The following is a 576716-nucleotide window of genomic DNA, read 5'->3' on the forward strand; positions in this document are numbered from 1 at the left end:
CATCTCTACTAAAAATACAAAAATTAGCCAGGCATGGTGGCATGCACCTGTAATCCCAGCTACTCAGGAGGCCGAGGCACGAGAATCACTTGAACCTGGGAGGCAGAGGTTACAGTGAGCTAAATTCACACCACTGAACTCCAGCCTGGGAGACAGAGTGAGACTCTGTCTCAAAAACAAAACAACAAAACAAAACAGAAAAAGTAATATAGATAAATTGTGTTACATCCACACTATGGAGTACTATACAGCAGTGAACATGGATGACTACTGATGTGCACATCAATATGAATGAATCTCACAAGCATGTTAAGTGAAAGAAACAAGTTAGAGAAGACTCTTCCATTAAAGTATATTTTTTTTATTTCTATGAAGTTCAAAAATGTCAAAACTAACTAGTGGGAGCCTTTGGCAGGTAATTAGGTCCTCAGGAGCCCCCATGAGGGATCAGTTCTCTTATAAGAAGAGGAAGAGAACTAGCTCTCTTTCTGTTATGTAAGGATACAGGGAGAGGTCAGCTCTCTGAAACTGGAAAACTGACCCTCAGCAAGAACCCAACCCTGCTGGCATCCTGATCTGACTTCCAATCTGCAGAACTGTGAGAAAGAAATTGTTGGCCAGGTGCCGTGGCTCACGCCTGTAATCCCAGCACTTTGGGAGGCCAAGGTGGGTGGATTGCTTGAGCCACGGAGTTCAAAACCAGCCTGGGCAACATGGTAAAACTCCATCTCTACAAAAAATACAAAAATCAGTGGGGTGTGGTGATGCCCACCTGTAGTCCCAACTACTCAGGTGGCTGAGGTGGGCGGTTTGCTTGAGCCCAGGAGGTAGAGGCTGCAGTGATCTGTTATGGTATTACTGCACTCCAGCCTGGGTGACAGAGCAAGACCCTGAAAAAAGAAAGACAAAGAAACAAAGAAAAAAAGAGAAAGAGAGAAAGGAGAGAAAAGAGAAAGGAAAAGAAAGGAAGAGCAAGAAAGCAAGAAAAAGAAAGAAAGAAAGAGAAGGAAAGGAAGGAAGTAAAGAAAGGAAAGAAAGAAGGGAGGGAGAGAGGGAGAGAAATTGCTAATCAGGACAGTTCGTGGCATTTTGTTATAGTAGCCCAAGCTGACTAGGACAAGGAATATTCAGATTTTCTAATTTCTTCATGATTGAGTTTTAGTAAGTTGTGTATTTCTAGGAATGTGTCCATTTCATCTAGCTTATCCAATTGGTTGGCATATCCATACACATTTTAAACTCAGGTTGTAAAAAATCCTTTCTCATATTCCCCTTCAAAAAACTACTGCTATTAGTTAAGATTATGATTATTTTATAAATAATATTTTTGTAATATTTTTCTTTAATTCTATGTAGATTGCAATTTTAAAGTTTTTAATTTTCTAACTAATGCTGGCATATAGAAATACAATTGATTTTTATATATTTATTTTGTATCCTGAAATACATCTGGTCTTGTTTCTTTATTCCTAATTATTCCTAATAATGAGGTTGAGCATATCTTCGCTTATTGGCCACTTGAGTTTCCTCTTTTGCAGTGCAGATTCCAGCCTTCTGTCTTTTTTTTTTTTTTCTTTGAGACAGAGTTTTGCTATTGTTGCCCCAGCTGGAGTGCAATGGCATGATCTCAGCTCACTGCACCCTCCACCTCCTGGGTCCAAGTAATTCTCTTGCCTCAGCCTCCCAAGTAACTGGGACTATAGGTGCACGTACAACACTAGGCTAATTTTTGTATTTTTAGTAGAGATGGGGTTTCACCATGTTGGTCAGGCTGGTCTTGAACTCCTGATCTCAGGTGATCCATCTGCCTCAGCCTCCCAAAGTGCTGGGATTACAGGCATGAGCCACCTCGCCTCGCCATTCTGTCCATTTTTATATTGGATTTTTTTTTTCTTTTTTTTTTTGGACAAGGTCTTACTCTGTCACCCATGCTGGAGTGTAGCGGTGTGACCATGACTTACTACAGCCTCCAACTCCTGAGCTCATGCAATCCTCCTGCCTTCGTCTCCTGAGTACCTGGAACCCCAGGCATGTGCCACCACACCTGGCTATTTTTTTTTTTTTTATTTTTGTAGAGAGAAGATCTCACCATATTGCCCAGGCTGGTCTTGAATTCTTGGGTTCAAGTGATCCTCCTGCCTCAGCCTCCCAAAGTGGTGGGATTATAGGTGTGAGCCACCACACCCAGCCCATAATGGCAGGTTATACATGGCATAATGTATAATGGCATATAATGGAATAATGCCATAATGCCATAAAGGCAGGTTATACATTAGCAACATGGACTTCCACTCACCAAGGCCATCCTGGCTATAGCCACTGCTACTGCCCAACCTGCCAGAAGTCAACACTGAACCCCTGATACGGCACTCTTCTCCAAGATGGTCAGCCAGCGACTTGGTGGCAGATTGATTACATTGGACCGCTTCATCATGAAAAGGGGAATGTTTTCTCCTTACTAGGATAGACACTTACTCTGAATATGGATTTGCCTCCCCCACATGCAATGCTCCTGCCAAAACTACCATCTGAGGACTTACAGAATGCCTTATCTTCCATCACGGCATGCCACACAGCATTGCTTCTGACCAAAGAACTCACCAAAGATGTGTGGCAGTGGGCTCATGCTCATTAAATTCACTGGTCTTACCCTATTACCCACTGTCCTGAAGCAGCTGGCTTGACAGAATGGTGAAATATTCTGTGGAAAACTCAGTTACAGGGCCAGCTAGGTGGCAGTACCTTGCAGGCCTGGGGCAAGTTTCTCCAGAAGGCTGTATATGCTCCGAATCAGCATCCAATATACAGTGCTGTTTCTCTGGTGGCTGGGATTACTCCTAGTGATCCACTAGCACAATTTTTGTTTCCTGTTCCTACAACTTTTTCCTCTGCTGGCCCAGAAGCCTTGGTTCCAAAGGGAGTAATGTTTCCACCAGGAGACACAACAATGCTTTCATTGAGCTGGAAGTTAAGACTGCCATCTGGCCACGTTGGACTCCTCATGCCTCTGAGTCAACAGGTCCAGAAAGGAGTTACGGTGCTGGCTGGGGTGATTGATCCAGGGTACAAAGGGGAAATTGGACACTACTCCACCATGGAGGTGGGGAAGAGTATGTCTAGAATACAGGAGATCCATTAGGGCATCTGTTAGTACTACCGTGCTCAGTGATTAAACCAATGGAAAAACAACAGCCCAATCCAGGCATGACTAATGACACGGACCCTTCAGGAATGACCCCCCTGGGGGGTCAGCCCACCTGGTAAAGAACTATGTGCTGGATGGGCGTCATCTGGTCTCTTGAAGGAACAAATAGAAAAAAATAGGCAAACTCTCTCTCTTTTTTTCTCTCACTCTCTCTCTCTGTCTCTGTCTGTCTCTCTTTCTTTTCTCTCTCTTTTTCTCCTTGAGCTGGGACATCCATCTTCTCTCACCCTTGGAGATGGGAGCTCTTGAGTCTTGGGACTTTGGACGCCCCCAGGACATACATCAGCAGCCTCCCTGGTTCTCAGGTCTTGTGTATGGAGTGGGAGTGACACCATTGTCTCCCCTGGTTCTCAGGACTTCAGACTTGGAATAAATGATACCACTGGCTTTCCTGTGTTTCCAGACTGTAGGTGGCATCTTGTGGGACTTTTCAGCCTTCATAATTGCATGAGCCAATTCCCATAATAAACCCCCTTTTTATATAACTATATATTTATATTGTATTGGTTCTGTTTCTCTGGAGAACTGTGACTAATATTGTTGCCATACAAGTATCCATTTCTGTCCCTGTTTTCAGTTCTTCAGGTATACTCCTAGGAGTGTAAATGCTAGATCATATGGTAATTATACTATATTTATCTTTTTGAAGAATCGCAACGGCACCATTTTTTTATTCCCATCAGCAATGTATGAGGGTTCCAATGTCTCCATGCCCTTGCCAATTCAGATGCTCCTCAACTTACAATGAAATTGTTATGCCCCAATAAACCCATCATACACTGAAAATATTGTAAGTTGAAAATGCTTTTTTTTTTTTTTTGAGACCGTGTCTCGCTCTGTTGCCCAGACTGGAGTGCAGTGGCACGATCTTGGCTCACTGCATCCTCAACCTCCCAGGCTCAAGCAATCTTCCCACCTCAGCCTCCCAAGTATCTGGGACTACAGGCACATGCCACCATACCTGGCTAATTTTTTTTTTTTTTTTTTTGTAGAGACAGGGTTTGACCATGTTGCCCAGGCTGGTCTTGAACTTCCGGGCTCAAATGATCTGCCCGCCTTGGCCTCCCAAAGTACTAGGATTACAGGCATGAGCCACCACACCTAGCCAAAAATGCATTTAATACACCTACAACCAGCCCAGAAAAAGATACGGTTTTCTAGTGAATGCATCTTGCTTTTGCACTGTCATAAAGTAAAAAAAAATCCTGTCAAACCATTATAAGTTGGAGATCATTTGTACTTGTTATTTTCTGTAGGTGTTTTGTTTTTTAAATTATAGACATCCTAGTAGATGTGAAGTGGTATTTCTTTGTGGTTTTGATTTACATCTTCCTAATAACTAAGAATGTTGAGCATCTTTTTATGTGTTTATTGGCTATATATTTTCTTTGGAGTAATGTCAGTTCAAATCCTTTGCCCATTTAACAATTGGATTTTCTTTTTGTTTTTGAGTTTTAGGAGCTCTTCAACTATTTGGGATATTAAATCCCTATGAGATATATGATTTACATATGAGAATCATATATGATGTCTCTTATTCTGTAGCTTGGCTTTTTCACTTTTTTGATAATGTCCTTTGCTGCAGAGAAGTTTTGAGTTTTGATGAAGTCCAATTTATTTATTTTTAATTTTGGTGTTGGTGTTTTTGTTGTCACATATAAGAATTTATTGCTGATTCCAAGGCCATTATGATTTACCCCCATATTTTATTCTAAGAATTTTATCATTTTAGCTCTTGTATGTAGGCTGTTGATCATTTTGAGTTAATTTTTACTTACAGTATGAGGTAGGCATCCAACTTCATTCTTTCCCATGTGGAAATCTAGTTTTCCCAGTACTATTTTTTGAAGAGTCTATTCTTCCCCCATCAAAGGGACTTGGTACCATTGTCAAAAATTGGTTATAGGCTGAGCGTGGTGGCTTATGCCTGTAATCCCAGAACTTTGGGAGGCCAAGGCAGGTGGATCACCTGAGGTCAGGAGTTTGAGACCAGCCTGGCCTACATGGCAAAACCCCGTTTCTACTACAAATACAAAAATTTGCCAGGCATGGTGGCAGGCACCTGTAATCTCAGCAGGCACCTTGAACCCAGGAGGCAGAGGTTGCTGTGAGCCGAGATTGCACCACTGCACTCCAGCCTGGGCCACAGAGCAAGACTCTGTCTCAAAAAAAAAAAAAAATTGGTAATAGATGTATGGGTTTATTTCTGGACTCTCAATTCCATTGCATTGGTATATCTATCTTAATGCCAGTACTGCATTGTTTTGATTACAGTAGGTTTGTATTAAGTTTGAAATGAGGAAGTGTGAGTCTTCTGACTTTGTTCTTTTTCAGGATGATTTTTTTTCTGTGCCCCTTGCAATTCCATATGAATATAGGGATCTATTTTCCTTTTTTGCAAAAAAGAAAAAAAGCTGTTGTTATTGTGGTAAGAATTGTGTTTACTTTGTAGATCACCTTGGGTAGTTTTGATGTCTTAGTATTCAGTCTTCCTACCTAAGAATATGGGGTGTTTGTCCATTTATTTAGATCCTTAATTTCTTTCAGCAATATTTGTAGTTTTCAGTGTACAAGTCTTTCTGCTCATTGTTTAAATTTATTTCTATGTATTGTCTTCTTGAAGATACTATTATAATTAATCACTTTCATAATTCCTTTTCTGATTTATTGCCAGTGTTTAGAAATTCAACTGATGTTTGCATGTTTATCTTGTACTCTACAACTCTGCTGAATTCCTTTATTAGGTCTAAGAGCTTTCTTGTGGATTCCTTGGGATTTTCATATATAGGATCATAACTTAGAATCGATGGTTTTGCTTATTCCTTTTTAATTTGAGTGCCTTTTTTTTCTTTTACTTGTCTAATTGCTCTGGCTAGTGCTTCCAGTACCATGTTGAATACCACTTGTGAAGGCAGCATTCTTGTCTTGTTCCTGATCTTAGGGGAAGAATTTCAGTCTTTCATCATTGAATATAATGTTAGCTGTGGGTTTTTCATAAAGGCCCTTTCGTTATGTTGAGAACATTCCCTTCCATGTCTAGTTTTCTGAGTGTTTTTATCATGAAAGAATGTTGGGTTTTGTTAAATTCCTTTACTACATTAAGATGATCATGTGATTTTTTTTTCATTCATTCTATTAATGTGATATATCTGTTGGTTTTTCTTTTCTTTTCTTTGTTTTTTTGAGACAGAGTCTCACTTTGTTGCCTAGGCTGGAGTGCAGTTATGCAATCAAGGCTGACTGTAGCCTCAACCTCTCAGGCTCTAGCAATCTTCCCAGCTCAGCCTCCTGAGTAGCTGGAATTACAGGCATGCACCACCACATCTGGCTAATTTTTGTGTTTTTTGTAGGGACTGGGTCTCACTATATTGCCCAGGCTGGTCTCGAACTCCTGACCTCAAGCAATTCACCCATCTTGTCCTCCCAAAGTACTGTGATTAGTTTTTTAAATTTTAAGACAGGATCTCTCTGTCTCTGTAGCCCAGGCTTGAGTACAGTGGTACAATCATGGCTCACTGCAGCCTCAACCTTCTGGGCTCAAGAAATCCTCCTGCCTCAGCCTCCCAAACAGCTAGGAGCACAGGTGTGCACCACCACACCCAGCTAATTTTTTTTTGTTTTTTTAGAGACAAGGTTGCGCCGTGTTGCCCAGGCTAGTCTTGAACTCCTGGGCTCAAGCAATCCTCTCACCTTGGCTTCCCAAAGTGCTGGGATTACAGGTTTGAGCCACTGCTCCTATTTAACTGAGGAGTTTAATCCATTTACATTTACATTTAAGGTAATTTCTGAGGATTACTTTTGCCATTTTGCTATGTTCTGTAGTCTTATACATTTGTCCCTCATTTCCTCCAATACTTCCTTGTGTTTAGTTGAGTTTTTTTTTTGTTTGTTTGGTTGTTGTTTTTTTTGTTTGTTTTTTGTTTTTTTTTTCATTTGTGGGGAACGATTTTGATTCCCTCCTCATTTATCTATGTAGGTTTTTTTAAAGATATTTTCTTTGTTGTTCACATGAAGTTTGCATTTAACTTTCTAAATATATGACAATATAATTTGAATAGCATTTGAGATAGAAAAAAATGAAGTAGCTTTCCTGCCATCACACACTCATCACAGAATACTTCACTTCTGGTCACCAAAATATGTGGAAGTTTTTCCCCACACACCACGCAATTCTCCAGTAGACACCAACTGGGTGTCCTACAAGTCAATTCAACAGTGACACTATCTACTTGGAGTTAGAGTCAGAGCCCACAGGTTATGGGCTCAATTGCATGGGATAGCCTGCCCTTTCATATGCCAAGTACAAGTAGTAGCTTGTCACCTATTTTTCTGTCCAAGTGGCTATAAATTGGAGTTCCAATGACCACATCCTTAGTTTCAGTTAATTTTCTAAGAAGGCTCACACGACTCAGGAAACTTGTATTTACTGGTTTGTTATAAATATATTACAAAGGATACAGATGAAGAAATACATAGGGCAAGGTATGTGGGAAGAGGCATGGACCTCCCATGCCCTCTCCAGGCACACTACCTTCCAGGCACCTCCAAGTGTTCAGCAATCCAGAAACTCTTTAAACTCTGTCCTTTTCTTTTTTTCTTTCTTTCTTTCTTTTTTTTTTTTTTAATGGAGGCTTCATTAGATAGGCACAACTGATAATATTGGCCACTGGCAATTATCTCAAACTTCAGTTGCTCTGTCTTCCCCAGATGTTGGGAGAGTGGAGTTGAAAATTCCAACCCTCTAAACACAGGATTGGTTCTTTTGGCAATCAGCCCCTATCCTGAGGCTTTCCAGGTGCACCCAGCCACCAGTCATCTCATTAGCATACAAAAAGACATTTATCACTTAAGACATTCCGAGGATTTTAGGAACTGTGTACCAGAAAATGGGGAGGGAGGGAAGACCAACTATGTATTTCTTACTCTAAATCACAGTATCACAGTAGTTACCAACTTAACCTCAATAGTATACAAAAACATTGCTCCTATCAACTTTGCCTCCCCCAACTCTTTTTTTTTATTTTATTTTTTTGAGACAGTCTCGCTCTGTCGCCCAGGCTGGAGTGCAGTGGTGCCATCTCAGCTCACTGAAAACTCCGCCTCCTGGGTTCACGCCATTCTGCCTCAGCCTCCCGAGTAGCTGGGACTACAGGCACCCGCCACCACACCCGGCTAATTTTTTGCATTTTTAGTAGAGACAGGGTTTCACCGTTTTAGCCAGGATGGTCTCGATCTCCTCACCTCGTGATCCACCTGCCTCAGCCTCCCAAAGTGCTGGGATTACAGGTGTGAGCCACCGTGCCTGGCCCTACCTCACCCAACTCTTACATTGTTACACGTTACATCTTCATATATGTATTTCTTACTCTAAATCACAGTATCACAATAGTTACCAACTTAACCTCAATAGTATACAAAAACACTGTTCCTATCAACTTTGCCTCCCCCAACCCTTACATTGTCACATGTTACATCTTCATACATGTGTGCCCAATAACAGAGTTATAATAATAGTTATTATTATTATTATTATTATTATTATTATTTTGAGACAGAGTCTTGCTCTGTTGCCCAGGCTGGAGTGCAGTGGCTCAATCTCAGCTCACTGCAGCCTCCACTTCCTGGGCTCAAACGATTCTCCTGCCTCAGCCTCCCAAGTAGCTGGGATTACAGGCATGCTCCACCATGCCTGGCTAATTTTTGTATTTTTAGTAGAGAGGGGGTTTTGCCATGTTGCCCAGTCTGGTCTCAACTACTGGCCTCAAGTGATCTGCCTCCCCAAGAGCTGAGATAAGAGGCATGAGCCACCATATCCAGCCAATTCATAATTATTTTTCATGCATTTGTACTTAAATCCTGTAGGAAATAAAAATTATAGTTACAAACAAAAAGTAGAACACTGGCTTTCATATTTGTCCATGCATTTACCTCTACTTGAGATCTTTATTTCTTTATATGGTTTTAACTGTCTAGCGTTATTTTATTGCAACCTGAAGGACTCCCTTTATCATTTGTTGTAGAGCAAGATTAGTAGTAAAGAACTCCGTCAGCCTTTGTTTAACTGGAATGTCTTAATTTCTCCCTTTTTTAAAGAAAAGTTTTGCTGTATATATAATTCCTGATTGATTTTTTTTCCTTTTATCACTTTATATATGCCATCTCAACCCATGGCATCAATGGTTTCTGATGAGAAATTCGCTGTCAATTCTATTGAGGATTACTTATATGTAATGAGCCACTTCTCTCTTGTGTCTTTCAAAATTCTTCTCCTTTGTTTTTCAACAGTGTGATTATAATGTGTCATGGTGTGGGTCTGTTAAAGTTTATCCTACTTAGAGTTCATTGAGCATTTTGGATTTGTGGATTCATGTATTTCATCTAATCTGGGAACTTTGGGCCATTATTTCTTAAAATATTCTTCATTGTTTGTGTTTCTATCTGCTCCTCAGATGCAATAATTTCAAGTGTCCTTCATGATCACTGATTTTTTTCATTTTTATGCTTACGACTGCTGTTGTACTCTCTTAGTGAGTTTTTTATTTCAGTTATTATACTTTTTAATCTCAAGAACTTCTCTTTGGTTCCTTTTTACAGTTTATCTTCACTGATATTCTCATTTTGTTCATACATTGTTTTCTGATTTCCTTTAGTTCTTTGTCCATGTTTTCCTTTAACTCTTTGAGCATATTTAAGATAATTGGTTTAAAGTCTTTTTTTTTTTTTGAGACGGAGTCTTGCTCTGTCACCCAGGCTGGAGTGCAGTGGTGAAATCTCTGCTCACTGCAAGCTCTGCCTCCTGGGTTCACGCCATTCTCCTGCCTCAGCCTCCTGAGTAGCTGGGACTACAGGCGCCTGCCACCATGCCTGGCTAATTTTTTTTTTGTATTTTTAGTAGAGACGGGGTTTCACCGGTTAGCCAGGATGGTCTTGATCTCCTGACCTTGTGATCTGCCCGCCTTGGCCTCCCAAAGTGCTGGGATTACAGGCATGAGCCACTGCACCTGGCTAAAGTCTTTGTATAATAAGTCTGATCTGGACTTTCCCAGGGACAGTTTTTGTCCATTTATTATTCCATTAAATGAACGACAGTTTCCTGTTTCTTTGTATGCTTTGTGATTGTTGTTGTTGTTAACTGAACATTTGAATAGTATAATACTACAATGTGACAGCTCTGAGAATCTCCTCCTTAAAGTTTGCTCTGTGTGTGTGTGTGTGTGTGTGTGTGTGTGTGTGTGTGTGTATGTGTATGTGTTAAGGCTGTAGTAGTCTACTCAGTTAGTGATTTCCCAAACTATTTTTGCAAAGACTATTCCTTGTATATGGTCACTGAAGTCTCTTCCTTAACTAGTGTTCAGCTGATGTTTTGACAAGTTTCCTGGAGTACCAGGAACTAAAAAATCAACAGCCCTCTCCCAGTCTTCGCAGGTTGACTCTGTGTTAGGGCCCTCCTTCAACACTTAACTAGGCTTGTCCTAAGCCTAGGGATTAGCCTGAGGTGAAAACTTATGGTCTTCTCAAGTCTTTCCTGAGCATTCATCTTGCCTGGGCAAATATGTGGCTTTTTAAATAGCCATATATATATGTATACATGATACTTTTTTTTTTTTTTGAGACAGGATCTGTCTCTAGCTCCCTGCAGCATTGATCTCCTGGGCTCAAGTGATCCTCCCACCGTAGCTTCCCAGGTACTGGGACTATAGGTGTGCATCACCATGTCTGGCTAAGTTTTAAAAATTTTTGGTACAGATGAGTTCTTGCTACATTGCCCAGGCCAGTCTCAAACTTCTGAACTCAAGCAATCCCCCGGCCTTGGCCTCCCAAAGTATTGGGGTTATAGGCATGAGCCACCAACCCTGGCCTCCATGATACTTTTGAATGATTTTAATTTTCCAAGGAAACTCTCCCCAGCTTTTCCTCCTAGGCCTTAAGCAGTCTATTGTATATTTTTATCATAATCTTTTCCCCAGACATCTATGGGTTATTAATGTAGCTTGTTTTTTCATGTTTCTGAGCAATGCCTGTTACCTTCCCATTCTGAGCTCTGAGTTCCTTTTATATGTTGCTGGATTTATTTTGCTGGGGTTTTTTTTTTTTTTGAAACAGAGTCTCGCTCTGTCGCCCAGGCTGGAGTGCAGTGGCACGATCTGGGCTCACTGCAAGCTCCGCCTCCCAGGTTCATGCCATTCTCCTGCCTCAGCCTCCCGAGTAGTTGGGACTAATTTTTTTGTATTTTTAGTAGAGACGGGGTTTCACCATGTTAGCCAGGATGGTCTCGATCTCCTGACCTTGTGATCTGCCTGCCTTGGCCTTCCAAAGTGCTGGGATTACAGGCCTGAGCCACCGCGCCTGGCCTTGCTGGGATTTTATTGAGGATTTTTGCATCCATATTCATAAGAAATATTGGTCTGTAATTTTCTTGTGATATCTTCATCTGGTTTTGGTTATCAGGGTATTACTGAACTCAAAGAATGAGGTGGAAAGTTTTCCTTTCTATTGTTGGGGAGAGTTTGTGAAGAACTGGTATTAATTCCTCAAATGTTTGGTAGAATTGAGTGGCGAAGCCATTTAGGCCTGGGCTTTTCCTTGCGGGTAGTTTTTTGATTACTGATTCAATCTCTTCACTTGTTATAGATAAATTCAGATTGTCTATTTCTCTTGAGTCGATTCCAGTAGTTTGTCTTTCTAGAAATTTTTCCATTTCATCTATTTTCTAATTTGTTAATATATAATTGTTCATAGTATTCCTTTATAATCCATTTTATTTCTGGAAGGTCAGTAATAATGTTCCCCCTTTCTTTTATGATTTTAGTATATTCTCCATTCTAGTATATTTTCTTCTTTTCCTTAGTCAAACCAGCTAGTGATTTGTCAATGTGATTTATTGCTTCAAAAAACCAACTTTGTGTTATATTGCTTTTTTTCTATTGCAGTTCTGTTCTTGATTTCATTCTATTCATTTCCACTGTAATCTTTATTATTTTCTTCCTCCTGCTTACTTTAGGTTTAGTGTTTTCCTCCTGTCCAGTGTCTTAAGGTGAAATATTAAGTTATTGATTTTAGATCTTTTAGCTTTCTTAATGTAGTCATTTGTAGCTACAAATTTGCCTCTAAGCACTGCTTCAACTGGATCCCATAAGTTTTGGTATATTGTACCTTGACTTTTACTCGTCTCAAAGTACTTTCTGAATTTCTTTTGATTCCTTCTATAGCCCATTGGTTATCTAGGAGTGTATAGTTCAATTTCCACATATTTGTGAGTTTCCCAAATTTTCTCATTACTTTCACATTTTATTGTATTGTAAGCAGAGAACATATTTTGTTTGTATTATTTCCGTCCTTGTAAATGTGTTGAAGTGTTATAGCCTTACATATCCTGAAAAATATTCCATGTGTGTTTAAGAATGTATATTATTGTTGTTAGATGGAGTGTTCTACACATGTCTGTTAAATCTAGTTGGTTTGCAGTGCTGCTTGAGTCTTCTATTATGTTTTCATCTTATGCCTAGTTGTTCTCTTCATTATTGAAAAGGAGGTATTGACATCTCCACCTATTATTGTTGAATTGTCTATTTCTCTCTTCGTTTCTGTCAGTTTTTGCTTTTGTATTTTGATTTTCCATTTTTAGGTGCATATGTTTCTAATTGTTATATCTTCCTGAAGCCAAAAAGTTTCCTCTTTAATAACACTTGTTTTAAAGTCTATTATGTCTCATATTAGCATCTGATTTCCTGTGGTTGCTATTTGCATAATGTATCCTTTTCCATTCTTTTACTCCTAATCTATTTGTGTCTTTGAATTTAAAGTGTCTCTTCTATAGACAACATATACTTGGATTTGTTTTTTAAAAATCAAGCATGACAAACCTCTGCCTTTTGATTGGATTATTTAAACCATTCACATTTAATATTATTGATAAATTGGATATACGTTTGCCATCTTTTTGTTTTCCATCTATCTCATGCTTCTTTTCATCTTCTATTCCTCCTTTACGGCTTTCTTTTTCTTTTTTTTTTTTTTTTTGAGACGGAGTCTCGCTCTGTGGCCCAGGCGGGAGTGCAGTGGCGCAATCTCGGCTCACTGCAAGCTCCGCCTCCCGGGTTCACGCCATTCTCCTGCCTCAGCCTCCCGAGTAGCTAGGACTACAGGCGCCCACCATCACGCCCGGCTAATTTTTTTGTATTTTTAGTAGAGACGGGGTTTCACCGTGTTAGCCAGGATGGTCTCGATCTCCTGACCTCGTGATCTGCCCACCTCGGCCTCCCAAAGTGCTGGGATTACAAGCGTGAGCCACCGCACCCGGCCCTTTACGGCTTTCTTTTGCAGGCATATTAGCCAGCTCAGCTGCCATTACAAAATAGCATAGACTAGGTGGCTTAAACAACAAATTTATTTTCTCACAGTTCTGGAGATAGGAAGTCCGAAATCATGGTGCCAGCATGGTTAGGTTCTGTTGAGGGTTCTCTTTGTGGCTTGAAGATAGGTGCCTTATCACTGTGTCCAAAGAGAGACAGGAAGAGAAATCATTTCTTCTTATAAGGCCATAGTTCTACCAAATTAGGGCCTTGGCATTGTGACTTCATTTAACGTTAATTCCCTCCTAAAGATTCTATCCCCACATACAGTCACACTGGAGGTTAGGGCTTCAACATATAAATGTCTTGGAAGGGAAACACAATTCAGTCCATAGCATGTAGTATATTAATTTTACAACAATCATTTCACTATATTTTTTGTTTTTTTTTTTAATGGCTACCTTTGGGTTTATCATATACATCTTGACTTAGAATCAGCTTCAATTTATACTAGCTGATATGGTTTGTCTCTGTGTTGCCACCCATATCTCATCTTGAATTGTACTCCCATAATTCCCATGTGTTGTGGGAGGGACCTGGTGGGAGATAAGTGAATCATGGGGGTGTTTTCCCCCATACTGTTCTCGTGGTAGTGAATAAGTCTCATGACATCTGATGGTTTTATCAGGGGCTTCTGCTTTTGCTTCTTCCTCATTCTCTCTTTGCCTGCTGCCATCTGTGTAAGACGAGACTTGCTCCTCCTTGCCTTCTGCTATGATTGTGAGGCTTCCCCAGCCACATGGAACTGTAAGTCCAATTAAACCTCTTTCTTTTGTAAATTGCCCAGTCTCGGATATGTCTTTATCAGCAGTGTGAAAACGGACTAATATGGTAAATTGATACTGGAAGTGGGGCATTGCTGAAAAGATACCCGAAGATGTGGAAGTGACTTTGGAACTGGGTTCCAAACAGGCAGAGGTTGGAACAGTTTGGAGGGCTCAGAAGAAGACACAGGAAAATGTGGAAAACTTTGGAACTTCCTAGAAACTTGTTGAATGGCTTTGCCCAAAATGCTGATAGCAGTATGGACAATTAGGTCCAGGCCGAGATGGTCTCAGATGGAGATGAACTTATTGGGAACTGGAGCAAAGATGACTCTTGTTATGTTTTAGCAAAGAGACTGGCAGCATTTTGCCCCTGCCCTAGAGATTTGTGGAATTTTGAACTTGAGAGAGATGATGTAGGGTATCTGGCGGAAGAAATTTCTAAGCAGCAAAGCATTCAAGAGGTGACTTTGATGCTGTTAAAAGCATTCAGTTTTAAAAGGTAAACAGCATAAAAGTTTGAAAAACTTGCAGCCTGACAATGCGATAGAAAAGAAAATTCCATTTTCTGAGGAGAAATTCAAGCTGGCTCTAGAAATTTGCATAAGTAATGAGGATCCCAATGTTAATCTCCAAGACAATGGGGAAAATGTCTCCAGGGCATGTCAGAAGTCTTCATGGCAGCCCATCCCATAACAGGCCCAGAGGCCTAGGAGGAAAAAGTGGTTTCATGGGCCGGGCCAAGGGTCCCCAAGCTGTGTGCAGCCTAGGGACTTGGTGCCCTGTGTCCCAGTCATTCCAGCCATGGCTGAATGGAAACAACATAGAGCTCGGGCTGTGGCTTCAGATGGTACAAGCCCCAAACCTTGGCAGTTTCTACATGGTGTTGCACTTGTGCATGCACAGAAGTCAAGAATGGAGGTTTGGGAACCTCTGCCTAGATTTCAGAAGATGTATGGAAACGCCTGGATACCCAGGCAAAAGTTTGCTGCAGGGGCAGGGCTCTCATGCAGAACCTCTGCTAGGGCAGTGCAGAATGGAAATGTGGGGTTGGAGCCCCTGCAAGAGTCCCTACTGGGGCCCTGCCTAGTGGACCTGTGAGAAGAGGGCTGCCATCCTTCAGACCCCAGAATGGTAGATCCATGCTCCTGGAAAAGCTACAGATAGTCAATGTCAGCCTGTGAAAGCAGCTGGGAGGGAGGCTGTACCCTGCAAAGCCACAAGGGCAGAGCTACCCAAGACCATGGGAACCCACCTTTTGTATCAGTGTGACCTGCATGTGAGACATGGAGTCAAAGCAGATCATTTTGGAGCTTTAAGATTTGACTGCCTTGCTGGATTTCAGACTTGCATGCACCCTATAAGCCCCTACCCCCACCCCCACTTTTTTTTTTTTTTTTGAGATGGAGTCTCACTCTGTTGACCAGGCTGGAGTGCAGTGGCATGATCTTGGCTCACTACAACCTCTGCCTCCTGGGTTCAAGTGATTCTCCTGCCTCAGCCTCCCAAATAGCTGGGACTACAGGTGCACGCCACCATGCCTGGCTAATTTTTGTATTTTTTAGTAGAGACGGGGTTTCACCATATTGGCCAGGCTGGTCTTGAACTCCTGACCTCATGATCTGCCCATCTCGGCCTCCCAAAGTGCTGGGATTACATGCATGAGCCACCATGCCCAGCCAGCCCTTTTGTTTTAGCTTTTTTTTTTCCATTTGGAATGGTTGTATTTACCCAATGTCTGTATCCCCATTGTATTTAGGAAATAACTAGCTTGCTTTTGATTTTACAGGCTCATAGGTGGAAGGGACTTGACTTGTCTCAGATGAGACTTTGGACTGTGGACTTTGAGTTAATGCTTACATGAATTAAGACTTTGGGGGACTGTTGGGAAGGCATAATTGGTTTTGAAATGTGACGACATGAGACTTGGCAGGAGCCAGGGGTGGAATGATATGGTTTGACTTTGTGACCCCACCCATATCTCATCTTGAATTGTACTCCCATAATTCCCACATGTTGTGGGAGGGACCTGGTGGGAGATAATTGAATCATGAGCATAGTTTCCCCCATACTGTTCTCGTGGTAGTGAATAAGTCTCATGAGATCTGATGGTTTTATCAGGGGTTTTCACTCTTGTGTCTTCCTCATTCTCTCTTTGCCTGCTGCCATCGGTGTAAGATGGGACTTTCTCCTCCTTGTCTTCTGCCATGATTGTGAGGCATCCCCAGCCATGTGGAACTGTAAGTCCAATTAAACCTTTCTTCTGTAAATTGCCCAGTCTTGGGTATGTCTTTATCAGCAGTGTGAAAATGGACTACTACACTAGCTTCATTCCAATAATATATAGGAATGTTTCTTTTATATAGCTTTCTTTACTTTTGCCTCTTTTTGTGGTATGTTATATACACACAAATTAATGCTACAAACCCAGCAATACATTTTACTTAACCATGTCTTCATATTCATAGCCTATTATAGCTTTGCTCCCACCCACTTGAGTGATGTTATTGGCAAAAATATTATGCACAGATTACATTTTATATATTATAGGCCCAACAATATACTTTATACATATTATTTTATACAACTGCATTTCAAATCAACTGAGAAAAAAAGGAGAACAAATATGCATTAATAGTGTCAATTACATAACTACCTTTTCTGGTGCCCTTTGTGTGGATTTAAATGACCATTTCAGGTCATTTTGTTCTTTTTTTTTTTTTTTTTCCTGAGACAGAGTCTTGCCCTGTCACCCAGGCTAGAGTGCAATGGTGTGATCTCGGCTCACTGCAACCTCTGCCTCCTGGGTTCAAGCAATTCTCCTGCCTCAGCCTCCCAAGTAGGTGGGATTACAGGTGCCCGCCACCACGCCCAGCTAATTTTTTGTATCTTTAGTACAGACAGAGTTTCACCATGTTGGTCAGGCTGGTCTTGAACTCCTGACCTCGTGATCCACCTGCCTCGACCTCCCAAAGTGCTGGGATTACAGGCGTGAGCCACCGTGCCCAGCCTGGTCATTTCGTTTTCAACCTGAAGAATTTCCTTTAGTGTTTCTTCTGACGTGGGCCTGCTTGCAACTTTGGAGTTGCAATGAATTGTTTATCTTGCAATGAATTGTGTTTATCTAGGAAAGTATTTTTCCTTCATTTCGACAATAGCTTTGCTGGGGATGGAATTATTGATAGTTGTTTTTCCTTAGAGCACTTTGAAATGATAACCCACTGCCATATGGTCTCTATTGTTTTTGCTGAGAAGCTGTTAATCTTATTGGGGCTGTCTTTGCAAGAGATGTGTATTATACTTTTATTCCTGCTGCTTTCAAGATTTTTTCCTTGTCTTTGACTTTCAGAATTTGATGTGTCTATCTGTTGGTCTCTTTGTGGTCATCCTGCTTGAAATTTGTTCAGCTTCCTGGATGTATAGATGATTGTCTTCTAATAGTTTTCAGCCATTATGTATTTGAATATTTTTCCTACCTTCTGTGTCATTAAGTGCACATTGGTGCACTTAATGGTGTTCCACATTTCTCTGAGGCTCTATTTTCTTCATTGCCTTTTCTCTCTGTTTTTACATAATCTCTACAATCTGTCTTCAAATTCACCTATTCTCTCTTCTGCCAGTTCAAACCTACTGTTAAGCCCCCTGGTGAATTTTAAAATTTCAGTTATTGCACTTTCTAACTCCAGAATTGCCACATGGTTCTTTAAACATTTCTCTCTCTCTCTATATATATATCAATTATATATACACACACATATAATTTCAACTTTTAGATATACGGGGTACATGTGTGGGTTTGTTACATGGGTATATTGCACCCAGGTAGCGAGCACAGTACCCAATAGGTAGTTTTTCAACCCACTCCCACCTCCTCACCCCAGCAGTCCACAGTGTCTATTGTTCCCATGTTTATGTCCATGTGTGCTCAATGTTTAACACCCCCTTATAAGTGAGAACATGCGGTATTTGGTTTTCTGTTCCTGTTAGTTTGCTTAGGAGATATTCTTTATTTGATGAGACACTGTCATAATGTTTACTTCTTTAATCTTTTGTTTACTTCTGTGAATATATTTATTTATAATGGGTACTTTAATTTTTGGTTAAATCTGACATCTGATCACTCTCACAGGCAGTTTTTGCTGCCTGCTTTATTTCCAGTGTATGAGTCACACTGTTTCTTTGCATGCCTCATACGTTTTTGTTGGAAACTGGACATTTTAAATAACATACTGTAGTTACTCTACTAGTTCACCTCCCTCTGGTTTGGTTATTATTATTTGCTTAAGCTTAGTGCCTGGATGGATTATTTTAGCGAAGTCTATCCTTCCCTAATCCCAACAGCGTTGTTTCTCAAGTTCTTCCTCAGGGAGGCACAGCTTTCGGTATGCCCCAGAAATTCTAGGTATGCCCCAGAAATCCTGCGTACTCTCGCGCACTTTTTCCTCTTGACCATATACCCTGTTGTTCAACTCCACTAATTGCTGGCTTACTGTTCTATTGTTTACACTAGTGTAGTCTTTGCAGTCTCACCCTTAAACGCAGCCTGCCCTGAATCCTTTCTCTCAGGGTGTACTGTCTATCCTGCACTTAACTTTCAAAATATTCTTTCTCCTTTACAATAAATTACTCTATGTTGCACTTCTTTTGCTGTGTGTCTCGAGCTCTCTAGTTTAAACTTCTCATGCTCTTTTTTAAAAGTCAGTTCCTTTGGAAAGAGATTAGGAGCTACCTGTTTTGTTTTCATCCTACCTCCTTTGCAGGCAAAAATCTCTGAGCCAGGGATCTGGAGCTAGAGGTGGGGACAATGGCAAGCTTGAGTTGGCATTCTAGCTCTAGAAGCTGAGTGCAATGGAAGGGGGGAGTAGCCTGAGATCCTCTTGGCTTGCTTTTCTGGGGGTAGAATCCTACTTCACGAGCCAGAGAGTTATCAAGGCCCCAGCAATCTCAGCACATGTGTTCAAGGTTTTGTGGCCTGGTGGGGAGAAGACGGCTCTCACCTGGCCACACTGACCCAGGACTTAGTGCTAGCAAAAGGCAGTTGAAGGCAGGACAAGAATCACTACAGTCTTGCTCCTTTCGGGAAAAAAATTTCTGGCTGGGAGATGGTGGGATAAGGAACCCAGCGTTTTTGGCTGCATTCATCTGCTTGCTGAGCTTGGAGGTGGAAGTGAGTAGTCAGTCTTGGTTCAAACTACCACAGATTCTCATCTTCCTTACTGAATTTTTGTAAATGTTCTTGAATAGATGTTTCTTCATTGCCATTTGTCCTCAGGACCATTTCCAGAAGTTTTAAATGGTTGCTTTTAATATTTTTCACCAGTTTCACAGTATGAAAATTAAACATTCAATTTTTTTACTAAAATGTATTATTTGAAAATTCTATACTAAAAATACAATGGAATTAACCCCATCAATTTCATAATGACTATAAAGTAATCAAGTCATAGAGCCAAAGTATAGACAGTTTAGAAGACTGAACTTTTCTTAGCACTAATATTTAACAATAGGAGCCAATTTCACTTAAAATAATCTGAATGTTATATATGCAACAAATTTTAGTCTCTATAAAGAATCTTATACCAAAAACTCTATAAAAATGTTAAGTAAATTGAGCCTATTTTTACCATAGGCCTGGCCAAATGTACACATGAAAACTGATGAACGTAATGTGCAAAAAGGCTTGGAGAGAGTTTTATTTCAGTTACTTCAAAATACAAGTAGGCTATTATTTTCCTTTGGAAGAAGAAACCAGAAAAAAAACTTCCTGATTGTAACATTGTGACAAATTTCAGATTATATAACACATAACACAGGATAAATGGCTGTAGCATTAATTTTTTTCTCCAGTTACATTCCTTTATACTAAAAGACTAGTATTAAATCTTAGAAGAAAATTTCAATTGTTCTTATGTGTTACATATTAAACACAAAAGCAATTTATTATTATTTGGTACAACATGAACCTCAGTATTTGCTCAAATGTAGAAAAGGATTCCTTAATATGTTGAGAAATATCCTTAGATAAATCCAACTGTGAAAATATAGAAAAACTCTTTACTGTAATTACTGGGAACCACAAAGTTAATTTTTACAGGGTAGAAAAACTCCACAAAAATGGATATTCATACTTAAAACCTTATTTTACTGATAGAACATTCTTTCCAGTATTATAAAATGAACAAAAATGTACAGATATGGGCTTGGTGCTAGGTAATATCCATAGAATTCGCCATTTTAAGCAATAAAAATTGGCATGTTGGTGCATGCCTGTAATCCCTGCTACTTGGGAGGCCAAGGCAGGAAGACTGCTTGAACCCAGGAGTTCAAGACTAGCCTGGGCAATGTAGTGAGGCCACTGTCGCTCAAGGGAAAAAAAAGACATGTTTTTAAACACACTTCTAATAAAAAGAATTTTTAAAACCAACTTTTTTGCTTCTAGATAGTCTCAATGCCTTGGATTTAAAACATGACTCCTTCTTGATACAATGAATTATAAAAGCAAACTAGTTCCACATATTAATTATACTTTCAAGTCTAGTTCCTAAAAAGTCATTTCTCTTTAACCTTTCTTACCTATCAATCATTTTCATATAATCTAATGTCTGTCTAAGGACTCCAAATATTGGTATGGGGTGAGTATCCCTAATCTAAAAATCAGAAACAAGAAATGTTCCAAAATTCAAAACATTTGAGCGCAGATATGACACATAAAGGAAATGCTCATTGAAGCATTTCCAATTTCTAATGAAAGATTTTTGGATTAGGGATGCTAAATTGGTAAATATAATGCAAATATTCCAAAATAATAATTTAAAAACCCCACAAAAAACCAAAATCCAAAACACTTCAGGTCCCAACCATTTTGAATAAGGGATACTCAACCTGTAGTACTATGGGAGCCAATCTTCCCCACAGCTAATTCTGTAATTACCATTTTGTTTCTTCTGTAACAACAAACAGTTTAAATAATTTCCAATTATAAAGATAGGTTAACATCATCATCGTTTTTTAACAAGATAACTTTTATGAAGCTTCCAATTTTAAAAAAGAAAAACACTTATCTATTCAGTAGGGAAGAAACAATCTTATTTATTAATGGCCTGCATATTTAGAAAGGGTTTAAAAACACATACATTTCCTGGGACACAAACTTACCAAATGTATGTCCTTACAAAATAACTTCACAGATCAATAGTCTTGAACTTACACAAAGACATATATATGACATACATTAGGTTAATATACATTTCAAATGTTTTTGCAGCAACTTTCTACCAGAAAGTACACTAATGTGAGAATGTATGTTCTCTTTAACCCCTTAAAAATAGTAATAAAAAATTACAAAATAATGTAAATGTAAAATTAAGGCTGAGACTACATATTCTAGTATTAATAAAGTCAAACAAACAATAGTTATAAAACTTGGTGCTGCTGAATATTTTATATATATATATTTATTTATATATATATATATATATATATATACACACACACACACACAGGATAAGTCTTTTGAAATTTGAAATGCTACCACTGTCACAAGTTCACTCATCGATTTAATGTTGTTCTGGGTATCTTAACATTTCAATTCCCAAATACCTGTGCTTTTAAAATTTTTATCCTGAATTCTGCATTGAGTTTCCTCACATATTTACAATTAAACATCTAGCCTCTAGAACCTCCCTTACACAAAAGACAAAACATCTTTGTTAAATAAATTCACGCAAAAGTAATAAAAAGGTTTTCAAGAAATAGTTCTGACATGTTCATTATATTTATACTGAAAAATAGTACATGTACTTTTCTTCAGGATTAATAAATGCCATGTGCCAGTTTTACAGTCACTGCCACATTAGCACATTTTCCTCTTACACATTTGCAAGGTAGTGACAACCAAAGGGCATAATGTCTGGAATAATTCCAGTAAATCCATAACGTCCAGTAAGATTCATAAAATTGAATGGTTGTTTCCAGTCCCATCTGAATCGAAATGGAAATTCATGCCCAGGTACTTGTATTGTCCCCAGAAATACTCAGTCTGGTAAGTCACCCTCTTGGTCTTCTGAAACAGAGATGCAGAAAGCAGGGCATTCTTACTGAGACCAATGGCCTCTTCTCTCTGTCACCTCTCATACATCTGTTTTGGTTATAATCCTGGTCAAAGGGGAAAGAAAAAAAAGTTTTATGTACCAAAGGTTTCCTTTCCCTGAATTCCCTCATCACACCTGAATGCTTAAATATCCAATGAAACCATATTCTTTTAAATATAATTCTTGGTATGAACAGATTTAATTAAATCCTTATATACAATCATTTCCTTCACATGTATGCAAAACAAGCCCCCAAATAAAAGTAGTTAATACACACACACAGTATATAACATATATAAGTAATTTGTATCACAGTGCTTTGAAATGGTATTATCTCAGACCTAAATTCTGCAGATTTTTCCTTTCAGCCCCTTTTCCTTAAATGAACTTATTATTTTAAGAACAGGAATTATAATGCTTATTAAAGTAACAAAGACAAGCAAAATAAAACATATTTAATATTCATAATCTCATTCATGTAGAGATGAACACAGTGAGCACCTTGACATATATAGCTACAGATTTTAAAAATTCAGGTGTATGTAAATATTTTCTAATAGTTCCCTGAACTATCTCCAAATAGAAGATACATATTTTTAACAGAACTAATTTTTAATCTTTATAAGTGGAAAATTATTTAGAAAACTGAAGCCTCTATTCAAGAAAACAATGGAATCTACTGCATAGTATCATATATTGCTAAGCATATCTAATGAATTCTAAGATATTTTTTCACACTTAACATCTCTGAAATCCAGATGTACTTTATAAGGTCATGAGTTAATTTGCAATATTTTTCTTTAATGTTTCATAAAATGACATTTTTATAGTTAATGAAATCTTAAAGTTGATGAAACATAGTATGTGATCTATAAGGACTAACAAATATATATTCAGTATACATATGTAAATAAAAACATAAACATAAATATACAGAAACACATATAATGTACCTATTTCCTTTCCTACTATTAAATTTGTTCCTGATTGTATGGATGAAATATACCAATATTCAATACTGTTAAGATTTTTATTTCAAATGCTCTGACCTCTTGAGAGTGTGAGATTTATTAAAGATTTATAGAGAATAGGAAAAGACTGAGGATGAGAAAATCCCTCATAGTGATTTTAACAAATTTCATGAATATAATCAGGATGCAAAGAGGAGAAAGTCGCAGTCCAGAATACACCAAATTTTCAACCTAAACTTCTAATACTGCCATCACAAAGCTAAACAAATGATAGCTTTGTGTGTGTGTGTCTCCCCATGTGCTAAAGGCCGCACTGAAAATACGGTTCTTTGGCTCTCTAAAATCACTGACACTCTTTCTCCCTCTCCTTGATATGATACAGTATTACTATGAAGTATCTTAGTGAGTATTTTGTCAGTCACTGTTGCTGGGCATTCAATGAATTTTATTCATCCCTAGGAAATTCTCTTCCACATGATAGCATTTCCTTCTCCATTTTCTTCTTTCTAGATTCCTAATAGTCTGAATTGGTTCTCTATGTCTTCTATCTCTTTTTGTATTTGGGAAGTTTTCTTTTTGGACTTTAGTCCTCCTATTGAACATTTTTATTTCAGCAACAATATTTGTAATCTGTTTATTCATTCTTGTCCTGGCTCCTTTCTGCTACATAGTAATTATAATTTTATAAAAGAGGTCTAGTCTCTTTACTAAATTGTCCTCCATGTTGATTTTGGAACTTAATCTTGAATTTTGTCTCTCACGTTGCTGGCTACCCTCATATGTGTGATGATTGTTAGTTGTACAATTACATTTAAGAAAGAGGATTACGTTGCTAGCTGGAATTTCTTCTACTATTATAAAAATAGAACTGTTTTACCAACAAGTCTCTTCTCCGAGTGGGACCTGATGGTAACTATAACTGGGATAGGGCAAAGCAACGTCATGGGTCCACAGGTTTTGCTTTAAACATGTGGATGTTGGGCCGAGCATGGTGACTCAGGCCTGTAATCTCAGTACTTTGGGAGGCCGCGGCAGGAGAGTAGCTTAAGCCCAGGAGCTTGAGACCAGCCTGGTCAATACAGCAAGACCCCATCTCTACAAAATAAATAAATAAGTAAAAATTGTTGAATTAAAATCAAAATAGATAAATGTGCAGGTGCAGAGCCAATTATCAGCCTTTTAGTTCCCAGAGGCCAGCATTAGGTCCTAGTGTGCCAGCAACTACCAAAAGCCAATATACCAACATTTAATTCATTTCCATTCTTATCTAACTTTGTAGTGGCATCTTTTCATGCCTGTTGACAAGGAAACAAAGCTTTCAAAGTTTGGGTTGAAAATCTGGTACATTCTAGGCTGTGGCTTCCTTTCCTTTTCCATTCTGTTCCGTCCTTTTTATTTGCCACTCTCCCTGTTTGGGAGACAGGACTCCCAAACAGGGAGAGTTGCTGGACTTCTCACTCTTTTGTTCTAACTGACTCTGAGTCCAAAGTGTTTCTGGGGCTAAATAAGGCAGACTGTCTCCTATTATTTCTAGACTATTTCCCAATCCCTTCACCTCTAGTATATTCTAGCCTTGTTTCTATCCTGTTATCTCCAGAAAACCTCAATCAAACGTGAACGCAAAATGAAGACATTTTTCAGACATGGAAGGGCTCCAAGTTATCTTTCTACACATTTTTTCTAAGGAATTTATAAGAGAGAGAAAGACATGGAATCCAATAAATAATGGATATAATCCAAGAGAGTAACTAAGGAAGACCCAGGATGGCAGATTTACAGGAGGCCTGCACAGTTACTAGTCACTGGTACAGGAGGAAGAAGATGTGATTAAGATACATAGGGAAAGAAAAAAAAAGGTGGCAATTAAAAACTCCAGAAAAATTAACAACAAGAAAGAGTCTTAGTAACAATTGGAATAACACTTCACGTGATTTTAAGAATAACAGAGTAAGGAAGATTTATTTGAGCCTGATGTTTGGAGCACTAACTGGTGGCCTAAGTAAGAGTCATGACATTAGACCCGTATAGAGAAGGAAGTGTAATTCTAGCACACAAGTTTGCGTAGTACAATATTTGCCTGAACAATATTTACATAGTCATAATAATGTAACTTTTAAAAGTGGTGGCAACAATAGAGTAACTAAAAATTGACAGTTAAAACAAAGGTTGCCTCTGAAGGATGGAATAGGGGTAAGGATGCATAGGATACAAGATTTTATGATCATCAGCTCTTTCTATACCTGTGCTGTCCAAAACGGTAGCCACCAGCCATGTGTGTGGCTCCAGAGTACTTGCAATGTAGCTAGTCCTAATTGAGATTTGCTGTCTTCTGAATTGTGAAGACTTTGTATTTTAAAAAAAAGAATGTAAAATAGCTCATTAATCATTTTTAACGTTGTTTACATGTAGAAATATTTTGGATATTGGGTTCAATAATATCTATTATTAAAATTAATCTCACTGTTCCTTTTTTCCTTTTTAATATGGCTTCTAGAGAATTTAAAATTATATATGTGACTCACGTATAGTACAACACTGTAAATCTATACCATTTGATATATATACACATATGACCGATGATCATTATACTACTAACAATATTATAAACTAAAACATAAACTCCCTCTGAATTGCTACAAAATCTTAATTAACAAGTTCCAAATCAATGTCCACAGTAGCGCAGTAGTAACTGGAAGGTCTAGGGCAAATTTAGTGCTGAGACTGTGGCACAAAAACATGTACCTTACATCTTAGCCTAGAACTGCACCTTGAGGAATTTCCTTAGTGGGAAGTGGGTTCTGGTCTCTTAAAAAAATAATCCCACTGTTCATAAAATACTTCTTTAAAAAATTATGGCAAACCTATATAAAAGCAGAGGGAATAATACAGTGAATTTCCTATTTCAAGCTTTAGTAATGAAAACATTTTGCCAAGTCTTATTTTGACATCCTCTGCCACTTTATTTCCTGGAGTATTTTAGAGTATATCCCAGACACCATATTATTTAACCAATATAAGAACTTTCTACAAAGAATAACTTTTACAAAGAAGAACTTTCTGTAACTATTTGGTAACCTGGAAGATAGTTCATACACATGTCTTGTCTTTTCTATATAAATATATAAATTTTCACAGTCACAAGCAGGTGCCCTACCAACCAGCAATGATGACCAATAAGGGATTTTTGCGTCACTGTGAACTCATAATTTCTAAAAGTTACATGTCTAAATCCACTGCAAAGAGTCTTTCTTTCTGATGCTAAACTGCCCCAACACACTTTGAATGATCAGCTTAATAGTCTGTATACACCTCATGCCCATGAACACATCATTCACATGCCTACATGTGTGATACTCAAGAGATATCAATGAACTTAAAATAGATTTTTTTTGCAACATGATGAGGGAGGAGTTTCATAATCTGGCCTCTGCCTCTATGTCCGACAACAGTTTGGCCCTCTCCCTCTTGCATATCATACCATGCCTTAGCCACTAACATCTTTTCAGTTCCTCAAACATGCCACACCTGTTATTTTCTTAGAGCATCATGCCTCCTTCCCAACCTCTGACTGAAACCAACCCCTATATGGCTGGTTCCTTCCCATCCTTCAGTTCTCTGTTTCAATGCATCTCTCCAGACAACTGATATTGTTTCCCTATTATTTTCTATTACTTCATCATTTTTTCATTCCCTATTTTCTTTCTTTTTTTTTGAGACGGAGTTATGCTCTTGTTGCCCGGACTGGAGTGCAATGGTGCGATCTCAGCTCACTGCAACCTCCGCTTCTTGGGTTCAAGCAATTCTCCTGCCTCAGCCTCCCGAGTAGCTGGGATTACAGGCGTGCGCCACCATGACTGGCTTATTTTTAGTAGAGACAGGGTTTTGCCATGTTGGCCAGGCTGGTCTCCAACTCCTGATCTCAGGTGATCCACCTGCCTCGGCCTCCCAAAGTGCTGGGATTATAGGCATAAGCCACTGTAATTCCTTATAAATAGAAAAAAGTTTACTTTTTAAATTGTCCCTCTACTGCATAGAATTACAGAATTCCAACGGAGGCAAGAACCATGTCAGTTTTATTCACCCAGCAACATACAACACAGAGTGAGATTTCAAATCTTTACTGAATAAATGTAGAATACGCAGATGAATATGACAAAGAATACCAATTCCAAACACCATAGTTTCAAGGGAATTCCTCTACGGTTGATATGAGAAAACATATTCAGGTAGAGTCTACAATTAAACCTTTTGAAATAATAAAAGAGAAACACCAGTACCATGATATCCTTCTGTGGGATGACTTTACTAACATTTAATCTAAAAGGGACAGTTTTCTTACTATGAAGTTAGGGTGGAAATAGCTGTGTTGGTTTTTTGGTGATCTAAATGGCCAAAATGGTTTGGTGATCTGATTCTCCAAACCAAAAATTATAAGCAATTTTAAAATAAGTGATTTACAAATGGTTTTGCATATTCTATACTTATTAAGTTACTGATCCTCTGAAAGAGAATGCAATGAACCAAAAAATAGACAAGCAATTTGACTCTTAACAATCACTTTTAACATAAAATATAAACATTTCTAAATAATTAGCACAAGTTATTTAGAAGACTGAGTATCCTAAGAAAATATAATGCTTAAGTTTTATCTTCATTATTACTTTATTTTTTTAATTTAAAATATTAATTCTGGCTCAAAGGAAGAATTAGACATGAACTCATACTGTTTTTAAAGTATGATGACCAAGTCAGATGCAGTGGCTCACGCCTGTAATCCCAGCACTTTGGGAGGCCAAGACAGGCAGACTGCTTGAGGTCAGGAGTTTGAGATTAGCCTGGCCAACACAGTGAAACCCCATCTCTACAAAAAAATACAAAAAATTAGCCGAGCATGGTGGTGCATGCCTGTAATGCCAGCTACTCGGGAGGCTGAGGCACAAGAATCCCTTGGGCCTGGAAGGCAGAGGTTGCACTGAGCCAAGATTGTGCCACTGCACTCTAGCCTGGGCAACAGAGCAAGACTTCATCTCAAAAAAACAAAGCTATCATGAGACCCAAGAACTTTGGTAAACTAACCAAGCATAATTCTCAGGTCAAACAAACTCACCTATTTTGTCTTGTAGCTTCTCGTCTCATTCTTTTAGGAGGAACTGGACAATCTGTCGTCTCAACCTTTGGTGAATGACGCAATGAGTCATTACACTTACGTATGGGAGTCATACCTGTGAAGATGGAAAATGTAGAAAGTTAAATTTACAATAAAAACAATGGAATTATATGAGAGAAATGCAAACATGAATATGTCATAATTTATAGAAAAAGAATTAAGAAAGTATACTGAGAATGCCTATTACCTCTGGTGAAAGAATAGTTTATAACCATTTATCAGATAGGACTTGGAGGTTAAGAGTTTTTGTTAAGTTCTGAATCATTTGCATTCTTTTTTCTTACGGTTGGATTCTCTCTCATCATAAATATTTATCTCCATATAAAGAAAGTAGAAGTTAACAAAAAGCAAAGACTTACCTAGTTTTTCCTCTATTAGTTTGAGATTTTTCTCATGTTCATCAAGTTCTTGCTTTTTCTTCCTCATATCCGGAGTGCGAAGGTACTCTAATTGACTGTTAAGATCCTTATTCACACTGTCTAGTTTGCACACAGCAGAACGATACTGCTGAAGAAGATCTGTAAAGAAACCAAATGCATTTGATTAAATTACTGCTATTAAACCAAACTCACGTTTTAGGGGAAAAAATGAGCAACACTGGAATTTGTGTTATGGTAACATAGGGGATCTACTTTTAAAGCCATAAAACATTCAATATAAACAAATGAAATAAAAAAGCATAGTTAAGATCCCAGCACAAAATTGTTAAATTTAATTTTCTTTGTTTGACTTAAGTTTACTTCTGTGTCAGGGAAGAGTTCTCTATATAAAAGTGCTCTGTTTTTTATTGGATCACTCTCTCAAGCCAATGTTTATATCTTGTCCGATATTCAGTATTCAATATAATTCCATGTGGACAAATTTTGCAGGGAGAAGGCAAATACATTAAATATTGTATTGTTAGAAATCACTATTTCCCAAATGAAAACTGATGAGTAACGGGGTTTCTAATAAAAAGATGTGTAAGTGTAACTGACAGTGAGCATGCTGTGGTTCAAACTTGGCAGCAATGCAACTGATTGATTGTTCTTATTTTTTGTACTGTAAAAAAAGAAAATCATTGCTTCCAAAAAGCATGGCTATTATTTTTAAACACAGAATTTTTAGGCCGGGCATGGCAGTTCACGCCTGTAATCCCAGCACATTGCAAGGCCAAGGCGGGTGGATCACGAGGTCAAGAGATAAAGACCATCCTGGCTAACACGGTGAAACCCCGTCTCTAATAAAAATACAAAAACAAAATTAGCCGGGCATGGTGGTGGGCGCCTGTAGTCCCAGCCACTTGGGAGGCTGAGGCAGGAGAATGGCGTGAACCCGGGAGGCGGAGCTTGCAGTGAGCTGAGATCGCGCCACTGCACTCCAGCTGGGGTGACAGAGCGAGACTCCGTCTCAAAAACAAAAACAAAAACAAAACAAAACGAAAAAAAAAAACCAGAATTTTTTAAAAACACACTCAGAAAAATACTTCACTTTCAAAAAACTTTTCTTAAATTACTTTGTCTAAAAATGTATTACATTATTCAAATTAATGACCTGGGAAAATTTCCACCACAGAATAGTATATAGAAAAGGACCATAAAACAACATTGTTAGAATAATCCAACTTATTTTAAACTATATATACTCCCACATGTATAGACAAAAGGCTGGAAGGTGATACAATAAATTATTAACAATGTTTAATCTGTAGGTTTGGGAATTATGAGTTATTTTAAAAATTCATGATGCTTGCCTGTATATGTTCCAATTTTTTTCCACAATGATCGAGTGTTCTTTTTGCCATAAAAATAAATTTTGAAATTCCAAAAAAGTATTACATTATTCAGGTTTGAGATTATTGCCTGTCTCCATGATTTACTAGACACTAAGTATTAAATAGTAACTATACTCTAGGCTAAGGGTTAGTACACTACCACTCATTGGCCAAGAATGGCTTATTCAGTTTTTTGTTTTTGTTTTTTGAGATACGGTCTCACTCTGTCGCCCAGAATGGAGTGCAGTGACATAATCACTGCTCACTGCAGCCTCAACCTCCTGGGCTCAGGTGATTCTCCCATCTTAGCCTCGTGAATAGCTCGGATTACAGGCAAATTGGCCAGCACACCTATCTAATTTTTTTAGAGACGGGGTTTCACTATGCTGTTCGACCTTTGGGAGGCCAAGGTGAGCGGACTGCTTGAGCCCAGGCTGGTCTTGAACTCCTGGGCTTAAGCGATCTAACCATCTTGGGCTCCCGAAGTGCTGGGATTACAGGAGTGAGCCCACTGGCCTATCCAGTTTAAAATGGTTACATTTTAAATAGTTATATAAATATCTTCATAACATCATCCTTGATTTTGCCACTTGACTTGCAAAACCTAAAACATTTAGCATCTGGATAAGACTCTAGTCACACACCAAGATGATCAATATCCATGGAAATGGACATATAAACATTCAAACACTTAAACATATTTAAGTAGTTTATAAGTAAAACTGTGGAAGAAATTACTTAAGAGTACAGAGTACATTAGGTATAACATAAGATATTCTATACTTTAAGGGTCAAGAGTAGTGTTTTAAAAAGAAATCTACCCAATATTCTAGAAATCTACACCTAGAATGAGTGACCAAATTACACATACACATCTGTGTGTGCTTGTGAATATATTCATATTTAAATACAAATTCTATATGTGAAACTGAGTGACGACAAGACCCTTAAGTTCCTTACACTTTATTGAGAACTTTATTCTGGTCTGATTTCTAATTCCACATTAAAGCAATGTTTTCTTTTCTTTTCTTTTTTTTTTTTGAGACGGAGTCTCGCCCAGGCTGGAGTACAGTGGCGCGATCTTGGCTCACTGCAAGCTCCACCTCCCGGGTTCACACCATTCTCCTGCCTCAGCCTCCCAGGTGGCTGGGACTACAGGCGCCCGCCACCACACCCGGCTGATTTTTTTGTATTTTTAGTAGAGACAGGGTTTCACTGTGTTAGCCAGGATGGTCTTGATCTCCTGACCTCGTGATCCACCCGCCTCAGCCTCCCAAAGTGCTGGGATTACAGGCATGAGCCACTGCACCTGGCCTCAAGCAATGTTTTCTACGTACATAAAATAATACTTATTTTGTATGTAAATGAGTCACAATATTAATATAGGTTATTTCAACATGTCCAGGAAAATGACTCTGTGAAGCTACTAGAAACACCACAAAAGGATTGAAAGTATATCTGAAAGGCTGTTATCAGGTAAGTGTGTAAGGACTTCCCAAACATGAGTTAATAGAAGTCTGAAGCAACTTTCTCACCACTGAAGGATTTATGCAGTTAGATGCACAGGTAGACTTTCCTAAATAATATTTAGTGCTCTTCAAACTTTGTGCTCCACATAATTCCAAGAAACTTATTGGCAAAAAAACTGATAAGCACTTATGACTGGGAAAAACTACAAGAAAAAAATACACCAGAACCTCTGCTTTGACCTGCTTCAAATAACCCACCCAGGAAGAGGAGGAAAGAGGCAAGCTGTGACAGGGTGGGTATAAATGAAACAAGACTGGCTATGTTTTAATAATCAAAGCTAGATGACAGGTCCATGAGAGATCATCACACTGCTGTATTCCCATAACAAAACGAAACACCCTTTCCCTGAAAGCCAGAGTGCTTAACTAATCTTCGTCACTATTCATAAAAATATTAAGAATAGCTTTATTTAAAAAACCATCATAATTGACTGAAATATTGACAGCTTAGTATTATAATAAATCAAGTATGAAAGCAATAAAGTATAAGTAATGTCTAATCTGGTCAGATATATAATATTTTGAAGAATATGAACATAATAAAAATGTTAATACTTTTGATGATGTCATGATTACAAACTATGTATTACAGTAGTCCCTCCTTTTCCTCATGGGACATGTTCCAAGACCCCCAGTGGATGTCTGAAACCCCCAGTGGATACTACTGAACCCTGTGCAGTCATGTGTTGCTTAATGATGGGGATATGCTCTGAGCAATGTTTCATTAGGTTATTTCGTCATTGAGTGAACACAACAGAGTGTACTTACACAAACCTACATGGTATGTAGAGCCTACAATGCTCCTAGGGTATATGGTATAGCCCATTGCTCCAAGACTACAAAACTGTACAGCATGTTGACAGTACTAAATACTGTAGGTAACTGTAACACAATGGTAAGCATTTGTGTATCTAAACATAGAAAAGGTAATCAACTCCATTATAATCTTATGGGACCACTGTCTTACATACAGTCTGTTTTTGACAGCCTTGTGCGGCACATGACAGTACTGCTGTTTTTTTAAAAGCAAATTTTATTTGCAAAGAAATATTTTTAACTCTATGAACTCTTTTTGTACTTTATTGGTAAAGTTTAAAGGAGCAAATAACGGGAAATATTTGGGAATATAGCAGCTTGCAGTTAGTATAGTTTCAGATTTTACAATTCAATAAATATTTTGGAAATGATTTATTATAAAATTAAACTAAGAGTTCTGACTACTGTTTCCTCTTCAGGGTGTTTCTTTCTGGCCTTGGGTGGTCTTCTCACATGCATGCACTAATTAGTACTAAGCTGGATACTGAAGGGAGACCTACTGCATTTCCAGAGCTCGCTCACTCTCTAAGGCAGCTCTTGCCTTCCCAGTAACCTGTCTGTGAACTATAGTTGTCTTGACCTTCCTGGACTCCCAACCTGTTCTTCTCAACTTTGAGACTACTGAGCTTCTCCTGGGTTCCCCTTTTCTGTTTTACGTAGTCTGGAAAATCTCTCTAGGCAGTAAGCTGAAACAACCACAGGGATACTTCGGTTGATTCCTATTTCTCGGGAATCACCATTCTTTACTGCTTGATATCCAAAGTCTTGAAAACTATTCTTTCACATATTTTGCTCAGTGCTTTGTTTTTTTGAGACAGAGCCTCACTCTGCCACCCAGGCTGGAATGCAGTAGCTCAATCACGGCTCACAGCAACCTCAGCCTCCCAAAGAAGTGGGACTAAAGGAGCGAGCCACCAGGCCCAACTAATTATTTTATTTTCTGTAGAGATTAGGTGTCACTGTATTGCCCAGGCTGGTCTCAAGCAATCCGCCCATCTTGGTCTCCCAAAGTGCTGGGATTACAGGCGTGAGCCACTGTGCCTGGCCTCAGTGGTTTTTTTCTTTGGTTTGTTTGATGTAAGTTATTCCATCTTGGTGAGAAGCAGAAGTCTCTGTTCTTAGGTATTCATTCATATTTATTTTTCTTTGTATTTAAGGATCAACATGTTTAGCTGCAGAAACATCTTTTAAAACTTATTCTTGTTGTTCTTGTATATGACTTTTTTCCTCTCCCATTATATCTTCTAACCGCTTACTGTAAGATTATATGAATGCTATTATTTTTGTATGCTAATTTTATAACTTTCTCCCTTAATAAATTCTTTTAATTTTCATCTTTGATTACTTTGGGTTTTATAGGTATACTGTTACACAATCTACAAATAGTTACCATTTTATTTCCTTTCCAATTCTTATGACTTTGTTTTTCATTTTTAAAATTGATATATGACAGATGTACACATTTTCAGGGCACATGTGATATTCTGATACTTAGATAAAGATAATTGGGATATCCCTCATCTTAATATTTTTTCTTTATGCAAGGGACATTTGAATTATTTTCTTCTACCTGTACTGTGGTATTTTGTTTTTTGAGATGGAATCTCGCTCTGTTGCCCAGACAGGAGTGCAGTGGTGCAATCTTGGCTTACTGCAACCTCTGCCTCCTGGGTTCAAGCAATTCTCTTGTCTCAGCCTCCCAAGTAATTGGGATTACAGGTGTGTGCCACTACGCCCAGCTAATTTTTTGTATTTTTAGTAGAGATGGGGTTTCACTATTTTGGCCAGGCTGGTCTTGAATTCCTGACCTCAGGTGATCAACCCACCTTGGCCTCCCAGAGTGCTGGGATTACAGGCCTGAGCCACTGTGTCCGGCCTATACGTGTTTTGTCCTATACATACCAGCCTATGATAAATTTTAATTTATAAGTTAGGCATAGTAGATTAACAACAACAATAAAACAGAATAAAAATATACTGTAATAAAGCTATATGAACGTGGTCTTTCCCTCTCAAAGTATCTTATTGTACTGCACTCACCTATTTTGGACTGTCATTGACTTCGGGTAATTGAATTTGTAGAAAGCAAAACTGCAGGGGAGGGGGGACTTATGCAATTACTTATTGATTATGATAAGATGCTTTTCTTGAGTTATTATTTTATTTATTTATTTTTGAGACAAAGTCTCGCTCTGTTGCCCAGGCTGGAGTGCAGTGGCGCGATGTCGGCTCACTGCAAGCTCCGCCTCCTGGGTTCAAGCAATTCTCTGGCCTCAGCCTCCTGAATAGCTGGGACTACAGGCACGCGCCACCATGCCCAGCTAATTTTTTTTATTTTTAGTAGAGACGGGGTTTCACCACGTTGGCCAGGCTGGTCTCAATCTCCTGACCTCGTGATCCACCCGCCTCGGCCTCCCAAAGTGTTGGGATTACAGGCGTGAGCCACCACGCCCAGCCTGAGTTATTATTAACATCTCTTTTTCTCTTCTGTCTACATTCTGGCTTCTACAGTGTCCTCAGTTATTTCCTTTGCATTTAAAAAGTATTTCTATTCCCAAGATCTCTACAGAACACTTGAAACAATACAGATGCTCCTCAACTTATGATGAAGTTATGTCCCAATAAACCCATCATAACTTGAAAATATTGTAAAAGTTGAGAGTGCGCTTCCAACTTATGATATTCTCAACTTATTAAGAGTTTATCCAGACACAGCCCCATTATAAGTTGAGAAGCATACTGAATGTGTATTGGTTTCACACTATTGTGAAGTTGAAAAATGTAAGTTGAAACATCCTAAGTCTGTATAGGAAACAAGAAATGGTTGGGGGAAAAAAAAAACAGAAGGTCTACTCTCTCACTTTTTTCTTTTCATTCCACAGGTTTAAAGGTTTAATTTTTAACGTGTGATATTTGTATTTTTATTCACCTTCCACTTAGCCTTGACACAGACATTCTCCAGATTACAAATTCAATTAAGGGATTTAACATTTCTATGTTTTACTTGAAAAACAAGGCTGTAGCCAGGCAGAGTGACTTACACCTGCAATCCCTAGCACTCTGAGAGGCCAAGGCAGGCAGATCGCCTGGGCCCAGGAGTTTGAGACCAGCTAAGCAACATGGCAAAACCCCATGTCTACCAAAAAAAAAAAAAAAAAAAAAAAAAAAATACAAAAAAATTAGCCAGTGTGATAGCACAAGCCTGTAGTCCCAGCTATTCGAAAGGCTAAGGTGGGAGGATCACCTGATCCCAGGAAGTTAGAAGGCTATGGTGAGCCATGATTGTGCCACTGCACTCCAGCCTGGGCAACAAAGTGAGACCCTGTCTCAAAAAACAAACAAACAAACAAAAAAAGAAAAACAAAGCTGTGATATTCACTTGAATAAAACAATGCCTTGTCTGTAGTTAGGATTGTTTGCTTAGGCATGTTTCCTAGAAGATCAATTATACATTAAAAGAATATTAATTTGGCCAGGGGAGGTGGCTCACATTGTAATCCTAGCACTTTGGGAGGCTGAAGTGGGCAGATCACTTGAGGGCAGGAGTTCGAGACCAGCCCGGCCAACATGGTGAAACCCCATCTCTACAAAAATATAAAAATTAGCTGGGTATGGAGGCGTGCACCTGTAATCCCAGCTACTTGGGAGGCTGAAGCACAAGAATCACTTGAACCTGGGAGGTGGAGGTTGCAATTAGATCAAGCCACTGCACTCCACCTTGGGCAACAGAGCGAGACTCTGTCTCAAAAAGTAAAATAAAATAAAATAAATGAATATTAAAAACAATAAGTAAATTTTTCTGATTATAAAAGTGATACAATGCTCACTGAGGCAAGTCTGGAAAAATATATAGAAAGGGATAATGGAGAAAATTATCTCAATTATATAACCCAGAATTAAAAGTATATTTCTTTCTTTTTTCAATGTGCTAACGAATACACACACTGTTCTAAACATGAGAAAGCTATCTAACCTTTTTGAACCTCAACTTCTTCATCTATAAAATGAAGATAACAGCAGTAAATACGATCATTCATGTGACAACCTTAACAGGGTGTCTGCAACGTAATATTTTATAATATGTAAATGTCCAGTAATTTTTTTTTCTTATGCTCTGATTTGCTCTTATACTAATCATGCAAGACAACGTATAGGCAAATTATTTAGAAAACAAATACTTTGCTTATAACTGTGCTAGCAGTTGACAATTTTTATGGTGATGGCCTTCCTCAAAATTGCTTTTGCTCTGAGAATGATTCCATAATACCCAGGGGAGGGTCTCCAAAACTGTTTGCTTTATTTGATCCTTACTAAGTCTGGCTGACCTGGAAGGTGGTGGGCATTTCTCTCTCCTAGGACTGGTGGGAGTTAAGTTATATTAAAACTTTAGGGTGAAGGTATATGGAGCCCAAGGCTGCTGACTGTCCCAGAGTTATCTTTGACTTTGTCTTGGCTGTTTCCATCTCCTTTAAATCTGTGATTTCTTCCAGTTTCCTTCCAATAGATTCCTGTTTGGCTTAAAGTAGTCATGCATGGCTGCTATTGCTTACAATCAAAAGTACTTTATATATATTAGTAACCTTAAATGGTCTCCTTTGAGTTCTTATCAATGAATCATTAGTCTGTATGTGGGAGTGTATCTTTGAATATATTTGTCAAGAAAGCTAAGCAACTATTAAATATGACATCTGTGTATTTTTTAAGTTCCACAGGTAATTCTTTCTGGTTTTGGGAACTACTGCCATAAAATGCTTAGGTATAGAGTCTAGGCCTTTTACATTAATTCACTGACCTTGATTAAAATGTTTTCTCTGATTTCTTATCAGTTTCTTTAGATATTCACTCATTGTAGAGACTGTATGTGTCCACTGATGTCATAAACAGAAGTATGACTCCTCTTCCCACCACCTTTCTCAACTACTAATTAAAAAACTTCTGAGGCTGAACTGATAGCCCCAAATGGAAATTACCTGCTATGGTTGGTTTGTCCCCACCAAAGCTCATGTTAAAATTTGATCCCTGGTATGCTGGTGTTGGGAGGTGAGGCCTAATGTTGGGGTCATGAGGGCAGATCCCTCATGAATAGATTAGTGCCATCCCTTGGGAGTGAGTGAATTCTTGCTCTGTTCCTAAAAGCTGGTTGTTTAAAGAGCCTGGCACCTTCCCTCCCCTTCCCTTTTGCTTCCTTTCTTGAGATGTGATCTTTGCACATGCCAGCTCTTCATCTACTGTGATAGGAAGCAGCCTGACGCCCTCACCAGATGCAGATGCCCAATCTTGAACTTTTCAGCCAGAAGAAGTGTATGCCAAATTAAGTATCTTTTTCTTTATAAATCACCCAGCTTCAGGTATTCCTTTATAACAACACAAAACAGACTAAGACACTGCTCAAATTCCTCAACAGTAGAATAAATAAATTGTACATTTCATTCACACAATGAAGTATTATCCTGCAATGAAAATGAACTACATGCATAGTGTTGAACAAAACTAGACATATAAAAAAGTACGCACCGCACAATACCAAGTATATAAAGTACTAAAATGGGCAAAATTAATCTATGCTACTATAAGTCAAGAAAGTTGTTATCCTTTGAGTATGGAGTGGTGGTAGGGAGTGGAGGAGCCAAAAAGAAATCTTCTACAGTACTGGTGTTTCTTTTTCTTTTTTTTATATGAAGTTTTGCTCTTGTCACCCAGACTGGAGTGCAATGGCACAGTCTCGGCTCACTGCAACCTCTGCCTCCCAGGCTCAAGTGACGGTCCTGCCTGAGCTTCGTGAGTAGCTGGGACAACAGGCACCCACCACCACACCCAGCTAATTTTTGTATTTTTAGTAAAGATGGGGTTTTACCATGTTGGCCGGGCTAGTCTTGAACTCCTGATCTCAGGTGATCCACCTGCCTTGGCCTCCCAAAGTGCTGGGATTACAGGTGTGAGCCACCAAGCCCAGCCTAATGTTCTATTTTTTAATACAAGTGCAGTGTTCATGTTGTGAAGATCCATCAAGCTGAATGTTCACGAAATATGCACATTTTTCTATGTGTATTTTACTTTAATAAAAGCAAACAAAGTGGCCAGACACGGTGCCTCATGCCTGTAATTCCAGCACTTTGGGAGGCCAAGGAAGGTGGATCACTTAAGGCCAGGAGTTCAAACCCCATCTCTACTAAAGATACAAAAGTTTGCCAGGTGTGGTGGCGCATGTCTGTAATCCCAGCAACTTGGGTGGCTGAGGCACAAACATTGCTTGATCCCGGGAGGCCGAGGTTGCAGTGAGCTGAGATTGTGCCACTGCACTCCAGCCTAGGTGACAGTGAGACTATCTCAAAAAAATAAAAAATAAAAAATAAGAAAAAGGTAAATAAAAGTAAACAAAGCGTTGCAAATAGATACAGTGAAATATATATTATTCAGCCTTACAAAGGAAGGACATTCTAACACTTATTACAACATGGACAGACCTGAGGACATTAAGCCAAGTGAAATTAGCCAGTCACAAAAGGACAAACTCTGTATGATTCTACTTATATGAAGTATCTAGAAGTCACATTCAGAGAGACAGAAAGAAGTATAATGGTTGTCAGGGAATGGACAATGGAGAGTTTATACAAAGTTTCAACTGTGCATACCGAAAACAGTTCTGGAGATAGAATGAACAACAATGTGAATGCACTTAACACCAATGAACTGTCCTTTTTTTTTTTTTTGAGACAGAGTCTCTGTTGCCCAGGCTGGAGTGCAGTGGTGCAATCTCAGCTCACTGTAACCTCCACCTCCTGGGTTCAAACGATTCTCCTACCTCAGTCTCCCAAGTAGCTGGGACTACAGGTGCGTGCCACCACGCCCAGCTAATTTTTTTTTGTATTTTTAGTAGAGACAGGGTTTCACTGTGTTAGCCAGGATGGGCTCGATCTCCTGACCTCATGATCCGCCTGCCTCGGCCTCCCAAAGTGCTGGGATTACAGGCGTGAGCCATCGAGCCCGGCCAAACTGTACTCTTAAAAATGGTTAAGATGGTAAATTTTATGTTACATGTATTTTTCAATTAAAAGAAAGTTAACAACAAACTGCTCTGTGTTAGGAAAGTAGAGTTGAGTGTATCAGAATTAATTATATAAATTAAGAGCAAATAGGCTCTAAGCTAATGGATGGTAAGGAGACTTCCTGGTAAGTATATGCACTTCAGAGCACAGACGTGCAGAGACAATTATATTGGCTAATTAGATGCAAAGGGACACAGCCTGTGGAAGGGAAAAAGGGGCAGGAGATCACATGTCATACACTTTCTAATAAGCCTTAATTGTTCTAGATAGTTACAAATTTCAAGATAGAAATAAGTATTATGATTATGTAATAAAATACTGACTTATTCAATAATGACAGAAATTTCTTCTTTTTTTTTTTTAAGAGATGGAGTCTTGCTATGTTGCCCAGGCTGACCTCAAACTCCTGGGCTCAAGTGACACTCTTGTCTTAGCCTCCTGAGTAGCTGGGAACACAGGCATGCACTACATATAAGAATGAAAATACAAGGGATAAAGCTACTATTTACAAAACTCTAAACTACCTGATATAAAAAAGCTGAAAGTAGTAGACAAAAACATCTTACTTACATTTGTTACTTACTTACATTTGTTAATTTTTCATGTTAGATTCTCAAAACATAAGCTCTTAGAAAAATAAGAGTAAAATTAAATTAGAAATTGCTATTTAAGTACTTATTCAACTTACCTATTTGTTCCCCTAAGATCAGACACTGTTTTGGAACTGGAGCTCCAAATACCATTCCCCGAAGTTTATCCATTGGAGGAGCTTTATTCTGAAGGCCCCCAAACTTTCCATTACTTCGAATTCGATCTCCGTCTCTGGTCAGCAGTGTAGGACAGTGTGTAATTTTAACAACCTATTGTAAATAAGTGAATAGTAAGTAGTGAGCAACTTATTTCAACTGCTCCAAAAAAGGAGAAATCATTTAAAGTTTCTGAGATTAGAAATGACAGGATCACAGTAGTATTTTCAAAAACTTAGTAACTAGCAATATGTAAGATAAACTGGAGGGAAAAATCCAGAGGCAGAGAGATGAATTAGACAACTTTTCAAATATCAGCCTAAACTAGAACAGTGACAACGCAAGTGAAAAAAGTAAATGATGGATTGATAAGTGGAAGGAAGAGGACAGGCCAGAGAGTTCTGTGCTTTGGAACCCATGGCAGTTAAGTATCAAGGTAGCATCACCAACCCAGTTTCCTCTGTTAGATTTAAGTTTTTTAGATGACCAAAGGATAGCAAAAGGAGAATATTACATTGAAGAAAATACAGACTGGAAAGCACTAGACTGACTCTTCCAAAGATAATACTATGGTTTTAGGTATGGGAAGATAAAGAGGTGATAATTTGAGAGTTAGGGGAACTGAAATAATGTAGAAAAACTGAAGTCATGGATGGGAAAAGATGAAGGGTTAATTAAGAATTAAATTCTTATGTCAGGTGTGGTGGCTCACACCTGTAATCCCAGCACTTTGGGAGGCCGAGGTGGGCAGATCACGAGGTCAGGAGTTTGAGACCAGCCTGACCAACATGTTGAAACCTCATCTCTACTAAAAACACAAAAATTAGCTGGGCATGGTGGCACGTGCCTGTAATCCCAGCTACTCAGGAGGCTGAGGCAGGAGAATCGCTTGAATCCAGGAGGCGGAGGTTGCAGTGAGCTGAGATCACACCACTGCACTCCAGCCTGGGCAACAGGAGACTCTGTCTCAGAAAAAAAAAAAAAAAGAAATTCTTCAGAGAAGTCAGAATAAAGGAAAAATACTGGATTTAGTACGTCATGATCTAGAAGAATGTTCTTGCAAAAAAGGTTCAGAAAATATTAAAAAATAAAAGTTAAACTTCATTGGTAACCAGAGACGTGGAATTCAAATAAGATATTTTTACTACTCAATATGTTAAAATGCACACACACACACACACACACACACACACACACACACACACACAACTTTGGTGGGGGGCTATGGAAAAAGGCCTTCTTGTACTGATATGCCCTGGGACAGCCCTTCTCAAAGGAAATGGGACAAGTGTTTAAAAGTTTAACATTCTGCACGATTCAGCAATTCTAAGAATCTAATCAGGAAAAAATAGTAACAGATGTGAACGATGTATACGGAAACATTGTTTTAATAATGAAAAGTAGTAAACTTACATGTCTCAACAAGTTATACAAGTAAATTACGGCACATCCATACAATGAAATAGTATACATATATTAATGAATGAAGAAGAACACTGTAATTTTTAACAAGTATAAAAACGTAGTCCAATCTAATATTGGGGCTAAATAGTCTCTGAATTATATAAATACAAGATAAAGTAAATGTAATTAAGATGATTATTTGAAGAAATCCTGTGGTGAATTCTTTGGTAAAGCCAGTATTTACAAATTCAAAAATCATTTGTTTTTACAAGAAATAACCACAACTTAATTTCTTAGTTTTGGTTTGGGTTTATATGTTTTCTAGTGGTGAACAACAACAACAAAAATACAAACTGGCTTCATGTGCTATCCACTTATCAAGATTCAGGCAATCAATGTTTCTAAGGATTTAATATCTTTTTTTTTTTTTTTTTTTTGAGTTGTGGTCTCGCTCTGTTGCCCAGGCTGGAGTGCAGTGGCATGACCATGGCTCACTACAGCTTCCAACTTCTGGGCTCAAGCAATTATCCCAACTGAGCCACCTGAATAGCTGGGACTACAGGTGTAGGCCACCATGCCCGGTTACTTTTTTTTTTTTAAACTTTGTAGAGTTGGCGTCTCACTATGTTGCCCAGGCTGGTCTCGAACTCTTGCCTTCAAGTGATATTCCTGCCTTGGCCTCTCAAAGTGCTGAGATTACAGGCATGAGCCATCATGCTCAGCCTAATATGATCTTAAATAAATACACTAAAATGTATAGATTTTCTATTATCTTGTTAAGAAGCAACATGAGGGAAGAGTTATGGTAGAAGGACAGCAGTTTGGCTCTCCTTTTATAATGATTCTGGAAATACTACTTTCACAGACAGTTTCTCAATTCTCCCTCAACCTTGATTCTACCTCACTAAGTACACTATTAGGACAAAAAAAGTTATCATGGTGTTTGCAAATTCTGCAAATTCTGGAATGAACAATATTACAACTCTGAAACCCAACAGTGTTACCAAGGAATGTCATAAGAGCTTTTTCTTAGAAGAGTTTTAAAATAACATTTGATTGGCAAAGTTACATATGACTTCATTTAGAAACTTGGAAGCAAGGAAATCAATATGTGCTATTATCAATTATGAAGAACAAATTCTATTCCTTTTTTGTCACGTATGTGCTATAACATTTTTGCAAAACTAGTATTGGTATCTTTCATCAGTTTTAAGATATTTTCAGCCATCAGTTCTTCAAATATTGCCTATAATCCTTTTATAAACACTCTCCTCTTGATACTCTGATTACATTTTGGTTAGATGCTCTCTCATTCTACCCTCCATGTCTCTTCAACTTCTTTGTCTTACATTCCATTTTCTCTTTCTCTCTGGGTTGCAGTCTGAATATTTTTTTCTGACCCTCTTTTTAATTCACAAATTCTTAAGATGTTAAACCTGTTCAGTTAGTATTTAATTTCTATTGTATCTTTTGATTTTTAGAAGCTCTATTTGATTTTTTCAAGTTGACTTATTCTTTTCTTATTTTCAACACTTTCATTTTTTGAACTATATTAATCAACTATTAATATAGATATTTTTCAATTTAACTTGTTCTTTTCTCATTTTCAACACTTTCATTTTTTGAACTATATTAATCAAATATTAACACTTTAAAAATATTTGCTCTCATTTTCAATGTGGAAATTATTTCCATTCAAAAACAACGGTGAAATTCCTCCAGAAAACATTTGTTTGCTTCAATCAGGTATCTAAGGATACTACTAGTCCAGCACATGAAACCAAATGTTTACCGTGAAGGTTTTCAGAACATCCAAGTAGTATGAATACACATTGCAAACAGATATGAGAGTCAATTGTTATGTTGATGAATTCTCTAGAAAAATGTTTAACTTTTTTACTTTTCCGCTTAGTGCCAAAGTTCAAGAGAGAGACTTTTCTGGTAGTTCCCTGAAGCAGCTGGAGTTGAGATGAAGGTGGCAGGTTTATATGTTTGTTTACCCTTATACTAAGGTTTCCCCCCACAGAGGGGGTGTCCCCAGTTATCAGACTCCCCATGTTGTTTAGAGCGCTGGGTTTTGTCTCCTATCCTAAAGCCCCTCGAGGGAGTGAAAAATCAATGCTTAAGTTCAATTAGTTTGGCAAACGTTCTCACTGCAAAAATCCGGCATTAGTGTTCTGTTTGTCTCTCCAGGTTCCCACTTCCACTTAGAATCCTGACTTTCTTGCCAGTTCATTAAGATACATATCTGAAATAGCATTTTAGCTAATCTCAGCTGGAGTTTCCAAAGGCTATCTGGTTTGTCTAATTCATCATTGTATAACCCTCAGTGCACTGTGCCTAGTGATACGCTGGAACCAGCTTGTACTGGGTCACGAAAGCCAGGTCTCCTGAACACCACATTCATATAGGCATGAAGGACTTCATACAGACTGCTGGAAATCATCCATGATACAAGTACTTACACCATAGAAATTGGCAAAAGCTACAAATCAGGGACTTCCACATGCCTCCTCAGAGAGCTAGTTCAACACATAATAGCACACCACTGTGTCTCATACATAGTAAGTATCCAAATATCTCATTGAACAGGAGTCTTCCAGTTACCATCCTATTAGTTAGTTCAATCCTTACTAGCAAGCTTCTCACCGTCTCCAAACTGATTCCATGTTATCATAACATTTAATGGGTATGTTTCTATTTCATAATTTGGGATATATAAAAATGCTAATCACTACCAGAATATAGTAGCTCTCCCACCCACAGCCAGTTTCTGGTACAGTGTATTATACTTAATATTAGGTTTACAAGGAAACGTTCAAGAAGATGCCAAATACCATTTTCCAATTAGCTATATAATGCTCAAAATCCCAGTAATTTAGTTTTCCTAAACTAAGATGAATTTATTATTGCCTTTTTTTTTTTTTTTTTTTAGATAGAGTCTTGCTCTGTCACCCGGACTGGAGTGCAGTGGCATGATCTCAGCTCACTGCAACCTCCACCTCCCAGGATCAAGTGATTCTCCTGCCTCAGCCTCCTAAGTACCTGGGATTACAGGTGCCTGCCACCACGCCTGGCTAATTTTTGTATTTTTAGTAGAGATGGGATTTCACCATGTTGGCCAGGCTAGTCTCGAACTTCTGACCTCAAATGATCCGCCTACCTTGGCCTCTCAAAATGCTGGGATTACAGGCAGGAACCACTGTACCCGGTGCCCTATTATTGCTTCTTAACAAGGCCCAAAGAAAAATTACTCATACCAGTTTAGTTCTAGCTCTGCCATAAATTAGTAAAGTGTGACTTGGGACAAATCCCCCACCTCTTTAACAATTTTTATTTTTTTAGACAGAATCGCATTATATTGCCTAGGCTGGAGTGCAGTGGCTATTCATAGGCATGATCAGAGCACATGACAGCCTATAGCCTTGAACTCTTGGGTTCAAGCAAACCTCCCTCAGCTTCCCAAGTAGCTGGAACTACAGGCATGCATCACATGTCCAGCTCTCCATTATTTGTTCTCAGCTTAAGGTCTCTCATCTATTCTCACTCGTCCTAGATCATCCTAGATGATCCCTATAGTCCCCATGATTCTAGAATACACTATTTACAGATACTGGCTTAGATCAATCCAGGGTACTGCCTATAACATGTGGCTTTAGGGTTAAAATCAAGTCAAGGATGTTCCTTTGTTAAGACCTCTGAAAGATTTAAACTACTGCCCTCCTGGATCCTCTTAGCTAGACAAAAGGGCTTCTAAAACTCTAAATGGCATTACCCTACTCTATCTCACCCTCATGGGTGAGAACAATAACCCTAGCAGACATCCCCAAAAGAACCCTGGCTAATACCAGCTGATGCCAGATGACAACAGGTACCAGTTGCCAGCTACATAAGGCAGGCATTTTAGAGCTGCCACCACCCCAGTTCAACTAGCCAACATCACTTGGAGAAATCTACAAAGAGGACTAATATGTTGTTGTTTAAACTTACAATTTAGAGTGTTATATATATAGCAGCAGTAAATAACTGAAATATTTATTTTACCAAACTCCCCTGCAAAGGTGCTATGGGCTAAACTGTGCTCCACTATAATCTTTTATTTATTTACTTTTTACAAGACCAGTCAAGTAGACTAGTAAGAAGGGGAGGAAAGAATAAAACAGAGTTAGATCTGTAGCTGATGGTGAACAATCAATTGAGATAACTCATTACCTTTGTTTGGGACCAGCCCCCAACAAATCCATGTTAAAGTCCGTAACCCCCAGTCCCTCAGAATGTGACATTATTTGGAGATAGGGTCTTTACTGAGATAATCAAGTTAATATGAGGTCACTGCGGTGGGCCCTAATCCAATATGACTGGTATCCTTACAACAAGGGGGAAATTTGAACACAGTCACACACAGATGTGAAGAGACAGGGGGAAGAGAGTCCTCATCTACAAGGCAGGGAGAGGCCTGGAAGAGATCCTTCATTCACAGTCTTTAGAGGTAACCAACCCTCCTGAAACTGTGAATTTGGATCTCCAGCTTCCAGAACTGTGATACAATAAATTTCTATTATTTAAGCCACCCAGTCTGTTGTGGGACAGTAATATTTCTATTACTCACATCAGTTAATGGCTGCCCTAGAAAACCAATACAAAGGGCTACAGCAAATTACATTTTACACCAAAATTACCTGACAGTACTTTTTTCCAATCCTAACAGACACTGTTTTCAGTCTTAGACAATTTCGTAGCCCCAAAACACATCTATTTAAATTTGCATCCTGGTCCATTCATTCCTACATTTTGCCTAGTTTTATGTTGCTTATCAATTTGCAGAATTTAAATTGGTTTTGAAAAGGCTAGTCGTTTGTATATGTATCATCAAATGGACATGATACACATTAAAACTGAAGTCTACAAATTTAAAAAGAAATCAAATACATACCTCTTTTCTATAATGATTGGCCGCATCCAGATTATCCAAAATAATGGTGTCTCCTAACAGCATACCAAATACTAAAAAAGTCAATAAATGAATTTTGAAAATTATGATATTTTCATTGGCCATATTAAAATATAATGCACATTGCAAGTCTTTCTTTGAAAGAGTGCTAGTATTCGTTCTAATTTTATTTGTACTCTAAAAAATACTGATAAAACTATGACTGATAAGCAAAATAAGAATATAAATTTTCATTGTCAGTAATTTATAGATTTGTGTCACAAATTTAACATCTGTACAAAAGTAAAGTCACCATAATGTCTTTTACCTGTTTCACAATGTTCTACATTATCTGGAAATGTTAACAAGTCTCGAGCAAAGACTGGATCTCCAATGGGTTTAAAATACAATTTTCCATTTCGGAAATGAGGTAGAGGTCTAAATAAAAAGAAATTTTAAAAAGATATTAAAGCACATGACTTTTTAAATTTAAAAAAAGACAATATGGAAAACATGAATATATTGCACATCATTTTGATCATACAATCAATTCCCAATCCACCACAAGTGATACTTCTAAATGATCAGCTATTATGCCCTTAGAAATGGAAACAATATTGACCATATAAAAAATCTACCTGGTTTTATCTGTACTACTACCCTCTATTAGTTTGTATTAACAATAAATAACAGTTTCATTTGACAAGGAAAGAAAAAAAGTAGCCTCTAAAGCTGGTTCCAAATGATAGTATGAATGACATAACTGTTCATGTGAAGAGTGGTCACAGAATGACTAGGGGAAGGGGCAAGGCCCAAGACTGAGACACATATGAGGAAGGCAGCTCTATGTCCCCTGTCTTCCTGTCCTTCCCACACAATAGGAAGAGCAATTGAAGCCAGTAGATGATAACAATGGAATTTCAGAGATGGTAGTTGATTGGGGTGTCAGAGACTTTCCCTTCAACATAGGTGGAGAGGAGCTCTAGTTAATTCAATCCCAGTAAGAGGGAGAATACCAGAAACAGAGAGGATAACTCGTTTCTAGAACAAACGTTAGCCCTAAATGTCAAATCCATACTTTCCCTAAATCAACGATCCTTAACTTAGTCTCCAGGGATTACAGAGATAAAGAAGCCCTCCTGGAGAAAAAAATTCTTCTCACAAAAAGTATTAGGGTATGGGGGGGGGGGTGCATGCCTCTAGTCCCAGTTACTTGCGAGGTTGAGGGAGGAGGATCACTTGAGCCCACAAGTTTGATGCTACAGTGAGCTATGACTGTGCCTGTGAGTAGCCACTGCACTCCAGCCTGGGCAAGTGAAAACCGTTCTCTTAAGAAAAGAAAAAGTATTACCCTTATCAACATAGTAACTATGACCCGTCAGGATTTCCCATGCTGTTCCTTTGAGTACTGACTAGTTGCAGGGTGGCAGATTTTAGAATCTGATAGATCTGAGTTCAACATACAGCTGTTTCCTCAATCTATTTTTAGATTTATAAGATGAAATAACAAGTTTACTGACATAGTAGACTCCTAATGAGACACCATTCTCCTTCAAGTCCCCATTCCTATGCAATTACAGGCCGTGAAAAGCTTTGTTTAGTAATCTGAGAAAATACTGACTAATCAATACTCTGCTATACATTTTTATTTACTTTTTGTTAGTATTTCCTTCCTGTCTTTAGGTACATTTTAAAAAGTAGGCCTAATCAGGGTACACATAAAATATAAAAAAGGCGCTGGGTGCAGTGACTCATACCTGTAATCCTAGCAGTATGGGAGGCTGAGGTGGGAGGACTGCTTGAGCCCAAAAGTTTGAGACCAGTCTGGGCAATATAGCAATTAAAAAAAAAAAAAATTTAGCTGGGCATGCTGGCATGCACCTGTAGTCCCAGCTACTTGGGAAGCTGAGGTGGGAAGGTAGTTTGAATCCAGGGACGTTGAGGCTGCACTGAGTTGTGATCACGCCTAGTCTGGCTGACAGGGAGAGACTGCATCTCAAAAAATAAAAATTTAAAAATTAAAAAAAAAAAATTTATGTCTTTGTGTGTTTTTATGTCTTTGTGTGTATACGTTACATATACATGTAATGTATGTTTTTGTGTATACATTACATATACAAATAATATTTAATTGGCAAATAAAACATAGCCAGCATATGCAGTGAAAAATGCCCATTTGTGATGAAGACAAAAATAACGTAGATAATTCAAGTCAATTCTCTGTTTTAGGTATCTTTTAGAGAAATCATTTTTAAATTCAAGGCTTTGATAAAAAACAGAAAACATATTTCAGAAAAAAAATTACTTTCACTTTTTTCTAACCTTTTCCAGTCTGGAAGAGTCTTCTTGTAAATAGAATCAAGGGGCAACACCTGCTGACGACCTTGGGTTTCATCATAGATACGACGTGCAGCGTCAGTGGTTAGGGTGACTACACAGTCCATGTCACTTGCCAGATGCCAAGAAATAACCATCGCAGCTCTATCATCTTCAATTTGTGCTAGATGTGCAATCTATAACCCATTTTCATAAAGTAAAAAAATATAAAATCCATATATAAAAATTTGATATTATGTTAAAAGCCCAAGCCTAGGTAACAAAAACTTCTCTGAAACACATGAATTAAAAATAAACTGTCAAGTTGTTAAAAACTTAACTTGAATATATTAAACATTGTATTCTGATATTAAATTAAAATTTCTTTTTCTAAAGATTAAACTCCAGTAAAGTTGCAAATGAGCAAATAAAAATATTAGGATTTTTTCCTTCTTTTCTCAGACCGTTCAGGGATGAAATAATTAGAAATTTTATTAGCTAGTAATATATACTTTTTTCACATTTTAACACTATAAATGGGATCTGTCTTATTGGTAGAATATCATAAAGTACACTTAAATAATATACACATAAAATAATGCAGTTCAATTAAACATAAATACAGTTAATAAGCCCTTCCCTTCTAAGTAAATACTTTACTCCAATATTATAGTATTCCTTTCAGAAAACAAATCTAAACATCACAAATAAGAATTGTTTCTTCTGCTGCTCAGGAGGCTGAGGAAGGAGGATAACTTGAGCCCAGGAGGTAGAGGCTGCAGTGAGCCGAGATTGTGCCACTGCACTACAGTCTGACAGAGCAAGACCCTGTCTCCAAAAAAAAAAAAAAAAAAAAAAATTGTTCCTTTTGCTTCTGTTTCTAGGAACAATGCTTTGGAGCTTAGAATAAATAAATAATTACAAATCCTTGCTTCAGTCACAAGTATTCTTTTTCTTTCCCTCAGGTCAGACAGGTAATGTGCCAACAGTGTAACAAGGTTCAAGGGTGGCATATCTCACGCATGTGCGTGAACACCCAATCATCAACAAGCATTCTTGTTCAAAGTCAAGTCCACCAAGATTGGACTACTGTGGCCAGTATCAAAGCCTAGTTCATTGTGCTAGGATGGTGGTGTCTACCCTTTAATCTTACTTGATCTGGTAGCACAAACCTACTCTAGCAATAAGAACATTGTGTGTCACTTTTAGAAACATCAGGCTGGACATGGTGACCCAAGACTGTATTACTAGCACTTTCGGAGTTCAGGCAGGCAGAGTGCTTGAGCCCAGGAATTTGAGACCAGCTTGGGCAACATCACGAAGCCCCATCTCCACTAAAAATACAAAAAATTAGGGGGCCATGGTGGCACGAAACTGTAGTCCCAGCTACTTGGGTGCTGAGGTGGGAGGATGACCTGAGCTCAGAAAGTCCAGGCTGCACTGAGCCGAGATGCACCACTGCATTCCAGCCTGGGCGACAGGAGTGAGATCCTGTCTCAAAAAAAGCCAAAAAACAAAACACATCCTAACATCTACCCTTATATTCTAATTCTCTAGAAGTTAGTGGAAGAAAGGTAAGAAAATGAACATGCAAAAAAACTAGTACATGTAAACGAAAATGAAAACGATGTTCTAGCCAATGGAGAAAGAATTAGTAGAGGCAAATGAAATGTAAGCAGAAGAAATGGCTTACTTGTGACATTTAGATGTGTTTTGTAAAAGAAATACCATGATACTGTCATAAAACCTATTTAGAAGGGCATGTTAAGTATAACTATAATATGTTTAACTGAAAAAAAAATCTTAAAACTGCTACTACATCTTCCTCATTTAGAGATGGGATTTCAAGATATTTGGAATTGAGGAAGAAATGTGTAAAATATCTAAGTTACTTGAGCTATTCACGATGTTAAAAATAAATACATTTTGAAGTTTGGGGGAAAAAAGTCTCCCCTTCTTCCTACTGTATTTCTACGATTATTTATTCTAGGGTTTTTTTATTTTTTTGAGACAGAGTCTCGCTCTGTCGCTCAGGCTGGAGTGCAGTGGCATGATCTCGGCTCACTGCAACCTCCGCCTCCCAGGTTCAAACAATTCTTCTGCCTCAGCCTCCCGAGTAGCTGTGATTACAGGCACATGCCACCACGTCTGGCTATTTTTTGTATGTTTTATTAGAGACGGGGTTTCACCAGGTTGGCCAGGCTGGTCTCAAACTCCTGACCTCAGGTAATGCGCCCGTCTTGGCCTCCCAAAATGTTGGGATTACAGGTGTGAGCCACCGCGCCCGGACCATTCTAGTTTTATAATAAATGCCAGGAAGAGTATTTTTTAAGGAAGCAAGGGAAAAGACTAAGGATGACATGGAGGGACTGTAAAGTTTTCTCCTACTGGTTAGGGTAGGGTTTGTATTTCTGAGGGGACAAAAGAGAAACTATGTAAAACGAAATTTCAAAGATTTCCCCCAGATTTTCAAGACATGCAATGGGAAATATTTAAAAAGGAGACTTTAAAATACATTTCTCTTGCTAAAATTTATATGTTGGTAAAAATCTCACATATTGTCCAAGAATTTTGTATTGGATGAACTATTAAAATGTGGAAGCCATATATTTATATGCTTAGGATCAAAGAACTGCTTTTTTCTAAAAATTGGAATAATATTTTAAAACATTGTATATTAGCAACTTGTTTCCTAATACATAAATTTATATTTAACTTGAATTAAAATTCAATTTTTCAGTTTGCAGATCTGCGGTTTGGGTAATAACGTAACACGGTTTTGGTCATACATATTGCTACACGTTACCCCCTATTTTCAGTGGACAGTATATTTGTGAAGTTATAGGGCATATAAAAAAACTATCACAGACTTTAGAGTCAGAGAGACCTTGAGTCACATCTAAGCTCTGCCTTTAACTATATTTTAACAAGTTATTTGAGCTCCCTGAATTTCAATTTCTTTATGTATAAATGAGAAATACTACAAATAATAGTTCATATGGTGGTTATAAAAGTAGAATATACATGCAAAGGCAATAACCAAAGACTCCAGAGTCAGACTACTTGGGGTTTCACCCCTGGCTCTGCCACTTGCTATCTGTGCAACTCTGAGCAAGTTACTTGACCTCAGTTTCAGCTGGGCATGGTGGCACATGCCTGTAGTCACAGCTACTTGGGGGGCTGAGGCAGAAGGATCACTTGAGCCCAGCAGGTGGAGGGAGCAGCGAGCCACAGTCTTACCATCGTACTCCAGCCTGGGTGACAGACTGTCTCCCCCTCCAAAAACAGAGCTGCATGACATGAAAGCATCTCTAAGTAAACAACAAGCCTTGAACTAATAGATGTTAACAACTTTTGCCACAGCCCTCAATAGTAACATTACAGATTTCAGTTTTAAACTCTGCCAAATCCCTATTGCAATAATGAGAGCAGGTACTTTACTGGAAAGAAGTAAATTACAAAGAACCTGACACTTTTTTGTCACTTTTAGAAGACCCGTTTTAAACAAACAAGATAATAAAACGTACTGCCTTTCAAAAGGCTTAATAAACACAAACCTTTCCCAAAACATCTCCACTGCCTTTAGTATAGTTTGGAAGAGTACACGATCTTCTAGGTTTTTTCTTCAGTTCTTCTTGTTCTGATAGCTTTCTTTTCAGAAGTGCTTCAATGTGTGGCACCTATAATTTATAAAGAAAAATTAACTACAAGACCAATTACTCTTGAACCAGGCAGCCCATAATGACAGTGGAGAAAAATTAACAATTTAGATAACTAAAGAATATAAAGTTGGTAAGTAGGCATTATTAAAAAAAAAAACTATCAGAAAATACACACACACACAAAGAAAACACAATTTTAAAAACCATGGTTATAGTAATATAAAGTTCCCACTTCACTGAATTTAAAAAAATCTTAGCCAAGAAATACACTACCTATAATAGGACTTCTCTTGAAACTGAGTTACACATATAAAAGAATATAAATTTTAAAAATCTAGATTGCTTTTTATTTTCTCTTATTTTGTTTACCACCACATGTAGTGGTTATGCAGCCTTTTCAATGCAGTACTTGAACTGATGTATTATTAACTGCATTTATTGGTGTCATTACATTAAAAATACAAATTGCAATTTCTTTGAATAGAGCACTCTATCATTTTGTTAGTCATTTTTAATGTCTAGTGACTATAATGCACGTCTTTGTACCCTAAAACAACAAAACTCAGAATTCCTAATAAAAACTGAATAATTGAGAAAATTGTAGAATAGACTTTAATAAAAAATCTTGCACGTATAGTTGGAAGCTGTACCTGTTGTGTTGTAGGAATGTCAATATTATGTATTTTTAGTTCATTTCGCAATTGGGCCTCTTTTAATCTTCCTTCTTCAACTTGACCTAAAATAAAAAACAAAAAATTTGCATCAATTTCTGATAGCCCCCAAATCATAGTTTTTGAAAAATATTTTAAAGTTCCTTTTGTTTTTTCCTTTTAATGTCTGTTGCTAAAATGAAAACTGATAGGTGACCATTTCAGAAATTCAAAATTAAACTATACATCTTAAGGCTCAATTCTGATATACAAAAATGAGAAAACAAAATTAATGCAACTAAAGGGAGATATGATATACTGCAAACTCCTAGTAATCTTGGATAAGTTACTTAATCTTAATCCACGAGTATACATAATTTATACATAATTGCACAAGGCTGTTATCAAAGACTTTATAAAAACAATTTTTAGTGCTACACAAATGACATTATCTCACTACTAGATTTAGCTCCTATTATATTCTAAATATCCTTGATCTTGTGCAGGCATACACAAAAGTGAGTACTTTGAGGCAAGCGGTAAATATTTCTTGGTTAACTTGATCAAAATAACACAAGGCCAAAAACCTTAGCAAAAAAATATGACAAATGAAAAGGGAAGAGATGATAGAGCACAACTCAGAAAATGTCTTGTCTTTCAATTATATGAAACATTATTAAGAATTGCAGCAAATGTAGGCTGGGTGTGGTGGCTAACACCTGTAATCCTAGCACTTTGTGGGGGCCAAGGTGGGCAGATCACTTGAGGTAAGAAGTTTGAGACTAGCCTGGCCAACATGGTGAAACCCCGTCTCTACTAAAAATACAAAAATCAGCCAGGCGTGGTGGCATGTGCCTGTAATCCTAGCTACTTGGGAGGCTGAGGCACGAGAATCACTTGAACTTGGGAGGCAGAGGGTGCAGTGAGTGAGATTGTGCCACTGCACTCCAGCCTGGGTGACAGAGACTGTGTCTCAAAAAAAAACAAAAAACAAAAAACAAAACAAAACTGCAGCAAACTTTCTGTGAATTGACTCAAGAATAATTTACATATTTCAGTATCAGTGTGTGCTGCCCCAGATACCTCCATAGTATGACAAACTGCAGATGTTTGAAGTAAAATACAAACAGCTCATTACCCAAATGAAAAATTACATTACACATCACTCCCTTGGTGATATTATTATCCAGTATCTTTTGCCAGAAGCTAGAGCTAAATATAAACATTATTATTATGTAGAAAGCCTTAAATTTTCCACAGGTCCAGATTCCTAACAGAACGTGTTGATTTCTTTTAAGCAGGATACAAATTTATTTAAAATAAGAAATACTTCATCTTAAGAATTCTCAATGACAGTATCAACCATCATTACCACCTTTCTGAAACATTCTGCATTTTACTTGTAATTTAGGAAAGTGGAAGATTGTTTGTGTATCACGATCTCACCTGCCTCATCATTCCCCAAAGCATAATTTTTGTCTTGAATACAAAATGACTTACATTTCATTTCATTAAGAAGCTGTTGGCTGGCTTCAAATAAACTTTTATACATAACAATAGACTGAGATAATTGGTCCTTTTCTTTTGTAAGTGCTGCCATTTGTTGCTGCTTCTTAACATCTAAGAAAAAAAATTGAGATAATTTAAATAATTTAAAAACTGACTTTTCTAAAATACGTCATAAAGTGGTTAGATAGCTAATAAACACCAAGTTAATGGAAAGCAAAACAAGGTTATCTAAAGTATCACTAACAATGGAGTTTAACCATTTATTTCCTAGAAACTTACCATTGTAAAACATGAACGGTAGGATATATGGTTCTAAGGTTCTTGATAAAAGTGGTAGCCGGGGCTCAAATACAATAAAATATTCAGTACTATCCCTTCCAGGACTACTTTCTGCCAGCACCAGACTCTGTACATATAAACAAACAATAGGGGAAAACAAGATTTAAAAAGAAAATTTACAACATATAAATGTTACATAACTCATTATGCTGTTTTCAAGTAAGTGGTTAATTTTAAAGGCCAAAGGCATAGGCTGATCCTTAAGATTCCATTAAACCATTATCACCACCACCACTACCCAAGACATACAACTTTTTACCTTCTGGTATTGGTTTGAAAGCCAAATGATCGTATCAATAAACAGCTTATGTGAAAATTATGTATGATAAAAAATTTCAAGAAAAAGTTATTTCCTTCACATTAGAAATAGATGGCCACTTAAAATTTTGACCTGTAAAATCTTCTTGATTCTAACCTCTAAATTGAAAGCAGCATGAAAGAGCTGATAGTGTGAAAGTTATAAAAACAATCACAAAGCCCAATGCTGAGTTTAAGTTACAGCTGTTAACATGGAAATAGACCCATCAAAGTCCCAGGTGACAGAACAAGAGATTTTGAAAAGCTCTAAAGATTTTTTAAATTGTGTCTTTCTCATTAATGGATAAAAAACCTTTTGATATACTTTAAGACCATAACATATAACTAGTAAATGACACAAATATATTTTTATCTGAAATGATTTTTTCACAGTTCTAAGGGAAACGATAGTAGCTGTTTTTGTTTAGACTATAACAATACAATTTACAGAAAAGTAGTATTTTTAAAAAATCTAAATCGATATGGCACTGTAGGTCAATCCATGAAATAAAATTATAAATTACAGCTCACAGACTTTTTCCCAAAGAATATAGAATACAAGCCCACCATTAAACCGACTGCCAATCAGTTTCTGAATGTGGTTTTCAACAGACTTACATAAATGCAAACATGTATTTAAAAAATACTGTTTGCATTTTAAAAATAAGTAACATATACTTTAGCAACTTGCTTTCAGCACTCGATTTGATCAATTCATGTGAACGTATAGATGCCAATTTAAAATTTATGCATAGTACACTATACTATACTACTCATTCATTGGGTGGCAAATATTTAGTATGTTTACAATTTTTAAACAATTATCTATAACATAGCAAAAATATATCTCCAAATGTTTCTCTGCAAATGTGTTTTCTGGGATGAATAATGAGAAGTATAAGTTTATTTTAAAAGGTAAGTATCAAATTTCCCTTATAAGAAGCTGTATCAATTTATCCTCTCACCAGCAGTATATGGGAGTGCCCAATTCCCCTTATGCTGGCCAACATTTAATATCAATCATATTTTTTTTCTAAAAAGGGGAATTAAAAAGCAACCAGTCATTATTATTTTAACTAACATCTCCCTGAGTGGTACTGAAATCATGCTCCTTATGTTTACAGGTTATTTATATTTTCTTTTCCATTAATTGCTTGCTCATATTCTTTGCCCATTTATTTTTCTACCAGTTTGTCTTTTTTTAAAAATTGATTTGCAAGTAGTTCCTTAGGAGGTTTTAGAAATCTGTTCAATATATCAGTCCTTTAATTATATGTATCTAACATACAGTCATGCACCACATAACAATTCACTAACAAAGGACCACATGTACAATGGTGGTCCCAAAAGATTATAATACTGTATTTTACTATACCTTTTCTATGTTTAGATACACAAATACTATTATGTTAAAATTACCTACAGTGTTCAGTACAGTCACATACTGTACAGGTTTGTAGCCTAGGAGAAACAGGTTATGCTGCTGGGTGTGGTGGCTCATGCCTACAATCCCAGCACTTTGGGAGGCCGAGGTGGGTGGATCGTCTGAGGTCAGAGTTCGACACAAACCTGGCCAACATGGTGAAACCCTGTCTCTACTGAAAAAACAAAAATCAGCTGGGTGTGGAGGGCACGCGCCTGTAGTCCCAGCTACTCGGGAGGCTGAGGTGGGAGGATTGTTTGAACCCAGGAGGCGGAGGTTGCACTGAGCCAAGAGTGCGCCAAAGCACTCCAGCCTGGGTGACAGAGCAAGATTCTGTCTCAAAAAAAAAAAAAAAAAAAAAAAAAAAAAGGAAATAGGTTGTGACATATAGCCCAGGTGTACAGTAGGCTATATCACCTAGGTTTAAGTATACTCTACGATATTTGCACAACAATGAAATCACCTGATGATGTATTTCTTAGAACATATGCCCGTCATTAAGTGATGACATGACTGCATACAGCAAAATCAATATTTCTCCTTAATTTACTACCTTAAAAACTTTTTTTTTCTACTACAGAATCAGATAATAAACCTGATCATCCAGTGTCAACAATTATCAACACATTGTCACTGTTCTTTTAATTCTGTTTAAGATATGCTTACGTACATAAAGTGTAACCTTTTTTTTTTTTTGAGACAGGGTCTTGCTCTGTCACCCAGGCTGGAATGCAGTGGCATAATCATGGCTCACTGCAGTCTCAACCTCTCAGGCTTAAGCTATCTTCCCACCTCAGCTGCCTGAGTAGCTGGGGCTATAGGTGCGTTGTCACCATGCTTGGCTAATTTTTAAATTTTTTGTAGAGATGGGGTTTTGCCATGTTGCCCAAGCTGGTCTTGAAATCCTGGGCTCCAGCAATCCTACCTTAGCCTCCCAAAGTGTTAAGGTTATAGGCATGAGCTACTGTGCCCCGCAGAAAGTGTAACTTTTAATGTAGTTAAATATAATCTTTTCCTTTTTATCTTGTTTGAAGAGGAATCTCCTATCTCAAAGTTTTATAGTTTTTAATCCCTGATGCATACCTACCAAGAAAAAAGGATAAACAGAATAACAGAAATGAAGAGTCCCAAACTGGATCCAAGTATAAATGGAAATTTGGCATATGAGAAACAAACAAATGCATATCAGAATGAAACTTAGACACTGCCATCAGAAATGTCCAGATCATGTAGGCAAATAATACAGTGAATCTGAATAGCACAGTTAACAAACTTAAGCAACTACAAATTTAGATTGTAACTTTAAACAAAGCAATAATGTGGAACATTTACAAACATTGGTTGTGCTCTAGACCAGTGTTTCCTAAACTTCCCTAATGATAAGAATCACCTGCTTTTTAAAAATCAGATTCTAGAGCCCTGCTCCAGACATACTAAATCAATATGTGAGGCAGGAGCCAAGAAGGACTTGAGTTTTCTATTTATTCAGTGAGATATCAGGGTCCTCTAGTGGTAAGAGTATATTTACATGCATGATGTGAAGAGATTTTTATATACAGCTGCTGGGGAACAGCTAAATCTCGTGTCTGAATCTCAGGAGTATATACAGCAGGTTTAGCAATTTCAAATGACTATAAGGGGGCCAAGAAAACTGGAGACAGGCCGGGTGCGGTGGCTCACGCCTGCAATCCCAGCACTTTGGGAGGCCGAGGCGGGTGGATCACAAGGTCAGGAGATCGAGACCATCCTGGCAAACACGGTGAAACCCCGTCGCTACTAAAAATACAAAAAATTAGCTAGATGTGGTGGTGGGTGCCTGTAGTACCAGCTACTTGGGAGGCTGAGACAGGAGAATGGCGTGAACCCAGGAGGCAGAGCTTGCAGTGAGCAGCAATTGCGCCACTGCACTCCAGCCTGGGTGAGAGAGTGAGACTCTGTCTCCAAAAAAAAAGAAAAAAAAAAAAAAAAAGAAAACTGGACATAGCTAAACAGGAAAACAGGTAAAGTTTTCTTTAGAAAACATTCTTTAGAAAGAAGACTAGATGTCTTCTTCCAATACAAATCCACTCTGCATGTTAAGTATGTCTCCCCACTCCCCTTTGTTTTTCAATGTGGCTTTCATTACCTAATTTTTGTTAGAGCACAAGAAAATTTTACTTTATTCTCCACTATAATAAAAAAGGAAGAACAAGTGTGAATATAAGTGGTAAATACACATGTCCTCAATGCCAATAAATGAAAAGAAGTGGCATGGAAGCGGCTGACTGGAAACCAGACACACTGACAGGAGCAGTCACTGTTCAGGGTGCACATACAGCTGGCTAAGAGAATCCTCACCCAGTGTTGACAGATCTTTAGATTTCACCAAATAAATTAGAAATGCAGATTTTTATGTAAAAATTCCAGAACTTTAAATGTTGGAAACTAATTACAATGAAAATGCTGTATTGGTCAGCCACTGCCAGACCAACTGACAAGTCTTCAGGCCAGGTACAGCTGGCAGGCTCCTACCGTATAAGCCTAATTTTACTGAAACAATGTGATGCTGCAATGAGTTAGACACAGAAATGAACAACAACAAAAATACAAGAAAAGGTAACATTTCATATCTATTAGTACTGTTAGAATTACTGAAAAGATATCAAGAAAATTAATGGATTTGAAAAAGGGTCAATAGAATCCAGATACATCAAAAATTAAAGAAACTAAGGATATCACAGATAGCACTGTGAATATGATCTGCCCCTCCAATATAAACAAGGAAAGTTCTAAAAACAAAAGAACATCTCATGAAAAAGTACTTATATACCAAAGAGCACTAATATTTTTAAGAAAAAAATGAAAATTCTAAAAGAAATGGTCAGTAAACAATCTTAGAAAGATTAAAACCAAAAAATGTTCGACAAAAATAAATTTTTAATCAGATACTTGGTTAGAATTTTTAAAAGTGTTCACACATATAGTGTTGCTAATATGAGTAAGACAGACATATACTTCTGGCAGGAATATAAACTGAAGAGCACTGGCAGTAACTACCAAAAGGCTTAAAATATGCATATCCTATCTCTAACGCATTCTGCTTCTAGTAATTTCTTAAAGAAATAATATATGCAAAAGGATATATAGTCATCCCTTGGTATCTGTGGGGTACTAGTTCCAGGACTCCCACAGATACTCAAATCCATGCATACTCACATCCCTGATATAAAATGGTGTCGTATTTGCATACAGCCTATGCACATACTCCATATACTTTGAATCATCCCTAGATTACTTAGTAATAACTACTAAAATGCTATGAAAATAGTTGTATTGTTTATGGAATACTGACAAGAAAAATGTATGTATTCAGTACAGATGAAATTTTTTTCCTAATTATTTTTGAATCTACAGATGTGAAACCCACGGATATGGGGGGCTGACTATACACAGAAGAAAGCTAATGGAAGCACTGTTGATAAAAACAAACTTTAGAAAAGAACTAAATTTTCACTAAGGATTGATCAAATAAATTGTGGTCATTAATATGATGTAGGCTTACTTTTACTAAGAATATATTAGAGATGTTAAACAAGAAAAGATTTTTATAAAGGCACAGTTCTATTAATGAAATTTTACACCCTCCGAACATGTATATAAATCATATACACACATGGTATGCAGGCAGCATTAGTGTATATGCCGAAACTCTGGAAGGTAATACTAAGTTGCTAAGCATCTATTATCTCTGACAGGTGACAATATCTTGATTATTTATGGAGGTTCTTGCACTGTATATTTTTAAAATACAAATAAAACTATTTTCATTTTAGAAAAAAATGAGTAACAAAGACAAGTTGTTTAATTAAAATTTACCTGGGCTACATTTTTTGTCTCTATCCACATAACGGCAGCTTTTCAATGAAACATAAAACATCACGTACTGTCACTAAAGTTAAAAACAACTAGAATCAGAGAAAGCTGTTATCCCATAGGAAAAACGAGAGTCTTACTTATAAAGATCCTGGGTTCAATTTGTAATAGCAAAATCAGAAAATATTTCAGCTGACTTCCCAATTTAGTGCTATGATTAGAACATCTTCATAGCTATACAAAAGAAAAGGTGTCTTAATATGGTGGTTAAAAGCATTAAATACAGAAATTCTATCTACCAAAAGATATAAAAAATTTACCATGATTTCAGCCGAACCATTCACGAAGGGGAATTCAAGTGTTCTAACTTTCCCAATAAAAAGTGGGGTATCAGTATCTTCCTCATTAGAGCCTTTAATGGTGGCTATTATAGTGCCAACCAAATCAATTCCAGTATGGTTGTCGTACTCATCCTTAAAACAAAAAATGGAAAACAATTAGAGAAACTGATCAGAAGATTAAACCCAGAGAAGAGCATGTACAAATCAGAAATAATACAGAGAGCCCCCAACATTAAATTATCTGGATCTTTCTTAGTCTAAGCACAAAATTCAGTTCTAAGTTTGAGTGTTCCACAGGCAAGAAATAGTTCCAGAAACCATAAAAGAACAAGAGACTTCAATACAACAGTTCCTACCTTACTAAATTACAAGGACTCCCATTTTAAAATATCACCTTTTCATGTACTTTTAGTACCTACAGATGTGAAAAAGTGCTTAATAAGTTATTATAAACTTGTAGTGACTTTAAATATTTTATTAACACCAGCAGCACCTGTATACATTTGAAAACCAATGGGCCTATATGTGTTTCTCACAATGTTCGGTGCTTATATGAGATTCAAAGACCCTTGGAGTAATTCTATGGCACCGTTTACCCCAACAAGATGTTTTGGGAAAAGAAGAGATGTCTAGGGAAGAATAACCAATCATCTAAAACAGGAAAATAAACTGAAAGTAGACAAGCATCCAACCAACCAAATTTTCCATAAAGGTGCAGTCCCACTACTGTGTTTTACATGTTTTTGTTAATATTTTTGACAGCTGTGTTGCTGCTTATGCTTCATGAAATCTGCAGCCTTGGAGGAGCTCTGATTTTCTTTCTTAACTATGAGCAGTCATCAGAACAGATCTCTTTAAAAAAAAAAAAACTTATGTCCTTCAGTCCCCTCAGTGAACCGGACATTGAAGAGTCAATATAGTTCACAGTCATTCGTGATATATACACTAAACAGGTGAGTAAAGGTATGTATTAGAAAAGGTAGCAGCTGGGTGTGGTGGTTCACAGCTGTAATCCCAGCACTTTGGAAGGCTGAGGCAGGAGGATAACGTGAGGTCAGGATTTCAAGACCAGCCTGGGCAACACAGCAAAACACAGCAAAACCCCACAGAAAAAAAATTTAAAACTAGCCAGGTGTGGTGCTGTGCACCTTGTGGTCCCAGCTACTCAGGAGGCTGAGGTGGGAGGACTGCTTGAGGTTGCAGTGAGCTATGATTGTGCCATGCTACTCCAGCCTGGGTGACAGAACAAGACCCTGTCTCAAAAAAAAAAAAAAAGGTAGGCAGATTGAGATTTCTGCATTTTGAGTCAGTTCTGCTTATTATTCTGAATTCATTTTATGTATAATGTTATATATTCTCTATTTGTATTCAAATACAAAGATATTTATAAATATTTAATTCATCTGCAGAAGTTTCCCCTATAACCTTAATCAGAGTAACTGACAGAATCCATACAAATAATTTTGTACCCTAAAATCAAAGATAATTTTTCTTGTTACCCTTCGCAGTTTTGGAAGAAAATAAACATTACCGTGATACTAAGATGTAGATCTCTGACCAAGGTCCTACTGGCAACTGAGCGAACATTTGAAACAGCTGGTGTAGGTGGTTTAATTTTAGGTACTAACTTCACAGGTTGATTAGGCAGGACTTCAACTATAACCTTACAAAACAAAAGAGACATTCTGATTAACAATATATTGATGCTTTAACATTTAAGAGGAAGGGAAGACATAACAATGGCACATACTAAATAAAATTAAATGTTACCTTCTAAAATTTATTTCCATTAATCTTTTAAAAGTAATCAATTTGCTTTTAAAATTCAGCATAAAAAAGTTAGGTCAGGTTAATTTTTGGATGTTTACAGCCATCTAAGAACAAACTTAGAGGTATTAAAAAACATAGGTAATCAAAAAAATTAGTATACCGACAGTTTTTTGTTTTTTTGAGACAGAGTCTCACTGTGACACCCAGGCTGGAGTGCAGAGGGGTGATCTCTGCTCACTGCAACCTCCGTCTCCTGGGTTCAAGCGATTCTCCTGCCTCAGCCTCCTGAATAGCTGGGACTACAGGTGTGCGCCCACCACGCCCAGCTGATTTTTGTATTTTTAGTAGAGGAGGAGTTTCACCATATTGGCCAGGCTGGTCTTGAACTCTTGACCTCAAGTGATCTGCCCACCTCGGCCTCCCAAACTGCTGGGATTACAGGCGTGAGCCACTGCACCCAGCCTATACCAACAGTATTATATGTAGATGTGTATTTAAACTGCCTTGAACATCACTATCCAGAATTCTAATAACTGAAATACTATTTATTTTTAATTTCCAACTTTCATTATTTTAAAAATTATCTTAGATTCAGGGGGTGTATGTGCAAGTGTATTACATGAGTATATTGCAGGATGCTGAGGTTTGGGCTTCTAATGATCCCGTCACCCAAGTAGCAAACACAGTACCTAATAGGTAGTTTTTCAACTCTTGCCCACCTCCCTCTTTCCCCTCTTTTGCAATCCCCAGCGTTTACTGTTCCCATCTTTGTGTCCGTGTGTACCCAATGTTTAGCTCCCACTTGCAAGGGAGAACATGCAGTATTTGGTTTTCAGTTTCTTAATTAATTTACTTAGGATAATGGCCTCTAGCCACATACATGTTGCTGCAAAGGACATAATTTCGTTCTCTTGTTATGGCTGTGTGAAATATTACTAATATTTTTCATGCATGGTTGATATAAGCAACTTTACAACACTACACACTAAAATGCTGAGTCTTTGATATAAAGAGAAATGGAAATGTGACTCCTGTAACAGGTCAAATTATTGAACAAATTTAAACATATTATATACTAATTTTCCTGAAAATTGAATTATTTATATTTCACATCCAATAATTACTTCACTTTTAAACAAAATATTTCATTCATAAACTAAATAAGAAAATGTGAAGCTATTTCATGTAATGCAGAACCAAGGGGGAAAAAAAAAGAAAATGTAAAGCTAACTGTGGTATATAAAAAAAGTAAGCAAACCTGTTCACTGTGGAGAATATTTGTTTTATCCATCATAAAACCAAACTGGATACAATATGTCCCCACTTTATTAGGAATTACTTTATCCCTAAATTTAAAAGAAAGTTAAGATTACTGACAATGTTTGTATAAAGGGGGAAGGAATTCAAAGAGTCAACATTTCTGTTCTTTCCACAAAAATAAATGAGTAGGAAGAATAGAACTACTAATAGTATATTGACCTTCATTCGTTCAACAAATATTTCTTGCATACTCCCAGGTTCCTCTTACCTGTACATTCTTTTACAAAACATCCAGAATAAAAGTGCTGGATATGGTAAAAATTGAAAGAACAGGAATATGAAGTTGAGAAAGCAGTAAATACGTAAAAAATGCTGAATTATATGTCAAGTAAATTTTGCTTCATTTCTACTTTATGAATTTCTAAGCGACAGTTTTGTATTTCAAAATTATAGAACATCCTGCTGATCTTCTATGTAACTTTTTTTCCATTCAAGTACTATTTGAAATATTTAACTACACATACAAGGTATTTACTGTGAATCAATTACCAATAATGAACTCAGTGCCTAAGAAGAGGTACACTTATTAACCTATTTTTGGTCACGCTTTACCACAAAGAAAATATGAATAATATTCTACAATATGTGCGATGTGGCTCATGATCCCTAGGGTAGCTTTTGCATGTCATTCATATTCTCAAAATACCGGCTCAATGCAGTACAAAGCACAGGCTTTGAATACATACTTGAATTCAAATCCCGACACTGTAACATCTATGCAACCTTGAAGAAAATTATTTAACCTTTCTCTATATTGTTTTCTCTGAGATGGTAATTCCTAAGAAAGTTATATTGAGAATTTAAACAAGGCTGGGCGCAGTGGCTCATGCCTGTAATCCCAGAAATTTGGGAGGCTGAGGCAGGCGGATCACTTGAGGTCAGGAGTTCAAGACCAGCCTGGCCAACATGGCGAAACCCCATCTCTACTATTAATATAAAAATGAGCCAGGCATGGTGGTGTGCGCCTGTAGTCCCCGCTATTCAGGAGGCTGAGGCAGGAGAATCGCTTGAACCCGGAAGGCAGAGGTTGCTGTGAGCCAAGATCACTCCACTGCACTCCAGCTTGGGTGAGAGTGAGACTCTATCTCAAAAAAAAAAAAAAAAAAAAAAGAGAGTTAAAATGGACTTCTGCTTCCAAATGGCAGGCCAACCCTTCATGATGAAAACAGCTGTACAAAAAAAAAAAAAAAAAAAATTGCTTGAAAATGTTAGAGTTAACAAGCTAAAGTAAAAAATAACTTAGTAGAATATAAGATAGAAAGGAGGCCCTGGGATATAAATTTCATATTTAAGGATGCTTTAGTCCTGGGAGTAAATTCTAGCAGCACAGGTAAACCTAAAGCAGACCAGCTTGCAAAAGAAATGCAACTTCCTTTGAATCATGTCCATCTCTGAAACTGAAGTGGTAATAGATGGGTAGCAGCCCAGAAAACGGACAGAAGCAAATGTAACACACTCTTATCCTATATATCATATCCAATTATTTCTATAAATATTCATAAATAAAATGTCTAGTACAACAATAATAGAATCACCAGATACATGAAGGACAGAACTAGAATGAAAACCAACAGAAACTAAGAGAAAATCACAACAGACCTAAAGGAACTCTAGGCAGACTTTAATACATTGATTAACTGAAAACGTCAAACAGAAATTGGCAACTGAAGGAGGGACTTAACAGAAAATCAGATGTCACCGAAGAGAGAATTAGTTAACTGAAGATAGTTCAAAGTAATCATCTGGAAGGAAGAGAGGTAAAAGAATGGCAAAATTTTTAAAAACTGAAGACCACGAAATCAAAGCCCGTGAAAACCAAGCAGGATGTAAAAAAGAAATCCACATAGACATATCATAGTAAAACTGCTGGGCAGGGGATGAGGTGGGGGCAGGGGAGGAACCAACCACAAAATAACCAAAGGAGGGAAAATACATTTTTTAAAAAAATAATGAGACTGACAACAGAATGAGATAGTGAAGGATGGTGGTTAAGAAATTGCTGACCTTGAATACCATATGCAGTAAAAATATCCTTCAAGTATGAAGGTGGAATAAAGATATTTTCAGGTAAAAATAAGATAATTCATCACCAGCAGACATATTGAAGGAACTTCCTAAGATGGAAAACAATACCAGATGAAAGCCTTGAGTTAAAGATTAACAGAAAGGATAAATGAGTAAATCCCAATAAACACTGATTGTAAGCAATAAAAATGATGCCTTGATAGGTTTAACATTCACAACAAAAAGGCATGTAATTTGGGAGAAGGAAATGGAAGTAAATGTTCTAAGATCCATGCACTGCTTAAGAAGGTAAAAAAATACAAATTATTACTAGATACTGGCATGTCAAGTATACACGTTACAAATCTCCAAGGAAATCACTTAGAGAACAGTGAAAGATTGTATAACTACCAGAAAATGACTATTAGAAACAATAAATCAAAAAGGAAAACAGGAAAGAGAAGGGAAAAAACAGTTGGATCATACAGAAAACAAAACAGATCCAAAACCAAGTGAATTGGTATATGTAAGACCTAAACTTTCAATGAGAAGACAAAGATTATCAGGAAAAAAAACGATAATGCCATTTACAAAAGATACACTTAAAAGAATATACCTATCTATCTATCTATCTATATATGGAAACACTAATCCTCATGATTCCCAAAGTGGCTTTTGCATGTCATTCATAGGGAAAGTTGGTATACTATTACCAAAGTAAACTTTAAGGCAAAAACATTACTAGAGAAAAAGAATACTTCATAATAATAAAAGGTTTAATTTGCAAGAAAAAATAATAATAATCATCTAAGTCTGCATGTACCTAATAACAAAGCCTCAAAATATGTATTTGTTCTCTTATGTAAACTAAGAGAAAAAATAGACAAATCTTCGTTCATACTTGGAGATTTACTACACTGCTAGGTGAAACAGACAAAAAATATAAAAGATATAGAACACTGTACCTCAAATGCAAAAATCACATTATTATCTAGTATATTTGGAACATATACAAAAATTGACTATATCCCCAGCACAAAAACAAATAACAACTAATTTCAAAGGACTGAAATCATACAGGGTAAACTAAATTTCACAATTCAGTAAACATCTGAATAAGCCATGGTCAAAGGATGAAATCACAATGAAAATTAGAAAATATTTTAATCCAAGGCTGGGCTCAGTGGCTCATGCCTGTAATCAGCACTTTGGGAAGCTGCAGTGAGAGGACTGCTTGAGACCAAGAGTTTGAGACCAATCTGGGCAACACAGTGAGGCCCTGATATCTACCAAATTAAAAAAAAAAAATTAGCTGGGTGTGGTGGCACACATCTGTAGTCCTAGCTACTAAGGAGACTAAGGTGGGAGGATTGCTTGAATCCAGGAGTTCAAGGCTGTAATGAGTTATAATCACACCATGGCCCTCCAGCCAGGATGAAAGAGCGAGACTCTGGTTCAAAAAAAGAAAAAAGAAAAAACAATTTTTGATCCAAATACTAATAAAAATAAAATACATAAAACTTGTGAATGCTACTAAAGTTACGCTTAGAAATGTACAGCTCTACATACATATACACATATACATGTTTTGTGTGTGTGACCAAAATAAATGAGCTAAAAAACCTCCTCAAGCAGTTTTAATAAAAGAACAAATGAAATGCAAAGTAAATGAAATTAAACACATAAAATATATTTTAAAAGCCCAAAGTTTGTTCTTTAAAAGATCTAAAAAATTGAAATCTCTTACTAAGATTAGAGTACAAACTGTCAAGAATGAGAGATCACAGATCTTACAGAAAATAAACAGAACAGTATGAACAACAAATTTGAAAATTTAGATAAAATTGATAGTCTGACAGCCTATTTATTTAGATAAAATTATCTATTTATTTAGATAAAATTATCTATTTATTTAGATAAAATTGATAGTCTGACAGACAGTGGTGGCGCATGCCTATAGTTCCAGCTACTTGGGAGGCTGAGGCAGGAGAATTGCTTGAACAGGGAGGTGGAGGTTGCAGTGAGCTGAGATCATGCCACTGCACTCCAGCCTGGGAAACAGCGCGAGACTCTGTCTCAAAAAAAAAAGATAGTTTGATAATTACAAGATATCAAAACTGAGCAAGAGACAGGAAATACAAATAGTTCTATAACTTCTGAATTTGAACAAACTGAATCCATCACTAAAACCTTCCCCCCACAAAAACACCAGGCTCAGATGGCTTCGTTGATGAATCTATCACCATTTAAGGAAGGAATAACACTCTTAAGATTCTCCTAAGAATAAACCAAGACTGAGGGAAAATTTCTTCCTACTTTTGTGAGGGCTACATGATGTAGACAGCAAACTAAGAATGTGTAAGAAAGAAAATGCAGGTTAATTTCAAAGATCAAGGTAGATGCAAAAATCCTAAGAAAATATTAGCAAAACACCTCCATCGATATATAAAAATAATACAACATGATAAAATTGGGTTTATTCCAGTAATTGCAAGGTTGGCTGACCATTCAGAAAACTAATGTACTATAATTACCACATTAAAAAGTAAAGTAATAATGTCTTAAAGGATTTTAAAAGTAAAGGAAAAATATCACATAGTGCCTCAATAGATGATGAAATCTAAAGTCAATTTATAATTAAGACTTAGAAATGAACAGTTTGATAAAAGACTTATTAAGACTCAGAAACGAACAGTTTGATAAAAGAAAAACTCTAAAGCAAACATCACACTTAGTGGTGGAATGCTGAAATGTTCCCTTTGAGATTCGAAACCAGATTAGGATGATCACTCTCATCATGTCTATTTAACATTTTGCTGTAAATCCAAGATGCTGTGGTATGATAAGAAAAAGAAAATACACGGCCGAGTGCAGTGATTCACACCTGTAATCCCAGCACTTTGGGAGGCCAAGGCGGGTGGATCACAATGTCAGAAGATCGAGATCATCCTGGCTAACACAGTGAAACCCTGTCTCTACTAAAAATACAAAAAATTAGCTGGGCGTGGTGGCAGGTGCCTATAGTCCCAGCTACTCCGGAGGCTGAGGCAGGAGAATGGCATGAACCCGGGAGGCAGAGCTTGCAGTGAGCCAAGATCATGCCACTGCACTCCAGCCTGGGAGACAGAGCAAGACTCCATCTCAAAAAAAGAAAGAAAGAAAGAAAGAAAAAGAAAGAAAGAAAGAAAGAAAGAAAGAAAGAAAGAAAGAAAGAAAGAAAGAAAGAAAGAGAAAATACACAAAAACTGGAAAATAACAAACCTACTATTATAAATCCTAGACATTTTTATTAAATCCCAAAGAATCTACAAATAAAATCAGAGCCAGGAGTGGTGGCTCACATCTGTAATCCCAGCACTTTGGGAGGCTGAGGTGGGAGGATTGCTTGAACTCAGGAGTTCAAGACCTGCAATGAGACCTTGAGTCCACAAAAATTAAAAAATCAATCAAGTGTGGTGGTGTGGGCCCATAGTCCCAGCTAGTTGGTAGGCTAAGGCCCAAGAGTTTAAGACAAGCCCAGACAACATAGTAAGACCCTGTCTCCACAAAAAATAAAATAATAAGTCAGGCGTAGTGCTGTGGGTCTGTAGTCCCAGCTACCTGAGAGGCTGAGGTAGGAAGATTGCTTGAGCCTGGGAGGTCAAGGCTACAGTGAGCCATGATTGCACCACTGCACTACAGCCTGGGTGACATAGTGAGACCCTGTCTCTAAATTAATTAATTAATTATTTAAAATAAGAAATAAAGGAGTTTAACAAAGATAACTGCTACAAGGTCAATATACATAAATCAATTGCATCTCTATAACCAAAAACAACAGAAAATAAAAATGTTTTAGGAGATATCATTTACGATGGACCTCATGTGATCTGCCTGCCTCTACCTCCCAAAGTGCTGGGATTATAGGTGTGAGCCACCGCACCTGGCCTCACACTATACATTAAAAAAAAAAAAAAAATCAATTCCACATATAACTGTATAAAAAGAACACAGCAAACCTAAAGTGCTATCCTTAGAAAGGCCTGCTTGCAAGATGGGCCCTTTGCAGACATCTGTGAGTTTAGATTTCAGGAGGGTTCTCACCTTTAACTGATATGAGTGGCTCACATTGCCTAAACCACTGCACTAATATGGTTGATGCTACACACTTGCTTTTCTTCTGAAAATCTGGTATTTGCTAGGCAGAGGCTGCCTATGTGATCACACCCTAACAAAAACCCTGAATGCTGAGTCCCTAGTGAGCTTCCCTGGTTGACAACATTTTATATGCATTGTCACAATTTATTGTTGGGGAATTAAGCACATACTCTGTGACTTCACCAAGACAGAATCCTTGGAAAGCTTCCTCTGTGTCTGCTTTCCCTTGGACATCACCCCATGAGCTTTTTACCTTGCTCATTTCACTTTGAATCCTTTTGTTTCAATAAAACATAGCTATGAGCCCAGCTATACATTAAGTCCTGTGAGTCCTCCTGGTGAATCATCAAACCTGGCACTGGTCTTGGGAACCCCCAACACAATAATATAGTAAAATGTGTTGATGACCTAAATGTAAGGAAAGACTTAAACAGGACACAAAGAAGATCAACTATAAAAAAGATGATTAACACATTTGCTTATATAAAAATTAACCACTGCTGTTCAAGTATCATAAAGTGAGAAAGCAAGCCACAGGATAGGCAAAGACGTCTAAACAAAAGGCTTGTATCTCTAATATATAAAGAACTCCTACAAATTAATATAAAAAATAGAACAAAAGTTATTAAGATACTCAAAAAAGGCACTTCACAAAAGGTAATCTAAGTGGCCAATAAATATATGATAAACAGGTAAATGCAAATTAAGAGTAAGTGTGATGCCACTCTATTACATGTCTACCAGAAGATTACACCTGAAAAGACCCACAAAACCGTGTTGGGAAGGGCCGGGCACGGTGGCTCATGCTTGTAATCCCACCATTTTGGGAGGCTGAGGCGGGCAGATGGCTTTGAGCTCAGGAGTTCGAGACTAGCCAGAGCAACTTGGTGAAACCCAGTCTCCACACACACACAAAATAAATAAATAAATAAATTTGCTGGGCATGGCAGCACATTCCTGTAGTCCCAGCTACTTGGGAGGCTGAGGCAGGGGGCTCGCTTGAACCAGGGAGGCAGAGGTTGCAGTGAGCCACTGCACTCTAGGCATTGCACTCTAGCAAGGCTATGTATTAAAAAGAAATAAACCCTCAAGCTACTCAAGTTAAACATACACATCTATGTTTAACATCTATATTTAAATATACACATCTATGAACTTATGACCCAGCAATTTTACTTTTATATGAGCACCAGTGTTATAAACATTATTTGTAATAGCCCAAAATTGAAAATGCAAATAGCCATTAACAGAATGGAAAATAGTAGTGTGTTCACACAATGGACTTCTATACAGCAATGGAAATGAATGAATTTATAGCTATATGCCACAGAATCTCATGATGCTGAGTGAAAGAAGTCTTATGCAAAGGAAAATAATTGTATATCAAGTTCAAAAATGGGCACAACTAAATCAGAGACTATAGAGATGTATGCTAAGATAAATGGAACTCTAAATAAGACCAAATCAGGAGAGGGTTTGTGGTGTGTGCATGTGTGTGTCTACATGAGTGTGTGCGTGGCATGCACAACAGGAAGGAAGACGGTAATAACTGGAAGAGGTAAGGGGTGGAGCTTCCATGATTGGTCCTTTACCAGTTAGTCTGAAAAAGCACTGAACAAATATAATGAGCATTTTGACCCTATTGATGATAAAGGATTTTTAAAGAAACTTAAGACATAATCTTTTTAGATTTGAAAATGGAGGTCCAGAATGAAGCAGCAACATGCTCAAAGTCACAGAAATGTTAAAAGCCAGTCTAATCTTTATAGAAACCTCCTATATAATAAGAAGTTATAAAGTGCCCTGACAACATAAAAGAATTCTTCTGATGGCTTCGATAGTTTCAAAAGCAAATACAATTACAATTTACAAAGCTTAAAACCAATTTAATGCTTAAAAATGAAAACACACCTTTTCCCAAAAAACTGGGAAAATTTAGAGACACTAACATTTCTATTTGATCATAAATTACTTTTCCTCAGGTGAGCCCACATATATCTCCAGGGTTGAATTACTTTGTAACAAGATATGTATTCAAAATATGAAATGTTTTGAGAAATACCTGAAATAGAAGCAGCCATCTTCCTTGTCATTATCTTTTATTTTATTACAACTAAATGTTTCTGCCTAGAAAGGGGAGTAGGAGAGAAGGGGAGAGGGGAAAATGACAAAATTTAACATAGTATACTTAGGAGGAAAGCTTATTATATACCTAAACTGAATGCGTATCTGGATTCTATTTATAAACATACAGGTATATATACACACGTTTATATCTTCATAATACATGGAAGGTACAATGTGAGGTTAGTGACAGTGGAAAGACACCCCATTATTAAAAGACACACAGTAGAACTTCATGGTGATATTATTTAAAGATAATACCAACTTGATTGGACTGATGGTCTAAATTAAGCAAGCAAAGATTCAGGATTAATTAAGCAAGATAGTTTCCAAAACCAATGATTAAAATGAACCATAAATGTTGAAGTAGATTATTATATCAGGACACTGATAAACTTTAGTTCCCAATTTTAGATTTATTTCAGATCTGCATTATCCAGTATGGTAGCCAATGGCTATGTGTGACTACTGGGCACTTGAAATGTGGCTGGTCTGAACTGATATACAGTGTAAAATAAACACCAAATTTCATAGACTTGGTAAGATAAAAGAACGTAAAATCCCAGCAATAATTTTTAAACTATTGAATATATGTTGAAATGGTAACTTTTGATATATTAGGTTAAAAACATTAGAATTTTACTTATTTCTTTTTAGCTTTTAAATGTAGCTACTAGAAAGCAGAAACACCAGGTGTGATCTTTCCACTGGACAGCACTGTTCTAGACCCTCTAACTCTCCACTCTCTTTCAAGCAGTCTATCAACCCTATCTCTTTACTATCTCATTTTCTATATTATCCCCTCATATTTAATAGCTTCTGCCTTGTGCTACTGTCCTTCAGATGAAATAATTTTAATGTGTAGGCATCTTAAAATGTTAAGAAACATCACAATGTAGACTACTCTTTTTCAATAGCATCAATCTTTAATTTTGAAACATACATTGATGTAATTTCTTTAACCCCAAGGAATGAAGTAAATTCACTTCCATTTCTCAAATTTATATAACATCATATATTTACATTAAAGGAGACTTAGTTTTAAGTTAAATGTAAGAACTATTTTTAACTTCAAAAAATGCTTCCCATGACTCACATTTGCTGGGGGTCGGTTCCCACTGGTACACAGCTTCCACATTTTCATGGAAATACGTGCTGGATTAATGTTTTTAATGATACTGTCATCTTCAGAAATAACACTAATCATAAAATCTGTCATGGTAAACGTTAAAAAATTATCTCTTTCTAGTTCAATTAATGGATATGGTTAAATAATTGTATGCCTTAAAGCAAACATCTTATTTAAATGTTTAAAGCACACATGTTATTTAAATGTTAATACAATTCTGATGAAGAAATGTATAAATTCTAGCATACAAGACCAAAAAGACTAGAATGTATGTATACTCAGCAACTTAAGAGTTAGGCCAATTGGTCATAGCACTATATGCTTTATGTATTCCAAGAACAGAATATTTACTTTCTTGTATGATTTTCAATAGCATATAATAGCCAAAAGATCAATATATGTAATATTCCCATTATATTTACCACCTGTAACATTCATTTGGCACCTGTTATTAATTTTTTAATCACAGGAAATAGATCTCCCTGAAATAGATTTAAAACTTTATATATGGTATAGTCTACTTTATAGAGTAAAAAAAGCTATGTATACATGTAACTTAATTATTAAAAATTATTGTCAAAAATTTTTAAATCTAAACTTTGAGGTGCTTCATTCACTACTTAAAACTATGTATAGGGATTCATCCTTTTAAGAAAACAGAAGTCTTCCAGAAAATTATTTGTGTAAAACAAAAACTAATTTCCTATTGACTTAACATCTGCAACATGATATTGAAATCATTTGCTTCCCTGTCTCCTACATTAGACTGAGCACACTTAACCTAGGATAAGTAATTTATTCCACTAATGTACAAAGAAAATTATCATTATAGATTTATTTATGTATGTGAAATACTCACCAGTGAAAAGACCCCCTGCTAAGAAGGACGCATCTTTGTCATATTTAACATTGAGACGAACGGGTTTTTCTGGGTCTGGAAGAATCATTAACTTAATTATAGGTCCTTCTATGATACTTTTGTTATAGATGGCTTTAACCTGAAGAGTATGCTCTCCCCTAACAAAACAAAAGAGGAGAGGGGTTCAAATTACATTAGTTAATAACCTAAAAATTCTGAGACAATTTATGCAAAGTTCAACTCTTAGAAAAACCTCTCAACTTCTATTCAGTCCCAACTCTTGCCTAACATTAAACAGAAGGATAGTCATTAGCTGTAACTTCGGCAAGCAGTAAGAAAAACGAATCTCTATAACACCAACAACTATCAAACTTTTGGTTCTTACCTAGGGGCAAAAACACTGAATACTCCCAAATTAGCCCTGCCTTTCTCATCTGTTTTATGCTGTTGGTTTGAAGGCATGAGCTAAAAACAAAACAAAACAAAATGGTTAATTAGAAAATTCTAGAGATCAATCAAGTTCTTTTCTTCCATTACAATGTTCTTTCCCTCTATTCCTATTTTAAAAGCAGTATTTGCATACTTCTAAAATCTAAATTTTAAAAATCTGAACTAGTTGGAATAATGTAGTATGTAATGATATAATCCAAAGTAGAATAACAATCACTCATCTTGATCAATTTCACTAGAATTTAATGTATTTCAGTTACTAAGTTGCAGATTTCTAGTTCACTGTTTCAATATCACTGATAGATCAAATGAAGTTTGTTTACACAAACACAGAAGGTATATTCTAAAGCTGGGGCAGGTATAGGGGACTGCACTGGAGAAATATATACTGTACACACATACTCAAGTCAAAGCATCATAGCACTATCTTCATTCTTCATTTTTCTCTTGAAAGTCTACTCAGATACACTTCTCAAATTTTTGCTGCAATACTACATTCACAGTGATAACCAAGCTTTCACTTTCAAGAGATTAAGAATCAGTGGCCACATTTCCTAATAACTGGTCTAGAAGGGTCTCTCAGCCTTTTACAGATGGTTCTCCAGAAACTAGAATCATATCTTTATTCTGGGGTTGAAAATAATCATTGTCTAACTCTACTGGAAGCAAACATTCAGAATAACAGTGAATTTGTAGACCACAGTAGAAGAAAAATCAGACTTTCTCCCAAATCCTAAAACCCATCTCAACTTAATAGAACCTAAAGAGTAGGTAATAATGGTACATGCAGACAGGAAAAGCAATAGCTGAACAGGAAAAAATGAGAAAGGGTACTTGAAATGATAGGATGAAATCCTATGTTTATACCTGTCCCAATTACCCTCTGGTCCATTGTCTCTCAACCCATCTTTCTCAAAGTATGTCTCCCATCTGGGTATCAAATCCTTACTGCTAAGCCAGAGAAGTAAGTCTTTTCAGGTCTTATAGCGGCAGTATCATAGCCTCATTTAACAGACTCATTTAAAAACTCCAACTGTAATTACTATGAAAACAGGTCCATGTGTAACAAGCCATTCTTGGCACTTTAATCTTCCATACGACTTTTAAGATCACCTTTTCAGGTTCTGGGAAATCCCTATTGGGATTCTGATTGAACTATAAATAATTGCAAGAGAAACATCATCTTTACATGATATCAACTGGTTTCTCCATTACATTTATATTTATTTTTTATATGTGGAGGGATACTCAAGATTGTCTGAATATGACCCCAATTCCCTCTGGCTTGCTTAGCAACAACCTGGCTGGGACCAATGAATTCCCTTCAACCAACAGAAGAGACAGTATAAAAATACAACTTTATGGCCAGGCGCAGTGGCTCACACCTGTAATCCCAGCACTTTGGGAGACCAAGGCGGGTGGATCACCCGCGGTCAAGAGTTTGAGACCAGCCTGGCCAACGTGGTGAAACCCCGTCTGTACTAAAAATACAAAAATTAGCTGGGCATGATGGCACATGCCTGTAATCCCAACTACTCCGGAGGCGGAGGCAGGAGAATTGCTTTGAACCTGGGAGGCGGAGGTTGCAGTGAGCCAAGATCACGCCATTGCACTCCAGCCTAGGCGTTGCAGCGAGACTCTGTCTCAAAAAAAAAAAAAAAAAAAAAAATTTATACACACACACACACACACACACGCACACACAACTTTGCAAAGACTAGCGGCTTTTCCTCTTTCCCCTAGAAGGAGTGCCTCCAACTTTGCACCAGCTTTTCCTCTTTCCCCTAGAAGGAGTGCCTCCAACTTTGCACCAGCCACTAGATCCCATGCAGCTTCTCAATACTCATAGGAATAAATGATACCTAATCTTGAACTTTCTGGTAGTCAAGACTGTTCCCAAACTTTACAAGACCATGTTCATACTTGCCCCATAAAAAGAACAATAAAGGGCAGGAGCCTCACCCTAGAATATATCAGTATGTTCCAGTAGCTCTGCCCAGGATCTGGTAGCTCTCCATAAGATAAGTAGAGGATAGGTACCTGCAAGACTTTTTTTGTTTAGCCTCACCGTGTATGTTTCCCCAATAATGCCTGTTCCTTAATCCATTCTGTAGGTCACTGTGATATCTGTCTTCATTCACTTTGTCAGTGTTAATTATCTATTTATTCATCCTAATCTGAAATGCAAGTCTTACTAGCACTATATAAGAAACACTAAAACAGCCATAACTGTACAATGTTGGCCCCTTGTTGTACTACTGTAAGATATAAACTTTATTTCCTCAAAATAATTTAAAAAATTTTTGAGGTTTATTTACACTAAGCAATAATAAAGATTATGTAAAATATATTTTTTAGAAAAGAAGCAATATGACAGCTAAAGATACTATCATGAAAATGAAATCCAGAATTTTAAATGAAGATGTAAGGAAGTTTAAAACTTACCTTTAAATTGCTAGCTTTTGTAAGACTTATTTTAACGTGTTGTACCGGTGCTGGATTATCCCACTGATCACAAAGTTGAACAATAATAGGGTTCTGTAAATTTCTTCCATTAATCACTGGAATGGACTGAAAAGAATAGAAATATTTTAAGAAACACTAAAATATATGGGCCAAACAATGCAATTACTTGTATATTTGTGTAACGATCACTTAATTTATCTCTGTTCTATTTGCAAATGGCTTCTTTGGTCAATGAAAATGAACTTTTGAAAGCCAACTAAATTGTGTGACCCTCTTATCAAAATGATAAATGATCTGAAAAAAGAAAAAGCAACACCTGACATTACAGTCTTCCCTCAGTATCCACAGGAGATTGGTTCTAGACCCCAGTGGATACCAAAAGCTGCAGGTACTCTTTTATATAAAATTGCATAGTATTTACATATAACCTAAGCATACACTTGAAATCATCTTTAGATTACTTTTAACATCTAATACAATGCAAATGCTATGTAAGCACTAGAATGTGTTCAATAGAAACAGAAACCTATCTTTGGTTCTCAGATTTAGCATTGGCTGTAGTTTAGCTTCTCCCTCAGTCAATGTTCAGCTCTCTGCCATTGTGCATTAAAAGCAGTAACATGGCTTTCTAGCCCTTGGTTAAATAGGACTATTCACTGATGATCTACACTGTTTTGTTGATTTAAAATGCTTCTTGCTGTTTCCCCAGCTAGTATATAAGGCTGTATAAATCTAGAAATCTGCCTACTGACCTATTAATATTGGGCACATCAAAGGAAACACAGTGTTAAACAAGATACCTGACAAAAGCCCAATCCCCTGGGTCAACATTTTAAAAGTTTACAAAAGATGGAAGGGAACTAAAGGACAACTACAAAAAAAAACCTGATTTATCACCTCTCCTCTAACAAGAAAGTTCCTTCTGCTGCTTCTACCCCCTACTCTTAACTGAGGTAGTTGGTTACCAGATTATGGGAAAAGGCTGCTGAAAATGGAAAGAAAAATTAACAGTCTGCTATGAATAAGACATTATGAAAAAAACCAAACACCCTTGAGATTGGTTTAGTTATGTCGCTCTACCATAAAGTTTACACAGCTACAGCCATGTTCCCTCTGCCAAAGTTTATAAAAAGCTTGAATTTTGAAAACTGCTGAGTTTCCAAATGTAAACATACAGTATTTCATTCCTAATCAAATAACTGTTTACCCAAACTACCTTTAAAGGACAGTCTAAGTTTTTAAAGGACTCCTATCTACTTTTAAAGGTTATCTTTAAGTAAATGACTTGTAGTCCAAACTGCTAATGTTTTCTAGAAAATAGTAGAAAAAGCAAATTTCCAAAATCAAATGTCCATAAGCATTTTAATATCACATTTAATGTCACTTTTTAATACTGGCATGTTAATATTTCAGAATTTCAGTTTCCTCATTTACTTGTATTTTATTTTATTTTTTTTACTTTTTTACAGAAACAAATTATCACTATGTTGCCCCACCTGGTCTTGAACTCCTGGGCTCAAGCAATTCTTCCACCTTGGTCTCCCAAAGTGTTGGGATTACAAGGCATGAGCCACTGCACCTGGCCAGTTCCCTCATTTATAAAGAATAATATATGTATTTATTAATACACATCTATTTTTCTATTCATCATGTTTATGTATTATATCAGTTCCTCCTCTCTGCACAGATCCTATCAGGGGGAAGGTGGGTCAGCAATTAAATTAGAAAACTTAGAAAAATTAGATATCAAATAATCATTTTTCTAGCCTCATCTATATATAACCATATCTCAGGAGACTGATATATTAGTTTATGTTTTATTTTAAATTTCTGGATTATTACGGATCTACAAATAACTCTTATAATAAATTTTTGAGCTAACAAGCTGTCACTATTTTTTATATTTGTCCCCCAAAACGATATAAGACAAACATGTCCAGATTTTTTCCACCTCAAAACTGTTCCACACAACTGTTCCAGGTAATAGTCAATCAACAAATACTTCACTGGCATCAGTAGGTATAAAAAGTGGGTTAATTTATGTTTTGTAAGTGCTCCCAGAAAAAAAAAAATGCACTGGCTTTTCAGTAAAACCCTTTAGTCAACACACTATTATTCTAAAAACTGTGTTTTATAAAGCACACTGTCATAACCAGTTTATCTGCTTTTTAAACTCACAAGTGAAAAAGATCAATCTCAAACTAAGGCATGAGCATGTTAACCTTTCTTAGATGACCTGCCCCTTTACTAAGATAAATTCACCTACTACCATGATTGTGTGACTTCATTTTCTTTTACAGAAAACATGGGCTGGGAACGGTGGCTCACACCTGTAATCCCAGAACTTTGCGAGAATGAGGCAGAAGAATTGCTTGGGCCCAGGAGCTCAAGATCAGCTTGGTCAACATGGTGAAACCCAGTCTCTATTAAAAATAAATAAATTTTTTAATTTTTTAAAATAAAACTTGTTTCAAAGTTAGCTATCACATCAACAGTTAAAGTCCTGGCCGGGTGCAGTGGCTCATGCCTGTCATCCCAGCACTTCGGGAGGCCAAGGCGGACATATCGCCTGAGGTCAGGAGTTTGAGACCAACCATAGCCAACAGGTGAAACCCTATCTTTACTTAAAATACAAAATTAGCCGGGAATGGTGGCACATGCCTGTAATCCCAGCTACTTGGGAGGCTGAGGCAGGATAATCGCTTGAACCCAGGAGGTGGAGGTTGCAGTGAGCCAAGATCGTGCCAATGCATTCCACACTCCAGCCTGGGTAACAAGAGTGAAACTCTTTCAAAACAAAAACAAAACAAAACAAAACAAACAAAAAAAAACATTAAAGCCCTGCTATTCCATAAGCAAATGTCAGAATCTGGACATTTTAAAACTAGAATTCCATCAAAGGATACAAAATTTCAGTTAGGAGTATTAAGTTCAAAAGATCTATTGTATGATGATGACTACAGTTAATAGTATATCACTATTCTTCAAAACTGCTTCATCTATTGCATGTCCTTTCCGTGACAAGATGATTCTTCAAAACTGCTAAGAGAATAGATTTCAAATGTTTTCACCACAAAAAAAAGTATGAGAATATGTGCGTTAATTAGCTTGATTTAGCCATTCCACAATGTATACATATTTCAAAATATGTTGTACACAATAAATATGTACAATTTTTGTCTGTCAATCAAATTAGAATTCTGAAACTTCAGTAAAAAAAAAATCAACAGATTTGACAGACATTTACAAAATTAGTATTTAAAATTTAAGTACTTGCATAGGAAGGCATACTGAAGTATTTACGGATATGACTTGGTGTCTGAGATATGCTTTTAAAAACTCCAATAAAAAGTTATTAGATTAGTATAAGAAAACAAAGAACAAAATTGGCAAAAATCAGTAAGTGTAGAAACTAGGTAATTGGCACATGGGAGTTTGCTACACTATTCTTTTTATTTTTATGCATGTTTGAAATCCTCTGTAATGTAGTTTTTAAGATCTGAATTATTACACTCATTATTTTTAACAAATGAGGACACAATGATGAATCAAATAACAAAGTATTAAGACTCACATTACCTTGCTTTTTTGTTATTTTTACTGTTAACAACTGTTAGTTGTTACTTCAGCAACAAAATATATCTATTCTGATTCACTGACAATCTGAAAGTAATAAGCCATATGATATTAAATTCTTTCAGTGAAGACATGAAGTGACTTACCTCCTTTAGTTCTGGCCAGTCTATAAGGAGAAGTTTAGCAGGAGGTCCAGAAATTAGTTGCACTCGAATAAAGTCAGAAAACTCGCGCCAAGTAAAACAAAGATCCTTATTTCCAGGAGGACCTGGAATAAATTTGATGCCTCTTACACTTATACTCTGTGTGTTTTCCTAGTGAGGAAAAGTACATTGAGAAAGACAGGAGGTATCACTTAGTGTTCAGAAAAACAAAATAAAATGTTTTGTCATTAACCCACGGGCGTACAGATGTGTTTCTTGGTAACATGACAAAATAAATAGCACCCATGCAATAATGGCATGCCATACATTTTATTTTCAAGAGAGGAGAAACTGAATTTTTTCTTTCAAGGGGTAGGGGATCTAAAAGGTTCTGGCAATGTCTCTTTATCTTTTCTTAATTTCCCTCTTCTTTATACTTCCTCCTTTCTGCTACCTGAATAGCTTTTATACTTGTTCTTTCCCTCTGTTTGCAACATTATTTACCAGATATACACACTGTTTTTCTTTAGATTTTTGTACATGATACCTTAATAAGAGGCTCTTCCCTGATCACCTTACTTATTGGCATACTATCTATCCCCTTCTTTACTTCATTCTTCTTACCTCTTATTTCTTATCTATTGCATGTTCTCTCCATGACAAGATGATTTCCACAAGGGCAGGAGCTTTGATTTGTCACTACTCAATCTCTATTACTTAAAATAATGCGTAACACATCATATTAATGAGAATCAATGAAACTAGCCTATAATCTTTGCAATATGACTGAATGATTCCACACTGGCGTGAGTGCTGCAGTATTTGTATTTTAATGGTGACCCTTGATGATTTATTCATCTTAAATTTCTGCTAGGTACAAATCTACTTCATCAAAATTTTATTTTTGTTTCTGGGCTGCTGTAACAATATTTCAGCAAAATTTTAAAATCAGGCCAGGCACAGTGGCTCCTGACTATAATCCCAGCACTTTACGAGGCCAAGGTGGAAGGATCCCTTGAGCCCAGGAGTTCACGACCAGCCTGGGCAACACAGTAAGACCCCGTCTCTACAAAAAATTTTAAAATTAGCCAGGTGTAGTGGCATGCGTCTATAGTCCCAGCTAGTTGGGAGGCTCTGGTGGGAGGATCACTTGAGCCCAGGAGGTTGAAGCTACAGTGAGCCATATTCAGAACACTGCACTGCACTCCAGCCTGGGCAAAAGAGTGAGATCCTGTTTCGGAAAATTAAATAAATAAATCAGAGAGAAAACTTCATGTTTTATGTTCTCAAACAATGATCTGTAGAACAGAATATTTTATGTAAAAAGTCACTGTAAAATAATCAAAATTAATCTCTCCGAAAAGCCCAATAAGCACAGAAGAATTTTTCAATATTCAGAAAACTAATTAAATAGATATTCCTTAGTAAAATGTACTGAAGTTCAAAATATGTAAAGTCTATCTTAGGGTTCCAAATTTGATAGCTCTTCTGAACCAAAAGCCCTTCTGAAGGGGTGATTTCTTTTTAAAGTCATGTTGGAAGTTGTTCTGGTTTTATTTCAAATCTTAGAAATGAAATTGCATTTACAAATTGTAGATGGGTACAAACAGAATTAAATACACAATTCTGAAAATGAGCCAAGATAGTAAACGTCAATTACAGAAAGACAGAAGTAGAAAAAAAGTCCACTTGGCTGGAGAGTAAAGAGCTATGGAGAGAGAAAGGGGTGAGATCATGGTAGGGTGGAATACTATAGGTATTACAGGCCATACTAAGGCAATGGATTTCAAATGCAGTAGAATGTAACATGCTGATAGGTCTAATGGGTAGCATGAGAACTGAAAATTGACCCCTGGATTTGGTCAGGTAGAACAGAGCAGAAAAACATGATCAGAGTGGCTTGCTACAGAATGACAGAAAAGGATGTGAAAACATACAACTCTTCCAAGGAGTTTTACTATAAAATGGAGGAGGGCAGTAGATGGACAGGAATACAGGGCCAAAGGAAGCTTTGCTGGCTTTTCTGGAGGGATTTTTCCTTTTGTTTGTTTAAGATGAGAGACATTCCAGCATGTTTACATGCTGGTGGGACTGCTCTAGTGGAAGAGATAACTGAAGATGTAGGAAGACAGGTTATAATTTAGGAGCAATTAGGAGCCTGTGCGCAGAGTGATAGGAAGCAGGGATTGTTTATTCATAACAGGAGCGCATTTATTTTCTGATTTCATCTACGTGTAGGGTGAAGCTAGAAAATGGAAGAAACTAAAAGTCAAAGAGCATATTTTATCATTGTGGAGGGAACAAAATATCATTCAAAGTTCCGCAGCAGTGAAAATGATGCTCGACATTAGAAAATAGCAGAACAGATTACTGGAGACAGAAACTCTAGTTAGAAGGGAAACATGGAAGTTATTTTTGTGACTGCTCTGTTAAGAAAAAGTGTAATAGAGACTCTCAAAGGAGGAAAAGTTTTAAAAAGCATTCAATGATCTAAATGAATTTAACTTCCCTTTGACCTGAGAGATCTTCTCTCTCACCCACTGTGGACTACTACCGGCAGGTTCCTTGAAGACCCAACTCCAGCATGTCCTTTTCCCTAAAGCTGTCTTTACCTCTCTAAGCAGAGTACAGCATGCTTGTTTGTTTTAGACTGAAAGAATTCCACCAGAGTTTTTATTTTTTAAGCTAACATGAATTAAGTGCACAGTTGCAAACCTTTATAATGATTTTTCTCCTCATCATCCTGTTAATACAGGGTTTAAACATCAAGTAATTTTATTTAAACAGCTACTATGAAAAGCTATCAAAAAAATCTATATACCACAATCTTTATGGATAAAATGGTATGATGTCTGGAATTTGCTTCAAAATGATATGGTATGGGAGAATGATGACTGTTGAAGATGATGGGAACACGAGAAATACTCATTCTATGTTTATTTCTGCATATGTTCAAACTTTTTCAAGTTTTTACAATGCCTTTTATGACTTTTCAATTTAAAAACTAAAATCAAACTTTTTTCTTATACTAGTTTTTCCCAAACTTTTTGTTAGACATATAACAATGAATAAATCAAACCAAAATGGTATAGAAAGTAGCCATACCTGAAAGGTTGTTTTCAAATTTGAGCTATCAAGTCCAACCCCAGCAATTGACAAAGAAGATAAAGAACTTGGTGAAAATGCTTGAATCTGATTTCCGTACTGATCCGTAATTATTATAACTAAAAAAGGGGGAAGTTTTATTTTAGTATTATCTTTTAATAGAAGATATAAATATCTACAATACACTATAAAAACATGCTTAGAAACTTACTCTTTGTTCTCTTACTGAGTAATTTTTGGTACAAAAATAATTATACTCATTTTTTAAATTCACGACAAAATAAACATCAAGAATTTACATAAGCATATTTTCAACTACATTTAACACGATGCTAATGTTAATCAGATTTTTTTACCATGAAAATTTGAAGATAATATTTTAATGTAATTTTCTAGATATAAGAAAAAATACATAGGAATCCATTCATACATGTATGTTATACTTTTATGTTTAAAAAAGAATTTTTTAACCCAAATGCCCATCAATGATAGACTAGATAAAGAAAATGTGGCAAATATACACCATGGAATACTATGCAGCCATAAAAAATGATGAGTTCATGTCCTTTGCAGGGACATGGATGAAGCTGGAAACCATCATTCTCAACAAACTAACACAGAAACAGAAAACCAAACACCACATGTTCTCACTCTTAAGTGCGAGTTGAACAATGAGAACACATGGACACAGGGAGGGGAACATTACACACCAGGGCCTGTCGGGGAGTCGGGGCTAGGGGAGGGACAGCATTTAAGAGAAATACCTAATGTAGATGACGGGTTGATGGGTGCAGCAAACCACCATGGCACGTGTATACCTATGTAACAAACCTGCATGTTCTGCACATGTACCCCAGAACTTAAAGTATGATGTAAAAAAAAAAAAAGAATTTTTTTAGGAGTACAGTATCACTATTTTGTCCAGGCTGGCCTCAAACCCCTTGGCTCAGGCAATCCCCTCGCCTCAGCCTCCCGGGTAACTGGGACTACAGGCATGTGTACCATGCCAAGCTTACTTTATACTTTTATTATTAACTTCTAACTAGTAATATTACTTCTAACAAAAGACAAGATTTTTTTTCGACAAAATGTGTTTGTCAAACTGATTTTAAAGCTATGTCAGCCTGGGCAAAGATAATGAAAATACTTCAATCTTATCTGACAATAGATTTTATACCAGTAACATTATATGAACCCAAAAGCTTTCCTTTCAGATTACGTATCTAAAACATCCATGGAAGGAAACATCACAGAAGATTTTTTTGTTGTTTGTTTTTTAAAGCAAGCCATACTAACCTACTTCTCCTTGAAGCTCTTGGCCCATCTGTACTGTTTTTCCTCCTTTCATTTCACATTTTAAATGTTTAGGTTCATCAGGAAGTGGTCTGAAATTGTTTAACAAGTTAGAAGTCTTTAGTGACACCATTAATTGAAGTAGTTCCAACATGCTACAGAATAACACATATATAATGTTCATATCCAATAACTGAAATACGATAACACTCCTTCAAATAACTGTTTAATTTATATAATCTGCTATTAATCCAAAAGAAAATAGGAAAAAGACACTTTGCAAAGATAGTAGAGAATATGGACCAAAAACTTACAGACATGTTAAGTCACAGTATTTACGCTGGATTAAAAGGAAATTATGACAAGAAAACAGATGAGTTAACAACTCATTGAGAGATCTCATTACGGTCAGAATGCAGTACATTTGAAAATTCTATCTCAAAAACAGAACTATCCTAAGTGTTGGGAAAAGTATAGAAATGGGTAGAGGAATTAAAGTGCAAGAGGTTATTGGAAAAGAGGTGGCCAAGAAATAGATAGGCCAGTGTAAAGGTTTTTTTTACACATTCACTTAATTCTGTCCCTTCAATATGAGTTCTACATATTAACTCTGGTTGGACTCCCAGCTTTAAAAATTCTCACTAAGCAATGAAAGGATTTTTCCTTCTGAACAACACTGACTGATCACACTGTATCTTTTGTATTTTTCACGTCTTTGTCATTTTGCAGGTGTTTTCACTGTTACTGGCACTAAACTTTCCTTTAATGAAGGTTCCAGCTACTAGAAGGCCAATTCAGTGCAAGATTACAGTGATAACAAAAATTAATTGCTATCACCAATGACACTTTATTCCAAAGACAATCTATTATATTTCATAGAAACCGTAATATTTTTACATTAAAAACAACTTTCATATATGTGCAATGGAGGACAGTATTTTGTTGCCATAGGCTGCAAAATATAATGAGTCCACAAACCTTACTGTAAACGCACTTTCCAAAGACACATGATCATCTTGGAATGAAACCTGGCAATAGCGCATATCTTTTACAGATGTTGGTACTTGCACATCAGGAAGCAGACCCTGTAGCAAGTGTTCTTTGTTAATCTCAGGAGTCCAATTAACCTAGGAGAAAAAGAGATATTTAACAATAATAAAGCTTCGTCTGTCTAATGTTCTCTTACTGCCACTTATCTTACTCTTAAAACTACATTATAATCCGTCTTCTTCACCCCCAAGAAAAAAGTCTCTTTATGGTCAGAAATGGTGTGGTTCATATACTAATATGATACAAAGGCATCCTCTTTGTCTTTGTTGTTAATATTGCCCTATTTTTTAGTGAGATAAAATAAAAATTTTTAAGTCATTTCTTTAGAGCTCTGCCACAAAAGTATCACTGTGGCCATTATCGTTTAAAAGTAACATATAAATCAGATCATGTGATTAATTCTGAAAAGCAATATTCAATTATTTTTTGAAAAGAATCCTATTTATGGGAAGGCTTTCAATGAGATCTAGGTGGACGTTATTCTTAGCAAGGTGAGAAAAAAGAAGTTTGATCTAACTTTCTGGCCATACTTTGGCCTTAATCTCTTCTTAGGTGTTTTTAGTTCTGTATTAATTTATACCTCTTACATTCCATATTTTGTCACTTAATCCATACTTTTTCAAGTTGTTTGCTCTACTCTGTACTTACTTTTAAACTCCCAATACTTTCTATTTAAGAATTCTGACCTCAACTTTCTCTCTACTTTTATTTAGCCTTCTATAGTTGTGATTTTAAAATCACTCATATTCTATTTTTATTTTTGGTTTTTATAGACAAGGTCTCGCTCTGTAGCCCAGGTTGGAGTGCAATGATCATAGCTCACTGGAGCCTCCAATTCCTGGGCTCAAGCAATGCTCCTGCCCCAGTCTCATGAGTAGCTGAGACTACAGGCATGCACCACCAGGTCTGCCTAATTTTTTGTTGAGATGTGGTCTCACTATGTTGCCCAGGCTGGTCTTAAACTCCTGGCCTCCAGCAATCCTCCCACCTCAGCCTTTCAAAGTGCTGGGATTACATGTGTGAGCCACCACATCTGGCCTTAAAATCACTAATAGTCTTTTTTAAAAAAATTTCTAAATTACACTTTATTTTTCCTCTACTTTTAGGTTCAGTAGGTACATATACAGGTTTGTTACATGGATAAATTGCATGTCACTGAGATTTGGTCTATGAGTTATCTCATCACCCAGGTAATGAGCATAGTACCCAACAGGTAGTTTTTCAACCCCTGCTCCTCTATTACCCTCCCCTTTTTTGGAATCTCCAGTGACTACTTTTCCTATATTTTTATGTCCATGTGTATTTAATGTTTAGCTCCCACTTTTAAGTGAGACCATTCAGTATTTGGGTTCCTGTTCCTGCATTAATTCACTTAGGATAATGGCCTCCAGCTGCATCCATGTTGCTGCAAAGGACATGATTTTGTTCTTTTTTATGGCTGTGTAGTATTCTGTGGTGTATTTTCTTTATCCAATCCACTACCGACAGGCACCTATGTCTTTGCTGTTGTGAATAGTGCTGGGATAAACAGAAAACTGCATGTATATTTGGTGAAATGGTATATTTTCCTTTGGGTATATATACAGTAATGGTATTGCTGGTTCAAACGATAGTTCTATTTAAGGTTGAGAAATCTCCAAACTGCTCTCCACAGTGGCTGAACTAATTTACAGTCCAACCGACAGTGCATAAGTGTTCCCTTTTCTCCAAAACCTTGCCAACATCTGTTATTTTTTGATGTTTTAAATATAGACATTCTAACTGGTGTGAGATGGTATCTCTTTGCTTTTGACTTGCATTTCTCCATGATTATGATTATGATGTTGAACATTTTTTCACATATTTGCTGACCACATGTATGTCTTCTCTTAACAAGTTATCTATTCATATCCTTTGCCCATTTTTTAAATGGGGTTGTTTTTTGCTTGTTAAAGTTCCTTATAGATTCTGGATATTAGACCTTTTTAGAATATATAGCTTGTTAATATTTTTTACCATTCTGTAGGCTGTCTGTTTACACTGTTGGTAGTTTCTTTTGCTGTGCAGCTGTTTAGTTTGATTAGGTCCCACTTGTCAATTTTTGTTTGTGTTGTAACTGCTTTTGGGGACTTGGTCATAAATTCTTTGCCAGGGCCGACATCCAGAATGGCTATTTCCTAGGTTTTCTTCTAGAATTTTTATGGTTTGAAGTTTTACATTTAAGTCTTTAATCCATCCTGAGTTAATTTTTGTATATGGTAAAAGGTAGGGATCCACTTTCATTCTTCTGCATATGGCTAGCCAGTTATCCCGGCACCATTTATTGAATAGGGAGTCCTTTCCCATTGCTTGTTATTGTCGCCTTTGTCAAAGATCAGATAGCTGTATGTGTAGTTTTATTTCTGGGCTCTCTAACCTCCTCCATTGGTCTATGTGTTTGTTTTTGTACCAGTAGCATGCTGTTTTGGTTACTGTAGCTCTGCAGAACAGTTTGAAGATGGGTAGTGTGATGCCTCTCATTTTGTTATTTTTGCTTAGGATTAATCACTTTGGCTATTTGAGCTCTTTTTTAGTTCCATCTGAATTTTAGAATAGCTTTTTTCCAATTCTGTGAAAAATGACAGTAGTTTGATAGGAACAACACTGAATCTGTAGATTGCTTTGGGCAGTACGGTCACTTTAATGATACTAGTTCTTCTGACTCATGAGCATGAAATGTTTTTCCCTTTTTTAGGTATCATCTATGATTTCTTTCAGTAGTGTTTTGCAGTTCTCCTTGCAGAGATCTTTCACTTCCTTGGTTAGATGTATTCCTAGGCATTTTGTGTTTTTTGTGGCTACCGTAAATGGGACTGTGTTACTGATTTGGCTTTCAGCTTAAAACGTAGTACAGAAATGCTACTGGTTTTTGTATACTGATTTTGCATTCTGAAACCCTACTGAAGTCGTTTATCAGCTCCAGGAGGATTCTGCCAGAGTCTTTAGTGTTTTCTAGGTATAGAATCATCTCCACAATGAGGAGACAGTTTGACTTCTTTTCCTATTTGGACACCTTTTATTTTTCTCTTGCCTGATTGCTCTGGGTAGAACTTCCAATAGTTGAATAGAATTGGTGAGAGCAGGAATCCTTGTCTTGTTCCAGTTCTCAAGGAGAATGGTTCCAGTTTTTGCCTGTTCAATATTATGTTGGCTGTGGGTTTGTCATGGATGGTTCTCATTATCTTGAGGTGTGTTCTTCAATGTCCAGTGATGGCTTTTATCACTAAGGGATGTTGGATTTTATCAAAAGCATTTTCTGCGTCTATTGAAACCATATTAAATAATACGGTTTTAATTTTGTTTATGTGGTGAATCACACTTTATTTGCGTATATTCAGGGTTGGTTCAACCCTGAATCTCAAAAATAAAGCCTACTTGTTCGTGGTGAATTAACTTTTTTTTTTGAGATGAGTCTTGCTCTGTCTCCCAGGCTGGAGTGCAGTGGCGCAATCTTGGCTCACTGCAAACTCTGACTCTCGGGTTCAAGCAATTCTCTCTCTCAGCCTCCTGAGTAGCTGGGATTACAGGTGCCCGCCACCATGCCTGGCTAAATTTTTGTATTTTTCTAGTAGAGATGGGGTTTCACCATCTTGGCCAGGCTGGTCTTGAACTCTTGACCTCGTGATCCACCTGCCTCGTCCTCCCAAAGTGCTAGGATTACAGGTGTGAGCCACCACGCCTGGCCCGTGGTGAATTAACTTTTTAATGAAAATCACTAATATTCTGTTTCCTAGTTTATGCTCCTCTAATGTTTTTAGTTACCTTTTTATCTTTTAAAACCATCTTTAGTCTCTGTTCTTTGTTGTATTAAAAAAAAAGGAAAATAAGCAAGCAAGAGTTCCACAAAAAAGATAAAAGGTTTTCCTCACTCACCCTGGCTGCGTACTCCCCTCAATAGATTCCCCAGCTCAGTTCAGGCTGACTTCCTTGTATCTTGGCTTAATTCTCTCAACACTACAAAACCACTGTAAAGGCTGTACATTCAACTTAAGTAAAAAGGAGTACTCACTATCTTTTACTGTCAATGAAGAAGTGCACAGACATACATAATTACAAAATTAGAGGCAAAATGTGTCAAATGCAGGCAACAACCTTAGAGAAGGTATGATAGGGAGAGGCTCTCCAGTCAGTTTTTCTTAAACTTCTTAAGAGAGGAGGAAATGGAAGCATGATTGTGAGAAAGCAAGGAAATAGTTCAGAAGCCACATCCCTGGCACCACTATCAAACCACTACTTACCTTCAAATCTGCTTATAGAGATAAAAATGTCTTACCTCCTTTCCAAGCAGAATCAGAATTATTTCTATCTCAATTCTCTCTTCCCTCATTATGAAGGGGAAAAAAAGCTGGCTAGAACAAGCATTGTTCCAAATAAGATTTTAAAACTCAGGTCAGTTGAACCCGTGGCTAAATAATCCTTTTGAATTACCAGATCTTATGTTTAGAAACACAAGATGGGTATGGTGTATACCGGTATGAAAGAGCAATTCCTACATAGTGCCAAACATGTTAACTCTCCAAAAATTTGGCTAATTGGGACTCCGTACTAAGAGTCTATGAATGTCAGCTCTCCAGACATGGAGGAATGCTTATTTCTAACTACCTCAAAAGCCTGGAATTTTGATAAATTATTTTTCCACACTTGGGAATTTTATCTCCATAGACATCAAGGGAAAAAAGTACAGTAAGTTCTGTTACAATGCTTACTTTGAAAATGTAAATTTGTTCCAGTACAATTACGTTTACTTTGAAAATGCAAATTTGTTCCAATACAATTATCAGTAAACAATTTAAGCATAAGGCAAATTTTACTTTTGCTTAGGTACAATTTCATCTATGAAAAAACTAGGTCAACACAGAAAACTGTACCCAGCTGAACCAAGTGGGAACACAAAAAATGTTGCACCTCAAACACCTATCAGTCACCTCAGTTGACTATGTGTTAATGAGCCACGCTCATCCACAGACTGTTAAAACAACTTTCCCCTCACTTTCAGACAACCTTCCTTCCACCACTTCACAGTAACTCAAAAGCTGCAATCATTGCTTCATCAAGCTAGGTAACCTCCCATATTATTATAGTATTTATGTATTTCTTAACATTTAACATGTATTATCATTATTGTTTTTGCCACTATTTTATTAGGTTCTCTTAACGGGTTACTGAGAAAGTTTGAGTATTGTACCTCTAGTTTCCATTTTCCCTCATAAGCCCTGTGATTTTTTATTGTACAATTTTGCACAGCAGAGTGATTTTGGAGAATGCATGTGTCTCATTATAGAAGAACAAACTGAACTTTGAAAGAAGCAAGCATAGACTGTCCACTATTCTTTCAGTCAACCATCAAAGGAATGCTAAAAAGCTGTCTACTTTATGTAATAAGACTCTTAACATTTTGATTTGGCTCCCTGTTCAGTGAGGTGTTAAGTTTCAACATGCAGATTCAACCCTATCAAGGTACAAATGTCATATTTAGATGACAGCAGGTTGATGAGGACCAACAAAACTCTTTTCTAAGGATCATATTTTTAGAGTGGTATACCAATTTCAATAATTTCCAATGGCCAAATAGAGGCTCTGTAGTTAACAACACTGTTTCACTGCTTGCCTTTAACAGATCTTTTGTTTAGTGCTTTCAGAACTGCTACCAATTTATTGCTAGCTTTATCAAGGTGATGATGTTGATTATGATTGCAGAAAAACAGCTAGTCAGGAAGAGCACAACTAAACAAAATGCCAAAACCTAGATTTTTAAGTGTCAAAATCATTTTTCTAAGTATAATTTTGTCACATATGAATCATTTGCGTTTCAACCTATTCCATGAAAAAAGCTTATTCTGCTTACAATTTGAAATGATAGTATAACTTTTCTGTGACAAGCTTCTTTTTTAGATGCTACCCATAAAACGGCTTGTTCAGTCTTACAAACATAAAATTTAAAAAGTTCTTACAAATAACCAATCTGTTAGAGATACTTACTTTAATTTTTTCTGCTAAAGCTGATGTTATATTGATTTCTCTTTCTCCTTCATCATACATTTGAAAAATAAGATTATGCATAATATCACCCGCTATCCAATTAACCTCATCCTGATGTTTGATCTGAATTGCCTTTTGTCCTTCTACACTGAATATTTGTAGTCTTGCAACATGGCTACTGGGAAGCAACTTAATAGTCTTCTCCACAGGTGCCACATCTTTACAACTCTAGAAAGAGAAGAAAACACAAACACTGAGTGATATCTGTACTGAAATTTTACACTCCTGAAGAATTTACTTTCAATATTATGGAAGACCATCTCATACATTGTTATACTCACAGGTTTTGTCATTAAGATGGCATTATACTATTAATAATTCCGTATTTTATACCATCAGGTTATAAATGGCAGTGGCCACATTCTTAAAATAAAAACAATTGTATGTGGACTAAAAGGATTCCCCTCCTTTTTATTTTTTTTGAGACAGAGTCTCACTTTGCCTCCTAGGCTGGAGGGCAGTGGCATGATCTTGGCTCACTGCAACCTCTGCCTTCTGGGTTCAAACTACTCTCCTGCCTCAGCCTCCAGAGTAGCTGGGATTACAGGCGCCTACCACCATGCATGGATAATTTTTGTATTTTCAGCAGAGATGGGTTTCACCACGTTGGCCAGGCTGGTCTCAAACTCCTGACCTCAGGTGATCCACTGGCCTCGGTCTTCCAAAGTGCTGGGATTACAGGCGTCAGCCACTGCGCCCAGTCCCTTCCTCTTATTTCCAAGTTTCTTTAAAAGTATTGCCATCTTGTGAAATTTTAATTATGTTACATACTCTGTTAGTATTTATGAATAAGAATAAAGATGTAAGAAATTAAGAACTTTCCATAAAATCAGAGACAAACAGCTACCATAAAATACATTATTTAATGGTAACAGATTACATTAAGGCTTTCAGTATTTTTTCAATTCATAACACATTGGGGGTAAGTGATCAAGGTTGTTTATAGCCAGAGAAGGCCTCTAGATGCCCTAAAGACAACTGGTCAACATATTGGCATATTTACAATTTATTATTGGCACACCAGTGTTCTACAGATCAAAGAAAAGACCAAGATTATGCTATATAAATTGATTTTAGGCACATAAAATTAAATATTACATTATTTCATAATCTAGTTATAGTCCATTCAACAGCACACACTAAATTTAAAATAAGTTTAAACATAAAATACCTTTATAATCTTACTTAACTCATGTCTCCTTCCTCATCCAGTTGTAGCCATTTAACTTATGGAAGCCTATCCATGTGAGTGATATTAAAAATTCCTACCTCATGGAATGTCAGGCACATAACCATCTTCTGTTGTATCTTACTTGCCTTACTCCTAAACTCAGTTATTGCCATTGGATAACATTTTGTAACTGCATATTAGAGGATTTACGTTGGCATTTGTTTTAACTGACGTGAATTCTTCGTCTTCTCCTGAGTGGTCTGTAGTATTTACAAAAGTCCTAATGCCTGCTGCTGTTGCCTCCAAGTCCAGATTCCTCCCTAATTCATAGTCATCTTTTGCAAGAAAGTGTGCTCAAAAGTATGTTGCCCATATCATTGCATAAAGAAAATGCATAAAAAATACTTTAAGCTTATCAAATATAACAAGCTTAAAAAGAACTGGAATGAAGAGTCATCTCATTCTAATTTAAAAAGTAAAAGACATCTTGTATCCATTTGAGGTTCAAGCTATGTTAATAACTGATGTATAATTAGTAGGAAAGTATGAGTTAATCAACCAATTAGATTATCTATCACCATATCAATTACTAAGAAATCACATTTAAGTATTTTACTTAAGTATCTGTTATCCTACTCAGCAACCTTTGAAGTTTTACTTAAGTATTTGTTATCCCACTCCGCAACCTTAGATTGTTTACAGCTCTTGCCTCCATGTTGGCTTCGCTATCAGCCACGATGAATCGCCAATAAAAAGCATCCTACTGGCACATGATATAGAAATCCCTTTGTGGGCCAGGCACGGTGGCTCACGCCTGTAATTCCAGCACTTTGGGAGGCCGAGGCGGGTGGATCACGAGCTCAGGAAATCGAGACCATCCTGGCTAACACGGTGAAACCCTGTCTCTACTAAAAATACAAAAAATCAGTCAGGCGTGGTGGCGGGTGCCTGTAGTCCCAGCTACTCGGGAGGCTGAGGCAGGGGAATGGCGTGAACCCAGGAGGCAGAGCTTGCAGTGAGCTGAGATCGTGCCACTGTACTCCAGCCTGGGCAACAGAGCAAGATTCCATCTCAAAAAATACAAATAGAAATAAAAAAAATCCCTTTGTGTAAAAACACAAATAAAAAGCTATGTGTGTATAGGAAATTATATACAAAAATTAAAGGTTTATATGTCCTTCCATGGTGGTTTAAACAGAGATATTTACCAAGCTTTCTAAAACAAATGAGAACGATAAAAAGCAAAATGGCTGGGCACAGTGGTGCACACCTATAACTTCAGCACTTTGGGTGGCCAAGGTGGGAAGACTGATTGTGGACAGGAATTTGAGATCAGACTGGGCAACACAGCAAGACCCTCTTTTTCAAAAAATAAATAATAAATAAATAACCAGGTGCATTGGTCCTTGTCTATAGTCCCAGTTACTTGGGAGGCTGAGGTGAGCACATCACTAGAGCTTAGGAGTTGGAGGCTGCAGCGAGTCATGATTGTGCCACTGCACTCCAGCCTAGACAACAGAGTGAGACCCTATCTCTTTAAAAAAAAAAAAAAAAAAAAAAGCAAAAGAATAAAATTATGTATTTTAATAGAAGAAAAATATTTTAGGGAAATGTAAATCAATAATAGTTATAGACACTATAAAAGACACTGTAAAAATCAAGACAATTACTAATATTTGACACAAAATGTTAAAATAGTCATTACAGCATTTCATATTGTCTTTGCTTTGCTTTGGCTGAAAGAACCACAAATACCTCATTTTCAGAAGTTAACAATTTTGCAAAAAATGTTATTAAGCAGTTGAAGACTATTTGTATGAAGACTTAATATAATATCAATGAGTAACAATAATAACTTACAGGTATTTCAATTCTTGCTTTAAGCGTCTGGTCTTTTTTAATATTCTGAACTTGAATTGCAGATCCTGTTAAAATACTGGTTCCAGAACTACTGCAATCTACAACATAGACTGGAAGGTTTGGAGCACCTGAAAACTATTTGAAAGATGAAAAATAATGTAAGACCCCTATTAAATATATTTGATTCTTCCGTAATTGTTCAAAGTTTCAAATAATTCAGTAGAGCTACTATTTCTGGCAATGAATAAGAAAATTCTAAGTAAAAGTCACTAAAACTCTAGAATACTGAACAAAAACAGTAATTTTCTACTATACTATGTAAAATTTATCTGTTTTGGAAGGAGAACCAACTTCCTCAATTGCAATCCTTTTCTTTTTTACTTAACTGGATTTTCTTTTTCTTTCTGCGGTCTTTTACCTACCTTCATTTAGTCATCATTCCCTCTTTTTTTTTTTTTCCTAAAGTAAAGGAATAAAGAATGGCTACTCCATAGGCAGAGCAGCCCATTCCCAATCCTGAAAGACATTTTTGTCTTTCTATTCATATATATATAATTCATGTGAAATGAGAGGCATGGAGTCAAGAGAGGAGAGGTGAGTAAACTTTTATTCACGAATTTATGAAACTGGGCACAGTTGGCATCTTTATTGGTTTGGGTACGATTAAAAAAAAAAAACTATTGGCAATAAGATCCCACAAATCCTTCCACGGAATAATCATTTCAGACTTAAATCGTATGTAAGACTTACTATTAAGTGGCTAAAATAGTCATTGCCACTTACTACAATGGGACTCAATCTAAATATCTTCCAATAAGCTTACCTTACAATGAACAATCAATTTTGGTTGTGCTGTTATGTTGTCTGATTCATCTAAAACTTCCACCTGAAATGGGAAAGCTGTTCCATTTTCTATAACTAAAATTTCAGAATCAGGTTTCACTTTCAGTCGACGAGGGTGACCTAACAGTAAATTATACAATGAAATACATATTCAGGTTTCAAAGACTAAAGTACTGAAATAGCAAAAGAAATAACTTTAACATTAAAGACTTAATATTTTATAAATATTGCCAAGAAAGAAAAATATAGGCAATGTCCATGCTTAATCAGTTTCATCCCAAAATGCATAGATTCAATACATGACAAGACTTATCTCAATTGTATAAAATGCCTGGTGTCTAGGCTAAGTTTTATTCCACAAGGTACAACACAGTGATAATTCATATTAGAAATCACCTAAAATCTTTAAAAGATACTGGGAAAAAGGTATTCAAAAACAAAAATAACAGCTTATTAAAACTATTTACCAATTTTACATGATGATTTTTCTGGCACAAGTAACTATATGTTTTAGACATTCAAAGAATTAGTTCTTGTAATGACATATCAGGTCATTTACTTGTTAGATTGCCCACTACCTCTAATGTCATAAGCAATTAACATCACAAATTTCCTCTAAGATTAAGAAAAGTAGGCTTATACTTCTACAGTAAGCCAGTCTGATTCGTTCATAAACACTGATATTTTAAAATTCAATTAATGCTACATACTGATAACACAAGTATATGGAGAGAATTACTTAAAATATTTTATTTTGTACTAATATTAGTTATATTCATTTATTTACTATATATGAAGCACTGTGCTAAGTTTTTTTAAGCACTATTCTTACATAAACTTCACAATAATCTTAATGAAGACGTTACTATTATCATCCCCATTTTACAGGTAAGGAAACTGGGATTCAGAGAAATTAAGTATTTTGTCCAGGTCACAAGGCTAGTAAGTAGCAAACATAGGTTTAAATTCTGGTTTGCAATTTGAAACTCCTTCACTTTTATCACTACACCATGATACTTCCTATTTACCCCACAAAAAGAACTATCTAGCTACTAAGAATTGTACTACTCAAATCCATACTTTTAATAATCTAATCTCTCAAATAAATGAATGTTTGTTGATACGTATGATTTTTTTCTTATACTTCCACCAATGGACCTACCTAAATTCTTTCAACAATTCACACTGGAGGGAAATGTCAAACAACTTCAATTTGTGAAAGCAAATAGCTAATATGTTTCTTTTTGCTTAAAACCAGTAAAAAGGTCACATATGCACACAGATATGGTTGTGGTATCTTTCATATGAGAGTTAAAACTTACATGCTAAACACTGCTGTGTTTTACAGGTGCAGGCAGTTCTTACTTGGTACAGTAGGTGTTAATGAAAACTCACGCATATTGGAACTGTGTCCTCCATTGAGTACTACAGAACTGTGCAAGGCAAGGACTACCTGTAGTAACTCATTTAATCCTCCTAACAACCCCAAGGGAGTAGATATTATCTCGTTTTACACATGAAGAAACTGAGGCATAGAACAAGTTTACCTAGATACTAACCCAGAAGGGCTGACTCCAGAATGTACTTAAAATCTCTACCATAGACTGCCTCTCAAATTAGCCAGCATATTCTATCCTACGTAACTTTAATGCAACTTCATTTTCTCAGGTTAAGTCATTATCAAGTTAACTTAATAAAAATAACATTAGAAGTTTTTCTTCTTAAAATATGAAACAGTTTTATCAACAAAATGTAAAGAACAGACCCATCTCTAATAAAGCCTAATAGACATATTCCAAGAAATAGTTCCCCAAACATTTTCAATATCCAAATTTTTCTCCCAAGGTTATATTCAGAATGTCAATAACATCTTCCTAAATGTTTTCCTTTTTAAAAACTGGTCATTTCTGTCAGTGCTATGGTTTGACATTTAAGTGTATTTTCAAGATTTACACCACTACTAAAAGCCCAAAAACCTCTAACTTTATATCATTATACTTTAACATAAGAATATTATTTTAAATAATTATATTTCTTGAAATAATATTACCAGGTAGTAATCTAATTTTCAAAATCTGTGAGTCTTCTTTTAAGCCAGGCAGAGTAACCTTCAGATTATAATTCTGTTGAAAAAAACAGTAAAAATTAAACCCAGTCCTGAATACATACTTAAGTAGTTTATCACATCAATTCTGATTTATATTTTGGTTTTATTTTCATACCATTGTAGAAATTACTTACCAACTTTATACTTACTAAAATTATCATATATGGAGTCAGAAATCTTAGAGGAAAAAAACTGATCAATACTGCTTCCTTATAGACAGTGAAATGAAGAGAATTATGGTAGAATCTACTTTTCCAAAATAGGAATATCATTTTAGGATCAATTTTTCTCTTAAATTTTTATTCTCAAAAGGCATAACCTCTGAATAATTATCATAATCAAGATAGATATTATAAAACATATGAAATAGTAAAGTAGAAAGAAACAAAAACCAGAAAATTTTGAAATGCAATGTGGTACTCCTTATTGGTTCATGGAACAGAAAAATAAATTAACTGGAGACAAGTAAAAAAAAGTCCACAGTTTTGTCAGTAGTATTTTGTCAATGTGTGGATAAATATATAAAGCTCTGTAAGACATTAACAGAGGAACTTTCTACATGTAACCTCTCTATACTATCTTCGAACTCCTTTGTAAGTTATTTCCTCTAAAGTTATTTCAAAATAAAAAGGTTTTTAAAATCTAGAAATTTTTAGTAAGTTTATCTTACTAAAGTCAAATTTTCTGTGAATTTCAAGTTTTTCCAGAAAAATCTGAATTCAGAAAGAATCAAGAACTCAATTTTTGACTTGATTATACAAAGCAGCATATAGTACTTGAAAAAAATACACATGCTCTGTTTTAAACATCACACGGATAGGGAAAATTTTTAAATATTTAAAGTAATGATACACTGAAAAAAAATTTGCTACAGTGTTCCTTTTAGTCAGTTAAGTCTATTAGCTGCTTTATAGACCTAACTGAAAAATTACCTTATTAGAGTTTCTATCTTTAGCTTCCCTGTTTTTTTAGACCAATAAACTATGCGTAGGATTCCTTCCTTAACTGTATCTCTCACCAAACACTTCCTTTTATCTAAATACCAAAGTGATATGTTTAAAGATGTGAGCTGAAATTTCTCATATTTCTAATAGTCATTTTTGTTCTAAGAAAAATATTCAAAAGTGGACAGAAACAGTAGGAGAGAGAAAAAAAAAACAGCATAGTCCTAGATAACTATGTCGAAAAAATGGCTTTGAATGTGAAAAAAACTGAAATATAGATAATGGGGAGAGGTGAAAAATATTTAATTCATGTTTAACCAACAACAGTAGTAAATGTGCCAACTTTTCTTACAGATGTAACTGATAAGTCAGGTGGCATAATGCTGATAAATTCCTAAGAACCCAATTACTGTCATCTGTTTTTTAAAAATAGGTCATTCCACTTTTCATTTACAATTTCATTCTTACCATATGATAAATAAATACTTAACAAGTATCATAGGATCTATACATAATGCTTACCTTGCCTTGACAAGAGTTTACAGGGCCCTTGGCTGTAACACCTCGAATTACACAATTTGGTCCTTTGGTTATTTCTTCATAATGTAAAGATAAACCACTGGGGAAAAAAAATTATTTTTTAACTCCCCTCAATTGCCTACAAGTAAGCTGCAAATGTGTTTTTGCTTTCCTATGTGACATTGGCATGTCTAGTTTTCTAATAAAATATTTTTTAAATATAAAAAACTAAACAGAAAAAAATTCCAATGGATTTCTTTTACAAAGAAAATTGATCCAACAAGTATTAATAAGTGATACCAATGGGTTAAACACTGAAAATGATATAATACATATAATGTAAAATTAAAATAGCACATATTGAATTAGTAAAGATACAATGTAGTACCTAATCTAATGCTAGACCATGTATACAAGCCTAAGGAAAGGAAATAAATACCTAAAGAAGCCAGGTTTAAGGATGTCCTCAGCATTTACCATGAATTCTTTCAAATCTTTCACCAGTGGGATTTTAGAGAATTCTGGGCATCTGTTATTAAACTGAATAGCAATTTAGATAAAGTCCAAATAATAACAGACAGGCTTATGATGACATAAACCGGAGAGATCACCTAATCTACTTCCATGAGTAATATGGTTCCTAAAGCTGATTCCAAAGCTAATTTCATCAGATTTGACCAGATGTAGATCTTTGCAGTGGCAAAATTTTACTCTGTGAAAGGTAAAGAAAGGGAAAAAAAGTAAAAAATATACCATGATGGAGAAAAGCCTAATTTTTCTGAGAATTGGAATTTAAGAGTTTACAGGTATTTTCAGAATAAACTGTAAAGCTCATTTGAAAAAAGATGCAATGTGGCATACAAGATAAAATAAATCCCCTGGGAAAGATGGCACATTAAACATATACACCTACTTTCACTGTCTCTTAAAATCCCACTAATATGACAGTAAAGGGATGTATTTTATTATTAAAGGAAAACATAAAGAAAAAATGGAAAGGAAGCAGAGACAGGGCAACCAAACTTATCTGCTAGAAAACAGGACAGCAAGTGGCAAATGATAGCAGTCTCCAAAAAGCTGAATCGTAAAACAGAAATAGAAAAAGCTAGAAACCAATCTCTACCATCGAGTGCCCAGGTACTGTTCAGAATTGGCAAAAGGAAAAGGTTTAAACAAACAAGCAAAAAGACTGATGAAAAGTTTAGATCTCAGATCTCCAGATCTCTCCTCTCTGCCTCTGGCAGATGAGTGAAAGATGAATCTCTGAAAAGGTTAAAACAGAAGATCTCTGAACCAGGGACAGCAGATAAGCTGAGGATGAGAATGAAATACTTAAAAGAAGAGAAGAGGTTATCTGGAACGAATGCATATGGATACTGAGACCTCTCCTCCCCAATTCCCACCCCAGCCCTGTTCCTTGACTCACTTGGAACCAAACTATTCCCTGCTCTAGGCAAAAGACTGAGGATTCTTCTTTGAGGAAACTGCCCAGCCCAAGACCTAAAAATACCGACAACAGGATTTCCCCAACAATGTACTCCAGACAGATCATCCCACAGTGGAGCTCACAGGCAACAGCCTCTCCACACTCTTTCACCTGCATTCCAGTCTCCTACTCATTTACAAGCAGATGACCAATAACCAGATATCTCTAGAGACCAAGAACAAGCAATTGACTAAGCTGGAGACAACAGAGTATCTGTAGAGGTAAAAGAAAGCTTTTAAAAAAACCCTAACCATTTGCTTTATCAGTGAAAACGGTATTACATTCACAAAACAAGAGGGTCTTTAAAAAATTTCAGAGAACCAGAAAGAACTCACGGCAACTAAAAATATGTTAGCAGAAAGGAAAAATTCAATGGAAAGGTAGTAATCATAAGGTCGAGAAAATTTATCAGAAAGTAAAACAGAAACAAAAAGATTGAGAACATTTTTTTAAAAATTGGGGATTAAGTCCAGAAGGTCCAACATCCAATAACTAAGAACGCTAAAAGAGAAAACGGTGATGACAGAAGACACAGAATGAAGTATTTCAAATAATGAATTGTTAAGAGACATTATATCATACTTGCAAAATAACATAGAGTAAGACATAAACACCTTAACAACTTCAGCAATAAATCCAGTCAAAACATAAACTTTAGTGAAGCAATTTATATATGACACTAGTCACAGAGGATAGCTTGGAGCTAAATTACCCAGATATAATAAAATTCACTAATATTTTAAATAATTAAAGTTGAACACCTTACACACACTAAAAAATGAAGCTGAAAAAAAGAGTAAATGCTTAGCAAATATCAAAGGACAAATACATATTGATCCTTCAAATTACCTTGCTTCAAGAACTGGCTGAATATCAGTTACTAGTTGACTGGTATGACCAAATTCATCCTGAAACTCCAGAGGGATATTAAATGGAACTCCAACACGAAAAGGAAGATCCAGAAGACCAAATGAAAATTTCTCTGGCTTACCCTCTTTAACAAAAACAAAAATGAAATGAAAAGCAAGTACATTGGTCAGAAAAGCCACTGGGGGTCAAAAACAGATCCATTTCTATCTGAGAAATTTTAGAAATCTATTTTAGACTATGCTAAAAATAACATTTTAAAATCAGTGCAAAAATTATATGTTATGCAGACAATCCACTTGGGAAAAACCTCCTGAGTAGCTGGGACTACAGGTGTGTACCACCACACCTGGCTAATTTTTGTATTTTTTGTAGCGGCAGGGTCTCATCATGTTGCCCACACTGGTCTTGAACACCTGAGCTCCAGCTATCTACCTGCCTCCCCAGGCGTGAGCCACCATGCCCAGCCATTATACCTTTTCATAGGAAAGAACTTTAAAGGCAAAACACGATATTCAATAGTTATAAAATGATATATATGATGAAGTTAAATAGAAGCTCCACATGAGAAAATATTTGCAACATGTGTAACAAGGAAAATTCAGACTACATGAAGCCCTCCTATAAATTGGCTGTTCTCAAAGTGTGGTCTCTAGTCCTGAAGTTTTAGCATCCCCTGAGAACTTATTAGAAATGCAAATTCTAGGGCCTATCTCCAACCTGCTGAATCAGAAACTCAGGGTGAAAATTCAGCAAGCTGTGTTTCCTTTCAGGTGATTCTGATACAAACTCAAATTTGAGAACCACAGCTTTAAACTATTAAAATGGGTATAGTAAATGAACAAGCATTGGCATACAATGTCCAATAATGGCTAGAAGAGAGGTACACAATCTAAAAATTAGAGAAGCAGTTTCACCACCAACTATGCTAAATGAATATATAGTTCAGCCAGGAATGAGCATGCAGTCAATTGGAACTCTCATAGTGAGAAGTGAAGGTACCATGGCATAGCCTTTTGGGATGTCCACTTCTTGGTATCACCCTAAAGAGATTCTAACATACGTACAGAAAGCAGCATAATTTTTTTTTCCCCCAAAAAGCACTACGGTTTCTAATAGCCAAAAACTTGGAAAAAATCAACACGATTCATCAACAGGAAACTGCTTAAACTACAGCACGCCCATCTTATGAAAATATGTTCCACAGGTGTTAAAAGAACACAGTAGATTTATGTATAAAAAAGTCTCCTAAAACATTTAAAAAAAAAGAAAACCACACTCCAAGGTGGGCCTTCTTGATATCACAGCTACTTAGATCAGTTCTCTCCAAAAACCCTGTAACAATGACTCTACAAAAGCAGTAAACAAGAAAAAAGATGAGAGTAATAGAATTGGAAAGCCAAAGAGCATACGAGTAAGTGTAACTGACTTAGCAGAAAGACCCAAGAACATCAAATACTCAAACAACAAAGCAAGCAGAGACTGAATCTGATTCACTGTTATCAGACACCCATAAGTCTCAGGAATGGCTGTATAAAGTTGTAGTGAAATCGAAATAAAACAAGAAGGTTGGCTGAAGTCAGTTTGAGAAACAGTTTCACAGATCCCCATCCTTCAATGCATGGGCTAGTCAACGACCCTCCTCATCCCCAGCAAAAGATGGAAGGTTTATTCTTCAGGGAAAGAAGAAAAGGTCTAGAAGTGAGAGACACAGCACTACTAAATGTGTCACTGACCAGGCGTGGTGGCTCAAACCTGTAATCTCAGCACTTTGGGAGGCCAAGAAAGCAGGATAGCTTGAGCCCAGGAGTTCAAGGCCAGCATGGGTAACATAGTGAGACCCTGTCTGTATTTTAAAATCTAATCAATTAAATTTAAAAGTGTCATTGAAAATAGGAAAGTGTTTATTGAAAATAGGAAAATCACGTGGAAAATTATATACTAAATATGAGGACCGCCCCCCCACAAACATAAATGGTCTTTCTCAGCTTGGTTCCCAAAATGCTGGCAGCTAGGTCTTGTACCCTTTTAGCAGGTGACTGAAAGGCTCCACTCTGGGGAATCTGAATAGCTAAAGAGACAAGACCTAAAAATTCTCATATCATAATTACCCCAAGGAAATTTAAGTTTTCAAGTGCCCTATTCTTCAATGTTAGCAAATCACTAATTATGTAACAGAATATCTAATAAAAAAACAACATGGAGGAAGCAAACTATGAATCAGGAAAAATGCTGTAAGAAAAACCCCCACTATTATTAATATCCTCAGAGAATAAAGATACTGAATTCATGAAGTAGGAAGAGAATGCTTAAGGAATTGTTTAACAAGATTATTTTAAAAGAGATTTTAGAAACTAAAAATGGTAGCAAAAAGGAAAAAATAGAAAGCATAGAACATCAAGCTGTTAAGAAAATCTCCAATAAGGTAGTAAAAACAAAACCAAGAGATGGAAAGTAGGAAAAACAAAAATAATATACCAATCCTGAAATCCAACATCCTAACATTAGATATTTTAGAAAGAAAGAACAGGTTGGGCACAGTGGCTCAAGCCTGTAATCCCAGCACTTTGGGAGGCAAAGGCAGGAAGATGGCTTGAGGCCAGGTGTTTGAGGCCGAAATGGGCAACATAACATAGCAAGACCCTGTCTCTACAAAAAAATGTTTTTTAAAAAATTAGACAGGGCCACGTGCGGTGGCTAACATCTGTAATCCCAGCACTTTGGGAGGCCGAGGCTGGCGGATGACCTGAGGTCAGAAGTTCAAGACCAGCCTCACCAACATGAAGAAACCCCATCTCTACTAAAAATACAAAATTAGCCGGGCGTGGTGGCATACGCCTGTAATCCCAGCTACCTGGGAGGCTGAAGCAGAAGAATCGCTTGGAACTGGGAGTCAGAGGTTGCGGTGAGCCGAGATCACACCATTGCACTCCAGCCTGGGCAACAAGAGCAAAACTCCATCTCCAAAAAAAAAAAAAAAAAAATTAGGTGCAGTGAACTGCAGTCACACCACTGCACTCCAGCCTGGGCAACAGAGGAAGACACTATCTCCAAAAAAGAAAAAAGGCCAGGTGCAGTGGCTCACACCTGTAACCCCAAAACTTTGGGAAGCCGAGGAGGGCGGATCATGAGGTCAGAAGTTCGAGACCAGCCTGGCCAACATAGTGAAACACCATCTCTACTAAAAATACAAAAAAATTAGCCAGGTGTGGTGGTGGGCACCTGTAATCTCAGCTACTTGGGAGGCTGAGGCAAGAAGAATCGCTTGAACCTGGGAGGCAGAGGTTGCAGCCAGCCAAGATCATGCCACTGCACTGTATTCCAGCCTGGCCAACAGTGTGAGACTCCATTGAAAAGAAAAGAGGGGAGAGGGGAGAGGGGAGAGAGGAGAGAGGAGAGGAGAGAGGAGAGGAGAGGAAAAGAAAAGAAAAGAAAAGAAAGGAAAGGAACAGAAAAGAAAAGGAGAGAAAAAGAAAATAGAAAATCAAAGTGATTCAAGAAAAATTCCTAGAAAATAAAACAGGGATTTCCAGACTGAAAGGGTATACGAGGTACACGGCTGGATGATACTAGATAAAAACAGGCCTGTGCTAAATCATACAATTGAATATTTCAGAAACTGGGATTCCCCTAAAACTTGAGGACTGGGGAACAGAGAACGTTTTGGGGGAGGAGGGGCCATATGCCCAGGGTCAGGAATCAGGACAGCTTTAGACTTTACCAGCAACAATGAAAAGTAGAAAACGTCTTCAAAATTCAGAAGGAATATGATTATCGAGTAGACTTACAAAGCTATTTGAAAATCAAAATGGGCCGGGCACGGTGGCTCACATCTGTAATCCCAGCACTTTGGGAGGCTGAGGCAGGTAGATCATCAGAAGTTATGAGATCAAGACCAGCCTAGTCAACATGGTGAAACTTTGTCTTTACTAAAAATACAAAAAGCCAGGTGTGGTGGCGGGCGCCTGTAATCCCAGCTACTCGGGAGGCTGAGGCAGGAAAATCACTTGAACCCAGGAAGCGGAGGTTGCAGTGAGCCGAGATTGTGCCACTGCACTCCAGCCTGGGTGACAGAATGAGACCCCATCTCAAAGTAAGTAAGAAAATAAAATAAAATCGAGATGGTTACCCAATTGTTCAAACATCTTTTAATGGCTTATCTCTCTTTTCTCTTTGGATTTAAAATGCCACCTTTAGCATATGTAATTATATATTACAGTTTTGCTTACCTTTAACAGAAAACTTAATTGCTTTAGATGGTAGTGGTCTTCCTGCATAAGTGTCCGCATTACTTTCATTCAACACAACTTGTAATTTCAAGGTATAATTCCCCAACTTCTGAATATTTTCTGGATAAATTAAGAATAAATTAAAAATCAAGTCAACAAAATACCAATGTATTTTTTAACATTCAGAATAAGAACTCACCCATTTTTTTAAACCAGTAAGGCCATTTTCCTCCATGTTGACTAATATGCGAAATAATCTCTTTATTTCCACTTGAAGCTTAATAAAAGAAAAAAGAAACAACAGTGTCTTGAGAAATTCAACGTAAAACATGAAATACGCAATGTCACATTGGCACCAAATACCTATTTGCTGTATTTTAAAACCTGCTTTGAAGCTTCAAAAGATCTAACACTATCCTATGAAAGTGAACAGCAATAATAAAAGTTAACTCTTCAATTCATTAAAATCTCTTTATTTCAAGTCTTATAAATTCTTTCACTTTATTTAAAATTACTATTTAAAGAGAAAGGAAGACAACAGAAGACAAATAACATGACCTCTCCAAAAAATTCCTTATTTATTGCCCACTCGAGAATTATATAATGTAAATATTAAAAAAACCAAAATTTTTAAAAAGGCAATTCATGAACAAATCCGAAATGTTTATCAAGTAGGTAACATGACCACACAGACCAAAAAGAGGGAGAAAGAGAGAGAAAAGCAGTCAACCTTACCCACTTGGAAACAGTACAATAGTGTATTCACACTGTGAACTTCTATCTAAGAAAGAACACAGGAGCTCAACATAAAAGCATAACAGGCCCAGCGTGGTGGCTCATGCCTGTAATCGCAGCACTTTGGAAGGCTGAGGCCAAGAATTTGAGACCAGCCTGGGCCATATAGTGATGGCTTGTCTCTACAAATATTTAAAAATTAGCCAGGCATGGTCCGGCTAAGTAGTCCCAGCTACCTGAGAGGATGAGATGGGAGGACTACTTGAGCCCAGGAGGTCAAGGCCACAGCGAGCTATGAAGGTACCAGTCTGGGCAACAGAGTAAGACCTTGTCTCCAAAAAAAAAAAAAAAAAGCAAAAGAAACTTTGGATACTTTGAACACTACAGTGGGCAACAGCACTGCATGTCCCATGAAAAACTGGGAGTGAATCCTCTGTGTGAGAAGGGAAGAGAGCAACTGAAGCCAGTTGGGAGCTCCTTGGCCCTACCAAGCACTGGATCTGACTTGGAGAGCATTGGGAACAGTGGGAAGTGCTCCACCCATACTCCCAGACCTGGGTGGTACAAATAGAAGGCAGCCATTCCCGATCCTAAGTCACAGCGGGCTGCACAGAAACCTGCCAGCCAGCATAGGTGGCACTCACTGGTATGGAGAGTCTCCAGACTAAGATTTGTGATCTAATATTGAGGAGAGCAGCCTCCACAACCAGAATTGAGAGGCAAGTGTAATATGGGCCCCAGCCATGGGTATGAGAATTGGGTGCCCCTGCTTTGCAGAGCCAGACTGGGAGGGGTATGGCCTGGAGCCTGGTTTTTGTCCCTGGCAGGACGTTTTGCAGCCTGAGACAGATTCACAATCTGAGGACAGACTGCCTATGACTTGGCTGGCTGTTTCAGCTTGCTGCCAGCAGCAGATGGTAGGAGGGAATCCAACCAGGTCAAAACGGTAGAGAACCGGGTCCCACTATCACCTGCCAGGTTGTGGAGCCCTAGCGACCCCACTTTCCCCATGCTGGATCTTTGGCATGGCAGTGGTTGCTCTGCTCCTCCCTGGAGCATTCCTTCGGGGCCTGAGAACTGCCTTGCAACCCCTGCGAGGGCTGGTGCTTGTGCCCACTGTTGGGGTGGCCAGAATGCAGGATTCTCCAGCCCAGCCCTGCCTAGCTTTGCCCTCCCTACCTGCCTCAGGGGCAGAGTACAGGACTGGGACCCCTGGAAGTTACACAGTCCAGCCCATCATCTAGGACATCAGAGTACTTCTGGTTAACAAAGGTAACCCATAAATGCTACCACAACAGCTGCATCCAGCTCTTACCTTCTAGCACCACATACCGGACAGGAGGCCAACCTTCACAGCCCATTAAAACATCTGCTAAAACAATTGTGCAGTGCTCAGGAAGGAGACAAGCTCTGCACCACCTCTACTACCACAATTGTCCATACCACTGCAGCTACACAGGAGGCCCTGAGACTGCTCACCCGCTCGATACATTACTACAACAGCCAGCACTGGAGAAAGCCACCACACTAAGGCTATTTATAAACAAGGAAATCATAGATAATCTATGTCACTGAAAACACCCAAGAAGCCAAGCCACAAGAATCTATTAAACATACATCATAGACACATCATCAAGGAAAAAATAAGTCCTGCCCCAACAAATGTAAATTCAAAAATAAAAATAAGCAACTACTACTACGGATACAAAGGAAATCAGGACAATACAGAAAATATTAAAAAATAAGGTGCTATGACAGTTCCAAAGCAACACGGTAATTCTCTAACGATGGATCCTAACCAAAAAGAAATCTTTGAAATATCAAATAAAAAATTCAAAATACTGATTATTTTATTTTCTTGAGATGTGGTCTTGCTCTGTTGCCCTGGGTGAATTTCAGTGGCACAATCATAGCTCACTGCAGTCTCATGGGCTCAAGTGATCCTCCCACCTCAGCCCCCTAAGTTGCTGGGACTACAGGTGTATATTACCATGCCCACTTGTTAAATTAAAAAAAAATTTTTTTAGAGAGTGTCTCACTGTGTTGTCCAGGATGGTCTTGAACTCCTGGCATCAAGCTATCTTCCCACTTCAGCCTCCCGGGATTATAGGCATCAGCCACCAAGCCTAGCTAAAATATTGACTTTTAAAGAAGCTCTATGAGATACAGGAGATAGCTGAAAACTAATATAAACTAGTGAGAAAATGAAATTCAGGATATGAATGAGAAATTTACCAAAGGCATCGTTTTTTGTTTTTTAAAAAAAGAACTTCTGGAATAAAAAAATTCATGGAAGGAATTACAAGATACGGTTGAAAGCAAACAATGGACTAGACCAAGCAGGAGAATCTCAAAATGTGAAGATAAATCTGTTGAATTAATCAATCAGACAAAATAAAGAAAAAAGAATTGTAAAAAATGATCAAAGCCTTCTCGAAGTATGGGTCAATGTAAAACAGCCAAACCAACAAATCCCAGGTATTCCCAAGGGAAAAGAAAAAGCAAAAACTTTAGAAAACCTATTTGAGGAAATAATTGAGGAAAACTTCCCTTGTCTAGCAAGAGATCTACACATCCAAAGAATAAGAGGCTCAAAGAATGCCAGGCAAAAACACTGCAAGAAAGGCCTCACTACAATATATAGAAATTAGACTGTCTAAAGTCAATGTGAAGGAAAATATCCTAAAATCAGCAAGAGAAAAAGCATCCAGTCACCAGTAAAGGAAAATCCATTAGACTAACAGCAGATTTCACAGCAGGTACCTTATAAGCTAGTAGAGACTGGCATTTTGTTTTTTCTTTTTTTACAGTCCTGCTCCATCTGTAGGATTCTGTTTTCAAAGTGCTGGGGGTAGGGGGCAGGGGGGACTGTCAACCACAAATCTTGTGTCCTGCTAGAACAAGCTTCATAAATGGAGGCAAAATAGTCTTTTCCAGACAAGCAAATCCTGAAGAAATTCACTACCCCTAAACCAGATCTACAAGAAACAGTCAAAGGAGTTCTAAACATGGAAACAAATGGTCAATACTAGCCATCATAAAAACACATGAGAGTATAAAATTCACAGGTCTTATAAAACAATTATACAAGGTAGGAAGAGAAAAAAATCAAATAGCACAACAGAATCCCACCAAACCACAAAGACAGAAAGGAGGGAAAAAAAGAAAGGATCTACAAAGCAACTAGATAACAACATTATGACAAGAGCAAAACTTCACATATAAATACTAACCTTGAATGTAAATCGATTAATGTTCTACCTAAAAGATATAGACTGGCAGTAATGGATTTTTTAAATGAACCAACTAAATGCTACTCACAATAAACTCATATTACTCATAAAGACAATTATAGACTGAAGGTAAAGGTGTGGAAACAGCTATTCCATGCAAACAGAAACCAAAAGTGAACAAGAGTAGCTGATATCAAATAAAATAGACTATAAATCAACAACAGTTAAAAAAATTATATAATGTTAAAGGAATCAATTCAACATGAAGATATAACAATTCTAAATATATATGTACCAAATACCAGTGCCTAGATTCATAAAACAAGTATTACTAGACCTAAGAAGACATAGAAAGCAATACAATAATAACGGATTCAACACCCTACTGATAGCACTAGATGGATCATGGAGATAGAAAACGTTGCAACAAAGGAACATTGGATTTAAACTGGCCTTTAGACCAAATGGACCTAAGCAAACATTTACACAACATTCTACCCAACAATATGCAGAGTATACATTATTCTGTGGAATATACATTCTTCTCATCAGCAAATGGAACATTCTTGAAGAAAGGCCATATATTAGGCCACAAAACAAATCTCAACAAATTTTGAAAAATCAGAATCATATCAAGTAACTTCTCGGACCATAGTGGAATAAAACTAGAAATCAATTCCAAGAGAAACTCTCAAAACTATAAAATACTTGGATCAAACAGCTTACTCTTAAATAATCTTTATGTCAATGACAAAATTGATATGAAAATTTAAAATACATATATATATTTTGAAACGGAGTCTCACTCTGTTGCCAGGCTGGAGTGCAGTGGTGCAATCTCAGCTCATTGCAGCCTCTGCCTCCCAGGTTCAAGTGATTCTCCTGCCTCAGCCTCCCGAGTAGCTGAAATTACAGGCGCACATCACCACACCTGGCTAATTTTTTTACTTCTTAGTAGAGACGGGGTTTCACCATGTTGGCCAGACCAGTTTATGATGTATCTTAAAGAAAGCATGCCTATATTTGCCTTTTACTGCTGGATTTCTCAACTTGTACCAATAGAGAAAGAAACATGTTCTAGAAACATCTTCTCAATATTTGCTTTTAAAAAAGGGTGCAATTATAAATCAGACAGCAAATCACCACGAGAAGTTCTCTAAAAAGACCCAAGCAACTTTCTGATTTTTGATGTATTTATTCAACAAATATTAATTAATTACCTCCTATATACAAAGTACTAGAAAAAGGGTAAAGAAAACATCATTGCTTTCCTGTAGTTTTTAATCTTGTAGAACAAGGGGACTGGCAAACTACTGGACTGCCAATGGCTGCATTCATCTACAAAAACAGACTTACGTAATCCTAAGAAACAGCTTATACAGCTCTCAAAGCCTAAGTATTTACTACCTGACGCTTTCCAAATAGTTTGCCGCCCCTGTCCTAGAGGGGAAAGACACATTTAAGGAACAAAATTTGGTCTAGAGTTGGGAAAACTGGGGATCGATGAGAACCAAAAGAAAACAGTTGTGGTTAGAGGTATGGTAAGTGAGGATGAGATCAAGTTGGAGAGAGAGGAAGGGCCAGATCATGCGTGGAGTATTGCAGAGCTATGACTAGTTTCCTAGGCCACTAAAGATGAAATAATATAAAACAGGTGAGTGATATACACAGTTCTGCAATTCAAAAAAAATCACTTTGGCGTAAAATGAGGAAAATGAGCTGGAGCAGTGCAAGAGTGAAAGAGGACTTTTCATTGAGGCAGCTACTACGTGGTTAGAATGAGAGACCATGATGACTCGGACTTGAATGGGCAGAACGAAGATATACAGTTGTCCCTTGGTTTACGCAGGAGATTGGTTCCAGGATCCCCATGTATACCAAAATCTGCACATACAACTCCTGTGGTTGGCCCTGCAGAACCTGTGTATATGAAAAGTTGGCCTCTGTTTATGTGGGTTTCAAATCCCGCAAAAACGTATTTTCAATCTGCATTTGATTCACAAATGTCCACATATAAGTGGACCTGCACAGTTCAAACCCATGTTTTTCAACGGTCAACTGTACTTTAGTGTGATACTTGGCGATAGATTGGTTACAGAGGATTAAGAAATAAATGGAAACACCAATCCTTTTCAAACTCTTCCAAAAACTTAAAGAGGAGAGAACACTTCCTAACTCATTCATTCTTTGAGGTCAACATTATCTGATACCAAAGTCAGACACAGACATCAAAAAAAAAAAAAAAAAGGAAAAAGAAAACTACAGCCCAAAATCCCTTATGAATATTGATGCAAAAATTCTCAACAATATGCTAGCAAGCCAAATTCAGCACAATTTTAAAAGAACTCACCTTAGTCTATATAGTGTTGTTGTAAAGGAATACCTGAGGCTGAATAATTTATAAGAAAAGGATGTTTATTTGGTTCACAGTTCTGCTGGCTGGAAGACTGGGCATCTGGTGAAAGCCTCAGGCTGCTTCCACTCATGGTGGAAGGTGAAGGGGAGCCAGTGTATGCAGAGATCATATGGCAAAAGAGGGGTGAGGGAGGTGCCAGGTTCTTTTTAACAACCAGCTCTCATGGGAAATAATAGAGCAAGAACTCACACAATAAGCCCTTCATGAGAGATGTGCACCTATGACTCCAAAACCTCCCATTAGGTCCCACCTCCAACACCGGGGATCAAGACAAACATCCAAACTATACATAACAACCAAGTGAGATTTACTCTTGGAATGCAAGGATGGCTCAACAAATAAAAAACAATCAAGGCTACATGCAGTGGCTCATGCCTGTAATCCTAACACTTTGGGAGACTGAGGCAAGAGGTCATTTGAGGCCAGGAGTTTGAGACTAGCCTGGGCAGCATAGGAGACCCTGTCTCCACCACAAAAAAAAAAAAAAAAAAAAAACGGAGCCATGGTGGCTCAGGCCAGTTGTCCTGGTGCATAAGGAGGTGAGGCTACGCGTTCGAGGCCAACCTCGTCAATATTTTTAAAAAACTCTCATCCATTGATAAAAAGAAAAAAAAAATTAGCTGGGTGCAATGAGCATGTCTGTAGTCCTAGCTACTCAGGAGGCTGACGTGGGAGGACCACTTGAGCCCAGGAGTTTGAGGCTGCAGTAAGCCACAATTGTGCCGCATCATTCCAGCCTGGGTGACAGAGTAAGAACCCGTCTCAAAAAAAAAACCCAAAAAACAAAAAACAACCAATCAACGCAATACATCACTTAGAGAGAATAAAGGAAAAAACCTACATAATTATCTGGACTGATGCAGAGAAAACATTTGGGAAAACAATACTCTTTCATGATAAAAACACTACACAAGGAATAGAAAGAAACTTCTTCAACATGATAAAGGCCTTATATAAGACCCACAGTTAACATCACATGTACTCAACTGTTAAAGACTTAAAAGCTTTTCCTCTAACATCAGGAACAGGACAAGGATTCTCATTTTGGTTACTTCTATTCAACATAGTATTTTAAGTCCTAGCCAGACCAATTAGGCAAGAAAAAGAAATAAAAGGCATCCACTTTGGAAAAGAATAAGTTATTTCTGTTCATAAATGACATGTTCATATATGAAAAAACCTAAATAATCCATAAAAAAACCCTGGTATAGCTAATAAACTCAGCGAAGTTGCAGATACAAAATCATGTTCACGGATTGAACGACTTACAATTGCTAAGGTAAAAATAATACTCAAAGTGATCTGCATATTCAGTGTAATCCCTACCAGGATCGCAATGGTGTTTTCTGCAGAAATAGAAAAACGCATCCTACATTCATAGGGAATCTCCATGGACCCAAATAGCCAAAACAATCTTAAAAAACAAGAATAAAGTTGGAGGACTCACACCTCCTCATTTTAAAACTTACAAAGCTACAGTAAACAAAAACAGTGCAGCATGGGCATATGAACAGACATATAGACCTAGGGAACAGGGAGCCCAGAAATAAATTCTCACATATGTGGTCAACTGACTTTCAACAAGTGGGCCAAAACAATTCAATAGAGAAAGTATAGTCTTTGACAAATGGTGCTGGAAAAACTGGATATCTACAGGCAAAAGAAGTTTTCCATATAAAAAGAAGTTAACCATATGCAAAAGTCAAGGTCAGATGGATCGAAGTAATAACAACAGAGCTAAAGCTATAAAATTTTAAGGAAAAAACATTCAGGAAAAGCTTCGTAACACTGAATTTAGCAACAATCTCTTGGATAAGACACCAAAAGCACAGCCAACAAAAGAAAAAAGAAACTAATTGTTTTTCAAAATTAAAAAGTTTTGTGCATCACAGTCACCACTGACAAAGTGAAAAAGCAACCCACAGAGTGGAAGAAAATATCTGTAAATCATTTATCTGATAAGGGATTAATATCCAGGATTATAAAGAACTCTTACAACTCAACAACAACAAAATTTAAAAACGGCCAAAGGACCTGAATAGACCTTTGTCCAAAGAAGATATACAGATGGCAATTAGCCCATAAAAAGATGGCCAAAATCACTGAATATTGGGGAAATGCAAATCAAAACCACAATAATCTTTAGTAGGAAAAAGGGGGGGAAAAAAACACAGTAAGATACCACTTCATATCTGTTAGGATGGCTATTATCCGTCCCCCACAAAAAAACCCACAGGAAATAACAACTGTGGGTGACATGGAGAAACTGGAATGTACAATGAGGCAACCACTGTGGAAAACAGTACGGCAGTTTCTCAATAAATTAAATAATAATATGACCCAGCAAGTCCACTTTTGGGAATGTATCTAAAAGGAACCAAAGCGGAGACTCAAAGAACTATTTGTACACCGATGTTCACAGGAGCATTCTTCACAATAGACAACAGGTGAAAGTAACCTGAGTATCCATCAAACAAATGGATAAACAAAATATGGTGTGTGTGTATATATGTGTGTGTGTGTATATATATATATATACACACACACACACACACACACACACACACACACAAGGGAATATTATTCAACCTTAAGAAGGAATGGGAATTCTGACACACTATGCTAACTGAAACAGGCCAGACACAAAGGACAAATATAATTCCATTTTTATGAGGTACCTAAAATAGTCAAATTCAGAGATAGAAAGTTAAAAAGTAGTTACCAGGGCAGGGAGAAAGGAGTGATGAAGAGTTATTACTATAGAGTTTCAGTTTGAAATGATGAAAAAATGCTTTAGATGGATAGTGGTAATGGTTGCACAACAATATGAATGTACTTAGTGCCACTTCATAAATTTCATGTTAATATGTTTTTTATATATATATATATATATATATATATATATATATATATATATATATATAAAGTTATTGAAAATAGAAGCAGGGACCAGCCTGACCAATATGATGAAACCCCATCAAACCCCATCTCTACTAAAAATACAAAAATTAGCTGGGAGTGGTGGCATGTGCCTGTAATCCCGGCTACTCAGGAGGCTGAGACAGGAGAATTGCTTGAACAGGGGAAGCAGAGGTTGCAGTGAGCCTAAATTGTGCCATTATGTATTCCAGCCTGGGCAACAAGAGCGAAGCTCTGTCTCAAAAAAAAAAAAAGAAGCAGGAAGGTCATGAAAGGTGCTGCACTGCTGGCTTTGAAGATGAAGGAATGAGAGTGGTGCTTCTGTGTGATTTATTTATTTTTTAGAGACAGGGTCTTACTTTACCACCCAGGCTGGAGTGCAGTGGCGTGATCATAGCTCACTGTAGCCTCGAACTCCTGGGCTCAAGTAATTTTCCTGCCTCAGCCTTCCGAGTAGCTGGGACTATATAGGCTCGTGCCACCAAGCCCAGCTGAGAGTAACTTCTAAAAGGCAGAAAAGGCAAGGCTCACCTAGAACCTCCAGGAAAAAATGCAGTCCTGAAGACACTTTAATTTTAGCTCAGTGAAACCTGTTTTGGATGACTAATAATACTGTAATTAATACTGTAATTATTACTGTAATTATTAGAACTGTAATAATACATATATGCTTATAGAAATTCCTACTGCAAATTCTTCTACATATATGTATCATACCTTTACTTTAGCCCACAGTTACCCACATGAAAAAATTCAAGATGAAGTATTTTTTAAAAACCTTAGAAAAATATCCACCAAGAAAATGAGCTATTCATAACATTCCTGAAATTCCTAACTTCAATAAAATTTGCTATGCCTATCAGATTGCTAGGTCATCAATAATTATATGAAGATATTTAATTTGATATATTTTAAAAACAATATTAAAGATCCAAATTAGTTTGTATACTTACAATGTAAAATAACTTTGAGCTCAACCAGGAGTTTCTTTGACCCTCCATGGCTTGTTCCTGGAAGCTTTTGCATTGCTTCCCCTTTTTTATTCAGTATTTCAATTCTTAACGCACCTATGAGTCAAAAATTAAAAGTATCTTAATTACACCCAAAAATTTGCTGAATCTGCCAAATCTTCCCATTGCATTTTAATATCTCATGAGCTTTTACATATTGGAAATGTAAGACAAAAGAAAAGCACACTTTTTGGTATTAGAAAAATAAACAAACATACCAATAGGGGTTCCAGCAGGCCTAATCTCATTAGGCAATAATTCATCTCCTTCAGGCCAAGTTACTGACAATCTATCAGGGAGCCTGTTATGAAACCAGCATATTAATGTTCCACAAACTTTGTTAATTATGATCTTAATTAAAAAGATATGAGTTATTAGAAACTTAAATATTTATTGCTGATATATTTTAAAAGGTTAAATCTGGAATTCTTTACGATTAATCACCTAAAAATTTTTTCCCTCCCTAACCATTCCTGTGGCTACTGAAAAAAAAGAAGAAAAAAAAAACTTTTGGAATTAAAAGCCAGAAACTGTCAAATTTTTGTGATTTTTTTTTTCTACTTGTTTATAGTACAAATTACCTTTAGAAGACAGGATAACCCCTAAGAATCAAAATTCAGTAAGAATCAAAATGATTGCATCATTAGCTATACAAGAAGAAAAGCCACTTTCTACTTCCTTCTTCTTCTTTATAACTCATTGATAAGGTTTGGCTCTGTGTCCCCATCCGAATCTCATCTCGAATTCTAATCCCCAGGTGTCAAGGGAGGGACCTGGTGGGCGGTGATTGGATCACGGGAATGGTTTCCCCCATGCTGTTCTCTTGATAGTGAGTTCTCACGAGAGCTGATGATTTTTAAAGTGTTTGACAGTTCCCCCTTCCCTCTCTCTCTCTTCTGCCGCCCATGTAAGACATGGCTTGCTTCCCCTTCGCCTTATGCCATGATTATAAGTTTCCTGAGGCCTCCCCAGCCATGCACGACTGAGTCAATTAAACCTCCTTGCTTTATAAATTACCCAGTCTCAGGTAGTATCTTTATAGCAGTGTGAAAACGAACTAATACACTCATCTTTACCTCTCAGCAGGTATTGTAATTTCCTAGTTGTAGGCCAAACTGAGTTTTTTTAAAACATGTTAATCATAGTGCCTATAAAAGTGACACTTTAGATATATAAGATTCCCTTCTTTGTCTACAAAACAAATGCAGAATTCTGTTTGTATAACTAGACCTCTTAATTTTTTTCAACAAGAAGTTCATCTCAATAGGTACAATATCTAAGACTACAAATGCCCTAACAGCAGAGTAAATGACATACTCAGAATACTTACAGCACAATTCTTTCCAATTTTTCTATTTTTGTCATGCATCTTGAAGTGTGACTTACCTTGCCATTTCATCTTCTACATATTTTTTAACAGCTTTCTCAGCAACTGTCCTATCCAGCTTTGCAATTGGCACAGTTTTTACTTCATCATATAGTGCCTGAGGTTCCTGAATAAATAAATTTACCAACATTTCAAAGAAAACTATTTAAATCTAGCTGTAATAAAAACAAACACCCATTTGTTTCTTCCAAAGAAATATATTTTATCCTAATTAAGTACATAAATAACAGTAGCTATTCTTATGTTAAACCACAATGTTTGTTTATATTTTTTATATAACCTCTGTAGTCCTAACATATCAAACATTAACAAGAAAGCATGGTATAGGGAAAAAACCCACTCCAGTTTTGTAGTTACTCATTGCTGAGATAGAATTCTGGCTCCAATGTTTACTAGTTAGTGGGCCCTAGAGGAAACATGACTTTATAAAATTAATTTGGTAACTAGTTATAATGTATATATGTTTACAAAAACTGAGCATATGATGTTAAATTGTATAGATTATTAAAAACATCAACTTATGACACATAAAAATCCACACAAAAACTACAACCACTTTATCCAATGGAAAACTAGTCACTAGCGAAATATACTATATCTTAACAATTATGCAAAAGTGTTATCAAGAAACTTTCAGTATGTTTTATCACTTGCTGTCTTACCATTGCAATTTGAACCTCTCCTCCTGTAGCATATACTTCTCCATCATGATCGCCATAAAGAAAAAATCTTACTATGCTTCCATAAAAGAGGGGAAGTGTCTTGATTGTCTTGACCTAATATTTAGTTTAAAAAAAAAAAAAAAAGCTTCAGTATTAAGATTTACGAAGAGAAATAGGCTTAATAATAATTTCACAGAACTTCTTTATTACAAAGAAAAAAACCTTGGTAACTATCATTAGAAAAACTAATGAAAACAGCATTCTAATATTAAAATAAAATTGTATTTTTGAAGTTCTGTACTTAACAAATAGTTGTAAAAATATGGCAGCTTCTTTATACAAATGTGTTAGAATTAAGCATGTGTCTTACAAGTCCAGAATTCCTTCAAATTCAGTTATAATGAATGCCAACATACCTGAAACCTTTTTTCCCCATAAAATTCTGCTCTCAGATGATGAACAGCAATTTATAAACTTTGACAAGTTAATATTATTTTTCAAATACATCAGCTCAAAACTTGCCTATCATATTTCTTCTCCTTACTTGGCTTGAAAAATCTAAGGGAAATTTCCACAACTCCAATTCAGAAATTCCCAACAAGGACTATAAGAGCTTATCCCAACCTACCTTGCCTGCCCCATTTCTAAACTATTTCTCTTCACACATACAATAGGCAGCAGGACAACCCAACTCTTACTACTTGCTGTTTTTCTGCACTTACCTACGCACATCTCTATGCTCAGATTACCTTCTAGAAAGCACTTTACTCCATTACCACTAAGCATTTGACTAAACTGATCACTCCTTTCTTCTTGTAACTCTTCACTTGGCTCTAGGGATGTCACATTCTGCTAGTTTCCTTCTATCTCACCAGCTTATCCCTGTCAGTCTCCTCTGCCAGCATCTCCTTTTCATTCTAACCACTAAATGTTGGGAAAGCTCCAGGCTCAATCCTTTTACCTCTTTAGCTATACTCACCAAGTATAGATGATCTCATCCAATTCTATAGCTTTAAATATATGATGGTATCTCTCATTTATGGAGAGAACAGAGAGCCTTCTACCTTGTAATTATCTGTGTAAACCTGAGCCTCTACCCCTTTCAAGGTCCACACAAATGTTACTTCTTTTCCAAAGTATTTAACGATCTGCTCTGTTCTTCCAGCCCACACGACCAACCAAAGTAACAACAACAAAAAAAATCCTCTCCTCTTCTCTCCTTCTAACCTGCCAAAACACTATTAATCCTTTCTCTCCATTGCATTGATCCACTTCTTACCGATTACTTATGCTTACACTATCCCCATTGCTAGGATATAATATCACCAAGAACAAAGCACATCTCCTATATCTCTGAATTCTCCACCACACAGTCAAAAGGTGCAGTAACTTACTATGTCAGCAGATGCTCAACAAAAAAATACTTAAAAATCATTACTTAACGCATTACATTAAAAACAAACAAACAAACAAAAAACACTGAGATCTCCATGTGAGTAAAGTTTAGTTTAGGAAACCATAAAAACCTTGTTAATTGAGCCTCTGGCAATAGTTTTTTTAATGCTATAATAAATTATGGAATTTAAAATCAGTTTGTCCTTTTCATTCTTACCTAGCTCCTGAGGAGCCAGTATTTGCATTATTTGTTGTTACTGTTGTTAAATTTTAATACATCTAATTTAGTCTCAACTTCTACTAAAAATTGAATCTAAAAATAAGTTAAATTTCCTTAGAGATGATGGAAGACACTGATGTCAAACAGGCCTGTGAAGAGTCTGAATAAATGTTCTTCATGAAATGTGAGAATGGGAAAAAAAGAAAATTTTTAAAATAGCTTATTTTCTATACATGTGATTCTGCATATGTGTTTTAAATTAAATTAAAAATTATAAGAAAAAAGTGACAATAAGTTAAACCTACCAGCTGTCCTGCTTTGTATATCTTTCCATCCCATTCTATTGCTGCATATGTTGCCCAGGGACCTTGCTTTTTAGAAGGAAGATCAGGACGTGTAATTACTCCCTTAAAAAGTGTAAATTTTATTTGTTTATCATACTTTTCATGACAGTCCTTCAGCCACAAAGCAAATTCTCTGTCAATTTTCATTCGCTGTTCCTGTAGAATTTTAAAATGTTTTATGAAATATAGCTACTAGCAAACAAATATAACCATAAACATTTGTCATTCATTTTATTTTTTCCTTTCATATACTCCAATTCAGAAAACCTAATAAAAAATTAAATATTCTGCTGGATCCTTCCTCTGTACACATTTAGGATATTTCAAACAAATGCATTACCAAAGAAGAAAAATTTGATATTATTCTTAGAACCAAGGGTATCCCTGGTCAATATCAACAATAAAACCTTCCTTTCCGCCTTTAATTCCTAGGATACACTAAAAACTGATGAACCCTTACTGCCTGGGAGGAGAACTAGCTAGCTCCACAAAAGGGATGAGTGGAGGCCTTCTAACTGTAAACCACATTCTCAATGGGACGATAAAAATCTCATTGTGTATCAAGTACTTTATAAACGTGAATACAATATACAAACAGACAGATGGTAAATCTGCAGTAGTAAAATTTCACTGGGGAAAACAATTGAGAAAAAGATGCCAAGAAAGACTCCTTATGAGGGTGATAACGAAAAAAGGTTGAGAAACACTGCTATGCAAAATGTACTTTTCTTTTTAATTTTCTCTTTTATATATAGAGCCTATCCAAAAAATAAACTCATAAAACTGAAGTGTTTTCTAATAATACTTAAGAAGATGTGTTTTTGCCAACCATTCTTCACCCTGTTGGGAGAGAATACAGAAATCTGTATTCAAGCATAAGGTGCTATACACTTGTTTGATGCCTGCCTCTAGGGCAATGAGGAGGTAAGACAATCTCCCCATTACATGCTTTTGCAGAGGACAGTCTGTAAAGTTACAGAACTCCATTCCTTCTTACGTACCTTATACCATAATATACCACTTCCAAAGGAAAGTAAGGCAAAATTAAAAATAATTTCAGCCTAAGTTTTTGATGCTTGCTGTCAAGAAGGATACTATCTTAGTTATTAATAAATTTGATTTTTTTAAAGTTATATGAATGAAAAAGGAAATATATATACATGGTAAAGACTCACAGGTCCAATATGGTATATAGTTTCCGGGAAATTGCTGCCACACTTACTCCTATAACTAGGTACCAACTCTTTCCCAAATCAGCAAATCATTGTTGTCAGTTTGCCAGCTGACATGGAGATTAAATTAGTAACTAGGAACCAGAAAGTGTGACAACCAAAACGTTAAACTACCCTTCTAAAACTCTCAGGATGGATTCACTATCAACCAAACAAATTACCAAATGCATTAATTCCAGACACTCAGTAACAGTCAAAGTACAATTCAGAAGGCATGTCAAGGTGACAGGTAGTAATCTAGGGGAAAAGTATGCAGATATTCACTTTATAATATTCTTTCAACTTTTCTGTGTATTTGAACATTTCTTTTCCTTCTTTTTTTTTTTTTTTAAATACAGAGGGTGTCTCACTGTATTGCACACGCTGGTCTTGAACTCCTGGCCTCAAGCCATCCTCCTGCCTCAGCCTCTCAAGTAGCCAGGATTACAGGTGTGAACCATTATGCGCAGCTTGAATGTTTCAAAATTAGAAAATACATATTTTAAAAGTACAGTGTAACAAAGGAATAGAATTAACTATTTCTGGATAGCTTTTGAAAACACCCACTGCTCAATAAATGTTGGATAACTAACACCATATTATAAATGAATTCTAAGTGTATTATAAAGGAGTAGTAACTCATTTTGATAAGGTCTTTCTCAGTGTATAATTCTTAAAAGTATCCTAATCTTCTATGATTCACAAGCTTTATAAGAGCAAAATTAATTTCAACATCTTATAGGACTGACTGACTACAAATACTATGTACTATGCACTGTATTTATTGCCCAAAAATAAATTGATAATAAAATCATCTATTTCTTGGCAATTCAACATTAAACTACTGAAAGAGTAGTATCAAAAGTCTCTGAGGTCTGTGCACAGAATACAAGTACACTAGTATACTAGTTTCACTCAACTTTGTAACAAATTTCAAAGTGAAATCATTCTTGTTGTATTAATCAATACATGTATTTTAATATTGATCAATCTCAAACCACCTTTTAGTTCAAAGTACTTCACAGTTTTACCCCATTTTTACCCTCAAGACTAGATAAAAATTGCACAACTAGGTTATTAATGTACAAATATAGCCCTTAAAGCAAATACAATTGTTCATACATGTTCTCATTAAGATGCTTCTGTGGCTTCTACTATGTCAAGGGCTAGATATTAAGATCTTGGCTGGGTGCGATGGCTCATGCCTGTAATCCCAACATTTTGGGAGACCAAGGCAAGTGGATCACCTGAGGTCAGGAGTTCGAGACCAGCCAGGCCAACATGGTGAAACCCCATCTCTACTAAAAATACAAAAATTAGCCAGGTGTGGTGGCACGCACCTGTAGTCCCAGTTATTTGGGAGGCTGAGGCGGGAGAATAGCTTGAACCTGGGAGGCAGAGGTTGCAGTGAGCTGAGATTGAGCCACTGCAATCCAGCCTGGGAAACAGAGTGAAACTCCTGTCTTAAAAAAAAAACAAAAACAAAAACTAATGAAGATATGTAAATTCTATCCAAACCTAGTCTAATTAGCTTAAAATTTTTTAGTAATGTGAACACTTGACTGCTCATAAAAAAATTTATACATCATAGTCTTTTGATGCAAAATATCAATAAAAACCTACACTGCTAGTGTCTTCTTTTACTTAAAAATAAAACATTTGCAAATATTCACAACTTTATATTTAAAAATCATACCTGTCCATTTAAAATCCTTGTAAAAAGGGTGTTCTTATCTTTCAATTTTAGCTCAAGATCCATAAACGTCAATTTATTTGTGCTGACCTGGAATTTGTCATTAGTGAATAATGCACCAGATATCCTATTGTAGCATTCAATTGGTGCAAGCCCTCTCTTCTTAGGAGGAGTACACCAGTCAAAGCTTGAACAGAACAAAATGTTAGTTAGTAAAAGAATTAAGTTGTAAAAACATAATTTCAGCAAAAATCAAACTTACTCTTCAACTGATGTATATGGTATTAAACGTCCATTCCAGAAACATTCAAAAATAGGCCTTTTCCCTCTAGCTGCTTTCTCAAGTATGAAACAATCATCTTCATCATCTTCATCTTTTAATTCTAGATCAAAAGGGCAAATGGAACAAAATGTTTATTGCTAAAATGTGAGAAATAATGAAACAAACACATAAATGTTTCAAATTGCATTCTATAAAACCTAAAGGTAGTTTTATACTGTTTGCCCACAAAAAGGCAGGTTTACAAAGTGGTTCCACATTAAGAATGGTGTCTGTCATTTAGAAGTCAATAATTACTTATATACGAACCAATGTACTAGCTGCTGGGCCTGTCATCTTTAAAACCTATTCATGAGGCTAAAAGAGTCTTACATCCAAAAAGATTATCCCCTATAACAAAATCCCTCCTTCCTACAAATATAGGAGCTTAAATCGTGTATCTAAAACAGTTTCACAATTTTATCAGAACTAGTATGTTCACATGAAAGTCATCTGAGAAATCTATGACATCTAATAGCAGCGAGTTTACCTAGTTTGAAGAAATTAGTGAATGATGCTAAAATTAAGTTTACTTTTTAGAAATTATTTTCAGATTCAAGTAAGCACGAAAAATGTACACAGAACTGTAAGACATGTTACTATGCATCAAGAGCATTAATTTGCACAATTGTCTATAATCTTATGTTTATTAGCAACACACTCTCATGTATCCAGATAAATTAGGATTAAACAACGTGATCCTGACATATTACCACCTCAGCTACCCTGGCATTAGTTTACCCACCTAAAACAAAACCTTCTCCCTAAAAGCCCTCACAAGAAGTCCCTTATATAAAAGGTGCTTTCAATCAAACAAAATCACTTTGCTCTTAGAGGAGAATCCCTCTGATGGATCACTCAACTTACTTGCTCTTCTTTTTAAGGCAGCATTTGAAAAAAATTATATCTTTTTGTCTATTAGCACACAAAAATTGGAAACAGCAAATTTAAGAGGTCAGAGATGGCCAGGCACAGGGGCTTACGCCTGTAATCCTAGCACTTTGGGAAGCTTATGTGGGAGGATTACCTGAGCTCAGAAGTTTGAGACTACCCTAGGCAACATGACAAAACCTTGTCTCTAATAAAATACAAAAAATTAGCCGGGCATGGTGGTGGGCACTTGTAGTCCCAGTTACTCAGGAGGCTGATCCATGAGAATTGCTTGAACCTGGGAGGCAGAGACTGCAGTGAACCTACATTGTGTCACTGCACTCCAGCCTGTGTGGCAACACAAGACTTTTGCCTCCAAAAAATAAAAAACAAAACCAAAAAGGCCAGTGGAGCCACTGAGTAACAATATGTACTGGGCAGGAGCACTTAATAAACAGTGTTGAGCACTATTCTGAGAAGTTGCCCCAGTTTTTAAATTTGATCTTCACAACACCCCTATGAGGTGTGAACTACCCATTTCCCAGATAAGGAAACTAAGGTAGGGAGTAGTTTGTCCAACAGAAAGTGGCAAAGATGGGATTCGAATCAGGATCTCTGGTTGCAGACCCTAGAAAACCAAGAATGTACTAAGGAAGTATTCTGAATGAAAAAGTTTAATATTGTTAACCTATAAATTCAATGCAATCCCAATAATCTCACTAGAATTACTTTAAGTGAATGTACAAAGCTGATTCCAAAATTATCTAGAAGAGCAAAAGTATTCTCAAAAAGGAACAATAGTGAAAATGTTTTTTCCCAAAGATACCAAATTACAAGATAAAGCTACAAGACAGTATCATTACTCATAAAAAGAAAATAGTACTTTATAGTAAAGAATCTAGACCTATGTACTTATGGGAACTTTATATTATAAAAGTTCTAACTCTTGGGTAAATTATAACATTCAATAACTGGTGCTAAGAAACTGAATATGAATACCACATAGAAAATAATTGTTAAATCCCTATCTCTCTACTGGGGGGGATAAAAAAGGTGGGGGCCAGGTGTGGTGGCTCACACCTGTAATCCTAGTACTTTGGGAGGCCAAGGCAGGAGGATTGTTTCAGGCCAGGATCTTAAGACCAGCCTGGGCAACACGGCAAGACCCCATCACTCAAAAATTTAAATAAATAAAACCCCACCTTGCTCTACATACAAAAAAGAAAAACACAGATGCATTGACCATAAAATGACAACAAAAACAAAAAAGCTACAGATTTATATAATTTTGAGATGTAAAAAGCCTTTCTACAGTAAGACAAAATCAGAAAGCATAAAGAAAAAGTTAATAAATATGACTGCATAAAGTGTAAAACTGCAACGAGGATAAAGAGAAGACAAGGGAACATATAAAGGATTAATACGCATACATATCTAAAAGTTTGGATTCGTAACAGAACTAAAAGAAGAGTTCATTAAAGATTTATTCATCTAGAAATGAATGTACACAAAAATCAGGAATTACAAAAATTACAAATACCTAACAACCTAAGACTTGCATAAGAAAAAATTTTAATATTTATCTAACCTGAGTAGCCCAACCGATAATCATTTAGAAAAACAAATCACTGTCCTAAATCACAACTTCATATTTTATAACTAAGATAACAGATTAACATACTTGATGGAAAGCATGGATCATCAGGGTAAGTTTCTCTATCATATAAGAATGGATGATAACGGATAATCCCTTCCACTACACCATCTCCTTCAACATGAGCTTTGAATTCAAAACTATCAGCTGCTGTGTTTACATACAACGTCTGCATGTCGTCTTGTATTTCCCTTAGGTTGACAATCTTAGGTACCTTCCCTTTTTCAAACATAGAAATCTAAAATAAAAATGAAACAAAAATAATTAAATTCTATGGTAACTTTAATTTTGTTCTCAGCTATGATTCAACAATAGAATAAGTAAAAATTATGTTTATTTGTACAAGTAACAATCTGGCTTAATGAAATACATATATTTACATATGAGTTAAACAGCTTTAAGTAGCATCTCAATAAGGAACATACTACTAGAAAATATAAAGTAAGCAAAGAAACAGCAAATCAGAGCTGAAGGACAGAAAAGTCATGAGTACATTTAATTCGAGGTTTCTTGCTAGAGGTAGGAAGTGGGACAACATTGTATGTGAAATTCTAACGTGTGGGTTAGAGGATTGAGAATCCAATACTCAAATGCTCTGTGCTGCTAAACCTTGTCACCACGATATAACTTCTACAAACAAAAGGAAAGCTACATTATCTCCCTTTTCCTCCATGCTTCAAGAGATGATTGATGTTCAGTAACAATGCATAGCTCCACAGAAGAGAGACAAAAAAAGATAAACTAAGCCTACAGTAAATAAAGGTTTGAGAAAAATACATCCAGGAATAATCTCTTTAGTTGGATATCAAACAATGAAAGTAGTTTGGTAAAAAACAAGGAGAGAGAAGTTGTCTAATTATCGAGTGTTTTTTATTATCCTTAGTCATTTGGAACTGGAACAAATATCTCATAATTTTTATTATTTTAAGATGGATTTTTCTCTTACTTCAATATCAATATTGTTGAAAGGTTCAACTTCTTTTGATGTTCGTATTTCATTTCCTTTTGGGCCATGAATATAGTAGTGATAAATATGCCTAAAATAGAGAAGAATAATTTTATACTTTTAATTCACATAAAATTATAAGTTAATGTAATCTTCTATCAAAATATTTTAACACTATTTACTAGGTATCAAGCACTTTATTAAGCATTTTAAAATACATATTCCATTTAATGGTAAAAACAATTGAGATGCAGGTATTACTGCATCTCATTTTACAGATATAGAACCTGGGGTGCAAGAAGCATATGTAAGTTATCTGACATCACAGAATAGAGTTAGGGAGCCGTGGGCTTCAACCCAGGCCTTTCCAACTTCAAAGACCACATACACCACTTCCAAGAGGAATAATTCATCAAATAAATATAAACTAGACAGCAAGAGTCTATAATTCTACTTACCAGGTACGTTCCAGAAAGGACTCAATTATCAGTGGTAAACTGGATTAGATATCTAATCTCAATAAGAGAATACCATTCTAGAACAGCAGTCCCCAACCTTTTTGGCACCAAAACCAGTTTCACGGAAGACAATTTTTCCAGAGATGGGAGTTGAAGAAGGGTGATTTGGGATGAAAATGTTCCACCTCAGATCAACAGGCACTAGGGTCTCATAAGGAGCACGCAATATCTCACATGCACAGTTCACATGGGGGTTCGTGCTCCTATGAGAAATCTAGTGCTGCCAGTGATCTGACAGGAGGCGGAGCCAGGTGGTAATGCTCACTCGGGCCCACCACTCACTGTGGGGCTGGGTTCCTAAAAGGCCACAGATGGGTACCAGTTCACGACCGGGGCATTGGGGACCCCTGTTCTAGAACATTCATCTCTCCTCTCCTATAGCACTGAGACAATCTTACCCTAAGATTCCAAAAACAAAACTAGTAAGTTTGACACCATCTCACTGAAAACCAACATTTTGGAAATAACACCTCTTTATTTTTTCAGAAAAGGTTAAAAAAGATTATATTTTGGTAACATTGTTCAGGATTATAAACTACCATGTCTTTATTCGTGAAATAGAAATTTGCAATATTTCTTCATAATCCTTCTTTATTAGAGCAAGAGTATATTTAAATTATGTGTTAATGTACACTGAGTTCCTTCAATAAACTATAAAATAGCTAATAAAATATGTACTTGAAGAAAACTGCAAAGTCCTACTTAAATACCTTGGGTAACAGGGATAATAAACAACTATTCAACAAGAAAAAAGGTATTCCTAAAACCAAATTTATCTTCCCATAAAAAATTTTTTAAATTCTCTTAGCGTATAATTACGTATAAAATTGAGACTCTCAAGAACAGTAGCCTTTTGGGTAAATGTAAAAAGATACATTTTTAAAATACGAATTTTGAGCAGATGTACCCATTTTGCAAGTCTCAGTAATTCATACTAATGCAAATTAGGGAAACAATACAGTAAATCGTATGTATCACATAGCTATAAAAAAAAAATTTTAGGCCGGGCGCGATGGCTCACGCCTGTAATCCCAGTACTTTGGGAGGCTGAGGTGGGCGGATCACCTGAGGTCAGGAGTTCAAGACCAGCCTGGCCAACACGGCAAAAACCTGTCTCTACTAAAAATACAAAAATTAGTTAAGTGTGGTGGCACGCGCCTGTAATCCCAGCTACTCGGGAGGCTGAGGCAGGAGAATCACTTGAACCCAGGAGGTGGTGGTTGCAGTGAGCCAAGAGTGCGCCATTGCACTCCAGCCTGGGCAACAAGAGTGAAACTCGGTCTCAAAAAAAAAAAAAAAAATTTTTTTTTAGAGCCATTAAATAACTATTCCTCTGATTTGGTCTAATGGAATATAGAGTCCCTACAAGTGTTACTGGAATAAAAACACAATGATTATTTTCAGTACTAATGTCATATAGGCACATATGTACATATATTTTTTATTTTAATAGGCTTGATGCATTCATTCACTTGATAAACATTTGAGCATCTACCATGTAGCAAGTATTCTTCTAGAAGACATTGGAGATACAGCAGTGAATTTAACAACAACAAAAATAAATATATATGGTATGGAAGATTACGACAGGTCCTATGGAAAAGAAGCACAAAACGGGGTCATGGAAGTGATATAGTGCTCAATTTGACAAATTGTGAAGTTCTTTTTTAATTTTATAATATTGTCAAAATCCTGTGCCTCAAATAATGCTCAGTACACTAGAGGTGATCTATAAATATTTACAGAATAAATGAATAGAGAGCTGTTTTAACACCAATATCAGAGTACTGGATAATACTAAAGGGAAGAAAATGAGACAGGAGCAAAAAGGATACCAAAGAGGCTTCAATATATCTGTAATGTTTTCTGTCTTAAAAAAGTTAAGTAGCAACATTTCCTAAGCCAAATATAATTACTTACGCTAACTGTCGTGTCCAAAGGTGGAAATAATTTTTCAAGTACTGTATGTGTTCTGGTTGTACCCCTGTGATAACCACAGCAGTAAAGCTATCTTTTTCCTTCTCCTCTATGATAAGATGATGTAGAAATCTTTCATCATCATTTGTAATGTGAACAGAATCAGAGGGCTACAAGAGTGAACAGAAATACAACAGATTAAATCATCTAAATTATAATTATACAAATAGCTATTGCATCAAATTTTAATGTGATTTACTTGGAGTTTCACAAATAGGTTTCAGAAAAGCTTTGGAGGAAACTGGCCCAATACAACAAACTGGCTAAGTATGTGACAACACTGTGAAGACAAGGGAACTTTCACACAGACTGCTAAACTAGCATGCATAAAGAGCACCCTATCTTATAATGCTAAACCGATTTTAGAATCATAAACGAAAAGGTAAAGACAAATACTGAGTTTTAAAATGCCTTAAAAAATTGAGGACACTTACCCCTAGGGTAGAATGAACGCTTGCTTGGGAGACCTACCACTTAACTTGGTCAGGACCAATGTCCAGCCCTCCATGTTCAAGAAAACTACAGGGCAGGCTGGACCCAGCTAGCTAAGCCCAAACACATAGTGCTTAAAAGTAAAATCATTCTGGACACCAGTCCACTTTCAGAGAATATCTAAAACTTATGGAAGGGAGTTAGTAGGGGAATTTGAGGATAAAATTACAAACTTCTCCATCTGTAGTATGAATCTATGTTTTAAAAAATTGCAGGCCGGGCGTGGTAGCTCACTCCCGTAATCCCAGCACTTTGGGAGGTCGAGGCGGGCAGATCATCTGAGGTCAGGAGTTTAAGATCAGCCTGGCCAACAAGCCAAAACCCATCTCTACTTAAAATACAAAAGTAGCCAGGCGTGGTGGTACACGCCTATAAACCCAGCTACTAGGGAGGCTGAGGCAGGAGAATCGCTTGAGCCCGGGAGGCTGAGGTTGCAGAGAGCCAAGATCGCGCCACTGCACTCCAGCCTGGGCAACAAGCATGTCTCAAAAAACAAACAAACAAACAAACAAACAAAAAACATGGTATGCGTGCGTGCGCGTGTTTGTGTGCGTATTCATACACAGTCATATGTCACATAACATTTCTGTCAACAATTGACTGCAGTGGTCCCATAAGATAATACAGTATTGTAAAATTAGTGTACCTTTTCTATGTTTAGCTACACAAATATTTACCATTCTGTTACAACTGCCTGGGGTAACAAGCTGTACAAATTTGTAGACTAGGAGCAGTACCCTATACCATATAGCCTAGGTGTGTAGTAGGCTATGCCATCTAAGTTTGTATAAGTACACTCTATGATGTTCACATAGCAACAAAATAACCTAATGACACATTTCTCAGAATGCATCCCTGTCCTTAAGTGATAGGAGACTATATCTACTGTGTATGTTGCTATATACATTATAAAACTGTGGAAATAAAAACAGACTAAACTATTCTATCTAGGAAATCAAGTTGATTTTTAAAAATAAGTATGTATGATTACTTGCTGAATTAAAAAGTGTTACAGCTCTTTCAGAATTTGTCTATCAAATTCTAAAATTTCTGATTAAAAAAACAATAAATCCTTAAGACCATACCCCTTCAAAACCATTATAATGCATCTCTATACACTAAATTGCTAATATCACAGCTACAATATATACAAGTAACATTTCATATACTTTGAGTCAGGAGATTAGTCTGAATTTACTAACGATGCAAATTCATTATCCAAATATTTATCAAGCATCTTCTGTAAGTCCTATGCCTCAACTTGGGCCTGAGAAAGATAGGTTCAAGATAAATAAGACAGTGCCTTTGTGCTCTACAAATTCCATCTGGTAGGAGATGAAAAAACAAATGATTACAAAACAATATGCTATTATGTATGAAGATATGAACCAAGAGCTACAGAGGTAAAACGAGGGTGACGGTCACCCAGCAGATGACTGAATAATAACATTCCAGACAAATGAGAACATGAATTCAAGAGCATAAAGGAAACAAGGTAGTTTTAGGACATATGATAAACATATGATAAAAGATGAAGCGGGATGGCTGAATTAGAGCAGTGGAAAGTGGGTGGAAGAGAGGATAGATGAAAGAAAATAATATAAAAGACAAAATTAAATGTGCTGAATGATTAACAAAAAGGATTACCAACTTTAACTGCATGGCTAGTGGATGCCATTAATTGTAAAGGGTAGTTGAGAGGAAGACAGGAGGAGGAGAGAATAAGAAAGGTTTACGGATAATATTTGATCTCTTTATTTTAAGAGACATGGTCTCTCAATGTTGCCCAGCTGGTCTTGAACTCCTGGGCTCAAGAGATTCTCCCTCCTCAGCCTCCCAAACTGCTAGGATTGCAGGCATGAGCCACTGTGCCCAGCCAATATTTGACTTCAAAGGTACCAAAAGTGAGTTACTCCTCGAATACCTAAGAAAGAACATCTAATTGAACCTGGAAATGAGTGTACTGGATATGATCAGTTGGTATTCATCACCCATTCCTACCACCTTTTACTGTACTCTCTTGGGCTGCAGAGGTTGGAAGGCAAAAAAATACTGTTTGGACTGTGGATGCAAATTAGTTTTCACCAATTAGATGTACTAGCCAAAATGTGGATGCCAAAAATGAAGCAGAGGCTATTTCCTGAAGTTTCTTAAAAGTTTTGTGTTATCACACAAGGCACTGAAAGATCAGTAACCAGGTTTCAGGTTTAAAGTGTCAAAAGGCCACTGCAGCCCTAGTTATGGCCAGAAACTCTGTTTTCCAGTTTTGGAGCAATTGTGGCAGTGAGATCATTCCAACTCGTGGATCACAGATACAGCAGTGAGTTCCTGAATCCCAAACCCAGTGGTGGTCCTCCAACTGAATGATTATAGCAAATGTTGCAGCATCCCTCCAGGATAACTTCAGATTCTTGGCATCATTCTAGAAGGCTTAGCCCATAATTCATTCCTTTGGCCCTTCCAATAATCAGGTAAGCATCTAATTCCCTCTATTAAATATTTTCTGTTTAAAAGGCCCAGGATGGTCTGTTTCCTTTACTGAAGCTAACATGATTCAGTGTCTCAGTATTGAGAAAAGTTTTCACACGAAACACAGATTTGAGAGCTTTTGACATAAGTAGCAAATAACACATCTTTAGAAAAGGTAAGACTGTTGACTATAGAACAAGAACCACCAATTCCACCCACATTCTGAAAACTGCTCACAGGTCAGAGACAGAAGTCCAACAAAAATAGGCTGGAAAAGACTGGTCAGAAAAGGAAACAGACCAGGTACTTGTTGGTACCCAAGAAATGTTTGTTGGGAAGAACTAAGCACAAAACACAGAAAAGGCTGGCAGAAAAATGGTGCTCCAAGAGACACAGTTGTATACAAGCTTTGTAACATGCACACAGTTTTGAAAACCACCTAAATTCTCAATTCCTATTTTTCACCAGTTTTATCATGGCAAGTAATATTTCCACCATTATATTTTATAGGGCTCTGTGGTGGTTAAGACAAGATGGAATACTGTTATGTAAAAATACCAAAATATGCAATTTGTTAAGTAAATGAAACAAAGAAAAGAAAGTTAATGTCCTGCACAAAGGGTATATTAAGTTATCGAGAAAATAAAAGTGGATAATAAAATGGAAAAAAAAAATCCAACCCATCAACTAATGAAAGAAAAGGTTTTTTTTTTTTTCAATTATCAAATGGCCAACATTTTGCTGCCCTCTCCCCTTCTCATTCTTTTGAAAAATAAATGGTCAGAAATGTGCTTCCATACAGTTGTTGGAAGTGTATGTGACTTTGGGTTTAACCTTTCTGACAAGCAGTTTTGAAATACATGCCATGAACATTTAAAAAGTTCAAATTCAGGCTGGGCGTGGTGGCTCACACCTGTAATCCTAGCACTTTGGGAGGCCGAGGTGGGCGGACTGCCTGAGGTCAGGAGTTCGAGACCAGTCTGGCCAACATGGTGAAACTCCGTCTCCACCAAAAAAAAAAAAAAAAAGAAAAAAATTAGCCAGGTGTGGTGGCATGTGCCTGTAATCCCAGCTATTCAGGAGGCTGAAGCAGGGGAATTGCTTCAACCAGGGAGGCAGAGGTTGCAGTGAGCTGAGATCATGCCACTGCACTCCAGCCTGGGCAAGAGAGTGAGACTCTGTCTCAAAAAAAAAGTTCAAATTCATTACCACAGCTATTAAAATTATAACAATCTAACCTAAGAAAAAAATCTGTAATTCAGGTAAGATGTTATGCAAGATACTCATCGCAATGTCTTTACAATTACTGTAAAATCCTTTAAATAAGCCAAATGCTCAACAGAATCATGAAATTATGTCACATTCATTGAAGGAAATGTTATAAAGCTACTAAAAACCATTGTGTATCAAAATATTTTATAATGGGGAAATACTCAACATGTTAATTTTTTAAATGTGGGATCAAAACTATTAAGTATATATTTTAAAAAGCTGAATTAGAAGGAAATTCACCAAAATGTTTCAGTAGGCTTCTCTAGGACTTGGGAGTATTTTTATCTTCCTTAGGCTTTTCTATAAAGTTTCCTACAAGTTGTTTTAGAATCAGAAAGCCAAATTTTTAAAAGTTCAAAATTACCTTTTAAAAATTTTTTTATTGTTTTTGAGACAGTCTTGCTCTATCGCCCAAATTGGAATGTAGTGGCATGATCATAGCTCACTTGCAGCTGGGCTCAAGTGATCCTCCCACCTCAGCCTGCTGAGCTGCTGGGACTACAGGCGCACACCACCACACCCGGCTTTTTTTTTTTTTTTTTTTTTTTTTTTTAGTAGAGACAAGGTCTCCTATGTTACAGAGGCTGGTCTTAAACTCCTGAGTTCAAGCAATTCTCCCACCTCAGCTTCCCAAAGTACTGGTATTACAGGACTGAGCCACCATGCCCAGCCCAAAATCACTTTAAAATAAAGATTTTCCCGTAATCCCAACACTTTGGGAGGCCAAGGTTGGAAGACTGCCTGAGTCCAGGAGTTCAAGGCTGCTGTGAACTGTGATAGCACCACTACACTCTAGTCTAGAGGGACAGAGTGAGACCCCATCTCTTAAAATAGTAAGTAAACTAACTTATATATTAAAGATTTTAGATTAAAAATCGTGTTTCAGGCTGGGCGCGGTGGCTCACGTCTGTAATCCTAGCACTTTGGGAGGTTGAAGCAGGCGGATCACTTGAGGTCAGGAGTTCAAAACCAGCCTGGCCAACATGGTGAAACACTGTCTCTACCAAAACTACAAAAAAAATTAGCAGGGCGTGGTGGCAGGCACCTGTAATCCCAGCTACTCGAGAGGCTGAGGCAGGAGAATATCTTGAACCCGGGAGGTGGAGGTTGCAGCGAGCTGAGGTTGCGCCACTGCACTCCAGCCCAGGAGACAGAGTGAGACTCCATCTCAAAAAAAAAAAAAAAGAAAAAAAATCATGTTTCAAACAAAGAAGAGTTGAAGGAATATACAATAAATATACCATTTACTTGCCACCAAGATTCAAATTTGTTAACATTTTGTCTTATGAACACAAGAATTTCAATGCAAACTTGTAACAGCAATCTCTCATTTATTTCTCTAGAGGTCCAATTTCCTGAAAGTCCATTACCCTGTTACTGTTTCTCTACTCTATAATTTTATTATACAACAAAGATTTTAAAACCCAAATTCAGACCAGGGAAAAAAGCTTACAATCCTACAAGCAATTTACAGAAAGCTTAGTAAGCTTTATGAGACAACTTGTCTGAAGATTTTTGGCTTGAGAAAGCCCATTTTTGTTATTATGACTAAAGGAAAGGGTAACTCATTTTGAAAATTTCATACTTTCAAGTTAAGTTCTGTCCTACCGTCTATCCAAAGGAGTAAATTTACAATTTTGAGTTAAAATGTATTGTACCTTTCTGTTTCTAATATATCCACTATATATTGCCTCTTTATTTTTCTCCTTCTTCTCAAAATCTTCTTTAGAAAGCACAAGCTCGTGAACATCTTGGGAATCTGCAGGTTTGCTTATCATCTGTTAAATATTAAAAAGAGTACTTTTTAAATGCCTAATAAACTGGTTAATGCATTTAGACAGAGTCAACTTCAAAATATTTTGATCAACTTTCATTTATAAGAAATCTTTTTACTTACTCTGGCTGATTGTCCAACAAAGAAGACAGCTTGCTTGCCCCCAACACCAAAATAGGAAATATCACTATTTAAACTGCGTGGCACTGGTACTGGACGAACATACCCTGAATGATCACTAAAATAAAACATTAATGCAGTGATTTTAAACAAGCTAGTTAAGTGTCAAAAGAAACTTTCATTGCACTTGTATTCAGTGTTAATAAAATGATCACCACGCCTGCAAACACCCCTAACTGAAAGGTGAAATAATCAGTGTCAAGACATCTATTCCAGTGCATCTCAAAGTGTAGTCCCCAGGCCAGATGCATCAGCTTTAGCTGAAAACTTTTAAGAAATGCAAACTCTTGGGCTCAATCCTACTAAATCAGAAAATCTCTCAGCAAACAGGACTAAATAAGTATTTTTATTATCCTCATGCCTCTAAAACTTTCCTTCAAAATTGTTTGCCACTTCAAAACTTGCTAAAATATTGTCTGAAGAATAATGGTAATTAGAGCAAAGGAGAGTCTCACTTCCATATATCATGATAAATGAAGAGCTCTGAGGGAACAGTGCACCATAACAACATTCTGAAGAAGAGGCACCACTGGTCTTTCAAAATATAGGCAAAGTCTCCAGGGACATCATCCCCCATTATCAGAAATAAACAGAATGAAGGTGAGGCTGGAACCACTATTAAACTCAATGGAAAGATTAAAGAGCAGGTGTGACATAGCTGGAGAGAATTAGAGAACAGAAAGATGCAAAGAACGTAACCACAGGAAACAAAGAAAGAAAAGAAAACTGAAAATATCAAAGTGGCGTTAAAAGACATAAATGACCAAAGGAAAATATCTGGCACAATATTAAATGTAGCTCTAGAAAGAGAAGGGACAGAGAATGGAAAATAGCTGTAAATATTCTTGAACCAATAAAAGACATGGCTTCACAGATCCAGGAAAACCAAAAGAGCCCAAACAAGATACATAAAAAGAAATCAACATCACTGTAAACACCAAAAACCAAACAGAAGAACTAGAAAATAGACTAAGAGATAAGACAGGACAAAACAGATGAGCAGGCTTTGACAGCGACAGTAAAAGACAGAGAGGAATATTATCTCCATAGTGCCTGAAAAAAATCTGTTAACCTAAAATTGTCAACTAGAGAAAAATAAACAATTTATAGATAAAAGCCAAAGTAATTTACCACCAGAAGACTTCTTCTAAAGAAATGTTCCTACAAGCACAATCTAACATACAAGAGGTCACCGTAACACAATACATACAAAAGTAATTTTTTTAAGTACTACATATGAGACATTTACTGGTGTGGTGAAAAACTGGTGTGTGCATATTGTTGAATTTCTAAAAAGTCACACTTTAAATACCTTCAATAACAAAAGTGTCACTTCAGGAAGGGAGTGACCAAAGCTAATGAAGTCCTTAAGTTGGGGGAAGAAAAATTATTTTAAATCTTGAAATCTAAAGTTAAATATGCATGTTAAAACTTCAAAGAAGATCAGAGAAGATATAAAGTCTAAAATATTAAAAAGAAAAAGGTGGAGCAAGAAAACAAAACAGCAGAAGACAATAAATTTAAGAGAAAACAGAAGAAACAGAAACAGAAAGAATGGGATAAACAAAAACATTTTAATTCGTATAAAAAGTCCTATCTTCATATATAAATAATCAAAATAAAGACAACATTGACCAGGTAGGACACTGTAATACCAGAGATACAAAACAACAAAAGCACCCAAAAAAGTATCCCCTCCTCACAATACCCTCCCAACATCTACAATCACATCCCCACACAACACACACAAACTGTCGACACAAAATAACACACAGAAAATGCCTCCCCACACAAGTTTGCATTTATACAAAACACCTCACACAATACACAAACACACAACTACTTTCAACAGAAACACACACCACAATGCTACAAAGCATACACACTGATGATTTAAAAAAAAAATCTTAAAACAAGTCAGAGAAAAACAGACTGTATGTTTTGAGATACAAAGATAAGACTGACAACAGATTTCTCCTTATAAACGATGCAAGCTGGTAGAAAATTGAGTGACATATTTAACATACAGGTTTGAGTGCCCCTTATCCAAAATGCTTCGGACCAAAAGTATTTCAGATTTCTGATTTCTTTTCCAATTTTGGAATAGATGCATTATACTTACCACCTGAGCATCCCAAGTCTGAAAATGCAACATCTGAAATGTTCCAGTAGCATTTCCTTAAGTGTCACATTGGTGCTCAAAAAATTTTGGATTCTGGAGCATTTCAGATTTTGTATTTTTGAATTTGAGATGCTCAACTTGTACTTAAATGTTTTGAAAGTCAAGCTCAAACAGATGGCTCAGCAAAACTATCTTTGGGGTTTGAGGGGAAGAGAGAGATCCTATCAGACATACAAAATCTGAAAAAAATTCACCAAGAACAGACTCAACTTATAAAAGAATGTTTAGAAAGAGCTTCAGAAAGGAAAACAATACTGGACAGATTTACACAAAGGAATGAATACAAGCTCTAGTAAATATGGTAAATATGTGGGTAAACATAAACTGGTTCAGGGACTCAGATTTTGCATGCAAATGTTCATAGCAGCATTATCAAAAGACAAAAGGTAGAAACAACTTGTGTCCATTAATCTATGAACTGATAGACAAAACGCAGTATGGTTGTACAGTGGAGAATTACTCAACCATAAAAAGGAATTAAATTCTGATACATGCTACAACATGGATGATCCTCGAAAATTATGCTAAGTGAAATAAGTCACACATGACGAATACTGTATAATGACAAATACTGTATAATTCCACTTAAATAAGGTACCTTGATTAGGTAAATTCATCAAAACAGAAAGTACAATAATGGTTACCAGGGGCTAAGAGTGGGAGCAACAGGGAGTTACTGTCTAATGGGTAAAGCTTCAATTTGGGGGTACAGGGTGAAAAAACTTTAGGAATACATAGTAATAATAATTGTAAAAGACTGTGACTGTAATTAATGCCATGGAATTATATACTTTAAAATGGTTATAACTGCAAATTTTATGTTATTTATATCTTACCACAATTTTTTAAAAGAGAACTGCTTTAAAAAGGGACAGAATAGGCCAGGTGCGGTGGCTCACGCCTGTAATCCCAGCACTTTGGGAGGCCGAGGTGGGCGGATCACGAGGTCAGGAGATCAAGACCATCCTGGCTAACACGGAGAAACTCGATCTCTACTAAAAATACAAAAAATTAGCCGGGCGTGGTGGCGGGTGCCTGTAGTCCCAGCTACTCGGGAGGCTGAGGCCGGAGAATGGCGTGAACCCGGGAGGCAGAGTTTGCAGTGAGCCGAGATAGCACCACTGCAGTCCGGCCTGGGCAAAAGAGCGAGACTCGTCTCAAAAAAAAAAAAAAAAAATAAGGGACAGAACAGAACAGTGTGCTGTTGGAAAACAGGGCAGATGTGTATAGTTTAGCAAGAAATGTCAGGAAGTTGAGAAGAAGCCTTTTTACATTAAGGAGAGAGGCAAATGAATATTTAAAGCTAAATAACAATACTGTACTTTGACATTTATGCCAAAGTAAAATGTACAAAAACAAAAGTACAAAGACCAAGATAGCATAAACGGAAGTATACTGTTGTGATGTATTTATATGCGAAGTGGTTTAGTATTACTTAATACAGACTGTGATAAATTAAAGATTTATACTATGAATCCTAGAGTTTCCAGTAAAGTAACAGCTATAGTTAATAAGCCAAAAAGGAAATAAAATGGAAACACACACACACACACACACACACACACACACACAGAATCTGCAATAAGGCAGGAAAAAAAAGAAAATGGGAACAAAAAATAGGCAGGAAAAATAAAAAATTAACAAAGATGGTAAACTTAAATCTAAACATATCAATAATCCAATTAAAAGCAACTGATCTAAACACTCCAATTAAAAGGCAGAGATTGTTAAATATTAAGACACAAATATCTATAGCCTAAAAGAAACCCTCTTTAAATATAAAGAGACAATAGGTTAAGAGGTTGGAAAAACATTTACCATTTTAACACTAATGAAAAGAAAGCTAGAGTGAATATATTAACACCAGAGAAAGTCAATAAAAGATACCAGGAAATGAACAAAGAACAATTAAAACAAATAAATGGGTAAACAGATGATCACTCTTTGTATTATTACATTTAATTACATTATGGATGTAATAATATCCAGTATTATTTTCCTTTCTGGATAACGTAATAATATCCAGTATTGTTTTCCTTTCTGAAGATCTTTCTAAACATTCTTTTATAACTTGAGTCTGTTCTTGGTGAATTTTCTTCAGATTTTGTATGTCTGACAGGATCTCTCTCTTCCCCGCAAACTCCAAAGATAGTCCTGCTGAGCATCTAGTTTGAGCTTGACTTTCAAAAAATTTAAGTACAAGTTGAGCATCTCAAATTCAAAAATACAAAATCTGAAATGCTCATTATACATTTAATTACATTAAATGTAATAATACAAAGACGCTAAATGAAATTGTAAGTGTGGTTATAAAACATGAACCAACTACATGTTGTCTATAAGAAACCCATTTCATATATAATAATAAAGGTACATTAAAAGAAAATGGATGAAAAAAGATATAGCACGAAAACACAAATGAAAAGAAGCTGGGATGGCTACACTAACAGATAAAGTACACTTCAAAGCAAAGAAAATAACCAGTGACAAAGAGCAACACTACATAATGAATAAAAGGGTTGGTCAACCAAGAAGGCACAGAAGGCATAACAATCCTTGGAGACTTCAATACCCCCTAGTTACTACCACACAGAAAATCCAGCAAGGATATAAAGAAATGAATAATATCATCAACCAGTAGAATCTAACTGACATTTTCAGAACACTTCTCCCAACAAGAGCAAAATACACCTTCTTTTCAAAGACACATAGAAAATTCACCTAGATAGATAACATCCTGGATCATAAAACGCAACAAATGTAAAACAGCTAAAATCACTTAAGAGTACATTCTCTAGCTATCACGAAATTACACTTGAAATCAATAGACAATAGGAAAATATGTTGGAACACTTATAAATTCACACACTTTTAAAACAATCCACAGGTTAAATACCAAGTTGCAAAGGAAAAAAGTAGACTGAACTGAATGAAACAGAAAATACAGTGTAACAAAACTTGTGAGATGCTGCAACTTATTTCCTAGAATTATGATTAACCAAAGTCTATGAGCTAATGTTTATTAAGAAAAAAAAAAGTAAATGAGTTCTAAGTATTCAGTTACTATGGCAATACTTCTAGGAAATAAGTTGAAAATACTCTCTGATATTTTCCTTAAAATATTTCTGGGAAAATATACAAAAGTTTAGAGAAAGGAGAAGCTCACTGATAAAACACAACATACATACATCAGGTCATGCAAAACTAAAGAATTCTCTCCACTAGTTAGAAATGCACAAAATCATAAATCCCTTTTTCAACTTAAATGACCCATGCAAACCAAATCTAGGCAACAACTCTATCACAGCAAGTAAGGCTGAGAATATTTATTTCAAGACAGTCTCAGACTTGTGTTAATGAGTCTAGAAAAATTCCTATATCCACTCAAGGACTATATAAATATCCCTTCATGAATATAAATAAAAGTAGAAAACTACAATTTCAAGGAACAGTTTTACACCACAGCAGTCCTCTGGAGAATTAGGAAATTAATCTCCTTCAGGAATAAATTTACATCAAAGTCCAAAAATATTTCAGAAAATATCTTAATTCATAATCTTCATACAATGAAAGGACACTTAATCTTTGGGAAATTTTGATGGAAACAAAACATAAGAGGTGTCTCAAGTAAGAAAAAGTATCAGGGGGCCGGGCGCGGTGGCTCACGCCCATAATCCCAGCACTATGGGAGGCTGAGGTGGGTGTATCACCTGAGGTCAGGAGTTCAAGACTAGCCTGGCCAACATAGTGAAACCTCACCTCTACTAAAAGTACAAAATTTTTCAGGAGTGGTGGTGTGCATCTATAATCCCAGCTACTTGGGTGGCTGAGGCAGGACTGCTTGAACCTGGGAGGCAGGGTTGCAATGAGCTGAAATCACGCCACTGCACTCCAGCCTGGGGCTGACAGGTGGGACTCTGTCTCAAAAAAGAAAAAGGAAAAAAAAAAAAAAAAAAAAGAAGAAAGAAAAGAAAAAGTTATCAGTGAAGAGGATCAAATTAGTAAAAGAAACTATCTAAATGATTGCCAGGAAGCCAGGGTAGAGTAACTACGTATGTATATGTCTCACTATCTTGAATCTAACAAAGGAAGAAAAAAAAACCACCAAAATTAAGAAAGCTCCACCTCTAACAAAACTGGCCACCAATCTCTATCAGAGCCTCTAGAATAAATGTGCCAGACATATGGAAATGACCAAATTAAAGTAGGGTGCTTAAATGTTACAAACGTATTCCCAACATTCAAGTAAACACAAATATTAGAAAACAAAAGCTCATCTTAATTTGCTGAAAACCAACAAAGACAAACCAGCTTTTTCTTTAGGAATATTAGGAAAAATCTTGTTGGGGATCCATTTCTACAGCTTAAAATAAATATGGCATGGGTCATGTAGCATTTTTACTTATTCATATTTCAACAAAATGGCTCTGAGTTGAGAGCCTTTTAATTGATGGGCAAGTTGAAAGTGCAGAAAGAGTAGCGCTGACCCAACACATACCTGAATCCAGCTGACCTAACTAATGTCATACCTCTCCCCTACAAAATAATTATACACATACTATTATAATTATGTTCCAGGTATCCAAGTTAAATTCTAAAGCAATAATTCTTATAGTGCCCAAGTTATGAGAGAATTTTCTAGGTTTATGTAATGTTATATATCCTTTTTTTTTTTTTTTGAGAGATAGGATCTCACTCAGTCGCCCAGGCTGGAGTGCAGTGGCGTGATCATGGATTACTGCAGCCTCGACCTCCTAGTCTCAAGCGATCCTCTCATCTTAGCCTCCTGAGAAGCTGGGGCTAAAGGTGCAAGCCACAACACCTGGCTAATTTTCCTTTTTTTTTTTTTTTGAGATGGGGTCTCATTCTGTCACCCAGGCTGGAGTACAGCGGCGCAATCTCGGCTCATTGCATCCTCCACCTCCGGGGTTCAAGTGACTCTCCTGTTTCAGCCTCCTGAGCAGCTGGGATTACCAGCACACACCACCACACCTGGCTAATTTTTGTATTTTTAGTAGAGACAGGGTTTCGCCATGAAGGCCAGGCTGGTCTTGAACTCCTGACCTCAGGTGATCCGCCCACCTCAGCCTCCCAAAGTGCTGGGATTACACGCGTGAGCCACCGTGCCCGGACTACACCTGGCTAATTTTTTAAAATATTTTTTGTAGAGGTGGGTTCTCATGTTGCATAAGCTGGTCTCAAATTCCTGGGCTCAAGCAATCTTCCTGCCTCAGCCTCCCAAAGTGCTGGCATTACAGGTGTGAGCCACTGAGTCCAGCTTATTGTCCTATATCTTAACAAGGGTTTGAGATACACAAGTGTATATATTTGTCAAAAATCAGTAAACGAGTGAACACTTCCAGAATGGTGGCATAAGGACTTCCAAGAATCCGCTCACTGATGAAAGCAATGAGAATGCCTGAAAAAACTGTCAAAATCAATCAGCAGCAAACGTTTATCATAACAGCTGTCTGAGGCAATGAAAACAGTTGGAGAAAACAAGAATCTGACCAAAAATATACAAGGAAAAGCTGGGAAATGCGAGGTCTGCAGGGTTTTGTAAAAGCTTCAACATATTCACTAGACTCAATAATTAGGTCATTTCCACGTGCAGAACTAAACACATGTTCAAGAAAGAATTGAGAAGGTCCTAATAATGACTCACCTCTAGCTTACCTTGAGGTTCACTACAAGCAAGAAGTGAAAGTAAGGCAGAGTTGTAAACTCTGCAACAGAGCACTAAAAACATACCCCACTATGCACACAGAGCCCCTCAGCAAAAGCTGGGAGACTTAGTGGTTCAAGGCACTTAAGATAATGTTTGATCACTAGCTGACCACAAAGCTAACTAATCAGAAACTTCAAGGGTAACACAAGGATACAGACTTAACAGAATTAGTTCAGGGAAGCCACTACATAAACAAACAACAGATGCAACAACAAGTCTTGGGGAAGGGGGTGGCATCAGATTTCCAGAGTTGCTACATTATATTATTATAATATGACCAGTTCTCAATAAAAAATTACAAGCCATGCAAAAAGATATTAAAGTATGGTTCACACACAGGAAAAAGAACAGTTGGTAGAGACTGTGGCAGAAGAAGCTCAGCTATTTTAAATATATTCAAAGAACAGAAACCATGTCTAATGAACTAAAAGAAAGTATAAGAAATGTATTTCACCAAACAGAGAGTATCAGTTGGGATAGAAATCATAAAAAAGAACTGAATAGAAATTCTGGATTTGGAAAAAACAATAACCAAAATGAAAAAATCACTTAAGAGACTCATGAGCAGATTTGGGTTGGCAGAAGAATCCATAAACTTGAAGGTAGGCTGATTGAAATTATTTAGTTTGAGGAACAAAAAGAAAAATGAAGAAAAAAGAACAGACCTGTACTATAGAACACCATCAAGTATATGGATAAGAGGAGTCATAGAAGCAAAGGAGAGAAAGAATACTTAGAGAAAAAAATGGCCAAAAACTCCCCAAATTTGAAGAAAAACTTTATTCTATATATCCGAGAAGCTCAATGAACTCTAAGTAGGATGAACTCAAATCCACACCTAGACACATCAGCATTAAACTGTCAAAAGCCAGAGACAAAAAGAGAATCTCAAAAGCAGTGAGAGAAGCAATTTGTTACACAGAAGTGATCCTCAAAAAGATTAACAGCTAATTTGTCATCAGAAACTATAAAGCCAGAAGGCAGTGAACTAACATATTCAAAGTGTTGAAAGACAAAAGACTGTCAACCAAGAGTTTCTTTTTTTTTTTTTTTTTTTTTTTTTTTTTTGGAGATGGAGTCTCGCTGTGTCGCCCAGGCTGGATGGAGTGCAGTGGCACCATCTCGGCTCACTGCAAGCTCCGCATCCCGGGTTCACGCCATTCTCCTGCCTCAACCTCCCGAGTAGCTGGGACTACAGGTGCCCGCCACCACGCCCTGCTAATTTTTGTACTTTTAGTAGAGATGGGGTTTCACTGTGTTAGCCAGGATGGTCTTGATCTCCTGATCTTGTGATCTGCCTGCCTCGGCCTCCCAAAGTGCTGGGATTACAGGTGTGAGCCACCGCGCCCAGCCCAACCAAGAGTTCTTTACCCAGCACAAGTAGCCTTCAAAAATAATGGAAAGTGGCTCACACTTGTAATCCCAGCACTTCGGGAGGCCAAGGCAGGCAGATCACGAGGTCAAGAGTTCAAGACCAGCCTGGCCAATATGGTGAAACCTCTACTCTACTAAAAATACAAAAATTAGCCGGGCATTGTGGTGCATGCCTGTAATCCCAGCTACTTGGGAGGCTGAGGCAAAAGAATCGCTTGAACCAGGGAGGCAGAGGTTGCAGCGAGCTGAGATTGCACTACACACTCCAGCCTGGGCTACAGAGCGAGACTCCCACTCAAAAAAAAAAAAAAAAAAAAAACCGAAAGATTAAGACATTCTAGACATTCTCAGATAAAAACTGAGGGAATTTGTTATTGGCAGATCGGCCCTAATGGAGCCACTAGAGAGAGTCCTTTGGGCTAAAATACCAGGATATTAGAAAGTATTATAACTCAAATACACAAGAAGAAATAAACAGAAAATAAGGTAGCGGTAATTACATAATTAGAAAAGACAAGCCAGGCGCGGTGGGGCTCACGCCTGTAATCCCAGTCCTTTGGGAGGCCGAGGTGGGCGGATTACCTAAGGTCAGGAGTTCGAGACCAACCTGGCCAACACGGTGAAACCTCATCTCTACTAAAAATACAAAAATAAGCCGGGAGTAGTGGCATGTGCCTGTAATCCCAGCATGTGCCTGTAAGCCAAGCCCAGGAGGCTGAGGCAGGAGAATCGCTGGAACCCAGGAGGTGGAGGCTGCAGTAAGCCAAGATTGTGCCATTGCACTCCAGCCTGGGCAACAAAGCAAAGACTGTCTCAAAAAAAAAAAAAAAAAAGAAAGAGAGAGAGAGGGAGAGAGAGAGAGAGAAAGAAAGAAAGAAAGAAAGAAAGAAAGAAAGAAAGAAAGAAAGAAAGAAAGAAAAGAAAGAAAGGACAGTATAAATGCATTCTTTGTAAATCTTCTATCTGATTCAAAAGATCAAGGCATAAAATGGTAAATATAAAACTCTAGTAACAGGGCTATAATGTATAACGATCACATTTATACGAAAATAATAGTACACAGAAGTGGGAGGAGAACAAAGCTAAGTAGGAGCGGTTTTTGTATACTACAGAGTATGTCGTTGGCATTAATCCAGACTGGATTGTTATCAATTAAGATGCTGGTTGTAATCCCTAGAAAAACAACTAAAAATGTAGATTAACAACTATTGGCCAGATGCGGTGGCTCACTTCTGTAATCCCAGCACTTTGGGAGGCTGAGGCAGGTGGATCGCTTCAGCTCAGGAGTTGGAGACCAGCCTGGGCAACACAGTGAGACCCCACCTCTATAAAAAATTAGCCAGGTGTGGTGACATGCACCTGTGGTCCCAGCTACTTGGAAGGCTAAAGTGGGAGGATCACTTGAGCCCAAGAGGCAGAGGTTGCAGTGAGCCAAGATAGCGCCACTACACTCCAGCCTGAACGACAGAGCGAGATTTGTCTCAAAAAACAAAACAAAACAAAACTATTAAAAGGATATTAGTGATTGCCAGGAGATAGAAAGTGACTACCACTTAGTACAGTGTTTCTTTTGGAGTTGTAAAAATATTCTGGAATTAGTGGTGATGGTTGCACAATTTTAACTCAAACTACTGAACAGTATGCTTTAATACTGTGAATTTTATGATATGTAAATTTTATCTCCATAAAAGATAAATTCAATGAAGATACATTTAAGACAGATACAAGCAATTAACTGTATAATATGTGAATTTTACCTCAAGATTAAAAATATTGAACCCTAGAAATTAATACGGATACTTTCAAAACTAGGAAAAAGTATACTGATATTTATAACTTGTTTTGAACTGTATTAAAAAACCAGATAAACTAATGGTGGGACAGATATATAAGGAGTAAAGCAACTATCAATGGTAAAACCTAGGTGTGAGTATATGGGTATTCCCTGTAGAATTTCGACTTTTCTGTATGTTTTTAAATGTTCATAATAAAATACTAAAGGAAAAAAAACAATGCTGAGGAAACACTCAGATCCAGGTTGTGGACCATTCTACAAGAAAACTAGCCTAAACACTACAGAAAAATTGAAATATTATGAAAAACACAAAAGCTAGGGAAACTATCATAGAATGAAGGAGATCGGACATGACAACAGGAAAAAAACTTATGAAAATCTTATGTTAAATATTGTTGCATTAATGATAAATTTCTTAGATGTAATAATGATTTTGTAGTTATTTATGAGAATCCGCTTGTCCTCAGAATACACATGCTACAGTATTTGGGAGTGAAATCTCACAAACTGACAGCAGTGTACTTTCAAATGATTCAGAAAAGCAAAGTGTGTGTGTGTAAGTGTGTAGACAGATCATAAATGTGACAAAATGTTAACAACTGATAAATCTAGGTGAAGGATATATGGCTGCTAGTTATTTCATCTTGTCTATTGGCTTGAAACGTTTCAAAATAAAAAGGGTGGGGGGAGGGAGTAGTACCCAGGTAAATGAGAGTTACAAATAATATTTCCAAACTGAAATTCTCACATCTCCCTCTACTCTCCCCTCTATCTACTATGCTACAGTCACAATAGTCTCCTTTCTGTCCTTCAAACAAAATGAGACTGTCACAATTTCAGTCTTTGCTTTGCTGGTGCTTCTTCTACCTGAAACACACTTCTCACAGATCTTTATTTGGCTACTTTCTTCTGATCATTCAAGCCTCAACTCAAATATAATCTCCAAGAGGCCCTCTTCTCCAACCACCTTATCTAGAGGAGATGTGCATCAGCAATATTATTCTACATTTTTTTTCTAGCAATCCATTCCTTCAACATTACTCTTACATTTTATTCATAGTAATAATAATTGAAATGCTTTTACATGTAATTTTTTGTATTTACTTCTGTTTCTCTCTCCAATACAACATAAGCTACAGGTCAAGACTGTTAGTTGTTTAGTACTTTTAGCCTGTTCTTGCCTTTCTTCTACAGCCTGTCTTCTATGACATCCAACCTTGTATCCAGAAAAAAACAAATGGAAGGAGTAAAGCAACTGAGCAGAAGCTAGAGGCTGAAGGGGTGTATCTGATATTGATAGAAATTAGAGTGGGTCAAGGAACTGATAATGGACTTAAAAGACAGTACGAGTACCTAACAGCTATAATAACAACTGATTGTTTACTGACACCAAACCCATAAAGCTAAGACTAAAACCAGCAGCAAAAAGATTTTTGCCAGAAATTATAATTTCCCTAATATTTGGTTAAGTTTAAAAGTTTGTTTTGTTCTAAGAACTAGAGAGAAATCAGAGTCAATGTCCCATGAATTCAGTTAAGATTTTCATTTCTTTCTACTCTTCCAGTTGATATAACTGATGTTTTTCTGACCATTTTGCCTAATCTACCATCTGTTCTACCTTCTCTTCCACCTAATACTTCTGTCATATGCTAAATCCTATCCTCACACTATCAAAGACAGTGGTCTTTGCCTTCTCCCTGGCTTTTTATAAATCCTTTAAATGCCACATATTTATGAAAATGGTGAAATAGAATGGTTGTGGAGAAATCTAGGCCAGGTGCAGTGGCTCACGCCTGTAATCCTAGCACTATGGGAGGCTGAGGAGGGCGGATCACCAGGTCAGGAGTTCGAGACCAGACTGGCCAACATGGTGAAACCTCGTCTCTACTAAACATACAAAAAATAGCCAGGCATGGTGGTGGGTGCCTGTAGTCGCAGCTACTCGGGAGGCTGAGGCAGAAGAATCGTTTGAACCTGGGAGGCAGAGGTTGCAGTGAGCCGAGATTGCACGACTGCACTTCAGCCTGGATGACAGAGCGAGACTCTGTCTCCAAAAAAAAAAGGCTGAGGTCAGGAATGAGAAGTAATAACTAAAATGACAGCTTCTACAGCTTATATTTATTGACTGTTCACCATATGCCAGGCTCTGTCCTAAGGATTTTACATGTACTAACTCACTTAGTTGTCATAAAACCTCATGGGATATTATCCCCATTTTATGGCTATGTAAGCTGAGGCACAGAGAAGTAAAGTAAGTTGACCAATGTCACACGATTAGTAAGTGGCAAGGCTAGAATCCAAACCAGGTTCAAATGATACAAGAGTCTGTGTTTTTCATACTACCTTGTCCCTTAAATGGCACTGTTAAGTCTTTACTAATTTGATTAAAATTCTGAGGGTGCTGAAATTTTAGAAGACCAATGTTTTAGCTATATTAACACACTGAGATTGATCCTTAAACGTGGGTGACTTTTCTTGACAAGGTAAAGAACAAAGCAGGTTATGAACAGACACCAACTATTTAATAAGAATGACAAGAGACTCTTCCCAAGTATGTTGTTAGAAGTAGAGCAACATAGCTTAAAATATCAAAAGACTTGTGGATCAAAGCGCTTCTTACTAGAGTTCCACTAATATCTCAAGAATCTAAATCTTTTTTATGTCTGAGGGCTTTTAGCACATTTTGTTTTCCCTGTGACATCCTCATTCAGGATATTTTCTACAAGCACATTCTGATATATAACTCCACTAGATTCCACTCCTGAATGTTTTGCAAAAAGAGCTCTGAAAGTAGAGCAACAGTGAGCGCCACAGAACCACATGCAATTTTAGACATTTTGCAAATGGTATGAAGCGATTTCTAAAGCCCATTTTAAAACGATTCTACTGCTACAGAGGCTATACAGAGTTAGGAAAGGGGAAAAGCTCTCAGGTACCCAACATATCAACTCCTACATACCTCAGGAAATTCAAAATGAGCTGTTTAATGGAAAGGCACAATATTACATAGTTCTATTTCTGAGTATCAATCATAAAAATTCTATAATATAAAACCTAAATAAATATGTGAATAACAGTAAAACCTCCAATGTATCATATGCATCCAAAGGCATACCAGTTTTTTATCCTTACTAAAATACATAGCTACCCACACACACACAAAAAAGTAAGGTTTTCTAACCTTTCAAAGTCACCTTGCCTTGTGAATTTTGACAACCTATACACGGCCCAGTTGTTAAGCTGTTTAGAGGTCATTCCTCTTCCATTATCTATCACTGCAACAGCAGGTTTTCCTTGTGTTTCATCAAAAAGCTATGAAACAAAATAAGTTCAAAAAGACAGGAAAAGTCAAATTAATATTTAAAACATGAAAAGTTAAACATGAAAAAAATGATTCAACAGGCTCACTTATATATTACTGATGGAAGTGCAAATTAATACAATTTTCTGAAAGGCACTTCAGCAGCAGTATGTATCAAAAGCCTCAGAATTCTTCATGTCCTTTAGCCTAGAAATTCCATTTCTCACAATTCAACTTAAGGAAATATTCAGAGACATGTACCAAGGTGTGCAAGAATGTTCATCATTCCAGCATTCCTTCCAGTGGCAAAAATACAGAAAAAAAATCTAAATGTTCAACAACAGAACACAAACTACACAATTTATATTATAGCCAATAAGTCACTGCAACAACAGATTATACTGCAGAACATTCATGATATGACACATGTTAACAATGTACTGTTAAGGGAAAGTAGAAGATTACAAAAAACCAAAGGTACATATACATGTATACATATATGCATAGGAAAAAAACGTGAAAAAATTTTAACAATGGATGAAGAGATATCTGACAATTATTTCTACTTTTAGTTTTATCTCTATTTTCTCATTTTCTCCAATAAACTTTTATTACTCTTACAAAAGGAAAAGTTAAATTGCTTTACAGTATTATTTCCTTACCAATTTGATCTGTATTCTTCTAACCCCAATGTTACGAGAAGTAGCAGACAATGAATTGTCAATTAATTCCGCAAGAGCAAATGCTGCAAGAGATTAAGAAAACATTGCTTAACTTTTCCCTCCCAAATACTTTGTATAAAAGTTCAAAGAAGAAGAAACTATCAAGTACCTTAAAGCCAAAGAGCTAGAATTAAAGTATTATCCTGATCCTAATGATATAATACATAATAAAGGCATCATCACCAATCACCACCAGCATCAAAAAAGCAGTCATCAATCAGTACTTGTATGGCACTATACAGCATGAGTCAGCCAGCCATGATTCCTGGCTTCAAGGAGTTTATAATCTAAAGACAGACATACAGACATTAAGAGACAAACAGAAGACCATAACCATAAAATCAAATAGTCTGCAGTATGTAATTACATCAAGCACAAGTCCAAAGTAAGCACATTTAGAAATACGAGGGCAAATATGAAGTGATAATAAGTGTCTTTTTTTAAAATTTCCTATACTGCTCATCTGCAAGATAAGTGTCTCTTGAAAGCTAATTTGGATATAGAATTCTTATGACTAACAAATTTTTCAAGTGGCAGAATACATCTGTTCAACTGACACAGAACTGCTATAGATTCACTACCACACCACCAACCTGACATTCAATTTATCACTGGCTCAACATTAACTAATATTCTCCTTTCTTCAAGGTCACTATTCACACTATTTCCTGCTTTTATCCCTTTAGTAAAAAGAAAGGAAACATATCAAATTTACGTATCTTAATTCTGCAGAAGCTTAACCCAACAAAAGCTGTAATTAATCCAAAGTAGCACTTCACGCTGGATGTGGGCTCACGCCTGTAATCCCAACACTTTGGGAGGCCGAGGCAGGCTGATGACATGAGGTCAGGAGTTTGAGACCAGCCTGGCCAACACAGTGAAACCCTATCTCTATTAAAAATACAAAAAAATAGCTGGCCGTGGTAGCTGGTGCCTATAATCCCAGCTACTCGGGAGGCTGAGGCAGGAGAATCGCTTGAACCTGGGAGGCAGAGGTTGCAGTGAGCCAAGATTGCACCACTGCACTCCAGCCTGGGCAACAGAGCGAGACTCTATCTCAAAAACAAAAACAAAAAAACCAAAGTAGCACTCCAGCAAGCACTTCTACTCACCCTAAACACTCCAAGGACAGCTATGTTTATAAACGAATTGCAAAGAAGTTACCACAAATCAGATTATGTACAAGGGTCTGGCTAAGGTAGTAACTCCAGAAAATGAAGAAGGGACACTGTAGGAAATGGCAGGAAAAGAAACTTAAAGAGAAATTTGGAAGGAAGAAATAAGTAGAATTTAGAATCTAATTAGATGAAAAAGAAGAGGGGAAAAAGAAATTTGCTTCATCACACAGGTACAACAGTTAAGGCTTGGATCAGTTTACTGAAAGTATAAAAAGAAAAGATCAAGGCCAGGCGCGGTGGCTCACGCCTGTAATCCCAGCACTTTGGGAGGCCGAGGCAGGCGGATCTTCAGGTCAGAAGATCAAGACCATCCTGGCTAACACAGTGAAACCCCGTCTCTACTAAAAAAATACAAAAAAATTCGCCAGGCGTGCTGGTGGGCGCCTGTAGTCCCAGCTACTCAGGAGACTGAGGCAGGAGAATGGCGTGAACCCGGGAGGCGGAGCTTGCAGTGAGCCGAGATAGTGCCACTGCACTCCAGCCTGGGCGACAGAGCGAGACTCTGTCTCAAAAAAAAAAAGAAAAGAAAAGAAAAGATCAACATAACTTGAAGAAATGTCCACCAGAGTCAAAAAGAACCAGAAGTAGGGAAACAGAAGTAGGGAAAGACCCGGGAATGTACTGTAAAGTCACAGAAATCAAGGCAAGATTTTAAACACTGGGGTTTTCTGCTTATCCATATAATGATGGTATGAATGAAAACTGATACGGTTTTCAACTGATATGGTTTCAACTGATATGGTTTTCATATCATTTCATAATGATGGCATGATGGAAACTGATCAATATGAAACATAAACTACATTAAGAGTTTAAAATACTTCTGTTGACTCTATAATTATACACTTAGCAATTTATCCCCAGGAAAATAATTAAAGATTCATGGGCCAGGTGCAGTGGCTCATGCCTGTAATCCCAGCACTTTGGGAGGTCGAGACGGGCAGATCGCCTGAAGTCAGGGGTTTGAGACCAGCCTGACCAACATGGAGAAACCCCATCTCTACTAAAAATACAAAATTAGCCAGGTGTGGTGGTGCATGCCTGTAATCCCAGCTACTTGGGAGGCTGAGGCAGGGGAACTGCTTGAACCCAGGAGGCGGAGGTTGTGGTAAGCCGAGATCACGCCATTGCACTCCAGCCTGGGCAACAAGCCAAACTCCATCTCAAAAAAAGAAAAAAAAGAATTAAAAGATTCACTCAATTTTCTTTCTTTTTTTTTTAGATGCAGTCTCCCTCTGGTGCCCAGGCTGGAGTGGCAGTGGCATGATCTCAGCTCACTACAAGCTCCGCCTCCCAGGTTCAAGCGATTCTCCTGCCTCAGCCTCTCGAGTAGTTGGAATTACAGGCACCCACCTCCATGCCTGGCCAATTTTTGTACTTTTAGTAGAGACGGGGTTTCATCATGTTGGCCAGGATGGTCTCGAACTCCTGACCTCAAGTAATCTGCCCGCCGCGGCTTCCCAAAGTGCTGGGATTACAGGCGTGAGCCCAGCCAGATTCACTAAATTTTAAAATATTTAAGCACCTATGTGCCAGGCATTGTTCTAGGAACTGAATAAAGCAGATGAAGGTTCTGTTCTCAGGGATTTAACATTCTAATGGAGGAATATGGGAAAGAAAATATAATCATAATAAATAAATTCTATAGCATGTTAGAAGATGGTTTGTGCAATAGAGAAAAAAGAAACAGCAGAGAAATGAAATCAAGTAACAGTAAAGACACAGAAGGAATACAGTTGCAATTAAATAGACTAAGTTTTGTTGAGAACACAACAGATAACCAAGACTTGGAGGAAGTGAAGAAATGAGTGCAGGGCTAACTGGAGGAAAAGCATTCCAAGCAGAGGGCCCTAAGCTGAGAATATGGATGGCAGTGAAGGGGAGTGAAAAAGTAAGAAAGGTAGTAGAAACAAAGTCAGAGAAGTACAAAGCAGAGCTAGTAAGTCCCTGCAGGCAACTGTAACGACTTTGGTGTTTACTCTTAGTGAAATGGGGAGCCATGAGTGTTTTCAGCAGCGAGTGACACAATCTAATTTCTCCAACCTTTTATGGACAGGGATGAAAAGACAGGTACCAGTAACTACCAGTTAGTGTAATCTGGGTGATACAATGGTGCCTCCAGACCAGGTGGTAGCAATAGAAATGGTGAGAAATGGTCATTTTAAGATAAAACATTGAGAATAGGACCCAAAGGATTTTCTGTCAGATTAAGAGGTATGAGAGGTATGAGAAATACAAGTATCAACTTGATTTTTGGCCTGTGCAGCAGGAAGGACACAGTAATAATCAATTCAGATAGGGGGAACTATGTGTGGTATGAAATTCAGTGAGCAGATGAGGGTTCCCATTTTAGACATCCTAGAGGAGATACCACATGGGCAGATGGATGGATAAAACTGGACTTCAAGAGATAAACCCGGCACCATTTTCAATATTTAACTAAAAATGACCATTTCCTACCTCTTCCTTGTGAGAGTCACTTCCGTAATGATGTTATTTAGAACCATGAGATAGGACCTGATCACCAAGTGAGGAAGTAAGATACAACATAAAAGGCAAGAACTAAGCCCTAAGGCACTTCAATATTAATAAGGTGGGGAGAGAAGAAACGGCAGGCAGTGAGGTAAGAAGAAAATCAAGGTGCTTATAATCCCACGGCTTTGAGAGACCAAGGCAGGAGAATAATTTGAGGCCAGCAATTCAAGACCAGCCTGGGCAACATAGTGAGACTCCATCTCTACAAAGAAAATTTTATTTTTATTTTTATTTTTATTTTTTAGAGAGAGAGGCTCACTCTGTTGCCCAGACTGAAGTGCAGGGGTGCAGTCATAGCTCACTATAGCCTCGAATTCCTTGGCTCACTCAAGCAATCCCCCTGCCTCTGCCTCCCAAGTAGCTAAGCAAGGCATGCACCAAAATGTCCAAATAATTCCTGTATTTTTTTGTAAAGATGGGGTCATATTATGTCCCCCAGGCCGGTCCTAAAGTCCTGGTCTCAAGTGATCTTCCTGCCTCAGACTCTCAAAGTGCTGGGATTACAGGTATGAGCTACTGCATCCAGCTACAATTTTTTTTTTTTTTAATTAGCTGGGCATGGTGGTATGCACTTGTAGTCCTAGTCATTCAGGAGACTGAGGCAGGGGGATTGTTTAAGCTTAGGAGTTCGAGGCTACAGTGTGCTATGGTCACGTCACTGCAAAAAGGAAGAAAATCAAGAATATGGACCCTCGAAAGTCAAGTGAAAAAAGTATACCAAAAAGGAAGAAGTGACAAAACAATGCCAAGTAACACGTCAAGAAAAATTAGAACTGAAAATTAAAAATTTATCACTGGATTTAGCTGTTGGTGACCATAAGAGCGTGGGTACAGTAGAGTGGTAGACGAAAACGTCTGGTCAGAGTAAGAAACAATGGGAGGAAGAGAAGGACTGCTAATAGCGAATGCATTCAACTCTCTGGAGGAGTTTTGCTATAAACAGGATCAAAAAATTTTAGGCAGTAGCCAGTGAAGGAAGTAAGACTTTAGTGTTTTTAAGATGGGAGAAGAGCTTTTTTGTACAAAAAGAACAACATGAGAAGTAATAAATATACTAGTTATATATTCAAGCTCTGAAGTCACTCTCCTAAAGTTTAAATGCTGGCTCCACTACTCACTAGTAGTGTGGCAAGTCACCTAAAATCTCTTAGCCCCAGTTAATTCTGCAAATCAGGATCTTTACCTATATTATTTCCTAACATTAGCTACCACACAGGATTAAGGAGTAAATGAGACAATGCTCATAAGTACTTGGTACAATGCCTGGCACTGTAGCCAATAGTAATGACAGTAGTGGTAGTGTTACGTTAAGAAAGCACACACAGATTTAGTCACAAGAACATTCAGAGTCATTTGTAACCATAACACAATTAAAAACAACCTAAATGTCTAATAGAAGAACACTGTTCAGACCGGGCATGGTGGCTTATACCTGTAATCCCAGCAATTTGGGAGGCCGAGGCGGGAGGATCACTTGAGGTCAGGAGTTCAAGACCAGCCTGGTCAACATGGTGAAACTCCGTCTCTACTAAAAATACAAAAATTAGCCAGGCGTGGTGGTGCCTGCCTGTAATCCCAACTACTCGGGAGGCAGAGGCAGGAGAATCACTTGAACTTAGGAGGCAGAGGTTGCAGTGAGCCAAGATCACACCACTGCACTCCAGCCAGGGTGACAGAGAGAGACTCTGTCTCAAAAAACAAAAAAAGAAAAAGAATACTGTTCAAATAAATTATATTACCTAAATATTATCAAAATATACGGAGACATATATATCAAAAGATGTTCACTTTATTTTTAAACAAAATGTAGGTTAAAGAAGTATGCACCATATAAAACCATTAAAAATCAAATAATATGAAAAGGTCTGAAATGATAAACACCAAAGTGTTAGTGGTGGTTATGTCTGGGTAGTAGAGATATTCTTTATGTTCTATTTGCTTATCTATGTTTTCTAATTTCCTGCAAACAATACACATATAATGAGAAAAAAATATTTTTAATACAAAAGTTTACGATGAACATGTAAGTAGTATTAGACACTTTGGCAAGTACTGAAAGAGAGGATTCAGTAAACTAATTGATTTGTAAAGATCACTAGCAAATGGTCCAGAGAAAGGACAGAAACTAGCAAGTAGTAAAGGTAGAAAGAAATGATAAAGACATGGAAATATGAACACAAACTTCTTACTTATGCAACCTAGCTATATGTATTTGCAAAGTAAAACAAGTATTTTCTTAATTGGGAAAGGTCTATGGGAGGCCAGGAAATCAGGAGAAGAGAGTATACAGGCGATGGAAAGCTGTATAGGTCAAGACCCCTTATGAGTTGAAAAGAAAAGTTCTACTAGTAGGTTTGCTTTAAAGGAGAGTTTTTTTTCACTGAAGATGACACAGGTAGAAGACATAATAATACCGTGATGAATTTGAGTAAGAAAGAAAATGAGTGGTCTTCTAATAAAGTGTAATAAGAAGATTTATAAAAAGTGAAGGAATGGGATACGTAATCAGGGGATAAAGGCAGGTAATAGTTTATCAAAATTAGTATGAATGGGATACTTACGCAAAGGATTTTGTCCTTCACTGGCATAATATTCATACATGCCACTTTTAACCAGTGTGTCATAGTGAGGTAAGAAGTCAATTCGTTCTTTCGTAGCTGTCAGTAGCAACTGATTGACCGACTGTAGCAGGTATAAGGTGACTCCATCTTTAACAGTTTCATCTGTAATCAAGAGTGAAAATCATAAGTGCTAGGTCATCATCAGAAACTCAATGAACTTATAATTGTGAATATACAAATTCTATCTATGAAATATCTTTAATGATGGTAAAGAAAAACCCCCAATCATCTACCTGTAAGCAAAGTCATGTTAAGGATATTAATGAAACAAGCACAAATACTTCCTTCCATTCATTTGAAACACTCAATTCTTAATAAGTTAAACTATCACAGGAAATCAGACGAGAATCTAAAATAGCGTAGTGTCAACATGAATGGAGAATGGTTAAATTCACATGGAATCAGGCATGAAAAACCAGCAGGTCTTGGAAAACTAATTAGGTTAAAAAAAGATAATGGAATAATCCGAGTTGGTTAGCAAAATTAGCTTCAGAAGATTTGTGCTAGACAGAATCATCTTCTGTAGCCATAACTGATATCAACTATTTTTCTATAATCAAGCTTGAAAAATATAACCTCTGTGCAAACTATGCACATACAGCCAGTTTCCTCCCTCATCCCAACAAATTAACAAAAATCATCAACAGATTTAGATGCATATCTAATAAAAGTTACTGCTATATCATGTACTAGACCTTATTAAATATAAAAGCATGAACTTAGTAACACTGTTTACCTACCAAAATTATCACAGGTAATTTCTTTCCTACTTGTTGTTGTAATAACAAATTTTTCTTCAGGTGAAATGCCAAGTGTCTATCCAAAATAAGAAATAAAATCACTTATTACACAAAGGAAATAAATGTATTATTCAAATTTATAAAAATATGAAAATATTGATAGTACATTATAATCTGTAATCACTACACTTATCTAGGAAATACAAAACTCAGTATATCTAAATTTTGCCTTTGCATAATTAATAGTGCATAAATCTATATAAATTACTTGCTTAACAAGGTCATTTTTTCTGCTACTATAAGCAACCTAGGAACACTAGTGATTAGGTGGAATGTTTTAAAAGCATTTTAACATCATCAGCAGGACCCACCCAGACAAAAGACATAGTATTTCATACCAACGTACAAGTTATCAACTTATTTGGAACAAAGCTTTAACATAACTCATGTTCATATAGACTAGATATTTAAGTATGCAAAAACAAAATAGAAGAAAACAGAAGTTAGCATTTTATAGCACGGAGGAAAGAACAGCCAGGTCCATTCAAACGAGTAACTTTAAAAATTAAAGCAAATTATAAATTAGAGGGAAACTGGCCAGGCATGGTAGCTCACGCCTGTCATCCCAGCACTTTGGGAGGCTGAGGCCGTCGGATCACAAGGTCAGGAGTTCGAGACCAGCCCGACCAACATGGTGAAACCCTGTCTCTACTAAAAATACAAAAATTAGCCAGGTGTGGTGGCACACACCTGTAATCCCAGCTACTCAGGAGGCCAAGGCAGGAGAATCACTTGAACTGGGGAGGCGGAGGTTGCAGTGAGCCAAGATCACGCCACTGCACTCCAGCCTGAGCAACAGAATGAGACTCCGTCTCAAAGAAAAAAAAAAATTAGAGGGAAATTGCAACAAGAAACAAAAGGTTGACAAGGATCAACAAAGAGAAAAAGTAAAAACACAAAAAAATGAAAAGGATAAAATACAAATGACCAATGAACACATGAACTGTAAAATCACATTAATCAAAAAATGAGAATTAGGAAAGTGGTTAACATTTTCATTTACATTAGAATTAAAACATACATGCTCTGTCTAAAATGAAACAATACAGCAATATATAGTTAAGAGAAAAGACTTCTGTTTCGGGTAGTAATGGACTAGTCTAAAGATTAACACTCTTATTGAAAACATCTAAAAAATCTAGACTAGTGATACTCAAATCTTCAAAAATGATATTAATAAAAACCATTATTGCTCACCACTGGGATGAGCTAGGGCACCAACTTCTTACTCTGAACACTGACAAATTAAAGGGAAAGAACAAATTATTTACACTGCTTTTCTTGTATCAATGGTACTTCAGGATAACCAAAATAGCTCTGGCTGATGAGGCAAAGTTGTTCCTTAAAGAATTCCAGCTAATAAACACAGGAGGAATGGCAAGTCAGATCAAAACTTCCTTATGGAGGAATCCTGCTGAAATCACGTGAATCCCAAGATTTTAATGTTAGCATTGCTATGAGTGGGTGAAACACCCACACATCATGTGCCTCCCAGTGTAATGCCATATGAAGTATCACTACTACCTACAAAGCATTCTTTGCCTCCTGACCCCAAAGAAGTTGGACCTAAATCAAATCAAGCCTTTAAAGCTAACTTTTAGTTTACAGAATACATATGGATACAAAACAAATTAAGTAACACCAAAAAAGAGCACAAACAAATCCATAATGTGGAATATTAAAGACCTAGTTGATTTCTTCAAGAGGTCAACTGCAGGAAAACTAAAGAGACTGGTGGAGGAGGAATTCGCTCAAATGTTTTAAATTGAAAATAATTAGGAAACAAAAAAAAAAACAAGTTTAATGTGAGGACTATGTCAGATCCTGATTTAAACAAACCAACTATAAAAAGATACTTTTAAACATTCAGAGAACTCAATATGGACACGGACATTAGACAATATTAAAAATGCTTTATTTTAATGGTTTGATAATACATATTCAGGCTGAAGTATATGGGGTGAAATGACCTAAGACCTAGAATATGCCTTAAATACATTACAAAAACAAAAATGATCCTAGTGTGGTAAATTCCTATTAACTTGAATCTGGATGAGTACACTGGGGTTCATAACATGATTCTCTCTTTGTATGTGTCTGAAGCTTTTCATAAGAAAATTTCTACTTTAAAATATCCTGGAATAGGCTGGGCGCGGTGGCTCAAGCCTGTAATCCCAGCACTTTGGGAGGCTGAGGAGGGTGGATCAGGGCAGGAGATCGAGACCATCCTGGCTAACACGGTGAAACCCCGTCTCTACTAAAAGTACAAAAAAATTAGCCAGGAGTGGTGGCAGGCGCCTGTAGTCCCAGCTACTCGGGAGGCTGAGGCAGGAGAATGGCGTGAACCCGGGAGGCGGAGCTGGCAGTGAGCTGAGATCATGCCACTGCACTCCAGCCTGGGCAACAGAGCGAGACTCCGTCTTAAAAAAAAAAAAAAAAAAATTCCTGGAATAGACCAGTGGAAGAGAATAGAGGGTCCTTAGACAGGTCCACATATATATGGATGCAGAGCCTAGCAAACAAGAGAGGTGACATTACAAATTGGTGGGGAAAGAATAAACTATCCAATGAATGATATTAAGACAACTAGTTGTCTCAACATGGAAACAGATAAAATCCACACCTTAACTTAGACAAAAATAAATTCCAGGAGAATTAAAGCAGTTGTACATTAGCCCAAAATTGTAAAAGAACACATAGGGAAATAATTTTGAGTGAGCATAAAGGGATTTCTGAAAAGGTACAAACAGTGGGCCAGGCACAGTGGTTCACAGCTGTAATCCCAGCACTCCGGGAGGCCAAGGTGGGAGGATTGCTTGAGCTCAGGAGTTCAAGACCAGCCTGGGCAATGTGGTAAAACCCCATCTCTACAAAAAAATGGAAAAAAAAAAAAAAAAAGCTGGGCATGGTGGTGCACACGTGTAGTCACAACCACTCAAGAGGCTGAGGTTGGAGGATCCCCTGAGCCTGGGAAGCCGAGGCTGCAGTGAGCCGTGATCACACACTACTGCACTCTAGCTTGGGTGACTTTTGAGTGAGACTCTGTCTCAAAAGATGCAAATAGCACAAGTCATAAAGAAAAAGACCAGACAACATAAAAAGATCAGCATCACTAGTTATCAGTGAAATTAATATAACTTATTCTCATCAGGTAGGCAAAAATGTTAAATTCTGAGCCCGTCAAGTGTAGGCCTCTGTACAGAGAAACAGGTACCTTACACACTGCTGATATGACTGAAAAAAAGTCAAACATAAAGAAAGTAATTAATTTGGCATACTTTAGTAAACTTAAAAGATACTCATATTCCATGCAATTCTACCCTAGAGAAATAAAGCCATGAACATAAACTGACTGGGAAGATTCTATTTGTTTAACAGAGACAAAAATGACCTTACAGATTTTTATTAGGTTTCATATAACCATGACAGTCGTGTATTTTTTAATTCATTACTACTTTTTTATTTCTATGATGTCCCAATTTTTTTTTTTTTTTTTGGTTTTTTGTTGTTATTGTTGTTGAGATGGAGTCTTGCTCTGTTGCGCAGGCTGGAGTGCAATGGCGCGATCTCAGCTCACTGCAAGCTCCGCCTCCCGGGTTCACACCATTCTCCCGCCTCTGCCTCCCAAGCAGCTGGGACTACAGGCGTGCGCCACCACACCTGGCTAATTTTTGCATTTTTAGTAGAGACAGAGTTTCACCACGTTGGCCAGCTGGTCTCAAACTCCTGACCTCAGATGATCTCCCTGCCTTGGCCTCCCAAAGTGCTGGGATTAGAGGCGTGAGCCACCAGGCCTGGCCAATGTCCCACTTGTTAAATCATGTAATTATGCATCCTGTAGTTACTGAAAAACTATGTGCAAATGATTTTTTTAAGATCTATGTTCACCTAAACATATCTAATTATTCCATATAATCCCACATAAGTCTATTATTTTTTCTTTATTTTTTACAGATTTTTTGAGTACTCTTCTACGATAATTGCATGTAATAGTTCATTTAGCCTTCACTAACTACATAGAAGACTCCCCCTATTTCCTAGCTGTCAAATTATCTACGGATAGGAATGCTAGCACCTTATTCTCTTCTTCAAACAATGGCAACCGGGTTATCGTTCCTGACCATCTAATTGTATCCAGTATTGCCTGTATTTTCCTGCACTGGAGCAAATAGTTCATTTTCTTTTTATTTTTAACCCATATTAAAAACCCACAGATGTTTAATCCATATTAAAAACCCACAGATGTTTAATCCATATTAAAAACCCACAGATGTTTAATCCATATTAAAAACCCACAGATGTTTAATCCATATTAAAAACCCACAGATGTTTTTTAATCCATATTAAAAACCCACAGATTTCTAATCCATATTAAAAACCCACAGATTTCTAATCCATATTAAAAACCCATAGATTTTTAATCTATAAATCTACTATTATTCAATTAAGACACACAAACTATCTTTTTTTTTTTTTAAGTTCCTGGATACATGTGCAGAACATGCAGGTTTGCTACATAGATATACATGTGCCATGGTGGTTTGCCACACCTACCAACCTGTCATCTAGGATTTAAGCCCCACATGCATTAGGTATTTGTCCTAATTCTCTCCCTCTCCTTGCCTCTTACCCTACAACAGGTCCCTGTGTGTGATGTTCCCCGCCCTATGTTCATGTGTTCTCATTGTTCAACTCCCACTTATGAGTGAGAACATGCAGTGTTTGGTTTTCTGTTCCTGTGTTAGTTTGCTGAGAATGATGGCTTCCAGCTTCATCCACGTCCCTGCAAAGGACATGATCTCATTCTTTTTTATGGCTGCATAGTATTCCATGGTGTATATGCGCCACATTATCTTTATCCAGTTGATCATCAATAGGCATTTGTGTTGGTCCCATGTCTTTACTATTGTAAATAGTGCTGCAATAAACTTTAAAATTAATCCATATTAAAAATCCATGGTTTTTAATCCACATCAAAAATCCATATGAAATATCCATGGATTTTTCATCCATATGAAATATCCATGGATTTTTCAGGGGGCATGGTGGCGCATGCCTGTAATCCCAGCACTTTCGGAGGCCGAGGTGGGTAGATCACCTGAGGTCAGGAGTTCCAGACCACCCTGGCCAACATGGTAAAATCCCATCTCTACTAAAAATACAAAAATTAGCCGGGCATGACGGCTGGTGCCTGTAATCCCAACTATTTGGAAGGCTGAAGCAGGAGAATCGCTTGAACTTGGGAGGCGGAGGTTGCAGTGAGCCAAGATTGCGCCACTGCACTCCAGCCTGGGTGACAAGAGTGAAACTCCCATATCAAAAAAAAAAAAAAAAACAAAAAACATGGATTTTTAATCTATAAATTTATTATTATTTAATTAAGACACATAAACTATCTTTTTGTTTTCCCTGCTTCATCTATAAAAATTATTTCTTGAATTCACAATTTTTCTAAGTATTTTATTTTATTATTGTTTGTTTGTTTTTTGAGACAAGAGCCTCACTCTGCCACCCAGGCTAGAGTGCAGCGGTGCGTTCTCAACTCGCTGCAACTTCCGACTCCTGGGTTCAAGTAATTCTCCCTGCCTCAGCCTCTCGAGTAGCTGGGATTACAGGCAACCGCCACCAGATCCAGCTAATATTTGTATTTTTAGTAGAGATGGGGTTTCACCATGTTGGCCAGGCTGATCTCTAACTCCTGACCTCAGGTGATCCGCCCGCCTTGGCCTCCCAAAGTGTTGGGATTACAGGTGTAAGCCACTATGCCGTCCCCAACTTCTCTTAAATATTTAAGGACTAACTGACTTGCAGTGCATAAAATGATTACCTACCAAAATGATCAGTTAATTTTATTTTTAAAATTATTTTCTTTCACTATCTCTGAACAACAGGTAATTTTCATCCATGGATTAGTCAGAAAGCACACAGCTTAATTAGCACTGCTCTGAAACTCTGCAAACTAGTCAGCTTTTAATGTGGCTCCATTATATTTCGTTACCTTACTATGGCACTTACTAAGCCATAGTTTTCTGCTTTTTTTTTTTTTTCAAAATCTCAAGTTTATTGTAGAAATTGATGAGCACATCTTATATTAAAATACAAAACACCTAGAATAGCCGCACAACAAAAAACATTGGAGCCACACAAAGGAAAATGTAGACAATTTCTTCAAATTGGTGGTGGGGGGATATGCACACATGGGACTTAATATCTGGGCATATTTTAGAACTAACCAAATGAGTCATCTTCTAATTGTTGATTCTGCAAGGCCACAAGGGCTCAGGTGAGTCAACAGCTGCTTATCAGAGGTCTAAGTGCTTCTTGCAGATTTGTCCTTTCCATTTCTTCCCTCTCCTTTTCCATGAGGTGAACTTTATTCAAATAACAATTTAGAGCTGGGCATGGTGGCTCATGCCTGTATTCCCAGCACTTTGGGAGGCCAAGGCAGGTGGACCACCTGAGGTAAGGAGTTCAAGATCTGCCTGGCCAACATGGCAAAACCCCATCTCTACTAAAAGTATAAAAATTAGCCAGGCATGGTGGCAGGCACCTGTAATCCCAGCTACTCAAGAGGCCGAGGCAGGAGAATCACTTGAACCTGGGTGGCAGAGGTTGCAGTAAGCCAAGATGGCACCACTGCACTCCAGCCCGGGCAACAGAGTGAGACTCCGTCTCAAAAAAAATAAATAAATAAGTAACAGTTTAGGATCACCCATAATACTGCCTGACACTACAAACATTTATTGGTTTAATTTACATTTTAACAAAAACTTTAGTATATTATTTTGTCTCTTCCCCTAAGGACAAAAGTGATGGTTCTAATAAATAGTGTGGAGTAGTGTAAAAAATACATATATATGTGTGTGTGTGTATATATGTGTATATATGTATATATGCGTATACATGTATATATGTGTATATATGTGTGTGTATATATGTATATATAACATATATACTTGTATATATATATACATATACATATATACACACACATATATATATGTATATGTATACATAAGCTTTGGAATCAAATTGACCTAAATTCCAATCCCAGTTTCACTGCTTGTTGACCATGTAATCTCAGATTATTAATTCACTGACTTAATTCAGTTCTTCGAGTACGTAATGGAGACAAAGTTATGGGATCTGAGGCATAATCTAATAATGCTTAAAAGAAGTCTAACAACAAAAAAGTTAGCCTTCTCAGCCTTCTTTTTTCTTACTAGTTGGTCCCTCTCATTTCTAACTAAATTTAAAACGTTTTCTAGCAGGATAAAGTGGGAGGAAGTAGGAACAGAATTAGTTAAAAGAAATATTTTCCTTGGTTTTCCAGTTGAAATATTGAAGGAAGGAATAAATACATCTGTTCCCTACAGCAAAGAATGCCATTTGAGTAGTATAACAGAATGAACAGAGGTTCTGGGTTTGAATACTAACTTGAGCTTTACTATCTGAGTAATGAGTCACCATTTCCACGACTGTGTTTATACTTCTGTAATAAAAGGCCAATAATACTTCCTCTATTTATCTAAGAGTTACCGAGACATCTCACGAGAGGGAAATAGTGCATTTCTAGAGGAAGGGTAAAGTAGCAAAACATTTTCAAAAAGCAATTTTAAAATACGAAACAAGAGCTTTAAAGATGTATCTCATCTTTGATCCAGTTCTAAGATTTCAAACTAAGCAAACAATAATAAAGACATAAACGGCTATGTATTCAAAGATGTTTTTCCACCGGGTGCAGTGGTTCACGCCAGTAATCCCAGCACTTTGGGAGGCGGGTGGATCTCTTGAGCCCAGGAGCTCGAGACTAGCCTGGGCAACACAGCCAAACCCCCGTATGTACGAAAAATACGAAAAAAAAAAAACATAGCTGGGCATGGTGGCGCTCACCTGTAGTCCTGGCTACTTGGGAGGCTGAGGTGGGAGGATCACCTGAGCCCGGGAATATTTGGGCCTGGGAAAATGTTTATTACAGCATTACTTAAAATCAAAAAAATTAAAAGTAATGTAAATGTCAACAGAAAGGAGAGATTCGGTTATGTAAATAATGGTAGCAAATGGACCATTTCAAATTTTGATCTGAAGACCTACGTTTAAAGACACTTCTGACATTATTAAGTGAAAAAATTAATAGAATATAAAACACATATTTTAGTAGTTTAAAAAATGGAGTGGGAAGGAGGAGGAAGGCTGAAAAGACATAACCTCAGGTGCTAAGAGTAGTCATATAGTAGTTTTACAGCGAGTAAAAGATTTACTCGTTTCCCCCCTCTGGTTCCATATTTTCTTTAATGTACTGATATTTTTACTATAAACATAATAAACGTAAAAAGTTTCCCTTTTGTAGAATGGTTCTGAATACAAAGCATTCAACAAAAAAGATGAGCATTCATTCACTTTTCAAACACAACGGGAATCTACTACATTCAGGCACAGAATTAACTTGAGGGGATAGGTTTTTGTCTTCATTCATTTATCCATTCTAATCTGGGCATTTACAATGTCGCAGGCACAGTTCTAGACGCTGGGACTACAGCTGTGAACAAAAGAAAGTCCTTACTTCTCAAATCGTTTTCATTCTACGGATCACAATTTCAATTATTTCAGCAACCATACAGTTATATGGTCTAGAACATTTCTAAACCTATCAGCCTCACGACAAAACACGGCTTCAAAGTTCTTTTTTTCCCTTGGAAGCTAAGTGTTCTTAACAGCTTAAAAAGGGACCTCATATGGTTAATTCAGAGCATGACAATATTCCTTCTTCAAAGCTCAGGCAATGCCACCACCTCATATCTATAAAGTACCTCACAGTTTAAAGCAGATTTCCCTACACGTTCATTTTTAAAGCAAACCAATACACGGGGTAGGTACGTTTTCTGGTGTTCCACAGCCACCCATACCAACCTTTGACTTGGTTTAGAAATTCCCAAGGGTTAGGGCTCAGACAATCAGAAGGCCAGCTCTACCTGCAAAGCTGACTTGGACAAGTGTCTCCGTGCGGAAGGATCCCCCCCGCCGCCCCGCCCCAGAAGGACCTGCAACCTTGACAGGGCAACCCGGGGACACCCCGCATCATCTAATGAACTTGGGGGAGATGACTCCAGGAATTTCACAACTTCCCACCGTCGCAACACTCACAACAGAGCCCCTGGGTGTTAACTCCCTTCTCTCGTTTTAAAAAAGTTACAAAGTAAAAACAGACACCACCAACAGCTCTCCCTAGACTGCAGGGCCGCAATCGGGCTAAGCTCGCCCAGGGCCAACAAACGCTGAGGTCTCAACCCGGGGCGGCAAGGCCTCCCGTAAAAGGAGCGGAGGCAGAGGGAGGGCCACGGGGGAGCCGGCTCTGCACTTCGAGGCCCGGGCCAGGGCCCGCCCGAGGCGTCCGGCCACCAGGTCACGGACATGGCGGGCACACGGGAGAGGGAAGCCAAGGCCGCAGGACCAGGACCGGGTGACAGGTTTATTGCCCTCAGTGAGCAAGTTGAGTTTCTCATCACCCTCCCACCCCCAAGTCTACACGCGCATCCCTTCCTCGCCCCTTCGCGTACCTGACACACAGAGGCGCGAAATCCCGCGTAGTCCGAGCGCTCCCCGACCTGCAGAGGCCGGTCCCCGAGCTCGGACTCCTTTTCGCGCCGATCAAACAAGTACACCATCCTGTGGCCGACGCCTCCGCCATCCTCCTTAGTCCCCACAGAGGCCCCACCAGGCCCGCCGCCGTCCGCCGCTGCCATATTGGGGAAAAGGAGAAAAGACAGCGACGCCTGCCGCCGCCGGGCTCAGGGCTGAGGTGCGCGCTCCGCGCGGCGCCTTCAGCTCCAGCTCCAGGGGCGGCTCGAGGCCTCGGCCCGGCGCGCTGCAGCTCCTCCTCAGCGGCGGCGGCCGAGCAGCGGCAGGCGCGAGGATCACCCGGGAACCGATTCAAACGCGCTCCTGCCCGTGCACCACGTCACTTCCGCGGCCCGCCACTCCTGAGGAGAAGGGGACGCACGGCGCGCTCCTCACCGGGCCCGGGCCCAGCGCCTATCGCCGCCCACACAAGCCTCACGGTGCGACCCGCGACCAGCGCCGCCGCCGGGACTGTGGCGCAGGAGGAAGAGCGGTGGCGGGTGGCGGGCGACAGCGAGGGGCGGGGCGAATCCAGCAGGCCGCGCGGGCAGGGGCGGGGCTTCGCCGCGCGCGCGCCCGGGGCCCGCCCCCTCGGCCCTCGCGAAGTTGGAAGGAGGCTGAATCTTTTGCGGGTGCCTGCTCCCTGCGGGTAGTCCTCAGAAGCCGAGGCGGGAGAGCAGGGCTCGGGGGCAGCGGGGGAATCTCCCGAAGAGCTGTGTTCTCTCTGTGGAAAGGGCCCCGCTGCCTTCCCGCCTCTCCATGATCCCGACTGAGCTTGTAGGTGCCGCGCCGGCTGACTGAGCCCTCTCTGGCTGGGTCGCGTGGACGCGGCGGCGGGAAGCTTCAGGCCGGCGGTACTCGCCGGGCGCAGAGTCCACCAAAGCGAGCACGTGGGTCCCTCTGCCGAGAAAATAGGCGCTACGAGAGCCGGCGCCCCTTTTTCCTCCTCATTTCTTAGTAGTACTGGGTGGGCTCCAGCGTGGGCCCCCGAGACAAAGCTGGTCCGTGAGAACGTCAGAAGGGCGCTCTGTGACGTCACAGCGTCCCAGCCCGCACCCTCTGGGGGCCCTAGAGCGCCGACGGCATTCGGGGTACGGGGGTGACTCCAGCGCCCTAGTTTTAACGCTACCTGCGCTTCGCGGTCTCCCACGTGCCTGTAAATTCTGAAAGAACCCACGCCACAGTTACTAGGGTTAAATTAGATGTTCGCAAAATTCTTAAGGCCTAATACGTTTTCAATAAAAGCCTTTAATCGTCATTACCGGGCAACGTTTCATTAACTATCCTCATCGTGGGCAGGTAGTGCCCTAACTCAACAAATAAAATGCCATTGTTAGAGGACTAGGTTTACTCTCCGATTCTTAGAAATCGTGAATATTGTATACTTGAGAGTGGTATGTAAATTCAGAAACCCAAAGGTAGCAGATAGAGGGGTTTTTCAAATCTCAGAATATAAGCCTGGATAATAGTGCGTTTTCTGTTTTACTAGGTTTGCTAAAACCTTATATGGACAGACTTACAAAGTTAGTGTTATGTTAGAAACCTAGATTTGCTTGTGGATGTCAAGACGTTTCAAGATCGTGGGGAATGTGTGTATAAATTGACTACACATATACTAGAGGTAGACACCAACTAGAACGAAATTGTGAAGGCGTGTTTGGGGAACATACATTGTTTGGCTGGAAGTGAGGAGAACTGAGCGGTAGATGGTGGAAGATAAAATTGGAAAGACATAAACTGTGGCCAAATGCCGTTCATGTTCCTTAAGGTGGAGGTGGAGGAGAAGAAAACAAAAAAGTAACCCCCGATTCTAATGGAATTTCTTTGAAGTCTGATGTTTTATTTACCTTTCAAATTCATGCGAATGTCTCATTCTATTCCTTTATATAGTGGTATTTGAGTTAAATGACTCAAAGAAAAACACAAATTGTTTTTCTAATTCTTAGTTAATGGGTAAGATGAATTGCCTCTCTACTTCAGCAAATTGAGATTAGAGCTGGAGATTCGTCATCAGGGCAATTTCTCATTTCTTTGTGATACCAGATTATACAAGCACACCTCTTTCATGTCTTTAGAAGAGATTTCAGGATCATCTCTAAGAGACTTTTTTTTTTAATGGTGCCAGAGAAGTGTACTGCAGTATTATGGGCAGCTCTTGATGGGAACATTGATGTCTTACCTTGTTGAGAGATCGAGTCTGAATCAGTTTCTTAATGGCAGTATGGCATCACTTTTGTTCTCAGAATATCAAACAATTTTTTCATCAAAGAAAGATGACGAGTTTGTTCTTTATTTAATTTTAATCACAAGTAAATAAAAGCGTTTGAAATGACCAACTTCCTTAATGAGTTCTCTTCAATTGACTCTTAGTTTTTGTTAATTAGCTTACTACAGAGTAAAATATTTAAGTGGCCTTGTATCAGTTATTTATTGCTACATAACGAACTTCCCCCAAACTTAGTGGCCCCTGAAGAAGTTCCCCCATTCCCTTCCTCCTTGCATGTAGCTCAAGCTTGAGTCAGGCAGGATTTGAGATGCCACAGACCCAGACCAAGTGCAGCTCAGAGATGGTGAACGAGATGGTGAACAATAGCTCTTCATGTCTGCAATTAAAAATGGCCTCCAGTAAAACTACAGTCGTCCTTTGGTATCCTTGGGAAATTGGTTTCTGGACCGGGACCCCCATGGATAGGAAAATCCAAGGCTGCTCAAGTCCCTCATATAAAAGAGCGAAGTATTTGCATATAACCTACATACATCCTAGATTACTTATAATACCTAATACAATATAAATGCTATGTAAATGGTTGTTATACTGTATTGTTTTTCATTTGTATTTTTTTGTTTTATTGTGATTTTAAAATATGTTCTATCCTCGGTTGATAGAATCCAGGAATGCGGAACCCGAGGATACTGAGGGCCACTGTACATTGCAAAAAAATGGGACAAAAGACTTAGTGGAAAGGGTATAAAAGCTGATGAAGCAGAGCCTGAGGATTTTGTGGTGGAAAAAGTACTACACCAAGGTGTGGTGAATGGGAAGGTGGAATATTCCCTGAAGCGGAAAGGATTTACACTTGCTGACAATAATTGAGAACCTGAAGAAAACTTAGGTTTTCCTGAGTTCATTGAACTATTTCTTAATCCTCAAAAAAACTGGTAAAGGAAAAGATAGTACAAAAAGAAAATCTTTATCCGATAGTGAATCTGATGACAGCAAATGAAAGGGATGCTGCTGAAAAACCAGGAGACTTTGCCAGAACTCTTGATCCTAAGCAAAGAATTGGTGCCACAGACTGCAGTGAATAATTAATGTTTCTAATGGAATGCAAAGACTCAGACGAGGCTGACTTGGTGCTGGCAAAGAGGCAAACGCAAAGGGGCAAACACGAAGTGTCCTCAAATTGCAAATTATTTTTATGAAGAGAGACTAACTTGGCATTCCTGTCCAGAAAATGAAACTCAAAAATTGTTGCACTGCAGTATACTGCCATATAGTGTGTGTGTGTGTAAAACCTAGGTCTTGATTTTCTTATTAGTGTGAAATATTCTATTTTTTAAAAAATAGAGATAGAGTCTCACTATGTTGCCCAGGTTGGTCTCAAACTCTGGGCTCAAGTGATCCTCCTGCCTTGGCTTCCCAAAAGTGCTGGGACTACAGACGTGAGCCACCCTGCCTGGCCAGCTATTTTCTAATGAAATCTATTTTCTACTGCAAAATCTTGTTTTGAAGTAGAATCAAAAGAGTTTTTGGGGTTGGTTTGTTTTGGGTATTTGTTGGGGTTTTTTTCATCAATAGCACTTGTTACTTTTGAACAAGTAGAAAAAGCTTTCTGTAGCTGCTTCATTTACCAGAAAAGAATATTTGGTTCCATGGTATATTATTTCCTCTTTTCTAAATGTTGGGAACATTTTCCATAATCATTACTCAATCATAACTTGTGTTTAACCTATAATGCCTAAGGCTATTCTGAATTTTTGTTTGTTTGTGCATATGTAAATATACATGTACATAGTTGTGGTTTTGTTTTTTATTTTACATGAACTAAGAAATAGCATTTCACAATCATGGGTAAATTCAAGTTTTCTTCTGGAATGCCATCGTTCTAAGCAGCCCAAAGAATAGATCATCTTAAGTTAAAATTTTACCTAAATCCACAGTGTTTCAAATTGAATAATTTGTAATTAGTTGGCCAAGTTAAATACAATGTAAACAATTTAAATTGCACAATTTAAAGAAGCCAAATCAGAGCCGGGCACGGTGGCTCATGCCTGTATTCCCAGCACTTTGGGAGGCCAGGCGGGCGGATCACCTGAGGTTGGGAGTTCAAGACTAGCCTGACCAACATGGAGAAACCCCATCTCCACTAAAAATACAAAATTAGCTGGGCATGGTGGTGCATGCCTGTAATCTTAGCTACTTGGGAGGCTGAGGCAGGAAAATCACTTGAACCAAGGAGGCGGAGGTTGTGGTGAGCTGAGATTGCACCATTGCACTCCAGCCTGGGCAATAAGAGCAAAACTCCGTCTCAAAAAAAAAAGCCAGGTCAGAGTCCATAATGTCTATAGCTATAGTCATATAAAAGCAACAGTTTATTTGCAAAACTTTCTAAAAGGAGAAATTTTATCACCAACAACCTCTGCACTCAGATGAGGAAACCAGACAGATACTGATGTGGCTTTTTTTTTTTTTTTTTGAGACAGGGTCTTGTTATGTTGCCAAGGACGGTGTGCAGTGGTACAATTATAGCTAACTGCAGCCTTGAACTCCTGGGTTCAAGCAATCCTTCCGCCTCAGCCTCCCAAGTAGCTAGGACTACAGACATATGCCACCACACCCAGCTAATTTAAAAATTTCTTTGTAGAGACAGGGTCTTGCTTTCTTTTCCAAGCTGCTCTAACTTTTGGCCTTGAGCGATCCTTCCACCTCAGCCTCCCAAAGTGCTGGGATTGCAGACATAAACCACCACTCTCAGCCCAATACTGGTGTGTTTTAATTAGCCAAGCAAGGCTTAGCTAAGTGGGCATTTAAAGGTTCCTTCTAAAGAGCCATTTCTTTACAAAAAGTTGAAAATCTTATGCTATATTGGCCAAAAGGTCATAATTCATGGAATGTCTTTGCTCATGAAACTAAATAGATGGTGAGAGATGTTGCTGTTTAAGACCTGGTGGCATACATGGGTGAACAATTGCAATGTAAACTCTTGACTTGCATGCTTTTTCTTTACCTCAACCCATTCATTACATGTAGGCTCAATCATTTCACTATTTAGGTTACTGGTTCAGAAGAAGCCAGGAAAAACAATAACACTATAGTAATAAGAATGTTGTTACCTGAGTGTGTATTGCTTACTTTCTTGCAGATACTGCTGAATAGCGATCAATACGTAGCTTTATATTTTTAAAAATAAAAATAACTTAGTGGCTTAAAGAGGAATCATTTATTTGCTTGTGATCGACAATTTGGGCTAAGCTCAGCTGAAGAGATCTTCTGCTGGTCTCACTTGAGATCACTTCAACAGCTGCAATCACCTGGTAGCTTCACCAAGGCTGGATGGCTCACAGTGGCCTCACTCACATGGCTGGCAATTAGCTAAGGCTGTTGGTTGGAGCGCATCAATTTTCCTCTAGTAGGCATCTCTAATAGCATAACTTGGTTTCTTACTTGGTTGTCACAGCGTTCCAAAAGAAAAGGCTCCAGTGTGCAAGTGCTTATGGAAGTTCTGCTTGCATCACATTTTCTTTCTTTTTTTTTTTTTTTTTTTGAGACTGAGCCCCATCCTGTCACCCAGGCTGGAGTGCAGTGCGTGGTCTCAGCTCACTGCAGCCCCTGTCCCCTGAGTTCAAACAATTCTTCCACGTCAGCCTCCGTAGTAGCTGAGAGTATAGGTGCACGCCACCACACCGGGCTAATTTTTCTATTTTTAGTAGAGATGACATTTCACCATGTTGGCCAGGCTGGTCTCCAACTCCTGACCTCAAGTGATCCACCTGCCTCGGCCTCCCAAAATGCTGGGATTACAGGTGTGAGCCACCGCACCTGGCCTGCATCACGTTTTCTAATGTCCCACTGGCCAAAGCTAGTCATGCAGCCAAGCCCCTGTGTGGTCCACTCCCACAATAGAGATAGGCTTACAAAAATCCCGATATGGAGAATAGCACTGTATCTGTACACTGAGATGAGACAAGTTTGAAAAAATGTTGCAGATATACGGTAGCTGGCAAAAAGAAGGAAAAGAAAAAGCAGTCTTGTTAGGATTTGCTGATGAGATTAAATTTCCCCCAAATAAAAATACCTAGAAAATTGTGCTTGCTTTGGCAGCACATATACTAAAATGGGAATGATACAGAGAAGATTAGCATGGCCCCTGCACTAGGAAGACACACAAATTCGGGAAACATTCCACATTATAAAAAAATAAAAATACCTAGAAAATAAAGGGCAAGGGCTGGGCATGGTGGCTCACGCCTGTAATCCCAGCACTTTGGGAGGCTGAGATGGGCAGATCACAAGTTCAAGAGATTGAGAGCATCCTGACCAACGTGGTGAAACCCCGTCTGTACTAAAAATACAAAAATTAGCTGGGTGTGGTGGCGTGCTCCTGTAGTCCCAGTTACTCGGGAGAATCACTTGAACCTGCGAGGCAGAGGTTGCAGTGAGCTGAGATCGTGCCACTGCATTCCAGCCTGATGACAGAGCGAGACTCCGTCTCAAAAAAAAAAAAAAAAAAAAAAAAAGAAGGGCAAGGAAAGTGATTTTGGGGGGTTATTTTTTATTTTGCCCATTTGTGGGGAATTCTACAGGATGAAAGTGATTTTTTTAATACCTCTATCTTCTCAAATTTATTTATTTTTATTATTTCTGGAGAGAGAAAAACAATTGTAGTGACATGAATTCAGGCTTTGCCAGTTAAAATACTTTCTGTAATATAATTTGTGACTTAGAGCCCCAAATCTACCAAACTGGTAGAGAACATTTTGGAGTTCCTTCATTCCCAGTTTTTGTTTGTTTGTTTTTGTTTTTGAGAAAGGGTCTCATTCCGTCTCTCAGGCTGGAGTGCAGTGTCAGGATCTCAGCTCACTGCAGCCTCTACTTTCTGGGCTCAAACCGTCTTCCCACCTCGGCCTCCTGAGTAGCTGGGACCATGGTCGTGCACCACCATGTCCGTCTAATTTTTGTATTTTTTGTAGAGATGGGTTTTCACCATGTTGTCCAGGCTGGTCTTGAACCCCTGAGCCCAAGTGAGCCACCCACCTCAGGCTACCAAAATGCTGGGATTACAGGCATGAGCCGCTGTGCCCAGACTCATTCCCAGTTTTAACAAGTTTGATGCTTCTGGGTGGTAGGGGTAGAGGCTCATCCATGTCTACAAGGCAACCTGTTTAGATCTAGTGGCTTCCTGCTGCTTTTGTGCTGATTAGGACATAAGCGCCATTTGCAAGGGTTATTTTTAATCCCATTTGCCTATATATACATATAGCTATTTTGGGGAGGGGGGAACCAGGCCATTTTACCACCCTACAGGGAATCTCTTTTTTAATCTGGATAAAATCCTTTGCCTTTCTCTTTCTTCAAGGCACTCTATCAATGCCTATAAATCCTTTTCTTGGTCAGGTACAGTGGCTCACGCCTGTAATCCCAGCACTTTGGGAGGCTGAAGCGGGCGGATCACCCGAGGTCAGAAATTTGAGACCAGCCTGGTCAACTTGGCGAACCCCGTCTCTACTAAAAATATAAAAATTAGCTGGTTGTGGTGGCGCACACCTGTAGTCCCAGCTAGTCGAGAGGCTGAGGCAGGAGAATCGCTTGAACTAGGGAGGCAGAGGTTGCGGTGAGCCAAGATCGCGCGCCACTGCACTCCTGCCCGAGCGACAGAGCAAGACTCCATCTCCAAAAAAAAAAAAAAGTTTTTTGTTACCTGTTTGATTACACGTTTATTTTGATTGTAAAGCACTGATTATTTTTCCTTCAAAAATCCATATAGTTAGGCTGAGGCGGGCGGATAACCTGCGGTCAAGGGTTCAAGACCAGTCTGACCAACATGGAGAAACTCTGTCTCTACTAAAAACATAAAATTAGCCGGGCGTGGTGGCACATGCCTGTAATCCCAGCTACTCCGGAGGCTGAGGCAGAAGAATCGCTTGAACCCAGAAGGCGGAGGTTGCAGTGAGCCGAGATTGCACAGTTGCACTCCAGCCTGGGCAGCAGTGCGAGACTCCGTCTCAAAAAAAAAAAAAAAAAATACATGTAGTTGATTTTTTACTTACATATGAAAAACGGTACTTAGAATTTATTGAGTTCTTAAACTGCCAGTACCTCTACAAACACTTTACATTTTCTTGTTCAGTCTGTTTCTACATTTTTATATCATGAAATATTTCATGCATACAAAAGAGTATACATAATCTAAACGTCTGTGAAAAGACAAACACATCTGTCTTAAAACCATTAACTTAAATAAAAGAGCATTATTGATGCTTTTAAAGACCCCAGTAAGCCCCTTCCAAAATGACATCTCTCTACTACTGAAGTATTCTCTATTCTGAAATTTGTAGGTATTTGTTTTCCTTCTGTTTGTAATAAATTATTTAGTTTTTGAGTTTTTGAACTATGTGTACATATATACATTCTTCTGCTCATTTTTTGTTCATCATATTTGTAAGATTCAATAATGTTGATGCAAGTTACTGTAGTTCATTCTTTTTTTATTCTGTTTTACTGTTATATAGTATTTCTTGATACGAGTACACCACTGTCTTTCCATTCTCCTATCAATGAACATTTAAATTATTTCCAGGTCTTTGGTTTCTTTGTTTGCTTTTACTTTTTAGAAATCAAGCTTCTATGAGTATGTGTCTGTTGTATCATGATGTTCTTATGCAATGGATATAATATTGCATAGGTTATATATCAAATGTCATAGAATATGGCTAATTTACACACTTACCTGATAATGCCAAATTATTTTCCAGCAGTATAGAAGACCTGCTGCTCCACTACCTTGTCAAAATGTAGGAGTGTTTTACTTTTGAAAATGTTTGTCAATCTGGTAGATGTGAAATAGTACCTCATTGTGGTTGTAATTTGCACCTACCTCGTTATAAATGAGATTGAGGCTGGGTGTGGTGGATCACACCTGTAATCTCAGCACTTTGTGAGGTCGAGGCAGGCAGATCAACTGAGGCTAGGTGTTCGAGACCAGCCTAGCCAACATGGCAAAACCCCGTCTCTACTAAAAATTCAAAAAATTAGCCAGCGTTCTGGCACCTGCCTGTAATCCCAGCTACTTGAGAGGCTGAGGCACGAAAGTTGCTTTAGTCTGGGAGGCGGAAGTTGCAGTAAGCCGAGATTACACCATTGCACTCCAGCCTGGATGACAGAGCAAGACTCTGTCTCAAAAAAAAAAAAAAAAAAAAAAAAAGATTGAGCACCTTTTCATATGAGTATTTCCTAATTGTGTTTCCTCTTCTATGAAATGCTTATTCATGGCTTGTGCCTTTTGTTGTTGTTGTTGTTGTTTGAGACGGAGTCTGGCTCTGTGCCCAGGCTAGAGTGCAGTGGTGCAATCTTGGCTCACTGCAACTTCCGCCTCCCTGGTGCAAGCGATTCTCCTGCCTCAGCCTCCCGAGGAGCTGGGACTACAGGCACGCGCCACCATGCCCAGCTAATTTTGTATTTTTAGTAGAAAAATACGGGGTTTCACCATTTTGGCCAGGATGGTTTCAATCTCTTGACCTGATGATCCGCCCGCCTCGGCCTCCCAAAGTGTTGGGATTACAGGCGTGAGTGAGCTACCACACCTGGCCTTATTTTTTTTTTACACAGGGTCTTGCTCTGTTGCCTGGGCTGGAGTGCAGTGGCACAATCAGGCTCACTGCAGCCTCAGCCTCCTGGCTCAAGGTATTCTCCCACCTTAGCCTCCCAAGTAGCTGGGGCTACAGGTGCGGGCCACCACACTTGGCTAAATGTGCTGGGTTTTTTATGAAATTACTTGATTTTTTCCTATTGATTTTTTAAAAGTTCTCCACATATTGTGGAACTCAAATTTTGTTGGTTATGTCTATATAACATCTTTTCCCAGTTTGTGATTTGTAATTTCCCTTTCTTTGTGAGACCTTTTAATGAATGGTAGTTCTCGATCTTAGTATGTTTGAACTTATCAAATTCTTTCCATTATGATTTGTACTTTTTGGTCTCTAAGAATTCCTCTAATACAAAGGCATTTTCAAATTTTATTTTATTTTATTTATTTATTTATTTTCAGACGGAGTTTCACTCTCGTAGCCCAGGCTGGAGTGCAGTTTTGCGATCTCAGCTCACTGCAACCTCCACCTCCTGCGTTCAAGCGATTCTCCTGCCTCAGCCTCCCAAGTAGCTGGGATTACAGGCGCCAGCCACCACGCCCAGCTAATTTTTGTATTTTTAATAGAGATGGGGTTTCACCACGTTGGCTCGACTTGTCTGGAACTCCTGACCTCAGGTGATCCACCCACCTCGGCCTCCCAGGGTGCTGGGATTACAGTTATGAGCCAACGTACCTGGCCTCAAATTTTATTTTTGAAGTTTAAAATTTTTCTATTAAAAACACTTAATGGCCAGGCATGGTGGCTCACGCCTGTAATCCCAGCACTTTGGGAGGCCAAGGAGGGCAGATCACCTGAGATCAGGAATTCAACATCAGCCTGGCCAACATGGCGAAACCCCGTCTCCACTAAAAATACACAAATAGCTGGTCGTGGTGGCACACGCCTGTAGTCCCAGCTAGTCAAGAGGCTGAGGCAGGAGAATCACGTGAACCTGGGAGGCAGACGTTGCAGTGAACCGAGATCGTGCCACTGCACTCCAGCCTGGGTGACAGAGACAGGCTCCGTTTAAAAAAAAAAAAACAATTAGTCCTTAAATTGTGCAAAGTTGATTTTTATGTATTATACTAAAAGAGGCTCCAACTCCTTTTTTTTTCAAATTGTCTGATCATCATTTATTGAATAGTCTATCCTTCCCCTGCTGTATTATGTGTGACGTACTGTTACATACCAAGTTTCCATAAATGCATGCCTCTGTTCCTGGATTGTCTAGCCTGTTTGTTGGTCAATTTTTCACCCTCTCTACTAATACTACACTTCCTTAATTACTCTAGCTGTATTATATTTTGATGTCCACTGGGGCAAACCACCTCATCTTATTCCTTTTCCGGAGTGTCATGTAGTTGGTTTTGCTTTGTTTTTTTTTTATGCCATTGCTGCCTTAAAGATATGTGGTTGTTTTTTGGGTATCTCTTGTGATAATTTCCTCCTCTTTTTGCTCAGTGCTTTCTCACACAAGAGACACTTAGAATTATGGTCAACTGTGTTTCCATAATAGTAATACCTGAGGTTCAGTAAAAACCTGAGTACATCATAAGCTTTCTAAATTGACTAGTATTGCTTTGTAAATTGCTTACCAAATGCTTAGTTGTGGTTGGAAAGCTGCTGTTTATGTCCACATCAACCTCATTATCAGATCCCACAACCCTTGATATTTCATACTGTTCATAATTACCCTGTGCATTCTGATTCAATTACAGCGCTAATAGACCAGGTTCCCTAACAACACAGAAAGACCAAGTTTTTAAATCACTCACTGCTTATAGAAAATTTTCTCATTCTTGGCTTTTCATGGGTTTCACCCAACTGAACTGAATAGGAAAACATGATTCTGCTAATTTCACTTGCATGTATACACACATGTGGCAGAAATTTTCAAGACAAATAAAATTGGGAACTTCTCCCCTGGCCCCAGGTTCTATAAGTAAAATTGACTCTCTGGACTAGAATAATGTATGGCTTTATCCTGTGATTTCCTCACCCCCTTGTATCCCAAATTGAGAAGCATGGCTCTTGGCAGTCAGAAGCAATAAAAAATTTTTATAAGTGGGTATGGCATAATAAGATCTATCCTAAAAATAAAACTCTGGCAAGAGTGGAAAGAAGGGACACCATTTTGTGCATACTTTATACCTTAGTTAGATGATAAAGTGACAGTTACAAAAGATCTATCATCATTCATCCATTCAGCAAACACATATTGTGTAGAAATTGAGATAACAAATAAAAGTCTCTATCTTCATGGTGCTTACATTCTATAGGGGGAGACAGAAAAAAATGAACAAATATACAGAATATCAGATGGAGATCAATGTGCTGTGGTGAAAAATTAAGGATGCAGAGTGCTAGGGGCTGGATGGTCACACTTTGATATAAAGTCAGAGAAGATCTCTCTGATAAGGTGACATTGTTAAGTCATCTTTCTTAAGTTGAGCAGAAAGCTAAAGGAAGTAAAGGAGCACGTTGTGTAACGATCTAGGAGACAAGTGTTCCTGGCAGAGGGAAAAACAAGTGCAAAGATCAGAGTTTTGGCAGGATGATGTGATATAGTTACAGAGGGGGCGATCAGAGAGATCAATGGGGAAGAGTGGGAATTATGTGAAGAAAAGATCATGCAGAGCCTCGGAGGCCATTGTGATAACTTTGGCATTCACCTCGAACGACGTGGGATGTGTTGGAAGACTTGGAGTAGAGGTGTGGTATGGTCTGAAATATTTTTACAGAGAACTACTCTGACTGCTCTATTGAAGATACACTGTCAGGGGCCAAATGCAGAGGCCAGCCTACCTGTTAAGAACTGATTCAATAATCCAGGCACAAGATAGCGAGGACATGAGCTGGGCTGGCCGTGGTGGAGCTGAGCAGAAGGGGTCAGATTTTTAAGGCGCAACTGACAGATGCATTAATGGATCAAATGCGGGGTATATGAAAAAGATAGTAGTTAAGCCAGTCTCCAAAATCCGTGGCTCCTGGGGAAGTATTGTGCATACTTGCATATTTTTGGCTGTCCAGCATCTCAGTCCCTTCCGATGTTTGGGGGATTCCCCATCATATAAATCTGAGGGGCAGACAGAGCCCACCTCCCACTGAAGGAGGCCAGATGCTCCTTTTTCCCGTCTCCCCTGCAGTCGAGATGTATGCACATGAATAGGACTCAGTCTGTCAGAGATTGATGGGGCAGCAGCACCAGTATCCAGTTTGTGGAGGCAACAGAGGCACACATACCTTAGGGCGGAATAGTGTTAGCTGTGCAAGGGACAGGTAGCAGTGGTATCCCCATGGAACCAGTTCATGATTTTAGCTATGCTTCTGACTATGTAGCTTTCAAGTCAGATTGGCCAAACTCCCAGCAAAGCCACAAGCTACCCAATTTCCTAGCCACAAATAATATTTCTACTTTTAAAGGAACCAGAGGTGGTTTCTTTTCCTTGTAACTAAAAACCCTGATTTATCCACCAAGGACTGACATTCTACTGTGAATGTTGTCATAATAATAACTGTCATTCATTGAGTGAGCAAGGCACTTATTTCAACGAATTCTGTTAGATGAATATTCCTGTTTGAGAAGTGAGGACACTGAGATGTAAAGGACAAATCATCAGGCCAGGCACAGTGGCTCATGCCTGGAATCCCAGCACTTTCGGAGGCTGAGGTGGGCAGATCACTTAATCTCAGGAGTTCGAGACCAGCCTGGCCAACATGGCGAAACCCCGTCTCTACTAAAAATACAAAAATTAGCTGGGCGTGGTGGCTCATGCCTGTAACCCCATCTACTTTGGGGGCTGAGGCAGGAGCATCACTTGAGCCTGGGAGATGGAGGTTGCAGTGAGCCAAGATTGCGCCACTGCACTCCAGCCTGGCGACAGAGTGAGATTCTGTCTCAAAAAAAAAAAAAGAAAATCTAAGTTTATTTGGCTCCAAAGCTTGGACACTACAAATAACCTCATCCGGGGTTCATAAAATATGAACTCAGCCATTTTTACATTAATTCAGCTTTCTCTATGTCTTATATATGTATTCACAACAAATTCTCAACTTTCCTTGAAATTCTCTGAAACTACGTATAGGACTTAATGCTGAAATATTAAGATATATCATTGTTTTGAAAAAATTATCATAGTCTGATGAGGGCCATAAATCAAGTTCAAAATAAATTCTAATGTTTGTTAGTATTGTTTGAAATTTGGGCAAAATTAGTTAAGTTTTTTCTGAATTTCAGTTTTAATAGACCTTGTTTTGGTCAATTAGAAGATGGAGGCAAAGTGCTTTATCAGTAAATATACTGAGCTCCTTCTCAGATGGTATCTATTACCAGAAACATTAAATACTGTGGTTGATTGAAACACCTATTTTCATGCTATTTTAAATAATTAAACAGCTATAGTTCCCCAAGGATGAGGGATTTCAATATTTGAATCATGCTGCTGGAAAATAACGTGATGTTTGCCAACAAGAGGTGTGACTATGAAGAAATGAAACTGATTATCAGAAAAGAAACTGAAACTGTGGTTTGTGAACCTAGAGAAGCACTCAGAGGAGGGGTGTGTTATAATATTTTTATTTGCAGAGCATTAAAGAGGCAACATGGTGTTAGGGAGAAGCAAATTGATCTGGGAGTGAGGACTTGTGCTCCCAGGTGCCAAACCTAATCCCTTTCTAGCTAGCTATGCAACAAAGGTCAATTCAATGAGCACTGAACACAAGATTAAAAAGACAGATTAAAAATAAAAAAAAAAACAGGCAAAAAAACAGAAATAACTGTGACACTTTATTAGAAGTATTCATTCATTGGCCGGGCACAGTGGCTCACACCTGTAATCCCAGCACTTTGGGAGGCTGAGGTGGGTGGACCACGAGGTCAGGAGTTCAAGACCAGCCTGGCCAACGTGGTGAAACCCCGTCTTTACTAAAAATACGAAAATTAGCCAGGCGTGGTGGCAGGTGCCTGTAATCCCAGCTACTCAGGAGGCTGAGGCAGAGAATTGCTTGAACCCGGGAGACAGAGGTGGCAGTGAGCTGAGATCATGCCACTGCACTCCAGCCTGGGTAACAGAACAAGACTCTGTCTAAAAAAAAAAAAAAAAAAAAAAAAGGTGAGCAGAGGTAGGAATCACAGATGACTCCCAAGTTTAGGGTTTAGGTCACTGGGTAGATGATGACGCTTTCATTGAGCTGGGGGAGAGAAGTGCTATTACTGCAATAGAAGGGATTCCCAAGAGCACAGTACAAAGGCTTGGAAGAGAGTGCCACAGGGATCCTCAGGAGACTTCTGCATTTAGAAGAGGAAAGAGATTCTTATAATGAAAATAATAAGTATATAAGGTAATGCATATGGTAATTAGCTTGATTTACCCACTCCAGTAGGGTATGTATATATATTTTGAAACATCCTGTTGTACACAGTAAATATATACAATTTTTATTTGTCAGTTTAAAAATATGTATTATTTTAAAAAGCCTAATTCTACTCTGAAAATTAAAAACAGAAGAAAAAGAGACAAGGAAAGAGAAACTTTACTTGCTGTCAGTATAAGGGTGTCAGACTTCTTTCTGATGAAGCCAGAAAGAGTGGCTCAGCAAGTTGAAAACACAAGTATTCAAATGGAAAGAAAGACAAAATTATCAGGGCACTAAATTTATATCAGCCTGTTGAAGGTGAGGAAAAAAGCCACTTACTCATACAGGTATCATATATGCAAAAATCATTCATGTTGGCCAGGCATGGTGGCTCACAACTGTAAACCCAGCACTTTGGAAGGCTAAAATGGGTGGATCGCTTGAGCCTAGGAGTTCAAGACCAGCCTGGGCAACATGGCAAAACCCCTTCTCTATAACAAAGTACAAACGTTAGCCAGGTATGGTGGCACACACCTGTAGTCTCAGCTACTGAGATGGCAGGATCGCTTGAGCCCAGGAGGTCGAGGCTGCAGTGAGCCATGATTGTGCCACCACACTCCAGCCTAAGTGATAGAGTGAGACCCTGTCTCCAAAAAATTAAAAAAAAAAAAAGAAAAAGATCATTCATATCAGCATAGCAAAAGTCAGGGACAGCATTATTTAGAGAATCCAGGCTCACTGCAAATTTTTTAGAGTTTATTATTTTGGACACCAGAACCAGTCAGGATGACCCTATTCTTTTAAGTTTTTCTTAAGAATGTGAAGTGGTTTGATTTTGTTCCTATCTATAGTATGTGATGTGCTTAATCATACTGGAAGCAGAACAAAGCATGAGTTTTGCTTCTATAGGAGATTAGCAATGGCATAAGGCATGTGGAGGGAAGGAAAGGAGAGAAGGAAGGAGGGACTGACTATACAGAGACATAGAGTTGGGTGTGCATGGCACGCATGTGTGACAAAGAGCAAGTATAAATTATTATTGGGGCTCCTGTGTGTCTGTGTCATCACTCAGGTGTCCAGGCCTCATTAGGCCACACAGCAGACTGATCAGTAATTTCCAACCTTTCATTTGGGTTCCACATGAAATAATGATGAGGAGTCTTTGTAGAACTTGGAGAAGGTAGAACTGAAACTCAAGGGAGATCCTACTGAAATGGTTACAGGAGGTATTGTCTAGTTCAAAGAAGGTCACTTTCATAAGGATTTAACGGTAGTCCAAGTTGAAAACCTCAGGCTTCATCTGTTGTCAAATAATACATAAGGTATTTCTAGGCTTCTCCAGAGAGAAAGAGTCAAAGTCTGCAGGAAATCGCTAGCTCCTGCAATATCAATCAAATTAAAACTCCACAATTGGCAATAGATGGGGAATTTACACATGGGCTCTGTAGAATAGCTAGACTTTGAAGCCCCGATCTTCCCTTTGGGGTTCCTTTCTATTGCTATCACTGCCAGCTCCTTTTTTGTAAATCCTATTACTTTTTTTTTTGTGGTTGGTAGAGGATCTCACTCTGTCGCCCAGGCTGGAGTACAGTGGTGCAATCACAGCTCACTGCAGCCTCCACCTCCCTGAGCTCAGGAGATTCTCTCACCTCAGCCTCCCTAGTAGCCGGAACTACAGGTGCCCACCACTATGCCTGGCTAATTTTTGTATTTTTGTAGAGACGGGATTTTGCCATGTTGCCCAGGCTAATCTCGAACTCCTGACCTCAGGTCAGGAGGCCGATGCATTCGCCTCGGCCTCCCAAAGTGCTGGCATTACAGGACTGAGCCACCACGCCCGGCCACTATCACCTTTTATGAACATACGTCCCCACCTTAATTCCTGGCAGCATAGTAGAGACTTTGCTGGGTGTTCAGACTATAGCATGTGTAAGAATAACCTGTACTGTGTGTTTAAAATACAAATTCCTAGGTTCCACACCCAGATATTAATATTTTGAATCAGTCAAATATGAGACTGAGAATGTATATTTTTAACAACTTTCATGTGGTTCTGACAGAGATAGTTCAAACACCACATTTTGAGAAACACTGAACCAAATGGGACAAAAAAGGTGATGGATATAGAAAAGAATATATTGAAGCCAATCTGAAAAGGCTACATACTGAATGATGTCAAGTATGTGACATTTCTGGAAAAGGCAAAACTATGGAGACAGGAAAATGATCAGTGGTTGCCCAAGGGCTGCGAAGAGGAGGGATGAGCAGGCAAAACACAGAGGATTTTTAGGGCAGTTAAATTATTCTGTCTGATACCATAGTGGTGAATACATGTCACTTATACGTTTGTCCAAACCCAAAGAATGTGCAACATGAAGAGTGAACCCTTATGTAAACTACGGACATTCCGTGGTTATGATGTATCTGCATAGATTCCCTCATTGTAACACATGCACTGCTCTCTGGTGGGCAATGTTAAAAACCAGGGAGCTGGCATGTGTGGGGGCAGGAGGTACCTTTCTTTCCATTTTGCTGTGAACCTAAAACTGTTCTAAAAACATAGTCTCTCGCTCTCTGTTTTTTTTTTTTTAGACGGAATCTCGCTCTGTCGCCCCAGGCTGGAGTGCAGTGGCCCCATCTCGGCTCACTGCAAGCTTCGCCTCCCGGGTTCACGCCATTCTCCTGCCTCAGCCTCCGGAGTAGCTGGGACTACAGGCGCCCGCCACCACACCTGGCTAATTTTTGTATTTTTAGTAAAGGCAGGGTTTCACCGTGTTAGCCAGGATGGTCTTTATCTCCTGACCTCGTGATCCGCCTGCCTCAGCCTCCCAAAGTGCCAGGATTAGAGACGTGAGCCACCACGCCCAGGCTAAATTTCTGTTTCTTATCTAAGTTTCACTTTCTTTAGAGAGAAATAATCTCTTCTCTAAAACTATATTACTCATCCTCCCCTTACAAGGCAATTGGCCGGTTCTAGAGTTAGAATGCAGCATCCCCACACAAGATACACAGATCATATAGCACACAGGTCATTAGCCATCCATAACCATATCAATTATGAAAAATAAGGACACTTTTTGTCACATTCCTCAAAATGTGTATCTTTCAGTTCTAAATATCCCTATTAATAGTTAATTTAAGTCCGGGCACGATGGCTCACGCCTGTAATCTCAGCACTTTGGGAGGCTGAGGTGGGCAGATCACTTGAGGTCAGGAGTTTGAGACCACTCTGGCCAACATGGCGAAACCCTGTCTCAACTAAAAATACAAAAACTAGCTGGGCGTGGTGGCACGCACCCGTAATGCCAGCTATTCGGGAGGCTGAGGCAGGAGAATCACTTGAACTGGGGAAGTGGAGGTTGCAGTGAGCTGAGATTGTGCCATTGCACTCCAGCCTGGGCGACAGAGCGAGACTCCTGGCAAAAAAAAAAAAAAAAAAAAAGGTTAATTCAAGCTGACATTTGCCAAGCCTGGGTCAGTTCCTCCTCACAGAATGTACTCTGGCTTGACGTGAATCTGACTTCTATAATTGCCCCCTGCTGTCCTGTGGTACATAACTCTTGATACTTCTGAGATGTGATTTAGAAAATGAATACTTCTCCAAAGGAAACAATAAATTTGCAGAGATAAAACTGCCTAAATCATGCTGAATATGCTGCACAAGGAGAACCAAGCCCTCCCCATTCCCAATCATATGTATAGGAAATGTAGACTTTTTCAAGGCAGTCAGCAGGAACAAAATATGCACAAAGACTCTGTTTTCATGTTTTTGTACTTTAGTTTTGTATTAGATATTTCCTGCTTCTACAGCTGTTGGGTGTGTCCCTCCTCCTGTTCCGGTGATGTAAACCTAAAAAAAAAAAAAAAAAACCTTCTCAAAAAAGAATAAAGAAGTAAACACACACACACACACACACACACACACACTGAACATTTTAGATTCCCTGTTATATCAACCCTTTTCATTTTAGAGAATGTTTTTGCCTCACATGTGCAAAACTAAATCTATCCAACCTTGTTGCTTTTTCAGAAGAAAAGGAAGTATACACTTGTGTATTGTCTCCAGTTTTGCTAGCCTAAGAGAAACTAACTGCTTGTAACTCAAAGCCAAATCCTCAAGGTGTTCTAGCTCAAAGCCAACCACAACAGGAAGGGGAAGTACACAATATCTTACACTTTATATAATTTTGCTGTTCTCTCCTCATGTCCCTACGTCTCTCACACATCTCTAAATCTTCTTACAGGGTACAGCATCCTTGGAAATGCAGGAAACAGCTTCTGGATATCTGATGCAGGGCTCCCCTTAGATTTTTCGCAGCGGCCGAGCAGCCTCCTATCTCCATACAAGTCAAAGTCCCCATTTGCCTCTGCTGTGGTTGAAATTTTCACAGAGTGCTCCTCTGGAACTACAGTCCTACTGAGCCTTTTCTATGGCCTTCTACGCAGCCAAGTTACTTTCCCCAAACAGGACCCTTAATTCTAATCAGAGCTTGAGAAACTCTGCCAGCAGATTGTGATAAACAATGTTTTCGACAGGACACAGAAAGGCCAACAGAACAATGTTTCTAACCAAATATAATTAATGCTATACCGTAGTTGGAAAAAAAAAGACTAACCATTCCTTCTTAGAATCACCGAACAAAGGCCAAACCCTATAAAAAGCCCCTCCCTGGCTGGGCGCGGTGGCTCACGCCTGTAATCTCAGCACTTTGGGAGGCCAAGGTGGGCAGACCACTTGAGGTCAGGAGTTTGAGACCAGCCTGACCAACATGGTGAAATCCCGTCACTACGAAAAATACAAAAATTAGCTGGGCATGGTGGCACGCACCTGTAATCCCAGCTACTCAGGAGGCTGAGGCAGGAGAATTGCTTGAACCCGGGAGGCGGAGGTTGCAGTGAACTGAGATCATGCCACTGCACTCCAGACTGGGCAACAGAGGGACTCCGTCTCGGGGAAAAAAAAAAAAAGCCCCTCCTTGCTCCATGTTTCTGAGATATCCCATGACCAGTTCCTCCTCACTACAGCAAGTACAGTCATGCAACTATTTTCTGTAGGTAAGACCTGTGGTCTTTTCTTTGGTTGGTGAGCTTTAACTGGCTTTTATTATCTCTGGGTGGCATTTTCAATTCTCAGAGTGATTGTCCCATAGAACTGAAGTCTCCTAACCCTCCCTTCCCCTAAAAGCCGCATTCTAATCAGGGCTTGAGAAACTCTGCCAGCAGTTAGGCTGTGATAAACAATGTTTTCAACAGGACACAGAAAGGCCAACAGAATAATGTTTCTAACCAAACATAATTAATGCTAAACTATAGTATAGCATCCCCTGCCCCACCCCACCACACCCTTGCTTACTATACCTACTTGATGGAACTCCCCAAGTTCCTTCTCTTTGCCCCAGGATAGAGGTTGCCTTAAGGAAAGACATCAGGGTAATGCTGTTCTTGGCTCCCAGTTACCCAGTTACTCCTTCCTTTCCATGCACAGATTGAGAGCATCCACCGCCGGGCGACTTTTTTGTCTGTCCTGCTCATCACCCTCCATCAGGGGATTTTGGTGGAAGTGCCAGCCTTTCCCAGCCCTTTCCAGGCCTCTACAGCCAGTTCTGTTTCTAGCCTGACTCAATTCTACATCTTTCCTCCCTCTCCTGAAAATGGACAATTTTGAGTAACCAACTGTTTGACTTCTCCATATCCCTCTTCCAGAATGTGAGGCATGAAGATGCGGGTGTGAGAGTAGATCTAAAATTCATTTTCAAGGATCCAAATAACTTGGCCCTTGACCCTCCTGGTGCCTAGAAAACCAACTCTCTCCAATAGACCTACTCTCATCTTCCCTACTCCAAAGCTGTCAGATACCTAGGGAATCCGTTTTACAACCATTTCATTGGTATCCCAGCATTTTGATGGAATTTTGCATTGTTTATCTTTGTGAACAATATACTTCTCTTAAGTGCCTGGGCAACTAACTTAGTCTCTAATTTGTAGAGAGTAGATCCTCTTCCTACTTCTAAGGCTGAAAGATAAAAAGGGAGTAATTTCCCCCACCATTCCATCCCTCTGCTGGGACACTGGTCTAGTTTGTATCCTCTTCGAGTTCCCTAGGGTGGAACCATGTCTTCTAGCAAACAGACTGGCTTCTTCAGCACTGATGTTTTCCTCTTTTCTCAGGAGTAGAAAGAGCTGTCGATGGAGGGCTACCCATTACCCTCCCCTCCTCCACAAAGGAGCTGTCACCTCCCCTTAATAGGCAAACCACTCAGGGGCCATCCCCATTTGTTTCTTAAACCTGCAAGTTTCTGGTGGGTGGAGTCTCCTGCTTCAGAACAAATGATATCTTTCTCCCAAGTCAGAGGTCTCAAGGTATGTAGAGGAGAAATGATTCCACTATCATAACCCTCTTACAGAATGTTGATGGGACTTGTCCCCCGCTCACTCAGTTGCTTGATATGAGGCATTTTACCCTCCCACCTTACCCACATATCTCCTGCCCCACCACACCACACCCTTGCTTACTGTACCAACCCTTGGCAACTTCACTGACCAAAATTCCATGTAGTTTGCAGTTCCTTTTGCTCTAGTCACGTTACCATTTTGCACCATTCCTCAGCTTCTCGGAGAATTGCCTGACTGCATTAGTCTGTTTTCACACTGCTAATAAAGACATACCCGAGACTGGGAAGAAAAAGAGGTTTAGTTAGACTTACAGTTCCACATGGCTGGGGAGGCCTCAGAATCATGGCAGGAGGAGAAAGGCACTTCTTACATGGCAGTGGCAAGAGAAAATGAGGAAGAAGCAAAAGCAGAAACCCCTGATAAACCCACCAGATCTCGTGGGACTTATTAACTATCAGAAGAATAGCATGGGAAAGACCCCCTCCCCACAATTCAATTACCTCCCCCTGGGTCCCACCCACAACACATAGGGATTCTGGGAGATAAAATTCAAGTTGAGATTTGGGTAGGGACACAGACAAACCATATCATTTTGCCCCGGCCCCTCCAAATCTCATGTTCTCCCATTTCAAAACCAATCATGCCTTTCCAACAGTCCCCCAAAGTCTTAACTCATTTCAGCATTAACCCAGAAGTCCACAGTCGAGAGTCTCATCTGAGACAAGGCAAGTCCCTTCTGCCTATGAGCCTGTAAAATGAAAAGCAAGCTAGTTACTTTCTAGATACGATAGGGATACAGGCATTGGGTAAATACAGCCATTCCAAATAGAAGAAATTGGCCAAAACAAAGGGGTTACAGGGCCCATGCAAGTCCAAAATCTAGGAAGCAGTCAAATTTTAAAGCTCCAAAATGATCTCCTTTGACTCCAGGTCTCACATCCAGGTCATACTGATGCAAGAGGTGGGTTCCCATGCTCTTAGGCAGCTCTGCCCCTGTGGCTTTGCAGGGTACAGCCTCCCTCCCACCTGCTTTCATGGGCTAGTGTTGAGTGTCTGCAGCTTTTCCAGGTGCATGGTGCAAGCTGTCGGTGGATCTACCATTCTGGGGTCTGGAGGATGGTGGCCCTCTTCTCACAGCTCCACTAGGCAGTTCCTCAGTAGGGACTCTGTGTGGGGGCTCCGACACCACATTTCCCTTCTGCATTGCCCTAGCAGAGGTTCTCCATGAGGGCCCCACCCCTGTAGCAAACTTCTGCCTTTGCTATGGCTATGCTATGCCTGGGCATCCAGGCGTTTCCATACATCTTCTATAATCTAGGCAGAGATTCCCAAACCTCAATTCCTGACTTCTGTGTACCTGCAGGCTCAACACCACGCAGAAGCTGCCAAGGTGTGGGACTTCCACCCTCTGAAGCCACAGCCCAAGCTGTACGTTGGCCCCTTTCAGCCATGGCTGGAGTGGCTGGGAACAGGGCACCAAGTCCCTAGACTGCACACTGCAGGTGGGCCCTGGGCCCAGCCCACGAAAACACTTTTTCCTCTTGGGCCTCTGGGCCTACGATGGGGGAGGCTGCCGTGAAGTTCTCTGACATGGCCTGGAGACATTTTCCCCATGGTCTTGGGGATTAACATTAGGCTCCTTACTACTTATGCAAATTTCTGCAGCCGGCTTGCATTTTTCCCCAGAAAATGGGTTTTTCTTTTCTCCCAGAAAATGGGTTTTTCTTTTCTATTGCATAGTCAGGCTGCAAATTTTCCAAACTTTTATGCTCTGCTTCCCTTATAAAACTTAATGCCTTTAACAGAACTCAAGTCACCTCTTGAATGCTTTGCTGCTTAGAAATTTCTTCTGCCAGATATCATAAATCATCTTTCTTAAGTTCAAAGTTCCACAAATCTCTAGGGCAGGGGCAAAATGCTGCCAGTCTCTTTGCTAGAACATAACAAGAGTCACCTTTACTCCAGTTCCCAACAAGTTCCTCATCTCCACCTGAGACCACCTCAGCCTGGACCTTATTGTCCATATCGCTGTCAGCATTTTTATCAAAGCTATTCAACAAGTCTCTACGAGGTTCCAAACTTTCCCACATTTTTCTGTCTTCTTCTGAGCCCTCCAAATGGTTCCAACTTCTGTCTGTTACCCAGTTCCAAAGTTGCTTCCACATTTTGGGGTATCTTTTCAGCACTGCCCCACTCTATTGGTACCAATTTACTGTATTAGTCCATTTTCATGCTGCTGATAAAGACATATCCGAGACTGGGAAGAAAAAGAGGTTTAATTGGACTTACATTTCCACATGGCTGGGGAGGCCTCAGGATCATAGTAGGAGGTGAAAGGCACTTCTTACATGGTGGTGGCAAGAGAAAATGAGGAAGAAGCAAAAGCAGAAACCCCTGATAAACCCATCAGATCTTGTGAGACTTATTAACTATCAGGAGAATAGCACGGGAAAGACCTGCCCCCATGATTCAATTAACCTCCCCCTGGGTCCCTTCCACAACACGTGGGAATTCTGGGAGATAAAATTCAAGTTGAGATTTGAGTGCGGACACAGCCAAACCATATCACTGACTTCCTGAGTATCTTGCTAACTCCTATGTCCTCACAATCCTTTTTATTGATTTCAAGTTGTTTCCCTGGGAGATCTGCCTTTCTCCTGAATGGTTTGACCCCAAGTGACAACATATGAAGAAAAATCTAACAAATACCGATGAAAGCCAGCATGGTATAGTAGTTAAGAACTGAAGTCAGATTGCCTGAATTCGGATTTTGCCATTTACTAGAGAAGTTTGCCATTTGCTAGAAGAACTGGGTAGATATATTTAACCTTTCTGTTTCTCAGACTGTCAGTGATCAAGTAGATAAAAAATAAATAAATCACAGAAGAACTTAGTAATTGATAAGATAGATCTGGTTGATAACATGCCAATGTATACATCCTGAAATCTGAATATGCTTTCCTTTCCATTGCCCACGAACACTCACTAAAACTATTAGACCATAAAGAAAAACCTCAGCAAGGTCCAAGCAGAATAGTGAAGACAGCATTCTGTGATTACAATGCAATACAACTAGGAATTCATAAAGTTTGGGGGTTGTGTGGGGTGGGAATTCCTTCTATGTGGAAATTCAAAACTATTTTAAACAGTTCTTACAGCAGAGAGAAACCACTAACTGAAACTGTAGAAAATGAATACACAGCACATAAAAAATGTGATATGCTACTAAAGTAGAAACCAGAGGAAAATTCATAGGTTTAAATACTTTTTTTTTTAAAAGAATTAAGAATGTAATCAAAATTTAGGGGGAAAAACAACAAAATAAATGGAAGCAAAGCAGAAGGAGTGGGTTAGTAAAGAAAAAAGCAAACATTTAGTAAGGTAGAGAACAGAAAGACAGAAGTGTTAAGTTAAAACAATTTTTTTTTTTTTTTTGAGACAGGGTCTCGCTCTGTCACCCAGGCCAGAGTGCAGTGGTGTGATCATGGCTCACTGCAGCCTCAAAGCCTCAATCTCCTGGGCTCGAGCGATCCTCCTACCTCATCCTCTGGAGTAGATGAGACCTCAGGCATGTACTGTCATGCCTGGCTAATTTTTACTTATTTATTTTATTTAAATTAAATTAATTAATTAATTAATTTTGAGACGGAGTCTTGCTCTGTCGCCAGGCTGGAGTGCAGAGGCACGATCTCGGCTCACTGCAACCTCTGCCTCCCGGATTCAAGCGATTCTCCTGCCTCAGCCTCCTGAATAGCTGGGACTACGGGTGCACGTCACCATGCCCAGCTAATTTTTGTAATGTTAGTAGAGATGGGGTTTCACCATGTTGGCCAGGATGGTCTTGATCTCCTGACCTTGTGATCCACCTGCCTTGGCCTCCCAAAGTGCTGGGATTACAGGTGTGATAATTTTTTTTTAAATTTTTTGTAGAGACAGGATATCACTATGTTGCCCAGGTTGGTCTTGAACTCCTGGGCTCAAACGATTCTCCCACCTCGGCCCCCCAAAGTGCTGGGATTACAGGTGTGAGCCACCATGCCTGGCCAATAAAAGGCAATGTTTGGGGATGGGAAGCACAAATTCCCCAGTGGGTCATTCAGAGTGATGCTAATGGAGCCACTTTTGTTCTACTCCTCAATTCCCATTCCCACATATCCTTCCTACTGGGGACACAGCTCCATAAAGAGTCTCTGATTTAATACATGTGTTGCAGCCTATGGAATGATTCCTTCAGAGAGTTTCCTGGAAGATGGCATTTCAGTTGCACCTTTGGATGTCTGTTCCAACATTCTAGAAGGCAAGTACATGATGTGACCAGTGGATCCCATGGTCACAGGTTCACTCCTGTATTTCCTTCACTAATCAAATGCTATGTGTATGGAATTCCATGTCTGTGGACTAGGCATTCCATGAACCCCAGGTAATGGTGAGGGTTGGGGCTCTACAGGCAGAAAAGGCAAACCCTTACTCAGAATAGTAATCCATCCTTGTGAGGATGAAGTGCTGGTCCTTCAAGAGTGGAAGAGGCCTCATGAGTCAACCTGCCACCAAATAGCCAGTTGGTTTCCTCAAAGGACAGTGCTGTATCTCGGGCTCAGTGTTGGTCCCTACTGCTGGGGAATATGGACATTTACAAGTAGCAGTAACTAGATCAGTTTTTGTGCGTGGAAGTTCTTGCTACAGGGCCTACACATGGCTTCCATCTCTGGTAGCATGGCCATTCCACCCACGTGCCTGTCACACCAGTTCTATCCATGTCAACTGCTGAGTGCTTTTGTCAGTGCCTCTTCCATTGTAGATGTTTTCTGGTGGGTGTTAACATGTGATACAAAATTCTTCACACTTTGTGCCCACTCCCATGTGTTCATACACATGGCTCTACCCCAGCCGTGGCATAAGTTTTCTGTCATAAGTTTACTCTAGAACCCTAGAGATCCATCCCTGGAATTCCCTAGCATATCTTTGCCTACCACAGACACTGCCAACATGCTAAGGTCTCCAGCATTTTATGAAACAGGAAGCAGAGCTAATTGCACCATGGCTTGGACCTGCTGCAGGCCATTTTCCTGTTCCTGGCTCCACTCAAGGTGAACAGCCATGGCCTCTTGGCCAGCATATGGGCCAATATATACTCCTGGGTATAGAATATGTTTCTTCAGAAATCAAAGATGCCTACCAGGCATGGTGTTTCCTTTTTATGATAGGGAATGCAAAACATAGCAATTTGTCTTTTACTTTGGAGTGATGCCCTGGTATGCCCCAACCACTGAACCCCTAAAAACAATGAAACAGTAGGTCTCTGAATCTTCCATAGTTTATCTCCAATCCTTTGGAGCATGTGTGTATGACTACCCAGTTCTTGGTTGTCCTGTCAATCAGCATGATCTCATCGACATAATGTATTGGTATATTGTCCAGGTGGTCTAGATATATTTGATATCCAGGTATCTTGATGTATTATGGCAGAAGACTTAACATAGCCTGTGACAAACACTGTAAATGACTATTAATGAATATTGTTGTCTGTCTCACAGTAATGCAGACTGTTCTATCTTTTAAAATCAGCCAGCATGGTAAGGAATATATTCACCAAATCAATGGTTATATACCACATGCTGAAGCCTTATTAATATGCTCTAGTAGGCTGGGCATGATGGCTCACGCTTGTAATCCTAGCAGTTTGGGAGGCCAAAGCAGGCAGATCACTTAAGCCCAGGAGTTTTAGAGCAGCCTGGGCAACATGGTGAAACACCATCTTGACAAAAAATACAAAACATTAGCTGGGTGTGATGGTGCATGCCTGTAGTCCCAGCTACTTGGGTGGCTGAGGTGAGAGGATCACCTGAACCTGGGGAGGCTGAGGCTGAAGTGAGCCATGATCACATCACTGTATTCCAGCCTGGGTGACAGATTGAGACCCTATCTCAAAAAAAATTTTTTTTTGACACCATGTTTGGAGAAAAAAAAAAAGGTGCTCTAGCACTGATAGCACATCTGGTATAGGAACTGGGAATGAGGCTACTACTGGGTTAGTCTGGGGTAGTCTCCATTCCCCAGGGCCCATTCACTTTCTGAAAGAGCCAGATTGGTAAATTAGATGGAGATATGACAGGGCTCATCACCCCTGAATCCTTTAAGTCTTTAATGATGGCACTGATCTCTGCCTTCCTGGTATCTGATGTTATTTTAATTTACTATCTTAGCCTAGCAGGCAGCTTCAGCAGTTTCCATAAGGCGTTCCTCATTATAATAGCTCTTATGCTACAGCCTAATGACCCAATGTGGGTGTACTCCAAATCCCAAGTATACCAATTTTCATTTTTGCAGTTTGGGTCAAGGAACTGGCCTTTGGGTGGGTCTACAGACCCAGTGGGTATACTATGAGCCACGCCTCTTAGCCAAGACTCCTTGAACTACTTAGTTCTCACAAACCCTACTCTAATAGAGGGGTTGTGGGTGGTGCTGTTGGTCAATGACAACTCAGATCCTATGTCAAGTTGTCCTACAACTGTCTGTTAATACCCTTTGCAGTCTACAACCACCCAAGTACAGCCATGAGTCACCTAATGACAGGGATCTGTTCTGAGAAATGTGTCATTAGGTGATTTCATCATAGTGTGAATGTCATAGAGTGCACTTACACAAACCTAGTGGTATCACCTAGCTTTCACCCCTGAATCCTTTAAGTCTTCAATGTAGATATCACCTACACACCTAGGCTACGTGGTATAGCCTGTGGATCCTGGGCTACAAACCTGTACAGCACATGACTGTACTGAGTACTGCAGGCAATTGTAACACAACAGTAAGTATCTGTAGTTAAATCTATCTAAACATAGAGAAGGTACAGTAAAAATATGGCATAAAAGATAAAAAGCATGGTACACCTGTATAGGGCACTTACCATGAATGGAGCTTGCAGGACTGGAAGTTGCTCCGTGTGAGTTAGTGAGTGGTGAGTGAATGGGAAGAGCCAGGATGCTACTGCACACTACTGTAGACTTTATGAACACTGTATACTTAGGCTACACTAGATTTATTAAAAATAATGTTCTTTCTTTGATAATAAATTAATCTTAGCTTGCTGTAACATTTTTACTTCATAAACTCAATTTAAAAAACTTTTTGGCTTTTCTAATAACACAGCTTAAAACACAAGCATTTTACAGCTGTACAAAAGTATTTTCTTTCTTTATATCCTTATTCTCTAAGCTTTTATCTATTTTATTTAAAAAAATTAAGCTTTTTTGTTAAAAACTAAGACAAAAACATGCACATTAGCTTAGGCTAATCATCAATATCACTGTCTTCCACCTCCACATCTTGTCCCACTGGAAGGTCTTCAGGGGCAATAACCTACATGGAGCTGTCATCTCCTAGGATAACAATGCCTTCTTCTGGATACCTCCTAAAGGACCTGCTGAGGCTGCTTTCTTTTCTCGCCTTTTAAAAATTTCAACTTTTATTTTAGATACAGAGGGTACATGTGCAGGTTTGTTACATGGGAATATTGTGTAATGCTGAGGTTTGGGTTATGGAGCCCATCACCCAGGTAATGAGCATAGTACCCAATAGGTATTTGTTCAACCCATGTCCCACTCCTTACCTCCGCTCTCTTGTAGTCCACAGTGTCTGTTGTTCCCGTGTTTATGTCTATGTGTGCTCAATGTTTAGCTCCCCTTATGAGTGAGAACGTGTGGTATTTGGTTCTCTGTTCCTGCCTTAATTTGCCTAGGATTATGACCTCTAACTGCATCCATGTTGCTGCAAAGGACATAATTTCATTCTTTTTTATGGCTGCATAGTATTCCATGGTGTATATGTACCATATTTTCTTTCTTTTTTTTTTTTAGAGATGGAGTCTTGCTCTGTCACCCAGGCTGGAGTGCAGTGATGTGATCTCGGCTCACTGCAACCTCTGCCTCCCGGGTTCAAGTGATTCTCCTGCCTCAGCCTCCTGAGTAGCTGGGACTACAGGCATGTGCCACCACACTTGGCTAATTTTTTTTTGTATTTTAGTAGAGACGGGGTTTCACCATGTTAGCCAGCATGGTCTCAGTCTCCTGACCTTGTGATCTTCCCACCTCGGCCTCCCAAAGTGCTGGGATTATAGGCATGAGCCACCACGCCCGGCCGATTTCATTCTTTTTTATGGCTGCAGAGTATACCATGGTGTATATATACCATATTTTCTTTTTTCTTTTATTTTTGAGATGGAGTCTCACTCTGTCGCCCAGGCTGGAGTGCAGTGGTGCGATCTCAGCTCACTGCCACCTCCGCCTGCCAGGTTCAAGCAATTCTCCTGCATCAGCCTCCTGAGTAGCTGGGACTACAGGTGTGCATCACTATGCCTGGCTAATTTTTTGTATTTTTAGTAGAGACAGGGTTTCACCATGTTGGCCAGGCTGGTCTCGAACTCCTGAACTCAGGCGATCCACCTCAGCCTCCTAAAGTGCCTCCCAAATTAGCCAGGCATGGTGGCGTGCACCTGTAGTCCCAGCTATGCAGGAGGCTAAGGCAAGAGAATTGCTTGAACCCAGGGGGCAGAGGTTGTAGTGAGAAGAGATCACACCACTGCACTACAGCCTGGGTGACAGAGTGAGACTATCTCAAAAAAAAAAAAAAAAAAAAAAAAAAAAAAAAAAAGAACTGGGGGAATTGCCACAGTATATACTTGCCATGGTGTTGTTAGGTTTTTTTTTCCTAGAAAGTCAGCTACATCTTCAGTCAATGACTTTCAGATCTGAAAATGGCTCAGATCTGGGAACTGAGCAAGAGATTGTGATTCTTTTATAGGAGTGACTGCCCTTAGGCCCGTGTTCCACCATTTTTGCTTTTTTCCCACCACTCCAAAAAACACCCTTGTTCAGTATTTCTGTAAACTTAAAACTGCTCTAAAAATAATCTATTGATTTTTTAAAAAGATTTAAAAAACATCCTGCCCTTGTGGGATCAGTGTGATGTCCAGGCATTCTAGGTCTCTGGACTAAATTGTGACAGAGGGCAGGAGAGTTAACACAGCTCTGCCCCAGCTCTGCCCTTCTATTTTGCCCCTATGGGCACTATCCCTATTAACTACCTGCATAATTTCCTTCAGGTCAAGCCTCCCTTGAGAGCTTGTCTGGCCTTGCCCATCACTGTGGGCGGCCTCCCGGCCTTTGCTACTTCGGGGCTCCGTCATGCACGTGGATGTTAATGAGCTGCACTCTGCACCTGCCTCTCCCACCTCCCACAGCCTGCAGAGGAGACACCACTGAACTTCCTGGTGATGCTGCAGCCCCTCTCACCAGGGCTGATGGCCTTGATGGGGTGTCCTCAAGGCCTTCCTGTGGAACATGGTCCTCTGGAGGGTCTTCTGGCTTTACATGATAGAGGCATTCCAGCATGCCCACTTCCCTCAGCCTTTCCATTTCTTCCTCTCCTCTCTGCCAGGGCAACTCAGCCATTTCCACCTCACTGAGAGCCATCATTTTACATGTGCTGTTATGAGTCACCTCAGTAGTGAGTTTGCCCCCATCCCCTGGGGTCCTTGCCATGGTGTTAAATCCTGTGTTCTGAAAAAGTGCCCCCAAGCCAGTGAATTCTTGCTTATCGAGATTTATGCTCTGGTCCTCATGATGAAGCACTCACGTAGTGTTGGATCAAAGCTGGAGATATCCATATGAACTCCTGGTTTTTAATATATTGATACAGATAGAGATATAAATATAGATGTGTGTATGTACCTACATACTTCTATTTTCTCTTCTTTTTTCTTTTTAGACAGAGTCTCGCTCTGTTGGCCAGGCTGGGGTGCAGTGGCTCGATCTCAGCTCATTGCAACCTCTGCCTCCTGGGTGCAAGCAATTCTTCTGCCTCAGCCTCCACAGTAGCTGGGATTACAGGCACCCGCCACCATGCCTGGCTAATTTTTGTATTTTTAGTAGAGACGGGGTTTCACCATGTTGGCCAGGCTGGTCTCAAACTCCTGACCTCAGGTGATCTGCCTGCGTTAGCCTCCCAAAGTGCTGAGATTACAGGGGTGAGCCACTATGCCCAGCCTGCATACTTCTATTTTCTAGCTCTGTCCTTGGAGAGGGCCTGAAAGCAGTGGCGCCTTAGGAACAATGGGCACATATGTGCCCAGATTTTTTATTTTTATTTTTTTTGAGACAAGGTTTCGCTCTGTTGCCCAGGCTAGAGTGCAGTGGCACCATCGTAGCTCACTGAACCTCAATATCCCAGTATCGAGCTATCTTCACACTGCAGCCTCCTGAGTAGCTGAAACTACAGGAGCATGCCACCATCCTGGATAATTTTTTTTTTTTTAAGTGCAGATGAGGTCTATGTTGCCCAGGCTGGTCTCGAACTCCTGGGCTCAGGTAATTCTCCTGCCTCAGCCTCCCAAAATGCTGGGATTACAGGCATCAGCCACTCTGTTTGACCCAGATTTTGGTTTCTAAACATTATTGTCCACTAAAAGGAACCAGGGATTGCTGGAGGATTGGCTGATTCCAGGGGTGGGGCATGGACAATACAGGATGGGACTGGAACATCCTATTGTGTCAGAAATTAAGGAAATGCTCAAAGAATGATGGAGAAATGTCAAAAAAGGACACAGGAGCCAGCCTGATGGGCTCCCGCTGGCCAAATCTGGGACGATTTAAACATAAAAATAAATAGTGATAGTTACAGATTACAACCCATTGATTGAAATAAGAATCCAGGCCGGGCGCAGTGGCTCACGCCTATAATCCCAGCACTTTTGGAGGCCGAGGTGGGCGGATCACCTGAGGTCAGGAGTTCGAGACCAGCCTGACCAATATGGAGAAACCCCATCTCTACTAAAAATACAAAAAAACTTTAGCCAGGCATGGTGGCATATGCCTGTAATCCCAGCTACTCGGGAGGCTGAGGCAGGAGAATTGCTTGAACCTGGGAGGCGGAGGTTGCAGTGAGCCGAGATTGCGCCATTGCACTCCAGCCTGGGCAACAAGAGCAAAACTCCATCTCAAAAATAATAAAATGAAAATGAAATAAGAATCCATGGGTCCATACTGACATAAATGAATAAATGGTGGGGAAGGGAAAGTTCTCCCTTAAGTAGAATGCCAGTTAATAAGAAAGAATTATAGAAAGAATATAGAAATTTAAAAATCATTTTTTGGCATCCAACGTGTAATAATTCATTCAAGAGACACAGATGTTAAGTAAAAGCTTGATGAGAAATATTATATTTACATGGTCTCAAAGTATCCTCCTTGTGAGATACTTATTAATTACAAAGGTGAACATATTAACCTTACAGACACCACCACAATCGGCTGATTAAAGTTAACAACACCATGTACCTTCTGGTAGGATGCACTGAAAAGAATGTAACATCACTTCTGTGGATATCCTATCTAATCATGAGATCCATTAGGCAAAAATTGAGAAATATTCTATAAACGACTCTTCAAAAATACCAAGGTCATAAAAGTCAAAGTCAGAATGAGAAACTCATCCAGTTGTAAAGGAGATTAAATAGATTTGGGCCAGGTGCGGTGGCTCATGACTGTAATCCCAGCACTTTGGGAGGCCGAGGTGGGCAGATCACCTGAGGTCAGGAGTTCGAGACCAGCCTGGCCAACATGGTGAAGCCCCGTCCATACTAAACATACAAAAATCAGCTGGGCGTCATGGCATGTGTCTGTAATACCAGCTACTTGGGAGGCTGAGGCAGGAGAATCACTTGAACCCAGGAGGCGGAGGTTGCAGTGAGCCGAGATTGCGCCATTGCACCCCAGCCTGGGTGAGAGTGAGATCCTGTCTCCAAAAATAAAATAAAATAAAATAAAAAAATATAAAAATAAAGGAAAAGATTTGACAACTAAATGCAATGTGTGTACTGGGTTGGATCCTGCACCAGGAAAAAAAAATCCTAATAAAGAACATTTTGGGGTCAACGGGCAACATATGAGTACTTTCTGTAGATTAGGTAGTAATGTACCAATATTAATCTCCTGATTTTGATAATTGTATTATGATTATATAAGATTGACATTTTTTTAAGGAAATATATACTGAATTATTTGAAGTTAAAAAGGTATCATGTCTGCAACTTACAGGTGAGTCAAGATAAGAGAAAAGGCTATGCACAGTAATGATGCCTTTAATCCTATCTCTTTGAGAGGTCGAGGCTGGAGGATCGCTTGAGTCTAGGATTTTTATTTATTTATTTTTTTTGAGACGGCGTCTCGCTCTGTTACCCAGGCTGGAGTGCAGTGGCGCGATCTCGGCTCACTGCAAGCTCCGCCTCCGGGTTCACGCCATTCTTCTGCCTCAGCCTCCCAAGTAGCTGGGACTACAGTTGCCCGCCACCACACCCTGCTAATTTTTTGTATTTTTAGTAGAGACGGGGTTTCACCGTGTTATCCAGGATGGTCTCGATCTCCTGACCTCGTGATCCGCCCGCCTCGGCCTCCCAAAGTGCTGGGATTACAGGCATGAGCCACCGCGCCCGGCCGAGTCTAGGATTTTGAGACCAGCCCAGGCAACATAGCTAGACTCTGTCTCTGCAAAAAAAAAAATACAAAAATTAGCTGTATGTGGTGGTGCACACCTGTAGTTCGAGCTACCCAAAAGGCTGAGGCAGGAGGATTACATGAACCCAGGAGTTCGAGGCTGCAGTGAACCATGATCACACCATTGCATTCCAGCCAGAGCGATAGAGCAAGACCCTATCTCTAAAACAGATATTAATAAATAAATAGAAAGGAGAGGAGCGAGAATGATAAATAAATGTTTGTAGTGAAATATTAGCAAGAGAATTTGTGTGAGGGGGACAATTTGAATTACTCTTGCAACCTTTTTAAAAAGTCAAATTCTTCCAAAATTTAAAATTAAATAAAATTTTAAAAAACACTTCCATAGAAGAAAGACTTAAATAACAACACTGAAAGTGAGGAAAAATGACAAAGAGATTAAAACAATTGGGAAAAAATTGATTTAATCAAACATAGAATCAAACATAAGATGGATAATAAAAAATAAAGATAATTGATGTTCCTCAATGGAATTAGACTGCGATAACCCAACTACTCAGTGGTAAAAACATGGAACTAGAGGAAGTTACAAAGAGGCAGATTTTGGTCCAGTAGAAGACAGAACTTTATGACAAGCAGCGTGCTCAAACATCAAATGTTTTAAAGTAATGAGCAGTTTGGAAGAAGTCCTATCATAGCAAGCGTCAGGAAGGATTTGGACCAACGGGAACCCTCACTGCAGGTAGGAACATAATATAGTACAACCACTTGGAAAACAAATATTTTGTGAGTTTTCTTTTTCTTTCTTTCTTTCTTTCTTTCTTTTTCTCTTTCTTTCTTTTTCTTTCTCTCCTTCCTTCCTTCCTTCTTTCCACTCATCAAGTGTAGTAGTGAGAAGAGGGAAAGAGTAGAACAAGGAGTTTGATCTGTAACTGAATATGAAAAATCAATTGAGATAACATACTACCTTTGGACAAGCCAGTGAATTTCTTTCTTTTTTTTTTTTTTTTGAGATGGAGTCTCACTCTGCCATCCAGGCTGGAGTGTAATGGTGTGATCTTGGCTCACTGCAACCTCCATCTCCTGGGTTCAAGCGATTCTTCCACCTCAGCCTCCCAAGTGGCTGGGATTACAGGCACCCGCCATCATGCCCGGCTAATTTTTGTATTTCTGTAAAGATGGGGTATCACCATGTTGGACAGGCTGGTCTTGAACTCCTGACCTCAGATGATCTACACGTCTCGGCCTCCCAAAGTGCTGGAATTACAGGCATGAGCCACCGGGCCCAGCCACCAGTGAGTTTCTTAAAAGTTAAATTTGCGTCTATGCTATATGGACTAGCTATTCCACTCCAAGGTTTTTAACTAAGAGTAATGAAAAAGCATGTGTCCATATGAACATTTATACATGAATGTTCATAATGGCTTTTTATTTGTAATAGTCAAAAACTATAAACAACACAATGACCATCAACAGGTGAATGGATGAACAAACTCAGCGTGTTCATATGATGGAATATTATTTGACAATAAAAAGGAATAAACTATTGATACACAGAACATGTGTGAGTCTCAGAAGAATTATTCTGAGTGAAAGAAGCCATGCAGAAGTATACATACTACATTATATATTTATGTAATATTCTAGAAAGTTGTAAATTTCTTTGTTTTCAATTTACTGTTTCTGTTACCAATTTACTAATTGGTCTGTAGTAACAGAAAGGTGATTGATCAGTGCTTTCCTGGAGATTGGTGTGGTGTGGGGGGTGAGAATGGATGGCAAAGGGCTATAAGCAAACTCTTGGTGGTGATGGATATATTCATTAGCTTGATTGTGATGATGGTTTTACAGATATAGATGTCAACACTTATGAAAACTTTAAATATGTAGTTTATGTTAATACACTATAAAAAGTACAGATTCTGATTCAGTAGGTTTGGGGTGGGATCAAGAGTATGCATTTCTGGACCAGGCACAGTAGCTCACACCTGCAATCCTAGAGTTTGGGAGGCCAAGTTGGGAGGATTGCTTGACTCCTGGAGTTTGAGACCAGCCTGGACAACATAGTGAGATCCTGTCTCTAAAAAAAAAAAATTAGGCCAGATGTGGTGGCTCATGCCTGTAATCCCAGCACTTTGGGTGGCTGAGGTGGTCAGATCACTTCAGGTCACGAGTTCGAGACCAACCTGGCCAACATGGTGAAACCCTGTCTCTACTAAAATACACAAATTAGCCAGGCATGGTGGCACGTGCCTGTAATCCCAGCTACTCGGGAGGCTGAGGCATGAGAATTGCTTGAACCTGGAAGGCGGAGGTTGCAGTGAGCCAATTTGGTACCACTGCACTCTAGCCTGGGTGATAAGAGTGAGACTCTGTGTCAAAAAAACCCAAAACCAAACAAACAAAACCAACCAAATTAGACGTGGTGGCATGAGCCTGTGGTCCTAGCTACTTGGGAGGCTGAGGTGGTGGAATTGCTTGAGACCAGGAGTTTGAAACTGCAGTGAGCTATGATCACACCACTGCACTCCAGACTGGGCGACAGAGCGAGACTCTGTCTCTTAAAACAGAGTCTGCATTTCTAACAAGCTCACAGGTGATGGTGATGCTGCTGTTGTTTCTGTACCAGGTTTTGAGTGGCAAAGATCTTGAGTCTTTTTATTTTTTATTTTTTTTAACAATTTTTAGATTCAAGGGTTACTTGTATGTTACACGGGTATATTGCATATTGGTGGGGCTTCTAGGTAAAATAGGTAATTGTTCAACCCTAGGCTCCTTTCCACCCTCCCCCACTTTTGGAGTCCCCAGTGTCTATTATTTCCATCTTTATGTCCCTGTGTACATGTTTAACTCCCAGTTATACATGAGAAAATATGGTATGTGGTTTCTTATTTCTGAGTCAGTTAACTTAGGATAAAGGCCTCCAGCTCTATCGATATTGTTGCGAAGAATATGATTTCATTTATGACTGTGGCAATTTTATTTTTTATTGATACATAATAGATGTGCATATTTCTGGGGTACATGTGATATTTTGATATTAATATATTAATATAATGTATAATAACCAAATCAGGGTAAATGGAACATCCATCACCTTAAACATTTATCTTTTCTTTATGCTGCAAACATTTGAATTATTCTCTACTATTTTGAAATATACAATAGATGTTTTACTAGAGTCACTCTACTGACTTATCGAACACTAGGTCTATTTTTTCTATCTACCTGTATTTTTTGTAGCCATTTATTGACCTCTCTTCATCCCTCCCTCCCTCTACCCATCCCTGCCTCTGATAACCACCATTCTTTATGAGATCCACATTCCTAACTCCTACATCTGAGTGAGAACATGTGATATCTGTGTTTCTGTGCTTGGTTTATTTCACTTAACAGTGACCTTCCGTTCCGTCCATGTTGCTGCAAATGATAGGATTTCATTTTTTTTAATGGTGGAATATTCCATTGTGTATATATATCACATTTTCTTTATCCACTTATCCATTGACGGGCACTTGGGTTGATTCCATATTTTGGCTATTGTAAGTAGTGCTGAAATAAACATGGGAGTGCAGACATCTCTTCAATATATTGATTTCTTTTCTTTTGGATATATACCCAGCAGTGGGATTGCTGGATCATGATAGTTCTATTTTTAATTTTTTCAGGAATCTCCACAGTTTTCCATAGTGGCTGCACTAATTTACATTCCCATCAACAACGGAGGAGGGTTCCCTTTTGTCCACGTCCTTGCCAGGAACCCTATTCCCTTTTTGATAAAAGCCATTTTAACTGGCGTGAGGTATTCATTGTGGTTTTGATTTGCATTTCTCTGCATAGTGATGTTCAGCATTTTTTCACATACCCATTGGCCATTTGTATGTCTGATTTTGAGAAATGTCCATTCAGATCTTTGAGTCTCTTTCTTCATGTGTCACTTGAGTGCACAATAACTACATGTGGCTGGTATCACACTGGATAGTGCAGATAGAACATTTATATCGAAGAAAGTTCTATTAGATGTCAGAAGTCAAGATTTTTCAATACATTGGTAACTACTACGCTTGTCATTATTAGTTATCCCTAAACTGTAACCTCTTTTTCATTCCACTCTAAATGCACTTCTCTTCATAAAGCCTTGCTGTAATTCCATTCCAAGTTTTTATTGTATTTTACTTACATTTCTTTTTATGTTCTTCATTCTGACTCACATTTGAAAGAACAGAAATTTAAACCTCACATTCTAACATCCTGAATATTCATTTGTCATGGCTCCTGTGGCTGTACCCAGGATTGTGCACCAGCTCAGATAAGTTCCACTGTGGCTTGTAGCACTACTAAGAGGTGTAATCTGAGGGAAATCAGAGCTTCTCTAGAAATAAACTCCCATCTCTAAAATGAGGGGGTTGAACTCTTTTATTTCTTCTGTTTCTCACATTCTGTATTCTTCTGTTTCAGAGTAAAGATGGCATGAAGCCAGAAAGAACTTTATCTTCTTGGAAAACCACAGGGCTCTGGATCAGGAGTGGGTTGTACTATATGCCTAGAGTCATTAAAAAGTTTAGTTAGTATCAACCTTTGTATAATTTGTACAAGGGATCAGCGAACTTTCTGTAAAGGGCCAGACAGTAAACATTTCTCAACATTTCTAGCTTTGCAGGCCACATGGTCTCTCTGGAATATACTCAACTCTGCCACTGTAGTAAGAAAGCAGTCATAGACAATATGAAAATAAATGGGTGCGGCTGGATTTGGCTCACATGATGTAGGTTGAGAACATCTCTAATCCAAAAAGCTTCAAAATCTGAAACTTTTCTTTTTTTCTTTTTTGGAGATAGGGTCTTGCTCTGCCACCCAGGCTGGTGTGCAGTGGCGTGATCACAGCTCACTGCAGCCCCAACCTCCTGGACTCAAGGTAGACTCCTACCTCAGTCTCGTGAGTAGCTGGGACTGCAGGTGGGTGCCACCATGCCTGGCTTATTTTTAAACTTTTTGTAGGGTCTCACACCTTGGCCTCCCAAAGTGCTTGGATTACACGCATGAGCCACCACAAACAGCCTAAAATTTGAAACTTTTTGAGCGCTGACATAACACCAACTGGAAAATGCCACATTTGACCTCATGAAGGATTTCAGTCAAAATTGTTTCATGCACAAAATTATTAAAAATATTGCATGAAGTAACCTTCAGCCTATGTGTATAAGGTGTATAAATAAATCTCATGTTTAGACATGAGTCCTGTCCTCAAGATATCACAAGATTTCCAAAATCTGAAAAACAAACAAACAAACAAACACACAAAAAACAAAAAACCCAACCCCCAAAAACCCAATTCCAAAACAATTCTGGTCCCAAGCATTTTGGGTAAGGGATCCTCAACCTGTATTTTGCCGACTTCTGGTTTAAATCATACTACCTTGCCTTCTCACCATTTGAAATTAGTAAGAAATGAGAGAGAAAAATACACTTTACTGAGACAATTTTATTCACTATGGATATATATACATGATCAACATTTTATCTTCATTCTTCAGAAGACTTAATTAGAGTAGCTTTCTTCTCATACTTATCTCTAATCTCTTTAATATTTTCCAAGAGATCTTCTGACATGCATTCTTCATATTCTCTATCAACTTTAGCAATCTGCTCCTCAAGATGTTTCTAGTGAAGAGAATTAACAATTGTTAAAGTAAAAAAAAATTAATTTCTTTTAAAATGTTTAATTGTAAAATTTACAAACAAGAGGATAACATTTTTAAGTTAAGAATAAAAAGGGCCGGGCATGGTGGCTCACTCTTGCAATCCCAGCACTTTATGAGGCTGAGGTGGGTGGATCATTTGAGGTCAGGAGTTTGAGACCAGCCTGACCAACATGGCAAAACCCCCTCTCTACTAAAAATACAAAAATTAGCCAGGTGTGGTGGTGTGTGCCTGTAATTCCAACTATGCAAGAGGCTGAGGCAGGAGATCACCTGAGGCTGGGAAGTGGAGGTTGCAGTGAGCCAAGATTGGACCACTGCACTCCAGCCTGTGTCACAGAGCAAGATGTTATCTCCAAAAAAAAAAAGTAAAAAGAATATATTTGTATTCACCACATAGGCTCTCTTTTTGTGCCCTTTCTGAATTGTATCTTCTTTTTTCTCCCCAAGATATAGCCTCTTGCCTGAATGGTGTTTTGCTTTTCTTTATATTATACCTTTATTACACACACATGTCTAAATATATATTGACTTAATAGTACCTGGTTTTCACCTTCATATTTATCAAATGATATTAAACATAATGTTCTATGACTTTTTCATACAGTATTTTAAAATTCATTCATGTTACTACATATGGCTGCAGTTTATTCAATGTACTGCATAGTATTCTAGAATGAATATATCAACATTTACTTATTTTGCTGGTAATGAAGTTTTGTTTGTTCCCAGGTATAGTAGGCTGAGTAATAGCCTTTCCAAAGATGTCCATGCCCTAATTCCAGAAAGGAACCTGTGACTATTAGCTTACATAGCAAAAGAAACCGTAGATGTGACTAAGTTAAGGATCTTGAGAAAAGGAGATTATCCTGCACTATCCAGGTGGGTCCTTAGAACAGGAAATCACCAGTGTCAGAGTCAGAGAAGGAATTTAAGGACAGCAGCAGAGGGCAGAGAGGAGAGAAGATGCCATGCACTGGCTTTAATGATAAAGGAAGGAGCTACAAGCCAAGGACTGTAGGTGGCCTCTAGAAGCTGGCAAAGGCCCCAGAAAGATTACAGCCCTTTGGACCCATTTTAGACTAACCTTAATAACTCTAAGATGACAAATTTGTGTTGTTTTAAGCCATTAGGTTGGTGGTAATTTGTTACATTAGCAATGGGAAACTAACATGCCACATTATTTTTTCTTGTTGTTTTTGTTGATTTTTTTGCTATTTCAAATACTGATACTGTAACAAATTACCACAAACTAGGTGGCTTAAAACAACAGAAATGTATTCTTTCAGCTCTGGAGGCCAGAAGTTTGAAATCAAGATGTCAGCAGGGCCATGGTCTCTCTGAAGGCTCTAGGGAAGAATCCTTCTTTGTCTCTTCCCAGTTTCTGGTGGCTCCTGGCAGTCCTTGGTGTTCCTTAGCATGTGGCTGCTTCACCCCAATATCTGCCTCTGTCTTCACATGATCTTCATGTAAGGATACCAGTCACTAGATTTAGGGCCTACCCTAATCCAATATGACCTCATCTTAACCAACTGCATTTGCAAAGATCCTACTTCCAAATAAGCTCACCTTCTGTGATTTAGGATAGACATGACTTTTGCGGGGGGCACTATTCAACCTAGTACAGCCCCCTAGCATATAGTGTAAATATTTTTTTTAGGGCAAATATACCTAGAGTGAAAGTTGGTTTTTCGGATTGCCAAATTACTTTCTTTCTTTCTTTCTTTCTTTTTTTTTTTTTGAGACAGCGTCTTGCTCTGTAGCCAGGCTGGAGTGCAGTGGTGCGATCTCGGCTCACTGCAACCTCTGCCTCCTGGGTTCAAGTGATTCTCGTGCCTCAGCCTCCTAAGTAGCTTGGATTACAGGCATGCGCCACCACACCCAGCTAATTTTTGTATTTTTAGTAGAGATGGGGTTTCACCATGTTGGCCAGGATGGTCTCGATCTCCTGACCTTGTGATCCGCCAGCCTTGGCCTCCCAAAGTGCTGGGATTACAAGCGTGACCCACTGTGCCCAGCCACCAAATTATTTTCTAAAATTATTTTATCAATTTACATAGTTGCTAGCAGTAAATTAGAACTCCCATTTCTCCACATCCTTGCTGGCATTTGGTAATGATCAAACTAAATTTTTGCCAATTTCTTAAGTGTGGAATATGACATATACTTTCATATGTTTATTGGCCACCTTGGTTCTTTTGTGAAATTCTCATTCAAGTAAAATAATTATTTTTATTGATACATATCAGATGTACATATTTTCGGGGCCCCTTCAAATCTTTGGTCCATTTATTTATTTTTCAAAGGCCATTGTATATCTGGATGGTAATCTTTTACCAGTTGTGTTTTAAAAAACATCTTCTATCAGTTTGTGGCTTGTCTTTCCACTCTCTTTCCATGTCTTTTGATGTAGAGAAGATCTTAATTTTAAGAAAGGTAAATTTGTAAATAATTTTTTTTGTGGTTTGTGCTTTTTGTGTCTAATTTAAGAATTCATTTACAACCCCTGAAGTATAAAGATAGTTTCTTATAATTCTCGTAAAAGTTAAAAAAGTTAGCCTCACATTAATTTCTGAATCCATCTGGAACTGATTTCTGTGTAGAGTTTAAGGTAGGGATCCAACTTCATTAACTGAACAATTCATTTTATCCAACTATTCTGAAATACGGCCTCTCTCACATATATTTCATGTCTATGCTCATGCATCTATTTCTGCACTCTTAATCACAGAGACTGGTCTTTCTGCATCAATACTACAATGTGCTAGTTATTACAGCTTTATAATAATTCTTGGTATGCCTAAACAGACCAAAAAAGAAAAAAAAGGTGATTTTGTGTCTCACAGGAAAAGCAAAGTTTTTCTGTAAAGAATCAAATAATAACTACTTTAGGCTTGGCAGTCTAGATGGTTTTCTTAACAATTGCTCAATTCTGCCACTGTAGTGCAAAACCAGCCAAAGATATACTAAAACAAATGATGTGGCTGTGTTCCAATAAAACTTTATTTACAAAAGCCGGCTGTAGGCCCAATTGGTCCTGCAGGTTGTAGTTTGCTGACCCCTGGTCTAGAACATCAAGCCACATGTGAGACCTTTATGGGGCTCCAACCAGGAACTGCTCAAATAAACACTTTGTCCCACAAGAAAAATATTCCATCTAAAAGTACCTTTAGATCTAAACTCCCCCCTCTGTTTTCTTTAGTCCAACTTGATTACTCATTGTAAAGTTTCCTCATTTTGCCTGATCCTGTTCAACAAATATTGTTTATTGGAACCACACTAGTTTGACTTTCTATGGTTCTTCCATATTTTATGAAAGCTATTAAGAATTTATACTGATTAATCATAAATTTTGCATAGTGCAAAGTAAGCGCTTAGTGCTTGCTGAATTTGGTCTAATTTTCCTAGTAACACCAAACTATACAGAAACTAAAAAATAATAGTAACTTACCATTAGGTTTTCAAATTTAGCTTTATGTTAACTGATTAAAACATTGATAACTGTGATTACTTCACACAAATCCCTAGTGATAAGTTACTACTGAATTAACAAAGGACAGACAATAGAGCTGCAGATAATAGAAAATCACAGCCAGGCGCAGTGGCTCACGCCTGCAATCCCAGAACTTTGGGAGGCTGAGGTGGGCAGATCACTTGAGGTCAGGAGTTTGAGACCAGCCTGGCCAACATGGTGAAACTCTGTCTCCACTAAAAATACAAATATTAGCCGGGCATGGTGGCACATGCCTGTAATCCCAGCTACTTGGGAGGCTGAGGCAGGAGAATCCCTTGAACCTGGGAGGCGAATTTGCAGTGAGCCGAGATCGCGCCATTGCACTACTGCCTGGGCGACAGAGTGAGGCTGTCTCAAAAAAAAAAAAAAAAAAGAAAGAAAAGAAAGTCAGAGGTGCTAAGGATGTTCACAACTGTTTAGCACAACTGCTTCATTTTTACAGATGAAGAAACTAAGGACCCAAAGATGTAAAATGATACATAAAAACAGGCTCTGTCAACCTAAGCCATCAATTGTATGCTATGAATAAACTTTTCTCTTATGCATCTAGAACAGAATTATTGTATACTATGATTGGGAAAATGAGAATGTATCACTCAGATAATTTTTTGTTCTATGGTTCAGATGAATAACACTGGTTGAAAAGGATCAGGCAAGGTTATAGAACCACTTAGTGCTTGAGTTAGAAAGTGGGTAGAACCCACGTTTTCTGACATAGCATCTAGGATGCTTTTCTTAGTTCTTCATACTAAAAAGTGAAGACCATTGGCACCAAGAAAGCAGCAGTTCAATGTCTTTCAGGGGAGAGGATGGGTAGTAGGGTATCACATGCTCATGTTTTCAATAAATGGAAGTCTATTAATATGATAAAGTGAATTTTTTTCTTAAACCAAACTCAACTGGAAATATATTATCACCTAATAAATTAACCAAGAATTTTATAGTTCAGCAATTTATCTTAGCTTCTGGGGCTCTGTGCAGCAGGTTGGAGGGATAGTTTTATTGGTGAACTTTAGCTGTGTGAAGAGTGGGGATAAGGTAAATAAACCTCATACTTTTGAAATACTTTACTTTGTGCCTATATGAAATCACAGAAAGGAATAACGATCATCATAAGATATGCCCTTTCATGTTAAGCTTAATGAAATCCTAAATGTACGATAAGTTTTCAAATGTACTAATATGTTTTCAGTATGTAGAACATGGCCTGGCATAGCATCATTATACATTGTTGATGTAATACATAACATCATATGTTGTTTATGCAAATACAATAGATTACTTTATAAAATGCACAAGTGGGCTGGGTGTGGTGGCTCATGCCTGTAATCCCAGCACTTTGGGAGGCCGAGGCAGGTGAATCACCTGAGGTCAGGAGTTTGAGACCAGCCTGGCCAACAAGATGAAACCCTGTCTCTACTAAAAATACAAAAATTAGCTGGGCGTGGTGGCAGGCTCCTGTAATCCCAGGTACTTGGGAGGCTGAGACAGGAGAATCACTTGAACCCGGGAGGTGGAGGTTGCAGTGAGTTGAGACCATGCCATTGGACTCCAGCCTGGGTGACGAGAGTGAAACTCCGTCTCAAAAAAAAAAAAAAAAAAAAAAAAATGCACAAGTGTTCCCCTGCATCACGTTGCCACATCACTAGACAAGATTCTTCTGATAAATTTTTGCTAGATCATACTTTAAATAGAAATAAGATTCATCATTTAATTTATATGGAAGAAAGCAGAAATATATCAAAGTTCTAAAAACCTTTCTTAGAACGTAGGAAAGACCATCACATACTTACCTCTACAGACCCAACATGTGTAGCAACCATCTCTAACAGACGTTGCAAGTTATTTCCCACTTTTCGTCTTTCTTCAGTTGTGGTTTGCACAACTAGTTGGTATCTGTAGAACAAAAACTCTTGTTTAAGTTGTCCAGGAAAAAAATTAATACATCCGTTCTAGTTAGCTCACTTCCCATTTCCACATTCAAAAAAACCAAACTGTGATTGATTTATCTGCTGCATACTATATGTATAATTTGTAGAGGTCCCACTATCAATAATTAAAAGAGAAATATAAACATTTTCAAAGATCCTTTGCAAGCAACAAAACAAAAGAGCACCAAAACTTCATGTTTTAACATATAAAGCTTTGGAGCGAAGGGTTGTAACTGAGTCTCCAAAGGGATTGTAAACTCAAATGCTTTCTGGGCAAGACAAAAATTTGCAAATGGGGGAGTAGAAGTCTTACTTACAGGAATTCAAATTCAAATTAAAACCAATAAAATTGCAGGCCAAATAAACCTCAACTGAGTTTTCTCCCCTTGGCCTACAAATAAAGAAGTGAAGAGAAATGACTTTCACAAGGCTTGTACTTGCAATCTCAAAATAGGACATTTTTCAGTTATTTGAGGGCAACTTAAGACTTAAAAAATGTATATTTTACATAAATGTACATGGAGCCTATGGATTAACTGTTCAGTATATTGATTTTATATAAGTTGCTCAAGAGCATTATATACACAGAGACAGAAAATTATTTAAAGAAACGATGCCACTGTTTGTAGTTGTAGTTATTATATAGTGTGGCTAAAATTTTTCCTATGTAAGTTTTAAAAATTGTGAGGGAAACTGAGAAGGATGAGATCCTGACAATGTATAATTTGATTATAAAGTACTTCTAAGAAATACAACAAAATATATAGGCAGTTCTGTTGTGTTTGTTTGGAAATATGAGCGCAATCTGGCAAATTTCATGTTTGCTTATGCCAGTTTCTTTCCTGAGAAATACTTGGTGAATGCAGAAAACCGCACCCAGCTGAATCCAGATGCAAAAGAATACACACATCTAAGCACACACATCAAATGTACAGCAGGTACTCAGTGCACTGCATATGTAATGAGCCACATGCATCCAGTACTGATGGTGCAATTTCCATCCCACTTCAGATAACCCACTTTCTACCTCTTTACAGTAATTCAGTCTGCAGCCTTCTGAATGCCCATTTCTCAAATCAAACTAGAGGTCTTTTTAATATGAAGGGTCCCATATTTATTGTAGCATTATGTATTTCTTAGCCATTAAGTATGTGTATCATTGTGCTAACATTTTTATTTGATTCTTATCTTTTGTTTATATGTGTCACTGATGGAGTTTTTAATTTTTTTAGAGATGGAGTCTTGCTATATTGCCCAGGATGGCCTTGAACTTCTTGAACTTCTCAAGTGATTCTCCTGTCTCGGCCTCATGAGTAGCTGGGACTACAGGTGTGTGCCACTGAGCCTAACTACTGATGAAATGTTAGTGCTGTGCCTCAATATCAGTTTTCCCGTAGGTCCTGTGATTTTTATGGCATGATTTTGCACAGCACGGTAACTATTTGGAAGGCATATGTTGTGTTATAGTAGACTGACTGTAATTTATAGTATAATTACATTTTACTATATAATATACATAATTTCTAGGAAATAAAAACATGAGCTCAGTGGAGTTTATTAAAGCTTAGTGGAATTTTATTAAAATTCACTAACAAATAGCCAAATTTATTTGAATTGATTTAAAACTTTTTATGTTGTTTTCAGGGATTAAAAGCCATGTATTAACTAGATCTAACGATTAATGATTTCTTGGTGGACAGTAACTCTAATACTAACAGAATGTATCTGTTGATAGAGAAAGTTCTCGAGTTATAAGCAGTTGTACTTAAGTTCTATATACCATTCTTTCCATCCTAAATAGCTGTATACTATAAATTAAAGCAAATAAAAATAGATCTAATTTTATGGAACTGTTAAATTAATAATCTGAAAATAAACGTATAAATCTTGGTGAGATAAACTTACTCCCGCTGAACAGCATCTAATTCATTCATAGCTTCACTGAGCCCCTGGTTAACAGTACTTTCTAGCAGGTGCTTGTGTTTCTCCAAGGACTCAAGCTCACTGGCACATTTTTCATCCTCTTCCTCTGCTTCCTATCAGGATAAAGTCATGGTTATGGGTTTCTTGATATTCACATTCTGTATACTCTAGGTGGATTTAAAACAATTATAAAAAGCACTTAAATAAAATCAGGTTGCATCATTTGTATTCTCAAGATGCTTACTGTTTTACATGCAAGAGACTTTAAAGTGCTCCTTTGGGAATTCTGTATTATAAAAACAAATGCGGCTGGGCATGGTGGCTCATGCCCGTCATCCCAGCACTTTGGGAGGTTGAGGTGGGTGGATCACTTGAAGTCAAGGGTTTGAGACCAGCCTGGCCAGCGAGGTGAAACCCCATCTCTACTAAAAATACAAAAATTAGTTGGGCATGGTGGCATGCACCTGTAATCCCAGTTACTCAGGAGGCTGAGACATGAGAATCGCTTGAACCCAGGAGGTGGAGGTTGCAGTGAGCTGAGACTGTGCCATTGCATTCCAGCCTGAGCGACAGAGCGAGACACTGTCTCAAAAAACAAAAAGTGATTTTATTATTTTTTAATTTGAAAATATTTATTAAAATTTAAAATATATATAAGCTTTAAAATATATATAACCTTTAACTCAATGCTTCAGAAATTTATCAAAGGGAAGGAATGGAAAAATACATAAAGATATACAAAGATATTCACAGCAACATTATTTCACAGTTGAAAATTTAGGGAAAAAATTAATAAGGGGCTAGCTAAATAAGTTATATATATATATATATATACTATGTATATATGTAAAATAAAAACACAATAGAAGGATTGCTCTCTCTACATTCGTATGAAAAGATATCCATGATATCTTTTCTTGAGAAAGACAGATTATGAAAAACTATGTATAATTTGGTACCATTAAAAAAATATATGTTTGTATATCTGGAAGACACTCCCTAAACTTTAACCATTGTTTCTAGTGATGGGATTATGGTAGATTATAAGGTACATTTCAGTTCCCATTTTATACATTTCTCTCGAGTCTCTATTGTTTGTAATGAGCATTTATATTATGAACAAAAAATACCTTTTCCTTTAAAAAATTAAAAAGTCACTTTATTCTCAAAGATGCAGAAACTAAATAAAATTGGTTCAGTTTTTAGGGCGCCAAGGTCAACTGGCTAGAATTCAGTAAGTGAAGTTTTTTAGTTTTCTGGTGAGTTGGAAGTATTTACCAAATGTGACGTTTTCAAAAAGCTTGCATAGGATTCATTCAGCAGTATTTTCCAGTCTGAACAACAGGAAATTTTATAATATTTTAATTAAGATTTTTTCCCATGAGCTTCAAGGAAGCCTTATCTAGGTCCTTATTTCACAGATGTATTAACTATGCACAGGCAAAGTAGCCCAAATTAATCATTTCTAAGGTTTGTGAAGATTAAGTATCATAAAACCTTTCATTTAAGTGCGTCAGAGAGTAAACTCAAGCATTGTCATGGAGGATGTGTGAAAAAAGAAAAATGATTACCAATGTCTTATATTTCACATTTAGATCATATTATGTGGTATATTTTCTAAACATTTCACACTGTTTAAGAAAACAAATAGGTCCTAAATATAACACAGGCAAAGAGAAAAGTTTTCAATTCCTAATACTTTGTTGACATAAGTAAAAAATATTGGCATAGTTAAAATTTTCACATGAATTGTGTAAGTGGTAATGAATAGAGTCATCTGAATACTTTAAGTAAAATGCTGGTCAGACAGTAGAATGTTGAAGAATCAGTCTTTTTATTTTACCCACCTTCTAGATTGCACGTAAACAGTCTTTGGAATTTGACCAGGATAGTCAGTTTACAATGACTCTTGGTGGGCAACTACATATTCAAAAGACCTTATTGGGGTTCAGGCTTTAGCATTACATAACACTAAATCTCTACAAAAAGGTAGGAGAGATTCTGTTTAGTTTTGCAAGGATACTGAGTCATATGCAAGTATAAAATACCAGATAAAGGAAAAGTAAATGTTCCTTTTCTATGGTAAAACAGCCCTAATCCAGAAAAATGTCCTTTAAAGAACAAAATAAAATGACTCCTTACGATAAACTTTGGCAGAGAAAACTAACCCAAGATACAAATTATAGGATATATATAGCTTAAAGATTTTGATTTTGATGTCAGAATATGTGACTCATCAAGCAATCATGACATAGCTTTTGATAACCTACGCAAACTGTGGCAAAGTTCTTACCTTAATTTTTTGTTGGTAAAGATCATCCAGCTTTTGAACTTCTTCTTTCAGAGTTCTCACACTTCTCTTGCTTTCTGTTATCATTGCATTCAACTGGGGAAATAGAACTTTGGTTGAGAAATCATAACTATACATCAAAGATATTTTAACAAGTTATAGAGTTTTTATATTATCAATCAACTAACTGAACAATGTTATTTCTTCTAGTCCTTTTGGACTCTCACTTATCATTTGTCCAAAAACTTTATTATTCTCCAAAGAGAAATTAATTTCAAAGAAACCTCAAAGTTAACGATGTTAATATCTGTTTTTCCACTAGTTGTTGTGGGAGTGCTTTTTAAGCTCTCATATATATTATATATTATTAATATTGTTATATCAATTTATTCATATATAAATAATTTTTGCCTCTGGATTTGAAATCTAGCTTTATTTAGACTATATCTACTACAGCTATTTAGCTTTTCATTTGTATGTTCATTTTCTAAAATGTTAAAAAAGAATTGTTTGTATTAATTTTATTGGATGTTTGCTAGTATAGTCATGCATTCCTTCAAAAAGTAATAAGGTAACCACATTTAATCTTGTTAAAGCTTGAACTTTAAGATCAGTTGAAACCAAAACTGAAAGAAAAAAGTGTTTTTCAAGTTCATTTCCTGTTGGCAAGTGCTGATACCAGTTGATGTCAGCAATTAATAGAGAATGTTCTTCAGCTATACCAAGAGGAAACTGTTTCCTGCAGAAACACAAAATAGTAAAATGTATAAACAGCTGACTTTTTTTTAAAGGATAATTCTACACACATATGAAATTAAAAAAAAATTTAGGGGTTCAAATTTAGTGAAGCTATTATTATTTGCTACAAAACACAGGGTAGTGACATATACAACTAGCATACGCCCAGAACTCAAAACCAGATCTAACACCAAGAACTTTTTCTAAAGGTATGTTATATCTGCAGTAACTAACAAGTTAAATGAGTTGTTTTAAATTCACTTGTAATAACAACAACAGATACTCAAGTAACCAGAACTTCCACTGATCCTCATGGTTGGTCAAAAGCATGTTTACTCATCTCTGAGCAGCTTCTACTTTCCATGTCAGCATTACTAAAGCTGCATTAATTACTTAAACATTTTTTTCTGAGTCCCAAAGTACACATTTCCATTGTGTACATATATATATACACACACACACACACACACACATACACACACACACACACACACACACACATATAGCCCGACTCCAATTGCCTACTGGACATTCTCCACTTTGATGCCCCAGAGACCTGAAACTCAGCATATCCCAACCTACAATTCTCTCTTCTATACACTTCTCTTTTATATTCTTTATCAAGCTAAAGAACATCACCACATACCCATCTGCCCAAAGATAAGACACCTGGGCATTCTTGATTTCTTTCTTGACCTTCACATACAAATGGACAACCAAACTGTTGTTTCCATCTTTAAATCTCCTTTCTCCATCTTCACTGTAATAGCCTTGCTTTGGGTCCCTACCATTTACTATTCACTGTATAGGATATTGATAGGTCTCTTAATTGCATGGTCTCGTCTCATGCACCTCTCATCTATTCTTCAAAAGGCCAACAGTGTGAAATTACTAAAATAACAATAATTATTGTTATTTCCTTACTTATAAATCTTCATTGATCTCTACTGCCTAAAGAATACAAAAAAATTCAACCAGTAAGGCAAGCTCCTTCATAATTAGGTTCTTGTCTCTCCAGGCTTCTCCCTTATCTCACTTACACTCATGGTAATTTACTAATATGCTGTGCTCTTTGTTTTTTCTTTTTGGAGAAAGGGTCTCACTTTGTCACCTAGGCTGGAGTGCAGTGGCACAATCTCAGCTCACTGCAGCCTCCACCTCCAGGGCTCAAGCAATCTCCCACCTCAGCCTCCAGAGTAGCTGGGACTACAGGTGCATGCCACTACATCCAGCTAATTTTTATATTTTTGGTAGTGGCTGGGTTTTGCCATGTTGCCCGGCTGGTCCTGAACTCCTGAGCTCAAGCCATCCACCCACCTTGGCCTCCCAAAGTGCTAGGATTACAGGCGTGAGCCACTATGCCCGGTCCATGCTGTACTCCTTGGTCTCTGGTCCTCAAGGTGTATGTGTGTGTGCATGCATGTGGATGAACATGAGCATCCTTCTGTGTATCCATTGGCCAACTCCTACTTGTTATTCACAACTCAGCCCAGCTATCACTTCTCTCAGAAGGAGCCTGTACTTAAGTGTATTATGAGAATCCACAGTGCGCTGTATTCACATTACAAAAAGCTATGATAGAAGAAATTGTTTTCATGCCCATCTTCCCACTTAAAATGAAGTTCACAAAGGCAGATGCTGCACTGTACTAGTATCACCATCTATTACAGTACTAGGCACATAAGCACTCAAAAAATATTTATTTGCTGCATAAATTTCAGTTTCAAATATTTAACTTTAACCTTTATTTACATTCATATTCATAAGTGTGATTAGCTTAATTTCTTCTTTTTGTAATATCTTTGTCATGTTGTGGTATGAGGCCTACATTAGCCTTATAAATGAATTAGGTCTCTTTATGCTCTATGATAATTTACATGTCACAGAAATCATCCAGTCTTCAGTATTTGAAAACAGTGACCTATGAAATTATCCGTTATTGGAGTCTTTTGAAGAGCAAATTCTCTTTTTCACTTTGGTTTCTGGTTACTTACATATTTTGACTTTTTTGGGATTTCTATTGTTCAGGTTACAATCCATTTCATCAAAAAATTTTAAACATAAATTTCTGTTTATACTATATTACTTCATAATTCAAATAAATTTCCACCATCTCTATAAACTATTTCTCATTTTATATTTTCCTGCTTTTTCTTAAATGGTTTTGGCAATTATTTTAAAATACTTTTCAGGTTAAATGTTTTGTTACTCTAATTTATTAATTTCTTTATAAACTTTATTATTTCCAGTTGCATTTTACCCCATCCCATCTTAACTTAAACTACTTGTCCAATAGGAAAAACAATTTTAGTTGTTAGTCTCTGTATGACATTACTGATCTCTCCCTTCTTGAAAAGTTTCCCCTACTTTGGCTTATATATATTACATATATATATATATATATATATATATATATATATATATAAACATATTCTCTTCTGTTGTTCTCCAACTAATTTTGTCCACTTTTTCTAAGAGTTTTTCCCAGAATCTCCTTCCTTCGCCGGTCCCTTAAATGTTGTTACTCTTTAGGATTTAATCCTCTGCCACTTTCCCCTCCACATTCATCCACATATATGGCTTCAATTATTACATATGCTCTAATGACCATCAAATCTGTATTTTCAGCCCTGATCTCCTTCTTACACTCTGAATCTATAGCTTCTGCTTCCTCCTGGATATCCTACAGACAGCAAGTTCAACATCTCACCACACCCTACTTTAAGTTTTCCTCCTTTAGGTTAATAGCACTATGATTCACTCAGTTGCCCACATCAAAAATATGGAAGTCATGTTGATACTTCTTTCTCCTCAGGCTTGCACATTCAGCCATGAAATCCTTGGGTTCTACCTCCTTAACATTTCCTAAACCTGTTTCCTTCCCTCTAGTTCTACTATACATTGGTTTAAGTCTCCTAACATTTTCAGTTGCATCCCCTCTAAGCCATGTTTTCCTGTAGCCCAAAGGGTTTTGTAAACCTAAAAATCTGATGAGCATAACTGTACCTATGTCAGCCTTTTTCTCTATATGGGAGTGCCTGAAGGATGTATTTATCTCTAGGACACTAACATGGGTCCTAGTCTATAGTAGCCATTTTATAACTTTCCCCCATCTATAGCCTTTAAAAAGTTCAAGACAGTCTAAAAGATGTTTTAGATATGAAGTTCCTGTTGTTTGGAATTCATACCTTTTGAGAATCTCCAGGTTTTAGTACCCATTCCAGCAAAAAACAGAAATCAAAATGAAGCAGGCTAAAGGAAGACTTCACTGCAAATAATCATCATTCCCAGGGAGCAGTCCCAGGGAGCAAATTCCTCATCTTTTCTCCATAGATATTTTAGAAACCACGAATTACAGCAATAATAGTATGATGTGATCAAACTCTTCACTTATCTAATGTTACAAATTTTTCTATTTTTCTGAGAATGTAAAAATTCTAATACAAAGTAAGTCTTGATAGAATTTATTAATATTGGAAAAATGTCTTTCTGTGGGTTACTAGCATAATTATTTGTGAAATGCCATAGGTTTTGTTTCCAGATTGAGAAAAAATAAACAAGCTTCTCTTCTGAGAAAACATAAAATTTCATTTTATATCTTGAAATCTATTAGCCAGATCACAGTAGTTCCTGAAGAGCTGAATTAACAAGGGGTTTCCTTTAACTGCTTGGTGTCCTATAAATGAAATCCTTTGTGTGTGCATTAGAGAAGTAGCTTAACTTTTCTTAACTAACAATGTTTACTTTAAAGGTTACTAAATACAATAATAGAATTTTCCTTTTCAGGGATATAGGTGATATTAAGGATCTCAGAAGCAGAGACTACCTGAAATTCACTTTTGGAAATAGACTTCGAAAGGAATTTGAGTTCTCCTGAAATTCCATGATCCAGAATCCAAAAACTTGGTAAAAAGAAACCTCTTAATCTATCACAGCTAATTAGCTTCTAACGCCGTAATTATACTTGCCTACTTTCAAGGTAGCCACTTGAAGCCTCTTTTAGTATAAAAATATTAAATTATCTCAAGTTAGAGGCACTTCTCTATTAAAAAAAGGAAAATTTACTTAGTTTCATCTCGCTTCATCATATGTGATGTGTGAAGGCTAGGATGTTTAAATGTCTTAATAAGTTACTTCAAATATTTCTGTCGAGGGCATACCCAATTCTCATTTTTTCATAGTTTTGTTAAAAAATTAATTCCTTAGCAATCAGAAACCATAAATAACATTTAATTTTAGGTTTTAAAATCTAATTTTCGCTTTTTATGACTTTTTATGTTTTATTACTTACTTGTTCTAAAGTATCCTCCAAACCCATTTTTTTATTTAGGGCTTTATTAATTTCTTCTTCAGTTTCATTCAGGAGTTCCTTAAGAGGTACCTATAAAATACATAGGAATGTGGGTGACATATAACATTTAATTACAAAATATCCCTCCTGAAGCATCTACACACTGTGATAGGAGGAGTCACTTTTGGAGAAAAACTGAAGTTATAACATTTTAAATCTAATATACTGTCAAACAGAAACAAAACTAGTTTTTAATCAAATTTCTGTAAGTGTAGACTATAAACTGCTTTTGGTTTTGAATACTTGCAAAATTCAAGATTTGCTCATCTATCCTGGAAATTCATTGCTATTATTTAAACATTTTACAAGTACACTTAGTTTACTGCAGTATTTTTTTTGAAAACAATTCATATGTAGGTTGTATTTTTATGCTATGTTATCCAGAAGTATCAATTTCTCTTAATCCTTTTCAACTGTTTGGTCTTAGGATTCTCTGCCTGTATTTCTTATGTTTATTCTGTTCTACTGACTTTAACACAGCACTTCATTGCTTGTCATTTTTCTAAATTGAGGTGAAATTCACACTTTAAAATGGTTAAACTGAAATACTTAGGTTAAAATGACGTTAACATAAAATTAAACATACAACATAAAAATCAACATAAAGTTTAACATAAAATTATAGTGTGTAATTCAGTGGCATTTAATACAGTAACCATCACCTCCAGTTCCAAAACATTTCATTATGCTGAAATAAAATCCCATATGCCATTATGTTTTAAGTAGGTCTTTTGAAGTTATTGCTGAGTTTTAATTTTGGCCTGCTCCTTGCAAAAGATGCAATGGCCTCTTCAATCTCTCTCTCTCTCTCTCTGTTTTTTTTTTTTTTTGAGATGGAATCTCACTCTGTTGCCCAGGCTGGAGTGCAGTGGCACGATCCAGGCTCACTGCAACCTCTGCCTCCGGGTTCAAGCGATTCCTCTGCCTCAGCCTCCCGAGTAGCTGGGACTACAGGTGTGCACCACCATGCCCGGCTAGTTTTTGTATTTTTAGTAGAGATGGGGTTTCACCATATTGGCCAGGCTGCTCTCGAACTCCTGACCTCGTGATCTGCCCACTTAGGCCTCCCAAAGTGCTGGGATTACAGGCCTGAGCCACCTTGCCCGGCCTCTCAAATCTCTTAAAGAACTTTTCACCAAGTACTACTTATAACACTTGGCTTTGTACCTTATTGATTCTATTTTATTGTTCTATTATTATGTAAAACTATTTCTAGAGATGAAATCAAAATTTCTCCTTGAGCATATTCATTCTTCTTTTTGCATTGTGTAATCTTTTCTACAAGAATGTGATTCATATAATTATTTTCTTGCACCAGCCATGTCAAACTACTCAAAACAGTGGTGAGCAAACTCTGCCTGCCTATCTATAGATAGATTAGTAATAGACTAAATGTTTACTGGATGTATTTTTTCTATTGAAAATGACTATAGCTTGATTTAATCAATGTCTGTCCACTCACAAACTGTTATCTCTGGTAAAGTAGGGACGTATGTTTCTTGATATTTTATCTCTAACACGTAGCTGGTCTGGAACACACTATGCACTCAATAAATACTTGTTAAATGAATAATTCTCAAGGGAAAAATGTATAGCTTTTGACTTTAATAAACATTCTCCTATTCAAAACTGAAGTATTTTGAAAATTGGCATTTTTAGGGGTAACTCAAATACTAAAATCTATAAATAACTGACAAGTTACAATAGAGCTATTTAAAAATTTTTTTCCCAAAATTACTTCCTTGGCCATATTTTAAAATTAGGCACCAATTTCTCCTTGTTAATTACCAGTGTTCTTAGTACTCTAATACATTTTATGCCTTCATGTGTGCCCTTGTGCCTGGAATTCTTTCTACAGACCCTTCCCATATATGTCTCATCTTTCAAGATTTCATTCCACGGTTACCATCTCCAGAGTCTTTTTTGCTACATGGGAAGAACTGATCTTTTCACTATAACTTGTAAAGACTTCTAATTAAGCACATATATAGCATTTATTTATGTCTTTCTCCTCTGGGGGGATCATTAGCAACTTGACAGTAAGGGTTAGGCCCTCTTTGTCTTTATAGTACTGGCATCTATTTTATATGTAATCAATTTTTTTTACTGGATAGTAGAAGATTTCTACGACCAAGAAGAAAGAAGATACAGTTTCAGCGTTTTATTCCTTTGTTTAGTACTGGGTTATGAACATGCCAAAGTTCAAACTCTTAGAGATACCAATCATAGAATTAAAAAATCTTAAAAGTAGTCATGATTACTTACATAAACTTGAGCCCTGTATTTGACAAGGCAGTTGGCACCAGCCTCGGGATTAAACTTAATTTCAAAGTCATAACCTTTGGAATTCTCAGCACCTTTAGGAATAAGTTTTAATTTTCTAGCCAATTTGTGATACTCTGCTAATTGTGTTTCAATCTGTAACAACAGAACACATAAGAAATGTTAAAGCAGCCCCATTCCATATGTTTTTTTCAATTGACATTTCTGCAATTTTATACAAAACATATCACACCTATTTTTAGTAGTTTACTGATTCAGTAATCTTTAGCAGTAAGAGTAGCAGTTTAAAAATATACAAAGAAGATAAGGTTTTAGTAACACTTAAATTTACAGAATAATTAAGACTATCAGTTGGTGTGTAATGTACTACTATCTTCCATTTATCTGACAGCTTGGAATAAGAGTCCATATTTAGGTATTAACTAAAATTTACTTTTTGAAGTGCCAGATAAAGAAATTATGAAACATGTAAAACAAACCAATCTTAGTTTTGTCAATGTACAAATTAAAACATTTCATGTATCCAAAATAAGTAGAATATAATCATTTGTGTCTGAAAATGTTATTTTAACTATTGATAAAAATATTTTAGTAATATATTTCACATTTCCTGCTCTCCTTCCTTCTTCCTTCAGGGCTCTGTTCAAATAAGGTCATCAGAAAGGCTTTCCCCTAATATAGCCCCCTAATTCTTCTAAATGCTTATTTTGTTTTATTTTTCTTCATAGCCATCATCACTACCTGACATATATTTGTTCATCTCCACTTCCTGAATATAAGTTCCATGAAAACAGCTCTATCCTCAGCACCTAGAACAGTGCTTGGCATACAGTAGATACTTAATATTAGATTGAATAAATGAATTTGCAGAGTCTAGGCAACTTGTTTTTAATCTGCTTCCTCCATTAAACGCATACTTCGTTTCTCATTGTTATTACCCAACCATAAAAATCAATTTGAGTGAAGGAATGCAATGGTAAGAGCACACGTTGGAACTTGCTTAACCAATTTGCAATTTCCAAAAATGCATTAGATCTCAAAAGCAATATCACTTATACATTAAATTTTGGGCTTATTACTTATACATTAAATGTTGGCTAAATTGGTAATGTATTACCCATAACATTGTAATTAAGTTGAATAATTGGCTTCTCTCATGCCGAGGTCCAGACCCATATATATAACAGCCTATTACCTATTTTCACTTGGACGTGGATATAACACATCCATCCCCATTCCTGTCTCACAACTTCTTCCTTCTCTTCTCTCTCTGAGTGAGTGGCACCTGCCCAATTACCCAAGCCAGACAGGGCAACCACTTCTTCCCTCTTTCATCAAGTTTCATTCGCTTTACCTCTAAGTTGTCAGAATCTACCTACTTCTTTGAATCCTTACTGTCTTTAACTTTATTTTTTTTAGACAGAGTTTTGCTATTTTTGCCCAGGCTGGAGTGCAATAGTGCGATCTTGGCTCACTGCAACTTCCGCCTCCGGGTTCAAGCGATTCTCCTGCCTCAGCCTCCCAAGTAGCTGGGATTACAGGCAGGTGCCACCACACCTGGCTTCTTTTTGTATTTTTAGTAAAGACGGGGTTTCACCATGTTGGCCAGGCTGGTCTCGAAGTCATAACTTCTGATGATCCACCTGCCTTGGCCTCCCAAAGTGCTGGGATTACAGGCGTGTGCCACTGCACCCGGACCGAATCCTTACTATCTTTTAGAGAATGATAGTAATTTCTTATTAGATTGCTGCCACAGATTTTCACCTTATCAGAAATAAGATCTTTCTGAGATGTAACCACACCTGTTTAAAAATTTTAGGGCCTTCCTAGGGCTTTCTGGATAAAGTCCAAACTTTTAAACAAGAAAAGAGTCTTCATCCTCTGGTCTATGCTTATCTCTTGAGTCTCATCTCTTGCTCTGTCCCACTTGCTATTTATTTTATTTACTTATTTATTTTTTATTATTATTATACTTTAAGTTTTAGGGTACATGTGCACAATGTGCAGGTTAGTTACATATGCATACATGTGCCATGCTGGTGTGCTGCACCCATTAACTCGTCATTTAGCATTAGGTATATCTCCTAATGCTATCCCTCCCCTCTCCCCCACCCCACAACAGTCCCCAGAGTGTGATGTTCCCCTTCCTGTGTCCATGTGTTCTCATTGTTCAATTCCCACCTATGAGTGAGAATATGTGGTGTTTGGTTTTTTGTCCTTGCAATAGTTTACTGAGAATGATGATTTCCAATTTCATCCATGTCCCTACAAAGGACATGAACTCATCATTTTTTAAGGCTGCATAGTATTCCATGGTGCATATGTGCCACATTTTCTTAATCCAGTCTATCATTGTTGGACATTTGGGTTGGTTCCAAGTCTTTGCTATTGTGAATAGTGCAGCAATAAACATACGTGTGCATGGGTCTTTATAGCAGCATGATTTATAATCCTTTGGGTATATACCCAGTAATGGGATGGCTGGGTCAAATGGTATTTCTAGTTCTAGATCCCTGAGGAATCGCCACACTGACTTCCACAATGGTTGAACTAGTTTACAGTCCCACCAACAGTGTCAAAGTGTTCCTATTTCTCCACATCCTCTCCAGCACCTGTTGTTTCCTGACTTTTTAATGATTGTCATTCTAACTGGTGTGAGATGGTATCTCATTGTGGTTTTGATTTGCATTTCTCTGATGGCCAGTGATGGTGAGCATTTTTTCATGTGTTTTTTGGCTGCATAAATGTCTTCTTTTGAGAAGTGTCTGTTCATGTCCTTCGCCCACTTTTTGATGGGGTTGTTTGTTTTTTTCTTGTAAATTTGTTTGAGTTCATTGTAGATTCTGGATATTAGCCCTTTGTCAGATGAGTAGGTTGCGAAAATTTTCTCCCATTTTGTAGGCTGCCTGTTCACTCTGATGGTAGTTTCTTTTGCTGTGCAGAAGCTCTTTAGTTTAATTAGATCCCATTTGTCAATTTTGTCTTTTGTTGCCATTGCTTTTGGTGTTTTAGACATGAAGTCCTTGCCCATGCCTATGTCCTGAATGGTAATACCTAGGTTTTCTTCTAGGGGTTTTATGGTTTTAGGTCTAATGTTTAAGTCTTTAATCCATCTTGAATTAATTTTTGTATAAGGTGTAAGGAAGGGATCCAGTATCAGCTTTCTACATATGGCTAGCCAGTTTTCCCAGCACCATTTATTAAATAGGGAATCCTTTCCCCATTGCTTGTTTTTCTCAGGTTTGTCAAAGATCAGATAGTTGTAGATATGCGGCGTTATTTCTGAGGGTCCCACTTGCTATTAAGCTATAGCTATATGAAAAACTTACACATCAGACTGTTTTATCTCTGAACTTTCCTATACATAATTCTTTGGCAAATCCCCTACCTGTGCCATGCTAACCCTTCCCTATACTTCCCAATTCAGTTCAGTTGTTCCCTCTTTAAGAAATTCTCTTCTAAAAACCTCTCAGCCATCTCCCCACACCATGTACACTAAATTTGGGCTAGGTATACTATATGTTTCCTCAGTACCCTGTACACCAAACATTTATTAGAGGTCTCATTTCATGGGAGTAAATGCAAACTCAGTTGGAAGTTTTTGAGGGGAAAGCCAATGTTTTATCTTTATTTCCTCTATGCCTAGCATAAGTGACACACAGCAGATGTTCAATCTTAATGTTTAAGTAGTGAATAGGTGAATGAAGGACTCATTTCCTCTTCTACAGAGTAAAAGGAGTGGGACCTATGAACATTATTTTCATAGTTTTAGAGACTTTTTTGTTTACTTTTTCATTGGGTTATGAAATATAACTTATCTTAAATTTGAGAGAAATTGGGATGTTACTGAATTGACATTAAGGGATGAGTGTTTCATTAAAATGTCAATGCTAATGTTTTACCTCTTAAGCCAATTTACTCTACCCACTGACTTCTTCTTAATTGGGACAGACCTTTAGAAAGGTCAGCTATGATGAGTTGCCACTCTGGAAATGGTATGACATACCGCTTCTTTGCCTCTGGCATATTTTAACTCCTCATTCCACAACTTCTGTTGTTCAGCTTCCAGGTCCTTGGTTAATTTATTAATAGTCTGCTGCAATTCATTTCTTTCATGATTTATTCGCTCAATGTCTGCAACTGAGTACTTCTGGTTGTCAATGATATTCTGTAGTCGAGTGTTCTCCTGTTTTATTGTTTCATATTCTAGTTCTGTGTTGGAAAAAAACCAAATTTTTAATGTATCTTCAATTCCTACAAAGAAACAGATGCCATCATGTAATAGAGCTAAGATATCTAAATTTCCAAGTCATATATATGTGTGTATATATATTATATATATTATATATATGTTTTTATAGTTTATATATATAAAAATTTCCAAGTCTCATATATATATATATAAATTTCAAAGTCATATATATACTATATATGTATATTCTCATTTTTTGAGATAATTCTTTTGATCTTACTTTGTTTATAACATTCTGGAAGATAGGACAAATAAGTTTTATGTTAAGAAACTTATTTCCCTATTAGCTTGCAATGGTTTTCAAAAAGTACTACATGAAAAAAAAATGTGGCTTCATAAATAATGACTGCCATTAAGAATCCTGGGTTCATGCATGCATCCACATTTGAATGGCCCTGCATGGGGACAAAGGGACATTCTAGGCTGAGGCTCCATGATACCCCAAGGTGCCAATATTTAAGAGAATATGACATTTGAAACTCACAATGTGAAAAAAATGGAACTTTTGTAATATCGAGGATCACTCCATTGACCTTCCTAGAAAAAGGATCTCTAATTTCACTAATAAAACATGAAGAAGGTTAAGAAGTCTCCAAAACAGTTGGCTGCTTACATAAACAGAACAGTTGGACAAGGTGTGAAAAGCCCAGATTAAACCACATAAGGCAGTCTATTTCAGAAAGTTAATCATCCCTTTCTAAATTCTTGTTACAGAAAAAACAGTTGCCTAGAAGTGGGGATTGTGCCACAGCAAATAAGAAAATGAACTGACTTGTGCAGGCTACCTGCCTGAAAAATTAAGCCATGACAGTTGAGTCACACATATTTGGTTAATTCCAGTGATTCTGGTCCTTCCCAAACAGAAAACCCATCATCACAGTATAGTGGGTTTTTTTCTAAGGTTTCTCAGGATCATGAAACAATGGCCAAAATTTTGTTCAGCAGGAAAACTGTTGATTTTTTTCTGAAAAAGCTCATTGAACGTAGCTTTAACTTTTAAGAGAAGTATAAGTGAACTTGTAGCTTATTTGGTGAGGATAGAAGAGCTTGGAGCTGTGGTAGATTGTCTTCTTGTGGTTACCAACAGTTTACAGAAGAAAGCCAGTACACTTGTTACTTCTAGTAAAGTGACTGCTTTAAAGCAAATTTGAAGAGTATGTAATAGTTGATTAAATTGGCTTCAATGGCCAGGTGCGGTGGCTCACGCCTGTAATCCCAGTGCTTTGGGAAGCCCTGAGGCAGGCGGATCACCTGAGGTCAGGAGTTCGAGACCAGCCTGGCCAACATGGCGAAACCCTGTCTCTACTAAATTAGCTGGGCGTGGTGGCGCATGCCTGTAATCCCAGCTACTCGGGTGGCTGAGGCACGTGAATCACTTGAATCTGGGAGGCGGAGGCTGCTGTGAGCCGAGATCGCACCACTGCACGCCAGCCTGGGAGACAGAGTGAGACTCTGTCTTGGGAAAATAAAATAAAGTAAAATAAAATAAAATAAACTAGCTTCAAGCAGTCATAAAAAGGTGGTGGTCAGAATTATCATCCAAACAGAAATTATAAATGACGGAAATATTCTGTTTTAAAACAAATAAGTGGATTGTAGGAAATCCACAGTAAAATCATCTTACTTTGGTTCCAGGATATACTGGTATATGATGAGATGCCATAAATAAGAATCAGGATACAGATGCTTATTTATTACAGTTGCATTGAGAGATTTCATCTACTAAAGAGCATCTGGTTATTCAAAACATAGTTGGACTATATGATTTACAAAAAAAGTTATTGTCTGAGAACTGTGAATTGTGGAAGAATTGTCAAAACCATTTTTTCTTTAAAAGGACACATAATTAAACCCCTAATGAAATCTTAACAGTCTACTTCACATTGAAGTGAAAAAATATTGTAAAGGAACAGCTTCAACTTCAATGAAGTAAAAGTACACTGTGAAGACTGTCTGCCTTTGGGATATGTGGTTATTTGGTAACATTGTTTAAGAACTACTGGATCTTAACGCAGTCCTGCATAAGAATATAATTTATACTATGTGAAAAAATGAAATAAGACTTATTATGGCCGAGGCCGGTGGATCACCTGAGGTCAGGAGTTCGAGACCAGTCTGGTCAACATGGTGAAACCCTGTCTCTACTAAAAATACAAAATTAGCCAGGCGTGGTGGCACACATCTGTGGTCCCAGCTACTCGGGAGGCTGAGGCAGGAAAATCGCTTGAACCCAGGAGACAGAAGTTGCAGTGAACTGAGATCGTGCCATTGCACTCCAGGCTGGGTGACAGAGTAAGATTCCGACTCAAAAACACACACACACACACACACACACACACACACACACACACCAGAGTTTATTCATATTTTACTGACATTTTCAGTGATAACCATACCAAACTGGTCAGGTTTTTGCTTTCTCTGTTTACCAATAGTGTTTTCCAACCTTCTGTGACTCATGGCCTATATAGAACATGATTAGCATTTTTATAGCAGGCTGGGACGAAAGGATGAGGATGACTAAGGGGTCAAGAGAGTCATCCTAAGGGTGGAGAGGATTGGTATTTTGGTATCTTGGTTTGTTACAACCTATTTGCAACACAGTGAACTTAAAGCAAATTCATGGTTAGATAAAGTAAAACTTTATGCATTTATCACAGGCATCTGCACAAAAAATCCACAACATATAATATCTATAAAATTTATGGCTGGGCGTGGTGGCTCATGCCTGTAACCCCAGCCCTTTGGGAGGCTGAGGCAGGTGGATCACCTGAGGTCAGGAGTTTGAGACCAGCTTGGCCAACATATAGTGAAACCCTGTCTCTACTAAAAAAAAAATGAAAATTAGCTGGGCATGGTGGTGCATGCCTGTAGTCCCAGCTACTTGGGAAACTGAGGGAGGAGACTTGCTTGAACCCAGGAGGCGGGGGTTGCAGTGAGCCAAGATTGAGCCACTCTACCCCAGCCTGGGCAACAGAGTGACACTCTGTCTCTCAAAAAAAAAAAAAAAACAAAATAAAACAAAAACAAAATAAAATTTAAATATGTCTCATCCACTCATGCCATGAATGGCTTTACATAATCAAGAAAGTTCAAACACTCATAGAATAAAAACATCTTAGATTAACAGTTATAAAATTAATGTCTCAAACTAAATCACTCTGGAATGGCAAATGATTAAGTATTTCTCTCTCACCTACTGAGTTTGCAGCTATCAGAAAAAGTTCTCCAAGAACAAGAAGGATGTATGACAATTCTCTTGATCATACGCTGACAAGAAAGATAAAGTATTAGTATTAGAAAGTATTGATTAAAGGCCGGGTGCTGTGGCTCATGCCTGCAATCCCAGCACTTTGGGAGGCCGAGGTAGGTGGATCACGAGGTCAGGAGTTTGAGACCAGCCTGGCCAGCATGGTGAAACCCCATCTCTACTAAAAATACAAAAAAGTAGCCGGGCATGGTGGCGCGCACCTGTAATCCCAGCTACTCAGGAGGCTGAGGCAGAAGAATTATTTGAACCCGGGAGGCGGAGGTTGCAGTGAGCAGAGATGGTGCCACTGCACTCCAGCCTGGGTGACACAGCAAGACTACATCTCAAAAAAAAAAAAAAAAAGTATTGATTAATTGCATTATAAAAATTGTTATAATAATAATTTAGTCCAAGCTTCTTTGTCATCATGGAGAATAAACAAAGGACATTGATTAGGGGCCAAGTGTAAAGTAGTTAATATATTTAAAGAGTTGGTTTAGAGCAAATCCAATATATATATATATATATATATATATATATATATATATATATATATAAAAATCAGAGTTATTTGGAAAAAAAAAAACAGATTCAGCAAATAACCCTGGTAATTACTAGTCTTGAGTTGACAATCAATACTCCATAGACTAAGAGTTAAATCAAATATCCTAAGGGCCATGTATACAACTCCCACGTGGGACAGACACAGCCAGCAAAATCCCAAAAGAAACAAACAGAAGTAGGTAAAGTCCTGGGAAAATAGTATAGTTGTCAATAAATTTATTTTTAAAAGTACAGCCCAGAGGCTCTGTGACTTGTAGATACCTTTCTTTACTCTCCTTCAGGCACTGCAGAAGAATCAAGCAATTGCATGTGCCATAGTGCTTTACAGAATTTTATGATTAAGATTGCTGTGTTTATGAAAGTAAGCTTATAAGACATAAGACATAAAAGAGCTTTCTTTGGTTGCTCTTTTCCCCGAGAACTGTAGTACTTGCAGCTTTAATTTTGATTTTCAATCAGTTTCAGCTGCTGAGCTGCTTAGGCGGTAGTGATGGAGGATAGCCAGTTATAGCCGACTGAGGCAGGCAGAGATCAAGAATCTGGCTTATTAGAGCCAAGCATGGTGGAGCCCACCTATTATAGTCCCAGCTATGTGGGAGGCTGAAGTGGGAGGATTATTTGAACCCAGGAGTTCGAGACTGGCCTGGGCAAAATAGCAAGACTTCATCTCAAAAAAAAAAACAAAAGAATCTGGTTTATCTGGCTTATTAATTACAAAGTGGAATACAGTATATATTTGTATAGAATTTTTATATATTTCTATATTCAGGCAGCATGTTTTCTTAGGTTGGGTCCTTCTTGGCTTCAAAAAGCCAAATGCTTGAAAACATGTAAGGAGTAGTAGGTTGAACAATGGCCACCTAAATATATAAAGTTCTATCTCTGGAAACTGTGAAATTACCTTATTTGGGAAAAGGGTCTTTGCAGATGTGATTAAGTATCTTGAGATGAAGAGATAGCCCTGTATTATTATCCAGGTGGGCCCTAAATCTCATCTCAAATGTCCTTATAAGATAGAGGCAGAGGGAGATATTTCACACAGGTAGTAGAGTACAAACACAGAGGAGAAGGCAATGTGAAGATGGAGGCAGAGATCGGAGTGATGTGAACATAGCCCAGTAATGCTGCCAGCCACTAAAAGCTGCAAGAGGCAAGGAATAGATCCTCCCTGAGTCCTTGGAGGGATGCAGATCTGCTGGAACAGCCTCTAGAACTGTGCGATAATACATTTCTGTTGTTTTAAGCCATCCAAACTTGTGGTCATTTGTGACAGCAGCCTTAGGAAACAAATACGAAACACACTGAAAACTTGGTAGCCTGCTCTAAGCATGTACCACAGAACAACAAAAGATATAGATAACAAAGCTGTTTTTACATGTGACAAATCCCACACAGGTTTGCATCCCAGTCTTTTAGCATTAGCTCTGCTTACCTACTCTAGCAATTTCCTCATTGAGACCATTTAATTTCTGGTCAAGAATGGCTGAATGAGACTCCAAATTGCTCATGTATGCCTGATACTTTTGAACATCTCCTTGTAAGGAAGCCTTCAGTTTTCTCAACGACTCTAGACGATTCTTTAAGAGAAAAGAACATAACTTTAGTTATTCTTAATAACCATTCCATATTTTATTTTAAAGTAAAGCAATATTATTTAAATTTATTTTAGAGAAAGGTAGATTTGAGTTTTCCTTTCATTTTTAGAGGAAGTCAAAAGAACTAAAAGGGGACTACACTGTCAGTTTGAAATAGAAAAAAAAAACCCCACAATTGCTAGGGTTGAAAAAGCACAGATATTTAAAATCTGGTATTTTACAACAACAGTTTGAGTGCTTCACTAATAATGCAGAAAATAAAGTTAGATATCTGGATATTAATATTTACCTTTTAGAAAACTCAGGATACAATATACTATATAAACCCATTTATTAACCATTCCTTTTGCACTACCTCCAAAACTCAAGGCTTCTTGTGACTAATGGTCCCTAGAGGTATACAACACGGGGCCTTTGTTCAAAAGTACTTTTGATCTTCTGTAAGTAGGTAAGAATCTTTCATCATATTCAGAGCACCATTAGTCTAAGACTGATAGACCGCAAGGGAAAACAAGGCTCCACAGATACCAAACATGTTTTCATTGGGAGTTTCTAGGTGAAAATTTAACTTTTAAGAAGCTTAATTTGTTAATCTATTTTTTAAAATTTTGATAAAGACAGCTAATATCCAAGGACACCCAAAAGTCTAAAAGAGCTCTCAAGTAAGTGTGTAAACATGTTTACTAACCGGTTCTTTTTCTCTTTCTTGTTCCAATCTTGCAATCTGTTCATTCAACGCTCTGTTTTTTGCTTCTAATGATTCCAGCTTAAAAGCATCCACATTAAATAAATCCTCTGGAGACAAAATCCAAAAGCTTTTTAAGACCTCAAATCCGCCTAGAACATTCTTTCCCAAGTTTTCACCATTACTCCCTCCCTCACTTCCTTCTGGTCTCTGCCCAAAACACTATTAGTGAAGTACATCCCATCCTTGTAAAACAGCAAACCCTTTCCATTACTCCACCGTACTTCGACTCTCCTTGTCCTGCTTGATTTTTCTCCAAAGCGCTTATCACCATTTGACTTAAAGTTGCTCATTTCATTATTTTCCTCTTTCTGTCTACTAAAATGTAAGCTCATAAAGGCAGAGGTTTTTATCCTATTCATTACTGTATCCTCAGTGCCTAAATGGTGGCTGGCACATAGTAGGTATACAAAAAACATTTATTTGAATAAATGAATGCAGTTTTTATGCTTGGTTAATTATATACAGAAATATCAAATTACTCATTAAATGCTTAGATCACTCTATATTTTCCTCTCTTAAAACAAAGCCATTTATTTTGCTCCCTTTCCCATGTGAACAAGCTGAAATTGTCCTGGTTACTCTTCAGGAAGATACAATCCCAGGGGACTATAAGGGAATGCTTTCAGCTTTTGTGATAATACTGGCAAAGTGATTGATTCCACTGTCTTTGGAGGAATAGCTTCACCTCCATTTATCTATTTTACCTTCCATTTTGGCATTTTATATACAAGACTATTTCAATAGAAAGAATGAAAATGTAAAATAATACCTCTGGAATGTTTTAGAGTTATCTAGTAAATACTGTATGTCACTAGGTTGTAAATGAGTAAAAAAAAAAAAAAAGATTTTCCTTACATATTTGGAAGTATAATGTCTTGTTAACTTTTTGCCACAAATTTTGAAAGAGACCTTAGGTCTTTTGACTAATTGGTGCTTTAATTTCTCAAATAGTAAGCAAGGACAACATAGGGATATTATCCCCCAAGAGGAATAGCATTTGCTAATTATTGTCTATGCTTCTGGTAGCATGTTTGGTATATTATGACTTTATTATACTGTCATCTACTGCTGCTACACTTTGTCAGGAGGTCAAGTATTTTATTAAGGCGCCACAGACAGTAAGAGGTTATACCTCAGGTCTGGCTCCAACACTAGTATTCTTTTTGTTTAACTTCTCTCCACCAAAGAAACCACAAAGATAAAAATCAGTAGGCATCCAGATACATTTAAAGTAAGTAGCTCATATGAACACTGGATATGGTAAATAAATTACCACTCCATGAGCAGAGTGAAATGACCAAAAGCAAGCACCCTAAGAACGAGAACACTTACTCAGTTTTGACTGCAGCTCTGCATTCATCTCATCAAAGCTGTCGGCACCACTCATAAAACTCTCATAGCATTTTATGGTGTAGTCCAAAAACAACTATGGGGTTAAGCAGATTTTAGAAACAAAGTCATGATTCTCTATTTGGTCTGTTTCACTTTTCTAGATGGAAATTTATATTTGAATTTAAAAAATAGTCAGAAATACTAAGTAGTCAGATGAACCTATAAATAAGAGACAAAAACCTAGGCTATATAATTATGCTATATGGACTTATTTAGTCTGCTACTTCTAAATATGAATAATGAGGATAAAATAACACTTAAATTTGGATAAAGGCAATATTTAAAAACAGCCATACCTTCAGAATTTTGAGAAGGTCAAACAAACAGGGAAGCTTATTAATAAATGTAATTCAACATAAAATGCACAAACTTAATCATCTTTAGGAATAAAGCACCTGATGAAAAATTTAAATAAACTGCTGATCATCTAAGTCCAATTGAATTGATAAGGTCTAATTGTAAAAACCCAAATGTAATTAATGAAGGCTACAATTACATTGTAACTTCAGGCTAAAAAATGAATTGCATGATGAGTAGCAATCTAAACAGTACAATACTAGAATTCTTAACATTTATCCAAGAGAAAATAACACTATATTTTGCATTCATGAGATGTTTTGGTCACTGAGAATGTAGACTTTATGAGAAGGCAAGAATGGATGATCAGAATTTTCCATACCTTAGATGAAGTAAATATCCCTCAAGACAAACCAATTCCCTTTGTGCTAATTCATTGCTTATTAAGGTGACCTTGAAGTGAGTACCCTGAACAGGCAGTCTGAGTATTCCTGTAACTGGAAAGGTGTATCACTGATGGTTAATTAATACATTTTCATTCTCCTTCAGATCAGTTGCTGTGAATTTGGTTAAGACTGAATCAGTTTCCTTAAGCTTGGTCAATTTTGATCTTATAGGTTTAAAAATATCGAGTTTGTGGACTCACAAAGCTGAGTATCGGAATCTTGTGGAGCCAGATACTCTGACAACTTTCTTTAATTACAAAGAGTACTTTATAGTTTCCCATGTGCTTCTCTATATATTGTCATTTGAAATAATAGCTATAATAGCTCAGAGAGCAAGAATAATTTTTTAACCTTTAGGATGGATGTCAAGACATTTAACACTTTTTTTTTGAGATAGGGTCTCACTTTGTCACTCAGGCTGCAGTACAGTGACATGATCTTGGCTCACTGTAGCCTTGACCTCCTGGGCTCAAGTGATCCTGCAGCCTCAGCCTCCCAAGTAGCTGGGACCACAGGCACGCACCACCACACCCAGCTAATTTTTGTACTTTTTGCAGAGATGGGGTTTCGCCATGTTGCTTAGGCTGGTCTTGAACTCTGGAGCTCAAGCAATCTGCCCACCTCGGCCTCCCAAAGTGCTAGAATTACAGGTGTGAGCCACTGTGTCTGGCAAGACATTTAATACTTAATAGATGTTGTAATGTACTTGGGTGAAAACTGAGGGGTAATTAGAGGCAGCCCGATATACATATTGCAATGTGGGAGGATAATTTTCTCAAAGGTGGGATCAAAGGTTTTCTAGGAGCCTTTCCAACTGGGATCATTGTTGAAGTAGTAAAGGCGCATGTTTATTTTTTGTTAAAAAGAAAAAGGCAATGATGCCAACACTAGTCAGTTGATGTATCTTTGAACTACATCCCAGGCAGTCATAAAAGATAGGACTGAAATTATTTCCACTTTTCTTTTGTGACAAAAGTTTCAAAGAATGAAGGTTAGAATTAGAACAGAGAATAGTTTTTCTTCTAAGTGGCCCATGTGATGACTAGTTTTTTATGTATGCTAGGAAGTATTAATGTATAATCTTAATGTTTCCTTTATCTCAACCACTTTTGGAAGTGGCGACTCTGAGCTAAGTGGCAATATGTCTAATGAAAAAGGTCAAAACAAAATAAACAACCTATCCACGTGCAATATCTTAAGACTTAACCTATTATGTCTTGTGTTGACAAAGAATTACATTAAAATAATGTTGCCAATACTGATATCTTCATTCCACGACATAAAGGAGGAAAAGAAACATTACGTCTATAACATATAACATGTTATGATTTAATTCCAATCCCCTTCCATTTTTACTTAGTTAAAATTTTCAAATTTTTGTGCCTAGTTATTTTTAAGAAATTATAATGTGATTCAAACAGATCCATTAATATTAAAAAAAACAAATTTAGAATGTTTTCAGGAAGCAAAAAGACAACTCTACAGAAGAAAATACAGACAATCCCTGACTTAACAATGGTTTGACTTCAGATTTTTCAGCTTTCTGATGGTGCAAAAGCAATGGAGTAGAAACCATCCTTCAAGTATCCATACAACCTTTTTGTTTTTCACTGTTAGTATAGTATTCAATAAATTACAAGAGCTATTCAATACTTTATTATAAAATATGCTTTGTGTTAGATTAATTTTGCCCAACTGTAAGCTAGTTTAATTGTTCTGAGAATGTTTAAGGTAGGCTAGGCCAAGCTATGACGTTTGGCAGGTTAAGTGTATTAAATGCATTTTTGACATGATATTTTCACCTTATAGTCGGTTTATTACTCTATCATAAGTCGAGGGGCATCTGTATTAAATCCAATAGTGACACAATAATATCAAGGCAATTCATTATTACAGTTTATGATAATACATGGTACCTTATTATGCATAATTCCATCTTCAGTTTCTTCTCCCCAAGGCTGCCCATCATCAAATAAAGGTGAGCTTTCTTTCATGGCAGTATGTATCTAATTAGTACACAAGCAAGAAAAGCAAGTTGATTTGAAAAACGCAACTTTCATTTTTTGGCAAATTCTGTTTTCAGTGTCAATTTTAGAAGCATTTACATTATTGTGTAACTAAAAGTCTCTTTTGATAGGTTATTATATTGAACATTAACACTTTTGACTTTCTTTCGAATAAAACAATTTGCAGGTATCCTTTCGATAATTTCAAAACCCTTTTGTTTAGTAACTAAACTCTTCAGGATCTAGAAAGGATGGACTCTATATTTACTTCTGTTCTACAGAGAAAAATGTTGACCTTTATGCTGTTATTAACCCAGTGAGCGCAAATATACACATTTTAATGCAACTTTAACTAAGAATCCAAAACAGAATTGCCACATAAAAGGTGAGCCAATAATAATTTTTCTCTTTGAGCTCAATTTTGGTGCTCAAATGTTAATCGAGTAACTCCTTCAGTATGTACAATATGAACTTTAGATGAAATTTTACAATAGAAAATCTTTAGAAATACAATAGTTTAAATTGCAAGTGATAACATAAATTACAGCAAAACATTCAGATGGTTAAAATTGACAAGCCAAAAGGAAAATAGTTAAAGGTTTTTAAGGCATAGAAATTCCATTTTGGAATGCCTGTTTTTACATCTTCTTTTAAAAATATAACATTTAAAACATGAAAAAAATAGAAAATTTAAATGAAGTTGCTATGAATATATAAAAATACAGATATAAACGCAGATATACTAGATATAAATATATCTATTAATATCTATTATCTTGATATATAGATATCTAGATATAAATATGTATTTTTTTTTTTTTTTTGAGACGGAGTCTCACTTTGTCACCCAGGATGGAGTGCAGTGGTGCAATCTCAGCTCACTGCAACCTCTGCCTCCCGGGTTCAGGTGATTCTCCTGTCTCCCCCTCTGGAGTACCTGGGATTACAGGCATGAGCCACCATGCCTGGCTAATTTTTATATTTTCAGTAGAGACGGGGTTTCACCACGTTGGCCAGGCTGGTCTCGAACTCCTGACCTCAGGTGATCCACCCGCCTTGGCCTCCCAAAGTGCAGGGAATAACAGGCATCATGAGCCACTGCACCTGGCCAAGATATCAATAGGTATCTAATAGTATAATGAACACTAAGTATAAGAATACTAACTTCTAAGAAAAGGACTATGCATTAGGAGTACATAAAAGAAGAATGGGGTTTCGCATACAGGATTTCTCAGGGAGACAATGTCCTTAGCCTAGAGTTGTTTGCCCTGCTACCCCTTTCCTATTCTAAAGGCGTTCAGAAGATTCTTTGTTTATCTAAGGCGGATGCAGAAGAGCTCTAACAACTGGGTCTTCTACCTTGTCTTTTTTCGACAAGGCCTCAGGTGGCAGACAGATTTTTTTTTTTTTTTTTTGAGACGGAGTCTCCCTCTGTCGCCCACGCTGGAGTGCAGTGGCTGAGATCTCAGCTCACTGCAACCTCCGCTTCCTGGGTTCAAGCGATTCTCCTGCCTCAGCCTCCTGAGTAGCTGGGATTATAGGTACCTGTCACTATGCCTAATTTTTGCATTTTTAGTAGAGATGGGGTTTCACTATATTGGCCAGGCTGGTCTCGAACTCCTGACCTCAGGTGATCCACCCACCTTGGCCCCCCAAAATGCTGGGATTACAGGTATGAGCTACCACGCCCGGCCAACACACAGATTTAATAAAGTCTGAAAGACATGTAGGGCAGAACCCAAGATAAGGAACAGAATCTTATATCTTGTCATCAGGGTAAAGACAGTTTCTGTCACCTTGCCAAGGGCCTTATGAAAACTCTTGCTACTTTGCAAGATTCAAGGAGAGTCTTACACAGGGACATACAGATCCCCAAGAGCTATAGAAAAGACTACTGAAAGGACTGAAGAATTGTGAACTAGGAAGACTGGTTGAAATAGTTTCAACCTGTAATTATAGATATAAAAAGTATAGATTTGAATCATGTTTTCATCGAAAGGTGGCATTTTCCACTCTAACACCACTTCTTAATACTGTGAAACATCAGAGGAGGAAAAGGACACAGAGGGATCTGGGATAAGTCAGGTCCAAGTCCACTTTGATCACTAACCAAAAGGCTAACAAGACGCTCCTGAAGTGTATGCAACCCTCCTATTTATGGTCCTTAGTAGGGAAGACATAGTAACTTTAGCTAAATTATTATCACTTAGACACTGTAATAAGGACTGATTATGTGCCAAGTTCTATGCAAGGAGGCATAGTGAGATAGGAAATCAAAGTTTATTTACAAAGCATGAACAAACAATTTAGGAGCATAACAAATGAATAATAAACAATGAACAAATAGAGGTCATTAGGAAATCAACATATTAGATCAATAGGTCAAGATAACAAGAATAATCTCAACACATCCTGCAAAAGCATAGGATAACCTTCAAAGATCATTCTTGATAAAAGTGAATAAACTTCAACATGCAAAACATTATCTTCTACTGAATACATCATACTAAACGATACAATGAAAAATATTTAATTTAAAAACAGTGGTTAGTAATAGAAATCAACTGAGAACAGTAGTCGTAATAAAGCAATTCAATAAGGGTAGTAAACACAAAAAACTCTTTTAGTAATAATCACCATGGAAATAGAATTAAAAAAAAGAGAAAATCTGTTCATCATAGTAACAAAACACATGGCATTGATAAAAAATATATTGTTTGATATTAAGAAAACTACATGGCCAGGTATGGTGGCTCACACCTGTAATCCCAGCACTTTGGGAGGCTGAGGCAGGTGGATCACCTTAGGTCAGGAGTTCAAGATCAGCCTGGCCAACATGGTGACATGCTGTCTCTACTGAAAATACAAAAATTAGCTGGGCGTGGTGGTGGGCACCTGTAATCCTAGCTACTTGGGAGGCTGAGGCATGAGAATTGCTTGAACCTGGGAGGTGGAGATTGTAGTGAGCTGAGATCATGCCACTACATTCCAGCCTGGGCAACAGAGCAAGACTCTGTTTCAAAACAAACAAACAAACAAACAAAAAACCACCATAGAATGAAAAAACAAAAACAAAATCTTACTGAAGGAACAAAAAAGATGAACAAATGAGATTTAACACTTTCTCATATGACAAGATTAAATATTGACAGGATGGAAATTTCCCCTTATATATCATGAATTCAATGTTATGTCAATAATAACAAAACCACAAGATTTTGTTAAAATCTGAAAAAATAATTTAGAGAGTGAGGATACGACAATAGCTAACACTGTGAAAAGAAGTAAGAATGTTCATCTTCTAGATAAAATATATTAGAAAGTGACAGGAATTAGTATGGTCATGAAGCAGGGATAGAAAAAAAAGAGCAGAGAAATAGGTTTAATTAAGAACATACTGGTGACAGTTCAAAACTGTGGGGAAAATATTATTTATTTATTTATTTTTGAGATGGAGTTTTGCTCTGTTGCCTAGGCTGCAGTGCAGTGGTGTGATATCGGCTCACTGCAACCTCCACCTCCTGGGTTCAAATGATTCTTGTGCCTCAGCTTCCCAAGTAGCCGGGACTTCAGGCATGCACCATCACACCTGGCTAATATTTTTGTATTTTTAGTAGAGATGGGGTTTTGTCATGTTGGCCAGGCTGGTCTCTAACTTCTGACCTTGGGTGATCTACCTGCCTCAGCCTCCCAAAGTGCTGGGATTACAGGCATGAGCCACAGTGCCCGACCAATATCAGTTTTTCCATAAATGGGACTGTGATACATGAGTGAATTATTTAAAAAAGAAGGCCTTCTCTTTCTTATACTAAAATAAATTGGAGATGAATTAAGATTTAAACACAGCACAAAGAAGCCATACAAATACTAGGAGAAAATTTGTAAAATTGTTTTTTAAAAAACACTGGGGAGGAAAAGAGGCCTTCCTAAATGTGGCTAAATTTCTAGGCTTATGTTAAGTAAGAAAGAAAATTAGAAAAAGAAACCTGCAGTCTCTCATGGATTAATACATCACATCATGCAAAGCAATATAAAAAGGAGGGGATTTCAACTTAAATAATGGGCTTGGAGGGCCGGGCACGGTGGCTCATGCCTGTAATCCCAGCACTTTGGGAGGCTGAGGTGGGCGGATCACGAGGTCAGGAGTTTGAGACCAGCCTGGCCAAGATGGTGAAACCCCATCTCTACTAAAAATACAAAAAATTAGCCGGATGTGATGGCGGGTGCCTATAATCCCAGCTACTCAGGAGGCTGAGGCAGAGAATTGTTTGAACCTGGGAGGTGGAGGTTGCAGTGAGCCGAGATTGTGCCACTGCACTCCAGCCCAGGCGACAGAGTGAGACTCGTCTCAAAAAAAAAAAAAAATCTGATGGTGAGACCAAAAAAGTAGTTATCAAATGTCCATGGGCATCACCGGGGAGAGAAAAATTGAATGCATAAATGTTATATATAAAGTCCAATGAAACTTGGATTTTTATTAATGGGCTATGGCATTGGAATTCTACTCTCTTGACAATGGGTGGTACTGTATGTACCAGCATGGCTCCTGGGTCAAAATCCATATACCCAGTGCCTGCCTTCATTTAGTTAAAGCCTTGCTGATGGCCAAGACAATGTCAGGGGAACAGTATTAGCTTTAGGAATTCTAGCACTAAGTAGGACAGGAAACTCAGAAGCTACAAAAGGAGAGACTGCATTAAATTAGATAAAAACTCACATTTCTGAACAGATAAAACAGCACATGAAATTAAAAAAAAAAAGAGAGAGAAAAAAATTACTTGCACCATATAGAGAGGAACTAATTTCTCTGACTCAACCATTTTTGACTTGCAAAATGGCACCCTTGCAAATCAATACAAAAAAAAAATCAAAAGAGTAGATATTATAATAAATGTAAAAAATTCACCTTTAAAAACAAAAAATGTAAATAAGAAAAAATTAGCTGTCAATTTTTTTTGCTTGTTGTGTTGCCAACTATTAAAACCATCAGTAAGTTTAATATATAAAGATTCAAATTCATGGCAAAAAGCAAAGGTGAAATAAAACTTGCCTAAAAAACCATGTACAAGCAATTTAAAAGAAAAATAACCATATAAAAACATAAATTGTTTAAATATATATACATTCACACATATACACATATACCCACACATTTATATATAAACAAGCTATTTTTCACCTCCTAAATTGATAAAGATTTTAAAACAACAATGCTTACGGTTTGGAAAAATGGGTATGCTCAAACATTGTTGAGCTTTTAATTGGTACAAGTTTTCTAGAGAAAAATTTGTCGGTATGTATCAAAAGTTTAAAAAACATACATATAGTACTTTGCACAGCAACACACACTTTTAAAACTATATCACAAGGGGCTGGTCGTGGTGGCTCAGGCCTGTAATCCCAGCACTTTGGGAGGCTGAGGCGGGCAGATCACCTGAGGTCAGGAGTTTGAGACCAGCCTGGCTAACATGGTGGAACCCCGTCTCTACTAAAAACAGAAAATTAGCCAGGCATGGTGGTGCATGCCTGTAATCCCAGCTACTCAGGAGGCTGAGGCAGGAGAATTTCTTGAACCTGGGAAGCGGAGGTTGAAGTGAGCTGAGATCATGCCACCGCACTCCAGCCTGGGCAACAGAGCGAGACTCCCTCTCAAAAACAAAACAAAACAAAATATCACAAGGAAACATTTTATGTTATTGTCTGAGTTTGGAGATTATGGTTATATCACTGTATTCTCCAAACTTCTTGCAGTGAATATGGATTTTAATTAAAAAGGGTAAAAATGAATTTCATGAGGGAAAATAAAAAATGAATTTCCTATTGACTCATTTTTTTGAGTTGTAAAACCTCATGATAATAAATAATCTCCTTATCAATTGGTACTTTCTTCCTTTTACCTTGTGATAATAGTTTGAAAAACTTAAAATCAAATGTGCTTTGAAAAATGAAAACTCTGAAGCAGACTTTGAGAATACTGTCAAAAGACTGGGAGAGAAAATATTTTTTTGAGGAAAAAAACCCTTTCCCATGTATACATTTCAAAAGAACAAATCAAATACCTTGATGCAGTCTATTAGCCAAACTAAGGCTGCCACAATGTGAGGCCATGTATGAGGAGCCCCCACTGTGTACATGGAGCTTTTGGATAGTGCAAAAGGATACCTATGAGAAATCAGAAAAACATAAGCTAATTTAATGTTATTATAATTTAGTAAAGATAATGGTTAATCAAGAAGTTACATTTAAAAAATTCCACATATACACTCAGTCTGGACTTGGTTAGAGGTAAGGTATGTTCGGATTCTATCCTTAGTCATCTTATCTCTGTGTATTTCTCTGTAGATTACTTTGTACATCTATCCCCCAAGCTGCAGAACTTGACCTATACAACCAATATGCTGGACTACTCTCCCAAAACATCTTTTGTTCCCTCAAATTCAATATACCCCCAATAAATGACATGTATGTACACCTCCAAATCCGTTCTTCCCCCTTTCAATTTCATCACACTCTGTTTTCACCAGGCATGAATCCTGTTTTTTCCTGTTTTTTTTTGTTTTTGGCTTCTGTAAAATCTGTGGTATCCAGTCTGTCTTTTCTATTCTCTGTCACTTCAGCAGTTCAGGGCTTTATATTCTGTCTTCTGTTGCTCTGTAATAATCTAGGAGTAGTTTTTTTTTTTAAACAAAGAAAAGTGGATTTTATCCGTCTGTATCCATCATCAAACTTGATCAGTTACTAACAATTTGTTAATCCTTCCTGCTTCTACCACCAGCAATTTTTATTTGTTTTTTTGTAAGCAGTTGCTTTTTTTCTCTTCAATTTATCCTACATATATTGCCCACAGTGGTCATCTTAAAACATATTATTTCTGTAACTCAAACTTTTTACAAATTGATTTAATTTGTTTCATCTCTGTGTGCCAGTCATGTCTCTAAACTAGTAAGAAATATACATACCCAAGGTCTTTAAAGATTCTTGGAACCTCTTCTTCAAACTTTGTGTCAGGAAGTTCGTATGAGGGGCACAGGAAGCCATAAAGAAATGTGAAGATCTTCAGGAAGTCTTTAACAGAGGGAGCTTGTAGAGATTTCATGGACACATTATGTGCATAACCATTTTCTGTAAGAAACTACAATAATTTTTATGAACCACCAAACGTTTTGTAATGGAAAATTATTGGAAAATACCTATGACAACAATCACAGTTTAGATTAAAATCCTAAAGTACCTCACAGAGTTGTCGAATACACTGCTGAATGAATGCTTTGTCATTAAGTGGTCTCGGGTCCTTGATTTTCTCAGAACTGGAAAATATACCAAGTTGACTATTCCGGGATCCATGTCCACTAGTTCTGGAAATATATTTTTAAACAGCCAGTTAAAACTATTTGCTTCTGTGATCAAGTCTAAATTATTTCAAGGCAGTTTTGCATTTTAACATCAACATCAAACATCACATTCTTATAACTAAACAGAATTCTCTTATTTAAAGCAGAGAAAAGGAGCAAATAACGAAGAGTAAAATATGAGGTTACAGCAGTTAAAGATAAGGATGTAAAACGAGGCAAGAATAAACACACACTTGGCCGGGTACAGTGGCTCATGCCTATAATCCCAGCACTTTGGGAGGCTGAGGCGGTGGATCATGAGGTCAGGAGTTCAAGACCAGCCTGGCCAAGATGGTGAAACCTCGTCTCTACTAAAAGTACAAAAAAATTAGCCAGACGTGTTGGCAGGCACCTGTAATCCCAGCTACTCGGGAGGCTGAGGCAGGAGAATTGCTTGAACTGGCGAGGCAGAGGTTGCAGTGAGCTGAGATCGCGCCACTGCATTCCAGCCTGGGCGACAGAGCGAGACTCCATCTCAAAAAAAACAAAAAAAGTGCAGACAGTATCAGTACCTTCTCACAGGGCAGTTCTGAGGATTGATTGAAAGATTTAATATAGATAAAGCACTTAAAACAATGTCTGGCCTATAGGAATGCTCCACAAATATTAGATTTTGTAATTACTATCATCTCTAAAGTTTAGCTCTGAGATGAATTACATTACAAAAATACCTTAAGATTTTTCATCAACTGAAATAAATACCAAAAATGGAAGTTTAAACCAATGAAACCAAATTGGTTTCATGGCAGAGACTTTTATAAAAGGTGACAAGTACTTCATCTCTAAATATTTTCAAAAGAATGGAAGAAACAGGTTTGTCTTAAAGTTATATTTTGTTTTGGTGAGACAACAACATAATTTATCATCTTAATTTTGGGGTTGAACTTTTTTTAAAGGTATCTATTTTATTGACATAATTTGTTTAGAATAAAATGCACCTGTTTAAAGCATACAGTTTGATGAAGTTTGACAATAAATGCATTTGTGTCACTTATGCCAATCAAAATATGAGCATTTCTATCATTCACCAAAGTCTCCTTATGCCCCTTAACAGTTAATCCTTCTCCAACCTGCAGCCTAGACAACCACTGACCTACTCCAGATAGATGGTTGTTCTCAAAGTGTTGTCTAAGGATCACTGAGCAGTCAAAACTATTTTTATGATAAAACTAAGATGTTATTTGTTCTTTTCATTTTCAATCTCTCATAAGTGTACAGTGGAGTTTTCCAGAGGCTGGTAACATGATGTATGATATTGTAACAGATTAAATGCAGAAGCAAGTATTAGAATCTAGCTGTCTGCTATTAAGCCATAAGAGATTTGCAAAAACGTAAAACAATGTCACTCTTCTTACTGAAATTGTTTTATTTTTGAAAATACGTTTTTTAAAAGTTGAAAACATGTTATTTATGTTACCATGTAATGGGTTGTTATTTTAAATTGAATGCATATTTTAAATTTTTCTCAGTTTTAATTTCTACTATGGTTAATTTTGACAGATATAGCCCATAAAACAAAAGCTCTGTGGAGTTCTCATTAATCTTTTAGACTGTAAAAATGACTAAAATGTTGGACTAGATGATGTTTCCTCATTTTACATTTATTTTTTTGAGACAGGGTGTTTCTCTGTTGCCTAGGCTGGAGTGCAGTGGTGCTAACCTGGCTCACTGGAGCCTCGACCTTCTGGGCTCAAGTAAACCTCCTGCCTAAGCCTCTTGAGTAGCTAGGATTATAGGCATGCACCATGATGCTTGGCTAATTTTTAAATTAAAAAAAGTTTTTTTTTGAGACAGAGTCTCACTGTCACCCAAGGTGGAGTTCAGTGGTGTGATCTCAGCTCACTGCAACCTCCACCTCCTGGGTTCAAGTGATCCTCCTGATTCAGCCTTCCAAGTAGATGGGACTACAGGCATGTGCCACTGCCCCCGGCTAATCATTGTATTTTTTGTAGAGACAGGGTTTCACCATATTGCCCAGCTAGGTCTTGAACTCCTGGACTCAAGTGATCTGCCCGCCTTGGCCTCCCAAAGTGCTGGGATTACAGGTGTGAGCCACCACACCCGGTCTACACGCCTGGCTCATTAAAAAAATTTTTTTTTTGTAGAGACAGGGTCTTGCAATGTTGCCCAGGGTGGTCTCGAACTCTTGGACTCAAGATCATCTCAGCCTCCCAAAGTGCTGGGATTACAGGTGTGAGCCACTGCACCTGGTCTACATGCCTGCCTGGCTAATTAAAAAAATGTGGAGTCAGGGTCTTGTCATGTTGCCCAGGCTGGTCTCGAACTCCTGGACTCAAGCAAAGCCTCCCAAAGTGCTGGGATTACAGGCATGGCCACCATGCCTGGCCACTCCTTATTTTAAAATGCGATGACTCCACCGTGTCTGAAAGCTAGGTATAGAATTTTCAATCAACTATTTACTTGTAACAATGAAATAGTGGTCTGAATGTGTTAGCTACACTGTCTACAGCAGATGGAAACTAAAATTTTAACCATTTAAAATCAGAGGAAAACTAGATTATAACTTTTCTCTCAAAAGGAACCATGTCATCTAATGTATTTGTTCTCTGAGGGCAACAACGTATGGCTATAAGAATCCCTTTATTAGAGCTAATGAAAAATATAATTACCTTTTGCCAAATAGCGAGACTTTTCTTTCAGATGTCGGTTTGTTTATACTCAATTTTCCAAAGGTTGGTTTCTCTTTGCTTTAAGAAAAATAGAAAACAACTCTTTAAAATAAAAATTAAAATTAGCTCAAGAAACTTTTAGAAATATATTAGAACCAACAACTCTTCCCCACTAGCTATAAAAATAATTCAAAAATCATAAAAATGTTTAGCAGTCATGAAAGCTGTTACAAATAGGATGGGCTAAACATGGTACTATAAGTTATAATGCTTGTAATGTTGGGGGACAAGCAGAGGTCCCTCTGGTGTATGTACCCTTTGGTAGATTTAGTCTTCGTTTTAACCTCAGCAGGGTCTGTTTTACTCATCTCATTTTTAATAACTATCTAAACATTTTCTACTCTAAATTTGCATTTCCAAAGGGTAAAAACAAGGTTAAAAAAAAACCCTGAAGGTAAAGTACAAGATAGAAAATTTGTAGCCCAAAGACACAGAACATACTTTCAGGCCTAAATATCATTATTATTATTACTTTCTGATTTTAAATTATTAACAGAAAAAATTAAAAATTGACACATAATTGTACCTACTTATGGGGTACACAGTGATGCTGTGATACATATAATGTACAGTGATCAGATCAGAGTAATTACCATATCCATCATCTCAAACATTTATCATTTCTTTGTTGGGAACAGTCAATATTCTCCTAGCTATTTAAAACTATACAATGTATTATTGTTAACTATAGTCATTATACAGTGCTATGAACACCAGGACTTATTCCTCCCATTTAGCTATAATTTTGTGTCCTTTAACAGATCTCTCCCTATTTCCGTCTTCTCCCTATGCTTCCTAGCCTCTAGCAACCATTTTATTTTTTACTTCTATGAGATAAACTTTTTTAGCTTCCACTTATGAGAACATGTGCTGTTTGTCTGTTCCCTGCTTATTTCACTTATTTACCATGACAAAGAAAAGTGTAGGTAGGAAGTCCAGTTAAGACAAAATGGTCAAAGGTAAGGCTTGTTATGCAGATTTAAGTCTTTTGCTTCTCTGCAGAACAAAAACCCTATCTACATTATGATTTCCATTATCTTAACCACATTTACATTTTTTTTTTTTAGAGCCTACTCTGTATTAGAATGTAGCTGCACTTATTACATTATCTAAACTGCAGGCAAAAAAACATTGACAATGGTGACCTTTTAGCTTCTAATACAATTAAAGGCATAACTTTTTTTGGTATAAGTAATGTATAACAGCACAAACATTTTCTTGGTTTACAGTATTCAAAAGGAAAAATATATAAATATTTCAAATTTCTAAAAGTAACATAGGCTCATACTATGTAAATCCAAGTAATTTAAAAACAGTTAGCAAGTAACTTGTACCTCGGTACTAGAGAAGAATTATACAGCTCTACAATGGCTTACAAATAGCTTTCTCTTATCTGGAAGATAATCACTCATAATGAAAAACTATAGTTTATGATAGCAGGTTCTTTCAGATATTTTTCCAGCAAATCTTGAGGAAAGAGTTCGGAGGAGTGGTGTTTTGTAGGCTGCTACTATATTATACCTTATGAGAGCAAATAATTTTGCTCTGATATGATTGAAGCTTTGCTAATTGGAAATATCTCAGTGAACTCTAAGTTACAGCACAGAGCCTGCTTAAACAAGTAGCTCTAGAATAAAAGAGAAAAATAAGAGAGTACTGAACAAGAATTAACAGTCCTTTTAGGGGGTGCCTGGTAAAGCATTTGGCTTTGGGAATTTATGAAACAAATGACACAAACAACACCTACCAGAGTATCATGCCCACTTTTAGATTTCATTGATCCAAAATTAGGTACCCCTGGGAACAGACAAGATTCACCAAGACATCACTCATATTACATCTTTATATTAACTATTTTTTATGATTTCTTTGCCTAAGATGATAAAGCATGCAAATTAGAACCACAAGGGAAATACTCACGTTTGAGGGGTATAGAGGCCTTGTTTATTTACATCCTGGGATCTTAACTCCTGCATGGAGAGGCGGCCAGCACCACCGCTGGAAACTGAACTGCGCTTCATGCTTATGACCTACATTCACGAATTCAGTATTTAAAAAAAACTTTCCAGACAGAGATGGTACATTAAGCAACTATTTATCCTTAAACAGAAAGACACTCAGGTTTCATTGTTTCTTCAAGATCATCATCTTTCCCCTGGGGTATCTCTTTTTTGTTCATGTACACTGAAGTTCTCATTTGCAAGGAACATCTATTTAATTCCATTTAAAAATATTCAACATAAACATTTATTAACTGCCCACTATATATATAGGGGAGTGTGCTAGGCAATGCAGGAGATGCAAAGATGAGTAAGTTACGGTTTTTGCCTTCACAAGGGTATCCGTGGTAGCTAAAGCCCTGTCTGTTACCCAGACCACATTACTGCTGTTGGCTGTGCCTATTTCAATAGGAAGACAAAAAAATTACCTCAAATTCTCTTATTCACCTCAAAATGTTTCCGTTTCTTTGGTTTCAGAGAATGGAATTATTCTGTTTTCCTAATGTCAATCTCTCCTGCTCTGTCCTTAACCCATTGTTTCCTTAATTACTGCCCTTTTGGCATCAATCTCCCCTTCAACAAGGATAAATCATCCGGTCCATAAAATGGTCTATAGGCTGCCTCCATTTACAAACCACATTAACAGGTCACTCCCTTCACATCTGCTAAAAAGGTTGTCTCCTAGGATACACATGATTGACAAAACTTTTGATCCTGTCTCATCTCTGCACCCAGCCTTCTCAGGTCCTGCCCTGGCTTTCAGGAAGGTGACAATCCTTTTACTTCTCTGGGTACTCCTTAGTCTTTTACACTGATTAGACTCTTCTTGATTTTGGCCGCCTATTTCTTCTTCAATATGCGCTTGTTCATCTATTCAACTTTTCCACTCACACCTGTGTGTCCACGTTTAATCTCCACTTATAATGTAGCTCTCATGATTTAAGATGAAGACGTCTACACGCAGTCCTACACGGCCATAAGAAGCTACACTAGTATTCAGACGCAACCCACCCAACGAGTCCTCTCTTGTCCATCTCTTTCCGCCCCCTTCAATTCTTCCCCGTTTCCTCTCCCGAGCCTCCACTCCTCATCAGTGTCCCCCAGGCCCTCCCCTTTCCTCCTTGGGAAATCGTTGCCACTAGAAATTTAATAGATCCCGTGAAACCAGCGCCTCGCACAGTTTTGGCCTCGAGGCTTCTCCCAACAGCAAACAAACACCAAAACATCGCCTCAGGACCTCTAAATTTAAGTCATTGGCGCCATCACTTTCTTCCTCCAGAACAGCTCTGCAGAAACAAAGTTAATCCAATGTCATTCAGTCACCTTTTTTCCAGTTTCCTGACACGACCCAGGGACCGAATTTCTGTAAACCGTGCAAGTATCTGCTAGACAGGACAGCAGTCATCAAAACACCAGGTCCTTCCTCGGCCCGCCAAGGCCGTTCGAATTTGAAATTCTCCGCCGGCGCTGACGTCATTACGCACGACGCGCGCAGTAACTTCCATGCGACCGCCTCGTCGCTGGAAGTCTGCGTGCTGGTCGCGCCCAGCTGCGTCACCCCAGGAACTGGGGTCTGTGGGCCAGTGTGGCCGTCCCTACGAAGTCTGGCACGACCCCTAAAGTTAGGTCGGAAGACCTGTGGGCAGCTTGAGCGCCGAGGAGTGCCCTGAACGCTCAACTCGCCCTGGAAACGTTTTTCCGTACAGCAACATGGCGGCGCCCATGGACTCTTAGAAAAGGAGAAAGCTTTTTTTCTGTGGACTGAAAGGGGCGTTTTTCATGATCACTATTTAGATGGGTGCTGTTTTCATGAGGAGAGTCTGGGAAGGCGGCGTCCGCTTTTCTGACAAGGGAAGAGGTGAGGTGGGAGAGGGGCTGCGGAGTGGGTGGAATGGGCTCCAAGGATTGCGTTGGTACGGCTGCCGAAATTCGGGCTCAGTATTTGATCACTTGCCGGAGGCTCACGGTCCTCTAGTGGTGGCTGACCTGTGAGAGGCTAGGAAGAATCCAAGTGTTTGGGGGCGGGCGGCGAGGGAGTGGATGTGAAGCAGAGACGCCGGAGAGGGGTGCACTAACAACAGTAACAGTAGATCACTTTGCTAAAATAGGATTTCCTCGCTGCTGTGAGTTTGAATCCAGAAACAGGCACTGCCCGGTACCTGGAGAGTGGTGGTGATGAAAGATCTCACAGCTCCAGGAAGTCTGGATACTTGGGTCTGGTAGCAATTGTGCCATTAACTAGCGTTGTTATTTTTGGGCAGGTTGCCTTTCTGCTCTGAGTTTCAGTTTTCCCGTCTGAATTTCTAGCTCTCACTAGCCATTCCAGGACCCTTTTCACCTCAGCTGTGGCCTATGAAGGGGATGGGGAGGAACCAAGGATTATATTAATATAAAAATTATATTAAAAATAGGCAACCGTCTGATAATAAAAAGTCTCCTTGTGGAATACTGTTAGGTTAAACTTTACCTACAGGTTGTTAAATCCTTAGCACTAATGTTTTCCTCAGAAAAGATTAATGGAAACATCATTTGCTTTTCTGACTAGATAGTTGCTGCTTCCAAAGGTGGTTTTACACAAATACAAAATTAAAAACACCTTTAGTACAGAAATAATTGCTTGTATTTCGGTATACATTCACAGTACAGTTCATCATTTAGCGGTCCTGCTAGCAATTTGCCAGGAAGTCAAGCCTGCCAATTTCCTGATATTCCTGCTGTGCACCCCAACTTCTTAATCCCTGCTGAGGATCTTGAGAAGCAGCAGCACCAAAACCAAAGTAGGCACCAAATTCAAGGTTCTTTTGGTTCCGGTTGTCACATTTCAAGCTAGACTCCAGTAGATGGAAGGATGATCACATGTGAGCCCTGTTTAAAACTTCAATTTTTAAGAGCAAGCACAATTGCAGGAAAAGAAAACAATTCAGAGGGATCATGTGTGCTTACAGTTGCCTTCATGTGGCCTTTTCCCAGGTTTAACCACCAAGGACCCTGACAGTCGGGGTGTCTGAATAACCCTGGTGACTCTTTTCACCATATCAAAACCTGAGTTAAAAGGCTGATGATAACACCAGAAGGTGGCAGGGCTGAGGACCCACTATTAATTTCCTAGGCTGGTGGAGAGTGAATAAATGTTCTTCCAACCTTACCTTATGGCTTCTGGTCAAAGCAAAGAAGTGTCATGGAAAGTGTTGGGTGGTGACAGTGCAAAAAGAGACTTGACGGGGAGGGAGCAGCATCTCTTGATAAAGGTGAGGAAGAGAAGATATGGGGAAAGCCCTGAATTCCTCATGGAAGGCGAATCTCAGAGGGGAGCGGAGCAGAGGGCTTATGATCTGTGCTTTGGCCAAGGGTGGGAGTGGAAGAGGTGGGGACAGGACAGTGGTTTGGAAGGAGCATCACTGAATACTTAAACTGAGTGCCCACACACTCAGCAGTGGTCCCACAGGCTGTGATCTTCACGTCTACTCTAACAAGCCTCCCAGGCTAGAGGGCTGTTGCAGTGGGTGGGGGTGGGAGGAAGGGAGAGCGGTAGGGGGAGAAGGCGGAGACTCCAGGCCATGTAAGGAGAAGCAAGGTGATTGTGTGGTCTTTCCACAGTTGAATTAGATGTGCCCCACCAGTTATGATGGGAATCAATTTAAATATACTTGCTTGATCCTGTCGCTTGACAGGATGATTTGTTATAGCACAACTTACATAATTCAAATGGACAAAAAAGTTAGTATCATTCACAGTATCTTAAGATACATTTCTTTTGAATAGGAGCATCCTTTCTAGTACTGTGAGGTCTACAAGATGTATCTAGAAAATTTACTACTGTTGAAAATGAAGACTGCTTAAATTGAATGGGTGTGGGGAAAAGGGACTATGGTTTTTCTTTTTGATTAATTACTGTAACAGTGTCTTTCAGGCTGCTGAGGGAGTTTCGTGTTTTCTTTAGATGTCATTAGGTGTTCAACCTCTTCCAAGACAACTTTGATGCTATCTGAATTCTCCTATTTAGCTAGCACTGAAATGGCTCTTGAGTCCACCACTCCTTTAGAATAGCATTAATTTTTGTTACACATCTTACAAAGGGGAGTGCTGCTGGGTATTTAGGTCCACATTCTATTTTAAAGCTGTATATTCAGTTTTCGTAAATTGTTCTTGAAGGCCCAATTATCATCCCTGTCCATTTGGTAAGTGTCATGTCTTTATCATCTTCTCGACTCTAGCTATCTGTGCCATCTCATACTCCTTTTTTTTTTTTGAAACATAGTTTCACTCTTGTTGCCCTGGCTGGAGTGCAGTAGTGCAGTCTCGGCTCACTGCAACCTCTCCCTCCTGGGTTCAAGTGATTCTCATGCCTCAGCCTTCTGAGTAACTGGGATTACAGGCGCATGCCACCAAGCCCAGCTAATTTTTGTACTTTTAGTAGAGGCAGCGTTTCACCATGTTGGCCAGGCAGGTCTTGAACTCCCGACCTCAGGGGATCTGCCCGCCTCGGCCTCCCAAAGTGCTGCGATTACAGGCGTGGGCCACCACGCCCAGCCACTCCTTTCTAACCTTCTTCAGGTTCTTCCAACAGTTGGAAATTGAGAGGTACTCCTACTCCTGAGCCTGTGGTGACTGCCATCATGTGTCACTGTCACTCTTAGGCTTGTCCCTTCTTCCCTCTAATTCATTTCTGACACTATTTCTATCTTGAGATAGTGTCACATCTCCCAAATTCATTGTACAGACATGAATGATTACATTATTGGTCACTGGTGATCAACTCAGCCTTCATCCCTGCACTCAGTAAGGCTACAGGGGCTGTGAGCCAGGAACTGTGGATGAAAACCAATGTACATCATAATATCACTCATGGAGTTAGAAATTTGAATCTAAATGCTATGATTATTAATTGTGCCATTAAGCACTCATTTATTTCTTATTCTGTCCCCTCTTAAGTTCTCCACTGCACTGGATTTAGAAAGCAATATCTAGAACTCTAATCCATCTTTTGAAAAAAGGTTAGTTCTGAGAAACCTAGTTATCCAAGGGGTACTGCTCAGAACCAATTACAGATCTAGACTCTTAACCTTGCGGTTTTGCTAGGGTTTAGTGCTTCTGATGTGCTGTTAAAATTGCATTTTCTCTGACTAGAACAATTTTTTTCTTTTTACCTTATTACTCCATTGGTAGTAGTGATTAAGTAGGGCAGATGATACTGGAGAATGGGCTAACTTACTATGACAAGTGTAGTTTGCAAAAACAAGGGATTACCTGCTAACAGCACCTTCTGAAATTCTGTGCCCCTCTCTAGATAGGTTTATCTCATTAAAAAGGGTGAATTCACGTAGCTAATGTAGTGTTCTTTGCTTTTACAGGCTACTTTGTCCTTTTAAGGATTCAATGACTTCCTGACTTGGAGGATGTGGACCTAGTGGCTAGACCCAAGGACCAAAGCAAGAAGTCGTGGGGGGCCCAGGAAGACAGAAGGATCACATTGGGATTCCAGACATAAGATCAGGTTTTAACCCCCTTTGGCCAAATTTTGGCTGAAAATGTTGAATTATCAACTCTGAAATTAAAAAGAAAGTTTATATTAAAACATTGCAATTTTCCTTAGAATTTCTGTATATATTAACATCATGAATGATAAATTCTCTTCAATGTGCATGTCAGGTTTTTGTACTTGTATATCAAATCTATCTGTGTGTATGAAGTGTATGTTTATTGAAATACAAGACATTTAAGAAGCTGATCTGGAAAGTTGGATTTTAATTCTAGTTCCTAATTCCCAGAGGCTTTTTTAAAGGAAGGGAATGTCTGTGGTACACCAGTTGTCAGCTGGGTGGTTACTGGATCATCTTTCTTTTATCAACAAGATAAACTATCAACTTCACCAGCATCATGAACCTTGTTGCCGTAAAAAGGAGTTCACTACTTCTGTTCACTTTGAGTCTCTTCAAATGGATTCTGTGTCCTCCTCTGGAGTCTGCGCTGCATTTATTGCTTCTGACTCTTCCACTAAGCCAGAGAATGATGATGGAGGAAATTATGAAATGTTCACACGAAAATTTGTTTTTCGACCTGAACTGTTTGATGTCACCAAACCTTATATAACTCCAGCTGTTCATAAAGAATGCCAGCAAAGTAATGAAAAGGAAGATCTGATGAATGGTGTTAAAAAAGAAATCTCCATTTCTATTATTGGGAAGGTAGAAAGTTTTAAGAAATACTTATTTTTCTCCAGAAAACATAATTGAGATTTATTATCTAAATGTCTTAAATATCTAGTGATTCGTAAAGTATAAAGAAGAATCAGTAAAACCCAAAAAGGCTTTAGCATATCCGAAATAATTTGTAGCTTTTTTCTAGCTTCAACTATTCTTAGAAGACCAAATTGCATAGTATTTCAAAAATAAGCAAAGTTGGCTGGGAAGTGAATTCTCTGTAAATTAAGCAAAGAAAACAAACCCAGACAGCAAAAAAACAAACAAAAAGCCAAACAAAAAACTCCCAAAAAACCCTTTTCTTGATTAGGCATTTGTATTAATTGAATATGTTTACAACTGTTTTTGCTTTAAAAAAAAAGTTTTTCTACAAAATTTCTAAGCAGTAAGTGGTTTTTCGGAGGTTTTTAGAGAGCTATCCCTTGGAGATATGTAATAAAAGTTTGTAAGAAGGTTGATTGTTTTAAAAGTTTCTAGTGATACAAGTAGAAAGCTCCTGTGGTAAATATACCTGTTTGTAAAGTATATGTATTTGTATATTCACACTGGTGCAATCTTTTAGTAGAGTTTTGGGAATGCCATACAGGATCAAATTAATTATGCTTTAATACTTTTTATCTCTTTCAGGAATTTAGAGGTGATTTTACAAAGTCCATTTTAGATATCTGATATCAGCATTGTCTTTTTTACTTATTTTTATTTATTTGTTTATTTTATTTATTTATTTATTTATTTATTTATTTATTTTTTTGAGACAGAGTCTTGCTCTGTCACCCAGGCTGGAGTGCAGTGGTGCTATCTCAGCTCACTGCAAGCTCCGCCTCCCGGGTTCACGCCATTCTCCTGCCTCAGCCTCCCGAGTAGCTGGGACTACAGGCGCTTGCCACCACGCCTGGCTAATTTTTTGTATTTTTAGTAGAGACGGGACTTCACTGTGTTAAGCCAGGGTGATCTTGATCTCCTGACCTCATGATCTGCCCGCCTCGGCTTGAGCCACTGCACCCGGCCTCAACATTTTCTTTTTTAGTGATAGGATTAACATTCATTACTCACGGAACAAACGTTTGAGCTTTTTCTATGTGCCATTGTATGCAGAGTGATGAAACAAGATAAACATAATCCCTCCCTGATGGATCTTATAATTCGGTGAAGAAGAAAGATATTAAATACGAAAGTTTGTTGAGAATTAGAATAAGGAAAGTAATAAAGAAAATACATTTTCTGAAATGGAACTTTTTAATATTGTGACTTTTTTCTTGTGCATATTTTTCTTTTTTTAATTTTAATTTTAATTTTTAAGTTCACAGGTACATGTATAGGTTTGTTATATAGATACATTTGTGTCATGGGGTTTTGTTGTACAAATTATTTCATCACCCAGGTATTAAGCCTAGTACCCATTAGTTATTTGTCCTGATCCTTTCCCTCCTCCCATCCTCTGACCTCCATCCTCCAGTAGGCCCCAGTATCTGTTGCTCCCCTCTATGTGTTCATGTGTTGATCCCCCTTTTTTTTTTGCGACGGAGTCTTGCTCTGTTGCCCAGGCTGGAGCGCAGTGGCGTGATCTCGGTTCACTGAAACCTCTGCCTCTCAGGTTCAAGCAATTCTCCTGTCTCAGCCTCCCGAGTAGCTGGGATTATGTGTGTCCACCACCATACCCGGCCAATTTTTTGTATTTTTAGTAGACACCTTGTTGGCCAAGCTGGTCTTGAACTCCTGATCTCAGGTGATCCACCTGCCTCGGCCTCCCAAAGTGCTGAGATTACAGGTGTGAGCCACCATGCCCAGTCCCCTTTTTCCTTTCATCAAATATTTATTGATCATTTACTATGTGTCACACACAGAAAAGAAAATATTTAGCATTGTCCGAGGTCTTAGTAAAATAGTATGTTGTAATATAAGTAATTCAGATAATAACAAGCCTTTGTAAAGGACTTTATAGTTTTCAGGGTATGGGCATTAATTTTTAATGTTTAATCTCTCAGGTTGGGTAAATTTCTCATAACATGGAAAAAAATAGATGAGCCTATGTAATAAATGTAATCTTGATGACACCTTCTGATATGCTAAAGCAAATTATACAATATTAAGTCCACTTATTTATTTAGCCAACAGACATTTATTGTTAGCATGCTAAGAGTTTGACACAAGGTAAGCACTGGAGTTTCAGCCATAAAAAGTACAAAGTCCTTACTCTATATTGCATGGCCTTACATATTCTTTTCTATGGAATTGTTAGATATAGAACAGTGTCAATATAAATCTGATTCATACCTAACCCTCATCAGTCATAAGCACATTGGAATTTCTTTTGATGATAGCACCTGGCTAGTTCCTCTTCTCAGAAATAAAGGAAATTGAGAATAACTATACCATATATAAAGTGATAGATGGCACTGGTAACTTCATACGGTGTCATAGTTTCCTTGTATTTCATGGGTGCTGATGCTACACTTTATCATGTGGAACTAGTTCTTTTTTTTTTTTTTTTTTTTTTTTTGAGACAGAGTCTCGCACACCATTCTCCTGCCTCAGCCTCCCAAGTAGCTGGGACTACAGGCGCCTGCCACCATGCCTGGCTAATTTTTTTTTTTTGTATTTTTAGTAGAGATGGGGTTTCACCATGTTAGCCGGGATGGTCTGGATCTCCTGACCTCGTGATCCGCCCGCCTTGGCCTCCCAAAGTGCTGGGATTACAGGCGTGAGCCACCGTGCCCAGCCAGAACTAGTTCTTATTAATAGCAGATAAAGCTGAGGTGACCTTTTACAATCCATTTTGTTTATGTTGTTGTTTTTAATTTACTTTGGGAAAGCTTACCTCCTCACTCCATACCCTTTGCATTGATTTTGACCTCAGTAGACAATTACTACTATTAATTATTAATTATTATTAGACAGATATAAGACATAAATAATGTTATAATGAAAAAGCAAAATATTAATGGCAAAATAACTTTTCCCCTGTAATTGATCTACCCTTTAGAAGCGTAAAAGATGTGTTGTTTTCAATCAAGGTGAATTGGATGCTATGGAATACCATACAAAGGTAAGTGTAAAATGTTCATTGATCACATTGGAAGCTTAATGTGAAGTAGTAGAAAATAAATGGACAACATAAATAAGGATTTTTTTTCAAAATCAAGCAATCATTTTGATCAGGCTTAGCACTTAATATATTTATTGTTAATTTTATAGTAATGAACAGTTTAAACCAGTTTTGTCTTTTTTTTTTTTTTTTTTTTTTGAGACAGAGTCTCATTCTGTTGCCCAGGCTGGAGTGGAGTGGTAGTGGTGTGATCTCAGCTCACTGTAGCCTCTGCCTCCCGGGTTCAAGCAATCTCATGCTTTGGCCTCTTCTGAGTAGCTGGGATTATAGGCGTGTGCCACCATGCCCTGCTAATTTTTTGTATTTTTAGTAGAGATGGTGTTTCACCATGTTGGCCAGGCTGGTCTCAAACTCCTGAGCTCTGGCCATCCGCCAGCCTCAGCCTCCCAAAGTGCTAGGATTTTACAGGAGTGAGCGACTGCATCCAGCCTAAACCAGTTTTTATTGAAACTTCATGTACTTCTATTAGTTTAAATATTTAACAAAGTAAACTTATGCTATATTGGTTAAGTTTAGAGATTTTAGAGATTATGAAATCCTATTGTCTAGATAAAACAATATATTAAGATAGTGGCAGAAGAGAGCATGAGTAATGTGAAGGATATGTTTCTAGAACATAGTGATAAATGAGATCAGAGAGTTAAAGAAATGAGAAGAAACAGAATGAACACAAATATTTTAAGCTTAATTTTTTTTTTCCATGGAGCACCTTTGAAATGGCAAAATTCAGTCTGGAATTCAGTCTTGTTGAATTAATGTGATGGTAGAACCCTGGGTTTTTTCCCCTTTCTTTCTTGTTGTAGTAGAATATACATAAATTTTTCCATTTTTAACCATTTTTAGGTGTAAAATTCTGTGGCATTAAATACATTCACAGTGTTGTACCACACCACTGCTGTTCATCTCTAGTACTTTTTCATCATCCCAAACTGGAACTCTACCATTGTTTAATAACTCCCCATCCCCACTGTCCCCCAGCTGCTGGTATCCTTTATTCTACTCACTGTGTCTGTGAATTTGCCTATGGTAGATATTTCATATAAGTGGAATCACACAATGTTTATCTTTTTGTATCTGGCTCATTTCACTTAGTATAATGTCTTCAAGGTTCATCCATGTTGTAGCATTTATCAGAATTTCCTTTTTAAGGGTGAATAATATTTCATTGTTTGTATATACTACATTTTGTTTATTCATTTATTTGTTCATGGTCATTTGGGTTGTTTCCACATTTTGGCTATTATGAATAATGTTTCTGTGAACATTGGTGTACAAGTATCTGTTTGAGACCCTGCTTTTTTTAGGTATATACCCAGAAGTGGAATTGTTGGATTAGCTTTTATGTTTAACTTTCATTTTTTCTTTTGAGGCAGGGTCTCACCGTGTTGCCCAGGTTGGAGTGCAGTGGTGCAGTCATGGCTCACCGTGGCTTTGAACTCTTGGGCTCAAGTGATCCTCTTGCCTCAGCCTCCTGAGTAGATGGGACTACAGGCATGTGCCACCATGCTCAGCTAATTTTTTATTTTTTTGTAGAGATAAGGTCTTACTATGTTGCCCAGGCTGGTCTTGAACTCCTGGGCTCAAGCAGTCCTCCTGCCTTGGCCTCCCAAAGTGCTGGGAATACAGACAAGAGCCACTGTATGCAGCCCCTGCCCCCCTTTTTTTTGATCATAGCCATTTTGACGGATATAAAGTGGTATCTTATTGTGGTTTTCGTAAACACATTGGGTTTTAAATGTTCTGAAGACAGCTGAATACACAAATGTTAAATCCCTCAATATGAGCAGTTTATCTGTTAATTTTGGAAATACACCTATTTTCTGGAAATGACACTTGCAAGGTTAACTGCAGAAATACCAGGAAAATCCAGGGTATTTATATCTATAAAAAAATTAATAAGATTTACTTTCACTTTAAAGTTTACATGAAATTAGAGAATAGAATTTCTTGAATTCATGTATATTCTAATTGCTACATACTTGTATTAATCATAAATACAAATTATGAAATGTGCTGCAGAATGGGATCAAACTCTTAAAAAGTAGTAGGACAGAATATTTGCTGAATCAGATTTAGAGGTTTCACTATCCGGTAGTGCCAGTCCTGCCCATCCCCATCCTTTTCTCATCACTCCTCTTTTTAATAAATTTGTTTTCTTTCCCCATATAAATTTTAGGATCAATGATAACATCTAGTTAGAAAACCTATTGCCATTTTTATGGCATCAAGTTAAATTTCTAAATTAAATTAGGGCAGTGTTGACATCTTTAAGATGTTGGTGATTCCACCCCAAAACATGAATGTATTTTTCCATTTGTTCACGTTTTGTTTTGTCGTTGTGTAAAATTTTCTTTATAAAGGCCTTGCAGGTTTCTTGTTAAGTTGTAGTAATTTTTTGTTGTTGTATCTCTTGGATTTTCCAGATATATAACTCTTTCAAATAGTAGTAATTTTACTTATACCTTTCCAATTAGCATGTTTCCGATTTCTTCTCTAATTCTGTAGGGTGGAAATTATAATACAATATTAAAGAATATTTGTGTGCATAATAAATATAAGTAATATATGTGAGCATAGTTACTTTGTCTTGTCCTTGACAAGGGGGATAATTTCATCATTAAGCATAATACTGGGTTTCAACTGAGTTGGAAATAACATGTTAGGCATATATGGAGATTGAACAGATTTTTTTTTTCTTTTTAAAAAATTTTTTTCCGTGAACCTATTGATCCTATTGAAGGAGACCGAATAGATTTTTCCTATGATTCTTCCTCAATTAACCATCCTTGCATTTGCAGAATATATTCCAAATGATCATGATGTTACTATTTTTAAAATGTTCTACTGGATTTTTTTTTTTTGAGACAGAGTCTCGCTCTGTCGCCCAGGCTGGAGTACAGTGGCGCATCTCCGCTCACTGCAAACTCTGCCTCCGGGGTTCATGCCATTCTCTTGCCTCAGCCTCCCGAGTAGCTGGGACTACAGGCGCCCGCCACTACGCCCAGCTAATTTTTTGTATGTTTTTAGTAGAGACGGGGTTTCACCGTGTTAGCCAGGATGGTCTCAATCTCCTGACCTCGTGATCTGCCCGCCTCGGCCTCCCGAAGTGCTGGAATTACAGGCGTGAGCCACCGCGCCCGGCCTCTTCTGGATTTTATTTGCTAATGTTTTATTTGGGACAGTCATAAGAGAGATTGGTCTGATATATTTACTTCTTCGGCCTTATATATAATTATATATGTAAATATGTAGGATGTTTGCATGCTGGAGAACTTATTAGCCCTCTCGTGTTGGAAGCTAGAAGTTTTCCTTCTTTTTACTTTCCAATTTTCTGGAGCAATAGAAAAGTAATTGGGATAATTTGTTCTTTAGAAGTTTGATAAAGTTTGATAGAACCCCCACTTTGTAACCATCTCAGTGTGTTGCTTTTTGTGGTGGATACTTTTTTGGCAACTTTACTTTTTTCCTCTTTTCTTTTTTCTTTATTTATTGATAGAAGAATTTAATGGTGAGACTTTTTCTCTGGGGACAGCTTTAGCAACATCATGTAAGTTCCGATGTGTTGTGTTTTAATTGTCATGGGGGAAGGTTTTTAGTAACAAAATCAGGTTTTTTAATAGAGAACAGGATTTTCAGGTTTTCTGTTTCTGTTGATGTCAGTTTTCACAAGTTTTATTTTCTAAGAAATGTGTTAATTTCAGGCTGGACATGGTGGTTCATGCCTGTAATCACAGCACTATGGGGAGGCCGAGGTGGGCAGATCACTTGGTGTTAGGAATTGGAGACCAGTCTGGCCAACATGGTGAAATCCCATCTCTACTAAAAATATAAAAAAATTAGCCAGGTGTGGTGGTGGGCACCTATAACCCCAGCTACTCGGGACGCTGAGGGAGGAGAATTGTTGGAACCTGGGAGGTGGAGGTTGCAGTGAGCCGAGATCATGCCACTCCATTCTAGCCTGGGTGACAGAGAGACTCCCTCTCAAAAAAATAAAAAACAAAAAACAGAAATATGTTCATTTCATCCTAGTTGTCAAATTTGTTAGCATGAAGTCATGTTATCTTATGCTTTCTTTTAATGTCTGTAGGATCTGTGGTGATAATAACTTTTTCATTGCTTTTATTAGTAATTTGTGGTTTTTTTAAATAGGTAAAATATACGTATCATAAAATTTACTGTTTTAACCATTTTTAGATGTACAATTTAGTGGCACTGAGTACATTCAGAGTGTCATGCCATCATTACCGCATCCAAACTGAAACTACACATTAAATAGTAACTCCCCACTACCCCTTCCCCTGCTACCTGGTAACTAGTATTCTACTTTCCGTCTCTGTGAATTTGCCTATACCTCATATAAGTTAAATCACATAATACTTGTCCTTTTGCATCTGGCTTATTTCACTGTGTCTTCAAGGTTCATCCATGTAGCATATATCAGAATTTCTTTCCTTTTTAAGGCTGAAAAATATTCCATTTTATGTAAATATTACATTTTGCTTATCCATTTGTTTATGGACTTTTGCGTAGTTTCTACCTTTTGGCTGTTGTGAATAATGCTTCTCTGAAGACAGGTGTACAAATATCTATTCCAGTTCTTGCTTTTAGTTCTTTTGGATATATACCCAGAAGTGGAATTGCTGGATTTTATTGTAATTCTGTGATTAATTTTTGGAGGAACCACCATACTGCCTTCCACAGTGGTTCTATCATTTTACATTCCTACCAGCAATACCCAAGGGCTCCAGTTTCTCCACATTCTTGCCAACACTTTTGTTTTTGATAATAGCTATCCTAGTAGGTGTGGAGTAGTATCTCATTGTGGTGTTGATTTGTATTTACCTAATGGTTAGTAATGTCGAGCATCTTTTTATGTGCTTGTTGGCCATTTGTATATTTTCTTGAGAGAAATGTCTGTTTGTATCCTTTGTTCATCTTCTGGGCTGTTTGTTTTTTTCTTGTTGAGTTTTAGAAGTTCTTTATATATTCTGGATATTAACCCCCTATCAGATATATGATTTACAAATATTCAAAGAACAAGCTTTTAATTTAGTTAATTTTCCTTACTGTCTCTGTGTTTTCCATTTTATTGACTTCTGTTTTTTTTTTATTATTTCTTTTGGTTTACTTTGCTCTTCTTTTTCTAACTTTTTTAATTTTTAATTTTCTTGGGTATTTTCTTAAAGTGGAATGTTATGTCGGTTAACTTACATCTTTTTTTCTTTTCTAACTTAAGCACTTAAAGCTGTAAGTTTCCCTCTAAATCACTGCTTTGGTTGCCTTCCACGTATTTTGATATTTGTATTTTCATTTTGATTCAATAAAAAGTTATTTTCTGATTTTCCTTATTATTTCATCTTTGACTATATGAATTATTTAGAAGTGTTCTATTTCATTTCCAGATAATGAGTTTATCTCAGTGTCTTGTTCTTGATTTCTAACTTAAATCCAATGGGGTATAGAACATACGCTTGGGATTTCAGTCCTTTTACATTTCTAGAACCTTGTTTTATGGCCCAGCATACGAGTTATCTTTGTGCCTGTATTATATGCTTTTGGGAAGAATATGTATTGTCTATACATATTCTTTCCAAAAATTGTTAGATGCAGTGTTCTATGAATGTCAGATGCAGTGTTAGAGGCAGTGTTCTATGAATGTCAGATAAAGTTAGTTGATAGTGTTTTTCAGAACTTCTGTGTCTTTAGAGATTTTTGCATTAATTTCTCGCTTGCTGGGTAGATTTTTTTGGGTTGGTTTAGAATAGTGTTTAGGGCTAATTATGCCCCTATACTGATGCAAGATCCGTCTAATTACCCAGTACCCCTGTCAAGAACTGTGAAGTGTCTGAAATTTTACCCTATTTGGAAGCTAACAAATTAGCTTGCCTTAGTTTCATGGATGCTAGCAGAAGATAGGAGACTCCTAGGTCAGGGACAAAGGATTTTACTGCTCCTGGCACAGCATGTGCTTTATGCTCACAGGCTCCCTTTGCACCCCATGTCACATGAGGACAATGGCAATCAACATAGTTAGATGCTGTGCATGCAGTGGGTTTCCTATGCATGCAGCAATTCTTTGATTCACAGCTAAGGATCCCAAGCTTAGGGAACTCTCATCTTTTAAGTGGGTTGCAAACAAACCTGTCTGACCTTTTGCCCCAGAGGGAGACTTTATTAACCTGGACAGCATGCAAGTCTATCCTCTGCCTTGGGGAGACACTACTCCATCTTCCATGTTGTATACATATCCTTGGAAATTTTTTCTGGAACAAAAGCTGTCAGTGCCTCTGCTCAGAGACTCAGGATGAATTGTCTCCCAGTTGCCCTGTGAATCATGAGGTGTTCCCATCTAAGTGGTGGAAACAGGCACTATTCTTGGCCCTAGGGAGCATCAGATACTTTTTTTATTTTTATTTTTTAAATTTTTGGGGTACTCATTTTCCCAGCTTCTGATAGTTCCTTCACACACTTGTACTGATCAGTACATAGGTAAATTTCTCTAGTGTGCCTACCTGCAGATTTCCTGAGTTCTGTCTCTGTGGAGCCCTTTCCTCTCTGATATTCTGTCCTGTGAACTGTTAACTGTACTCTCAGTTCCATCTCCTTAACTCAGGGATTCTTCCAGGCTCTGCTCAGATTCTTCCTTTCTATGGCCTGGAAGCTCTCTCCAGGCAATTTGCTGGGGCTATCGATTTCTTTCCCATTGCTTAGGGCTACTGTCCTTCCTTGCCTAATGTTTTAAAAGCTCTTGCTACTGTTTCTCTTTGTTGTTCCAGCCAGTGGAAGTCTCTCGCTGCTTTGAACATTTCTCTTTATCACTGTTTCTTTTAGCAATTTGATTAGGATGTTACATAGTGCGGATTCCTCCTCCTCCTCTTCTTCCTCCTCCCCTGACCCCCACCTCCTCCTCATCCTCTTCAGCAAATTTGGAAATTTTCAGCCATTATTTCCTCAAATACTTTTTCTGTCTTCATTTTGGACACATTTGGTCCTTTTTTTATGTCTCTATGTCACTTCTTAATATGCTCATTTTTTCCTTTACATCTTTGATCATATGAATATAGTATAAATACCTTAATATCACTTTTTACTTTTATTCCCAATATATTTATTTGGACTGCAAGTAAACCTACCTAACCTTTTCTGCTAATTTTATCATCTGTGTCATTCCTATGTTTCCATTTGGTGATTTTTTCCTTTTATAATAAATTTTTCTGCTTCTTTACATTCCTGATAATTTTAAATTTTTTGTAAGATGTTTCTACTTTAGCTTTTTGGGTAGTTCATATTTTCATATTCGTTTAAATATTCTTGAGCTTTTTTCTCAGAAAAAGTTTCTTTGCAACTGGTTGATCTTTCTGAGACTCTCTTTAAGCTCATTTAGTTATGATCAGAGCAGACTTTGGTCTAGAGCTATTTTTTTTTTTTTTCCCAATTGCCGAGGCAATGCCCTTGTGAATTGTCTGCCTGATGTTCTGTGAGTTATGAGGTTTTCCATTTTGGCATTGGGGAGCACTAACTATTCTCAGCCCTGGGTGAGCCCTGAGGATTGTTTCCTCGGGTCATTTCATCTGGTTCTTCCTTCCTTGCCTTTGGTAGTTTCATCCCATGCATGTGTTGATCGTGACTCAGCTGGAATTCTGGGCAGATCCCCTGCAGCTCTTAGGAGCTCTGTCTATGCTGTCTCCTCTCTGGCACCTTCCTTGGCCTTTCTAGACTCCAAGCTCCATCTCCTTAACTCAGAGAGACTATTGGACTCTGCATGTGTCTTCCCTGTGCCTGGGAACTTTCTGAAGGCAGTAAGCTGGAGCGGTCCTTTGTTTTTGCTGTTTAGGGACCACTGTTCTACACTAAATGGCATCTGAAGTCTGAAAGCCTTTTTTTTTTTTAAACATACCAACCATCCAACCAACCAACCAACCAACCAACCAAACAAACAAACAAACATATTTTGTGCATTTAAAAAAAGTAATTTCAGATGAAAGGGTAAATCTGATCCATGATACTCCATCTTGTCCAGAAGGGGAACTTGGGTTTTATTTTTTATAATTATTTTAGTTGTATTTTTATAAAACTTTGTTTATATGTTTGTTTTATAGAGTTATGTTTTTCTTTATAATTCAAGCTATGTTTTGTGAAAGAAAAGGTATGTTTATTTTAAAATTAGATAACCAGAGAAATCTAAGATTAAGTGTTGTGATTTAAACTTAATTCTCCCTATAGATGATGATGATGATTTTTTTCTTATATAGGAGTAATATGCTACCACTCAACCTCTATTGAAAGGTTGGCAGCCCTGAGACCTCCTTTTATAATTTAGCATGTTATGGATGTATTTCTCCTCCCAAAGGAATGAAGAGCAGATACTTCCTCATGCAATCCCTATAGATTAGAAATCCCATTTTCTTCTAGAAACATTCAGATTATCAAATTTACCTTATACATGTTTGAGGATATATTTTCTTACATGTATTGTTTGGTTATTTAGTTGTCGGTGAATTTGTGAGGGTTGTTTCACTCTGCAGTTGGGAAACAGCAGTTCAAAGGCGTGCTCGCACATTCTTTTCATTGTAGTACAGAATTATTTTACTGTAAGTGTTAAGGATATTGATTTCAGTTTATAAACTCAGATATTCAAAGCACAGTCAATGTTCTTTTTTAATGTCAACGTTCTTCTAATGTACTTAAAATTCTCTTACAGATCAGGGAGCTGATTTTGGATGGATCTTTACAATTAATCCAGGAAGGTCTCAAAAGTGGTTTTCTTTATCCACTTTTTGAAAAACAGGACAAGGGTAGTAAGCCCATTACTTTACCACTTGACACCTGCAATTTGTCAGAATTATGTGAAATGGCAAAGCATTTGCCTTCTCTGAATGAAATGGAACATCAGACATTACAATTGGTGGAAGAGGATACATCTGTTACAGAACAGGATTTATTTTTGCGAGTTGTTGAAAACAACTCTAGCTTTACAAAAGTGATTACTTTAATGGGACAGAAATACCTGCTACCACCGAAAAGCAGTTTTCTTTTATCTGACATTTCTTGTATGCAACCACTTCTAAACTGTAAGTAATTATTGTGTTTGTTATTAGAAAAAGATAATTTTTCCGTGGGCTGAAAAGTTAAGAGCTAGTCTGAAATTTGAAGATGGGTCAGCATTTATGAGGATAGGGTAGACACTTTTCCTTGGGTTATTTGTCTCTTAGGTTTAATTTTAAGGTGCTGACTTTTGCTTTTTTTAAACAAATAAATATTGTGAATAAAGAGTCAAAAGCTAATTTCTAAGAGAACAAATATAGTTACTTATCTGTACTTAGGAATTTGGTATGCAGTTGTGTTTAACCAAATCACTTTTTTTTTTTAACTTTTTTTCATAGCAAAGTAGAAACACTTCAATTATGAATATCAATTCCCACATCATTCCTAGCCTTGTATAAAGGATACCATTTAGGCTAGTGTTCAAGCTCATTGTCTAAAATTTCTTGAAACATTTTCCTGTACAAAGTTAAAAAATTTAAATATTGAAGTCCGCAGTCACACAGACCTGTATTTGACTTTAGATTCTGAAGCTTATTTAACTGTGAGTCTTTGGGATATTCATTTCACAAAACCGAGCCCCAGTCTCCAATCTATAAAATGGACATGATAATACCTGCTGCTTAGGGTCATTTTGAGGTATATTGATCAGATTGAATTTAATGTGCTGTTTATTGTTATTTGGACATTTTATAGCAAAATTTTAAGTTATTGAGCAACTACAACACAACTTACTAATGAAAAGCTTCTTTTAATTGCTATCAAGCCATCTTACACTTGAGTGGTTATCCATGTAGCAGTGCCATAAATTCTTCAGAGTAAATGACAGGATAACAAATTAATGAGAAAACCATGCTATGCATGAACATTTTTTCTCTTCTTTTTGATCTTTGTTACTCTAATAGCTTAAAAAGTGTCACTTCTTTAATTTGCATTCTTTTGATTACTTATGAGATTGTACACATTTACAAAAATATACCTATGTTTATAAAAGGGGGAGAAAGGACAGCTCTTCCTTACAGTAAAATTCCAGTTAATAAATGAATGGAATGATGGATCTAGAGAATTTCCATCTGACAAACACCATAATAATTGGATGTCAAAATAGTGGATGAAAAGATGAGACAGGATATTTTCATGGTCTTAAAGTATCTCCTCCCAAGATACTTGTTAATTACAAGGGAAAAACTGGTGAAACTCAGCAGACAACACTTTAACCAAAGACTCTTTAACATCCTTTATCTCCTGATATGCTGCACTGATAGGGCATGGCAGGCATTACTTTGGTGGTCCTCTTGCAAAAAATAAGTAATCTAAATTTAATCATGAGAAAATACTAGACCCAGATTGAGGGACATCCTATAAAATAATTGGTAGCCTTTAAAAGTTTCAAAATCATGAAAGACGAAGAAAGACCAAGGAACTTTTCCAGGTTGGAGGAGAGTTAGGAGGGATGGCAGCTAAATGCAATGTTTGATCCTGGCTTTGATCCTGGGTCAGAAAAAGTACATTAGTAAATAATTGGAGAAGTTTTATTATGGCCAATAAGTCACTTGTAAAGGCTGAAATTATTTTAAAATAAAAAGTAAAAAAAAGACCTAGATTTCTTAGAACTATATTAATATGGCTGACAAGACGCATAGGGAATTCACAGATCATTAGTGTTCAGCTTACTGAGCTGTAGTCATCTGCAGATAGTCTCTGCAAAAATTGCAATAGGTAACATTATGATACAATTCTAGAGGTAAAGGAAACATCTAATATTTAATGATAAATTACTCTGTTTGAATAAATGCTATATACAGATCCTTTTGGTGCATTCCATTATATTCGTGTCCATAGTGAAATCACTTGAGTTTTGAAGAACATGTTTAGTTTTTAAAGTGATCACATAGAGAAGGTATTTTCTGAAATTGTATCTTTGTTTTCAGATAGGAAAACATTTGATGTAATTGTGATAGATCCACCATGGCAGAACAAATCAGTTAAAAGAAGTAATAGGTAAGTGGAAATGAAAGCATTTGCTTTCTAAAAAAACTGTAGTCCTTTGTACATTATAGTTTAATATACTATTGGCATTACTTTATGATATAGATTATCTGAAACTACTAAAATGCTTTCAATAGTTTTAACAGCTTAATTTCCTTAACTAGTTAATTCTCTTGAACTGTAACTATATATAAGTGTAAGAATGTCAAAAGTAGTGCATTTATTAATGCCAGAAGCAGTTCAGGGCTGTTTCTGTTAACACCAAAGGACAACATATTTGTCTTCTTTGATATCAAATTCTAAAGTTTAGAAATATGTGCCAAGATATTTCTAGTTTTTCTTAATGAAGTGTTATGAATGAATTTGTCTAATTCATTCTTAAATTTGTTTTTAATTTTTTAGTTTATGTTACTTCTTACGGCGATAAGTTATTTACTAAAATGATATTTCCTTTCAATAGCATTAAACATTTTTTTCCTTTCAATTCTTTATTTTATTTTATTTTATTTTATTTTATTTTGAGATGGAGTCTCACTCCGTTGCCAGGCTGGAGTGCAGTGGCGTGATCTTGGCTTACTGGAACCTCTGCCTCCCGGATTCAAGTGATTCTTCTTCCTCAGCCTCCCGAGTAGCTGGGAGTACAGGCGCACGCCACCATGCCCAGCTAATTTTTGTATTTTTGGTAGAGACGGGGTTTCACCATATTGGCTAGGCTGGTCTCGAACTCCTGACCTCATGATCTGTCTGCCTCGGCCTCCCAAAGTGCTGGGATTACAGACGTGAGCCACCGTGCCTGGTCTTTTCCTTTTAATTCTAATGAATGTCTTCAGTTACATTGTCTCTCACTTTTCGGTTTTCTAGACTAAAAAATTCCAATTTCCTTGACTTAAACTTCATATGAAATTTCTTCTTCTCCACAGTGATCCTCACCTTTCTTATGCTTCTTGTTTATGAGCTGTACCAGTAGGATTTGTTTCTTTTCTTTCCTTTTTCTTCTTCGTCTTCTTTTTTTTTTATTTTGATAGGGTCTCACTCTGTTGCCCAGGCTGGAATGCAGTGGTGCAATCACAGCTCACTGCAGCCTCAAACTTCTGGTTCAGATGTGCCTGCTGCCTAAGCCTCCTGAGTAGCTGGGACTACAGGTGTATGCCACTACACTCGGCTATTTAAACATTTTTTTTGTAGAGACAGTGTCTTGCTATGTTGCCCAGGTTGAACCCCTAGTCTCAAGCGATCCTCCTGCCTCAGCCTCCATAGTGCTGAGATTACAAGTGTGAGCCATCATGCCTGGCCAGATTTGTTTCTTTTAAAGTTGCAAGAATCATACAAAGAATTCATGTATCTGTTTTCTGTGTGTGTAGATATCTATATCTTTATATACTTTTTTTGTGAGTTACTTGAGAATGAATTAATTAAGAGAAAGGGTAAGTTAGCCTTGAATATTTCAGTATGTATTTCCTAAAAACAAAGATAATTGTTTTACATAATGTAATTATCAAAATAGGTAATCAACATTGATATAATATTCTTATTGATTTGGCACTATTATGTACAGACATTATTCAGGCTACACTGATTGTCCCAGGAATGTTCTTTGTAGCAAATAAAAGTCTGGATTATACATGTTCAGTTGTCATACTTCTTCAGTATCTTTTGAGTCTCTTTCTTTGACTGATTTTAATTTGTATCCTTACCCCTGAGAAATTGTAACTATGAATATAAAAGCTTTCAGTAAGTTTTGTTAGTTTAGCAAATTTTTGATCCTATGGGTGGCTTTGGAAACCACCTTAACTTGCAGTTGGTTTTAGAAGTGAGGTGTCTTCAGGACTGCGCCTTCAAACTTTGCAGTTTGGCTAACTCTGGGTGATGTATTTTTATTAATAGTTCTCTTGGATGTGTACCTAGAAGTGGAATTACTACACCATGTAATTCTATCTTTAAATTTTTGAGGAGCTATCAAACTAATTTCTACAGTGCCTGCACCATTTTATATTCCCACTGGCAATGAGGGGTCTAGTTTTTCCACATTCTCGCCATTTTCTTTCTGTTTTTTTTGCATACTTTCCATTGTATCACATAAATATGCGTATTTTAGAATTTGCTCAGTAATTTCTATGAAATTAGAGCTAGAAGAGGCGATATGAATATTTCCTCTTTCTCCACACAAATCAACCCAATTAAATTAAGGCAATAAGGAATCTGCAGTTATTGAAACCATGTACTTTCAAATTTTTGACCTGACATTCTTCATACTGTAGCAAAATTAGTTCTTTCATCACTTCGATTATGAGAAATACTAGTCTGCGGGAAGAGCACTTGTTTAGATGGCAGGAAACTTGGGTGCTTGAGATCTGAATTCTTTTGCTTATTTATTTATTTATTTTTATTTTATTTTATTTTTTTTGAGACAGAGTTTTGCTGTTGTCACCCAGGCTGGAGTGCAATGGTATGATCTCGGCTCATTGCAACCTTCAACTCCTGGGTTCAGGTGATTCTTCTGCCTTAGCCTCCTGAGTAGCTGGGATTACAGGTGTCTGCCACCACACCCGGCTAATTTTTGTATTTTTTTTGTATTTTTTTTTTTTTAGTAGAGATGGGGTTTCACTATGTTGGCCAGGCTAGTCTCAAACTTCTGTCCTCAGGTGATACACTTGCCTCGGCCTCCCAAAGTGTTGGGATTACAGACATAAGCCACCACACCCAGCCCTATGTGTTTTAAGAAATACTTATTGATTGTCCCTGACATACAGTTGTCACATGCTAGAGCTGGATTCCAATGTTTGTTGCATTTGGCCATTAGAAAGTCATTTACTTTTTTCAGAGTAGGCATAGTGGTAAAAGTCTCATTGGAGTCAACTAAAGAATAAAATAAAGGAGATAAAGTAGGATTTGCATACAAGTCCTTAGCTTAGTTGTAGATGGAAGGTGATGGAATTGAGGGAATTTCTCTTCTGTATTCTCTGTCCTCTTCTTTCTCCTCTCCTCCCCTCCACACCTTTTCCTCTCCTCTTCTTACTCTCTCTTCTCCCTCTCTCCTCCTTTTCTCGTCTTCTTTTCAAATGAGATAGGATAATCATATTTGTAGGTTGATGGTAAAGAACTACTAGAGAAGTTGAAAATAGAGAAGGAGGGGATAATTGGTAATACAAGATACTAGTATATGGGAATAAGAGAATACAACCAGAGTTATAAGCTTTAATAGGTGAAATCATGCCATTTCCTTTAAGAGGAAATGTATGGAAATAGATAAGTAAAGGTATATAAAGGAGAAGGGTTAGGGTTGGGTAGTTGAGGGAGGTTGGCGGCCTTTAGTTTTACTGATGTATGAGTTAACTTTACCTGCTAAGAGAGAGTTTGGTCAAGGGATCTGAAAAGTGGTGAGGGTTTGTGGTACTTGACCAAGGATGAGTAAAAGAATTGATGAGTACTTTAAGATCCTGATAATGGATTTTATAAACTTTTAATACCCAGTTCTTCTGCATTTTCTTCATCTGATTTTCCCTATACAAACAAGTTGAATAAAATCGTGATACTGATTTAAGATTGGAGGTTTGCAGGAACTGTGAGGTTGAAGGGTAAAGGGAAGATAGGAACTGAGAGTGCTAGTGAGAAGACAATGAAACGATTGGTGGTCCACAGGGAAGAAGAGTAAGTGTAATCAGGAATAAACTGCTAGATAAGGTCAAAGAGTAGGTGAGGCATAGGATGTTATTGCCAGAGATTGATGTTTATGGTTTCAGAGAAGGAGCAAGTGTGAGTGACGACAGGGTCCAGGTTATGGCATTGGAGTGGATTATGGAAGTGGGATGAAGGCAGTTGTATTTGTTTAGGTGAAAAATAGTTGACGTATGTACATTATATGGATTGTGCTTTGAAATTGTTCAGAATAATGGCCAGTTTTGTGTTGGTGAGGTAGTGGGATCTCAGAGCTTAAGTCCTTATTGAATATGTTGAGGATGAAATGGATTCAATGAGGAACAGTGGAGGTTAACATAGCTGGATAGCATACCTCTCAAAGAGAACAGGGTTTTTTTTGCAAAGGTGGATGAGTTATATCCTAGAAGCAGCAATGGGGAAGCCAGGAGAATAATGGCTTCTCCCCTTCCACTGAATGTTGGAGAAGGGGCCATATTCATTTGATTGAATATTGTAGAGCAAGTAGTATTTTTGCAGGACAAATTAGCCATTATACTCTATGGCCAGGAGGTACAAGATTATAGATTTTGTTTTACAAAATGAAAATATGAGGGCTTTAGAGAACCCAGTGGAATTGACTGGGAAGGCAAAAAGCAAGATGATAGATTGGGGGTTGCAAATGCAGTGGGGTGGAGATGAGGGTAGGTGAGATGATAGATGACACGGAGTCAGCATTTTATGCAGGGTTTGAGGATTCTAGGGCTAGGAGAAGCTTCATTGGAATAGCTTGGCTTTAGCATTACCAATTTCGCAACACTGATTTGGTGCCAGGTAAGGCTTGTATGGTTTGACTTAGGTTATTGAGAGACTCGTTTCAAGACTCACTGTGACGGGGCTCCTGTGTAACGTAGAGTATGGGATCTAAACAACAATATTTGCTTAATTTTGAATTGGAGAAAAAATATTGTAAATAGTAAAATTACTGAAATGTAATGCATTTAGAAGTGACTAAAAAAAAATACAGCCTGACGATTTTAAACTAGTTAAAAAAAAAGGTGATTTTTGACTTGTGTGTAATAATGTGTCCACTGGGTGTCACTGTGGCTTTATATTTTGCTACACAAATAAATAGCAATAAGAGCTTTGCATTTGTGGAGTCTGTGTTATGCATGTCTTATCCCTGCTTAGTTTTCTTCTTTTGCAGTGAATTTTGCTCATCCTTTTTTCTGTTTATTTTTAGGTACAGTTATTTGTCACCCCTGCAAATAAAGCAAATACCTATCCCTAAATTGGCTGCTCCAAACTGTCTTCTTGTTACTTGGGTGACCAATAGACAGAAGCACCTACGTTTTATAAAGGAAGAACTTTATCCCTCTTGGTCTGTGGAGGTGGTTGCTGAGTGGCACTGGGTAAAAGTAAGTTCAGAAGTTAGCTTATTTGTTAATACAGCTTGATAGAAGTCACGTAAAGGTAGCATCTACTTTGTAATGCTCAACATGTCACTGCTGTACTCCTTCAACATGGGCTAATTCAGACTTTTGCTTTGCTGCTTACCACTTTTATATTTTTATTCTCAAGGCTATATTTTTTTTGTATGTCTTTTTGTAATGGGGCCTCAAACTGCTGGCTTTGGGAAGTCAGTCTGGAAGATATCAGGATGAAATTTTTAAAAGCTCTGATTTTGTCTGTAGTTTAAAAAACAACAAACAAAAACTTTGGGGAATTGTGTATCACCAAACATAGAAATAGTCTTACTCTTCATCTTCTTCCCTTTATATACTCACAGTTTCAACCGCCCTTTGTGATTTCTTTTTCTTATTTTGTGGGGGATGAGGGCAAGGAATAGCAAAGTAAACCATTGTAGAGGGGATAGGAAGATGCCAGAACCAAGAACCTTTTATGCTCTAAATCTTAACTTAGGTCCTCAGTGCCTTTTGTGCTGCTGTGCATATTTTTGAAAGAAATGATTTGGACTCTAGAATTGGTTGAATGATCTTTAATATCTCTGCATGCTACAAGATTACCAAAAAATACAGAAAAATAAGGCATCAATTTAGAGTTCATCAGGTTTCCTTTTAAAGTTACATTGACTATTTAGATGATTTCTATAAACGCCTTCCTAAATTTTGAAAAGATAATCCAAGCTATTATTTTAGTGTTTTATGTTTATATTGCAAGCATACTCATTTTTGACACAGTGGAGTTGTACTTTTTATGGCTTTGTGTATACTTTTTCATCTACTGGAATATCTTCTAAAAGCTGTGTACAGTAGTTCTCCTTATCCTTGGGGGGATACATTCCAGGACCCCTAATGGATGCCTGAAACCATGGATGGTACTGAACCCCATATATAATTTTTTTTGTATACATACATACCTATGAGAAAGCTTAATTTATAAATAGAGAGATAAACAATAACTAATAATAAAATAGAATATTATAGCAATATACTGTAAATGTTATGTGAATGTGGTCTCTCTCTCAAAATATTTTACTGTACTGTACTTACCTATCTCTGGACTGCGGTTGACCATGAGTACCTGAAACCCTGGAAAGTGAAACTGTGGATAAGAGGGGACAAGTGTATATTGTTTATTTATACCTATGTTATGGGACTTGACAAAGACTTACAGTTGTATCTTTGTTTTCATGCTGTCCTTTGGTCTTAGTGTTGGTTGATTTGGTATAGGACTGTGATAGGAGTATACTACCCTGCTCCGTCTTGCCTATTATGATAGTTCTTTTATAGTCAGAAACTGGGACCAAAGTCAGGAGGAGGTCACCTTTTGAAATCAAACCCAGTAAAATGTTAATACATAGAAACTAAGATTATTAATCCGTAGTAGTTATCAGTTCTAAGAGATGGTATGATAAGACCAGAATTTAAAACATAAATATCATCTATTATGTTATATGAAGCATTTATTAGGCAATTATACATATTGTTATGATAGGAGGGGTAATGTGCATTGAGTATAAAAACTACCCAACGTGCCAGTATTTATACAGCACTTTTTGTAGGATATGCTGTGTCTGATTGGCCCTAGAGGAGATAAAAGACTTTCTGATTACTGAGTTGGTTGTTTAGGTACATTGATATCGGATAAAGAGTTTCACAGATATCAGTATTCTGACAGTGAAAATATATATTCCCATGGTAAATTAATGAATTGATATTTTAAATTATTTTTAGTTTGATTAGCTTAAATGAGTCTTTGAGAGTATGATCATCCCAGGGTGAAATGTGAAATTGAATTTCTGAATTTATAATGCCAAGGGCCAGTCTCTGGACTAGGTATTGTCTATCAACCACCCACTTTCTATCCTTATTAATTTTGGCTTTGACAATGTTTAATGATACTATTTCCTGTAACTAAAGGGAAACGTGTTATTATGATCTACTTAGTCATATTGCTAATTCATTTATTAGTTCATTAGTAATTCATTTATTAGTTTATTTGCATGAACTAATAAATTACTGATGACATGGTTTCCAGGAATCAATTTTAGTTAAGAGTAGAGATTGTTTTATGTGCAAGATGATAATGAAGTTATATTTGAAATATTTATATGATATTTAAAAAAATGTCTTATAGAAGCAGTGTCTAATATATATGGTAGCCACTAACACATGTGACACTTCAGCACTTGAAATGTGGCTAGTCCAAACTGAAATGTACTATTAAGTATAAAATACACTTTGGATTTCAGGCATAGTACAAAAGAAAGAATGTAACATATCTCAATAACTTTTTTGAATTGATTACATATTGAAATGACAGTATTTCAGGTATGTTAGATTGAATTAAATATATAATTAAAATTGATTTCATTGCATTTTTTTTTTTTACTTCTTTTGGTGTTTCTATTAGAAAATTTAAAATGATAAATGTGGCTCACATAGTATTTTTACTGAATATCACTAGCCTGGAGGTTTAATTTCTTTTGTGTGTGTGTGGAAGCTCTATAGTGATGGGAAAAAATAACCCTCTTTTGTTGGCTCCTTCCTATCAGATAACCAATTCAGGAGAATTTGTGTTCCCATTAGATTCTCCACACAAAAAGCCCTATGAAGGTCTTATACTGGGGAGAGTTCAAGAAAAAACTGCTCTACCATTGAGGTAGGAAAGGTGATTTTTCAAAATTGTATACATGTATTAATTTTTATGCTTTTAAAAATGATTAGCTTAGTAATCATTGACTTTTTAAAATGTTTATGTTTTTGAAAATCTGAAAATGGTCCAGTGTAGAAAAGAATGAATGGTATGGCACAGGAAACTATATTTTGTTTTATCTAGTGTGTAATTGTCATTATTATAGAAAATGAAATTATAGGAATGTCTCAATACTTAAATCGTTAATTTCTTTCATTGATTGTAAAATTTGTGTTAAAATCAGATACAGAAAGAGAACAAAAATCAATGCAGCTGTGGCTTATATATAGAAAATTGTTTTTTAAAATATAGTTTACTTTCTTGTTCTGTTTAATTAGGAATGCAGATGTAAACGTGCTCCCCATTCCAGACCACAAATTAATTGTCAGCGTGCCCTGTACTCTTCACTCACATAAGCCACCGCTTGCTGGTATGTTTTTATAAAATAGAATTGTTACCACTTTTGTCAAATTTGAAAAAAAGCGTACATTTAGTATTTAAACGGCCTACAGATTCGGAAATTAAGTCAGACGTAGGTTGTTAATGAATATTCTAAAACTTTATAGCAGAATTCATAGCAGAATTTGCCTATCTCTATGAAATAGAGAATAGATTAGTTTTATGTTACTCAGCTTTTCCAGTTATACCATTTTTCAGATTCCCCTTGCTATCAGTTGCTTCCCATCACTGGGCTGACACAAAGAATGCTGATGGGCATCTGAGGATGCAGTTCAGCTAGACCCTTTATTTTACTACCGGGGCTGTATCCCTTGCTTGTTCTAAAACCAGGAACTCAGAATAGTAGTCAGAGAGATAGAAGTCCCTTGATATTTGGTTAGTGGCTCTCAGTTTTACGTTTTTTTAAAGGTAGTGTTGCTTTTCTGGAACATTGACAGGTAATTGCTGCAGCCTGCAAATTCTCACTAGTCTTAATGCTTTAGTATAATGTTTATCATTCAATGAAACTATGCAGCAGGGAATAGTGGGGAATTTGGCTTTAGAAATGGACTAATGTGATTTTGAATCCTGGCTCTGGGAGTTGGGCAAGTCACTCAAATATTTTTCTGTATCAAAGTCCTTATTTAAAGAGGGAATAATGATATTTAGTCTTCTAGAGTTGTGAGAGTTAGTTATATTTAAAGTTCCGTAGCATGTGATAGAAGCTCAATGAATGCTAAATTTTTCAAGTCAGAGTTTAAAAACATAGAAATATAAGTCCTTGAGAGATACTGAATTTGATATTCAAAGTTTACTTTTCAAAGAATTTCTTCAGGAATACATATTTTATTAGTTTGGTAATTCTACCAACAAAAAACTGCTACAAGTTGCCACTCAGGAAAACTACAGGGAGCTTATATTACCTTGCAGAATATGAGGCAGTTTATGACCTGGGAAATGTAGAAAGTGAATACAAATTCCTAGAGAATTTTTATTGCTAGCACTTAGGATTTCTGTTATCTTAAATAGTTTATGGAGAAGGGTCCTTTTTTAATTTTTTTTTTTTTTTTTTTTGAGATGGAGTCTCACTCTGTCACATACAGTGGCCTGATCTTGGGTCACTGCATCCTCTACCTCCTGGGTTCAAGCGATTCTCCTGCCTCAGCCTCCTGAGTGGCTGGGCCTACAGATGTGTGCCACCATGCCTAATTTTTGTATTTTTAGTAGAGACGGGGTTTCGCCATGTTGGCCAGGCTGGTCTCAAACTCCTGACCTCAAGTGATCCGCCCGCCTCGGCCTCCCAAAGTGCTGGGATTACAGGCATGAGCCACCGCACCCAGCCTCTAGAAGGGTGTTTATAGTATTACTTCATTTGAGACATATACAGATGTCTACCTGATAATCCATTCTTTGACTAAGAAGGATTCTCAGTGAATAATCGATTGCCTTATGCTTTGGACTGTCATAGACCTTTAATGCTTTAATATATAACTCAAGTGAAGGTGAGATTGCATTGTTCCTCATGAAAAAAAAATTATACTTGGCACTAGTAATACCTGATTATATATGTATATGTATTCCTCTCATTTGAATTTTATTTATCACTTGGTAACAAAGCTAGTGTTTGTCTCAAACCTTATTTTTTTCTTTTAAAAATTCAAAAGCTAAGACCATAAACTTTTCATTCTGAAATGATAGTAAACTATTTGTCAATTCCTTTAAAATAAAATAAAGTTATATTTAAAGATGAGCCTCAGGAGACAGGTTTTAAAATAGTGAATAAACAGGAAGGGGAACATCACACTCTGGGGACTGTTGTGGGGTTGGGGGAGGGGGGAGGGATAGCATTGGGAGATATAACTAATGCTAGACGACGAGTTAGTGGGTGCAGCGCACCAGCATGGCACATGTATACATATGTAACTAACCTGCACAATGTGCACATGTACCCTAAAACTTAAAGTATAATAATAAAAGAAAAAAAAAAATGAGTCTTGCCCTAAAGCATTACAGCTTATATCTTTGAAATGCAGTTCTTCCTCATTCCCAGTAGAGAGCAGCACAAACACATTTTTAGCACTGAAAACATTTAAAAACAAAAGTTAGATTCTGGAGGAAACATCTGAATAACTCCATATATATATAAAATCTTATGTTTTGGTTAAGTAGTCATAGGAAATATTGTAATATTTTATTTTTGAGTTCATGTTACTGTATATATTTTTAGTATAGTTCATGTTTCTATATATTTCAGAAAGCATCTCTCAGATTTCTGCAGTATATTTTACCCTGAAATCATAACTCTAGGGGTTTGGGATGATATATATTCTGTATATAATGCTTACAGCTTTTACATTTAAATATTCTTAAACTGTTTTATGCAAATTCATAAAATGAAATGTTTTCTCTTTTGTATTTAGAAACACCCTGATTTTTTTTTTTTAAGTTTAATTGGTTATTTCTGTTGCAAAATGTAGGAGACCACATTGGTAGCATATGGCATTTCAAAATGATACATTTGCATAAGTTTTGAAATTTTCTCTGATTGAAAGATAAGCTATCAATAGCTATGGTTTACAACCTAACATTATAAAGTGATATTGTTTGAAGATTTAAGGTAGGAAAATCATGAAATAAAGTATTTAAATCAAAATTTTAGCTTTCACGTTTTACCTTAGAGGAATTTCCACTTCTTTTTACTGCTTTACATACTAACAGTTTCCATCTGAAGAGTGAAGTTTAGTTGATGGGATTATATGCACTGATGTTTGGGCCACTTCTCTCTTACTCCTGCCCCATACTTTCAGAGCAAAAACGAAATGACTAGCTGTGCACAGATTGCATCCACTCCATTGGTTAAAGTGTGTTTTACTAACTCCAGTTGTTATGTAATTGTTGAAGTTTATGTGTCATACTCATGTTTAAATTTATACATTCACATTTATTTTTAAATTAATATTTAAAAACCAGAATAATCCATTTTTATTAATTTGCCTTTATTTCTTCTCCCTTATTTTGAAATAAAATAATTGTAGTTAACATTATAAAAACACAACTTAATATTCTGTTTTTCTTAACTAGAAAGGAAAAGAACCTTGCAAAAACTTACTACATTGAGAAAATAGGATGGCAGTAAATGGGTTTAGGTTGTATGTATTTTTCCACTCCATCCAAGTACCTGGCCATTATTTTCTATTAGATTGTAAACTCTCATAAAACATGGATATTCTGCTTCCTTTGTTTAAGTTTTATAACACTGATTATAGTGGGTGCTCAGAAGAGGAAACATTTTTGACTGGCTGACCCCAGTTTAAATTTCTAAAATAGGGTTGCTAACATCTTCGTACCAAAAATCTGAACAAATGAAACAAAAACAAACAAAACCTTTCTTCAGTGTAACCTTAGACCACATTAAAAGTGAATTGAGGCTGGTAAGGCGTTAAATTCATGGGAAGAAAATGGAAAAGTTCTTCCATGTAGGGTTATTGTCCTCTAAGACTCTAGGGAAATCTTTCTCTTTCAAGGTTAGTAGCATTTAATTTATGTACTAAGGAAAGGGTTAGAAGCCTTCGTGCCAGTATCTCCTAGAACCCATCAAAGCCCAAATTTGAGTTCACTTGAATTATAGACAGTGAAACCTTTTCATTCTTCTTTGATTTTTGCTAAACAGGACCAGTACTTTCTGACAGATGAGCAAGTATTTTGCTGTGAGAGCAACTGAAGAACATGATGAAACCTAAAATATTTGATATATTCTCTTTTAAACCTTACCTGTCTCTAGTATTCCTAAAGAACCCTTATCATTCCTAAATTTGATAGATTTCTTCCAAGCACAATCTTACATAGCAATTATGAACCATATTTTACCTTTTCTAGTGATTTTTCTTATCTGAATTTTATACCAAATTCCTATTAGGTGGTTAGCATAGCTAACCAGCAGCATGATCAAGATTAAATTGATTTAAGTATTTGTCATCCAATTGAGTGAACATGTGCTTTTCAAAAAGTTTCTGTGTTCTTCTTTTCTTTTAGTGTAGACAACAGCTCTTTAGCTTACAGCTCTTTCCCCAACAAAATACAATGTTCAGTAGTTATTAATACATTGAATAATACAAGGAATAGTTAACTGTGGAAGTACCATGATGAAATTTTAGGTAAAGAAGGATCTATAATTTGAAAATGAAGAGATGTTTTTAGTGCTACCAATTTACTGCTAAGGGGGCTAGTTATTTAAATGTTAGTTATTTGTTCTCAGTATTTCTATCTATATCCAGCTCTTCATTTATTATTATTTTATTAAAGTTTATATTGCAGAGAGACTTTTGTCTTTTTTTTTTTAAATGGGTTGTTTTTGAATTTTTTTTAGAGCTCTTTTTCATGTATGGGTTATATTTATTAAAAATAAATTGGCTGAGTGCGGTGGCTCCTGCCTGTAATCCTAGCACTTCGGGAGGCCGAGGCGAGTGGATTGCCTGAGGTCAGGAGTTCGAGACCAGCCTGGGGAACATGGTGAAACCCCATCTCTACTAAAATACAAAAAATTAGCTGGGAGTGGCGACATGTGCCTGTAATCCCAGCTACTTGGGAGGCTGAGATAGGAGAATTGCTTGAACTCGGGAGGTGGAGGTTGCAGTGAGCTGAGATTGCACCATTGCACTACAGCCTGGGTGACAGTGCGAGACTCTTGTCTCAAAAAAAAAAAAAAAAATTAAATAAATAAATAAAGTTAATACTCAGGAGATATATCAGCAGTATTGGAAAACTGAAAAGTCACCTAGTAGGTGTTAAAGTCCTCATTTCTCATCTACAAATGAAACCAGTAAACCAGGACTATGGAAGTTCAGATGGTATTGTTCCCAGTCTCAAGGGTACTTATTTTAAATGGCTTTCTAACTATAAATAGTAAAGCCTGTGATGAAATCCTTGAAATTAATTTGCTGTCTTTTAAGAACAAAATGAAATATTTCTCTGTTTCTACTCTTAACTGCTAAAAGGAAGTGGATTCCTTCCTCAATAATAATTTTTGTGTTTTTTCTCTTTTTTAAACAGAGGTTTTAAAAGACTACATCAAGCCAGATGGGGAATATTTGGAGTTGTTTGCTCGAAATTTACAGCCAGGTTGGACTAGTTGGGGCAATGAAGTTCTCAAATTTCAGCATGTGGATTATTTTATTGCTCTGGAGTCTGGAAGCTGACTATGATCTTGATTAAAGTAGTGGTTTCTTCATTGTTTCCTCACCACTTTTCCCTTAATTCTAAGTCATTTTTTTATTTTGTTACCAACCCATATTCTTAGAATATAAACAGGACTTGTTTTTTTCAGTAAGGGACCAGAAGTGACTAGCCTTCATGTAATTTTAAGATGAATTTTACTTGAGTTGCACTAACATTCTATGTTATTCTAGACTATACAAATTAAGTGGTAAGCAGTTATAAAGACGGCAAGACCATGCTATTGAAAAAGTTCAGAAAACATACACCGTGGACCAGAGGTCTTAATCCTATCTATGGATGTGTTTTGTGTGACCCATACAGTGTTGTAAAAAACACTTAGAACCATTATTCTAAAAAATGGGGCTATTTCACATTAAAGTCCAGATTTCTGCTTCTTTTTAAACATCAGAGGCTCTGGCTACACAGAGGCCTTTGTTCTTTCCTGGCATCAGTCTGCAGGACCAAGCGGTGGTGGCTCACTTGGGAAGAGCCTTGTGCTCTCCACTTTGCCACAGTACCACTGCCACCATGCTGCTCACTTATGTCATCCACTTGGCCCTTGTATGACCTGAATTTGCAACCTGTGGTATACTGTTATGTTCTGGAAAAAATATTCAAAGATCTGCCAAGTACTGCATTAGTATACTGAGTTTATACAGCATTTTTGTAGGGTTTTAAATTGCATTCAAGGTCACTTTCCAAGCACTTTCTGGTTTTGCTTGTTTTTCTAGAAGAAAATGAAAAGCTATTCCTTGTAATAAACATGGCAGCAAGTAAACAGTGTGATTGTGAAAAAAATATTATTTATAGATTTTCTACAAATAAATATTTGTCTACCAAGTAAAATATTTTGACTGAAATGATTCTTTGAAATGCATATTGATTTATTATGTATTGACTTTTTAAAAATTGAGGTATAATTTTCACAAAATTCTCCAATTTTCAGTGTCAAATTCAGTGAATTTTGAAAACATATATACAGTTGTCTGTCTGCCACAGTGATCATGATACAGAACACTTTCTTTACCCTGAAAACTTCTCATTTTTCCTTTTGCAGTCAATCCCCTGCTCCTATCCTTGGCCCCTGGCAAACACTGGTTTGCTTTCTATCATTAGTTCTGCTGTTTGAGAATTTCATATAAATGGAATCATGCAATGTGTAATCTATTGTGCCTGGCTTCTTTCACGTAGCATTTTGAGAAAAGCATTTATACTATTTACAGATTGTTGACAAATATTTATCCACTAAGTAAAATGTTAGACTGAAATGATTCTTTGACAAGCTTGCCAATTTACTGATTTTGTCAAAGAAAAATATGTTATTTTTGAAGTTTGTTCATCCTTTGAGTGTGTGAGTATAGTATCAGAGGCTTAATTTTGTATTTATGGAGCTATTCTAACTTGTTATTTAAAAGGAAAAAGGTATTAAACTTGAAGCAAACTTCTCATGATCTCATTTGAATTCTTTCCAGCTTCTTTTGGTATTTATAGATTTTATATACTTTGTGGGAACATTTTATCCTCACCAAGTTTTTGGACTTTTATTTTTGCATCATAAATACTGGTACTGAGAGAAAAAAGAGAGAATCTTAATTCAATGAGTCTGTTATTCACGTTGCAAGAGTACTAGTTTTAGCTTTACTCCGAAGTTGTGAAACCTCTGGACCTTGTTTTAACACCAGTTTAATTATTGGGCTCCTTTTTAAACAAAGGAGTCTGCAAATTTTAACAATAACATACCTTGTGAGAACAAAAATGAAGGAATATGAACATCAAACTTTGACTTCATTACTACAGTTGGTTTAGCCAACTGACCTGTTGGACTTACATATTTTAGAGCGTTTTCATTCAGACCTTCCTATATTATTTTTATAACTTGTAAGAATTTTGTGGAGTTTTTTTCTATCACATTCTTTTTATAGGCTTAAGGTCTTTTAGGACTCTTGGTAATAATGCTTAGGCAAAGGGGTGCGACTAACATTTGTTGAGTAGTGTATGTTACTCTGCTATGCTTTTTACTTACTGCATTTAATCCTCGCATAACCCTGAGAGATAGATACAACCTTCATTTAATAGTTGAGAAAGCTGAAGCCCAGGGGACTATTTTGTATGTAAACACACAGCAAGTGTCAGAACTAGGATGCACAGTTTCCTGACTCCATAGCCCATGCTGTATTCTATGTAAAAACATGGAAAACTGAGCAAATGACTAAGGATTTCTCAAGTGATAGGATTACACTCTAGCTTTCCCCCTCGAGCTCTTTTGCTTCTACGTGCTTAACTGCTAACACCACTCAAGAAACTGGGGGAATTGTGCCTCATAATGTCATATCCTTGGAATTCTTGGCCTTTCTCTGACTCTTTCACCCTTCTACATGAGATCCAGCAGAGTAAAATCACAGAATACAAAACACACAAAATCACAACTACTCTTGGAAACAGATTCTCTTTAAAAAACCTGATCTTTTTATCATTTGTCCTCCTTTCTTCCTCAGCCTTTATTTGTACCCTCTAGTCAAAGTTTGACCCAGTTTTTTTTTTTTCTCTTGGCCACTGTAGACACAAGATCTTTTCTGTACCTAAGGCAGTGCAGTGTGGCACAGTCAGCGCAGTCTAAAGCCAGCTTGTGTAGATTTGAACCCAACTGGCTTTTGGCTTTGAGCAAGTTAATTAAATCTTTAGGCCTTGGTGTCCATTCATGCATATAGGTGATAATAATACTACCTCATAGAGTTGTTATGAGGATTAAATGACTTAATACATGCAAGGCACTTGTAATAGTGCTTGGAATATTTTAAGCACTCCAAAAATGTGACAAGTTTTTTTTTTTTTTTTTTTTTTTTTTTTTTAATTTCAGGTCAAAAAGTTCTTACCACAGTCTGGACTCTCAATCAGGGAACGCACTGGAAGTTAAATGTTAGTTCCATCCCTTTGCCTGAGCATTATTAAACTGCCCATACAATTTTTCTGTCTAAACATCCTTTTTTTTCTTAATCTTTTTCTTGTTCAGAACCTGCACCTGATTTCATACATGAGGAAGCTATGAAATCTCCTTTCCCATTGCGGTCCTGCCTAAGAAACAAATTAAAACAAGGGCCACATGTGGCTTTGGGCTTTGTGTTTTGATTGCCTCCTGCCATGTTGACTAAGCTGTGTAGCTACTCTACATTGCTCTTTGTTGAATTCCACAGGTGCTAAATAGGTCACCTTTTAGCGATGATGTTTCTTCTATGTTTCTTCTATGTTCAGAGACTTCAGGCCCATGCCACGTAAATTTGGTTCAAAATAGATGTGTTACACTTTGCTGCAGGTGTTAGGAAGTTGATTTTTATTTGCCACCCAGGGGATTTTCCAGTTGATAAGGCACAGACCAAGTAAAGAAGCCCTGTTTCTTCAGATGGTCTGAAAGGCACCAATGGGATAGGTTTCTTCTCTTGAATGCCAACCTTTGAGGGAGGCCAACATCACCATGGGCCAGTGGCCTTCAGCCTAGTCCGTGACACTGGGGATATAAGTCTGGATCTAGATCTGGGCCTAGCTTTAGATCTGCCTTTGCTCTGTCCTTGCTGCAGGCTCTCTTTACCTTGTCCTGTTCTAGTCCTCTAAATTCTGTGATGCAAACTCATTCTCACAAGAGAATCATGGGCCCCAAATCTTACCATCTCAAGCTTACACATATCTTTTGAGAACTTTTATGTATTCAGCTTCAGGCAGATGCTGGCTTTTCTCCTGATGTGATTGAGAGGATTATAATCACTTCAAAGGACCTTCCCTTCCCTGAAGATGCTGTCCGATTTACCTCATTTGATTCATGTCATGCACCACTGGCCTACCATGCCTTGGTAAGCACCACAGCACTATTGGCACTGTTCTGTGGTTACTAGAGTTCTTTTACTTTAATTGTTTCACTTTATCTTCAAAACAATCTTACGAAGGTATAGGTATAATGAGGGAATAGGGTCACAGAGGCTACTCATAAGGTTAATAACCAAGACTTGAATTCTATTCTGGTTCCTAAATTAAGGCACTTTTTGTTATATCATGTTTGCTAATGAACTTGAGATCTTAATAGCAGGTCCATCAGCTACTAATCAGAGAGGTTCATTGTATGGGCTGGGGCAAATGTAGAATGGTTCATATATAATCACCCAAATATACCTTTCTCCATATACCACATCATCATTCTTGTGTTATTGACACAGTATTTTTTGTTAGAGATTTTAGTGACATTAGTTGAACTGATAGCCTCAGTCAACTCAGAATCACTTAGAATCTGATGGGCTGCAAAACCCTTTGACATAAGCCATAAGCATTTTTACCATGCCATTGTATTTCAACAACTCAATCAGATGAGCCATTTTAAGCTCACATTTTAAGGACGCTCTTCTGCAAAATATTCACCTGGATTTGAAGCTGTATGGGTAGTTGGAAAAGGGAGTAAGTAAGGTAAGCACAAGTGTAGATAATTTATGGTGATCTGATACCAGTGTTTGGATATATGGGCCAACTCATAACTCCAGACGGGGTTTTGTTTAAATTCACAGCTCTATTGACCGGTCTGTACCAGCTTGAAAATAAGTCAGAACTACCAATGATAACTTCACAACCAGCCTTTTCCCCCTAAATATTCTTGGGGGGTTAACCTAGACCTCCTGGGGCTTCTGCAAACTTGAGTGGGACCTCTTAGATTTTTCAGTATCCATCCAAGTCCCTGGAGCCATATACAAACACATTGATATCTAGTAGTGGAGAGCATGAGGAAAACGATTTAATTTATTTTCTCGGATGAGATGTTGGCCTGGTTGTTGGGTAACTGTGACAATGGGATACCTTTGGATGATGGGTAAGGCAAATAGAGTGGTTGCAGTATTAAAACTGTTTTTAGTCAATATCATTAAGGAAAAACATGGTTCCCCACCTGCTTTTGAATTGCTTCTCCCAACACTGTCCACATGTTCCCTGAATGTTAATCAGACTGGACTATATGCTGTTACCTGATTGAGGCCTATGCTTTTGCTCATGGTACTTTCTCTGCCAGGAAAAAACTAGCTAGACTTTGAGATCAGCTAGATCTACATGTTGAGTCTGGATATATTTAGCTTCTGAGTGACTTTCAGCAATTAGTTAAACTATATTATCTTGAACTTCCTTTTCTAAGGAATAAGAAGGCTAATCTTTGGGCCTTGTAGAATTATTTTAAGGATGAAATGAAATAACTGAATGTGTCTAGCATAGGACCTAGTAACCTAGCAGGTATTCCGTATATGCTCATTTTTAAAAAAATTATAGTCTTCCTGGCAACACCTCTAATTTCATGATCCACTTTAAAAAAAAAAACTGTTATTTTGGACTAGTTTTAGGCTTATAGAAAATATGCAGAAGTACCAAAGAGTTTCTAAATTATTTTTCACCTCTGTAACCTCTGTGAAACCTCCTATTTTATAGTCAGAGTTAATTATTGTCAAAATGAGCATTTTGCATGCTTCTTTTAGAACACTTAGAACAAATTTCTATCTATATCATCGATATCTATATCTGTACCTCTCTCTTCATTTCCCTCTCCTCCCTCCTCTCCCCTCCCTTCTTCCCTCCCTAGAGCCGAATCCACAGATCTTTTCAAGATAATCCCTCTGTTTTTCTGCTGAGATGGCTGAGGGCTAGTGCCCTTAAATTTCCTATAGGTCCTCTGTATTGATTGAGCAGATTTATTAGGAACACTTTTAATCTCTTGGAAGGATACTCTATGTGGCCGAACACTCTGACCCTTTGGTTTTCCAAGGTGTCAGCGAAGAGCCCAGCCTCTACTTTATAACATGTTTTCAGAACAATCTTTTACTTTTGGCATCTCTTGCCACCTGGATAGGCCAAGGATTTCCCAAATCAGCAAGTCTTGAAACCTTATCATTTCTTTTCTCAATTTGTCTCCTCTTGTATTTTACTAAAAGCAGCAGGAAGAAACCAGGCAGCACACTCAACACTTTGCTTGGAGATCTCCTCAGCTAAATATTCAAATTCGTCGTTTTTGAATTCCGTTTTCCACACAACTGCAGGTCGTAAGTTTGCTAAGTATTCTGCCTTTGCATGATAAGAATTTCTGTTTCTGTAGTTCCCAATGACATGTTCCTCACTTCTTCATGAGCCCTCGCCAGCAGCATTTTTAACATTCAGATTTCTACTAAGTCTTTTAGAGACATTTATTATGCTCCTTAAAATCCTTCCAGCCTCTGCCCCTCTGTCCAATTCAGAACCATATTTTACATATTTGTTATCACATCCCTGCATTTCCAGATACCAAAATATGTAACAGTTTTCTATTGTTGTGTAACAAATTACCACAAACATAGTCATTTTAAAACAGCACTAGGGCCAGGCATGGTGGCTCACACCTGTAGTCCCAGCACTTTGGGAGGCTGAGGTGGGCGAATTTCTTGAGCTCAGGTGTTTGAGACCAGCCTAAGCAACAGGGTGAAACCCCTTCTTTACAAAAAATACAAAAAATTAGCTAGGTGTGGTGTGCATTTGTGGTCACAGCTACTTGGGAGGCTGAGGTGGGAGGACCACTTGAGCCTGGGAAGAAGAGGTTGCAGTGAGCTGAGATCATGCCACTGCACTCCAGCCTGGGCAACAGAGCAAGACCTTGTATCAAAAAACAAAAACAAAAACACTAGGTAAGACAGGCAGACTACTAGATTCTTTGCATAGAGTCTCCCAGGCCCAAAGCAAAGTCTGGTCAGGCTGGGCCATTTTCTGAAGGCTCTGGGGAAGAATCTGCTTCCAAGCTCATTCAGGTTGTTGACAGAATCCAGTTTCATGTGGTTGTAGGACTGAGGTCCCTGCTTCTTTATTTTCTGTCAGCAGCACTTTCTCTCAGCAACTGGAGGCTGTGCCCCCTCCATCTTCAGAGTCATTAAGAGTGTATCAAATTCTTCTTGTGCTTCCAATCTCTCTGACTTGCCTTCTGCTATCAGCCAGAGAAAATGCTCCATTTTTAAAGAGCTTTTGTGACTAGATTGGGCCCATCAGATAATCTCGTTTTTGCCATATATGGTAACATAATCATGAGAGTAATATTTCTTCATAGTCACAGGTTCTACCCAAATCAAAGGGGAGGGGATTAAGATGTGGGCCATTCTGAGAATTTTTCTACTTTAATTTTGTTGATGGACATTTGTGTTCTAGTCTGGGGCTATTATAAATAAAGTGTCTAAGAATAGTCATGTGTATGTTTTTGTGTGACTCTATACATTCATTTCTCTTGGGTACATACCTCAGAGTGGAATGTCAAGTTATATGGTAGGTCTAAGTTTAAACAGTTTTTTTTTTTCTTTTGAGATGGAGTCTCGCTCTGTTGGCCAGGCTGGAGTGCAGTACAGCGGCACAATCTCAGCTCACTGCAACCTCTGCCTCCTGGGTTCAAGTGATTCTCCTGCCTCAGCCTCCCACGTGGCTGGGATTATAGGCACCTGCCACCATGCCTGGCTAATTTTTGTATTTTTAGTAGAGATGGCATTTCACCATGTTGGCCAGGTTGGTCTTGAACTCCTGACCTCAAGTTATCTGCCTGCCTCGGCCTCCCAAAATGTTGGAATTACAGACATGAGCCATTGTGGCCAGCCTTAAATTTTTTTTTTTTTTTAATTTTTACCTTGCAGCTCCAGCTTGAAGGATGCACATTTAACATTTAAAGAAATGGCTAGAGTTAGAGGTTGCAGTGAGCCAAGATCATGTCACTGCACTCCAGCCTGGGTGACAGAGTGAGACTCCATCTCCAAAAAAAAAAAAAAAGGCCGGAGAGTTTTTCATAGTGGTTGTACTATTTTATATTCCCTGCAAGCAGTGAATGAGAACTCTCTTGTTCCTTCACAGTCTTGTCGACACTTACAATGGTCAGTCTTTTACATTTTAGCTACTAGAGGGAGTAATATCTCATTGTGGTTTTAATTTGCATTTCCCTAGTGAAAATGATTTGGAGCACCGTTTCATGTACTTATTTAACATCTGTGTATTTTTGGGGAAGAATCTGTTCAAATCTTTGCCTGTTGTTTATTCGGTTTTTATATTTTTGAATTGTAAGTACTCTTTATATGTACTTGATGAAATTCTCTAGTTAATCGGTTTTGCAAATATTTTCTCTTAGCCTCAGACTTGCCTTTTAATGTTCACAATGATGTCTTTTGTTTGCTTTAAAGTTTTATTTTGAAATAACGATAGATTCACAGGAAGTTGGAGAAATACTGTACATACAGAGAGGTCTTGCTTTATCTAGTTTCTCTTCATGGTAACATCTTGTGTAACCATTGTACAATATCAAAGTTGGGAAATACACATTGGTATCACCCACAGAAGTTATTCCGATTTCACCAATTTTACATCCTCTTCATGGAGTCTTTCTTTCTTTCTTTTTTTGAGACGGAGTCTCGCTCTGTCAACCGGGCTGGAATGCAGTGGCGCATCTCGGCTCACTGCAAGCACCCCTACGGGGTTCACGCCATTCTCCTGCCTTAGCCTCCTGAGTAGCTGGGACTTCAGGTGCGCGCCAGCACACCTGGCTAATTTTTTGTATTTTTTAGTAGAGACAGGATTTCACTGTGTTAGCCAGCGTGGTCTCCATCTCCTGACGTCGTGATTTGCCTGCCTCGGCCTCTCACAGTGCTGGGATTACAGGCGTGAGCCACCATGTGCGACCCATAGGGTCTTTCACAGAATAAAGATTTTAATTTCAATGAAGTCCAATTCATGAATTTCTCCTTTTATTGATTATATTTTTGGTGTTAAGTCTAAGAACTCTTTGCCTATCCTTAGGTCATGAATATTTTCTCCTATTTTATAAACATTTCATGTTTTATATTTAAATCCATAATAATTTTGAATTATTTTTGTATGAGGTGTGAGGTTTAAGTCTAGGTTCTCTTGTTTTTGTTTGTTTTGAGATGGAGTTTCGCTCTTGTAGCCCAGGCGGGAGTGCAAAGGTGCGATCTCAGCTCACTGCAACATCCACCTCCCAGGTTCAAGCGATTCTTCTGCCTCAGCCTCCCAAGTAGCTGGAATTACAGGCATGCGCCACCAGGCCCGGCTAATTTTTGTATCTTTAGTAGAGTTGGGGTTTCTCCATGTTGGCCAGGCTGGTCTCAAACTCCTGACCTCAGGTGATCCACCCACCTCGGCCTCCCAAAGTGCTGAGATTACAGGCGTAAGCCACTGCGCCTAGTCATTCTTTTTTTTCTTTTTTTTTTTTTGCTTATGATTGTGTGGATTTATTTCTGAGTTCTCTATTCTAATCCATTAATTTATATGTCTTTCAACACCAGAGTCTTGATTACTCCTGTTATATAGTAAGCCTTGAAATCAGATAGGATAAGTCCATAAACTTTCTTTTTCTTTTTCAAAGTCATTTTGGCTATTGTAGGTACTTTGAACTTCCTCATAAATTTTAGGATCAGATTGTCAGTGTCTATAACAAAGCCTCCTGGGTTTTGATTGGAGATAAATGGAATCTGTAGCTCAATCTGCGGAAAATTGCCAGTGTGCCTTTGTGCAGGCAGTTGCTGTGAGATCATCCTTCCTGCCTCCTGCAGGGCCCTGCATTCTTGGGTGCTGTTAGGTATGCTGAAAACATGCTTGACGTAGCGCTCCTCACTCATTGCTTCATATCCCACATCCTTGGACACCAGTAGGCAGGCTGCCAAGATGCTTCACATACTTTCTCTCCACCCCTCCACCTCTGCCTGCCACTAATTCTTCCACCCCAGGTAAGGAAGGTAGAAAGAGAAGATGTGAAAAGATGGGATGATAGAAAAGGAAGGGTATATGGGAGGGCAAGACACAGATGGAAATTTCTGAAGCCAATTGAAGAAAATGCTTAAACAAAGAGAAGGTAATCAACTGTGTCAATGCTGCATATGTTTGGCATAAGATGAATGCCCATCAGATTTGGCAAGAGAGAGGTTATTGGTCACCTTGACACGAGTGATTTTACTGGAAGAGTGGGATAAAAGCCTAACTGGAGTGAATTAAAGAGATAATAGAGGGAAGGAAGATGAAGAGAATGAATATAAATCACTCTTTTAAAGAGGTTTATTATAAAGAATGGGCTGGAAAATGGGTCAATAACTGGAAACAGCTTCTTGAATAAGTCTTGCCATTTCATTGCAGATAAAGCAATGTAGTTCTTGGAAGAACTTATGGGAATAAGTGCCTTTTTCTCTAACTGGGTTTTGATCATCTAGGGATAGTATAATTGAGTAGAGTGCTATTCTTTAAAGAATCAGGCATACCTATTCAGAGAGAAAATAGTATAGTGGAATAACTGTGTTAAGAATCAGAACTGGATTGAAGTTGCCACAATTTATTATTGATCCTAGTAAAGCCTACTGACATCTCTGAGCCTCACCTGCTCACCTCATGTGATAGTTTTGAGTATCAAAATCAGAGGCTGCACTGTCTCCTTAAAATGAACAGTCCTGGGGGGAGGGATGGGGGTGTCAAGGATTGAAAAATTACATATTGGGTACAGCATTCACTGTTTGGATAACAGGTCCATTAGAAGCTCAAACCTCACCATTACACAATACATGCATGTAACAAATCTACACATGTATCCCCTGAATCTTTTTTAAAAAAAAACAGTATTTTGTTTTTTGCTCTACCCTTAGGCCTAGACCAGTGTTGGCACATAGTAGGTGTTTAAAAAATACTAGTTGAACACATAAATAAGTGGATAACTTTTTATTGTACATTATTTGTACATTAAAGTGAACAAAGCACTATTGCATATTAAATGGCTAATGGAAATTAATCTAAATCTCTTAATTTCAAGTCAAATACTCTTGCCGTTACTGAAAAATTGCATTGCTAAATTTACTTCACTAAGAAAAGGCAAAGTACCATTATTATTATTGTCTTAAAGATGTCAATGTAAAGGTTTCATGAAATAACCTGCGTATTTTATCAATGTATTCGCTGAGTATTTTTCGGATGTGGAAATATTGATGCCCTTACTGGTTAAAAGAACTGTTCTATAAATTATGCATTTTTCCTTATAATTCCTTGAGATAGACTGGATTGGAGGTTATTGTATAGACTTTATAGTTGAGAAAATTGGAATTTGGAGAAATGAAGTCATTGACTGTAGTTTACAGAGCTAACAAGTAATGAAGTTTCAACTCCAGGCTTTCAATGCCTAGGTTACATCACTTTTTTTTTTTTTTTTTTTTTTTGAGACAGCATGTCCCTCTATCGCCCAGGCTGGAGTGCAGTGGTGTGATCTTGGCTTGCTGCAACCTCTGCCTCCCGGGTTCAAGCAATTCTCTCCTGCCTCAGCCTCCCAAGTAGCTGGGATTACCAGTGTCCACCACCACACCCAGCTAATTTTTGTGTTTTTAGTAGAGAGCGGGTTTCGCCGTGTTAGCCAGGGTGATCTCGAACTCCTGACCTCAGGTGATCCGCCTGCCTCGGCCTCCCAAAGTGCTGGGATTATAGGCGTGAGCCAGCACACCCGACCCATCATTTTCAACTACATCATGAAAGTTCTTTTGAAAGGAAGGGGCATTTAATGGTAGAAGTGACATTTCAGGTGAAAAGTGAAACACTTTGTTTATACATTTTAGGGGTGAAATTGCTTGGAAACATAACCCAACTGGATTGTCTTAACCTAACATAAAACTAACCTGTTTCAACACAGAAACATGAATATCATTTTGTCCTCTTAAGTACTATACAAGTGTTTTCCAACCTTTAGTTTTATAAATATTTTATGTTTATAAAGAAAGCTAGTTTAAAAATAAGAGATATACCCCCTACATTATTATTTATAAATCTCACAGCAACCTTGAAAAGTAGCTATTTTACAGATGGTGAAAGGGAGATCCAAAGATATTTAGCACTTACCAATTAAAGTGAAAGTTCTGTGAGGAGAGGAAGAAAAGTTATAAAAAATTAAAAATAATAGTACTTGTTCAAGGTCACACAGCTAGTAAGTGGCAGATCTAGGATTCAAAGCTAGGGAGAGAAGATTTTAAACCCTTTAATGGCCACTATCTACAGTCATTCCTATGCCGTACTATGTGATGCTGCTGTAAGTAATGACAGGATATGCTTTTAGCATAAAGTTTTGTACTTTCTGATTATAAATATGAAAATGAATCAGCATATACTTATTTTTTTTCTGATGTCTAGACTGAGATGGTGTTTTAGTCCATTTGTGTTGCTATCACAAAAATATCTTAGAATAATTAATTTAAAAACAACAGAAATTATTTTCTTACAGTCTGGAGGCTGGGAAATCCAAGATCCAGATTTGATATCTGGAGAGGGCTTGTCACTCATGGACAGCAGCTTCTCATCTCATCCTTGCATGGTGGAAGGGACAAGGGAGTTCCCTTCAACCTCCTTTATAAGGGCAGTAATCCCGTTCATGAGGGAGGAGCCCTCGTGACTCAATCACTTCTGGAAGGCCGTACCTTTTAATGCTAACACAATGTGGATTAGGTTTCAAGATACACATTTTGGAGGGACACATTCAGATCACAGCAGATAGTACATGCTGTTATGGCTCTTACTGCATAGCCATCTATGAAGTGCCAACCTGCAGAAATCACTAATTTATAATCTTGAGAACTTTCATATATTTCCTGAGACCAACTGAGAACAGGAAGTCTTTTCTGTCTTGATGAAGGCGACAAGTGGATAAAATCATCCAGTTCCTTTGAAACTGCAGTAAGAAGCATTATTATCTGAGGATCAATAAAATGATGACTGTGAATAGGCAGGATATCTGTGGAATAATAAAGCTCTCATTGTGTTACATAAAATTCCCAAAGTGTAGCTATAATTACAAAGGATTATCTTATCTAAATTATATTTGTAATTTTCAACCTTTATTCATTTTCTCATTTTCTTTTTCTTTTTTTTTTTTTTGAGACGGAGTTTCACTCTTGTTGCCCAGGCTGGAGTGCAATGGCGCAATCTTGGCTCACCGCAACCTCCACCTCCCAGGTTCAAGCGATTCTCCTGCCTCAGCCTTCCGAGTAGCTGGGATTACAGGCATGTGCCACCATGCCTGGCTAATTTTGTATTTTTAGTAGAGACAGGGTTTCTCCATGTTGGTCAGGCTGGTCTCGAACTTCTGACCTCAGGTGATCCATCCACGTTGGCCACCCAAAGTGCTGGGATTACAGGCGTGAGCCACTGTGCCTGGCCTCATTTTCTCATTTTCTATGAGTCCTTCAGCTCTTGCATTTTGTCGTCACTTCATTCTTTCTCATTTGCCATACCATCTCAATGAACTTTTCCTTTTTTGAGTGCCTTAGATTGATAGAAACTTTAAAGACAGTATATTCTAAATTGAAGAAAAACTTTTTAGTTGAAAAATTGGAGCAGACATGTCAGCATAGGGACCTTCAGTGCTGAAAATGAGATTCTGATTCACCTGAGTGGATTAGCTTTGCTTTTGCATCATCTGCAATGACATGTAAATTAATAATTTTACATTGATATCAGAATTGAAATTGATTGTCTTGAGGCCAAAATAACGATGATAGATGCAGGAAGATTCCTGTGTTTTAGTCTTCCCTTGGTTAAGATCACCGCCATTATTGATATACGCATATATATTGGAAGGCTAGTCTTTCTTTTTTAGTTTTTAATATTTATTTTATTTTTTTAAGTTCTAGGGTACATGTGCAGGATGTGCAAGTTTGTCACGTAGGTAAACATGTGCTATGGTGGTTTGCTGCACCTATCAACCCATCACCTAGGTATTAAGCTCAGCATGCATTAGCTCTTTTCCCTAATTCTCTCCCCCTGCCTTCCCTCCCACAACAGGTCCCAGTGTGTGTTGTTCCCCTCCCTGTGTCCATGTGTTCTCATTGTTCAGCTCCCACTTATAAGTGAGAACATGTGGTGTTTGTTTTTCTGTTCCTGCATTGGTTTGCTGAAGATAATGGCTTCCAGTGAGGGCTTTTCTTTTGAATTTAACTGATAAGCAGTTCTTGACTGAGTTTGGGAGGTCTTTAGTCTAACACAAGTTAAGGATAATGACAACGACAAAATCAGCACTATCAGCTGTCATGTGTCAGACACTGATTAAGAACTTTTATTCAGGAATCAGTTTAATCTTTATAATATTTGTGAAGCAATGTTGTTAGCCTGCTTTACAGAGGTGGTAATAAATTAAATGACTTGCTCAAGGCCACAGTTGAGATTTTGGTTAAATTCCAAGCATAAATTTAAATCTCTTTTATCATTGAGACTTATTTTATCACCCAGCATATGGTTTATTTTGGTGAATATTTCATGTGTATTTAGAAAAATAGTATTCTGCTGTTGTTAGTTGGAATGTTCTGTAAAAGTTTAATAGGTAAAATTGGTTTATAGTGTTGTTCAGGTCTTTTATATACTTATTTATTTATTTTTTGGGAGACAGCATCTCGCTCTGTCTCCCAGGCTGGAGTGCAGTGGTGTGATCTTGGCTCACTGCAAGCTCTGCCTTCCGGGTTCAAGCAATTCCCGTGCCTCAGCCTCCCGAGTAGCTGGGATTACAGGTGCACACCGCCATGCCCAGGTAATTTTTGTTGTTGTTTTATTTTAGTAGAGATGGGGTTTCACTGTTTTGCCCAGGCTGGTCTCAAACTCCTGAGCTCAGGCAATCTGCCGGCCTCAGCCTCCCAAAGTGCTAGGATTACAGGCATGAGCCACTGCGCCTGGCCTATACTTACTTATTTTATGTGTATTTATCAGTTACTGAAATTTCCAGCTATGCTTTTTGATTTGTGTATTTATTTTATTTCTGTCAGCATTTGTTTCATGATTTTTTTTGTAAGATGGGGTCTCACCGTGTTGCCCAGGAAAGTCTTGAATTACTGGGCTCAGTGATCCTCCTGCCTCAGCCTCCTGAGTAGCTGGGACAGGGTATGCACCACCATGCCCAACTTGCTTCATGAATTTTGAAGCTCTATTTTTTTAATGCATACACATTTGAGATTATGTTCATTTATCATTGTTAAATATCCATCTTTATCCCTGCTGATATTTCTTGCCTTTAAATCTACTGGCTGATATTAACATAGCCACTCCAGCTTTCTTATAATTAGTGTCTTTATGGAATATCTTCTTTCTCATTTTATTTTTAATTTATCTATGCCCTTTTATTAAAGTGGTTTTGTTATAGAAAGAACACTGTTGCTTTTTGTTTTTTAAAAACATTAGAAAATTTCTCTCTGCCTTTTTTTTTTTTTTTTTGGAGACAATGTCTTGCTGTGTTGCCCAGGCTGGAATGCAGTGGCACAATCTCAGTTCACTGCAACCTCTGCCTTCCAGGCTCACTATGTTGCCCAGGCAGGTCTTGAACTAGTGGGCTCAATGATCCTTCTGCCTCAGCCTCCTGAGTAGCTGGGACTACAGGTGTACATCACCGTGCCTGGCTAATTTTTGTATTTTTAGTAGAGATGGGTGTTTCACCATGTTGCCCACGCTGGCCTTAAATTCCTGAGCTCAGGTGATCTGCCCACCTTGGCCTCCCAAAGTGCTGGGATTACAGGTGTGAGCCACTGTGCCCAGCCTGAAAATCTCTTTTAATTGGAATATTTAGATTATTTATATTGAATGTAGTTATATGATTGGGTTTACATCTGCCATTTTTTTTCTATTTGAGCCACCTGTTCTTCCTTCTTCCCTTTTTACCCAACTTCTTTTGGATTTATTGTTTTTTTATGATTCCATTTTATCTTCAGTATTGACTTCAAAAGTTATCTCTACTGTTTTTCTTTTTAAATGGTTTATCTAGGGTTTACAACTCCTAACTCTAGCTTGTCATAGACTACCTTCAAATAACATTAGACTACTTTATTTATAAGAGCTCTACAACAGTATGCTTCCATTGCCCTCTTCCATCCTTTTTGCTATTCTTTTAGATTTTATTTCTACATATATTATAAGCTCTGCGACATATTATCATTTTTATTTTAAACACTTAATTATCTTTATTTTTGAAAAGTAGTTTTACTGGCTATAGAATTCTTGATTTTTTTCCCCCAGCACTTTAAAGATGTTGAACACTTTCTATGAGTCCTCCACGATACTGGGTTAGTCAGGAACAAAACAGACAGAAATGGTGCATACTTTTTAATAAGGAGAGCAAGTCTGTATATAATATTAATAATCAATACATATATTATGGAAAGTAGTAAGTTTCTTAGCGAAAAATAAGCAGTGAAAGGATGTGCAGAGAGCTGGGGTGGGGTCACTTTTAAGTAGTGTGGTTAGCAAGGTCTCCTGAGCAAGACTGGAAGGAGGTGAGACGGCAAGACACTAGATATCTAGAAAGAGAGTGTGCCAGGCAGTGGGAACAACAGATGCAAAGGTCCTGGGTGGGGAGTAAGTCTGGTAGGTTTGAGACAGAGCAAGGAAGCCAGAGAGCTAAAGCTGAGTAAGGGAGGGTTGGGTAATGGTGTCCAAATCACAAGGGTTTTATGGGACATTAAAAAGATTTTGGGAGATGGAAAGCCAGAAGAGGCTACAATTAAGTTATTGACTCGATTGTGTCAGCTGAGGAGTAATGGGGCAAACACAGTTGCATGACTTATTTGGGGAGATTAATTAGGTAGTGTTTGCTGGGTTACACTGCGTAACAGTAAACCACTTCAAAATCTCAGTGGTTTACATTAACATGATTTATTTCTCACTCTGTATGTTTGTAGTTGCGGGTTGGCTGGCATGGTTCTGCTTCAGATCACAGGTCAGATTCAGACACTATGCACATCTTCTCATTCAGTGTCTCAGGCCAGAGGAACAGCCTTGAATAGGACATGACTTTCTCATGGCGGAAGGCATGGGAGGAAGAGCCCAGCTGAACTCATACTTGCCCCTCCCTCCCTCCTAGAGAAAAGAAGCTTGATCTAGAATGAAGTCCTCAGGTCCATATATCTAGACCATGGGGTGGAGCTTGGCATAAAGGGGAAAGTTTCAGAGGGAAGTATGAAGAGGCTAAAAATGCTTTTCTTCACATGTTACTTTTTGGGGGTGGCCATTTACTTTTGGATCTCTTCCTTTCTCCTTTCTTTTCCTTCCCTTTCTTTCTATTCCCCTCTTGTCTCTTCTCTCCAATGGCTGGAAAGAAGGGCCCAGGGCTACCTCTTCTTTCACTTGGGAGGGTGCCTTGGAAAGCCCAGCAGGCAATATGGCAGGGCCCAGAGGACACATGGACAGTCCTGCCCAAGCCTAACTCTAGACAAAGTGGTCTTTGCATTTACACTTGATCTGTCCAAGCTTATAATAGACGAGGTTCTGAAATTCACTATTGGATCTATGATGGAGTTGGGCAGTCCGTGGAGGAATAAGGGCCTTGAGATTCTGTCAACCTTTCCATTTGTTAAGACTCAGAAATATACTATATTTGGCATTATATCACTAGGATTTTAAACATATTGATAGGACAGATAGTTTATTGTCTCTGAGGACACAATGTTCTATTGTAAGCTTGGTACTCTAAAAGCTTTTAATTTCAGAAAATATATGTTTGCTCTCTTGAAATTTCTGAAAGTTATTAGTAAAAGAACATAAAGAGAAAAAAACTCTCAAGTTAAAAAAAGTCAAGCATTTTGATTATGCTTGTACACAACATGTCTCAAGTTTGTTCTATTCTGTTACACACAATGGGACAGCTGAGCTCATGCAGTTTTCAGCCTCCTCCCTGACTCTTCCCTTTTGGATCTTTAGCTCCCAGCACCATGCTTCATGCATGGTAGGAACTTGAGAAAGATGTGGTTAATGCTGGATTGGAAATGTTTGTATTAAAGTTGAAGGTTAATGTAGGGAAGGGAGGTTTTTGGTGGAGTGAGTGGAAATTTTAGTTGCCAGATATAATGCATTAGTGTGTCTGTAAAGTGCAGTTTACAAAGGACTGCTACATGCAGTGTCTTATTTGTCCTCACAACTCTGTGGGGCAGACATTATTTACATTATTATACATCCCTCTTTTACAAATGAGGCCCGGAGAGGTTAAGCGACTTGTCTACTGTTTTACCCACAGTGACAGTCAGGTCTCAAACCCTCTTCTCCTTTTTCCCAAATGGAAGTAAGAGTTTTCTAGAAGGTGGGGATTAATAGAGGATTCAGACCTGTAGAAATATTTAAGAAGATGTAATATTGCAATAATGTTTATAGCTTTCCTAAGAAACAGCCATGTCAGTGGAATAGAAAGTTTGGAAGACAGCTGGCCGGGCGCGGTGGCTCACGCCTGTAATCCCAGCACTTTTGGAGGCCAAGGCGGGTGGATCATGAGGTCAGGAGATCGAGACCATCTTGGCCAACATGGTGAAACCCCGTCTCTACTAAAAATACAAAAATTAGCCAGATGTGGTGGCGCATGCCTGTAGTCCCAGCTACTCGGGAGGCTGAGGCAGGAGAATCGCTTGAACCCAGGAGGCAGAGGTTGGAGTGAGCCAAGATCGTGCCACTGCACTCCAGCCTGGTGACAGAGCGAGACTCCATCTCAAAAAATATGATTTTAATAACCCCACAAACTATTCTATAATATTAGCTCAGTTGTAAATGTATGGTTTTCAAATAATTTAGAGTTGCTAAAGTGGTACAACTCATAATACTAAGAGAACATTGTCAATTCTTTTGCACATAGAAATAATTATTTTCTGGAGTGTTTAAGGACTACAAATCTGTGCCCTGATTCTCTAAAGTATTCATAAGCATTTTATAAAAGACATATATTGGTAAGAATTGCTATTATGCAAAATATATTTCAATTAGGATTTTACTGAATTTCTTATATCATTCAAGCTTTTCATGTCATTTTTTTTTCAGTGTTCCATAGTTTAATATGGAATACCTGTGGAAATAAATGTTTTAGAAAACTTTCTCCTATAAATATCAAGACAATCTTTTTTTTTTTTTTTTTTTTTTTTTGAGACAGGGTCTTGCTCTGTTGCTCAAGTGGGAGTGCATTGGGAGTGATTATGGCTCACTGCAGCCTCAACCTCCCAGGCTTAAGCAATCCTCCAACCTCTCAGTCTCCTAAGTAGCTGGGGCTACAGGTGCATGCCACCACACACCACACATGGCTAATTTTTGTATTTTTGTAGAGACTGGGTCTCACCATGTTACCCAGGCTGATCTCAAACTCTATCAAGACAATTTTGTTAAAAATTATACAACTGCTATTGTTCTGATAGTCACATACCATCCCATGCCTGCCCAAATATAGTGAAGAGTGCATTCACATGATAGAAAACGTAGTGCCCACAGGGATACAATGCATATCTGAAGCTTGTCTCCACCTCACTGAGACCCAGGGGATTTTGCGTATTGATAGACTTTATTTTTACAATATTCTCAGTATTCTACTTGCAATTTCAATTGTTAGAGTTCACTTTAATTTTTTTTTGAGACACAGTCTTGCTTTGTCACCCAGGCTGGAGTGCAGTGGCGCGATCTCGACTCACTGCAACCTCCGCCTCCTGGGTTCAAGCAATTCTCCTGACTCAGCCTCCTGAGTAGCTGGGACTAGAGGTGCGTGCCACCACGCCCGGCTAATTTTTGTATTTTTAATAGAGATGGGGTTTCACCATATTGGTCAGGCTGGTCTTGAACTCCTGACCTCGTGATCCGCCTGCCTCAGCCTCCCAAAGTACAGGTGTGAGCCACCGCGCCTGGCCCACTTAAAATTTTTAATCTATGACATAATTGTTTTGCACATACCCAAGAAAAAGGACCAAAATATGACATGAGAATATTTTAGAAGTTTTCTCTTGAGCTTTTCGGTACATCTTGATAGAGTGGAAGATATGATGATAAAGTATTTGGCACTTGGGTCAACAATCTAGTTTATTCAGTAGTTCAGCAAATATTTTAAATATATCTACTTAGCACGTAGTCTAAGGGGATGTAGTCTGGAACAAGACAGACATGGTCTTTGGCCTCCTGGGTTTACAATTTATAATTGCTGGATTACAGAGTATAGAATAGTAACAAAATGATAGAAAACTTAAATGTAAAAGATAAAAGTGCAACGGGAGTCGTGTGAGTTTGAGTGTGAGGACAGATAGCATGGCCATGCTATCTGCTCTGCCTCCTTAAAAGGTCACTGGAAGTTGGTTACTTCCATTCTGATAGAGGCCTCACCCTTCCCTGGCAAGCCAGTCCACTAACAGCTGTATTTTGCTGAAGCATAAAACTTTAAGCCAATGTTCCCTTCAGAGCCCAGACAGCCCTCTGCAGTTCGGAGAGTTTTTCCTGGACTGCACTAACAAAGGCCAACCTGTTTCGGGAAACTCTCGACACTTTCCTCTGTGTCAGCACAGTCACCTGGAATGCGTTCCAGCCAGAGCTGTGACTATTTAATCTCACTTTGTCTCTTAGCCCTGTCATCTTCCACACCCCTGAAGTGTCAGTCTCTGTAGGCCTCTGTCCTTTCTGGCGAGGCTATTTCAGCAAGGCTTTAGGCCTACAACCCCTTCTCAAGCCATCCGCTTCATTGTCTTTTTTGCCAGGCCTTCTGCTGTGTGCTTTGGACTTCCTACATGCAGGCATTCTCCAGATTAACAGGGATGCTCATCCTGGCTAAGGATTCCACAGGTTCAAAACCAAGCTCATGAGAGTTCGATGTATTAATTCTCATAATTAGTCATATGTAAGTTTACTGCTGCTGGGAGTGAAGCTGAGTCCAAGATGCGAGGTGCCAGATGCAGAGGCAAAATGATTATATATAGATGGGGGAGAAGACCTTGAGAAAATCTCCTCCGTGGGACCGGACACTCAGGAAACAATTTTTCCTTCTCATGGAAAGCAGATCAGATGCCTAGAGATGATTGTGACCTGCAGTGCTTATGTGATGCAGATGTGGTCCTTTGTGCCCCTTCCCACAGATGGGAACATGAGAAAATGTGGAAGTTCTACTCATGTCCTGCTAAAAGCTCTTACATTTCATAATCATGATTATTTGCTTTATATATGTTTCCTTCAGTAGCCCATGTAAGGTAGGAAAAAATTACAATTAGGTACACAGTTGGAATCATAACTTCTTGGCTGAGTGAAACAGCTAAAGGGATGGGGACACTCTCCTCTTCCTACTCCTACTTCCACCTCTGTCCTGCCTGCATAAGACCGTCTGGTCACACATACAGATGCTTAATTGTCAAGGTCAAGCACTGTCCCTCTATCACTCACCCAAGAAACTCACTGCTGAGGGAGTGTCGCTGCCCCTCAAATCCAGGGACATGTAGATGGTTGTAGAATCTCACCTTTCAGGCAGAAGTGTAGGAAATGTGCAGGCAAAACTACTAGGCCCTGCATTTGGTAGGAAATAAAGAGTCAAGTCTTTGGACAAATTTGATCACTTATATATAATTTCTGTTTCACTGGGAGCAAAACAACCGACACAAAATTGTGGCCAGAGAAAGAAGGTATTCCAGGACCGGGCACGATGGCTCATGCCTGTAATCCCAACACTTTGGGAGGCCGAGGTGGGCACATCACCTGAGGTCAGGAGTTGGAGACCAGCCTGCCAACATGATGAAACTCCGCCTCTACTAAAATACAAAAGTTAACAGGGTGTGGTAGCCTGCACCTGTAGTCCCAGCTACTCGGGAGGTTGAGGCAGGAGAATTGCTTGAACCCGGGAGGTGGAGGCTGCCATGAGCCGAGATTGTGCCACTGCACTCCAGCCTGGGTGGTAGAGCGAGAGTCCATCTCAAAAAAAAAAAAAAAAAAAAGAAAGAAGATATTCCTAATTTTGAAATGCCCTGTGACACCCTGACATTTTCTTACATACTCTTTAAAAAATATTAATAATAAAAAATAGAGTTTGCCTTTCAGTTTTAGTTATGGTATATTCTGACATACACATACTTACATTTTCATTTTATCAGATCATTTTTTTCTTTCTTTTTATGTTCAGAAACTCTGTGAGACTCCAAATACTACAATGTTGGGGTTCTTAAAACAGCCAGGGACTCCAGCATACAGCACCCTCCATTCCTCCTCTGGAAGTGCTTTTCACCTGTAGCTATTAGAGTTCTCAGTTGAAAACAACAGAAACCAACTTTGGTTAACTTAAACATAAAAGGAATTGATTGCAAAGAAACCCAATAATGAGAAGGCTTGAGAATCAGGGTCAGAAGATGGGCAGGAGATGAGTGAGGCTGCGCAGCTGCAGCTGGAATCATGGCCTGGGCCTGGCATAGGGTCAGTTTGTTGTGGGGCCTGCTGCTGGGTCACCACCTCTGTCACTGCCACCACTGAGCCCTTGGCTATCTGTGTTCTGTAGTTTAATAATAAAATGTATGTAAAAATTAATATTTTAGGGTTAAAAATTACCATGACACTGTATTATTAAAAATTCTACTAACCTCTGTTTTCAAATTGTCTTCCCCCCACTTCCCCCAAATTGTCACATGAGAACAGACAATAGACTACATCACATGACAGGAAGTGGTGCTTTTAGGGCAGAAGTGAGTATTGGAAGTCCTTTCCTGCCCTACTGAAGCCTGAACAATATTGGGTATGGCATGTTTAATGTTACAATACACCTCATGTCCTAATGAGTCATGGGGCCATCATTTGAACTGCTGCTTGTGCTGTGAAAAATTTCTCAAGTTCACTGTGCCCTTACATGACTGTCTCAAGGTCCAGAGCGGGACATGGAGATGGCAGAACCTAAGTCACATTCTAGTGCCTTCTTTGTAAGGCTTCCCAAAAGTGTGCCCTGCCCCTACCTCCTCTGGGATTTCCCCCACAGTACAAAGGGGGTTTGGATGCTGGAGAGTCAAAACAGAAGACTTCATAGTGCACCTATTTGCCCTTGCTGATACCCACTGTTCTCCCACCTGCTTTGCATTCCAGCCAAGTGACTGCTGCTGCTCTCCAATCTCCATGACCACATCTGGGCAGGGGTGAGGTCAGCGTTCATTTTATCCTTACTGCTATTTCAAAACCTTTGTTTCCTCCTCATGTTAGATCTTTCTGGAGGCTCATGCCATCTGGCTAGAATGTCCTTTATACCATTGTAGTTGGGGTTATTTATTAACTTATCTCTTCCACGTTCATTAGAAATGTCATCTAGCTCCCCATTCTGGTTCTATCTTTGTCCTGAGTGTGACTTTAACATATTTATGCCTTAATCATCTAACATTTGACTTTATAATTAAAGTTGATCTTATAGTTGGCTTTACAGTTATGAGTTGGCCTCCATTTTAATCCTATAGACAACTTTAATTTAATGTTAAACTGAATTTACCATCTATCCATTCCCAACCTGCCTCTATTCCTGAATTCTTAGTTAACAGCATGACTATCCTCCAAGTTTCCCAAGCCAGGAATCAGTGAGTCATTCTGACTCCTCTTCCTTTCTGGGCATCTAATACCCAATCTAGTTACTGTAGATACCACATCCTTAAAAATCTCGAATCCATTTCTTGTCTTTATTTGTCTTAACCATTGCCTTAGTACAAGTTTAGATTTCTTTTCATGTGGTTAACTGTAATATCCTTCTGACTTATTTCTATTTTTAAAATGCATTCTCTTCAATCTATTCCCACATGCCAAAGTAATCTTCCTAAAACAAATCTGATCATCTCATTCTTTCCCTGAAATCCTTTTGTGGCTCCCTTAGGTCTCGGAATAAAAATAAAATTCATCCTTTTAAATAAAAGTCTGACCTTGATATGACCTTTGACTATTTCTGTGATTCAACTACTGTATTTCCTGTTAGGTGAATTTTGTTCTAGACAAATATAGAATTCTTCAAATTGGTGTTTTACTCTCTTTGCTTCTTTTCTATGTTCATTCCTATTAACATTTTATTTTATTTTTTGTTTTTATTTTTATTTTTATTTTTTGAGACAGAGTCTTGCCCTGTTGCCCAGTCTGGAGTGCAGTGGTGTGATCTCGGCTCACTGCAACCTCTGCCTCCTGGGTTCAAGCAATTCTCATGCCTCAGCCTCCAGAGTTGCTGGGATTACAGGCATGTGCCACCACGCCTGGCTAATTTTTGTATTTCTGATAGAGACAGAGTTTTGCCATATTGGCTAGGCTGGTCTTGAACTCCTGACCTCAAGTGATCCACCCGCCTTGGCCTCCTAAAGTGTTGGGATTACAGGTGTGAGCCACCGCACCCAGCCCTCCTATTAACGTTTTAAAACTCAATGTCATTTTTGAGTGATATATTATAGGCAGGTAATATTTTTGAGATTTTTAGTATGGGCTTGTGATCCAATTTGGAGCCAGCAGAGGCACTGTCTGGGACTTTTCTCCTGAAGGAGCAGGAAAGGCCATATTTTGCCTTTCAGGTTAGGGTGCTGTAAAGATGTGAACCTGGGGTTCCTACCACTTGGAGTAGGAACTCACGGAGTAGGGTACTCATGACAGAAAGAATGACATCTGTGTCTAGAAGGAAGCAGAGATAAAGACTAGTGCAAGGGAGTATGAGAGTAAGAAACCAAGTCTTGGTGACATTATTTGGGTCCTGGATCTATTGTGCTTGATGTGAGATCTATTCTGGTCCTTTCTAGTTATTCGCTGATTAAATCCATTCCTCCACTTTTTCACTCCAACTAGAATGATTTAGCTTTTATCACTTGAGATCAAAAAAGTCCATGGAAATCCAATAGAATCAAAGAATTAAGATTCTTTATAATTGTAGTTTTTGACATCTTGCTTCTAGCTAGTATTATTTTGACAGATGGTTTTCATGGGAAACCTAGAGGCTTGTGTATATGTATGTGTTAACTTTTAAGTCTACATAAAGAGGGCTGTACTAAAGAGTAGCTCAGACTTTGCCTGAATTAGCACTGGAAGTATAAAAAGGGAAAGCGTAAGTGTCTTTTTAGAAAGCTTATTTGTAATTTTATATCATTTAGCCTAACCGTTCTCAACTCTGGCTGTACATTACATGCATCTAATAATTTTTTTTTTTTTTTTTTTTTTTTTTTTTTTGAGAGGGATGTCCCAATATGTTGCCCAGGCTGATCTTCAACTCTGGGGCTCAAGGGATCCTCCTGTTTCAGCCTCCTGAGTAGCTGGAATTATAAGTGTGCACCATTGTCCCGGCAATGCCTGTGACTCTCCCAGACAAAGTAAACAGAATGTCTGGGGATGGGAGACAAGCAATGGTTTTTTGTTGTTTTTTTTTGAAGCTTCTCAGGTTTCTACTTTCAACAAGGGTTGAGAACCACTGATCTAACATAATATTTTTCCTCTTTCCTTTGAGGAGTTCAGGTTACTCACACATGGCATTTGTTGGCCTCTTTTGCTCAGTGTAATGTTCCCTGTAGTGAGCATAACATTAGAAACTAAGTTGCTGGCTTTCATGTTGTTTTCTAGGTTGACATTAATTTCTGCAAAACTGGCCAGGAACATGTGATTGAGCACGCCAAACCTTTATTTCTTAACGTAATAATGTGGCTATAAATGCAAGTCTCTATAAAATAAGTTACTCTAAATTGCCTTGCTTAGATTTGTATTTTCTGAGATTTATCTTGATAAGAGCTTTCTTTAAGAAAAGTGACACTAGAAGTAAGGAGAAGATAACTTTCAGTAATAAAACTGATGCAAAAGAAAACCATTAGAATGATACTAAAATAAACTCAACTGATGTAATTATGTGTTTACTCTGTGGACAAAAATGTTCCTTAAATTCAGATGTACATTTTAGTCTATTTTCCCTAAGAGTTCACCAACATTTCCATATTAAAAGCAGTTTCTGTCCAAGGTTAAAAGTATATTCAGTTTTTGATGATGTATCTGATTAAAGACAGATATATATATATATATATATATATGTATATATATATTTTTTTTTTTTAAGCGGAGTCTCACTGTCACCCAGGCTCTAGTGCAGTGGCACCATCTAGGCTCACTGCAATATTCTGCCACAGAGGCTCAAGTGATTCTCGTGCCTCAGCCTCCCCAGTAGCTGGGATTACAGGCACCACCACGCCCAGCTAATTTTTTTATTTTTAGTAGAGATGGGGTTTCACCATGTTGGCCAGGCTGGTCTTGCACTCTTGCCTCAAGTGATATACTGCCTTGGCCTCCCAAAGTGCTGGGATTACAGACATGAGCCACTGCACCCTGCCAAAGGTTTTTCTTAATTCCCAGTTTATGACAGCTACCAGTTGCCTTTAGGTATTATATATACACATACACATATTTGTTTTGTTTTACTCTAATTGCAATGGCATTTAAATAAATCCACAGAAAATGATGGCTAGAAAGAAAACAATAGAGAAATGTAGAAATTAATTAAATGTACTTAATTCATCATACAAGCATTTAACAGCAGGCTGGCAGGGTGCAATGGCTCATGCCTATAATCCCAGCACTCTGGGAGGCCCAGGTGGGAAGATTGCTTGAGGCCAGAAGGTAAAAATTAGCCTTGGCAACATATGAAGAACCCCTCTCTACAAAAAAATTAAAAAATTAGCCAGGTGTGTGGCGGTGTGTGCCTATAGTCCCAGCTACTCAGGAGGCTGGGCAGGAGGATCACTGAAGCCTAGGAGCTTGAGGCTGCAGTGAGCTATGATCACGCCACTGCACTCCAGCCTGGGCAACACAGTGGGACCTGGTCACAAACAATCAAACACCCAGCACGCCTTCTTTGTGCCCAACATGGCCTTCAGGCTGAGAGGAATACAATCCTGATCATCTGGAATTTATAGTCTAATTGGAGAGAGAAGACATAACAGAAAAATTAAATAAACTTACAGGAAGTATGTGATTGAATGTCAGTCTGAATGGTAATGACAATAAGTACTGTATCTCAGATAAGAGATATGTACAAAATAAGCTTCCTAAAAGATGTGAAATGATAAAGACTTTTTGGACTTTCTCTGTAGGCTTCAATTCCCTGTGGTGGGTTTTTAGTTTCATATTTCGACAAGACCCAAATCAGAAGCAAGTTCCCTTGTTTTGTTTTCACAATCTACCTTTTTTAGAACATTGTTTAGAAAGTTATATATTGAGGGGTGAGCTGACATTATTTGACTAGATTTCCAAAACTTAAAATATGTAGGTTATAGTTTTAAAAATTTGGATTGAATTTTGTTTATCCCAGTTTCTTCTGTTATAGTAGAAGGTTGTGCGAGCTCATAGAGACATCTTGGCCGTTGGTCTAGAGGATTGTTGGTGAGTGACAGGGCTCAGATCCACAGAGCCTTTGGGGAATGGCTAATTATTTTAACCTTGGGGCTCTCATGAGCTTATTGACAAGTAGTCAGACACTCTGGCCTTCCCTAGGCATTTCCAGTTGCCCTTTCTAGTTTAACTTACCTCTGCTCGGGAATGGTAGCAACTGGAGGTGTCTCAATCATTCCGAGTAATTAATGATTGACTTTTCCGATCCATTAGAGTGCCTATCCCACACAGATGGCACAGTCACATGTGACAATTCTAGAGTGGAAGAGAAAGAAATGAAATGTGGTGAACAATTGCACCTGTCTAGTATCCTAGGTTTTTTGTGCTTCTAAGGGTGTGTCTAAATGGAAACATTATTTGCCACATGTGTCTTGGTGGGCAAAAAGGTACAAAACAATTGTTCTAGTATAAGGATAGAGATATTTCTTCTAGCATAAGGATAGAGATATTTCTCTATCCTTATACTTACTGGGAAAGAAAGCTCCCCTCCTCTTTTTTTTGTCTGGGTCTAAATCTACTTTTTGGTGGCTGGTCAAAATTGCTTTCCTTTCAGCCACTTGAATGCTGGTTCAATTAGGCCCTTTCTCCTCAGGGCACCTATCCCTTATAAAAAAATCACCTAAGTTGCCCTCGATGTTTAACAATGCCATCCACTTCTAATGACTTCTTACTGTTTTTTTTTTCTCCTGAAATTCTCTAGCTTTCTTTATATGTTTGCCTCTTTGCTTTCATTCACTGTGGCTTCTTATTTTGATTCCTCCTCTGAGCATCAACTTCTGGTCCACTGTCTCAAATCAATTCTAGTATATCTACCAACTAATTACATTTCAATCCCTACAATGTCAGGTACCTTGGGCTTTCTCAAATTACTTTTGATTTGGGGAAAGAATTTAAAAAAATGTTTCCACTGCAATTATTTAATGATTCAACCTTCATAGAAACTTAAACTTCAGAGGAGCAAATAGCCTCAACAGAGGACTAATTAAGCTTCATGTTACCCTGGCGAAGTAGGGAGAATAAGTACGCAGTGAGGCTGCAATCATTTCCTCTGAAGTTCGATTAAAAGCCAAGTTTTAAAATGTTAGACCAGTGCTAATCTGCATGACTGCTTCGGGTTTCATTTGAGAAAGAATTGTGGTTGCAAACATTAACACTAAAATATGTGAATCTATTTCCATAATCAGGGCCCTACGGGATGGAGCCTAGATTTAATATGGCTTTGGTGCTTACGTGTTTTCCAGTACATTGATTAATACTGTCCTCTCATGTGGAACCCAATCAGGGGCAACCTGCCAGAGGACTATTTTCTATAAATTTAAGCTGAACTAATATCTGTGGAAATCTTAAGACTAAAGAAGAGTTGATGAATATACTACAATTAAAGTTGCCTTGTGAATTGAAGAATGAAGCAGAGGATAATGAACATATTGAAATGATTCCACATGTTTTATGCATGACACATTTGTAATTAAAACGGATCCTGAAGGTAAGTTTGTATATACTAACATAATGATTGCAAAAAAGCAGAGTGTGTTATTAAATATCTCCAGGGCATATTTCCCAAATGGTGAATGTAAAAATTTGGTACATTTCACTTCCTCAACAGTTGCTTATTAGAGACTAGAGATTGGGTGCACTGGCAAAACATACTTGTTAGGAAATTTGTCTATATTAATCAAGTATATGCATATTATATAATAATCTATTGGCTCATTCCCAATTATAAATTTCTAAACAATGTTTTAGAATAACTTTAATTTCAATAACTCAATTAAATATTAGCATTTGTCAGCCAGGTGTGGTGGCTTATGCCCGTAATCCCAGCACTTTGGGAGATGGAGGCTGGAGGATCACCTGAGGTCAGGCGTTTGAGACCAGCCTGGCCAACATGGTGAAACCCAGTCTCATTATGTGAAAAAAAAAATATTAACATTTGTCAAAATTGCTCAATCTTACCAGAATCCTTCGAAATCTTTAACAACTCAACAGTTATTATCCATAGCAGCTCAATGCTGCATGACCATTATAGCCAGAGTCACCTCAGGATTTAATAATGATAATAAATACTGATAATGATTTACATTTACAAAATATATCAATCCCATTGCAGTTTTTAAAATATTGTTACAACCTGTTTGATCATTTGATCCTTAAAATGTAGGAATAAATATTCTCTTACAAATGAGGGATATGGAGACAAATTACACGTTCCACAGACTCTCATTTTTAGATTGTAAGTAAGAACTAGTTCCAATAATCTTTTGAAGGAGTTATTAAAGTTGACTAAAATTTGGTTTCATAAATGAAAATTAGCAGGTAACTAGGGACTCTAATTCAGTGTCTTTTGGCTAAAGCATCTGGCTATCATGTAGTTGTTGGCAAGTTTGCAAAACTCTCATTGCCCTTTTTCACATGTAGACAAATGCAATTCCCACAATATCAAAGAGAAATTCTTATCCCTTTAATCCCTGGTTTTTTGAGTATGGTATTATTTGTAGTTGCTGCTCTTTTGCTTTGTAATTTTAAGTTAGTGTTATGAGTTGTTTGGTTAACTACAGTGTAGAGCATTGCATATTTGCAACAACCGTATTCTTGGCCCTGCTTTTCATCCAAAGTAGATTTTTAGCTGTGTGTGGCAACTTCTAAACCACTAAGTTGTGTGTATGCACAGATATAAACCAGCATGTTTCTGTATTGAGTGAAGCAGATTCTTACCACAGCGAGAATGGCTGGGATGAGAAGGTCTTGGGGTCTTTGGCTTTCCTTAAGTGGACTGTGTTAAAGAGTGAGAACTACTTGTCTTCAGGAGTCCTGAGTTGGAGAATTACAAGTACCTGCTTGCTTGGCACGTGGTTACAGTGGTTACAGAGGCTCTGCATAGACACCTCCAGTTTTCATAAAGACCATGCTGATGTCATGTGTTTGTAAGAAGGAGGGGTAGACCTGCTTGCATTGAATCCAGGCTTTTGCTACACAACTATGAAGAAATAGAATCACAATTGCACGGGCCAGAGCCACCATTAAGCTTTATATGTACAATGTGTAAAAGTATTATTCTATTTTTTTCCCCGAAGCCATGATTTCTTACATATGCCTAACTCAAACTCTAAAATTAGAGGGAAACAGAGAGATTTGCCAGTCTAACTTTCTTATTTTTTGAAGGGAAAAAATGAGCCACAGAGAAATGTAGTGATTTAAGATCACAGAGGCTGAGACAGAATCAGTAATCAGAGTTCTTGATGCTCAGCCAAGTGTTATTTTATTTTCAATTTTTAAATTTATTTCTTGCATATGAAATATATTCACATGATTCAAAATTACCATAAGGCTTATAAATTTCCCTTCCATCCCATTCATCAGCCAAGCAGTCTTCTCTCTTTGTAAGGAAACAATGCTATGAGTTTTGTAAAAACGCTTCCAGAACTGCTTTATGCATATGCCAACAAATACGTAAGCAGACAGTTTTTTCATACAAATGGTAACATACTCTTCACATGGTTTTGTACTTTGTGTTTTTTTAACTTAATATTTGAAATTATTTTATATTGTTACAAAAAAAATCCTCATTAATTTTAATGGCTATAGGATATTTCTTTCTTTTCTTTTCTTTTGTTTTTTTGATAGAGTTTTGCTTTTGGTGCCTAGGCTGGAGAGCAATGGCGTGATCTCGGCTCACTGCAACCTCTGCCTCTTGGGTTCAAGTGATTCTCCTGCCTCAGCCTCCCGAATAGCTGGGATTACAGGTACCTGCCACCATGCCCAGTTAATTCTTTGTATTTTTTTAGTAGAGACGGGGTTTTGCCATGTTGGCCAGGCTGGTCTCAAACTCCTGCCCGGCTCGGCCTCCCAAAGTGCTGGGACTACAGGCATGAGCCACAGCACCCTGCCAGCTGTAGGATATTTCACTGAGTGGATATATCATAATTTATTTAGCCAGTCACCTACTGATAGACTTGTAGGTTGTTTCCAGTCTTTTGCTGTAGCAAGTAATGCTGCAGTGCATATCTTGCACGTGTATTGTTTTGTACTTGTTTGAATATATCTATATAAATTCCTAGAAAAGGAATTTTCTGTGTTTATGAGTAGATTATCTGATATATATTGCAGAACTGTACTTCAGAAAGGTTGAATCAACTTACGTTCCTGCCAATAATATATGATATTGCTAATTTTCCCATATTCTTACCAACAGAATGTTATTAAACGTTACCTAGCAATGTTTTTCAAAAATTGAAAAATGATGACTGAGTGTTGTTTTAAATTGCACTTTTTTTTTTTTTTGAGACTGAGTTTTGCTCTTGTTGCCTAGGCTGGAGTGCAGTGGCACAGTCTCAACTCACTGCAACCTCTGCCTCCTGGGTTCAAGCAATTCTCCTGCCTCAGCCTCCCGAGTAGCTGCGACTACAGGCCCTACTACCACGCCCAGCTAATTTTTTATTTTTAGTAGAGATGGGGTTTCACCATGTTGGCCAGGCTGGTCTTGAACTACTGACCTCAGGTGATCCGCTCGCCTTGCCTCCCAAAGTGCTGCGATTACAGGTGTGAGCCACCGTGCCTGGCCTTAAATTGCACTTCTCTTATGTTGAGTAATTTTAAATATCATTTCACATGCTCCAGAGCAATTTTGTCTTTCCTTTTCTGTGAACTGTATGTCAATATATTTCACCATTTTTCTACTAGTTTATTGGTCTTTTCTTTATCAGTGTTTGGGAAATTCTTCATAAATGAATGAACTTAACACTTTTTTTTTTTTTTTCCAGCTACTCCCACTAAGTGCTCGGTACTGGGCTAGGACATGCTGCTCACTATTGCGAGTGATTGCAGCAACTCAGTTTTGAATATTTATATATGTTGAGGTGAAGGATCTTCCTTGACTACATCTGAGGAGTTGTGGAATCATCAGAAGTAAGTCCTTCTAACAACACACTACAATAAGATGCGTTTCTGATCCGAGCTGCTGTGAATCCATGTCAGGAGAAACCTTCAGTTGTGTTTTAATAAGTGAAAACACAGAAGGGCTGAGAAATCTGCAGCTACCTGGAAAAATAAACTCCTTCCCCCTTGGAAACTGCTAATTTCTTAAATATCCACATTTGCATTTAGTTTTGGGAATTTATATTGTTTCAATAAAAATGAGCATATTTGGTTTTGGCTTTGTTCTGTGTTATATCCTTACCATCTAACTCAAAAAGGGACCTCCCACTTATTAACACTAGGCAATCTTCATTTGTTAGGCATGTGAGGTAGGCATTACTCTCCCCACAGGACTAGAATTAAAGAGGTTAAATAAAATAAAAATTGAAAATGCATCCTTTTGTAGTGTATAGATCTGAGTGGTTTAGGTTTCAGCAAAAATACTTCCTTATTTGAAAATAATCTAGAGAGTCCTAATGTTCAGCTGTTTACCTCTTCAAGTCCTCTGTGGTCATGGATTTCCATGGTAAACTGACAGAATGAGAGCAACAAGAAGATTTTCTGATCATACCACAGAAATGGAAAATAATAAAAGCATATACGAGGAAGAAATTAAATTTGGTATTACAGTGTTATCTGTAATATACAACATTGAGACAAAAGATCAATTATCATTATTGTCCAAGAGGTATTGATAAAAAAATTATTCTAACTCTTATCTACAAATACTACAACATATGAGTGAAGAAGAAGGGGAAAATGCCCAGGAGTAAATAAATTTGGCACTAAATAAATAACTCAAAAACTTGATTTATTTATTTACATTTTTAAAAGACAGGTCTTGCTCTGTCATCCAGGCTGGAGTGCAGTGGCACAGTCGTGGCTCCCTGCAACCTCGACCTCCTAGGCTCAACCAATCCTCCCACCTCAGCCTCCTGAGTAGCTGGGACTATAGGCACATGCCGCCATGCTTGGGTAATTTTTGTACTTTTTGTAGGGACTGGGTTTTGCCATGTTTCCCAGGATGGACTAATTCTAAAATTTAGATGACTTATGTTCCTGAAGTAGTATATTTGGCTCTAGTTAATAGGGCATATTAACTATAGTTAACAGTCTATATAGGCGACCAGGTGCGGTGGCTCACACCTGTAATTCCAGCACCTTGGGAGGCCAAGTCAGGCAGATTATGAGATCAGGAGATCGAGACCATCCTGGCCAACAGGGTGAAACCCTGTCTCTACTAAAAATACAAAAATTAGCTGGGTGTGGTGGCGCACGCCTGTAATCCCAGCTACTCAGGAGGCTGAGGCAGGAGAATAACTTGAACCAGGAAGGCAGACGTTGCAGTGAGCCGAGATCATGCCACTGCACTACAGCCTGGCCACAGTGTGAGACTCCACCTCAAAACAACAACAAAAAAATAGTCTATATAGGCCAAAGCACAGAACTTCTCTAAATAACATCAGTTAACCAATTCTGATTATGATGTCAAAGAGGGAAGGAAAGAGTTGCTCTTATTGACAAATGGCTGAAGATCCCTGAGGGACTGCATCAATGGCAGCAATGCATCAATGCACAAATGGGTTCTATGCATCAGTGCCTCAAGGCATCAATAGTATCCATGCACCAATGGCATCAATGCATCAGTGCAGCAATGGCATCAGTGCATCCAAGGTGCAACCATCCCATCAGTAAAGAAGCCACAGCATGAAGGGAAGTTTTAAGCTAATTTATATACAGTAAATTTTATTCACATGGAAGTCTACAAAGCATTTTAAATCTTTGGATAATACGGCCATAGGAAACCTCTTTCAGGGCCTCAAAGAATGTACCTTGTTTCTTACTTCTAGGCTTTGGAATGTACAGTTTCCCTGCCATAAATCTTCACCATCTCTGCCATTCTCCTTTTGTTTTGTCAACCCTTGCTCCTCATTTTACAGGTTAATTGTCCCTTCACTTTTACAAGATTGTTAATTTTACAAGATTAATTGTCCCTTCCTTCTGGAAGCTTCCATGACCTCTCAAGAATGGGTTAAGGGCTTCCTTAAGCACTGCCAGAACAGACTTCCCCATCATGACACGCATTGCTCTGTATTGTATTCTAACTGTCTGCTTACTCGTCTCTTTTCCTTACTGGACTATAAATTCCCAGGGGCTAGACTCCATTTCTCTTTTATGTATTATTTTTTCCCCAGGTACAAACTAGACTTCAAGAAATATTTGTTGAATAAAAAAATGTGCAAATACACTTATTTAAGTTATAGTTACTCTAAATACTCTGATATAATTTTGGTGGAAAAAAGAAACCATGGCTTAAGTTATAGATACAATAGCTTTTTAAAAGTTTATATCAATATATTTTTAATGAGGATGTTATGCACTCTAATCTCTTGCAATGAATTATTTGCTAATGTATTAGCAGGTACATTGGAAAAAATCAAACTAATATGAATACTGTTTGTAATATTTATAGGTATGATTTACTAATGTATTGATAGTCTATTGTAGTCAGTGGTTTCTAGAGTATACTTTTTTGCTGTGCTGGCTATTTACAGCGTATTATGTTTTTATAATAAAATATCAAAATATTATCTTCCAGAATTGATGATGAAAATTGAGAAATATTTTGGTATTTGTGGTCTTAATAGTATCATACCCAATAGTATAGAAAAATCCAATAATCTGATAGAGAATCAGTCTGGATCTTGTTGGGTTATTGAACTTTTAATGAAATTTGCCGAATGGTGGGCATGTAGTAGGTGGCAGAACCCTCATGGTGGGTGAGTCAAGCTGGTCAGGCAAGGTCACTGTACTGTTCGGTACAGTTTTCCTGTTCTAATATGGTTCCTTAGAGAGGTTGTTGAATAGCTGTGCTGAAGAATAAAAGAGACAAGAGAAAGGATACTATTTTGAGAGAGTAAAGTACAATACTGTAACATATAAAGCAAGTGAAATATATACATTTTTAATAGTTATCATAATGTGATTTTTAGCTAGCCAAGAATAGAATTGTCATTTTTTCTTTTAAACTGGTGTCTTGAGACCACTTAATTATTTTATTTTATTTAATTAATTTCTTTTTTTGGAGACAGAGTCTTGCTCTGCTGTCAAGGCTGGAGTGCAGTGGCACGATCTCAGCTCACTGCAGCCTCCACCTCCTGGGTTCAAGCAATTCTCCTGCCTCAGCCTCCTGAGTAGCTGGGACTACACGTGCGTGCTACCACGTCTGGCTAATTTTTTGTATTTTTTTTTTTTTTTTTTTTAGTAGAGACGGGGTTTCACCATGTTGGTCAGGTTGGTCTCGATCTCCTGACCTTGTGATCGCCTGCCTCAGCCTCCCAAAGTACAGGATTACAGGTGTGAGCCACCGTGCCTGGCCTTGAGACCACTTTAAAAATGGTCTTTACTTTACTTCCTTTAAATTAGTTTATTGCATTATCGGTAAAATCATGAGTTTTGCTCTCCTTCCCCATTCAGAGCCTGAATCACGATCATGTTTTGTTTTCCAGTGAGATTGTTACAGGATCAAGGTCAAATGAATGTCAGAAAAAAATAAGACTTCAATAAATGGAATTTGTAGAATCTTGTAGCAAGGGGTGATCAGATAGGGTTTAAAGAAAATATAAGTATATGATGTTGAGGCAGAGAAGGGTGGGTGGGTGAGGAGAAGGGTGAACTGACATGGAAGAGTGAAATGTGTACAAACTTCTCTCCTTTTTTCTTTTCTTTCCTTTTTTTCTCTGCTCCTCCTCCTCCTCCTCTTCTTCTTCCTCTTCTTCATAATGGTTAGAATTTAATTCTCACATCTCTTTTATTGATCACTGTTTCTTGCACCTCAGATAGAAAAAGGGAGAACTTTGATAAGACAGGTCTATGCAAAGTGTTTTATCAAATGTATGCCTTTGTCTAAGCCTGAGAGCAGAGTCTGAGACAAGAACTTGTGGGCAGATAAGGGAAAGAGAGGGAGCTGATTCACAGGTTCCTCATCAGGATGTAGAATGCATCTCAGAATTGTCCACCTGAGTGTCACAGAAGGGTGGCATTTATCTTCTGGCCCCCATCCTCTATTGCTCCAGCGTTGCGCCATGGATCGTAATTTGCCCAGGCTTCCAGATTGCACATATATAACCGCCATGGTGTCAGAGAAGTGCTGGGGCAAAGGGGAGGAGCTGTCAACAGTACCTGTGCCAAGGGCATGTAACCTGTGCAGCTGCACAAGGCCTGGGTTTAGTTTAATGCACTCATATTGTTGACTTGATATTCTTAATAATTTTTGGAACAAGTGGCTTTGCATTTTTATTTTTCACTGGTCCTTCCAAATTATTTGGCCGTCTGGCTGTCAGATTATGTTTCATGAAGTTGGTTATTACACAGTAGTTGGAGTAAAAAAGTTGTTCCAAGAGAATGTGAGGTAAGGCACAGTGGGTGTTTGATATACTGATATAACATTTATAACATTCCTATGAGTTAAGTGCTATTACCCCATTTTAAAGATGAAGAAACTGGTCTGGGTAATCCCAGCACTTTGGGAGGCCAAGGTGGGTGGATTACTTGAGGCCAGGAGTTTGAGACCAGCCTGAGCAACATGATAAAACCCCGTCTCTACAAAAATAACAAAAATTAGCCAGGTGTGGTGGTGCATGCCAGTAATCCCAGCTACTCAAGAGGTTGAGGCAGGAGGAATGCTTGAACCTGGGAGGCGGAGGTTGGAGTGAGCGGAGACTGCGCTACTGCACTCCAGCCTGAGCGACACAGCAAGACTCCATCTCAATTTAAAAAAAAAAAAAAAGATGAAGAAATGAGGCTGAGTACAGTGGCTCACACCTATAATCCCAGAATTTTGGGAGGGCAAGGTGGGTGGATCATTTGAGGACAGGAGTTCGAGACCAGTCTGGCCAACATGATGAAACCCATCTCTACTAAAAATACAAAAATTATCTGGGTGTGGTGGGTGTCTGTAGTCCCAGCTACTTGGGAAGCTGAGGCATGAGAATTGCTTGAGCCCCGGGAGGCGGAGGTTGCGGTGAGTGGAGATCATGCCACTGCGCTCCAGCCTGGGTGACAGAGTGGAGGAAGAATATCTTGAGGCCAGGAGTTTGAGACCAGCCTGGACAACATAGTGAAACTTCATTTGTCCACAAATTTTAAAAAATTAGCTGGGCATGGTGGTGTAAACCTGTAGACCTAGCTACACTGGAGGCTGAGGTGGGAGGATCCTTTGAGCTCTGGAGTTCAAGGCTGCAGTGAGCTATGATGGTACTACTTCACTCAAGCCTGGGTGACAGAGCAAGACTCTGTGGCTAAAAAAAAATCAAAATGAAAAAAGATGAAGAAACAGATTCAGGTAGGGTAATTACTGTGATGGTTAATTTACAAGGCTAGTGGTCAATGACAAAGCTAGGATTCAAATTAGGGTCTGTCTGAATTGAAACTCCTGATTCTCTCTGTCACACATGCTTGAAAGTGAGGATGAGCCAATTTTTTTTTTCTGCCTTGTATCTTCTGGACAGACTAAAGTTTAGAGGTATGTTCCCCATCAGCCGTAAGTGATGCTCTTGCCACATTCTAACACACTGGACCCTGTGTGGACACCTGGGTAGACCTGCATTTGGCAACATCATCAAATTTTCTTCTTCCTTCTTGGATAAGTGAAGAGAGAAGCCATAGAAGTTAGCCAGAGATGCCACAAGGAAAAAGGCATCTGGGTACATTTTAATTTATTTTTATTTTTTTAGGGATAGTGTCTCACTGCATTGCCCAGGCTGGTCTCAAATTCCTGAGCTCCAGCAATTCTCCCACCTTGGCATCCCAAAGTGCTGGGATACAGGCAGGGTACATTTAAAAAATAAAATTAAAGGGGCCTGGCACAGTGGCTCATGCCTGTAATCCTACCATTTTGGGAGGCTGAGGCAGGCAGATCACCTCAGGTCAGGAGTTAGAGACCAGCCTGGCCAACATGGTGAAACTCATGTCTACTAAAAAAAAATACCAAAATTAGCTGGGCTTGATGGTGTGAGCCTGTAATCCCAGCTACTCAGGAGGCTGAGGCAGGAGAATTGCTTGAACCCAAGAGGCAGAGGTTGCAGTGAGCCGAGATCGTGCCACTGCACTCCAGCCTGGGCAACAAGAGTGAAACTCCATCTCAAAAAAAAAATTAATGTTTTCTGGGTGAGACTACATCTATCTAATGAATGGAGAGAAATTAAGTGCAGCAAGAGTAGAACAAGAGTAGAACATGGTGGAGCCGATTTGTTGGCTGAGGTTTGGGTGATTGGCTGATTCCAAACCCAGCACAGCAAGAGCTGCGTGTCCCCACCCAGCCTCTCTCCTCAGCACCGTGACCTGCACCCCGTCCTCTCCCTGCTGGGGCTGCACAGTGGCTGGAGAGTAGCAATCATGTGAAAGTTGTTCCTGCTCAGCACACACCATTGAAAACCTGAAGCAGACTTCTTTTTTCTTTTCTTTTTTAAAAAATTTCCCTCTGAAAACCTTGTACAAGGCATCTGTGTGTGGCCAACTTCTCTGGATATGAAGGTAATAAGAAGGTAACGCTTGATTCAACTGTAGGCCTAACTTGCCTAGGACAACCCTGGTTTATATATGATGTTATTATTAATCGCATCACCTTTTACTCTCAAAGGGTCCAGGTTTGGGTCATAAATTATATGGTAGCTCTAGTTATATTGCCTCTTCAGACAGCAAATAACTTATCAACTGGAATGTTTATTTGGCTTTCCTGTTTTCAAAAAGCTTTAAGGTTTTCAGAGCAGGCTTCACACTGCCGGTGGCACCATGACTATGCTAACGAGTGTGCTCTTCTCAGCCCTGTGGAACAGGTGACTTAAGCTGGGCCAACCACACTACCTGGCCTCAGTGACTGGTCTGAGGGAGTGGGCATGTGGCCTAAGCCAGGATCCCATTATCATCTGGGATTGTCTAACTGAATCCTGGATAGAAGTTACTCTTTCCTCTTATGAGCTGAGATGTTATAAGGATCCAAGCCCAGTGTTGCCTGAGGTTAAGTGCCCTGGTAGGAAAAAGTGGCTCCAGTTACAGGACAATGTGGCTCATCTCCCAGAGCGTGCCTGTGACTTCCTTTCTCCTCCCATCTTTTCCTTTGTTCTTTTGCCTCTTTGCCCCCAATTCCTGTCCCCTTTGCATACAGATCAGTTCAGCTTTCTCCAGCCCTACATCCAAACTTAGGCACTGCAAGTCGTTTGTGCATCTGAAGACCCTTACGGGGCAATGCTAAACAATGGGCTGCCACGGGTGTGGTGGCACATGCCTGTAACCCAGCTACTTGGGAGACTGAGGCAGGAGAATCTCTTGAATCTGGGAGGCAGAGGTTGCAGTGAGCCGAGATTGAGCCATTGCACTCCAGCCTGGGCAACAAGAGCGAAACTCTGTCTCAAAAAATTAAAAAATAAAAAATAAAAACAATGGGCTGCCAACTTCAGGACCCAGTCCCCACCTCCCCCTTCAGGAGGAACAGGGCAAAATGGAGATTTGTCCCCACACCTCAGCCCCACTCGGATCACAGAGATAGAGCATTTTTACTTTCAAAAATCGCTTTTTCTCTCTATTACAGTAGTAAAGTGTGATACTATATATTCATGATGAGAAGAAGATAGGCAAAGAATAATATACCATCAACTAAGAATGATAAAAGGAAATAGTGAGATTTTCATTTCAAATGCAAAGTTCAATAAAACAGCATTAAATCAGCCCATGATCTTACACACAAAAACTTAAGATTGTGGCTTTTTTGCATAAAAAGTAGAAAACATTAGTCTAGACTCTTTTGTTCTGAGTTTCAGAAAGTTAACTTGAACAAACTTGAATAAAAATGGGGAGCGAATTGGTTTATGGAACCAACCGTGAGATGAGTAGGAGAGAGCTTTCTCGAGGACAACTGGACAAAGATAATCAAAGTTTTCAAAGTGCTCTTTCCATCCATGTGTTTCGATTCTCTCTCCCTGTTTGCTTCACTTTCTCCTCCTTCATGTGGGCTCTTTCCACTATCAGGGCACTTAGCCTTAGGCAACACTGGGCTTGAATCCTCTAGCATCACAGCTCACAGGAGGAAAGGGTATCCTGGATTCAGCTAGAAAATTCCAGGTGAAACCCCATCTCTATTAGCTGGGCATGGTGGCAGGTGCCTGTAATCCCAACTACCTGGGAGGCTGAGGCAGGATAATCACTTGAACCTGGGAGGCAGATGTTGCAATGAACTGAGATTGTGCCACTGCACTCCAGCCTAGGCAACAGAGTGAGACTCTGTCTAAAAAAAAAAAAAAAAGCCAGGCGCTGTGGCTCACGCCTGTAATCTCAACACTTTGGGAGGCTGAGGCGGGCAGATCACCTGAGGTCAGGAGTTTGAGACCAGCTTGGCCAACATGGTGAAACCCCGTCTCTACTAAAAATACAAAAAAATTAGCCAGACACGGTGGTGCGCGCCTGTAGTCCCAGCTACTCAGGAGGTGGAGGCAGGAGAATTGCTTGAACCCGGGAGGTGGAGATTGCAGTGAGCCTAGATTGCACCACTGTACTCCAGAGTGAGACTCTGTCTGGAAAAAAAAAACAAAATTCCAGATAAGAATAAGATTTTTGCTTAGGCCACACGCCCTCAGACCAGTCACTGAGGCCAGGTAGTGTGGCTGGCCCAGCTGAGGGCACCTATTCCCACGTGGGTGGGGCACACTTCTTAGCATAGTAGTCGTGCCTTATGCATGTGGAGCCTGCTCTGATGGCCAGCCAGGAACTAGCAAGGCCTGGCTCTGTGTGAGGGACAGACCAGATGGAGAATGCCGAAGGCCCCTCAGCCCATGATGCTGAAGTGGAGTTCTGCTTTCATTTGAAGCCCTTGGAAGATTTTCTTAAGGAAGACCTTCAGCTTTTCCTTCTGTGCTTTGGGAAATCTGCTAGTTGTCACGATATCTGTTAACTTTACCCTCTTCTAAGGGGCATGGTTTGACCCTTAGTAATCCTTTCACTAGTATACAATTTTTACATATTCAGTTTTGTTTTATTTGAGACAGAGTCTCGCCCTGTCACCCAGGCTGGAGCGCAGTGGTGCGAACTTGGCTCACTGCAACCTCCGCCTCCTGGGTTCAAGTGATTCTCCTGTCTCAACCGCCTGAGTAGCTGGGATTATAGGCATACACCACCACTCCCGGCTAATTTTTATATTTTTAGTAGAGATGGGGTTTCACCATGTTGGCCAGGCTGGTCTGGAACTCCTGATCTCAAGTGATCGGCCTGCCTCGGCCTCCCAAAGTGCTAGGCCTTTTACGTATTCAGTTTACTTTTTACTGCCATTTCCCCCTTTAAATTGAGCAACAAGAAGCAGTGGTAGAAGAGGGGGATTCTGGTCAATAGCCTTAAATAATGTAAATTACCTTTTTTCCTTCTGTTAGCACCTCAAAAATAGTGTGCTAAGCACAGTAGCAGTGGAACTAAAGAATGGTCCTCTGGGGACGTTTGATAGCTTTTGAGGGCATTGCTCTTGAAATGACTGAACACAATTCTTCAGCATTCTCTGGAGAAGAGATGGCAGGAGAAGCTGCGACATCAGAGATTCCTGCCGGTGTCTCTGAGTTTTGTTCATCTCCTTGGTGCTTCTCACAAAGATCCAATCCTAAAGTAATAGCTGAAGGACACTCAATAGAGTGAAGGGTTAAGTAAGATTTCCCATCAGGCAGGAAGTTGGCCAGGCACAGTGGCTCACGCCTGTGATCCCAGCACTTTGGGATGCTGAGGTGGGAGCTGAGGTGGGAAGATTGCTTGAGGCCAGGAGTTTGAGACCAGCCTGGGCAACATAGTGAGACTCTGTCGCTACAAAAAAAGAAAAAAAAAAAGCCAGACATGTGGTGTATGCCTGTAGTTCCAGCTACTCAAGAGGCTGAGGCGGGAGGATCACCTGAGCCCAGGAGTTTGAGGCTGCAGTGATCTGTGATCATGTCATTCATTGCACTCCAGCCTGGATGAAAGAGACCCTATCTCTAAAACAAAACAAAACAAAACAAAAAACAAACAAACAAAAAAACAAAACAAAAAAGAAGACGAAAAAGAAAAAAGAAAACAGAAAGCCTAGCAGTGTAGAAGAAAGCAGCACAGAACTGGAAGCAGAAGCAGAATTGTGTCTAGAACCCTCCAGGCATATGAAGAATATGTTCATGAATCAAAATCCATGTTCTTCAACCTATGAACATTGTTTTGAATAACAGGAGTGTCCTAATGAGGAAACAAGCAGGAAATTATATTCAAAGAAAGTTGCCTCAAGCTGCACCTTCAATGAATTAAAAAAATTTTTTTAAAAATTGAGTGGAGTGAAATTACAAAGTGACACTTACCTATATTGTTATTCCAAATAGATGTGAATTATATTTTGATTTCTGGATTTTTAGTGTCACATGGTTAATGTAACGGGATAATGGATTACATCTGGATGTCCTGGTGTTTTCAGAAACAAGTTATGTATATGAGGGAGTAAGTAAGGGGAAAAAATCAAGAAAGTCTAAGAGAAGGAGGTAAACAAATCTTTTCATGAATGGTACAAAGCTAGAAATGAAAAGGATACCTCATGTGTACATATAGTGCAACGCGTATCTTTTTGAGGAAAACAAACACAAAACCTCTTGAAAGTGTAATTTTTATTTAGAGAAAAAAAGTAGAAGTTCTTATATTTTCGTCAGTCATTAAACAGGATTTATAATAAAAGCATTGGTTCTGAACAGATTTTCTTTTAAAGATGTTCTTTTTATTTTGAAATCAGATCTTTAAAGCTTCTCTGGTTGAACTCTTCTTAGAAATAATGGGTGTAAGTGACATCTTGGTAGCCCACTAGGTGAATCAGTACAAGACACAATTAATGGGAATACTGAGGCTTACCATTTCCTTTCTAATGAGTGATTGATGAGTAAATATGCTCTTGAACCACTATGCTAACTTTACGGAGACATGTAATGGATCTTGAAAGGAAGCTCTTAAACAAATGGCCCTGAAATAAAAACAATGAATGAACAGGACAAATTATAGATTGTTTATTGTCATCTTCTAGCATTTTAATTATTTGAAACACTGAGGAATTGGACAACTAGTTTTGCTGAGTTGTCCTAGAGTCTACGAGTTTGGCGAGAGGAACAGAATGGTGTATTGCTTGGAGAAAGAATAGCAATCCAATCATACCTTGCCTTAGTCACTAAGCATCTTCTTGAAAAATAGTGTCTAAGTCAAATCACACAAAATATTCTAAATATAGTCCATCACAGGTGTTGCGCACATAAGTGTTTATTATATTATTCTCAGTACTTTTTTGAAGTTTAAAAAATTTCAGACTAAGAGAGGAAAAAAATGCTGCAAGGCAATTTATTATTTAATAGAATTATTTCATTAAGCAGATAATCACTCCCTAATTTATGCTGTTTATGAATTGGTGGGTAATCCAGGTTCTTCAAGAAGAAGACACCAAGATGAGATTGATTGTGCAGGGAATTCATAGGAGAGTGCCTGTGTAAGAGAAAGTTGAGAGGGAGTGGGGGAAGGCTGGAAGAGCTGCCAGGCCACACAGGATGCAAGTCTGACCCGAGCCACTTTGTTGTCAGAAAACCTAGACTAATCTTCTTGAGAATAAAGGTTGCATGGAAGAGGTCCAGCACGAAGGCCCCAGACCAGGGGGTGAAGTCATCCTGGATCTTCCAGCCATTGCCATTGCCGTCTGACTGCAACTGCAGGAGTGACCTAGGTTAGAGAAGCAGAGGACCACCCAGGCAACCCACCAAGAAATTCTGAGAGTTTCAATAAATCATGGTTGCCTTCGGCCACATAGTTTTAGGGGGTTGTTATGCATATGAAGATAATGGTGTTGCCTTTTTGAGATTTCTGGCTTGATGTGAAGGCTTCAGTTTCAACATCTTGCCTTGTCTGAGCCCAAGGCCTTATTTTCTGCCTCATTATGATCATTAGAACTTATGACCTTGGGCCAGGCCTGGTGGCTCACACCTGTAATCTCAGCACTTTGGAGGCCAAGGTGGGTGGATCACCTGAGGTCAGGAGTTCGAGACCAGCCTGACCAACATGGTGAAACCCAGTTTCTACTAAAAATATAAAAAAATTAGCTGGCCATGGTGGCGTGTGCCTGTAACCCCAGCTACTTGGGAGGCTGAGGCAGGAGAATCGGTTGAACCTGGGAGGCAGAGGTTGCAATAAGCCAAGATCGCGCCATTGTACTCCAGCCTGGGTAACAAGAGTGAAACTCCATCTCACAAAAGCAAAAACAAAAAAACCTCATGACCCTTATTGAAACAGATACTCACAACTCTACTTCATGGTAGCTAAAACTTGAGTGCCCTTGAGCCGATTTTATTTCCTTTCTTAGCCTTGGAAGATTATTTTCCTTACCTTCTTACTTTCTAGGAATGCATTTAAGTGGATGTGATTATATTGAAGTTAGTATTTGTCAGAGACTTTCAGGTTGTCTGGTCTGCCACATTGTTAGATTTGGAGTCTCCATCTAGAACTTTTGAGTTTGTCTTAGAGATAGTCTTTTCTTTTTCTTCCCCGACAAGTCACTTCACTGCCCTGTCAGGGCTTTGGAGGAAAACATTACCTTGTTGTGGGAGGAGTCGGTTGTAGTAGTGAGCACCACTGCTTTGTTCTAGCTTTTAATGCACTAGAACTCTATAGGCAATGCATATTTGTAAAGGATTCTATATAGAAAGTACGCTTATAAATTAATGAAACTGTATGTTAGAAAAAATAGCAAGCCAATATTGCTTAATAAGTGTGATCCCAAAATGTGGCATGTAAATAATTTCAAAACTCACTAGAAGCTAGAACATGTTCTTTAAGTGAATCTCACATGAACATTTTTGTAAAATAAATAAGATTTTCCTAATTTGTAGATTTTTGTAGGATATATCTCTCTATATTTTTAATGTTGACATACATTAGTGGGCCTGAAATTGTTCAACAACAAACATGAAGGGTGAGAGGGAGAGTTGACAGAGGAGGAAATCCTAAAGTGATTTTTATTTGGAATAATGGAAAGGTCTTTGAGGTAGCATTTAGCCAAGACATTGTTTCGTCCTTGCTGGGGGTGGAAGGTGTGGTGGTCCTTAAGATAAACTGCAATGAGAGCCAAGGAATAAATAAACAGTCATGTTGTTACAGGCAGTTGAAAAAAGCTATGACAGTGGAAAAGTTTATAAATCTGAACTTTGGGCAATTTTAGACAAGAGAAAATTCATCTGCTTTGAGAGAGGAAGTGACTAGTATGGCTAAACATAGTTATGTGTAGTTATAAAAGAGGATTAGTAAATAATATACATTGGACAACAAAAGAAAAAAGAATCTGTACAGAACCAGAATAGGCATGTTTCCCTCAGCTGCTTCCTTGCTAAGGGTCTCATCAGTGCCTTCAAAGAGACAAGTTGATGGCAACACCAGGATGTCTCTGTAGTTATATTTGTGCCGTGGGGTCTGTGTATGTTGTGTGAATGACCTTCTCTCTATTTCTAGATTCTTAGTTATACACTTCATTAGGTGTGTTCAGTCACTCTCTACATTGTTTTTGGTTGTATTCTTAAGGATTGAAGCCAACCAACCAATTAGCCAACAAACAAAGGATCAAATGAGTATGCTCAAGCCTCCTGATATTATTCAGGAGAGAAACCTGAATTGGATCAATTCATCTAAGGTTGGCAGTGTGGGTACACAGCCCCCTTCAGGGTGGATTCTGCATTAGGTCTCTTTCTAGCCAGGTACGCCATGGTATTTTTGCTTGGATCGACAATGTAAGAGTATTTCTGTAACAAGTAGAATACACCAGAATGGGACGCAAAGCCCCTTTAACTGCTGATAGGACTCTGTTTCAGGCAGCACACAGTTCTGTCTAAAATCTCTGGAGAGCCACCACTTGAACAGCTGGTGGGAAGAGAATGGCAGGCTTGTCTGAAGCAATCACACCCTTGACACAGATAAGAAGATATGACCCTGGTTGTGATTAACCCAGCCTGAAATCTATCGAAACAGTCTCTCTCATTTTCTCTGCAGTAAGTTTTTATTTTCTATTTGGTCTCCTTTGTTATCCTCCTGGACAAAAATTGAGCAAAGTATGGAAAAGAGGACTTTTTTTTAATAGGGAGGAAGGGCTAAAAAAAAAATGGCAGCTTCACAGTCTGTTTTTCCTGGTAATTTACCAGCAATGAAAACCCCAGCAGTGGCTATGATGCCTCCTTTCTAAGCAATGAGATATTCCTGATCACAAACTGCCAGAAGTCACAGGTGACGCTTTCTTCCCTCCCTTGAAAGGAATGGTTATGGTGAAGTTGCTTCCTGGTGGAAGAAGTTAATACTCTAGGCTGTGAAGCACGTATTGATAGAAGTTAGAGGATTGCCTTTAGCAGTGTGACAGTTATTACATGCAATTTTCATCATTTAAAGATGGATACTGATTGGTTTTACTCCTTTTTAATATTTAGCTGCCTCAACTATAACTACTTTCCATTTTAAGATCAAAATAAGCAAGAAAAACTTGTGGTCAGTAAATAATAAACTAGGTAAATCCTAAAGGATTTGATTTCATAACATAGAAGAGAGACATTTGCTGATAGGCAAAACATATTTCAATCCACATTTGCTTCAATGGCATAAAAGGACAAGATTCCTGCCCTTTTGTGTTTCACATATCTGTAATTAAAACTTTCCTTAATGTGTCCTTTGAGTATTTATATATATGTATGCATTCATATAATTGAAGCCTGATGAAACCCAAAAATTTATATGAAAATTAAGTGTTTTTTAATTTACCATTTAAGGCCTGTTGCCAGTTATTGAGGATTTCTTCTTGAAAAAACAGAAAGTGGAAATGACATAATCGTCTATTTGATGACTAAAGAGAATATGATTATTATATGGTTTAAATGGTTTCTTAAATTAAAAGCAATTAAATCTTTGGCCTTGTAATATTGCATGTTGGTTGACAAGTTCTCATTCCCACACCAGCTGGCTGGCAGACCTAGATTCTTCAGTATTTTCCACATAAAATCTGGAATGAACATTGTGTTAGTTGGTTCCTGATGCTATAACAAAATACCTTAGAGTGGGTAATTTATAAACAACAGGAATCCACTGCTTACGGTTCTGGAGGCTGGGTAGTTCAAGACCAAGGATCCAGGAAGTTCAGTGTCTGGTGAGGGTCCATTCCTCATTGATGGCACCTTGTTGCTGTGTCCTCACACATCAGAAGAGGAAAAAGGAGACAAACAGGCTCCCTCAAGCCCTTTTATAAGGCATGAATCCCATTCATGAGGGTGGAGTCTTCATGCCTAATCACCTCTTAAAGTCTCCACCTCTAATTGCATTAGAAATTAAGTTTCAACATGAATTTTGGAGAGGACACAAACCATAGCAGACCCTTACTGTTCTGTGTGTCAAAACTCTTCCCTTTTTAAGTAGACCACCACCTCCACTGTCAGGCAATGGAAGCTGTCATCATTTTGGCCACAGTGATTTGTCTAGGGGTGGACACTTAACCCATGCTGGGCCTGCCACAGGATCCCCTCTGGCCTCAGTGGGTGGTGGAGCTGTAAGACCTGGAGCTGTGGGGGACTGTGTTCCCTGCCACAGCGAGGTATTGGGATGAGCAACCAGAGACAAGCAGAGATGAGAAATGGAGAGTGAGTGGGTTCCTGCTCCTGGTTCCACACACATTTCTAGCCTTTCAGAGACTGGCTTAAGTGAACATCTCCTTTCTTTCCACACCCCCACTCTTTTTTCTAAACTAGTTAGAATCAGGGTTTTTTTGTTTTTCTTTTTTTTTCACATGCAAACTCACATGCAACATTTCATGAATTTTGGTAGACTTTGTTTTTTTGGAGGGGGAGATTACCTTCAGCATTCCACTTAAAATATCTCCCTCCAGGCTTTTGTCTCAGCCAAGTTTCTCCTTCCCTATGAGCCCAGTGTCTTCTTCCAGAGGCACTCCATAACCCTCCGCCATTAGAATTGGGCAATCTGCATTTCTTCTCTTCCACTGATTGAAGCAAAACTTTTCTTTCTTTTTCTTTTTCTTTTCTTTTATTATTATTATACTTTAAGTTTTAGGGTACATGTGCACAATGTGCAGATTAGTTACATATGTATACATGTGCCATGCTGGTGTGCTGCACCCATTAACTCGTCATTTAGCATTAGGTATATCTCTTAAAGCTATCCCTCCCCCTCCCCCCACGCCACAACAGTCCCCAGAGTATTTTCTCTCTTAAGAAGCCAAAGCCCAGCCAATGTGTTGCTATTGCAAAGGTGGCTTTATTAAGATGTTCTTCCTACAAAGGAATTTTTGTATTGACCGCTAAGAGAATGCAAATTATTCCGTATTATAACACCTCACCTGTGATTTTTTTGATCATTGTCCTCATTAAGCAGGCTAATGTCATTTTCAAGGCACTTTAACAGCACATGTTATTCTGAATAGCCAATTTTTCTCTCTTTCTTTTTCCACCCAATTTTCCACGCAAAACCTAGACACACCTCTCATTGATTCTACCATTACATCCCGTGCTGACTAATATAATCTAAATCTTCTTTCTTTTCACTGAAGATCTTCAAATTCTACCACTTCCACATATTTTATGTTTTTCTTTTCTTTTTTTCTGAGACAGAGTCTTGCTCTGTCACCCAGGCTGGAGTGCAGTGGCACAATCTCGGCTCACTGCAAGCTCCGCCTCCTGGGTTCACGCCACTCTCCTGCCTCAGCCTCCCGAGTAGCTGGGACTACAGGCGCCCCCCATCACACCTGGCTAATTTTTTGTATTTTTTTAGTAGAGACGGGGTTTCACCATGTTAACCAAGATGGTCTCGATCTCCTGACCTCGTGATCCACCTGCCTCGGCCTCCCAAAGTGCTGGGATTACAAGCGTGAGCCACCATGCCCAGCCCACATATTTTATGATTTAATTGAATGAAATGTTTGAAATGACTTGTGATTTTGCTCAAAATAAATGCACATGCCATATTTAGGAATTCCTCCCTCACTCCCACCTTTCCCACTTCCCCCAACTGTTCTTGCTGTTGAAATAGAGGTGTGTCTGAGAGGGCAGAAGATTGGAAAGGAAGAAATGACAATTTTCTTAAATTATTTCTAATGTTACCGAGAAGGGGAATTCTGGAGGAAGATGACTATTATAGCTCCATCCTGGGGTGCAATTCTCCCTCTGAAATCTAAATAAGAACACTTGACAATGTAGGGATAGGGCTTAAGAAGGCTTTTTTTTTTTTTTTGTGCTTGCAGCAAACGAGACATTGATATTTCCTCAATTACCCTGACTGTGCTAGATCAAAAATGGCCATAAATTTTTTTCAGCCTCTCCCATGAAAAGCTGGTGTACCTTTCTCCTCCCGTCAAATCTGGGCTGGCTTTGTAAATTGCTTTGACCAGTAAAATGTAGTGGAAGTGATGTATGACTTCTCAGCAAGTTCTTAAGAGGTCTTGCAGTTGTTGCTCATTCCCATTTGGAATGTTTCTCCACCATACTACAAATTGAGCAGTCTTGCCAGATTGGCTGTGTGGAAGAGGTTAGTGTTTTTATACTTAACTGAGACCTATCAACGGTGTGCTTTTCTCTAGCCATATTCAGATGTTTGGGTACAGATGTGAAGTAGTATAAAGTTGAATTCAATTATGATTGGGGCTTAGAGTGTGACAGAGTTCGGGAGAGTCAAGATAACTGATCATGTATGGAAGGGAGTGGTTACAATGATGGCTCATGGAAGGAATATAAGCCCATTAAGGGAGCAAGTGAAGAAGACATGGGGAGGGTAAGGATTTAGGAAAAGGGGCAACATAAATGGATTGAATACAACCTTGTGAGAAAAGGTCTCAGTGGTGTTATTGTTTAGCATCTGATGCTAGTACACATTGTGATCATAGGAAAATGACTTACATTTATTGATTTGTACAATCAGGGAGTTGTACTAGAATAAACTCTAAGATTTCTTTGCAGCTGTAATGATTTGTCATTCTATGAGTCCATGTAAAAGTAGCCTATGACATAGACACTAATGAGGAATGATTCAGTTTTGCAAAAATAAAAAAATAAAAATAAAAAAAACTGGCAAACCTCTGCTAAGGTCTCTCATAAAAGGTTAAGTTTAGTTAGCCACTAATTACTTCTCTCACTTGTTTGCTGCATTCTTTTTGGATGGCTGCTGCACAAATAAGTACATTTGGAATAAGTATTTAGAGATTTAATGAGATGTATCTGGAATCGCTGTAAAGATGGGTTAAAGGACAGAACAACACAGGGGGAGGAAGGAATGCTGAGTTTCTGCCCTGCCTCTGACTCTGTTCTGTTTTGCTGTATAAGTCATGTTTACTGCTTTTACTACGATTTATTAAAAGTTCTGAGAGACTTTGCAATTTTTACTTCACTTGAATATTTGGATAAATCAGAGCTGGATACAGAAGCCCTGGAATAGAAGGGGTATGATCGTATTATTTCACTTATTCATCAGAATCTAGACTAGATAATAGCAGCCATGATGGCATTTTGGGAAAGATGTGAAAGCGAATAAGACTTTTTAGCATCCTAGTCAAAGGGTTTTCATTTTAATTGAAAAGAAGCTTCTAATACTCATGCCATTGCTTTTGCTGGCAATTGCAGCCACCACTATACCTGACTATTGCAATTTCTTCAAACTTGTCTCTCTGTGTTCCTTGGTTCTTGCTTCAGTTTATTTGCCACCTAGCAGCTAGAGGTGACCTTTTATAAAGTAAGTCAGGTTGTTTTACTTCCTTTCTTGAAGGCTTCCATTGACTTCCTGTTAGGTTGAGTATAAAATCCAGACTCCTCATTTTTGCCTTCAAACTCTTGCAGGAAATGGCCCATCCTGAACCAATTTCCACTTCATTCACCATGTTCCAGACACACTGATCTACTCTCCCCAAAACATGGAGAATTCTTCCTTATCTCAGGACTTGGTACCAGTGGGTCTCTCTGCTTGGAAAGCTCTTTCAGATCCCTGCAGGGCTCACCGATCACTATAAACACTTGTCTTTTTTTGTTTGTCTTTTCGTTTTCTGTCTCTCTTTCAACTAGACAGAAATATGTGATATGCCCTTGTCTACTCCACTGGCTGGTGTAGCCCTTGTGCCTAGGAGAGCATCTAGTAGGTACACAGCACAATTTTTAATGGCAAAGAGAGGGAGCACATAAGTAGGTGGAGTGGGAGGTAGTTTGTCTAGGGTCAGTTGAGGGGGCTTGAGCCTGGGCTATTCAGTTCTAAAATACTGGCCATTTCTAAAAATCTTTTATTTTAGTTTGGGGGTACATGTGAAGGTTTGTTACATAGGTAAACTCATGTCATGGGGGTTTGTTGTACAGATTATTTAATCACTCAGGAATTAAGCCAAGTACCCAATAGTTATCTTTCTGCTCCTCTCCCTCCTCCCACCCTCCACCTTCAAGTAAACCCCAGTGTGCTGTTTCCTTCTTTGTGTTCGTAAGTTCTCAGCATTTAGCTCCCACCTATAAGTGAGAACATGTGATATTTGGTTTTCTGTTCCTGCAATAGTTTTCTGAGGATAATAGCCTCCAGCTCCATCCATATTCCTGCAAAAGACATGACCTCAGTTTTTCTATGGCTGCACGGTATTCCACGGTGTATATGTACCACATTTTCTTTATCCAATCTGTCATCGATGGGCATTTTAGGTTGATTCCATGTCTTTGCTATTGTGAATAATGCTGCAATGAACATTCGTGTGCATGTGTCTTTGTGGTAGAATGATTTATATTCCTTTGGGTATATACCCAGTAATGGGATTGCTGGGACGGATGGTAGTTCTGCTTTTAGCTCTTTGAGGAATCACCATACTGCTTTCCACAATACTGACCATATTATCTTTCCCATACTATTAAAGTTTTACTTCTTACATCTTGAAAAATCTGTAGGCTTCAAGATTCCCTGCTTAAAATGCAAATAACCCTGTGAGTTTATTTATAAAGTTTATACCAACTAACGTTTTGGTTCCTAGTGACCACCTAGGAAGAAATAGGATACCGGATGTGTAAGTGGCAAAGTGATGAGTGGGGAAGTAAACAAACAGAGCCAAAGGGCAAACGGGCAATTAGGAAGAAAAATGTCGGGAAAGGGACAAAGTGAAAAAGTGGTGGGAGGAGAGAATTTTACCAGCATTTTGTCTAGAGTGGGAACATTTTTGTTTCCCAGTCTACAAGACAGTGGTACAGTTGACAACTGGTAATGTATGTTTCCAAGTATGAGAAAGTTTTTGTTTTTTAAGCTGATTCTCTCTCTTTTTTGCATAATAAAGTATCAAGCAATTTAAAGCAGATCCTTGATAGTTTTTCTTGGTTACAGATAAATTGGGGAAGGGAAAGCTATGTCTGCTAAAAAACAAGGAGAACCCACCATTATTACATAAGACAATGTAAGTTGCTCAGCATGAGCATTTCAAAGAAAGATTTGGTATCCTATAAAGTTGCAGTTTCTATGGTGACAATGTATTTTTAATGACACCATTAAATGGTAGTATGACTGGTTGTAACTAAGGAGTGCTAAATAGTCACAGCTGTGCTGTTTGGAGTTTATGTGTCTATTTTCCAGGATGGTTTTAAATGACTTCAAAAATAAAAGTGTTGTATAGCAGAACATCACTTTGGTATATAATGTACGTACATTTTACAAATAGAAAAGACCTTAGAGAATGTTAATTCTCATTTCACTGCATGCACGCACACACGAACATGAGTTAAACACATATGTGTGCACACTTTATAGACGAAGATGTGGCGACAAAGATTAAGTAGTTTTTCCAGTTTATTTAGCTAGTGACAGAATTAGGCTAAGATCTCAGGTTTTCCCACCTCGAAAGCAGTTTCCGTCTACCATTACGTACTGCTTCTTCCCCACACAATATGGCACACAAGCCACTCTACGTTCTTTTCATACATCACAATTAGTAAGAAGTTGCAAGCTGGGCACGGTGGCTCACGCCTATAATCCCAGCACTTTGGTAGGCCGAGGCAGGCAGATCACAAGGTCAGGAGTTACAGACCAGCCTGGCCAACATGGTGAAATCCCATCTCTGCTAAAGATACAAAAAATTAGCTGGGCGTGGTGGCGGGTGCCTGTAATCCCAGCTACTCGGGAAGCTGAGGCAGAAGAATCGCTTGAACCTGGGAGGCAGAGGTTGCAGTGAGCTGAGATCGCGCCATTGCACTCCAGCCTGGGCGACGGGCAAGAGTCTGTCTCAAAAGAAAAGAAAAAAAAGAAGTTGTAATGAGTTTATATCACCCTGTGGGGTTGTGAGGTGATTAGGACCCAGTTGAAATAGGGATGAATGAGTAATGTAATTGATAGAGTCTATAGATGGATTTCAAGACCTTTAAAAATTGTTCACAAGTGTGTACATGCATATATTTTTCTAATGAGGGGCTTTACCAGTTCTTAAGGAATTTGTGACCTCTTTCCAAATAAGTGATAAATTATGGCTCTTGCCCCATTTATGATGTCAAAATATCATAAAAAGGAAAAGTAAATGGTATATTGAGAAAAACATTTATGATATGATAAAAGGTTAATATCCTTAATTTATAAAGAACATATACACATCCAGAAAAATATCGAGACCCAGTTGAAATTAGAGTAAAGGAAATAAATGAAAAATATACCTAACAGGAGGTAAAAATGGTTAATAGAAATGAAAATTATTCTTCCTCATTAGTTATTAGAGAAAAGAAAATTAAAACAATAAAAATTTACCATTTTCACCTATTGAAATAGCACAGATTGAAGACAACCATGATGGTATTCTATGTGGTGAAGAGGCGGTGAGATAACCAGATTTCTATACTGTTAACTGTTACTGGGAGCACAGGTTGGGGTGAAGTTTTTGGGAACTAAATTAATAATTTGGACTAAGAGCCTTAAAAGTGTTCATAACCGGCTGGGTATGGTGGCTGACGCCTGTAATCCTAGCACTTTGGGAGGCCAAGGCAGGCGGATCACAAGGTCAGGAGTTCGAGACCAGCCTGACCAATATGGTGAAACCTCGTCTCTACTAAAAATACAAAAATTAGCCAGTCATGGTGGTGCGTGCCTGTAATCCCAGCTACTCAAGAAGCTGAGGCAAGATAATCATTTGAACCCAGGAGGCAGAGGTTGCAGTGAGCTGAGATCACACCACTGCACTCCAGCCTGGGTGATAGAGTGAGACTCCAAGGCTCTGTCTCAAAAACAAACAAACAAAAAACAAAAAGTTCATAACCAGTAATTCAAATTCCAAGGAAACTCTTTCATTCTAAGGCAATAATCAGAAGTGTTCATTAAGATTTGTCTGTAGAAGTATTTCTTTTAGTGTTATGTAAAATAGTAAAAAATGTGGAAAAACACAGATGTCCAACATAGGGAAAAGGTTAAATAAAATATTGCATTTCTGTGAATCCAATAAATTGTCTTGATCATTTTGTTAATGATATGGAAACCTCTTATGATATAAGATTATGTTTAAGACTACCCAGACTTCTAAAATGCTTGTAGATTATTATTCTAATTAGATAACCTAATTAAAAAATACTTGAAGGAAATATACTAAAATGTTAATAATGGTTATCTCCAGGGTCAGGGGATTCTTAATTATTATTTTTTTCCTTTTTGTGTATGTTCTCAGATTTCTATAGAGAATTTTTGTATTATCAGAAGTGAAATAACAGTTACGTAAAAAAGTTTGCTGAACATATTTTTCACGTTACCTCAGTTGTTCTGATGTCACATAAATCTGTTGTCCTAAAGAATGGTAGAAATTAGAAAGACATCTTTTTGGGGGAAAAAAACCCAGCTCACTAAAATGCAATAAAATTTGACCTTTTTTTTTCATTTTAAAAATATCTGTGTATCTGGGCGCAGGGGATCATGCCTGTAATCCCAGCCCTTTGGAAGGGTGAGGCAGGTGAAAGTCTTGAGTCCAGGAGTTTGAGACCAGCCTAGGGAATATTTCTATTACAAATAATAATAAAAATAAAATAAAATAAAATACAATAAAATAAAATCTATGTAACCTATTTGGGCCAGATGCTGAGGAAACACACACGGACAAGATATTGTTGCTGACACCCACAGTTTATGTTCTACTCAGAAAGATAGGCATTTAATAATGTTAATAACACAGCTCATTTGTACTTTGTCATGTGGCAACATGAAGAAAAGAGTGATGAGGGATTCCTGAGGAAATAGAGGGATGGCATGATATTTGACTCAAGTCTTGAATGATGGGTAGGAGGTCATGAGGTGAGCGAAAATGAAATGATTTGCCCCAATAAAGGGAAGAAGGTGTGTTAAGCATGGGGACACAAAAGGGGTGTACTGTTTTGAGAACAGGCCTTTTAATTTGGCCAGAAAGCTAGAGAAAGGCCAGCTGTTGCAAGCTGTTTGTTTGTCAGATGTCTGGACCATGTCTGTGAGCAAAAAGGGGTTATGAAAGTCACTGAGCCATACAAGTAAATCAGATTTGATCCGATAATGAATATGTGAAGGAATCATCTTTGCCTGCAGCAGCAGAAATAATGATTCAAGAATCAGCCATTCAATCATTATTTAGATCTTTTTATTGTAACAATAGTCAATATGGTAGAGCTTTAAAAAAAAATCTAAAGGTTCTATCAAGGTGCTGCTTTGCAGTGATTATCCCACAGAGGATATCTGATATCAGAGATGCATTGGTTGGGCATATAATGGTATTAATGTGGCCAAAACCACAGTCTCCTTGTAAATTCAGTTGGCAGACCAAAAATTTTGTTTTGTGGCTGCCAGCTCCATGAAGCAGTTTGCAATGGCATCTGCTATTTATAAAAGCTGTTTATATGTTGGAAGAGTGTGGCTGCATCCATATCAAATCTTAACTCTAAATTAAAATTGAGCAAAGTGCGGGTTCTCTATGTGTGCTTCACTTCAGTGTCCTGGTGAAGTTCTGTGGTGATCTTTATAATAAGAAGGTTATCTAATGGTCTAAGAACACTCTGGTTGTCTTTGCTTGGCCCAGGTATTATTCCTGAGCTTGCTATTAAATTGGTGCAAATGTGATTGAGGTTTTTGCCGTTACTTTTAATGGCAAAACCATTACTTTTAATGGCAAAAGCTGCAATTATTTTTGCACCTACCTAATATAATCACGAATTACAACATGGGTGTATTTATCCCTCACATTTCTCAAGTGCCAGTAGTTTTTAGAAGGATCACTTTTTTCAGGACTATCATTGTATTGTTTCTGAATTGTGACGCTCTCCCACTTCCCAGTTGTAATAGTAGATAAAAAATAGTAGTAATAGAGATAAAAAACCAACTCCCAAATTAACTTACCCCTATACCCACGTTCTTGGTTATTTTATTTTTATTTTTATTTTTATTTTTTATTTTTTTTGAGACGGAGTCTTGCTCTGTCACCCAGGCTGGAGTGCAGTGGCGCGATCTCTGCTCACTGCAAGCTCTGCCTCCCGGGTTCACGCCATTCTCCCGCCTCAGCCTCCCAAGCAGCTGGGACTACAGGCGCCCGTCACCACGCCTGGCTAATTTTTTTGTATTTTTAATAGAGACGGGGTTTCATCATGTTAGCCAGAATGGTCTCGATTTCCTGATCTCGTGATCCGTCCGCCTCGGCCTCCCAAAGTGCTGGCATTACAGGCGTGAGCCACCAAGCCCGGGCCATTCTTAGTTATCTTTTAAAAGCATCTACCAGTTTAATTTATATTTAAGATATATAGCTCCAGATATGTAGCTTAGTTCTTGAATACTAGTGGTGATTATGTAAAAGTGTTATTTAAGCATTTCCTGAGATTTATCTTTCTCTCCTCTGCCGAGCGGTGGGAGGGAAGCTGCATGCTTATTCGTCACCTTATTTAAGATGATGATGTTGTTTAGTGAAAGAGGATTAGATTGGGATGCAGAAGACATAGTTCAATTTCAGCTTCAAAGTTTACTCACTCTATGATCTGTGACGGTTAACTTTATGTGTCAACTTGACTGGGCAAGGGATGTCCAAATAGCCGGTAAAACATTGTTTCTGAGTATGTCTGTGAGGTTGCTTCCAGAAGAGATTATATTTGAAGTGATAGACTGAGTAAAGATCTTTCCTCACCAATACCGGAGGGCATCGTTCAATCCATTGAGGGCTCAAATAGAATAAAAAGGTGAGGAAGAGTGAATTCACTCCTTCTCTTCTTTAGTGGAGACATCCATCTTCTCCTGCCCTTGGGCAGCAGACCTCTTGGTTCTTGAGCCTTCAGACTCTGGGACTTACACCAGTCCCAGCTTCCCACTCCCGGCCCTGGTTCTTGGATCTTCTGACTTGGACTGAATTATATCATGGGCTTTCCTGATTCTTCAGCTTGCAGATGGCATATTGTGAGACTTCTCAACCTCCATAGTTACATAAACCAATTCCCATAATAAATCTCTTTTTCTCTATCTCTATAAATCTTATTGGTTCTGTTTCTCTGAAGAACTCTAACTAATATACACCTTAAGCCAAGAACTGCTTAATTTCACTATAGTTTTTTCCTATATTCTTTATTTGTTGGTCATATGTTATACCAAGTTGAATCTCTGAAACTGCTCGATAAACAGACTTTTTAGAGAGATCTTGAAATAGAGAAAATCTTCAGGAGAGGATTTAAAACATAGTAATTTCTGGAAAATAAGATAGCAAGATAGCAAGGAAGATAAGGAGGCATGAAACTCAGGGAATCCATGAGAGTTAGAGAAGTGCAAGGAAATCCAGGGCCTAAGAGAACATTTCTCCATTGAAAGAAAGCAGTGGGGATTATCTAAAATAATCATAATCATAATGAAAGGATACATGTCATATAGGAAAGAGCTTTAAAATATCTGATGCAGAAGGCTGTGGGGAACGAGGAGACATAAAGAATTAATGCAATGAAGTAACCGATGGGAAAGATTTTTCTTTTTTGTAGAAAATAGCCCAGGATGAATCACAAGCTATAGACTAAACTCGGTTTATTTACTTGGCGTCTGAGAAAACAGCTTAGGGCTATTTAGTGAAAAGCACTCTTGGAAAATTACATGTAGATACCACTTCATTTGATAAACCATACTCTGCTTTTGCTCTGAGACTTTCAACATTAGAGCAGAAATGTTTGCTTAGAGATTTAAAAATATTTTAAGAGACAATGCTTTAGAGCAATTCTAGGTTTACAGAAAAATTGCACAGAAATGACAGAGAGTTCCCAAATAATCCCCCTTCTCACACAAGCACTTCCCCCTATTATTAAAATCTTGGGCCGGGTGCAGTGGCTCATGCCTGTAATCCCAGCACTTTGGGAGGCCGAGGTGGGTGGATCACTTGAGGTCAGGAGTTCGAGACCAGCCTGGCCAACATGGTGAAACCCAATCTCTATTAAAAACACAAAAAATTAGCCAGGCGTGGTGGGGCACACCTACAATCCCAGCTATTTGGGAAGCTGAGACAGGAGAATGGCTTGAACCTGGGGGGTGAAGGTTGCAGTGAGCCAAGATTGCGCCACTGTACTCCAGCCTGGGCAACGGAGTGAGACTTTGTCTCAAAAAAAAAAAAATCTTGCATTAGTGTGGTACATTTGTTATAATTAGTGAACCAATACAAACGCATTATTATTAACTAAAGTACACAATTTATTTTAGGGCTCACTCTTTCGTTGTATAGTTCTATGAATTTTGACAAATGCATGTCTCCACCTTTACAGTATCATACAGAATACTTTCACTGTCCTCAAAATCCTGCTTACCCCTCTCTTCCTTTTCCTCAACCTGTGGCAACCACGGATCTTTTTGCTCTCTCTCTTCCTAGTTTTGTCTAATATGCCATATAGTTGGAATCATATAGTACACAACCTTTTCAGATAGGCCTCTTTTACTTAGTAATATGCATTTAAGTTTCCTCCACATCTTTCATGACCTGATAACTCTTCTCTTGTTAGTGTTGAGTAATATTCCATTGTCTGTATGCACCACAGTCTATTCATTCACCTACTGAAGGACATCTTGGTTGTTTCCAAGTTTTGGCAATTAGGTGCTATAAACATCCGTGTAGCGGTTTGTGTGGATGTAAGTTTTCAAATCATTTGGGTAAATATTAAGATGTGTGATTACTGGATATGTGGTAAAAATTTGTTTAGTTTTGTAAGAAACTGCCAAACCATCTTTCACAGTGACTCCAGCATTTTTGATTCCTACCAACAGTGGAAGTTCCTGTCGCTCCACATCCTCATCGCCATTTGGTGGCATCAGTTTTGGATTTTAGCCATTCTATAGCTGTGTAGTGCCACCTTACTGTTGTTTTAATTTGCAATTCCCTGCAATAAAATGTTGAGCGTCTTTTAATTTTCTTATTTGACATCTGTATATCTCTGGTAAGGCATCTGTTCCGTGATTTTGCCCATTTTAAAACTGAGCTAAGTTCAGAACAAGGATCTCTGAGGGAGAAAAAAAGAAGTAAAATAGACCCACTATTTTGGAGTTTTAACAGTTGTTTGCATATTTTGAACACAAGACCTTTATTAGTTCTGTATTTTGCAAAGATTTTCTCCCAGTGAGTAAGTTAGTTGCCTTTTTACTCTCTTAAGAGTGCAGGAGTTTTTAATTTCAATGAAGTCCAAATTATCAATTTATTTTTCCTTGATTGTGCTTTTGTTGGTGTATTAAAAAACTCACTTTAGGTCACCTTGCTTCTCTCTTGTTTTCTTCTAGAAGTTTTAAAGTTTTGTGTCTTTCATTTAGATCTATGATCCAGTTTTAGTTAATTTTTGTAAAAGGTACAAGGCCCGTGTCTAGATTCTTCTTCCTCCTCCTGCTACTGCCCTTCTCCTGCCCTCCTCCTCCTCCTTCTTCCTCCTCCTCCCTCTTCTTCCTCCTCCTCCTCCATCTTCTTCCTCCTCCTCCATCTTCTTCCTTCTCCTCCTGCATCTTCCTCCTCCTCCTTCTCCTTCTTTTATTCCTCTTTCTCCTTCTTCCTCCTCCTCCTAGTCCTTGTTTCTCCTCCTCCTTCCTCCAAGTATTTTCTTTCTCAGTATTGTGTTGGCTATTTTGGGTCTTGCCTTTCCATGTAAACTTTAGAACCAGCTTGTTAGTAGCCAGTTTGTCTAAAGAGAAAAAGCAAGCATCAAAACCAGATTCAGTTATGGCAGAGATTAGGAATTATCAGACTGGTATTTTAAAATAATTATGATTACTAAGCAAAGAGCACTAATGGAAACAGTGGACAACATACAAGAATAGGTGCATAATGTAAGCAGAGAGGTAGAAACTCTAAGAAAGAATCAAAAGGAAATGCTAGAAATAAAAAATATAAATAAAAAAGAACTGTAACAAAAATAAAGAATGCCTTTTATAGGCTCATCAGTGGACCGGGCATGGCCAAGGAAATACTCGGTGAGTTTGAACGTATGTCAAGAGAACCTTTCAAAACTAAGATGCAAAGGGCAAAGAATAAAACAAATGGAACAAAATTATCAGGAACTCTGGGAGAATTACAAAATGTGTGGTATATGTGTAAGGGAATACCAGGAGAAGAAGGAGAGAAGGAGACAGGACACAGTGGCTCATGCCTATAATCTCAGCACTTTGGGAAGCCAAGGTGGACAAATCGTTTCATTCCAGGAGTCAGAGACCAACCTGGGTAGCATGGCAAAACCCCATATCTACTACTAAAAAAACAAAAAAAAACATTAGCGGGGCCGGGTGGCATATACCTGTAGCCCCAGCTACTCGGAAAGCTGAGGTGGGAGAATCACCTGAGCCAGGAAATTGAGGCTGCAGTGAGCTTGATTGTGCCACTGCACTCCAGCCTGGCTGATGGGAGTGAGACTCCATCTCGGGTGGGGTGGGGGGAAGAAGGAGTTGGGGAGAGAGAGAGAGAGAAAGACAGACAGAGAGAGAGAGAGAGAGAGAGAGAGAGCAAGCGAGAGAGAGAAAATATTTGAAGTAATAATGACTAAGAATTTTCCGAGATTAATGACAGACACCAAACCACAGATTCAGGAGGCTCAAAGAACACTGCTACGGTTTGAATAGTTGTGCCCTCCAAAACTTGTGTTGAAATTTAATCCCAAATGTGGCAGTATTGAGAGGTGGGATCTTTATGAGGTGATTGAATGGATTAATCCATTCATGGATTAGTGGGTTAGTAAATTAATGGGTTATCACGGAGCAGGACTAGTGACTGTATAAGAAGAGGAAGAGAGAGCTGAGCTAGCGTGCTCAGCCTCTCACTAGGTCATCCTCTATGCCATCTTTGCAGAGTCCCCACCAGCAAGAAGGCACTCATCAGGTAAGCCCCTTAACCTTGAACTTCCCAGCTTCCATAATTATAAGAAATAATTTCCTTTTCTTTATAAATTATGCAGTTTTAGTTATTCTATTATTAGCAGCAGAAAATGAACTGAAACAAACATCAAGCAGGATAAAGAACAAAAGATTTATATCTAGGATATCATATTTAAACTAAAGAAACTCAAAGACAAAGAGAACATCTTAAAATAAGCCAGGAGAAATAAACACCTTACCTCTAGAGGAGCAAGGATAAGAATTACATCAGACTTTTCTTTATAAATCATGCAAGCAAGAAGATACTGGCGTGAAATATTTAAAGCATTGAAAGAAAAAATGCACCAACCTAGAATTCTTGTATCTAGTAAAATTATCCTTCAAAACTGAAAGAGGAATAAAGATTTTCTAAAACAAACAAAAGGTGAGGGAATTTGTTTCCAGAAGACCCACCCTGAAAGCAATGTTTAAAAAATTCTTCAGAAAGAAAAAGGCGATTTAGGTCAGAAACAGATCTACATACAGAAAGAAAGAGTGTTAGAGAAGGAATAAATGAAGGTAAAATAATATATTTTGTTTTTCTTATTCTCAACTTATATAATAGAGAAGTTTGTTTAAAACAATAATGGCAACCATATGTTGGGAAATTATAACTTATAAATGAGTGGAATGAAGGAATGTTATAGAGGACAGCACAGAGGAACTGGGAATATTCTGTTATGAGGTACTTGTACTATCTGTGAAATGGTATAGTGTTATTTGACTTGGATTAGTTGTAAATGTACATTGCAAAATCTAGTGTAACCACCCAACAAATTATAAAAAGTATAATTGATATGCTAAGGGAGGAGAGAAAAATGAATCATATAAAATGCTCAATTAAAACCAAAGAAGGTAGAAAAAGAGTGAAAGATAAAAAAGAAACAAGAGCAAGGGCAATGAATAGAAAATAGTTACAAATATAGCAGATATCACTCTAAGTATGTCAACAATCACATTAAATGTTAAAATACACCAATTAAAAGGCAAAGACTATCAAAGTGTATCAAAAAACATGACCCAATTATTTATTATTGACAGAAAACTAATTTTAAATATAAAGACACAGATGGATTAAAATTTAATGTATGAGGAAAGGTATACCATGCTAATGCTGATCAGTTGAAAGCTGGAGTAGTTATATTAGTTTTGGACAAAGCAAACTTCAGGACAAAAAAATTATAAGGATAAAGAGGGGCACTACACAGTGATAAAGGGTTTAATTCTCTAAAAGAAGGTAACATTTCTTAATGTTTATGTTCAGATATTTTTGAATATATTTTATATTTTGTTAAAGGCTGATCAATGTAGTGCAATTAGCATGGGACTTGGAATCAGAAATTTTTTTCTTTTTTTTTGAGATAGAGTCTCACTCTGTGGCCAAGGCTGGAGTGCAGTGGTATGATCTCGGCTCACTGCAACCTCCGCTTCCTGGGTTCAAACATTTCTCCTGCCTCAGCCTCCCACGTAGCTGGGATTACAGGAGCATGCCATTATGCCCAGCTAATTTTTGTATTTTTTTTTTAGTAGAGATGGGATTTCTCCATGTTGGCCAGGCTGGTCTTGAACTCTTGGCCTCAGGTGATCCACTCGCCTCAACCTCCCAAAGTGCTGGGATTACAGGTGAGCCACCATGCCCGACCAGAAAATTTGGGTTTTAATCTGGGCTTTGTCACTAAGTATCAGGTGAGTTATGAGAAAATTTCGAAAGTTCCTTCTATCCCTAACGATCTGTGATTCTAATATCTAATATTCTATCCCGAATAATCTGTGATTCTAATATAAAGATTGGGTATATATGACTGAAATAAACTGAAGTAAATATAATTATATTGGATGTAATTTAGCAGGAGTCTTTAAAGATGAATTTACAGTAAATCTGTGTTTAGTAGATATTTACTATTTTAAAAATATTAAATATCTCACTACCTATAGAACCAGGCTAGAAAGTCAGTCTACATTTGAACTCTTAAATCCAACATACTATCTACCACATAATCTTGTCAGGACATATTTTTATAAAATATGGGCAAACCAGCTGAACACCATCCTGTGTATATATTCCTTAAAATATTGATTAGGATATTCATTCAAGAATATCTATTTAGGGCATAGGCAACATTTTCTTCTAATATATAACTTATCATAGCTTTTAAGTTAGATACCAGTCATTGGTGTTGCCTCTGATACCCTGCTTTTTTCCAGTTTCCTTTCTCTTCTTCTTGCTATCTTTTCAAGGCCCAAAGTTCTGACAGGTAGGAGAGTTGATGAGTATTACTGAAGATGGAGTTGCAAAATTAGATTCACGTTTTTCTTATACATGTGTTTATGTCTTTGAAGGGAATTATACAGCTAAAGAAAAACATGAGATGGATGATTGTGAAGATCTGTTTGTTTTGTAGGTAATAATAATAGTAAATGACAATAGCAACACAAGACACATTTGTTGAGTGCATGGTGATGTGCCGGGTACTGTGAGAAACAGATATCAAAGGTCATGTCTTTTTTCTTTTTTTTGAGACAGAGTCTTGCTCTGTCGCCCAGGCTGGAGTGCAGTGGCGCAATCTTGGCTCACTGCAACCTCTGTCTCCCTGGTTCAAGTGACTCTCCTGCTTCAGCCTCCTGAGTAGCTGGGACTACAGGCGCCTGCCACCACACCTGGCTAATTTTTTGTATTTTTAGTAGAGATGGGGTTTCACCATGTTAGCCAGGATGGTCTCGATCTCCTGACATTGTGATCTGCCAGCCTTGGCCTCTCAAAGTGCTGGGATTACAGGCGTGAGCCACTGCGCCTGGCTGAAGGTCATGTCTTTATTTTAGTTTTTATTTTTGTGGAAGCCCTTATTTCCAAACAACATGATCAAACTAACAGATTTTAGCAGAAAAGTGATTCAGTGACTAATGAAATCACCAGGAGGACTGGAGAAGTCGACTTGGGTTCTATGCCACAGAACTGGTTCAGCAAAGACACCCGACACCTCTGCCTACCAAGCCCCTCCAGCCATGCACTTGCACTTCCAGCATCCATGACCCAAGAAGGTGGATACAGCATTACCTCCTCTGCTCTTGCAGCTCCAGGAACTTGGACTTGCTGCAAACCCCACCTCTCTCCTTTCCAATCTCTTCTTTGCATCATTAGTGACCGTTTCAAAGCCCGAGGTGGGTTCATCGGGTTGGTGAAGGAGCTGTCTGTCAGTGTACTCAGAAGTGTAGCACAAATAGTGGTAGCAGCATCAGAATCAGTTGAAGGTTCAATTGCAAATCATGCAATTGGCTCCACTCTATTCTACTCAGTCAATATGTAGGTTTGGGAAGGTTTGGGAATCCCTCAAATGCACTATACTATGCACACTAAAGCTTGCAAAGCAATTGTTTAGGTTAAGATAGTCATGCTTGCAAAAGAGGCTGGCAAACAAAGTAACAGGCATTTTCAGCTTTATAGCCAGAAGTGGCTCTTCTTCCAAGATTGGCGAAGTGGAGAAGTCCCAAGAAATATGAAGGTGGTTTAGTAGTTCAGCAGCCAAAAAGAAAGACAAATGTCCAGTACAGCTGCTGTTCTTGGAATGTCACAGCTGGACTTTCTGCCTTGTGAGGATTAACCAGTGGAGCTTAGTCTCCTTTGTCAGGGGGTGTCTCTGAGTTAGCTCTCCCCATTAACCCTCACATTACTATAGTGCCCGTCTCTCCTCCTCAGTGACTTGTCTCTTCCCTTTTCTCCTTCCTCCTCGTCTCTCCCTTTCCACCTCTCTTCTGCTCCTTTTATTTCTTTTCCTCCTACCACCTCTAAAGTTGATTCGAGGTGTCTTCCTTTAAGATTTCAGGGAAAAGGGGTTATTCCCCTTCTGTTAAAGGCTGCTGTAATCACTGGCTAACAGAATTAATGAAGCTTTCAAGGGAAGTTCTTTTTCATTTTTTCCAACAGGTTAAGAAATCATACACCCAGGGCTTGCTCTAGACAAAGTGTTGAAGCTGAGACATTGATCCCTAGTGCCTCCAGGTTCTCTTTCCGTTTCTTTCCCTCTCACGGCTTCCCTTTCACCTTCAGTCACCAGCTGCCCTCCCACCTCCCATCCCTGCCCCAACTCCCACCAATCAAGACTTGCTGTTAGGAAAGAATGATATCCTTAAAGATTATCTGTCAATAGTACACAGAATCACCTCTCCGAGAGTATTTACTTTTAGAGGTTTCTTCTTTTCCTGGTGGAGGAGTTGAAGGTTTTGTTCTCACTACAAACAAATTTCAAAAACATCAGTCAATTGGAGAAGATACCACCTACTTGGCGAATTAAGGGGTCCTGCTCGTAAACTTCTCCCACTGTTTTCCCCACTGATTTTAACTTTCTACTTCCTGGGTCATGGTAGGGGAATGTACTAGAGATTTCCCATTCTACCAATGCCTCATGACAGGGTGAAAGTCCTTGGAAGTGACATGTTACAGTCGTGCACTGACCCTCAGGAGCCAAGGCAGGTGTGTTGCTTCCTCCTTCACCTTTACTTCCTTCCACACATTCAGAGGTTCCTTTCTATGCATCCCAAAGAGCCCTTGTTAGCGTTTCCAGCTGCCGTATTGCCCTCCTCTCAGGAGCCAGCTTCTTCCTGGTGTTGATTTCCTGACTATATCATACAAGATCAAAATCCCAAATAAATAATTCCTTTGTAGCACATTTTTTTAACCTTTTCCAGAAAGAGAAATGTGGCCCTTCCACTTTCCACAGCCAAAAACGCAAGAGACTGGTGCCAAACAATGATATTTATGTGATGTCTTACTGGAGGTGATGAAATACAAACAAATTGTATGGCAAAAAAAAAAAAAAACCCAACTGGGAAAAAATATAATAAATTTATATCAGGTATAAAAAGAAAAACCTTAGACAAATTAAATTTAACAGAGTTTAATTGAACAAAGAATTATTCTTGATTTGGGCAGTTTCTGAAACAAAATAGGTTCAGAGAGGCTCCGGTGCAGCCATGTGGTTGAAGATTTAAGGACAGAAAAAGGAAAGTGACAAACAGAAACTAGAAGTGAGGTACAGAAACAGCTGGATTGGTTATGGCTCCATGTTTGCCTTATTTGAACATGGTTTGAACAGTTGGTCTACTTTGATTGGCTGAAACTCGGTGATTGGCATAAGAGTAGCTTACAGTTTGTTTACACTTCCAGTTAGGTTACAGTTTACTATGTATGGAGAAACCTTTATGTTGAACTTAAAATATGGAAGGAGGCAGCTTTAGGCTAAACTTAACAGAGGATTAATATTCTGCAAATATTAGAGCTTTTAAAAATGGAGAAGGCGGGAGAAGGCTGATGTCCCAGCTTGAAGACAGGTAGAGATAGCAAATTCACCCTTACTCTAGCTTTTGGTTGTATACAGGCCTCCAAAAAATTGGATGAGATCTATCCACATTGGGGAGGGCAGTTTGCTTTACTCAGTGTCCTAATTCAAATGCTTCAGGCTGGCGGGGAACATGGTAAGGCAAGTGAATTCCATGAACATGGGCCCACCGCCATGCTTCTTTTGTTGTGAAGTGAATTCCTTGATCAGAACCAATGCTGTATGAGTACCATGATTTTTGATTAGGAATTCTATAAGTACATGGATGGTAGGTTTGGTAGAAGTATTGCAGGCAGGGAAGGCAAATCTGTATCCACAGTAAGGTCTATTTCAAAATAAGAACAAAATATTGCTCTTTCCAAAATGGAAGCCTTCTAATGCATTCAACCTGCCACTAGGTGGCTGGCTGATCACCTCAGGGAATGGTGTCATACCGGGGACCATGTTGCTTTCTGCTGCTGGCAGATTGGGCACTCAGCAGTGGCCCTAGCTAGGTTGGTCTTGGAGAGTGGAAGTCCATGTTGCTGAGCCCATGCATAACCTCCATCCCTACCACCATGGTCCCTTTGTTCATGAGTCCTTTGGGCGATGGCAGGGGTGGCTGGGGAAAGAGGCTGCCTGGTGTCCACAGAACGAGTCAGTCTGTCCACTTGATTATTAAAATCCTCTTCTCCGGAGGTTGCTCAGCATGCTGAGGTGAGCATTCATATGGGACACAAATATCTTCACATTTTCTGCTCATCCAGAGAAGTCTATCCACATATTTCTTCCCCACATTTCTTTGTCACTTATTTTTAATCACCTTCATTTCAGGTCCCCGACCATTGAGCTAAATGAATCGGCCCATGTCTGGCCTTTTATCCTTCTGAGCAAAGTGAACAACCAGGTACACTGCTTGAAGTCCTGCCCACTGGGATTATGTTCCTTCACCGCTGTCCCTCAGGGATGTCCCAGAAAGGGGCTGTAGTGCTGCAGCTGTCCACTTTCAAGAGCTTCCTGAATATCAGGCAGAGCCATCTGCAAAGCAGGCCCAATTGTTTTCTTCCTCTGTCAACTGATCACAGGGAACTTCCCACAAGGCCATAGATGCAGGCTGGGAGAGAGAAGGCAGTATAGCAGGACTGGGGGCCATGGGCGTTTGGGTCACTTCTTCATGTAATTTACTGTGCCTTCAGGGCCTGCTTGGACCTGATCACATATAACCAACTTTCATTCAATGATGGAATGCTGCCACACATGACCAACATTATAGCGTTGTGGGCCAGATAATATCCAGTTCATGAAGGACAGCTCTGGTCGCATGGTAATTTGGAGACCCGTGGTCAAGTGTTCACTCTCTATGGAGGTTAGTAGCAGGCCAAGAGCCATCTCTCAAAAAGAGAGTAATTATTTGTGGAGGATGGCAGGGCTTAATTAAAAAATTCTAAGGGTCTGCACTGCCATTCACCTATAGAAGCCTGCCAGAAGCTCCAGATAGCATCCGTGTCTGCCACTGACACCTCAAGCACCGTTGGATCTGCTGGATCGTGTGGCCCAAGTAGCAGCACAGGTTGCACAGAAGCCTTGACCTGTTACAGAGCCTCCTCCTGTTCTGGGCCACCCTAAAAAGTAGCAGCTTTTTGGGTCACTTGGTAACACACCCAAATGAGGAATATGTTGCCTCCAAAATGCAAAGAGATCCACAAGGCATTTTGCTTCTTTTTTTGGTTGTAGGAAGGGCCAGATGAGGCAACTTAACTTTCACCTTAGGAGGGATATCTCAACATGCCCCACACAACTGGACCTCTGGAAATTTCACTGAGGTAGAAGGCTCCTGATTTGTAGTCAGATTTATTTCCCACCCTGTGACATCTCAATGTCATCTCAATGACATCAGTAAGTCTAGAGCTACGTCTTGCTCATTAGGTCTAATCAGCATCATGTCCTCAATGTAATGGACCTGTGTGACATCTTATAGAAAGTGTTCAAGATCCCTGTGACCTAAATGATGACTTCAGGCTGGAGGGTTGATAGACCTCTGAGGAAAGACAGTGCAGATGTATTGCTGGTCTTGCCAGCTGAAAGCAAACTGCTTCTGGTGGGCTGTATTGACAGGTATGGAGAAAAAGGCATTTGCCAGGTTAATAGCTGCATTCTAGATACTAGGGAGTGTGTTAATTTTCTCAAGTAATGAACATATGCATTTGCATTTTGATCCTACAATCCTGCTTCGAGGTATCTATTAAGATTTGTAGACAAAAAACATAAAATTACTGATGCAGAAGGTAATTTACTGCTGTACCAATTGAAACAGAAAAATCCTCTACCCAATGTTCATGAATAGAAGACTGGTGAATAAATTTTGAGGTAGCCACATAATGCCCTACTATGTAGGTGTAGATAGAAGTGAGGGGGGCCTCTATACACTGATATGGAAAGATCCCTAGGACACAGTAAGGTACAGAACAGTGTGCACAGCAGGCCACCTTTGATTTGAGGAGTGAGGGAGAAATGAGAAGTTCTGATATATGCATTTATATATGATATTATGTATAATATGTATTATGAAACATGTAATATAAAATGCACAAAATATAATAATAAATGCTAACATATTAGCGTTCTCCAGAGAAACAGAAGTAATAGGATGATACATAGAGAAACAGAACTAATGGGGACTGGGGCAGGTATCTCTGATGCTTGTGCTCTGTCTCCTTGAACCACCTCTGATTTTGGCCTCAGTGCTGGTGGACAGATCTGTTGCACTCAGATTCCTCTCCCACTACCAACATTCCTCCTCAGTGCACTTGAAGTCTTTTTGCTCCCTGCTCTTGAGCCTTCTCTGTCACCCCTTGAGTTCCCCTGGCCCCAGCATTCTGATTCAGCCCAGAGAGTGAAGAGTTAATGTCCCCAGGAGCAACCTTCAACCTAGAGATGGGAACTGATGGACAAAGGGTCCTGCCTCTTATTTTCCAGGTGGATTATTCTTGGACGTCTTCACGCTTCTCAGGAGGTCTCAGTGGACTTGCTAATGCATACTTTTGTTGCTTTTTCTTCCTCTCCTGTGTCACTGGCCCTGCTCCGTCGCTACTGCTTCCTGGGATCAACTCCCAAATCAACCTTCTGCACCCATGCTCTTGTCCCAGACTCTACATGGGGGACAAAAACTAGGACAGAAATTCTGTAATGGATAGATCAGGCTGGTAGCACATGACCTCACTGGCTCAAGCCTCATCGCAGAGAAACAATCAGATGCTGTGTCTCCAGCACCACACATATTCTTTTCAAAAATGGAGCTTGAATCTGATCAGGCCTCTAAGCTGATAGTTAATAAGAACAGGTTAAACTATTCCCTGGGGAGGCAATCGGTAATCCAGAATGTGGGAAATTTGGCAAGACAAATGATCTAGTATCTTCCACAACCAAATGGTACAAGAAAAAAAGAGAGAGGAGAATCCTATAGATTAAAGAAGGTTAAAGAGCGGTATCAACAAATCTAGTGGGTTTAGCTGTATGTAAAAGTTACAAAGTAAAAATTACCCAATAGTCAGGGGAGTTGTTGATAGTGAGGAACTGTTATTAATTTTTGAGTGTGCTATTTGATTATATAGAAAAAGAATCCTATCTTGTATATTGAAGTATTTGTGAGTGAAGTGATATGTTGGGGATTTAATAATCCAGTGGGTGGGGAAATGGGGGGAGTATAGATCAAATGAGACTATCTCAGGATAATGGCTTGGAGGTGGCTGATGGATGGGAGGCTTAATATGTTCATAGTAAAAATTTTCTTCAAGAATGTATGTTTCTCAAGATACAGAAATGAAAAACTAATGTACTAGAACTTCCAAAACAGACATATGCTGTGACCTTATGCTGAGCCATTTGGCTTTTTTTGTCCCTCTGGGACTGTTATTTGAGAAACATGAATGCTTGGAGACTAACACGGTGCTTTCTTGCAGGAAGTGCTGGGATCCTATGAGACAGGGATTCTTTGAGTAATAATCTTTTTGGAGACCATTGGGAGCTGAAGGTGAGGTTTGGTGATGTATTTGCATCTGCTTAATGTATAATAATGGACTTGGAGATTCATTCCTGGAGCCAGAAACGTTTTCATTTGATATAGTCCCACTTATTTCCTTTTGCTTTCATTGCCTGTGCTTTTGGTATCATATCCAAAACATCATTGCCAAGATCAGTGTCAAAAACCTTTGCCCCATGTTTTCTTCTAAGAGTTTTACGATTTCAGGTCTTACATTTAAGTCTTTAATCCATTTTGAATTGATTATTGTGTATGCTATATGATAAGAATCAATATTTGCCAGTGAATATTCAGTTAACTTGTACTCTTCGAGGCAAGGAACTTAATTTTGTTAATTTTGTCTATTCTATAAGACTCATCCCATTGTCTCCATTTCATGGCGTTTCGTTATATCTGATGGTGTGAACTGAATTTTCTTAGACATATTCTCACCTGATAGGAGAGGCCTGTGGTAGCTGGTGAAGTCAGTCCCACATCCTCTTGTCTGTTTAGATGACCTTGTTACCTCACAAGGCAATAAGAAAGGAGCGTGTGCTCTCTAACTCCTGGAAGTGTGGTGAGAACTCATTTGTTTTGAGTGGTGACTATATGTCAGGAACTATGCTATGTGCTTTGTACATAAAATCTCACTTCTTTATCTTTCACTGTGGATGGAACATTCCAGATGGCCTTTAAGGGAGGCCCATCCGCCCCTGGAACCTTACCATCTTATCTTTTATTCTGGATGTGATTTTTGGATGTCTCTGTGTTAGTTTTCTAGGGCTGTGGTAACAAAGTATCACAGACTGGGTGGCTTAGAAAACAGAAATTTATTGTCTCACCGTTCTCCAGGCTGGATATCCAAAATCAAAGTGCTGGCAGGGTTGGTTCCTTGTGAGGGATATAAGGAAAGGATCTGTTCCAGGCCTCTCTCCTTGGCCTGTAGATGGCTGTCTTCTCCCTGTGTCTCCTTATATTGTCTTCTCTGTATGATCATCTCTGCATCCAAATTTCCCCCTTTGACAAGTACCCCTGTCCTATTAGGGCCCAGCCTCATGACCTCATTTTTACTTGATTACCTCTGTAAAGTGCTTGTTTCCAAATAAGATCACATTCTGAATTACAGCGGGTTAGGACTTCAACATATGTATTTTGGGATGGACCCAATTCAACCTATAAGTCTCCAAAAGGGAAAGCTCTTTGTGCTTCTAGAATAGCTCATGAGTTTTCTCAAGATTTGACTTATTCCTTGCTCCTAAGTGAGCACCAGTGAGGAGATTTTCAGAATGGAAAAGGGTGGGAATGTTGGAATTACTATTCTGGGAATTCTTTGAGACAGACATGAGGCTGTTGGCGAACTGTGAAATGTTTGATATTCCATGTGAATTACTATGCTTAAGATTCAGCCATTGATTCGATAGTTCACAGGCAATTTGAATTGCTTAGCACAAATTAACTTTATCTCTTTTCATTAACTTTATCTCTTGCTCTGACTTTTCAGTAACAGACAACAAAAGAGTTGAAGGAGGCAGAGGCTCTATTGATGTCAGAATTCTTGCACTTGATTTGAGGAAAGTAGTAAATGCAAAGGAAGAAAACCTTATTGATACTTTCATTATGGCCACAGGAATATATCCTTTTCCACTTAAAGAAATCTAGCTATGGAGGAGGAAGGGGAAATAATTCCCTTGACAATAAATAGAACAAAAAATTTAACCAATAAATAGAACAAAAAGTAGAACAAGTAGGACATAGCAGAGAGGGTGTAAGTAGAGATATTTGCAAATCTCAAAGAAGTCTTGTGAAAATGGTGAGAAATAAAGGTGGGGAAGTGGGCCTTGTGTGGCTCTGGGAAAATGGTAAGAAATAAAGGTGGGGAGGTGGGTCTTGTGTAGTCCTGGGAGGGAAAAAGTAAAGGAGCACTTGTGGAAGCGAGTGCACCTCAGGATGTGGGATAGACAATGGCAGAAACTTGCCTGGATCCTGATATTCCCAGTTCCCACACGGCCTGGTTCACCTGTGGCCCCAGGTGCTTGTCCCATTCAGTTCGGTGCACCTGGATGCGTAACCACCCAAGTGCTCTCTGATTTCTGCCTTCAGATGTAGGCTCGTTCTCTGTGCTTCTCCATTAAACCACCATCCAGTCTTCACTCTTGAATTGCAGTGTGTGTTTTGCTCCACATGCTCACCTGCTTTTAAAGATCCTTTCAGTCAGCGATGGAGAAGGGAAAATTTCTCCACCAGCTCACTAGTGTCATGGAACTCTGACTGCAGCCTTCTTCCTTTCTTTCTTTTCTGGCTTAGGAAACGAGTTTGCAGCTGGACTGATCAACCCCTATTCTACTGTCTAGCTGCTTGAGGAAAGTGAAATCAGAAATCTGCTTATAAAAACTTGTTACAGATATAAAATATGTATTATATATTCTTTAGTTTTAGAGATGATGCAGCTTAAGTGTATTTGCTCTGGTCATGAAAAGCAAATCCAACATGTGGGGCAGTTGTCAGTAGTTGTTTTTATGCTTAGATGCTTCCACCTGCCATGACTCCTGGCTGAGATTTGACATACCAACCTCTTTGGGTTGTCAGAAGTTGGAAAGAGGAATGCTGAGACTGGATGATCACAGACAGGATCTAAAATGGAGAGCATGCTAAAGAAGATGCTGAGGAAAAGGAAGAAAATGAAGGCCTTGGGTATTCTCTAAAAGCAGCAAATGTGTTTCTTGTAGAAAGCAACATGGTTGTAGTTTCTAAAGGAAGCCCTCTAGATTGCAGAGGCTGGGACTGGAGGCTGCCTGGGGCATCCTCTCTCTCCTTGACCTCCAAACTCCTGCCCCTTCTTGTCTCTTTGCTTGAAACCTTCTAAATTTATTTGCCTCTCTCTTCTGTCTACTCCTTCCTTCTTGTTCCATCTCAATGTTCCCACAGGGATGGAAGGTGTGGAGTAGGCTCTTTGGTTCTTTTTTTAGAGACAGGGCCTTGCTCTGTCACCCAGGCTGGAGTGCAGTGGCACGGTTGTGACTCACTGCAGCCTTGAACTCCTGGGCTTAAGCAATCCTCCCACTTCAGCCTTCTGAGTAGCTGGGACTATACGCATGCACAACCATGCCTGGCTAATTTTTAAATTTTTATTTTGTAGAGAGATTGGGTCTCACTATGTTGCCCAGGCTGGTTTTGATCTCCTAGCTTCCAGTGATCCTCCCACCTCAGCCTCCCAAAGTGTTGGGATTAGAGGCATGAGTCACCGCACCTGTCTAAGAAGCAAATTGTTAATGAAAAATGAGGACAAAAAGCCTTGACATTTTAGTGAAATTCATTGAAATTCATAGACATAGTATTAATGGAATAGAGTCTGTATTTTGATACTCAAACTGTTAATAGTTATTAATAGGTCAGGGCTAGAACTTTCACTGTAATAATGAACAGTTTCTTACCTCAAAATAAGGAAATAACATTGACTTCTCATGGTAGATGTCAACAATAACTCTTCTGTGACTCCATAGGTCTGGATCTAAAAGAAAAAACAACCCTCCCCCCAAAAAACTATAATTACTCCTCTGGAGGGCACCTTTTTCTCACACATTGGTGGGTATATGCCTACATAGATGCATATAGATAGACAGATAGATAGATAGATAGATCCCCTATATACATATACACAACATGCACATATAAAGAGAGATGGATGCATGAATGCCATTGGTTAGATATTTATCAGCCATTTCTCTCTATTCTTCTTTGTAGGCAGTACCCTGATTTTATTTACGGGTTTCACCTACATGTGCTCAGGGAATATGATCCCCTTCCCAGCTCCAGAGGGTAAATCATGATTGGTCTAGTCCAGTCAGGTGATCTTATCACCCTTGCCAATGACTGATTTGGGAATGGGCAGATGACTCAATATTGGTCAATGAAACCCAAGGGTTGGTCTGTTGGGAGGCTTCTGGGAAAGGTTTCTATAACTCAAAAACAAACAAACAAACAAACAAAAAAACCCAAAAACCGAGAAACAAAAACCCAACAAACAAAAACTAGATAGCCAGTATGGAATTTGTCCCTTCTTCACTGGATGTTATGTGTCACCTATGATGCCTAGACTGACAGGAATCTCAGGGCTATGGGAGGAGGCAATACTGACATGCCAGAACGAAAGGCAGAATAACTTGTGTCCTGCTCATTGTCCTACTGCTGGGCTCTTTGTTTTGTTTGCCATTTGTTTTGTCATGCCTCTAACTGATTAAACTGCCTTTGTGTACAGCTCGATCTGAGAAGCTGGAATATGCTGTGTTTATATAATTGTTTCAAATATATCCTGAACGTATGTTAGGTAAGACTGCCAACATAGGCTGAAATATGGGCAGCTAGCTATGAGGAAGAGATATGGTGAGGTAGCTAAGATGTAGGCTGTGGAATCAGTTGTCTCGTTGTGACTCTCTCTTCCAGCCCCTAGTTCCTGGTGGAATCTGGGAAAATTATTTAGCCTTTCTGGCCATCAGTTGCTTAATATGTAAAATGTGAATAATAATAATAATAATACTTGCTTAGATATAAAGGAAGAGTGGAGGCAAAGTATTGAGCCCCTTGGCGGGCACACAGTAAATATCCAAAAATGTTAGACATTATAATTACTACACTTGAGAATATAAATCTAGGGGGCGGAAAACAATAATTTTCCTTTGATCCATCATACTACAGCAGAAGATCGCGTATTAACAAGAGAAAGCAAACAAGTGTGTTAACATGTTTATTTCGTACATAGATGGGAAATAGGCACAGAATGAGTAATTCTCAAAGAAGTGGCTTAGAACTTGGCTTATATAGTATCTTCAACAAAGAATTATACATTTTTAGAGAAGTGACAAGACAAAGGAAAAGGGCCTTGAGTCTCATAAGGCAACAAGTTGTGGGAAGGCAAATGAATGGGAAACGAATGGTAGATAAAAGCTAGTTAGTACGATTGGTTATGTAGATGCCTCTGATGTCATCTTCAGGCTGACCAGGGTCTAAAATTGACTTTGGTGATCAACATTTGTCCTTTCTGGTGATGGGGGTGGAAGGACACCTCTGTAAACTCATGTCCTACTTTTAGGCAGATAAGAGGAGTACAGACAGCTTTCCTCGTATCTGCTTCTTCTCAATAGGCTTCAGCTCAAAATAATCTCTATGCCAAAGTGTTATATTTTGGGGTGGCATATTCTGCTGCCCTTCATAAATAAGTACTCTAGAAAAGGTATAAAACATGTGAAGTGGTTAAAAAAACTTTCTCAAAGATAAAAATGTTCTGAGTGTTTATGATTTTCACCCTTAAGTACAAAAATTTTTAAAAACTCAAAGACCTGAATAATATTCTCAAAAATATATATAAAATGTTTTTTTAACAACAGAAAAATTGAGCTAATTAATGTAAAAAACACAAGGCACATAATGGAGTTATGTTGCACTAAGTTGAGTAATAATGTCTTATAGAAAAGAGCAAATCGCAATTTAACAACTAATCTGAGAGGGGAAGGAAATGGAAGAGAGATTTAGGAACAAATTTTCCATTTGTGTTTACCCGAAAGTAATGTTCCTTTCACATAATAATGAATTATTGGGAGTTAACTATTGGCTAATATAAACTTGGGCTTTATCTGTGAATCATAATTACTCATAATCAATTATTAGGTATAATTGGGAATTGGCTGCATTACGGGATAGCATAACATGACTCTCTTCAAAATACCACATCTATCCCTATGCTGAATATGTAATCATGATCTCTTCAAGCACACAATAGCATATTTACTCCTGGTATATGTTTGTATTGACTTTATGATATAGTTGTAAATTGTTTTGTCAGAAATAAATATTGTAAAGGAAAAAGATCAGTTGATTTAAGAATATGATGCTGATTTTCAGCTGTAGCTGCTTATAAGAAAGCTTGAGTAGTAGTCTAGCATTCCCTGTAGAATTCTATAACAGATTAAGTGTCATGCAAAAAATTTTGGCATTTATCATTATAATATAATAGAGAGGTACCTTATGGGAATGAGGCTAGAAAAGGCTTTTATATGATTACATCATATGGTGATAGATGCTAACAATTTGTGGTTATTATAAGAGCAATTTTAGGAAAGGAATTCTTGATAAATTTTTGCAATTGCTCTTCTCTAGTTGTATAAAAATATAGCTAATATTGTATCATAAATATAAATAACAAAGTTAGAAGGAAGAGGGATTTAAAGTTTGTCTGGATAAAACAAATTAGAATTTGTGCATATTTGCTCAGGTCTTATTTTTATTAAAAGATGATGGGGAAGAATGGAAAAAACAGAACAATTCTGAGAAAATGTTTACTGGAATTATAATTTATGCTTTTGTGACCTCTAGACTAAATTACTGAAGGGCAGTGACCAGAAAGAATATTCTTTAAATATTTGAGTTGTAACAATATATAAATAACCCAAGATAGACTGAGAATTGTTAGTAATCTAGAGCTTGCTATTTCTGTTATTTGTAGATCTCAGGTCACAAGATAAGTAGCAGGCCTGGTACTACCCCTAGAAATTGATTTTGAAGCTGCTGAGCTGAGAATATGTAAACTTCAGAAATGAAGGTGTCAACTTCTTTCTGATCCTAGTAACTTTGGGGCTTATCTTACCAGGAAGAGCTCAAAGGCTCTGCTAGAACCTGCCTGTTACTATATAGCTGGAAGGAGGTAAATATAGTGGGGGTATGTGTACCTCTGTGCACGTGTGTCTTTTACTTGAATGGCTAATAAGTCAATGTCAGTCAACAAAAATTTAATGTATGTCTACTATATACTTAGCATTGTGAATGATACTGTCAAAAGGCAAAATTACAAATATTTAAAATCTCAACTGACTTTATTTGTGATTCTAAAATTGGGTAACACCTTACTGCATAAAATAGAATAAATGTTCCAATAAGCTGGATAGAAGGGATTAGCTTTATAGACAGAGAAAGGTTAGAGAAAGAAGCAGCAAAGAATAAAGAGTCGGGAGGGAGGTGGAGAAAAATGGCAAAATAGAACCCTCCAGTGATTGTCCCCTGCAGAAACACCAAATTGAACAGCTACTCACACAAGAGAGCACTTCCATTAGAACCAAAAATCAGGTGAGTGACCACAATACCTAGTTCTAACATCATAGTAAGGAAAGAGGCACTGAAGAGGGTAGGAAAGACAGTCTTGAATCATCAACACTATCCCTCCCTCATCCCTCAGCAGCAGTTGCCTGGTGCAGAGAGAAAATTGTGTGCTTGGGGGAGGGAGAGTGCAGTGATTGTGAGACTTTGCATTGGAACTCAGTGTTGATGGTCACAGCAGAGAGCAACAAAGGCCAGAGTTGAGCTGGCACCCATGGACGGAGCATTTAGACCAGTCCTAGCCAGAGGGGAATTGTTCATCTCAGTGGTCAGAACCTGAGTTCTGGCTAGGTCTACCACTACACACTAAAGTGCTGTGGGCCCCTAAATAAAATTGAAGGGCAGTCTAGGCCACAAGGACCGCAACTCTTGGGCGAGTCCTGATGCTGTTCTGGGTTCAGAGCCAGAGAACTTAGGGTCCATGCGACCTAGTGAGACACAAGCTAGGGTGGCCAAAGAAGTGCTTACATCACCTCTCCCCCAACCACAGACAGTGCAGCTCATAGCTCTGGGAGAGAGTCCTTTCTTCCACTTGACAAGTGAAGAAGACAGGGAGAGAGGGAAGAGTAAAGAGGACTTTGTCTTGCAACTTGGATACCAGCTCAGCCATAGTAAAATGGCACACAAAGCAAAGTCCTGAGGCCCCATTCCAGGCCCTCGCTCTCGAATGACATTTATAGACACACTATAGAACAGAAGGGAACTCACTGCCTTGAAGAGAAGAATCTAGTCCTGACAGGATTAATCACCTGCTGACTCAAGACCTCTTAGGTCTTGAATAAACACTAGTAGTAGCCAGGCAGTACTCACTGTGGGCTTTGGGTGAGACTCAGTGCCATGCTGGTTTCAGGTGTGATCCAGTGTATTCCCAGCTGTGGTCATGGGGAGAGACTCTTTCTGCTTGAGGAAAGGAGAGGTGAGAGGACTCCTTGAGGAAAGGAGAGGGAAGGGGACTGTGTCTTGAGCTTGGGTACCAGCTCAGCCTCAATGGGGTAGAGTACCAAGTGGGCTCCTGGGGCCTTTGATTTCTGGTCTTGGATTCTGGATGGTATTTCTTGACTCACTTGGGGCCAGAAAGGACCCCAGTTCCCTGAAGGGAGAGACCCAGTCTTGGCGGCATTCACCACAAGCTGATTGAAGAGCCCTTGGGCCTTGCATGAACGTTGGTGGTCACCAGGCAGTACTCACTGTGGATCTGTGGCAGTGGTTGGGAGATACTCCATTTTTTTTTTTTTTTTTCTTTTTGAGACGGAGTTTCGCTCTTGTTGTCCAGGCTGGAGTGCATGGTGCGCAATGGCGCGATCTTGGCTCACTGCAACCTCCGCCTCCCGGGTTCAAGTGATTCTCCTGCATCAGCCTCCCGAGTAGCTGGGATTACAGGCATGTGCCATCACTCCTGACTAATTTTGTATTTTTAGTAGAGATGGGGTTTCTCCATGTTGGTCAGTCTGGTCTCGAACTCCTGACCTCAGGTGATCTGTCCGCCTTGGCCTCCCAAAGTGCTGGCATTACAGCTGGGAGATACTCCTTATGCTTGAGGAAAGGAGAGGGAAGAGTGGGAAGAATTTTTTCTGATGGTTTGGGTGCCAGCTAAGCTGCAGTAGAGTAGAGCACAAAGTAGATTCCTAAGATTTCCAGCTCCACATCCTGGCTCCTAAGATGGTATTTTTGGACTTGCCTTGGGCCAGGGGAGAGCTTGCCACCCTGAAGGGAAGGATATAAGCCTGGCTATATTTGCCACCTGCTGATTGTAGAGCCCTTAGACCTGAAGTGAGTATTAGTGGTAGCCAGGCAATGGTCACTGTGGGCCTTGAGCTGTGCTGGCTTTGAATCTGATTCTGCAGTTCCTCTGATGGTGGCCACAAGGGTGCTTGTGTCATATCTCCCCCAGCTCCAGGAAGCTCAGCACATAGAGAAAGACTCCATTTGTTTGGGAGAAAGTAAGGGAAGAGAACAAGAGACTGCTTTGTGATCTAGGGAATTCTCTCAAATTTTACCCAAGATCACCAAGGCAGTAACTCTATGACTCTGCAAGAACACAGCATTACTGGGCTTGGGGTGCCCGCTAATGAAGATATGGTTGCAGTGACCAAAGACTTAGATCACAACACTCAACTTTGAATACTTGGAAAGTCTTCCCAAAAAGGATGCATACCAATGAGCCCAGACCAGAAGACTACAATAAATACCTAACTTTTCAATGCCTAGACATTGATGAATATCCACAAACATCAAGATCATCCAGGAAAACATGACTTCACCGAATGAACTAAATAAGACACGAGTGACCAATCTCAGAGTGACAAATTATACTACAGAGTGATTGTAACCCAAACAGCATGGTACTGGCATAAAAGCAGACACATAGAACAAAGGAACAGAATAGAGAATCCAGAAAAAAATCCATGCAACTACAGTGAACTCATTTTTGACAAAGGTGCCGAGAACATACATTGGGCAAAGGACAATCTCTTCAATAAATGGTGCTGGGAAAACTGGATATTCATATGCAGAAGAATGAAACTAGACCCCTATCTCTTGCCATATACAAAAATCAAATCGAAATGGATTAAAGACTTAAACTGAAGACCTCAAACTATGTGACTATAAAAAGAAAACATTGGGGAAAATCTCCAAGATATTGGTCTGGGCAAAAATTTCTTGAGTGATACCCCACAAGCACAGGCAACCAAAGTGGAAATGGACAAATGAGATTATATCAAGTTCAGGAGCTTCTGCAAACAATCAACAAAGTGAAGAGACAACCCACAGAGTGGGTGAAATATTTGCAAACTACCCATCTGACAAATGATTAATAACCAGAATATATAAGGAGCCTAAACAACTCTATAGAAAAAAATCTAATAATCTGATTTTAAAAATGGGCAAAATATTTTAATAAACATTTCTCAAACGAAGACATGCAAATAGAAAACAAGTAGATGAAAAAGTGCTCAACATCATTGATCATCAGAGAAATGCAAATCAAAGCTACAATGAGATGCCACTTTACTCAAGTTAAGATGGCTTTTTTCCAAATGACAGGCAATAACAACTGCTGGTGAGAATGTGGAGAAAAGGGAACCCCTGTACACTGTTGGTGGGAATGCAAATTAGTATAACTATATGGAGAATATAGTATAGAGTTTCCTCAAAAAAAATCTAAAAATAGAACTACCATATGATCCAGCAATCCCACTGCTAGATATTTACTCAAAAGAAAGGAAATCCATATATTGAAGAGATATCTGCACTCCTTTGTTTATTGCTGCAGTATTTACAATAGCTAAGATTTGGAAGCAATCCAAGTGTCCATCAAATGGTGAATGGATAAAGAAAATATGGTAGAGATATACACAATGGAGTATTACTCAGCCATAAAAAAAGAATGAGATCCTGTCATTTGCAACAACATGGATGGAACTGCAGGCCATTATTTTAAGTGAAATAATAGAGGCACCAAAAGATAAACTTCACATGTTCTTGCACATTTGTGGGAGCTAAAAATTAAAACAGTTGAACCCATGGAGATACAGAATAGAATGATGGTTACCACAGGCTGGGAAGGGTAGAGGGGGTTGTGAGAGAAGTAAGGATGGTTAATGGGTACAAAAATATTGTTAGATAGAATGATTAAGATCAAGTTCTTGGTAACACAATGGGGTGATTACAGTCAACAATAATTTATTATACATTTAAAAATAACTAAAAGGGTATAATTGGAATGTTTGTAATGCAAAGAAATGATAAATGCTTGAGGTGAATTTGTAAATAGGTTTTCCCTGATGTGATTATTACATATTATATGTCTGTATCAAGATATCTCATGTATCCCATAAATATATGTACCTACTATGTACCTATTAAAAAAAGAACAAAGAGTATATTAGTTGCTTTTAGACAGAACAGTAAAAATATAACTGATTAGTTAACATCCAGTTCTTTATGCTACCATTTTTGTCTAAGGATTAAAGTAGAGGGAACTCTATTATCATTCTTATTGAAGAGTTAAACTGGCCTATTTGAGAAATTGACTGTTATTGTTCTGTCCTGATTTCCAGGAAGGATCACCCATGCTAAAGTTCCATATCACCAAACCTAAACAAAGTTGTTCCACATCACCAAACCTAAGCTAAGGGTTGGTTTAGGCATCAAATCTTAGTTTAGGCAAAATGGCATCAGCCATTTTGATTTTTCGTCTGGTCTGTTCAGGCCTATAGCAGAAGCTTAGTCCAAAACAATGGCCTTGTATTATTTTTATTAAACAATACTGTGAGAGGTAAAGAAGGTATAATATATGGCTTCTACCCACTAATGCTACAATCAGGATTTATAACCAGGTCTATCTGAGTCTGATATGGTTTGGATCTGTATCACTGCCTAAATCTCATGTTCTGTTGAAATCCTCAGTGTTGTAGGTGGGGCTTGGTGGGAGATGATTGGAGCATGGGAGCAGCTTCTTACTTTGGTGCTATTCTCATGATAGAGTTCTCATGAGATCTGGTTATTTAAAAGTGTGTGGTACCTTTCCCCTCTTTCTCTCTTCCTCCAGCTCTGGCCAGGTAAGACGTGTTTGCTTCCCCCTTTGCCTTCTGCCATGATTATGAGTTTCCTGAGGCCCCCCAAAAGCCAAGCAGATGCTGCCATTCTTCCTGTACAGTCTGGGGAACCATGAGCCAATTAAACCCCTTTTTTCCTTTTAAAAAATAAATTACTTAGTCTCAGGCATTTCTTTCTTTCTTTCTTTTTCACTAATCATGTGTTTGTTTATTTTGAAATCACTAAAATCATCTTGGTTTTCATTCTTGTCAGAAACCTCTCAAGTTTTTCTTTAGAAGACAAAGCATGGCCATAGAATCTGAAGGGGGCCTTACCAACCTCATAAATTTTTCTGTCAGTTATCTACTGTAATTAGTCTGTTCTCACGCTGCTAATAAATACATACCTGAGACTGGGTAATTTATAAAGGTAAGAGGTTTAATGAGCTCACAGTTCCATGTGGCTGGAGAAGCCTTAAAATTACGGCAGAAGGCAAAGGAAGAGCAAAGTCACATCTTACATGGTGGCAGGAAAGAGAGAGTATGTGCAGGGGAACTGTGCTTTATAAAACCATCAGATCTCATGAGACTTATTCACTATCATGAGAACAGCATGGAAAAACCCAACCCCATGATTCAGTTACCTCCCACTGGATCCCTCCCATGACATATGAGGATTATAGGAGCTACAATTCAAGATGAGATTTGGATGGGGACACAGCCAAACCATATCAGTGACCTCATGAATTTTTCTGTCAGTTTTTGGCTTGTGAGGGACAAAGAGCTAAATTCATAAGCAGCTTCTCTTTCCACAGCTGGGTGAGCTCAAACTTCTTATCTGTAGGCCTTACACTATATTGTCAGTACAGAAATTGAAGTTAATCACTTGGGCTCTCACTGAGCTAGAAAGTCTGTAGATCCAAGCAAAGGATTATCACAGAATTATGATGTTGGAAGATTAAGGTAATTTTTCTTCTTTACTGAAAGGTCATCAGTATTTTATTTACAAGAGCAGCAGTTAAGAAAAAGCAGTTAATAAGACAGAAAGTTCCTGAAATAAGTTTTCTTGCTATCTGAAACACTTTATTCTTTGTGATCAAAACCATTTAAGGGTTTAGTTTTGAGGACACTAGACTGTAGGTTTTCTGAAGACCAGGAGAGCATCTGCTTTGCTCCCAAGATTTCCAGGGCATGGCACTAAGTAGGTGCACAATCAATACTGCTGGATCAATGAATGATGAAAGAAATAACTGCATCTTTCCAAGAGTAAAGCATTGTATAATTGTTTGTCATTGAGGTAGGCAGTCTCTAGACTCGCCCTAATGATCTTGGCCTCCAGGTTTTCATGTCCTTTTGTAATCTCTCTTTGAGTATGGGGTGGATCTAGTGACTTGCTTCTAGTGAGTAGAGTACAGCAAATGTGATGGGATGTCTCTTCTGAGATTAGGTTACAAAAAGATTGTGACTTCTGTCTCAGGCATTTCTTTATAGCAATGCAAGAATAGGCTAATCCAGAGTCCAACTTCTGTATATTATATACGCTATACCATTGGCTAGGCATTTTTCTTACATTACATTTGTGCCACTGGAAGTGCATATGTAGAGCTCATTTTAAACCCAACGCTGTAAATTTTTCTATATCTCATGCTACCTCCCTCTAGACTGGGATTTCAACCTGGCCTTGGCAGACAGAATTTTCATGGAGTGGGTATGAGCTAGTATACAGGTATAAAAACCACCCAGTTCTTGAGGTGTAGTTAGAAAGATGCCCATCCTGACTCTAAACAAGGAGTACTTTGTTCATTTTAGGTACTTAATACACTTTAATTGTATGAGTGAATGATATCTGAATGATAACCCCAATCCAGATTTTTAAACGTGCTCTTAAGAAACTTTGGCATGCACCAAAACCGTTTATCTTCAAAGAAAATACACTGTATTACCCATGTTCCTTTGATGAATGTTTGGGATCACTAATTTTAAAACCATTGGAAGTGAAAGAGAAAATCTCAGCTGAAGCCCATGTTAGAGAGCTCAGTGCAGGTGGGAATAGGTGCCCTTATCCCATCTGCTTCTCGAGGATGTGGGAGCCACAGACCAAAAGTGAGCATCTTCACGTCATTGCTACTTCATCATTTACAAGGTTCACTGTTTCTCACCAGATGGGCTTTTATGAGCCAGAGTAGAGCTGTTTCTCTTTTTAGACGGCTTACTTACATCCTTTTTAATTGCAATTCAAATCTGGAAGTACCAGGAAAATGAACTGCTTGCCATAATCATTAGTTTGAAAAGTTTAAATATCACTTGTTTTGTGCATGTTGTGTTTCAAGATTTAAAAAAAAGTTCATCTAAAAGGTGAAGAGAAGAGATAGCGGTCTTTTCCAAGAAACATCAGGTTTTCCGTCGTTAATTAGTTAATACAGTTCTTGTAAAGCACTTAGAAGATGAAAAGCACCATGTAATTAAGTGTCCCTTTCTTAACAGCACCAATAGAGTTTAATCACATTATAAGGTCATAGGCTATTTTGCTACACTGAGAAAGAGAATATTTTTTCTCGTATTGCAGGCATTCTTTAGAAGAAATATGGAAAGAAATTATTTTCCCTGGGTTTCTTTCAACGTTTCCTGCCCTTAAGCAAGATGAGATTTTTGTATTTTGTGGGCTTTGTAGTCTGTAGTCATAGGTTCATAGTGCCTGGGAGACTGCTAGGAGTCTGGCCTGATGATAAAAGGTAAATATTCCTCTCTAATCCTGACTCTCATCCTCTTCTGATGCCTCTACTTCTTGTCTATGGAATAGCTGTTCCCTGGTATCTACTGACCCCCTAAAAACAAAACATGATTTGAACCAAATTTTCCACTTAGACTGTTGCCCCAAATATTACTCTGATTTAAGCACTGCCATCCTTTATACTTTTAGGTTTGTAAATCTGTGATGATCATTTCTGAGTTCTCTTTAATCTGAATTGTGTAGCCAGTTAGTAAGTTCCAGACTTACTGGGTTTATCTCCTCTTTACTGAGACCCCAAATACAGCTTTGACTTAGAGCTTATGGCCAGCTGCGGCTTTTCCACTTCCCTTTGTTTTCATAAGCATGTTCTTACATTTTGAAAGGGTTCTTGAACAACCTAGATAAAAGTTTTTTTTTCCTTTGGACAAAAAAATTACATTTAAACTATGAGAAACTGCCTTGTGCACGGCAAATAGCATTTGTTAACATCATGTTTTGGTGTTAATATCTTCGCTGGACATGGTGACTCATGCCTGTAATTCTAGCACTTTGGGAGGCCTAGATGGGAGGACTGCTTGAGGCCAGGAGTTTGAGACCAGTTTGGGCAACATAGTGAGACCTCATTTCTACAAAAAAAAATACAAATATTAGTCAGGTGTGGTGATGTATACCGGTGGTTCCAGCTACTCAGGAGGCTGAGGTGGGAGGATTGCTTGTGTCCAGGAGGTCAAAGTTGTGGTGAGCTGTGATTGCACCACTGCACTCTAGCCTGGGTGACAAAATGACAGAATGAGACTGCATCTAAAAAAAAATTGATCTATATATTTATATTTAATATATCTATCTATATTGACATATAGATATATACATTAGATATCTAAACATATATCTATATGGATATCTAGATATATACATTAGATATCTAAACATATATCCGTATAGATATATATCGATATAGATATATATACCTTAAGATTCTACCATAAGTGGGAGCGCTGTCTGAGAAGTTCCTAAGGGTTTGTGAAGGGAGATAACTAAGTAGATTTTTTTCATTAGTGACTTGTTTATTTTGCAACTATTCAAGGTTGGCATGTTTTTAATACCTTTATATTGAAAACTCATAATTTTAAAAAATACATAAAATTGTGAGCAGTTACTTATTTGTAATACCAATACTTAACAACCTAGGGGGGAAAAGGGAAATGAATTCATACTCACATAGAGTTACAATTCCAGCCTTAATGCCCGCTGCCTTTAGGGTATGGTGATATTTCTATTTACACTATTTTTATTTGTAGTAGTTTTGACTTTTGTGAGATTTTTAGCCCTGGGATTCAAACAACTAGACTTTAGCCAAAGATACATCCAGTTAATAAAATTAGCTATTTTTTTTCACTCAACTACTCCTTTTTTTCTAAAAGACAAAACCAGAAATAGAAGTTTCTATTAAAAATAGTATCATATGGTACATTAATTGTATATGACATTAATATATATTCAGAGCAAGACTTAAAGAAACAATAAATTAAGTATATTTTGGTATTTGGTGTTTTTTCTTTTCTTCTTTTTACAAAAAATAATTATTTCCTCTCATGTGATTAATTCAGTATCAAAATGAACTTGTTTGAAAATTTTCCTTTGTGGTTCAAATTTTCTTACTGTGGTAAAGCATAAGGCATAAAATTTACCATTTTAACCATTTCAAGCATACAGTTCTATGGCATTAAGTACATTCACATCGTTGTGCAACTATCGCTACCATCTGTCTCCAGAACTTTTTCATCTTCCCCAGCTGAAACTCTATACCATTAAATTTTAACTCCCCCATCCTCCTTTGCCCCCAGGCTCTGGCAACCACTGTTTACTTTCTATCTCTATGAATCTGATGACTCTAGGAACTTAGTGGAATCACATAACATTTGTGTGTTTTTTTGAGTCTGGTTTATTTCACTTAGCATAATGTCTTTGATTCATCCATATTATATCATGTATCAAAATAGTCCTCCTTTTTCAGGCTGAATAATATTCCATTGTATGTATATACACATGTTAAAAAATCCTTTTATCTATCAATGGACACTCTGGTTGCTTCTACCTTTTGGCTATTGGAAATAATGCTGCTATGAACATGAGTGTACGAACATCCATTTGAGACTCTGCTTTCAGTTCTTTTGGACATATACCCATGAATAGAATTGCTGGATCATATGGTAGTTCTACATTTAAATTTGTGAAGAATTGCCATACCATTTTTCAGAGTGGCTACACCGTTTTACATTCCCACCAGTAATGCACAAGGATCCCAATTTCTCCATATCTGACAACTCTTTCTGTTTTTATTTTCTTTTTTAACAATAGCCATTCTATAGTGTAAAGTGGTTTCTCATTGTGGTTTTGACTTGCATTTCCTTAATGCCTCCTGATATTGAGCATTTTTATTTGTTTGAGATTTTATAATTTTGTTTGAAATGAATGTTTTCTTTCCTCCCTCCCTTCCTTCTTTTTCTTCTTCCCTTCCTTCTCTTTCTCACAATAATAATGTTCACATAAACATGTATTTGGTGCTGCACTGGACTAGATGCTAGAAATACAAGGAACTAGGAGTGACGTGGGAGGACTGGTGAGTAAACAGATAACTACAATACAGAGAGCTCATTGACAGAGATATTCATGTGTGCAGGAAACGGCAAATAAGACTCCCCACCCAAGAAAGGAGGAGTTGAGGAAAGCTTGTGCAAAGCAAGACATATCTATACATAATCAACTAAGAAAGCTAGGAACTACCCATTTATGACTACTCAAAATGGGTTCAGAAAACAAGGCCTATTTAGATTACTTTCACTTCTAGCATTTCGGCATTCTACCTTTAATTGAATCTGCCTCATGCTTTCATTGTTTTTTTCCCTTCAAACAGTAATAACTTTTTTGTTCTGTAAAAATATATCGTTTCTTTCCTAAAAACTCAAGCTATTTTGAAAATTATAAGAAAGTAAAAAAATTTATGATACGTTCTACCATCTAGATAAGCAGTATTAACATTACAGAAAATTATAAGAAATTGAAAAAAGTTATGATACATTCTGCTATTTAGATAATTACAATAAAGAATATTAACATGAATATATATAGCTAACAGTGTAAACACTTAAAGACACAATATGATCATCCTGAACTTGCTGCATGAATCGAAAGTGTAAAATTTTTATTTAAATTCAATAGAACTATAAATTGGGGGTGAAACTGAAGGAATTTCTAGAAAGCAAATAAGCCTCTTTTAAAATAAGAGATTTCATCCCTGAAGGAGTTATCTAGGGTTAAGAAAAATTTTAATTATACAAAACATCAAGTGCAGAGTCAACATACTTTTCACAAAATACATTTTTATTCATTTATTTTTTGAGATGGAGTCTTGCTCTGTTGCCCAGGCTGGAGTGCAGTGGCATGATCTTGGCTCACTGAAACCTCTGCCACCCAGGTTCAAGCAATTCTCCTGCCTTGGTCTCTTGTGTAGCTGGGATTACAGGCACGCACCACCATGCCTGGCTAATTTTTGTATTTTTAGCAGAGACGGGGTTTCACCATGTTGACCAGACTGGTCTCCAACTCCTGACCTCAGGTGATCCACCCACCTCGGCCTCCCAAAGTGCTAGGATTACAGGAGTGAGCCATCGTGCCCGGCCCTTTTTTACAAAAGACCTTTTTAATTTCTGGTTTCCTGTGCCGACTCTGTATTGTGAAAGATAAAGAAATTAGCCCTTGTTTTACCACCATTCTTCCTCATCACCTTTCAAATTTGTTAAAAGCAATATTATTTTCATGTTGTCAGGCTTGCAACAGGTAAATTCTGTTCTGCTGTCGTCAGATGGTTATTTTAGCCTTAGCTTCTCCGTTTTGTTATTTAGGTTACTTAGGTGCAGTTATTTTACCATAGCTTCTCCATTTCGCAGTTCTTAGTTTTGATTCACCTTGTCTTTGTTGGAAGAGTGTATTCATGTGCTTCCATTTAGGTAATTTTTATTTATTTATTTTTTTGAGACAGAGTCTCACACTGTCACCCAGGCTGGAGTGCAGTGGCACGATCTCTGCTCACATGCAACCTCCGCCTCCCAGGTTCAAGTGATTCTCCTGCCTCAGCCTCCTGAGTAGCTAGGATTACAGGCACCCACCACCATGCCGGGCTAATTTTTTTTGTATTTTTTTTAGTAGATTTTTTTTTTAGCTAATTTTTTTGTATTTTTTTTTTTAGGTTTCAGTATGTTGGCCAGGCTGGCTTGAACTCCTGACCTTGTGATCCACCTGCCTCAGCTTCCCAAAGTGCTGGGATTACAGGCGTGAGCCAGCACACCCAGCCTAGGTAATGTTTTATTTGCTCTACTATTTATTTCCCTGAGATTATTAAGCATACTTTTAGTCTCCTGTTGTCTTATCTTTCTGTTGTATCTCTTTTGAACAAAACCCAGAATGTTTCACAAATTTGTCATCTTTTCGTAAGTCCCAGGCTTATACAACCTATAGAATGTGTGCCACAGCCTGACTATATAATATTACTATCATTTAACTAATCAGCGATAGTCATGTTTTGGATAAAACTGTTGTAAAACTACGCAGCAAAATTTTGCAATTTTGCCTTTGATTATTTCCACATTTTAAACGTTTTTATTGTACTTCATTGTAAGCACAGATCACAGACCCAAACTTAAATCTCATGACTTTTATCTTTTCTTAGAATATTGTTGAAACATTACTCAACTCCTGCTTGAATTCTTCCCCTCACAAGGAACTTGCTATTTTGGCTCAAGTTCTTTTCATTGTTGAAAACTTTTCTTACATTGAACAGAAGGCTCTGTCATTGTCATTCTTGCTCATTAGTTGGCAGAATGAAACTGTGCCTATTTCCTCTTCCTTGAGAATCTTTCAACAATTTGAAAAGTTGTGTCTCCCTTAATGCTTCTCCGTTCACATTTTCATTCTTTGCCATTTCTATTTTCAAGAAAGGGTTTGAAGGACTTCTTTAACTTGTAATCTTCTTTTAAAAAATAATCTGATACCTTTTATAATGACTTATGCTTTGAGAATGCTGTGGAAATATATTTGAGTGTGGATTGCTGTGTGGGTAAAATTGTAGTGTAGAAAGTCATTTGAATTAATAAAAGTATACGTGATATCGATATGGTACAGATTCATATCTACTAAAGGAATGACATTAATGGTTATTGGCAATGTTGAGGGCTCACATTATGTGCTGCAGGGGAGAAAAATTTTCTCTCTCTTCTTAGTTTCTCCAGCTGAGTCTGTAAAATAAACTGACAACAGACAGATGAACAGAAGAAAAGGCCGTATGCCTCTATTTGGTGTTAAAATTTTCACATGGCAGAGTGAGGAGGAGAGACTTCATAGAAAGAAGAGAAACCCCAAAAGCAATGGCTAGGCTTGGAGGCCTTAATACCATATAGACAAATGAAGATAAATTTACAGAGAAGTGACAAGACAAAGAAAAGGGACCTTGAACTCCTAGGGGTGGCAAGTTGTAGGAAGGCCAATATTTGGAAATCTAATAGTAGAGAAGAGCTAGTTCATGAGGTTTGTTATATAGAATCTTTCTTGGTGCCATCTTGTCTCTGATGATAGGGTTGTTATTCCCTTCCTGGTGTTGGGGCTCAAAAAACAATACCCAAAAATGAAGACCTCAGAAGTAAAAGTTTTTCTTTTACTTTCTCCTGCCCTCCTGTCTCTCAGTCCCATCCTGCTGACAGGCCTTGCCTGGTTTCCCCACTCAGTCCATTAGCATCAGGTCATACCCTTTTTATCCAATAATATTTCTACATAGCTGTCCATAGTTTGTTGAACCTAAGCATACAAATGGACAATTTCCATGTATATTTGTGTCTTTATTATGAAGGTATTCATGTATACATGTTAAATAATGTGTATGCTGGCTGGGCATGGTGGCTTGTGCCTTTAATCCCAGTGCTTTGGGAGGCCAAGGTGGGAAAATCACTTGAGGCCAGGAGTTCAAGATCAGCCTGGGCAACACAGTGAGACCCTGTCTACATAAAAAGTTAAAAAAAATTAGCCGGGTGTGGTGGTATGCACCTGTAGTCCCAGGTACTTGGGAGGCTAAGGCGGGAGGATCACTGGAGCCCAGGAGGTCAAGGCTACAATGAGCTATGATAACCACGGCATTCCAGCCTGGGTGATAGAGCAAGCCACTGTCTCACTAAAAAAAAATGTATATTCAATAGCAGAGACATGGAATCAACCTTAATGCCCATCAGTGACAGACTGGATAAGGAAAATGTGGTACATATACACCATAGAATGCTTTACAGCCATAAAAAGGAACAAGATCATGTCCTTTGCAGGTACACATTTACCTAGGTAACAAACATACACATCCTGCACATGTGCCCAAAACTTGAAAATAAAAATAAAAAAATTTACTAACAACAAAAATAAACAAAAACCCCCAAACAACAACAACAACAACAACAACAGCAACAACAACAAAATGTGTATGCTTTTTCTCCAGTTAGTATTTCTTTTGTGAATTGATTTTTTACTGAACCTTTAGAGGGCTATGTCCTTGGCCACTACACTGGTATGGCACATGGTGGTGGAGGGGATATCATCACAAGGAATGTATAACCTGTTTTTAGGCAGAGAGGAGGACAGCAGACAGCTTATCCTGTGTCTGCTTTTTCTCATGTAAACCAAAAATAAAATTCTAAGCCCCCCAACCAAGTTAATGAACCCTTCCTCTTGGCCAAGAAGATTCCAAAGTAAACCTAAAAACTAGTTCAGGCCATGATGAGAAGAAGGGTTTGGACATGCTTCATTACCCCCTCTTCCCTTTGGAATTCAGGCACAACTGAACCATGTGTCAACATTAAAACAGAGATCTTAAGACTACCAACTGACTCTTTGTAGTAATAAGATACCAAATTCCAACCTGACTCTAGCATAGCATCAAATGACAGATAGCAGATCCTGAAAGAAATTATTTTACCCTAGAATATAATTCTTTGACCTATTTTGAAAAGGCCTGGCAAAGCTATCTCTTTCCTTCCTTTTGTAGGTCTTTTTCTGATCCTGAAGAGATTAACTGAGAGGCTAGCACCTTTTAAGTTCTGAATATAAAACATTTGCCATCAATTGCCTCTAAGGGCGGCCACCTATGAGACTTCATCTACATAATAAGAACTTTGGTCTCCACAACCCCTTTTTTCATCTCAGACACTCCTTTCTGTTGATCCCAAGTCTTTAGAGAATAGCTTAATTCTTTCAGTGCAATCACCAATCAGAAAATCTTTGATTCTACCTATGACCTGGAAGCCCCCACTGGAAGTTGCCCCATCTTTCTGGACCAAACCAGTGTATACCTCACAGGTATTGATTGATGGCTTACATCTCCCTAAAACACCAAGCTCTGACTGGGCGTGGTGGCTCATGCCTGTAATCCCAGCACTTTGGGAGGCCAAGGCGGGCAAATCACGAGGTCAGGAGTTCGAGACCAGCCTGGCCAACATGGTGAAACTCCGTCTCTATTAAAAAATACAAAAAATTAGCTGGGCACAGTGGCAGGTGCCTGTAATCCCAGCTACTCGGGAGGCTGAGGCAGGAGAATCATTTGAACCTGGGAGGCAGAGGATGCAGTGAGCTGAGATTGTGCCACTGCACTCCAGCCTGGATGACAGAGTGAGACTCCGTCTCAAAAAACAAACAAAAAAACAAACACCAAGCTCTAACCCAACCACCTTGGGCACATGCTCTCAGGACCTCTTGAGACTTGGTCTTGGGCTTTAGTCACTCATATTGGGTTCATAATAAACCTTTTTAAATCTTTTACAGTTTGACTCTCTTTGTTGACACTCAATTGCCTTCAGCTGAAAATAATTCTTATGCCGCAGTGGCATATTTTGGGGTGGCATAGTCTGACATACGATACCCCAAACAAAAACTGTCTGTGATAGTCTATAAAAACCAACTATTTAGGCAGGAGGCCCAGAGTACCAAGACAAATGGGGAATGTAGGTCCCCTACACACCTTCACACTGCATAAGGGGAAGACAGCCCAGGTAGCTCATTCTATCCAATGTAGGAGATAAAATTCTCTAGAAAGCCATTCTGGGTTGGAGAAGTTTCAAAGATGGTTTTTGCCTCCAATTTCTGTGTACGTCTCTGACCTTTAATATTGCTAAGTATGTTAAGAACAAGAAGAAAAGTCAATGCCCTTTCTTTCCCTCTCCTCATTTTCTTCTTTTGGTTTTTCAGAATAAATTGAGGTGGGAGAGAAATAAACTCCTTGGTTTCTAAGCAGTGCAAGGAAAAACCTGTCTGTGGCAGAGTAAATGATAAAGAACCTTAGTTCTGTATTTGAAATGTAAATCAAATACTCTCGGTAGTCAGTCCTTTTAATCATCTAGTGATAATTATCCAAAACAGAACCAAAACTTCAACACCATGAGCATACAACATTCTCAAATTCTTAACCTGGACCACTTTTTTGACTAATGAAGCTTAAATTTTTATTATCTTCTTTAGGCTGGTTTATACTCTTGGCTCATATTGGTTTTATCCTTATCAAAGTTAGCAAGTAATTTTCATAACAAATGTACTCAAAGCATACCTCCCCATGTTATATTTGTGTAATTAAAAAATCCAATTTAAATGCAGAATTTTACATTTATTCTTATCTAATTTTTATTTTTTTTTATGACGTTGTTGGAAACCACTATTGGGGCTCAGAAAACAATACTCCAAAATGTGGTGCTTTGGCATGTGGAGTGCTTTCCACAAAGAAGACTGAAAGGCCTCAGAAATATGCCTCAGAGCCAAGATCTCTCTCTGACCTTCTCCTCCTCCCCCTTTCCCTTCTGAAGCATAGGCAGGGGCTCTTTCTGAAGTTCCCTTATCTGACTGAGGGAAGTTCATCCAGAAGGAATGCAATTGTATTAACCCCCCACCCCGGAATCTACTTTCACCAGAGACAATTGATTATCTTGCAGGAGAGGAAACTAAAAGTCTTCACACCTAGGCCACCACACTGACAGACTTTTCATCTATTCTTTCAACGATTCTTTTCAGGGATATTACTTGAGATGCTTTATCTGCATAAAAAGACAACCTTTGTTTGCAGTTCAGCTCTGCCTTCACCATCTTCTCATAGCATGTCTCCACCTCCCACAGAATTCAGAGGAACTTGTCTCAAAGGGGCCCATTTATTTCCCCTAACAACCATTTCCTCTTCCTCGAAAATTGCTTAACCCCTTGCTCTACTCTACTCTACTCTATGAAGAGTGTATTTAAGCTTTAACTTTCTTGCCCTTCTTTGAGTATTATGTTTTCTGTGGCCCCTGTGCACACTGATAAATTTGTACGCCTTTTCTCCTGTTAATCTGTTTATTGTCAGTTTATTTCAGCAGACTTGATTAATGGAAACTTCAGAGGGAAAGCTTAAACTTCCCTATACCATCAGCATAATTTTGATATTGAGCCCATCAATCAACATACCAAGAAATCATTTGGCTTTTTATGAGAAGCTAATAAAAATATCTTCATCTGTCTTCATGTAGATAAAAAATTATAAAATGTTGAATGAGATAGGAACAAGGTTAAAACTCTGTATGGCACAAAAGTCCTTCCTTTATTTTGGGGTATTTAGGTATATTTAGTTAGTTGACCCTCTGGGTACGTCATTAAGATGGCCAGCCACAAATCCATGCAATTCTGCTTTTATGAAGCCAAAATGTCAGTGTTTCAGCTACATGAGCCAATAAGCTCACACCTTAATGGAGAAGATGTCTAAAATCAAGATGTATGATATAGACAGCATTCTCCCAGTACAATATTTCATTCTTAAATCTTAAGAGTGGTTTTTCTCATTTTCTCTATTATTTTTATGTGTTTTATTAAGCTATTTTGTCATTTAGTTTTCTATCCAAACTTCTTTATTGTCATTACTCTCTGCTCTATTATCTCTTTGAGTCATTATGAATGGACTACATCATTGCAGATGTGCTAATACATAAAAAAATGTAAGGAAATGATTACTTACTGACTATTTGGATGTGAATTAAGAACCATACCTCTTCGGCATTAAGCTTGAATCGTTCTTAACAATCAAATATTAGCTTTCCAAAGATACCATAGCAAAACATTATTTTCATCTTCAAAATATTAATCAAAAGAAATGAAGAAATTGTTTGATTTAATTTTCTCCTGTTGAACTATAACTTGTGGGATTTTAGCCTATGGGTGAAATAATAAGAAAAGATCAGGCACAAAGAGATGGCAGGATGCTAGAAATTCTAAATGGTTTTAATAAAATCTGATGATCTGTCACATCAGGTGCTGTGACTCACTTGCAGACAGAAAAAAAAGATAAGCAAAAGGCAAACACAGAGGTATGTTGTTTAATAACAAAGGATGGGTTTGGCAGAGGGCAGACTGCATTTGCTGCTCTCAGGCGGGGGGAAGATGAAGTAGACTTTTCTTTGTAGAAAGAGAAAATGGATCTTTTCTACCTTGATAGAAGTCTGCAGATCTGGGTATGTCCTCAACTTTTGTCTGATACCTTAGCCCTGTTGACCTGAAATAGAGCCTGCCTGGGATGTACTGGCAGAGCTCCTTTCCTCATACTTTCAGTATAATTCTGACAGAGAAATTCTGAATCACTATCTTAGGATTCTAAGGAATGTATAAGGAAGTCACACCGGTTGGACTACAGAACTAGAACTCTTTTAGATGACGGGAGGCCAGCTATATAATTATACCATTTCTGAATCAGAATTGACATTCAGATTATTTAGTCCAGCCCCTTTATTTTTGGAGCTCAATGATATATTCAACTGTGGGGTAGGATTTTCAATTTTGAAGATAATTTGGATAGTATGAAAGCTCTAGGAACCAAGGTTATAGAGTGTGGAATAATAGACAATGGAAACTCAGACAGTGGGAGGGTGGGAGGGGGTGAAGAATGAGAAATTACTTAATGGGTTTAATGCATGATATTTGGGTGATGGTTACACTAAAAGCCTAGAGTTTACCACTACACAATATATTCATGTAACAAAACTGCACTTGTAACCCTTAAATTTATACAAAGGAAAAACAAAGCTGTATGTGTCAAGGTGAAACATTTAATCAACAGTATTTACAAGTTTCATTATGACAATAATAATAGTGAACATTCACTAAGTGCCATGCACTGTCCTCAACACTTGGCCTAGATTAGCTAATTTAGTCCTAACAATTAACATTGGAGATGGGTATAATTTTCATTTCCCATTTTACAGAGGGAGAAAAGAGGCACAGAAAGAGAATTTGCTTAACAACTGAGACATGAAAGCGCCCTGGATTTAAACCCAATAACTTTATCTCTAGAGCTTGCAGCACTTAACCACGATGCTGTCCTCCTCTCAGGACCGTAGAGAGATAAAGCAACCACAAATTTGTTGTGTAAACTGTTAGCTGAAAGTCACTAAATTAGGTATATGTAATTAAGGATGCTATGTCATTGGTAGTTCTGTATTGATAACAAAAATGCTGGGGTTGTCAAATTTAAATACTATCCCCAGAAGGTTTGGAGTTGTATAATTTAAAAATGTGTCTAATCTTTGTCCTAGGTTACTGGCATGGAGCGTCTAACACCATGGGAACTTTTCAAGTGGTAGAAGCATCTTTGTTATTCTTGAGCCTCTTGGGTCACCCCTGAGTTTATGCAAATGAGGTGGTTCACCATGGGCCCCTAGGTAGCTTCAGGAGGGGAGCTGCTCACCAGAAAGGACAACTATGTGATTAAAGAGTTGAGATGTGGAGTCAGCCTGACCCCTGAGGAGGAACAGAGGGCTGGAGATCAACTTCAGTCATGTGGCCAATTATTTAATGAATCATCTCTATGTAATGTAACTCCAGCAAAAACTCTGGAAACCGAAGCTCAGTGGTGCTTTCTGGCTGGTGAATGCACAGATGTTCTGGGAGGGTGATGGGCACTGATTCCATGAACACAGGGCAGAGAAACTCTGTACTTGAGACCCCCCTACACTTTATTCTATGTGTGTCTTTATTTAAGTGTTCCCAAGTTACATCCTTTATAATAAAATTGTGATCATAAATATAATGCCTTCTAAAGTTTCGTGAGCCACTCTAGTGAGTTAGCGGGATTGTGGAAATCACCCAGAACTGGAGCCAGCTGATATGAAGTGAAGGCAGTCTTGTTGTGGACTCTGCCCTGTAACTTTGGGGTCTCTGCTAACTCCAGGTGGTTAGTGCCATAATTGAATTGCAATACACCAGTTGAGGTCAAAACAGAATAAGGGTGAATAAAGGTAAAAATTTATCATGACTTCCTCACACCTGGCAACAAAGCTAAGACTTTATGTCATTAAAATATTGCAGGCAAACATGTGGAGGGCTGCAGAAGATGACCTTGGTCTTGACTTCCTCCTGAAGAATGTATGTGTATGTGTAAGTGCATGGTATGCATGTGTATATGAAATTGGAATATCTTGAATTACATAAAGGCAGCCCTCATTTTATTGCCCTTCACTTTATTGTATTTTGCAGTACTTTTAAAAAAAAAATTGAAGGTTTGTGGCAACCCTGCGTTGAGCAAGTCTGTCAGTGCTCTTTTCCCACAGCAGGAATTGTTTTTTTTCTTTTTTTTTTTTTGAGACGGGGTTTTGCTCTTGTTGCCCAGGCTGGAGTGCAATGGTGTGATCTCAGCTCATTGCAACCTCCGCCTCCTGGGTTCAAGTGATTCTCCTGCCTCAGCCCCCTGAGTAGCTGGAGTTACAGGCATGCGCCAAGTGGTCAGTGATTTTTGATGTTACTATTATAATTGTTTTGGGGTGCCATGCACTGCATCCATATAAGATGGCAAATGTAATCAATAAATGTGTGTGTTCTGACTGCTCCAGCAAGCAGCTGTTCCTCCATGTCTTTCACTTTCCTTAGGCCTCTCTGTTCCCCAAGACAAACAGTGTAGAAATTAAACCAAATAATACCTTACAATGATGGTCTCTCAGTGAAAGGAAGAGTCACGTGTCTCTCACTTTAAATCAAAAGCCAGAGAAATAATTAAGCTTAGTGAGGAAGAAATGTTGAAAGTCAACATAGGCTGAAAGATAGGCCTCTTGCATCAAATAGTCAGCCAAGATGTGAATGCAAAGGAAAAGTTCTTGAAGGAAATTAAATGTACTCCTCCAATGAACACACCAATGATAAGAAAACAAAACAGCTTTATTGCTGACATGGAGAACGTTTGTGTGGTCTGGATAGATCAAACCAGCCATAACATTTCCTTAATCCAAAGTCTAATTCAGAGCAAGGCCCTAACTCTTTTCAATTCTGTGAAAGCTGGGAGAGGTGAGCAAGATGCAGAAGAAAAGTTGGAAACTAGCAGAGGTTTGTTCATAACAAAAGTGCAAGATGAAGCAGCAAGTGCTGATGTAGAAGCTGCAGCAAGTTATCCAGATCTAACTAAGATCCTTGATGAAGTTGGCCACACTAAACCACAGATTTTCAGTGTAAATGAAACAGATCTCTATTGAAAAAATATTTTGACTTTTAAGTCTTATTATTTAAGAAATACATTTTGTAAGGCTGTAGCTGCCATAGAGAGCGAGTCCTCTGATAGATCTGGGCAAAGTCCATTGAAAACCTTCTGGAAAGGTCTCATCATTCTCAATACTATAAAGGACAACTATGTGATTCATGAGAGGAGGTTAAAATAGCAATTCCAACCTTCGTGGAAGGCTTGAGGGGTTCAATACTTCAGTAGAGGAAGTCACTGCAGATGTGGTGGAAATAGCAAGAGAACTAGAATTAGAAGTGGAGCCTGAAGATACGACTGAATTGCTGCAATTTCATGATCAAACTTTAACAAATACAAGTTGCTTCTCATGCATGAGCCAACAAATTGGTTTCTTGAGATGGAATCTACTCCTGGTGAAGATGCTGTGAATGTTGTTGAAATGACAAAAAACAATTTAGAATATTACATCAACTTACTTGATAAAGCAGCAGCAGGGTTGAGAAGATTGACCCCAATTTCGAAAGAAGTTCCGCTGGGGATAAAATGCCATCAAATAGCATCACATGCTACAGAGAAATCTTTCATGAAAGAAAGAGTCAATCGATGCAGTAAGCTTCATTGTTGTTTTATTTTAAGGAATATTCATAGCCACCCCAACCTTCAATAACCACCAACATGATCAGTTAGCAGCCATCAACATCAAGACAAGATCCTCCACTGGCAAAGACTACAACTTGCTTAAGGCTCAGATGATCATTAGTATTTTTTAGCAATAAAGTATTTTAAAATTAAGGTATGTACACTTTTTAGACCTAATGGTATTGCACACTTAGTAGATTACAGTATAGTGGAAACATAATTTTTATATGTACTGATAAACCAAAAAAAGTGTGTGACTCACTTTATTGCAGTGGTCTGGAACTAAACCTGCAATATCCCTGAGGTATGTGTGTAAGTAATTAGAGTCTCTGATTAGACAGAAAGAACTTACCAAGAAAAGAGAATCTAGAAATGTTTTATTGACCTAAAGTCTTCCTTTTTCATAGTAAAGTCATAAACACTTAGGCAGGAAGGAGCTTATGATATCACTGAACTCAGTCTCTGAATTATACTGATGAGGACGTTGAAGTCCATAGATTCAGATTTGATAATTCATCTAAGGTTACATGTTTAATCAGGATGAGGGTGGAACTTGATTCCAGACTGCTCCAAAGCTGGTCTGTAATCTAGCCTTGATGTTTTCTAGCTGAAAACACTAAACGAGAGGTTGTGCATATAAACATTTATGTAGTTTTACTTTGTGTGTGTTTTTTTTTTTTGAGATGAAGTTTCACTCTTGTTGCCTAGGCTGGAGTGCAATGGTGTGATCTCGGCTCACTGCAACCTTTGCCTCCTGGTTCAAGCGATTCTCCTGCCTCAGCCTCCTAAGGAGCTGGGATTACAAGCATGCACCACCATGCCTGGCGAATTTTGTATTTTTACTAGAAATGGGGGTTCTCCATGTTGGTCAGGCTGGTCTCAAACTCCTGACCTGAGGTGATCTGGCCACCTCGGCCTCCCAAAGTGCTGGGATTACAGGCATGAGCCACCGCCCCCGGCCTGTAGTTTTACTTCGTATGTAATTCGGCAAGAAATATCATTCTTATTGAAAATTTCAAACACCACAGAGGCATCCAGAATAAGTATCAAAGCTCCTTTTTCCCACAGTAGCCACAATTCTCTGTGAGAAAGTCATTTTTACAGTTGGGTATGTATTCTTCCAAACCTTTCCCCAGGCTTTCACATATAAACAACAACTAGTTTGGGTAGAAGCACTTTTCCATAAAAAGTTCATGAATACATATTGTTCTTCAGCTTTCTTTTCATACTTAATGGCTGGTATTGGGCATATTTCATGTTAGTATTATAGCTCTAATCCACTCTTCCATCTACTGCCTAGGTTATACATATTTAATTATGTGTAATAAATAAAAGAGAAAGTAACATTCACATTATCTGATGGAGAAGAAATGAAAGAAGTTTCATTTTTATTTTGTGGATTTCCAGTGCTTTTTTTGTTATTATTATTGCTTGCTTCCTTTGTTGTACTTGTTCTCTAAAATTAAAATTTGTTTTCTCAAAATGTCTTTTATATCTTTCTATTTGTTAAAGGAAATATATTTACAATACTTCCCTTTTGCAGCATATTCCAACTTCAGCTTATTTAACTACTTCATGCTATTAACTGTAAATCCAAGTTTAAATCTGTAGCTACTCTGATCAGAAGGGGATTTATCATCATCAGAAGCAGAAATTATTCATGAGTTGCAAATAAAAGAAACAGAAGAAAATGGTGTATGCTTCACTTTTGCATAATCACTTGAAATGTTTTTCTACATACTTGAACTAACATAGAGCATCAGATCTTCAGTACATTATTTATTAAATGTTTTTAGCAGAAATTTATAATATTAAGTGGTTGTTCTATCCAGAAAGATTAGAAATTAAGGACAGGCTCAGTGACTGAAATATGTTTTCACAATTGTTTCTTGTTTTAATCCTTAGATTTTGTTTGACTGAATGAGTCCTCTAATTCTTGTTTCCCATTCTTGTTTGGTTCTGATGAATATTGTCCAGGGCCCAAATGGAAGCTTACTTTTTATTGATGGTGATAGGTACCTTATTGCATAAATTATGATCTCCAAAGTTCATATAGAAGATGCCATTAGTTCTTTTGTTTAGAGTTAAAAGACAAGTAAGTTTCAGATGATTTGCGAGTTGGTTCATAATCGAAGTAGCACTTCCAAGGTATAAATTTGATATAAAATAGGAATAAGTAGAGCATAATGGCAAACATATACACATAAATGTGCTTTCTAATTAGAATAATTTTAATGTGTATGTTTCTGTTATATAGGCCCTTCCTATTAGTCTGTTTACCAGAGACTAAATAAATGAGATTCATGTTACTGAAGAGAAGTTTTTGATGTATGTAAATCTTCCTCATCTTTTCTTCATTCTTCATCCTATTCTATTTGAATATAGCAACATAATGGTAAGTTCACCACAACCCAAGAGTAAAATGGATCTGTCAGGTCTGGCAAGAACATAAAACAAAGAATAATAACAAAGTTAATCAAATTAACTAATAAGGAAATAAACATATTTCCCTTTACAATCCTCAAGTTAACATTTCTGGAATCAATAAGTTATAACAACAAATAATGTTGTTATAACAAATAATGTAATCAATAAGTTATTACAACAAATAATGAAAAAGAATGTAGCTGATGTGGGGTATTAGCAAATTTGGGATACAGATGAGAAATAAACAAAAAAGGAGGTTTTTAGGGTTTTTTTAAGGTGTGCTAACACCAAAGAGGTTTTGCAGTTTTTTGTTCATTGATCACCTTACCTAAGGTTATTTTGCTTTATGCCTAACACAGTGTGACGTAGTCTAGTTATACACAAATTCTTGATTTTGAGTGCGTAACTATTAAGTGAATAATGTCCTAAGCAATTTTTCAAAGGAAGGTAGCCTGTCATAGTAATTAAGAAGGAGGCCTTTATAGTTGCATAGATCTGAGTTTGAAATCTAGCTCAATCCATGCTAGTTCTGTGACTTTAGAGTATTTAGTTAAACTCTCCAAGCTTTAGTTTCTTCATTTCTAAAATTGGATAATGATACCTATTTATAGGATTGTTCTGAGATTTAAATTAACATGTATGATATCCTTAGATCAGAGTATCACGTCTGTATACTCATACATGACAGTCATTGTGATTCACAAGCAGAGGCTTTGCTTAGGAAATGTCACGACTCTGTGCAAGCAAAGAATCTATCTTCACATCTAATTTCAAGTAGAAAAGTAAATGTTCTATATGTGCATTTAACAAATGTTTACTGACTGTGTGCTGAGCCAGGTGTTGTCTCAATTAGGATAATGAACAACACATTAGAAAATGGTACTATCAAGACGCTTACATTAAATAAAGAACAAACAGACAGAGATATGAAGATACATGAGCAAAATCTAAATTATGTTAGATCATGATGACTGATAAAGAGGAACTAAAGTAAGGGGGATAGACAATGCTGGCGGAAAACTGAAATTTTAGATAGTATTGTTGGGGAAATCTTCACTAAGAGGGTAATATTTGAGCAAAGATCTAAAAGAGATGATGGAGAGAGCCATCAGGATATTTGAGGGAACAATTCCTACAAGACTCTAGGTGACAATAAAGCTGGTGTGTTCAAGGAACAGCAAGGAGGCCACTGTGGCTGGAGCAAGATGGGGCTGAGATCAGAGAGTGACAGGAACAGATTGTGTAGAGCCTTACAGATCATTGTAAGGATTTTGGCTTTTGTTTGGAATGGGAAAAGAAGCTATGAAAGACTTTTTAAGCAGAGGAGTGACATGATCTGCCTTCACTTTTAAAAGGATCACTCCAAGCTATTGTGTTGACTACAGTGCAGAGAGGCAAGTGGGACCAGGGAGACCAGCTAGGAAGCTCTTGTAATACTCTTGGAAAGAGAGGATGATGGCTTAAACCAAAGTGATAGTAGCAGAGAAGATAAGAAGTGGTTGGATTCTAGATAGAATTTGAAGGTAGAGTAGACTGGATTTGCTAATGGATGAGATGTACGGTGTAAGATAAAGAGAGGAATCAAGGATGACTCAAAGAAATTTGATGTAAGCCACTGAAAGAATAGAATTGCTGTTTATTGAGGGGGGGAAAACTTTGGGGAGAGAAAGTTTGATGGAAAAATCAATAACTCATTCTTGGACATGTTGTGTTTGAGATGATTATTAGATATCCAAATGAAGACAGTGCAGGAAGAAGTCTAGGCTGGAGAAATTTTTGGAATTACTAGGGCATAGATGGTATTTTGGAATTTTTAAGGCATAGATGGTATTTAAAACAATGAGTCTGGGTAATAATATTGCCTTAGTCCATTTTGTGTTGCTGCAGGAGAATACCACAGATTAAGTAATTTATAATGAACAAAATTAATTAGTTCACAGTTCTGGAGGCTTGGAAGTCCAAGATTAAGGGGCTAGCATCTGACAAGGGCCTTCTTGCTGCATCATCCCATGGCAGAAGGGCAAAGAGAGGGTGAGAGAGAGCAAGCAAGAGGAGGATAAACTTGTCGTTTTGTAACAAACCCACTCTCATGATAAAGGCATTAATCAGTTTATGAAGGTTTTGCCCCCATGATTCAAGCACTCTTCAAGGTCCCACTTCCCAACACTTCTCCATTGAGGATTAAGTTTCCAATAAACGAATTTTGGGGGACATATTCAAACTCAAGCCATAGTAATTACCTATGGAGTGAGGGTGGAGAGAAAAAAGAAGAGGTCCAAGGACTTACGCCTGAGATACTCCAAAATTTGGAGGACAGGGTAATGAGGAGGAACCAGCAACTAAGTGAGGAGGGACCAGAAAGATGGAGGAAATGCAGCAGTGAGATGCAGAAAGTATTTTACGGATCAGTGGAGTCAAATGCAATAGGACAAAGAATATGAAGACTGAGAATCACTGGATTCAACAACTGCCATTGGATTTCTTCCCATGAAAGTAAGTTTATTACTCTACATCACTTGGCCATAGCAAGCATGAAAAATGATGACCCAGCAGAGAGAACACATTCTGGTTAGAAAGTCACAAAGCTGCAGCAGTATAGATTCCTTACCAGAATTTTGTAGAGAAAATTTGAATGAAGCAAAGATTTTCTGAGCAATCAGCCTGTCAAGATTCAGTTAATTCAGCATTTCGACTAATTTGTGTCGGCTATTCTTTGTTGGTGTTAAAGAATAGAGAAAGTTTTAGTTTGTTGCGTGTTTTCTTTTTATGACAGGAGCAAAATTCTTTTATGCTTTTCTGCACTGTAACTAGAAGTGCAACTGCAGAATTCAATTTGTTAAGTTTAATAGTAAAAGAGATTGATAAAAATCCTTCATTAAAGGAACTTTGACCCAAGGTAATATTCGAAATGTTTAACAATCAGTGTAGTAGAGGACCAATTACATAGTGGCCAGTATACTGCTAGTAAAAGGACTCTGGCCTATTAAAAAATAATACCATCATGATGAAGAACACAAATATAAAATTGATTATGAAAGTCTCATGAACTAGTGAATGACATTAGCATTTTAAACTCTGCATTTCAAATTAAAGTTTAATCAATACAGCTCTCATTCTGAATGACATTAGCAGTATCAGATTCAAAGAAACAAATTATTTTTGCCTGCACCTATTATTTGTCTAGTATTTGAGAGAAACTATGCCATGAACCTGTATTTTCTATTTTTCTCATATTTTGATGAGTTATACTCAAAACCAGTTTGAGGGATCTTCCTGTTTTGCCCACTGAAGTTCTGCTCTTGAAAATTCTGTAAGTTGGCACTATATAAAATGAGTGCTTTGGTGGAGAAACAAAGGCATAGCTTCCTTTATAGATCTGTTCATAATGGGAAGCAGAGGCTGCGAGTTCTGTCCTGCTGGCAGCCCAGTGATATAAACCAGGCTCTTTGACTTCAGTCATCTTCACCTATGGTGAATGAAATCCAGGTCTTTAAATAATATATGTCTGGGCTGTGGTTTCATTACTCTGCCGGAATATGATCTAACCTGTCAGTTTCTACTCTAAGGAAAGACACAGAAAATGAGGAGGAAATGACAATAAAACATTTCTTTTCTTTTGGGAAGAAGCTAGGATGTGAAGCCCCAGTAAATAAACGAATAAATAAAATAACTATATTTGAGGTTTGATTTTAGAGTCCTTGCCAATATGGCTAGAATCTCTGCAATCCACTGGATTTCAATGTCTTTACCATAAACTTCCAAATATTCCTCAAGAAAATGGAAGCTTTTTAAAAAGTTTTACATTCATGACAGTGCATATTGTAAGACAGAACTTTTAGCTGAATCTCACACTTTACAGTGCATTTCTGAATCTTTGCCTTGAAAAAATACTATTTTTTTCAAAAGAATAAACAACTACAGCTACCAACTACCATTATTACTGATATTAATTGTGCACTTACTAAGTGCCATGCTCAGTACTAAACATACTAAGTAGCTCACAAAAGTGCTGGAAATCCAACTGTTTTGGACATAGTGTGATAAACAGACATAAGACAAGGAAAATTTTTGTACCGTTGGCAAACAGTAGCAATTAATAAGAAAAATCGATACTTTTCAGATTAAAGACTGCCTTTTGTAGAAATGTCTAAGCACTTAGATAAAAAGATCTCTTGAAGTTCCATTCCACAGATAAGCAGATTTTAAATCTCCAAAAGAAGATCAAAGAAAAGACACTTTTTGAGCCAAAAGTGCTCAATGTGTATGTGTGTGTGTGTGTGCATGTGTGTAGGATGGGGAGGGGAGAGGAGGGATACAAATAATAAAACATCCCTAAATTCTGAAACCTTTCTAAAGATTTCTAAAGAAATTTTTCGGCACAATTCCTAAAATGTTTACTTACTATTTTACTAGGTGTTTCATTTTGTATTTTCCTTGTACTTGCTTATCCCATGTTCTTTCAGATTTCCTGCTGATATGCTAGAGGAACATGGTATTTATTGATAGCTGTATACTTAGAAGTTTAAATGTGAACTCAGGAAAAATTTTTACTCTGCAAGAGGGAGATGATGAAAAACAGCCTGGACACTGGCAAGTGTACTGAGGTCATCTTTCCTAGACAGAAAAGCTCAAATGAGTGAGTCCAAGCTGGTGTCTTCTATTTTCTCCTCCAGGTCCCCTTCCCACCATTCTCCACCTTGTTCTCTGCCCCTGGATCCTGCCTATATGGACTTGCTAATGGGATCCCATTGCCTTTGTTGGGTTTGGCCAATTGAGAGCGCTATTAAAAGACCAGAGGGAGGGAGGAGAGCACTGGCATAGTAGTTGCTTGCCTGGGTTCCTTCCTGTGGAGTTGAAGGAGTTCAGTGCCCTTTAGCAGAAATCTCTGGTCCTTTCAAGGGATCTTTTTCTACATGACTTTCTCTCTCCAGATCCCAGTGACCACTGCTCCCCTCCTTCTTTGTGGCATAGGAATGGTGACAGTCAGGCTACTGTCAGGCCTTGGTGACTCTTCTGTGTATTGTGTTTCCCCCAGAGCAATGCCTTTATGATTAAGTTTTCATAAATAAACTCTGCTAAAATTAGCCTATTGTCTGTTTGTCATCTGTTTTCTATTGGGGACCCTGGCTGGTAAAAATTCTATTAATCTACAAGAAAGAAAAGTTATTAAGGATCCATATGTCACGCCACATACAGTATTGTTAGATTTGCATAGTGTTTATTTCTGAACCTCACAAAAAAGAGTAATATTATTTTCTATTACCTAGAAAAATATTAACAGTTAGCATTTCAAAGACCAGGTGACTGTCATGCTTTCATGAACTTGTTCTGAAGAAAAATAATGATTTGTGTATGCAGCCAACAGCTTGATACTGAGTATAGTAGTCTCCTATTATCCATGGGGGATAGTTCCAAGAATCCCAGTGGATGCCTGAAATTGCACATAATACCAAACTGTGTTTTTTCCTATATGTACATACCTATGATAAAGTTTAACTTACAAATTAGGCAAGGTAAGTGATTAACAATAACTAATAATAAAATAGATCAGTTATAGCAATAGACTATAATAAAAGGTGTGTGAATATAGTCTCTCTCTTAAAATGTCATTTATATATAAAATATATTGTAATATATTTATATATTGTATATATAAAAATATCGTAATATATTTATATATTATATATATAAAAATAATATATATTATATATATACAAATAATATATATTATATAGAAATATTTATATATTGTATATATAAATAATAATATTATAATATATATTTACAAATATATTGCAATATTTCAGACCATGATTGACTAAGTAACTGAAACTGCAAAAGTGAAACTGCAGGTAATGAGGGAACAACTGTCCTAGGTTTCAGTCTTTCTTCATGGAGGTATAACCACTTTCCAGTTTTTCTTGATTCGTATGAAGAAACAGTTTTAAAAAAACTAATGTGTTTGTTTCACGAAATACAATTATGATTTCAATGGAAACATAATGCTTATCAATGTATGTTAGGAAGATGTTTTGATAGTGAGGTCCACTTAACCATGGTAATGTCAAATTAGAGAAATTGAAATTTCATTTCTGAAAGGGATGATAGTAAAAAAAGAATGCCTTTTTAAACTCTTTAAGTTTATTTGAGTAGGTTCAGACCTAGAAAAGAATAAAGTTTTTTTTTCAAACAATTTTCCTAGATGTGTAAGAGTCAGATCTAATCAAAAGATTTTTAATTTTAATTCAAGGAGTATTTATTAAGTGTCTACCACCTGCAAGGGTGTGTACCAGATGATAGAGACAGTGGTAAATACCACAGTATAGTCCAGGAACTCTTGCAGATTATAGGTTAGCTGAAAAGACACATATGGCATTTCCAGTGTAGTGAGTCACTCCTGAATTCTGCCACCCCTTTCCCCCAAGAGTCAGTCATCAAGTTGTACCTATTTCTCTATCTTATACTTGTTCCCATTTCTGCATCCTTATGACTATTGCCCTAGTTTAATTCCTAGCCATTTCTCTGTTGGTGTCCTGCACTTAACCCTGCTTCCAGTCTTGCCCCTCAAATTCATGTTTCACATTGTCATCAGAGTGTTTTAGCCATAAAACAAAACTGACTGTTTTATACCCTGCAAAACATTCCTCAATGACCTTCTGAGCAATAAATGTTAAGGGCCTGCTCCTTAGCATAGTGTCCAAGGGGCTGTGTGACCTGGACTCTGCTATACCTCTCATTGTATCCTTCACCTTCAAAGGCAGGCACTGGCTGGGTATGGTGTCTCATGCTTATAAACTCAATCATTTGGGAGGCCAAGGTGGGAGGACAGCTTGAGCCCAGGAGTTTGAGATCGGTCTAGGCAACATAGCAAGACCCCATCTTTCAAAAAAATAAAAAAATTAGTCAGATTTGGTGGTGTGCACGTGTAATCTCAGGTACTCGGGAGGCTGAATTGGGAGGATTGCTTGAGCCCAGGAGTCTGAGGCTGAAGTGAGACATGATCACGCCACTGCACACCAGCCTGGGTGACAGAGCAAGACCCTGTCTCTAAAAAATAATTTAAAAAATAATAAAAAATAAAGGCAGGAACTAAATGTTGAATGAATGAATTAAAAACATTTAACATAATTTCATCTACCAGAAATGAACACAGAAAATATTTTATTAAGCTGCCCATAGATGTAGGGAATGGTTTTGTGCTAGTTAAGCTTTTCTCTTTTTTCTTCTCAAACAGTATTCATTCAGTATTAATATAATACATGCATATATTGGGCTCCAAAGGGATGTATAAGAAACATCCCCTGATATGAAAGTTTACAGTTTCTCTGACAAGATGTTGCTCAATTAGGCGTTAATGCAAGGTGGGTTTTCTTTTTTTTTTTTTTTTGAGACGGAGTTTCGTTCTTGTCGCCCAAGCTGGAGTGCAGTGGTACGATCTCCACTCACTGCAACCTCCGCCTCCCGGGTTCAAGCAATTCTCCTGCCTCAGCCTCCCGAGTAGCTGGGATTACAGGTGCCCACCACCACACCTGGCTAATTTTTGTATTTTTTAGTAGAGACGGGGTTTCACCATGCTGGCCAGGCTGGTCTCCAACTCTTGGCCTCAGGTGATCTGCTTGCCTCAGCCTCCCAAAGTGCTGGGATTACCGGCATGAGCCACAGCGCCCAGCCTGCAAGGCAGGTTTTACATGAGGGTCAACATTAGCAAGTTGAAAACACTTGCTGTAGAAATTCTTTGAAGGAGAAAGTCCCTTGTGGGGCAGAAGATTGAGCTGGATTGGATGTAGGAGTGAGTTCTGCCCTGAGAGTGACACAGCTTTTGGGAATTGGCCATGCTATTCTTAGCAGCCTGTGAGTTTTCAGACAGAACTTTACCATCCTGACCCTGTAGAGCTCAGACCTCTTGCTGCTGAGGTCTGTACAGTAGAGAAGCGGTGGACGTAGCTATCCTACGTCTGCTGGAATCCTTTTGCGATGGAACCCAAGCCAGTTTCCTGCCTCTCCTGCATCCTTCAAAGTGGCTGCAGTCTTTGAGGAGTATCCAGGCCCTCAGTGGAGGCTGAGGAAATGATGAGGCCCATAGTCCAGCAGACCCTCAGATGCCTAAGAGAGAGGTTAAGAAAAATTAGTGAACACCAGAAAACAGAACCGAGTCTGCCCTGTGGTCTGGCAGTTGCAAATGTGGCAGATTCAAGCCTTCCCTCTGCTCCAACTCTGGAATTCCGCGAAAAGATGTTCTTCTTGTACAAGAGGGACACAAGATGGCTTTTCGTTGTGTCCCACTTGAGCAAAAGGAATCTGTGACATCTCTGGTAATGTTTTTTCACTTTAGCCTGTCTCTCTGATTGTGATACTTTCTTTAAAAAGTGTGGGAAAGCATCAATCCATATAAAGTTATGTGTTGTTTATGAATCCAAACACGAATTTGTTAATTGTATAAAAAACAATTCCTACTCTGGAATCCTTTGTGTAGTTAACATTCTAGGGTTTAACCAAAATGTTATTTTTATAACTGCATATTTTATTGATACCCATTTACCAAAATATGCTTTTAACAATGGGATCTAAATAAGAATGTTTCTGGTTCTGGAGAGAGTAACGTACTTGGAAAATAGTGGAAATTAAATTTCTCTCAATCTTAATTTCTGATCTGAAAGGGATGAATCTTAGTACTATAATTCCTTGATGATTTCAATAAAAATTAAAGTTTTGGGCCTAGAGTGGCCTAAAGATTGCCATCAGTGAAATAAAATTAGGATTTTATAAGAAGCACACTATTGAGAATTGGACTTTTTATAAAGGTCCCATTATATGCATTTCATAGTCATTTAAAAGAATCACAAATCTTCACTGGGATGGGCTTTTGCACTTTCCCTTTGTTCTAGACCTTAGGACTTAATCATTTGTATATATATATTTTTCCAGTGGTGTTATAAGTTTTCCAAATATTTGATTAGCATCATATCTTTATTGAATAAGATGGCTGTGAATTTAACAAAACAATATTATATTCATATATATATATGTGTATATATACACACACACACACACACACACAAAATTTGTAAGTGTTTTAAGGGTAAACTTGGTTTCAATAATAACAGCGAATTCTTGCTAAATGCTTACTATGTGCCAAGTACCATTCTAAGTGTTTTGTATGCAACAACTCATTCACTTCTCAAACAATCTTATGAAGTAGATACAATTACTACCTATTTTACAGTTCAGGAAACCAAGGCACAAATATTTTTAATTAAGTTGCCTATTTTTTTTTTTTTGAGATGAAGTCTCACTCTGTTGCCCAGGCTGGAGTGCAATGGCATGATCTCAGCTCACCGCAACCTCCACCTCCCGGGTTCAAGTGCTTCTCTTGCCTCAGCCTTCTGAGTAGCTGGTACTACAGGCACGTGCCACCACGCCCAGCTAATTTTTGTATTTTTATTAGAGACAGGGTTTCACCATGTTGGTTAGGCTGGTCTCGAACTCCTGACCTCAGGTGATCCACCCACCTCAGCCTCCCAAAGCGCTGGGATTACAGGCATGAGCCACTGCGCCCAGTTTAAGTTGCCTAAATTTTTATAGTTAGTACATGATGTTTCTGAGATTTGGACCATAATCTGACTTTAGAATCAATGCTTTGAGGTTGTACATATTGTTCCTTCATAGAAAATTTAACCTGCTGTGCCACAGTAGACTGAGCAGCTGGCTTGGAAGGTCATGAACACTCTTTTATTATTATTATTATTATTATACTTTAAGTTTTAGGGTACATGTGCACAATGTGCAGGTTAGTTACATATGTATACATGTGCCATGCTGGTGTGCTGCACCCATTAACTCGTCATTTAGCATTAGGTATATCTCCTAATGCTATCCCTCCCCCTACCCTCCACCCCACAACAGTCCCCAGAGTGTGATGTTCCCCTTCCTGTGTCCATGTGTTCTCATTGTTCAGTTCCCACCTATGAGTAAGAATATGCGGTGTTTGGTTTTTTGTTCTTGTGATAGTTTACTGAGAATGATGATTTCCAGTTTCATCCATGTCCCTACAAAGGACATGAACTCATCATTTTTTATGGCTGCATAGTATTCCATGGTGTATATGTGCCACATTTTCTTAACCCAGTCTATCATTGTTGGACATTTGGGTTGGTTCCAAGTCTTTGCTATTGTGAATAGTGCCGCAATAAACATATGTGTGCATGTGTCTTTATAGCAGCATGATTTATAGTCCTTTGGGTATATACCCAGTAATGGGATGGCTGGGTCAAATGGTATTTCTAGTTCTAGATCCTGAGGAATTGCCACACTGACTTCCACAAGGGTTGAGCCTTCAGAAATAACACCACATATCTACAACTATCTGATCTTTGACAAACCTGAGAAAAACAAGCAATGGGGAAAGGATTCCCTATTTAATAAATGGTGCTGGGAAAACTGGCTAGCCATATGTAGAAAGCTGAAAGTGGATCCCTTCCTTACACCTTATACAAAAATTAATTCAAGATGGATTAAAGACTTAAACGTTAGACCTAAAACCATAAAAACCCTAGAAGAAAACCTAGGCATTACCATTCAGGACATAGGCATGGGCAAGGACTTCATGTCTAAAACACCAAAAGCAATGGCAACAAAAGCCAAAATTGACAAATGGGATCTAATTAAACTAAAGAGCTTCTGCACAGCAAAAGAAACTACCATCAGAGTGAACAGGCAACCTACGAAATGGGAGAAAATTTTTGCAACCTACTCATCTGACAAAGGGCTAATATCCAGAATCTACAATGAACTCAAACAAATTTACAAGAAAAAAACAAACAACCCCATCAAAAAGTGGGCGAAGGACATGAACAGACACTTCTCAAAAGAAGACATTTATGCAGCCAAAAAAACACTCTTAAATCCACAGAAAATGCTTAAGGTTTTTGCTTTGCACTCTCTTTTGTCATCATTTTGGAGCTTTATTTTACACTTTGAAATAAATTTATCAAACACACACTGAGAACCTACTGTTTGTGTGTGTGTCTAAGTTAAGAGGGAAAGAATGAAATATTCTTGCTTTTTCAGAGTGCTGGCGGGGGCAGTGAGTCGTTAGGTCTCACAGGTAAGATGATGTAAGAAATTGCAAAAGATAGCAGGCAATAGAGAGGAGGAATGGGGAAGACATCCCATTGGATGGATAACTTGGATGGTTAGAACACCTTAACAATGGGTTTGACCCTTTTTGTGTTCCATGGTCACACTATGCCATGTGAAGCTCCAGTCAATCTTGCAAATGCCAGGGTAAGATAGTGGTTGTAGAAGTGAATGATGTATAGATGTTGGTATTTAAGAGAGATTGTTCTAGAAGCTGCTTATAGAGTGGATTGCAACTGGAGATACAAGGCAGCCGTCCAGCTAAGAGTCTGTTATTATTTCTGGCTAGAAGAACGAGGCTGGGATTGGATACAAAAGAAGGTGAAAGTTCAAGAGATGTTGCAGAAATGTAAGACTGGTATGATGAGAAAATAAGAGATGCAGTTTGTTGTAGAAGAATGAGGGAAATCTAAAATTTAATTTGGAGATTGAAATATTTCACAAAGCACCAGCATCTTCAAATAGAGATGTCTAATAGGCATCCGGATGCAGGAAGAAGACTGCAGATTTAGTTGTTAGTAGCGTGAAAGTAGCATCTTTTGCTGGGATCACTGTGTGGCCTCCTAGTGGGTCTCTGCATTTTCTCTCTTGCCCCTCTTCTGTTCATTCTCCACACAACAGCCTAAGTGATTTATTTTAAAGGAAGTAATAAAAACCTTTTGCTTCCTACTTAAAATTCTTTAATACATTGATTCTAAATGAGGAAAAAAGGGATACCGAGAAGGCATTTTGAAGCTGAGAAGATGTATTCTGACTTGTCATAATGAAGGTGGGGCTATTGTTATGTAGTGAGCACAAATCAGAAATTCTTCACATCTTGAAATGTTGCATTGCTTGAGCATTTACATGTTGACGTTCAGCTCATTGGAAATTATTATTTCTCATTTGTAGTATGATTAGAATATGTTATTGATTTACAAAAGATTATGTATGTATACATAAGATATATTATCTATGAATTTCATTTTGGGTTAAGAAAGGGACTTTACAAAATATTTCTTATAAAATTTTACTTTCTAATTTTGTTCATCACTGAAAGAAAAGGAGGAAAAAATAACAACTGTTAGTTCAAAAGAATATATTGAGGTTTGGAGAGACATTCTCCATGTAGATAAGTCTAAATTTAAACACAATTATTTTTAAGCCTTGGGTTCATCTCATTATCACTAATAAGAATGAATACAGAGCTGCGTGGCAGCCTGAAGGAAATTTGAGTTGAGAACACAAGAGCTGTCATCCCGAGTCAGCCTTTGACCACACGACCTGGAGCACCATCTCACCAAGCTGCATGGAGGGGCAGGTTGGAAATGGGCTGAGAATTCTGACATCTGCCTTGGACATTCGGGTCATGCCATTCCTGGTTCCCCTGAGTAATTGATGATAAATATGCCATTCATAAATTCATTCAGAGGTGTTTCTGATTCTATTTATAGTTTTTGTTCTACACTAAATTTCAGATGAGTGAATTCTAAAAGTTTACTACCAATTGCCCTAAACAGTGTTTCTCAAGCTATGAGAAATGCTCCATAGGGAAAATTTCCCTGAATTTAGTGAGTTTCAGGGGTTCACAAGGACCCTGCAGAGCATCCATGGTACACGAATCTACCCAGGTGCTCAGTACAATACTTGGAATACACTCACTGTCATACCCTTTTCTAGAGGATCATGGAGCGCAGTAGGACATTGATGATGTACTAGGAAATGGGATCACAAAACCTCTCTTTGTGTAACATCATGCAGTGGTAGTGTTTCATGGGAAAAACTGTGTTAGCAGCTTAGGAACAAACTGTTGGAACTTTCTATATCCATATTCTGACCAGGGGAAAGTTGTCATATCCTGGCAAGACTGTTTTCCATTCTCCTAACCCATTTTTAATACAGATGGTGGACTGTGAGTGATGAGACCGTGGGCCACACATCTCGTTATTCAATCATGAAAATCAGAGCAGCCAACAAATGATAACTCATGGAAAGAACGTGGGAGTTGGACTACAAAACGTGAGTTGGAATTCCTGCTCTATTATTCCTTGCAGCTGTGTGATCTCGGGAGTGTTACTGGGTTCTTGGACTTTCCTCATGTATGAAATGGGGATAATGAAATGGCTCTTTATTGGCAGAACTATTTTACAAATCATATCTGCTAATGGGTGTGGAAACTTGGCCAAATGTATTGGTTTTAAAAAAATTGTGAAGTATTTGACAAATTCTAATGAGGATGAATCCTGGTGTTCTCATTAGTGAATTGAATGATGAAACATAGTGAGTCTTGAGGTTTAAGGCTAATTAATCTTTTGCATATCAATGTATAAAGGGAAGGGAAATCCAACCATTTCCCTGCCAATGACCCCCACCCCCAAACCCTGTTGAGGTTAATAACTGCCCCTGCTGCAAACATCAGTGCATTAGACTAGGGGCTCAGCTGACCTAATTTAGTGCTCAGCACCTGGTTTTATCTCTGCTCTGCTGAAACCCTCAACACAAAGAGTAGCTTCTGGAAAACTGGTTCTAATACCTTGATGATACAATATTCCAAGAGTTTAGGTCCACAAACAAACTCTTCATTTTCATCATTTCCTTTTACAGAAAACATGATTTCTATTGGGCTTTTGTTAAAGTGTCTTCCTGCTTTCTTTAAAGAAACAAAAAAATACTAATAGTTACAAAAAGAACTCAGATTTTTCTCCCCTATTCTAAGGAGACAGAACCTTAGCACTTACGAGTCAGAAATAGCTAAAGAACTCTGTTAACTTCTTGATACAGATGATTTAAGAAAATCTTCTTATGTGCTAACTGTGTAATGGACATGCAATTAAGAATGAGTTCATGGCCAGGCGCGGTGGCGCATGCCTGTAATCCCCGCACTTTGGGAGGCCGAGGCGGGTGGATCACCTGAGGTCAGGAATTTGAGACCAGCCTAGCCAACATGGTGAAACCCCGTCTCTACTAAAAATACACACACACACAAATACAAAAATACTAAAAATACAAAATTAGGGCACGGTGGCAGGTGCCTGTATTCCCAGCTAATGGGGAGGCTGAGGCAGGAGAATTGCTTGAATCTAGGAGGCGGAGGTCGCAGCGGGCGGATGTACTGCCGTTGTACTCCAGCCTGGGCGACAAGAGCAAAACTGCATCTCAAAAAAAAAAAAAAAAAGAATGACTTCATAAGGCAACTCTTCTTAGCATAGGCATTGCCATTTCAAAACAAAAATGACTTGAATTCAGCCTCACTAGAACATGCGTGTGTGTCCTAATCCGCCGCTCAGAGTTGAGAGGTGTTAACAACAGCCAGCAAATGATGAATGATGCAGCTCTCGGAGGATGGGTCCCTCCTGTTACAAAACATCACCGGGGCATAGTCCTGTGTTTCTAGGCAAAAAACAAGTTTGCCTTTACATTGTGGGAGTTGTATTTGAATTAGATTGGGAGAGGTAAATTTGGGAGAGGACCTTAAACATTACAAATGACTTTTATAGGGGAAAATATCAAGGATGGAAAGAAAGAACAATCCTATTTTGTTTTATTTCTCCTGATGGCAGTGTTGGAGGTATTTGCGTTGGTGTTGGGATGGGTGGTGTATGTGTGGGTATGTGTGAATATGCAAGAAGTAGGGCATAAATGTGCTGGACTGAAAGTAATGTTGAGCCTGTTAAAGATCGAGGGAAGAAGGATGGTAGAGCAAGGGTCAACAACTCCAATGCACTCGGTGCAGCTGCTAAGTTAAATGATGAAGGGTAAAAATGAAGGCTGTAATGACTGGTGTGGGCTGTGATTACTGAATGTGTACATCCCCTGAAGGCATTCAAAGTCCATTTAAAAACAAAACAAACACCATGCAGACCAAGCAAGACAGCTGCATGGGCTCAAATCCGTCTTCTGCACTGGTGGCCAGCTTAGAATTCTGGGCAAAAGTTTAAGAAGTAGGGGTTCAGGAGGCAAACTGTCTAGATTCAGTACCTCTTAAACCTGATAAACGTGGCAAGTTATTTAGCATCTGAAAGCCTCATTTTCCTCACCTCTAGAATGTAGATAATAATAGTACTTACCTTTTGGGATTATTGGGAGGACATTGAGAGAATGCATATACACAACACACTTAACAGAATAGCTGGCACCTAGCAAGCATTGAATAAATATTTGTTGTGTGTGTATATACATACACACACATAAATAGAAATATATAGAAATATATATACAAATGGCCATTTCCTCCTTCAAATAATCATCTGGGGAAACTATACACTTTTATAATAATGTCTTTGACAACAAATACTTTATTTGTTCATCTTTGTATCTCCCCATGTTGAAGAGACTTCAGAGCCTGTGGCATAGTCTTCTGAATGTATTTGATGGCAGCAAATGTCTTCTTTCAGAAAGTGGGAGGGGATTTGGATTTTGAAAAACATTATGAGTCCTTTGCAGTGAAGACTGACGAGTAAGATAAATAATAAAATGGAGTGATACAATTTACAAAAATAAGTTAATAAAAGGGAAGAAGAATTTAGGCATAAAAGGATGTGCAGTATGGAGATAGGAACTCATTCAGAGAGAATAGGCCATAATTATTTTGCTGCTTTTCTAGCTCCCTGATATTTTTATTTTAGCACATCTTCTCCACATTTAAATGTTGGAGAACCCTGGGGCTCAGTAATTGAGCCTCTTCTCTATCTATCCTCACTCTCCCCAGGTGATCTCATGCCTTCTCATGGCTTTAACTACCTTTTTTTGCTTCACTCCTAAATTTATACTTTCAGTTAGCATTTTTCCTCTGGACTCTAAACTTACATATTCGACCACCCAGTCGACATCTCTACACTGATGTCTAATGAGCTCCTCAAATTTATGTCCAGAATGGAGCTTTTGCTATTCGGTACCCCCTTCCCAAATCAGCTTTCCCCGTAATTCTTCCTGACTCAGCTAATGGCAACTCTGTCCTCCTTGTTGTTCAAGGCAAAACCTGTGGTGTCATGCTTAATACCTCCTTTTCTCTCATACCTTGTATGTGGCTCATCAGCATATTCTGTCTACTCTACCAGGTATCACCCCAGTTCTACCATCCCGGTCCAAACCACCGTCGTCTCTCCCCTGGATTTTTACAGCAGTTCATCCATCCTGTGCCTATGCTTGTCCTCTTTCTCAGCACCTCGCCACAGCGATCCTGTTCAAATGAAAGTCTGGTCATGTTACTGCTCTAAGGCTTCCCATCCGACTCAGTTGCAGTCCTTACTGACCTATGAAGCAGCTCTGCAAACTTGTCTCCCGTCCAACCTTTCTGGCTTCATTGCCTCTCTCCTCATTCACTCACACCTGCCACACTGGCCTCCTTCCTGTTCCCTGAACCCCACCAGGAGCTGCTACCTCAGGACCTATGCTCTTGTTACTTCCTGTCTGGAATGCTTGTCCCCTCTATATTTGCATGGCTCCTTTTCTCACTTCCTTCAGGTCTTTACTTACAGTCACCTTCCCTGGCTGCCCTGTTTAGGAATTTTATTTCCTTTCCCCATATTTTCCTTCTGTGATTAATTTATTTATTTTTCCTTAGCAATTGCTTCTCTCTCTCTCTCTGTCTCTCTCTCCCCTCTCTCAAAAGTATAAGCTCTTTGAAGGCAGAAAATTTGTGTGTTTTGTTAACTATTGTATCTCCGGTGTCTTGAATATGCCTGGCCCATAGTGAACACTCAATAAATACATGTTGAGTAAAGGAATACATGCATTCATTGCCTTTTCTGTTATCTATTTAAAAATAATGCAGCAACTGTGGACGATACAGGCAATGATTATAGTGGAGAAGGCACAGGACCAGGAATCCAGGCACTTGGATTCTACTTCCAGCTGTGCTACTCAGTAGCTGTGTAGTTTTTGGCCCATGGCTTTACCTCCACAAGCCTTGATTTCCTCATGTACAAAATGAGGCAGTTAAATGAGATATATAGATGGCTGCTAGAATCACTTTCATCTCTGGGGTGAAATGACTAATATAACAAGGAAGATTCTTATAATAACAAAGATCTGTGCTTTATTTCAGACCAGCTTAGAACTCTTTGTGATAGCCAGAGAGGGTGCATTTGTGCATCTCTCTTTTTAAAGGTTAGCTCTAATAGTTTCTGTCTTTGAGGGAGGATCAAAGCCAGGCAGCGGGAAGGAGAAGAGGTAACTCCTGTGTGGGTCTTTAGCCTCTCATTTATCACACCGGCTTAACATATTCCCTCACCAAGCCGGCAACTTATGTTTACTATCGCAGTAATGCTGATGCTATAACACTGAGTTATGTGTTGTCTGAAGTATTTCTATGTGCATCGATTGGCATCACAACATCCCCATGCAGAAGTGGGTCAGATTTTATTAGCACCCACATTTGTAGAAGCTAGAAGCAGATTAGTTGGCAATGTCACAGAAAAAGCTTGTAAGAAGTCAAGGCCAGATCCCATAAGAAGTGTTCTTTTTCAGTAATAGAGCTCCATCCTTAAGACACTGAAGTCAGAACTGGTAGTATTCTTGCGAAAGTCTCCAAGTCTGAAGAGGTGGTTGTTTAGAAACACTTATATAGATGTTTCTGCAACTCATAGAGTGTCAGAAATGTCACAAAATTTTGTTGGAGGTTTGAAGATTTTCAATGACAATGGAGTTGAGAGAACAGAGCTTCTTGACTTTGGGCTTTGTAGGATAAGTACCTTTTTCCTCCTCTCTATTTAGATCATGTGAGGATAGTTGTCCTGCCTGGGCATTTTACCAGAGCAGCAATAGAATTCTGGCCTCTGAATTTCTGGTCAAAAAAGGTGAATATGTGGAACAAAATTTGCTTAATTATTAAGCAACTCAATCTATTCTTCAACTGAGAGCAAAAGTGAGCAATGGCAGATATAACTATACCGATAGTTATTAACCAATGCAGAATTTTAAAGATAAGAATCCAAAATCAGCTTTGCATAACCGGGAAGCTTCCCACACAGCATAGAAAGCATGAATCAAATACTAAAACTAGATATCCAAGGTCAGTATTTAGAATCTTAATATTTAGAATTAAGCCTATCCTGGGTAGATTTGGCTTCTGGTAAGATGGGGCTTAGAGACTGAGCCGTATTGCACAGGGTTCCAAGGTTAAGTATGTAAAAACTACAGGGTTGAGCCATATCTCTTTTCCTGGAAAAGCTGGAGAATGGTTTCTAAAAGCTGAATTCCTTAGTGATACATTTAAAAGACGATAATTTTTATAACAAGATTGAGTATGTCACATTGAGGAGAAATTGGGAAAACAGAGTGTAGTAAGTATGGTGAATGCAGTATTGTCTATGAATTTTTACACCTGGAGAAGGATTACGTAAGGTAGGGGGTATGCATTGTAGGTCTGTTTTTATATCTAAAGCCTCAATACCATGGAGACTATTCCTGGCAAGGGAACAGATTAAACCTTCCTCTCAGCCTTAACACCCCAGAGAGAATGCAGCTGTCAGAGCAGAGATTTCTGCACATGACATTCACGTTAGAGCTATCTAGACCAGCAGGCAGATAAAAGCTATCCCAAGAGTTGAGGAGTAAAGCAGACTGCAAGCATTTTGCAGAGCATATTAGAATGAAACACAGTTTCAGTATAAATCAACAGGTAAAGAGGAACTTTGAATAATTCCATATACCAAGGCTAATCACACTGAAATGTGGTAACATCAGTGCTAAGGCAGCATAGCACAGACAGAGTCAGCAGATCTGGGGCTACCAAGGAAGATGGTCCCAGATGAGCCCCAACTGAGGCTGTGCTATTAGTCACACTAGCTAATGTGCTTGCCGTTGTATTCAGAGGTCTTGAACGTCAATTTCAGAAACTCCTTGCTTATTACTTTCATTTGTGTGTATTTTTTTAATTTGGTCTATGAGTGAGGGTTGAATCATTCCCAATGAGCTGTTCTGACCTACTCATGGTACTCAGCTAAAAGAAGCCCCAGGGATTGTTATATTTAGATACCTGGACTAGGTGGACCCTGAATGTTATTAATACTTGTGAAGATTCTGATATTTAATGTATGCTGCATTATCAGGGCCAGTTTCTGTTTCAGTAGCAATTTATAACTCACCATTCCCTAACAGATACTGGTTTGTGTCCTTCTTTGTGTACAGTATATCTGGAATTATATACTCTCAGAATTATAATATGCTATTAGATTTCATTGTAATATTTGCTGCACAACCGTGAACATTCTTATTTATTTATTTATTTATTTTTTTGAGACGGAGTCTCGCTCTGCCACCCAGACTGGAGTGCAGTGGCGTGATCGCAGCTCACTGCAAGCTCCGCCTACCTGGTTCACGCCATTCTCCTGCCTCAGCCTCCCGAGTAGCTGGGACTACAGGCGCCTGCCACCAGGCCTGGCTAATTTTTTGTATTTTTAGTAGAGACAGGATTTCACCATGTTAGCCAGGATGGTCTCGATCTCCTGACCTCGTGATCCACCTGCCTCAGATCGTAAAACGTTTAAATCATAAAATGTTTTAAGTTTTTATTTTTTAAATCAGCTGACTTTCAGATTCAAATTCTTATAAATCTTAAAGATGGTTTTCCAGAGGCTATGAGATACAGATTAGTCTATCTGTCCAGCACACACACACACACACACACACACACACACACACACACACACGAAAGAAAATGAACTCTTTTGGAAAGGACACTGTGGTACTAATGTGTCAGAGATGGTCACAAATCTTTTCTTCTTACCATGATCTAACTAGAGGCCGGGCACAGTGGCTCATGCCTGTAATCCTAGCACTTTGGGAGGCTGAGACGGGCAGATTGCCTGAGCTCAGGAGCTTGAGACCAGCCTGGCCAACGTGGCGAAACCCCGTCTCTACTAAAATACAAAAAATCAGCTGGGCATGGCGGTGGGTGCCTGTAATCCTAGCTACTCAGGAGGCTGAGACACGAGAATTGCTTGAACTCGGGAGGTGGAGGTTGCAGTGAGCCGAGATCGTGCCAGTGCACTCCAGCCTGGGCAACAAAGCGAAATTGTTTAAAAAAAGAAATCTAACTAGAACTGTCACTGAGCTCGTCTACCCAGGTAACTCATTGTCCAGTGGTAACACTAATTACATTACACAACACCTTCCATGACTCCTCATCACTGATGGGATAAAACGCAAAGCCCATCATGGACCAAATAAGACTTCATCTTCTGTCTACCCTACCTCATATTTCAAGCATTAGGTAGGCACATGGCTTCTGCTTCTTTGCACACACCATGCTGGTTATTGAGTCCTTTGTTCAGTTTATGCTTTTCCCTCAGGAATATCTTTTGTCCTAATTTACTCGCAACTATTGATGCAAAAGCTTGACTCAAGCATCACCTTTTCTTCCTGCCTCCCTCAGGTCTTCTGCTCTCTTCTCCACTGGTTAGGCGAGGTGACTCTGAGTTCCCATTGGACTCAATGCAAATCACTAAAAAGTACATTTTATTTATTTGTCTGTCCCTTCCAGTAGGCCGCAAGTTCCTTGAAGGCAGAGTCTGTATATTAATTATTAATCTTTGGGTTTCCCATTTTCTAGCTCAGTGATTGATATGTAGCAGCTGAAATAAATAATAACTGTTTATTTAATTAAATAGCATTATTCAAAAAATAGCTAACAATCTTAAAGGCTCAGTAGAATTTATTATGAAAGAACACAAATTCAAATCCAATTTTCAAGTCTAATGAGAGAGATAACTTGGATGTGGCTTCATTTCCATTCATGTGGGGTTACTACAAAATTGGCAAAGAAGCTTTGCAAAAAAAAGCAAGAAATAAGGAATCAGGTAAATGAATGAATACAGGTCCTCAGGTTCCCCTCAGCTCTTGTGTTCAAACAGCAGTCAACCTGGAGAGCGGGGAGCCAATGGGCTCCTTGTATTTGATAGCAGGAGGCTGGGGGTGAGGCCACATAAGCGCACAAGGGTCCATGCACCACCACAAATGGCAATTCTTGCTTTGCCATGAACACTCACTTTGGGGTTATATTTGTCAATGTGTCATCAGGCCAATAAGTGGCCTGGCCAAGGCCCAACCATCAATGTATCTTTTCAGGTGCTAGCAGAGTGTGGCTTCAGTTTGTCATCAAATTCCAGACCAAATAACATCAGAAAAGCAGTAATTATGTCTAAAGTCTTCTGTGGGTATGGGTCTGCTGCAAACCACATGTCTACTTTCTAAAGATTTTCAGTAACACTATCCATGAGATTTACCATGTATGTATAATTTACCAGGGTCATGTTCAAGTTACAATAATCTAGAATTAAAATTACCTCCTAGATTCCAGCAATTAAGAGAACATCATATGTGAAGATGAGATCCCAATAATAAAAGTTCAGATTGAGGTTACAAAGAATTTATTTCCATGCTTTGTTAATAAAAACCTTAGAAACACGAAGAAGGGTCAATAGATGCAATTTTCCCCATGCCACGAGAGAGAGAATGTTTTGCATCTTAGTAAATGGTCTTAGGCATTTTTCCCCCCAAAAGTCATGCGTGTGTGTTGGGAAAGAAAAGTGGAGACCTCTGGTTAAAATCTGTGCTTTTTGAATATATAAATCATTATTCCAGGGATTCTTAAAATACACAGGAGTGCATAGTCTAGATGATGCAGTGTTATCCATACTGTCGCTTGGAATTATATAGGCTTTTCCTGTTTTCAGGCACCTACTTCAGGTCTTGCCATTCACTATACCATTAGTGATTTGAGTTTGGACTTCTGGAAGGTTATCAAGGTTGAAAAAAGTTAGCTGGAGAATTAGGCTATAGGGTTTAATGTGTGTTTAAAAATCTATGTCATAGTGGGTTGGATTTTCAAATCTTTCCCCCTCTCATCCTACCAGTTTTATTCCCTGTTCTTCCCCAACCAGCACCCTCTGCTCTGCCCACTGCTTTGGATTGTGTCCCCATTGTCTTGAGACCTTGTTGGGTTCATTTTTTTCTGGGTTCCTTTGCGCATGCTCTTTTATTGTAACTGGGCTGTCCTTTGCCTTCCTGCTTTATACATTTAAGATCTGGGCGTTCTTCAGGTTGCAGCTCACTCACTACTTCTTCTATTAATCTCCTTCAACTTCTCAAACAGGCATTCTCAAATATTCAAACTATTATGACAGTTGTCTGTTTTGCTTATTTTTATTTTCTGTAGTTATATTATTAACTGTTTCAGGGACATGTTTTGGCCTTAGCAAATCTCCATAGTAACTTCCATCCTTGATATTCTGATGCTAGATTGTCTCCTTAACTAGACAGTGAGCTCTATAAAGGATGAGATTCATTTCTTTTGGAACCACTTATAATGTGTAGAACATTGCAAATGTCCTATTAGGCACATAGGTGCCTAATAAGGATAGTATGAGTTGCAGAAAAAAATAGAAATTTAAAAAATCTAAAAAGACATGTGTTTTTCATGGTGAAGACGTAGGTGCTCAGGATGTATACAAACCATTTGTGCTGAATTAATAAAGCTGACTTTGCTATTTAAACTTTTTCTAATCTACTTACACTTTCACACACTTAGTAAGAGAGAATGACTTAGTAGAGTCACAAACTGAATGCTCATCAGCAGCCCATATGGGGCACCTGAATTTTAAAAGCTACAGCTTATGTTAAATCATAGAATCTTGAGACCAAAAATCCTAGATAGACTAGCTGTCATTCTATATTTGACTTTGCTTATTTTCTCTTCTGAGGGAATTTTTGACTTTGCTTATTTTCTCTTCTGAGGGAATTTATCTAGGAAAGAATAAAAACATCACAAAGGAACAAGGGCAAGACACGATAAAGAGGGCGCACCACCTGTCTTAGAAAATGAAACAGGTCAGTGTTAATTTTCACCATTGGAAAGTGACTGACATTTCTGACATGATTGACGGTAGCAGTCAATGGGGTTATCAGTTCCTCCTCTAAACCATAGCCTTGGTTGAGCCCACTGCCCCCAGGTAAGCTGAGATTTCTTCTTAGAGAAATATAGCCATGGCATTAGTACAGACTTAGGGCTTAAAATTGAACAACGTGGATCCTTCCAAGAACCACCAGGCCACATGTTAGCTTTTATGAGGTGTATATAATATGCATATAATCTTTCAATGAAAAACTTAATTTCATGAATTTGCTTTTTTAGTCACAGATTCAGCTTTCCTCAGTTGCTCCTTGTCTGGGTTTTCCTAACATTTTTATCTTTCTTCATTGCCATCCTGTTTGTGTCGATTCATCCGGTGCCTGTGCAGTCTTGGGGCTCACCCTCCCTCCGAGCTCCTGAGCTATGAGATCTGCTTCAGCCCCTACCCTACAGGCCACCTCTGAACAGGGCCACCAGCTGCATGCCACATCTGCCTGCCCATGGACTGCCCAAGGGCTTGCTGGTGCAAGATGATGGGCGGGGGAATTCACTCTCCACAGCGTCAACGTTAACCAGTGGGAAATAGGAGGAGGCCAGATAGAAGAATATCCTCTTTTTCCATGGGCTTTTTTTTCCCCCTAGGCAAAGAGTCTCTGTGCAGGGTGTGTCTGGAGGCATCTGAGTAGCTGAGCAAATGCCCTGAAAGTGATCGGCTGTGTCTCTTTGGAGTTCCTTATGAAGCAGTTGCTAGCGCAGTAATGCATCACTTTGCATTGCTTCTCATCCCTCCAGCTTTACTTACAGTTTTCCTTCCCCCTGTTTCCCTGGGATTGTATGTCCCAAATAAATCTTCAGAGCTTCATCCTGCCTCAGGCGGTTTTTCCAGGAAAACTCTGCCAAGATGATATAATAATGACTTGTTTATATGCTTTTCGCTTCTGGGAGAGAGACTGTAAACCCCTTGAAAGCAGAAGCTATGTCATATATTTTTGTTTTACTTCCTCAGTGCCTGACACAAAATAGGCCAAAAGTCCATTACCTATGACAGACTTCTATATGAAAATACAGAAAATCATAGAATGAAATTGTTGTTTGTAAAATGGATACTTTCAAATATGATTATTATATGTCTTTAATTGTATTGGCTAATATCTAAAGATCATCCCTTATGTAGTAAATATAATGTGGTATTTGAATCATGAAGAAAGTACAAAAAAGATAGTTTTACTAAGCAGAGAGTTAAAAGCCCCAGAAGTATTTTTACCATTTTGTTATCACTAACAGTAAAATAATTCTTATGAAGAACTAACCTTTTTGAAAAATAGAAAAAAGAAAAAAATCCCAGAAAATTCAAACTCTGTGCAGTATATTTAAACATCTTAGGAGTTGGCCACCTCTGAAAGCTAAAGGACAAATAAATATCAAGTAATAAGCATTAAAGAACTTTGACAGGAAATAAAGGCAGAAAGCCCATTACTTTCATAAAAAGAGAAGCCTCAATAAAGCCAGATTGGGAATAAAGCAAATCTCATCACCCTCTGTTGAATTTGCAATAAACCACAGATGCCAAACATTCATCTCATTTAACTCAGTCGGTGCTTAGCTCGAATAGAGTACTTTAAGCCTTTCCCAAATTGGATTAATGATGGTGAAAGAAATCCTGCAATTAAATATAGGAGGATGGTGGGACGATTGTAAGCCCAGGGTAATTTACGGTTGAGAATATATTTTGATCATGAATGCTTCATGTCTGGGCTGTAAGATCTACTGTGAGCCCTACATGATGCATTCAAGTTTGGGCATGGATTAAACAACATAAATGTTTTAGAAATTTACACCTTGATCCAACACTGTCTACCCTTTTATCCTTTATTTCCAGTTCTGTTTCAAAGTATTTGTTTGTATGTGTTGAAGGAGGGTTGCCGACCAATAGTCAATAGTGATATTGCACTTAGCGAAAAAAATAGCCCTTCCAGAATGTACATGGAAAATGTTTTAAATTTTAGAGTTCTAAGTTTAAACCTTTTAGGAAACCAGATCTTTTAAATAAAAATGGAGGTAAAAGAGATCCAGATGGGAAACAAGAGAAAAGAAAAGATATCAATTTTTATCTAACCAGAGCTTCATATGTATTACCTCATTTGAGTTTGGTAAGAATCTATCTTCTGGAGGGGATATGATTATTCCTGGGCAATTTCCTGGAGGAAATTGAGGCTCATGCAGTTTCACAGAAGCTGTCCTATTGCCTATGTCATGGCCTTGGTTGTTGGCAAAATTTATGATTTTTGTGGTTGCTTATTAAATGTCCTATTCTCATCCATAAGATAGTGGTGACTTTGCCAGTCTTTTACTTTCTACCATTGGATTTTGGTTTTAGTGTAAACTGCTGTGGCTTGGAGTATTGGCAGAAAAGAGTGGGAAGTAGGACTTGGATAATGTATTAGTCAGGGTTCTCCAGAGAAACAGAACAAAATGAATCATCACAGATATTGTAATCTCTGCCATCTCTGGAGGTTGGTTAGTAGACCATCAATATCTTCAGTATGATTCTGAGTTTAGTGAAAAAGCCAGTTACAGCCAAAGATGAGGATGATGCTTGAAGTCTTGCTTTCGAATTCTTCCTTTTGTTATTGCTTTGCTTCTAGATTTGGTACCAATCTTCAGGTAATTTAAATTTTTGATACGGTGTGATGGAAAAGCCACAGAGATAGGATGCCTGGAAAATCTATCCAATTATTCTGCTTTCTGAATGCTTATCTTGTAAATGTATGTTACTGCAATATTCTCTACCAAAGGAATGTCCATTCACCACTGATGAGTCAAGTGCTTTGTTTTCTAGGGTGGGACAGGTGTCATATATTGGAAATGGTTTATATCTTGTAATATTTCACAAGGAAACAAACACTGAAATGTTATTCTTAAAAGTGTGTGTTGTGTGGTTGTAAACATCTTTGACATGGGGTCAAAAATCGAAGTAATCTTTTTTTCCCTTTTAACATATACTTTTTACTCTTTTCATTTCTTTCTGTAGTAACTGCAAATATCATCATGCAGAAATTTCACTTCTTCAGTTTCTTGAGCTATAGGTCACATTGCTTTTTTTACTGGAATCTCTACCTGGCTCAGTAACCAAGGCAACAAATCCCTCGTTAATGACTCACTAGAAATTCACTGTGGAGGTGGCTTATTAGTTTTTTCCCCAAGAACTGGAATAAAAAGCTTGCTTTTGATTTTTTTCATCTATTTTCCTTTCTCTCTTACTTGCAATCCAGACAACCTAAAGTACACTTAATTAAAATCAATAGGCAAAAACATCCAGCACTTTAAAATACTATTTTGGGACTCACCGTGTATGTATATGTAAACATAAATATTAATAAGCTTAAGAATATTTTATTTCATGACTCCACGTCTTTCAATTTGCATGTGGATGAAAAATAAAAATAATTTTAAGACTGTGGTTTTAGGTTTAAGCAGCATCTTAGTCTTCTGAAAAATTGTTTGGAGAAGGCATCTTTTAGAAGGTACTAAACAAGTCTTAAGGGAAAGAAGAGAGAACAAGTAGAAATCTGACAGAAGTTTGAATGAAAAAGAAGTCAACTTTATGAAAAAGAGTAAATGTGAGAAGAAATTGATGAGAGGCAAAAAACCAAAAAATCCTTGGCATTGCCTAAAAATATTCTATAGTATGCAAATATACGGTTTTAAAGATGAATAAACTCAGTTATATTTCTGGGAAAAGTATTTTCTACCAAAATATTTAAAGGGAAGCAAGAGGAAGAGGAAATGATAGAATGACATTTAACATATTTCTCAAGTGTTTACAATAGAGAAAAAGGAAGTAACACTGGTGAACGTGGTTACCTGGCTTGAAAGTGTTGAAAGGAATGGACCTCTTAAGAAAGGTGTCTAGGATCAGGGGAAACATTAACAGCAGGCTGTAATATGTTCCCCTCTGCGTGGGAGCTTTTAGTGCCATGTTAAATGAAGTAAAAATAACTAAAATTACGAGTCAAGAAGTGTTACCTCAGGGCCGGGCGCGGTGGCTCATGCCTGTAATCCCAGCACTTTGGGAGGCTGAGGTGGGGGGATCACATGAGGTCAGAAGTTTGAGACCAGCCTGGCCAACATGGCTACTAAAATACAAAAATTAGCCAGGTGTGGCGGTGTGTGCCTGTAATCCCAGCTACTTGGGAGGCTGAGGCAGGAGAATCGCTTGAACCCAGGAGGCGGAGGTTCCAGTGAGCCGAGATCGTGCCATTGCACTCCAGCCTGGGTGACAAGAGTGAAACTCCATCTCAAAAAAAAAGAACCATTACCTCAAGGAAGTATTTTAGAATCCCTATTAAGAATTGAAGACAATGCCACTGCACTCCAGCCTGGGTGACAGAGTAAGACTTCGTATCGAAAAAAGAAAAAAAAAAAAAGAATTGAAGACAATACAACAAATTAATATTTATGAATTAACAAAAGGTTTTTATTTATGGCATTATAGTTGTTCATAATGTCAGAAAACAGATAATGAAAAAATCACATAATTTTATTATATTGAGAGCCTGAGAAGAACACACTGATAGTCAGTGGAAGTCGAGATACACTATTGGTATATTTATACATTTTATATTACATTGCTTTGAAAATTGTTTCTGGAAGAACAAACAAAGATTCTGTTTGATAGTCCCATAGGTGTTTGCCACTAGGAAACATCACGGCAGCATAATACGGAAAGCCTCAGACGAATACTGCTATTGGGCATCTAAAAGTCACAAGGGGATGCGATACTACAAGTGGCTATGGACTGGTTTTTTCCCTCCTTGTCCTTGTTCTCTGACCACAGTTTTTCCCGGAAGCCACTCTGTCTTCCCTTTTAGCCTGCAAGTTTTGAGTCTGGAGCCCTGGGCTCCAGAGCTGGAGGCTTTCCCCAAGCTAAGCTATTAGCACCTGCCAACCTGGCCAGTCTCAACCAAGAGGACTTAGCCAAAGACTTTTTTTGAGCTTTTGTTGGACTCTCCTTCCGGCACTGGACTGTGTGTGGTGGATCTGGGAATCCCGAGTTGCAAGAATCACTGCAGGGAGCCTGAGAATGAAGTCAACTCCAAGAAAGTGAAGAAAAGAGGGGATATCACCTGAGTCCTGAAGAAAGCTGTATCTGAAGTCACGACATCGTGTGGACTTCTACGTGAGTAGAAAATACTTTTTTGTTTAAACTAGTTGGAGATGTTTTTCCCCCATTTGCAATAAAAAGATTTCTAACAGAGACAGAACTCTTTAACCACAGGTGCAGAGCTTCCTGAGGAGAGCCATTAGGGGTTGGGTAATTCTGTAATGAAGGCAAGTGTGGCTTCTGTAGATGAGTTTTTAATTTTTTTTTGGTTAATGATTGGGATATCAGAAAAGGCTTTAAAGGTATATACCATGTCTTCAAGAAGCCTGTATCTGAGTTAAGGAAAAAAGAATAATAGCAAGAAAATGAAAAAGCAATTAGGCACTATGCTCTGCTGTTCTGATTTAGTAAATGCACAAAGAATATTCAGGGGGGTGGAGAGAGTGATTATTCACGAGAAGGCTTGGAGAAGGAGACAGGCAACATAGCAAATAATCAGAATACCTGGTTTAAATGCCTACATTATGCATGGGCCAAAAATTATTAGGGCAGATAGATTGTAAATTTTAAAATTTATTATAGTTTATTCCATTAGAATTAGCTATATTGGTTAATATTTTAGTAGAGAATAAATCATTAGTTCATTTAATGGCATATAAACATATCAGAAAGAATTGTTTCAGTTTTTGGAACATAATTTGAGAACTGGGATATCAAACTGAGAAAATATTTTAAATGCTTTTGTAGCAAATGTGATTGATATTCTTCACTGATAATGTGATTCTCCTTAAAAGAACAAACATTGTGGTTTTTGCCATTTGCAAGTGGTTCTGTGCTTTACAGATTTTTTTTTTTTTTGCCTTTTGAGCACCTATAGCAGATTTGCTGTTATAAGAAATATTTATTTTTCAACTACTTTGTTCCTCTTGCTGAAAGGTAACATTGGAATAAATTTGAAGGTCAGTCAGAAATTATAAATTCTGATCTTTTCATGCATGAGCAGAGGTCAAATACTTCTTTATTTTAAACTGAATAGGCAAGGCATAGAAACTTTGGTGGGTGGTGGCCGGGTGAGGTGGCTCACGCCTGTAATCCCAGCACTTTGGGAGGCCAAGGTGGGTGGATCACCTGAGGTCAGGAGTTCAAGACCAGCCTGGCCAACATGGTGAAACCCCATCTCTGCTTTAAATACAAATAATTAGCCAGGCGTGGTGGCGGGCACCTGTAATCCCAGCTACATGGGAGGCTGAGGCAGCAGAATCATTTGATCCAGGGAGGCGAAGGTTGCAGTGAGCCAAAATCACGCCACTGCACTCCAGCCTGGGCAACAAGAGTGAAACTCGTTCTCAAAAAAAAAAAAAAAAAGAAAATCTGGCGGGTGGCAAAAGGCAGTCAGCGAGTTAATTGGGAATTAATAGAGAGTCTTCTTACTGAAATATCAAAAGTATAAAGGATCTTAACACTGTTATTAACTTCCAGTAAAACATGAGTGGATGGCTTTTTTAGGGATGATAATAAAAAAATAAGTGAAACATACACTGAGAGACTATTGGAGACTCTGGAGAAGTGTAACTACAGAGTTTAAGTCTGAAGGCTGACTCTGGTATGAAAACGGATGCAATGAATTCATAAATTAAAAGAACAGATTCTGTCTTTAATGGCAGCAAAAAAAGAATAGAAAAGAGGTAAAAAATACAGTGAGCAGAGTAGCATTTGTGTCAGAAATGTTAATTTATTGTGTGTTTGTCATTCATTTCTCTTGTAAAAAAGAATCAGAATATCTCGGATATTTTGAGTTCTTTTGAACAGAGCAGATAACTCTGCGAGTCAAGTCTGTGTTTAAACTTACATTTAAGTTAAATGGAAATATGACAGTGTAGGAAGATTCCCTGGGCAGGATATTAAAGTATTTTTTACAGCTGTCAATAAAAGTACCTAAATGGTGAAATAAATTCTTTCCCATGAAATAACCTTTTTGCAGAATATAAAAACAAAGTTGATATCATCCTGCTGGTTGCGTTATTAAGCACCAAGAAGTGGCTCTTTTAGTTGAGATATGTCATACATAAAGAACAAAACTAGCAGACTATCAAAGTAGCTCAGTCACAGGGCATCTTACGTCTCTGGGAACTTTACCAGGAAGTTTTAAAACCCTGAAGTGAAAATAAACAAGCCATCAAAGTTCTGTAAATCAGCCCAGCAACTCACAGTCTAAGAAAACAGAAGTTTGGACTAGGCTAGAGGCCAGGCTGGCCTTTTTTTCTGGCAACTCATGCTATTACCCATTTCTGATGACTGAACCTATATGGTTATACACAATGGGTAATAAATGTTGTTATAAAAATAACAAGAGAATCTCTTCATGGGTTTAGGAGTTAAATACCTTTCAAAGATACTGTGTTTTAAGGTAACTTGAAACTCCTGACTGTGAAAGAGTTTTGATCAGGGGTAATAAAAATACTATGTAGTGTATCAATTACTTATGTAAAGTACTCATTTCTTTGTATACCTGCAGCCTCTTTTTATCTTTGGTGGACCTGCTACACAGCCTCCTTGCATCTATTGTTGTTCTCCTCCAATGCATTGTTCATGTTGCCATCTGGATGTTATTTACAAAATGGTCTGCTGTGGCCCCTTCTCCCTTCCCAATACCCGCTTCCAAGACCTCCATGCGAATGCACCTCATGGAATCCCAACTACCGGGTGCTGCCCAGAATCGACTTAGGGCCCCTGCTGCGGTGCTTGCAAATCCTTTACTGCTTTTTCACTGAGGCTGAAATTCCCACGAGCTGCTGCTGCTAATGATGAGTGTGGCAGTTTGTACTAAGACTCTCCCGATGGGTGGCTTCGGCTCAAGGACTCCCTGATGGCCTTGCCAAGCCTGTCTTAGACTGCACGGCAGGGCAGTCTAGTGCTTCCGCCCAGGGTGGCCAACCTTCCCGGTGTGCCCCAACTGTCCCACCTTCAATCTTGTCACAGAAGCCCCTCAGTCCCAGGCAACCCTACTTCCACCCAACCTTCCTTCCCTCTCTCCTTCATGAAGGATCAAGCTTAATCATGGTCTGACCATTTCCTAGCCTCCCTCCTATCCCATTTCCTCTCACGGGGTTTCCTCTAATAAAATCCTTGCATGTTTAATCCCAATGCAGTGTCTGTTTTCAGAGCACCCAGCCTACTGTGAAGACCCTGCAAAGCCTTCCTGTATGACTTCTCAGAGAAAAAAATGAGAAATTTTGATCACTGTGTGATCATCTCACCAATCTCTGTGGTCAGAATCTCACTTGGCAACTTACCAGGACTAGCCTCTTTCAGCTCTTTTATTTTAATTTTATATTTTCTGTAGAGTTGGGGTCATGTTATGTTGTCCAGGCTGATCTCAAACTTCTGGCCTTCCACGTTGGCCTCCCAAAGTGCTGGGATTACAGGCGTGAGCCACTGCACCTCTTTTAGTTCTCTTTACCATATACACCTGCTCACCTCTTACGGCTTGAAAATGTAACAAGCTAGGAAGGTTCACAGCAGAGTAGGGACATTTGTCAATAAGATGCACACACACACACAAAAAGGAATAAAACAACAAGGATGCCATTGGGAATGCTCTTTCTTCCTCCAGAACACTCTTCTGTGCCTCTCTTTCCACCCACACAGGTTTGTCTAGGTAAGGCCCACTCAGTGGGATTTTAACTTGAGGGTGATTTCTGGGGAACATTTCCCCACTCTTCTCACTGAGGGAGGTTTACTCTTCTACACACTCTTAGCACCAAGAACTTTGCTTTATGGCACCTGCCACAGTTGATATTTTATATTCACTGAATGAATATTTGATTCAATAATGTCACCTGGTCTTGACATTAAGTACTGCAAGGACAGAAACATGTGTTAAAATTTTTTTTCTTGCTTCTGTGTCCCTAGCTCCTAACATGGTGCCTGTCACATATAAATAAATACTTACTCAATAAATATCTATTGAATGAATAAATTCAAACATGTAGTGTCCTCAGTTCAGCACATATATCCCAGAACTTAAGGTGAAAAAAAAAAAAACCCAAAGGAAATTTGTGAATCTGAAACATTTTCCTATCACCAATGTTCCTCTTACATGCTAATATTCTCCTCTAAAGCTCTGCCTCTTATATTTTTGTTATTCTGAAAGGACCAGGTTAATGAAAAGTTTCCCAGAGTTCATATTAAGGTGCAAGTGGTTCAATGCACTAGAAAAGATTATTCTTTATACTACGTTCTTTTTAATTATTTTAGTATCAAAGTTGAAATGCATATAGTTGTCAAATAATTATACAAGTCTCTCTCTCTCTTTTTTTTTTTTTGAGATGGAGTCTCGCTCTGTCGCCCAGGCTGGAGTGCAGTGGCGTGATTTAGCTCGCTGCAACCTCCACCTCTTGGGTTCAAGCAATCCTCCTGCCTCAGCCTCCCAAGTAGCTGAGATTACAAGCATGCACCACCATGTCCGGCTAATTTTTGTATTTTTAGTAGAGATGAGGTTTCACCATGTTGGCCAGGCTGGTCTTGAACTCCTCACCTCAAATGATCTGGCCCCCTTGGCCTCCCAAAGTGCTGGGATTACAGGCATGAGTCACCACTCCCGGCCTATACAAGTCTTATATAGAGAATAATACTCCCCTACAATTCTGCTCTCCTCCATTTTATTTCTTAGAGCTCAATGCTTTTTAGTTATTTCTTTTTTTTCTTTATATCCCTAAATAACATGATTATATTCAACTTCTAGGTTCTTCACTTTTAGGCATTATCTTTAGACTTCCTACTATAAAAGATTAGGCCTTATTTCTCTTTAATCCTTTACCCCTTATACCAAGCACTTCACTGCATGTTTCCCATTCCCATCATCCTCTTCATAATTTCATGTTAACATTTTTGTATTAATATTTATTATGTACATTGCCATGCTTATATAAATGCTGTTTTCAGCTGAGCCCAATACTAGTCTTAGACATTTGTAAAGAGGCCCGTGTCTTGCCAGCTACTCTTTGGGAGATCTTCTTCTGGCCCTTACTCATGGGGAGAGAAATTCACAGGGTCAAGGAGGCTCCCTTTCCAGGTCTCGCACTGGGTTCAGAGACCTAGAATTCCCCACCCAAATGGCCTGAAATGGCTTCCAAGGCCCATGCGTGTCTCATGTCCTACTAAAGGTGGAGGGTGCCACCTATGTGGGTACCTAGGAGGGAGGTGTTGGTGAGGGTGTGGTCAGAGCATGGACACGTGTGTGTGTCCAGACACATGCCCACAAGGCTCTTCAGATGTGGGATGGACCCTGGGGCTGGAAGAAAAAGGGTGAGCTGTTCAGCTGGGGCCAGTGGCTGGTTCTCCCCTTCCACTGCAAAGTTCTGGTGTGGAACTTGGAGAAACTTGAGGATTTTAAATTCTGTCCTGGACTTCCAGGTCATTTACTAAGGTAGGAGGATAGAATATATTTTATTTAACACTTTGCTAATTTAATTTGTATTTTTAAAATATATAGTCATACGATAAGTGGGCCTTCATTTATCTTGCTCCCATTCTGTAAATGCTAGAAGTGGGCCTAGGTTAGCCACTTGCTAGGTTAGACCCTGCGATACTTTTCTTTCCTTGCACAGCTTTAAAAATTTCTCTTGTTGTGGTTAATAATTATCTCATTTTGAATTTGCTTTGTTTTCTATTTACTTATCTCTTTTTCCTAATTTATCCCTCAGAAACTTTAATTTCCTCTTAATTAAAACAGGTCAAGTAATGTATCTATATTTCATCTTTTTGGAGACATCCCTACTGGAGCTTTTTTCTTTTTCTTTTTTTATTATGGTAAGATATACATAATATAAAATTTACTATTTCAATAGTTTTTTATTGATATGCAATAGTTTATGTAATTATGGGGTACATGCGAATATTGGTTACATGCATAGAATGTGTAATGATCAAGTTGGGGTATTTGGGGTGCCCATCACCTTGAGTGTTTATAATTTCTATGTGTTGGGAGCAACTCAAGACCTCTCTTCTAGCTACTTAGAAATATACAATACGTTGTTGCTAACTGTAGTCATGCTACTCTAGAACTTAAAGTCATGAACTTTAGAACTTATATATTCTATCTAATTGTATGTTTGTACCCATTAACCAACCTTTCTGCATCCTGGGCCTCCCACCCACGCACCCTTCCCAGCCTCCAGTATCTACCATTCTATTCTCTACCTCTATGAGATAAACTCTTTTTGCTTTCACATATGAGTGAGGACAAGCAATATTTGTCTCTTTGTGCCTGCTTTATTTGACTTAACACAATGACCTCCGGTTCCTTCCATGTCGCTGAAGATGACATGATTTCATTCTCTTTTGTAATTGAAGAGTATTCTACTGTATACATATACCACATTTCTTTATCCATTCATCCATTGATGGATATTTAAGCTGATTCCATCTCTTTGATATTATGAATAGTGCTGCAGTCAACATAGGGGTGCAGGAATCCCTTTGATAATACTTATTTCTTTTCCTTTGGATAAATACCCAGTAGTGAGCTTGCTGGATTATACTGTAGTTCTATTTTCAGATTTTTTGAGAAACCTCCACATTGTTTTACATAGTGATTATACTAATTTACATTCCTATCAACAGTTTATAAGAGTTCCCTTTTCTCTGCATTCTTGCCATTTTTTGTCTCTTTCATCATAGCCATTCTAACTGGGGAAAGATGACATCTCATTGTGGTTTCAGTCTGCATTTCCCTGATTAGTGATGTTGAGCACTTTTTCATAGACCTGTCTGCCATTTATGTGTCTTCTTTTGAAAAATGTCTGTTCATGTCCTTAGCCCACTTTTTAATGGGATTATTCATTTTTTAAATCATTGAGTTGTTTAGGTTCCTTGTATATTTTGGATATTAGTCAGATAAGTAGTTTGCAAATATTTTCTCCTGTTCTCCTGTTCTTCCTGTCTTTTCATCTGTTGATTGTTTCCTTTGATGTGCAGTAGCTTTTTAGTTTAATATAATCCCATTTGTCTATTTTTGTAATAATTGTCTATGCTTTTGAGGTCTGGGCCATGAAATCTTTGCCTAGATTGATGACTTGAATGTTTTCCCTATTTTTTTCCTAGTAATGTTATAGTTTTAGGTCTTATGCTTAAGCCTTATTCTATCTTGAGTTGATTTTTGTATATGGGGAGAGATAGGGTCCCAGATTCATTCTTCTGCATATGAATATCCAATTTTCCTGGCACCATTTATTGAAAAAGGTGTCCTTATCCCAGTGTATGTTCCTGGTATTTTTATAGAAAATCAGTTGGCTGTAAATATGGGAATTTATTTATGGACTCTCTATTTTTGTTCCATTGCTTTATGTGTCTGTTTTTATACCAATATCATGTTGTTTTGGTTACTGTAGCTTTGTAATATGCTTTGAAGTCAAGTAGTGTGACTTCACTTTGTTTTTCTTGCCCAGGATTGCTTTCACTATTCTGGTTCTTTTTTGTTTCCAAACAAATTTTAAGATTCTTTTTTGTAATTCTGTGAAAAATGACATTGGTGTTTTGATAGAGATGTCATTGAATTTGTGAATTTCTTTGGGTAGTATGGTCATTTAAATTATATTAATTCTTCTAATCCATGAGCATGAGATATCTTTCCATTTGTGTCTTCTTCAATTTCTTTCAGTGTTTTGTAGATTTCTTCATTAAGATATTTTACCTCCTTGATTAAATTTATTCCTAGGTGTTTTCCTCTGTTGTTATTGTAAATGGGATTGCCTTCTTGATTTCCTTCTCAGTTAGTTCATTATTGATGTATAGAAACACTACTGATTTTTGTATGTTGATTTTATATCCTGCAACTTTACTGAGTTCATTTATCAGTTATAACTTTTCTTGGTGGGGTCTTTAGGTTTTTCTAGATATAAGATCATATCATCAGAAAAGAGGAACAATTGACTTCCCTTTTCCCCCTCAATTTGGATGCCTTTTATTTCTTTTGCTTGCCTGATTGTTTGGCAAGGACTTCCAGTACTATGATGAATAGGAGTGGTGAAAGCAGGCATCCTTGTCTCGTTCCAGATCCTGGAGGAAAGGCTTTCAGCTTTCCCCATTTGGTATGAATTTGGTACATTAGCTGTGAGTTCATCATATATGGCCTTTATTATTTTGAAGTATGTTCCTTCTATTCTTTTACTACGATGTTGGAGCTCCTGGACTTAGCCTCACATTTTCTTATCATTTCTTCTTCTTTTTTTATACCTTTGTCCTTTTTGCTCTACTTTTTGAGAGATATCCTCATGTTTATCATTCAGTCATTCTATTGAGTTTTTCATTTCTACTACTATTAAAAATTTCTCAAAGTTCTTTTTTCTCCTCTCAAAGTTTTTACTCTATATTATTGTGTTCAAGCTTCATTGATATAAAATCTCTTCTCTCTGAGAATACTGAAGACACATTTTAAAAATTGTTCTTTTTCTTGAATGTTCTCTATTTCCTTCAAGTTCCTTTTTCTGTCTTTGTTTTGTCTCTTCCCTAAAACTTAGAGTCTTTTTTCCAATGACTATTACTCCTTGTCTGTGAGTTTACATTCAAGTGTGGTGCAGTGAGAAGCTCATTGCATGTGCAGGGCTTGTTGACCACAGACTTCACAATAGACTGAGCAGATCAGACTGTTTCATTGGGGATACACTCAGATATCAATATCTTTAATTTCTTTTGCTTGAGTTGGTGAGATTCTACAGATAAGGATCTTCCAGGCTCCCCCTGCCAGTGTCCTGTGAACCAAGTCAGGAAAGAGGGATGGAGTTTCAATATTCAGGTTCAATTTTTTTTTTATACTTTAAGTTCTAGGGTACATGTGCACAACGTGCAGGTTTGTTACATAGGCATATATGTGCCATGTTGGTTTGGTGCACCCATTAACTCGTCATTTACATTAGGTATTTCTCCTAATACTGTCCCTCCCCCTGTCCCCCACCCCATGACAGGCCCCCATGTATGATGTTCCCTGCCCTGTGTCCAAGTGTTCTCATTGTTCAATTCCCACCCATGAGTGAGAACATGCGGTGTTTGGTTTTCTATCTTTGTGATAGTTTGCTCAGGATGATGGTTTCCAGCTTCATCCATGTCCCTGCAAAGGACATGAACTCATCCTTTTTTATGGCTGCATAGTATCCATGGTGTATATGTGCCACAGTTTCTTAATCCAGTCTATCATTGATGGATATCTGGCTTGGTTCCAAGTCTTTGCTATTGTGAATAGTGCCGCAATAAACATATGTGTGCATGTGTCTTTATAGTAGTGTGATTTATAATCCTTTGGGTATATACCCAGTAATGGGATGGCTGGGTCAAATGGTATTTCTATTTCTAGATCCTTAAGGAATTGCCACACTGTCTTCCACAATGGTTGAGCTAGTTTACACTCCCACCAACAGTGTAAATGCTCAGTTTTAATCCTCCTTTAGTATGATACCACTGACTTCAACTGTATGCAGTGTCCTCATCCAGAATCCTTCTGTTTTTTCTTTCCCTAGGGATTAGGCAGAGGTAATCGCTCAGTTTAACAAAGAAGGGGAGCTCATTCGAGGCTTTCTAATCAAACTTTGAAATTTGTTTCCATTTTCAGCTGTATCTTCACTTCCAATACTGGAATTTTCCGCTGCTGCTGACTTCTGAGACATATGAAGATTCTGGTTTGTGAATTAGGTTTCTGTTCAGCTTTCTCCATTGACAATTTAGGATTAGATTTTTCCAGTTTGGAAAGTTAATATCGATTCATTCCTCTGATTTGCATCTCCCAAAATGTTGCTGCTATGGTTTTTTTTTAATAGATTTTATTTTTAAGAGCAGTTTTAGGTTCACAGCAAAATTAAGTGGAAGGTACAGAGGTTTGCCATATACCCCCTTTCCCAATACATGCATAATCTTCCCCATTATCAGCACTTCACCAGGGTGGTACATTTGTTACAACTGATGAATGTACATCGACACACTGTCATCACCCACAGTTTCCCTTAGGGTTTACTCTTGGTGTTGTACATTCTATGGGTTTGAACAAATATATCCACCATTATAGAACCATACAGAGCAATTTCACTGCCCTAAAAATCCTCTGTGCTCTATTTATATCTCTCCCTCCCCACTAACTTGTGCCATTGTTTTATGGTTTCTTTAAGAAAATCCCCTTTACAGTTCTGTTAGTGGGGCTAACAATTTGCTACATAACTAGGCTGAGAAAATATATTTTTTTAAAACAGGAAAATATACATTTATTTGGTCTCATAAGTCTTAAAATAACAAATCAATATATCAGAGTTAAAAGCCAGATTTCAGCACCTTTTCATTTTTGCTTTGGATTAGACAGTAATACACTTAAGAATTTTCCATCGTCATAAAGAGAAAGTATTGAAAGTGAACATTATGACTTCAAGCAAAACCAATACAGTTGATAGAACATTTTGCTATTTTCCCTCAAAGCACCATTAAAACCTCAACACTTATAAATTACAGAACTTTAAAGTGATCATTTTATTCAAATCTTTAATTTATAGGAACCTGAGGCCTGGGGGAGAAGTGGCATCGTTAAGCTTTTCTTTCTGTTCCTGCAAGAATTGGGACCAGGGCCCAGGTCTCCTAAAGAAGAAAGAGTGGATTACCATGATGGAAAAGGAGAGAAGGGGAGCTTATGAGTTAGGAGGAAAAATCGGTAAAATGCTTGCCGGAGGGAGATTTGCCTCTTACCTGTGATATGCCTAGGTTTGGTGTCTTTCATGCTCCCATCAGGGATCCAATGCTTCCCACATGCTTGATTTTTCTCATGAGAAGAAAGGCAGCTCTTACAAATCACACACACTTTTATTACATGTGCTACTTCTACTAGCATTATTTACATTTTCAGAGAGGGATCCCTAGGCTACTCTAGTGATGAAATTTCAAATTTCTGGATTATTTAACGTAGGGTAGTAATTATTTTACAACAATAGTTCTTTATAGATGTGCTTCAATTAATCTTTGGTTCTGGTTACTTTGTGACACCACCCTGGGTAGCATCAAAGGGTGAAATTTCTGAAAATCTTTCTCCTTATTAAATATTTAGCTCTAGCTTGAACGTCATTTTATCTGTTATAACCTTCAGGTCATAAAAAATTCCATATATTTTTAAGCTAGCATCATCTAGAAATTCTTTGCAAAATTGACATAATGTTGTTTTCCCTCTCAACATAATGGTAAAACCAGGAAATTTATGATTTCCCATAAGGAAAACTACAAATCTGTTAAAATTAATTGACGAAGTAAACCAACAGTTTACAAAATACTGGAGGGAACCAGATAAGAAAACACAACTGGAGAGAAAACATTCATGCTTTCTAATAGAGGAATATAAAATAAAATAAGAATGAAAGCTTTTTTTAAAATTACATATTCGGAAAATAAAAAATGATAATAATTGGTGCTAGAGTGAAGATTTGCCATTGGCTCTGATAGCATATCTTAGAAACTTATGCAATTTAGTAATATGTACCAATAGCTTTGATAATGAAGCCCTTTGATGCAATATTATGGTTTAAGAAAATCCATCCTAAGGAAAGAACTTAAAATATAGATTAAAAAACTGATGCTTAAATGCTATTTGCAGCACAACTTATAATAGTGAAAAACTGTATAAATACCCCCAAATGGAAAAAGGATAATAAAACATGGTATATCTGTACAATAAATATTATATAATAATTAAAAACATTTGCATAGCATTTCTAATAACGTGGGAAATGATTCACGTGATTGTGTTAAGGGATAATAACAGAATTTAAATTGTCAATGTCATCATTTCATAACTATATAAATGTGTTTAAAATATAGAAAGAAATGCATTTGAATATTTATTATATTTGGTTTGAATTGTGGGATTATGGATACTATTACTTCTATTTAGTTTGATGCATTTTCTAAATTTTTTACAAAGGGCACGTGGTGTCATAATTGGTTAAAAAATCAACCGTAAAAACAGTCATAACCCTTTTTCCATGTAGAATTTCGTTTGCTTACATTTTAGTTTCTGACTTTGTAATCTCTTACATTTTTTCTCCTTTTAAATCAAAGTTATTTTCAAATACTTTTACTTTCTCACATCTTCATCAACTAGTCTTGTTTCTCCTTCTCTTCTTAGTCATTTACCCACTTTTTGGATGTGTTTTGTAATTACGTGTTTCTATCTTCCCTGTTATGTTCCATCTGGTTCTTTGATTAACTGTTAGTGTTGTACATTCTATAGGTTTGGACAAATGTAGCCACCATTGGAGTACTATACAGAGCAATTCACTGCCCTGAGTATTCCTCCATTGACAATTTAGGATTCAGCTTTTTCTAGTTTGCAAAGTTAATATCCATTTATTCATCTGTTTTGCGTATCTCCCAAAAGGTTGCTGCCGTTTTTTTAGAGAGTTTTTTATTTTTTTTTCAGAGCAGTTTTAGGTTCACAGCAGAATTGAGTGGAAGGTTCAGAGATTTTCCATGTACCGGCTGCCCTAACACATGCACAGTCTTTAATATGCAAGAATGTCTCTTCTGGAAGAGTCCCATTTTATTGCCTGAAAACTGTCACATTAGAAGACCTTTCCTGAGCCTCCATCTCTGAAAGTGCTATGCTATAGTAAAAACAATGACAACAACAACAAAAAAGCCTAACGCAGTGATGAATGCACCTGTGTAATCTATCTTCTAGCAATTAAAAAAATTCTCAATCACATTTTCTATTTTAGTTATAACTGAAAACTTTAGGTATGCATATAATTTAAACAATATATTATGATCAGTGTGTAATTCCTTTCTCAAATGTTACAGAACAGCAGAAAGCTTGTGCAGGGTGTTAAACAAACATTAAATATTAACCAGCAAGGGGTCGGGGAGACATTTCCTTTCCGGTTTAGTCATTCTGGAAGGACATTTATAGAATTATTTGAAAAGGTGCTAGATAGATTCTTTTTTAGACTGAGCTTCCTTTCTCTGTCCCCTACCCACCGTCATTTCCAGTAAAATTTTCTTTGTTATTATTTTCTCAATTCGACCTCTTTCTGGGTGGTCATGCTTTGAGGTTTGAGGAAACAAATGAGTTTTCCAATTCTGCCACTTTTCCCCTTTGTATTTTCTCTTTTATTTTTTATCTCCATAAGGAACTATCCAGTGGACGTAAGTAACCTCTGGTCAGGCACTCAGAGCTTCTGGGGAAGAAGAGAGGTTGGAGGCCTGTAGGTTTGAGAAGAGTGGCAGAGGACTGCCATCTGTGCAGCCTGTGTTGTGCAAGGTGCTGCTTAGAATGGAGCCTTCCAAAGACACTGGCCCATTCACCACATTTCAGCCCAAAGGTAGAAACTCACTCTTACAGTCACCTTTTGAAGGTCCTTCAGGGCAGGTCCCTTGGGACAGTGCAGGGTTGTGTTGGTGAAAATGATTTTTTAAAATCTTGTTTATTAACTGGAGGCTGATGAAACAATAGGACATTTTTGCAGCTTGGTTTTACTGATATGCAGGCCATTTCCCTTAGAGGGATATATAGATTAGGGAAGAAAATCTGAATTGGATTTATTTTGCTCCACATCTGCCAGTTTACAGCTGCTGCTATAAGAGGAGGCTTTGATAGACAATAGCCAGGGACAATTCCTCTACCTTCATGCCTGAGCTTCCAGCTGGTCTCATGCGGAAAGCTAGTAATAAGTTCCCAGATTGGGCTGGAGAAGAGAGGATACTTCCCTGTCACATAAAATATTAATTTAGAAGTTGATCAAGGCAGTTCAGTTGCAAACCTGCTTCTCATCGCTTGAAATGTATGTCTTAGCTGCTGCTATTTTTTTTTAAAGTCACAGAGAACTACCATGGATACTGACAAAAATTCTTTTTGTTTATGCTCAGCAGGGTTTCAGCCTTTTAAAGATCTCTTCCTTTGATCATCTATGTAACCTTTATATACATATCACCACAAAATTAAGTTAAAGAAGGAAGCAGACCACTAAAAATAACCCGAGACCATGCAGTCTTAGCAGGGAGATGAAAGCTGCCCAGGATGCGGATTACAGCAGTGCCGGAGCTCTCTTCATTATCAAAACACTTCTGGAGGTGACAGGGCCTCGTTGTAAAATGTCTATTTTCCCATATTTTCCAGTCTCAAAAGCTCTCTGGTTCCACGGGAAGAGATCAGTTCTGAACAAGGGAAATGGTCTTTGGCTTTCTATCATCTATCTTTTATCCTTTTCTTTCTCATTTCTCTATTTTTGACCTCTCGCATGTCTCTCTTCTACACAGACACACACGCATGCACACACACATACATGCACACACGTCCACACCCCACACATGAATAAGCCTTAGGTTTGGATTTTTGCTGTGTATTAGTGGCTTTTACTGATAATTTTTATGTTGTTGTGGTATTAATGTAGTAATATTTCTTGGCAATATGTGATATCATCTGAGAACTCGTGTAGGTATGGATCACGCTCTGTTTTTTCCAGATCTCTTTGGTTCTGTATAACCTAATGCAATCTGCCATTTCTTTTTTGGGCTATTATAATTAATCATCATACAGGACTAAAAAAGGACAGGCATGTGGAAATACAGAAAGGTTGAGAGAAGGGCTGAAGACATGGAGATTCTCTATTTCATATAGCTAATTCCAAATATCAGTGTTCTAATTAGTGATTTTGCTAATTGTTTCTTGTTTAACCAATTATAAAAAAGGTGCTAAACTTGAGTCTCGATTATAAAATACAAGATGTGTGTAATATAAGATAACTTATAATATTCAAGCTGAACATTACTTGGTCATCACAACATTAATAAAAAAGGGTTATTTTACTTAAAACGTTGTTCTTGGTCAAGGGAGGCTAAAAAGAAATCTGAGAAATAAATGTGTTGATTGAAGTCTATAATAGAGGTGGTTGAGAAAAGAACCTCTTCTAATAATGATAAGATGGATTCCTAAATAGTAGGAAAAGGGTATAACATAATGTAAAAATAAATTAGGTATAAATATTTATTACATCAGAGAAGAAAAATAGTATGTGAAACACAGTATAAACTTTAGAAGAGCAAGAACTTACTTAGGATCATTGTTGATTAATGTAAATAAAACCAAACACAATTTCATAAGTCATCATTTCTTTTTAATTGAGTGGTAGTGAAATGAAGAAGAGTTTCCAATTGGAATTAGAAAGATTTTCCTAGATTTTATGAAGAAACAGGAAGTAATGCTTTCATATAATACAAAATCCTCAAGGAAATACGTTGAATTCCCTTCAAGAAACAGCTGGATGTCTCAAAATTTGTTGAGTTTTTATAGTTTATAAATATAAAGTTTTTTAAAACTTAAAACATATTACAGAAAGCTTTTTACGTTTTCCTTCTGTCTAAAATGCTATAATGTTAGGGTTTAATTTTTATTCTTGGATTGTGCAAAGAAGCTGTTGACCTTGGTTGTCATTCTACAGAAATTTTATGTAATTTGCAAAGTAGAATAATGATTGTCATTCAAACTGTAATGTTGAAATTCTTCTACAGTATTTTCAGAGGAAAGAAACTTTCAACAATTGAATGTTTTCATTCTAAATGTGACCTTCACTGAGATGGGTTTCATTCATCATCAGTATATAGAGTCTTTTACTTGCTAGGTTTAGGTAGATTTGAAAAAAAAAAAAACAAAAAGAGAGTTTTAATAATGAAGTAACAGAAAAGAGATTTTTTCATTATTAATACACAAAGCTCTTAAAATCATTTAGTGCCAAAACCACGAAGCAATGCCTACTCCATATTGAACAGGTTTGTCTAAATGAGCACAAATGAGAAAGTGATTCTTAGTTGTCATACTCTTTAATTTCATTAACAATGAATATCTCTGGCTCCAAGTTTAGTATTTTGGATTTCTGTTGATTCTATGTTAAATTGTGTAAAGTGTATGTAAGAATGATAATAATTTTCATTTTATGATGGTGAAAGCAGCCCTTGCAAAACCCAGAAAATATACTCCTACTTCTCTGTGAGTTCTCTTTCAATTAAGATTGAAAAACAGAAAAGATAAAAACCTTTTGCAAGGCTTTCACTGATTGGAGAGATGTTTGAGGACTGAGGAAGAGGATTTTAGGCAAAGTAGCTGGAACAGATATAAGCTATTCATTGAGAAATCCAGAGAGCTGTGTCCAAATCATAGTCCCTCACTATAGTCTGATCTTTCACTTTCTGAGCTGGGGATTATAATTCTGGTGTTGGAGTGGAGGTAATTTAGTGATGACATTTACAGCTCCATTGATCGCCAGGGTTTATTTGGAAGACATGACTGACTTGGCAGCTGTTCACAGTTTATTCTGGGTAGGTCCTTCAGAATAGGCTCAGTAGCAAAAAAGAATATATTTATAGTCTCTTTACGGAGAGAGTGTATCGTTAGGCTTAGCTAGGTTATACTCTGGTAGCAAAAACCCCCAAGTCTCAGCACCCTAAAATGGCTCTAAAGTTGCTACTTGGGTTGAGAGTGATGAGTGGTTAAGTTTAGACGGAAAGAGTCCTAGAACAAATCAGTGGCAGCAAGACTCAAAGCAGCAAAGTAACCATAGGTGCATTTTTCTCCTGGGGCCACTGGGATGACATTTTGCTTCACTCTGTTACTCATCAGGAGCATAAAAAAGTAATCCAAAGTTTCATTGTCATTTGCTTAAAATACTTTAGGGGTCAATGGAAATATAATGGTGATGACTAGGGAAACATTTTTGACTATCATATACCTTTCATTTGTGTTCCTCAGAGTTAATTCCAAGACAAGATGCATTACCTCTATCTTCTAGGACTTCAGTTTTCTCTACTATATTATACTACTCATAGTTTACTACATAGTTTATGTTATAGTAAAACTATGTAATAGCCAAGCCTCCTACTCTAAGTAGTAAGGTACATATCTGGTTAATAATGATCTTCAATAAATATTGAATTGTGATAATATTTTGTGATAATATTAAATACATTTACAGAAACAGTTTTTACTTCTTCTTCTTCTGGTAGATTTTTTTCAGAGACAGGGTTTCACCATGTTGCCCAAGCTGGTCTTGAACTCCTGAGCTCAGGCAATCCACCTGCCTCGGCCTCCCAAAGTGCTAGGATTAAAGGTGTGAGCCACTGTGCCCGGCCTCAGTTGACAAATAATTTTTTAAACAGCCCTATTAAAGTATAATTTCTTTACTATAGAATCCAATCACCGTAAACAAACCAAATTTGAATCCAGTTTTAGGACAGTCTATCACTCTCAAAACTTCCTTTGTGTCCATTTGCAATCAATCACTGCTCCCACCCCCAACCCCAGGCAACCACTGATGTACTTTTGGTTTCTCTGAACTTTTTTTTTTTTAAACAAAACCCTTAAATTTATGATTTAAATAAAATCATACAATATCTAGTTTTTAGGATCTCTTTCAAGGTTTATCCATACTGCAGCACATAGCAGTAGTTTGTTACTTTTTATTGTTAGTATAATTCCATTTTACCTATGTACATACCAGTTGATAGACATTCGGATTGTTTCCAGTTTTTGGCTATTATGAATACCTAGGCTATGAATATTCATGTAGAAGTCTTTAGGGACAAATGCTTTTATTTCTCTTGGCTAGAGACCTAGGATTGAAATTGTTGTGTTATATGACATATTTATGCTTTACACTTTTAAAAGAAACCACCAAACTGTTTTTTAAAGAGGCTGTACCATTTTGTATTTTCACCAGCAATGTATGAGAGTTTCAGTTTTTCAGCATCATTGCCAACACTTGATATTGCCAGTGTTTCTGATTAGAGATATTCTACTGTGTGTGTACAATGGTATATGTTCGTGATTCTAATTTTTTGTGCAATAACTAATGATGATGAGTATCTTTTCATGCGTTTATTAGCTATCCACATATCTTCTTTGGTGAATGTCTATTCCAATCTTTTGCCAATTTGTTTTTTAACTAAGTGATTTTCTTGTTATTGAATTGTAAGAGCTTTTGTTTTTCCTTAAATATATTCTTTCAGATATATGATTTACAATTATTTTCTCCTGTCCTGTAGCTTATGTTTTCACTTTCTTAATGATGTCATTTGAAGATTGAGTTTTAAATTTTGATAAGGTCCAATTTATTTCAAATTTTAATTCTTTCTGCCATGGATCATGTTTTTGATGTCTTATTAAAGATATTTTTGTTTACCTAAGACTGTGTTCTCTTGCAAGTTTTATAACTTAGTCCTTACATTTAGGCCTACAATTTATTTTGTGTTACTTTGGTCTGTGGTGTGTGGGGGTGTGTGAGGAAAGGATATAATGTGAGGTAACAGTGCGAGTTCTTTTATTTTGTACGTGAATATCCTGCTGTTCTTTAGAAAATTACCTTTTAAACAATATCTAGTCTTCTAATCCTTGAATGTGAACTAGTTCTCCATTTTTTAAGATGATCTTAAATTTTGCTCTGTGAAAAAACTGTTTTATAGTTTTCAGAGGTTTGTCTTAATCTTCTGTTAACTTTTTTTCTAAATACTTCATTTTCTGATGACATGCAAATGTAATTGCTTCCTTAATTGCATCTTCATTGCTTGTATGCAGACATTCAACTGCTTTTTGTGCATTGATATTGTATTCTGTGATCTTCCAAACTTATTAGTTATAGAAGTTTTAAAAATTGTAGATTCCTTAGGGTTGTCTACCTATACAATCATGTTATTTGCAACATGATGAGAGCAGACAATGTGGCCTCGTTTCCAACCTTCTTTCACCATTAAGTATGATGTTAGCTATAAGTTTTTCATAGATTTCCTTTATCATGTTGAAGAATTTCCTTTCTGTTCTTAGTTTATTGAGTGTTTTTATCTTGAAACGATGTTGGATTTTGTCATATGTCTTTTCTGAATTGATTGAGAGATCATGGGGCTTCTGTCCTCATATCTATTAATATTAATATGGTACATCACACTAATTAATTTTCAGATGTTAAACCAAACTTGCATTCCTGGGAGAACTCCTAGGAGAACTTGGTCAAGGTGTGTGTTCTGCTTCATATATTTCTGGATTTGTTCTGCTAATATTTTATAAAGGATTTTTGTGTCTGTATTTATGAGAGATATTGGTTTGTAATTTTTATTTTAAAAAAGTCTTTCTCTACTACCAAATCTATAGATTTAATGCAATTTCTATGAAAATGCCAATGACATTCTTCACAGAAATAGAGAAAAACCCCTGAATTTATATAGAACCACAAAAGACCCCAAATAGCCAGAGCAATCCTGAGCAAAAAGAAACAAAGCTGGAAGCATTGCAATACCTTATTTCAAAATATACTATAAAGCTAGAGTAGTAACATATAGTATTGGCACAAATACAGACACATAGAACAATGGGACAGAATAGAGAATCCAGAAATAAATCCATGCAATTACAGCAACTGATTTTTCATAAAGGCATCTTTGTCAAAAGGTGACTGATACGTCAATTACGCTGTACACATGAATCAAAATATCACATGTACCACAGAAATATGTACAATAAATATGTGTCAATTAAAAAATAAAAATTAAGAAAGTCTTTAGTTTTGTTATCTTCGAAATACTGGCTCAATAAATAAGTTAGAAAATTTTTTCTCTTTTCCTAATTTCTGAAAGCATTTGTTTAGGGTTGGTAATATTTTTTCCTTAAATATTTGGTAGGGAATCAGTCTGGGTCAGGGCTGTTCTTTCTGGGAAATTTTAAAATTACTTATTTAATTTCTTTACTTGATATACATCTGTATGTGTTTTCCATTTCCTTTCTTTCTTCTTCTTTTTTTTTTTTGAGACAGAGTTTCCTTCTTTTTGCCCAGGCTAGAGTGCAATGGCATAATCTCGGCTCACTGCAGCCTCTACCTCTCAGGTTCAAGCGATTTTCCTGCCCCAGCCTCCTGAGTAGCTGGGATTACAGGTGCCCACCACCATGCCCAGCTAATTTTTTTTTTTGTATTTTTAGTAGAGATGGGGTTTTGCCATATTGGCCAGGCTGGTCTTGAACTCTTGGCCTCAGGTGATCCACCTGCCTCGGCCTCCCAAAGCATTGGGATTACAGGCGTGAGTCACTGTGCCCAGCTTCCATTCCTTTTGATAACATTTTGATAACCTCCATAAAAATTTGCTCATTTCATCTAAGTTGAATAGTTTGTTGGCATAAAGTTGTTCATAATAGTCCCTTAAAATACTTTTAATTTATTTAGGGTCTTAGGGATGGCCCTTTTTTTCTTTTGGTAATTTTGTCTTTTGTCTTTTCTTTCTTTTTTTTTTTTCAATCTAGTTAAGGTTTATCAATTTTGTTGAACTTTTCAAAGAGCCAACTTTTGGTTTGATTAATTTCCTCTATTGTTTTTCTGTTTTCTATTTCATTGTTTTCCACTCCAATTTTATTTTCTTCCTTCTATTTACTTTGTGCATCACTTGTTCTTGTTTTTTTGGCTCTCTGAAGTGGAAATTTAGATTTTTTAGATCTTTCTTCCTTTCTAATATAAACATATAAAGTAGTAAGTTTTCTTTAGATACTCTATTCAATGAATTTGGATACATTGTACAGTATTTTCATTAATTTTATAGTTTAAAATTTAATTTTGATATCTTCTTTGACCTATTTGCTACTTAAAAGTGTGTTCTTTATTTTCCAAATATGTGAGAATTTGCTGTGTTTCCCTCTTTTGTTGATTTCTAATTTAAATAAATTGAATTCGGAACACATGTTTTATATAATTTCAGTATTTTGATTATGGACTAAGACATAGTCTATTTTTGAGAATGTTTCATGTGCATTTAAAAAGAAAGAATATTCTTCCATTTTGGGGTAAAATATTCTGTACACTTCAGTTAGGTCAAATAGGTTGGTAGTCTTCTATATTCTTGATTTTCTGCTTAGTTGTTCTATCAGTTTTTGAAATTACTAAAACCTGTAGCTATAGTTGTTGTCTATTTCTCCATTTAGTTCTCTTATTTTTCTGCTTTATATATTTGTAGGCTCCATTGTTAGGTGCATACACATTTATAATTATTATATCTTCCTAATGTATATAGTAACCCTTTAATGATTATGAAAGATCCTTCTTTTTTCTGCTTCTTCATTTTGGACCTATTTGTGTCTTTGAATCTAAAGAATGCCTCTTATATATAGCATATAGTTAGATCTTAGTTTTCAAATCCAGTTTGTCAATCTCTGCCTTTTGATTGAAATGTTTAGTCCATTCACATTTAATGTAATTGTTGTTTGGTTACATTTATATATGTCACTTTGATATTTGTTTTCTATATGTTTCATGTCGCTTTTTGTTATTCTGTTCCTTCTCTACCATCTTCTTTGTGTTAAATAAAGAATATTTAAGGTTCCATTATACTTTGGAATTTTTATCTATATATTTTTAATTAAAAAATAATTCCTCTAAAGTTTATAATATGCATTTTTAATTTTTTAATCTCCTTTAGGTAAACACTGGCTTATTTTAGTAAGATATATTAACTATTTACTATAGCTTATTTCCTTTCCCTTCCTTTGTTCTACTATTTTTATATATATTATGTTAATTATATTATAAACCCAACAATACATTGTTATAATTTTGACTTTAAACATTTTTATCTATTTAAAAAATCAAAATAATTAATGAAAAAATATACTTTATTTAATATTTATCCATAGATACCATTTCTGGTGCTCTTCATTCCTTCTTCTGCGTTCAAGTTATCATATGGTATTTTTTTTTTCAGCCTGAAACAATTCCTTTAGAATTTCTTATAAGATACATCTTTTATCAACAAATTATTTCACTTTTGTTCTGTCTTTTTTCACATTCTTTTTTTAAAGGATAGTTTTGTTATGTATAGAATTCTTGGTTGACAGGGTTTTTTTTAATTCTTCCTTTTGGAAGATTGATTATGTCATTCCAATTCCTTTAAGCCTCTATTTTTTTCTGTTGAGAAATCAGCTCTTAATCATATTGTTGTTCTCCATTCATTATAAGTTGATTTGCTTTTCAGTAGTTTCACTAAGATATGCCTAGGCTTGGATATCTGTGTTTATTTTACCCAGAGTTCACTAGACTCTTGGATCTTTAGATATATGTGATTTTCATCTAATTTAGAAAGTTTTGGGCTATAATTTCTTACCATTTTTGTGAGATCTATTTTGACCTTTCTTCAGAATACTCTATGGTTCTGCTCATTAAAATTTTTTTTCCCTTTTTGTTCTTTGGATTGGAAAGTTTATATTGATTGATCTTTCAGCTAATTCTCTTCTGCCATCTCAAATCCACTTTTGAGCCCATATAGTAAAACTTTCATTTCAGTTATATAAATTGCAAACTATAGAATTTTTATTTATTTCTTTTTATAGTTTTAATTCCTCTTTTGTGAATTCCCATTGATTGATTCATTATGATTATACTTTTGTTTAATTGCTTTGATGTATTTGTCTGCTAAATCTAATATCTGGATCCACTTAGAGTTAACGTCTAGTGAGTATGGTTCACACTTTCTTGTTTTTTCATAACTCATTTTCTTTTGTTAAGAACTGAATATTTTAGGTAATATGTTATCTCACCTCTAGATTATGTTTTGTTTTTCTGAAATTTTTCTTTTCTGTTTTTCTTTTTAGTACCTTGTATTGACTTACAATGCAAAATCTGTCTCCCTCCCATGGTATATCCAATGATACTTCCACATTTTATTACCCTGGCTTCATAGTTTTAAAATTTTAATTGCTCAGTTTTTAAATTTAAATTTAAATTTTTATTCCAGGCTGCCTTAGAAAGTCCAAATTTGGTCTGAGCACAGTTGCTCATTCCTGTAATCCTAGTATTTTGGGAGATAGAGGTGGGAAGATTGCTTGAGCTCAGGAGTCTGAGACTAGCTGGGAAACATAGTGAAGGCCTGTCTCTACAGAAAATACATTAAAAAATAATTAGTTGGTTTCAGTGATGTGTGCCTGTAGTCCCAGCTACTGAGGAGGCTGAGATCGGAGAATCACTTGAGCCTGGGAAGTTAAGGTGACAGTGAGCCATGATTGAGCCACTATATTCCAGCCTGGGTGACAGACTGAGACCCTGTCTCGAAAAACAAAACAAACAAACAAAAACACCCAAGAAAGTACAAGTTTGGATAGCTTAGAGGTTAGTCAATTATGGAAACATAATATGTTCAAACATTTCTAGCCAGTAAGGCTTCTACTACCTTTCAATTGATCTTGTTGTGGGTTTGGGAGCATATTGAAAGTTATCTAGTTCTCCAATCTCTTTTAGCTTTTAACTTCTGCCCAGATTGCTCGAGTCTTTCTAATGAATGCAGTAGTTCTCCAGTCAGCAAGGGATCTGGGAGAGTTACATAATCTTTCTACGTTTTCTCACTTTCAGGTTCTCCCAATTAAATCTCTGGCTGATCCATGCTTGCCCAATCCAGAAGTGTAACAGGCTAGTAAAGCTGCAGGTTTCCCTAGTTTGTTTTCTTCCAACTTTGCCATCTTTAACTGACAAAACCATAAGTTTCCTTCCTGCTCTCCCAAGTTAATGCCACATCCCCTCTGGGAGTAAAACTGAGGCTTTTTTAGGTTAGACCCACCTGATAAAGCTATTTGTTTGCTTTTGGTAACTGACCTGAGGTGGGGGCTGACAAATGAATGCCAGCAGCCACAGGCAAAAAAGGCCACCAACTGCTATTGTTCTTAACCAAAGTTTCAGTAGTTTTTCAAGAAAAAACTTCTCAATTTGTCATCTGGCTTGATAGATTTTAAGAGCCCTGACATGATTGTATTTGTTCAGTTTGTGTGTGTGTGTGTATATTTTTCTGCATATATATTTATTTATATATATATTTTTTGCGTAATTATCTATATTTTGTGTATATATATACAGAAAATATGTATATATTGTATATATATCTATATGTATATATTGTGTATATATCTCTATATATGCACAATATTGTGTATCTCTCTCTTTATATGTATATATTGTGTATATATCTGTATATACACAAAATATTTTGTGTACATATCTGTATATACATAAAATATGTATATATTGTATATATCTATATGTATATATTGTGTATATATCTATATACACAAAATATATAATACAATGTATAATAAATAAATATACACAAGAGTAAATATTAAAAAGTATATATATACTTTTTTGTGTGTGGGAAGGATTAATCAGCTTCCCACCACTATAGCTGTAAGTCCCTAATTGCCTGTTTTAAAGATAGCAATATGCTTTAATAAAAAGCTTTTTTTAAAGCTTTAAACGAAATTTTATTTTTTTTTACCGTTAGTAATACGTTGTCTTTGGGGAATAATTCTATAACTATCACTGTGTTGGACTTTTGACAACATGAAATCTATTTCATCCAAAGGCTATAATGGTGCTCTTATCCTTAAATTTAAGAATGATAAAAATCAACAAGTTTAGAAAATATTTTTAAAGAAACACAGAGACTGGAACCCCCTGGCATGTATGATGTAGACAGAGGTGGCAAATTCTCTGTTGATTATTTCCATTCATCTTCTTTTTTTTTTTTTTTTTTTTTTTTTTTGAGACGGAGTCTCGCTCTGTCGCCCAGGCTGGAGTGCAGTGGTGCGATCTCGGTTCACTGCAAACTCTGCCTCCTGAGTTCATGCCGTTCTCCTGCCTCAGCCTCCCGAGTAGCTGGGACTACAGGCGCCTGCCACCACTACCGGCTATTTTTTTGTATTTTTAGTAGAGATGGGGTTTCACCGTGTTATCCAGGATGGTCTCTATCTCCTGACCTCGTGATCCGCCCTCCCTGTCCTCCCAAAGTGCTGGAATTACAGGCGTGAGCCACCGTGCCTGGCCTCCATTCATCTTTTAAAAGAACTTAATCCAAATCCAGCTTAGAAATCTTAAGTTTGAATGAGCAGGAAATAAAAGGGGGTGTGAGAAGCTGCTAAGGAAGAAGTGACAGTAATTTCCATGTCTCCTAACTCAATAAAAAATACCAATTGTATGCATACACATTACATTTAAGTCTAATTGTTAGTGGGTGAAAATATGAATGTTTTCTAAAACTAGGCTACATGCTTTATGGGTCAACGTTATGAAAGGAAAACACTTGTGAAAATACATACAGTAAAAAATCTATCTAGTCATTTAGAAATGGGTAAATATGTATCTTATTCACTCAACTATAGAAACATGGTATAATGAATGTAATTAGTAATAAGAATAAAATTGTCCTTAAATGTCTTTATGTGTGTGTTTAAAACCAGATAATATAGAGTTAAATAATGAGGCAATTGTCACACACACACACACACACACACACACACACACACATTCATTGTGGGAGATGGAATTTTTCTTTTTATCCTCAATAGATTAATAAAAACATCATAATTTGAGTAACTTTTGTAGAGGCTTAATTGAGAACTTGATGGTATCCAATGAGTAGCCCAATAATTATTTATTTTTCTGAACCTAAATATCACTTACTATCTCATATTATTATATGTCTAATTTTTAAGTAAGAAACATATTAACTCTAGTAATCTGGGCAGTGATTTTTTACTTTTAGAAATGCATCTAATTTTCAATTGGATTGATGGGAAAATATTTTATATTATTTCCAAATATTTACTATAGAAATTTTGTCTTCTCAAGAACTTATTGCACTTTAGGTTTGGGATAATCTTTTTTATATGGTCTTATCAATTCAACTATTGGATCCTGCATCAATATTCTCTGTTCATTGGAAGGTTTTCAAGTATATTTGCCGAATAATTGATGAATATACCACTGTATTTATTAGAAGAAACTATACAAAATTGCCAATATTTGGCCATTTTTGACCTACAAAAATGTTAAGTTTGTAATGTTTAACGTAGAACATGTTAATGATGAGCAGGCAGCATTCCTACTTGGGTCTCTCAGGTTTTCCTTCATTCAGAGGCTACAATGTCATTCCTTACCCTTGTTTGTTTCTCATTTTCCTTTTCTCTCAAATTCTTATCTTTCACATGTAGCTTACCTTAGACCTGCTAAAATTACCCTTTTTTCCCCTAGGTATACATACCTATAAATGAAATGATTCATTTACAATCTCACAATAGAAAAATCAAACCTTTACTTGAACATAATATGAATGTCTTAAGATTAATATATTCTGTGTATATTTGTAAAGAATCTTCTCTACTGAATTTCTTATTATGTATATAATGTATATTTAAACCTGTGCTATCTATCTTACGTTTTACATTCCTTGGGGGAAGGCCTTCTTCTGTTGACTCAGTCTGCACAGTGACTACTACAATCAGTCAAGATCTTTGAGTGTCTACTAAATATCCAGGAACATACCAGGGCAATGTGTGTAGAGTTGACAGAGCTGCTTAGTGGAAGTAGAGAAGAGGTACCATGCAGTCCTGCCTCAGCCCCTGGAGTTTAAAATTTGTATGATCTAGTTGAGATAGAGTATGTAATGACATGAGAATATACACCCATAAAAAGTTGTTTTGGATGAGAAACATTTTTTGGAAATTTCTCAGGGATTGACTATTATAAGAATGTGGGTTTCTGGGAAGTTACAGAAAAGACGTTAGCATTTCTATTATGAAAAAGTCAGATTTCAAGGAAAAGGAAGCTTCTATTGTCCAGTAAACTCACTGGCCACCATCTGGCTCTGTTCATTAAAAGAGTAATCCAAGCAGGGCAACCTGCTGGTTACAGCAAAGGTTGAAGCCCAGTGGGTTTCAGGGGCTTAGCAGGAGGTAAGCAGTCACAATTCATGTTCCCAGACACCTGAGGTCAAAGAGGGATATGTTCTGTCAATATCCTCTGGAAGATGCCCGCTGCCGTGGGGTCAGAGTAATGCTCTTGGAAGTTTGTGGTTTTCTTATAGACAATCAAAATTTAAAACAAGGCTGTGAAGGGACAGCTTTGGCTGTGAGAGGAATTTATGGTGTTCTCATTTTTACCATCTTAAAATTTGTGTGAGGGAATTTCACTTAATTTCTTGCTAGAAGAAATAATACATATGATAATGTCTATAAATATATGTGTGGTATACTGAAAACCATGAAATTTTGAGTTGGATGATGCATTTGAATTATAGTTTCATTTCTTGGTAACTCTGCACTTTAGGTGTCAGTAAATGTTTCTGAAGCTTAGTTTTCTCACACCTTTGAAAGGTCTTATTTACTTCACTGAGTTGGGTGAGATCCTATGGGTTATTTATGTAAAAGACTGTGTAAGCAATGAGAGATATGTATGTTAGTCATCTTTAATACAGTCTAGAGAATTTACCAGGGGTTTGTAGAAAGTAGAATCAATGATCTGTTACTGTGCTCAAAAGTGGATGGCAATATTTTTCAGTTATACTGTTATAATTCTTGGTGGTATGAGAATGAAAATGTAGTTATTATAGATCTGCTTAATTAGTTCATACTTTGACACTTCCCACTTTCCCTACCAACATCCACTGGAAAATTATAGTGATAGGATAAAACATTTTCTCATTGGTAATTGGAGCAGCACACAACATTAATTTAGTTTGGTTCAAATGAACATTTTTGAGTTTCTAATTTAGTGTCACAAGTTACATCAAGAGTGAGTCAGTATTTTGAATGGAGACATTGTACATACAAAAGTCCATTATTAAAATTCAAATAATGCAATGGTGGGAGGAATAGCAAAATAACCTGTGATCTGTAGATAATTAACACTTTATGCAAAAGAAATAAGGTTCAGGATGATATCATCCTTATAACTTAGACAAATTTTTACCATTTTATATAGTGTTTATTAACCTAAACCCTAATTTTTTGAACTCATTAAAATAGAATAATTTGATGATATTCTAATATGATCGTTTTCATTTTGAAAGAATAATACATAACAGCTTAATATAATTTTATCATAACAGTTATCAGAGAAACATGGATCAATGGCAGCAACATCTAAAAGAGATTTTACTAATTAGAAAGAAAGAGAAAGTTTCATTTAAGTTTCTTCAATCCAAAGGTCTAATTCATAAACATTCTGTTACTTTTCTCATATATTCTCTCTAAGTGAGTAATAAAATTTTATAAGTTCAGCAAGCCTTAGAGCAATAGTAATTAAAAATCTGAAGGTGTTAGGAAAACAACCAAAATCAAATTTAGTATGATATTGACTGAACATGATAAAACACATTTTTCTCAACACACTCAATGGAATAGCATAAAAGAAGTTCAGCTTAAAATTTCCTTATCTGTGAATTTTACTTCTGCTAGCCCTACTTCCCTTCTCTATTTCTCTTTCTGGCAAAAACACTTGGAATATTACCCATACCTGTTTCTCTCTTCATCTTCCATTTTTTTTTTCATCCACTGCAGTCTGGTTACTGGTCCTACTATGCTAACTTTTATAGAATCAATATTTGCTGAGCACTGCGCTAAGCAAGTTATGTACATTATCATTCATTCCTTACAGCAGTCTAGGGGTAGATGTTAGAAATTGCATGTTTCTTATACTGAAATTACTCCAGAAATGGTCACTTTGTTAGTTAGGACCGCTTAATAACTAATGAGGGAAGCAAACTCAAACTGTCTTAAGTCAGTTTGAGTGCAGGATTTATGTTGGTTTCTGACAGGTCAGGAACCTCCCTTTCTCTCTCTTGAGGCAGCTGTTTGTGTGTTGTCTTCATTATCAAGCAGGAACTCTCCACTCAGTAGCAAATACAATATTAGATCTAAACTTACATTTTACCAATTACCAATCAGTGAAAAGGGAGTGCCTAGATTCTAGAAACGGGTTCAGATCTGACTTTTATTGGTCAGTTGCGTATTATGTCCTATCGATGAAAACACAGGAGACCTTTGTGACACGGGGCTAAGCAAAGTTTATTAAATAAGACAGCAAAACATGATCCACACAATAAAAGTTGGTGAATTGGAACTTTTGTTTTTCATTCTAGTTTACATCCATGCAGCATGATACTGATGAAAATTCATGCTTTGTTGTGACTTCCTCCTTTCACCCTACAATTTCAATTTAAGAACAGTTTTTTTTTTTTTTTTTGGTGGGGCGGGGGGTGCCAGTGGCTACCAGATGCTGGGAAGACATTAAGCAGAACAGAGTTATGTTCCGTTTTCACCAACACTTGGTAAAGTCAGTTTTTAAATTTTAGCCATTCTTATAGGTGTGTAGTGGTTTTCCATTGTGGTCTTAATTTCCCTTTTCCTAATGATTAATGATATTAAGCATATTTTCATGTGCTTATTTGACATCCATGTATCTTCTTTGGTAAAGGTCCATTCAGAGCTTTTTCCCATTAAAGATTGGGTTGTTTGTTTTCTTTTTATTGAGTTTTGAGAGTTTTTATATAGCTCTTTTGTCAGATATGTTATTTGCAGAGATATTCTTTCAGTTTGTTGTTTTCATTTTTAACAGTGCCTTTGGAAGTTCTGTAGTATTAGTTCTTACATTTAGGTCTATCACCCATTTTGAGTTGATTTTTGTATATGAGGCAATGTATGGATTGAAGTACTTTTTTCCCCACCCTTTGGCTATGGATATCCAATTGTTTCAGTACCATTTGCTGAAAAGACTATCCATTCTACACGGATTCCTTTACATCTCTGCAAAAAATATTGACCATTGTTATGAATTATTTCTCTCCTAATGCCATATGTTGAAGCCCTAACTCCCAACATGATTGTTTTTGAAGGGAGGGTCTTTAAGGAGGTAATTAAGGTTAAAAGAGGTCATAAGGTCGGGACTCCCTGATCTAGTAGGCCTAGTATAGAAGAAGGGAAAGAGACACCAGAAAATTCTCTCTCCACTTGAGCACTGAGGAAAAGGCCATGTAAAGAAACAATGAGAAGGTGGCCGCCTGCAAACCAGGAAGAAAAGCCTCACCAGAAACCAATGCTGCTGACCCCTTGATCTTGGACTTCCAGCCTCCAGCACTGTGATAAAGTAAATTTCTGTTGTTTAAGTCAGTTGATCTGTGGTACCTCGTTATGGCAGCTCTAGCTGACTAATGCAATCATACATGTATGGGTCTATTTCTGCACAGTCCATTGATCTATTTGTTTGTTTTAACACCAATCCCACAATGTCTTGATGATCGCAGCTTTATACCAAATCTTCATTTTAGGAAATGGAAGCCCCCAACTTTGTTATTATTTTTCAAGGTTGTTTCACTATTCTAGTTTCTTTGCATTTCTAAATACATTTTATACCACCTGCCTATTTTTAAAAGAGGTTTAAGTGAAGACAATTGTTAAGAGTTAAGATCTATATAGATGGAAACAAAGCCATTTTTAAAGAAGATTTATAAAACTTATAATTTCAGGGTAAATTAGTGAAAAATCTAATTTTGATACTGTCTTTGTGTTCTTTAAGATAGTTCCCAGGCTATTACATCAATTTAATCAATTTTTTAAAAGTTTGTCATTAAGGAAAACTGTTACAGACCTCTGAAATTTCAGCAGTAAAATTTTGACATGGGAATTGACCTTATTCTTGAGATATTCTTTATTGCCTCTGATTTTATGTATAGTGTTTATATTGCCTAGTATATTATCTTGTTAACAGTTTATGCATTTTACTCTAATTATGTTCATTTGGTAACCTGATCTATTTTAAAACCTCACAAGTTTTTGGTAGCAATAACCAGATCTATTTTTTACAATTGTATATGTGTATATAAACAAAATAGGCATACAGACTCTTTTTTTTTTTTCTTTGAGATGGAGTCTCACTCTGTCACCCAGGCTGGCATGTAGTGGTGTGATCTCGGCTCACTGCAACCTCTGGCTCCCGGGTTCAAGCGATTCTCTGCCTCAGCCTTCCGAGTAGCTGGGATTACAGGTGCCCGCCACCATGCCCGGCTAACTTTTGTATTTTTAGTGGAGATGGGGTTTCACCATCTTGGCCAGGCTGGCCTTCAACTCCTGACCTTGTGATCCACCCGCCTCAGCCTATAATAAAAAAATATGTAGTTAAAAAGTGCAAAAGATAGTGTCACAGTTGGGTTTTTTTCTTTTGGTAGAAAGTTTGATTCTTTTTCAGTTTATTGAAAACCTCAACAAAAAGAACATAAACAAGAAATATCATTGTCTTGTCTCCCTACTTCTTTTGGTTAGTAAGTTTCCAATTGTCCACCTTAAATAAAATACATTATAATGTGGAATTCAGGGTTTATTTGTCAGTTAGACTTGTATTGCTTATAAAACATAATATTATACTATTTCTTATAGATAGTATTTTAAATAGGTGCATACATTTTCTGTAAAATTAGAATAATGCAATATCAGTCCCCTGCATTTCTGATGATGAATGACCATGATGATGACCAAGGATGAAGACCTAATTGACTTAAGTAAAAATGAAGAATTTGGTAGAAAGCTATTGGCTTATGTCATGAAAGTAAAGGAAAAGTTGATTTAGGAAAAAAAGAAATCTGGGAGATTCCAGAGACTTGGCAGCAGCCATTTCTGGACTTCCTTCTGGAATACCTATCTCCAGGGATACCCAGATCCAGCAATTCCAAGGCTCTGCATATCTGTGTTCCTCAGTTGAAATGAGACAGAATATGATTGATTGCTTTGGTTGGGTCTGTACCCCTGGAGCAATCACCTATGGCTCAGGGAACAGGGTCACACAGAATAGATTTGCATCCTGATGACCTGCTTCTCTGAATCAGGCTCATTCTCAGGAAGGGATGCATGTGATCTGGGCAGTCACCCAGAGTTATCTGTTACTGCAAGAGGCTTGAAGGAGATAAGTGACTGTGAGAAACACACATTTACCCATCCAAACCCGAAGAATTAACTCAGAGACATGAAGAACAGTGGAAGCAAGACTTTTAATGGTGGTCTTGCAAGATTGGGTGTCTGGTAGGCAGGCACACCTGGGGCAGTTACTGCAGGTAATTTACCTCCCAGCACACAAGTCCCTCCCCTAGTTCCTCATTGGTTGAGAACTATGGGGTTACAATCCTCCCGGACATTGCCTAGGTCTCATTATCTTCCTTATAAAGTTATACCCTGGTCTCCTTCCCCGCTTAAGTTTGGATTTCCCAATAACGAAACTGTCTTCTATTTATGGGCTGATGTCTTCTCTACATTCTGTTTGCTTATTGTGACTTTCTAGAAGCATGAGCTGCGTGGTTTGTTACATCTGCAGGGAGGCTGCCAGTACATAGATTTATTATGCCTTGAAAATGGACCATTAGAAATGTTTTCTCACAGTAACTGGACCAGGGTCATGTTGCTCCCTCTGCCCTAGATGTGTGAACTTGGACATGACATTCAGCCTTCTCCAGGATTATCACCTCCTAGGGTAGGGCTCGAACCCTGGACCTGACCCTTCTGTTCACAGCCCTCAGAGCATTTCATTACAGTTACAGAATACTGCATAGTGTGTATTAACTTATAATCTACAAAGTTCTAATTCACTTGTATTATTATTCAATCCTTACAAAAATTATACAAGATACATATTTTACCCATTATTTTTTTAATCATGAGGACACAGACTTAGGGAAGTCACAGAGCTAGTGAACAGCAGAGTCTGAAGTCAATCCAATGCTCAGTTCAGAGCTCTTTTCACAGGTATATGGGCAAGGATTCAGTAGGGCAGTTTTTTGTGTACAGTCTTTCAGAAAACATATTTTTGTGTGTATGTCTAAATAAAAAACCTGCCTAAAAATTCTGAAAAAAAATTCCTTTTACATGAGGCAAGTACTTCTTTGTATCTGGCTGGATCAGTCTAATTACCTTATAATGTGTTAATAGCTTATTTGCTACTAAAAGTGGCTTGTCCTTCCACCGGTTGGCAGTTCAGATATTTATACCATATCCTTACTTACTATAATAGTCCCCTGAGAAAACGTCGGAATAGATTTTTTGTGTGCTTATTTTGTTTGCTGGTGTATTAACAGTTAAAAATATGACACTAAGAGGTAATAAGCATTTATTTAGTACTTACTACATTCCAGGAATATGCTAAACTTAAGGTTAAAAGGTGGAAAAGATATTCTGTGCAAATGGACACCAAAAGTAAGCAGGAGTAGCTATTCTTATATCAGACAAAACAAACTTTAAAGCAACAGCAGTTAAAAAAGATAAAGAGGGACGTCATTATATATTAATAAAAAAACTAGTTCAACAGGAAAATATCACAATTCTAAATATATTTGCACCTAACACTGTTGCTCCAAAATTTATAAAACAATTACTACTAGACCTAAAAAAATGAGATAGACAGCAACACAATAATAGCGGGGGGCTTCAATACTCCACTGACAACACTAGACAGGTCATCAAGACAGAAAGTCAGCAAAGAAACAATGGACTTAAACTGTACCCTAGAAAAAATGGACCTAACAGATATTCACAGAACATTCTACCCAACAACTACAGAATATACATTCTATTCATTAGCACATGGAACATTCTCCATTCTCCAAGATAGGCCATATGATAGGCCACAAAACAAGTCTCAACAAATTTAAGAAAATTGAAGTTATAGCAAGTACTCTGTCAGACCACAGTGGAATAAAATTGGAAACCAGCTCCAAAAGGAACCCTCAAAACCATGCAAAGACATGGAAATTAAATAACCTGCTCCTGAATGATCACTGGGTCAACAATGAAATCAAAATGGAAATTTTAAAATTTTTTGAACTTAACGATAATAGTGACACAGCCTATCAAAACCTCTGGGATACAGCAAAGGTGGTGCTAAGAGGAAAGCTCATAGCCTTAAATGCCTACATCAAAAAGTCTGAAAGAGCCCAAACAGACAATTTAAAGTCACACCTCAAGCAGATAGAAAACAAGAACAAACCAAACCCAAACCCAGCAGAAGAAAAGAAACAACCAAGATTAGAGCAGAACGAAATGAAATTGAAGCAAAAAACATAAAAGATAAATGAAAGAAACAGCTGGTTCTTTGAAAAGATAAATAAAATTGATAGATCATTAGCAAGATTAACCATGAAAAGAGGAGAAAAGATGCAAATAAGCTCAATTAGAAACAAAATGGGAGACAGTACATCCAATACCACAGAAATACAAAAGATCATTCAAGGCTACTATGAACACCTTTACATGCATAAACTAGAAAACCTAGAGGATATGGATAAATTCTTGAAAATATGCAACTCTCCTACAAACCAGGAAGAAATAGCAGCTCTGAACAGACCAATAAGAAACAGCGAGATTTAAACGGTAATTAAAAAGTTACCAAGAAAAAAAAGTCCAGGCCCAGACGGATTCATAGTTGAATCCTATCAGACATCCAAAGAAGAATTGGTACCAATCCTATTGACACTATTCAAGATAGATAAAGAGACACAAGATAGATAAAGAGGGAATCCTCCCTAAGTCATTTTTATGAAGCCAGCATCACCCTGATACCAAAACAAGGAAAGGACATAATAAAAAAAGAAAACTACAGACCAATATCCCTGATGGACACAGATGCAAAAATCTTCAACAAATTATTAGCTAACTGAATCCAACAGCACATAAAAAAGATAATCCACCGTGATCAAGTGGGTTTCATACCAGGGTTGCAGGGATGATTTAACATCTCCAATCAATAAATGTGATATACCACATAACAAAATTAAAAACAAAAATCACATGGTCATCTCAATAGATGTAGAAAAAGCATTTGACAAAATCCAGTATCCCTTTAAGATTAAAATCCTCAGCAAAATCAGCATAGAACGGATATACCTTAAGGAAATAAAAGCCATCTATGACAAACCCACAACCAACATTACGCTGAACTAAGAAAAGTTGAAAGCATTCCCCCTGAAAACTGGAACAAGACAAGGATGCCCACTTTCACCACTTCTATTCAACATAGTGTTGGAAGTCCTAGCCAGAGCACTCAGATAAGAGAATGAAATCAAGGGCATCCAAATTGGTAAAGAGGAAGTTAAACTGTTGCTGTTTGTGGATGACATGATCATATACCTGGAAAATCCAAAGACTCATCCCAAAAGCTCCTAGAACTGGTAAATGAATTCATCAATGTTTCAGAATACAAAATTAATGTACACAAATCAGTGGCTCTGCTATATACCAACAGCAACCAAGCTGAGAATCAAATCAAGAACCCAACCCCTTTGACAGTAGCTGCAAAAAAAAAAAAAAATTCTTAGGAATATACTTAACCAGGGAGGCAAAAGGCCTCTATAGGAAAAACTACAAAACACTGCAGAAAGACATCATAGATGACACAAACAAATCGAAATATATCCCATGCTCATGGATGGGTAGAGTCAATATTGTGAAAATGGGCATACTGCCAATAGTACTCTACAAATTCAGTGCAATTTCCATCAAAATACTACCATCATTCTTCACAGAACTAGAAAAAAACAATTCTAAAATTCATATTGGACCAAAATGGGCCTGCCTGCATAGCCAAAAGCAAGACTAAGTAAAAAGAACAAATCTGGAGGCATCACATTATCTGACTTCAAACTATACTGTAAGACCATAGTCACCAAAACAGCATGGTACTGGTATAAAAACAGGCATATAAACCAATGGAACAGAATGGAGAACCCAGAAATAAAACCAAATACATATAGTCAACTGATCTTTGACAAAGCAAACAAAAACATAAAGTGGGGAAAGGAGACGCTATTCAACAAATGGTGCTGGGTTAATTGGCTAGCCACATGTTGAAGAATGAAACTGGATCCTCTTCTCTCATCTTATAAAAAAATCACTCAAGATAGATCAAAGACTTAAATTTAAGACCCAAAACCATAAAAATTCTGGAAGATAACATTAGAAAAACCCCTCTAGACATTGGATTAGGCAACGATTTCATGACCAAGAACCCGAAAGCAAATGCAAAAAAAACAAAGATAGATGGAACTTAAACTAAAATGCTTCTGCACAGCAAAAGAAACAATCAGCAGAGTAAACAGACAACCTACAGAGTAGGAGAAAATCTTCACAATCTGTACTTCTAACAAAGGACTTATATCCAGAATCTACAAGGAACTCAAACAAATCAGCAAGAAAAATCAAATAATCCCATCAAAAAGTGGGCTAAGGACATGAATAGACAATTCTCAAAAGAAGATATACAAATGGCCAACAAACATAAGAAAAAAAATGCTCAGCATTACAAATTATCAGGGTAATGCAAATCAAAACCACTATGCGTTACTACCTTACTCCTGCAAGAATGGCATAATCAAAAAATTAAAAAAAAATAGATGTTGGCATAGATGTAGTGAAAAGGGAACACTTTTACATTGTTGGTGGGAATGTAAACTAGTCAAACCATTGTGGAAAACAGTGTGGAGATTCTTTAAATAACTAAAAGTAGAACTACCATTTGATCCAGCAATCCCACTACTAGGTATCTACCCCAGATGAAAGGATAGAAGTCATTATACAAAACAGATGCCTGCACACGCATGTTTATGGCAGCACAATCTGTAATTGCAAAAATATGGAACCAGCCCAAATGCCTATCAATCAAAGAATGGATAAAGAAAATGTGATATATATACACCAAGGAATAGTACTCAGCCATAAAAAGAAGTGAAATAATGGCATTCGCAGCAATGTGGATGGAATTGGAGACCATTTTTCTAAGTGAAGTATCTCAGGAATGGAAAACCAAACACTGCATGTTCTCACTCATATGTGGGAGCTAAGCTATGAGGATGTAAAAGCATAAGAATGATACAATGGACTCTGGGAATTTAGAGGAGAGGGTGGGAGGGAGGTTAGGGATGAAAGACTACACATTGGATACATTGTACACAGCTCGGGTGATGGGTGCACCAAAATCTCAGAAATCACCACTAAAGAACTTATTCATGTAATCAAACACTACTGGTTCCTCCCAAATCTACTGAAATAATAATAATAAAAAGATACGTACACATTGCAAGTGGTAAAGGTAGGATTGAAACCCAGGCTTCTGTATTCTGTATTAAGCCATACCATATTGATATTCTCTTTTTTTAAGATGGAGTCTCACTCTGTCACCCAGACTGAAGTGCAGTGGCACGATCTTGGCTCACTACAACCTCCACCTCCCAGGTTCAAGTGGTTCTCCTGCTTCTCGGCCTCCCAAGTAGCTGGGATTACAGGCACACGCCACCATGCCCTGCTAATTTTTGTATTTTTAGTAGAGATGGGGTTTAACCATGTTGGCCAGGCTGATCTTGAACTCCTGACCTCAAGTGAATCGCCTGCCTCAGCCTCCCAAATTGCTGGGAGTACAGGTTTGAGCCACCACACTGTAATGCTGTTCTTATTCCCAACAATGATTTTATTGCTTCACCAATAGAATGCAATTTCTACGTATAATTTCTTAATTGTGGTGAAGGATTTACACCCCTTATCCATCTTCTCTTGCCCAATCCCACTTGTGACTAATTGGACATATTTTCTATGATCGCATGATAAGAAGGTATAAGAAGGTATCTTAGTTTTAAGATACTTAGATATTAAGTATTTTAGTTTCCTAGAGCTTCTGTAACAAACATTCACAACCTGGCTTGCTTAAAACAACAGATGTTTATTTTGTTATAGTTCAGGAGGCCAGAAGTCCAAAATCAGTTGTCATCAGTTGGTTCCTTTTGGAGGCTCTGAGGGAGAATATTCAGTCGAAATTTTGTTAGAAAAGCAGAATGTAGTAAGGAGTAATGGTTAAGTGACTCTCTCTGTTAGCGATAACAAAATCCATAATTTATTTGCCCCTGCATTTCTTATAGAAGTGAATATTGGACCAGTGTTTTTTTATGGTAGATATTTGCTTTTCTGAAGGCAAGGCATAGATCCACAAAATATCTTGAGTTGTCTTCTGGCTGGATTTCTATGTCTTGAATGTAGCAAGAAGGGTTGAAATTCTGTGTAAGTAAAAGAAAAGAAGAGGTGTATGATTAAGGGCTGATTCTAGAAAACAAAAATTGTAAACTCCAGCTTCATAGAACTATCTATATTTTTAAGTCTATATTTCAGGATTTATTTTGTATTATTACAGTGTTCCAGTGGGACTTGATGTAAGTTCAGCCCAAGGTTCTTGCATGTATATTTTATTTCCATAGTAAGGAGATGAAAAAAGCAATAAGGATGACAAGTGAATAAGGTCCAATAAAAGAGTCAGTGATATTTAGGTAAGGAGTGAATGAAATTTAAATGAGGGAAAAATATTCTTTAAGTGTAAAGTACCTTTGTTTTGTTGTATCCCAAACACTCATTGTTCAGAATAGAAGACATGGTCTGTGAGCCTTAATAATTCTCTGATTTTTGTCATTCATACAGGTCTGACCTTGTAATATATTAGATAATAACTTCTGGTAAAATAAATGTCAAATCTTTCTGCTATAATCTCTCCTGCGCAAAGCTATTGTTTTCCCTTATTTTCTTGTATTTTTGTTCTTCTTTTCTCATTAGAGGGGATATTAGGAAGCTCCCTTTGCAGTTGACAATAATAATACATTAATTTAGAATTCCCATTCGGTGCATACTGGTCGGGATATAGGATCTTAGGGCAACTTTCTGACTCTTGATTCTTTACAGAACAGAGAAAGCAGAGAAAGCAAATCTGCCTAAAATTCAAGTGAATCTCTGAATATTTGTTTGTAAGAAGAGGTGGGTGAAGACAGCAGTAGTGTTCCTGCTATTACCACTCAGAGTTAGCATCTAGAACTTTCCATTGCCTCCTAGGACCACAAGGAGGATTTTAGGAGGGCAATAACCACCTTCTTCCAGCATCCTCCCTTATCTCTACCAAATCATTGGCAAGGAAGATAATGTTACTTTAAATGTTGTCCAGCAATGCCTGTATTCTTTCACTGATTATTAAAAAACTTTTTTTGTAAGTACATTATACACTCTGTAACTTTTCCTGAAAGAAGCAAAGGTTTGGGTCAATATATTTCACAATTGAAATTTATTATGTTATGTTACAGGCATACCTCAGACATATCAAGGGTTTGATTTCAAACCACTGCAACAAAGTGAATATCATAATAAAGTTAGTCACACAAATTTTTTGGTTTCCCAGTGAATATAAATGTTATATTTATACTGTACTATAGTCTATGTAGTGTGTGGTAGTATTATATCTAAAAATGTACATACATTAATAAAAAATACTTAATCGCTAAAAATGCTAAGGAACATCTGAGTCTTCAGTGAGTCATCATCTTTTTGCTGGTGGGTCTTGCCACAATGTTGGTGGCTGCTGAGGGATCAAAGTGATAATTGTTGAAGGCTGGGATGGCTCTGGCAATTTCTTAAAATCAGACAATAAATTTGCTCTATCAATTGACTCTTCCATTTAAAAAATATTTCTCTATAGCATGTGATGCTGTTTGATAGCGTTTTACCCACAGTAGTAGAGCTTCTTTCAAAATTAAAGTCAATGCTTTCAAACCCCGATGCTGCTTTACCAGCTAAGTTGGTGTAATATTCTAAATCCTTTGTTATTTTAACAGTGTTCACAGGATCTTCACCAGGAGTAGATTCATGTCAAGAAATCAATGTCTTTGCTCATATATGTGAAGCAACTTGTGTCTGTTAAAGTTTGATCTTGAGATTGCAGGAATTCGGTCAAAGCTTCAGGCTCCATTTCTAATTCTAGTTCTCTTGCTATTTCTACCACATCTGCAGTGACTTTCTCCACTGAGGTCTTGAACCCCTCAAAGCCTTCCATGAGGGTTGAAATCAACTTTTTTCAAACTCCTGATAATGTTGATATTTTGACTTCCTCCTATGAATCATGAATGTTTTAATGACATCTAGAATGGTAAATATCTTCAATTGACTTTGCCCAGATCCAGCACAGGAATTACTATCTTTGGCAGCTATAGCCTTATGAAATGTATTTCTTAAATCATAAGACTTGAAAGTCAAAATTACTCCTTGACTCATGGGTTAAAGAATGGATGTTGTGTTAGCAGGCATGAAAACAATATTAATCTTATACATCTCCATCATGGCTCTTGGGTGGCCACGTGCATTGTCAACAGCAGTAGTATTTTGAAAGGAATCTTTTTTTCTGAGCAATAGGTTTCACTCCTAGGCTTATAATATTCAGCAAACTGTGCTGTCATTCAGATTGTGTCGTTCCATTTCTAGAGCCCAGCAAGAGTAGATGTAGCATAATTCTTAAGAACCGTCAGATTGTCAGAATGGTAAATGAGCATTGGCTTTAATTTAAAGTCATCAGCTGCATTAGTTCCTAACAAGAGAGTTAGATGGTTCTTTGAAGCTTTGAAGCCAGGTATTGGCTTCCCTTCTTTAGCTATGAAAATCCTAGATGGCATCTTGTTTCAATAGATGACTGGTTTGTCTCTCTTGAAAATCTGTGGTTTGGTGTAGCCACCTTCATTAATGATTGTAGCTAGATTTTCTTCATAACTTGCTGCGGCTTCCACATCAGCATTTGCTTCTTTACCTTGTAGTTTTGTTAGCAGTGGTGAATCTGTATGGGTCTTCAGCAAACTCAATGCTTGCCTCCTCAGAAGAAAGAATTTGACCAAGGAGCATAAGGCAGAGGGAGAGACCGAGGCAAGTTTTAGAGCAGGTTTGAAATTTTATTAAAAAATTTTAGAGCAGGAATGAAAGGAAGCAGAGTACACTTGTAAGGGGCCCAAGTGGGTGACTTGAGAGATTCAAGTGTGCAGTTTGACCTTTGACTTAGGGTTTTATATGTTGGCATACTTCTGGGGTCTTGTGTCTCTTCTCTCCTGATTCTTTTCTTGGTTTGGGCTGTCCACATGTGCAGTGGCCTGTCAGCACTTGGGAAGGGCTGTATGTGCAGTGTAATTACTGGAGTTGTATGCATGCTCACTTGAGGCATTCTTCCCTCACCAGTCAAGTGTTCCAAGAAGGTCATATACCAGTTAAACTCTGCCATTTTGCCTTTTAGTACACATGCTGGAGCCCACTCACCCAATTCCTGAGACCTTATCAGGAAGCAGGTGATCACTAGCTTCAGGTGTTTTCTATCTACCTGGAGACGGCCTTTTTCTGGTGCCAGCTGTAACCAATTATTATCTTAGCGAGACAGTTTAACAACCACCCGACCATCACCTGATGATTGCCTGACAGTCCTGGTGAGTGGAGAGCCCTCTCCTGCCTTGTTCTTGTCTATTTACTGTAACTCTTTTATGCTATGGAGACAGCTTCTTTCCTTAAACCTCATGTAACAACCTCTGCTAGCTTCTGACTTTTCTTCAGTTGCTTCCTCACCTCTCTCAGCCTTCATAGAACTGAAAAGAGTTAGGGCTTTGCTCTGGATTAGGCTTTGGCTTAAGACAAAGTTGTTGCTGGTTTGATCTATTTGGACCACTCACGCTTTCTCCCTGTCAGCAATAAGGCTGTTTTGCTTTCTTGTCATTTGTGTGTTCACTGGAGTAGCAACTTTAATGTTCTCAAAGAATTTTTCCTTTTCATTTACAGCTTGGCTAACTATTTGGCACAAGAAGTCTAGCTTTTGGCCTATCTCAGCTTTAGATATGCCTTCTTCACTAAGCTTAATTTTTTTCTAGGTTTTCATTTAAAGTGAGAGATATGCGACTCTTCCTTTCACTTGAACACTTAGATGCCATGGGACGGTTATTAATTGGTTTAATTTCAATATTGTTGTGTCTCAGGGAATAAGGAGGCTAGAGGAGAGGGAGAGAGATGGGAAACAATTAGTCAGTGGAGCATTCAGAACACACACAACCTTTATTGATTAAGTTGCTGTCATATGGGTATGGTTTGTGGTGCCTCAAAACAATTAAAGTAACATCAAACATAGATCACCATAGCAGATATAATAATAATGAAAAGGTCTGAAATATTGTGAGAATATTGTAAGGATTACCAAAATGTGACACAGAGACGTGAAGTGAACACACACCCTTGGGAAAATGGCACTGATAGGTTTTCTCAGTGTAGGGTTGCTGCAAACCTTCAATGTGTGAAAAACACAGTATCTGGGAAGTGCGATAAAGGGATATATAATTAAGTGAGGTATGCCTGTATAATAAAATGTTTTTGAGTTCTGAATTATAAACTACATTTGGATGTTAAATTATGTGGTCACCTCACTTCTCTCCCTTTGATGCTTCCTGTTATTAATTGGTCAAATATTTGCTGTGAGCCTCCTGGGCCACACATGTGATTTAAGTTGGTCACTTAAGTTGTTAACATTAATATGGGCATTCTATCTTTAAGATACTTCTAATATGTTGACATACAGCTTTTAACCTGGGGTAGAGACTATATCTTTTTAAAAATGAGCTCTGGGTGGGTACAGTGGCTCACATTTGTAATCCCAGCACTTTGGGAGACCCAGGTGGGAGGACCACTTGAGGTCAGGAGTTCGAGACCAGCCTGGACAATATGGTGAAACCCCATCTCTACTAAAAATACAAAAATTAGCTGGGTGTGTTGGTGCACGCCTATCATCCCAGCTGCTTGGGAGGCTGAGGTACGAGAATCACTTGAACCTGGGAGGTTGCAGTGAGCTGAGATTGTACCACTGCACTCCAGCCTGGACGACAGGGTAAGACTCTGTCTCAAAAATAAATAAACAATAAAAATGAGCTCTGTCTTCCAATTAAAAAGAAGACTATATCAGAAATGTCCATTCCTGGACATGTGTAATACGTAGAAGGAAACAGACTGTAACAGCAAGGAAATGAAGTAGAAGGTTCAGTGCTTGAAGGAAATGTGTAGTTGGTTAGGCTGAAAGAGTTCTCCAGAAGAGTCATTCCACTAGATGGTAGCAATTGAGCTCCTCAGGTGGTCACAGTTTTGTACTAAGGGTCATGGATCTCTGTGGAAAGTGTAGATAAAAGCTAAATTTGATGCACACTGTTACAGAAATAAGGAATAAACACTTAGAAAATTTTGTAGCAATTTGACATTTCTATGACATTCAAGCTTGGGATCAGTGGCCTTGTTCCATAGATCATGTATAGACTGGATAGTGTGTTGTCGGACTTGCATGTGTGCATTGTGAACCAGCCATGCACAGTACAACTACATAGAGGTTTGTGACAGAGTTGAAATAATAATTAAAAAATACTGGTTCTTTCCCACAAATAGTTGGAGAGCAGTGATGTGGGTGATATTGTCTCTGTTTTGCAAGATAAACCAAAGCCTTGAAACCCACAGGTGAAGTAAGTGGCTTGCAGAACACCTCCAAAAGAATTGTCGATAAACCATTATGTAAATAGAATGCATAAGTGCTCGTTGAATTACTAGAAAAGATGGAATGAAGAAATCTGATTCTTTGCCAAAAAGAAAATGACAATAGTCTGGAAGAGAAGGATCATAAAGTTTATGCTCCAAGTGTGAAATTCCATAAATTCTATTTAGTGACTATTTAGTATTATAAAATACTTTGAAATTGACACAGAAAGTGCCACACTTAGTTAACTCCTAGGTCTTTCAGCTAAAAGAGTACTGACCTTGCTCTCTTCAGCACTGGCTAGCCGAAAACGGTGTGGGATAATTGGCTGATGCCAATGCTCATGGTAGACATAAATGTGTCTTCTTGTTTTCCAAGCTGGCTGGCATTTTCCTATCCAGCAAAAGGCACACCGTGGAGGTCCTGTGAATTGACTGCAGAAATTGTTTACAGTAGTCAGTTTGGTAACCTTGAAACCAGGCATATTTCTCTGGTAAGAGAAACATTAAGTTTTGACACTTAGTGACTACCTTGGAACAATGCAGACATTGCTTCTCTAGCAAACCAAGAGAAAACTTTGTGCTTCTCTAGGGCCCATTTAATCACTTTGTACCGTATTAAAGTACACTGATTGCATATCTCAAATGTTTCTTTCTACACCCCTCATGTTTCGATGTAGAAGACATATTTCTATATTTTCCTTCTAATATTTTCTCTTAGCATTAGAATGTAAACTCATGAACAAAAGTTGTATATTTTATTTCTTTTACTTCATACTTTGAAAAATTGTACAATGAATTATTTACTAGGCACTTAATATGTGTTTCTTGTAACCATGGAATTATCAATGCATCATTAATACAGCACAAAGAACTGTGGGCATAGCTTAGCCTTCAAGGCTTAACACTGCTAGTTGCTGGTAATGTGACTTTGGGCTGTATTTAACCTCCTCTAAACTTTAATTTTCTCATTATGAAAATGTATAACAATTCCTGCCCTGCTTAACAAAAGATTGCTTGAAAAGTCAAGTTACTTCATATGAAAATGGTTTTAAAATTATAAAATATTAAGGAATAAAAATATGGCAGAAGCTTGTTCATAATTTCATAATGCCTCAGCTAAAGAAATGAAGTTAAACCATTCTGTTCTAAATAAACTAGAGCTAAAATTTGAATGTAATTGATTAAAACAAATACAAACCAGAACAAAAATGATTCACATAAACTTTGCTAAACTTCTTTATTTCAGGGTGTATTACTCAGGGTTCTCTATGGGGACAGCACTAATAGGATAGATGTGTACATGAAGGGAACTTATTAAGGAGTATTGACTCACACGATCAAAGAGGAAGTCCCACAATAGGCCATTTGCAAGCTGACGAGCAAGGAAACCAGTCTGCCTCCCAAAACGTCAAAAGCAGGGTAGCCGACAGTGCAGCTTTCAGTCTGTGGATGAAGGACTGAGAGCCCCTGGCAAACCACTGGTGTACGTCCAAGAGTCCAAAAGCTCAAGAATTTGGAGTCCGATGTTTGAGGGCGGGAAGCATCCAGCACGGGAGAGAGATGGAGGCCAGAAGACTCATGTTCCTTCCACGTTCCTCTGCCTGCTTTATCCTAGCAGCGCTGGAGCTGATTAGATGGTGCTCACTCACATTGAGGGTGGGTCTGCCTCTCCCAGTCCGCTGCCTCAAATGTTAATCTCCTTTGGCAACACCCTCTCAGAAACACCCAGGAACAATACTTTGCATCCTTCAATCCAATCAAGTTGACACTCTATATTAACCGTCACACAGGGGTCAATCACTTTAGGAGGTATTTTTTTTTTCTTTTGAGATGGAGATCCTAAAGCAGGATATTTGATATTCCTACTTGTTGTAGTATATATTATAAAACATTTCAGCATGAAAGTAATGAGAAGAGGCCAGGCGAGGTGGCTTATGTCTGTAATCCCGGCACTTTGGAAGGCCGAGGCAGGCAGATCACCTGAGGTCAGGAGTTTGAGACTAGACTGGCCAACATGGTGAAGCCTTGCCTCTACTAAAAATACAAAAATTAGCCGAGTGTGGTGGCACGTGCCTGTAATCCCAGCTACTCTAGAGGTGGAGGCAGGAGAATTGCTTGAACCTGGGAGGTGGAGGTTGCAGTGAGCCAAGATCCCTCCATTGCACTCCAGCCTGGGCGACAAGAGCAAAACTCTGTGTCAGAAAAAAGAAAGTAATGAGAAGAACTCTCTCATCTTGGGTCATAGTGGGATTGAATACAATGAACCCTCTTCAATAGAACCCTCTTCAAGCACTGAAATAGAAATAATAAACATAATTTTTTGGACAGCAGAATAAAATTCTTTCTAGTGTAATTATAGCATCTATCTTAAAGGGGAGTTGGGAGATTAAAAGAGAAACAATATTTATGAACCAGTTTGAGTTCCTTTAGCAAGAGACACTTTAGCAAGTCTATAGTGAGAATATATAACTTTTTATGAGTAATTTTGGCAAAAAAATTGAACTTTGGTATAGCTTACATAAGAAATCAGCAGTAATCATCACAGTGATAGTTTTAAAATGCCTCTTCCCATTTCCAATCTTGTAAAACTCTAGCATTTCAAGGGAAAAGAGATATTTACATGTGCTTAAAATACACGTGATGTTCTTAATCAAACATAAAAGCAGAGGGTTCCATTTCTTTAAGGAAGAATATTCAGAAATGCTGCCTTCCGAATATAACTTTATATTTTGCTGTCTAAAGATAAGGAAATGTGCCTTTTGTGGAAATCAGATGATATGTATTAAAAAAGCCCACACAAAGAAATATAATAAAATTTTGTGGCAGACAATAAGATCATAATAAAAAGTGGAGATATATTTTACTCCTATCACTGTCTGTAACACTAAAATGAGCTAATTTTGAGCATGTTCTTAATTTAGGATCTGCAATAATGGAAAATGATACTCATTCCTACAACAAAAACTCTAGCTATAAAAAAACTTACATAAAAATAAAACTCCCAATTCAAATGTCGAACCCAGGAACTATGTTATTCCTTGGATTTGGAAATATGGTGTTCTTATTAGTGGATGTTTTCGTTAACTAAATTTTAACTTTGGGCAAGCAAGGACGATTAGTTGTGCATTTTTGAGAAACAAAAAGAAAAAGGGAGGGAGGAAGGAGAGAGAGATGGAGAAAGACTTAACACTTCGCATGAAGTTAAACTTTCAGTGGCTTCTGTTTGATGATCAGGCTTATCCCTAACCGACCCATGTTCCCTGTCATATTACCAGGCCATTGCTTCTGGGTTTGTCCTTACCCTGTTGCTTCAGAGGCCTTGATTCCACTTTATTCTATTACTTTTTTAGAAATATAAAGTGTATGAAAAAATGTGCACCAGATGAGCTATCTAGAATAAGACTGTGAACAAAATCTTTGTGCCATACAGAACCTAAAGGAATATTTATTAATGGATTTCTTTAAATATGTCATAAAGTTTGAGTTTTCATTTCTATTTTTAGGCATAGCAGGACCCAATCATTAAAAAACGAGCCATCCAACACACACGAAGGTTTTCCTGCAAAGAGGTAGCAACTGAATAAATATTTGAAATCAAATGAGATTAATCTGCCATTAGGTCATGAAAACGGAAAACATCTCAAAGACCTAAAATAAATCCCTGAGATAAACAAAAACAACAAAAACTAAATTAAGCTGTTTATTTCTCAGTACGATGCACTCAGAGTCCGTGGACAATGAAAATAATTATTTAATAAAACCTCTGAAGCTTAATGAAGGTAAAAGACCCGTGTATAAGCAAGTGATGAAACGATGGGGAAGGCATTTTTGAAATCATCTCTTGAGGTCTCATTATTGTTTAAAGATGCTGAAATTCTTAGTCTATAGAAATTTGTAATGGAGTTTAAAACAGCATAACTGAGTCTAGAATAGATATTATCATAGCTTTGAGAGGATTGTTTTCACTTTTATAGAAAAGTATTTTAAAATGTTATATGTAATTACCTGGACCCAAAGGAACACTTGCTACCTAATTGGCCTTATTCGTTAAAGAATGATTCAAAGGAAAAGCTTTATGTTTCATGACTTAGGAATAATCTCATATGTCACAAACATCTTCTGCATGGCACATATCATTACCTGTTAGTGCCAAAGAGATCACTACAGCATATGCATGTGTTTTGAGAAACACTGCTAAGAAATCATCTGTGGAATGGAGCTGAGAGTCACTCTGTCTGCGGTTAGAAATCTCAGGTTGTGAGAAAATAGAGGCTTCATCTGGTATACATACATCAGCAGACGTCTATCTAGGGGTGCTGTTTTGAAGTTCAGCAGATGCACATCTATAAACAGAGTACATGTACACACTTTTTTTGGCTAATGCTTTTCTAATATTTCTCTTTCTTCTGAAATTGTGTTGGATTATGGAATCTTTGACAATTTCTGGGAGGGAGAGAAAATTCTTTCCTGGAGTATATAATTTTTGGTGTAAGCCAAGAATATTTCCAGACTTTCTGGGAGTGAGGATGCAAAGATAAAAACTGGGCTCTCCTGACAATTCTGGAAAGGCTAGGCAAACTATTAGACAGCAGATCTGTGTCCTTGAAAATAACTTCTATCCGTATAAGAGGAATGCATGTTTCTTTCTTCCTTAGTGTTTCTATGTTACCTAAAGTTGCCACCGAAACCATGCAATAATTTATGATGCTGCATTAAAATTGCGTGTTGCCTTTGTTTAAAAAAAACACTCATTATTTTAACTTTATAAAATCATAGAGTCAAGAGAAACAACAGTAAAACTATTTTTAAAGCACCTCTCTTTTATTCTAGGGTTTAGTATAATACATGAAAAAAATGTCAATTTTTATTATTCCCTGCCTCAAGGTTTCTGCTGCATCCCTTTATCTTAGCTTAGATCCATACACAAAAAACAGGAATGTTTGTTTCTTTTTTTTTCCTTTTTGGAGGCAGAAAAATATTCAATATGTACTGTAAGTATAATGAAAGGGGAAAATCATTTATACATTTGTTCAATACCATCAAAAATCTGCTATGAAATGTTTGATGGTTCAAATGCTTAATATTCTGTACAGTCAAGAAGAGAATTATACAGGTGCTATCTGGAACTATCTTTTTTGTATTTTGTTTGCTTTTCAATCTGATGTTGGCTTTCATCCACTTCTGATTCAATTTCCTTTAGCGCTTTCTAGCCTTTTGTAGGAAATTGCTTTAAATGTTTCTATATGGGAATAAAATATATTTAAAATAACATTTATGCTCCAATTTAAAAGTAATACATTTCCATAACTTTGGAACAAACAGAAACCTTTAAAGAATAAAATTATAATTAGGCCTCTTTCACTATCTGGAGATAATCCTTGTTAGCATTTTGCCCTCTGGTCTTTTAAAGTTCATATGGAAAATATAAATCTATGTATAATATACATTTTTATTCATAGGAAATACAAAAATACATGTAATGTTACAAATTAGACTTGAGTTTATATTTACATATGTATATATTTAAAATTAAGTGAAAAATAGGATTTTTTCACTTAATGTTATATTATTAGGATGGATTAAAGATCCTTTGCCAATCCTTCTAATAAAAGAAAATCTTCAGCCAAATTAAATTTAAAGGAGTTTAATTGAGCAGTGAATGATTTGCAAAATCAGGCAGCCCCCAGAATCACAGCAGATTCAGAAAGACTCCAGGGGTGTCTCATGGTCAGAACAAATTTATAGACAAAAAAGGTAAAGTGACGCACACAAATCAGAAGTGAGGTACAGAAACAGCTGGATTGGTTACAGCTTGGCGTCTGCCTTATTTGAACAGAGTTTGAACACTCAGCAGTGTATGACTGGTTGAAGTATGGTTGCTAGGATTGGCGATGACTAAGGGATTGTTACAGGGCATACTCCTAAATTAGGTTTTCAATCTTGTCTACCTATTAAGTTAGGTTGCAGTTCATCCACAATGACTCAAATATAGAAGTACCAAGTCCTTCTCAGGCCATATTTAGTTTGCTTTAACACTTCCATTGAGAAGCAATCTCTTTTCCCTTCCCTTGAAACATGGTTGGCCCTGGGATTTAATTTGATGAATAAAACACAGCAGCCGAAGTGATGCTGTGCAATTTCTGAGACTAGGCCTTAAGAGATCAATGGCTTCTGCCTTTGCTGCTTAGAACAGTTCTTCTTGTGTTCTAGTCCCCATTCTTCCAGGGAGTGTAAGGAGCCACATGGAGAGGCTCATGGAAGATAACCCAGGTCCAGGCACATGAGGGTGGCCATTTTGGACCTTCCAGACATCCCAAAATTGTAGCCAAAATCATGCAAAGCAGGAGAGTCACACAGTCAACTCATAGGACTGGGAGAAATAATAAACTGTTATAGTTTCAAGGCATTAGGTTTTGGAGTGATTTGTTATATAGCAACCTGACTGAAACAGAAATATTTTTATGCTGCTAAAATCTTTATAAACATAATTTTGATGGCTTCATAATATTGCATTAGATATACACACTATAATTTACTATTTTTCTAATGTTAGACATTTAAGGAATTCTTATTCTTTTCTATTATAAAAATGTTATAAAATAATATTTGTACATAGAAATCTGAGGATGGAATTGAGATCATTTCCTTGGGCTGGATCTCTGGAAAGGGTATTATTGCTTCAAATAATGTCAACCTTTATAGGACCATTGGTAAAGCTTTCTAAATTGCTAAGTGGCTTCTGCTATATCTCTCTTTCCTTTTTCTTTCTTTTTTGTTTTTGTATTTCCTTTAGGAACTTGTTCTACATAATTTGTGCTTTTTGCAGTAAATTGAAGTTTTCTCTGTGGGCTGGTCATGGTCTATTTTTGTAAACATCTGATTTATGGAAGCATTTTCTATATCTGGGTTACAAAGTTCAGTATTTATTAATGTAACTTTGTTATATAGTTCAATTCTTCCTTGCCCTTATTTATTTTTTATTCAATTGATTTTTCAAAGATGGATAGTAGTGTGTTAAAATATCTCATGATTGTATAACTGTCATTTCTACTTTCACTTGTTATAGTTTTTTTGCTATATATTTTGATGTCATGTTATTTTTTGCAAAAGATTCATGCCGCTGTCTCATTCATCCATTCACCATTTATCAAATGCTGGAGATAAAAAGGTAAAAAGACACAGTCACTCCTCTAGAAGAACTACAGAGTTGTGGGGAACCCCACCAAGACAAATGATGTCAGTTGAGAGGGTTGCAAGAAAGGTGAGGGGGTTAGGCAGAAACCTAAACCAGGTTGGATGGAGAGAGGAGAGCTCCTGGAGGAAGTATCACCTAGTGGAGACATTGCCTTCTTATGAATTGCATCATTTCGTCAAAGTGATTCTCTGATTTGTTTCATTATTTCTTCTTGAATTGTACTTCATTTCACAATTTTACCACTATATTTCCATTTTTTTGTATGCTGAATATAATTGGATTTTCTTATAAAATTTAACCTGAGGGTATGACTTTTAGTAAAACAGATACTGAGCTCCTACTATTACCGGTGGAGGGTGTCCAGGTTCCTGGCGTCTTGAACAAATAATTGGATAAAACGCACAAACAAGGCAAGGAAGGAATGAAGAAATTTATTGAAAATGAAAGTACACTCCACAGTGTGGGAGCGGGCCCGAGCATAGGGGCTCAAGGGCCCCGTTAACAGAATTTTTGGGGGTTTAAATGCCCTCTAGAGGTTTTCAATACTTACTTGGTTCATGCCTTATGGAAAGGATATTTCCTGTCATAGCTGAAGTGTGAGTCGGCCATATGTTCCCTGCCTCCAGACCCTATTTTCCTGCCTGACTGCTATGTGCCAGGTGCCTGGCTAAGCCTGGGCATAAAGGACAACTGCTCCTCAAGGAGCTTGCAGTTCACTGCAGGAGTGGCAAATAAAGAAACTGACAAAGCACAAATGAAGCCCAAAGGAAAGGTTCCTAGTCTAGACATAGTCTTAAACCCTGAGAGATAAGTAGGAGTGATGAACTAGATGAGGCAGGCAGACAGAGATGGGTGTTGGGTAGACAGGACACAGCATGTCCTCTGGCCAAGAGCTGAGAGAGCACGTCATCTGTTTCAGAAACCACAAGTACATAGTCCCCCCTTACCCACAGGGATACATTCCAAGACCCCCAGTGGATGCCTGAAACCATGGATAATATCGAACTCTATATATACTATGCTTTTTTCCTATACATACATATTTATGATAAAGTTTAATTTATAAATTAGGCACAGTGAGAGATTAAAAACAACAGTAATAAAATAGAACAATTATAACAATATGCCAGCATTGCTACTCTTGTGCTTTGGGGCCATTATTAAGTCAAATGAGGTTTACATGAGCATGCACACTGCAATACTGCAACGGTTGATCTGATCACTGAGTTGGCTGCTGAGTAATAAATGGGTGGGGACCTGAGGCAGCATGGAGACACCGACACAGGGATAATTCCCGTCCCGGGTGGGATGCAGTGGGATGGCATGAGATTTCATTATGCTACTCAGGACGATGTGCAATTTAAAACTTAGGAATTGTTTATTTCTGGAATTTTCCACTTAATATTTTCAGTTTGTGGTTGATCGTGGGAAACTGAAACCTGTAAAGCAAAAGTGGATTGCAGGGGACCACTATAGTTCAGTATGGGGGATCACTGGGGCTGAAAGACAACAGGAGTGAGCGGTGGGAGTTGTGAGATGGAGGTAAAAGATGGGGGCAGATCATGATGGACCCCAAAGGAGGTTTAACTTTAAGTTGGTGAGTGGCACAACTGGATTAGCTTTTGAGTGGCTCCTTTAGCGATAGTGTCTTCTGCCTAACAGCTCTGATTCCTGCTCTTCATCCTGACTAGTACTGACTACTGCTATGAGATACTATGCTAGTACAGTAGCAATTTCTGCTACTGTGTAACTCAACTTACTTTTAATTTTGACTTGCCCACGGCACCTTTCAGCGCAGCTTCTCCATTTTAGTTACCGCTCCTGAGGGCCTAAATACTTCTGTAATTTCAAATTACAATGTCAGAGATCAAGAATCAGATCGATTCAGATCGTTCTCACGAGAATAGAGCTTTTTTGCTGTTGTTATCACTAGAATATCTCACGGAGCACCAGATGTTCTCGTGCATTAATGGGCTATTGCGTCCTGGCCCTCAGTTTCAAATCCCTTGTCAAATACGTTCCTGGATGCCCACTTCTGTACTCATGACTTCTTAGGAGACATAGCAGAGAGAACATTAGGGCACGTAAGAATCTCAGGGGATTTTATTGAAAACTTTTTGAAGGTTAGCAAACATTGAAACAGGTTATACCCAAACTTAAGCTCAAGTAAGGAAACTTATAAAAATTTTTACATTACCCTACCTATGTCCATGATATCTTATCTCATGTTCTCCCAATGATCCCCTCTGCCAACTCCATGACCACTCACATTCCATAGTGGACAGTTATAGCCATTGGCAAAAGACATAGGGTGGGAGAACTCTGATATTTGCTTTTTCAGGGGTCTTATGTAGTATATTTTTTCATTCATCATTATATAATGATTATTTCACCAATTTAGACAGCTAAATTAACAATGTCACCAACTATTCAGAACACCCAGGACCTCTGCCATAACATATCATCACTCCTTACATTACGTATCAAAGAGTTCAAATTGCCTATTTTTGCATACCAAACACAGTCAAATTAAGTCAATAGGGCCTCAAACCACTACAGAGGAAAAAGGCAAAGTCTAGGAAAGGGCATTATAGGCCACTGAGCTGGAAAAATAAAGAAAAATCATTAGAGAAGTTAAAGAAGACAATAAAAGGAAAGACATCCAGTGTTCACAAATTGGAAGATTTATTAAGATAGTGATGAACTACAGATTCAAGGTGAACTACAGATTCAATGCAGTCTCTATTAAAATCCCATTGATAATTTTGAAGAAATAGAAAAATCCATCCTAAAGGTCATAATGGAATCTCAAAGGACCCCAAGTAGCCAAAACAATCTTGAAAAAGAAGAACAAAATTGGAGGTCTCACACTTCCTGATTTCAAAACTTACTACAAAGCTACAGTAATCAAATTAGTTTGGTACTGCCATAAAGACAGACATATAAACCAATGGAATAAAATGGAGGGCCCAAAAACAAACCCTTACATATACAGTAAATGATTTTTCAACAAGGTTGTTAAGACCATTCAGTGGGGGGAAAGACAGTCTTTCCACAAATAGTGTTATCCAGCAATTCCATTTCTGGATTGTATCCAAAAGGATAGAAAATAGGAACTTGAAGAGATTTTGGTATACCCATGTTCATAGTGGCATTATTAACAATAGCCAAAACATGAAAGCAACTGAAGTCATCATTAATAAATGAAAGGATAAACAGAATGTGGCAAATTCATGCAACGGACTATTGTTCAGTCTTTAAAAAGGAAAGAAATTCTGACACTTGCTACATCATGGATGAAATTTTTTTGTTGATGTTGGTCAAATGGTGTGTCCTTTTAATTTAAATTTAATTTAATGTAATCAATTTTTTAAACTTTTATTTTAGAACCAGGGGGTCCATAAGAAGGTTTTTTACAAAGGTATATTGTGTGATGCCAAGGTTTGCAGTACAAATGAGTCTGTCACTCAGGTAGGGGGCACAATACCAAATAGATAGGCTTTCAACTCTTGCCCCACTTTCTCCCTCCCTCTTCTTGTAATCCCCAGTGCCTATTGTTCCTATCTTTATGTCCATGTGTACCCAATATTTAGCTCCTACTTATAAGTGAGAACATGGTATTTATTTTTCTGTTTCTGAGTTAGTTCACTGAGGATAATGGCTTCTAGCTGCATACAACGCGGACGAACTTTGAGGCCATCATGCTAAGTGAAATAAGCCATTCACAAAAGGACAAACACAGCAATGATTCCACGTATATGAAGTATCTAGAGTAATCAAATCCCTAGAGACAGAAAGTAGAATGGTGGTGGCCAGGGGCTTGGAGGAGGGGGTAGGAGTTATTGTTTAACGGGTACAGAGTTTCAGTTTTGCAAGATGAAAAGAGTTCTGTGGATGAATGGTGATGATGGTCGTACAATGTGAATGTCACTGAAATTTACAGTTAAAATGGTTAAGATAGTAAATTTTAAGTTATGTATATTGTACATACATACATTTCAAAAAAGATATTAGACTAAACTCAAGGTCTTTGAGATTTGGGATGAATTTTAGATCCATGGTTATGACAGAGAATAAGGGAAAGTGGGAAATTAAATTTTTTTCTTACCATTCTACATGGCCCACAGTAAAGATCTATAGAACATTAAACTTTTCTATGATTAAGATTAGCCCTTTGCAACAAACACAGACAGTAACACGATTAAATAATGGGCGAGTCATGTGTTCTGCCAAGGACTATTCCTCATAGGATCTTAGGTAGGATATATCATCTTAGAAAAGAAGGCTTTGTGTGTTTGGCACCAAGACAGGTGTGCTATGAAGAGGAAGTGTGTTTTAGGGTTGAGGGGAGAAACGTGGAAGTTTAAAAGATGTATTTTAAGACAAATTGTGTTCAACATGGATATGTCAAACATGGCACATATTACTACGCTCACAGATGAGTGAGCATAGGAATAAGAAAAATCCATTCTCACTCTTTTTCAGTCACCGAGAGCCTCGGCGCATACATCCTTTTAGAATATTTTCTACCCTGAAAGGATATTTCTATTATTTATCTTTAATAAAAATGTCTTAGTGTACATTAACTTTTAAAAAATGTAATAATATATTTGACTCTTTCTATGTTGGAAAAAATAATTCTTGAACATCACCATAATTGGTTTGTAGAATTCCACATGATAGAGGTGCACAATTTACCTAGTCAGTTCTCCATTATTGGACCTATAATTTACTTACTCTTTCACAGGGAGCATGATATGATTTGCAGTTTTGAAACATCATGCCAGTAGCTTGCAGTCAAGTTTAACTCAGCCACTTCCTAGCCCAGCAACTTTGGGCAAATCACTTAACTTTTCTGTCTCATTTTCCTTGTTATAAAGTAATAATAATAATGATAATTATAAATCTAATATTTATTGAAAGCTTATTATGCAGTAGGTATGGTGCCAAGTGCTTTTATATCCATTGTGTCTTTTATACATTATACACAGGGAGTAGGTACTACTGTTATTACCATGCTAGAGATGAATGCTGACTTAGGTATCGTGCCCAAGGTCATACATCTAGTAAACAGGAGAGCCAGGACAGTAGCTGCTTCAGAGTTTCCATGACGACTAAATGGGAAAATATATGCAAATGTATTTTTAAAAGTGATTTTTCCATGTAAACCCTGAGATGACTCCTGCCATTTTCATTGGGGAAATAAAATAGTGGCCGGAAGGTTTAGAGAGTTTTTTTTTCTATTTTTAGAATAAAAGCTAAATTCTGAAGCATGGTTCACATCACCAGTTTGCTTAAATACTAGGCAATCATTTCCTGTGGTTGCCAGGATTAAACACCAATACCTCACTGACAATTTCTAGTTTGACCTAATGGCTCTGACAGTTTAACTCCGTCCCTCCCCATGCTATATGCCTCAGCCAGAGTGGGTTCCCTACAGTTTTCTTCTTTTAAATTTATTTATTTTTTTGATGCATAATAGATGTACATAATTTTGGGATCCATGTGAGAATTTAATACATTCATATAATTTGTAAAGATCCAATCAGTGTGCTTGGGATGTCCATCACCTTAAACATTTGTCCTTTCTTTATGCTAGAACTATTTGAATTATCTTCTACTTATTACGAAATATACAGTAGATGACTGTGAACTAGAATAACTCTACTGATCTCTTTAACTCTATGTCTTATTTCTTCTATCAAATCACATATTTGTATCCATTTATAAATTTCTTTTCATCTCCCTCTTCCCTACACTTTTCCGAACATATCAATTTGTCTTTCCTCATCATCTTTGCATGTTTTCCTCTGTGTCTGGAATATTCTCCACCGGTCTCTAATTATTGATATTCTTTGAAATGATCTCAAGTGCCAATGTAGCCATGAAATCCTTTCTAATATTTACAAATGAATATACATTTCCACTTCTGCTCTTCTGAATTGACGCTCACCTTACTGTGCCTTTTATTGTGAACATTCATTTCCTGGTGTGTAGGTGCTTAAAAGCCAGGATTAATGTACCAGCCATTTGGCATCTCTTTCAGAACCTGAGATTTAAAGAACTGGAAGAAAGCCAATGTGTGGGGATGTGTGTACGTGCACACATGTGGGAGTGCTGAGGGAGCGATGGATCATTTCGTTAATTTCTTTCAACAGCACCCAAACAAATTATTAGATATCTGCCTTGTGAATTTTGCCTTAGGAATGTTGTTCCTTTCAACGAGAGAAATTGAAACCAGAAAATACCAGGTCAAATAGGAATAAGGAAAGTTACTGTCACTTAGATGTAATTAAAATCTAGTCTAACAGTGAGAGGAGGTTCCAGCTGGGCTTCCTGGGTCGGGTAGGGGCTCAGAAAGCTGTGAAACTCACTCCTTTCCTGCATCAGGACTTACTTTGGTCCTGGATGAATAATATTAAAGATGTATGTTTAAAATATTCCTAACATCAAAACTTGGGCATGTGTTTTCTTCCCCCAAGAAAGCTATAAACAGCGAAACTTTTGCTATAAGCTTCCCTGTGTTCTCTCTCCCTCTCTCCCTTGCCCCTCCCCTGAAACTAAAAGGAATGTTAAAAGCCCATTTTCCTGTGATCAGCAGACCTTATCTATGTCCCAATTCCAATTCCTTGTAAACACAATTTGTAAACTCCGGTGAGATCCTGTCTCCTTTGCCATGCCGCTGCAAGGTTATAAAGCAGGTAAAACTTAAGTTACAATGCCGGTTTTCCTCAAGATCTAAGATATCTTAATTGTCTTTTTTTTCTTGCTCTGGTAACATCTTCCCATGGCAACTATTTCCCGCCTTAAAGAGTTTAAAAGGTGATCAAAAAATCTAACACTGGCTACCCGCTCGGGACCCCTTCCACGCTGTGGAAGCTTCGTACTGTCACTCTACTCAATAAAGCCCACAGCTTTTTTCTCTCGGTCCGATCCGTGTCTCTCTGTCACCGCAGGCTGCCGCCACACCAAATCTTTGGCGTGGCTAAGGCAAGAACCTTTGGCGTTACAGTTTCGGCGAGCCAGCCAGGAAGATCTCCAGGAAAGGCATCTAGATCGTCACGTGGTGAGTACGATCGGACCCCTTTCCTTTGCTGTTCTGTCCTGTCCTTTCTTAGAATTCGGAGGCTAAACCGGGCATCTGTCGGCCACTTAAAGGCGATTAGCGCGGCCGCTGGACTAAAGACACGGGTGTCAGGCTGTCTGGAAAAGGGCTCTCTTAACAACCCCTGACCCTCTGGGGCTGGGAATGTTGGTTAGTCTGGATCCAGTTCATACTCTCACTTTCCCTGGAGGTCCCGAAGTACACCCGGGAGTTATCAGTGGACGTTCTAGTCTCCCAGATTTCCTGGTTGAGATCAGGGCCCTGCCAGAGGCTCCCCCTGCAAGGGTTACCCAGCGTGAGGCCGCCACATCTTCTGACCCCTGCCTCCTGGGTCCTAATGTCTGCCGGCTAGACTTCTTTCCTCGTCTCGCAAGCAAGGTTATTCCCACTATTGTAGGATCAATATTCCCTATTTAGAAGTCTTAAATTCTTGGGGTGGTGCCCAGAAGATTCCTGTTCATGGTGCCCTCCGGGGTTTAGGCAGGCGTCGCCGTTTGATGGCTATTTTGAAGGGCCAGTTCCCCACCGTAGTGTATGGTCCCCAACATCAGGACAATTTAAAGACAGGTCTGTAATTTTCATGTGGATAGTAGAAGCCTTAGGGCATTTCCTCCATTGCTCCCCAGAGAGACTTTCCCCTTCCTTGGGGCCTCTCAAGTACAATCTGTGGTGCATGGGTACAGCTCTTAGAGGCGTTGAATTGCTATTTGAACCATTCAATAGTTGGTATTGGAAGGAAGAAAGGAAAAAAATATAGTCAGTTAGGACACAGGATACTGGTACCGCCTTAAAAGAGGGGCTTACTCCTTTGATGGCAAGTGGGGACAGAAGGCTAGAGTACAGCAGCTGTTCTCTCGGCCCTGGCCTACAGGTCATCCACCACCCCCTTAAAGCTTACTAAGCCTCTTGTCGCTAATTCAGATTCCTCCTTGAAGGATAGTTTTATGGCCAGGCCCCTGTAAATTCGGCCTTAGCATGCAAGCATCAGTGGTGCCCCCGACCCAGGCCTTGCCACCCTGGAACAGGTAGGACACGTTGGCATAAGGACCACAGTAAATCCAACAGTCCTTGTGCTCCATTTAGTGGTCAATGGGCGCACGGCAGGGGCAATCCCGCCAGTAAGCATGGTTAAATCTGGTAGATGGAGGGTTCAGGAAAAGTGGCCATGAGCTTTGAGCACAATTGGACCTGACCCTTGGGGGACACCCTAAGGGAAGACAAGTCCCAGGACTAACCAGGGGTGCGGGCATCCCAGATGCCCACCCAGATGGGCACCACACTTTCAAAACCGGACACTCCCTTAAGATGTATCCCGAATAACTGGGACAAATTCGACCCTGAAACCTTAAAAAAGAAGCTGCTGATTTTCTTCTGTACCACTGCCTGGCCACAGTATTCCTTACAAAATGGAGAAACTTGGCCGTCTGAGGGAAGTATTAATTATAACACCCTTCTACAACTAGATCTTTTCTGTAAACAGGAAGGTAAATGTAGTGAAGTCCCTTATGTACAGGTTTTCTTTGCCTTCGTGACAATACTGCCCTGGGCCAAGCCTGCAAGCTTTGCCCAAATGACAGAGGCCCACAGTTGCCTCCATACTCAGGGCCTCCTCCCTCAGCCCCACTCTCCTCTCCCACTGACTCTTCTCCATCCGGCCCCACTGAAGTGTTAAAGGCACACTGGAAACAGAACATAAACTCCTGAGCCAGGCACCCAAACTATGTCCCTTACAAGCAACAGGAGAATTTGGGCCCATTCACGTGCATGCCCCCTTCTCACTCTCAGATTTAAAACAAATAAAGGCGGAGTTAGGAAAATTCTCGGATAATCCTGATAACTGTATAGATGTCCTGCAAGGATTGGGGCAGTCCTTTGATCTAACATGGAGAGATATCATGTTGCTTCTTGATCAGACCTTAAGTCCTACTGAAAAAGAAGCAGCTTCACTAGGAGACTGGCAATTTAAGGATCTATGATACCTTAGCCAGGTAAATGATCGAATGAACCTGGAGGAGAGGGAAAAATTCCCCACAGGGCAACAGGCAGTCCCCAGTGTAGACCCTCATTAGGATACTGACTCAGATCACGGAGATTGGAGCCACAGGCATTTGCTAACTTGCATTTTAGAAGGGTTGAGAAAGACTAAGAAAAAGCCTATAAACTACTCAGTGGTATCCACAATTACACGGGGAAAAGAGGAAAACCCCTCCGCTTTTCTAGAAAGGCTAAGGGAGGCCCTAAGAAAGCACGCCTCCCTAACTCCAGATTCCACAGAAGGCCAACTTATTTTAAAGGATAAATTTATCACGCAATCAACGGCTGACATTAGGAGAAAACTCCAAAAGTCTGCTTTAGGCCCAGAACAAAATTTGGAGACATTATTAAACCTGGCAACCTCGGTGTTCTATAACAGGGACCAAGAGGAACAGGCCGAAAGGGAAAAGCAAGACAAGAGAAAGGCTGCAGCCTTAGTCATGGCCCTCAGGCAGGCAGACCTTGGTGGCTCAGAGGGATCCAAGAGAAGAGAAGGCCAATTGCCTAGTAGGGCTTGTTATCAGTGTGGTTTGCAAGGACACTTTAAAAAAAATTGTCCAACAAAAAACAAACCACCCCCTCCCCCATGTCCAATATGCCAAGGCAATCACTGGAAGGTACACTGCCCCAGAGGACAAAGGCCCTCTGGACCAGAAGCACCCAACCGGATGATTCAGCAACAGGACTGAGGGTGTCTGGGGCAAGCGCCAGCTCATGCCATCACCCTCACAGAGCCCCGGGTAAGTTTGACCATTGAGGGCCAGGAAGTGGACTTCCTCCTGGACACTGGTGCGGCCTTCTCAGTTTTAATCTCCTGCCCCAGATGACTGTCCTCAAAGTCCGTTACTGTCTGAGGAAACTTAGGACAGCCTGTAACCAGGTATTTCTCTCGCCTCCTCAGCTGCAATTGGGAGACTTTGTTCTTTTCACATGCCTTTCTTGTTATGCCCAAAAGTCCCACACCCTTATTATGGAGGGACATATTAGCCAAAGCTGGGGCCATTATCTACATGAATATGGGGAACAAATTACTCATTTGTTGTCCCCTACTTGAAGAAGAAATCAACTTTGAGGTCTGGGCCTTAGAAGAACAGGGCAAAGAATGCCCATCCAGTCCAAATCAAGCTAAAAGACCCCACTATTTTTCCTTATCAAAGGCAATATCCCTTAAGGCCTGAAGCTCTCAAAGGATTACAAGATACTGTTAAAAATGTAAAAGCTCAAGGTTTAGTAAAAAAATGTAGCAGTCCTTGCAACACCCTAATCCTATGAATACAAAAACCCAATGGTCAGTGGAGGCTAGTGCAAGACCTCAGAATCATCAATGAGGCAGTAATTCCTTTATATCCTGCTGTACCCAACGCCTATACTCTGCTCTGTCAGATACCAGAGGAAGCAGAATGGTTTACTGTTCTAGACCTCAAAGATGCCTTCTTCTGCATTCCCCTGCACTCTGACTCCCAGTTCCTTTTTGCCTTTGAGGATCCTACAGACGCCATGTCCCAGCTTTTGTGGACGGTCTTGCCCCAAGGGTTTAGAGATAGCCCTCATCTGTTTAATCAGGCATTGGCTCAAGACCTGGGCCATTTCTCAAGTCCAGGCACTCTAGTCCTCCGATATGTGGACGATATACTTCTGGCTACCTTCAAAAGCGTCATGTCAGCAGGCTACTCTAGACCTCTTGAACTTTCTAGCTAACCTGGGGTACAAAGTGTCTAGGACAAAAGCCCAGCTCTATCTACAGGTTAAATATCTAGGCCTAGTCCTAGCCAAAGAAACTAGGGCCCTTAGCAAAGAGCATATTCAGCCTATACTGGCCTATCCTCGCCCTAAGACATTGAGACAGTTGCGGGGGTTCCTTGGCTTTTGCTGACTGTGGATTCCTAGATACAGTGAAGTGGCCAGGCCATTCTATATCCTGATAAAAGGACTCAAAAGGCAAACACCCATCTAGTGGAATAGGAACCAGAGGCAGAAACAGCCTTCAAAACTTTAAAGCAGGCCCTAGTACAAGCTCCAGCCCTGAGCCTCCCCACAGGACAAAATTTCTCTTTATATGTCACCGAGAGAGCAGGAATAGCTCTTGGAGTTCTTACTCAGACCCGTAGGACAGTCCCACAACCAGTGGCATACCTAAGCAAAAAAACTGATGTAGTAGCCAAGGGCTGGTCTCACTGTTTACGGGTAGTTGCGGCAGTGGCCGTGTTAGAGTCAGAGGCTATTAAAAGAATACAAGGAAAAGATCTCACTGTCTAGACTACTTTTGATATAAGTGGCATATTAAATGCTAAAGGAAGTTTGTGGCTCTCAGATAACCGCCTACTCAAATACCAGGCACTACTCCTTGAGGGACCAGTATTTCAAATGCGCACATGTGCGGCCCTCAGCCCTGCCACTTTTCTCCCAGAGGATGAGGAACCAATTGAACATGACTGCCAACAAATTATAGCTCAGACTTATGCCGCCCGAGAAGATCCCTTAGAAGTCCCCTTAGCCAACCCTGACCTTAACCTGTACTCCGATGGAAGTTCATTTGTAGAAAATGGGGTATGAAAGGCAGGCTATGCCATAGTTAGCGATGCATTAGTACTTGAAAGTAAGCCTCTTCCCCCAGGGACCAGTGCTCAGTTAGCAGAACTAGTGGCGCTTACCTGAGCCTTAGAGCTGGGAGAAAAAAAAAATAAATGTATACATGGATAGCAAGTATGTTTATCTAGTCTTACATGCACATGTGGCAATATGAAAAGAAAGAGCGTTCCTAACCTCTGGAGGAACACCCATTAAGTACCACAGAGAAATCATGGAGTTATTGCACACAGTGCAAAAACCTAAAAAGGTGGCAGTCTTACACTGCCAAGGCCATCAAAAAGGTGAAGGAGAGGAAGCAAAAACAAACAAACAAACAAACAAAAAACCGCCAAGCAGACGCTGAGAACAAATTTGCTGCCAGGCAGGACTTTCCTCCAGAAATGTCCATAAAAGGACCCCTGGTATCGAGCAGCCCCCTTCAAGAAGTTAAGCCACAGTATTCCCCAACTGAAACAAAATGGGGACTTTCACGAGGACGTAGTTTTCTCCCCTCAGGGTGGCTAACAACAGAGGAAAAAAGGGTGCTCATACCTGAAGCCGGCCAGTAGAAAATACTTAAAACCCTCCACCAAACTTTTCATATAGGTATTAAAAGTACCCATAAGATGGCCACATCCCTATTTACAGGGCCACACCTCCTCAAAACCATCCGGCAAGTAGTAAAGTGTGCCCCAAAAAATTAACCCTTAGCTCACCGTAAAGCCCCTCCAAAAGGACAAAGAACAGAACATTATTCTAGAGAGGACTGGCAGTTAGATTTTACCCATATGCCAAAGTCAAGAGGATTTCAGTACTTATTGGTGTGTGTTAATACCTTTACAAATTGGGTGAAAGCCTAACGTTGTAAAACAAGAAAGGCCCAAGAGGTGGATAAAGTCTTAGTTCATAAAATAATTCCTAGATTTGGACTTCCCCAAAGCTTACAGAGTGACAATGGACCAGCTTTTAAAGCTACAATAACTCAAGAAATTTCCGAGGCACTAGGAATACAATATCACCTTCACTGTGCCTGGAGGCCACAATCCTCAAAAAAAGTCAAAAAGGCTAATGAAACACTTAAGAGACATTTGAAAAAGCTAGTGCAAAAAACTCGTCTCCCATGGCGCACTCTCTTGCCCATAGCCTTATTAAGAATTCGAAACTCCCCTCATAGAATGGGACTCAGTCCATATAAAATGCTGTATGGACGGCCTTTTCTCACAAATGACCTCCCGCTTGATCAGAAACGGCCAATTTAGTCAAAGATATAACTTCTCTGGCAAAATATCAACAAAATCTTAAAACTTTACCTGAAAAGTGTGACAGGAAAAAAGGAATAGAGTTGTTTCAACCAGGAGATCTAGTATTGGTCAAGTCTCTCCCCTCTACCTCTCCATCTATAGATCCTTTATGAGAGGGACCATACTCGGTTGTCCTCTCTACCCCCATTGCAGTTAAAGTGGTAAGAGTGTAATCCTGGATTCACCAAACCCGAGTCAAACCTTGGACACCTCCTAAGGAACTTACAGATCATCAACTCAGGAGTCACAAGGTCAGCCAGACCAGCCTCAATACACCTGTCAGCCACTAGAGGGCCTGCGTTTCCTACTTCGGAAAAAAAAAACCTCCGACCAGAAAAACTCCTGCAGTTAATCCTAGAGAGGAACTTCTTCCTACCTAAAAGAGGATAAGTAAAAAACCTACATGACCTTTGACATCTCTCCTTGCTCTCTTTAATAGAACCCTTCTACTGTTTCATTACATTATTAAGCAGTATACTAACTATACTCTTTGCAGTAGGATTATATACTATAGCTCCGGCCAGGACAAAAATCCTAATCACATCAACCTTTCTTCTATCGTCCTTCCTTCTAACAGCAATTTACTCCTTTTTCCTTCCTCTTTCCTATGACCCTTCCACCTACAACACGTCATGACTCCTCTTAGGTTTCCGGCCACCCTCTTCGTACTTATGTCCATTTCTCCAACTACAACACCCACCTCCCCGACCCCACCCCGTGCCAGTGTACCTCCCTTGAAAGAGTCAACTAGCATTCTCTCAAAAACTCTTGAAGATTAGGTAGCCCCTTCCGAGCACCCACATCTTTTGCCACATATACTTACATAAAAGAAGAATGTTATAAAACTGCTTCTCTCTGTTCTAACAATGGCCATACATACCACCAAAAAAAAAAAAAAAAAAAAGATCTGAGGTGACTGCCCTGAGAAATGGGGGGCCAACGCTTGTTGTACATATTATACCCATATAGGTATGTCTGATGGAGGAGGCGTCCAAGATGAGGCTGAAGAACAGCCTATCCAACAAGTAATTAAAAACTTAGTCCAGCTCTCCAGTACTCCCAGTCCATACAAAAAATTAGATCTTTCCAGGCTACAAGAAACCCTTAACTCCCATTCTCATCTCTAGAGCCTGTTTAACACCACCCTTAAAAGAATCCAAAAAGCCTCTCCTAGTAATCCAACCAACTGTTGGATGTGTCTCCCCTTGCGTTTTCAACCATATGTCCCAGTCCCTGTCCCCGGACAGTAGAACTTATCCACCCCAGTTCTAAACACCACCAAATTAATCAGTCCCATAGTCATCAATTTGCCAGCCACACAGCCTCAAATCTCACATGCATAAACTTCAGCATAGCTCTCAATAAAAATACCTCCCAATGTCAGTCCTGGATATCAATAACCTCAGGTTTCACCTGTCTAACTTCAGGCATTTTTTAAATCTGTGATAACACAGCCTATCAGTGTCGAAACAGCACTCCAAAAGAACTATGCTTTCTCTCCTTTCTAGCACCTCCTATGTCCATATATACTGAACAAGAGTTACAAAGTCTCCTTATACCCCAATCTCACCACACGCAAACCCTTAATGTCCCTTTTATTGTAGGAGCTGAAATACTGCGTGGGCTTGGGACTGGAATTAGAGGCATAACCTCCTCCACCCAATTCTGTTATAAATTATCACGAAAATTAAATGATGACATAAAATGAGTTGCCGACTCCCTAGTGACCCTACAAAGCCAGCTTAATTCTGTAGCTGCAGCAGTCCTTCAAAACCGGAGAGCCCTAGACTTATTAACAGCTGAAAGAGGAGAAACCTGCCTCTTCTTAGGAGAAGAATGTTGCTATTTTGTTAACCAGTCAGGAATCATCACTAAAAAGGTCAAAGAAATAAAAAAACAAAAAGTAAAAAAGGGGAGCTTGAACACTCAGGGCCCTGGAATACGTTTAACTAATGGATACCTTGGTTCCTCCCCTTTCTAGGCCCTGCGACAGCCATGCTACTATTACTTGCGTTCGGGCCTTGCATTTTTAACCTCCTTGTCAAATTTGTTTCCTCCAGGATGGAGGTCATCAAGCTACAAATGGTCTTACAAATGAAACCTCAAATGAGCTCAACTCACGGCTTCTATTGGGTATTGAGGACCCCTGGATCGACCCGCGGGTCACTCACTAGCCTAAAAAGTTCCCCTCTGGAGGAGACCACAACTGCAGGGCCTCTTCTTCGCCCCTAATCAGCGAAAAGTAGCCAGAACGACCGCCGCCCAGTTCCTAACAGCAGTTGGGGTGTCCAGTCTAGACGGCGGACTGAGAGGAGGTTCCAGCTGGGCTTCCTGGGTCGGGTAGGGGCTCAGAAAGCTGTGAAACTCACTCCTTTCCTGCATCAGGACTTACTTTGGTCCTGGATGAATAATATTAAAGATATGTGCTTAAAATAATATTCCTAACATCAAAATTTGTGCGTGTGTCTTCTTCCCCCAAGAAAGCTATAAACAGCGAAACTTTTGCTATAAGCTTCCCTGTGTCCTCACTCCCTCTCTCCCTTCCTCCTCCCCTAAAACTAAAAGAAATGTTAAAAGCCCATTTTTCTGTGATCAGCAGACCTTATCTATGTCCCGATTCCAATTCCTTGTAAACACAATCTGTAAAGTCCTGTGAGATCCTGTCTCCTTTGCCATGCCGCTGCAAGGTCATAAAGTAGATAAAACTTAAGTTACAATGCCGGTTTTCCTCAAGATCTAAGACATGTTAATTGTCTTTGTTTCTTGCTCTGGTAACATCTTCCCACCTCAGGTATTTCCCGCCTTGAAGAGTTTAAAAGGTGATCAAAAAATCTAACACTGGCTACCCGCTCGGGACCCTTCCACGCTGTGGAAGCTTCGTACTGTCACTCTGCTCAATAAAGCCCACAGCCTTTTTCTGTTGGTCCGATCTGTGTCTCTCTGTCACTGCGGGCTGCCCTCACACCAAATCTTTGGCGTCGCTAAAGCAGGAAACTTTGGCGTTACAAGGGCACATACCACCCAGCCCAGCCTGGCCAAGCAATCGGACTCGATTTTCAGATTATCTTACAATTGGTAACAAATAGGGGTCCTGCAAGGAGAGAAAGCTTTGTCAAGTTGACGTCTCAATCCTATTTTGAATGAATAGGCACAGGACTGACTCATTACGTTAGCACTGTATAGAGCAGCAAGCTTCTGGCTCACCTACAGAGAATACATAATGCTGCCTTCCTCTTTGGCTTGTAATTTTACTCAAGGACACACACACACACTCCCACACACTGACCTTTCTTTTACCTACTTGTCTCAGAAACCCCTTCTTCAGGAAAAAGTTTTTTCTGACTTTTGAAAATGTAGCCTAAGTAAGGGATGAGCAAGGCTTAGGCTTCTGCCAAAATGGTGGGTGTAGAGAGAAGTGGACGGATATAGAAGGCTTTCCCCTCTCCAGCTCTAGTCTCCAGCCGCCATCTTATTTAGGCCCTCATTTGTTTCTCACCCAGATTACTGCAACAGCTTTCTCATTCGTCTCCTGTCTGATGCCTCCCTTTCCAACCAACCTACACATGGCTACCAGACAGATATTTCTAAAATTCAAGCCTGCACATAACACTCTGCTTTTGAAATGGTCCAATAACGTTCCACTACTTTCAAAATAAAGCTCGTAATAAGTTTAGCATGCAAGCTTCTCTGTTATCCAGCCCCTAGTTCGGGCTCCTGCATCATCTTTAGATATATTGAACCTCTAGCAGCGCTGGGATAGGGTCATGCCTTATGATGCTCTATGGCTTCCCACATGTTCTTTCCTCTGCTCAGAATGACTTCCCACCACCTCTTTTCCTAATTAATGTGTACTCTACCATCATATCTCTGCTCAATATCACCTCCCTTGAAAGGAATCCTGGTGCTCCTAATCTGAGTTACATACCCCTTGCTACCCAAGCAAGAGCTAAGATAATTACCTGACCCTTGTGCCTATCCCAATTCATTGTGAAATTCTTGAAGTCAGGGAGTATCTTGTTCCAATTTTGTACTGAATGAATTGCTAAGGTTCAATCATCAATGGAGATGTAGTTGATACTTATTAACTACAATATGTTAAATACAATTAAAATTTTATTATTCAGCATTAATTGATTATATGAAATAGATCTTTTAGTTTTTTAAATGTACAGCTTTGTTGTAAATAATTTACAGTTATTTTAAAAGTGTTAGCTGCTGTCTGGCTTGGTGATTCCCTGATTGCTCAATCCATTGTCCCTTTGTTGTAGACGTTGCTCCTTTGTTGACTGAGGCATTTTCCAGCCATCTGTTGGCACAAATGTTGGGCATCTTGGAAACAGGAGCTAATAATATAAAAACACAAGATAAATGATCACACTGAGAAATCACCGTATTTGCCTCCTATGCTGCTGTAAAATTAGTACCACCTGGGGAACTAAAGTGTTGCAAGTGAATCTTAAGCTCCATGAGCAACTGATAATTTAGTAAAGGCTGTTTTCAAAAGAAAACACTTTGACAATAGAAAGTTTCTGTTGTCATTTAGGGTTATAGCCATTACAGGTAATTTTAAATATTCTCCACTGTTCATTTTTAATTAAGTAATTTGCACAAATTTGGAGAAAAATCTGACTAGCCTGATTAGATTCTTAGGATTACCAGTAGGGTTGTGAGAAGATGATTTCTGAATTGTGACTTTTGTTTTTAGTAAAAAAAAAAAAAAGTGAGATCCCTGCTTATAGTTATTTTAACCAGTGTTGCAATGAGTGGCATGTAAATGATTTATTTTAAATAATTGATGGAAGAGCCAAGGAAATAAAAAAGGGTGGACCATTGGGGCAATATAAACTGAAAATAGTGAAACTTTGATATAGTAGAATCCCTCCATTTTGCCAGATAGATACACTTACTGAATTTTCATGTAAAATAAGTAAGAAATATTTTAATTTTAATTTCAAAATAAATGAGGTAATGAATTTAATAGAAATCTTAATAAATTTCTTCTGTTTGTGTAAAAAATAACTCATGTCAATATGCACAAAAATGTACATGTTATCTTCTCCCATGAAAAAATAGAAAATATACGAATAACATTTTTCAAAGGCCCTATTAAGAGAAAAAGAGAAATAACATAACATTAATAATGTTTTGTTGAAATAGAATAAGGTAATTTTGTAAAAGAACAAGTGTGGTTTTACTTGGGGAAATAAGAAATGACTGATGTCTTATTGAACCAATGGAATTTGAATAACATTAATACTGCATTATTCAAGAGATCAGTGTATCAGACGTCAGTTCACAATTCTAGGTGGATCACATTTGGCTAACCATTGATAAATGTCTCAAAATTAAAATTGTGATAAAATAATCACTTTTTAAAACTACACCATTTCATCTCTTTTGTTCATAGTTTTGCAACTTGATTAATGAAAAAATCATTTGCTTGGCATTCAAATTAAAGCTTCAAATATACATATTTGTGGAATATATATATATCTATATATCTCACATTAAAAAAACAAGGCATCAAACTATTGCGTAGTTATAGTCTATATTGATAGCAAATTGTGGTCTGTAATTAAACCACAGGAAAAAAATGGAGAAATGTGATGTTTTAAGATGAGACATAAAATGATATTTTGAATTCAGACAATGAGCATTCTTATCAAAGAGGATTTTTTGTTCAACACTTCTTATAAACGTTGTCCTAATTTTTTTGTTCACTCAGATAATTAAATGCAATTGATATCTTTAGTTAAATACTGAATATATTTTAAAAATAATATTCAAGATGTTCTGAGTCATTTACAGAAAATGTTGTACCCTGTAAAACCAATAATTAATGGCAAGTTAAAATCAAGGAAAGCAGCTACTAATAACTTTACCATCAATATAAGATGATATTAAGTTATAATGCATGATGAGTCAGATCATATTTTATTAAAAATGAATAGTCTTTACACGTGAATAGTTTAGAGACGGCGAGTAGTCAACCTGCTCTTTTCAAGACTCTCACTTATGACTGTTCTTAGACATCACAAATTGATCATAGCACTGTTTTTATGGAACCTGAACTGAGCCTCATATTTCTTTCCACAACTCAAGACATCATTACCAATCAACTGTATGTGACACTTGAGATGAAATTTCTTTACCATCCCTGAGACAGACAATTCTTTTTCTCAGAAAAGGGAACCGAAAGAGGGATTATGTGACTTGGCTCAAATCACATCACAACTCTGTGACTACATCCCAGATTGGTATCTGTCAGTCTACTGAGTTCTTTATATTCCCCAGTTTATTATCATTATTTACTGTATTTGATTCTCTGGGGGTTTAGTATAGATTCTACATATAGTAGCCACTCAACAAATATTTTTAAATGACAGGCTCAATACTAAGCATAAGTTTCTCATTTCATTATAAAGTAAATGAAGCACATTAACTATTATGGAACTCATTAGATGGTATTTCTCTTACACGCTTTTGGCTGAGTGCAGATTCTGAGACACTGGTGCTTAAGGGAAAAAGGAGCACCTGAGTGACAGAAAGAGTGCTTACCTTTTACTTTTAGAGAAAGTGAAGCTCTGTAAATTTAGAGAGTTTTTCTGTGAACTCAAGAATATACAAAATAGGAAGCCAAGATCATAAAATTTTAATTCATTTATTCAACTGTGGGGTTATGAGAAAAAGTAGGTAATAGCTTCTGTTGAATAGAAATATAATAGAAGTTAAGAAAACAGCTTGGGTAAAAGGTATTAAGTTATAGTGTATATCTATATTTGCTGAATGGATAAAGTATTGATGAGGGCATGCAAAGTAGGTTAGAATTAAAGCTGGGGTAGGGTTAGATTGGGAAATTTGTGTTTTGGAGTAGAATTGTAGCTCTAAAGTGACTGTCTTCTCAAAGAGCCAACAACTTATATTAAATGTTTTTTTTGTTTGTTTTTTTTGAGATGAAGTCTCACTCTGTCGCCCAGGCTGGAGTGCAGTGGCGCAATCTCGGCTCACTGCAACCTCTGCCTCCCAGGTTCAAGAGATTCCCCTGCCTCAGCCTCCCGAGTAGCTGGGATTACAGGTGCCTGCCACCACGACTGGCTAATTTTTTGTATTTTTAGTAGAGATGGAGTTTCACCGTATTAGCCACGATGGTCTCAATCTCCTGACCTCATGATCTGCCTGCCTCGGCCTCCCAAAGTGCTGGGAATACAGGTGTGAGCCATGTGCCCGGCCATTAAATGTTAATTGCAGCTCACACTGATGCATTTTAATGTCTGATAAGCCAGTTGTTCTCTTGCCTTGTTGCCCTGGCTAGAGCCTTCAGTACAATGTTGAATTGAGTTGGTAAGCCTGGATATCCTTGTCTTGTTTCTGATATTGGAGGAAAAGCATCCAATCTTGCACCATTAAGTGTGATAAGTTAGCTGTGGGTTTTTGTACATGCCATTTTGATAAACCTTAACCTGTTGATTGAGTTCTCATCTATTACTAGTTTGTTGAATGTTCTTGTCATGAAATGATGTTGGATTTCGTCAAATGCTTTTTCTTCATCTATTAACATGATCATGTAATTTTTGTTTTTTATTCTATAGATATGAAGTTTTTTCAGATATTAAACCAGCTTTGTATTCTTGTGATAAATCCCATTTGGTTATGATATATAATTCTTTTTTTAAAATTTTTTATTTTATTTTATTATTATTATACTTAAAGTTTTAAGGTACATGTGCACAATGTGCAGGTTTGTTACATATGTATGTATACATGTGCCATGTTGGTGTGCTACACCCATTAACTCATCATTTAGCATTAGGTATATCAACAAATGCTATCCCTCCACCCTCCCTCCACCCCACAACAGTCCCTGGAGTGTGATGTTCCCCTTCCTGTGTCCATGTGTTCTTATTGTTCAATTCCCACCTATGAGTGAGAACATGTGGTGTTTGGTTTTTTGTCATTGTGATAGTTTGCTGAGAATGATGTTTCCAGTTTCATCCATGTCCCTACAAAGGACATGAACTCATCATTTTTTATGGCTGCATAGTATTCCATGGTGTATATGTGCCACATTTTCTTAATCCAGTCTATCATTTTTGGACATTTGGGTTGGTTCCAAGTCTTTGCTATTGTGAATAGTGCCGCAATAAACATACATGTACATGTGTCTTTATAGCAGCATGATTTATAATCCTTTGGGTATATATCCAGTAATGGGATGGCTGGTTCAAATGGTATTTCTAGTTCTAGATCCCTGAGGAATCGCCACACTGACTTCCACAATGGTTGAACTAGTTTACAGTCCCACCAACAGTGTAAAAGTGTTCCTATTTCTCCACATCCTCTCCAGCACCTGTTGTTTCCTGACTTTTTAATGATCGCCATTCTAACTGGTGTGGGATGGTATCTCACTGTGGTTTTGATTTGCATTTCTCTGATGGCCAGTGATGATGAGCATTTTTTCATGTGTTTTATGGCGGCATAAATGTCTTCTTTTGAGAAGTGTTTGTTCATATCCTTCGCCCACTTTTTGATGGGGTTGTTTTTTTCTTGTAAATTTGTTTGAGTTCATTGTAGATTCTGGATATTAGCCCTTTGTCAGATAAGTAGGTTGCGAAAATTTTCTCCCATTTTGTAGGTTGCCTGTTCACTCTGATGGTAGTTTCTTTTGCTGTGCAGAAGCTCTTTAGTTTGATTAGATCCCATTTGTCAATTTTGGCTTTTGTTGCCATTGCTTTTGGTGTTTTAGACATGAAGTCCTTGCCCATGCCTATGTCCTGAATGGTATTGCCTAGGTTTTCTTCTAGGGTTTTTATGGTTTTAGATCTAATATGTAAGTCTTTAATCCATCTTGAATTAATTTTTGTATAAGGTGTAAGGAAGGGATCCAGTTTCAGCTTTCTACATAAGGCTAGCCAGTTTTCCCAGCACCATTTATTAAATAGGGAATACTTTCCCCATTGCTTGTTTTTCTCAGATTTGTCAAAGATCAGATAGTTGTAGATATGCGGGATTATTTCTGAGGGCTCTGTTCTGTTCCATTGATCTATATCTCTGTTTTGGTACCAGTACCATGCTGTTTTGGTTACTGTAGCCTTGTAGTATAGTTTGAAGTCAGGTAGTGTGATGTCTCCAGCTTTGTTCTTTTGGCTTAGGATTGACCTGGTGGTGGGGGCTCTTTTTTGGTTCCATATGAACTTTAGAGTAGTTTTTTCCAATTGTGTGAAGAAAGTCATTGGTAGCTTGATGGGGATGGCATTGAATGTATAAATTACCTTGGACAGTATGGCCATTTTCACGATATTGATTCTTCCTACCCATGAGCATGGAATGTTCTTCCATTTGTTTGTATCCTCTTTTATTTCCTTGAGCAGTGGTTTGTAGTTCTCCTTGAAGAGGTCCTTCACATCCCTTGAAAGTTGGATTCCTAGGTATTTTATTCTCTTTGAAGCAATTGTGAATGGGAGTTCACTCATGATTTGGTTCCCTGTTTGTCTGTTATTGGTGTATAAGAATGCTTGTGATTTTCACACATTGATTTTGTATCCTGAGACTTTGCTGAAGTTGCTTATCAGCTTAAGGAGATTTTGGGCTGAGACAATGGGGTTTTCTAGATACACAATCATGTCATCTGCAAACAGGGACAATTTGACTTCCTCTTTTCCTAATTGAATACCCTTTATTTCCTTCTCCTGCCTGATTGCCCTGGCCAGAACTTCCAACACTATGTTGAATAGGAGTGGTGAGAGAGGGCATCCCTGTCTTGTGCCAGTTTTCAAAGGGAATGCTTCCAGTTTTTTCCCATTCAGTATGATATTGGCTGTGGGTTTGTCATAGATAGCTCTTATTATTTTGAGATACGTCCCATCAACACCTAATTTATTGAGAGTTTTTAGCATGAAGGGTTGTTGAATTTTGTCAAAGGCCTTTTCCGCATCTATTGAGATAATCACGTGGTTTTTGTCTTTGGTTCTGTTTATATGCTGGATTACATTTATTGATTTGCGTATCTTGAACCAGCCTTGCATCCCAGGGATGAAGCCCACTTGATCATGGTGGATAAGCTTTTTGATGTGCTGCTGGATTCGGTTTGCCAGTATGTTATTGAGGATTTTTGCATCAGTGTTCATCAGGATATTGGTCTAAAATTCTCTCTTTTTGTTGTGTCTCTGCCTGGCTTTGGTATCAGGATGATGCTGGCCTCATAAAATGAGTTAGGGAGGATTCCCTCTTTTTCTATTGATTGGAATAATTTCAGAAGGAATGGTACTAGCTCCTCCTTGTACCTCTGGTAGAATTCGGCTGTGAATCCATTTGGTCCTGGACTTTTTTTGGTTGGTAAGCTATTGATTATTGCCACAATTTCAGCGCCTGTTATTGGTCTATTCAGAGATTTAACTTCTTCCTGGTTTAGTCTTGTGAGGGTGTATGTGTTGAGGAATTTATCCATTTCTTCTAGATTTTCTAGTTTATTTGCGTAGAGGTGTTTGTAGTATTCTCTGATGGTAGTTTGTATTTCTGTGGGATCGGTGGTGATATCCCCTCTATCATTTTTTATTGCATCTATTTGATTCTTCTCTCTTTTCTTCTTTATTAGTCTTGCTAGCGGTCTATCAATTTTGTTGATCTTTTCAAAAAACCAGCTTCTGGATTCATTAATTTTTTGAAGGGTTTTTTGTGTCTCTATTTCCTTCAGTTCTGCTCTGATTTTAGTTATTTCTTGCCTTCTGCTAGCTTTTGAATATGTTTGCTCTTGCTTTTCTAGTTCTTTTAATTGTGATGTTAGGGTGTCAATTTTGGATCTTTCCTGCTTTCTCTTGTGGGCATTTAGTGCTATAAATTTCCCTCTACATACTGCTTTGAATGTGTCCCAGAGATTCTGGTATGTTGTGTCTTTGTTCTCGTTGGTTTCAAAGAACATCTTTATTTCTGTCTTCATTTCGTTATGTACCCAGTAGTCATTCAGGAGCAGGTTGTTCAGTTTCCATGTTGTTGAGCAGTTTTGAGTGAGTTTCTTAATCCTGAGTTCTAGTTTGATTGCACTGTGGTCTGAGAGACAGTTTGTTATAATTTCTGTTCTTTTACATTTGCTGAGGAGTGCTTTACTTCCAACTATGTGGTCAATTTTGGAATAGGTGTGGTGTGGTGCTGAAAAAAATGTATTATAATTCTTTTGATATGTTGCTAGATTTTGTTTGCTAATATTTTGTTGTAAGTTTTTGTATCTATATTTATAGTTTTCTTTTTTGTATGATGTTTTAGTCTGGTTTTGGTATGAGAGCAAAGCTGGCCTCATTAAATGAACTAAGACGTGTTTTCTCCTCTTCCATTTTTTTGCAACGTTTGATAAGAATTGGTATTATTTCTTCTTTAAGTGTTTGATATAATACAGCAGTGAAGCCATCTTGCCCTAGGCTTTCCTTTGTGTGTAGTTTTTTGTGCTATTAATTCAATCTATTCACTTGTTAGGTCTATTCAGATTGTCTATTTCTTCTTGAGTCCGTTTCACTAGTTTGTGTCCTTCTAGGGATTTCATCATTTAATCTAATTTATTGGCATACAATTTTTAATAGTATTCTTCTATGCTATTTTATTTCTGTAGGGTCATTAGGAATGTCCTCTCTTTCATCTATGATTCTAGTAATTTGCTTCTTCTCCTTTGTTTTGTGGTCAATATATGAATAGCTAATGGCTTGTCAGTTTTATTGATCTTGTCAAAGAGCCAACTTTTGGTTTCATTAATTTTTCCATATTATTTTTCTATTCTCTATTTCATTATTCTAACTATAAACATTATTATTTACTTCATTTTACTTGCTTTGGACTTAGTTTGCTCTTCTTTTTCCAGTAACTTAAGGTGAAAGTTTATGTGATTTGATATCGTCTTTCTTAATATAGGCATTTACAGCTATATATTTTTCTCTAAGCATTGCTTTAGCTGCATCCCATAAATTTTGATATGTTGTATCTTCATTTTAATTAATCTCAAAATATTTTTGACTTTCCATTTTATTTCTTTTTCAACCCATTGATTATTTAGGCATGTGTTGTTTCATTTTCACATATTTGTGAGTTTCTCAAAATTTTTCCTGTTACTGATTTCTAATTTCATTCCATGGTGGTCATATAATACACTTTGTATTATTTTTGTTGTTTTAAATTTACTGCAGTTGGTTTTATGGCTGAACATGTGCTCTATCCTGAAGAATGTTTTATGTGTACTTGGGAAGAATATATATTCTGTTGTGGTTGGATGGAAGGTTCTATAAATATCCTTTAGGTCTAGTTGGTTTATAGTGTTATTCAAGCCTTCTATTTAATTGTTACTCTTCTGTCTAGTTGTTCTATTCATTATTCAAAGTGGGATATTAAAGTCTGCAGCTATTATTGTTGTTCATTTTTCTCTCCGTTTCTGTTAGTCTTTGTTTTGTGTATTTTGGTATTCTGCTATTATGTGCATATAGTTATAATTGTTATATCTACCTGATTGTCCCTTTTATGTTTATAAATTGTTCCTTTTATTTCTAGCTTTTTTGTTTTAAGGCATATTTTGTATGATAGTGGTATAGCACTCCAGTGTTCTTTTGATTGTAGTTTGCATGATATAACCATTTCTATCCTTTTGCTTTCAATTTATTAATACCTTTAAGTCTAAAGTGTGTCTCTAGTAGATAGCATATAGTTGAATTATGTTATTATGCAGTCTAACAATCTTTCCCTTTTGATTGGATTCTGTAATCCATTCACATTTAATGTTTTCATTGATATAGTTGTATTCATGTCTGTCATGAGTAAGAGGTACCTGGTAGGTATCCTCTGAAGAAAAGGTAAAGGAAGAGAGAAGTGTAAGTGATGTGGACCTTTGCCTTTATCTCATGCGAGTGACTTACATGTATATCTAGCATATGGTGAACTCTCGAGTACTTAGGATTATCAAAGGGGAGGGGAGAGGTCAACAGAACCAGGCACCAGCCACTTAGTGCAGTTCTTCTAAGCTCAGTACTTACTGCATGAAATTGAGTAAGTGACTGTTCTTTTTGAGCCATAACTTCTTTCTCTGTAAAGTAGATGTAGTATTACATACTTTGCAGGGTTGCTGTGAAAATTAAGTGCCCTGTTGTGTGCAATGGCATTTGGAACTAGGCCTAGCTTGTTGTATGTGCTCTCCACCCTTCTCCCTTTAGCGCTCCGCTTCATGGAGGGATTTGAGACTATAGCATTGAATAGAGATTTAAAAAGTTTTGTGAGTGATCCAGTACCAATTTTAACACATATAGCAACTCTCAGTAACCATGCGCATTACACTCTTGTGTATCTTTATAAAGGAAAAATTCTACCATGTGTCACTTCGAATAAATAGTGTATAAGCCAAAGGGCCTGTCCGAAGAAAACCAGTGAGGATGCAGAACCTTGTTTAAATAAAACAAGATTCTAGATGGCTAGAAGTAGTGAAAACTAAACTAATAGTTCCAAAGTTCATGATAAATGAATTAGGAAAGTAATCAAAAAGGCTTAGCAAAGCAGTGCAGTCATTCTTCATCTTAATGAATCTCTTAAAGAGTAAATAAAAGGAGGAAGATGAAAGTAATTATTGACTGTGTACCTAGTTGTTGGAGCTGCTGGTATCTCCAAGGAATACAATTCATAAAGCTGAGGCTTTAAGTGAATATCCATATATATCATGTAGCTGCCTCAGAGCTGGGGAATGATATATCATGTTTACATAATGGGCGTATAAATACTTAGTTTAATGAACATGTTATGTAGAACTCCATCCCTCTGTCAAGACCGCTGAATTTATAGAGTGAGTTTCTTGGGTGTTAGGAGGGCTAGAGAGAACATGGCAGTAAGTGTCAGATGCTTGAGTTAGCTCTCATTTTAGCAATCCTTGCTGGGTAGAGAAGACTTTAAATTTCCCTGCCTGCTATTGAACAGCAAAAGAGTCAGAGGAGGCGAATGAAGAAGAAAACATTTTTGGCAAGTGTTCCATGAAAGGAAGAGGAATGATCCACGATATTATTATTGCTATGAGAAATGTAACAAATGTTCTTTCCGACTATATCGGAAAGGTATATATGGGTCAGAGGGTGGGTTTGCTGGTGCAGATTTTATTTGAGTCAACCCAATAGAATACTATTAGAGCTGGGAAATTCCTGTTCATTTTAATGATGAATAAAGAATATGCAGATTAGCCGGGTCATTTGGACTGACACAACAATTAAGTCATCTTGTCCAATAAGTTGTATAATAACTCTGATTATATAATGATCACATTACTTTACATAGTGGGTGGGGATCAGAGCAGGAGGAGACCACACAATACTTAGGGGCTGGTTGCAGTAAAGTTCTGGATAAAAGGTAATGTGTCGGCCAGGCGCCGAGGCTCACGCCTGTAATCCCAGCACTTTGGAAGACCGAGGAGGGCAGATCACGAGATCAGGAGATCGAGACCATCCTGGCTAAAACGGTGAAACCCCGTCTCTACTAAACACACACACACACACAAATTAGCCGGGCGTGGTGGCAGGTGCCTGTAGTCCCAGCTACTCGGGAGGCTGAGGCAGGAGAATAGCGTGAACCCGGGAGGCGGAGCTTGCGGTGAGCCAAGATCGCGCCACTGCACTCCAGCCTGGGAGACAGCGAGACTCCGTCTCAAAACAAACAAAAAAACAAACAAAAAGGTAATGTGTCCAGGATGAAGCAAGACACCAGTCAGCAGTTGAAAGTTCTAGAACAGAGAGAAGATCTGTCGAAGCAGGTTGCTGGGGCCCCAGTCAAACAGAATTCTAGTTCCAGCCCACTTTTTAGTGTGGGCATATCCAGCTGTGTTGAGGATATTGGAGTCCTGACTGTAGCTGTTTTAGGAGCTCAAGTTGCAGACACTTGACTAATTTCTCTCCTCACCTCCTGGAGAAGGCGAGGTGCTAAATATCCAACAGATTTGGTTAGAATTGACACAAAGATTGAATGTAACTACTTTTTTCCAGCTGAAGCTCTTTAGGGCCTGATACTGAGCAGGGCTGAGCAAGGCTGAGATTGACATACTCTTTGTGTAAGTGTGGTAGAAATGACAAACGTGTGGCCCAAGGCTGCCTTTCGGTTTGCAGATACAACTGATATTTACGGAGCCTCTTGTTGTCTGCCATTTAGGTTATGTCTAGACAGAAAAATAAGCCCGAAGAACAGTCAATCCAAAACTTCAGACATTTTCATAGCGGAATTGAATCAACTGTAATCAAATAGATATCTTATGTTTAAACCAATCCTAAAATGACCTTCCTCTAAAAATAAAGAACCGTTCTGAAAAAGGTCAATTCTGTTGTACTGTGTGCTCAAGGTCTAAAATATTTGCCTCTTAAAATCTTTTCTAAAAGAATGTTACAGGGATGGTCACTAGGAAAACCTGCCTCTTCCTGTTGCTTCCTTGAGTCAGAACTATTATACTGTGGTAACATGGAGCCCATGATAGCAAAAGCTTGCCCCCTGATTTCTACGAAAGCTTCTAGACCACATCCTCTTTAGCCTCCAGTCTATGGCGAAAGCTACACCTAGTTTGTTAATCACCAGGAAAACCATGTTCTTTCTTTAGAATCTCTAAAAGTATGACAATGGAAAAAGTGTGAACTACGTTTAATTTTGTTTGCTGATCTTTAATAAATGAGTTAATCAATATGTGTAATCTTTTCCCAGCTTTGCCAAACGTTCAGAAAATTTGAACAGTTAATATTGCCTTACTAGAGGAGATTTATATGAAAAAATTCTATTTTTTCCCCCAAATTAAAATTATGATGGCACATTAGAGGGAAATATACTACACATTGTGGGTGTCTAAACTCTAGGGACTACAATTTTGGCCAAGATTGAATTTCTACTTATACATAATTTGCTATTATATTCTGTTATAGTGGGTAAATCTTTAAGATAAGGGACAGAAGGAGGAAAGAGAGAATATGATTATAGTTTATATGCTGTAACAACATATTTCTTATTGTTAAGTAAATTAGATCCAGATATTTAAAATAATTAGTGTTGAATGATGTAAAACATTCAGCTGTAGAGTTTACACTTTTTTATCTCAAATCGGTATCATTACATTCATATTTTGCAATGTGAAATTCCTTAAATTTAAGATAAACATAATGAAATTCTGACCATTTTCAATAAACCCTATACATTTTCCTGTACTTTGATCATATATTGCTCTCTCTATAGTAAATTCAAAGTTTGGTTTAGTGGAAAGGGTGTTGGTCTTGCAGTTAGAGTATCTGGCTTTGAATCCAGATAGCTCTACCTATTAAGTATGTAAACTTACAAGGGTTAGTTTATTTAATCCTGTCAAGTCTCAGTTCTCTCATCTGTAAAACAGAAACAATAATAATTTCCTCACTAGGTAATAATGGAGATGGACTTCGAAAGCAACTAGACTAGTGTTGATGCTTGGTAGTGCATCCATGTGGTGGATGGATGGCTGTTCCAGGTGACCTTGAAAGTCATACCCAACTTTAGTTTCTTTGACCAGTGGGTTATAAAGCGTCCTTTGCACTGTTTTTCATTCAATTCACATACTATTGGGCATTTACTATGTATCAATTACTCAGCTGTGTCCTTGGTGGGTACGTATGGGGGACGTGAGCACATGGGGAAAAGGAATACATTTGCCTCTTTTCTGCCTTGCTTCCTTGCCTTCACTGTGTACTGTCACCTTCCAGCTCATCCAGAACTTGTCCCTTGTCTCTGTCTCCATTGACTGTGTCCAGCGTCCTGTACTTTTTAGGACCCATTCCCAATCCTCTGAGGTTTTTTGGAGGGTAAATGAATTAATACAATCAAACACTTAGAGCAGTTTCCTGGCATTAAGTAAATACTCCACAGTTTTAGTTATTATTGTTATCTGCTCATTTCTCCTGAGCTGTGGTTTATTCTACTGGGTTGGTCACCTTCTATTCAGGTTCCTTCTGGGCAAGAAGTTCCCCTACTGTCTGTGAGGAATACAAGGAAGATGAGAGCAAGGATAAGAGTGTTGGTATTTAGGTTAAAAACATTGAGTATGACCTTTGTTAGATAAGAAACTGCAGAGTTATCCACAGGACAAGCGTATCTTATGTGATAAAATGTTGACTTAAAAAGTATTATTTATAATTTTTCATAAGTTTTATTTATTTGTCATACTTTTCATATTTCTAAGTTTTACAATGTATATAAGATATCAAAAAATGAAAAAGACTACAGAGAAAAGCATCCATGCACATCACATATCTTCTGCATTCTGTAAACAACTCAGTTTCCTTCCAACAATTGCATCAGAAAATTTCTTACCAAGGAAGAGTGACCTTTAAAAGGAAAGACCTGACAACCAGAAAAACTACACACCATTTACAGAGGGATTCAGTGGAATTTACTTCCTCTGTTTCCCTGGCCCCTGGAGGAAATTATTCATTCTGGAAGGGCACAGTTGATTGAGGAAGAAAGACACTCAGATAGAAAGAGACAATGCTTTTGAACTGTGTTTTTGGGAGAGACCTTTAGATTCTCATCTATAAAGGGAGGCATTTGGACCAGGTTATTTTAAAGGAGCAGGTCAAACAAGGTGAGCTCTGCTGTGCTAAGCTACACATATTTGTGCCACTTAGGTAGAAATCATAAGGTTGTTACCAGACTGCAAATGCCTAGCTAGATGAGTACAAGAACTTCAGCTGAGTAGTTCTTGAATGCACAGTACATAGCCCAATACCTGGCCAGTCTTCTGTGTTCTGTCTATTACACCTGCAGAGAGATACTTCAGAAGAGATGTTTTACCTTGCAGGAGTGTGGTGAGGGGGCAAGTAAGGTAATGCATTTAGATGTGCTTAGAAAGCTGAAAGATTGTTTTCCCCTTTAGAGTTATAAAATGAAGGAACTAAAGATAGAGTGAAGATATTTCTTTGAATTTGAGAAATCTAGAGCTGGAAGAAAATGTAAGCATAATCCAGTGCAGCCTACTCATTTACAATGGTAGGAGAAGTTCTAGAGGTAAAGTGACTAGCCAGTAAGGTAGCTGGTGGCTGACAGATAATAGAAAGCAGAAGTTCACAGTTCTGAATTCATGAACCTGCAGTTTTGATCAGTTAATATCAATATTCATAAAAGATCATAAAGAGACATAAAGCAAAAGAGGTTACCTGCACCAATATAACACCCAAGGCCATTGTGATATTTGCACTTGAAAATTTCAACTAAGTAAGTAGTAGACATTTTATAAAAGAAAGCTATATTGCAAGTCAGGCTTTTTTTTCATAAAACAGTGGAAATGTAAGTTTAAATATGGGAATAGTTCTATGCATCTTTTAGTTGCTGACTCTTGATCTACCATGGGAGGCTTTGTACAGAAATTGCATTTATTTGCCCTCATTGAGTTAATTTGCCTATATGCAGAGCACAAGTTAGTAGTAATAAACAAGGTCTTCATTTGGTAGTAATGAACCAGGTCTTCGGTTTATTTCATTGTTTTTTTTTTTTGAGACAGAGTTTCACTGTTGTTGCCTGGGCTGAAGTGCAGTGGCACGATCTCAGCCACGGCAACATCCGCCTCCCAGGTTCAAGGGATTCTCCTGCCTTAGCATCCCAAGTAGTTGGGATTACAGGCACCCACCACCACACCTGGCTAAATTTTGTATTTTTAGTAGAGATGGGGTTTCACCATGTTGGCCAGGTTGGTCTCGAACTCCTGACCTCAGGTGATCTGCCATTCTTGGTCTCCCAAAATGCTGGGATTACAGGCGTGAGACACCACACCAGACTGGTTTCTTTCATTTTTAATGACTATATCTAGCTATTTGTTTACCAATGTACCAATGTGTATTTTCAGCCCAAATCATTAGAAGTTTAAACATATTTACTTCTTATAGTTGCAACTTTTAAGTGAAATGTTTGAGAATATCTTTGATTATCGGACTCAGAAGGGATTCTATAAGCTCAGAAAAATGCAAAAAATCTGCTCATGTTGTATGTGTGGATGTCTTTAGGATAATCTGAATTTTCAAAATTTATCCACAGGTAATTAGCATTGGTGTTCATCATCTCTATGGAGTCTTTGCAGTGGGGATGGTTTGAGTGGGAACTGGCAATGTGGCAGGTAGCAGGTGAGTACTCCGAGAGACCAGATAGAAGCAGAAAAAAATAAGAAGGGTTAAGCACACTTTTCACATATATCTTTAAAAATAATGGTCTATTCTTATACATGCTCATTTTAGAACATTTAGAAAATACCAAAAAGCACAAAGAAAAAAAGGAAAACAAATCCTGCAATCCTGTTATTCAGAGATAACAACCATTACCAGTTTAGTATGTAGGACCTCCAGACTGTTTTTTAAAAAATATGTTTAAACAATATGTATAAAGAAAAATGAAATCTTACTGTCTTATAATCAGTCTTCTCTACCTACAATACCATAATTATATTTTATATAATTAAATACAACATATGCTTTCAGTCACATATTGAAAAAAAGATTTCTTAGGATCATTCGAACCAAATACCACATATAAAGACTTCATTTGTAAAATATCTTAAATTGTTTAATTCCTATCAAGCTCCCACCTTGCACTGTGCGAGGGATATAAGAGATTTTACAGTGATGATTTTTTTGTAATGCAGTACTAACAGATACATTTTTGAGGATAATTGTTTGGATTTTTGCAGGGAACTTGTGGTTTTTAAACCTACAGCACTGGTTCTCAGAAATACTTGTAATTTAGAAGTAACAAGTCTTCTTCCCAGAAATATTCCATGTATGTTTTTCCTTCATAAGGTGAGGAGAAGTAGGGATTTTAGAACTTCTGGACAATGCATTTTATAAGACAGTGTAATAAAGTTAGCTAGATTGTGATGGGGTGATGTCTTCTTCGCCTCAAGGAGAAATGTATTTTGAACATAGATAATTTTTAAATAGCTAAGGCCATGGGCAAACCATTTAATAACATTCTCTATAGAAAAAGAGAATTCTGTTTATAGAAATGAATCTCAAGAGATTGTGGGCCATTAGGTTGGTCCATGAAGAGTAGAGAAGGGTGGGGATTCTAGAGAATTGGGATACTTTATTTACCCCTGAGGTTCAAATTTGGTGTTGTGGCCATTATTGAGAGTATCCAAAATAAACAGAATGGGTACACATTTACATGGATAAACACAGAGGTTCTTTTATTTTATTTATTTATATTGAGACAGGGTCTTTCTCTGTCACGCAGGCCGGAGTGCAGTGGTGCAATCATGGCTCACTGCAGCCTCAACCTCCTGGGCTCAAGAGATCCTCCTATCTAGCCTCCTGAATAGCTGGGACTACATATGCATATGTAAATATATATATATTTGCCTGGGTAATTTTTTAAATTTTTTGTAGAGGTGTGGTCTCACTATGTTTCCCCGGCTGATTGTGGACTCCTGGGCTCAAGTGACCTTCCTGCCCCAGCCTCCCAAATTGCTGGGATGACAGACATGAGCCACTGTGCCCCTCAGAGGTTCTTTAATCTCCTAATCCACTCCAGGAAAGGAGAGCTGAAGGTAGGGAGAAGGATTCTCTTGCTTCTGCAGTGAGCCTTATTGATCAATTCCTATTTGCATAATGAGCACTGCCAACTTTGAGACTGCTCACAGCCTTGTTTTTTGTAGAATGCTTATCTCTTTACTTGTTCCAATTTCAGAATGCAGCTCAAACTCATTGCACTCTAAACTCCATGCAGAACTGTGAAGTGGATAAATATGTATTCAGTGCCCAGAGCAGTGTTTGGAACATTTTGTACATATTAAGTACATCTCTTCCCTCCAAGAATTCTAAACAAATTGAGACATAAAGTGAAGTGTAAGAAAATTTTAGTATTACCAGAGGCTAAATTGTAGGTCATAGTGAAGGGTGAGAAGCAGATAGGCCTGCTAATCTCATTCCTGAAAGAAAAATAGGCAGAGTGGAGCAAAGCATGGCTGTTTATTCTTCCCAAGTTAATTAATTAGCTAAATCCCTCCACCTCCCAGGGATGGAGTGAGCAAAGGGAATTAGAGGGAATTTAGGAATGTGCTTTGGGAAAATCCCTCCTCATGAGAACCAGGAGTGAGGGAGAACAAATTCTTCTCTATTAGCAGATTCTCAATAGAGAGTTTGAGTGTCAATGAATGACTGAATGCATGCATTAATGACTTGTGGATGCATGAATACCATTTCTTTCCAGACTCAAGTTTTCCTGGGTAATAGTCAGCTAACCACCCATCATGGGGCTGAAGGTTCTTGGGGTCACCTTGGAATTGTTGAACCTGGTATGTTCAAGTGACCTTGTTACTAAATCTCACCTGTAAATAGCTCCCTTGAAGCTTGGAATCTGGCTCTGTATCTTAGTCTCCAGACTGGGGAACTTGACCTGGGCACCTGGATCATGCTGGCCTCTTCCTAGGGGACTGTTGTCCAGTTCCTAGGCTCTATGAATTTTCTTTAGGTTGCCATATTCCAGCTCTGATGATCCACTTGATTTTTAAAGACTTAGTCATTTTGAAACGTTGGTATTGTTCCTTTATTCATTTTACCCTGTAACAGTTTTTCACTTTTGTTAGTTTTTTTTTTCTTTTTGAGTTGATATTTCCTAACACTCTTTGAACTATAATATATGGACTTAGACTCTTTTCTCACTCTTCCATACTAGATGGGTGACAGCCAACTTCTATGGTGGCTCTTGTTCACTTAGTTTAACTCTCTTAACTGCACTTCCCACCACAAATACTTTGGGCTTGAAACAACTATGACAGTTGTTTGTAAATTAGGTTGCAAGTCCCTAGTAAAATAAGGATCATATTTTAGTCCTTGTAAACTCAGGCAGTTAATTAATACTTACTGTTATATGTAAAAATGAATGTCTGAGGAATACTGCTATTAGCTTCCCAGTAATCATAACCCCTGAAAAGTCTCCAAATAACATACGGCTGAACAGTCTCTGAGTGTAGGCCATGGTGAACACAGCCAAGAAGAGCCAAAGCTAAGACAATTGAAGTAACCGATAAATCACTGACAAATAGGAAGATGTAGACCCACTAATTTGCAAAGTAATGTCTCACTGCTGCCAAAAGAAAGTCTGCTGAACACTAAGCAGGTGAGAAAGTGGAGGAGCCAGAGTGTAAGTTAATCTCCTAAAGTTACGAGGCTGGCAAGTCTCGGGGGCTGGATTCAAACTGGGGTGGTGGGAGTCCAAAGCTGACATTCTTGAAAAGCCATGTTGTCTCGCTAGGGAAATTTGATTTTCCTGGATTTAGTCTTCTCTCAGGGCAGTGCCAGATAAATATTGCCAAGGTCTCATTTCTTCCACTTCCCATTTCTAGGTTCCAAGCTCACCATTGCGATTTTGTTTTTAGAGTCTTCCTCCACGTAAATTACATTAGTATGGGTTGTTTCTGTTTATTTACTTTTAAACATGTTCTATTCCATTCGCTATGCTATTTCATCCAGTCTGTTTGGATTGCGTGTTAGGTATTTGCAAATCCTCTGGTTATCCAATTATCCAATATCTGGATTACTCTCAGAGAGGCTGTCTTGAAGTGCATTCCTCTAATTGTGTGTGTGTTTACCAGCTTTGCTGCAATCAAATTTCTGTCACTTTTAAGTCCTTGGGAATGCTTCTAATTATTGTCTTAGTTTACCATTGATAATTAACAGATAAAATATGGATGGACAATAGTTGGACTATTGATGGACTATTAAACCATTTAACTTTCGAAGAATGAGTCAGTCCTTAAGAGTTCCTAATTATTAGCTGAATCCCAACCTCACAATTATCTTTCTAATTTCATTACTAATTTTTATGAACTGGGACTGGTAAAAAAAAATCTTGCTTGTCTCAGTTTACTTTTTTAAAAAAAATCTGCACCTAGAGATTGTCTAAGAATAGCATGGAAGGGAATTTTGTGTTTATGGTTTGTAATATGATCAATTTGCATCATTAATAATGTGAATCATGGCTGTTAAATGAGCTTAAAATTTCCACCAGTGTATATTATGTCCTCCTGCAAATGAAGAGGTAACATTTGACTTAAATACTAATGGTAGGATATACTTCAGATCCTCTAAGCAATTCCTTGAGATATTTGGGGGGAAGGTGCTTTATATATTCTCCAACAAAGAATTTGAGACAGCCACTTGTGAATTACTATGTGCTGACAACTTTATCTGACTGTACCAAAAGATGTAGCATGGATTATGAATCAGCTTGTGGAGACAACTCAATTTTATGGACTGTCAATCACTTTAAAGACAGGTGAGGTCATATAATAAATACCCTTGCTCCTCCAAAAATCCTTCGTGGATGCTCAGACCTTTTGAAAGCTTTGCCTGGATTTTCCTGCCGTGGCAGTAAACTCAAATGATCAGTAAAGTCAGTTGTCACTCGGTAGAGTGGCAGGGCTGGCTGCTGCACTCACACCAACCAGAGGAACAGAAGGGGATGAGATTTTCTAACCCGCTTTACAGATGTGAAACCTGGATTACCCTTGGTGTTCCATTCAGTCTTTGGAGATGTTTCCATTAATAAATTATAAATTTTGTGTATTCTGTGCATGTCACGAGAGAATAGCAGATGATAATTCCAAGACTGCTATTAGAGGAAGGCAATCCTTTGGGAGAAAGAGAGGTGGGATGAGAGACAAAGAGAGGGAATTAGAAATGCATTTAGATGTGAGAAGCTGAAGTAATGCTATGATGACAATTATAGTTTGGAAGTGTCAGCAGCTGGGATCTGCTGCCACTTGCCAACTGTAGACTCTTTAAGGTCCCCATAACAAATGCATGGTTCCTTTGGAGCAAAGGGTGATTTTACAAAGCAATAGCAGAAATGTCTAAGGAGCTTGAGACCGTGGAATAGCTATTTAGCCATAAACAAACCCTATAGAGAGAGATGTGTGAGGGAGCAAGATGAAACAAGAATAATACGTAGGGGAGCCGGCTGAAGTTTAAGAATTGCGTAAGTCTTGTTTAAAACTTCATTTAGCCATGGTCGTAAGAAATTATTCTTTAACACTTTCTTGCATTGCCTAGTTTTGAATGAAACAATCTGCCTTTTGTATTTGGAAAATTCATTTAAAATTAATGGCCCAGAAATTGATTTCAAAATCAGATTTCAAGAAATAAAATCAGAGTAAAAATAATGTTTTTCCAAGTTCAATATATATATGTATATATTTCATATCACATGATTTACCACATTTTTTCAGATGATTTAATGCCAACACAACCATTCCCTGCCTGATGCTCTCATTTGGTTGTCTAGCAGCCAGCCACAGGAGCTGGTAAGCAAGCAAACAAAAGGCAGAAAGGCAGCAAGAGGGAAGGCAAAAGCATTCTAAGGAAGTGTATTGTATCTTCTGTCCTCCAGCAAATTGCATTAAGCAAGTACATTCTCTCTCACCAAATGAAGTGGTAAAGAAAAAACACTATGGTTCTATTTATTGTTCTGTTTTTCATTATCTGTCCCTTTCTGAACAGGCCTAAGTACTGTGGTGTGCATTAAGAGTTGAGCTTTTGTTTCTTTTTTTTTTTCATAAAACCATTTGTTAAGTAAAAACTGGGCATAAATAACTAGTTCACTATCAGTATATTCTGACTAAGTTAAGTGGGACTGATTATGTTATATTAAGCAATACAACTAAGTTCTATAATTTGATTAGGTTCTAAGGGTGTACATTTCTCTCTCTGTCTGTCTCTCTCTCTCTCTTTTTTTGAGATAGAGTCTCACTCTGTTGCCCAGGCTGAGTGGTGCCATCAGGGCTCACTGCAACCTTAACCTGCTGGGCTCAGGCAATCCTCCCACCTCAGCCTCCTGAGTAGCTGGAACTACAGGCACGCACCACCACACCCAGCTAACTTTTCTATTTGTTGTAGACAGGGTTTCACCATGTTGCCAGGCTGGTCTTGAACTTCTGGGCTAAAGCCATCCCCCTGCCTTGGCTCCCTAAAGTGCTGAAGTTATAAGCTTGAGCCACTGTGCCCGGCCTGTGGTCTATATTTTTCTCTTGTACCTAAGTTTGCTTGTAGAACTCTGGTTATTACTGCAACAATAAGATTACATATCCAATGTTGGGGGAAATGCCCTTAAAGCCACCAAAAAACCTCTGCATTTTTGGCCAAGAGTCAGTGTTTCTTTTAAAGGGTAGAAGTCCTGAAGCTCAATTTGAATTAGTTGAAATTAACAAATTTGTATATTTTCATTGATTACTTTTAATATCAGGGAAATGATAAATCATGTGATTTACTTCAGCATTACTGAAAGCCAGAGAGGAGGGGTTCTGGGTTCAGGTTTAATTTGACTTTCCCACACACACTGTGGAAACTGACAAAGACATTGGTGGGGACTCAGATCAAGGTGTCTGAGGCTTACAAGGGTCGGCCTCAGAGCAGACCAAACGAGACCCCCAAATGTATGTGGATTTGTTCCACTAGTAATTCGAAGACATTGAGGCAAATGCTGCAGGGGATAACAGTGATCTTGCAGAAGACAAGTGCTCTTCAAGGTGTGGCAGAACTCAGTGGAAGCCTTGTGGAATGGATTCCTGGTGAGGCTGGCAGTTGGCGAAAGGTATCTTTTCTTGCAGAAGCAGAATCTTTAGCTCTTTCGCTGAGGTTCTGGGGCAGAATTGTACCATCCAGGAGGAATGCTAGCGATTTTCAAGGTCCCAGTTGCAGAGGTAGGAGCCAGAGGGCTAACAGATAGAGAAGAAAGCCACTCTGAAGAGTCCCATTTTTGTTTTTGTTTGGAGAAGTCTCATTCTCAGCACATGCAGGTGGATCACACACTTAGTTCCAGGGATGGGCCCTTGTTGGCCTAAATCAGTTAGCCTTTGTTATTCCCCGGGTCACAATGTTTGGTTTATGAATGAAAATAGCAAACAAACAATGAGGCATTTTTGAGGTTTCAGGAAGAGAGTTTTTCTCTTCTACTAGACTCAAACCAGAAAGTATGTGAAGAGCTACAGCTGTCTCACTACCACATAGATTCTTTTTTCTTTTCTTTCTTTCTTTTTTTTTTTTTTTTTAGACAGAGTCTCACTCTGTCATCCAAGCTGGAGTGCAGTGGTGCAATCTCAGCTCACTGCAACCTCCACCTCCTGGGTTCAAGCGATTCTCATGCCTCAGCCTCCCGAGTAGCTGGGATTACAGGCACGCACCATGACACCAGTCTAATTTTTGTATTTTAGTAGAGATGAGGTTTCACCATGTTGGCCAGGCTGGTCTCGAACTCCTGACCACCCACTTCGGCCTCCCAAAGTCCTGAGATTACAGGTGTGAGCCACTGTGCCCAGCCACTACCACATAGATTCTAAGCACGGTGTCAATACTGAGGACTTTGCAGCCAGGAGGTGGAAAGACAGGAATCAGATCCTGGTCGTGTTGTTGGCTCTCCAGCATCAAGCTCTCTGGATGGGTTTCCTAGGATGCAGATGCTGAGCCAGAGTTAGGAAGACAGAAGGTTTGCTGAGGAGTAACACTAGTGAAAGAAAAAGGTGGCCAAGCATGGTGGGCTTATGCCTGTAACCCCAGCACTTTGGGAGGAGGAGATGGGTGGATCACTTGAGATTAGGAGTTTGAGAACATCCTGGCCAGCACAGCAAAACCCCGTCTTTACTAAAAATACAAAAATTAGCTGGGTGCGGTTGTGCACCTGTAATCCCAGCTACTCAGGAGGCTGAGGCAGGAGAATCGCTTGAACCCGGGAGGCGGAGGTTGCAGTGAGCCAAGATCACATCACTGCACTCCAGACTGGGTGACATAGTGAGACTGTGTCTTAAAAAAAAAGAAAAAGAAAAGAAAAGAAATGGGAAGAAGCCAGATTGGGCTGGGAGAGCTTTTGGACCACAAGGCAGACCTGACAAAGTTTGCCAGCCCACGGGGAGCTCTGGAAAAAAAATGTCTCACTGGAGGAGTTTCCTGTTGCATGGAAACAATTAGATCCTTGTACCAAAGATTTGGTCAGTCACTGACTGTGGTCTGATCTGGAAAGACAGCCTCTGCTCCAAATGCCTTGCTCAGTCTTTGGCTGGGGGTTGCATGGACAGAAACATGATCGTGGCTCAGAAGTTGATGCTGATCATGCCGGAGCTACCAGCTGGAAGGCAACAAATCAGGCTCTGAGTGCTGGGCAGCTAGTCCTTTCTCAAGGGGTTACCTGAGAGGGGCATCACTGTGTCTGCCACACAAGCCACTGAGAAAGCCAGTATATGGTTTATGTGACCAAATATATCCCCTTTAGTCTTGAAATACTGAAATACAACTGAAAAAATTCTGACTTAGGGGGAGAAGTGGAGTTTCTGCTCTGAGGTAGCAGATGAGAACATGCCTGTGAGTCTGAGATGCAGAAGCCTGCAGAGGCTGCAGCACTGGTCAGTGAGGCCAGACCATCAAAAAGGGAAGGGGGTTTAGTGATCCCCCTGGATGAGGAGCTGGAGAAAAAGCTCATGTTTTTCCTGTCTCAACCAGCTATGCTTACCTTTGCCTTGAGTGATTTCAATATTCATGTGGATGAGCTTTCCAAACCCTAACCTCACATCTTTGACCTCATCATCCGCCCTGGTGGCTCACACCTCGAATCCATTTTCACAACTTACCCAATAGCTCATGCTCTGAACTTCATGACCAATTAGAACTGCTTTACCTCCTAAATCTTAGACTTCAAGAACTCATTTTACAATCACAAATTCCAATCCTTTCACCTTTCTCACTCTTTCTATAACCAATGTGATATTCAAAACACATAAAAATATCTAGATTTCCAAGTCATTCTTTTTTCCCTTTCTTGTTCTAATTTTTAGGTCACTTTGGCTTCACTTCATTTCGAGTTCAGCATGGACCCTGTAGTCAGTTTCTTAACTCTGCTCTCCTTCCTCCATCCAGCTGTAAATGAAGTGTCATCCAGGATTTTACTCTCCATCTGTTTGCTCTTCTTGAGTTGTATCAATTCCCATGACTTCCACTCCATTATTCATAGAAGACTGTCTTTAGAGCTGACCCATTATCCCTAGACCAGTGCTTTCAGTTATCTACCACCAAATTCATGTGGATATTTCACTGTCGTTGCAAACTCACACTGTGGGCCCTAGACAGTTAATTTTCTCTCCACACTCATCAACCTGCTATTTCTGTTAGTTACCAAGCAAAAGGGGCTCACTGTTCAATGCACTAGAAGCCAATATTATGACACTAGGTTTTTGAGAAAGGAAAAGTTTTTTATAACAAGTTGACTAACAAAGAGACAGGAGTCCAGCTCAAATCTATCTTCCTGTGCTGGCTTTAAGACAGTAATTTTATTAGAAAAGATTTAAGGGGTGGATTCTGAGATTAGTAGGTGATTGATGGAAGGAAAGGAAAGGTTTGGAAAGTCCTCAGGCATGTGCAGTTATCTGTTCATGCTTCTTCATGGATCCCTTGTGCAAATTCAGGGCAGTTAGCATAAAACATACAGTGGAAATTTAGGCTGTAACATCAGCAAGCTCATTCTGTGCAATCTCTAGCTGGCCGTATTGGTTCGAACTGACTTCAGCCAGTTTTGTTATCTTACAAGCAGAGGGAGTTTCAGTGCTTAGGCAAGTTGTTTCTTTTCTTATCTGCCATTTTGCAAACCAAGGAATTTCTGTTAGTCATTAGTTTCTTTAACTCTTTGGGGCCCAGTTTCATTTTTTTGTTTTCTACCCTTGTCTGAAATACAGTCATCCTAGTTCACCTGGGCTAGTCATGGTTCTCCAGTGATTGCTCACTGCATTCTGCCTCATTCCTCCCCTATAAAGTTCCCCATCAGTATTTCACCTAACTGGGTTTTTTTTTTTTTTTCAGCCACTGATGATTATTTTCTAGATTGAGGTTGAGCAAACACTTTCCTCAAAGAACCAGACAGGAAATATTTTAAGCTTTGAAAGCCATATGGATTCAACTTTTCAGTTGTATTGTAAAGGCAGCCATAGACAACATGCAAACTAATGAGCCTGGCTGTGTCCCAATAAACTTTACTTAAAGACACTAAAGTTTAAATTTCATATATTTTTCATATATCAAGTAATGTTATTGTTTGGGACTTTTTTCCCCAACCGTTTTAAAATGTGAAAACCATTCTTAGTTCCTGAACCATACAAAAACAGGAGGAAACCAAATTTGGCCAAACATTATAGTTTGCTTACCCCTGGTCTAGATCCATTATTTTACAAGAAGTTGCAAAACCAAGATACTCTAATTCTATAATGTATACTGCATTTGATACTGGAATTATTTTATATAGATGTTTGTGTCATCAGCTATGGATATCCATAGGCACATTTTGTACTAGAAAGACAGGATAAATGCCTGATTTTTTCCCTTATTCAGTAATTTTTAGAATAATGAGTTTGTTCCTAAGTGTGATGGTGAATTTTATGTGTCAACTTGACTGAGCTACAGGGTGCCCAGACATTTGGTCAAATATTATTCTGGGTGTGTCTGTGAAGGGGTTTTTCGGTGAGATTAACATTTGAGTCAGTTGACTCAGATTGCCCCTATCAATGTGGGTGGGCCTCATCCAACTAGTTGAAGGTCTGGATAAAACAAAAAGGTCAACCCTCCTTCAAGTGAGAGGGAACTCTTTCTCCCTGCATTTGAGCTGGGATATTAGCTTTTCCCTGTCTTTGAACTTGAGCTGAAACTGTTTCTCAGGCTTTTGGACTTGGACTGGAACTAAACTATTGGCTCTCCTGGGTCTCATGTTTGATGACTTCTCCTACAGATCTTGGGACTTGTCAGCCTCTATAAATTGCATGAGCCAATTCCTTATAATAAATATTTTTCTCTATACCTTCTATAGGTTTTATTTTTTGGAGAACCCTGGATAGTACACAAAAATATTCAATGAAAACCTAAACTCATGATTTTTCACGTATTTTAGGTTTTCCAATCTATTACATTATGCTAATTATTAGTATCTTGATGTTCTATGTAACTCACCTTTGGCCAATGACAGCCACTTTAAGTTGAATCCATTATCCTGTTGACATGGTGCTAGCAGTACTTTTTAGTTTTCTTGTTTTCTGGTATACCATTTTATATTCTAGGCTCATTAAAAAAATAGTTATTTTAAAAAGAATTATTTTAAGGAGCAAATGATATTTTGGTATAACAGTCTTAGTGCTGGGGGGTGTTCATAGCTAATGGGTTTGTTGCTGTTTCTAGACTTTTTCAGTGAAAAAGCAAAGCAAGCAAATATGCATGTATTTTTTTAAAAAGAGAAAATACATCATGAAATAATACTTATATTCTAAATTCAGAAATACTGTGTTACAGAAACTACTTTTATTTATAGGTTTGCACTCTTACATTAAAAACCTTGTTTCTTAATTACAGTAAATAATACTTATATGTTTTAACCTATAATTTTAAAATATCAACACGAATATTACTATAAAAATACAATTACCAGCAGCCAGGCGGTGGTGGCTCACGCTTGTAATTTTACTCTTTGGGAGGCCAAGGCGGGTGGGTCATCTGAGGTCAGGAGTTTGAGACCAGCCTGGCCAACATGGTGAAACCCTGTCTCTACTAAAAATACAAAAATTAGCCGGGTGTGGTGGTGCATGCCTGTAATCCCAGCTCCTTGGGAGCCTGAGGCAGGAGAATCACTTGAATCCAGGATCCTGGGAGGTAGAGGTTGCAGTGAGCTGAGATCGTGCCACTGCACTCCAACCTGGGCAACCGAGCCAGAATTTGTCTCAAAAAAAAAAAAAAATACAATTATCAAACATGGCTTAGAATTTATTTGCAGTTCTAGTTGTTCTTAAGGTATTTCCCAGTAGGAATATATTACTAAATTGCCATGTTTTAAACTATTTGAAATAGTTATTCTCTATATCGAGAAGCTACAGATGTCACACACACAGTTAGATTTCTTTATCTATTTTGCTTTTGATTTTAGATATTAAGGTTTTCATTTTGATTTGATTTTGTTTTGTAATTATGTAAAACATCTGCATCGTTCTAAAGTCAAAACTCCATGGGTTACTTTCAGAGAAGACTAGCTTCCATCTTTGTCCCCTCTATACTTTTTTCTCTTCCCCTTCCTACCTGCCTTATGCTAACAATGTGTATTAATTTTTGATATATCTTTTTGTATTTTTAATAGAAGCAAATGTATACACGAATCCTTCTCTTTTACACAAATAGTAGCATACTATACACAGTACTTCACCATGCTTTTCTCACTTAATGCTATTTTTGGCGAACCATCCACAGCTATGTATAGATATATCAAGACATTCACATTCTTTTTTACAGCTGTGATACTCCATTGCGTGACTGTACAATAATGTATACAAAAATCCCCTTTTGATAGACAGCTGGGTCCAGTCTTTGGCTTTGCCAATGGTGCTACAGTAAGAAACCTTATGCATGCGTCATTTTGCATTTTTTTTTTTTTTTTAGCATATGTTTGGGTTAAATACCTAGAAGTGGGATTTCTAGGTTAAAGGCAAATTGCATATGTAATTATTCTAGATATTGTCAGATTCTTCTCCAAAGGTGTTCTACTTTGTAATATTCCCTCATAAATGCATGAGAAAGCCTGTTTCCCTACAATCTTATTAAAGAGTCTTGTTAATTTAGAATTTTTTGCCAATCTGATATTCGAAGAATAGTATCTCAGTGAAATTTTATTTATTATTCCTTTTATGTTGAGTAAGATTGGCATCTTTTTATATGATTAAGAATTGTTAGCCTTTTTTCTGTGAACTCTGTATCTTTCATCATTTTTTTACTGGGGTGTTAACATTTTCCTATTTTTAAAGGTTATTTCTATAATAGTGTTTTTAATCTTTGTTACATACATAACAATTTAAAAATCAATTTGTCATCTGTCTTTTTAGTTTGCTTTTGATTTTGTTTTTGTCACAAAATACTTTTACAAAAATTTTTATGCAATCTATTTTATCAATTTCTTTTATCATGGATACCAAATTGAATCATGGTTAGAAAAATTTTACCCAGTCCCAAATCATAAAGGAATTCATTCATGTTTTCTTCTACTGCTTTTGTGATGTTGTTTTTTACGTGTATATTTCTTGTCCATTTAGTATTATCTTGCTATATGAATTGAGGAATCTGATTCTATTGTCTCAATGCCAGGTATTAAAAAAATCAGTTTGTTTCAGCTGCTTTGCCCTTATCATACACTATACTCATACGACTTTATCATATCCTACATTTCCGTATGCAATTTCTGAATTCTCTACTTTGTTTCCTTTATCTGTTTGTCTGTTAATGTACCCATACCACACTCTTCTATTTTACAGAAACTGTGATATGTTCTATTTTTGGTAAGCCTAGCTTTCTTCCTCTTTATTCTTCTCTTATTGAATCTTTCTGATTATTCTTGAATGTACATCCTTTCGAAAGGACTTTCTATTCAAATTGCTTGGTTCTAGAGGGGAAAAAACTTGATAGTTTTTATTGGTATCACATTAAATTTAGATGGTAATAAAAGGAGAATAAAATCTTTATGATGTTGACCTTCTTATGCAAGAATAAGGTTATGTCTTATTTTTTCACATCTATTTTTGTGTCTTTAAGTTTGCAGTTTTATTCATATAGTTTTTGGACATTTTGTATTAATTTTTTGTCTATAAATTTTATTTTCTTTTGTTGTATGTTATTCAGTGGGGTTTTCCATTTTATTGTGTGTACATAGGAGGACTATTTTTTGCATTGTATAAGTATTTTTGAAAGCAACTTGGCAAAACATATTCAGAGCCTTCCACATAATCACACCTTTAATGTATTGTTACTGAGTTATTATTGAGGTATTATCCATCATATCTTGAGTTTTTTATTACACGAAGTAATGATGCAAATTCCTACTGACTGTTCCCACATTCTTCCTCCACTCTCTGTCTTTCCTGTCTCAGATTTCTAATAGCGTGTTTCTCATTTCCCAATCCTCACTTTTTTCCCATCATCTTTAGTCCCACAGCAAAATTTTCAGGGTCTATCTTTGAAATATGTCTGGAGTCAACCACATCTCAACTTCTCTACCACTATAAGCCTGGTCCGAGCACAATCATCTGTTACCTCCTAACTAGTCCTTTGGATTGCACTCCTGTGCCACTATTGTTTTTTCTCAGCACAGGCACCCGGATTGGTCCTATTAAAAGATAGGGCACGTCATGGTCTTTCCCTGCTTAGACCCGTTTTCTGATCATTCATCTCATTCAGACTCAAAACAAAAGACCTTGGGAAAGCTGACAGAGCCCTTACTGCCTCCTCGGACTTGCTGTCTTTATTCCAGACACAGTAGCTACTTGAACAAGCCAAGCAAGCTCCTTCCTCAGGGCCTCTCCACCTATTGCTCCTTCAGCCTAGAGAACTCTTTTCTGAACAATTTCATGTCTTGCTCCCCTGCTTCCTGCATGTTCCTGCTGAAATGTCACCTTTTGAGAGGCTTCCACTCTTTTACTCTCTGTCCCCTTGATTCCGCTTTATCTTTCTTCATAGTTTGTATCCTCACCTGACATGTTATCTATTTAATAGTTTATGACTTGTTGTCGCTCTCTCTTAAACAGAATGCAAATCCTATGGGCATCAGGCCTTTGTCTACCTTTTCACAGCTGTATCTCCAGCACATAGAAAAGTGGCAGGAGCTCCATAATTACTTGAATTTTACTAATAAATATAACGTATTGGAGCCTTAAGGAGTATAAATTACAGTTTAAAATGAAGACAAAAATTATTTTAAATTATGTGATGCTAACTCTATGTCCCATAGGAGTCAGGGGAAAATCCATGTGGGATTGAATCATTAACACATGCCTTCTGGAGAAGACAGGGCTTGAAAAATGAGCTACATTTGGATACATGGAAGGAAGGGAAAGAGAGGACATTTCAAGTGTTGAAACAAAGACAAAGGCACACAGGTATGTGGGAATTGTTGTAGATATCAGTATAGAATCAGATAAAGGGTAAAAGTCATATTTACAAAACCCAAAATAATAGCTTAGTTTATTTCTCAGTTTATTTGAAATGTTCTAGAATGATGTGTTAAGGTATTCTTTCATTGCTATAAAGAAATACCTGAGGCTGGATAGTTGATAAAGAAAAGAAATTTAATTGGCTCATAGTTCTGCAAGCTGTATAAGCATGGTGCCAGCATCTGCTCAGCTTCTGGGGAGGCCTCAGGGAGTTTTTACTTAAGGTGGAAGGCAAAGTGAAAGCAGGCACGTCACACAGCAAGAACAGGAGCAAGAGAGAGAGGAGGTTGTGCCACACTCTTTTAAACAACTGGATCTTGTGTGAACTCATAGTGAGAACACACTCATTATCATGGGGATGGTGCTATATCATTCATGAGAGATCTGCCCCTATGATCCAATCACCTCCCACCAGGACTCATCTCCAACACTGGGGATTACATTTCAACATGAGATTTGGGTGTGACAAAAATACAAACCCTATCAAATGAGTTGATATGGGTTATAGATATATAGTTATGCTTTAAAAAGAAGGCACTTTGCTTCTTTTATTTTGTTCCTTTATTTTGCTTTTTAAACATCATCTTCATGTAAATAGGTCATGTATTATTTTCATTGGTTTCATAAGCCTTCATATTAGTCTATCAATGGAGCTATCATTATGAAGAAAGGAAGCTATTGAACATGTAGGCTATACATGTGTAGAGGAAGGTCTTAAGTCACACGTTTAATGCATATGGTGGAGAGGCATATCATTCTCTTTGACACCTGTTGAGTGGGATGACTTTGGAGTAGGTGCCAGCCAGGTCATATCGGTTGCGATTTTAGAGGCCCTTCTGGAAAGGGTGGGCCATACTGTCTCTGTCCCAATTGCTTAACACTGCTGTAAGAAATTAGCCACAGGCAATAGATAAACACCGAAGGTGATCATGTTGTAATACAGTTATTTATAAGAGCAGATGATGGCTGGATTTGTCCCTTGGCCATTGTTTGCCATACTGTACTTTAGGCCAAACTCAAAATTGGACAAAGCTTGTCTCTGGTGTCTTCTCTCTTCCTCTTCTTAGTTGGCCTCTTGGCCTATGCTGGCATTTCACTCCCCTACACCAATGATGTTCCCAGGTAGCTGACCTGGTTGGCAAGTCACCAGACAAGGTGGTCTGTGAATCTCAAGAGATTTGCCCTCTAAGGACATGTTTGCATTGAATATTTTTTTGTTTGTTTGTTGTTTTTTGTTTTGTTTTTTTAGAGATGGAGTCTTGCTGTGTTAACCCGGCTGGAGTGCAATGGCATGATCATAGCTCACTGCAGCCTTCAACTCCTGGGCTCAAGTAATCCTCCCACCTCTGCTTCTCAAGTAGCTGGGACTGCAGGTGTGTGTCACCACACCTGGCTAATTAAAATGTTTTGTTGTTGTTGAGATGGGGTCTAGCTATGTTGCCCAGGCTGGTCTCAAACTCCTGGCATCAAGCAGTCTTCCTGCCTTGGTTTCCCAAAGTGTTGGGATTACAGGCATGAGCCACTGCATCAGGCCTAATAAAGGATTCTGAAGTTAAAATAAAAAGGCTGGTCTATGAAAAATACAGCTAATTTTATTTCATCTGGTCATAAAGATGATGCATAGTGATTATCAAAAACTTGGAAAAGCAAGAAGAAAAAATATGACAAATTCTACTATAGTCAACATTTTGGAGCACGAAAGAATTCATTTCCTGTTGGAGTATTTCAGGCTCTCAGGGATGCAGTTGGCACCAATACCTTACACACTAGGCTTGTCTTAAGCTTGACATAAGAGCAGCTGCTGCCCATTTTTCTAATCTGTGAGGGCAGTTCTATTTCCATAGCCTCTTTTACTCTGTCTATCCCTTACTTTCATATCTCTCCAGTGAGACAAATTCTTTGGCAGAAGTATTTAATTATAATACAACTAAAGAAAGCAGAACTGAGATAAAATAATGTATGACTTGAGGCAAGTCACATATTATCTGTGGGTCTCAATTTCCTCTCCTGGTAAATGAAGGGGTGCACCTAGATGATGGTGCCCACATTCTAGTATTTTGTGAAAACTATTTTGCCTTCATGATCCTAAAGTCAGGGCCAATTTAGACGAATGCAATAAAAGTTAGCGAAAAGGTGGGCATGGTGGCTCATGCTTGTAACTCTAGTACTTTGGGAGGTCAAGATGAGAGGATGGCTTGAGGCCAGGAGTTCAAAACCAGCTTGGTCAACATAGTGAGACCTCTTTTCTACAAAAATAAAAAACAAACAAAAAACATTAGCTGGGTATGGTGGTGTGCCTCTGTAGTTACTCAAGGGGCTGGGGTGGGAGGATCGCTTGAGCCTAGGAGATGGAGGCTGCAGTGGCTATGATCACACCACTGCACTCTAGCCTGGCACTGCACTCTAGCCTGGGCAACAGAGTGAGATCCTGTCTCCTAAAAAAACAAACAAACAAAAAGTTAGCAAGATGAGAGACAAAATTAAATGAAAGTATTATGGAATTAAAAGCAGAACCAATTAAAGTAGATTCTGGACCCAGTAATATAACGATATTATGGGATAAACTTGCAAGAGGAAGCCAGAGTCAGAGGCATTGTGGGAAAAATGAGAAATGAAGTGATAATTTATTTGGAATGAATCAGGTATTACAAAATACAAGAAGAGAGGAGGTAAGAATAATGAATACATCATTCATGTATTCACACCCAATATGTGTCAACAGATACATATTAACATATAATTACCATTTAGTCTAACAAGTGTTTTATTGGAATACAGAGGTCACAAATGCTGGATCATCACTAGGTCCAAATGATCTTATAAAGTGGCAGATTTGTAGTGGAGTTGGTATTGAAGACAACATTCTATAACTAAACTTATTCCTTCATTGTTTTCGTTGCTGGTGAATTTGTATCCATACAGTACTGCAGCAACCTCAATTCTTGCCTCGTCAGAAGAAAGAATTCAACTGAGGGGTATAAGGCAGAAGGAGAGATTGTTTTAGAGCAGAAGTGAAAGTTTATTCAAAAGCTTTAGAGCAGGAATGAACGGAAGGAAAGTACACTTGGAAGAGGGCCAAGTGGGTGACCTGAAAGGCAAGCGCATGATTTGACCTTTGGACTTTTACACATTGGCATACTTCTGAGGTCTTGTGTTACTTTACCCCCCGCGCCCAACTCCTGGGATCTTATCAGGAAGCTGCTGATCACCAGTTTTAGGTGTTTTCTATCTATTAAGAGACTGCCTTTCCCTGGTGTTGGCTGTGACCAATTATTACTTTAGAAAGACAGTTAACAACTGCCTGACCATGACCTGATGGTTGCCTGACGTGTGTGTGTGTGTGTGTGTGTGTGTGGCCACTCCTGCCCTGCTCATACCTGACTAGCCAACTACTGTAACACTTTGAGAAGTTATTCACACCCCAACTTTACAAAACATGCTGAAACCATATTTCCATGATTAAATTCATTTACTAATTTAACAACATATATGCAATGCCAGATTTTCACTTTAGGATCAAACCTTATTTTATTTTTTGGACAGAGATGGGGAGAGAGAGAATAAGTCCCTTAAAAATTAAATCTTGTAATTGCTGGAACAGTCTTCACCAAACCCAGCCAATAGCTTGTTATACGCTAAATATAACATGTCATCTTGTGACAAAATCCAATTTTGAGAATAAGTGAGAATTCATTTCAATTTTCTGTTGTTTAGTGTACTTGAAAACCAGAAACTTACAGTTGGACTTTTTCATATTTATTTTGTGTCAGGGGATAGGGAATGATTTCCCCCAAGTCCCTAGAAGATGGTAAGATTGATGAATTGTTTACACAGGCAATCAGAATTCAGCTCAGACACCATTAAGCAATTCATTGTCTCGACTTATTTTAGCTTAACATGATTTCACCCCTTAGTCATTTCTGAATGACACCCACAAGGAAAGTTAATTAGTTGACCGTATTCAGTTCTATATAGTAGGTATGTGGCAGTTAATATATTTCACGGCTGGTAATTATTCTTACTGAATTACTGAATTTTCACAATAATTTATATTTCAGAGGTTAAAATGCAGTATTTAATTTGCAATATAAGAAATGAGCAACATTTAAAGCCTGAGGTGGAGGACAAAACTATCATGAGGAGAAAAGTTAAAAGAGCATAAAGAGGTTATAACAATGTGGTAACTTTGTTTCAAAACCATTCTTTTACTAACCAATGCTTAGGCAGACAGCCAAGCAACACTAAACGGCGTCATTGTTGACGACTTAATGTAATCAATTTTCAATTACAAAAATGTAGGTGAATTTAGGCCTTGCCCTTTGTTAATTCCTACTAGTTATGCTTCCTTTTTTAGATCACAGAAGAAAATGTTTGAAAAATTTGTCCTTTTTTGACCCTAAATAAATAATTCTGCTTTTCACCAAATAAAACTATTAATAGTAGGATTTGACGGTGAGAGGTAAGAATATTTGCTTTTGTAGAGGAAAAGCCATTTCTGTACAGATGTTCATCTGTCTTTAGTGGTTAAGGATAGTTGTGTTTGAAAAGCAGGATCAGATAAAATGAAGCAGTTCTCAAAATCTTGTCTGTCCTCTTTTATTTTTGTGCTTGGAAAATTGAGGTAATTTACACGCAGCACAATGCTCAAATATTAAGTATAACCACTAACCAGATCAAGGTGAGATATAACGCGTTTTACTTTACCTCAAAAGTTTCTTCTTGCTCCTTTCTAATCAATAAGACTCTCTCCCAAGAGGTAACTATTTTTCCTGACTTCTATCACGATAAATTAACTTTATCTGTTTTTGAACTTCATAGTTCAAGATGGTTTAGTTCTCCGATTATTACTTTTAAAATCCTGTCCACATCATCAATACAAATTTGTTCAGATGTCACAGTATACCAGGCAGAATGCTTCAAACTCACCATGTTCTCTCCCCTATATTGGATTTCCTGTCAGTATCATAATTAAAAGTGGATCACTTGTGCTTTGGTTAAATGATTCTGAGCTCAAATGGAAAGGCTGTGAAACAGTTAATCCTGGTAGAATGGAGCACCCTGGCCGATGCTGGAGTCAGAATTCAGCAGAAGGTGTCCCTGGGGAGTGGAGTTATGGGCACTTTTCCGAATCTGGGCCACCGGAACAGAGAATACACTGTGGATCTGATTCCAGAAATGGAGTATATGGTGAGGCCAGCATTATGGGAATAGGACAAGAGCCCATATTAGAATCAGCGAGCAGCAGCGTGAATGTGATACGCCTCAGAATTAGGGCCTTTAGGCCTACCTGTATCCATTTTGTCTCCGAACATTGAAGTTAGTCCTTCTGCCTCTGAGAGTTAGTACCAGCCTGCAGATGGAGATCCAGTTCTGGGAGACACCATGTAAATGTTAGAAAAAAGTAGCACTCTCTTTCCCAGAGAACCTGCAAAATAAAGGCTGGCTCCCTACAGGGCAGATTCACCCCTCATTGCCAGGCCCATGCCTTGACAGGCTGGAGCTGCCAGCGCTCTGCCAGATGCACCCTGAGTTTCAGACAGCCAGAACTCAGCACAAACTGCTTCATCAGCCTCCCCTTCCTGCATTCCCACCTTTAATAAATAGCCCATGTGCAGACAGTGAGAAAGCAAGCCTGGAGGACTAGCTTGTCAGGGCTCCCATCTGAGCTCTGTCACTAGCTTTGTGACTCTGGACAAATTGCTTTACTCCTCCAACTCTCAGTTTCTCAATCTGTTGAAGAGGAACATAATAGTCCTCACCTCATGGGTTAAATGAGATCATCTGTGCAAGTGGCTAGCAGCCCTCTTGATCCCCTTTTACACTGGATGGAAAAGAAAAAAAGAGCCTCTTTCAACTATTGGCCTTCACAATTCAGCTAAAAGACTCTCTACTCAGAGACCTGCCCTGATCCCACCAGTCTGTTCATGGTGCCTCCCTATTTTTAAAATTTTATTAATTATTTTTAGAGATAGGGTCTTACTCTCTTGCCTAGTCTGGAGTGCAGTGGCATGATGACAGCTCACTGCAGCCTTGATCTCCTGGACTCAAGATATCTTCCTGCTTCAGCCTCCTGAGTATCAGGGACTATAGGAATGCACCACCATGCCCAGCTAATTAAAAAAAAATTTTTTTTATAGAGATAAGTTCTTACTATGTTGCCCAGGCTGGTCTCAAATACCTGGGCTTAAGCAATCCTCCCTCCTTCACCTCTCAATGTGCTGGGATTACAGATATAAATCACCATGCACCCAACTCCTTGTTTATTTTAAATAACAAACAATTTCCTTTCTAGCTCTTACTCTGGACAGTATACTACTGAGGCTAGTGATTGAGTCTTTCATGTTCATGGTTCTAGCACCGCTATGGTGTCTGGCACATGATGCGCACACAGGAAATATTTGTCACACACATGAATGAAATCTTTGGTCTGGCAATTATATATTAAACATCATTCATCTTAACTATTTATTTGTTGGTATAGCATTCATGTTCAAGTTTATTTTGGAGGGAAGGTATGAGTTTCAGCGAATCCTTCAAATTTACCTGTTGAGCTCCCCTAGCTATCTTAAATTTGCTTGACAATCAACACCAACACAGAATTACTATTTATGAAATGATTCTCCGTTGGAAGGCTCTGCAGTGACACTGTGAAAATAGCTATAATTTAGCAACCGAGTAGCATTTGCCTTAGTGAAGAGGTAAGTGGTAATAATAACCTTAGTTCTGACTGATACTACAGAAACTGTCAGATCTCTGGGATGAAGATTTACAGAGAAGATTGGCCATTAATTTCACATTATGCTTTAGCCCTTTTTATGATATATAACAGTTAAGGTTCTGACTAAAAGCCCCAGTGCTTGAGAAATGAGACTAGCAAGGTAGGAAACACTTCCACCTGCCCGAAATGTAACTACTAGATTCTCTGTTATTATTAGATTGTTAATATTGTGACGAAAAAAGTGCCCCTGTGCATGCCTCCCACTAGTGATGGAAGCAAGCTGAAAGTTGCAGGGATTTCCTGTAATGTTACTAGCAGTCTTCACCCACCTTCCTAGCTCTTCCTAAGGTCCTGTCTAACTAAAACATACACACATGGCGTCTATGTACACCAACAGCATAAATTCTTAAAAGGAACTGTAAGAGAGGAAAAAGACTTTTTTTCTCAACCTTCATCCATTCTCAGTTGGGACAGATCCCTGTAACAAAAGACAGATTCACAAGAGAAAAACAAGCAGAAGTTCATTAACATGTATATTTCAATGTACAGGGGAGACACCCAGGGAATGAATAGTTCTCATGGAGGTGGTTTTGAGTCCCAGTTTATATGGTATTTTCAACAAAGAACAGTAAATGTTTAGAGAAGTGACAAGACAAGGAAGAGGGCTTTGCATCTCCAGCGGGAGTAATGTGGGGAAAGGCAAATAACTGGCAGATAAAGGCTGGTTAGTAGAGCTTGTTAATATAGATCACTCTGGTGCAATCTTCACGCCCATAAGGGTCTAAAATTGTCTTCAGTGGTTAACCTTCATTCTCCCTGTTAGAGAGGGGAAGTGAGATTTTTTGACTTTGTAAATCCATGTCCTGCTTTAAGCCACATAGACACAGAGCAGAGAGCTTTCCCGCATCTGCTGTTCCTTCTCCTTCTTCTTTTCCTTCTTCCTCCTCCTCTTCTTTCTCTTCCTCCTCCCCCACCCCACTCCTCCTCTTCTTTCTTCTTCTTTTTTCTTTTTAGAGGCAGCATCTCACTATGTGCCCCAGGCTGGAGTATAGTGGCACGATTATAGTTCACTCCAGTCTTGAACTCCTGGTCTCAGGTAATTCTCCCACCTCAGTCTCCCAAGTAGTTAGGACTACAGGTGTGCACCACCACAGTCAGTTAATTTCTAATTTTTTTTTCTTTTTTTTGGTAGAGATGGAATTTTTAGCAAAATTTGCTATTTTGCCTAGGCTGGTTTCAGACTCCTGGCCTCAAGTGGTCCTCTCTCCTTGGCCTCCCAAAGTGCTGGAATTACAGACATGAGCCATGGCACCCAACTTGCATCTGCTTCTTAAATGCCACCAGCTGAATGATCTTTATGCCAAAGAGGAATATTTTGGGGTAGCATATTGTGGTCTTCCACAAAACAAAACGGCTCATCCTTAAACTCATAAAACTACAAGCAAGTGTTAATACAGTAACCCTCCTTGACTCCATGACTGTGGCATTATAGAGTTGATATCCTAACCGTCTTTGTTCCAGAGTTCTGTTTCCCATGCTTCTTTATTCAGGCACACATACCAATACTTCAGACCATGTATAATCATTCATGCTTCAGGGAAGTTTGAGGAATCATTGTTGAAAAAATTATTTAAAACATCTTGATGTAATAATCCTCACAGCCCATGATTGTTATCCTGGGGACACGACACTGGATAGAAATAAAAATGATGTATAATTCCTTTATATATATATATATATATATATTTTTTTTTTTTTTTTTTTTTTGGGGGGGGGATAGGGTCTCACTTTGATGCCCAGGCTGGAGTGCAGTGGTGTGATCTCGACTTCCTGGGCTCAGGTGATTCTCCCACTTCAGCCTCCTGAGTCGCTGGGACTACAAGCATGTGCCACCATACCCAGCTAATTTTTTGTAGAGATGGGGTTTCACTATGTTCCCTAGGCTGGTCTTGAACTCCTGGGCTCAAGTGATCCACCCACCTCAGCCTTTCAAAGTGCTGGGATTACAGGTGTGAACCACTGTGCCCGGACCAATGTTTAGTTCTTAAATAAGATGTAAGGAACTAGGAGAGATTTTACAAATTTAATCTTGGTACTGATACAGCTCTGATGACTGGAGGAACACCAGGGTCCTTGGTCTTGCTTCAGTAGGGTTAATGTCACAGACACACGTGGAGTGGTTTTGAGGAGTGAAAAGTTTAATAGGAAAGAAAGAAAGAAGAAAGAAGAGAACAGCTCCCCTGTACAGAGACAAAGGAGGAGGGCTTGGAAAAAAGAGAAACCTTGTGTGCGGCAGAAGGGCGGTCTATTATATTGGGAGGCTGAAGGAGGTGGCGTCTAGTTTGCATAAGGCCCAGGGGACTGGTTAAACCATGTGTGTCATTCACATAGCCCTGAAAAAATCTGGCCCTCCCACCTTAGCCCTTTACTTTGCAAATGCGGGTCGCCATGATGTTTTGAACACATACTGTTATGTCGGGGTGGCCATGACACTTGCCACACCTGGTGACAAGGAGAAGATGGCGGGAATCACCATGTTGGGTAGACCCAGTTTCTGTTTGCTGGTATTTGCATATCAAAGCTTGCTGGCCTGGCTCTTTAAGCCGCCTTTCTGTTAGTTTCCACTGAGAAACTTTACCCTATATAGCTGCCTAAAAATTATTTCTTAATAACTCCTGTATTAAGTACCAGGATACAAGCTTTTCTAGAAAAGGATACAGAAAATGAGGAGAGCTCATGGAATCGAGCAGGCAGTACCTTTTCTGCATTGCTGTGATAAGCCTTTAACACCAATCCATTCTAACCTATAATTATTGAGAATTCTTTGTTGCAGCCAGTCTCTTTATCCGTGAACTTCTTAGTTTATCTGCTAATTACCTGTTTTTGAAATGACTGGAGATTTTGTTTATTAAAGTTTGCCGCAGGTACATTTTTAGAAAGTGCATTGCTTTTCCTATTTGTAATCAGCAGTACTCTGGTAACTGCTGGGCTCGAAGTGGTAATGCTAGCTGTAATATTTGGAGCACCTCCTGTAAACCAGGAAATTTACATATGTTGTATTTATTCTATTCTTAGAAAGCCTTGCAAGAGGGATCTTTTATCCTGACGTTCCAGAGTAGAAACCAGGTGTTCTTAGAAGCTGAGCAACTTGCCTGAGGTTAACCCTCAGTTGGAATTCAACCTCAGGCTGGCCTCCTCCCTAGAACCTTCACTTTTCCTATCTACCATTTCCTGCTGTGGGATGATCTATTTGGAAAGAACACACACTGTTGAAATACAGTGGTTATGAAGGGGATTGTTTTACATGTTCCTTCTGAAATCCTATAGAATGTAGTTGAATGTTTATGTTGCTGCTTCGGTAATGCTTCAGGTGTGAAGATGCAGTTTGGGTTATTCCTCTACCTTTGCACCTTCTTCTTACCAACTTTAATTTTGTTGCTAAAGATTTGGGTTACTTTAGATTTCCTAGCAATCACAAAATCATCATAGGGTATGCACTTCAGTCAACACATTACTATTCTGGTATAGGCTTCTCAGAAAAGAAAATTTCTGTAAAAGATCAGTTACCCAAGGGCAAGAACTTAGCAGCAGATCCTGAAGGTTGCAAAGAAATGATTACCATTTAACTCTTCTATCTTTATGATAAAAGTGACAGGAGCTGCTCTTTTTTTATTTTTATTTTTTTATTTTTATTTATTTTTTTTTATTGATCATTCTTGGGTGTTTCTCACACAGGGGGGTTTGGCAGGGTCATAGGACAATAGTGGAGGGAAGGTCAGCAGATAAACAAGTGAACAAAGGTCTCTGGTTTTCCTAGGCAGAGGACCCTGCGGCCTTCCGCAGCTTTTGTGTCCCTGGGTACTTGAGATTAGGGAGTGGTGATGACTCTTAATGAGCATGCTGCCTTCAAGCATCTGTTTAACAAAGCACATCTTGCACCGCCCTTAATCCATTTAACCCTGAGTGGACACAGCACATGTTTCAGAGAGCACAGGGTTGGGGGTAAGGTCACAGATCAACAGGATCCCAAGGCAGAAGAATTTTTCTTAGTACAGAACAAAATGAAAAGTCTCCCATGTCTACTTCTTTCTACACAGACACGGCAACCATCCGATTTCTCAATCTTTTCCCCACCTTTCCCCCCTTTCTATTCGACAAAGCTGCCATTGTCATCCTGGCCCGTTCTCAATGAGCTGTTGGGCACAACTCCCAGACGGGGTGGTGGCTGGGCAGAGGGGCTCCTCACTTCCCAGTAGGGGTGGCCGGGCAGAGGTGCCCCTCACCTCCCGGATGGGGCGGCTGGCCGGGCGGGGTGCTGACCCCCCCACCTCCCTCCCGGACGGGGCGGCTGGCCGGGCGGGGGGGCTCCTCACTTCCCAGTAGGGGCGGCCGGGCAGAGGCACCCCTCACCTCCCGGACGGGGTGGCTGGCCGGGCGGGGGGCTGACCCCCCACCTCCCTCCCGGACGGGGCGGCTGGCCGGGCGGGGGGGCTCCTCACTTCCCAGTAGGGGCGGCCGGGCAGAGGCGCCCCTCACCTCCCCGATGGGGCGGCTGGCCGGGCGGGGAGCTGACCCCCCCACCTCCCTCCCAGACTGGGCGGCTGGCCGGGCGGGGGGCTGACCCCCCCACCTCCCTCCCGGATGGGGCGGCTGGCCGGGCGGGGTGCTGACCCCCCCCACCTCCCTCCCGGACGGGGCGGCTGGCCGGGCGGGGGGCTGACGCCCCCACCTCCCTCCCGGACGGGGCGGCTGGCCTGGCGGGGTGCTGACCCCCCCCACCTCCCTCCCGGACGGGGCGGCTGCCGGGCAGAGATGCTCCTCACTTCCCAGACGGGGTGGCTGCCGGGCGGAGAGGCTCCTTACTTCTCAGACGGGGTGGCTGCCGGGCGGAGGGTCTCCTCACTTCTCAGACGGGGCGGCCGGGCAGAGACGCTCCTCACCTCCCAGACGGGGCGGCGGGGCAGAGGCGCTCCCCACATCCCAGACGGGGTGGCGGGGCAGAGGCGCTCCTCACCTCCCAGACAGGGCAGCCGGGCAGAGGCGCTCCTCACATCCCAGACGGGGCGGCGGGGCAGAGGCACTCCCCACATCCCAGACGATGGGCGGCCGGGCAGAGACGCTCCTCACTTCCTAGATGTGATGGCGGCCAGGAAGAGGCGCTCCTCACTTCCCAGATGGGATGGTGGCTGGGCAGAGACGCTCCTCACTTTCCAGACTGGGCAGCCAGGCAGAGGGGCTCCTCACATCCCAGACGATGGGCGGCCAGGCAGAGACGCTCCTCACTTTCCAGACTGGGCAGCCAGGCAGAGGGGCTCCTCACATCCCAGACGATGGGCGGCCAGGCAGAGACGCTCCTCACTTCCTAGACGGGGTGGCGGCCAGGCAGAGGCTGCAATCTCGGCACTTTGGGAGGCCAAGGCAGGCAGCTGGGAGGTGGTTGTAGCGAGCCGAGATCACGCCACTGCACTCCAGCCTGGGCGCCATTGAGCACTGAGTGAACCAGACTCCGTCTGCAATCCCGGCACCTCGGGAGGCCGAGGCTGGCGGATCACTCGCGATTAGGAGCTGGTGACCAGCCCGGCCAACACAGCGAAACCCCGTCTCCACCAAAAAAATACGAAAACCAGTCAGGCGTGGCGGTGCACGCCTGCAATTGCAGGCACTCCGCAGGCTGAGGCAGGAGAATCAGGCAGGGAGGCTGCAGTGAGCCGAGATGGCAGCAGTACAGTCCAGCTTTGGCTTGGCATGAGAGGGAGACCGTGGAAAGAGAGGGAGAGGGAGACCATGGGGAGAGGGAGACCATGGGGAGAGGGAGAGGGAGAGGGAGAGCAAGTTAAGGGTTTCTTCAGGAGCTGCTCTTATAGATTCACATGCATGTGTAAATAGCGATGGAGAAAAATTCCGTAACACTCCCAAACTGGAGTGTTTTTTATACCTATTTAATTTTTCAAGAAATAAAATGTCTTACAGGCATTCTGTAATTAATCTTCACATCTCTTGGCTTTTCCCTGTTATTCTGATTAATTGGAATCAATAGTGCATGTTAATTATATGGGCAAATTAAGTAGACTGTATACCTAATGGTTAATAATCATTGTGGGTTCCCATCTTAGCTTCACCACTTACTGCTGTGTGACCTTAGCAAGATCATTAACCTCTCTATGCCTTGTTTTCTCCATCTGCAAAATGGAGCTGGAAAACAACTGCACACATTTCAAAGCTGAGTAGCAAGGTTTAAAAATACAGTAAGCCAAAAAATGGTTGGAACATAGAAATCAATGAATATTAGCTATTTCTTATTATATATTGTTGCGAAACCTGCTACAAGTAAAAATACTTCCATCACTTTATTTAGGGAGATAAATATATCATTGCATTCTTCTGAGGCAGAGAATAAGCTTTAAAAAGGCAGTAGAATGTGGTATAAATAAAATCAAATGTTTCTAAAACATGAAAACACTTCAATGAATTTCAGCCCAAAAAGTATTGAACCAATATATTTGATCCATAAGCATTTATCATCTTCCAAGGTGTACAAGAAAAATCATATCAAGCCTTTGCTCAGGCAATTGCAATCTAGCTGGGGAAGGCTGACACATTCGAGAAAAGAGAAACAGATGATTAAGCACCAAAATGAGAGGAAACCTGCAACAGGCATTCAGTAAAGGATGAGAGCAGGTAAGTCAGATTGGAACAGCCTCAGAAGGACAGCTCTGAGATGGGAGAATATGGCTGGATAAGAAGACTCTTTAGAAGGGGGGCATCATTGTACAAACAAACCAGTGCTTTTCAAACATCAGTGGATGCATGAATCATCTAGCAGGCTTGTTAAAATGCAGAGGCTGTACCAGAGGATGGAGTGGACTCTGCATTCTTAACCAGCTTTCATGTGATGTTGTAGGAACTATCACCAGCTTTCTGGTGATGTGGAGTCCAAGGAGAGAAACAACTTGTGTTTGGGAGACAGCAAGCCGAAGGTGTGGTGTTGAGAATAGTAAGAAGGCTGATTTCAGGAGTCCAAGCACAAAGTGAGAAGGGCCCAAATTGAGATAGTGGCAGTGGCAATGGAAAGAAAAGCATAAGAGACTATTCAAAAGAGGAAGAGAAAAATGCATAACACTTGGCAAAATACACAGGGAAAAGGAAGCAGCCTCAACGATAATCTTTGGGAGATGAATGATGCCGTCGGCACAAGCAGGGAAGGTTAAGAGAAGAACTGGGTTGGGAAGAGAGGGGAGTGATGAAGTAGATTTTTGGAATGTTGAATTTGAGGTAATGCTGAATGAAGCATTCGAGAGGAATATCCAGTGAAGGGCTGGAAATGAATGTTTAGAATGGATCTATATAGAAGTCATAGCTGTTTCTGTCATTCTTTACAGGTCAATGAAGAGTGACAGGAGCAGAATGGATGACAGTACAGTTGGGGACATCTCCATTTGAGATGAGAGAGAGAGAGAGAGAGAGAGAGAGAGATGAGTCCCCACTTAGTGAGAGAGAAGGGGGAGAGGTGAGGACAGAAGGGAAGGACCTAGTGTATTAGAGTATCCTTGCACTGCTATAAAGGAATACCTGATGCTGGGGAATTTATAAAGAAAAGAGGTTTAATTGGCTCTTGGTTCTGCAGACAATACAGGAAGCATGACACCAGCATCTGCTCAGCTTCTCAGGAGGCCTCAGGGAGCTTTTACGCAGAAGGTGAAGTGGAAGCAGACACATCACATGGCTAAAGCAGGAGCAAGAGTGGGAAGAAGGTGCCACACACTTTTGAATGACCACAAGAACTCACTATCATGAAGACAGCACCAGGCCACGAGGGATCTGGCCCCATGATTCAAATGTCTCCCACTAGGCTCCATGTCCAGCAATGGGGATTATAATTCAACATGAGATTTGGAAGGGGACAAATATCCAAATGGTATCACCTGGAATTGCAGATTCCCTGCAGGTAAAAGTGCCCTTGAGAGTCCCGATGCCTTGTGAATCAAACCAGAGCACAGAGGTTCATTCAGCAAATCCATCAGTAGCATTCATTTCAAGGTTTTTCAATTTAAAAATATTATGTATTCATAGGATAAAATTCTGAAAATTTAGAAAATACACAAGAAAAGGAAATAAAAATCACATGTAATTTTATTACTCAGAGAACCTATCTCTTTTTGCTTAGGTATGTGTGCACACTGTTTTATGCCTTTTCCTTTGCAAACACACGTTTTTCACAAATTGGAATCATGCTATCTATACTGTTTTGTGTTTGCTTTTAAAATACAATGTATTTTGAACACTTTCCCCTGACCTGAAGCATTCTATTGTAATATACTTTTTTGTAGATATGTTCAGTTTTCCTGGCAAAGTTAGCAACTGAAAAAGAACCTGAAAAGGCATTAGCATCAAGTAAAGATTTTGTCCCATTCAGGAACAACCAGAACATATTTTTGGGCTGCGGGGCAAGAACCTATGGAGTGATTGGAGAGAAATATTTGTTGAATGAATGAACAGAAGGTGAAGATGGTGAGAAGGCAGAGAGGGGGAGGTGACAGGAGAGCAGGGGTGGCCTTGAGAGGAAACAGGTATATTTTCCGATGCAAAAATATGTATTTGGAGCTAAAGAATTGGGCTGATGAAGAAGAGAATGCTGGATGGTGTTAATATTTGCAATAAATGAATGAGTAAAGACATCTTTTAAGAAATGGGAAAAAGGGAAGTCAATTTTTAGAAAAGAATAGGATATTGGCATTGTTCCTGAGAGCATAAACCTGGAGAATTAAAAACAGATGAGGCCTTCATAAACAAACGAGCATTGTGTTATTGCCACATGAACTTAGAGCACTTGGAAATACAAATGATCCCATAGGTATTGCTGAGAATTAGTGGGTACATGGATTTTATTTAAATGAATTATTCAAACTTGCTTGGTCCTGTTCTCATGCTGCAGGTTCTTAAAATCCTCTGAAAATATACCCAAAGAAGAACTCTTTATTGACTGGTGTAGTTTTGAGGAAGAAGATATTAATGTGTTTTTTTCCTGTGTAATTTTTTTACTTTTATTTTTTCCATAGATGTGTGACACTGGCCTCCTTTCTAGGTGAAGTAAAAGGGCTCAGACTTTTCAGACAAATCCTTTTATGTTATTCCACTCAAAAGTCCTCATTTCTTATTCAGAGACACATAGCAACAGACTTAAATACCAGCTATTTGGTCTGTTTTTGGGGTTTACTTGGTGTGTAGAAGTTATTAATGAGCATTTCTGTATTTCTGTAATAAAAATTCAGGCTGACAAGAAGTAAACAATGAATCTTTTACATTCTTGTTTCTCAGTGATTTAAACATATATTTGTGTGTTTGTTTTTACTGTATACTGAGGCTGATACTATAGTCATGGTAGAAGAATATCTCCAGAATAATTTATTCTATAAGTGTCAGTCAAAACCATCAGCTGTAGCCTGTCTAACACTGACCTTGGATGTAGGAGATGCCTGTTCTATTCTAAGCTCTGCAACCAAATAGCCCTGGGGTTTTGAGAAAGTTATGTGTCTTCACTTGTGGCTTTGCTGAAAGAAATGATTTGAGTTGATTATTTTTATTGTCCCGATCTAGGTCCTAAATTTCAAATCTATATTTAACTTTTCATAGCAGTACATCAGAATAATTAATACTTGTAATAATTGTGGTTGTAGACTGCCCACCTTGATACTACTGTGTAGATTATACCAAGGTGCAAGGGGAAATGACCACTGGAATGAACCCTCAAGTGGCTTCAAGGATACCATTGCTACTGCGGGTGTTGGTGTCTTAGAAAGCTAACCAGTGGTTTTAAAGGTCACCTATGCAAAGTTATTCATATTATGAATATGTGTTTTTCCCTACAAGATAATCTTTATGACGCTACTGAATATAACTGAAAAAGATCACACGATACTCAATGATCCTAGGAAATGGTCACGCTGTACTAAAGGAAATTAAGGCAACAAGAGCAATTATTAGAATCACAGCAGTGAGGTGGAGAAGAAGGCTGAAATGACATTTTCAATTTAGAAATTCTATTTATAATCACTGGAACTTTCCAATACTGTTCAGCTTTGGACTAACATGTTTTGGACATATTCTCGGCTTCAAAGTAAATTTATCTGAAAAGGCTTATGTAATTCTGTTCATTCATTTGAGCTTATGCAGTATTTCAGGGAAAACAAGCTGACTTTTTTTTTTTGAGAAAAATCTAAAGATATCTTCCCAGTATATTAAAGTATAGCTAGATCTATGACTTACATATAGTGACTTACAGACAACATGATTCATTTCAAACAAAGTTCTTAGTGAGGCAAATCTAATTAAGTAATTCTAGAATACAATCTATATTTGAATATATGTCTATTTAGAATTTCTCTGGAACAAATGCTGTTTCTGCTGTTAGTAGGAAAATAGGCACCCTTTTTATTCCAGAAAGACAGTTATTGAGAGAAAAGGCATCAGGTGATTAGAAACCCGTTTTTTTAATACAGCATTGTAACAAGGAAATTCATGTAATCAATCAGTGAAATATACTGGCAACTCTTCCATCTATTAAGGAGCAGGGGACCAGCTGCATGTTCTCCCAGATTACTTCATAAATACTTAATAACACATTCTATCATCTGGCTATTTGCTTTACAACTAGTTGGTCTGAATCTGATTTGCAACTGTGCCAGGATATTTCAGTCACATCTGTCAAAACAAAGTGCCATTGTCTCACAGAATAATAAAAGAAAGCAAAAAGTATACCAGAAATGAATGTTTTACCATTTTATGATTTTAGGATAACAAGGAAAGCTCCTCTGTTGAACTTACTTAGAAGAAATTGAAATAAGATGTAGTGCATAATTTACTTATCAAGTTATTATTGTACATGCTTGCTGGAAACTCCCATGGCAAAATGTGTAAACAAATAAAAGCAACTAATTTTTTTCAGTTTGTCAGTCTAGCTGCTCCAGAGGGATTGCTCTCCAACTAGTCAGCCCACCAGGAAATAGACATGGAGCAGAGGTAGAAAGACTTACACATTTTCTATTTATTTCTACATCAGAGGAATGTGGGCTTTCCTGTTATGATTCATATTTGATATCTGCGAACTGTGGAAATGGCTGGCCTCTTAATACCTTGTTGAAGAACGGCAGCAACAACAAATGCATAAAGTCATTGTCATTTGTGTCACAAAACTTTCCTTTGATTCTTTGGGTTAAAAAGCCCAGTAGAAGCAAAAGTTTCAGAACCTTTTACACCTCTTGGAATTTACATAATTTAACCATCTACAAATTAAATTATTAAACAGTATTAAAGGCAGGGTTCCCAGAGTAAATGATGCATCTTTGCCATTCATTTCGTTTGTCCCATTCAGTTAAATTTAACCAATAGGAAAACCTAGACTAAAACAATAATAGAAAATTACTGCAAATTAGTCAGCTGGACTTGAGAGGCACACTGTAAAAACATGTCTCATCTATTTTCCTTTGTGAGTCTAAACTACTTTTCCAATTACTTGGTGAGCCCTTTCCAACTTTACAAGGACTGTTAAGAGAGAATCTAATTAGAGATCTGTTCACTGAAGTACCTAGAGGGTCATTTTGCCAGGAGCAAAAAAAAGTTCTGCTGCTCATGAGTCATGTTTGAGGAACAGTTAGGCAGTGGGCTGCCAAATGGAATGAAGATCTCCATGTTCTCCTCAAATAGTCTCAGCCTAGGGAGTAAAACACATGAGGACCCTTGGTACATATGTAGGGTGGAAGTCCAGCAAATCAGAAGTGTTAGAATCTAGTACTTCAAAAAATTTTTCACGTTTGAAAGTTTTTCCCTTTCCCTCCCCAATGATTCTAGTTGGAAATTAAATCCAAATCTTTTTTTTTTTTTTTTTTTTTTTTTTTTGAGACAGGGTCTTGCTCCATTGCCCAGACTGGAGTGTGGTGGCTCGAGCACAGCTCACTGCAACCTCCCTCCACCTCCCAGGCTCAAGGGATCCTCCCACCTCAGCCTCCTGAGTAGCTGAGACTACAGGTGCACACCATACCTGGCTCATTTTTGTATTTTTGGTAGAGACAGGGTTTTACCGTGTTGCCCAGGCTGGTGTCCAACTCCTGAGCTCAAGCAATCCTCCCATTTCAGCCTTCCAAATCCAATTCTAAAACAGGTACTGAGCACATACTGTGCAAAGCACATCATGGTGGATACAAAGTAGCAGAAGCCTACTCTGATTTTAAGGAGTGTTAGAAACAAAATGCTTGTTCCTCTGTGTGGTGAAGAAATAGCACTCGAACAGAAATTTAATTTTCTCAGCAAGGCAAGTTTTACTTCTGGAGAAGTGTGCAACTTGTGGATGGAGTAATGGCAAGTGTACACTTGGACAAGGGAGGGGAGGGGGTTCTTATTCCTGACGCAGGTAGCCCCTACTGCTGTGTCGTTCCAGTATCGGCTAGGGTTGGAGGGCACAGTCTAAGCTAATTCCCATTGGCTATTTTAAAGAGAGCAGGGGTATGACCTGGAGTGGCAGGGTGAGTAGTTTGGTGGGAGGGGCGGTTACAGAACGGGTAACTCAGGATGATTCAGGTCAGAGCAAGTGACCAGGGGAACAGATGTGAACTACTGATTAGAACTGGCGGGAAAGTTATTTACTGAAACTGGAGGCAAGGGAGTGAAGAGAACCAGAAAGTTAAACTTTAAAATGGAGAATCAAATAATAAAACTTAAAGTATATAAAAAAAAAAAAAGAGAGCTGAACATAGTGACATACTGATTCTTTGAAGAGAAACTTGGAGTTCACTATATCTAACAGGAGCATGCAGGCAAATGGAGTGTTTCTTTAAAGGAATGCAAAGAACAGTGACTAATCATTGACCAGTAGGACACACCTAAAATTCCTTGCAATATTCTCCCTAAATATCTGAGTGTTCCAGTCACATTCATCCTCTTCCATCGTACAAGTCCTGCTGACACACACAGATTTTCACCCTGGAAACTTGACTTGCCTTCTCTTCTAGGGGACAGACTAAGCCTGTCTTGCTCTCCACTATACCTCCAGTATTTAGTAGAGGCATTCAATACATATTTGATAATTAAATGAATGAAATCATTTATAAGCCATGCAGATTTGATTTTTAAAACCACTTTTAAGTGTATAATTCAATGGCATTAAGTACATTTACAATGTTGTGCAAACATCACTACTGTCCATTTCTGGAACTTTTTCATCATCACAAAAACAACTTTGTACCCATAACAAAAAGTCCACATTTCCCCCATCCCCAGGCCCCTGTTCACCTCTATGCTATATTCTGTCTCTATGCATTTGACTATTCTGGGTGCTTAATGCAACTGGAATCACACAATATTTGTCCTTTTGTGTCTGGCTTCATCAGAGCTTCATATCTTCTTATGGTTGCACAATATTCCATTGCATATATATACCACATTTTGTGTATCAACTCATCCATCAGTAGACATTTGGGCTGCTTCCACCTTTGGCTTAATGTGAATAAAGCTGCTATGAACGTTGGTGTACTAGACCCTGCTTTCAATTCTTTTGGGTGGAATTGTTGGATTATATGTTTAACTTTTTGAGGAACCACCAAACTGTTTTCCAAAGCGGCAGAATCATTTTACATGCCCCCCAGCAAGGCATGAGAGCTCCAGTTTCTCTATATCTATATCCCTACCAACACCTGTTATTTTCTTTTTTATTCTTTTGGATTATAGTCATCCTAATGAGCATGCAGTACTATTTTGTTATGATTTTGATTTGCAGTTCCCTAATGCAAAGATGTTACAATGTTAAGTATCTTTTCATGGTTCTTATTATTCTTTAGAGAAATACCTGTTCAACAGATTTGATCTTTTAATGATAGTTGTAGTTTTATTTGTTTCTAAGGAGTAAAATCTTGGGCAAGTCAGGTGAAACTTTGGTTATCTCTGTGTTGCCTGTGGGGGAATGTTCTGGGTAAGATGAAAGTCTGTTCCACTGTAGAAACATCTGTTGTTTTTGCCTATATTGCACCCATTGCCCCTTCTAGTAACATACTCTGATTTGGCTTTTGCTTTGAGGAATATTTTTTTCATTGTATATCATCTTGGTGGCCCCGTCAATCAAGATAACAACCCTCTCAGCCCAATAAATAGTCATGTGATCAAGGTTAGGCCAATCCGATATTCTCCCTGGAATTTAGACTCTGTACTGAACAACCCAAAGGATTTGATTGAAGTTGATTCATCCTGATTTACCGGTTTTCTATTGCTACTGTGACAACTTACTACAAACTTGGTGGCTTACAAAAATATGACAATAAATATTGCCTTATATTAATAATTCTGGAGGTCAGAGTTTGGACAGGGGTTTCACAGAGCTAATATTAAGGTGTTGGCAGGGCTGTGAGGAGGAGCTGTTTCCTTGTCTTTTCCAGCTTCTAGAGGCCTCCTACTTTCCTTGGCCCCTTTCCCCTTCCTCCATCTTGAAAGGCAGATGAAATCGTTTCATAGTGCCCCTCTCTGATGCTGCTCCCATCGTCACCTCTCCTCTGACTCTGCTCGCCTGCCTCCCCTTTCCACTTTTAAAGACCCTTGTGATAAAATTGAGCCCACCTGGGAATCCACGGTACTCTCTCTGCTTTAAGATCAGATAAGTAGCAATCTTGATTCCATCTGCAAGCTTAATCACTCTTTGTTATGTGATATGAAATATTCACAGGTCCTAGGGAATAGGATGTGAGCATCTTTGAGGAGGGCCATTGTTTTGCCTTGAAAAGTCTGTTACTATCTCCTTGCCATACCTCAGGAGTGCCCTGGTTGTCATCCTGAGGACTGATTTTTGGAATTCTTTTCTGATTCTGTAAACTACTTTGCATTTTTCCAATAAACTTACTCTTTTTGCTTAATTTAGCTAAAATTTGCCCCTTTTGCTTTTGAAAAAAGAACCCAAATTGATATACATGCTTGTTAGACTCTCTAACTGATAAATAAGGCAGCTAATTAAAGAGCCCATTTCAGCCTTATTCTCCCTCTGTACTTGCTTCCTTTCTGATAGAGGATTCCAGTAAGACAAGGCAGTGCAGAAGTTTGTGCCTTAGAATCGTGTACCCTTTAGCAAAAAGATCCAAGGAAGATATTTAGGAATGAGACTTTCTACATTAAGTTGATGAAGAAGGCTGAAGCTCACTGCACCTCTCTTATAAGTAACAATGAACAGTACTTGATGCTGTTTGTTCATGCAGGAAGGAAGCACTGAATAAGAAATATTCAAAACCAAGAGCAGAATACACAAGAAAGTAGGAGTTTCTGTTTGTGTGTCTACTGTATAAAAAAAGACATAAACCATAAAAATTGAGTCCTACCAACTAGTATTGTCTTGAATCTTATCTGTTTTTACTCTTATCTGCTTATTTGTGGGACTAATATAGCCACTTAGTTTTTTAAAGAAAATAATGTTAACATAATTTATCATTTTTCATCCTTTCAATTTTATCCTACCTATGTGTATATATTTAAATGTGATTCTTACAGGGAGCACATAGTTGCATTTTGCTTTTTAGAAATCTAATCTGACAATTTCTGCCTTTTAATTGGAATATTTGGACCATTTATTTATACTTAATGTGATTGTTGATATGAATACGTTTAAGTCTCTCTCGCTGTTTGTTTTCTATTTCTGATGGGAAATCGTCTATCTTCCTTCTCTTATTCCTCTCTATGTAATGTGTTACTTTGAAGATTTTCTCTTTATCAGTTTTTTATTTTTTACTTATTTATTTATTTTTAAGACAGAGTTTCGCTCTTATTGCCTAGGCTGGAGTGCAATGGTGTGATCTTGGCTCACTGCAACCTCCGCCTCCCCAGTTCAAGCGATTCTCCTGCCTCAGCCTCCCAAGTAGCTGGGATTACAGGTGTGCGCCACTATGCCTGGCTAATTTTGTGTTATTAGTAGAGATGGAGTTTCACCATGTTGGTCAGGCTGGTCTTGAACTCCTGACCTCAGGTGATCCACCCACCTCGGCCTCCCAAAGTGCTGGAATTACAGGTATGAGCCACTGCATCTGGCCTCTTTATCAGTGGTTTAGACTGATTTGGTTCCCTTTATAAATGGTTTTGACTGGATGTTGTTTTCTTTATGTTTCCTCTGCTTGGGATTTGTTGAGATATTAGATGTGTTGGTTTATAGTTTTTATCAAATTTGACAAAATATTGGCTGTTATTATCTTTTACTTTGAAAAAAAAATTTTTTTAGAGCAGTTTTAGGTTTACAGTAAAACTGAGAGGAAGGTATGGAGATTTCCCATATACCTCCGGCCTAAACACATGCATAGCCTCCCCCATTATCAACATCCCTCACCAGAGTGGTACATCTGTTACAATTGATGAACCTACAATGACACATCATTGTTACCCAAAGTCTGTAGTTTACATTAGGGTTCACTCTTGTTGTTGTACATTCTATGGGTATGGACAAATGTGTAATGACATGTGTCCACCATTACAGTACCATACCCAGTATTTTCACTGCCCTAAATCTTCCCTGTGCACTGCCTATTCATTCCTCCCTCACCCCTTACTTCTGGAAACCATGGATCTTTTCACTGTTCTATAGTTTTAACTTTTCCAGAATTTCATATACTTGGAAACTGACAGTATGTAGCCTTTCTAGTTTGACTTTTTTTCATTTAGTTATGTGCATTTAAGGTTTCTCCATGTCTTTTCATGGCTTGATAGCTCATTTCTTTTTAGTGCTGAATAATATTTTATTGTCTGGATGTACCGTAGTTTTTCCATTCACCTACTGAAGGACATGACATCTTAATTGCTTCCAAGTTTTGGCAATTATGAATAAAGCTGATGTAAACATCCAAGTGCAAGTTTTTGTGTGGATATGTGTTCAATTCCTTTGGGTAAGGACTAAAGAGTGCAATTGCTGTATTGTATGGTAAGAGTATTTTTAGTTTTGTAAGAAACTGCCAAAATGTTTTTCCCAAGGGGTTGTACCATTTTTCATTCCCACAAGAAATGAAGGAGAGTTCCTCTTGCTCCATATCCTCATCTGTCTTTTGTGGTATCAGTATTCTGGATTTTGGCCATTCTAACAGATGTGTGGTGGTGTCTTATTGTTGTTTTAATTTGCGTTTGTCTGATGATATATGTTGTGCTGCATCTTTTCATATGCTTATTTTCCATCTGTATATCTTTTATGGTGATGTGTCCATTAAGGTCTTTCAACCATTTTTAAATCACGTTGTTTTCTTGTTGTGGTTTTAAGATTTTGCATATTTTGGATAAAAGTCTTTAATCAGATATGTCTTTTGCAAATATTTTCTTCTAGTCTATGACTTGTCTTTTTCATCTCTTCATGTTGTCTTTCACTAAGTAGAAATTTTTTATTTTAATGAAGTCCAATTTATCAGTTCTTTCTTTCACAGATTATGCATTTGGTGTTGTATGTGAAAGGTCATTGCCAAATTCAAGATTGTCTAGATTTTCTTCTATGTTATCTTCTAGGAGTTTTAAAGTTTTGCATTTTACATTTAAGTCTGTGGTCCATTTTGAGATCATTTTTGTGAAGGGTGTAAGGCTTGTTTCTAGATTCATTTTTTTGTATGTAAATGTCCAGTTGTTTCAGCACCTTTTGTTGAAAAGATTATTTTTTCTTCATTGTATTGCCCTTGTTCTTTGTCAAAGACTGGTTGACTATATTTATATGGGTCTACTTCTGAGTTCTGTATTCTGTTCCATTCATCTACTTGTCTATTTTTTGCCACTATCACTGTTTGGATTCCTTTCATTTTATCGTAGTGTAGTATCAGTCCTCCAACTTTATTATTCTCATTTAATATTGTGTTGGCTATTCTGAGTCTTTGCCCCTTTATGTAAACTTTAGAATCAGTTTCTTAGAATCTACAGAATAACTTGCTGGAATTTTGGCTAAGCTCACATTGAGCTTATATATCAATTTGGGAAGAGCTCACATCTTGACAATATTGAGTCTTTCTACCCACGAACATGGAATATCTCCCAATTTCTTTCTTTCTTTTTTTAAACAAAGTTTTACGGTGTTTCTCATATAGAGCTTGTACATATTTTATTAGATTTATTTATTTTTTCTTTTCTTTTTTTTTTTCTTTGAGATGGAGTTTAGCTCTGTCACCCAGGCTGGAGTGCAGTGGCACAATCTCGGCTCACTGCAATCTCTGCCTCCTGGGTTCAAGCAATTCTCCTGCCTTGGCCTCCTGAGTAGCTGGGATTATAGGCACATGCCACCATGCCAACCTAATTTTTGTGTTTTTAGTAGAAATGGGGTTTCACTGTGTTGGCCAGTGCTGGGATTACAATGTGAGCCACCATTCCTGGCTGATATTTTGTAGATTTATTTTTAAGTATTTTATTTTTAAGGGGATGCTAATGTAAACAGTACTGAGCTTTGAATTTCAAATTCCACTTGTTCATTGCAAGTATATAGGAAAGTGATTAACTTTTGTATATTAACCATTGGTTAAAAAAAAAAAAGTCAGTCAAATTAAATTTAAAAGAGTTTATTTGAGCAAAGAACTGTTTGTGAATCAGGCAGCCTCCTGAGCCACAGTGGGCTCAGAGAATCCAGCACAGTCACGTGGTAGAAGATTTATGGATGAAAAAGGAAAATAATGTACGTAAAATGGAAGTGAGGTACAGAAACAGCTGGATTAGTTACAGCTTGGCGTTTGCCTTATTTGAACACAGTTTGAGCAGCTGGCCACATTTGATTGGCCAAAACTTGGCAATTGACACAAGAGTAGTCTATAGTCTGTTTACATCTCCACTTATTATAGCTCACGTACAGAGAAACCTTCAGGTTGAACTTAAAATATGTAAGGAGGCAGCTTTAGGCTAAATTTGATTTAACACCGTGCATCCTGAAACCTTGCTGTAATTGCGTCTTAGGTCTCAGTTTTAATAAATGGATTCTTTTGGATTTTCTACACAGATAATTACGTCATCTGCAAACAAAGTTTTATATTTTCCTTCCTTATCAGTATATCTTTTTTTATTTAAAAATTAATTTAATTGATACATAATAATTATACATATTTATGTGGTACCTAGTGATGTTTCAATACTTGTCCCTAATCTCCATAGTGATCAGATCAGGGTAGTTAGCATATCCATCATCTCAAGCATTTATCATTTTTTTTGTCTTGGGAAAATGCAATATCCTCCTTTTAGCTATTTAAAACTGTAAATTATTGTTAACTGTAGTCATTCTATGGTGCTTTGGAACACTAGAACATATTTCTCCTATATAGTCATAATTTTGTTTCCTTCAGCCAATCTCTTTCTATTATCCTCTCCCCATTTCCCTTCCAAGCCTCTAGTATGCTCTATTCTACTTTTTACTTCTATGAGACCTGCTTTAAGCTTTCACATATGAGTGAGAACATGCAGTGTTTATGCTCCTGGCTTATGTCACTTAACATAATGGCCTCCACTTTCATCCTTGTTACCACAAATGACAAGATTTCATTCCTTTTATGGCTGAATAGTTTTCCGTTATATATATACTACATTTTCTTTATTCATTCATCTGTTGTTGGACACCTATGTTGATTCCATATCTTGGCTATTGTGAATACTGCTGCAATAAACACTGGAGTGCAGATGTCTCTTGTATATACTGTTTCTTTTCCTTTGGGTAAATGTCCAGTAGAGGGATTGGTGGATCCTATGGTGGTTCTATTTGTGGTTTTTTGAGAAACTGCTATACTGTTCTCCATAGTGGCTGTGTTAGCTTGCATTCCCACCAACAGCGTCTGAGTTCCCTTTCTCCACATCCTCACCAGCATTTGTTATTTTTTGTCTTTTTGATAGTTGGCATCCTAACTATGGTGAGAGAATATTTCATTGCGGTCTTGTCTGTGTTTCCCTGATGATTAGTCATGTTGAACGTTTTTCACATATTTCTTGGCCACTTATATGTCTTCTTTTAAGAAATATTTGTTCCAGATCAATAGCAAGCTCTGAAATTGAATCAGTAATAAATAGCCTACCAACCAAAAAAAGCACAGCACCGGACAGATTCACAACCAAATTCTATCAGATGTACAAAGAAGAGCTGGTACCATTTCTACTGAAACTATTCCAAAAATTGAGGAGGAGGGACTCCTCCTTAACTCACTGTATGAGGCCAGCATCATCCTGATACTAAAACCTGGTAGAGACACAACAACAAAAAAGAAAACTTCAAGCCAATATCCTTGATGAGCATTAATGCAAAACTCCTCAACAAAATACTAGCAAACTGAATTCAGTGGCACATTAAAAAGCTAATCCACCAAGATCTACTGGGCTTTACCCTGGGATACAAGGTTGGTTCAACCTATGCAAATCATAAATGCAATTCATCATATAACATAAACAGAACTAAAGACAAAAACCACATGATTATCTCAATAGATGCGAAAAAGGATTTTGATAAAATTCAACATCCCTTCATGTTAAAAACTCAACATACTAGGTACTGAAGGAACATATATCAAAATAATAAGAGCCATCTTTGACAAACCCACAGTTAACCTCATACTGAGTGGGCAAAAGCTGGAAGCATTCCTCTTGAAAACCAGCACAAGACAAGGATGCCCTCTTTCACCAATCCTATTTAGCATAGTATTGGAAGTCCTGGCCAGTGCAATCTGCAAAGATAAAGAAATCAAGCGCATCCAAACAGGAAGAGAGGAAGTCAAGCTATCCTTGTTTGCAGACCACATGATTCTATATCTAGAAAATCCCATAGTCTCAAAGATCCCTAAGCTGATAAACAATTTCAGCAAAGTTTCTGGATACAAAATCAACATACAAAAATTACCAGCATTTCTATACATCAACAACAGTCAAGCTGAGAGCCAAATCAGGAAGGCAATCCCATTCACAATTGCCCCAAAAAGAATAAAATACCTAGGAATACAGGTTACTAGTGAGGTGAAAGATCTCTCTACAATGAGAATTACAAAACACTCTTCAAAAGAAATCAGAGAGGACACAAAACAAATAGAAAAACATTTCATGCTTATGGATAGGAAGAATCGATATCGTTAAAATAGCCATACTGCCCAAAGCAATTTACAGATTCAATACTATTCTTATCAAGCTACCAATGATGTTCTTCATGGAATTAGAAAAAACTATTTTAACATTCGTATGAAACCAAAAAAGAGTTCAAATAGCCAAGGCAATCCTAAGCAAAAAGAACAAAGCTGGAGGCATCATGCTACCGGGCTTCAAACTATACTACACAGCTACAACAACCAAAGCAGCACAGTACTGGTTCAAAAACAGTCACATAGACAGATTCAGGATCATCATGGCAGACAGGAGGCAGGAGTAGATTGCAGCTCTGTCTCGGATGGACAGAGCAGTGTGTGGAGGCTCACATCATGAATTTTAGCTTCAGAAAGACTGCAGGAATAAACCAGTATAAATTGCTCCTGCAGGACCTGGGAGACACCCCAAATATTGTGAGTGCCCAATCTGTGGAAGTGGGAAAGCAAGATTATCTGCCCCTGAACACACTCCCCCACTGGGGAAACTGGAGGTCTAGTTTGTAGAAGTTTCCAACCTTACCCGGACCTGAGTCAACTTAGAGAGCCAAGCAAAATACAGGGGTAGAGGAAGCAGCAGGAAAGGCCTTGGGAACTCGCTGGGTCCCCAAGCAGGCCATTCCTGCCTGACACCATAGGGAACCTTCGGTGCCCAGAGGCATGGGGAAAATGGCACAAGGAGAAGAAAGTCTCCAGCTGAACTTTGTAACAATTTGAACCCTTCTGGCCAGAAGGGCGAGAAGCCTTCTGGCCAGAACTCAGGGGAGGGCAGGAATCTGGTGTGCAGACACCATAGATGGGGGAAGAACTAAAGCTAAAGCCCTTTTCTTTCACAGCTGGGAAGCAGGTAGCCTGGGGCAAGTTCTCAGCCCTACTTGCTCACTGCCTGGAAACAGACTTGGTGCTGTTGGAGGGAGCATGGTGGCAGTGAGACTGGGGCCCTTTGAATTGCATGAGAGCTGGGTGAGGCCCTTGACTGCCAGCTTTACTCCACTTCCCTGACAACCTGCATGACTCAGCAGATGCAGCCATAATCCTCCTAGGTACACAACTCTATTGACCTGAGAACCTCATGCCCACCCTCCACAGCAGCATCAGCAAGACCTGCCCAAGGAGAGTCTGAGCTCAGACATGCCTAGCCCTGCCCCCACCTGATGGTCCTTCCCTACTCACCCTGGTAACTGAAGACAAAGGGCATATACTCTTGGGAGTTCTAGGGCCCTGCCCACCACCGGTTCCTCTCCATACTACCATAGCTGATGTTCTCTAGAAAGCGCCACCTCCTGGCAGGAGGCCAACCAGCACAAAAATAGAACATTAAACCACCAAAACTAAGAACCCTCACAGAGCCCATTTCACATCTCTGCCACCTCCACCAGAACAGGCGCTGGTATCCATGCTGAGAGACCCACAGATGGTTCACATCACAAGACTCTGTGCAGACAACCCCCGGTACCAGTGCAGAGCCAGGTAAACTTGCTGGGTGGCTAGACCCAGAAGAGAGACAACAATCACTGCAGCTCAGCTCTCAGGAAGCCACATCCATAGGAAAAAGGGGAGAGTACTATATCAGGGGAACACCCCATGAAACAAAAGAATCTGAACAACAACCTTCAATCCTAGACCTTCCCTCTGACAGAGCCTACCCAAATGAGAAGAAACCAGAGAACTAACTCTGGTAATATGACAAAATAAGGCTCTTTAACATCACCCCCAAATCACACTAGTTCACCAGCAATGAATCCAAACCAAGAAGAAATCCCTGATTTACCTGAAAAAGGATTCAAGAGGTAAACTGAAACATGTGCGAGTTTGCTCCAAGCTTTGCCTCATGTAGGGATCAAGGACCACAGAAAAGATTATTATATATTGTATATTATAATTATATATAACATATATAATTATAATTATATATTTAATTATATATTATATATAATTATAATTATATATTTAATTATAATAATATATATATTATATATTATAAAATATATGTATTAAGTCCTTCCCCTTCTGGGCAGGACAATTATTCCCATTCATTTCTAGGCCTTCAGGCAGTACTCGGGAGTGACCCCAGCCAATTGCCCTCAATTTCCAAAGAGCTACTGGAAAACAGCCACTGCAAGACTGTAAGAGAAAGAGAAGAAAAAAAAAATGAAAGCGACCCAGGTTCCTTAAGCAAACCAGTGGTGGCGGTCAGGCTTCTCCACGAGGAAACCTCTTAGTTTCACTGGCCATGGCCAGAAACCTGCAGTTGCTTCCATGTTTAGGTGCTGCCCACCAAGGGCCCCAGGTTGTAAAGGAAAAGAGATTCCCTTGTATGGAGCAGAAAGGAAAAGGAGAAAGGAGAATAATAAATTCCAAACTTTGGGCTTACCTCTTCCTCCTGGCTGGCTCGCCAAGGTATGTTAACGGTGGGGGGTATCTAGGTTCTTGGCATCTTGAAGAAAGAATTGGACAAAATGCACAAACAAAGCAAGGAAGGAATAAAAGGATTTATTGAAAATGAAAGTAGACTCCACAGTGTGGTAGTGGCCAAGCATAGGGGCTAAAAGGCCCTGTTACAGAGTTTCTGTGAATTTAAATACCCTCTACTTGGGGTATGCCCTATGTAAATGAAGACAATGAAGTAAAGTTACAAAGTTATTTACATGGTGTATGCCCTGTGGAGAGGATATTTCCTGTTATAACTGAAGTGTGAATTGGCCTTATGTTCCCTGCCTCCAGACTTCATTTTCCCACCTCACTACTACAAAAACTGCTAAAAGGAGCTCTAAATCTTAGAAACAAATCCTGGAAGCACATTAAAACAGAACCTCTTTAAAGCATAAATCTCACAGACCTGTAAAACAGAAATACAATTTAAAAAGCAAAAACAATAAAGAAAAAAACAAGGTACACAGGCAACAAATAGCACAATAAATGGAATGGTACCGCACATATCAATAGTAACATTGAATGTAAATGGCCTAAATGCTCCACTTAAAAGATATAGAACTACAGAATGGATAAGAAATCACCAACCAAGTATCTGCTGCATTCAATAGACTCACCTGGCACGTAACAACTCACATAAACTTAAAGGGGTGGAAAAAGGCATTCCATGCAAATGGACACCAAAAGTGAGCAAGGGTAGCTATTCTTGTATCAGACAAAACAAACTTTAAAGCAACAGCAGTTAAAAAAGACAAGAGGGACATTATATAATGGTAAAAGGCCTTGTCCAACAGGAAAATATCACAATCCTAAACATATATGCACTTAACACCAGAGCTCCTAAATTTATAAAACAGTTACTAACAGACCAAAGAATTGAGATAGACAGCAACACAATAATAGTGGGGGACTTCAATACTCCACTGACAACACTAGACAGGTCATCAAGACAGAAAGTCAGCAAAGAAGCAATGAATTTAAATATACCTTGGGACAAATGGACTTAACAGATATATACAGAACATTTCTTCCAACAACCACAGAATACACATTCTATTCAACAGCGCATGGAACTTTCTCCAAGATAGACCGTATGATAGGCCACAAAACGAGCCTCAATAAATTTAAGAAAATTGAAATTATATCAAACACTCTCTCAGACCACAGTGGGATAAAGCTGGAAATCAGCTCCAAAAGGGACCTTCAAAACCATGTAAATACATGGAAATTAAATAACGTTCTCCTGAATGATCATTGGGTCAAAAATAAAATCAAGAAGGAAATTTAAAAATTCTTAAAATGGAATGACATTAATGAAACAAGCTATCAAAACCTTTGGGATCAGCAAAGGCGGTGTTAATAGGAAAGTTCATAGCCCTAAACACCTATGTCAAAAAGTCTGAAAGACCACAAACAGACATTCGAGGGTCACACCTTGTTCGAGAAACAAGAACAAATCAAACCCAAGCCCAGCAGAAGAAAGGAAATAACCAAGATCAGAGCAGAACTAAATAGAATTGAAACCAAAAAAATACAAAAGAGAAATAAGACAAAAACTGGTTCTTTGAAAAGGTAAATAAAATTGATAGACCATTAGCAAGATTAACTAAGAAAAGGGGAGAGAAAATCCGAACAATCTAAATATGAAATGAAACGGGAGATATTACAACTGACACCACAGAAATACAAAAGATCATTCAAGGCTACTATGAACACCATTATGCACATAAACAAGAAAACCTAGAAAAGATGAATAAATTCCTGGAAAAATACAACCCTCCTAGCTTAAATCAGAAAGAATTATATACCCTGAACAGACCCATAACACGTAGTGAGATTGAAATGGTAATTTAAAAATTACCAACAAAAAAAGTTCAGGACCAGATGGATTCACAGCAGCAGTCTACCAGACATTCAAAGAAGAATTTGTACCAATCCTTTTGACACTATTCCACAAGAGAGAGAAAGAGGGAACCCTCCCTAAATCATTTTATGAAGCCAGCATCACCCTAATACCAAAACCAAGAAAGGACATAATCAAAAAAGAAAACTACAGACCAATATTTTTGATGAACTTGGTGCAAAAATTCTTCACAAAATGTTAGCTAACTGAATCCAAAAATATATCAAAAAAATCCACCATGATCAAGTGGGTTTCACAGTAGGGATGCAGGGATGGTTTAACATATGCAAGTCAATAAATGTGATGCACCACATAAACAAAATTAAAAACAAAAATCACATGATCATCTCAACAGATGCAGAAAGAGCATTTGTCTAAATCCAGCATCGCTTTATGATTAAAACTCTCAGGAAAATTGGCATACAGGGGGCATACCTCAATGTAATAAAAGCCATCTATGGCAAACCCACAGCCAACATAATAACAGATGGGGAAAAATTGAAAGCATTCCCCCCTGAGAACTGGAACAAGACAAGGATGCCCACTCTCTCCACTCCTCTTTAACATAGTACTGGAAGTCCTAGCCAGAGCAATCAGACAAGAGAAAGAAATCAAGGGCATCCAAATCAGTAAAAAGGAAGTTAAACTGTCACTGTTTGCTGACTATATGATCGTTTACCTAGAAAACCCTAAAGACTCCTCCAGAAAGTTCCTAGAACTGATAAAAGAATTCAGCAAAGTTTGCAGATACAAGATTAATGTACACAAATCAGTAGCTCTCCTATGCACCATCAGTGATCAAGTGGAGAATCAAATCAAGAACTCAACTCCTTTTACAATAGCTGCAAAAAAAAAAAAAAAAAAAACCCACAAAACAAAACAAAACAAAAACTTAGGAATATACCTAACCAAGGATGCAGAAGACCTCTACAAAGAAAACTACAAAATGCTGCTGAAAGAAATCATAGATGACACAAACAAATGGAAACACATCCCATGCCAATGGATGGGTAGAATCAATATTGTGAAAATGACCACACTACCAAAACCAATCTACAAATTCAACGCAACTCCCATTAAACTACCTCCATCATTCTTCACAGAATTAGAGAAAACAATTCTAAAAATTCATATGGAACCAAAAAAGATCCCACATAGCCAAAGCAAGACTAAGTAAAAATAACAAATCTGGAGGCATCACATTATCTGACTTGAAGCTATACTATAAGGCTATAGTCAGCAAAACAGTATGGTACTGGTATAAAAATAGGCACATAGGCCAATGGGACAGACTAGAGAACCTAGAAAGAAGCCCAAATACTTACAGCCAACTGACTTTTGACAAAACAAATGAAAACTTAAAGTGGGGAAATGACACCCTTTTCAACAAATGGTGCTGGGATAATTGGCTAGCCACATGTAGGAGAATGAAACTGAATCCTCATCTCTCACTTTATACAAAAGTCAACTCAAGATGGATTAAGGACTTAAATCTAAGATTCTAGAAGATAACATTGGAAAAACCTTCTCTACACTGGCTTAGGCAAAGATTTCATGACCAAGAACCCAAAAGCAAATGCAATAAAAACAACGATAAATAGTTGGGACTTAATTAAACTTAAGAGCTTTTCCATGGTAAAAGGAATAGTCAGCAGAGTAAACAGACAACCCACAGACTGGAAGAAAATCTTCATAATCTATACATCTGACAAAGGACTAATATCCAGAATCTATAACGAACTCAAACAGATCAGCAAAGAAAAAACAAAAATTCCCATCCAAAAGTGGGCTAAGGACATGAATAAACAATTCTCAAAAGAAGATATACAAATGGCCAACAAATATATGAAACGTGCTCAGCATCACTAGTGATCAGGGAAATGCAAATCAAAACTCAATGCGATACCACCTTACTCCTGCAAGAATGGCCATAATCAAAAACTCAAAAAACAGTAGATGTTGGAATGGATGTGGTGATCAAGGAACACTTCTACACTGCTGGTGGGATTGGAAACTAGTACAGCCACTATGGAAAACAGTGTGGAGATTCCTTAAATAACTAAAGGTAGAAATACCACTTGATCCAGCAATCCCACTACTAGTTATCTACCCAGAGGAAAAGAAATCATTATACAAAAAAGATACTTGCACATGCATGTTTATAGCACCATGATTCACAATTGCAAAATTGTGGAACCAACCCAAATGCCCAACAATCAATGAGTGGATAAAGAAACCACATATATATATGTAGTATATATACATATATACAATGGAATACTACTCAGCCATAAAAAGGAATGAATTAACAGCATTTCCAGTGACCTGGATGAGATTGGAGACTATTATTCTATGCGAAGTAACTCAGGAATGGAAAACCAAATATTGTATGTTCTCACTGATATGTGGGAGATAAGCTATGAGGACACAAAGGCGTAAAAATAATACAATGCACTTTGGGGACTTGGGGGAAAGGGTGGGAAGGGGGTGAGGGATAAAAGACTACAAATAGGGTGCAGTGTACACTGCTTGGGTGATGGGTGCACCAAAATCTCACAAATCACCACTAAAGAATTTACTCATGTAACCAAACACCATCTGTACCCCAAAAACCTATGGAAAAACAAAGAACCAAAAACAGTCATATAGACCAATGGAACAGAATAGAGAACCCAGAAATAAGGCTGCACACCTACAGCCATCTGATATTTGACAAAGCTGACAAAAACAAGCTACGGGGGAAAGATTCCCTATTCAGTAAATGGTGCTGGGATAACTGGTTAGCCATTAGTAGAAGATTGAAACTGGATCCCGTCCTTACACCATATACAAAAATCAACTCAAGATGGATTAAAGACTTAAATGTAAAACCCCAAACCATAAAAGCCCTGGAAGACAACCTAGGCAATACATTCTGGACATAGGAATGGGCAAAGATTTCATGACGAAGATGTCAAAAGCAATCACAATAAAGCAAAAATTGCCAAATGGGATCTAATTAAACTTAAAAGTTTCTGCATAGCAAAAGAAACTATCAACAGAGGAAACAGACAACCTATAGAATGAGAGAAAATATTTGCAAACTATGCCTCTGACAAAGGTCTAATATCCAACATCTGTGAAGAACTTAAACAAATTTACAAGAAAAAAACAACCTCATTAAAAAGTGGGCAAAGGACATGAACAGACTCTTTTCAAAAGAAGACATACATGCGGCCAACATTCATATGAAGAAAAGCTCATCACTATCATTAGAGAAATGCAAATCAAAACCACAATGAGATACTGTCTCATACCAGTCACAATGGCTATTATTAAAAGGTCAAAAAATAACAGGTGCTGGCCAGGCTGTGGAGAAAAGGGAACACTTATACACTGTTGATGGGAGTGTAAATTAGTTCAACCATTGTTGAAAGCAGTGTGGTGATTCCTCAAAGAGCTAAACACAGAACTATCATTTGACCCAGCAATCCCATTATTAGGTATATACCCAAAGGAATATAAATTGTTCTATTTCAAAGACACATGCACATATGTGTTCATTGCAGCACTATTCACAATAGCAAAGACATGGAATCAACCTAAATGTCCACTGATGGTAGACTGAATAAAGAGATGTGGTACATATACACCATGGAATATTATGCAGTCATAAAAAAGAATGGGATCATGTCCTTTGCAGGAACATGAATAGAGCTGGAGGCCATTATCCTTAGCAAGCTAACATAGGAACAGAAAACCAAATACCACATGTTCTCACGTATAAGTGGGAGCTAAATGATGAGAACACATGGACACAAAGAGAGGAACAACAGACAGAGGCCTACTTGAGGGTGAAGGGTAGGTGGAGGGGGAGGATCAGAAAAAATAACAATTGGACACAAGGCTTAGTACCTGGTTGATGAAAGAATCTGTAAACCAAACCCCCATGATATGATACAAGTTTACTTATATAAGTAACCTGCACATGTACTCCTGAACCAAAAAAAGGTTAAAAAAGATTAAAAGTAAAAAAAAAAAAAAAATAAGTGTCTGTTCAGATCATTCTGAATTTTTTTTTTTTTTTTTTTTTTTTTGCTTGTTTTGAGTGAATGAGTAAATCTGGTCTGTGCTACCCTATTTTGCTTGTAGGCAAAAAACTTACTTATCTCTAAGTGAAAATTTTTGAATATTGGGCTTACAGAGGTTTTGCTAATTTATGACTTGATGATTCTTGGTAACTTATATTAATGGGAATATTGCTGCTTCTTACTGGTAGATAAAATCTCAGGTATTTTACCCAATCCTTTTTGAATTATTAAAGAAGAATACCAATAAGAATATATTCAAGATAAAACAACAACTAATGACTTATTTTTTCTGGTAATCAACTTTTAAAAGTGTAGTAGAGAAATGTTGAGAGTGATGAGTTGATATTGAAAACTGGGGCATCTTTACATGTGCTGGGGCCTTTAGGAGAGGAAAACATTATTTATTTTTGTAATAAAGATACAGAAACCTGGGCAAGAGGGAACCTGCTCTGGTCCCTGTGCTTTTGAGGGACTCCCTGTCACCTTTCTGGTCACACTTCTCATTAAGGAGAAGGAGTCTGTGGGTCCAGGCAGCCTGCAACCTCCCATCTACCATATTCTATGTCCCCATGACCCTAGAATCCTTTACACACATAGCCCTGAGATTGCTTGTAGAGCCTGTGTGGGCCTGCTACCTCCACTGGCCTCCCAGGGTGGACCACAGCTCTGATGTGCACATTTGAGGCCTGAGCGGAGGCCAATCCCCTGCTCCCATGGCCCTGAGATGGCTTCTAGGGCCTGTATGGGCCGCTTACCTCTACTGACCTCCCAGGGGTGGACCACAGCTCTGATGTGCACATTTTAGGCTTGAGAGGAGGCCAAAAGCCTGTAGACAGAACTTGAACTTGAGGGTATCATATGCATGCTAGGGAGATATTTCATTTAAAATCAATATAAATATATAAGTATAGTTTTTTTCCTTATGATGCAAATAGTAGGGGGGTAGTCAAGGGTCTGGTCTTCCCACACCACTGTATCCTACCATGAGAATGTGAGAGAACCAGAGAATTCTAAATTGAAACCAGGGCTGCCATGTTGTTATAAAAATGTGTTTGCAGGCCAGGCGCGGTGGCTCACGCCTGTAATCCCAGCACTTTGGGAGGCCGAGGCGGGTGGATCACGAGGTCAAGAGATCGAGACCATCCTGGCTAACATGGTGAAACCCCCTTCTCTACTAAAAATACAAAAATATTAGCCGGGCGTGGTGGCGGGTGCCTGTAGTCCCAGCTACTCAGGAGGCTGAGGCAGGAGAATGGCGTGAACCCAGGAGGCGGAGTTTGCAGTGAGCCAAGATTGCGCCAGTGCATTCCAGCCTGAGCGGCAGAGCGAGACCCCGTCTCAAAAAAAAAAAAAATTTGTTTGCAAAGGTAGGGGGATGGAAGCTATTTTGTTAAATGTTTTGCTACTTATAATTTTAAGATATTTAGACATATAGAAATGAGCTTCCATTTGTACCCTTGCCTTGGACTCCACAAGCATTAGGTGTGGCCCTGCTCACAATAACAAGTGATTCTCCAGAGCTCCCTATCAATAAAGACTTGCAGGAAAGAAGACGAATGGACCCTCTAGTGCTCTTTTTCTCTGGCCATTCATGAGGGATAACTGTGAATAGTGGGACCTGTATCCCAAAGCCTGATCTGTCATGTTTAGTGATTGGGTAGCCTCTCCTTAGTAGAGAGCTTTTCCCTGAGAAGATTTTGTAAAATAAGATTTTAATGTGCTTTGAAACTTGGTCCAGTCAATAGAGGTCTGCTATATTTTCACTGGAAACATGAAAGAAGAAGGGGGCTAGAATGAGGGGTGCTACAACCAAGGAATAATACTACTTGTCACTTCAGGAGGTTTGAAGTGACTTTTTCTGTATGTTTTGGCCATTTTGCAAAAGACAGCTCTTTGTTTTAGCAAAAATGGTTATGCTAGTTTTTAGTTGTTTGCATTAAAGTTGCTTAAAAATTTAGAGCACTTAATAATCCAATGCATGAAACCATCTGATAAAATCTACATAAATATATGTGCATAGTTTTTTCCCCTTTCAATGACTTATTGCTTATTCTTAGCATGACACATACTTCCTTATCAAACAAGAGGGTCTCATTAAATTTTACCCACAGTTCAGAACTTCAAATGTCTCACCAAAGTTTTAAAATTGAAAACTAACAAGGACAGCACCATACAGTCCTAAAATAATTGTTAATATCTAATGTAATTCATTTCTGAGATTTTGATCCCAGTTAGCTTATTGTTCTGTTGAAATGTGAAAACAGAGCATGATTAATAATAAGTTTTTGACAACATTTAAGTACTTAAAAACAACGTTAAAAATGTTGTGTGTGTGTGGAAATATCAGGGTCTTTCAGGTCAATGGAATGAGTTTAAAATGGCATTATAGAATTTGGCCTCAGTGGACCTAGCCAGGTTTCAGACTTCACAATCAACTTCCCTCTGACCTCAATTTCTCTTTCTGCAGATAATAAATGCATCCTATTTTGTAGGGTTGATTGAAAGATGAAATATGACAATTGTTTACAAAATACCTGTAAATTCTAAAATTTACACAAGTGTTAATCCTTAATAATGCTGCTGCTTTGGGCGAGGAAGGGAGAAGGAAAAAACTTATAATAAGCATCATCTGTGCGACTGGCCTGTGCTTGGCCTATGTCACAACAATCCCAAGAGACAGGGGCTGTTTTCTTTATTTTACTATTGAAGAGATTGAGAGATAGAGGAATCTGCGGAGGACCACAGATTTCATCAATCTGTCTGCCTGACGCCAGAGCTTGCGTGTTCTCCAGCAACACCACTTGGTAATTTATATTTTTATGTGTTACCTTTTCATTGGGTACATTCAAGAGAAATATTCTTCCTTTTTCCCTTTCTTCTTTCCAATATATGCGGGGTCACAAAAACCTTTTCAGAGTAGACTGAGTCTTAAAGGATGAATACATTACCAAGCAGACAGAAGGACAAGGAAAATCATTTGCAAATTCCAAAACTTGGGGCATGTTGTTCTCAAGGGATTGCCGTCAATTTAGCCTGACTAGTGCTGGTGTTCTGTCTTTGTGTGAGGAAGGGGAGGGAAGTAGAAGTGGGAGTTTTAGGAGATGAAGCTCAAGAGGCGGGAGGAGCTAGAAGGTCAGGAAGGGACGTGTGAGCCACATTAAGGACTTGGGAATGGATTCTGTTGGGGATGGGGAGCCCTCATGGGTTCCCCCATTTCTTAGGGAGAATAAATTATTCAATCATGCATTAAAAAGGTATTATGGGGTGGTGTTAGTTACTTTACTATCAATTCTCACAAAATGGATGTTTTAAACTTACAGTATCTGACCTAGAAAAAGCATAGAAAATGCAATTTCCAGTTGGGCGTGGTGGCTCATGCCTGTAATCCCAGCACTTTGGGAGGCTGAGGTGGGTGGATCACAAGGTCAGGAGTTCGAGACCAGCCTGACCAACATGGTGAAACCCTGTCTCTACTAAAAATATAAAATTAGCCGGGTGTGGCGGTGTATGCCTGTAATCCTAGCTACTGGGGAGGCTGAGGCAAGAGAATAGCTTGAACTCGGGAGGCAGAGGTTGTGGTGAGCCCAGATGGCACCATTGCACTCCAGCCTGGGCAACAAGAGCAAAACTCCCTCTCAAAAAAAAAAAAAAAAAAAAAAGAATGCAATTTCCCCTGAAGCTCTTTGTGGGAATGCCCTATGCCCAATTTTAAGATTTCCAGCCCAGTACTCACTGTCTAGTCTCTACTAAACTCTCCCAGTCTCTCTTAGTACTCGCTTTGAGCTTTCTGCTGGGAGTGAACCTCAAACTCATTTTCTGATACCATAGTCCTCTTTTGCAGTCAACTCTGATTTACTTCAGAATGTCTTTGTTTTAGTAATTTCTTTTGAATTCATACTGGCAAAGATGGAACATTTTGGCATGAAAGAAAAGTTAGAAATCATCCTTTTCTCAGTGGAAATGTATTCTGACCACTGGAAATAAATGTGAACAGCTGAAGACCAGTGCAATGGCTCACACCTGTAACTCTGGCACTTTTGGAGGCTGAGGTGGATGGATCACTTGAGCTCAGGAGTTCAAGGCCAGCCTGGCCAACATGGTGAAATCCTGTCTTTACAAAAAATACAGAAAAATGAGTTGGACGTGGTGGCTTGTAGTCCCAGCTACTTGGGGGGCTGAGGTGGGATAATCACTTGAGCCAAGGAGGCGAGGTTGCAGTGAGCCCAGATTGCACCACTGCACTCCAGCATGGGTGACAGAATGAGACCCTGTGTCAAAAGAAAAAGAAAAAGAAATGTGAACAGCTGTAGAGTTCAGTTGAGCAGGGGATCTGTAGCATGCTCGAAGTCCTGAGAGATGGAACATACAAACACATAAGGCCAACTGTATATTAAAATAGAACTCTGACCCACGACCTGCAGCAGCAACCTGGAAGGCCAAAACCATGCACCCTGCACCAACCAGCCCAGGAAGCCAAACCACAACCTCTGTGGCAATTGGCTCAAAACAGCAAGGGCTTGGTCAATAACTGACAGCCTTCCTAATGTTTCTCTCCACTTCAAATGTGAGACGACACAAAGAAAGTCAAATACGCTCCCCTGACCAAGCACGTAGGGTGCCTACTTCTAGTAAGTCGCCCTCAGCTTTCCCACACCAACGGCCTCTGCTCAGCATGTACCTGAAGCCTTCCTTATTTCCAGGATGAAGCTTTTCAACTCCTCTGCCTGCTTTTGAGTCTCTGTCAAATGCAAGTGACTGTGGCCAACCCCTGTGCTACAGCAAGCTCTGAATAAACAGCTTTGCTTATTCTCATCTTGGCAGCCTTCATTGATTTCCAAAGGTTCTTTTAGTAAATGAATATTTGCTGACCAGGTGCGTGGTTCTAGGAACAGGAATTATCACTGCAATCTCCCTGGTTAGAATATTTGGCATTAACATCTGATGGGATTCTTTAAATTTAGGTTTTATTATGGCAACAAAAAAAGATGAAACACAAATGAATTTATACTTTGATTTGAACTACATATGTTAATCAAACCAGGTGACAAGATGAAAAATACATACATATGTATACAAAACTACAATGACACTTGATATGTATATGGCATGAACTCCAGTTCTCCTTCACTAGGGGATTAGTGGAATTGTTAAATCTGCCCTGTTCTGTCTTCATTCTCTTAGTGTTTTAATCTCATCTGTGTTTTGGTCTGACCTTATGCTGTTCTCAGATGCTGTCTGTCAAAGTGTTGCTCTGCTGACTTTTGCTTAAGAATACTTTACTTGAGAATGGTAATGACGATGGGGTTATAGAACTGGAAAAAAGCAACAACAAAAACCTTATTGCTTGCTTTACCTAAAAAAAAATCTTCCTCACTGTGCAAAAGTAACTGATAATATCTCTTCTCTGGTTCTATTAACTGGTTAAATTCTAGGATTTTTTCATTTTTGAGACAGAGTCTCACTCCGTTGCCCAGGCTGCTGGAGTGCAGTGGTGCAATCTCAGCTCACTGCAACCTCCGCCTCCTGGGTTCAAGTGATTCTCATGCCTCAGCCTCGCGAGTAGCTGGGATTACAGGCATGTGCCACCACACCTGGCTAATTTTTGTATTTTTGGTAGAGACAGGGTTTCGCCATGTTGGCCAGGCTGGTCTTGAACTCCTGACCTCAGGTGATCCGCTTGTCTTGGCCTCCCAAAGTGCCGGGATTACTGGCATGAACCACCACGCTTGGCCAGAATTCCGGGATTTAAAAAATCTTTTAAATGTCCACTTTTTATGGGTTGTCATATGGCTGTTTCATTTCTCAGGGGTTCATAGCTTCCTTAAACTGTTTTGCCTTTTCATTCCCTCCTGTTATTTCCACTTCCTCTAGGCCTTCTTTCCATGAGTCTTTTCTTCTTCTCTCCTATAGCTGCATTATAAGCAGATGTTCATGCCAGAATTTCATATTCTTACATGTGGTAAAAAAAGGGTCAGTGTTTGCAATAGGCTATTCCACCTGACATAGGCTGACAATTCTAAAACAATTAAAAACTGAAGATGGCATTTGTCAGAAGTTTACAATGTGTTATTATCCTATAGTCTTGATAATGAAAATCAAGTTGGTTTTTTTGGCTGTTGAGTAGTTTTTTTGGTTTTGATTAATGTTTTAAAAGGCATATTTTCTCTTTTTAAAGATGAGACCTCTGTGAGGGTGAGGATTGTATCTTACAAGATTAAATGCACAGCAGAATTGCTAGGAATATAGCGGAGGTATGCTTGGTCTTCTCAACACATTTCCTTTGACAAATCACCGTTTACCCATACTTTTTGTGTGTGTGTGAGAACTTTATTCCTTATGCCTTTATCCCTAACCAACCAGCATGCCTCCCTGACCCTCTCCATCATCCCAGCCACAGGAAAAACACATGACCAGCCACCACCAATCACAGCCCCTCTGTCCCTTACATTAGGGACTGGCCCAAGGCCCACCCCAGAGGACAGGTGGAATTGGGTGGTTGCCCAGCAGCTCCCAAGTACAAGACCCTGTCATCTCTTCAGATGTACATCCATGGTGCCCAGTGCATCACTAGGCTCACAGTCAATGCCCCAGGAATGTTTAGAGAATGAATCTTGGAAATGACCGAATGCCGTGAGGGCACTGGAAGTCTCCTTCCCTGTCACCAAGTATTTCTTTCTTCCCCTCATTCTCTCCATGTCGTCCTATACTGTCATTTACATTGCTCCTTTGAATTGGCATTTTTTCCAAGAAAGTCTCAGTGTAGAGACAAATACGTTGCTTAGGAAAAGATTCACCTTTATATTTTCTTTCTCCTGTTGTTGACTGACCGAAGAAGGGACCCCAACTGCTGGGCTTGGAACTCTGGCTGCCTGTTGGAGACTCCACTGTGGGCCCAGCACTGTCCTACCGGGGGAAGAGCCTCACTGTCTTCCCTCAGCACCTGGCCAAGCTGCAGAGTCTGCTGGAGTCCTGTTACGCGTCCACACTGCTCATCAAACTGGAGATTAAATCCATCTGTGGCTACCTTCACTCACATCACAGATAAAATCTCTTTGAAAATTAAAAAAAAAAACTATTTAAAAAGGAATATTCTTTTTTTTTTTTTAGATGGAGTCTCACTCTGTCACCAGGCTGGAGTGTGGTGGTGCAATCTCGGCTCACCGCAACCTCCACCTCCCGGGTTCAAGCGATTCTCCTGCCTCAGCCTCCCGAGTAGCCGGGACTACAGGTGGGCGCCACCAAGCCCAGCTATTTTTTGTATTTTTAGTAGAGACGGGGTTTCAGCTTGTTGGCCAGGATGGTCTCAAACTCTTGACCTCGTGATCCACCTGCCTTGGCCTCCCAAAGAGCTGGGATTACAGGCAAAAGAGAATATTCTTTCAACATACAAATGTACTTTTGATAATTTCTTATTAACTTCCTCCTGAGCCTAATTTCAAGAGGACCTATTTTAATTTTAACTTGTCTCTCATGCATTCTGATAGGGATTACAAGACTGAAAGATAGTCTAGAAGTATGGAGGGGTGAGAGGGTATGGGGTGTGTGTGTTGCTGGAGATAAAAATTAATATCTGAAGTCAGAGGCTGTTGTCATCCTTCATCTGCGCACAGATTCTCAGTGTCTTCCACAGTACCTAGCATAGAGCTGGTGCTCAGTGATGAGGCTGAATAAGTGAACAAGACCACCATTGACCCAGTATTATGCCAGGCACTTTTAAAAACAGCTTTATTGAGATATAATTGATATACAAATAGCTGCATATATTGGAGGTATGCAATGTGATAAGTTAGGACCTATGCATACATCCTTGATACCATCACAACAATCAAGGTAGTAAATATATCCACCACCCCCAAAAGTTTCTTTGTGAGCCTTTCTTTTTTCCTTTTTTGTGATAAGAACACTTAACATAAGGTCTACTCTCTTAAATTTTTAAATGCACAATACTGTATTGTTAACTCTAGGCACTTATTCATTTTGTATAACTTTATGCATATGTATAAAATAGATATTTACAATGAAATGTTAATCAGCCTTAAAAAAGAAGAAAATCCTGCCATTTGCAACAACACAGGTGGGTCTGCAAGGCTTTACACTAAGTAAAACAAGTCAGTCACAGAAGAACAAAGGCTGCATGATTCCACTTAGATGAGGTATCAAAAGTGGTCAAACTTATAGAAGCTGAAAATAGAATAGTGGTTGCCAGGGGATGGAGGTTGGGGGAAATGGAGAATTGTTGCTCATGGATAGAAAGTTACAGTTATATAAAATGAATGAATTCTAGCAATCACCCAGGCGTGTTTTTCTTATAGTATCTCTTTTAATCCTCACAACGTCACTTCAAAGCTTTTATCATTATCCATATTTTATAGTTGAACACACAGAGCTTGGAGAGTCTAAAACAGGTGCTGTGGAAAGGCTTTGAATTCAGGGAGGTCCATGTTAGTATCTGAATTCTGCTGTATTCCAGAACCATGACCTCGAGCAAATCACTTAACCACTGCATTGCCATTTTCCTATTTGTCAAATGGGAAAATTAATAGACACTGCAGGATGATGGAATCATAAATGCAGAGGTCCAACAGATGCCAGATAATAATTGGGACTTTTGAGGCCACTCAATCACTAAGTAAAAGATCTGGCATTCAAGCCAACTTCACCTGGCTTCAAAGCTGAAAGAAGGGCATGGACCTCAGGGATGCCACAATCTGGTTAACAGAGCATTTAAAGGTACTTTATAGGGTTCTAGTGGATGAAAATTATTTGCAGAAATTATGACAGTTGTATTCATGTACTGTTTATCTTAGAAGATACTCTAGATAGAAGCAACTCTTTGTGTTGTGGTCATCTTATATATCTTTATATTCCTTAATTATTTAAAATACTTTTGCACAAAGTGGTTAATTACTTGAAAAATGTATTGTTTCCTAATATATGCATTAGGGAAATTAACTTCCTGTTGGCTATGTCCCGTGTTTGAGCTCTGTGTTTCCTTGGCTTTTCCATTGAGAACCTAGGGTCAAGTAGATGCAAAATCAGCTGAATATCATAATTTAAGATAGTGTAGTATTTTTTTTAAATAGCACATATATATGTATATATATATAATTAGGTTAAAGGATAGAAGAGATAAAGATAATAGAGATAATGGTACATTTTAAACTGCAATATTCACATTACCTGAGTACCCTTATTTTGTGGAACACAATCAGCACAAATTTAAATGGATAAATATATTTTCTGAAACAAAGGAATTTATACAGGATTGAAATTCGTGTAAAATGAGTCTCTGGTTTGTGCAAGTAAACCCATTCCCTGATATATAGATGTGTATCTATATACACACACATATATGTATGTTTGTGTGTATATACATATATGTATATGTATTTGTATATATATACAGGAGTGTATGTGTGTGTATATGTATATGTATATATATGCACATATATACACATATGTATATGTATATGTATATATACATATACACACATATACTTACATATATACACATATACACACATATATACATACATATATATATATACGCATTTGGGAAGGCATAATGACTTTTGCCTTGATAAATATGAACCAATACTCATTGAGGTACAAAAGAGATTTTCTAGTTGTGCCAGCAACTAATGTAATTGTTTCTCAAAGCAATTTTGTTAAATATCTGAAATTGAATCCTTGCTGGCTGAAAATCTGACTTGGTGACTTGTGAGGCAGGTCTTTAAAATTGCATGAAACAATGAAGATTCTGGTGTTCAGACAAGAAGCTTGCCAGAGAACTGCATTTTCACACAAAGCAATTATCACGAGAACATCAACACAAAGCAATTCTTAATTATAAAATTCATATATCAGGAAATGGGTTTATCTGCACAAACCAGAGGCTCATTTTACACAAATTTCATTCCTGTGTAAATTCCTTTGCTTCAGAAAATATATTTATCCGTTTAAGTTTTTGCTGATTGTGTTCCACAAAATAAGCGTACCCAGGTAATGTGAATATTGCAGTTTAAAATGTACTATTATCTCTTATTATCTCTATCTCTTCTATCCTTAACCTATAAAAATTTTCTTAATGGATAGAAAATCCTGCCAAGTAAAATAGGAAAGGTTACCAGTTTGAAATAAATTGATGACATTTTTAGGTAAAAATCAGACTACAAATACAAATTGAGGGCTACTGTGTGTAACCCATTGTGTTGAGTACAGTACAATAAGACATGAACATGTTTTCTTTCCTCATGGACTTTTTTTTTTTCTTGTTTTTTGAGACGGAGTCTCTCTCGCTCTGTCACCCAGTCTGGAGTAGAGTGGCATGATCTCCACTGCAACCTCTGTCCCCCCAGGTTCAAGCGATTCTTGTGCCTCAGCCTCCCGAGTAGCTGGGATTATAGGCGTGTGCCACCACACCCAGCTAATTTTTGTATTTTCAGTAGAAACAGGGTTTCACCATGTTGGCCAGGCTGGTCTCGAATCCCTGACCTCAGATGATCTGCATGCCTCCGCCTCCCAAGGTGCTGGGATTATAGGCGTGAGCCACCGCACCCGGTCTTCTCATGGACTTTTAATCTAGTTGAAGAAAGAAGAGGAAAATTTACTAAAAGAAACAAGACAGTATGTAAAGCAATGCTTTTTTCAGTGCAAGAAATAGTGCAAGAATTGAATAAATATGATAGACTGATAAATTGTCATATAATTTGGCAATCATTTGACGGACAAGAGGGATACAGAGTGAGGTTTTATTGTGAAAAGTGTCTTGAAGAGGAAAAATTTGAATTAAGTCTTGAAATATGACTAGGTTGCAGATAAACTGAGAGCAAGATTTGTTACATTGTTTTTTTCATTAGACAAAGGCTCTTGTTCCCAGCATAAACATATTCTCAACCTTTTATACACATTTTTCTGACTAAATTTTGGCATTATTCTGTTAGCAAATTGTAATTTTTCTTAAGTATGATTTAAAAACATTTGCCGCATGCTTTTTAGTATATTTTTAATCTGACTGCAAAGTGATATGTGCCTATTATAGAAAAATAACTATAAAGAAGAAAGTAAACACCACCTAACTTCTACCATTTACATTTTGGCATATTTTCTTCTATTTTTTATTTTTATTTTTTCTGATCATAAAAATAATAGGCTGGGCACAGTGGCTCACGCCTGTAATCCCAGCACTTTGGGAGACTGAGGCAGGCAGATCACAAGGTCAGGAGTTCAAGACCAGCCTGCCCAACAAAGTGAAACCCCATCTCTACTAAAAATACAAAAATTAGCCGGGCGTGGTGGTGGGCATTTGTGGTCCTAGCTACTTGGGAGGCTGAGGCAGAAGAATTGCTTGAACCCAGGAGACAGAGGTTGCAGTGAGCTGAGATGGTGCCACTGCACTTCAGCCTGGGCAACACAGCGAGACTCTGTCTAAAAAAAAAAAAGTAATAATATACATTTGGTATAAAATCAATTATGTATATAATGCACAGAAAGTAAAAATTTCCTGTGATTCTCTTTGATAACCACATTAGTATTCCTAGGCTGGTATTAACAATTTTGGAATAAACCTTTCAGAGCATTCAAACTCAACACAGCAGATTATGCAATGATAGGGCATGGTGAGGACTGTGACATGCTTCCGAATGCACACTCCATCCATGGTGCTGAAATTCAAACCTTGCTGAACAATGACCAAACAAAATACACTACTGGGCTGTGTTTGGTCCTGCAGTATTCTGTTTGCAGCATCAATTTAGAGAAAATGACATGAAATTTCTTTGTAAATATAATTTTTCTGGCTCCAAAATTTCCAAGTTTTTGTGTTGTGATTTACTGAAATATTTCTTTTCTAATATTCTTAGGCATTTCTGATTTTCTAACTCTCACAGTGTGCATAAAGCTTTCCCACCTGGATGTATAACAGAAACCTCAACAGCCCCAAACTGAAGTTATCAACATTTCTACTCAAACCCTTCCTTTGCCAGTGTTTTCTGTTTTAGCGCGATAGAGTATAACAGAATATCTCCAAACCCCCAGGCTATCCTCTGTGCTGAGGTGTTTTTTGCAGGGAAGGGTGGGTAGCGGTGGTGTCTATATTTCTTCTAAATCAACCTATAAAGCTGGCCATTTCTGCGTCTTGTTCCCAGTTCTTTCAGCTGCAGTGACTGCTTTCCACACTTCTACTCCATATTCTTTCTCCCCCATCCATCCAATGCCACTGTCCAAGACCATCACCATGTACAGCAGATTTTAAAACGCAATCAACACTTAAAAATTAAATATTTAGACATCTCTGTTTTAATGTGACCTGGCCTTTCCTGCCACAGAGTATTTCCCACTGGTAGACTTTCCTTTTAATCCCCATTCACATCTCTGCTCTTTTCCCTATTTACAGATCCTGAAAACACTACCCAACTAGGTTGATATAGTTTGGCTCTGTGTCCCTGCTAAAGTCGCATGTTGAATTGTAATCCTCAATGTTGGAGGTCGATCCTGGTCGGGGGTGGCTGGAACATGGAGGCAGATTTCTCATGAATGGTTTAGCACCATCCCTCTTGGAACTGTCCTCGAGATAGTGAGCGACTTCTAGTGAGATCTGGTCATTTATAAGTGTGTGGCACCTCCTCCTTCTCCCTCTTGCTCCTGCTTCTGCCATGCAATTCTTGCCTTCTGCCATGATTGTAAGTTTCCTGCGGCCTCCCCAGAAGCTGAAGCCACTATTCTTCCTGTACAGCCTGCAGAACTTGAGACAATTAAAGCTCTTTTCTTATAAATTACTCAGCCTCAGGTATTTCTTTATAGCACTGTGAGAACTGACTAACATCTTAAGCAGTGGAGTTCATTTTTCTTGTTTTGCCCTCACTCATTCAGACTCATTAAGTATAAAGAGTCAGATGCTGTACTAGGCTTGAGGGGGGAATGTGAATAAGACAACCAGCCTTGACTTCCTGGAGCTTGCACCTACCTCTTTCCTCACTCTTGCCTCTGTCCTTGTTGCCATGGCCCTTTCCTAAGTCATCATACTCTCTTGAACACAACCATAGCCTTCTAGGTTGACCCTTGCTTCCAATCTTGCTGCTCTCCAGATTTTTCCTTCTTGTCCTTTCTGCCTTCACTGCTTCAAGGACAATGATTTAAACATGCAAACCTAGCTGGAATCTCTTTTGCAGGGTTCCCAATGCATGTAGGGTCAACATCCATCAAAATCATGTAAATGACTTTTAGAGTGCTCTAGAATCTGCCTCTGTCCACTTACCCAGACTTCTGAATGCTATTCTACATTTGTCTCACTCTAACTAAACTGGTTATCTTTCTGGGGTTTTTTTTATTTGTATGAATTTAAGGGGCACAACTGCAATTTTGTTACATGAATATATTGCATAGTGGTGAAGTCTTGGCTTTTACTGTATCCCATCACCTGAATAATGTACACTGTAGCTATTAAGCAATTTATCATAAACTTTCAACTCTTAAACCTGCCCTACTCTCCCCCAACTCTGAACTGTCCACTCTGGTGCTAGTGGTCTGCACTTCCTTCCACCACATCTTCACCTGGCTCAGACAAGTCCTTCAAAGTTGAAGCATAAACTTGACTTCCTCAGGCACCTCTTCCATTCAAGGTTACATTCTTCTCTAATTAGATGTCCCAATTTAAGTTTATAACTTCAGTTTCACAGCGCTCTTCACACTTAAAGTTATTTTCTAAAATTATTTTCAGAATACTTTCTAGATTTGGAATTTGCCTGGTTTAAGGGTTTAAATACTGTATAGACCCTTGTCAAATGCCATCCAAAGCAGTGATAATTATACTCCTGTCAGGGATGCTATATACTTAGGAAGATTTTTAAAAACTTACATTTGGGCTCAAGATTTTCCTAGATAATCTGTCTCTTGATTTATATTAAAATCTCTTCTTCTTCCTACATTTGATGTATATGATAAGGTTTAATATATAGATGTGTTTTATAATACGTTTTCAGAAAGGCAGTTTTTTTTTTCCTGTGAAGTAAGCTATGGCTGTCAGTATAGTAAGTCAAAATGAAGCATAAGTTTTCATTTAACACCCATCATATCTGTTAAAAATCTTTAAAGTTATTTTTTCACAGACATGATTTGTTATTTATAATCATTGTAAAAATACCATTTAATAACTTTTTTCTATAACATTTTTATGCTGTTACTCTGCTTCCATAAATATAATCATCAAAGACTACTTAATGTAACCTTAATTTAAAATATTATATTAACCTATTGCTGAAAGTTTACATTTTTTACTATTTCATGCGATGCTAAGATAAACATCTTGATGAATATAGATATTGACAAATTTGTATTCTTGATTTCCTAAAAGTGAGATTGAGAGTTCCAAGTGCATGGGTATTTTTATTCCTCTTGAGTTATTTTGTCAAATGACTTTCCTAGAAGAAGTGATACAGCATCATTGTGGCTAAAAGCCTGGACCAAGAAATGAGACAGCCCGGGTTTAAACCCTGCTTCATCAACTTTTCAGCTGTGTGCCCCTAGGCAAGCTACTGACCTTGTCTCAGTTTCCTCATCTGTATAATAAAAAGATCAAGATAACTTAAAAAAAAAGATTTGTGAGGATAAAGTCTTAGTAGGTGAAAAGTACTTGGAAAATTCTCAGCCTGGCACTACTAATGTACAAGAATATGAATTTTATTGAATTTGTATGAAAATCAATTTTATTTGAAAAAACTTTTTAAATAAAAAATAATAATACTTCTTTTGATTTATATTTTTCTAATTTTTTTTCCTCTCAAGAAGTTTTTTCAAAAGCTACTTGTATAAAGATCAGTTTCTCAACAGGGAGTAGACAGTGCAGAGGAATTTCTAAAACCCTATTTACAAGTAAGTTGAAAGCAAATCATGCCTTTCTAACCAACTGTTTGTGGAGTAATGTCTAGAGGAACTGCTGGTGGCTTAGACTTTAATGTCTTTTAGATTAAAGAGAGGTCTTGGAAACAATGTGAGAAAATGAAAAAATGAATGTTGTTTTGTTTTGATTTCCACATCTCTTCTTAACTTCTCTCATGAATTTGTGCTTTTACTGTATTATCATTTTTGTGTGCATTTAGCTTTTTTTCCGCAAGCTAATTCAAAATAAAAGATCATATAGGGGAGTAACAGAATCACAGTATTCGGTAGTGGAATGTGATAGCTGTTTCAGAATTGTCTGGACTAATGGGGCTATCATGAGACAGGGCAGGTGGGGGAAGAATGGGCGGGGTGAGGGGTCAGTGAAGGGTGAGGAGATGTGGGGCAATTTTTGCTACAAAAGCTCTTCTGGTCATCAGTAAATAGGGAAAAATTATGTTGCGTCTTAGTTCATTTGTGCTGCTATAACAAACTGCCTGACATTGGCTAATTTATGAAGAAAAAAAATTATTTTCTCACAGTTCTAGAGGCTGGGAAGTCCAAGATCAAGGTGGCAGCAGGTTTGGTGCCTGGTGGGGCCTGGTCTGTGCTTCTAAGATGTTGCATTTTTTGCTGTGTTCTCAAATGACAGAAGGGTAAAAGGGCAAAAGGGGCCTTGCTAGTTCCCTCCACTTCTTTTTAAGGCACTTATTCCATCCACGAGGGTGAAAATCTCATGGCCTAATCACCTTCTAAAGACCCGTCTCTTAATGCTGTTGCCTTGGAGATTACATTTCAACATGAATTTTGTAGGGACACAAACGTTCAAACCACAGCATGTTACCATTGAAAAGTAAATTTTCAGAAGGCGAAAGCAGTCTAGAAGGTGATTGTCATAGAAATGGACTCAAAGAACAACAAAAAGAAGCCCAATACATCCAAGATAAAAATGAAGAATGAATAGAGAGTATCACAGACTTGTATGAATAGAATGGCAATGTTATGAGGTAGTTTCAAATTGCTATTTAAAATCTTGTGGAAATTTTATTTGAAATGCTCTGATCTATACTTTATGAAACATGTCAATCTGGAAAGAACCTACTGAGGCAGTTTGCAAAAGTTTTATGTTACTAAATATTCATTAAGTTAATCTGGATAAATTTTATGTTCTATGGCATAAATAACAAAGTTAGATATCCAAAGGAGAAATGTTTCAGGTTTCCTGAGATTAAATGGAAAATTAGCTCTGCTATTTAAAACTTAAAGGAGTTTTCACTGCCAGAACCAAGATGTTTGCAGAGCTGGTTTTTTCTTTTCACTCTTCTGTCATACCAAAGAAAAGGCAGGAGTTGCTAGGAGTTGGGTACCAGTGGATGCTAGGCAGAGAACCAAAGTTAATGTGGGAGCTTAGAATGGAGGGGCAAGTTAGGAATTAGAGCAGAAAAGGCACATATTTGGAAGAAGACATGCTTTAAGTGTCACAGCAGATAGTAGGGCAGTAATGAAAGAGATTACACATTATCAAGTATTGTCCGTCAGAAGACAATAGATGACAAATTCAGGGCAGGCAAGCCAGTTGCAACAAGGAATCGATGGTTCAGTTGTCACAGGACGTCCTGATCCTAGGTTTAGTTTCTGATCCAGCTGAAGGCTCCTACACACTTTCTGCTGATCCTAGGTAGAGCTCAGGTGCAGATAGACCTTTTCTTGGGATATAATTTGAGCATCGTGACATGGTTATTGAAAATAGGGGAACCATCTCCTGAAGTCTGTATTGTGGCAGATGACCTACCAGGGGCATTTTGAAAACGAATAGTGCAAGTCCTGAAGTTGAAGAGCTGGGACCAGGGTCTGCAACTGCCATGCACCAGCTGTGTGACTTGGAGAAGATTAAGGGCTTTGAGTCTCAGTTGTCCAGTTTACAAAATTGGGATATTAATATATTATATACATACGTGGTATATTCGAAGGTAGTATAGGCTGAAATGTTTTATACTAATGTGCTCTAAATAGTAGCTTACAATCCTGAACTCCAGATTTTAGTGAACAGAGGTTTAAGTTATTTGATATCAGTTTTTATTCAAGCTATGTTTAATTGCTGCTTAATCAGGGTTAAATGAAGGAAATAATGTTCAGTGAGGGCAAGGTGCCATGTGTAAGAACAATGTCCAGAGGTTTGTAATGAAAGATTGGGATTCAAGTTCTGACTGTCACTTACTAGATTAAGAGGTGTGCACGATGGCTCACACCTGTAATCCCAGCACTTTGGGAGGCCAAGGCGGGCAGATCACGAGGTCAGGAGATCGAGACCATCCTGGCTAACATGGTGAAACCCCATCTCTACTAAAAATACAAAAAATTAGCCAGGCGTGGTGTCGGGTGCCTGTAGTCTCAGCTACTCGGGAGTCTGAGGCAGGAGAATGGCGTGAACCTGGGAGGCAGAGCTTGCAGTGAGCCGAGATCCCGTCACTGCACTCCAGCCTGGGTGACAGACCTAGACTCCATCTCAAAAACAAAAACAACAACAACAAAAAAGTCATGGACTTAGACCAGTTCCTTAATCTCTGAGATTCAACTTTCTTCCTCTGCAAATAAGGATAATTATGAACGCTTTATATGCTTTAAAGATGTGTTGATGGCTTTACCAAGGATAGATTTACCAAGGAGTTATGACGATGGGTGCTACCCATCCGTCTCAAGCAGAATGATGCTCTATCTGAATTTCTACAAACATAGGTGAGTGATAAATTGCCAGAGTAGATTAACTAGTTGGCAAGTGTGTAGGGCTTCAGCAGCACCAGATATAATAATTACATATTTAGGTACAAAGAGCAGGTGGTAGACTTAACTCTTTCTTGGCTGGGAGTATGATCCACTCTGCTCTATCCTCTGGGATATTATTCTGTTGCAGGAAACCCCACAAGTCTTAAAATGAAGTGTGCTTTTGGATAAACTCCTAATTTTTACTATATTAAAAATCAAACCCCTATATACATATACCCCAATGTGCCTCTTAATGTATCACAGAGTGAAATTTCTGAAGACTGCATATTTGCTAGGGTCAACCCAGGATTTGCCCTGTTCTTGATTTAAATAAATGAGAAGGAAAGCCGATGTCACAACAGGCAGGAGAAGACTTTTTGCTCCTGTGGAGTTTAGAGTATCCAGTTCCAATCTATTTTTTCATTCATTATTAATTTCCCTTGCTTATTATTTGGTTTCCCGGTGGGATTCATAGGTTTGTTGTAGCTCATTTCCTGAGGGTTTACATTCTCTCTTTTGGTTGAGAGTATTCTTATTTCTTTAGGAGCATCTCTTTTGTTTTATATAACCTCAAATGATATTTCCAACTCTCTTCTAATCGGTTGCATGTTTAAAGGAAAGAAATACTGTACTAAAGCTAAAGAGACTTTGAAGCAACAGGGCATTTATAATTTATGCTGAGGAGGGGTTGACAAGGCCTTCTCTGGGACCAATAGATGTTAATGCGTTTGAAAAGCTCAGATTTTCAGAAGGGAATTGCATAAATGTTCTTTGAGATTTGTAAGCTAGATCAATTTGCTTAGATATTTTTAGATAGGAGCACTTTATAAATATCTTTCATTTCAAACATCAAAATAAAATCGAAAGTGGGAGCATGTCGCTTTGACTTCTTTTTCTCTATTAGTGGAGATCAGAGGGGCAGCTGCAGCGTAGATGGGGCTGTTTGCCCCTCCTGGCAGAGTCGGTGCTAAACCCCATGTTTATCCCTATCTGTGTTAGGGCTCTCAGCAGAGAAAGGCAGCACAGGCTTCACATTCCTGGACCTGTGACCACAGGAGAAAGGACGAAGGGCAGTGCTCAGGAGGACTATTTAGGAGTTCTACTGAAATAGAATTTGAGCTGTGGGTGAGTAGGAGTGTGCGTGTGCATGTGTATATGAAGTGAGTGAGGAGCTAAACGTTTGCTCTCAGAGGTCATCTACACTGAAGGTGAAAAAGACAAAATGGCAAGGAACAATTGTTGAGCACCTACTGAAAGGAGAGCACTGTGCTTTACATACACAACTTCATTTAATCCTCAGTATAACACTAAAAGGTGATATTTTGATGCTGAGGGAGCTGAAGTCCTGAGTGTTTGAATAACTTCCTCATGCTCAAACAGCGAGTAAATAGCAGTACTAGATTCTGACTTCTAAGTCCTCACCTTTCTGGGACATTACACCAGGGAAATTCAAGAACAGCCCTTCTCTAACCTTGTGATTGAAAAAGGTCAAGTTTAAAGATAGGAACCGGATCTCTTCTCCAAGGAAATGATCCTCCACTGAATGCTGTCAGTGTATTGACACCAAATACAGTCTCTCTGATGATAGAGTAGGCACTTCATGTTTGGATCCAAATTGCCATGACTTGATTGCTACAAACGAACTTGTCCTCCCTCCTTCTTCTTCTGCCTTCTGGTTTTGTCCCTCAGCACTCTCCTTTTGGTCTACTTTGTCACAAACCATCCTTGCACTCTTCTATAATTACTTGCTTATTTTCCCATATCCACTGCTAGCTCCCTGGAGGAAGAATAACATTTTTGATCACTGTTGCAGTCCCAGCAACTAGAACAGTGCATGGTATGCAGCAGGCATTCAGGGTATCTGAATTCAGGCACAGTAGTTTCAAGGGCTTCTGAGAAGGGTGGGTTAGAACCCCACTGTGATCCCAACCATCCCAAATAATCACAAGATCTAAGTATAAACAGTGTCTTCACTATGTGAACACAGCTTCAAGACAAGTCCCCTATCTCTCATTCCCACCAGGGAGTTGCCCTCAGTTCAATACATATTGAATGACACCGTAGTGTCACTTGAGTAGCTGTTTAGATGTACAAAGAGACAAAAGTATAGACTTTACAAATGAAAGTGCCTATATTTCTTCCTTTCCCTTCCCTTCTCATTTCTTCTCTCACTCTTGTTTTTTTTTTAAAGAGACAGGAAAAAATTATTGCCCTAGGCTTGTGATTTATGAATTCTAACTTAGAGATTATTTTAAAAGATTTGAAGACAATGGCAAAAACCAATATTAATTCCTACATCCTAAAATGGATAAAAATACACTTGTATTTGATGTAAGTGACAGCTTCAGTTGAACAGGAATAATAATTATTGTCAAAAAGTGTACCCCCCACCACTGGGCATTGAATACCACTAATGCTAACAAAATAATTATTAATAAATTAATTCTTTGTGTATTAGAGCAAGAGTCCGAGCTTTGGTTCTATCTGATTCTACTAATATGGTTTAGATTCTGGGCACAATTAGGATTCCTGGTCTTGTTTGAGGTAATAACAAGGGGTTATTATGATGGATGCTACACATCCATCATCTCCAAGAGCTACAAGGCTCTTGTAACAGCCTTGTTTCCTGTATACAAATAATCATTTACATTACAAAAAATTTCTTCAGTGAAGAACACTTAATGAACACTTAATGTCTGTACAACCCAATCCCCCTAACTACCCTAGATCAACTGGTTTTCCCTCAATGTATCTGTAATACTATCTTTCTGTCTTCAACTTTAAACTTGTGAGAAGATCCTTGTTATTTCTTGGCTCAGAGAAAGGTAGTTTACCTTCTGACAGTAACAAAAATGTAGGAGTTAGTATAAGAAAGAACTAAAAGGGAAAGGAGGACCTGGAAACATAGTTTTGGCCTTAAGATGCTGCCATCTTTGAATAATAGTTGAAATGCAGGAAAAGTCAAAGCCTTAGAAGAATGAAGGGCTGTGAATGGATTTTATTACATTGCCAATACAGTTGACCCTTGCATAAAGTGAGGCTTGGGGTGTGGACCCCCGTGCAGTTGAAAATCTGCGCATAACTTTTGACTCCCAGAAACTTAACGACTAAGAGCCTACTCTTGATGGAAGCCTCACTGATAACACAAACAGTTGATTAACACATTATTTTGTATTTTATATGTATTATATACTGTATTCTTAAAATAAAGAAAACAATGCTATTAAGAAAACCATAGGAAGAGAAAATAGATGCACTCTTCATTAAGTGGAAGTGGATCATCATGAAGGTCTTCAGCCTCATCATCTGCATGTTCAGTAGGCTGGGGAGGAGGAGGAAGAAGATGGGTTGGTCTTGCTGTCTCATGGGTAGAAAAGGTGGAAGAAAATCTGCGTATAAGTGGATTCATGCAATTCAAACCTGTGTTGTTCAGGAGTCAACTGTTCTTCCAATCACAGTTCACAGTTTCACAGTGCAGCTTTAGGGACATTTAAAATTATTCTTTGTCGGGCACGGTGGCTCACGTCTGTTATTCCAGCACTTTGGGAGGCCAAGGTGGGCAGATCACTTGAGGTCAGGAGTTTGAGACCATCCTGGCCAACATAGTGAAACTCTCTCTCTACTAAAAACATAAAAGTTAGCTGGGTGTGGTGGCGAGTGCCTGTAGTCCCAGCTACCCAGGAGGCTGAGATAGGAGAATTGTAGGATAATCGCTTGAACCCACGAGGCAGAGGCTGCAGTGAGCTGAGATTGCACCACTGCACTCCAGGCTGGGCAACAGAGCGAGACCCCATCTCAAAAACAAACAAACAAAAAAATAAAATAAAAGAATTATTCTTTGAAATAATCTATGAAAGTGTTTCTATAATACATATGTAGAAAAATAATGTAATACATAAAATTAATATAACACAACTTAATACACAAACTTATAAGAATAAATTTTGCATTGAAGAGAGTCTCAGAAGTAAAGTAACCACAGTCTCCTGCACTATGTAGTTACCATGAGGAAAGAACCCTGGGGCTATGTATGCCAGGGCAGGGAGCCTAGAGAGTCCGCAGAACCTCTGCCATGGCTGTTCACTTGGAATGCTTTTCTTGTTCACCCACACCAGTGTTCCTCTCAGAGCCATCTGCAGGGACACTGATAGATATCTAAAGGATGGATGTTTAGCAGGATATGATGACCAGTGTCATCTGTGGGTCCAGGTGTCTTAGTTAGCTCAGGCTATAATATAACAACATACCACAGACTGTCTTATAAATAACAGACATTCATTTCCCGTAGTTCTGGAGGCTGGACGTCTGAGATCATTGAGCTAATGTAAATATAATCGGGTTCTGGTGAGGGCTGTCTTCTGGGTTGCCGACAGCCACCTTCTCCTTGTATTCTCATGTGGTAGAGAGCAGACAAAGCAAACTCTCATGTCTTTTCTTTTAAGGGCACTAATTTCATTCATGAGACCCCTTATGACCCAATCACCTCTCAAAAGCCCTACATCCTAATAACCATCACACTGGGGGTTAGGATTACAACTTATGAATTTTGCTTATGTGAAGAATGTTCACATGAGCATTATGAACATTAACAGTCAGTCCATTGTGCTGGGTAATGAAATCTCATAGATGCTCTCTTCAAGCTGCTGAATTGGAGGGCATGCATGCTGTTTTGACAGCACCTCCAATAGGGAGGGGAATGCTAGGCAGAGGTGAATTTGACCGTCAATACTGGTATTGTGGAGTGAGGGCAGCATTGAGGGGTAGCTGCCGCTAGGGACCAGGGAAGGGTCTTAATGAGCCATAAAACTGTGAATTTTGAATTTTCAGATGGAAGAATCTACCTTAGATTCAGAACAGAATGATGATTATGTTAACTGTTGATTAGGTAACTAACACCCACCATATTCCCAAAGATGTGGAGAAACGACATGAAATTTTGCATGCCACATGGAAACTCTTAGATTTGAGCATCTCAAGACTTCCCCCTTGGTACACAACAATCTTTGAGAGCATAGTTTTCTTTCATTGATTTTTGTCAACATATTGGTTTAAATTTTGTCAGGTAAAAGCTTTGGAACTGCAGAACAGGGCCTTTGTTCCTTTTACATCATGCTGCCTTTCATTTTCTGTTATAGCATTCTCTCTAAATGATGTGCCTTAAGATTCATTCAGAATGCCACGGCTGACAGATGGCATTCTCCCTGTCTGACTTCGTGCAACACAGCCAGGCACTCTATAAAAACTGAGAAGTCAGAGCTCTCCTAATTCTCTGCTCAAAATTGAATACCTATTGAGGAACCCTGGCTGCTGCTTAGCAGCTATAGTGTGGGGTTGGGAACTGGTGTTCAGGGTTAACTGATGCATGGGGGCACAACAGCCCTGCTCTGGGTTTCCTCTGCCATGTGCCGGGATGGGCGACATGCTGGTCTCTGGGACCGGTCAGCAGAGGTAATGTTTCCCTGTGGTGATACATTTTAGTGGCTTACAACATCCAAGCCTTATTTTCTACTCTCATTTCATGTTCCTTGAGGGTTGACTTTGCTGCGCAAGTCCCCATTCCAGGACCCAGGATGATAGACAGCCCCTAACTGGGCCATGCCAGGGCTGTGGCAGAGTGAAAGGGGCTGGAATAACTCATGAGGGCTTTCAAAGAATCTGCTCGGAAGGGGCTCGTGCCACCTCCGCTCACATTTCATAGGCCCAAATGGACTTGGTCAATGTGGGAAGAATTATAATCTTCCTGTACAGAAGGGCTGACAACAAATGTTGGACAGTAAAACAAACAACCACAGCCTTTCTCCAGCCTTGTCTCCCACCTCACTCTCTGTACCCAGGATTCTAAGCCCATGGTGCCACTTGTGCTTTGCGAAAGCCCTGTGTTCTCACGACTTTCCATTTGCCTTCCCCTGCCCAGAATGCCCCCTTCTCTTATTCATCTGGAGACCTTCTTCTCCTTCATGTGCCACCTCTCCAGGGATGCTTCTTCTTTTTTTCATTGTATTTTTAGAGACAGGATCTCACTCTGTCACCCAGGCTGGAGTGCAGTGGCATAATCTTAACTCATTGCAGCCTCCAACTCCTGGGCTCAAGCAATCCTCCCTCCTCAGCCTCCCAAGTAGCTGAAACTACAGGCATGCACCACCATGCTCACCTAATTAATTTTTTTTTTTGTAGAGACAAAGTCTCACTATGTTGTCCAGGGTGGTCTTGAGCTCCTGACCTCAAGTGATCTTCCCGCCTTGGCCTCCCAAACTGTTGGGATCACAGTCTTGAGCCATAGCACCTGGTCAGGGAGTGCTCTTCTAATCCTTCCAAGGAATGTGTGGTTCTTTTTCCCCTCTCTACCAAGGCTCCTGGTACACAATTCAGCTGTACTGTTTTGTAACCATAGGTTATCTACCTGCTTTCCTCAAGAGACTGTGACATTTTTGAGGACAAGCTGTATGTTTTGTTCATCCTTGATCCTAGCTCCTAGCTCAGGGCCTGCCGTTCATTTGGCATTCAGCATTTTATTGAGTATTAAATAAATGCAGTAATGCAAAAACAGATGGAGAAAGCTATTTTATACCCCAGTCCTTGTTGAGACTAGTGCTTCTCAAACTGTGATGAAAGACCACATCTGTAAAATTTCTAATTTGATGCAAAACAATACTCTTGTAAAATACAATAAAAATTAAGTTCTGGGGAAAAGATCAAGCACATGTCAAATTGTTATCAAAGTTGGTAAATGCTTACTCTTGATTTGTATATTTATCTCATTGCAGACCAGTAATAAACACTCTGTGGTCAGCAGACTATGCTTTGGATAGTGCTATGTTAGATTCATTCAAAGACATTTACTGAGTTCCTTTGTGTGCCAGGCAATGTTTGAGGGGCAGGGGATTCAGCTATGAACAAGACAGACATGTTCCCTGCTCTCAAAGGGCCTACTTGCTAGTGGGACAAGTGGAAAATAAGCAACAGACAAATCAATAACTAATGTGACTTTGAATAATGATTAGTGCTACCAGGGAGGTAAAGGCAGATAATGAGATAGATTATTTATGAGTCGTCAGGGAAGCTCTCTCTAAGAAGGGGACATTTTAGCAGAAACCTGAGCAATCTAGGCCAAGAAAGCAGAATATGTTGAAGTCTTGAAGGAGAAACAAGCTTGGGGCAATTAAAGAACCGAGAGGCCAGTGGGACAAGTGTTTAATTATCATGGAGAATCGTGGGAGAGGTGGAGTCTGAGAGTCAGGCCAAGGCCAGACCATACAGGACTTTGTGGGTCATAGTCAGATGCTTTGATTTTATTGAAAGTGAAATGGAAGCCATTGAAAGATTCTGACTGGGGATGCATCATGGTCTGGTTTATTAAAGCAAATTACTCTGTTAGTCTATATGGCAAACAGGTTGTATGGCGAAAAACTGATCAGGTGGGAGGCTGTTTCAGAAGTTCACATGAGAGATGGAGAGGGATTCACTCAGCAGTAGATGTGCAGATGGGTAGAAGTCAACAGACTGAGGATGTTCTCTGGAGAGAGGACTGCTGAGACCCACTGGCAGGCTAGATATTAGATGTGAGGGAAAAATAAAATTAAAAAATGACTGCTAGTTGAACCAGGTGTGGTGGCACACCTGCAGTCCCAGCTGCTTGGAAGGCTGAGGTGGGAGGATCAGCCTGGGCAACGTAGCAAGACCTCATCTCTTAAAAAACAAAAACAAATGATTACTGCTAGAGTTTCAGCTTGGCACTTGGTATTCAGTTGGTGAATATGTTGTTAATATTCACAACATATGGGAATGATGGGGAAGATGGGAAAGGAGGTACAATTTAGGTGACAGGAGGGACTGTGCCTGGAAATGAATGAAATTCATGTAATGTTTCTTTATTAGATATGTTTGCAGTCAGTTTTTATAATATAACCTCTGTCAAATTACAGAAATGTCTTTCATTTTATTTCTCTGAGTGATATTTTAAAAATTGTAAATAGATGCTGAAATTTATTGAATGTTCCTTATAAGCTTCCTAAACAATTTATTTTATTTTGTTTCTTTTTTATTATATTACCTTGAATGACTTTCTAATATTGAACCAAAGTTTGCTTTCCATGATAAACCCTATTGGTCATAAAACATAATAGCACACTGTACAAATAATTGGAGGATGCACGTTTACGTAAACACACACAGAACTTACTTATGAAACTTGGCCTTGTTTTAGGTCATAATCTTACAGAATTGCTATTATATATTTTATGACGACAATGAAATTGAATTACAGATAAATAACAAAATGATTAAAAAAATTCCACTTACATTTGAAAACTAAGAAATGCTTACAACTAATTTAAATGAAAATTAGAAAATACTTAGAACAGAAATGATCGTACTACATATCAACATTTGTGTGATGTGGTATAGCCTTAAAAATTTTTATTACAATTATTGGATTACAAATATCAAGATTCTGAGTTAAAGCACACAAAAGGTCTATCATTTGCCATAGATTCTAAGAGAAGCTGTTTAAAATTTTATTTGTTTGTTTTTTAAACAACCCATGGGCAGTTAGGCCTAGCTAGAGAATTTTCCTCGCTGCTTTTTCTGGGCTTTATTTCATCTTATTATTTTCACATCTCACCTTTTCTTTGAATCCTAGCTTTTTCTGGTGTGGTCTCTAAGCAGGGTTTGGGCCTGCCCAGGACCAAAGGGGCTGGTTAAACCACAGCAAATAAAACTGGGATTCACACTGGCGACTCCCCTCACACACTGAAACTATAGGTCACTGGGGGCATATATTTATATATACTCCCAAGTCAGCCAATGGTTTCAGTGTTTATTTACTTTCCTGGACTGATGTTCTGGTTTTGTACTAGGACTAAATTTTTCCTGTCTTTTCTTCCAAGCTCATCCATTTATTTAAAAAGTTACTCATTTTCGATATTTTCTTCTAAGCACTTAAAAGTGTAACATAGCAACAAAATTTCAATACTTCTTGTCTTTTGCACTACCAGAAACTTCAATCTATCCCACTATTTTTGACATATACTGCCTTTCAGTTCTAAATATTTTATTATTTCCATTATGATTCTTCTTTATATTTCATGGTGCGGCTGCATTTGCAGCATGTGCGGATTTTCCCCCTTTTTACTGAGTTTCGTTTTTATCACATGGTGGCATCATAATTTGTTTTGATGGTCCCTTTGATATTCTTGGAAACTGTTTAAAGGGAATGTGTGATCAATTTTTATAAATATTCAATTATTCACTTAAAAACATGCACTCTCCAATTTTGGGGTATAGGATTGTATTCATGTAAAGCTTGTTAATCATGTAATCATATTTTTATATCTGTGCTAATTTTTGCATTCTTGATCTATCAGCTGCATAGAGAGGTGTGTATCAGTAATTCCCTGCATGACTGTGGATGTGTCAATTTCTTATTATTCTGCCACATTTTCATTCATATATTTGAAGCTCTCCTTTTGGATCTCTGACTGGAGTTGTTCAATAATTTTACTCCAAGGCAGTGATATCATTAACTCACTTGTTTACCTCTGGCATTCCATTTCCTCTCCATTTCTGGCATTCTTTATCTCTCCGAGCTTCAGTTCATATATTCAAAATCATTTCACACATTCCAACTAGTACTTCTAAAGGCTTGAAATGGAAGAGTTGTCATACTGCCAGAGCCTGAAGTTTACAGAATTCATTTAACCTATAAAACGGGATGAGATCACCTAGGGAGAGAGTGTAAAATGAAGAGAAGCTCAGAGAGGAATGACCCGCAGGAAACTCCAATATTTAGAAGATGAATGAAATGAGATAAACTGGAGTATGATCTCCCTTTATTCTAGAATTTTTGCAAGCTGTCTTCCTGTTAGAGGGTTCATGAATTCTCAACGATTCGAAAAACAAATGAAACATAGGTAATAAAACAGAGGCCAGCCTTCTACAAACACTCATTAATATCTTAACCAAATATAAAATGTGATAATAAGAGCATTGGCAAATATTATATCTTTGGTCATGAAGGCAGCTAGTTTTTTCTTGTGCATAGAGATGTGTCAAAATCACTCTTCCTTTTATTGAGTGTTAAAAATAAGGAAAGCTTCTATTGCTGGCATATTATAAAAGTAATGTGATGTCTACTTTCATTTGTTTTATATTGAACCCTCTGGCAAAGCATAGTCATTGCTTCTTGTCAATCTTCAGATAGGGAGGAGAAAATGCAGAAAAATTTTGAACTGGTATCCTCTGAAACAAAAAGTAATAGAATGGCAAAGACAGATA

The 576716-nt window shown here is 38.3% G+C and overlaps 3 protein-coding genes, 2 non-coding genes and 4 pseudogenes across 23 annotated transcripts; 4 read left to right on the forward strand and 5 right to left on the reverse strand.

Annotated features, from left to right (window-relative positions):
- Positions 1-21390: 21390 nt before the first annotated feature.
- SMCHD1 (structural maintenance of chromosomes flexible hinge domain containing 1) lies at positions 21391-169249 on the reverse strand. Of its 10 annotated transcripts, none has more exons than XM_512045.8 (48): positions 168161-169249; positions 158544-158619; positions 157744-157905; positions 151410-151492; positions 150628-150758; positions 136311-136425; positions 136072-136191; positions 130124-130290; positions 127686-127776; positions 126767-126977; positions 124159-124279; positions 123900-124083; positions 120954-121148; positions 119034-119147; positions 118371-118477; positions 117203-117285; positions 116928-117041; positions 106871-106948; positions 106672-106791; positions 102425-102569; positions 100093-100189; positions 98570-98642; positions 96500-96639; positions 95677-95811; positions 92586-92813; positions 86517-86665; positions 85542-85630; positions 84246-84364; positions 81144-81311; positions 77401-77526; positions 74891-74970; positions 74506-74663; positions 73614-73729; positions 72456-72520; positions 64191-64278; positions 62694-62825; positions 61142-61294; positions 55190-55316; positions 54902-55021; positions 53402-53487; positions 52647-52769; positions 49096-49286; positions 47102-47211; positions 46777-46847; positions 40382-40553; positions 28909-29067; positions 28490-28604; positions 21391-22475 (listed from the first exon to the last, which is right to left on the reverse strand). In XM_512045.8, the coding sequence occupies exons 1-48, from the start codon at positions 168344-168346 to the stop codon at positions 22451-22453; spliced, it is 6018 nt and encodes a 2005-aa protein (XP_512045.2). In that variant the 5' UTR covers positions 168347-169249; the 3' UTR covers positions 21391-22450. The 10 variants fall into 10 exon arrangements, 7 of the variants coding, with proteins under 7 accessions (XP_512045.2, XP_016788893.1, XP_054527700.1 ...); XM_016933404.4 differs by having other exon boundaries at positions 22074-22475; positions 85542-85693; XR_010151859.1 differs by lacking the exon at positions 49096-49286 and having other exon boundaries at positions 22074-22475.
- Positions 50054-50171, reverse strand: LOC112206310 (small nucleolar RNA U13; annotated as a pseudogene).
- Positions 169250-170800: 1551 nt separating the features above from the next.
- Positions 170801-171992, forward strand: LOC107969384 (chromobox protein homolog 3-like; annotated as a pseudogene).
- Positions 171993-174527: 2535 nt separating this feature from the next.
- Positions 174528-174634, forward strand: LOC112206333 (U6 spliceosomal RNA). The gene has a single exon (XR_002940556.1). It is a non-coding gene; the product is annotated as a U6 spliceosomal RNA (small nuclear RNA).
- Positions 174635-207783: 33149 nt separating this feature from the next.
- Positions 207784-253219, reverse strand: NDC80 (NDC80 kinetochore complex component). 2 transcript variants are annotated; one of them, XM_001146732.5, is made up of 17 exons: positions 253005-253219; positions 251602-251711; positions 249622-249699; positions 246832-246955; positions 246560-246732; positions 245660-245762; positions 239511-239600; positions 236792-236885; positions 235400-235506; positions 234549-234693; positions 229057-229262; positions 225033-225185; positions 222708-222797; positions 217682-217774; positions 215371-215501; positions 213328-213430; positions 207784-207982 (listed from the first exon to the last, which is right to left on the reverse strand). In XM_001146732.5, exons 2-17 carry the CDS (start codon positions 251700-251702, stop codon positions 207845-207847), a joined length of 1929 nt encoding a protein of 642 aa, XP_001146732.1. In that variant the 5' UTR covers positions 251703-251711; positions 253005-253219; the 3' UTR covers positions 207784-207844. The 2 variants fall into 2 exon arrangements, with proteins under 2 accessions (XP_001146732.1, XP_054527703.1); XM_054671728.2 differs by having other exon boundaries at positions 251429-251711; positions 253005-253141.
- LOC100614245 (KATNB1-like protein 1) lies at positions 229769-231011 on the forward strand (annotated as a pseudogene).
- METTL4 (methyltransferase 4, N6-adenosine) lies at positions 253157-286307 on the forward strand. Of its 9 annotated transcripts, XM_063795538.1 has the most exons (11): positions 253724-253804; positions 254323-254458; positions 257033-257175; positions 257534-257866; positions 260865-260927; positions 269689-270058; positions 271961-272030; positions 276895-277069; positions 279670-279776; positions 280148-280239; positions 285297-286307. In XM_063795538.1, the coding sequence occupies exons 4-11, from the start codon at positions 257618-257620 to the stop codon at positions 285440-285442; spliced, it is 1272 nt and encodes a 423-aa protein (XP_063651608.1). In that variant the 5' UTR covers positions 253724-253804; positions 254323-254458; positions 257033-257175; positions 257534-257617; the 3' UTR covers positions 285443-286307. The 9 variants fall into 9 exon arrangements, with proteins under 9 accessions (XP_523876.1, XP_063651607.1, XP_063651609.1 ...); XM_063795537.1 differs by lacking the exons at positions 253724-253804; positions 254323-254458 and adding an exon at positions 253164-253539; XM_016933408.4 differs by having other exon boundaries at positions 253634-253804; positions 257033-257866.
- On the reverse strand, positions 255566-256296 carry LOC100614528 (ubiquitin-conjugating enzyme E2 variant 1-like; annotated as a pseudogene).
- Positions 269232-269366, reverse strand: LOC112206317 (small nucleolar RNA U109). Its single transcript, XR_002940546.1, has one exon. It is a non-coding gene; the product is annotated as a small nucleolar RNA U109 (small nucleolar RNA).
- Positions 286308-576716: the final 290409 nt, after the last annotated feature.

The sequence above is a fragment of the Pan troglodytes genome, chromosome 17, assembly GCF_028858775.2.
Source record: "Pan troglodytes isolate AG18354 chromosome 17, NHGRI_mPanTro3-v2.0_pri, whole genome shotgun sequence".
Taxonomy (NCBI): domain Eukaryota; kingdom Metazoa; phylum Chordata; class Mammalia; order Primates; family Hominidae; genus Pan; species Pan troglodytes.

Excerpts from the sequence above, each read along its gene's own strand:
- SMCHD1 (XM_016933404.4), bottom strand. The coding sequence starts at position 168,346 with ATGGCAGCGGCGGACGGCGGCGGGCCTGGTGGGGCCTCTGTGGGGACT. Across the intron at positions 151,493-157,743 it reads TGAAGGACAAAATCCTTTGC|CATTTGCTCTTGCGGAATTA; the intron begins GTAAGTATCCCA and ends AATCTCTTGCAG. Across the intron at positions 52,770-53,401 it reads ACATTCCTACAACACAACAG|GTGCCACACATTGAAGCACT; the intron begins GTACAGCTTCCA and ends TATAAATTATAG.
- METTL4 (XM_523876.9), top strand. The coding sequence starts at position 257,471 with ATGTCTGTGGTACACCAGTTGTCAGCTGGGTGGTTACTGGATCATCTT. Across the intron at positions 260,928-269,688 it reads CTATGGAATACCATACAAAG|ATCAGGGAGCTGATTTTGGA; the intron begins GTAAGTGTAAAA and ends ATTCTCTTACAG. Across the intron at positions 277,070-279,669 it reads CTGAGTGGCACTGGGTAAAA|ATAACCAATTCAGGAGAATT; the intron begins GTAAGTTCAGAA and ends CCTTCCTATCAG.
- NDC80 (XM_001146732.5), bottom strand. The coding sequence starts at position 251,702 with ATGAAGCGCAGTTCAGTTTCCAGCGGTGGTGCTGGCCGCCTCTCCATG. Across the intron at positions 229,263-234,548 it reads TGAGGAAATTGCTAGAGTAG|AACTAGAATATGAAACAATA; the intron begins GTAAGCAGAGCT and ends TTTCCAACACAG. Across the intron at positions 215,502-217,681 it reads TTTACCAACAAAAAATTAAG|GAAGCAGAGGAAGAGGATGA; the intron begins GTAAGAACTTTG and ends TTATCCTGATAG.